A 529,108-nucleotide genomic window follows, 5' to 3' on the forward strand; every position below is an offset into this window, starting at 1 on the left:
ACTAAAAGCAGACAGCCACTTCCATCTTAGGAAAGGTTTACCTGAGTTTTAACTTCCTACAGGGTGTGGGTGTTATTAAAGGTAAAGGGTGCCATCAAGTCGATTTCAATTCCTGGTGCCCACATTGCTCTGTGGTTTTCTTTCGTAGAATACAGGAGGGGTTTACCATTGCCTCCTCTCGTGCAATATGAGATGATGCCTTTCATCATTTTCCTATATTGCTGCTGCCCAATATAGTACCAGTGGGGATTCGAACCGGCAACCTTCTGCTTGTTAGTCAAACATTTCCCTGCTGCGCCTGCTTCTCCTCCAGGGACAATTATAGTGGTGCTAATAGTAGCGGGTGTTATTAGCAGCACTATAATTGTCCCTGGAAGATAAGCAGGCTTTCTGCATTAAAATGAGCTGCCTGATATCTTTTGTAACCCTATGTTGCGGGAAAATCCTCTGGAACCTTGACCTCCTGTTTGATTCAGTCCCTTGCTTTCATCCACACTGTCCAAGGATAGGGAGTTGGGCATCTTACTGAACCAAAGAGGATTAGACAGGCTTCCTGAAATAGACTCATTGCCTGACTGAATGGAGTAAAATGAAACAAGGGTGTGTGCTCAGATAAGCTCAAATAAGCAAGGGTGTGTAGCCTATAGCCACAGGTATAGGGTGTGCTATAGGGTGTGCTCAAATAAGCAAGGGTGTGTGCTCAAAAAAACAGTATGAAGATAGAAAGTCAACAGGTAAGGGGGCACTACCCAGTGTATTGCACAGAGTGCCACATGTATGACTATTTGTCCCATGGGGAGAAGTCATGGGTGTGTGCTCGGTGTAATGAGCTCCTAGCTCTCAGAGAACAAATTCATTGCCTTGAGACCAAGGTGGCGGATCTGGAGAAGCTCAGAGAGACAGAGAGGCATGTGGACGAGACCTTCAGGGACGCAGTAGAGGCATCCCACTGCAGGGCTGATAGCTCCTCTGCTGTCAGGGAGAATGAAGGTCTCGGGCAAGGAGGACATCGGTCTGAAGAAGAGGGGAATGCTCCTTTAGAAGGGACCTCTTCAGTGAAAGATGAGCCCATATCTTATTGCACAGAGGATACTCCTCCAGGAGGTAGGGGCCTCCTTGTATTGGGTGATTATATCATTAGAGCTATAGAGAGATGGGTTTGTGACCCACGTGTTGACCGCATTGCGACTTGCCTGCCTGGTGCGAAGGTTGCGGACATCACACAGCGTCTAGATAGGCTCTTAGGCAGTGCTGGGGAGGAGACAGCTGTCATGGTGCACGTCGGCACCAACGATGTGGGGGAATTTAGTCGGGAGGTCCTGGAAGCCAAATTTAGGCTGATAGGTAGTGTATTGAAGTCCAGGACACCCAAGGTAGCATTCTCAGAAATGCTACCTGTTCCACGTGCAGGTACAGTGAGACAGGCAGAGCTGAGGGGTTTCAATGCGTGGATGAGACGTTGGTGCCGGGAGGAGGGGTTTAGATTTGTTAGGCACTGGGACACATTTTGGGGCAAGCAAGGCCTATACAAAAGGGACAGGCTGCACTTGAACCAAGATGGAACCAGACTACTGGTGCTTAAAATCACAAAGGTTGCAGAGCAGCTTTTAAAATGACACCTGGGGAACAGCTGACGGGAGCTGGGCAGTATCCCGTTTGGCAAAAACCATCCCTTAAAGTGCGAGGGTGCAAAGGATTCAGATAAAACAGAAGGGGACAGAGCAGTACCGCATAAAGAGCAGACAGAAGCCTGTGCCAGCAGGTCAAAGTCAAAAGAAAGCTAGCATACACCAGGTGAGAGATTCAGCTTATAGGTGCTTAGATGCCAATGCCAGAAGCCTCCAAGCCAAGATAGGTGAGCTGGAGTGCTTGGTTGCTAACAAAGAAATAGATATAGTGGGCATAACGGAAACATGGTGGAACAGTGAGAATCAGTGGGACACTATTATCCCAGGATATAAATTCTATAGAAAGGACAAGGAGGGGCAACTTGGAGGTGGAGTAGCACTATATGTTAAAGAAGGGATAGAATCTAACAAGCTAGAAAACCTAGGTGGACTGTAGTCCTCCACAGAAACCCTGTGGGTGACAATACAAGGCCTGAAAGGAAACGTTCTACTGGGGACGTGCTATCGCCCTCTGGATCAAAATGCTGACAATGACTGGGAGCTGCAGGAGGAAATCAGGGAGGCGTCAAGGAGAGGCAGAACTGTAATAATGAGTGACTTCAATTATCCACACATAGACTGGGTAAATTCACAGTCAGGTAATGACAGAGAGGTCAAATTTCTAGATAGATAGAGCTGAATGACTGTGCCGTAGAACAGTTGGTCTTGGAACCAACCAGAGAGAAGGCGATCTTGGACTTAATCCCGAGTGGCATCCAGGACCCGGTGCGTGATGTCAGTGTCATCGACCCTTTAGAGAACAGTGACCATAGTGCGATCAAATACAGTATACATGCGGGGAGAGAATCACCAAGGAAGTCTAACACAGACATTTTGAATTTCAGAAGAGGAAACTTCTCCAAAATGAGTATGGTGAAAAGAAAGCTGAAAGAGAGAATCAGGAGAGTCACGTCGCTCCAGAATGCATGGAGTTAACTCAAAACCACAATACTAGAAGCCCAGTTAGATTGTATACCCAAAAGGAGGAAAGGTACCACTAAGTCCAGGAGGATGCTAGCATGGTGTAAGACAAAGCAGAGGACATTTTATTTTGTGGCTAAGTTGGCCAGTTTGCTTGACATTGGTTTCAGGATCACCAGGCAGGTATGCTCTTTGACCTGTCTGATGCTAGCTGTTTCTAGTCATGTCCAGACATGTTTCCAGACCCTCCTACAGTCCCCAACACAATTTAGATGTACCTTTCAGTTTGAAATGTCAAACTACGGACCGGGTCTCACGATCAGTGAGACCCGGTTTCTATGGGTGAGTGGGAAGAGCGGGCTAAGCCCGCTCTCCCCACTCACAAGCAGGCAAGGAGACCTGGGCGGCCAGATCGGCTGCCCACATGATGACCGGCTCCGTGACGGAGCCGGCAGGGGGTGGGGGGAGCGGGGGCCGTGTGGCCCCCGCAAGCCCCAATATGCCCTGCGCGAGCGCGCAAGGCATACTGGGGAGACCCCCGGAGCCGGGAGACAGCTTTTTGCCTCCCAGCCGGTGGTCTACTCATAAGTAGGCTACTCACGATCATAAAAAGCAGGTTTGCTGGAGCGCTCACTCCGCAAACCTGCTTTTTACCAGGGGTTCTTGAGCGGGTTACCCGCTCAAGAACCACCGGGCTCGTTGGTTCTTACGGTCAACAAAAATCGGGCTAGCCTCTGCTAGCTCGATTTTTGTTGATCGTGAGAAGCGCGCCTATGTTTTTTCAGGTGGCATGATAGACCATTTCCCCATTTAGTTGGGCCGCTTCCTCAGTTTTGTTTAGAATTTGATTTGGAGATATTAAGCATAGAACATGCTCAACCGCAATGTTTGCATCTGTTTCTATCATAACACCCAGGATGCATATTCTGAAAGTCTCATTTATGCACATTCAAGTATTAACAAATAAATTTATATGTCAAAGAGGGTGACAAATTGGAGTATAGGTCATCAATAGTCTGGATTATTCTGACCAATCATTGTTAAGGAGAGAGGGGGTGCAAGGTTGTGTGAGTGACTCCACAATTGTATTTAATAGTGGGGTCTGCTAAAGAATTGGTAGCTAACTAGGAAGAAAAACAAGGCGAGAAAGAGGCAGAGGAAGTTGAGAGAACCGGTCAGAGAAAAGATAACCACGAGCTACAACCACAAGAAACAGGAAAAGGTATTATAAATCTCAAGCTGCTAACTTCTGCTTTGTAACCAAACCATTCTGACAAAGTGCTTAATGAGTACTGACTGAATACAGAGATGTCTCTTGCTTCTGCTCACTGATGACCGCCTAAAATTCTGTTTGGGTGAGAATAAATACTGTTAACTTTTAAATCTTTGTCTGATCTTCTATTTTGAAGATCACGGCGCCAAGCGGGAAAGCAGCAGGAGGGGTAAGTAAACCCTTCCGCCGCTCTTAAAGGTACCCCCCCACCCCAGTGCCGGACCGCAGTTGGCGGTTCCGTGCACACCCCTATCCTCAAGGTTACAACTGGAAAGCACATAGAAGAACAGGCCCTCCTGGGAGAGAACCAGCATGGCTTCTACAAATGTAAATCTTGTCTCACCAACCTTTTGGAGTTCGTTGAGAGTATCAACAAGTGTGTGGATCAAGGTGATCCAGTTGACATAGTATACCTGGACTTCCAAAAAGCTTTCGACAAAGTTCCTCATCAAAGACTCCTGAGGAAACTTAGCGGTCATGGGATAAGGGAACAAGTACATGTGTGGATTGCTAACTGGTTGAAAGACAGGAAACAGAGGGTAGGTATAAATGTAGAGTTTTCACAATGGAGGGAAGTAAGGAGTGTGGTCCCCCAGGGTTCTGTACTGGGACCAATGCTTTTTAATTTATTCATAAATTATCTAGAAGTAGTGAGGTGGCCAAATTTGCAGATGATACCAAACTCTTCCGGGTAGTGAAATCAAAAACGGATTGTGAGGAGCTCCAAAAGGATCTCTCCAAACTAGGTGAGTGGGTGACAAAGTGGCAAATGCAGTTCAGTGTTGGCAAGTGTAAAGTGATGCACAATGGTACGAAAAACCCCAACTTCAAGTATATGCTGATGGGATCTGAGCTGTTGGTGACTGACCAGAAGAGGGATCTTGGGGTCATGGTGGACAGCTCGTTGAAAGTGTCGATTCAATGCGTGGCAGCTGTGAAAAAGGCCAATTGCATGCTAGGGATCATTAGGAAGGGGACTGAAAATAAAACAGCTAATGTTATAATGCCCTTATACAAAACTATGGTGCAACCACACTTGGGAGTACTGCGTACATTTCTGGTCAGCACATCTAAGAAAGGACATTGTAGTACTGGAAAAGGTGCAGAAGAGGGCAACCAAGATGATCAGGGGGCTAGAGCACCTTTTTTATGAGGCAAGGCTACAACACCTGGGGCTATTTAGCTTAGAAAAAAAATGACTGCGGGGAGACATGATAGAGGTCTATAAAATTATGCAGGGTGTGGATAAAGTGGATAAGGAGACATTCTTCTCCCTCTCACATAACACTAGAACCAGGGTTCATCCCATGAAACTGATCGCCAGGAAATCTAAGCCCAACAAAAGAAAGTGGATAGAGAGAAATTTTTCTCCCTTTCACATAACACTAGAACCAGGGATCGTTCTATGAAATTGATTGCCAGGAAATTTAGAACCAACAAACAGAAGTACTTTTTCACACAATGCATAATCCACTTGTGGAACTGTCTGCCACAAGATGTGGTGACAGCCAACAACCTGGATTGCTTCAAGAGGGGTTTGGACAACTTCATGGAGGAGAGGTCTATCAACGGCTGCTAGTTTGAGGGCTATAGGCCACCTCCAGCCTGAAAGGCAGGATGCCTCTGAGTACCAGTTGCAGGGGAGTAACAGCAGGAGAGAGGGCATGTCCTCAACTCCTGCCTGTGGCTTCCAGCGGCATCTGGTGTGCCACTGTGCAAAACAGGATGCTGTACTGGATGGGCCTTGGGCCTTATCCAGCAGGGCTGTTCTTATGTTCTTATGTTCTTAAGCTTTTATTTCATGATCATGAAAGGCAGAGTACAAGTCAGAAAAGTCTGGCAAGCACTGTGTGCCAAAGGCACACAGTTCTAAGTTTATACAGAGTAGCAATAAGCAAGCAAATCAGTAAATACATTCTTTAGATGCCCACAGCACCTGGGCCAATCAGAAATGCCAGCATAACACTGTGCAACTGTCACTGTGGAAGCTATGGCCAGGAAGTTTAGTAGTGTGGTCCACTTTTTCCCTCTGTGCATATAGAATGTTTTAGGTTCCTTATACTTATACACATAAAGGGTTTCATTGCAGACTTTGTAGACTTGTCATCCTGTTTTTCACTAAAGACTTTATAATCACTTTCATTCCTTTATTAATATTTTGTACCTTATATCTTTGTATAACTTAGTACAGCAGGGCAGAGAAAATGTTTACTTAAAACATACTCCCTAGCCAGGAGAAGGGAGGAGAGATAGATGTGTGCCAAGGACATTATCTTGGTTGGAAATGTCCCTAGCAGTTGTTCAAGTCCTTGGGTCTCACCTAGCGGGTGTAGCAAGGTTGGAATGGGCCTAGGGACAAAAAGTGAAGATGAGCGCCCTTGCTCCTCATCTTCTTTGTTTTTCTCCTCCCCCATATATTTTTTGCACAAAAATGGTAAGGACATGCCCTTAGCATGCCCTTTCTTTCCCTTCTATGCATATAATATTACACCATATATGCATACACTTTCGCACACATACTTGTGTACGCATATTTCCCTAGCTCAGAAACATTTTTAACATATGCCTACTACTGTGACCTGATATATGGATACATACAACCCCTAGCAATGTTAGTAACATAGGAAGCTGCCATATACTGAGTCAGACCATAGGAGGTCCATCTAGCTCAGTGTTGTCTACACAGACTGGCAGCGGCTTCTCAGGTTGCAGGCAGGAATCTCTCTCAGCACTTTCCTGGAGATTCCAGGGAGGGAACTTGGAACCTAGATGCTCTTCCCAGAGCGGCTCCATCCCCTGAGGGGAATATCTTACAGTGCTCATACTTCTAGTCTCCCATTCATATGTAACCAGGGCAAACCCCACTTAGCTAAGGGGACAAGTCATGCTTGCTACCACAAGACTATCTCTATTTGCCCATTTGTGCGCTCTCGCTCTCGCGCTCTCTCTCTCTCTCACACACACACACACACACACACACAAACATTAAGGCTACAAGCTGTCTTCAAGCCCAACAACCAGCACTTAATAAACCAACAGGCAGGGAAAAACAGAAAAAAATCTATACCGTTAGAGCATTTTTCTTCCCTCTTATTTATTTTATTATTTATTTATTTATTTATTATATTTCTATACCGCCCTTCCAAAAATGGCTCAGGGTGGTTTACACAGAGAAATAATAGATAGATAGATAGATAGATAGATAGATAGATAGATAGATAGATAGATAGATAGATAGATAGATCCCTCTCCCCAAGGGGCTAACAATCTAAAAAGAAACATGAGTTACAAACCACCAACAGTCACTGGAGGTACTGTGCTGGGGGTGGATAGGGCCAGTTACTCTCCCCCTGCTCAATAAAGAAAATCACCATGTTAAAAGGTGCCTCTTTGCCCAATAATAGGGGCTTACTCTTATTATTTTATTATTAAGGGGCTTACTCTTATTATTTTCAAAGCCTTTAAAACTTTTTGTGGTGACTAATTTCCTCACAAGAAGGTAGAATCCAGGGACAGGACAATTTGACAGCTAGCTTGACCAAAGTTATAGGCTTTGGGGCATGTAATAGGCCTCTGTAAATATGGAAACAGGCTCTCACTCTCTCTTGCTCCCACCACCCCACCCCCCTCTCTGTGTTGTACTGAATTGTCAAGTGATCCCTGAATTGTCAAGAACAATTCAGTACAATTCAGTACAATTCAGTACATCCCTGAATTGTCAAGTACATTCAACCCACATGTGGGTTGAATGTACTCAGAGAATTCAGGAAACATGCTCACCACCCACCCTCAGTATTTTCAAGAGGGAGAAGATCAAGAGGGCAAATGTTCTGAAAATAAGTAGCACAGGAGCTGTCATGGTGGACAGCTCGTTGAAAGTGTCAGTGTACGGCAGCTTTGAAAAAGGTAAATTCCATGCTAGGGATCATTAGGAAGGGGACTGAAAATAAAAATGCTAATATTATAATGCCCTTATGCAAATCTATTATGGCGCAGTCACATTTGGAGTACTGTGTGCAGTTCTGGTCACCGTGTCTTAAGAAGGACATTGTAGAACTGGAAAAGGTGCAGAAGAAGTCAACCAAGATGATCAGGGGCCTAGAGCACCTTCCTTATGAGGCAAGGCTTCAGCATCTGGGGCTCTTTAGTTTGGAAAAGAGGCGACTATGGGGAGACATAGTAGAGGTGTATAAACTTAGGCATGTAATAGAGATAGTGGGCAGAGAGAAATTTTTCTCCCTCTCTTTCAACACTATAGCCAGGGGTCATCCCATGAAACTGAAGGCTGAAAAATTTAGGACCGATAAAAGGAAGTACTTTTTCACACAGCGCATAATTAATCTATGGAATTCTCTGCCACAAGATGTGGTGATGGCCACTAGCTTGGATTGTTTTAAAAGGGGTTTAGACTTTAGACAAATTCACGCAGGAGAGTTCTATCAATGGCTGCTAGTCTGATGGCTATAGGCCACCTCCAGCCTCAGAGGCAAGATGCCTCTATATACTAGTTGTAGGGGAGCAACAGCAAGACAGAGGGCATGCCTTCATCTCTTGCCTGTGGGCTTCTCAGCGGCATCTGGTGGGACACTGTGTGAAACAGGATGCTGGACTGGATGGGCCTTGGGCCTTATCCAGCTGGGTTGCTCTTATATTTTTAAAATCATAATTTACATAAATTTGATTTCAATATTATAGGGTGATGCAGCAGTCTATCAATCTCTTGCTTTTGCTAACTAACTAATTTGCCAATACTTAAGTCACCCTGTGTGTTTTTCACTGCTACACTGGCTACCAATAAGTTTCTGGGCAAAATACAAGGTGCTGATTTATAAAGACCTAAACGGCTTAGGCCCTGGGTATTTAAGATAATGTCTTCTTCCCCACGAGCCCCACCACCCATTGAGAGGTTCATCTGCAGTTGCCACTGGCTCATCTGGTGGCTACACAGAGAGGGGACTTCTCTGATGCTGCCCCAAGATTCTGGGATGTGCTCCCTGCTGAAACAAGAGCCTCCCCATCTCTGACAACTTTTTAAAAGTACCTAAAGACTTATTGTTTCACCCAAGCTTTTTAACTGGAATGTAGTTTTTAATTATTTTAAGGTTTTCATTTTTATTCTATCGTATGTTGTTGTAAGCCACCCAGAGAAGGAAGTTTGGGGAGGTCTACAAATTCGAAAAACAAACAAATAAATATTAACAGCTAAAAAAATTTATCTCCGTGCTATGAGACGTTTCATATGCTGTTCTCTGTAGATCAAACTGGTGATAAAGGCACTAGAGCTGACCAGGCCATTTTCCTAGCAGCCTATATTTGAAAACCATTATGTTACAGGAAGGATTAAGTCTCTTGATATTTAAATGACCATCCTACAAATAAGTCTTCCATCCTACAAAGAATGTAGGTTTAGGAACCTATAAAAACAAGTTATGAGTTATAGAAGAGCCAGGGTGCTGCAGGGCATAGAAAAGTTGAAGTGAGACCAGGCTGAAGATGCAAAAACTCACACAAAACTGTTTTTTGGTTAAAAAAGACGTTTCTAGGGCGTTTTGGGCACTAACCTCTCCTTCAAGAGATAGTCTTTATCCTGCAGAGTATAAAACCTATCTTATCCCACCACCATGTCTTTGCTACAGAAGAACTATATGGACATGGTGAAAAACAAAACATTATCAGCATGCCCTTTTTCTCACTCCCATGTGAATCATATCACACACTCTCCAGACTCCAATCAAGAGCTAGCACCTTGCCACTGTCAGGGAAGAACAAAGAGCAGGCTGTTTCCCAGACACTGGGCCCCTCTCTCATGGGCCCAGGAACATCTTTCCCCTTGTTCAATTACAGCTATGCCCCTGAGATGGATGGTGCAGTAGTTAAGAGACTCTGGTTCAAATCTTCTTTTGCCCATTCAGCTCTCTGGGTGACTTTGGGCCAGAAACTGTCTCAGCCTAACCCAGAGGTTCCCAACTTTCGGTCCCCAGATGTTGTTGGACTATAGTTCCCATCAACTCCTGCCACAAGACTGTGGCCACTGTGGCTAGGAATGAAGGGAACAATAGTCTAAAGGGATCCAAAGTTGAGAACCCCTGGCCTAACCTGCTTCACAGTGTTGGGAACTATTGCAAAGGACTAACACACACAGCCAATAGTTTCCCCCTCTAGATTAGGACCATGTCATGTGCCCATTTCCCAGCATAAGAGCCACATTGGCACAGTTTTGATCACAAATCAGACCAGTTGTGCAATTTAATGACAATTTAATGAAGCACAGTAATGTTGAGAAAATGAAGATAACACTAAAATTTATTAATAGTCTAAACCTAAAACAATCCTCCAGTTCAAAAATCTGTACCAACGGCATGCTGGCAATTAGCTAATAGGAATCAAAATGAAAGTTTCCATCAAAATAGATTTCCAACTGAATTTATAGATAATGGTCAGCATCTGGACTAGTTAGTCATGACTAAGCATCATTGAAATCAGTAAAACAAATTAGTCATGACTAACTTAAGTCCAAATAATTTCAATGACACTTAGGCATGCCTGCGTTTGCATGCTGTCCTAAAAAATGTATTATATTGGCCAAAGTCATTCAAAGTTATCAAGATACAACTGTTTAGACTTACGTCAGAGTTAAAAAGTCAAGTTCAGTTCAGTTTAAAGTAACATAATTCAATTTTCAACGAGTTAAAAGTAAAATTTAAAAGAAATTAAGTTGTGAGGAATGTGTGAAACGTGGCAAATTGCCTGCAAGCATCATTTTGAGATGCAAACCATGGCTTGACTATGAACAAAACCTGAGCTCCTCCTCCTCCTTTCTCCTCTGGGATTCCCTCTGTTGCTTGAGGTATTTATTTTATTATTTTCTTAATTTACATTTTATATCCCGCTCTTCCTCCAAGGAACCCAGATCAATGTACTATATACTTGTTTCTCCTCACAACAACCCTGTGAAGTAGGTTAGGTTGAGAGAGGAGTGACGGGCCCAGAGTCACCCAGCAAGTATGGCTGAATGGGGATTTGAACTCGGGTCTCCCCGGTCCTAGTCCAGCACTCTAACCACTACAACACGCAAAATTAACTATAAGATAAGAGATAATGAATATAGAGAGCAAGACTTATTAAGAGCAAGCCTTAAAAGGACAAAGATAAAGCAAAATTGCCATCTCTGGCAATTTACAAAAAACACCTTAAAACCCATCTTTTCGCCCAAGCCTTCTCAGCTTCCTAAAAAAATTTGGGGTTTTAATCTCTGGTTTATTTTTAAATTTTTAAATTGTGTTTAAGTTTTTAAAAATATGTTTTTAACTGGGTTTATGCTATTGTTAACCGCCCAGAGATGAAAATTTGGGGCAGTGTACAAATCTGATTAAATAAATAAATAAGATCTCTTTATGCTGATGGCAAGAATATTGAGACAAGGGTAGAGGTTTTAGAAGGCAAAAATAACCCCAAGAAATGAGGAAATGTCTGGAAAGGCGAAGGCAAAAATGGGGAAGTGATCATAGATTCTAAGTAAAAAATAAAGTCGTAAGCAAAATAGCATATTTTGCCATGGCCATGGCATCATCATAAAAATATAGTCTGGTTTAAGAAATGGAAATATCAGTTTCTGGTCAGATTGGCAAAGGGGAAACATCTGCTACTAGCCCACAAAAATCATAATGTGATGAGTGTTAATGCTATAGGGGTGAGTTAACAGGTATTTTAAGAGCCCCAACAGCCAAGGGCCTCCTGACATGTTCTCTATTCATTATTGTGAGTGTGATGCTTAGAAAACTGCCAAGCAGCTAGCTTGTGTGTGGAGTACAGTCTTGCCCTGAGCTGTTCACAAATTCAGAGCTCCCAGGCTCCTCTTACCAGCAATTGTTTCCCCTTAATTCGCAGCAGCACTATCTTTCATTCTAGTAGCAGGAGCTGATTCCTGCATATGCTTTGGTTACTTTGGTTATTTACTGTGGGGATAGGGCTGTAGCTCAGTGGTAGAGCAGCTGCTTGCATGCAGAAGGTCCCAGGTTCACTCCCTGCCATCCGCAGTAGGGTTAGGAAAGACTCCTGCCTAAAAGTTGATTATGCGTTTTCACACAACGCATCATCAACTTGTGGAATTCTCTGCCACGAGATGTGGTGACAGCCAACAACCTGGATAGCTTTAAGAGGGGTTTGGGTAACTTCATGGAGGAGAGGTCTATCAACAGAGGGCTATAGGCCACCTCCAGCTTCAAAGGCAGAATGCCCCTAAGTACCAGTTGCAGGGGAGTAACAGCAGGAGAGAGGGCATGCCCTCAATTCCTGCCTGCAGGCTTCCAACTGCATCTGGTGGGCCACTGTGTGAAACAGGATGCTGGACTAGATAGGCCTTGGCCCCTTGGGCCTGATCCAGCAGGGCTGTTCTTATGTAAACCTTGGAGAGCTGCCTGCTGCTGTCATAAGAACATCCTTGCTGGATCAGACCTAAGGCCAATCTAGCCCACTACCCAGTTTCATACAATGGCCCACTAGATAGGATCATAGGGAGCTGCCATATGCGGGATCAGACCATTGGTCCATCCAGTATTGTCTACACAGAGACTGGCAGCAGCCTCTCCAAGGTTGCAGGCAGGAGTATCTCTCAGCCCTATCTTGGAGATGCTAGGGAAGGAACTTGGAAGCTTCTGCATGCAAGCATGCAGGTACTTTCCCCAGAGCGCCCATCCCCTAAGGAGAATATCTCACCTGCTCACAAATGTAGTCTCCCATTCAAATGCAAATCAGGGCAGACCCTGCTTAGCAAAAGGGACAATTCATGCTTGCTACCACAAGACCGGCTCACAATCAGGAGATGAAAACATGTTCCCTCTCTTGCCACTGTTCCTCTGCAACTGGTATTTGGAGCCATCCTGCCTCTAGACATAGAGGTAGCTTCTAGCCATCAAGATCTGTAGCCACTGATAGAATTCCCATCATGAATTTGTTTAAGCTCTGCTTAAAGCCCTCCAACCTGGTAACCATCACCAAGGGTGGCCAGAACCTCAGGGGTATACTCGTGAGTCAAATGGGCCGTAACCCAAAGTTTGGCTTTTAAAAAGCCAAATTTGGCAGGGAATTCCAGCAGTATCTTTCATTCCATAAGGAGAGGAGAGCTGGTCTTGTGGTAGCAAGCATGACTTGTCCCCTTAGCTAAGCAGGGTCCACCCTGCTTGCATTTGAATGGGAGACTTAATGTGTGAGCACTGTAAGATATTCCCCTTAGGGGATGGAGCCGCTCTGGGAAGAGTAGAAGGTTCCAAGTTCCCTCCCTGGCATCTCCAAGATAGGGCTGAGAGAGATTCCTGCCTGCAGAACCTTGGAGAAGCCGCTGGCAGTCTGGGTAGACAATGCAGAGCTAGATGGACCAATGGTCTCACTCAGTATATGGCTCAGTATATGACTCAGTTTATTTAGCAATTATTTATTTAGGGCGAGAGTAACTGGCCCTATCCACCCCCAGCACAGTACCTCCAGTGACTGTTGCTGTTGTCTATCTTGTGTTTTATTTTAGATTGTGAGCCCTTTGGGACAGGTATCCATCTTATTGATTTATTATTTCTCTGTGTAAACCGCCCAGAGCCATTTTTGGAAGGGCGGTATAGAAATCAAATAAAGATAGATAGATAGATAGATAGATAGATAGATAGATAGATAGATTTTATTTCACTGCCCTCTCTTCCTGTGGCCAAACCAAAGCATAGACCAGGGGTTCTTAAACTTGGTTCCCCAGATGTTGGACTACAATTCCCATCATCCCTTTGGCCACTGCAGCTTGTACATTGAAGAAAGGCATTGGAATAAAAGTGATGGCCCCCAGAAGAGCAAGGCTACTGCTAAAAGGTTTGGAATCAACTTCTAGGTCAGTGTTCTTCATCGTAAGGCCTGGAGGCCAATGGCAGCCTCCATCAGCCCTAAGTTGGGCTCCTAAGACTAATTGTTTATTGGGCCTGGTCAAAGCTCAATAAATACTCTGTCTGCAAAGTCTCCCTGGCACCATGTGGAGACAACCATTCTCACCATGCAGTGCTGTGCTTTATTCAGCACAGGTGCTCCATTCAGGAAAATGAAGGCCTCTTGATCCTCAGCACCATCGTAGGAATATAGGAAGCTGCCTTGGTATGAGTCAGACCATTGGTCCATCTAGCTCAGTATTGTCTACATTGACTGGCAGCCAGTAGTGGAGCCAGGCCAGCTGTGGCCCATGGCCAGCCGCGGCAGCAGCCCCGCTCACCCCGCCCCCTATGTCTGACATTAGATGTGGGGGTTAGCCACACCCCCATGTCTGACGTCTGATGCTGGGGGCATGGTCTGGGTCCCGAACGCGCTGGCCATCTAACTCTCAAATGGGGCCACGCAGCCCTATTTGGGAGGTAGATCAGGACCAGTACTGCTGCTCTACCTGCCTTTAAGGCAGGGAGAGCCGCTCCTGGCTGTGCTGAGAATGCAGTGCTGGCCATTTAACTCCTGAATGGGGCTGCACGGCCCCTTTCGGGAGCTAAACCAGCCCCCCCTCACATCTGACGTCAGATGCGGGAGGCATGGCAGGGCCACCAGGTGCGGCCCCTGAGGGGTGGCGGCCCGGGTTCTTTGAACCCCTGCTGGCAGCAGCTTCTCCAAGGTTTCAGACAGGCGTCTTTCCCAGCCCTACCTGGAGACACCAGCAGTTGAACCTGGAACCTTCTGCATGCAAATCAGGTACTCTACCACTGAGCTATGGGGTGCATAGTGTGCTGGGAAGTGTAGCCTTGCCTAGTACTTTCCTTCCAGAGCTCTTAAAACAGGGCTTTGACTCTCTTAAAGGGCCCTCCCAGCACTGAGAAAAGTGCAGCATTGTGCAGAGCTCAGACAAGTGGGAAACGGCACATATGAAATAGAGATATATGCATATAAAAAACTTGGACAAAGGAAAAAATATTGAAGTATTCTTCAAGAAGTAGAGCTGATGCAGGTCCACTTTTCAGAACTAAAGGGGTAATGTTTAGAAATATGTGTCTTTATTCTTAATGTAAAAGCTGCACAGCTTCAGAGGGATTGTAGCTAATTCAAGGTCATAAAAATATTTATAGATAGCTGTGTTGAGACAGAAGACAAATTGTTTAACATTTGACTCCATTTGTTATTCGCCTTGGTTGATATGCCACAAAGATCTGCATTTGTTTAACTGAGAAAATAACTCCCACTGTGCTTTTTCAGCATCATAAAGGCTTACAATCAGTCTGAGAACTTGTAGAAGACATATCCAGTTACAACAATGGGAAACCTTCAAGGCTAAAAAGCTAAACTAACATGCTGATAAGAGACTGGCTAGCAAGCAAAGCAAAACTGGTAACAATGTCCTTTGCAACAGGCAGCCTGATCTGTAGGTGCAGCATCCAAACAGCAGATAGAAAATGACATGGCAGGGCTGTAGGTAGCAGCGTCATCTCCTCTCCACCTTGGCAACTTGGTGTAACTGCATAAAAATATTGTAATGTTTGAAAAGGTAGGATGCACAATATAGTTTTCTCCAAGGTTTGTTTGGTTTTTAAAAAATAAGGGTAAATGAGAAAATAACTCAGAAATATTTAACCCACATGTGTAAAGAGACCCAGAAGTGGACCTCCATGCAGCCGCCTCTGCTCCTTAGGAGGTGCGCAGTCTGGGTCTACTCACCCCAAGAGGGTCCAGGAACAAGACAGTGAAGTCATTTACACAATCAGGAACTGTGTTCTACCTGGGTTTGGGAGCTGTGTGTGCTCCCAATTTCTGGTTGTATGGAAGCTAGGTAGGACCTTGCTTCCACACAATCACTTCTGTCCAGGTTTTCCTCTTACCTTGCTTCCACACAACCAAAAATTGGGAGTGCACACAGCTCCCAAACCAGGTAGTACAGTTTTTGATTGTGTGAATGACATCAGTGTCAACCACTGTAGCTGTATGATCTAGGAGCCTCATAGGGAGACCTGAAGAGGGAAGAAATCCAACAACCATTCCCTACCCTAGAGGGGCACAAACCATTCCCCCCAATACTCCAAATGAGCCGCCCCTATGGAGACTCTAGTTTTCCTGAAACTCCAGGGCAAAGCCTCCAGGGCAAGGTAACCAGAGTTCACCTTTCACCTATTAACATTGCTATCCTGCCCTCCTGCCCTCCATGTTGATGCCACCGTATGTCTCTTGGATAATCCTAATTCCCAGAGTCAACATCCTTCATCCATCTCAGAATATTCGATCCTTAGGTAATGGCTAAGTACTTCAAAACCTATTCTACTCTGCTAGAAGCTACCTCAAGTAACTGAAGGTGGAAGTTTCTCCTCTTCTTCCCAAGATGAGAAAGGGTAACTGAAGCAACGCAATAAATGATGAAAGAATGAAAAACCTTGGTTTAACTGAAGCAAAGGTACTCTGCTTCTGCTTTTAATCTTGTCTGCAGAAAACTTTGTGTGACAAGATATTAAACTGCAAGAAATGGTAACTGACCTTCTGTGAGCTCATTTACATGCTCTACAGGTAGGTGTCAGTTTTTTTCTCTGAAAATTTAACTTTTGCAAAAATAAGATCAGGTCTCTGTGAAGCTGCAATCCTATCCATACTGACTTTGAAATCGATGGGACTTCTGAATAGACAGACACAGAATTGCACTGTTTGTAGACCATATGTTTATCCCAAAACTCGAACACTGCCCACTAAATGGACTGTCACTGAGTGGACACGTGTGTGTGTGTGTGTGTGTGTGTGTGTGTGTGATTAATTGAATTATTTAATTAGACTGCCTATTCAGAAGTGAGATCCACTGAGTTCAATGAGAATTGTTCCCAGCAATGAGTTCACTGAGTTCAATGAGAATTGCTGATAAATCAATGTGCATAGAATTAGATTAGACTTTTATTTTATCTCTGGTCAACAGATGCAAGGAAATGCCCCTGCCTGTACTCCTGCCCAGAGGGAAAGTTATGGAAGTTTCCCTTTTCCTATGGGAACTATGGACAGTTTCCATAGGAAGCTGTCTTATATTGAGTCAGATCATTGGTCCATCTAGCACAGTATTGTCTTACTCAACTCAGTATTGTCTTGCTCAACTTAGCCCCCCTCCCCCAGCTGTTTTTGGACTGCAACTCCCATAATCCCCAGCCACAGTGGCCAATAGCCAGGGATTATGGGAGTTGTAGACCAACGTCTGCAGGAGGGCCAGAGTTGAGCAACCCTGACTGGCAGCTCTCCAAGGTTTCAGACAGGAATTTTTCCCAGTCCTGCCTGGAGATTCCAGGGATTGAACCTAAGATTTTCTGCATGCCAAGCAGATGCTCTACCGCTGAGCTACAACTCGATCCCGATGTTGGCAACCGGGGAGCCAAAAGGCAGCCAGAAATATAAACAGGCCCTTTTGGTTGTGAAGTATTTCTGCTGGCAGCAGGACAGGCCACGTGAGACTAGCTAATCAAATTATTGATTAGCATTTCTCCTCCACCCACATCCCTTACAAGGAATGGAGTTCCTGGGATTTCCTTATAGAAGACATCCTGATGACAATAGCCTAGCCTCCAATATCCCTTCTCCAATACTTCCAGGAATGCTTTATTACAAAGTAGAAATCTGACCTAAGTGGGAAATCAGCATAACTGAATATCAAAAGAAAAGGACAAGCTCTTGCTCAAGAAGAGTCTCGCCAGCAAATCCAACCAAACCCAACCAAACTAGTTCCTCTTTTGTAAATGGGAAGCCCTAAAGTGGCCAAAATGTTCCCACCCCATTCAGGAAGTTATTTGTTTAAGTCCAAGTCAAGAAGATACCCATGAATAGCATCCACCCCTGTAGCCTCTTTAAATCCTTTGTCATTCCACTGGGAAACAAAGGCCAACTCAGGTTTAAACAGAGGGACTGTAGGACAGGTCAGAGAGAGAGGGGAAGTGGGAGGATAGGAGTTCCAGAAGCTCCTGATGATCAACATGGTGTGTGTCGCTGGATCAATGGCAAACCCGCCTAGGAAGCCTGCTGGTTAGCTGAGGTTGAGGGGGGTTCTAACTGGTGATAACCTGGGCTAACTGCTTGTGTGTCAGCGCTGGCTGCTCCCAGCAGGCGCTGACACAGAGTGGACTCCTGGCCATCACTGGGGGATTCCCACAATGCACCACACACTTGCGTGGTGCATTGTGGGATCTCCAGGGGCTGGGAGGATGCATCCTGGCCCCCACACCTCCGCGCTGCCTAGGGCAGCAGCAGAACGTCTAGGCGCATGATCTGCATGTCCAGACACATGTCCAGACACTGCATGTCCAGACCACCAGGATCATCTGTGGGGGAAATGAGCTCCTGCAGCCGTCTGTGCTGCCCACTGGCAAGCCCACTCACGCAACCGTGAGAAAAGGCTCTATCTGTCTGGTGAACAAGTTCAATATTCATTTTGGAATACTCAGTTCTCTGGCAGCCTCCAAATAGCAGCAAATGTCCATGTTTGCCTTGGTAGCACCTCAGAATACCAACTCACCCCATCTTCAGATTTTCAGATTGTTTCTTACCATTTTATTTATTTGCTAGTTTGTTAGTTTAGTTTTAATCAGATTTATATACCGTCTGATATGTGCATCTCTAGGTGATGTACACAATTTAAAACAAGTCTAAAACAGAATAAAAGCAATTAAAACAACTTCACAAAATAAAAAAGTTAAAAACAATTTCATGGGATAAAAACAATTAAACAGTTTAATTAACCCGGTTAGGGTTAGGGTTTCAGGGCGGCCGAGTGCCTTGGCGCTGGGTTCGAAAGCTTGGACTCTGCTGGCACCCTTCAGGGCTACTCACTCTCCTTCCAACTTTGTTACTGCTCCCCAAAGGGTCTCTTCAAACACTCCCCTTGCAGCCACAAGCCCCAGCCCACCATGTGAGGGTTTCAGGGCGGCCGAGCACCTGGGCACTGTGTTCTAAAGCCTGGACTCTACCCACACTGCTGGCACCCCTCAGGGCAACTCACTCTCCCTCCAACACCGTTGCTGCTCCCCGAAGGGAGTCCCCAAACATCCCTGCTCCCACCAACTGTACTGGGGTTCTCAGGTGCCAAGTGTGGGGGCCTGGGTACAACCCGCATTGACAGCTTTCGGGGCAACTTACTCTCCCCCCACCACTCCACCATGGGAGGCTGGGAGTTCACTGCTCCTTCAAGACCCCCTTTTCAAGCCCCCAATCATGCAACAAATCCCGCAGCAATTGTTTACAAGTTGCTGCTCCACCAAGCTGTCCTCTCCCTGGGTTTCTTTATCTCTCCAAAGCGCCCTCCTTAAACGGCAAGCGGTGTTTAACCGTACCTCTCCCATCTGCAGTGCCAGGGTTGCCGAGCCAGGCCTCAAGGCCATCACCTCCGGCCTCTCCAGGATGATGGTGGTGGTGTACACAACACCTCTGGAACCTCCTGCACAGCAAAACTAACTCTCCTGCACTGGTCCCACCAGACACAGTTTCCCAAAAAGACCCCCCGCTGGCACAACCAGGACCGGAGGCTTTGAATCGCAATGCTGTGGCACGAACTGACCTCAGGGGTGGGCGCTGGACACCCACTCCTGCTCTCCAAGGGGTGCAAATGTGGCCCAAAGGCCTTGGGGTGGTCGCCCCGTCTCCAGCCGTGGTGCTCACAGCCTACTAAGGGACCCTTCTTTCAAGATACAAAGGAAAACACACTCAAAATACTGTATTCAATTTTTTCGGTCAGCCCCCTTTTCCTGAAGGGAGGTGCAAATATGCAAACGACCGTGAACAGTCCAGACGTTCCACCATTTTGCTTTCATAAAAGAATCACAAGTCGGTTGCTATTCCTATTCAATAGTATCATTAAGTGATCGTGTGAGTTCGTCAGACTCGATCACGTTCTCCGGTTTTCATGTAACTGCGCCTACCAATGAGTCCAACCATCCCCAGCGCTTATTCCATGAACTGATTTTAACGAAGGGTTGTTCTTTGCGTGCCATCTGTTTAAGACGTGTCAGTACTGTCTTTGCCGCTTCTAAACCCAGTTGCGGATCAGTCGCGGGCCTTGGGAGTCTGTGCAACCAGTATTCTCGGAGTAAGTCCAGCAGTTGCATAAAGATAACTTGCACAACTTGATCAGGCAGTATCCTATGTCCCGAGTCATCTGCGTGCCTCTGATCACTACTGGACAACAAAGGTCCACGGAATTCCCACTGCTTTCCCCTGGAGACTTTGTCCACCCCTCCTACTGTCAATTCTTCTGTGGTCGTGGCGAAAGGTGAGTTCGCGGCTAAATGTGGCCACTGTAAGAGTTCCGCCACTGCATCTCTTACTTTGATCGTGGTTGCACATGTCACTAATACATGCTGTTCCAACTGTCGTCCGTGCTTTACTGAGCTGGCACATAATCTGCAGATTCCTGTGTTGTCTCCCTCTGCTTTGTTCGTCGTTGTTTCTGTCTCTACAGCATCCGTCGGTAGTGCTAGACCATGGAAGAATTTCCAACGGGTCTCCCAAAGACAATACGGGAGATTCGGTATCGTGCGCCCTGGATACTTCTTGAATATCCTTTCAGGGATAGGGCGCGAACTGGCAACGACATGTCAGTTCCAGGAGGTCACGTACTCTCGCCTCTCTCCTCTGTAAGAGAGGCATGACCGATGTCGGGGCCGGTGTCCGAACCGTTCCTACAGAACCTTCTCTCCAGTAGAATTCTTCCATGATGGCCGTCCATAAGCGTTTCCTGAGCACTTTCAACAGGCCGTTCTTGACCTGTTGAGCATTCAATCTTGGCTTCCCTGCTGCCGGTTCTCCTTCCCCTGGTCTCCACTCGGGGCAATCCAGGTCGCTGACTGCCACTTGCCACTCGTCGAGCCGCTCCGTCGCTTCTTGTAGGAATGGTTGCGGCCGCGTGTGGTTTGCCCGACATCCAGGCTGCTCCCCAACCCGTCCCCCTCCACGCTTCTTCGAACACCTGGGTCGCCCATAGGTGTAGGCCCTCGGTCGAGTCATGTGCTCCTATGGCCTCCAGTTGGGTTTCCCAGCGCCACGAGCCCCAATTGTGAACAATGAAGCTAACCGCATAGATCACTGACAACTTTGGCATAGCCAGCCTGCCCTGCTGTCTGGGGAGCAGCGCTATCCGTTCCGTGGCCCTCGAAGGTAGTGGGGCTCCTCTGCGGCCTGCCAAGACGAACTGCAGCACCTCCTTCTCAACTCTTCGCAGAATCTCAGTCGGGGGTGGGTAGATGGCCGCGAGGCTCTCTGCCGCTGGCTGTACATAGGTGGTAATAAAGAGCGCTCGCTTGTAGACGTCCAGGCCCCAGTCTTCCCAGCGCTCCAGTTTCCGCTCTGTCGCGTCAGCCCACTCTTCCCAATTGCACACCCATGCGTGCCTTTCCGGCACGAGTTGCCCCTCAGGGGTGTAAATGTGGTGTAACATATGTACAGTAAACCCACCCCACACATACTCTTCTCCACTATATAACAGAGCTACAACCTGAATAAGAACCAGCAAAAGAAAAGAAAAGATCTGGAAGAACTATATATTCACATGTTAAAGGACTATGGGTATAATTTACCTTCAGCTATACTTTTTGGGGTCTAGAACACAGGCCATTTCTTTGTAACTGTGTATTTCACAACATATGTTTAATTTATCGTGTGTGTGTGTGTGTGTGTGTGTGTGTAGACTCCTATACACGGTATATATACTTTCCAGTATATGTTTTGTTATTTATAGATTGAGACAAGTCTTCCAACGGTCACTTTTTAATTTGGCCAACAGAGAAGGGAAATCCCGAGTATACCTGATGCAGTGAAGTTTGGATTTTTGGGATTTTGGTGGGCACTGGCTTACTAGGAGTCTGTGAGGAGGAACTGAGGTCAGGATGACCTTGTTGTTAGAAAAGGCTATGGAAAAACTGTTGGAGCTAGGACCCTGGCAGCATCAGCTTTCAGCTACAATGTCTCATAGTGACCACTGGAGGGAGTGGGGCGGGGCGGTTTAGGGTTATGGGTAAAAGTGCTGGACTCCTCTCCTCTTTGTTCTTCCAGTGTTAATTTCCATTTTGTCTCTGCAGATATGGCTGCTTGTTTTGGTCTCTTTCTTCAGCCATGAGCTCCAGCTGAAAAAAGCTGCAGGCTTTTTCACATTTGATTATAACCTTTTCTTTAAATAAATCCTTGTAGTTCTTCAATACTAAAGAATGGTCTCAAGACCTCTTGCTTTGCTGCTTTCTCACCAAACTGGTTTTGCTCTGCTATTTGGGGACTGAACTGCCATTCTTCCCCTACAAAAACATGTTACGCAAAGTTTTGGACAATAATTATTGAATGCTGACACGTTGGCCTGAATGGAAGAACTCAGGACAGGATGACCTGGAAAAGGGAGAGAAATAATGTATCAAAAGATGGGGAGAAACCAGATATATAACTGAGTTGAATTGGCTCTACCACTTGGCTTTGAGATGAGTTGGCTCTGCTACTTGTAAACTGTTCCATAGTTAAATATATGCAGTTTACTTACATGGTGAAGTATTGAGGTGACCTGTCAGCAGCAACATGGTGTGTTCCAAGAGATGACAGTAAGTCATAATATGTAAAGATGAAAATTAAAGGTCATTCATGGAACAGGGGAAACCAGTGGATGATGAGCCAAGAAGGATTAGAGAGAGAAATGATACTTTCTTCCCCCTCCCTGTCCATCTAGAAATCATCATATTAGAAATTGATTGAAGAATTCCCAAGATAAGGGAGAAAGCCAGAAAGGGCAGGTGCAAGCAGAGACCCTTGGTAGGGGTGTGTAAGGAGTCTTGACTTCCAAGGACAGGGAGTGGAGCGCACAATCCCTTTGTTGAATCCATTGTCCGGCTGAGCCGATAACCAGAACAGAGGAGTATCAGCCAAAGTTAGACATTTATTTCATGATTTCAGGTTGCTGTTGAAAAGATCTCTGCACATTTCCAGCCACTAGGTAACAATTTTGGCCAAATTGTTAACCTAGTCATCAGTATCTAGCATACATATAAAATTGTTATGACCTTAAGAGCTAAATGTGTGAAGCTTGTATTATAGAGTGGCCTTGCTTTATGGTGGATGTAAAGATATTGACAATTGCAGTTATAATCTGCCTTGCCAGAATTCCTTGTATCTTATGTGGAGACAACTGATCTCCACATAACTGTCATGGAGGTTGGGAAGGTCTGGGAAACTTTCAAAACATTTGTAATCGATAAACTCTTAACTATTTTATATAAAACTGTGATTGTCTCCTGGAATCTCTTAATAATACCAGTTTATCTGCCCTAAAGATCCCTACTAAGCTCTGGGAGTAAGGGCATTGTCCCTAGTCACCCTTGGGACTCAGATTAGCTGACAGGGCAGCCCAGAATACTCCCAATTTGAGTTTATAAACATGTGGTGAAACACATGCAAATAGGAATTCATGCACAACATACTCCCAATTTGAGCATACACACGTCAGGGAACATGCATGTCCTACATTGAGACTGCCTTGGATGGCCTGATGGATGATCTCCAATTAGATATCAGCAGAGGGAGTGTGACTCTGCAGATCCTTTTGGATCTCTCGGTGGCTTTCGATACCATCGACCATGGTATCTTTCTGCGTCGCCTGAGCAAGGTAGGATTGGGTAGCACTGTTTTGCGGATTCTGTTCCTATCTCTCTGGTAGATTCCAGATGGTTTCACTTGGAGACTGCTGCTTTGCAAAGCGAGAACTAAAGTATGCAGTTCCACAAGGCTCTGTATTGTCTCCAGTGCTCTTTAACATCTACATGAAACCACTGGGAAAGATCATCACAGGGTTTGGTGCAGGATGTTATCAAAATGTTGATGGATATTTCTCCATATCAACCTCATCAGAAAATGGCATAACTTCTTTAAATGCCTGCCTGGAGGTGGTAATAGGCTGGATAAGGGATAACAAACTGAAGCTGAATCCAAATAAGACGGAGGTAACCTCCTGTGGTCACCAGGAGTCGATATCGACATGATGGCACAACTTTACTTTACTGACTGGGATTGGGGGAGTTTGGACCTGAGAGATGGTTTAGATCTGCCTGTTCTGAATGGGGTTACACTCACCCTGAAAGATCTGGTATGTAGTTTGTTGGGAGTGCTCCTGGATCCCAAACTCTTTCTGGTTTCTCAGGTTGAGGCAGTGGCCAGGAGCACTCTTTATCAGCTTTGGCTAATATGTCAGTTATGCTCATTTCTGACTTGACTACTGTAATGCACTCTGTGCGGGGCTGCCTTTGTATGTAGTCCGGAAATTACAATTGGGAAAGAGTGTGGCAGCCAGACTGGTCTCTGGAACAACCCGAAGGGACCATATAACACCGATTTTGAAATAATTGCACTGGCTGCCAATATGTTTCCGAATGAAATACAAAGTGCTGGTTATTACCTATAAAACCCTGAATGGCTCGGGTCCAGGGTACTTAAGAGAGCAGCTTATTTGTCATGAAACCTGTCGCCAATTAAGATCATTTGGAGCAGTCCGGTTACAGTTGCCACCAGCTTATATGGTGGTGACTTGGGACCAGGCCTTTTCTGTGTCTGCCCCGGGGCTTTGGAATATGCTCTCTGTCAAAATAAGAACATCTCCATCTCTGTTTGCTTTTAGGAAGTCCCTCAAGACATACCTCTCTCAGGCTTTTAACTAAAATTAATTTTAAACTGTGGGTATAATTTACCTTCAGCTATACTTTTTGGGGTCTAGAACACAGGCCATTTCTTTGTAATTGTGTATTTCACAACATATGTTTAATTTATCCTTTGTGTGTGTGTGAATAGACTCCTATACACGGTATATATACTTTCCAGTATATGTTTTGTTCTTTGGTCCGTGTATCCTCCTTGTTTTCACTTCAATCTATAAATGAGCCTAGAGGTGGAGCAGGCTGCTTCTGGGCAAGAACCTCCACCTTCAGAAAGCACTCTTATCCCTGGACTTCTGGGCCGAAGTCCAGGGCCTCCACAGCCCCTGGGGGCCCCCAAATCCTCTTCAGTCTCTCTCGGGGTGGTGTGGTCACCCAGCCGAGCATGATAATGTTTAATTTGCAGGGGAGGAGGGGCCTCCAAATTTGCAGGGGAAGGGGGCCTCCAAAGGCCTTTAGGTCCAGGCTCCAAAATTACCTAGATGCACTCTGTCTAGAACTAAAGTGTAACTAGGGAAGGTGCTTTTACTCCCAGAGCATTAAATAATAAACCCAAACCAAGACCTTTTCACAAATAAATTGGGTATAGTTAGAATCCAAGGAGACAGTTGTATAATACAATATACTTATGGTTTATTGGATAGAGACAGATGGAGTGTCTCTAAACCACCCCACCTGTTTAAGCTTTATAGCTTAGGTGACCCTGCACTAGGGTTGTCATATTCTGGCTTTCCAAATCTGGGTGCCTAATTTGCATATTATGTAAACTGGCTTCAAAATAATTTTTGAGCAGAATAGTGACTGCATGTTTTGCTCCACAACTCCACTTCTACAAGGGCTAGAGAGCTTAGCTTCTTTTTTTAATGAAATCTAAAATCTGGGCGGATCTGGGTGGGCTAAGCAATCTGGGTGAGATGCTTAAAATCTGGATGAAACTCGAAATTTTGGGGGGGGGCATGGCAACTCTACCCTACACCCACCAGAATACACACAATTTTGGCAAGGCAAACAATAATTCCTATTACAATTACTAATAATGCAGCAATAAAGCAAGACCACTGGGTAGCAGATTCAGAATACAGCAAGCTTTCATAATATCAATAAAAACAGCAACCTATCTATATACCTAAGCAAGACTGGGTCAGAGGCCTGGCCAGGGTCCAAGCCAGTTAGGCTCAGAGACGTGTAGAGAGACCGACCAACAGCTTGTAGGGACGTGTCCAGGTGTTCTCTGGTTCCGATGGAGGCTGAAGGCCCTTTTCATCATAGTCCAGCCGTCCTTTATACCCAGCCTGGATAGGGGTGGCAAATGCACAGATTCTGAAAAACCCCTTCTGGCCAATAGGGTTCTTGTCTCTACTTGTGTCCGCCTCTCCGGTGACCTTCTGCCCATCACACTCTTTTAATGGGCCCCACAGACATATAATTTCACCTTCTTCCTGTTTATATAAATGAAAAGATTTATGGTTATATTGTGCTTGTTTTTAATCTTTTAAGCAGATCTGTATTTTTACATTTTAGCTGATATTTTAATTGTGTAATTTTTTGTAATTGTTATTTTTTATTTATCTATTCATTCATTCATTTGATTTCTATACCACCCTTCCAAAATGGCTCAGGGCAGTTTACATTAAAACAAAACTATTAAAATCAATTAGCAGTTAAAAACAGAGGTTGTAAAACACCATAAAACAATAACAGTTAAAACATTCAAAACAGATTAAAAACCCTGAAAAACCAGGTTACAACATTAAAACCATTTACAACAATTTAAAAACCCTGGAAGGCCAGGCCAAACAGAGAGGTTTTGAGGGCTCTCCTGAAGGCCAATGAAGAACTCAGATTACGAATTTCTGCATGGAGTGCATTCCACAGTCCAACAGCAGCTACAGAGAAGGCGGGCCTTCCGTAGCTGTTGTGGGAAACTTGAGATGCTATGCCCTATACTACCAAGATGATCAGGGCTCTGGAGCACCTTCCTTATGAGGCAAGGCTACAACATCTGGGGATTTTTAGTTTGGAAAAGAGGTGACTACGGGGAGACATGATAGAGGTGTTTAAAATTATGCATGGAGTAGAGAGAGTGGACAGAGAAATTTCCCCCCCTTTTTCAGAACACTAGAACTAAGGACCATCCCATGAAACTGAAGGTTGGGAAATTTAGGACCAATAAAAGAAAGTACTTTTTCACACTGAACATAATTAATCTGTGGAATTCTCTGCCATGGGATGTGGTGATGGCCACTATCTTCGATGGATTTAAAAGAGGCTTAGACTAGAAACCAGAGGCTGGTGGTCAGTTATGAATTTCCTGCCATAGAGATACTGGTTGAATTTCTTTGCACTCCTTAGGGCTTCCTTGTCTATTTGGGCATAATTACCAGAGGCATAACTATAGGGGGGGCATGGGGGGCACGTGCCCTGGGCGCCATCTTTTCTGGTCACGTGGGGGGCGCCGGCATGACAAAAAAAAATTTATTTTTTTTTAAAAAAAATTGTTAATACAAATGTTTCCTGCTCAGTGCAGCAGTGCTGCAGCAGTCAAGGGAGCGTGTTGGCGCCCCCTCCCCCACGAGCGGTCCCTTCCGCGCTGCCCGTGGGGCCCCCCCATTGCTTTGCTGGCGCCTGGCGGCCAGTCAGTGGCCTGGCTTGGCGGCGGCGGCGGGCGCTTGTGAGGAAAAACCTAAGTATAATGTAGTATGTTGGGGGGGCGCGGGGGGGCACGGGGGGCACCATTTCAGTGCTTGCCCCGGGCGCCGTTTTCCCTAGTTACGCCTCTGATAATTACATTCTGCTGCTGACAAAGATCTGGAGGCAAATGCTATTGGCCTTTCTTCCTGGTCAGGCATCACATGAGATATTGCTGTCCCTATGAGATTACTGCCCCTATAACCATGTGGTGAAGCATCACATGCCAATTTAACGGACAAAGATGGTCGAAAATGTGTTAGCACATTGTCCGATGTGACCAGCTTCTTTGTGTGTAAGAAGGCTGCTTCACAGACCTGTGACCAGATCCACTTTTTACTTTTCTGCAATAAACAATTCAGTGGATGTAATGCATTTGCTAAGTTTGGCACAAATTAACAAAGTCCAGGAATGATTCAAGTTGAGACACGTTTTGAGGTAGTAGGGCATCCAAGATTGCTTAGATTTTATCTGGAGCCTTATGTAAGCCTTGTGCATCTATAATGTGATCACAGTATGTAATTGACTCCTTTAAAAATTCACATTTTGTGTGGTTGCTTATAATCCATACTTTTCTAAACATTTCAGTACTGTTTGCAGGATTTTCAGATGTGTTTCCTTAGTTCCACCTGTCACAATATTATCTACATAGCACTGTGTTCTTTGAATACCTTGCAAGACTGGTCCATTGCTCTTTGCCAAATAGCAGGGACTAATACAATGCCAAACACAAGCCAGTTATATTGGTATAGACCTTTCAAAGTACTGATGGTTAAATATGCCTTGGGATCCTCCTCTGTATTGTGGAACCTGGATTATTATATCCAGTTCTAATTCCAAATTGGGTATTTAAGAGAACGTCTTCTTCGCCATGAGCCCCACAGCATGTTAAGATCGGAGAGGTTCGTCTACAGTTGCTGCCAACTCATTTATTTTATTATTTGTTGTATTTTAATTTTATTTATCATATTTTTATACCGCCTGATATTTATATCTCTAGGCGGTGTACAAAATTTAAAATATTTAAAAGTCACAAATTAGAATATATGACAATAAAAACAATAGCATAAAATTATTAAAACTAGTTTTTAAAAAAATATTAAAATTAATTCTTATTAAAAACCTGAGAGAACAGGAAGGTCTTGAGGTTCTTTCTGAAAACAAACAGAGAAGGAGATGCTCTTATTTCAGCAGGAAGCTTATTCCAAAGCCCTGGGGCAGCCACAGAAAAAGCCCGGTCCTGCGTCGCCAGCAAACGAGCCAATGGCAACCGTAACCAGACCTCTCCAGAAGATCGTAGCAGGCGGCAGGGATTATGACAAAAGAGGCGCTCTCTCAAATAGCCTGGGCCCAAGCCATTAAGAGCTTTATAGGTAATAACCAGCACTTTGTATTTCACCTGGAAACATATTGGCAGCCAGTGCAGTTCTTTCAGAACTGGTGTTATGTTGTCCCTTTATGTTGTCCCAGAGACCAATCTAGCTGCCGCATTCTGTACCAATTGTGGTTTCCAGACTATGTACAAAGGCAGCCCCACATAGAGTGCATTACAGTAGTCAAGCCTGGAGGTTACCAACATATGTACCACTGTTTTAAGGTCATTCACCTCTAGAAATGGACGTAGCTGACATATCAGCCAAAGCTGATAAAAAGCACTCCTGGCCACTGCCTCCACCTGAGAAACCAGTGAGAGCTTTGGGTCCAGGAGCACTCCCAAGCTACGCACCTAATCCTTCAGGTGGAGTGTAACCCCATCTAGAACAGTCAGATCTAAACAATTTCTCGGGTCCAGTCCTCCCACAGTCAGTACCTCCATCTTATTTGGATTCAACTTCAGTTTGTTATCCCTCATCCAGCCCATTACTGCCTCCAGACAGTCATTTAAGGAAGATATGCCATCTCCTGATGAGGTCGGCATGGAAAAGTAAATCTGGGTGTCATCAGCATATTGGTAACACCCAGCACCAAACCTCCTGATGATCTCTCCCAGTGGTTTCATATAAATGTTAAAAAGCAAGGGAGACAGTATGGAGCCTTGTGGGATGCCACACTTCAGTTCTCGCTTAGTGGAACAAAAGTCTCCAAATGACACCATCTGGAATCTGCCAGAGAGGTAGGAGCGGAACCATTGTAAGACGGTGCCACCCAATCCCACCCCCAGGCGGTCCAGAAGGATACCATGGTCAATGGTACTGAAAGCTGCAGAGAGATCCAAAAGGACCAGCAGGCTACTCAGGAACGAGCCTTCTCCGTTGCTGACCCTGGACTTTGGAATGTGCTCCCTATTGGAATAAGAGCCTCTCCATCTCTGGTAACTTTTTAAAAGGCACTGAAGACACATTTATTCACACAGGCTTTTAATTAGATGTATTGTTTTAATATTTTTAATATTGGGTTTTAAATGTTTTCAACGTTTTCAATGATTTTAATTGTTAATTGATTTGATATTTTAAATGATTTTAATTGTAAACTGCCCTGAGACGCAAGTTCGGGGCAGTATAGAAATATTTTAAATAAATAAATAAATAAATTCTCAGGTTAATAATAAAGCTTTTTGTGCCAAATGTCAAATATGCCAAATGGAAAGTCTCAGTAGCAGCAAAGCTTACCCAGTAATAGCAATGCTTACCCAAGCAGAAAGCTGAATGGCCTATCTAAGCAAAAGTTAAAGATAGGTTTGCTGGCTATAGGAAAATGATCGGGGACTTTCCAAATGCCATCTGTAACTAACTGTATAACCATTTATGGAAATGTACCGAGTAATGTATAACTTCCCTTTTTACACTATATAATAGCAAGCTGTGCCTTGCAAAAGTCACCACTGAGCCACTGTGTTCCAAGACGCCCGTAGAAGAAGGCACATCCTTCACTTGCATTGCCAGTGAGAATGAAGAAAGCTCTCTGGTCCTTCTTGGCTGCATCTGCAAGTAGTGTGATATGCTGGCTAATCTGGCTGGCATCTGTACCAATAATTGTTAGGCTCGCTCCTAAGATGGCTACTTAGCCAGTTAGTGAAGCAAAAGACTCTAGCCAAGAGATCGTTAAATTCTGTAAGAACTTGTTGAATCCTGGGAAAAGACCACTTTACTGAACTTGTTTGTAGTCATTCAGGATTGTTATTGTTTCAATTGCCTGCATATCTTTTGAAATGTCTGGCCATGGGAGCCACTATTTGCCTATACTTCTTTCTGTAGACACATGTGCATTTATACTGTAACATATATAGATAGATATAAGTTTATTTGGTCATTGACCAGCAAATTTATATTATAACATGTGACCAGATGTTGTATTTCTTTCTGTTGCATGCCTATTAATACTTTGTAGGCCTGGGTGCCTTTTTTTCATACCTTCTAGGTCAAGTTACCAGCAAGAGATTCTTTGGTCAAAGATGTGTTGAACGTTCAGTGAACCAGCTAGGCTCTGGGAAAATTGACCAGCAAGCTGCAGCTCTGGAATGTTTACGGTTTTATTAGCTTAGCAGAACAATTAGCCTTATGCTCATATACTCCCTCCCTGATAAATATAAATAAAATAAAATAAAATAAAAGAGGATCAGAGAGAAGAAAGCACATTGGATTTGAACATCTTTGTTCATGCTACAATACAGATAAGGAGACAGAATTCACATTGAAACATCCTTTTATATTGCAATGCAGATCAGATCATCAGAAGACATAATTATTAGTAAAAGATTTTTTTTAAAGGTAGATAGGCTTAGTATTTACTTTTTAAAAAGAGCTTTCCTTGCCTTTTTGTGAAAATTTTTGAATCACAGCATAAAAATTAATTGTTCTGGCAATGTTTGATTCAATACTTAGCCTGGCCAAATCCACAAGATGTTCCTGAGACATTGTAGACCTTAAATAATTCTTAATTGGCTTGAGTTTGCTAAATGACCTCTCTGCAGAAGCTACTGTTGCTGGAATTGTTAACAGTATTCTTAAGCTAACACAAACATTTGGAAACAGGTCACCAAGTCTGTACTCTGTTAACAAGTTCAACAGATCTAACGGCTTTAACTGTGCATTTACAAAATTTGCTTTATGTACTGAGGGTAAATGTTGCATTTCTTTTCCAAAATAATCACCGTTGTCAGCAGGATATTGCTCTGATAAAGATAAAGCTTTTCTCTTCACATCACTTTCAGAAATAGTGAAATATTTCCACAAGAAAACAACTTTTTCTGCCAACTGCTTAACAGCATTGAAGTGGACTGGTCAGTTAATCCTGCTATAACATTGTCTACCAAAACATGAAACACCATCATGCGGCCTTGCCCTCTTGCACCTAACTCCACCACATCTATAGGAGAGTTTTATTTCTATCTTTAGGTTTGACACAACCAATCTGGCTTCATTCCACATGCATTTCCAGTTGTTTCGAAGTTTTGTCAGATCTGTGAGAAGAGTTTCTCTGTTTCCTACTTCAACATCCAGTGTGGCATCTCTAGCTTGGATAACCTATTTGCAAATATCTATGCCAGCTAATATTTTATACCACACAGCTGACATTAAGACACAGGCAAAAGATGTCACATATAATAAAACTCCATGGACTTCATTTCTTGTTTGGGCCATCAAATTTAGTTCTAGGCTGTCTTCGAATACCAATTTAATGCCAGGCAAGTGAGCTGCAAAAGGCTTTACACATTCAACATGATCTGACCACCTTGTTCCAGATATACCATGAAGAGAACAACCAATACGGTTTTGTTTAGGACTGGAACTGAATGGGTGGTACATAGTTTGAATTGTTCCAAAAAAGATTATTGCTTCAGGTATGCATTCAGCAGCATCATTTCCACATAAGTTGAGTGTGTGACAACCACAAGGTGAAAAAATTGCTGTTGGGCATTGTTCTTGTATTTTTGCTTGTGTGCCGTTGTATTTTCCAGCCATATTTGCTCCATTATCATAGGTTTGAGCTCTACAGTCACTGAGAGGAATAGCATGTTCTTTCAATGTATCAGTTATCAACTGAGCAATTTCTTCCCCTCTTTTGTTGCTAAAATCTGCAAACTTGGGAAATCTTTCTTGAATCTCATACATCCATCTTATTTATTTGTTAGTTCTCTGTGTAAACTGACCTGAGCCATTTCTGGAAGGGCGGTATAGAAATTGAATAAAATAAATAAATAAATAAATAAATAAATAAATAAATAAATAAATAAATAAAACTTGAAAAATCTTTCTTGAATCTCATACTGCATTTCTTTTAAAAGCATGTATCTCAAAAGAAATGTTGTTTGTTCAATATGTGATTAATCTGGTGTGGCATCTACTGTTACTGCAAAGTACTCTGCAGAATGCCTCTCCAGCAAAATGTGTTGTTTCACAAGATTCGAGCATTGAGTCAGGGGACAGATAATGAATTAGAAGCCACTCACTCCTTTTCTGTGACTCCTCTACACTTAGCACATGTTCCTGAAAGATGGGGTCCCACCTGGAGAGCAAGTCAATGAGTCCTAAAAAGTGTCAATTCTTTGAATCACCAATTTGATGGGATGAACCAGTAAATGCCAGACCACATTCTCGCAAGAAGAGTACAACATCGATTATGCGCTTTAAAAGATTGTACCATTTCACAGCTTCAGTTTTGATTGACACTTCTAAGATGGTGTCAACTCCTGTCCCAGACAGCAGGCACCTTTCTAGTTCTTGCCAAGCTAGGTAACATTCTCTGTGACTATTGTCTTTTTCATGTTTTGGGATCCTGTAGGAAAGTTTCTGCCCCTTCCCATTAGAATCCCAGCCTTCAGCAGATACCAGTGCAGATTTAGATGCAGAAGTGCTAGTCTTGAGACTATTGACTGTCTTGTGCCAAAATAATCAACATGGAAAGCAATATAATGCTTGTTTCTGTTGACTCCAGACAAGCCAGTCTCTTACATGTAGTTCTCCATTGGTGCTTTGAAATTTCAGTATGCTTTCTGGGAAAACTTGATTGCTGATATCTTTTGGGAATGTTTTAGGCAGAGGGATGTGACCATTCGTAACATCTCCAATATGTGATGCCTCATCTTTTGAATAGGCTTAGCCAAGCTGGCGCTCATAGTTATCATCACTAGCCCACAAAAGTTCTATAGATAAGCTATGAACTGTTGCAATAATGTGTAATATAGGTTACAGTTAATACTTTGGCTCCCAGGCCCCCTTTTGGACCCTGGGCTCGGGTACGATGTACTCCCTGTGCCCTCCCCACCATCATAGGCCCTGGACCTGTTCATTAAGCTTATAGCTTACTCTGAGAACCTCTCTCTCAGACCTGCTCAACTGAATTTACCAGCACCTTGCTAAGTAAAGCTCCACCAAAACTTGGTCCTATCAGCAGTTTCTCCTGCAAAGTGTCTATGGCCTGCATTCTGGACCTGATCTAAGATTGTCTACACACCTGTGGTTGCCTACACTACACTTTCCAGCATCAAACTGTAGCAACGGTCTGTTTTGCTGCCAGCTGCTCCGAAGCGGGGTATTATGACAAGCCTCTGTGTTCTCCTCTCTTTGAGGATTCCAGCCTCCACCTCCATCTGCCTTCCCTCCTTCCTTCCCTTTTCCTCTTCCTCTTCTCCTTGTGATGATTAGGAATGCTAGGAACTGTAAGCTTGTAGCCTATATAGTGATGCACACACTTTCTCCTGCCAGTTCTTAGATCCACTGTTGTGTCTTACTCTTCGATTCACTGTTATGCTTTTATTAGTTAAGTACAAATCCCTTTTCATAAAGTTGTGGTCCCTCTTTTTCTGTGCTTTTCTGCCAAAACCCAAACAGTGTCTCACGTAAGAATCAGAAAGCCCTTTTTGTTAAGGGCAGTGTTGCTAAAAACTCCTGATCACTCAGATGTATATCATGAGCATGCACAGAGTGTGGTGTAGTGGTTAGAGTGCTGGACTGGGGAGACCCGAGTTCAAATCCCCATTCAGCCATGGTATTTGCTGGGTGACTCTGGGCCAGTCACTTCTCTCTCAGCCTAACCTGATTCACAGGCTTGTTGTGAGGAGAAGTTTAAGTATGTAGTACACCGCTCTGGGCTCCTTGGAGGAAGAATGGAATAGAAATGTTAGATAGATAGATAGATAGATAGATAGATAGATAGATAGATAGATAGATAGATAGATGGATGTGGTTTTTGGCTCACAGCAGTAGGCCTGTGGCAAATCAATCTTGCTGAACCATTTTTCTCCAGACAGGTCTGCAAATAGGCCTTCAATTCATGGCAATGGATATTTCTCCACTTTCATGGCAGGATTTATAGTAACTTTGAAGCCTCTGCAAAGCCTAACTTCCCCCTCTCCCCCACACAACCAGAACAATAGGACTTTTCCATTCACTATAGGTCACTCTAGAGAGTATGCCTTCGTTTCCCAAGTGATACAATTCAGCCTCTACCTTTGATCAAATACTATAAGGAATCAGTTTGGCTTTGTTTAATTTGGGCTGTGCATTCTCAGTTAGTTTCAGCTTTCCCTTTACAGATTTTGGGGTGATCCAGCCCATCACAGCCTCCAGCCCCCAGCCCCGGATTTAGGTCATCCACTGCCTCCCTAGGATCAAGTGATAAGGAGAGATAGATGCTTTCAGCTAACTGATGTGACCAGATCTTTGGAAAGTTAGCACAGAGCCTTCTCTTGTTATGTATGTATGTACAGTATCTATCTATCTATCTATCTGATTGATTGATTGATGATTGATGATTGATTGATTGATTGATTGATTGATATACCGCCCTTCCAAAAATGGCTTAGGGCAGTTTACATTAAAATAAAAACAATAAAAACAAAACAAAACAAATCAATTAACAGTTAAAATAAAAAACTAAAAGAACATTATTATATTACTATTAATATAAATAATTATAACTAATATAATAATATATATAATATAAATGATATAATATATAATATAAATAATTAATATAAAACCAATTAACAATTAAAACATTTAAAACATTTAAAACCTTGGAAAACCAGGCCAAACATCTACAGTTTTAAAACCCTGTAAGGCCATGCCAAACAGATAGGTCTTAAGGGCTCTCTTGAAGGCCAATAATGAATTTGGATTACAGATTTCTCCAGGAGGTGCATTCCACAACCCAGGAGCAGCTACAGAGAAGGCCCGCCTTTGAGTCGCCACCAGACATACCATTGGTAACTGGAGACAGACCTCCTTTTGACATACCATTGGTAACTGGAGACAGACCTCCTTTTGTTGTGCGCAAAAGTCACCATGAACTCTGTGTATGCCCTGGAGGGCACACTGCCCTCTAGGGACTCTCAAGTCCCTTTGTAAGATACAACCATTTCTGTCAGAAGGTGAAAAAAGAAACACAGACACATATGTTAAAATGTTTACTTGGGTTAAATTATTACAAAGAAGGATGTGTGTGATGGCTCAGTGGCTATCGATATCTGTTGACAACATCTAACATCGTGAGGAGGAGGGCAGGGCAAGAGAGAAGGAGGAGAGGAGGAAGGTAAGGCCAAATGATGACAAAAGGGGGAAGAAAGGAATGGAGCTATGAATTTTGAGGAAAGAGGCACCCATATTACCAACTCCTGGTGCATCTTGGTGAAGGCTGGCAGGCTGTAGCAGCATTCATAGTTGGAGATCTCAGGGATGACATATCCTGAATGTTTTGTTAGTCAGTTCTTATCAGCAGGAGTGTTCCCTTTCTGTTCCCTCAAGAGGCTCTTTTGTTACTAGGTGAATGTCCTTCAGATGCAAAAACATGCCAGCTCAAACAGCAGTCTCTGGTCTTTTTCTATTTCAATTACCAGCGCCTCACAACTTAAAGTGGAGGAAGAGGTGTGAAGATAGAGAAAGAGGGGAGTTTGGTGGGTGGGTGAGGTGTGATACAATCAATCTATTGTATTTCCACCTCAAGGCACTTCTTTACAGGGTACGCATAATAAAAGGGTTTACACTTCACCAGCTCAAACAAATCCCTTTTAGCAATCATTTCCCAGATTTCAAGGAGTTTACACAGAGTTCAGAATTCCAAGAGTCTCTTGCTTCATGAGCAGGCATAGTAGCCATCTTAAGTTTTAATGTGTCAATTCCTGATACAGGTATGGGTTGAGCCAGTTGGCGCATAATACTCCCAAGAACTACCCCCCATTCTTCACCACTCTTATACCCCCACAGCAAAACCCTTAGAACATGTTAACTCTTGACTTTGACTTGTTTATCGGAATATTGCTTGGCTAGAACCCTTATTTCTTAAGTTTTTGTATCACCTGATCCGTGTGTACTAGATATGTGCACAGTTGTGGGTATTGTTGTTGTTGTTGTTGTTGCATTTTATATCCCGCTCTTCCTCCAAGGAGCCCGGAGCGGTATACTACATACTTAGGTTTCTCCTCACAACAACCCTGTGAAGTAGGTTAGGCTGAGAGAGAAGTGACTGGCCCAGAGTCACCCAGCTAGTCTCATGGCTGAATGGGGATTTGAACTCAGGTCTCCCTGGTCCTAGTCCAGCACTCTAACCACTATACCACGCTCGTTCTCTATGTTTTCTGTGCAGATAATTTATTTTGATCTAGTTGAGCAGAGCTTCTGTGAGCTTACTGTCTTGGTGAACACACCAAGAACACTCTGTGGTGAACACACTTGTCTTGTTTCCATCGATGGAACAACTTTAGCTGAAAGTTGTGAACTTAGGCCTCTTTCTAAGAGATGAACTTAAGCAGAACCATACAACTTGACCTTAAGCAGAAAACAGGACTATCTGAGCTTTTGCAGAGAGCTGAAGTTCAGAGGTCACACTGCTCCACCTGAAGCCTGATAGTTTGTTCAAGCCAAGCTAATACCTTACCTATGCTCTATCTAAAACATTTCCCCACTGACAAGTTGTAAAAAAGAAAGGCAAAAGTAAGTTATTAGATTACAATAATGCTCCCTTTAATTTCTTGCTGAGTAAGTATTTCAGAGTCGCTAGACAGTTCCAGTGAACAACCTTTCTTTAGCAGTCCATGGGTTTCTCCTATGACATTCTGTTTTCTCGAAGTCTTATAACAATGACATTTCGAATACTTTTCTCAAGGGCTCTAATAGGTCAGGGTATATAAACATGGAGGGGAATGGGAGTCCTAGATATATTGTGGCATAAGTTCCAATCTGGTTTGGGTTTTTTTTTTAAGCTTTTCACTGTAATGTAATGGAAAAGGTAGGTTCTAGTATGTAAAAATGTCTGGGACTGGAGGCATTAAGGTAATAATATTTATCTAATCTCATTCCAGCTTTTTTGTCTTCCAGACTACATTCCTTTTCCTAAATAAATGTTTCTTCTTGCTCTCTCTTCTTAATTAGAAGCATCTCCCCCCACTTTGCTTTATGACTTTGCATCATTTTTATTTTATTTTATATCACAGTTATTTGTTTGTTTGTTTGTTTGCTTGTTTATTTATTTAGTTATTTAGTGTACAGAGGTTTCAATAGGCTATTTTTAGTTATTACTTACTTGCTTCCGGCCACCTAAGGGCGTAGCGGAAAATGACTTGATTAGCAAGCCAGAGGTTGCTGGTTCGAATCCCCACTGGTATGTTCCCCAGACTATGGGAAACACCTATATCGGGCAGCAGCGATATAGGAAGATGCTGAAAGGCATCATCTCATACTGTGCGGGAGATGGCAATGGTAAACCCCTCCTGTATTATACCAAAGAAAACCACAGGGCTCTGTGGGAGCCAGGAGTTGACACCGACTCAATGGCACAACTTTACTTTACTTACTTTACTTTACTTTACTTTACTTTGCTGTCACTCAATTAATCTCATGGCAGTTTAAACAAAACAAACAATTAAAATGGCTAAAAATGATATTTTAAAAACTATTAAAACATTCAAAAGTTTCAACTACTAAAAGCCTGCCCCAAAAGATGCATTTTCAAGGCCTCCCTATTTTGTGTGTATTTACATTTTAAAGCAGCCCTTCATTTCAGGACTTCCGGGTGGCACACATGGTCCACCTTTTATTCTCACAACAACCCTGTGAGGTCACTTTGGCCCAAGTTACCCAATAAGCTCCATGGCTGAGTAGAGATTTAAGCCTATATTTCCGCCTGAGCATCCACTGTGCCCCGTGTGTGGGGTATACAGGCCCTCTAGGTGAGGCCTCAGAGTCAGGGGAGGGAATTGCTTTAGGGTTGCCATATTCAAGCTTCCCACATCCGGGAGGCCTAATTTGCACGTTATTTAATAAATAATTTGCATTTTATTTATTTGACAGATTTGTATACTTTTCCCTCCTTCTCTCTCCCCCCCCTGCCCCGCCCCCATGATCAGATCCAGGGTAAAATCCGGGCAATCCAGGCAGTGCTTTTGAAATCTGTTTAAATCCAGATGGATTTAGCAGCCAGGTGGAAGAGCCAAAATCCAGGGGCTACCCTAAATTCCGGGGGACATAACAACCCTAAGCTGAGTTCACCCTTGTCCTACTCCTGGACAGGATAGTCCAACCCGGTCTCTGCTCTGACCCCTAATCAGTGGCCTGGCCATCTTTAAAGGCTGCCCCACAGCCCTGACATCCAGACCTCACTCTCCCTGGTCCTACTCCTGAGTGCTTTATTGCCCCCCTTTCCATGTTGTCCCTCCCCATTTCCACCTGTATCCTTCCTCCGATGGCCCAACCTCCATCCTCTTGCTGGCAGCAGCGTCATCAAGCCACGTTGCCAGGCTACAGTGGCTCTCTTACCCCTGGACTTCAGGGCCGAAGTCCAGGGCCTCCACAGCCCCGGGTACCCCCAAAATCCTCTTTAGACTGTCCTGGGTGGTGTGGTCACTGCTGGCCTTCACTGTGCTGGGAGGCCGAGTGTGATTATGATCAGTGTTCCCTCTAAGGCGTGTGCTTGTGAGCGCACTCACACATTTTTTGATGTCCACTCAGTTAATTTTAGATCCCACACAGGTTGAACCGGGGAGGCCCCACCCTTAATGCATGAGCGCACACACCACCTTAATTCAGCTGCCCAGAACAAATCGAATTCCGTACACAGATGAAAAAAATTAGAGAGAATACTGATTATGACCTGTGCTGGGTTCTTTAGAAACAGAGTGGGGAGTGGGGAAAGAAAAATGTGGGATGGGAATATGTTAAATTGTGAGTTGAAATGATTCTGCTAATGCATATTTGCATAAATATACCCCGCATGTTTAAAATGCTGTGTTTGTCACACCGTGTGTGTGTGTGTGTGTGTGTGTGTGTGTGTGTGTGTGTGTAGGGGATTGATGCTTAGCTTCAATATTTGGTTCCAGGAGGGGTCTCCAAAGGCCTTTAGGTCCAGGCTCCAAAATTACCTAAGTGCACCTCTGCCAGGCTGATGTCATCAGCAAGCACCAGCTGACTTGCTTGAAGGTGCGCTGCAGTCTGGCCACCCAAACTGCCCGTACCTCCCTTGTCCAGCATGGAGGTCTTCAGTGGGACACCCATCACACCCAAGAAGCTATGCTTCTCCTGAGTTTCTGCCACAGCCGAGGTCTTTTGCTCATAATGTTAACTCATTCACCCGTATCTTTCTTAGTGGGCTTAATGTCTTATCTGTTTGTTGTAAATAATCAAGAGGAAACTAGTTTCTTCTTGGGCTGGGCTTCTAGCCCCTTCCTTACTGTTTTACAAAGCTGGAAGGGAAGCATCTTTAATACTTTCTGGGAGTTTCTGGTTGCTTAGCCTGACCCCACTTTGACTGGATTAGAGGCAATGTTCCATTTGGGGCTTTTAAAATCTTTTCATCACTGAGCGGAAGGAATCATCCCTAGGCTGGAGGCTGCTCTTTTTTCGTCTAATCATCTAATTTAGGAAGGCATTCTGATATCTGCATACAATCCCAGGGACTGCCAGCTCGATATCCTGGGGTCTTCCCAAGTCAATTTGCATAGAGGCCTTACCTTTAAGACAAAGGAGGCTTGGGATTTGGGATTAATCTGAGCATCTCTGTGGCCTGCATTCCAAACCTCATTTTAGGTTGCAGGTTTTTTTTCTTGGCCATCTCTGGTTCTGTAAATGTGGATCTTAGGTCCTGTTTGGGCCTGGGAGACTTTGAGGGTACAGGTAGTGTGGAAAGAATATCTTAACAGCTATTAGGAATCACTATGGATCTTTACATGTGTGAAGTATTAAAGCTGTAACAGAAATAGTTCCTGCTTATTATACCAGTAACAGGAATAGTTATTAATAGTCAGTGAATAAAAGAAGATGTACTACTTAAAAAGAGGTGAGCTCCAAAGGGAGAAAAGACTCCTTTTGTAACACTCGGATGCCTTCCTGATCTGTCCTGATGAACATCAGATAAGTCTTATGTGTGTAACTAAGAGTCTTGTTGGTCCTTTTGGGTTTTTTTCCTGGCAAGTGTCTAGTACCTTCTAAGCAAAAATCCAACCCATAAGCTTTTCCCAGCATGGAGAGAACATAATGGAGAAATTCCCAGGTGCTACATTTCTGCTTGTCATTCAAGCTTAATGTGGTTTTATGAGTGAGGTATACTGAATGCAGAATTGCAGATTCCTCCCACGAAACATTTGAGGAGTTTCCCTTTCATTTTAAGAACACTCCCAAAAAACATATATTTCTCCCCCATAAAAGTGCCTTTCCTCTCCCCTCCCCAAATGTAAGCTCTTCAAGCTTTCCCTCCATCTGCATCCCTGGAATTACAGGAGCCATGCATGCAAATACTTTGACAGTCTCTTGGAAGTCCTTTAGCACATATTAGAAGATGCTGACAAGACGGTGTGCAGAAACAGGGTTGTTGACACAGTTATTGTCATGGATGGTGATGTTTGTTTATCCATCTATCATATTTATATACTGCCTGAAATTAATTAAATTAATTTTAATTAAAAGCCTGAGAAATCAAGTGTGTCTTAAAGGTCTTTTAAAAAGCAATCAGAGTTGGACAAACTCTTATTCTGATAGGGAGTACATTCTAAAGCCCCAGGGCAACCACAGAGAAGGCCCAGCACTGAGTTAACATAATAACAGCCCTGCTGGATCAGGCCCAAGGCCCATCTAGTCCAGCATCCTGTTTCACACAGTGGCCCACCAGATGCCACTGGGAGCCTCCAGGCAGGAGTTGAGGGCATGCCCTCTCTCCTGCTGTTACTCCCCTGCAACTGGTGTTTAGAGGCATCCTGCCAGTTGCTGCCAGATGAGCTCAAGGCAATAGTAACCAAACCTCCCCAGATGATCTTATTAAACAGCAAGGTTCAGGACCAAGAAGACAGTCTCTTCAGTACCCCGGACCTAAGCTATTCAAGGCTTTATAGGTATTAACCAACACTTTGTATTTTGCTGGGAAAGAAATTGACAGCCAATGCAATTCTTTAAAAATTGTGTTATATGGTTGTTCGGATTGTCCCAGAGATCAACCTGGCTGCCACATACTGTACCAGTTGTAGTTTCTGGATTACATACAAAGGCAGGCCCATGTAGAATTCATTACATTAGTCAAGTCTGGAGGTTACCAGAATATGTACTACTGTTTTAAGGTCATTTACTTCCAGAAATGGGCAGTCACTTCCTGTAACGTAAGCTAATTCTGTATTTTTGTATTACCCCCATTTGCGAAGAGAAAAATGGAAGTCGTCTGGCAGTTGCACAGATTGCCTAAATGATGTGTGACTAGAACGGGTGGGACCAAAGGCGTTGCCACTCGTGCTGTTTTCTCTACTGAGAATGTGCCTTAACATACAGCTTGGGCAGCAATCTTGGCAACTGCATTACAGCCAGAACTTAAACTGGTGCAGTTCCCATCTGTACCAGTTGTGAAGAGCTCCAAAAGGATCTCTCCAAACTGGGAGAGTGGGCAACAAAATGGCAAATGCAGTTCAATGTAAGCAAGTGTAAAATGATGCCTATTGGGGCAAAACCCCCAAACTTAGCATATACCCTGATGGGGATCTGAGCTGTCCATGACTGACCAGGAGAGAGATCTTGGGGTTGTGGTGGACAGCTCATTGAAAGTGTCAACTCAGTGCCTAGCACCAATTCCATGCCAAGAAGCATTAGGAAGGAGATTGAAAATAAAAATGCTAATATTATGATGCCCTTATACAAATCTATGGTGCGGCCAAATCTGGAGTACTGTATTCAGTTCTGGTCACCGTATCTTAAGAAGGACATTGCAGAACTGTAAAAGGTACAGAAGAAGGCAACCAAGTTGATCAGGGGCCTGGAGCACCTTCCTTATGAGGCAAGGCTACAGCATCTGGGGCTGATTAGTTTGGAAAAGAGGTGACTACCAAGAGACATGATAGAGGTATATAAAACTATGCATGGAGTAGAGAGAGTGTACAGAGAGAAATTTTTCTCCCTCTCTCACAACACTATTACCAGTGTTTTAGCTTATGCATTAAACTGTTTAATATCAAACAGGGAAATTATTGTTTCTCTGCTGTTGTTAATTACCAATGTAAAGCATTTGTAATTAACACCTTCGAAGTGTTTACATCAAATCCTGAGAAAAGAACATGGAGCTTAGCTTAACAACATTCCTCTGACAATGTGTTTGGGGGTGAACCTTTCTACATCTGGCATGAAGGGTTATTTTCATCCTTCATCTGGCATGAAGGGTCATTTTCACAGGACCCAAGAGATGTGAGGCTGGACCGTCTGATGTGACATGATGCATATCTATTGTGAACCCAAGGGGCAAAAATTTTGACACATATAATCCATAATTTAAGAGCGTGGGAAAACAACAAGAGAGAGGAAGCCACACATGCCTTTGGCAATATGTTGTGGTGGTGGGGGGTGCATTTACAGGAAATGAACTCCCAGCACTAGGACTCAAGGAGCCAGGACTGACCTTCTGAACTCAAGGGCAACATATGATTTCAACTAATAAAGTTGTTGTAACTGATTTACACATGTTCACCCATCCACACACCCCAAAAAGAAAGAAAGGCTGATCGCTCCTTAGACCTCTTTTCATTATAAAAACTTCATGTGGCTATTCTTACGATCACAAAAATCAGGCTAGGAAAATCCTAGCCCGATTTTTGTGATCATCAGAACCACCGGGCTTGCAGACGAGCCTGGTGGTTCTGGCGCAGGTAATGTGCTCCTGTAGTCCGCCCCTTAGCCCGGGTTTGCGGACCGAACGCTCCACAAACCCGGGCTATCTGCTCATGAGTAGCCGCGCCACGGCTCCTCACCACGGCTACTTGTGAGTAGACCCCCCGCCAGGAGGCTTAAAAGCAGCCTCCCGGATCAGGGGTCTCCCCAGTATGCCCTGTGCGCTTGGGGGTGCCCTGCGCACTGGGGCTTCCGGGGACCGCGCGCCCCCTGAGCTCCCCAGTCCCCACTGGCTCCGGCTCAGAGCCTGCCATCGTGTGAGCGGCTGATCCAGCTGCCCAGGGCTCCCTGCCCACTCGTGAGCGGGGAGAGCAGGCTTAGCCCGCTCTTCCCGCTCACCGCTAGGAACCGGGTCTCACTGATTGTGAGACCCGGTCCCATCCTATATAATAAAAGGCTAAGTGAGTGGCCGTGGCTTTGGAACGTTGGGGATCTGTGTCCCTGCCTCCCTGGGCTGTTCTGGGCCTGCGCGAAGCGCAGGCCCAGAAGAGCCCAAGGGACACAGGACCTCAGACACCAGTGTCCCACAGCCACGGGCGGCCATTAGCCGGTGTGTGGCGGCGGGGGAAAGTGGCCGAGGCGGCGGCGGAGCCGCCGCCTCAGCCATGAGCTGCGGTACGGCGAGAGGAGGCCGAGGCAACCAGAAGCGGCCGCCCTGAAAAAGGCGAGGGCAATGGCGGCGGGGGAAGACCGAGACGGGGGACAGGGAAGCTGGGCGAGGTGGCGGCGAAGCCGCCAACGAGGCCCCCGCCCGCTCACAGCCGTCGCCGCCGCCTGCTCACCCGCCCTCCCAGCTGCCCAAAATGAAGCTGGGCGAGGTGGCGGCGAAGCCGCCAACGAGGCCCCCGCCCGCTCACAGCCGCCGCCGCCGCCTGCTCACCCGCCCTCCCAGCTGCCCAAAATCACCTTCCCCGTTCCCCCCCCAAAAAAGATTAAGGGCCAAAATGGCCCATGAGAAGGTCGCCGCCCCCGCCTATCGCCCTCCCAGCTGTTGAAGACCACCTTACCCGCTCCAGCCCGAGGGAAAAGAGAGGAGCTCACGAGCAGAGCTCCTCTCTGTGCTAAGTCACTGCTCAAACTGCCGCTATGGACGCAAAGGACGCCTATTGCGTCCATTGCGACAGTATAGGCAGCAGCTTAACACAGAGAATAGCTCTGTTTCCGAGTTCCTCTCTTCTCCTTCGGGCTGGAGCGGGTAAGGTGGGCTCCGGCAGCTGGGTGCGCGGGAGGGCGATAGGCGGGAGCGGCCACCTTCTCATGGGCCATTTTGGCCGTTATTCATCCACCCCCCCCCCAAAAAAAGCAAAAGCAAAATAAGGAAGAACAAAAACAGAGACAACAACAAAACAAAAAACAAAAAGAGAGAGGGGACAAGGGGTGGGGGGAAGAGACAGAAAGAGAGAGAGAGAGACAGAAAAGACGGGATAGAAAGCTAGCGCCCGTTATGATAACGGGCTTAAAAATACTAGTGACTCTATAAAATTATAACATGGTAAAATAATCAAAGTTCAATTTTCTTCTTACTTTGAAACATATTGTTGTGTACAATATGCTTACTAGTTCTTTAATCCATGCTACTTTAACGGTGATAGTCACCGTCTTTTCAACCAGATATAGTTTCATACATTACACTAAGTAATCAACATATTTGTAAAACATGAACATCTTTGAGCTTCATGTATGTTAGGATTATGTGAAACAAATTATATAAGAAAAAAGTGATTGGGGTGGAGTTCTATCTATATCTATACCAAGGTGTAGGAATTAAGAATACATCTAGGAAAGAAATTAGACCTTGTGCAAACTTCCTTAGGCTGTCATCCCTTTAGGGATATTTTCCCAGGGCCTCCCCAGGTCAAAAGGAGTCAAAATATTTGATGACTGTCCAAGCAGACATCCTCTGATGTCATTAAAAGTATGAGCTCCAAGAGATATAATTATCCATAATTGTGCATTGAGACACATCAGACAACCGATTGTGATTCTGACCAAGTGTGTGGTGAGTATATCTTTCATGCTTGTTTAGTATTTGAAGTTTTTCTACTTCAAAACAGGATTAGTGGTATTATATATAAATTTTGTTCCCTCTCTTATTTTCTGTTCACAGAAGAAGGCTACGAATATGGATCTGAATTTGAATAATGGATCAGGTCTGTGATTCATTTTAACAAGCATCTTTAGTGTGAGCGGTTGTCTTTTGAGGGGATGGGTAAAGGAGAAATTCTGCAACAACACCCCCCCGCCAGATTATAACTCTCAACTGGGAGAATTACAGAACATATGTAAAGGTATTTTGCATTTTAATAAGATATGTATACCACGTGTATGTCCAAATAATAAAATATATATTCCTGCACTGTTTATTCTGAAATGCTTTTAAGATGTATTTTGCTGTCATCTAGTGTACTGCTTTTTAACTATGCATAGCATATTTGATTTATATACACATTTTTAAAAAATGCAAATTGTTTATGGTTCAACATTTTTTTAAATAAGAACCTCTGTGTGTGTGTGTGTGTGTGTGTGCTCGTGCAATGTGTTTCCTGCCCTCTAGTGTCCAATCTTTTAAAAAAGTATTTTAATTAGCAATCATACTTTATACTTTATATTTTATTTTTAACCAGGAAAAAGATTTATGAGGTTACGTACATTTGAGATAGGAAAGACGTATCCTAACTATGAACTACTTAGTGAATAGGAGGGCAGAGAGAGAGAGAGAGACGCTCCCATCTGCTCTCCAAGAAGACAGGAAGCAGAACTGACCCGCTACAGGAAATACCTGAGGAGTCAAGGCAGGGATCATAGAGTAGAGGTAAAACAGGGACAGGTAAGGGGACCCGCACTAACTACCTCTATTTCCAATGCTCCTAGCGGTCATTAGGATACTTGATGCAAAAGGTTGATGCACTAGAACTCCATCTCCAACAAATCATACTTAGACAAGGATGTTATGTATTGTTGTGAGCTGTGTAACATTGTTTTGATTTGTTTTAAATTGTAGTGAAGATTGATGACAGTCCCCCAACAACTCCAAAATGACCCAAGAAGTCAAATCCCAAGCAAGGTATTATAGTTATTTTGTGTGTGTGTGTTGACTGATAGTCTCTAAATATTTTCATTGTCACTTTATGATATGCTTGAAGTGAAGTATCGGGGTACCCCTGACCCCAATAGGGGAGGTTCGTTCCTGGGCTCGCACTCAAAGCAGGACAGAGGCCTGATACAGAAGCAGCACATTTATACACCAAAGTATCCTTAAGAAAACATTTACACACACAAAAGCAGTTATATGTCATAACTCATGGGTAGTTCCTGTTTCGTCTGGGAATAGGTCATAAATTATGTGTGCAAGCAGTGGGCCAGTCTGGGCCAGTCTTATCTTGCTCCTTCAGCACTTGCGGTTCCCATGCTAAATATGATATTTGCTAACTGTGGGGAAAGTAACTACCAGGAATGAAAACCATATCAGCATAAGCAAAAACCTTATTGCAGACCCAAACAAAATGGCAAAGCTTATGTCAGGCGATTGTTTTTTATTTCAACTTATATAGCCCATACACCAGAAGTATAATATATACAGAGTTTTAAAAACTGTTTTAATTGTTTTTATTCAGGGGAAAATTGTTTTAATAATATTTATCCTGATTTATGTTTGTTGTATCTTTAAATCTTGTACATTGCCTGGTGTGCGGCTGTTATGTTGTCTACAACATATGATAAAGAAATAGTAAGCAATTTTGTATATTTAATGAGAACTAGCTTAACCTGCACAGAGCATCTGTGCGCTAGTACGTGATTGCTCCCCTCACCCCCTGCCACAGCCCCCCCTCAGCTTATGTTTAAAGTGAAGGACTTTGCGCTGTCTCTTGTCTCAGACAGTGGAGGACAGACTAGTGAGTCAGAGGGCTAGAGGGTCAAGACATTGGTCACCCCTTCTCCACTGCTCTGACACTATCCCTTTGAAATGTAGATTGGTATTCTTAGGGATTAAATTCCTTCCTCTCTCTCTTCCCTACCTGCCCTTCTACCTTGCAACATGGCAAGCTCCTCTCCCTGCACCATGTGATGTGAATCCATCTGCATCCAGCTAGATAGATAGATTAGAGATCCTAACTCCTCACTTTCCTATCTAGAATGGTGTTCCTTAATAAATGACTTATATATTAATTTGAAACTATGAATTGGCTCCAAGTTACTTTACTCTCAGCATACACGCATGCCTAAGCAAATTCCACTGTGTTGTGCCTCTGTGCACTCTGCTATAATGAAAAAGGGATTCTCTCACCACAGAGAATTTCCAACACCTTAGAGATCTCTCCACCCTCACCTGAGCCGCACTCATGCTCCTCCTCCTCCATCTCGTTACTACTCCATCCCCCTCACCCCCCTTGGTCACTCCTCCATCCCTTTACTCCACATCCCTCACCCCTCTTGGTCATGGCTGCAGAGTTGCTGGTGCTTACTGGCCAAGCTGCAGCCCCCTATCCCCAGAGACCTCCCCACCCTCACCCTGTTGGGAATTCTCCCTGGTAGGAGAAACTCTTTTTCATTATAGCAGATTGCACAGAGGCACAACACAGCAGAATTTAGTTAGGCATGCGTGTATGCTGAAAGTAAAGTAACCTGGAGCCAGTTCATAGTTTCAAATCAATATAAATTGTATTTATTAGAGAATTCCATTCTAGATAGGAAAGTGAGGAGTTAGGATCTCTAATCTATCTATCTAGCTGGATGCAAATGGATTCTGCATCTCTGCACACATGGTGCAGGGAGAGGAGCTTGCATGTTGCAAGGCAGAAGGAACAGGAAGAGAAAGGGAGAGGGAAGTGCAAAGCAGGAAGGAAGGAAGTTAGTCCCTAAGAGTAGCAATCTACATTCCAAAGGGATAGTGTCAGAGCAGCAGAAAAGGGATGACCAATGTCTTGACCCTCTAGTCCTCTGACTCACTAGTCTGTCCTCCATTGTCAGTAAGACAAGAGACAATGCAAAGTCCTTCACTTTCAACACACCCTCACCTGAACCCTGCTCCCCTCCACAGGAGCAGCAGCAGCAGTGGTTGACAAGGCCCTTCCGCACTGCCACTGCTGCCATGGTTGCTCATTCTCCTCAGGCCGCTGACAGGCCTGGGCTCATCCCTTGCCTGCCTGCCTCCCTCCGCCAATGACCCCAAACAGCAGCAGTGGTTGTCTGGGCCCTTCCTTGCTGCCAAAAGGCACCACTATGGCCGCTCGTTTCCCTCAGGCCGCCAACAGGCTCAGGCCCATCCCTCGCCCTCCCTTCTTTTTCTCTTTTCGCTGCTCGTTCTTCCCCTCTGTCTTTCTTCCCCTCCTCTCTCTCCTTTCCTGAGTTAACAGATCTTGATCATCTTGTTTCCTCATCTAATTCGCACAGTGGCAGCCTCCTTCTCCTGAAGAGGCTCTTTCCTCCCTCACAACCCCTCTCTTTGCAGACCCCTACCCACTATCCTTTTATATATATATTGATTCCTAGGGATGGGTCTGGACCGGTCTAGAGGCCATTGTAAAGGCCTCCGGACCGGTCCGGACCTGGGCGGTCCAGTTCGGGTGGGGGGGTAGCTTTCCCGCTCTGGCACCGTAATTGTAGGAGTAATTGGGGCGGCAGGATACCTCCCTGCCCACCCTTCCCCGCTGTTGCTGTAAAAAAACTCCCAGGAGTCCTTTGCGCGCATGCACATCACAGAGATGTGAAGCACGCGCACAATGTCTCTGTGACGTGCGTGCGCACAAAGGACTCCTGGGAGTTTTTTACAGCAACAGCGGGGAAGGGGCAGCAGGGAGGTATCCTGCCGCCCCAATTACTCCTACAATTACGGCGCCAGAGCGGGAAAGCGGCGGGAGGGGTAAGTAAACCCTCCCGCCGCTCTTAAAGCTACCCCACCCCACCCCAGTGCCAGACCGCAGTTTGGCGGTTCCGTGCACACCCCTATTGATTCCTCTCTTCTATAATCAAAAACATCTTCTGACCAGTAACACTTGCATTCAAACTGACCTTAACCATCTCAGGCTCCTCCTCTCCACTATCTGCATATGGAATCTCCACTGCCAATTCACCATGGTGCTTCTGCTCACGAACTCTTGCAAGAGATCCCACGCACAGGATTAGCCATGGGTACCAGGGGCGTAACCACCACTGTGTGTGATGTCTGCGCAAAGGGGGCATGGCCTCAAGCTCCGAAGAGCCTGAGTGAGCCTTTCCCGAATAGACTCTTTCAGGCTGCAAATGCTGCCTGAAAAAGATCGGCAAGCACTCGGGACTCCCGGTAGCCCAGGCGGGGGCAGGGCGGGCATTTGTTTGGGGTTCAGTTGACGTCAGCAGAGGGGCCACCGGGCGGGGCTGGACCCAGGCCGCTGCCTGGCTGGCTCTGCACCTGAGGGTATGCCTTAGAGAATTATATATATATAGATTATACACGTGTGTGTGTGTGTGTGTGTGTGTGTGTGTGTGTGTGTGTAATTTTCCACAGATGAAATTAATGTCCCCCCTGTGATCATAAAGCTTAGAAAGACTACTGGAAAACTACACCCTTTTGCTGCTGCTGCTGCTGCTGCTGCTGCTATAGGTAAATTAAATCATACATAGACAAGGATGTTATGTATTGTTGTGAGCTGTGTAACATTGTTTTGATTTGTTTTAAATTTTAGTGAGGATTGATGATAGCCCCCAACCACCTCCAAAATGATCCAAGAAGTCAAATCCCAAACAAAGTATTATAGTTATTTATCTGGTGTGTGTGTGTGTGTGTGTGTTTTGACCATCTGTATATTCATTGTCTGTTTTTACTTCTAGGTTAATCCTCACTGATTAAATCACTCCAAAGGCATAACAAAGACGAAGATGAGGATGAAACACCCCTCCCACAACCAAAGAGGGGTTCAAGGCTTCTGAATAGGGTCTCAGCATTGCAAGTCTGCTCAACTATGCAGATCAGATCCAGACAGTTGCAGACAGCTATGAGATTCTGGACATTAATGAAGTAGAGGCAAATAATCATCTGAGAATTATTGCTAAGTGTAGAGGCAAATAATCATTTTGGAATTATTGCTAAGTGTAGAGGGACACTGAACAAGCATTGTAAGGGGTTGGCCTGTGAGCTGGATGGGTTGGCTGAACTTCAGAGTTTTATTTAAAAAAAACAGTTCAAGTATTCATGTAGTATTAACACACATGCTATACAGCATGGCAGAGGTATGAATATAACATTACCAAGGTGGGGGCAGGAAACCAATTCCTCCAGGGTTAAGAAGTCAGTATCTACGTAGACACATTAAAATGATTTTTTAAAAGTGTAAAAAGCCATGGATAAACCTCAAAATTAAAAAAGGCAACTTCAGGGTGCAAATGTTTCACAGACTTCCCCCTTAGAAGCTCCTGGTTTACCCCCTGCTGATGCTAGTTTCCAACAAGCTTCTCCTGTCAATCAGAGGCCTTAGAAGCTCCTGCACCATCTCTGGGTGAAATGCTGCATATGTGGAACGTGTGTACAGGTTGGAAAGAAACATCGCAGAACGCCGAGCGTTAATGATTGGTGAGGAGTTCAGGTTTATGAATTTAGATCAAATACCATCCTATCAGGAGGCTATGAGGGTTTTATTTGAGGGCATTCAACAAATCTTAGATGAAATTAATAGGAGGGTTCATTCTGAGAACTTTCTTCAGCTTCGTCTAGAAGGTAGGAGTTTAGCAAACACATTGTACTCTGTTAGAAGAGACAGAGATGCTCTGAATGCTGAGGATTTTTTAACACACATACCTGTAAGTAACTTACTGCAAAGCAATGCAGAAATATTAGGGGATGTTACTCTGTTGTTGGTTGTTTTAATTATCAGGCCACCAGGAGGATGAGGGCTCTGGTCCATAAAGCCTATACCTACAGTAAGATTATTGTTTAAAAATGCCAGCATCTGATAGATGTAAGCATTTTGAATTCCAAACTCTGTTTTGCGCAGGGGCGGCAGGGTTGATTGCCATTTTGAAATCAGAATCTCTCCTTGATACTGACTGAAGCCAGAAAGCTACATCATGAATTAGGCTGGTCAGATCAGAAAGAGGGTTGCGTCTCTGACACAGCGGCTGTTGAGGCTCACTTACCATTCAAGTTGTTGTTAGATGGACTGATAAAGGATGGAGCTTTTTAAAATCTCCTGAACAGAGCTACCCTGACACATGCTTTATGCTCTTACATGAGGAACATTTTTATGGCATAGGGTAGTCTAAAAATGAATCAGTGGCAGTGTTGTTCACCACCTAGAGTCTTTGGAGGAAGTGGTAAATAAAAAAACTGTAATAAATAAATAAATAAATAAGGTGTTCATAAGGCTGTATATGTGTTTGCTCAGGTTTACAAAGGTGAAACAGTCAAAAGGTTTCAGAAAGACAAGTGACAGGACCCATGGAAGTTGGCAGATCTATGGCTCTGGCAAAATGGCCTAAAGCCCTAGGATCTGAAGGGTCCAAAGGATATTTTCCCCACTACTTTAATACATCAGAAAACCAGAATTATGTGTGGGAAATGCCAGAAATAAAATATTATGGGGTAGACTCTATGATGCGAAATAAAAAAGAATTCCTAGCATGGTATGAAGAGGACAAGTCCAAAACACTTGACATGCAGAGGGATTTGGCACATCACTGTCTACAGGATGTTAAAATCCTAATGAAAGCCTGTACTTTGTACAGGCATGAACTTGTAGAAATGACTCAGAGGGAAGAATCAGGGGAAAAGAAGTTCTGCCCGTACATTAGTGGCTGTGGACCCCCTACAATATTTGACCCTTGCTACTGTTTCTATGAAAATGCATCGCTTCATGTTCACGACACAAGGTTCATTGCCGGGAAAGGAAAACTAAACTTAATTTTACCCCCACCTGAGCAGGCACCCACTGAAACATCTCTAATTTCTGATAAATCTGACGCTGTCTACCATGAAGTTCTGGACAGTATGGCCAGCCAATAAAAGGACACTGTTGAACACTGAAGCAGAATGAGCATGTTTCTTCGTGGGCACCTTCATATACAGGGGTGAAACCATCAGTGGCTCTAACATGCTTGACTTAGTCAAGGGAGTCACTCATAACAATCTCCTGTCTGCTAAACATACCCCTAAAGGTTGGGATATTTTTATGAAGGCCTTGGCTGAAATAAATGTGCCATCTTCTATAGTGGGAAACTCTGCCAACAGGACAGCTTTAGACTCCCTGAAGAAACCTGACAGCACTGCTGAGGTTACACCATCACCAACCGCTTCTTTAAAAAACCACAGTGACAATTTAACTGGCTAAGAATGTAATTCAAACAACAAAAACTTTTGGATACAAAATAAAATGTTGATTGCAATTTTAAACCACATCACAGACTTCTGCCAGTCGATTTATGGGATATGACAATAATAGACACACACACATAAATTATTTGAATCACCCTATGGGAGCAGGGTGCTTTATTGAATAACAGGTTTATGGAAATCATTACATGAGACACATATTTGGGTAGACTGAAACATGTTTGGGACCCTTCTGTGCATGCATTTCTTCTTTTTTACATATTGTTTAACCATATGATCATTTCTTTCTAAATCATCAGAATACAACTCTTGAATCTGCTTTGAAGTCAGTCCCTTGCACCACTGTAGCCTTGGAAGGAGAAATATTCCTCCTTGTGAGTAAAATTACCTTTTTAGTGATGTCTGGTGTTACATGGATAATTGGGAGCTAGTTCTATTTGATGTAAAGCAGCATTTGAACTTGATATTGTACCTGAAAGTTTAGTGCTTATATGAACTTGCGTTTCCTTAGTAAGTAATTTTGCTTGTAAGTTTTCCTGTGAGTAAATTTATTTTCTTATTAGCTTCCATCTGGGATGCATTAGAGTCAGAATGACTAAGCATAATTAAATCTCCATCTGGTATACATCAGAGCCAGTATGACGATGCATTATCAAGCCTTATGGGTAATTACATAAGGTATAAGTATGGAGTATATTCAGTAGGTAAGCAACAGAGATAAAGCTTACATTTTTTAAGAAAGTCCTACACTTATCTATAGGTAAGATATATTTTCATGAGGCTGCAGCATGGTGTATTTATATGTATATTGTTAAATAGACATTATGGTGTTATTTATATGTGTTTTATCTTTATAGTTGTTTGTGGTGAAGAGCATGTGAAAACAGCTGTTATCTAGACAGCTTTTCAAGGACTATTCTGATTACACCCTGGCAATATTTGAATATGCCTATCTAAGTGTTACTTGTTAAAACTTTGGAATAAGGAGTAAAGCTTATTATTCATCTAACATATGGAAGACCCATGAAGATATTACAAGACTAATACTCTAGATGGAGTGAATCACTAAAGGAATTCATTTCTCTGGGTCCATGCAAAAAGTTCAGCTTCTCCATTTACATCATTGCATCTCCAAGAGTTCACCTTCATCCATTCATGGCATATTTGTGATGGGCTTCACTGCTTTCAACTCTCCTCCAACAACGGATGCATTTTTCCACCTAATTATGGACTTTTATTCTTTTGATACTGGTATTCTCATCAATGTTTATGTATAGTCTTAATATAGCTTTTGCATTATCATTGTTTATATGTGTGTGTGTGTGTGTGTGTGTATATATATATTTGTCTATAGTTATTTATCTTGTAACTTATGTTTTGTATATTTATAGTAAGTTTATTGACATTCCACATTATTCTTTATGATTCAGAATCCATAAAATCCATTTTGAGCTAGTTATATATGGTTTTATTAGTCCTCCACTGCATTTTTCTTCTTTCCACACAGTTTTTTTCATCTGTGGTTTTTGTTTTCACATGTTACCCTCTTCGATCTGTGACTAAAATAAAATCTTGGCAGCATTTTTTCTTTAAAATGTTATGATGGTTTTGGGGATCAGCAAATGGGTCCACGGGTGCCTGTAGGAATAAAAAAATTCTCCACAGTTGTCCTTTATCAAGTAGATAGCCAGCCAATGTTCTCCCAATAGGTTGTGTGGATGAGTGTTGACAATCAATCCTAGAGGCTTCTGTGACAGCTTCTCTCTAGGAATCCAATCACTTGGAAACGCCTCAAATAATGTCTTTCTAGTGCATGAGTTTGTCATTAACAGATGTGTTAACTGATCAGTGTCCATGTTATATGTAGTCAAGCAGCACATTTCTAGGGCTATTTATCTCAATTTCACTGTCAAAAATGGCATACATGATCATTATGAACAGTGTTTGGAAGAGCTGCTCCAAAATGTATTTTGGCCCTCAGATTCCCGCTCTCAATCTGTGAGTAGTGATCTGTGCATTCTTGATCAGATGTAAGATTAAAGGCAAATAGTGCATAGCCATGGGCAAGCTCCTCATGGTTAATTAGCAGCCCTTTGTCTTTCATATGCTTGCCTGCTGTCTGCACAAGATTCATATATTCTCTTACACAGTTCCCAGTTCCAAAACCAGGATGGAAGGGCTTCAATGGTATGGGGGTAACTGACACACACACAGACATATGAAATTAATGTCATAATGCTTAAAATTAAACAGGTTCCTAGCATATGCTCCACTGAAGGCATTGTTATCAACAAATCCTAAAACAATCTGCTTAGGTAAGGGGCCAAGAAATAAATTTTCCTGACAGGTGACTCTGGGTCCTGCAGGGATGATTAACACCTTCATACTCACATGATCCACAGGATATTTGGCCATGGATGTGAGTAATGTTTCAGCAATTGCTAACCTAACTCCTGGAGCAAGAATGATTTTTTTCACAAAAAGAGAGGCTGATAAAATCTGCACCTTGTACCACGGATTAGCACCACCTGCCACCAGACAGGATGCATCTTTGTTGCATGTTTACTTAATTTTTACATCTACTCTGTTCAACAGGAGTTTTTCTTGAAAAACCAGATCTGCATAGAGACAACCCAGCAGCTCTACTCTTCGGCTTTCAGCTGTAAATCTTGCTCTCTTAACAAAACCCTTATTATTACTGTCCAGCACAAGGGTATTGAATTCTCCCACTGTATCTTTGTAGAATAATCCTGCAGAGAACTGTGTGGCCAGGGCATCTTCACTGTAGTTCAACACAGGTTTAATAAATGCCCTATTGGAATAGGTTTTGCTGCTCTGACTCACTAGCTTGTTCCCCATGGTCACACTCAGCTGGCTAAACAGAGATGCTATGGAGTAATTTGTCAAGGCCACTGCCAGGTTAGTTCCATTTTCATTTATAATCTTACAGTTTACATAAAGAAGTGTGTTGTTCAGATCCAAATATGTTTTGCCAGACCCCTCTATGTAAAAATCCAAGGGGGCCATGTTCAGGGCTGTCAGAGGTGGAACTTCAATAAACATACTTCTCTCAGTATTTGTTTGTGAAGGGCCGATATGGAATAGACCTAATTCAGATTTAGTACACTCTTCACACCCATGAATAAAAGTCATGACTGCTTTAAAAAATATCATCCTGAGTGGGTGTATTCTTTCTCTTCCCCACACCCCATTGTTTCTGAGATGTCAACCTCTCTGGCATTTTCTTTTAAAGGGCCATGGTGTGCCATGCAGATGCCTATCACAAGCCTTTCTTTTAACTCCTAAGCATCTCTTAATGTACATGAGACCCTCCCCCTCTTGAAAGGGATTAAATTTCTTCAGGACAGATGTAGAAGCCTGTCTGACTACATCTTTAGCAATAGTCCATGCTGCTAATGTCACATACAGTTTAATGATCTCCAGCCCTCTTTACAAAAGGGGCACAGCTTTCCAAAAAAGGCTCCAAAATATAGCACCAATCCCTGCACCATAAATGACAGCTGATCCACTCTAGCCAAGAAGAGCATTCCCTGTTTGTGCTCTGTAATAATTTCTATAAATTGCAGGGTAACGATAACTTTTCAGAGCCCCCATTATTTTGTTAAAACACCAGGGCTCTCTGGGGACGAAAGTGTAGTTTCACTATCACCTTACCAAAACGAAATGGCGGTGTACTACATACTTGAGTTTCTCCTCACAATAACCCTGTGAAGTATGTTAGGCTGAGAGAGAAGTGACTGGCCCAGAGTCACCCAGCTAGTATCATGGCTGAATGGGGATTTGAACTCGGGTTTCCCCGGTCCTAGTCCAGCACTCTAACCACTACACCACGCTGGCTCAGTGTGGTGTATCAGTGGGGAGGCCTAACATATGAGCTAGGTCTTCTCTAGCTGAAAAGAAGACTCCACCAGAGCTCTTGAACATGACTTTTCTGTCAATAGGATCATAAAGCATGAGTATTTCTGGTGGGGCATGACCCTCCTTCATATCTGCATTCATATGATCCAACCGGTCCATAATGCTGGTGTAATACCCTTTTCGTAGGTGAAAGAACCATTTCTTCACACCCGTAACAATTTCTAAGTTGGTAACCTGTGTAATACTGTCCCAGCTGTGTGGGTATTATATTTCAACCAAAATGACTTCTGTTCACAACAACCCTGCACATCCAGGGGTCATGCTAAACGAATAGCGAAGGCTGAACTCTTTCTGTGGGAAAGCTTTTGCACTGGCATTACGAAGAAGGGTAATATAAAATGCTCTTTCCTCCATTCTTCGTAGGGTTTCAAAGATCAGAAGTAGACACCCAACTGTTGAACTTATCAGGCCACCCTTGCCAGCACACTAAATGCTGCTTTGCTTTTGTGTCTAGAATTTTCTCAATCCTATAGACCCTCTCCCTTTTAGTACTAACTTTCTGTAGTTCTTTAGGATAGAAGCTACCCTCAACAGAACCTCCCATGTAATCTTTCAACATGAATACTGGTCTCTATGCAATTCTGATGACTTGATCTATTATGAAAATCTCGGCTGTGAATATCTGCTCATAACCTTTCTCAAAAACACCCTTGATTTTAGAAATCCTAACATGATGTCCTTGATTGAACATTGAGGGCTTGGGTATTCCCATAAACTGTATTCCCATAAACTGAACAGTATTCCCATAAACTGTTCTCCACATGGTCAAATCATTGGTATAATTGACATCCACAGGACTGGCTTTGATTGTTATAAACAATGATTATAACTTCTTAGAAGATCTGGTAGTACGTAAATATACTTGAAGATATTGTTAGCTATGAAATAGTTCCACATTTTTGTTTTTAAAGATCTGTTAAACTGTTCAGAAACTCCAGCTTTAACCTCATTATTGGTGACAAAATGTTAAACTCCATAGAGCTTCAACAGTCTGCTCATAGTCTTATTTAGAAATTCCTTTCCCCTGTCAGTCTGAAGCTTGTTGGGCTGTCTGCCTAGATTGAAAATAGCTTTAAAAGCCTTGGATACTTCTCTTCCTGTCTTGTCTTTTAGATCCACAGCCCAGGCATATTTAGACTGTCTACCACAGTTAAAATGTACTTATACCCTTTATTGTATTTTGAAAATTGCTGCATATCCACCAAATCAGCCTGCCACTGTGCATCTACCCGTGAAACAATGATCCTGTTTCTTTTAAACCGGACTCTGGCGGGTCACGTGTAAGCATCTTGCTCTGAAAGCAAGTTCACTACATGCTTTTTAGTGAGCTTTCTGCTGTGTCGCCTGGCCTCATGAAATAGTAGATTCACTCCCCCGAAGCTCCCTACCCTGTCGGGAGTGTAATATATTTTCTTTAGAATTTTTTCAGAGTCTGCCATGGTGATTGTTGACACTTGAACAAACACACATGCTTAAAACAAAATGTTTTTATAGATACAGAGTAACACAAAAATGTTTTAATTCTCAGGAGTCATACAACTGCACGTAATGCATGTGATACGGATATCGGCTTCTAATCAAGGTGTAGGTTCTCCATAGGTGGTATGAGCTCTTCATCTACTTAAAGAAACAGACCAAAAATAAATATATCTATAATTTCAGGCAATTTAGGATTACTTTCTCATATGCATTCAATACATAGATTTACAATCACATTTAATAGTAAAAGCATATCAATGGAACAGTGTAACATGTACATTTTCAAATACTTGTTACAGCATGTAACATAAAATAAAATAAAAATAAATGGTTCTCTTACCATCTGATTCTCCTTGTCCTCCTCTTTCTTGATGTCCATTTCCAATTCCAGTTTCTTCACAGCCTTCGTTACTGCACTGCCATCTATACTGTCATTCTCTGATGACCACTCATCACTTGAATCACAGCACTTATCGAGGCAGTATCCTAGCCTTGGTCTTTCTAGAGAATGATGCCCACAATCACATTCCAAATGGGCAACATTTGGGTCATCTTTGCAACAGAGTTCCTGTCAGTAAAGTGGCCAAGGCCTTCTCTTTTTCTTAGCAGTTTGGTTCTGTCCTTTAGGATTTCTATAGGCTGACCAATTATCTTCTTCTGGGTGAAGATTCATTGCCATTGGAGTAAAGGCTTTGACTGGAGCTGTCTGACTGCCTCTCTCCTGGGGTTCATTTTCATTGGGGCTATTGGTAGTGAGAACCCCACAGCCTTCAATAGTGTTTTAGGGGTGCAAGGTTGCTCCGTGTTTCTCCCCACAATGTTCTGTGCTACCCTCCAAAACACCACCTTCTCCTATATAAGCAGTCTTCTCTGTTCTCAAATGCCCACATTACCCAACTAAAAATCATACTAGATGTGCCCAGACAAGCAGACAGACAAAACACAGGGTCTAGGGTCTACAGACCTTCTCTCTCCTGCTGTTATTCCCCTACAACTGGTATTCAGAGGCATCCTACCTCTGAGGCTGGAGGTGGCCTATAGCCCTTCGACTAGTAGCCATTGATAGAACTCTACTCCATGAAGTTATCCAAACCCTTCTTAAAGCCATCCAGGTTGTTGGCTGTCACCACATCTTGTGGCAGAGAATTCCACAAGTTGTTTATGCATTGTGTGAAAAAGTACTTCTGTTTGTTGGTTCTAAATTTCCTGGCAATCAATTTCATAGAACGACCCCTGGTTCTAGTGTTATGTGAGAGGGAGAAAAATTTCTCTCTATCCACTTTCTCCACACCATGAATGATTTTATAGACCTCTATCATGTCTCCCCGCTGTCATCTTTTTTCTAAACTAAAAAGGCCCAGGTGTTGTAGTATTGCCTCATAAGTAAGGTGCTCTAGGCCCCTGATCATCTTGGTTGCCCTCTTCTGCACCTTTTTCAGTTCTACAATGTCCTTTTTTAGATGTGGTGACCAGAATTGTATGCAGTACTCCAAGTATGGCCACACCATCGTTTTGTATAAGGACATTATAATATTAGCAGTTTTATTTTCAATCCCCTTTCTAATTATCCCTAGCATGGAATTGGCCTTTTTCATAGCTGCCGCACATTGAGTCGACACTTTCAACGAGCTGTCCACCATGACCCCAAGATCCCTTTCCTGCTCGGTCTCTGATAGCTCAGATCCCATCAGCATATACTTGAAATTGGGGTTTTTCATCCCAATGTGCATCACTTTACACTTGCCAACATTGAAGCACCTTTGCCATTTTGTCACCCACTGTCAGCAATCTGGCCACCCAGAAGGGAAGTCTAGGAAGATAGTCCACAATACAAACTGGGCTGCAGAAACAAAACACAGCTCAGAATAGTTCTTTATATCAGGCTCGGGCTGAAAGCTGTCGACACGAGGATTGACAAATGTTGTCTTCCAGCAGCTAACAGAAAGCTGCTGACGTGCTTTATAGTCCAAGCTGATAACTCTCAGCTGGCAGGGATTCAAGGCTTATCAGCCCTCTGCAAGAGGCATTTACTCCTCCTGATAGTTTCCAGCTGTGCTCTCTGCCTTGTGACACGCTGTGGAGTCAGTGGGGGTTGCCTGCACAGCTCATCTTCTAGTCTGTCCGTCGCCGTCTCTGCTGCCTCAGACTGCTGTGCCTGCTCTGACTGCTGTGCCTGCTCTCAAACATCAGCCGGACCTTCCTCAGCTTTCTCTTGGGAACTGACAGCTGGGCTCTGCCCTTCAGGCACCCCTGCATCGGCTGAAAGGCTGTAAGCTTCCCCTTCCTCCTCGCTATCTGAGGTTGAGGGTGTGACACCCACTCCCCCAGTTTGGAGAGATCCTTTTGGAGCTCTTCACAATCTGTTTTGGATTTCACTACTCGAAAGAGTTTGGTATCATCTGCAAATCTGACTACCTCGCTGTTTACTCCTACTTCTAGATAATTTATGAATAAATTAAAAAGCACTGGTCCCAGTACAGATTCCTGGGGGACCCCAATTTGTACTTCCCTCCACTGTGAAAACTCTCCATTTATACCTACTCTCGATTTCCTGTCCTTCAACCAGTTAGCAATCCATGCATGTAATTGTCCCCTTATCCCATGACTGCTAAGTTTCCTCAGGAGTCTTTGATGAGGAACTTTGTCAAAAGCTTTTTGGAAGTCCAGGTATACTATGTCAACTGGATCACCTTGATCCACACACTTGTTGACACTCTCAAAGAACTCCAAAAGGTTTGTGAGGCAAGATTTACCTTTGCAGAAGCCATGCTGGTTCTCTCCCAGCAGGGCCTGTAGTTCTATGTGCTTTCCAACTTTATCCTTGAGGATGCTTTCCATCAGACGTTAAGTTAGCCAGCCTGTAATTTCCTGGATTGGCCCTGGATCCCTCTTTGAAAATCAGTGTTACATTTGCTACTTTCCAGTCCTCTGGTACAGAGCCTTATTGTAGGATTAAGTTATATATTTTAGAAAGGAGGTCAGCAATTTCACATTTGAGTTCTTTGAGGACACTTGGATGGATGCCATCCGGCCCTGGCAATTTGCTAATCTTCAATTTTTCCAGACAGTTTAGAATCAACTCTTGTTACTGCTATCGAACTCAATTCTTAAGCCTCTGTTCCCGAAAAGCCTGGTTCAAGAACAGGTATATGTTCAGTATCCTCTGCCATGAAGACAGATGCAAATAACTCATTTAGCTCCTCTGCAACCTCCATATCCTCCTTAATAATCCCTTTCACACACCCATTGTCCAATGGTCCAACTGCCTCCCTGGCAGGTTTCCTGCTTCTGATATATTTAAAGAAGTTTTTGTTATCCCACTTGATGCTCTTAACTAAATATTCCTCAAACTCTCTTTTCGCCTCCCTTATTGTTACCTTGCATTTCTTTTGCCAGAGTTTGTGTTTCTTTCTGTTCTCCTCATTTGGGCAGGCCTTCCAATTTCAGAAGGAAGTCTTCTCCTCCTTTATGGCTTCCTTGACTTTCCCGTTAGCCACGCTGGCATCCTCCTGGATTTAGTGATACCTTTCCTCCTTTTTGGTATACATACTAACTGGGCTTCTAGTATTGTGGTTTTGAGTAAACTCCATGCGCTCTGGAGTGAAGTGACTCTCTTGATTTTCTCTTTCAGTTTCTCAGGCTGAGAGAGAATCCTGCCTGCAACCTTGGAGAAACTGCTGCCAGTCTGTGCAGACAATACTGAGCTAGATGGACCAATGGTCTGACGCATTATATGGCAGCTTCCTATGTTGACATTTCATTACAAACAGAGAGAGAGAGAGAGAGAGAGAGAGAGAGAGAGAGAGAGAGAGAGAGAGAGACTGCTTCCTTACTTATAGAGGCCTGGTACAAGCCACAAAGCCTCAAGCTTTGGTCAAGCTAGCTATCAAATTGCCGCATTCCAGGATTCTATACTCTCATTTTCCAAGTCTCTTATTTTTCATAGCTTTTGTTTCCAAAATGAAACAAACATTTTCCTTGTGTTAAGCCATGATTATCCCCTGCTAACTTGGCAAAGAGGCACCTTTTAACGTGGTGATTCCAGTGGCTGAGCCTGACCGCCGGTGGCCTGTTTGTGGCCACGGCTGCAGCCCCGCTGAACCCACCCACCATACCTGACATCAGATGTGGGGGGGGGCATGGTCTAGCTCCCGAATGGAGCCTTGAGGCTCCGTTCAAGTGTTGGAGTTCAATTCCCAAAGGGGGCACATTCTTTGAACCCGTTGGCCTAATGGTGGCTCTGCCCCTGGGTGATTCTCTTTATTTAGCAGGGGGAGAGTAACTGGCCCTATCCACCCCCAGCACAGTACCTCCAGTGACTGTTGCTGGTGTCTATCTTATGTTTCTTTTAGATTTTGAGCCCTTTGGGGACAGGAATCAATTTTATGATTTATCATTTCTCTGTGTAAACCGCCCTGAGCCATTTTGGGAAGGGTGGTATAGAAATCAAATAAATAAACAAATAAATGATAGTCAAAATCTGATCATCCAATATTAGTCACACCCTAATCATGCCACACAATTCCCTCCATATCTCAACTGTACATCCTCACCATCCCTTATCACCTTTCTCCACATTTGTTCCCTTCAATGTACAGCCTACTATTTCTTTCTTATTTAACACACACAACACATACTGCATATATCCATCTCAAGCTTTTATTTCAACAGGTGCTTTCCAACTGGGAAAATATTCTTTGGACTTGTTGTATAGGGTTTGGGCAAATGGGCCCATGGAGGGGTTACCCCCATAAATCAAGAAGGTGGAACAAATGCTGATGTTTTCAGGTTAAGAGACACAACGAGATGCCACGCTATGACTACTAATGCTTAAATTCACAAAACTGCTATGGAAACGGTTGTCTCCAAGTTGCAGTCAGTAACCACTGACTAACCAGCATGACCAAATTAGTTTCCAAAGCTGATCCATATAGTAAAAATTGGTGCTTATTCCTAAGCAAATTGGTGTTGGCTTGCTGTTACCATGTCAATTTTGTGACAGTTTGGAGTGTATTCCTTTTTGGTATATAAAAGACTGTATGCAACCACAGGAGGAGAATGTATACTATAGTAAATATGATGAATGTATGGGATAAAGGAAAAGGGGTGAGAGAGCTGAAGGAATGGAAGCAAAAGCAAGATTTGACAGACAAACAGGCCAGGGAAGAGATTTGCCTCCTGGATGTGCCTGAGATGGTGACAAGTCTAGAGATGGACAAACAGCCAAAGGACTTCTTGACACACAAGGGACTTTTCCAAAGACTCTCTGCCAAGTTCCACCTGTTTGGGGCAGAAATCAGACTCTGTGTGTGTTGTGTCCACATATTTGATTAGAGGTTGACCTCTAATGGTGATGATTTTGCCAAGAAGAGAGAGAGAACAGTTTCTGAAAGGGAAGAAACTATTCTGAACTCTAAGCAACAAAGGGAAAAATAGAACAGAAAGAGTCAGGGGGTGGGGGTGGGGACTTTCCCCTTTTTTCTTAACCTTTCTGTTCATCTTATACTCCAGAAAACAAACCTCTCCCTTATGCCATCTAAGATTATCTAAGATTCTAACTGGTTTTTACTTGTGTCACTGAAGGTTTCCATAGGCTCTTTGGTTTCTTCATTTCCATATACATTAGAAATCAAATATTCTGCTTTGGTCAGTGTGGTGATCACTGCTTGGACCCCACACATAATTCATTTGCAGTTTTCCTCCCAATTTTGGCAGGGCTTAATCCTGTAGGTTTGCTGTTATAGGGAGGCCTCCTTTCCTCCTCCATAACTCAAGATGAATCCAGGTACCAGGTACCAAGCTTGACTAAATGCAGATGGAATGTATCCTGCAGTTTATTCCTTCCACGCATTCCATGACCTGTGTTCTCCAGTTCCATTAGCAGGCCTACCTCCAAGCATTCTCTGCTGCAATGGTGCCAAGCTGTGTCTCTTATCGTGATCTAAAAGTGAAGTAATTTCTAAAACATTCCTTACAAGGATCAGCGTAAGTAGAATGGCTTCTGTAGTTGATTAATTTGCCATACAGCAGAGGAAAACATGTCTTATTTTCCCTTGTTTGATTCAGGATTCTGATCTATTGTCCTTCTTGACAAAGCATTCAATAAAGACCCTCACTGTCAAGCATACTCCCGTTTTAAGAAGGCCTGCAATCCCTCAAGACAGTCACAAGCCCTTCTGCTTCCGCCCGCGTGCTCGCCACTTCTGGTATTACGCTGACTAGGGCGGCAAGAAGGACTACAGCCACCTCGTGCCAGTGGTTTTTACAGCAATGCAGGAGGGGGAAGCGCAGTGGGGGGAGGTAAGGGCACCCTCCCTACGCCTTAAAGGAGCTCCTGCCCCTGCATTTGAACCAGTTTGAATGTGGGGGTTCCAAACCTGTTCAGCATTCTAGGAATAGAACATTGAACAGGTTCATACACATTCCTAAAACGGTTGGGGAAACGCTCAAGTGACACACAGTTGATATTCATTTCACAGTCCCTTTTCCCAGAGCTGCTCATGTGAATAAATGGAGAAATACAGGGTTGCAGTTTGCTGTGACTGAGCAGCAGCAGTGTGTCCACCTGGAAATAAAAAGTAACAGCAAAGTCAGGAGTTTCTGCTGTTTGAAACTCAGGACTTATTCCAACCTCCCTCCTCCTCCTCCTCCTCCTCCTCCTCTTCTTCTTCTTGCTTTCACACATGTAAAGTGCATTGTGTCTGAATGCAAATCAGAAGGCTGCAAGGATTAGGAACATAGGAAGCTGCTTTATACCACTGGTCCATCTAGCTCATTATTGTCCTCAGACTGGCAGTGGCTTCTCCAAGGTTACAGTCAGGAGTCTCTCAGTCCTGCGTGGAGATGCCAGGGAGGGAACTTGGGACCTTTTGCCTACAAGCATGCAGATGCTCTGACCAGAGCAGCCCCATCCCCTAATATATCACAGTGCTCACATGTAGTCCCCCATTCAAATGCAAACCAAGGTGGACCCTGTTTGACAAAGTGGACAGCTAGCATACAACTGGCTCTCTACCTTCTACATCCAGCTGAGCATTGGGAAAAGCATGAGGGTGCAAGGATACTGCATCCATTTAATGCTGGGAGTAGCCTAAGGGACATATTTCTTATTTTAAAAATTCACATCTTATATCCCGCTCTTCCTCCAAGGAGTCCAGAGTGATGTACTACGTACTTAAGTTTCTCCTCACAACAACCCTGTGAAGTAGGTTAGGCTGAGAGAGAAGTGACTGGCCCAGAGTCACCCAGCAAGTATCCTGGCTGAATGGAGATTTGAACTCGGGTCTCCCCGTCCTAGTCTAGCACTCTAACCGCTACACCACACTGACTCTCATTTTAGCAGATCAGTTTAAGCAGATCTTTGCTGCAGTGCAAACAGGCAATTCTGTTCTCACGGTCTGATATTAACAACTAGGCCTGTGCAAGTTAGAAAACAGGGCTTTCCATTGTTGAAAATCCCTACCCCCACCATCAGGAATCAGGCAAGTGCCCTGGGTATTCTGATGGTGGTACTTTAAGTGTGTGCCCAGCACTGGTGAAGCAGCAGCGCAGTGATCTTTGGGATTGGTGGGGTGGATGGGCAGGAAGTGACGCTGGGCAGTATAGGAAGCCCGTAAACCTGCTGGGAGGATATGCAGGCTTCTGAGTCTGGTAGTTCCACTCACCAGACCTCTGTCTCATACCCATCTTAGGTAATGTGGTGTGGCAAATAAGCATGAATTGGGGAACACAACAGAGAGACCACATGAGATCTGAATTAAAGATCTAATAATTTTACTTGAAGAGAAGCAAAAACGAGTTATCAAATTTTAGCAATCATCTATATCAGGTCTGCTCAACAGGGCCCCCCCCCAGCTCTTTCTGGACTACAACTCCCACAATCCCCAGCCACGGTGGCCAATAGCCAGGGGTTACGGGAATTGTAGGGCAAAATCCAATTAAGGTACCTTGTCTGTATTGTTATTATTAATTTATTATTCCTATATAATAATAATAATAATAATAATAATAATAAATAAAAATACAGACAGGGTACCTTAATTGGCATTAAAGTCACAATTTCATTTAATTTTTAATAAACGTAGTTCAGATTAATGACAGAGCAGTCTGTTGTTAACAACAACACTTCCAACAACATAGACAAAGAGTCACTCCCCAGGTAAGAGTTCATATGGACTAGGTGCTAAAACAAAGGAAGTTGTGGTTACATACCTGTTGGGAGAGGATGCTGGTCGAGTTACAAGGGATCAACTACTTCAGGGACATGGGGGCTGCTGACTCGTGTGTAAGAAACGGCCCAGATTTAGTAGGCTGTACCTATTCCAGGTCCAGTCAATCAAAGAAAAGGGTCCAAATCTTGAAATCCAGCACTAGCGCTTCTTTTGGGGCATAACAGCTTTCTGCAGTACATTATGCTGGTTGTCACTATCATAATCAGGGAGGAGGCGTGGCTCTCCAGCCATGGTAGAAGAGCCAGACACTCTCCCAAGTAGCAGTCATGTAAACCCAAACAACAAAGTAGGAGGGGAGAGTTATCACGTGGGAGGCGCGAAGTGGGTAGGATGGGCGCACCCTACGCAGATTCTCTCCTCAGCATTTGACTAAGGGTGGGCAAAAAGCCATCCAACCCAGCTCTCGCCTCCCACACAATCACTCTCCCCTCCTCCTCCCTTGTTGTTTAGGTTATCCAAACACCACTTGGGAGTGCATCCAGCTATCCTGGCTGGGCACTCCTCCCACCCTGATGAGGATCGTGTGAATGAGCCTGTTATATGTGGGGCTGCCTTCGAAGACTATTCAGACACTTCAGCTGGATCAGGCAATGGCAACCAGGCTGATGCCCAGGGAGGTCATCCGTGAGATCTTTGGGAGAGTCTTAAGCCTTGTAGTCGATGAAATTGAGAGGTAATTATCATTGAAGATGGTCTTGTCTTGCTTTGCATTGCGGTAAAAAGGCCTAATGCCAGGCAAGTAACATTACAGGGCTAAAGTTTTGAAATAGGAGTAGTGCCTGTTATGTGGGAATGGAGTTTTGCCCAAATAACTTGGGATCTTTGAGAGGGAGGAAGACACTGGTGACCTGAGTTTTGATGAGGCACCTTTTTATGAAACTTTTATTCATACCTGACAGCAATTTTAGGCAGCTTAAGCAGCAGAAATTGTCAGCACAAGATTTCAACAACAAAAAGACATGAATACATTTTCTTCCCACTCATCCAATCATAACTTGGAAGCCACCCCAAAGTCAGTTCAGATGTGAAAGCATAGCAGGGTAGAGAGCTAGCTGTACATACAGGCCCTGGCTGCAGGTTGGTGATGGAGATTTCTCTGATCTTGCTTGTAGAAAGCAGTTCCTTTATAGATGAGTTATGGAGGTAGGCATCTCTCCTGGCACCGACTCACTGGATCACTCCACTAATGGGCTGATGTTTGGAAAGCCCCTCATGAAGCCTATTGCCTAATATAAGGCAAACATCCATTGCAGATTTACTAAAACCCAGACAGTTTTTTGGCATCCAAAGCTGTAGATCAAGATGATCAGGCCAGTCCTTTAAGAAACAGCAACACTTTGCTTCCAGTCTTTAGGAAGCATAGTCCAAACACTGTTACCAGCTGAGCTTATTCTGCCCACTCCCAGAAGCCTCCCTGGTTGCAACTGCATCTCCAGGCTTGGAGACTGCACTTTTGCTATGCACAGGAGCTGCACCGCAATGTAAGCTCCCAGTCTATGTTATACATGGGGACAAGTCGCTTAGTTGGAAGAGGACTGGTCGCCCCTAGATTTGACTACAAACCCACAAATTGGAAAGGGGATTAGCTTCACACTCTTTATGAGGGGTGGTTCCCAGCTAAGCAGACTCCCAGGACTAGCTACTGCAAGTGTTTGGCATCTAAGATCATTTCAGCCTTGGAATGCAATCTAAACTCCCCTCTTCCTCTCGCAAAGAGAGACAATACCTGGCCATCAGGCCAGGGAGAAAAAACAGATAAGACAAGTTTCTTATCTGCAGCCTCCATTACAATGGGGATGAGTAAGTGATGTAACTTTGAAAGTGTGCCTATTGAAACTGTTGATAGATTTATTGGGAGAGTCAGTCCCAGAACAGGATATTCTTTAAACATACCTGCAAACTCCAATTGTCCTCACAATCACCCTTGAATGCCATAGGCAATTCACACACATTCATACCCAGGAAGGACTAAGACACAATGCATTTTTTTTAAAAAAAAGTTGTCTGGGCTCCCCTATTCAGCAGAGGAAGACAGAAGAAATGTGCCCTCGAGGCACATTTCGGGATACAAGTATCCCTAACTCCATGACCCAGTGTGCTTCCTCGTGTATATTACACCTGGGACTCCCACTGCAAAACATCTCAGTGCCTCTCACGCTAGACCCCAGCAGACTGCAACAAGAGACTCCAGCAGACCACTTTGGTGTTCCTCTCCAGGACAGGTGATATAACCTCTTGCCCGGCTGCTTCAGGGCTGAACCTATCCCTGGGAATGTGCACATAATTTGGAACTTTAAGCTAAATGGGCCTTACAATAGTCTGTTTCTTAGCATATTTGCAGTGCCTTTAAACTAGGGCCACATAGTAATTTAGTCTGATTTTACTTTTAATAAACTCCTTTTTTATTTAATTCAAACCTCTCTCTCAAGCCGATTTTCTTCATACGCTCGCACAAATTAAGGCTGATTGGAACATTCTCCCCTTTTGAGCTAAATACCCCACATTCGCCCGAACTAGGGGGGTGCAGGCCAATCACCCTCAAGGCCAGGGGCATAACTATGATAGGGCAAGGGGAGACAGTTGTCTGGGGGCCCACTGCCTTGAGGGGCCCCCCAGAGGGAAGTCACATGACTGACTCCCCCAGCCATGCACCCACCCAAGTTTCCCTCAGTTGTATTCATCCTCCGAAATGGATGTGAGTGTTAAGACCTGGAGCTACCAGAACAGCATGTCTTTCTCTAGTACCATTAAATGACTTGCATCGTCCACAATTTACAAAACCTTTAAAAAAATAATTTAGGATGATGTTCTATTGTGGCACATAGGAGAGCTATATATAAATTTTACTCTGCTTTTGGTTACCACTATTCAGCCTCATTTACGATTTCTTTACTTCATGAGCTGAGCTTCAGTGACAGGGGGCCCATTTTAAAATCTTGTCTCTGGGCCCACTCCAACCTTGCTACGCCCCTGCTCAAGGCAGTTTTATTAACAACACTTACTATATTTAAGGTCCTTTTAGCAGGCATGTGTTGGCTGAAATCTAATACTTATCAACGTTAGGTGGTTGCAATAGCTTCCTAGTCTCTTCTTGTGGTTTCTGACCAAAACATATTTCTTTACACTTGCACTGCTGATTAAGCATCTTATCTTGCATATATGACATATTTTTCATTACATGGGTCTAAAAGGGACCTAAGCTTATCTAGAGTATATGCAAATGATTGACAGATGGTTCTCGATACTGTTTGGTGGGTTGCTTAACAGAGTGTGCCCAACCAGTGTGCTGTTGTGGAGAGATTTAGCTAATGGACTAGTTGCATACCTATGTTATCTATCTCCTGACAGGTTCTGACATTTGTTATTTCTGGCCTCCTATCTTACATTCTTGAGAGGGGGCCCACATTCCTGGTTTGAATATTTTTCCTGACTCAAACAGTTTTCTTCGTTTCAAGCCTAGTGGCTCTTTGTTTTGTTTAATAGTAGAACATAGAACATACTTTATTTCGGTCATTGACCAGAAACATTATCACACACAACAGAACATAATTTGCATAAAATATAACAAAACTTAGCCACTGTGTTGGTATATTTATGATTAAAATTTGACAATAAAAATTTTAAGAGAGACTCATCTGGATAACCAGGAAACATCACAAGATACGGCAAGATAAGAGTTGATCAATCATTCTTGTAGAGGTCACAATGTAAAATAGCATGTTCAGTAGTCTCAATATTGCCTGACCCGCAAGGGCAAAGTCGGGATGCATAAGGGACCCCCCTAAACCTCCCTTGGAGCACTGCTGTAGGGAGCGCATTTAATCGAGCTAAAGATAGTGCCCGCCTGAACTTGGAAAATGAAATATTATTGAAGTATGCAGCGGGTTTTGTGTTAAAAAGCTGATCTCCAATGTAAACACCTTTTGGGATTTTGGCAACTTCTAACTGTAGATCAATGTCAGAAATACGTTGTTTAATAGACTTCCTAGCATAATCATAACCCAAACTAATAAGCATATCCAGTGAAAACCTGTAAAATTGGGATTTTGTTTTAACAAGACACTTCCAGGTAGAATCAAAATTGTCAGTTAATACCAAGGGGGCAAATCCAGATTGAGAAAAGACTAATTTTAACCAAAATGCAAAAATGCATTTCCAATACTCCGCTTCCAATGAGCCAAGGCCCACCTCGCACCTAATGGCGACATTAGGAACACATCTGGGAAGCTGCAATATAGATCTAATAAACTTTGTTTGAATAGCTTCCAGTGTGACAAAATTGCCAAAAGGGCCCAACTGAGCACCATATAATAATAAAGGGTAGACCTTGGCGAGAAATAGTTTAAGAGCGGCTGGAATACAAAGAGCCCCCTTTGTAAAATAAAAAGATCTAATTAGGTGGGCTGAGGCTTGGGCGTTCTGCACAATATAATTTAGATGTGCCTGGTGCTGGCCCGAGGAGTGGATTGTTTAATAGTCTTAACCAAACTTTGAATCAAACTCTTATACACTTACTGGCTTAATGTAACCCTCTGCTTTCTTGTCAGGCATATGTGAGAGCTACAAAAACCAGTGTGGTGTGGTAGCTAGAGTGTTGGACTAGGCATGGGGAGATCCAGGCTCAAGTCTCTAGTGAGTCATGAAACTCACTGAGTGACTACAGGCCAATCACTTATCTCTCTGTCTAACCTACCTCACAGAGTTCTTGTGAAGATACACGTAAACATTTATACCGCTATGGGCTCCTTGGAGGAAGAGTGGGAAATGTAAAAATAAACATGGAATGCATTTCTTGTGTATCACAAGGTCTTCGCAAACAGGGGCTAAACAAAATCCAGTGGGGCAAAAACAATGTTTGCTTCTCCTGTTCTAGGACTTCACACACTTGTTCCACACCTGAATGTACAGCCAACTGACTAGCGTAGGATAATATACTGGGATATTGTCATGTGGGGGTGCTATTGCCCCCACCCTCCATTTAAGGGACCGAAGCACAGTAATAAAGCAGGCAGTTTCCAATAATTAACAACCACAGATTTAAATTCCAATTAAAAATATTTTTTACTGAATAAAAAATGAGGCTTGAATCATTTTTAAATCATGTGAACACAAAGGACACTCCCACGTTTTGCTGGGGTTGAGGGGCTGCCAGGGCCCCCCTTGCCCCCTCCCACACTCAGCCAGTGAACGAAATGCTCCTTTCCTGCTCAGCCAGGGCTTCATTCCAGCTGTACAACTTATTCATGGCAGGTGGGTGAGGAATTAGATAGGTTTTAACAGAAGATATGTAAGACATTGGTTTGGCCTGAGCAAAGCAATCAGGCTTGAAGAAGAGCAGGATAATCTCTTCTGTAAGTTAACCTTTTGGCAAAAAGTTGGTTAATTCTACTTTCTGCAAAAAGTTCTGCATCCATTCCATTTCAGCAAAAGGTTAGTTAGACGACTTTCAGCTAAAATGGCCCCATATCTGGGAACCAGACAGGTGCTCAGGAAACATTTGCTCATCAAAGAAGCTATGTTTAACTAGATGATTAAAAGAAATTCTCCACATAGGCACAACTAAACAGAACTGATGCACATAGCTGGCATACAAGTTTCAGGTAAACAAGTGAAGGTCGAGTGTTAATGTATTCTAAATGCATGGCTGTGGAGAAATGGGTATAAGAGTGGTGAAGACAGAATGGAAGGAGTTGCCAGTTCTACAGAGGAGGTTCCTTGCTAATCCTCCAAGGATCTGGTCACCTCAGCTATCTGAAAGCAACTGCATCTAGCTTGGGTTACTGAAACAGTGGTAAGTATAATGAAGTTGTAAACCGCCTGGAGTCTTCGGTAGTGGGCGGTATACAGATGTGCTAAATAAATAAATAAATAAAATCTATGGTCACCTTTTATGGACATTCCAACTAACGAGGGAGGGGGATGTAGAACCTCAGCTTGGATTATTTTGATGGCCAACTTGGCCATTCAGCTTGACCAGGTTTCCCAGAAAATGCAGGTTTCTAGGCCTGGATGCGTTCTCCTTTCCCTGTATATAAAGCAAAAACAGTGTTCACATCCTTCTCTATATCTGCTGAACCGGCAAGATACAGGATGGGTGGTGAGGATGTAGCTAACCACAAACGTTGTTGTTCTTTTCTTTTTTTAAAGATCAAAATAGCAACATGGCCTTGAAACTAAGTCTAGAAAGTACCAGGTGGATTGTACCAGTGCAATGCTAATTCAATTGACATCAATTAATAGAGTGATACGCACTCAACCAGTTAATAAAATATATCAGAGATACTGACCAATCATTAGTTAATCAACAAGTATGTGAATTAAGTAGGTGAAAGGTGATGGGGGTAAAAAAGATGAAAAATTATTTATTTATTGTTAAATTTCCATACCACCACCTTTCATTAAAACAATCTCAAGGCAGTTCACACAAAAGTTAAAACAAGACTACAAAAATTACACAATTAAAATAGCAGCTAGAATATAAAAATAAGGATCTGATTAAGAGATTTTAAAACAAGCACAATTTAGCCATAAAATATACAAAGCAGCAGCAATAGGAAAAATCACATAAAAGCATGGGTAAAAAGGCAAGATTTCACACGCTTTCGAAAAACTGTGATGGAGACTGAGGAGCAGATGGACACCAGGAGAGCATTCCAAAGTCTGCTTCTGAATACAAGGATTCCCCACTGCACTGCCCCAGAGATAATACCTGCCACAAATTGCACCAGGAGTGCCTGCCCCCGTGTGACAGGGGAGCAAAATACATATCGGAAGCTCTGATACAATCCTGCCACACAGACCTACAAAATAATATAGGAATAAATATTGACCTAGTACCATATTTACCCAAATCAGAGATGGCTCTGAATTTAAGATGACCCCCTTAAAAAATAGAAGTCAAATAAGGTTATACCTGCATTTACTTGAAAGGAACAGGATTCTGAGTTTAAGATGACTTCCTGATTTCTAATCTCAAAAAACTTGGAGAAAGCCTAGTCTTGGATTCAGGTAAATACAATATACCCCTCAGAAGAAGAACAGTCAAAAGAGAAATAAGCTGAGTGCTTTCGAGAATGGCTTGTCAGCAGAAAACCCAAAAATACACATTTAGTGAATTGAAAGAGTAACAAGCTGGGTGCTTGCCATAAAGACCTTGTCAACAGGAAAACCAGAAACATGTGTTTCCAGATAAAACAGACAGATGGCTGAGTCACAGTAGACAAGGGGGGAAGAAGTTACAATAAGAGGGATGCACAGATTAACTGAAATATGGCTCAAGATCAACCAATTGAATTCAGGGCGTTTTCCAGGTTAGACCCTACAATGGGGTCACTACATATCTGCTAAGTGTGCTTCCTGTGTTGTGACACCGCTATCAGCAGGATGCCATTCACATTTCCGATGCCTCCTTTCGGATTTTATTGCTGCAATTTAGTGCTATAACATTGTATGTCTGTTTTTTAAAAACAGCTGTATTTTTAGCCTACTTTCCATTAGGCTTATGAGATCTCCTGGCTTTCTGTGTGTCCATAGGGATGTGCACAAAACCGGTTCGCCTGGTTCGGTTCGAATTCGAACCGGGTTCGAACCAGGAGGGGTGGTTCGGTTTTGGTTTTGTTCGAACCACCCCCTGGTTCGGTTCAAATTCGAACCAGTTAGAATCGATTCAAACTGGTTCAGACACCCAAAAATTGGTTGGATGGTAGCTGGCACCCAGGGGTACCTGCCACCCAAACCCCAAAGCAATTGGACACTTGTGCGATTTTTTTATGAATTTTTGAAAATTATTTTATTTTTTTCCTCATAGGATATAATGGGACTCCAACCAGCCCATTATTCCTTATTGTGGAGCACCCATGGGTGCCAACAACCATGCAAACCCCAAAGCAATAAGACACCCCTATGATTTTTAATGGATATTTGAAATATTTTAAATTATTTTTCTCATAGAGTATAATGGGACCCGAACCAGTCCATATCCCCTATTGTGGAGTACCTAGGGGCACAAAAGCGGGGTGGGTGGTAGACAGACAGGGGTGCCTACCACCGCCAAAACCCCAAGGCAATTGGACACTCCTCTGATTATTGGTGAATTGTTAAAGTATTTTTGAATTCCTCATAGAGAATAATTAGGATTGCAGCAAATGTATAGCTTCACGTCGGGGGGAAAGGGGTGTCATAGAGTGGAGTGTGGTGGGTGGTAGTTCCTAGGGTGGGCAAGGAAGCTATCAGAATTATTTGAAAGGAATTGGGCAAAGGGATGATTTTTGAAGTTTACGCGTCTTTAAGGTTTTTCTCCATAAAGAAGCATGGAGGTGTCAGCAAATGTATAGCTTCACGTCGGGGGCAAAGGGGTGGCCTAGAGCAGTGTGGGGTTGGTGGTAGTACCAGGTAGGGGCAAGAAAGCTACCTGAATTTTTTCAAAGGATTTGGGCAGAGGGCTGATTTTTGGTGAATTGTTGAAGTTTACGCGTCTTTAAGGTTTTCCCCCATTAGGTATAATGGAGGGTGTATCGCTTCACGTCAGGGGGAAAGGGGTGGCCTAGAGCAGTGTGGGGTTGGTGGTAGTGCCAGGTAGGGGCAAGGAAGCTACCTGAATTTTTTCAAAGGATTTTGGCAGAGGGCTGATTTTTGGTGAATTGTTGAAGTTTATGCGTCTTTAAGGTTTTTCCTCATAAGGTATAATGGAGCTTTCAGCAGCCCCATAAGTGCATTTGGGGGGTGCTGGGGTGGCCCAAAGCGAGTGGTGGTGTAGTACACATAGGGTGCCAACCACCCCCATGGGTTTCTAACCCATGGGGTACAGGGTTCTGTTGTTTCTGAGGTATTCTGAGTGTAGATTCTATGATAGCAAATGAGATTTTCAATGAGACACCATGAATCCACTCTAATTTGCTATCATAGAATTTGGAGGCTCTGACAAAAGAAGTGCTAGGAGTTGCAGGAAGCTATCTGTGACCAAAATATCCCTGACTTGCTCTTCTAAACGTGCAGACCATTTGGCCCTTATTAACCTAGAACTTTCACAGAGGTCAAACAGGGGGACCTCCTCAAGGAGTACTCCCTCCCCCGAGATCTCTAGAGTAAGGGACAATGGAAGATGGTCACTGTCCATTCATCCCTCTACAGGTGAAACTCGGAAAATTAGAATATCATGCAAAAGTCCATTAATTTCAGTAATGCAAATTAAAAGGTGAAACTGATATATGAGACAGACGCATTACATGCAAAGCGAGATAAGTCAAGCCTTCATTTGTTATAATTGTGATGATCATGGCGTGCAGCTCATGAAAACCCCAAATCCACAATCTCAGAAAATTAGAATATTACATGGAACCAAGAAGACAAGGATTGAAGACTAGAACAATATCGGACCTCTGAAAAGTGTAAGCATGCATATGTATTCAGTACTTGGTTTGGGCCCCTTTTGCAGCAATTACTGCCTCAATGCGGCGTGGCATGGATGCTATCAGCCTGTGGCACTGATGAGGTATTATGGAAGACCAGGATGCTTCATTAGCGGCCTTCAGCAATTCTGCATTGTTTGGTCTCATGTCTCTCATCCTTCTCTTGGCAATGCCCCATAGATTCTCTATGGGGTCAGGTCAGGCGAGTTTGCTGGCCAATCAAGCACAGTACACTGTATACTTTTCAGAGGTCCGATATTGTTCTATTCTTCAATCCTTGTCTTCTTGGTTCCATGTAATATTCTAATTTTCTGAGATTGTGATTTGGGGTTTTCATGAGCTGTACGCCATGATCATCACAATTATAACAAATTAAGGCTTGACTTATCTCGCTTTGCATGTAATGCGTCTGTCTCATATATCAGTTTCACCTTTTAATTTGCATTACTGAAATTAATGGACTTTTGCACGATATTCTAATTTTCCGAGTTTCACCTGTATATGAAATTGAATCAAAGAGCTCAGCACATTTTGTGAGACAACTATATAATGCAGAACATTCGCTCATAGCCCAGACCAGTGTTCCCTCTAACAGGGATTCCCAGACGTTGTTAACTACAATTCCCAGCATCCCCAGCTGCAATAGCCTTTACTTGGGGATTATAGCAGTTGTAGCCAACAACCTCTGGGAATCCCTGTTAGAGGGAACACTGGCCCATACCAACGAGTGAACACATCCACACTGTCCCTATCCATCGCCCTATTTAGCCCAAACACGTCTAATGCATTCATTGTATGAGCCAAGCAAAGGTCTACTAAATTGCAGACCGGATCTTTAGACTGACATCTCTGGAGTGCGGGTGGACAGTCCCTTTCTGGTGGGTAACTTTGAGAAGTTACATACAAATGGTAATCATTTGGACCCATTCTAGCATTAAAGTCACCTTCTATAATGAACTGAAAATTTGGAAATTGTGCCAAGAGGTTGTAAATATAATTTTTGAGGCCCTCCCAGATCAACTTAATGTTAGCATGCAATTTCTGGGGCATTATATACACATTTATGACCAACATATTATATTCCTCCAGCTTGAAGGCAACAGATTTTGCAAAATAAAGATATGGAGTCACCTCATCCATCTCCTCCCACAGTTTAGTGGAAATAAATAAGACCACCACCACCTCCCCACTTTGGGGGTTAGATTAAAACTGGCCTGATCATGACCTGTTGAGATACAAGTGGTTGTTATCTGTGTATATTGAAAGTATGATGGACTTTGGGAGGCCTCACAGACCGGAGGAGTAACCTGAGAAGCATCTTCCAGAACACTCGCCTCCCAAATTTCTTGATCCAGGAATTTAGGGTCTTTTAGGTCATGCAAACCAGACTCAAAAAGAGCACTGTAAATAGCATGTGAGTCAACTTCACAGTCCCACAGGGGGACAGGCAGCAGATTGAGCGCAGTGTTCTTATCATGAGGAATTGCCCCCAGAGTATCCTGATGACCCTGCTGGAAATCTCTAACACAGAATCCACATCAGACTGAACTTGCAAAAAGATTTCATTTGTTTGTGTTGAAGGCATCCTATATAATAAAAGGCTAAGTGAGTGGCCGTGGCTTTGGAACGTTGGGGATCTGCGTCCCTGCCTCCCTGGGCTGTTCTGGGCCTGCGCGAAGCGCAGGCCCAGAAGAGCCCAAGGGACACAGGACCTCAGACACCAGTGTCCCACAGCCACGGGTGGCCATTAGCCGGTGTGTGGCGGCGGGGGAAAGTGGCCGAGGCGGCGGCGGAGCCGCCGCCTCAGCCATGAGCTGCGGCACGGCGAGAGGAGGCCGAGGCAACCAGAAGCAGCCGCCCTGAAAAAGGCGAGGGCAATGGCGGCGGGGGAAGACCGAGACGGGGGAAGCTGGGCGAGGTGGCGGCGAAGCCGCCAATGAGGCCCCCGCCCGCTCACAGCCGTCGCCGCCGCCTGCTCACCTGCCCTCCCAGCTGCCCAAAATGAAGCTGGGCGAGGTGGCGGCGAAGCCGCCAACGAGGCTCCCACCCGCTCACAGCCGCCGCCGCCGCCTGCTCACCCGCCCTCCCAGCTGCCCAAAATCACCTTCCCCGCTCCCCCCCAAAAAAGATTAAGGGCCAAAATGGCCCATGAGAAGGTCGCCGCCCCCGCTTATCGCCCTCCCAGCTGTTGAAGACCACCTTACCCGCTCCAGCCCGAGGGAAAAGAGAGGAGCTCACGAGCAGAGCTCCTCTCTGTGCTAAGTCACTGCTCAAACTGCCGCTATGGACGCAAAGGACGCCTATTGCGTCCATTGTGACAGTATAGGCAGCAGCTTAACACAGAGAATAGCTCTGTTTCCGAGTTCCTCTCTTCTCCTTCGGGCTGGAGCGGGTAAGGTGGGCTCCGGCAGCTGGGTGCGCGGGAGGGCGATAGGCGGGGGCGGCCACCTCATGGGCCATTTTGGCCGTTATTCATCCACCCCCCCCCCCAAAAAAGTAAAAGCAAAATAAGGAAGAACAAAAACAGAGAACAACAACAAAACAAAAAACAAAAAGAGAGAGGGGACGGGGGGGGGAAGAGACAGAAAGAGAGAAAGAGAGACAGAAAAGACGGGATAGAAAGCTAGCGCCCGTTATCATAACGGGCTTAAAAATACTAGTTATAAATAATCCATTATTGGGCTGGTTGAGTACAGTTTGTCTTGCTGAAGGGACTTCCTGAGCCATCACTGAGAAATCAAGCATTGTTTCAGATTCAGGAATAACACTTGGATTATCCCAAATGGCAGGATCAGCAGTCAAAGTAGTATCAGAAAGAGGTACTGGTGTAGCATAAACAGACACTTTTGAGCTCTCCAGGTCTATCTGTTTGTTGCCTTATAATTTTGTTTCGCCAAGTCTGAAACTGTTTCAGCTGTTCCATGGACATTAGCTCAAATTGCCTTGCCTAGATTTCCTTAAAGGAGCAAATAGCTTCCTTCGAACTTCCAGCATTTTTTATCGCTGTTAAGCTTTGACTCAGTTATTGGTATAGATATATCAGGAGCTTGGTTTCTAAACAAGGAGGCATTTGTCTTGTTCAGAAGGCAAGAAAGCACTGGCTGCCAGCCAAGGCTTCAATGGTTGCTTAGTCTTTATCTTGTCAAGGTCAGCCCCTACCAAAGACGCTGATGTTCCTGCAGCCACCTAACCTTTTTCTTACAGAGAGGGAATATACATTCATTCTGAAAAATCCTGGTAATAAATATTTGAAAATGTTCTAGATGGCTGCCGATACTAAAGTTTTTCGAGGGAATCGCATCTTACTGCAATACAACCACCAATCTCTTATGGAACCCAGTGTTTGGTAGCCAATAGATAGCTTTGATATCCAATTATGAAAGACTGCAACAAAGCAATTGGGATAGAGATAATCTTACTGCTGCCTGGCTTGCCCAGCAACCATAATTCTGAAAAGACTTTCCAACTGGTAAAGAAACTTGATTTCTCTGGAGCTCACAAGAGTAACTCCAAGCATCATAGCTAACATTGGGCAGGCAGTATCTTAATGATGACGATAAGTTATTGCCGTTATTGCTTTATTATGGAGTTTGTTGTTATTCCTATCAGCCACTCCTTGTGTATTAAGAGCTTCCCCTAGGGAGTCCATAACTGATTTCAGCCCTCCCATTTTCTCATCCAGTTAGTGTATTTTCCCCCCCATAAAGGTCCAAAAGGGTTTTAACTGTTTTGTGATATTTGTGAACCGCTGTGAGCTATTTTGTAAGGTCTAGAAATCGAATAAATAAATAATAGCATCTGGAGAGAATTTCAAGCATACCAGGATCAGAAATATCTACCATAGCCTTGGTTAATTCCTGAATCTTTTTCACTGGGGAAGGACGAAGCAATAGTTAAAGGGGGCTGATTATATGTGTTAGAAATCTCATCATCCAGTGGGTCATTATCTGTTGCTGGTAGGAAATATATCACTATGATTCTCAAGATCTTTACTTTTCAAATAACGATCTAGCCTCTGTTGCTTCCCTGTCTTCACCGGTTGTTGCTCAGCCAATGAGTGAACTTGTTTCTTTGAGCCCATTCCCCCGGCAAACAGAGTAAAAAGGTAAAAGGGTAAAGAACTCCAGAAGGATAAAAACTCCGGTAGATAAGGATAAAAACTCACAAAAAAAGCATGGAAAAGAAGGAGCAACTACTTGCTAAAGGCTAAAAGTAAATATTAAGCCTATTAAAGAAAAATAAAACCAGAAAAGAAGAAAACTACAGAGCTCCAAAAATAGAGTCCTGACTGAGCGCCATCTTGGCGCCTCCCTCCACCAGGAGAACAAGACAGTAACTAAATGTGGTATATAGATCCTAAGGGGGTTTAAAAGTTACATCATGAGACCAAATGGTTGCCATCAGTGTTGTGCTTGGCAGCAATCCTGTGCCTCTCTGATGTGCATGTGCTAAGAAATGCTTAAGGTTTGAAATAAAATGACCAGCAGCGATGACAAATGCATTGCTCAAGTTGCTTTTCCTTTATAACCATACTGAATTTGCACTTTGTAAGAGATTTTGTTTTGTCTTAAACGAACTGCTTAAGTTCTGTACTTTATAATGGATATCATGGTTGTTTGCATAAGACCTGGCAACAAGGGGATTTTGTCACAGTGACCTGCACTGAGCCAGTCAAATGAAATAATTAGCTATGAGGGGAAACATCTGGATGTGTGCAGAGTGTGTGTGTATGTGTGCTAACAGTCAGTTCATCAAGTATTGTGTAATCTCCTGAGTGATCTCAGGAGACTTATGCTTTTAATATGCTTAATATTCAAGAAGTAATCTCCTGAGCATGCTTAGGGCAAATTGACCTGGATCAGCAGCCAAAAGTTGGACTCCGAAGGACTTTCCAAAGGTGAGACTTGCCAAGAGATTTAGAGAGACATTCCACTAACATCTCCTATAAGTTAGCCAGGGCATCTATATACAGGTGGCACTCATTATTCACAAAGGTTTCGTTCTCACCTATAGGTGTGACTGCAGAAATAGGAATGTGCATGATCCGGTTTGGAGGCCCTTTTACAGACCTCCGAACCTGTATGAACATCTGGCGGTTCAAGCACCTACATGCTTGAATGCAGAAGATTCCAAGTTCCCTCCCTGCATCACCAAGATAGGGCTGAGTCTCCTGCTTGCAATCTTGGAGAATCCGCTGTCAATCTGTGTAAACAATACTGAGCAGAGGCGCTCTTATCCCTAGACTTATGGCCCCAAGTCCAGGGCCTCAACAGCCCCTGGGGGCCCCAAATCCTCTTTAGTCTGTCCTGGGTGGTGTGGCCGCCCAGCAGAGCATGATTTATTATTTATTTATTTATTTATTCGATTTCTATACCGCCCTTCCAAAAATGGCTCCGGGCAGTTTACACAGAGAAATAATAAATAAATAAGATAGATCCCTGTCCCCAAAGGGCTCACAATCTAAAAAGAAACACAAGATAGACACCAGCAACAGTCACTGGAGATACTGTGCTGGGGGTGGATGCCAGTTACTCTCCCCCTGCTAAATAAAGAGAATCACCACATTAAAAGGTGCCTCTTTACCAAGTTAGCAGGGGTTAACTTGATGATGATGCTTAATTTGCAGGGGGCTCCAAAAGACTTTAGGTCTAGGCTCCAAAATTACTTAGGTGAACCTCTGATACTGAGCTAGATAGACCAATGGTCTGACTCAGTATATGGCAGCTTCCTGTGTTCCTAAACCGAGAGTAGGAATAAATGGACAGTTTTCATAATGGAGGAATTAAGAAGTGGCGTCCCACAGGGATCTGTATGGGGACCAATGTTCTTTAACTTGTTCATAAATGATCTAGAAGTTGGGGTAAGCAGCAAAGTGGCCAAATTTGCAGATGACTCTAAACTATTTAGGGTAGTGAAATCCAAAACAGAATTGTGAGGAGCTCCAGAAAGATCTTGCCAAATTGGGAGAGTGGATGACAAAATGAGGTTCAATGTAAGCAAGTGTAAAGTGATGCATACTGGGGCAAAAAGCCCCAACTTCACATATACACTGATGGAATCTGAGCTGTTCGTGACTGACCAGGAGAGAGATTTTGGGGTCATGGTGGACAGCTCATTGAAAGTGTTGACTTTCAAGGGATTAAAAATTAAAATGCTAATATAATGCTAACGCATTATACTAAGCTATGATGCGGCCACATTTGGAGAACTGCATACAGTTTTGGTTACCATATCTTGATATTGTAGAACTGAAGAAGGTGCAGAAGAGGGCAACCAAGATGATCAGGGGCCTGGAGCACCTTCCTTATGAGGCAAGGCTATAGCACCTGGGGCATTTTAGTTTGGAAAAGAGGCAACTATGGGGAGACATGATCGAAGTGTATAAAATTATGCATGGAGTAGAGAGAGTGGGCAGAGAGAAATTTTTCTCCCTCTCTCACACTAGAACCAGGGGTTGTTAGCCTAAGCAGTGCCATTTTGAACAGTCTAACTGGAAGCCTGAGCCAAAGCTATCCCATTTTGTATAGAGCTCTGTTTTTAATTAGGGGCCTCTTCAGGGGCGTAGCCACCATTTTGCAAATGGGTTCAAAGAACCCGGGCCGCCAATGAAAAAGGCCGCCTAAGCTCTGTGGCTTGGGCTCCAGAACAAACTCCCCCCTCCCGCACCATCTGTCCGACCTATATCTCTGGAGGGAGAGAAAGGGGGAAATGTCTTATCAGGCAGCTGACGCTGATGGAAATGATAAGCTGAGAGCGCACTCGGGCTCTCGGCAGCCCAGGCTACGTCCCCTTTGCACATGACATCACACACAAAGGGGCGTGGTCTGGGCTGCCAAGAGCTCGAGTGAGCTCTCAGCTCGTTATTTCAGGCAACATCGGCTTACCCTCTCTGGAGGAAGAGAAAGGGGAAAGCGTCCTATCGGGCAGTCAGCGCTGCCTGAAATAACTGGAGGAGAGTTTGCCCAGGCTCTCAGTGGCCCGGGTGTGGGAGCGGTGAGCTTGCTGGGAGTTAACATATTTGTAAAAGTGCTGACATGCTTGACATGAGTAACAGAAATAAGATAAGGCCTGGAAATCAGGTGACCTGAACGTGTACAGGATGGATGAGATGCATATGTCAATCAGAACTTGTATGTCTGAAATGTAACCATATAGGGATATCTGCTGAGCTGGACTTAAGTGTGCAGGTGCAATAAAAAGTAGGTTACTGCATGGTATATAAGGAGGCTGCCCCAGACAAAGCTGTTTGCAAACTTGGTAATAAAGCTTGTTTGAAATTCTGATACTGGTGAAACTCTGATACTGGTTTGAAACTCTGATACTGATGTATGTCATGACTTAACCAAGAGAAGGGACAAGAGACTAAGAAGGACAGATTTACTTCTCACAGCCCCTTTTTAGATTGAACTTTTCACCCAGTTTTCAAGGCCTTGAGCTGAGCAGCAGAGGCTATGTGCCTCTTAGCCATGCCACAGGATACAGGAATTCCTCAGCTGATAAGGAGGAACACAGATAAGGGGAAGCTAAGTATTTATGGTATCAGTAACTTGGTGTATGGCATATATAAGGGAGGAGAGCTGGTCTTGTGGTAGCAAGCATGACTTGTCCCCATAGCTAAGCAGGGTCTGCCCTGGTTGCATATGAATGGGAGACTTGATGTGTGAGCACTGCAAGATATTCTCCTCAGGGGATGAAGCCGCTCTGGGAAGAGCAAAAGGTCTACCCGGCCTTTTCCCAGCGGGTAGACCGGGCCTCCGGCGTCCTTTGTGGCGCGCGCATGTGCACGCGCGCAAAGCGCCTTCAGTCTTCTGGAGGCCTTGCTAACGAGAGGAGCTCCGTTCGGTAGCTCCTCTCGTTTACTTCAAGCATTGGGTAAGGACACACTCGGGCGGGCGGGCAGCTGGGAGGGAGGGCTGGCTGGCTGGCTGGCGGGTGGGCGACGGCAGGGGCACCCTTAATTGTTAATCTGCTCGGGGGGGCGGCGGTAGCAGCGGCGGGGGCGGCTGGTTTCCAGCGCCCCGCTTTTAAGTTAAATACGGGCGCTGGAGGGGGCCGAAGAGGCGGGAGGGGTAAGCAAGCCCTCCCGCCCTAAAAGAAAGGGCCCCCCGTCGGTGCCGGTCCAGACTGGGCCGGACCGTGCACATCCCTATGCTTGACATAAGCTTCGCCATTTTGTTTAAGTTTGTAATAAGAATTTGCTTACGCTGAAATGATTCTCACCCCTGGTAGTTACTTTCCCCACAGTTAGCAAAAATCATATTTAGCATGGGAACCGCAAGTGCTGAAGGAGCAAGATAAAGACCAGACTGGCCTACTGCTTGCACGCATAATTTATGACCTATTTCCAGACCCATTTCCAGACGAAAGGGGAACTAACTTTGAGTTATGAAATATAACTGTTTCTTTTTCTGTAACTGTCTGTAACTGTTTTCTTAAGGATACTTTGGTGTATAAATGTGTTGCTGTAGCGGGAAAAACCTCTAGAATCTAGCCTTCCTGTTTGATTCAGCCACTGGCTTTCATCCTCCTATCGTGGATAGGGAACGGGGCGTCTTGCCAGAACCAAAGAGGATTAGGCTCAATTCTCGCCAATATACTTGCTGTCCAACTGAATGGAGTCAAACAACAAGGGTGCGTTGCTCAAAAAAGCTTTTATTTCATGTCATGAAAGGCACGAGTATCATCAGAGAGCATCTGGCTGATACTGCACACACGAGCCATGCAGTTGGCTCATTTTTATAGGTCTCAAACATACAAGCATATCAACAAAGCGATTAATACACGTTATTAGTTATTAAACTTACATATTTCAGAGGTGTCATCTACAGCCTGAGAAGATGAGTTACTACCTGGCTTTTACGACAATTATGGTATCTCTCCGTACCAGCAAAACCCTCTTTCTGCTGACTGAGGAATTTAGCTAATGGCCTGTGTTTGACCACTCCTGGTACCTGTTATCTCTGGTGGGCTTCTCAACCCACATTCTTGAGAGGGGGCCTCCCGCTCTTGACTTTGGCCTCTGTTACCGAGAGGCTTCTCAACTCTGAATAACCTGCTAGCTTTATATTCCATTAGGGATATGAACCAAACTTTTGAGTTATACTTCGATACACACTTTTATATACAGTACTTATTTGTAGGCCTGGATTAAACAATTCGTTATCATTGCTTCTGTATCAGGCCTCTGTCCTGCTTTGAGCGCGAGCCGAGCAGCACCTTTGCTACTTAAGGGCAAATAAAACTTTGATCTTAAGTCCTCTCGTGTGGGCTGATTAGTGGGCTCCATCCGCCCAGGAACGAACCTCCCCTATTGGGGTCAGGGGTACCCCGATACTTCAAACTCAAGCCTCTGAAGTTGCTGATGTTAACAAGGTAAATCAGGCAGCAACTACCTGTCATGTTTGTTGTTGCAATAATGCTGTAATGTGTGACAAACTGTATAAAATCCCTGAGCTGTTTTTGCTCAGGGCGCTTTGCTTTGTGAATCTATTCCCAAAGTGCCTATTCTCTGCGCAGAGAAATAAAGCTTTGAATGATTTCTGTTTTGGTGATGTTATTGGCTTGCACGCCAGGCTCAAACCCAGTTTTCGGTAACAGGGTCATCCCATTAAACTGGAGGTCAGGAAATTTAGGACTGACAAAAGAAAGTAATTTTTCACACAGGCACAGCGCATAATTAACCTATGGAATTTCTTGCCATGGGATATGGTGATAGCCACTAGTTTGGATGGCTTTAAAAGCTTAGACAAATTAATGGAGGAGAGGTCTATTGATGGCTACTAGTCTGGTGTTTTTTAAAATGTGGTTTAAAATGTGAGGTAAATGTGTTTCTTTCATTGGAGAGCTCAGTTAAAGAGAGAGAGGGTGAATCAGACAGTGTGGGCCTGTCTGTGTAAGAAAAGCTTTTTGTTGTTAAAACTTGCTTTTAATTGCAACTGCAACCTAACTGTCAGAAATGTAGTGTTTAAAGACCCCCACCCCATTATCTCAAGTGTTTGTATATCTGGATGTTAAAAATACAGTAGCAGAGCCAGAAAAATTGGTGAGTTTAGACAAATATTGTTGAATGCTGTTAAAAAAATAATTGGAAATACAGTTCCTCCCCATCCACCCACCCCGTTCAGAAATCTGGTATTGTGTAACACTTAATATTCCATGTCTTTTGCAGAAAACGCAAAAATTAATTAAAAAACAAACAACGTTAAGTCAAAATGTAGACTGACACAAGATGAATCCCTAGTGTTTGTTTCTGTTTCATAATAACACAATCCTAAAGATACGTAATTGGAAAACTCATTTATTGCACACACACAAAACACTCCTCCCAAGTACCTACACTTAGGGCTGCTGTTTTTATAGCTGCTTTCCTCATACACATGGAAATCTCATTTCACTAGAGGTTCATGCAGCAAATAAACTTCTAGTTAGTTTATTTAAACCTCTTTGTTTATTCAGCAAACAAGGCGCCGCCGCCTCCTTTGACTCCTCCTTTTGTGACATGTGTGGCATGATCAGAAAAGAGGATATTATATTTGCAAGTTGTTATTTGTAACTCAGTAACTCAGCTTTGCCTGCTGTGTTTGCTGTGAGCGGATCCTTGATACTTGAGGACCTTATCTCCTTGTTTGAAGTAGCTGTTAGACATTGTGTTGAGCTCTGCATATTCTGCTGTGTGTATTGTATTGTAGGGTAGATAAGACTGCTATGCGAAAACGAATGTATTACCAAATATGGAGTGGAACTTTCCTGAAAGTATGTGAACTTTTCTATACCATGATTGGCTAAATGTTGATACCAAGGGGTGGAGAAAAATCTTTATAAACTCTTGTTAGTCTGTAAGAGGCACGCTCCCTGGATTTTCGCCAAGAGGCACCGGGGGTCATCCTCAGCGCTGAGAAATAAACCTTTGTCTCTTTCACTATCCGTGTCGATGGTCATTTGCTCAGGTAACACTTTCCCACAGGATACCCTACTGGGGCAGATGTCCAAACAGACAAATTGCAAAACAAGCAAACAACTAGACAGAATACAACAGCTGCGCTCTAAGAGTCGCTTATTTTGACATTCTTTTAGCTCCTTTTGCGTTAGGAACGAAAGAATGCCGCCGCTCCACGGGCGCGGTAGTGGCATTCATGAAAAAGCAACTTACGCAGACCCCGCTAGCGCCCTCCGATCTCTGGGCTGACTCAGATCGCGCGCTCTTCACAGCTCACGAAAGACGCCAACCGACCACGCCAAACACTACATTTCCCAAAGTGCTTTGCTTCCTCTTAGGGACGCTCTACAAATTCTTACTCCTCCTCCACTAGTTTCAGCGGAGATAAGCGCCGTTCGGGTTGCAGAGGGAGCCGATACATTCCGGCCGGCGTATTCGGGTGAGTTGATAGACGGCCCCTGAATAGCCAAACCCCGGCCTGCGGAAGGAAGAGCGAGTGAACTGCCCAGGCCCGGCGATGAGTAACTTCAGCGGGGGCGGCGGGGCCGTTGCGCCCCTCCTGGACTTGTGAGTGGCTCCGGTGCTGTGAGCGGGGAAGGTCACGCCAGGCCTCCCCCCTGCCAGGGTCACCATCAGCCTCCCTTCCGAGCCCATCACTCACTGTGACTCCTCCTGTTATTCCTTTTCATCGCTCCCTTTTGTTGCCTTGATGTCTTAACCGCCGTTCGGGGCTGAATCCCAGCCAGCCCCCGGAACATCCGTGCAAAGCAGCGATAAAGAGAGTGCCTCTGAGAATGTGCAGAGCACCTTCTCGCCCTCATGCCAGTGTAGGGTTGCTAGCTTAACAGGCTACTGTCGCTGCGCCTCTTAGAGCATCCTGAGCTGCAAGACGTTAGCAGGCTCTAATATATTCGTAATAATAATAATCTCCACTCGCTCGCTCCCCATCAAACTCCTATTAAAAGCACAAGAGCTGACTAGGATGGGTTTGTCCCTGTATTGTGCAGCTCACTGGGCCGGATACAGAGAGGGCTCTTTGGGCATTTAAGAGGCAGGGCTGGGCTTCCAGGAGAGAAGTTGGGCTTTTAGGTTGAGAGCGGATTGAGCCCAGGTGGGAAAGGAATAGTTTGGGGGATAGAAATGAATCGTTGCTGGTTAGAAAGGGACTTCTGTTGCTATTGCCTCATTGCTTACCTCTAGTTGTTCCTCTGATTGCTTCGTGAGTGTATGCCAGAGGACTCCCCCAATATTTTCATGTGGCTGCACGTTCCAAAAAAGAGAGGAAGCTCTGGGCAAACTGTCACAGAGAAGCTTGTTTGTCAGTACTGGTTTATTCACTGAGAAACCTCTGATAAGCCTTTCAGGGATACGAGAGGTCCCTAGAACATGGCTGGGCAGGCAGGCACTGGTTTATATCGTTATTTCATTTAACTCCCTGTGACCCTTACAGAACCAAAAATAAGTACTTATGCAACAAAAATGCTTTCAAGTCATAGTTATGAAGTCATTTCACAATTCTGGAATGCTCTCCCTGAGGAGATCCATCCAGCAGCCCTCTTTCTTCCCACGTTTGTACAAAAGCTAAAAACTATACTTATTTAAGCTGGTTTTTAGCTGCTAGTGATAGTTGTGTTGATTTCGATTAGTAGTTGCTCTTTTGCTGACAGGAATCTGTAATGAGTTTATTTTTCCAGTTTTGCTGTATTGTATTTTTTTTAGGTTTGTTTTAGATTCTTCGTTAGCTACTTGGGATATAGAATTAAGTGATACAAAACTGATTAAGTAGATATACTGTGACATTTTTATTTATATAAGTAAATGTTTTCATTGGAGGGTGGGATATAAATGTATAAATTAACCTTTTTAAATGCACTTCTGACTCTCATCTCTTTTATGTGCACATATATAATGAGGCACATGAACACTTATTATAAAAGTGCCTACTTCTGTGCTAGGTGCTGTACAATAAAAAAGACAAGTCCCTGCCTGTTGCCTATATTATAAGAAATTAAGTTCACATAATTGAACGTGGGCATCAAGAGTATGTCACCTTATCAGTGTTTTTCTGTTTTCTTCCCACCCCACCCCTCAGATGCCTTCATTGCTTAACAAAGAACATTTCCAGATATGCTTCTGATATTAAGCCTTTGCCTCCCAACATCAAAGATAAGCTGATTAAATCACTAAGTGTCCAGGGATGGATAACTGATTCAAATATCAATACGGTAAGATAACATGGAGACTATGATTCTTTGGCCATACTTCCACCATAGTGATTTATAAAATAGAATATACTTTGTTTCCCAGTTAGTCTTGTCATTTTTGGCCCATCAAATCTAAATAAGGTAGCTGTAAAATCTGAGTGCAAGTCCTGGGAAATACACCTATTGACATAAATGTGATGAATTAAGAACCAGACTCCCTCTAATCATGCTCAACCCAGGAATGATCTCAATCCTTTGAGAATCAGAACTGAGTGCACAGGACTTTATCTCTCTCTCTCTCACTCACTCACTCACTCATTCACACACACACATTCACTTCTGGGTTTCCCCCCAAGTTTTATCCATTTAATCAGAGGAAAAAGCCGCCTTCTTGTTAATGTTAAACAATTAGGAGTCAGAAACCTTTGCTAATATGATCCAGATGTGAACTAGTCGATCACATACTATTTTCTGATCCACCATATGTGCCCCTCTGCCACCTTAGGGTGCTTTCTTGATGCTCCGGCCAGGGCCATCAGGCCTCACCATCATTGACTGAGCTCTCTTTCTAAGCAGAGGCCACTTTGGCAAACAAACAAAAAAACCCTTCAATGTGAGATCTATTTCCTACCATGCTGAATGCCATGCAGTGCGGCACTTTCTCCAGCACCAGGTGATGGAGGGGACTTTAAGAGAAACAGAGATCTTTTGAGCTCCAGCTCCATCTTGGAAGGCTGGCATGGAGCACTCAGAAGTATAATTCTTCCAATTACTTTCCCCATAGAGTTCTATGGGGAAAGTGCTGGGAAGGACTACACTTCCCAGTGCTCCATGTGTGCCTTCCAAAATGTTGCAGGAGTTCCAAAAGACTCCATTTTGCTTCAACCAGTCCCACCAGTGGTGATAAAAGCACAGCACCATGTGGTGGGAACCGTTGCCTCCATGTAGTGTCGGACTTTGCAGGGTATAAGGTTTCAACTCCAGCCAAGTAGTTGGTTAGCTTGTAAGTGACCTTTATATGTGAGTGTTTGCTTGAAAGCTGCAGCTAGGATTTTTGAGTTAGATTTGCCTTTGTATTTCTCCATTTGTGATTCTCATACTATTGGCTCTGTTACTCTGCTTGTATCTTGTCTGTTATACTCAATAAAAGTTACATGAAAGGTGTCAAGCATAAACAGATTGTCCAGTGACTTCTTTCTCCAGAAAGATCTTGCATGTGAGATTATCCCAGATTTTGCACAACAAGATGTTCTTAGTAATCAGTGTAATTCCAAGTATGGCAGACACAGGAAAAGTTTGACACCTTTCATGTAACTTTTATTGAGTATAGCAGACAAGATACAAGCAGAGTAATAGAACCAATAAATATGAGAATCAGAAATGGAAAAATACAAAGGCAACTCTAACTCAAAAATCCTAGCTGCAGCTTGAAGCATACCCACACACTCTCACACACAAAGATCACTTACAAGCTAACCTGTTACTTGGCTGGAGCCCCAGAATCAGCTGGCATAATTCTGATAGGGATGAGAGAAGCCTCTGATTCTGCACGCTGTCCCCCTACGTTGCAATGGCTTCTCCGATTTTTCCTCCCCAAAAGCCATAACCTCTATAGTCAAGTTGTAAGGAGGAGTCTTCCTGGTCCAATCATCTCCTGATCACCCTATTTCAAGAGATTGGGGTGATGAGACATGCCAACTCAGCATCTGGAAAGACCCCCCCCCCAAGAATTTGTCAACGTCAGACTGCTCCAATGAGGTCAGGCCTTGGCTATCTGTCTGCTTCCATCCCAGGGCCATTATCCATCTTTCCCCATCACCAGGAGATGCCTTCCTCATGTCATGGGGGGAGCAGACTCTCATGGCTTCTCATCAGTCCCAACATAGCTGGTAAGTCCCTAAACTTCCATACATTCCTCATTCACTCAAGCACTCAACCAAGAGCTGTAGTAGTTAAACATTCACTTGTTATTGATTGAGATAAAGCCACATCACTTGCTTTGACATTTTGCTGCTGTTTGTATACAGTTAAGTAAATACTTTGTGAATTTTTCTTGTCATTTTGCACAAACAGGCCTTTAGGCTCTTTAGGATAGATGTTAAGCAGAATTTCCCAAGCGTAAGAACTGTTTTGACAGTGGAACAGTCTGCCTCATATATTGGTGGGCTCTCCTTCTCGATAGGTTTTCAGACAGAGGCTGGACAGCCATCTATCGGGTGCTATAGGGGTTTCCTGCACTGAGCAGGGGGTTGGGCTAAAGACCTGCAACATCAGTTCTAGTTTGGAGGTCTATCTTCTGGCAGGAAGGGTAGACTTTACATACTTTAAAAAAAGTATTCCACAAACCTTCAGTTTAAGCAAGCCTATTGGCTTAGGATGATTTTTGGCCAATTTTTCCCTCCTAAGAGCATCCAAATGATATCTTTCTAACTCAAGAGACCCCTGCACCCTTAAGATGCTTTACATTTTTATTCATTTTCATTTGTGCTCTAAAAAGAATGGAAATTGCAAGTTAAGGTGCCCATCTTAACTTCTGTGCCATATAAGCTGTAAAGTCCTTGTACAGTGTGGTATATGATGATCCACACTTTGCCTTGATCAGAGATGCATCTGACAGAAATTCATCAGGGGGCATCTTTAGGAAGTGATTAGGGAAACAACACCTGTTAAATGTCTGCCTGGATGCATCCTTCCCCAGCTCAAGGTCCAACTAAGAGACCAAGGTAAAGTGTGGGTGCATGGAGCCTCATTTCTAAAGCCATCATAATATACTAGACAGGGGCGGAGCCAAGATGGTGACCGACTAACAGCTCAACTTCTGAACTCCTGCCCCAACTTGGGCTCTCCCCACCCCATCCCTGGGATTGCCCTCCAAGGGCTTATTCCCCACCCCTGCCAGGGGGAGAAAACAATCTGCCCTGTAAGCAAGAGCCGTGCTGACAACAGTGGAGGACGAGTAGGAAAGAAGAAGCAACTGAGGATTGATAACTCCCTCTCCCCCACAGAGACAGCAACAGGAGACACATTTACTGTGAGTACCAAGAATAGATTTGCGACCCTGGCCATGGATTCCCCCTCCCCCACACCCAAGGAGATTGCTTCACACAAGCTGACCTCCTCACACAGGAACTCAGCGATGCCTGTCTAATCTCAGCTGAGTATCTGATTATAATACTTGGTTGGCTGAATGATTTTGGAAGGGAAATAGACAATTTAAGACAGGCTTTTGATCAATTCTCTGCCTTGAACCCTCAAGGGGTTAAAAGAGTAGTCGATGGCAACAACTCCTGGCCAGCCTCTGCCCTTACGTCTTACTCACTCCTCAAACATAGGGTGCTTTCTGAGCCTCTGGGAAGCAATAGTGACCCAAAGCTCCAAAGAATTCTTCAGACAGCACAGGCTGTCCTTGAGTTCTCCAGTTATGAATATTGCAACTGGGCAAACAGGCAGTCAGTCATTAAATCATTCGCTAGTCTCTCAAACTCTCAGCCAGAAAATATTGGATTAACATCTTTCTACTATCTCCCCTCCAGACTGAATATGAAAAGACTTTTTCTGAATTTTAAAAACTCAGTAATGGTTTCAAAACTGATGCATCTGGCTCAGCTTCTCCAGATTTATGATACAGAGAGTCTTTTTACATGGGCCATTTAGAAGTCTTATCTCTGGCCAAGAGATTTACAACCCACCAACCAAAGTATTTAACCCCAATTATAATAAACTCCCCAACGAAGATAAGCTGCAACTAACTCTCTCTACAGAGTCGGCTAAGTTGCAGCCTCACATTCCCATTCAAGATGAACTGCTTCAACATAAAAGTAAGCTCACTGTAGTTATGCAAAGATTAAATCCTCAACCAAGATTAAAAAGGGATTCATGCTTACCTTCAGACTCTGGAAGCAATATGGAGCAGGATATGGAAGTTCAACTATCACACGCAATCTCCAGACTCTCCAGCCCTTCAACTCCAAAATCAGTCCATGGCTCAGACACTTGCAACTGGAACATTCTGATGGAGGTGACTTCCTTCCCCAAATGGCTGCTGAAAGTGCACTCAACAGACTTCAGAAAGTGAAACTGAAAGTGAGAGTGTCAGAGAGAACCCTGGAGCTCAATTCCCCAGGCTTTCCCCGCCTCACCTGGATGCCCCCTAACTACCAGAGCAGGGACTTCCACTCCGCCAGACATGTGCCCCGGAGTGCTCCTTGCCTCAGACCCTCACTTTGACAGTGTAACTGCTCTCCTTGCCCCAGATAGGCGGGTCATGCCACGGGCTTCCCAAGCCCTCTCTGCAGTGCCCCCTCACTCGTTGCTGGGGACAACTTCTATGATGGAAGAACTGATGCACACCAACCAATTGGCAATCAATGACAGTGAAAGGCAGAGCCTCACAGCACCCACGCACCCGCCTACAGCATCTCATCATGAAAGCCGTGGATACACCCTACGCCTTGTAGGACTTTGTTCCTGGTGTATCTTTGGGCAGCAATCCTCATCTCAAGAGCACTAGCGAGCCAAGTACCCAAGGCAGTCTATCTGAGACAGTGAACATTCAGGACAGTCAGCTTCCGGGAAGAAAGTGTTGGACCAACTGAGTGCCTCTCTAATGCCCCAGGGTCAGAAGGGCAGATGCCGGCAGATCTTGACAAGAGCTCCAGTTCCTCAGCTTGACAGCTGGAGATCCTCCGATTCTTGAACAGAGTTCTCCTACCAAAAACTCAACTACCACCTCAATCTCATGATATTCCACAGACCAGCATAAGATCCTGCTGTGGAATGTGGGTGGGTAGTTCCGTTGCAGAGACGCAGACTGCACCAATTTCCTCTCCCAATTCAATATAATCTTGTTGCAGGAAACCTGGACAGCAGATGACCTTGCACTCAAAGGATTCCACTCCTACAACGTGGGGGGCGATATCTGGAGCAGGCCGAGAGAGACTTAAAGGTGGTCTGGGTATTCTTGTGTCCACTTCCCTGTGTGCATCAACGTCACCCCTCACTCCACTCAGATAAGCTGCTATGGTTATACTATGTCACCTGGGCCCTAGCTCACTCCTGATAATCAATACATATCTCTCACCACAGAGTCAGAAACCCGAAATCAGCGCTATGTGGGCTGAATTTGGACAATATACAGACAAACTCCTGCTGGCCAACCCTGATGCCTTGCTGGTGCTGGCGGGGTGACTTCAATGCCAAGCGGGGGCCTGATAACCACACACTATTTTCCCAACATCAGCTCCCACTGCCCTGCTTGGAGTCCGAGCACCCACCCCGCCGCTCAAAGGACCAAAGATCAAACTATGCTGGCCTCTGCCTTGCAAAACCGACTGCTAGGCTCAACCTCCTTGCAGAATACTATCCAGGAGGATATACGTACTTATCTGGCTCCAAAACAAGTAGCATTGATTACATTGCTATCTCTGGAAATCTACCTTTTGCTGGGAATTTTAAAGTAGTTCCTCACCAAGACAGCGACCACATCTCCATGTTGCCCTCGTTGCCCAGAGGACCTCTACTGCCATACTAAAATTCCTACGGACTAGAGGGGGACAATACATACCTGCCTCCCTCAAATTATTTGAGGCTAAGGTGCTGGCACAAGTCCTCTACGGAGCCCATTCTGGGGCCCTCCCTCCAATCTTGCCCCTTTGGAGCAGGTGCAGTCCAAATTTCTAAGAGTGGCCCTTCAAGTTCTTCACTGGGTATCAAATGCTTCCCTACGCTTGGAAACTGGCATGATTAAGGTTGAGGCCAGAGTGTGGCTGTCAACCTCTGGCATAAACTATACCTCAACCCTCGGGGTCTGGCCCCTCTGACCTTACAGGGTGGTTTTCAATCTCCTTGGAAAAGGGCCATATGGTCTAAACTGCCGCTTCTGGGCTTTTCTCCCCCAATCCTACTTGCTGTGGGCCATGATCAGGGGAAAAGAGCCATCAAACCGAGGATCATGGACACTGGGTGCCCAGCTGACCTCGGTAGGGTCTCAGCCTTCCTATCTCCGGAAAGCCTCAGATACTCTGCCTCCCCTGCTGCGTACCTGTCACAGCTAGAAACCCCAAGCCACCGAAGGATTTTTACTCTCTCCTGCTGCCATGCCCTCCCCTCCCCTCCCCTCCCCTCCGCTGTACTGGAAGGCAAATACAGAAAGATCCAAATGGCAGAAAGGCTTTGCCCCTGTAGCACTGAGGCAGAGAACATGTACTTCTCCTCTGTCCCTTTTACAGAGACGCTCGGGCTAAGCTTATCTCTCCGCTGCTTCATAAGTACTCTGGCCGCCCAACTAATGTTGCTTCTTTCAGATGAACTGGCCGCCCAGTTGCTTCTTTCAGATGAAGTCCTGGCCTTTACGTTTAATACTGCCAAGTTCTGCGTGGCAGCATGTAAGATATGGCGACCAGGCCTTTCCCTCCCATCAGCTCGGCATAGATCTGAACTGCGATCTTTGCCACTATTTCCTAGTGCTCCTATTCTAGATACTTTGTTCTAGTCACTGCATTTTAATTATATACATTAGCATTTTAATAATCTCATAGCTCCCTGCAAGGGTAGCACTTTTAAAGTATTATTTTATACACACACACATATATATATATATATATATATATATATATATATATATATTAGAGTAACAGTTTTACGGTTCCATATATTGATTTTATAATACTGTAGTTTTAGTAGTAGTTTTATTTATAACTTTAGAGTAGCATTTTTTAAATTATTAATAGTTTCTAGTAATCTTATAGAATAGTATATTGCAGTAATTATAGTTAATAGGAATTTTAATATAACATGACTTCATATTTTTTCTTATGACCATACTGCTTTATAATTGCTTTTAATCATGCTCTATTGTACTATCTTATGCTGGTCTTCGACCATAATAAAGATGATTGATTGGCATATACCAGGCAATAAAAGGTCTTTACAGCTTATATGGCGTGAAAGTTAAGATGGACACCTTAACTTGCAATTTCCATTCTCTTTAGAGCATGAGTGAAAATGTAAAGCATCTTAACTCTCATCTTAAACATTGTTTGGATTACTGAATTTCCAAGTGTTTAAAAAAGGTATCTTACATGTAATCTCCCATTCAAATGCATACCAGCATGTACCCTGCTTAGCAAAGAGGACAATTCATCCTTGATACCAGCTCTCTTCCACAGGTGTGGCCTGTTCTTGTGTTTAACAGCAATTTGATCTGCAGAAATTAGGTGAAGTTTTCTGCCACATGAAGATAAGCATGAGCCCCTGAACAATACAAAAATTGGCAAACCTATTTTTTAGCTTCCTAACTTTTGTATATGTGGCCTTCTGTTTCCATCTCTCACACATGCACACATTGCAGACATACACATACACTGCAGCCATTTTCAAACACACGCTGCAGCCAGACACACACACACACCAAAATCATTTAAATACCACTTCCTCAGTGTGAAAAAATGTTGCAATGCCAACCCTTTAAACCCCTGTTTAAAAGAGGAAAACTTTAAACTGCTCTATCTAAGCCATTCTTCAACAGCTCTTCACCAAATTTGCAGGGGAGGTGTCTCTTGTCACCTAGTGAATGTGTGCTGATGGCCAAGCAGATTGGACAAATGGTTTTGATTTTATAAGCAATAGAATGTTCAGGGCTTATAATGGAGGAACATTGAAAACACTCTTCATCTTAACTTTACTGGCTGTTGCACCAGTATAATAAGTACTGAGGTTTTCACCTTAGTGCTGAACCCACCTTCCCCCCCAGACGATCAGTGATCTGCTGTGTGGCATGCAGCTTGCATACCAACACAATCCACGCTGCTCTGAGCAGCACACATCTCTGGATGCCGGGAAAATGAAGCCAGCCTCCAGGTATCCCTGAATGCATTGAGGGATTTCAGTCCTCAAGCCCGACACTCTAGGTGCCTGACTGTGAGTCTGCTCGATCTGCATGTAGCCTGAGCATACACACTACCCTGTACCTGGGTAAAAGGGCTGGTAGGGCTTCCCAAGACTGGGTAGGGCTGCTCGTGTGAACAGGTTCACTCTCTTTCTAGTGCTCAGTTGAGTAAGCCTGTTTTGCAGTTGAGGATTTCCAGTGACAAACTCAGTCTGGCAACAATCTATATTTCTACATTTGTGAACTGCTGCCACAGAGGCTTATAGATCTTTCTTTGGTGTAAAACCTCACACTTTCCTATTACAGACAGAACTCATAAACTCAGATTCACACTTCTAGCAGATGTCCCAGTATTTAAAGGTAAAGTATGCCATCAAGTCAATTTCGACTCCTGGCACCCACAGAGCCCTGTGGATTTCTTTGGTAGAATACAGGATGGGTTTACCATTGCCTCATCCCGTGCAGTATGAGATGATGCCTTTCAGCATCTTCCTATATCGCTCCTGCCCGATATAGTACCAGCAAGGATTCGAACTGGTAATCTTCTGCTTGTTAGTCACGCATTTCCCTGCTGCACCACTTAAGGTGATGTCCCAGTATTTAGACATCCATTAATGGTTATATGTTTCCTGGAGGGTATATTATTATTATTAAATTTCTATACCACCCTTCCAAAAATGGCTTAGGGCCGTTTACACAGAGGAATAATAAATAAATAAATAAGATGGATCCCTGTCCTCAAAGGGCTCACAATCTCAAAAGAAACATAAGACAGACACCAGCAACAGTCACTGGAGGTACTGTGCTGGGGGTGGATAAGGCCAGTTACTCTCCCCCTGCTAAATAAAGAGAAACACCACGTTAAAAGGTGCCTCTTTGCCAAGTTAGCAGGGGTACTTATGATTACGAGCTAATCTTGGCTGACAGAGATGACCATAAATGGAAATCACAGTGAAATGATGGTGTATCTCACTGTGATTTCCATTTATATCCTTCATACTAGTTATAATACAAGAGTTAAACAGATTGGTCGCATTGCAATCAGCCCTTTTGTCAGTTTTCTGGGTTAGCAGGTATAATCTGTTCATATGCCACATTTCCAAACACTACAGTGAAGTTAGCATCTAGTTTTATAGCATATTTGGATATTTACCTTTGTGGTGATGAAGGGAGTTGAGAAAATATGAAGGATCCATATTTTTGGTGTTTCCATTCCAAAATCACAAAATGTTGTTTTCAGGTATTATGGCGGTCAGATACTTAATAATACTTAATAATTTGAAATCACTCTGCTCCAGTCCACTGCACTTTTATACCCAACTCAAGTTCTGTTGAAGAAGGATTTCACTTCTTTAGGCATCTCTGGTGGGACTTCAGAAAGATATTAAGAGCAATCTGTGATTTGTAGAAGTGTGCTACGCCATGCTGAGTTTGTCTATCAACATTTATTATAGGTTCTGCATCCTGCAGTGGAGGCTCTGGACCTTCGAGACTGCGAGATTTCAGACAGTGCCCTGCGGCAGCTTTGTAGCTGCAAGCAGCTTAAAAAAATACACTTGAATGTGTGGAAAGAAAACAGGCTAACCGTTACTTCTGAAGGTACGTTTTCTGTATGGTTTTTATTTCAAAGGCTGCTGGGATAGAGAAGGGTTATTACACTTTAGACGACAAATTTTTGTTTTCAAATTAAAAATGTTAAAGTTTGCTTTTAGCAAGTAAATATGAACACAGAAGACTGGCTTCTCTTTCATGCATCTGCTCTGGAGACTGTACCCATGCCCTCTCTTTTATTGTTTTGAGCTTTTGTATATAACACGCATCAGCTGTGGTGGCTCAGCGGGGAAGCAGCTTGCCTAGGGAGCAAGAAGCTGTTAGTTCGAATCCCCACTGGTGTGCTTCCCAGACTGTGCCTCGTAAATATATAATTGTAGTCGCCTGTATTGGGCAGCAGCGATATAGGAAGGTGTTGGAGGCAGATGCTCACTTCAGTGACAACGGCAAAGGCATCATCTCAGACTGCGTTGGAGGAAGGCAATGGTAAACCGCTCCTGTAGTCTACCATGAAAACCACAAGGCTCTGTGGTCACCAGGAGTTGACTCCGACTCGATGCAATCTTTCCTTTCCTTTCCTTGATATAACACACAAAACTGCCGTAAGCCGAGTCAGATCATTGATCCTGCCCTGTATGGTCTACTGTGACTGGCTGATGTTCTGCAGGCAATGCTGGGCCTATCATTTGCAGTTTGAAAGGAGAGGATCCATCCGAAAGGAAGATGGGGAGGCGGAGGAAACAAGGATATGCAACTTCCTTAAAGCTTGCTAAGGAGGGTAACTGCTGAAATATATTTCATTATAGAGATAAGGTTTACAAGGAGCTCTTACAGATGGCGATATGTTCCGACGAGTGTGTGCACACACCATTTTCTTGTTTGAGACACAAGGTGTATTATTTTGAAAGAGCTGATTTATTGCTCTTTTATTGTGGTCTAGGCACTAACCAGAAAACCTAGACCTAGGGTTGCTGCATAAAAGTGTACTCTAATGAGTATGATTTATGATCATGAATGTAGCTAGCAAACTGTGTTTGACAGATTACTGGCTGAGAGTCCAGGAGGCCAGTGGATGCCTCTGAATAGGGAGTTAATGACTTGGAATATTATGCATGGGGAAGTCATCAAGTGACTCATTTTCCAGTGGACAATGTATGGACAGAGGAAACAAAGCAGCAGTTTGGGAGCTTGAATGAGACAGTGGAATGGAGATAGTAAGGTTGGGAAAGCTGATGGAATGCACCTTCGGGTGCAGGGGTGTCTCAGGGAACCTGATGTGATCTGTTGCTGACTTGTTAGAGTGCATTGTTTCCATCTGATGCTTAGCCCATATGGTGTAAAGAGGACACACTCAGGGAAAGTATGTTCATATGTATGCCTATGTGAAATTTGTTGCTTGGCATTAGTTATGCCATATTGTTAAACTATGTTAAAGAACTGTTACCCTATTCATTTGTTTTTCGCTTACTGGCAGAATTCGCAACTGCTGATGGGGCAAGGCATGACTAGTTTGAACCGGCCAATGGCTTTTGCATGCATATTTTGTAACTCATTCTTAGGAAAACAGGAACTTTGGTCTACCAGAGTTAATGACACATAACTGCCTCTCTTGAGTAACTAACTGTAGAAGAACAGCTTAGAAGTGTATAAATAGGTTGTCTTGCTGAATTGTACTTATCCTGCTTTGAGCATGAGCCAAGCAGCACCTTTGCTACTTAAGGGCAAATAAATCTTGATCTTAAGTCCTCTCTGGACTCCTCTCACTTGCGGTGGCCACTTGGAGGTTGCTCCGCTGCAAAATAGGTTCCAGGAAATTTCCTGGTAGCCGGCGTACCTCTTCACCAGGCGGGAGCCTCAGAGGGGTCGCACCGCCCAGTGGGGTCCTAATTGCACCCCAATATCTGAGTCATGGCACCATTGAAGTATCGGGGTACCCCTGACCCCAGTAGGGGAGGCTTGTTCCTGGGCGGATGGAGCCCAATAATCAGCCCAGACGAGAGGACTTAAGAGTAAGATAACTTTATCAGTTAACTGTTTACAATGTATGAAATTAAGGGGGGGAACACTGATTAAGCATGCTTGTGTATAGGGTGGCAGAAAATGCTAAAAAGCTTGTTTTGTAAAGGGAAGTTGCCAAAGGAAAACAAGTTGCTAAGACAGACCCTGTAAAAATTGAGCAATTCTGTACATCTCTCAAATATCCTGATTTATGAACCTTATTTTGGGCTATGCCAGGTATACACCTCCAGATTATCTCCTCCTGAGCCAAATCTAGCTCAACAAACAAGATCTTGCATTGATGTTGTAATGAACATATGAAGCTGCCTTATACCAAGTCAGACCATTGGCATTGGTCCTAAGCTCAGTATCAGACACTCCACCTGGGACTTTTACGCACAGCAGGTTTTACCGCGAGTTTATGGGGAGGTTTTACTGTGAACTCAAAGTTGTCCAAAAAACCTGCCACAAATACTGGATTTTTTAACCCTGGATATAATTTGGGCTACACTCTAATGTGCAGTGAAAACCCCAAATTGTGTGTGAATTTGTTGGGGTCCCTTTTTGGGGTCCCTTTCCCAGCTAATCTGGGTAAGGAGGTCTCCCGCCCCCCATAAGATACTTGCCAATTAACAGGAGACGAGAGGGGGATCCTTTTCAGTTTCTTTATTCAGCTGAGCAAAGCAACCGGAGGACTCACTCGATGCAGGCAGGGAGTGGCGCGCCGGCAAAGGGGGTCACACACATTCTTATACCCCTGAGTAAACAAGCTCAGCCCATTTCCCCCCCTCCCCAAATAAGGCTATTCCCCCCTCCCCAGCAAGGTAACTTTATTGGCTGTTTCAAGCTTGCTCTGTTTTCCTATACATTATCATATACATTTCATAGATTTGCCCCTTTGCAAGGGCCCCAACCTCTTTTTCCTTTCCTTGCGGTTTTCAGGCTGAAGCAATTGCAAATGAAGGGTTCTGGGAAAACTAAGTTAGCATAACCAGCGCCATTTTCTGCTTCTGTACAAAGTTGCTTGCAATATTAGGAGACAGACATAGAGTAACACAGGCATCCCCAAACTGCGGCCCTCCAGATGTTGCTGAACTACAACTTCCAGCATACCCAGCCACAAAAAATTGTGTCTAGGGATGCTGGGAGTTGTAGTTCAGCACCATCTGGAGGGCTGCAGTTTGGGGATGCCTGGAGTAACAGGTTTGTAGCAGCCTGAAAAAGGTCAGAATTAAAACCGGTTCTTTCCACGAAGGGGATTTTTGTTTTCTGTGTATGCCAAACCACAAGCAGACAATGGGCTGCTGATAAACGCAAATCTAGAAACTGCAAGAGAGGGAACAAGGAAGTGGGTGAGGCCCTTGCAAAGATGTAATGTATAGGAAATTAGCTAGCTTGTTTAAAGTAACCAATAAAGACTGCTTTTAAGGTGGGGGTTTGGGGGATTTTCGTGGAAACAGGGAAGTGGGGTGAGGTGGTTTACTTGTGACTATATAAGCTGTCTGTAAACCTTACTGGGGGCTTCTTCTCTTGCCTGCAAGCTTGAGAGGAGCCCGGTCTGCTTTGCTTAGCTAAATAAAGTGACTGAAGAAAAGAATCTCCTTTCTGCCTCTGTCAGTTTGGATTTCTACAAGGTACAGAGGCAGGAGCCAGCCTTACCGGAGTAGCTGGAGGGCGTGAGCCTACAGCCTGAAAGCTGACCCCAACACAACAGTCAGCAGACTGTTCGTCTGTGGTTTAAACAGAAATCCCCTTCTTGTGACCTACATAGCTCAGACTCAGCCCCACGGCCTGTTTTTGGGTGCAATAAACTATTCTAACAGTTTCAGGCAAGCAAGGTTACAGAAGCAAAATGGCGTAGGTTAGGCTAAGCAAGTGTGCAGAACCCTTCAAACTGATGCCCGATAACTTGCAGGGTCTTGGGGGAAATCTAGCCGATATATGAATGCAACCCCCTCCATTCCAGAGGAGATGTGAATTAAAGGGCTTCAAAAGCCCCGTGTGAAAAGCTTCTTGGCAGCAGCTTTTCACGTCTCGGGCAAAAAACTTTCCCAGCCCTACTGTCTGAGCATTGTTCAGTGCTGTGGATAATTGCACCTGAGATCTCCGGAATGCAAGGCAGATGCTCCACCACTCAGCTGCAGTGCCGCCTCTCTGGAATATGGCTGTAGTAACTGATACAGCTTTCCAAACAAAGTGAAGATACTGCTGCTCTCCCTCATATGCAGTTCTCCTTTCGTTCTGTGGTGCCTCCCAGGCAGCCAGCACCAGCTAAACCATTACCATAAATTGATTGTCCACTTCAAAGGGCTCACCAGGATCAGGGGCCAGGAAGGCACATTTAGACTGCATCAGGCATAAGAAAAACAGGGAAGAAAAAAGAGTTCATGGAAAGGACAGGATCAAAGGAGGATCAAAACAACAGAGGAGCAGAGGTGGCCAAGGAACAACCAGCCTGCTAAAGCTGCCTCCCCTTGCCATTTTCTGCCATTTGCTTTGCAGGAAGGTGAGACCAATGGCCCCTGAGCAGTCAAATCCATCAAAGCCAGCAGGAAGTGGCTGTTCCCCTGCAATTCATTCCCTCAAGTCCATAACAGCAGAAAGACAAAGTTCTTGTACTGGTTGTAGGAGCTTTATTGTCTTTCTCCTGCTAGAGGATAATTGTATATAGTTATATTTTCTATAGCAGGAACACTCTGCTAACTGTGCTGAATAAGTCATTGCAGCTCCAGGGAGCCACTACTTCCTGTTCAGACTTGATAAGGTGCTAGACACAATACTACAAACAGGTTTGTCATGTCTATGAAGGTCTGCTTGCTTTTGAATAGGGAGTTGCTTGTTTTCAGGAGTGCCTTAAGGCCAGTTGCTGACTGTCTGTCCTTAATGTACGGACAGTAAGAAGCATACATTGATACATTATATTCTAACATCTGCGACAAACTAAACAAGTGAACGAATATGGCAGGTGGTGGAATAATGGGCCACTCCATATGGAAGTATTCAGGCCCTTTCCCTTGTAACTTGTGAACAAGGCCAAAGTGTTAAAGTGACAGCAAAAACCACACTTGCGGCTTTAGAATCTCTGGAGTCTGACTAATTGTATACATTATGCTGAAAATGTCCTGAAAGAGCCCATGGCTGATGTTCTGCAGAACATTACAGCTGTCTTGCAGTGGAGTGTGTGTGTGCGCGCGCGCAGTTGCACAAAAGGTCAAATGTAAGAATTGCACAAATGCAGCTGTGCCGTTTTCCAGTGGCCGTCTGTCGTGCAACTGAGTTTGTGCAACTCTTGCATTTGCTCAAGGAACACTTTTTGCACAACTGCAAATACGTTCCATTGCAAGGCAGATGGAGCATTGCATAGAATGTCAACCAGTGTTTTTAAAGTGGTAATCTCTCCTTATGCCACTTGAATGTTCAGCTTCTGGAGATAAAAGCTCACCTGCATTAGAGTGGCTTGTTTTGTCTCTCTAATAGGCGTTGCGGCGCTGGCCTTGTCATGCCCTTATCTGCGTGAAGCCTTTTTTAAAAGATGCAGCAACCTTACGGACAGCGGAGTCCTTACTCTTGCACTCAACTGCCCACATCTGCAAATACTTAACATAGGTGGATGCTCCAGCATCACAGACATATCACTGGAAGCCCTCGGGCAGAACTGCAGGAACCTACATAGCGTAGATTTTTCATCTACTCAGGTAAGCTAGTTGGTAAGGAAAATACTCCTGGCAAAAGGTCACAAGCACGTTAGAGGAGAGTTTTGAGAGTTTGTAATTAAAGGCATGTGAAATAAGCCCTATTCGGACAATAGGTTGAGCACTTGTACAGGTGTACAGTGTACACAGGTACAGAACTATACACAGGCAAACATGTTATATTGAACACACTATCTGTACTATGCATTTGAGAGGCCTGTACCCAGGTTCACTTTTACAATGAACAAGAGTAAAGTCATGCACACAAAAACATGTGTACAGACATCTGCACGCTTGTACAACATAATGTCTGAATAGGACTTCTGTTACTGAAAATGAATGGTGTATTGGATTCTCTTGCTTGATTGTCATCATAGTTTTGCTAAGTTGGAGTTTTATGACTGGAATTCCCAGCATAATTGTAAAAACAGCTTTAGGGCCCTTTAGTTTGGATTGAAGGTGCAGAGAAAGGGTGATCCCACCCTTCTCCCCACATTGATTCAGTCACTCCCAGCTGTTGTTAGCCATGGAGGGGGAAACTTACAGGTACAACTGTTGTGCCCATGAGTTTTCCTCTCAGCAGTTTATAGCAATTTGGATTGAGACATGGTGTGGCAGGAAAGGATTGACCCTCCACCCAACACACACATACTCCAAAGTAGAGGGCTGTAGTGGTTGTTTTTGCAAGAAGAAAATTGGGAATCCCAATCACAAGAGCTCCAGTGTAGTTTGGCCTTCTGGCTGATATTGGTCATTAGACAGTAATGTGTCTGTGGAGTTTGGCACAGAAGGAAGTGTCCTTTGGAGTTAAATGCTTGCTATATGAGAAATGGGCTTTAGAGCAATGTAAACCTGATTTTTTCAGTTAGTGCAAGAATATCCATTTAGCAAGATGCTAAATGTATAAACAGGATCTACCTTTAAATAGCTGACGTATCTGTGTGTGTTGGGTTGCATTTTGCTGGTTGGAGAATAAACAGTTGAGCCTCATTAATTGGTTAAGTCGGCCTGATGGATGATCTCCAATTGGGAATTGACAGAGGAAGTGTGACTCTCTTGGTCCTTTTGGACCTCTCGGTGGCTTTCAATACTATCAACCATAGTATCCGTCTGGAGTGTCTGAGGGGGTTGGGGGTGGGAGGCACTGCTTTGCGGTGGTTCCACTCCTACCTCTCGGGCAGGTTCCAGATGGTGTCCCTTGGAGACTGCTCTTCTTCAAAATCTGAACTTTTGTATGGCCTCAGGGCTCCATATTGTCTCCAATGTTGTTTAACATCTACATGAAACCACTGGGAGAGATCATCAGGAGATTTGGTGCAGGGTGCTATCAGTACGCTGATGACACCCAAATTTATTTCTCCATGTCAGCATCATCAGAAGAGGACATAACCTCCCAAAATGCCTGCCTGGAGTTGGTGTTGGGCTGGATGAGGGATAACTAGCTGAGACTGAATCTAGATAAGATGGAGGTATTCATTGTGCAGGGGTCAGAACTTGAAAAACAATTTTGATCTGCCTGTTCTGGATGGGGTCACACTTCCCCAGAAGGAACAGGCACGCAGTCTAGGGGTGCTTCTGGATCCAAGCCTCTCCCTGGTGTCCCAGGTTGAGGCCGTGGCCAGAGGTGCCTTCTATCAGCTTCGGCTGATAGCCAGCTGCTTCCATTTCTTGATATGAACGACCTCAAAACAGTGGTACATCTGCTGGTAACCTCTAGACTGATTACTACAATGCACTATATGTGGGGCTGCCCTTGTATGTAGTCCAGAAACTACAGTTGGTTCAGAATGTGGCAGCCAGGTTAGTCGCTGGGTCATCTCGGAGAGACCATATTACTCCCATACTGAAGGAGCTACACTGGCTGCCGATATGTTTCCGGGCAAAATAGCAAAAGATGTTATTAACCTATAAGGCCCTAAACAGCTTGGGCCCTGGGTATTTAAGAGAACGTCTTCTTTGTCATGAACCCCACTGCCCATTGAGATCATCAGGTCTGTCTGCAGTTGCCACCGGCTTGTCTGGTGGCTACTCAGGAACGGACGGGCCTTCTCCGCTGCTGCCCCGAGGCTTTGGAATGCGCTCCCCAGTGAAATAAGAGCCTCCCCATCTCTGACAGCTTTTAAAAAGTCTTTAAGGATGCATCTGTTCACCCACGCTTTTAATTAATATTGTTTTAATGGTTTTAATGCTGTTTTAAAATATTGTTTAAAAAAATTAATTTTAAAAAAATTAAATAGTAATGTTTTAAATGTTTTTGTTTTAACTGATGTTTTACTTTCTGTTTTTATTTTGTTGTAAACTGTCCAGAGACATAAGTTCTGGGCGGTATAAAAATATGATAGATAAATAGATGTATTAATTGTATTAACAGGGTTAAGTATTAAGTATTAGCAGGGTTAAAAAGTTACATATTTGTGTCCAAGCTGGAGCCTTTCCACATTCTCTCTATAACAACCCACCTGTATGTACCAGTCTTAATAGCAACCATGGTGGTTATGTTTGTTGTGTGTTCTCCTTGTCTGTTATCAAGGACAGCATTACTAAAGCTGCTGCAAATGTATAAGAAGCGTCTGCCTTTAAATAGCAGTAAGACGTTCTTTAAAAGGGTTCAGACACATTTGTGGAGGATAGGTCCATCTATGGTTATAAGTCATGTTGGCTATATGGATCCTCCCTGTTCAGAAGCAGCATGCAACTGGAAACCAAGAATGTTCTCTCCCCCGCTTCTTATCCTCACAACAGGTACTTTAGATTGTGCGAGAGTGACTGGCCTAAGGTGACCCAGTAAGCTTGATGGTTGAGGAGGAATCTGAGCCCAGGTCTCCCCAGCTCTGGTCCAGCACTCGAGCCCAGGGTTTCTCCACCTTCTGGCCCCCAGAAGGCCATTGTGGCTGGGCCTGATGATGATGTAGTCCAGCAATATCTGGGGATCCAATGCTGAGCACCCCTGCTTTAACTACAGCACCACATTTCTGTGTGTCTTAATTACTAATCTCTGCAGAAAACCATTTCTGTTGATCTTTTACAATAATTTGGGGGTTATGCTGGCTTCCAGCTAGTTCAAGTTCATTCAAGTTCATGCTCTGTTGGGGAGGAAAACAGACTGTTTTGAAAACACTGTCAGAAACGTTTTAGGATTTAAGTGAGTAATTCCTACATACTTGTTCAGTGTACCAATAAGAAGTCTGTTGTTTTTTCCCTATCCAGGTTACTGACAATGGTGTAATAGCATTGGTCAGTGGAATGTGTTCAAAGAATTTAAAGGTAACTTTTCAACATGTTCAAGTTCAAAACATTAGTAATCAGTTGCATATTTATTTATTTATCATATTGAAGTGTCTTAACTGATTTAACAGTTTAAAAAAAAATCCTAGTTTTGTTTCTAATAGTTGATGTGTTCTCAGTACTTGTTCTCGTTAACAGGAGATCCATATGGAGCTGTGTGTGAATTTGACAGATGTAGCTGTGGAAGCTGTCCTCACTTACTGTCCTAAGATGTACATTCTTCTGTTCCATGGATGTCCACTCATAACTGGTAAATTTTTGGAGTAGACTTTTCTAGCTAATTTTTAGAGTCGTTGAGTTGTTAAAAAGCTATGCCATGCCTTTGCACTTCTTGCTTTGAAACATGTTGCCAAGATGGAAAATACTCTGCCTAGTGGTAAAGATGAAGTTACCTGAAGGTCTGTATGAGGGCTGCCAGATCAGAGGCATTCTCAAGCCTGATATTCAAGAGGTGGGGCCTGGTGATGACATGTGATTGCAATTATCCATTGATGGATAAAAGGTCTACCTCCTCCAGGCCAGCTGGCAGGGGTGCATGAATGTGCCAGCAGTGCACATTTAGTTTGGAATGAAGGAAAGGAAGTGAGAGGAAGGAAGTTGAGGTGGCCAGTGACCAGAGATGAGTTCGATCACAAGATAATTATAAGCCACTAATGTGCTACCACAGTCAGATAGTCACCACACCAGGGGCAGGCAACCTTTGGCATTCCAGCTGTTGTTGAACTACAACTCCCAGCATCCCCAACCACCTCAGCCACAAATTTATTGTGGCTGGGGATTGGGGGGATTGTCGTTCAACAACAACTGGAATGCCAAAGGTTGCCTGCCCCTGCACTACACCATTGTAATTTGGCCCAGAACAAATTGCTCCATATTATTCAGTTATTAGATGCAAACCTCATTTTTCTCCCAGAGATCCCAGCATGGTTTGCATAACTCGTCTCCCTTGCTCTCCCATGCAGTCAGTGCTCAGAACTAGGCCTGTTCAGGTGATCTCTGGGACCTTTGCTGGGCTGGCTTGAAGGGGACACGAGCTAGTCAAGCCAGGAGCCTGGCCCACCACAAGTCAGTAGACCTCAGCTTAAGCTAGAGGGCGCTAGAGCAGCAGGACAGGCCTGAACACACCTTTGGGGCAGGTGATGCTGGAGGAAAGGGCTTGGGGGCCTTTGCCTTTGAGGAGGGCCAGGCCCAAGTGGCAGTTGAGGGGAGAGGCGGATGCAGGGGAGGCCTGCAAAGGGCCGTAGCATGCTTGCTGATCAGGGGAGGAAAGTCTACAGCCATTGGCTTCACAGGCTAGCTGGCCATTATATGAACGAGCCAGCGGGAGAAAGTTCTGTTCCTGTTGCCAGTATGTGTTAAGGCAATTAGAAACTGTTGCTTTGAAGCAGGAGACGCATGTGGCCAGTTAGTTCATTCAGGTCCCAGTGTTGGAATTTTTTATTCCTAATGTCCCTCAGTAGCCAGATTTTAGCTATGAGTTTATTGGGTCCTGACCAGCCGCTTGCCCACTGCCCAGAAAGTGACACACACAGGCACACACACAGACACACCGGAAATCAAATTAACATTTTGAGTTACATTAGAAATCGTAACTTAGGAGCAAATCTTAAGAGGTTTAAACTGTAAGTCTGTAAGTCAGTCTCAGCAATACAAAAGATCAAACTTACAACAGGAGATTCAATGAAAAAAAGAATTAAAGAAATAATCAAAAACTATAGCCAGGGGTCTGGCTAGAGAAAATTAAGGGGGGAAATCATCAGAAGAATAGCCAGAACTTGAAGCCCCAGAATGATGAATAAGCAAACATCAAAAGAAGGAGAGAAAAAGAGTGGAGGAAACATTCTAAAAATCTAATCCGTTATCCAAACTTTGGTAATCCCTTGTTTTTGGGAAGTGTTCTTCCTTCCCAAAAGGATGGCTTGGAGTACTTGTTAAGTTTTGATAGGCCACATTTGTTTGTTTTGTTTTTGGCATTTATATACCGTGGTTTACATAAAAGCTTCAATAAAAAACCATAAACCAGCATGTTTAGATTGTCACATGCTGAGCCCTTTAAGCTTTGTTGCTTCTTTCTTCTCTCCTCCCCTCAAAGCAAATGGTCCCTAGGTAGCTCTGTGGTGGCGTGGCAGTTGAGAGGGGAAGGGCCACCTCATCTGGAGCATGGGAGCTGGATGGTGGCAGCTTTCCAGCCTGTGTCTGTCTCTTCTCTCCTCCCCTCAGAAATCACCTATATTGATTAGAAAGATGTCATTTTAAAATGACTAGGTATTGATTAATATTGCCTTGTGTGCAAGAATTATGAACTGCCAACTTTCATAGTTGCGTATTTGGATTAAATTACTTCACCGGTCAGTTGACTATTACCTAATGGCCAACGCTTAGCAGAAAAAGCCCCTTCTATGTTCTTGTAGCTTTTTTCTGATTACTAGTAGCTGTTTATTTGTATTTGATTTTGCATAAATGACAAATCAGATACCCCATCTAAATTCATCTAACTGACCCTAGACAAGCTAACTTCCCTGCACAAAGAGCCAGCAAAGTAAATTTGCAAACTGTCAGCTTAGAAATATGTGTCTGTGTGTGTGTGTACACACACACATACACACACACACACACACACACACACACACGAGAATCTCATTATACATGAATTCTATATCCATGGTTTCACATATTCATGGGTGTCTAATTGACACCCGGTTTCATTATCTGTAGATTCAAAACAGTTAAAACCCAGGTATCCATAGTTCCTAGATGGCGGGAAGTGACCGTGGAGGTCATTTCCAGCCACCATTTTAGCAATAGCACTTAGCAATAGCACTTACATTTATATACCACTTTATAGCCGGAGCTCTCTAAGCAGTTTACAATGATTTAGCATATTGCCCCCAACATTTTGGGTACTCATTTTACCGACCTCGGAAGGATGGAAGGCTGAGTCAACCTTGAGCCCCTGGTCAGGATCGAACTTGTAACCTTCTGGTTATAGGGTGGCAGTTTTACCACTGCGCCACCAGGGGCATTTTGTCTGTGGGAGCCATTTTGTGGCTCATTTCATTTTTTAAATCCATGATTTTTGGGACCATTTGAGTGGCATTGCTGGACACCAGGAGACCCGTGGAACATGGTAGCGCACTTCATTTGGCCCATTTTTGTGGAGTTTTTTGGGGGGCGGTTGAGTCTGGGAACCTAACTACCATGTTCCCATAGACTCAATGACTCATTATCCACAGTAATATGTGGTGTAGTGATCAGCCTCCCCTCCCTCTAAAGAGTTAACAGGAAGTGAACCCTGTCTTGACTGACAGGCTGGTGAACTCCAGGGCTCAGACAATCAGCACACCAGGTGGGTGGGACCTAGAGAGCTGTTGCCAGGAAGAAGTGAGTTCTTTGTTGGAAGAAGTGAGGCTGGAGGTGCACAGGAGGACATGTGGCCATGGAGGTTGGCTGCAGGAGGATAACTGTAAAGCCTGGGAAGACAGGATTACAGGAGGCTTGAAGTCTCATCAGGAGTTTGGTGAGTTCAAGGAAAAGGGAATTTTAGTCTAGGGAAAAGTTTGTTTAGTCAGACTTTGCATTAGGGATGTTATATTTCTTTCATGTGTGTGCTTTTGCATATTCCTGATACTATTCTATTATTGTTTACCTGTAATGCAATTAAAATAAGAAACTCTAGCGTCCACCCACTCTACCTAGGGTGTTGCAAAAGACCCTATAAACATTTAAGTGTGCCTAAGACAACCAGTTTTTGTAACCTACTAAGCATTTTGGTGTGTATCTAAGAAAGCTGAGAGAGCCACAATCAGAAGCAGTCTGTAGTACTTGAATAAAACTGTGTTTTTTTTTAAAGTTATTTTCGTTTTACAAGCCTCTCCAAGTTGGTTTTTAACTCAGGAAAAAAGTGGGGCCGAGGGGGATTTATCTGGTGCAAACACATCCTCAAACGTTCAGCAGCTATCAGTTTTCTCACCACGTGTAGGCTTGCATGTGGAAGATTTTTGTACTTGTCCAAGAGCCAAATTAAGAGTTTTTTTCCTAGGTTATCCCACCCCAAGCCCAGAGAGTTTCTGTAGACAAAAGGGGTGTTGGTAGTATTTTGAACCTACAAATAATACAGAATAGTTTTAGGAGAAGCCTAGCCAGGCAGCTCAGTAGGGATGACTCAGTATTTCTTTCCCTCACATGAGCTTGCTCTGAGACAAAGTCTGTAATCCGCTAAATACAGAACGGAACCCCCAAGGATAATGGGATCCATGTGTGTGTGTGTGTGTGTGTGTGTGTGTGTGTGTGTGTAAATGCAAGACCCCTACTCCTTCACCAGGCCAGTATGAAGTGGAGCTCCTCCCCTGGTCAGAGGAGAGTATCGTAGTCTCCCATGCAATTAGTACTTAGAACTGGGCCTGCTTGCTTGCATGCTTTTAATTTTATTTTATTTAACATATTTTTATACCGCCCAAAACTTACGTCTCTGGGCAGTTTACAACAAAATGAAAACAGAAAGTAAAACATTAGACCAAAAACAAAAAGTTTAAAACATTACAATTTAAAAACAACAATAATATTTTAAAATAGCATTGAAATCATTAAAACAGTATTAATTAAAAGCCTGAGTGAACAGCTTAGCTTCAGACATAGAACATGAGTAGCCTGCAGACTCTTCTTTTGGGCAGGAATCTAGACAGGTGACTGGGACTTATTGGCACAGATAAATACATTGATAGGAGGGCAGGAGAGACTGGTTGCAAGGTGTCACAGCCTAGTATTAACCAGCCCTACGATTAGAGGAGCTTTACTGCTGCCACCAAGTGGAAATCTTTATTTTCTGGCTGCCTCCACTAAACAGCCCACCAGACCTCTGACTTATACCCAGCTTAGGTGATGTGGTGTGACAATTAAGAGTGGGGTACGGGGGGGAATACAACATACAGACCACTCAGGATATGAATTATGAAGATATAGGTTTACCTGAAGTGAAGAAACAGCAACCAAATTTGAGCAATAGTTCTTGCAATATTTGTTATGAACAATAACCATGAGAGCAAAAGCCAAAATAAAATAGGATGAGTTCATTCAGCTATCCTACTCTGATATGAACCCTTACAGTCAATCTTACCTGCAGCTCCCCTAATCAGACATTCCTTCTCTAGTACTTCTGTACCTTCTTCCAACATTGTCTCTCTCAACTGCCCTAAACTACCTTTTTATCTCCCTCAAATAGTCAGTCAGGAGGGTAAGACCCTGTTTGATCTTTTCCTCACCCCAACTGTTTGCAGTGGGGCATAACTCATCACAGCGAAACTCCTGACCCGTCTCCTGACCTGGTCATGGAAATTTACCCATTTGAACTTTTAACCTTTGTATAAACCGCCAAAAGAGAAAAAGAACCCTGATCTTTTAACCTTTGCTTTTCTCTCAAGCAACCATTTTACAGCATAACACAAAATGAAGACTTTAGCTCAGCCTTCCACACACGGGTATCAAAAGAGCAAGTAGATTCAAGATTGATGCAACTTATCTAGAAATGCTGGCGTTTCACAGGATTCTCCTGTGTCATGAATGTCCACCAAGCTGAATAGGAGGATCTATATTTATTTTTATATTTTCTGAACGACATTATTCCGAACATAGCTTGGGAACTTCAGTTAGTTCAAGATGCGGCAGCCAGACTGGTCTCTGGGGTAACCCAGAGAAGACCATATTATGCCTGTTCTCAAACAGTTGCATTGGCTGCCAGTATGTTTCCTGAACGGCTTAAAGCCCTGAATGGCTTAGGTCTGGGTTACCTTAGAGAGCGCCTTCTTCTGCATGATCCTCACTGCATGTTAAGGTCATCTGAGGAGGTCCGTCTCCAGTTACCACCAGTACATCTGGTGGCGACTCGGAGGCTGGCCTTCTCTGTAGCTGCTCCTGGGCTGTCGAATGCGCTCCTGGCAGAAATCCATAGCTTAAGTTCATTGTTGGCCTTCAGGAGGGCCCTTTAAGACCTATCTGTTTGGCCTGGCCTTCCAGGGTTTTTGAGCTGTTTTGGATGTTTTAATTGTTAATGGTTTTATTGTTTTTAAGTTGTTTGTTTTTAAAGGACTGATTCACACATGGGTTTGGGTTTTTTGTTTGTTTTCTGTGCACTACCCAGAGCCATTTGGATGGGGCGGTATATAAATGTAATAAAGAAAGAAAGACATAATATTTTATTTCAGATCAAATCAATCTTTATTACAGTCATAGACCAGCATAAAGTATATGGGGTGATTACATATTAAAAATAAAAGTAGATATTAAAAGCAGGGGTGCACAATGAAAAATTATGATCAAAAACTATAAAAATCAGAAGTAGAAGTAAAATTTAAAAGAAAACTATGTCTAAGACATCGTCTAACTGACTTGGGATTGTTTTAATGAAAGGTGGTATACAAATTTAACAATACAAAAATTTAACAATAAATAAGACAAAACAAGACCGCAAACTAAATGACCCTTAATGATCGACATCTAAGAATTGCAGTTAACAGTACAAATATTGGTAAAGGCTTAATAAAAATATCATTTTTTACGTGGCATAAAAGAGAGATGCAAGAATGCATTAAAAGTTATATGAAAAACATGGAGGCATATGAAATCATAAAAACCTGGGTACAAATATGTATAAAAGGCATCATAAAATCATCATTTTTACAAAGGCATAAAAGAGAGAAGCAAGAATGCATTAAAAAGCTATTTGCAAAATGTGGAGGCATAAAATCATACAAAGGTAACTATAGACATAGTAAAGAGTTGTATCAATTCAGGGCAAGGTAAACTGTAGGAGTTCTGGGCTGCCATGAAGCACTCTGAGGCAGCAGGCAAAGGTGTGCTCAAGTTAGTCCATAAAGTTGGGTGCTGGGCACAAACAGGTGTAGTAGTTTTTTGTTTACTACATCTTTAGACTGCCTTTCAGCCCAAAAGGGTTTCAAGATAGTTATAGTAGATCAAAGCAACAACAAAACAATCCAAATAAAAACTGCAAGCAGTAGCGAGACAAGAATTAGCAGAAAAAAACAGCAAAAATCAAAAGTAGCAACCAATAGCATGTTGAAAGAAAATATCTTAACTCACTTGCTGAACCCTAGAAGATTGTTCCACAAGAAGGACCCACAAGAGACTGCAAAGCATTCATCTAGCAGTGGCAACTTATTGACCTGGAGTTCAGTTGCATACCCCATAGTCTTATGAAAAGATCTGAAATTGTATTTATAGATTTGAGAAATACACTCCTTTCCCCCCTTCTCAACTATTTGTTTTGTGTGCAAGCCTTTTCTTATTCTGAAGAAAATTGCAATGTATAATCCAAAGTATTTATCATTCTGATTCCTTCTATTTTCCAGATCGTTCCCGAGAAGCCCTGGAACAGTTGGTCAGGCCAAACAAATTTAAGCAAGTTTCATGGACTGTTTACTGAATTTTATTTAAAGTTGCAGACAGTGCTTCATTTGGAGGAAAGAAACCATCTCCAGAAATACTCCTCTCCTAATGATGTAGATAGTTCTGAAGAGTGTCCTGTTTCCCACTGAAGGGCAGTGTTACCAGCCAAGACCCTTCCCATCCAAGAGTAGTTGTATTAGTACTTTGTTGATATTCTCAGTAACAAGACCTTTGTTTTTGTTTGTTCCACATGGTGATGCATTAAGAATGGGAAGTTGTTGGTGTTTGTAGAACAGCAGCACTTAAGGGCTCTAATAAACGTTCAAGAATCATTGCATTCCTACTCATGAAGGGCCAGCAGTGAGTGATGGCATGCTGCAAGTGGGGGGAGCCAGTGAGGCAGGGGAACAAGCACCGAATACACATCTTGTAATTGCAAACAGCTTGTAATCCTACCTGCTCATCCATCACTTTGGTTTCAAGGCAGGCATAACCAGGGCATGTTTTCTTCATGCTGCTTCTTACTTGGAAATAAAAGCTCTGAGCTTCATGGTACAAATCTATTGTCTTTTATTTTACTAGTAGACAAACACAAGACTGTGTGTGTAAATATAACTCCTTCCTTAATGCTGTGTTTTTGGTGGGAAAGCTAAGCTAACATGGCTCCATGCTAAGCCCTTCTGGCCAAGATAGCTAGTTCTGACCTAGTAAACAACACAGTGGCTGACGTCTTGACTAGATTACTCAACTGAAATCCTGTTGAAATTAAAAAGCCCTTTAGAGTGACTTGTGAGTAGTACTACTGAGTAACTTAGCCTGGATGTCAGACACTTACCACTAGCAGATATTTTACCATCAAGTATTACTGAACAGGAATTTTTGATTTCTTCCTAAACTCTGCTTGCTTATTTATTTATCATCCCGCTCTTCCTCCAAGGAGCCCAGAACGGTGTACTACATACTTAAGTTCCTCCTCACACCAACCCTGTGAAGTAGGTTAGGCTGAGAGAGAAGTGACTGGCCCAGAGTCACCCAGCAAGTATCCTGGCTGAATTCGGATTTGAACTCTGTTCTCCAAGTCCCTGGTCCTAGTCCAGCACAATCATTAGCATGTATATTTGTACAGCCAATTGCCAGAGGGAAATTAAACAGTTTCCAAAGGAAAGTTCTGGAGATTTGTTGAATATGCTGTGCATTAGCATAATCTGAAAAAGAATCTAATCACCTCCCATTCCCACTGGAAGGCTGCTAACTGTGACTTTACATCGAAGGTGGAGCACAATCTGTGACTCGGAATGATTCAGAGTCTCTGCACTAGTTGTGCTGGAAAAGCAAAAGAATGTATATACACACACCCACACCCCAGAAGAGCCTGCAGGGAGAAGGATGGCTGTGTGTCTCCTGTGCCATGTGTAGGAGCAGCAAACTCTTCCATAGCTGAAAGTTAATAAATGGTCTGTGGAGTTAGAGAAGGTGGGCGGGGGATCTCTTACCTAGCATAACTGACACCTAATCATTGCAAAGGTAAGGGAAATGTTTGCAACTGGACCTTTCATTATGGTCAGGGTACTGGATGAATGTTGTGACTGAAATGAATGAGAAGGGGGCTGACATCTACAGCTTGCGAACCACTCATATGTATGGTAGCCACTAATCATAAGGGAAGGGTGTAAAGTTAAGTATGCCCCTACCGACCACAGAGCCCTGTGGGTTTTTTTGGTAGAATACAGGAGGGGTTCACCATTGCCTCCACCCACACAGTATGAGATGATGCCTTTCAGCATCTTCCTATATCACTGCTGCTCGATACAGTTGCTTCCCATAGTCTGGGAAACACACTGACGGGGATTCGAACCAGCATGCTTATGCTTGCTAGGCAAGTCATTTCCCGCTGTGCCATTAGGTGGCTGTAAGGGAAATGCAGAGAGGCTGATAGAGGTAGAGGGCCTATCAACAATGGGGGATGAAAAGTACCTGGCTTTTACTAAACATTCCAATCTGCTTTGAGCAGTCTTCTGACTGCTCAAAGAAACCGTTTTGGTTAAAACCTGTTGACCGTATGCGTTTGAATGGTGATGAGTTATTTGATTCACTAGTGTAATAAAAGCTTTCAGCCTCAGTGAAATGGCATATATTTCATTCATCCGCCCTCACCTACTGTCTTTTTTCTCTAGTCACTTCAGTTTGGCTGTCAGCATCAGAATGTTAATATTCTTGAGACCTGGAAGCTGTTTGTTCATATTTCTATAATGTATTTGTTCCAGGTACTGTCATTGCACAATGAGGTTGCCTTAAGTTATGAGCAATTGCTGTTGAAAGTTTTATTTTGGCTTGCAGACTGATCCTAATTCCCATTAAATCGACTTTCTAGGAAGTATGCTTAGGACTGCAGGCTTCAGTGGCAGTGGGAGTAGGTGGGTTAAAGTGCTTTGTCCTTGATTGGGTGTTGCAGTTTTAACACATTTTAATTTAATCTCAGAATTGTATGCCAAGCAAAAGAAAAAGCCAAGGTTTTACTCATACCACATCACACTGATATGAATATATTTTCAAAGAACCAGATTTTGTTTAAGGCTCTATTTAGCCTCATCATATAATGACAAAATTCCTGACAAATGTAGAACAAAAATGCCTGAAGAATTGTGGAATTAAATTGTGGATTACAGATAGAAAGGAAAACTAGGTTGAGACAAAACTAAATCACAGCATAGGGAAGAGCTACAATTTCTAAGGAGGGCAGAAAACAAAATATGAGACAAGTGTTTCATTGAGTAAGTGGCTAATAGATTTTCCTGTAAGTGCTGTGTTCTGTATAAATAACATTTTCTCCCTGTATCAGATGCCTAAGACATGGAAAGGTCACACAGATTCAGAAAAGAGACCCTCTGCAGAAAGTGCGAGGGGGCCATAGCACAGTGGCAGAGCATTTGTTTTGCATGCAGAAGGCCCCAGCTTCAATCTCTGGCTTCTCTGGGTAGAGCTGAGAAAGATTCCCTTCCCGTCTGAAGATGTAGAGAGCTATTGCAAGATGGTGTAGACCAAGGCTGATCAACTTTGGCTCTCCTGCAGAAGTTGCCCTACAGCTCCCATAATCCCTGACTGTTGGCCACTGTGGCTGAAGGCGCTCCTACCCCTGGACTTCAGAGCTGAAGTCCAGGGCCGCCACACCCCCTGGGGCCCCCAAATCCCCTTTAATTTGTCCTGGATGGTGTGGTTTGTGCCCTCAAGAACCTACATGTTAAAAAAAGTGATGCTTGACTTGCGGGGGGGCGGGGCGGGGGATAAGTCCACTGAAATAAAACAAACCAGAAAGCATTTAACATTAGCAGGGCAAAAACCAATCCTGTTGACTAAGGAGGAAGTCCCACAAAGTTCAATAAGGCTTACACTCAGGTAAGGGTGCATAAATACAATGTGGTCATAAACATACATTGATTGACATCCTGATTACATTTACTAGAGGAAGTACTATTTAGTCTTAGAAATTTACTATATTTATCTGAATCTAAGATGACACTGAATTTAAGACACCTCCCCTTAAAAAGGGGTGGGGGGTTATACTTGGTTTTAACCAAAAGGACGAGGACTCTTAATTTAAGGCAACCCTGCCCCCTCAAAAAAAAATAAATCTTATACTGGACAGCAAGTGTTTGATTGCATATAGTAACTATAATCAATATACAATAAAGGTATGTCTGCACATCAATCCCACCGCCTGCATGATTGGCAGAGCTTTCAGAAGTACCAGCACTTCTCATGCTGCATCTCACTGTTTTCCTACAAGGAGCGTATGTTCACAAATGCCTCTCTCTCTCTCTTTAAAAGAGTTAACTAAAAATTCAGTGGATAAACCCCCTTTGAAAGGCATTCTAAAGACAGTCTCCAGCATGTTCCCTTCTGGTGTTAAGAGGACAGGGCAAGGGGTTCTACAGAGAAGAGAGAACAGAGCATGGGGAGGAGATGTCAAATCTAATTGTCCTTCTCTGGACAAAACAAAATGAAGTCATCTTAACTTTGAAACTTTGAACTTTAGCATCTTAACTGCTGTGGACAATGGGCCCCCTACTTTGAATTCCACCCCAGATTCCCTGGTAATGCCTGAGAAGCACCAGGGCTGCCCTTGTGCTGGAACATGATGATGCTTAATGGGGGGGGGGGCTCCAAAGGCCAGGCTCCAGAATTACCTAGGTGCACCTCTGCCTCCCTCTTGCCCATAGCAGCTCCTCCATCCCCATCTGCAGGCATCCACACCCTGCTGCCTGCACCTTCTCAGGTCCGGTCTGTTGAGGCCAGCCAGATAAAGATGAGGGGGGTGGAAGGCTGAGGAGGAGAGGGAAGGTCGCCTGTTGTTGCTAGCAACTGAGGTTTACCTGAGTAAGCAGCTGCAGAGCTTGGTGAAAGCACCGGGCAAGGCGAGAGCCCAAAGCAGGGCTTACCTTTGAGGAAGCACGGCCTGCAGAGCTTAGTGAAAGTGCGTTTTCCCCAAGCTCTGTAGCTGCTTACTCAGAGGTAAATCCCACTTGGCACTTATTTTCAATGAAGTGTTACTGTTGTAAGATCTAATAGGGGTCATTTTTGTATTAGATAAGTGCTTAGATAAGTTAGCCATATTGTGTTAGATAAATGCTTGACATGAGTCCCTTTGACACAGTTCAGGCCTTGGCCTTGGCATGAACTCATGGGCAAATGCTGTCATATAGGTGAATTTCCAAATCCTCCACACTATGTTCAAATTAGATATCCTTTTACGGTGGAACACACACACTCCCACCTTGGGTGCGTCCCAAATCTCTTACTTACGTTCAAATTAGATATCCCTTTTCCTTATTGACCATACAAATTCCTCATCTCACTAGTGAGTAATCTTCCATTCTGTCTCAGATAGCCCCCACCCCTGCTTTGTTTAATTTTAGAGAGTCGGCCTGTCAGCTCAGGCGAACTTCATTTTCACTGAAAAGCAAAGTCTAAAAATGAGAGTACAGTGTTCCGCTTGGAGGGTTGCCCGCCCAATGTTTCTCGCCATGTTCTGCTTTCACCTGCATCTGTCATATTTTCTGGCCAATGACATTAAATGTCAAAAGGTGCAGCAAAATGAATTATAGGTCGATTGGTCAAAACCCCTTTTGGCCAATTATTGTCAAGGAATTGTGGAAAAGTTGATGGGTGGATGATCTGTAGGAAGGTACAAGAAGCCCCATATTGGAACTCAAAAGGGGTCTCAAGTCGGGAAGGAACGGGCAGCTCAGAGACCACCTCAAGCATCACACAGGAAGAGGAGGCAGAGGAGAAAAGGGAAACACAAGGTTCTTTTGGTGAGCCCAGGGGAATTGAAACCACAAGAGGGGAGAGGTTTTAACAATCTTTTTAAAGTGTTAGCTTGAAGAGCTAACTTTTATTGCTTTATTGCTTGGAAAGAGAGAGAGACGTATTTCTTGCTGACGCTGTATGCTGAGATTTATCTGAGTCTGGCAAGAAATAAAACCTTTTGATTAATTTTTATCCCCTCATTCTCGTGTTTTCTTGGATCTTGGGGAGTCCTAACAGCCAAGACCATCAAAAAGAACCCCCAGTTACATTGAGGATTCTGGGATCCCCATCTATTCCTAACCGCAAAGGAATTTGGGGCATCTCGAATCTCTTACACTGTAACTTTAAAGATCCTTTTACATTTTTCTCTGGAAACCAGCAGATTGGATAGGATAGTTTTTTAGTTTTGATCTGACCCTCCAAATCCAAGTCCCTCCACACAGCACCCCACTCTCCTCTTTGCTTACACAGAAGTCCCACTGAGTGCAATACTTACTCCTAAGTAAGTGTGCCTATGCACCTCTCCCAATGTCCTCCTCTACCGCCGCACCACAAGCAGGCACAGTCTGCTTACAGACATCCTTTAGGGTAACTCCTCAGTCAGTAGTACTGTTGAGTAATTTTGTCAGGATGTCAGCTGTTGTTTTTTAATGTGCTTGAAAGGGACAAGAAAGCTCCCACCACAAGATCACTCTTTAGAAATATTGACTGACCTGAAGAAAACTACTCCATTCCATTGAAATTAAGAGACAACACCTAGCATGTCTTTTTAATTTCAGTGGGACTACTTAGAATAGTTGTTCTCAAGTCAGTCATCAATATTAACATTGTCCCCAAGCTGCAACAACATAGGAAGAGTGTTGAAGGAGCAATCCAAAGCGGTTGGTCTGGGCCAGATTCCTGTTTTTCACAGTGACCAGTAAGATGCTTCTAGGAAACCTCTCCCCCATTCCTGCCCCCACTCCCGCAACTGGTATTCATAGCTATTCCATTTAACTACCTTGGCAGATAGCTGCTGAAAGACCTCTCCTTCATGGCTCCCTGTTATTTCACTTTGTAAACAACTCCTGTTTATACTTTTAAAGAATAAAAACCTTGGCCACATATTGGCATAAAGACACATTTTATTTCCATTGACGAAAGTGGTCATTATAAAAGCCAAAGGCCCAAAGCCACCTTTAAAAAATTTATTATTTTGACCTTTGTCCTAAGGCCTTTGTCCCAGATCTTCAGATGGTAAAACAATGATTTTCCATCACCACCACCCCACTGGTACCATTCAGAATCTGAACTGCCAGAAATGGAGCTGAGTGGTCTGCATAATGAAAACTAATCTGGTATTTCTGAGGCTGGGGCTCCCTACGAGTCAAGGCTGGTACTGCCACACTATAGTACTGGTTGAGCCATAGCTGTCGTCTTCTGTTGATTCAGGGAGAGAATACTCAGTGACTTTGTGCAACTGTTTCTGGATTTGGTGGCTCACAAAATGGGGCCTCCCAGGGTCCCCAATCAGCACTTTAGTCCCATGAACATAAGCATATTTCTTCAGCCACTGATGAAGACCATCTGCAAGCTCGTCCTCATAAAACATGTCCCCTAGGACAATAAGATCCCAGCTGTCCATCTCCGTGCCAATCAGGTTCTCCGTTCGAACAGGAAAGGGATTCAGATTATTCAGTTCACAGTTCAGCACCATGGCAGCTCCTGCAACTGAGAGGAAGGAAACAAAAAAGATCACTGGGGAAATCTCACCTGGTGTAGTCCATGGTCTCGTGGTACACATTATCCTCTTGCAGAGACAGGCTGACCATAAGACATGGGGAACTGAAATAGTTTGGGAGATTCCGAACAGGAGAAAAAGAGGTACGGGACAGCAGTTTCCACAGCTTCTGCGGGTTTTGTTAAGCTTCTTCAGCAGTTAGGTTAATTCAGGACATCTCCACAATAGCATGGGGGTGATGGGAGTTGTAGTCTAACAATATCTGGGGAACAAACATTAGGAACCTCTGCTCTATTGAAGAAGACTTTCCCTACCAACATGACTTCAACTATATACTTTGAGGGCTCTGTGGGGAGGATATTTAGCTAAAAAGCCACATCAGTTGCTTTCTTCAAACAACTGTAGAGGGAGACTGACCCAACAATTCATGGCTGTGACTGTGATCAGATGGTACCAAATGCTAGCGTGTTCCATCACATTTTGGTAGTTTCTGCTATCAGAACAGGAGCTGGCTGACCTTATGTCCCCATAAAGAGCTGGCACAACCTTATGTACCCAATGAAATGTAGTATTTGTGCTGTTGCACAAGAACGCTGTTGTGCCAGTGTAAAAATTGCACAAACGAAGTTCTGTGGTTGTTAAAATGGCTGTGCATACAACTCCACTTCACACAACTCCATTTGCATAATTTTTGTGTTTGCGCAGCAGCATGAACATTACATTCCACCGCATGTGCCTAACCTACTTCACAGGGTTGTTGTAAGGAGAAACTTAAGTATGTAGTACACCGCTCTGGGCTCCTTGGAGAAAGAGCAGGATATAAATGTAAAAAACATACAGACAGACAGACAGACACTACACTGAAGAGGGTGCGGGCCAGTGTTATATTGCATAGTCTGGAAGGGAAGCAAATTCCCAACTCTCAGTAACATATTTTAAGCACTGTACTGTACTTAGAAGCCACCTAATGGCGCAGCAGGAAATGACTTGACTAGCAAGCTAGAAGCTGCCAGTTCAAATCCCCACTGGTATGTTCCTCGAGGCAATGGTAAGCCCCTCCTGTATTCTACCAAAGACAACCACAGGGCTCTGTGGTCGCCAGGAGTCAACACTGATTCAACGGCACACTTTACTTTTACTATACTTAGAACCCAATCACATTTTAACCCCAGTTAAATGGCCAGGAGGAGCAGAGTATTGTGGGATGGATGCCCTGCTCCCCCTGGCTATTCTTAAAAAGGCAAATATCAAATAAAGCCTTTGCTTTTTAAAAACGACTTCTTCCGGCTCTCCCCCACTTTCTTTACAGAAGAGCCTTCAGTGCTGGTCGAAGGAGTAGCGACGGCACCAAAGGCCTGCTGTTGGCGGCATAGCAGGGCCAGCACTTGAGTGAAGGTGCGGCCCTGAAAAACACTTATCAGGCCAGTAGGGCCAGTGCCAAAGGCCGCCGGTGGAGGCACAGAGACACAGCCCTGAAGACTGCCCATCGGTGGTGCCGTAGCAAGGAACAGGGCCATCGGGGTGTGTGTGTGTGGGGTGACCCAGAGAAGTGGCAGCCAGTCTCTTCACACTTTGAATGTAGAAGTCGGGGGTTGCTTTCCAATAGCATTATTGGTAAAATGTTGGGTCAATGATAATGATTCGGAGCGTGTGTTGGGGAGGCCGTATTCCCCCTCCCCCAGTATTTTTGTGGGGGACTCGTTATGGGATCGGCACTGATCCGATTTTTCTGGTGGTGCACAAACTGACTTGCTACCTTGGAACTTTGAAACATGCTGTGGCCTCATAGGGTCCTCCCTCCCGATGAAATGAGATTTGAGAGGGAATCTCTTACTAGGATCAGTATCGTTGGCAACAACCAAGGATGCCCCACTCATCGTGGACGCGATGGCTGTTGCTCCACAGCCACTGCCAATATCTAAAACTTTCTTATTTCTGACAATGTTGGGGTTATCCAGGATATATCTATTTAGAAAAACAAAGATAGCAAAATTAAAAAAGGCATTCATTGCAAATGTGTTGCATCAGCCTATTTCAACATTTTCAAACCAATTTGGACAGATTCTGTAAGCAGCGACATTTTAATTTCTAAATGAGTTAGAATTGGGCCCTTTGATGTGGAAGCCTTCTTAATCCCAGATGGGTGGGAGTTATTAATACCATAATAATATAATTTGTATGAATTTGAACATAACATGTGAATAATGGTGATGTCTAGCATTCTTAAAACTTAAAAAAAATTAATTGAAAATCAATGGCTGGACTGATCTCCATTAACATCCACACATTTAATGCTAGTATCATGCAGGAATTCCATGTGAGATTTCAGGGCTTTCTGCCCAGCCATTTGGGAGGTATTGATATTTTTTCGTTTCTAGTTTGAAATTCAGAGATGAGATCTGATTTGTCTCATGGATGAACGATATTTTGGGGGAGGATGCGTCTAAGCTTTAATAATCTATCATAGAGCAATAAGCAAATTATGCCTTTCCTCTGCGGAAAATACTATAAAAGATTGAGCCATAGCATTGGGTGTTGTCAAATTCACATCAGAACTCTGCTTGATAACCTGACCACCCCATACTGATACTGATTGCTGTTTTGAGGCTTTGATCTCCAAATTTGACTTTGAGTGATGAGCAATGGAGGCTGGTGCGGACGCTGCTGGGGGGCAGGGGTATGCACAAAACCGGCTTGCCCACTTCGGTTCTAGTCTGGACTGGACTCACACCGGACCGGGCATGTTTGGTTTTGTGCACCCCTGAACCCCACTCCCACACAGTTTGGCTCGGGTTTGAGCTGGTCCGGGGTTTGAAAAGTTTTGTTTAAAAATAATAATAATAATAACTCAACACCAGGCCTGGGGTAATTTTGCCACCTCCAGGAGGTGCTGCCATGGCCATGGTGGGGGCAGTATCTGAAGCTTCGCCCTCCATCCCCTGGCCTCCCCCAGTTTTTCTGGGCCTTCAGGCTCTTGTTGGCCCTTTCCTGGTTTGCAGCGGCCATTTTAAAGGCCATTATAAAAGCATGTGCATGGGCTATTTGCTTGCAGAGGTCCCGGGCATGCAAATAGCCCATGCATATGCACGGTGGCCTTCAAAATGGCCACCGTGAGCCAGGAGAGGGATGGATGGAGGCTGGTTGGGAGAGGGGGAAGCTTCAAAGACACACACACACACACAGCTGCAGCCACAGCAGCACCCCCCAGAGGTGGCAACATTACTCCAGGCCTGGCAGTGAGTTATTAAAAAAAATTTTTTTTTAACTTTTCAAACCCTGGACCGGCTCCAAGCCAGCCCAGGGGGTTTGGCTTGAGGTCAAGCCAAACCAGGCCTGGCCTGGCTTGATGGTGAACTGGCTCAACCTCAAGCCGGTTCGCACATCTCCACCAAGAGGGGACGGCAGGAGGCACCTTTAACTATAAATTAGTAGATGCGTACCTCTCCTCCCGCCGCACCCGTTCAGAGCAGCAACACACCACCCAGCATTTGCTGTGGTGGAGGATTGGCTCTGCCACTCAGCTGGTGGAGGCCATTTGTGTGGCCAGCAAATGGCCTCCATGCTTGTGCAGATGCCAGCTGAGTGGTGGAGCCGATCCTCTGCTGCAGCAGGTTCTGGGTGACACACCGCTGCTCTGAACAACTTTTAGGTGTGGCAGGAGGAGAGGTAAGCATCTACTAATTTAGGTGGGGCAGGAGGGAGGGGGGCAGGAGGGAGGGGGGCAGGAGGGGTGTAACAGCATGCCCCCAAAGAGCGCACAGATGCTCTGTGCAGGTTGGCTAGTAGTGAATTAATTCATAACTAGCAGACCCGGTGCATAGCACCTGCGCCGCTAGTTTGTCTCTGCCCAGCTAAGCTCTGCCGCTTTCTCTCCCCGTTGCTTCCCCCCCTCTGCCCAAGTTCGTTCCCTGCTGCTTTTCCCCTCACTTCCACCCCAATCCATTCCCCGTCCTTCCGGAGGTCCCCCTCCTCCCGTCACCAGCAGCTTTTTCTCCTTGCCCCCCCCCCCGGCAGCGCTTTCTCTCCCCACCGGGCTCCCTCCCTCCCTGCCATTTCTGCCCGCCTGCCTCCTCTGCCAGGGCCCGCCAGCGCAGGACTCCCTCGTGGGGCCGCTGTCCGCCACCATTATTTCTCCCCGCTGCTTCCTCCCGCCTCCTCATCCCACCTCATTGCCGCCGCCATTCTCTTTCCAGATCCTTTTGTACTAAACATCTGTATGATAATGTGTATAGTAGATTTTGTTAGACCAGGGGTTGCCAACCTGTGGTACTCCAGATTCTGATGAACTACAAGTCCCATAATCCCCAGCCACAATAAATTGTAGCTGGGGGTGAGGGGAGTTGTAGTTCATCAACATCTGGAGTACCATAGGTTGGGAACACCTGTGTTTGACAATAAAAGTTATGCAGAAGAGAGGAAAAGAGCCCACACTTACATTGTTCGGACAATCCCTGGAATAAAATAATTCCATGGAGCTCTGTTTCACATTACAAGGTAAGCCTTGTTAAGATAAATTCACATTCTTGGCTGGAAAGCCCAACTCACATGGAAGAGTTCTCATACTTGACACACTCATACAACATAATGTCTGAATAGGGCTAGTGATGTGAGCAGAAGTGCTCTTACCCCTGGACTTCGGGGCCGAAGCCCAGGGCCTCCACACCCCTTGGGGGCCCCAAATGCTCTTTAGTCTGTCCTGGGTGGTGTGGTCGCCATGCTGCTGGCACGCACTGCGCCAGGCACTTGAGTGTGATTGTGACCTGCGCTGGGTGCTTTAGCGGGCGTGGGGGTGGGAAAAGAAATCTGTGGGATGGGAATATGTTAAGTTGTGTGTTGAAATGTTTCTGCTAATGGATATTTGCAGAATATACTTGCTTTATATTTATATAGTATATAAATATACTTGCTTTATATTCCCACATTCTTATGAGTTCAATTGCTGTTTGTGCCCTCAAGAACCCATGTGCTAAAAGTAGTGTGTTAGTGTGTGTGTGTGTGTGTGTCACAGTGTGTTTGTGTGTGTCGGAGGGTGGGGGAGGATGATGCTTAACTTGCAGTGGGGCAGCCTCCAAAGGCCTATAGGTCCAAGCTCTAAAATTATTTAAGTGCACCTCTGGATGTGAGAATATCCCAAGAGAGCAATCAATCAGATGCAGCTAACTCAGAGACTGAGACAAGCCTTGGATGGTTGGAGAGAACAACTCCTGAAACATCCCAGTGAGAGAAAACAACAGAAACCAGCAAAGGGCATGTAATGTTGATCCACATTACAAATGTTGCCCATTTCTGTTTGGATTTAAACACATTGCTTTTAGTGATAATGTCAACAGATAAAAGGCAGTTACAAAGGTTGATATTAAATGCAAAGTAGGAAACAAACATTATAACCCCTGCTAACTGGGCAAAGAGGCACCTTTTACTGTGGTGATTCTCTTTATTTAGCAGGGGGAGAGTAACTGGCCCTATCCACCCCCAGCACAGTACTTCCAGTGACTGTTGCTGTTGCTTTATACTGAAATGAAATCTCCATTAAACATTCTGGCCACTTCTGGCCAAGGAGGGAATGGGGCGGCAGGGAGTCTTTACAAATGGAGCACCGGGGGGGGGGAGCGGAGGGGGGGGTAAGTGCACCTCCCCTGCCCTTAAAGTTGCCCCCACTGCCGCCTTCGAATCTCCGAACCGCCCGGTGTTTGAACCTGTTCGGAGGCCTGTAAAAGGGCCTCCAAACAGGTTCATGCACAGGGAACAATGCTTGCAACCACAAGACCAGCTCTCCTCCCCGAAGTTCTCTCTTGCCAGATTTGTGTGCATATTATACTGCCTATATGCCTTATTTATTTATTTAAACAAAAAAGCACTAACAGCTGGAATGTGATCTACCTGTTGTGTGTTAATTGCTTTACAAAAATAGGTAACCTCTCAAAAGAAGAGGGACCTAGGCTGAAGCTTGGGCGAAAGCCATTCATTTTGAGTTGTTCACTAACCTTAAACACCTGGAAACTGACAGCTGTTAGTTACTGAGTAGCGTGAAAAGGGCCTTCTGTATGTGTCCAGAAATACTATTTTGTCTTGCATATTCCATAGAACTAAAACCAAGTTGCAGGGCTCACTCCGGCTCAAAACAAACCCTATTTCACTGAGAAAAAGAAATTTCACTGACAAATAGTTATTTTTAAAAGGAACTCTCAATGAGAGAGAGAAGCTAGTCTTCCATTATTCAGGTTGTAGGAGCCTTCTTGTGCTCATACCTGGATAGTCCTTGGCCTCCTGGCCAGTAGATTGCCCAGTAGGGGTCCCCATAAGGCCACAAGGACGCTTTTTCTTTCCAGAATCGGCAACGAGGGGTCAGAAGCCGCAGGCTTATTTCCGGAGTCAGGTGCCCATTGCTGGTAATTTCCGTCACCTCTTCCAGAAATGATCTCACTTCTGGATCTAGGGATTCCCCAGAAGTCCTCCAAAGGTAGCGTCTCCAAAGCAAGCAGCCACTTCTATTCTTTTGCTTTAAAGCTTTTCTGAAAAGGTCTCCATCACAGAAGTGTATCAATTGTCTCCAGCCCCAGAAAATCATGCTGTCGCCCTCTTAGCAGACTTCTTCCAAGCTTCTGTTCAGGGCTTTAGGAATGTTTGCCTGGAACACAGGGTGACCAATGGGTGACAGTTCCTGAAAAGCAAATAACAGATGTTTCCACTGTACATGAAGTCATCAGTTAATTGCTCTGCACAAATTCGTCCTGAGGATGGAAGGTAGCCCTTTCATGGGCTAACAATATTGTAGCCAGGTGTTGTTGTTGTCATCACTGTCTTATGATTTTTAAAAAATTTAAAAATGTTTTGTATTGAATTTTATGTTTTCTATTTTCTATTTTCATTTGTCCTGTTTTATTTATTAATTTATTATTTATTTTTGCATTTATATACCACCTTTCGTTAAAAAGATAACCCCAAGGCGGTTTACAAAAGTTAAAAACATACAATAAAAAGACAATAAAAACATCATGTTAAAAGTATAAAAACAATACAACAAATACAAATATGTGTGTTTATTGGATGTTGTTTATGATTGTGTTATTGTGAGCCACCCAAAGAAAAATTTGTTATGGGGTGGCTAACAAATAAAGCATATTATTATTTATTTACAGGCTTTTATGCAAGTATTTTATGAACAGATGAAGAAGTCATATATTAATTATTAATTGTTATTATTAAGGATGTTTATATACATGCTTTTCAAGTTCTCAAAGCTATTTACTTACTTATATACTTCTCCAAGTATAGGCTGCTACCCCGGGCAAAAGCTCTTTCCCCAGCCCAATACCAGAGGTCTTGTAAACTCAGGGGCTTTCAGTCTTGGTTTTTCCAGACATTGGACTACATCTCCCATCATCCATATCATCTGAGGACAGGCAAAACGTCCAACAGGTGAGGTCTTTCCAACCATGGTAATGCAAACAAGGAAAAAAGCATCATTGCCTGAGTTTCTGGCTGGGTGGACAGTCATGAGTGAGGCTATATAATGAGGTGAATAATGAAATTGCTGTTAAGCAATTTAAAACTAGCTCAATCAAGGCCTGAAATACCTGCAATCCTTTAGCACTATTCAGACATATATTGTACCTGTGTTCAGATGTCGGTAAACAAATAAATGTTTTTGTACCTGCATTCATTTTAAAGTGAACCTAGGTACAGACCCCTTCAAATACAAGATACAGATAGGAAGTATATTGCTGTACCTGCATTCAGCTTAACATGCGAAGAACTGTCTGTACCTGCATACAGATCTGCACCTGTGTACATTGTACACAGATTGTACAAGTGTTGCACTTAATCTGTGAACAGGTATGTTAGGCATCTCTGGCAACTTTTAAAAAGGCACTGAAGACACATTTGTTCACCCAGGTTTTGAATAAGATTTATACTTTTAAGTTTGTAATGTTGGGTTTTAAAGGATTAAAAGGTTTCAATGTTTTAATCATTTTTAATTTTGTTTAAATTTGTATTGTTTTTGTTGTACACCACCCAGAGATGTAGGTTTTGGCCTGTATATAAATATGTTAAATAAATAAATAGGTTCAAATAAGGCCAGAGATCAAAGTGTTGGACTAGGGCCGGGGACACCTGAGTTCAAATCAAATCCCCGTCCAGCCATGAAACTCACTGAGTGACTCTGGGCCAGCCACTTACCTCTCAGCCTAACCTACGCCACAGGGCTGTTGTGAGGATAAACATCACCATGTTTACTGCTCTGAGCTCCACGCAGGAAGAGCATTGCAACACCACTATATCCAGTGCATGTTGATGAATAATTAAATTCCACTGAATCAAGACATACATATTCTACTATGTACTAGTTTGTGGTCAAGTTACCTAAACCAGAAGTAGTAAGTTGAGTTTTGTGTTGTTGGTTGTTTTTGTTTTTGTTGTTGTTGTTTAATTGATTAGGGATGTTTGGGAGAAGATGGTAAAAATAAGCAGCAATAATAATCTGCAGTACTCACTACAGAGTATAAATACTAAGACAAATAGCTTTACAAATCATATAAAACATCCATTCAGAGAGGAAAAATTCTGAACACTTAAAACCTAGCAGAAACACAGCACTTTTCCAGGGCAATCAAGGCACACTTCCTCAGAAGGAAGCCCCGTTGTGTTCAACGGGGCGTACTCTCTATGCAGACTGCAGCCTCCTTACTGGTGGGGAGAAAACATCCACGACGAGCAGTAATAAAATCTGAACATATAATACCTTTGCTTCTATTTGGGCTACCTGAGCGTAGAACTTATGTACAAAATCATGCTTCCCCTTCGTGCGTTGAACGGCAACTCACGCTTTTAACTGGTGCTGAAAGCAACCACCCATTCCTCTTAGGAATCCGTTTCCCGGCGCACGCTCAGTGACGCTACCATCATCAAGCTTGCTTCTAGCATAGTAATCGCAGAAGTTAAAAAAGCGTTGTTCAGAGCCTTTACTTCCGGTCTCCATTTGAACGCCGCCATATGCGGGGCAAGAGCAAAGCCAATCTCCGAGAAACCCCATTTCTACTGCGCCCTTTCCTATGTTGTTTTGTTTTCCCGCACTCTCACTTGGGAACCCGTAATCGCGATTGCTCTTTTGAGCTAGTTTCTAAGCACGCTTCTAATTTGTGCATCTTTTGCACAAGGGTTCTGATCTAGTCTTTACTTTGTGCTAAGGTTTTTATCTTTAATGCAGGGTGGGGGCTCTGTCTGTACCTGCGCATTTAACCGTACTTTAAACTCAAATCTTTAGCAGGTGAATTTTCCCGCTCGCATAAGTGGTAGGGAAATGTCCGTGTTAGACTGATTGAAAAGGCACAGGAGAAGCAAGGTCTGGAGTAGAGGTGGTAGTTTTATCACCTCTGCTTAGCTTATGAAGGGCAGATTCACACAATTGCTTTCACCTCACTGAGAAGGTTGTATAGTAAACTCAAGTCACGTGAACAACAATAACTAAATGTACGGTAGGTTTTCCGCCAGCATTGAGGTTGTGTGTTGCAGAAGAAATTCCGATGCATATTGGATCAACTGTAACACTCCTTCCTGTAATGTGGATGTCACTGTGAGGTAATTGCAAAAACGTGTGAATGTGAGAAAGAGAGTGTGTGCTCATCTTCCAAACGATTCAAGGCTCAAGATGCCTGTCCATCTTTCACAGAACCATAATTTTATTTATTTATTTAAAATATTTCTATACTGCCCAAAACTTGTGTCCCTGGGCAGTTTACAATGAAAATCATTTATTATTATTATTACTTTTACATTTATATCCCACTCTTCCTCCAAGGACCCCAGAGCGGTGTACTACATACTTGAGTTTCTCTTTCACAACAACCCTGTGAAGTAGGTTAGGCTGAGAGAGAAGTGACTGGCCCAGAGTCACCCAGCTAGTTTTTAACAATTAAATCATTTAAAACATTTAAAACCCAGTATTCAAATTTTTTAAACTATAAATCTAATTAAAAGCCTTGGTGAATAAATGTACCTTCAGTGCCTTTTAAAAAGTTGCCAGAGATTGAGAGGCTCTTATTTCAACAGGAAGTGCATTCCAAAGTCCAGGGGCAGCACCAAAGAAGGCCCCTTCCAAGCAGCCACCAAACAAGTTGGTGGCAACTGCAGACGAACCTCTCAGAAGACGTTCTCTTAAATACCCAGGGCCTAAGCTGTTTAGAGCTTTATATGTAATAACCAGCACCTTGTATTTTGCCCAAAATGTATTGGCAGCCAGTGTAGTTCTTTCAACACAGGAGTAATATGGTCTCTCCGAGATGACCCAGAGACCAACCTAGCTGCTGCATTCTGGACCAACTGCTGTTTCCAGACTACATACAAAGGCAGCCCCACATATAGTGCATTGCAGTAATCCCGCCCAGCGGTTACCAGCATATGTACTACCATTTCGAGGTCGTTCATCTCGGTTAGGCTTGAGCCCGAAACATTTCGGCGGCCATTGAAAAGGCCGCCGAAACGTTTCGGGTGGTGGGGGCGATTCGGCGTTTCGGCGCCGGCGGGGGTAGGGCTTTAAGGGCGGGGGAGAGTGTACTCACCCCCCCGCCGCATTTCCCCCGCCGGCGCTCTCGGAATTAGAAGCCCCTCGGGACGGCAGCGTTCCTCCCTGCCGTCCCGTCGCCCCCGTCGGCCGGAAGTGGCCGGAAGTCCCGTTTGCGCGTGCGCCCGTCATGCGCGCGCGCGGCCGTACGCGCGCGCGCATGACGGGCGCACGCGCAAACGGGACTTCCGGCCACTTCCGGCCGACGGGGGCGACGGGACGGCAGGGAGGAACGCTGCCGTCCCGAGGGGCTTCTAATTCCGAGAGCGCCGGCGGGGGAAATGCGGCGGGGGGGGTGAGTACACTCTCCCCCGCCCTTAAAGCCCTACCCCCGCCGTGCCGAACAACCTTTCGTGCACATCCCTAATCTCGGTACCACTGTTATGACTAATCTATGCTCTAAATGCTGTGTGCAAGCTTTTGAGTGATGCAGCACTCCTCAGGCTGCATGTTCAAAACAATAAAAATAAAAGAAATGCCCTGTATCTGGCTGTACTTATCACATTTTTGTATGGCAATCAAACCCATCCTTGTTTATAATGGTCATCTTTGTGGATCAATTTAAACTGATTTCTTTATTTTAATCAAGTATTAATTATGTCATTTATTACTACACTGTTTAATGGATTGTCTTCTTATTATTTCATTACGATGATGAATGCATACCACTTATAAAGAAAAAGATCACAAAGATTTTTCCCTGTCTCCAAAGGACTCAACAGTCTAAAAATAAACAAGGGAGACTGCAGTAACAGCCACTAGAAGGAACTCTCTGCCAGGTTGGATAGAGACACGTGCTCTCCTACCGAGGAGAGCCTTCCATTTAAAGGGTGCTCCTCCCTGCAGTTAGTTTAACACCCAAACTCATTACATGCTGAGTTAAGGTATAACGTGGAACTGTGCCTTAAGTTTCTACACAGTTCATGCTCGAGACAATTTTTAAGAGTTCTTAGCATATATAAGTTTTTCTCATTCTATTTTTTAACCATTTCAAAGTGGTGCACCGCTTTCGGAAACACTGCAATACCGAAACAATGCTTGGCGCGGATGGAGCAAGCTACCAAACCAACGCCCACTTTCAAAAACCTGTTAATATATTCAGCTCTCAATAGAAAGCTTATCAGATATTACGCTGATAAGAACAGAAACTTACACTTGATCTTAGCCGTTAGGCCGAGAAGCGATAGCCGGCTAGAACAAAAACCCACCTACCCTGGTTTTTCTGAATCCTTACACGTCATGGTGAACCAAAAATCTACACTGACTGTGCATGCCCCTCCCTCTTTATGCGACCCTCTCTCAGTTTATCTGGCTGTTTTGCTCCCTTCTTCTCACCTGAAGTTCTAGAACGCTTCCCCTAGCCGACTTTATTCCGCCCCAGAAACGTCTCGTCTCCTTATTTGCATATGCTAATTAGAAAAAAAGCCAGGCAGCAAGGTAGCTGCAGTTCCCATAGCGACCACCAGGGTCTGCTCTTTTTCTTTCCTGGGACGGAATGGAAGCAGCAAGCCTTTGCTTTCTCTTCCCATTCTATTCTCTAACACTTATTAAGTACATATTAAGGCACGCACGGCTTCCAGATACAGGAAGACACCAGCCACAGACCCTGGAAGCAAGCGAGACTGTGCTGGGGTTAAATAAAAGAAAGGGCTCGCACAAACCTAATGCCTTTTTGTCCAGTTAGCAGGAATTTCAGGGTGATAAATTCGGATTGGAAGTATTCCGAGTTTAAAATTAGGGTTGCCAATATTTTTATAGGCTCTGTTCCTATGCCTTTAACAGCAGTGCGACATGTATAAATTGAGCAAGTGAAGCTTGTGTGTGCTTTCCACCAGAGCTAGATTAACCTAGTAGCAAAAGTAGCATTTGCTACGGGCCCCGCAATTTTGAGGGCCCCGCACTAAATGTTTGCAAGCTTTTCTTCTTTTCCTATAACCTCTTCTCGTGTCTGGAGATCTCTCCTCTCTGCTTCTGCAATCCACCCTAGGTGGGAAAAGAGCCATGCGGTCATAGTGCTCACAGGTCACCCAGCCCTCGCAGCTTCACTCATTCCTGTTGAAGGGAAAATTCGCTTTTCTGCCCAGGTAGTGCTCCAGATGGAGAAAAGCTGGGAATGCTGCAGCAGCCGAAGGAAATAACCTGTCCATTGGCTCTTAGAAATTTCTTGTCACGCTCGCTTTAGGGCCCTTCTATAACATATGCTACAGGCCGCACACTAGCTTAATCCGGCCCTGCTTTCCACAAAAAGCATCCCCTGTGCATATCATATGTGTGCATATCAGGCTGCTGTTTTAGGAGTACTGGTAAGAACTATGTTAGCAACCCTAGTTAAAATAGGACTAGTGTGGTGAAATGCAGCAGCTCTTCTCACCTTCAAGCTATCGTGTATGTGCTTCATCCCTTTGAGAAATCAATGTGCAAGCAATAGCTGCTGCATCCCGCAGCATCCTGAATCCTGTCCTGATCATCAGAAAAGGAAGTTTACATGATGACCTTTCCATTACCAAGGCAACCAAGAGGCATATGTTCTAGAACTTTCCACTGTGAAGTATGACAACCAGGAGGCAACCTTTAAAAAAACACCCATGCAATTATTGTGTGTCCTATTAAGTGCTTCCATGAATCCTTAAATCCTGGTCATAGTAAAATATTTAATATGATGATGATATTAAAGGCATAGACTCTTTGTCTAGGTTTCCCTAAATTTCTGAGGTTATGAGGACATCTAGTGAGCACAGATGTTATTACAATTAACACTGGTAGCACTATGAACAGTCCTAGGACTGTTTGATTGATTGATTAAGAGCCGTCAAGTCAGTGTCGACTCTTAGCGACCACATAGATAGATTCTCTCCAGGATGATCTGTCTTCAACTTGGCCTTTAAGGTCTCTCAGTGATGCATTCATTGCTGTCGTAATCGAGTCCATCCACCTTGCTGCTGGTCGTCCTCCTCTCTTTCCTTCAACCTTTCCTAGCATTATGGACTTCTCAAGGGAGCTGAGTCTTCGCATAATATGTCCAAAGCATGACAGTTTAAGCCTGGTTATTTGTGCCTCGAGTGAACGTTCTGGATTGATTTGTTCTATGATCCATTGGTTTGTTTTCCTGGCTGTCCATAGTATCCGCAAAAGTCTTCTCCAGCACCAAAGTTCAAAAGCATCAATGCTTTTTCTATCTTGCTTCTTCAAAGTCCAGCTTTCGCATCCGTAGAGTGTCACAGGAAAAACCATTGTCCAAAAACCATTGTCCCTGAAAACCTCAGAACAGGTTTGTGCACATCCCTACTAAGGGAAGACAGGATGCAATTTTGTCTGAAGAAGGCAGTGGTTAGACCTCTTCTTAAGAAGCCCACTTTGGATCCCCTGGTGATGGATAATTATAGGCCAATGAAAATAACAATGGCAAAATTGTTGACATGCCACACAACTAGGGCTGCCATATGGAAAAGATGGCTGTGTTCACTGTATATCTTAACTTAATATATAGATTTTTATTATTGGTTTTAACATTTTACATTGTTTTTGGATGTAAACCACCTAGAGACATTAGCTGAATAAAAACATAAATAAAAACAAATAAAAGAGGACAGGTCTCCTGTCCCTTTAAGAGATGCACAGAAGAGGAATTTCAGCAGGTGTGGCTTTTCTTTCCCCCTGCATGGCAAGTTGCATCTGTTGAAATTCCCTCTTCTGTGCATCTCTTAAAGGAAAAGGAGGCCTGTGTTTTCCATAAAACACTCCTAGGTGCAATGCATGGAACTTTCAATGCATGGCACACAGCTTTTAAAGAAAAAGGGGTATATAAATATTTGCTTTAAGCGATGGTTTCAGCTCCAGGGCAGGACTGAATGGTGAGCTACTATAGGTGGAGCAGGTTTAGCCCCACAGTTTGGGGGCTGCTTAAGTGTAGAAAGCCATAGCCAATGCAAGCTGCCATGGTAGGTATACGGTTCATGTGCAGCACTAGAAGACACATGATGATCAAATAATGGCAGCAAGATCTTTATAGTGGCAACCATGCATCTGGTCACATGCTTGTGATAAAATAAGTCTTGGAGGCAGGGGTGCAGAGCCCTTGCTAAGTCTTTGAGGAGTTCCCCCCTCATTTTCCTGAACATTCCCTGCCAAACCTAACAACAATCTTCAGTACCCAACACATCTTTCTCCCCTCAAAAGGGTCTTTCCTCCCCTACAAAAGAATTAAAGTGAAGTATAATCAAGGTTTCCCTCTGTCTGCACCAGTTGTGGGCTTGTCGTGGGCTTCACATTCAGTCAGTAGAGTATTGTTCCAGTGGCTGTTGCTGGTGTCTTGTGTGCATGTTGTGTGTGTTTTGTTTAGACTATGAATCCTTCGGAGACAGTGAGCGAAGCATCTTCTATTTTATTTTGCTATTTATTCCAGCAGGGGCAGAGGCGTAACTAGGGAAAACGGCGCCTGGGGCAAGCACTGAAATTGCGCCCCCCCGTTGCGCCCCCCGCCACCCCCAACATACATCTGACTGACACACATGTGTTTTTTCCTCACAACAACCCTGTGAAGTTGGCCTGTATCTCAAACATCAGAATTATGATGCAATGATGATGATTATGACTATGATGCCCCTCCCTCACGCCCTGGTTCTGTTCCTGACTTTCCCTTGTGAGTGACTGTATTTTAACAAACCGAAAACCAAGGACTCCAGAGTAATTCAAGGGACTAGGGTGATAGTGCTAAAGACTCCTTATTCATGCCATCCTTTTTAATCCACTTTTTGCCACTTTTTGAGCCACTTTTTGGCGCCCCCCCACATGATCTGCCGGGGTGGCGCCCGGGGCACGTGCCCCCCCCTGCCCCCCCATAGTTACGCCCCTGAGCAGGGGCGTAACAAGGTTGGAATGGGCCCAGAGACAAAATTTTAAAATGGGCCCCTCACTGATATACACGCCCACACACTTCACAATACATAGTGCATTCACACTCACATCCCCATTATGAATATGGTGAATATTTATAGAGTTATATTTATAACTATATTGTTATAAATATAATGATATAACATATTCCTGCAGGATAGCTAGAGTTAGGAGTTTAGGGGATGTTGTGAGATCTCAGAGCAGCTGCTGTATCCACAGCTGCAAAATGAGGTGTTTGTGGTGTGTGTGTGTGTGTGTGTGTGTGTGTGTGTGTGTGTGTGTTTGGAGGGGGGGATTGTAACCCAGGGATCTCATCTCTTGATCCTTCTGGACTTTTCAAACGTGTGTGAAGTAAGGATCATTCAGAATAATGAAGGAAGCTCAGCGGGTGTTGAGGAGTCATGTGACTTGCCTCGGGGGGGGGGCTGGAGGCGTGGGGGGCCCCAGGCAACCGCCTCCCCTTGCCTAATAGTAGTTACGCCCCTGTATACCAGTGTGTGTTTGTGTGTTGAGAAAACCGATGTTTAATTCTGCAGAACGACTTCTTAGTTTCTGCCAAGCCAATGATTTCTTCATTGCTAACATATTCTTCAAACAACCAAAGCGGCGCCTATACACAAGGACATCACCAGGTGGAATACACAGAAATAAAATTGATTACATTATTGGTGCAAGGAGGTGGAAGAGCTCAGTTATAACAGCAAAGACGTGGCCGGGGGCAGATTGTGGAACAGATCACGAACTGCTCATGTGCAAGTTCCAAGTCAAGCTAAAGCGGAAAAACAAAGCTACCCAATTTCCACGATATGATCTTGAGAATGTACCCACCTTTTTCAAGGAGAACATCAGGAACCACTTTGAAGTTCTGAACCTCATTGAAAGGGAACCAGAGGAACTGTGAAATTAAATCAAAGAAGTTGTTAAGGACAAATACGAAAAGAGACTGCCAAAGACCAAGAAACAGAAGAAAGCAAAATGGATGTCACAACAGATGGTGGAAATTGCCAAGAAGAGGAGAGAAGCCAAAGTCAAGAAAGATAAAGACCTCAGGAAGGAACTTAATACAGAATTTCAGAAAGCTTAAATTGAGACAAGGAGCAGTACTACAATGACATCTGTAAAGCCCTTGAGGATGGAAATAGATACGGAAAAACAAGGAAAGTTTTCCAAAAGATCTCTGAATTCAGAAGGATGTTCCAACCTCGCATTGGTATTTTAAAGGATGCCAAAGGACAGACAGTAACTGATTCAGAGAAGATCAAACAGAGATGGAAGGAGTATACTGAAAATCTGCCCTTTTACGGGCCTCTGAACAGGTTCGAACACTGTTGGGGAGGTTCGACGTTCGAGGACAGGGTATGAGTCTCACTTTAAGGGTGAGAGAGGGTGCACTTACCCCTCCCTCCACTTTCCCCCCACCGGTGCCCGGTATTGGCCAGAATAATGATAATCAACCAGGCCAGCTCCAACAAGCTCCCTGCAAGATGAAATCAGCTATGTTGGGCAAGGATCCAAATAACAGGTACTTGGAGTACCACTCTAGGCAGCTTGTCCACATCCTCAGGAATCACAAACTGAAACCGATCCACTCTAATCTCACAAAAGGGATTGCCAGACACGCCCCCTAACTGGACCTGCAGTAATATTGGAATCCAGCTCAGCCTGAATACGATAGATTTTATCTGCAAAGACAGTGTTTCCGGAAGCAGATTTGAAACAAAAGGGGTTTGAGTTAAACTCCTAACAATCCGGAAAAGCTCTGTTGCACAAGAACTTACAGATGCAATATGCTGTCGGGGTGCCACCCTGATGCCCCTCTCAATTCTAGGGAGGTGATTTGTTTTTATTGTTCTATGACAGTTTAGTCTCCAGGTTCTGGGAATTCGTTCAGCTTTTACTTTCCCTCGCTGCCACCATATAAATTCTTGTTACTCTGCTCTCAGTACTCAATCCTCGTGAGCGCAGGATAGGTGTATATGTTCAAGTTATACAATGGAACAAAACTTGAGGTATATAATAAATACAAGAATAAGTTTGTTATTTACAGATTAGAATAAAGATCTCTGCAAAGCAGGGCACACAAGCTTCTTTACCAAGTTACTAGGTACACCAGCTGTTCTAGATACAATATGAGGAGCGTAGCTAGGGGAGAGGGGGCCCGTGTTCACTCCTCTCTCTGGCGGCCCCCCAGAGTGAGGGAGACAATGAAGAAAATAGGGAGGGATGGAGCTGGAAGGCCCTCAGGAGCTGGGGGCCCGTGTTCTTTGAACCCTTTCGCTCAATTATAGCTACGCCCCTGTACAATATAACATATAGGGAGGTGAGATAACTGGGACAGAAGTAATTAAACTTGGGTTGGTAACCTTAGTGAATTCCTCCAGACCTGCTTGTCTGTTACTAGGAGCTGCCCAGAACTCTGCTGGTTCTCTAGCCTCCACACATTCACCCTTCAAGTTTTACCCAACCCCACTGAACAATCTCTCCTGTTCAGAACACACACCCCAAACTCTCAACCTCCAGGTAAAAAAACCTCCCACTCCCATGCAACTCAATCCAACTCTCTCTCCCTCCTCTCTGTCTCCACTGCCTTTTGAAAAATCCCTCCCCCTCTAAGCCTACTAGGGGGTAACCCACACACACTGACTCACTCACCAGCTGCTATATACATCCCATCACATACGTGCAGAATAAAATCGCTTCTGCTTGCTGCACATATTGCTACAGTATATGTCTTTAGATGGGCTCTATGCTGTGTCTTATCAGATTCAAGATGAGTCCTCCTCCATTTGCGTTCCAGTCTAACTTGCCGCTTCAGCTCCTGTAGCTCTTCAGTATACCATGGAGCTAATTTTGAAGTGGGTTGGAGGGGACGCTTAGGGGACTGCCCTGGAAAGTTCCCTGTTCCAAGTATCCACCAGGGCATCAACAGCATCACCATCAGAACCAACACAAAAGACCCTCCAAGGCCCTTTGAATCCTACTGGGTCCAGCAGCCTTCTCGGGCGGACCATTCTAATAGGTCCACCACCCCTTAACCAGGAAGTGATTCGTCCATGACAAGGGGGAAACTTCCCCATACCTGCTCAATAACAGGAGACCCCACCCACGGTACATACACCCCCTTGATCAGAGGAAAAGACCAAATCCAGTGTGTGACGTGTAGTTCCTAGGACTGACTGGGATAGGCCCATAGTTGCGATGGCCGCTATGAACTCCTGAGCAGCACCAGACAAGCCCTACCCAAAGTGGACATTGAAATCACCCAGCACCAAAAGCCTGGGCAACTCCAAGACCAAATCAGTGACCAGCTCCGTCAGCTCAGTTAGGGAGTCTGTTAGGCAGTGAGGTGGACGGTACAGCAGCAGAATCCCCAGTTTACCCAGCCTAAGGTATACACACTCAATATAAGTCAATTATCTCACAGGGATCCTGGTAAGGGAGATTATTTATTATTATTATTAAATCGATTTCTATACCGCCCTTCCAAAAATGGCTCAGGGCGGTTTACACAGAGAAATAATAAATAAATAAGATGGCTGTTATTTTTATGGACCACAGCCCCTCTACCACCACCACCCTTCCCACTTCCCCATACCTGCTCAACAACAGAGTACCCTATGGGAAGGAGTTGGGCCCACACAGGGCCACTAGCCTCTCCCAACCAGGTCTTAGTTATACAAGCCAGGTCGGCTCCTTCATCCACAATCAAATCATGGATTATTTTGATCTTATTTTAAACCGACCTGGCATTACAAAGGAGCATGGTTAGGTTCAGTGGGGAGTTGGAACTACTTCCCAAGGCCTGAGAGGTGAGAGGGCAGCCAGGAGGAAAAACAGTAATTAAATTACTGGACTCCCTTCCCCTGTAACGGCATTCTAGCCTGCCAACGCCTGATCTTCTATTCCCCACCACTACGGAAATAGCCACCTCAACCTCATTGGACGCATGATGGTTTTCTCTGCTCAAAGATTATGGGAGGGGTCAGCCAGCTCAAATGAACCTCCCAGCTCAGGCAAAGGAGATTCTGACAGTAAAAAACAGACCCTAGCCTCCCAGCAAGTTTAGAGAGGGAAGGGGCAAGACAGAGAGATGGGGGGGAAAGGGAGAGTGAGAGTCATTCACACAATCAAAAACTGAGTTCTACCCAGGTTTGGGAGCTGTGTGTTCTCCCAATTTTCAGTTGTGTGGAAGCAAGGTAGGAGGAAAAGCTATTCCTCCTACCTTGCTTCCACACAACCAAAAATTCCACACAACACACAGTTCCCAAACCTCGTTACAACACAGTTTTTGATTGTGTGAATGACCTCTAATTCTAGGCAGTAACCAGGAGCAAAGACTAAGGAGCAAAGGGAAGCAGGCACTCTTCTCTCCATCCTCCTCACTGGACTTCTTTCCCTTCTCCCCTAATCCTAACCCCACTGTCCGTTTCTCACCTTTCCCAAGGGGTACTTGTACCATAAGCCGAGAAACTACACGTGAAGACACTCAGAAAGGAAAAAACTAAGAAACCCCACTGCTGTTCCCTTTTCACTAGGGATGTTTGCTCTTGTAAATGGGACCGAAGTTATGATCTGCCACAAAGTTATGACCTCCCAGAGAAGCTCGGGTATCATTGTCAGAAGGTTGCCCAGCAGTCTTAGTAGTGTCCCAAATGGCTCTAATGGGTGCTAAATCATCCGAAACTGCCTGAGCCATCCTGCAGCAGTGCAGAGCCTGAGTATTATAATGGGACTAGTCGGAGCTATGATTAACACCTAGCTTGCGGATTGCCTGCATTTAAATGACAATAGCAGGATCTACTGGAGTGAGGATGTTTTGCATTTCCATAGTACTATTTCATCTGTGGGCCTTAGAACCGTTTACAAAGGTGGACAAGCATGATTATCTCTATTGCGGAATGACAGTGTTAATAACCTGAGTGATGAGAGATGGAGATATCCTGCTCTTTTGAAAAGCAGGTTGTAAATTACTTGCAGAGTCGTGTCAGCTACATCACTGCAAGATGACATGGGGACTAGGATTGCTCACTGCCTGCAACTATGCCTGTGATGGAGGGACAATGATCTGGCCATACCTATGAAACAGTGTGATATAGAAATGTACAGTGCTCCTCTTACTTGAGTCCGATTAAAAAACCCTTAGGGTTTTTTTAAAAGCTCTCAAAACCCATCTGTTCAGGCTCTTAAAACCTGTTAATGATACATTGATGGACTTGTGATTTTTGTTTGTTTTTAATTGAGTTTGTTTCAATTGTTTTTATTCTATGCTGTGTTTTATTCATTTTTTAAATTTTAAACCTTATACTGCTTTTATTGTTGGGAGCCACCCCGAGCAGTTTTGTACAGGAGGGGTGGGGTATACATATTTTAAATAAATAAATATCATAGGGCATAGGTACATCTCTAACCTGAGGACTATATTTATTTATTTTATTTATCTTGACATTTATATCCCGCTCTTCCTTTTGTTGTTCACTTTTGTTGTGCACAGGAACTCCTTGCCCTCTAGGGGAGCATAAGCCTCCTAAGTGAGTTGATACTTGCTTCAGGACATATTTTTGGATACAAATACCCCAGCCAAGCCGCAATGGCTTCGGATTCTGGAGGACTCTAGATGCTGGAAGATGCTGCTGTAACTTTGCCTGGACTTTACAGAGTCCCATAAGCAAGCTGTAGTTGCTGCTGCCCCTCTTGTGCTTTCTCCCCAGTTCTACAAGCTGGTCTTGTAGTAGCAAACATGACTTGTCCCCTTAGCTAAACAGGGTCCACCCTGGTTATTATTATTATTATTTATTCGATTTCTATAGCGCCCTTCCAAAAATGGCTCAGGGCAGTTTACACAGAGAAATAATAAATAAATAAGATGGATCCCTGTCCCCAAAAGGCTCACAATCTAAAAAGAAACATAAGATAGACACCAGCAACAGTCACTGGAAGTACTGTGCTGGGGGTGGATAGGGTCAGTTACTCTCCCCCTGCTCAGTAAAGAGAATCACCACGTTAAAAGGTGCCTCTTTGCCAAGTTAGCAGGGGTTGCATTTGAATGGGAAGCCACATGTGAGCACTGTAAGATATTCTGCTTAGGGAATGGAGCTGATCTGGGAAGGGCATCTAGGTTCCAAGTTCCCTCCCTGGCAGCATCTCCAAGATAGGACAAGATTTTTTATTTTTTTTTAATAGGACAAGATTTTTTTTATTGAACCAACAAACTACCAAAGCATACAGTACGTTGCCAAAGCACAATTATATACAAAGTGGTTGTTCGTACATGATATATCTACAAAGATTTAAACTCAATGATTTGGAAACCCACAAGGTTATGAAGTATATGCAGGTAGTACTGTAACTCGGGGGTGGGGAATTTCAAGGCACATCAGGTAATCGGGGGGATTACGTCCGACATCCATTTCCACAATTTGTCCCACTGCTGTTTAGAAGAGATACTCTTGTCTTTTTGCACATAACCATACAAACTTTTCCAGAAGAGATTTACTGTCTCATCCACGTGAACCTCTTGGTCACCTCTTCCCTCCCTATTCCTATGCAAGAGCATTGCATAAATGACATACAGGTTTACTAACCTGATTACGAGAAGGGGAACATTCCAATTCCCTAGTATGAGGGCACCTGTTCCGTCCTGTTTCCTTGAAGGTTTCTTTCTGGGACCTCGAAAAGAGGTTCTATCGCTCAAACCTGAGGTTAGTTCTTCCCAAGTCTGTTTTTCCAAATCAGGCCACTCTAACAGCTTGCTTACTCCCTGCCACACTCTTTTGGCTACCACATACTCTTTTAAGAAATGTGAATGGGTTTCCCTGAATGTTTTACCTAGCTCACTAGCTTTCTGTTTGCAGGTGATTTTAGGGCATTCTTGCTGGTTCTCTGGGAGCCATGGCTTAGCCGCATTAAGTGGTAGTACTTGATGGTATAAGCGCCACCTTGTTTCCCATAAATGGAAAGGGACTTTTTTCTCCTTAAAGAGAGCAATAGGGTGATCGGGTTGCAACAAGTACTGTGAAGTGCAGTGTTTGTAGCGTTTACGTTCTAAATCAGGTTTTAAGAAACCCACTTCTAGAATCTCTCCATAAATTGTTTTCCTTAGCTGCTTGACTGAGGAGGATCCTTTAAATAGATCCGGTTCAACCTTCCATTTTTAAAGTATGAATAACAAATCTCTCAAGTAGTCCAGGTGTTCTCTTTTTAATACTTGTGTGATATTACCATTGAAAGATAACTTTCCCCCACCATGCTATGCCCCATGCTGACTTGCGCCAACGCAGAGCGAAAAGCGAGACCCAGGTTTTTTGCAGGAGGTTGGACATATTATGGACATTCACAAAAATCCAGTTTCCAAAATTGTAGGACATGAATTCAGTTACAAAATAGGGTTGCAGGGCAGGTAGGGCTAGGCCTCCCCGCTCAACCTCCTTAAGTGCTACCACACAGGCCAAAGGGAAGGACGCTGTGTGCCATACTAGATGGAAGATCTGGCTTTCAACTCTACGAAGGAGATCGAGCGGGGGAGCATAGACTACCGCCAGGTTATGCACCGGGGGTATCAGGTAAGTCCGGATGTAAACCGCTTTCTGGTACATGGCAAGGCTCCATTTTTTCCACATGGTGATTTTAAGCATTACTTTTTCTTCCCAATCTGTCCAATTCCCCCCCCCCCGACTTTTTCCTTAATCCCATATTCAATCCCCAAAATGTTTACTGTATCTACCCACTTCAGTTTGAACTCTGGGGCCCCTTCGCTTTTACATTCAGAGATGGGTAGGCACGAGAGTTGCTGGCGTCCGGGGTCCATTTTAACAAATACACTTTTATCAGCATTTAATTCTGAGCCCGAGATCTTGCCATATTCCCAGAAGAGGTCTAGTATTACAGAGATTTCATTTTCATTCGGTAACAGTAATGTAACATCATCAGCATGAGCTACAAATTTTACCCTAAACTCAGAGTGAGGTTCTGAGTGGACAGGTGGTTCGGCTATCCCCTCACTCTCCCTCCTCCTCCCTCCCGGGAAGATCTCGCAGGAGGGAGGAAAAGAGACCGAGAGTCCTTGCAGATGGGGTTCTCTCTGAATCCTGATCAGGATTGGATCCAGGGCAAAAACATAAAGTAATGGGCTCAGTGGGCATCCTTGGCGGACACCCGAATGCAAAGTGATCGGGTCGCCCCGCCATCCATTAATCTGTGGTGTCACCTTTGCATTCGTATAGAGCACCTGTATCCAAGTCACGAATAGGGGTGGTATACCTTTAGCTTTCAACAATGTCCACAGATAATTGTGGTTCACTTTGTCAGAGGCCTTAACTTGATCCAATAAGAGGAGCTGACCTTTCCAACTTTCATTCTGTATAGAGTAAAAAAGATCTCCAAGATAGGGCTGAGAGAAACTCCTGCCTGCAACCTTGGAAAAGCCGCTGCCAGTCTGTGAAGACAATACTAAGCTAGAATGGCCAAATGTCTGATGACTCAGTATACTATACCTTTTTTGGAGAGGAGAGCTAGTCTTGTGGTAGCAAGCATGACTTGTCCCCTTAGTTAAGCATGGTCTACCCTGGTTGCATTTGAATGGGAGACTAGAAGTGTGAGCACTGGAAGATATTCCCCTCAGGGGATGGAGCCGCTCTGTGAAGAGCAGAAGGTTCCAAGTTCCCTCCCTGGCATCTCCAAGATAGGGCTGAGAGAGATTCCTGCCTGCAACCTTGGAGAAGCCGCTGCCAGTCTGTGAAGACAATACTAAGCTAGATAGACCAATGGTCTGACTCAGTATATGGCAGCTTCCTATGTTCCTACTCCATGCTTTGCCCCTGAAAGAGACACGTTTGCCCAGCCAACACACACCAAACACACTCAGGAAGGACTGGTAATAACTAACTACTCACTTCTCCCTCTCTAAGCTCTCCTCCGCTTTTCTTTCTGCCTCTCTCCCCAGCTCTTCAAGCACTTTTGTATTCCAAGCCTCTAAGCGGGCACTGATTTGGAACTCAAGCCAAATTGTTACAAGCCTTTACCAAGACTCTCATCCAGAACTTTAGCATTGCCTTGCTTAACCAAACTGTCTCTTGGCTTCTGTATCCCCATTTTACTTTTGAGATGCTTTGAGATGGTATCTTTGCCTCCTCTTCCTTTCCAAATACAGGAGAACCTTGTTACTTGCGGGGGTTCCATTCCTCACCTACTACCGCAAATAATGGAACTGTGAGTAAGGAGGCATTAGGGCTATGGGGAAAGAGGGGTTAGGTTCCAGAGTGGAGGGGGGAAACGGGGAAAGCCTCCAAACCACCCCCAAACTTACTATAGTATGCTTCACAGCTCCATGTGCCCAAGCATGCTTTCCAAAGGACGAAATGTCCCCCCAAACATGAAAAATTGCTGCAGAAAGTCCTCTTTTTTCCAGGCAATGAGCCACAAAATGGCTCCTCAAGACAAAATGGTGGCCAGAAATTACCTCTGCAGTCACTTCCGGCACTCTAGGAACTGCAGATATGGGTTTTTTAACCCATTAGTATTCACGGATACTGGAAACGGGTGTCTATTAGACACTCGTGTATACATGGAACTGTGAATAGCCATTCTGCAATTAACAAGGTTCTCTTGTACACCAGACTTGCTCAAATTGATACTGAGGCTGAACTGCTCCCCAAGCAAAGCTAATTTCCCCAATTTAAGCCAAAAGCATAGTCGAGGGGTCTATGAAGCACCTTGGGGCAGTTCTGGTAACGAAGTGCAGCATTTGCAGAGGAGAAATGATGTGTGTGTGTGTGTGTGTGTGTGCGCGCGCGCGTGCACGCGCTTAACTCTTTCTTTGCCTACCATTTCCCTATCGAACACCTTAAGCCAGGGAGACAGACATCAGTGGGGTGCACTGAAATAGCAGGGGTGTGTGTGCTCCTAACACAGACTATGCCACTATGCCAACACAGGCATTGGAAACAGAGGAAACATAGGAAGCTGTCTTATTCTGAGTCAGACCATTGGTGCATCTAGCTCAGTATGGTCTACCCAGACTGGCAGCGGCTTCTCCAAGGTTGCAGGCAGGAGTCTCTCTCAGCCCCACCTGGAGATGCGGGAGGTGGGGGAGCTTGGAACCCTCTGCATTCAAGCATGCAGGTGCTCTTCCCAGAGTGGCCCCATCCAGAGGCATAGCTGGGGAGAGGGAGTACATGTTTGCCCCTCTCTCTGGCGGCCCCTTGGAGTGAGGGAAATAATAAAAGAAAATAGGGAGGGGTGGAGCTGGGTAGCCCTCAGGAGCTGGGGGGCCTGGGTTCTTTCAACCCATGGACTCAGTTATAGCTACACCCTGGCCCCATCCTCTAAGGGGCATCTCTGACATGGCTCACACATGTAGCCTCCCATTCAAATGGAAACCAGATGCTGCTTAACAAATCAGGGGACAATTCATGCTTGGTAACACAAGATCAGCTCTCCTCCCTTAGACTCCTTCCCTTAGGCCAGAGCTGCTCAACTTCGGCCCTCCTGCAGATGTTGGCCTACAACTCCCATAATCCCAGGCAATTGGCCACTGTGGCTTGGGATTATGGGAGCTGTAGTTCAAAAACAGCTGGGCAGCCTAAGTTGAGCAGGCCTGCCTTAGGCAGTGGCACCTGGGATATTTCTAGCTTGTATCCTGGGGAAGAGGGAGGGGGAAAAGAGAACAAGAGGTGTGCCTGAGCAGGAGGCAGGAAAAATGAGCAGCCGCCCTAGTGGGGTGAGGTGGAATAGCTTTTGTCACCCCCTGCAGGCTGCACTTCTCCTTGTGCTGGGCCCAAGGGGGCTGGAAGGTCTCCCCTTGCCAGTCTTCTGAGCTCACATGTATTCTATAATGACATGTGAGCTCAGCCCCACACACTTGAATATTATCCTTTACTCCAGAAAAAGGGGTCAGTAAGAAATGGGCAAATCAAGTATTTGGTGGAGGGGAGCTGAAGTGATTAGACTGGGGATCTTATGCACAATTTCTGGTTTGTGGGGTGGGGAAATGGGTTTGAAGAGTAACTAGAAAGAATATTCAATCTGTCTTTTAAAACAGTTTTTTAAAACCTTCTTTCAAAACTGGCCACTGGCAGGTGTTGTGAAGTCGGGCTTGATTGACCAACGGTCAGATCCTTTATGGCAAATCCTAAAAGATTTTAAAAGCTGTGTTAGCTTTTGACCCAGTTTAGACTGGCAGTTTCTGAGAGGTAAAGGCTTCAGCAGAGATTACAGGAAATGCCTGTGATGAAAGCAAGAAGCGGTAGTCACTGAAAAATCAAAAGAGAGAATAAGTCATAGCAAGCAGAAAAAGCTAATAATTGGCTTTTTAAAAAATGCCTTTGTCACCGAACCTTTCCTTCTCCAACTGTCCAGGAACTGGCAGTGAGACAAAGATGTGCATTAACGTGGAAGTTCCATCACATTAAAGGCAAAGGTTTGTTTGGACATTTACATCACACAAAATATGATGCTGCCAGAACAGAGTTGTTGAGTTTAATTGCTAGGAGGCTATTTGCTAGTCACAGGGACAGTTGATAGATACTCAAAATAAGTCCACACTGAGCACATGCTTTTCCGTTAGGATCTTAAAATTAAAGAGAAAATAAAGAAAACTAGCTGGTCCGGCTGCAGAGCATCTGCGCCTCTAGTTCTCCCTCGTTCTCAGCCCTTTGTTCTCAGCTCTCCCCACTTCTCTTCCCTCTTCTCCACTCCAATGTTTTTTCTCTCTGGCCAGCCGCCTTTTCCAGCCACCCACCCCTCGCTTCTCCCCCGCCACACACACTGCTTCCTCTCCCCCCTGCCACCACCACCTCTCCCTACCCGTTCGCCTGCCCGCCAATTTCTCTTCCCCACTGGCGTTGCTTTCCTCTCCCCCTCCCAGCAGCTTGCTCGTGAACTCTCGCAAGAGCTGCCACACATGGGATTAGCCATGGGTATGTCTAAGAGAATTATATATATACTAGCCGACCCCGCACAGAGTATCTGTGCGCTCCCCCCAGTCTCCACTTCCAGGCCCAGCCGCCTCTCCTCCCCACTTCCACTTCTGCCCCCGCACTTTCTTTCCCCCCTCCTGGGCCTTGCCTCCATGGGCGGGCCAGACCCGCCACCACTTCTGTGACCAGGCCGCGATGGCGGCGACCAATCCTCCTGCGTGCGCCTCAGTCAATCAGCTGGGTGCTGGGACGCAGATTCCAAGGCACACCCAGGAGAATTAATATAATAGACTAGCTGACCCTCACAGAGCATCTGTGCACTCTTTGGGGCCGGCTGTTCCCCCCTACCTCCTGCCCCACTCTCTTGCCCCCTCTCCCCCTCCTGCCCCACTCTCTCTTGCCCTGCCCCCTCCTGCCCCACTCTCTCTTGCCCTCCCCCCTCCTGCCCCACTCTCTGGTGTGGCCCAGCCTCTCCACGGGCCGGTAAGTGCCGCCACCTGGCTTCAGCGGCCGGGCCCATCGCCGCCACCTGGCCTCCGCGGCCAGGCCCGCTGCCACCTCCAGGCCTCTGTGGCCGGGCCCGCCACCGCCCGACAATCCTCCTGGGTGCTCCTCAGCCAATCAGGCGCCTCCGCTGTCCAGCCAATCAGCTGGGTGCCGAGATGCACATTCTAAGGCGCACCCAGGAGAATTAAATATATAGATAGATGTGACATACAAATACCTAGCCAAGAAATATGCATCTTTTAAAATGAAATGCTATTCAGAATATCCAACTCTAGATACATGTATGAAGTCAGGAGTTCTCAAACTCGAGTCCCCAGACCCTGTTGGATGGACAACTGCTGCCATGGTCTTTGGCTAACTGAGCAAAGAGGCACCTTTTAAAGTGGCGATTCTCTTATATTTAGCAGGGAGAGCAACTGGCCCTATCCAGCCCCAGCACAGCATTCCTCCAGTGGCTGTTGCGGGTGTCTACCTTATGTCTCTTTTTAGACTCTGAGCCCTTTGGGGGCAGGGAACCTCTTACTTATTATTTATTTTTCTATGCCAACTGATTTGAGAACTTTGCTTGAAAAGCAGCATATGAATATTCATAGTAATGGTTGTCCAACAACATGATCTGGGAACCATGTTTGAGAACTCTCAGCATTAAACAGTAAGACTGAAATCTCTGTAAGGTTCTTGGACTGGATTCAAACAAGAAGCTCATCTTGGTTTGTTCAGAAAAGTCAAGAGGCAAAGAACTGTGAAACTGTAAGCCCAAGAGGGCTTGAGATTGGTTTTTCTTGGCAGCCCCTCCCTTCCTGGAGCACAGTAAACTGCTTTTGAAACTGCAAAGAGTTTCAGAGACATGGCAGGACAGGGTGAGGGGTGAGGTGGGGGTTAAAGAGGGGGATTAAAAAAAAACCCTAACTGGCTCATTGTGAGTCTTTTGTTTGAGTCTAAACTTTGGATTACAGTTAGGAAGTTCCCCTGGAATTGTTAATTCAGGGGTTCCCAATTTGGGGTCCCTCCCTGTTGATGGATTACAACTCCCCAATCACACTGGCTGGCTGAAGACACAGGGACATCTTCAGCTAGCATCCTAGAGCAGCCCCATCCCCTAAGGGGAATCTCTTACAGTGTTCACTCATTAGTCTCCCATTTATATGCAAACCAGGGTGGACCCCACTTAGCAAAGGGGATGAGTCATGCTTGCTACCACAAGACCAGCTCTCCTGGAAACTGTAGTACATCAACACCTGAGGACCCAAGCAGTGTTCTCTCTAACAGAGATTATCAGATGTGGTTCACTACAACTCCCAGCATCTCCAGCTGCGATGGCCTTTGGCTGGGGATTCTGGGAGTTGTAGTCAACAACATCTGGGAATAACTGTTAGAGGGAACACTGGACCCAAGATTTAAGAGGGGTTTGGATGACTTCATGGAGGAGAGGTCTATCAATGGCTACTAGTCAGAGGGCTGTAGGCCACCTCCAGCCTCAAGGGCGGGGTGCCTCTGAGTACCAGTTGCAGGGGAGTAACGGCAGGAGAGAGGGCATGCCCTCAACTCCTGTCTGTGGCTTCCAGCGGCATCTGGTGGGCCACTGTGTGAAACAGGATGCTGGACTAGATGGGCCATGGGCCTGATCCAGCAGGGCTGTTCTTATGTTCTTATTGAGAACCCCTGGATTAATAAATGATACATTATTAAGATAAAGACAAATTAAGAATTGGTTGTGACTTCTATATAGGCATAAAAGGTGGTCTAAATTCCTGATTCCTGATTGCTGGGAAAGGATATTGAATTACATACTCATTTCCAGCAGATCAGGTTACATCAAAAGACAAAGGAATATAATCAATCCATAATAAAGTGTATTCCAAGAGGAAGAGTAGGACCACGTTGATTTAAGCATTTCATTTAGAGTGAAACAGGTGAATGGAAATAAATTAATGAGCAAACCAAATGAAGCAAGTCAGTATACACGTCTCACAGAGTGACATCTGGGGGAAATAAGCACTCACTGAGCTGGTTCTGAACTGAAACTTCTAGCAAAGTGCTGATCAGGAAGCTGGGTCCTGCAGTCAGCAGAAATGGTAAGAAATGGTCTCACAGGGCTGATCCCCTGACACCTGGAGAAAAAGCATTGGTTCAGCTCTTAAGGAACAAAAGTGACTCAATCTAAGATGTGGCGTGTCCCCCATGGTATAAAGCCCATTTGTGCTTGCTGGCTTGCTTATTGATTTTTCTATGTGAACCACCGTGATACCACTTTTGTTGAAAAACCGTGTATAAATATTTGTAGCAGTAGTGTGTTCTTCATACCAACACAATGTTTTATGTGTGGAGGCAAATTTATGTGTTTGAAGACACTGGAGGTTGCATCAACCCAGAAATCCCTCTTCAGACCAGCAGGACTATCCTTCATCACATTCAGGGTCTCAGGGAGATGCCTTTCCCACCACTGCTCCTAGACATGCAAGAAGGGACTGAGCTTGAGAGACCTTTTCTGTGCAAAGCATGTGTTCTGTCATATTTGTGGCTTGAGATTACGCTCAAGGTGTCACTCCCTAGTGCAGGGCTATCCCCCCCTTAAGCATTTGAAGAGACCCCACTTCATCTACTGAATCCCACCCCACCAAACTTAATAATCCATCTCTTCACTCCCCAACATATATCTTTCTCCCTTCCAAAAGTGTTATTCCTGCTCCCCTAAAAATTTAAGTGAGAGTTGCTCCAACTCCCCCTCCCCCTGCATCTCCACTCCTAGTGAAGGAGTGCTTTGGGTCCCTAGGTGTAGTTGCACAAAAACACCCATCCTCCGCTGCCACAACGGCCATGGTGGCTCAGAAAAACATATGTGGCTGGGTACAATGGGAGTAGTAGTCTTGCATCTGGGACCCAAGGTTAGGAATCCCTGTGTAACTCTCTTAGCTTCTCCAATAACCTACTCAGCAGCCTCTGCCCCCTGAATTTGCCCCCATCCACATTCAGATCTGATTGGGTTTCCTCTTAAACGATACAATACTTCACTTTTATTTTAATATTCCGCACGTATCTATTTTACATCCATGTTATCACATGTTAGCAAGTCATGAGCATTTTTCAGGCATGAAAGGATGTTTATTTATTCTATTTCTATACCGCTCTTCCAAAAATGGCTCAGGGCGGTTTACACAGAGAAATAATAAATACATAAGATGGATCCCTGTCCCCAAAGGGCTCACAATTTTCTGTTCCTGTTTCCTAGCACTCTTCCATCTCTTTTGTGGTTCTGGAGGCTTGAGTCACAGAAAGCCCTAATTTCTCACAGAAAGTGGGGCTACTCCAGAGGTGGGACAAGCAAGCACCCCCTCAGACAAGTGGTTTGCCCCCCCCCACACCCCACCCCCTCATTCCTGTATCTGAAATTTAATGAGTGGGAGACACAGCTTGCTCATCCACCTACAAATGCACTTTGCCCCTTCTGTGAAGCAGGGATTATTCTAAACCTTTTCCGCAACTGCACAGGTAGCCGGGGCAGGCCCCCACCCGCATCCTTAAACACTTTGCAAACTTCTTCTGTTTTTCAGGAAAACTTTTCTAGAAAACACTCTGCAAACTTTTTCTACGTTTTTCTAGAAAAGCATAACAGATGGATATAACAGGAGAGGAGGTGTGGCAATGGCACTATCATTGCAGACTTTTTTTTTACTACTATGTAAGTTACCTGTTGTTATACCTACATGTTGTCTGTATAGTCAGTTCAATGTAAAAGCTTTTGACTACTCAAGCAGTTGTTCCCAATAATATATCATCAATACAACGCTAGGAAAATGGAAAAGAAACAGTAATCTTGTTATTCTATATCTTCCACCCCCCCCCCCATCAATTCCTTATCAAGCCCCCATATTTCCAACAGCACAAAAATCTACTTGCCACTGCACAAATTGTTTGCCCACGACCCGAAATGAGTCTAGCAGCTGCCCATAAGGACAAACCTCAAAGCGTTTCTGCTCGGGGACCGCGGCACACCCTTCCACGTGCCCTCCTGCTGCCCTCGAGTCGACCCACCACGCCGCCTGCGCAATGCATTTTGGGAAAGCCTAGGCACTGGGGCTTGCCCACCACCGCGGCTTGAGCGCAAAGCCGTTTAAATGTCCCGCCGAGGAGGCGGGGCGGAAGCGGGCCGGTGTCCTCCTTTCCCCTCCCGCCGCGCTGGTTGGCGGCTGCTTGGCAGGAGAAGGAGGCGGGACGGAGCCTAGCTGGGCTCGAGCGGCGGCTGCAGCCTCAGCTGACCGAGGAGCGCTACCGTTGCTGTTGCGGCCGCCGCCGCCGCCACCACCGTCAGCGCCGCGGCCGTGCGCCCTGCGGAGGGGAGGCCGCCACCCGGGCGGGCTTGCGCCATGGAAGGAGCGCGGCTGTTGCCTTAACGGCGCGCCGGCGGGCTGCCGCCGTGGTGGTGGCCGGCAGGAGGAAGCTCTCAAGGCAGAGAACAGGAGCCTGGCTGGCGGCCGGAGGAGCAGGAGGGATGAGCGGCAGCGCTGCGCCCCCCGGGCCCGGCTCGGGCTCAGCCCCCTGCCGCTTCGCTCACTACTTCGTGCTGTGCGGGATCGATGCAGACAGCGGGCTGGAGCCCGACGAACTGGCAGGTGAGCCCAGGAGGGGGCGGGAAGGGAGGGCGAGAGGACCGGGCGGGGGGCGCCTGCCCTCCTCCCTCCCCGCTCATCACCAGACGTCTCGGCTGCGCTCCGTGCGGACTACGTGCGCGGATTCCCGATCCCCACAGCCGCCTCGTTGGGGCTCCTCCTCTCCTCCCCTCTCGTCCCCTCTTTACTCCCTTCCCTCTCCCGTATAGCCCAGCTCGCCGTCGATCCCTCTCCGCCCGCGATTGCCGCTTTCCTGCGTGGAAGGCTGCTCCGCCTGGGAGCCGCTAGAATATTCTGCGCTCGTTCTCCGCTATGTTGCCCAACCCCCGCCCCCGCTTTTGTTTTTGCAAAGATTGTCACGGGTCGACGGGCGCACACGAGCAGGTGTGCTGGCGAGCAACCTTGAGTCGAGGTCCCGGGCCGAGCAGGGCAGCAGCACAAGATGCTGCTCAAGATGCTGCTCGCCCCCTTCTGGGGTGGGGGGTTGTGCTAGCCAGCCGTGCGGCTGCTCCAGTCCCCCAGCAAGGCCCCGCACGCCAGCCGCGGCTGCACCGCGATGCAGCCGTTGCTCTGCTGCGCCTTTGATGTATTGTGCTTTGCAGCTTATTCTCCCCCCACCCCACCAGCTGTTCTGACCCGTGGGGAGGAGGGAGAGCGCGCGACTGCTAATAAAGGGAGCAGCAAACCCTAAAACGATCATCTCTTCGAGGTGTTTGCTAAATTGCTCCCCCTTCTTGTTCTTAAATAAATGAATCCCACAAAAGCAGCCGAACTCGATGCATTCAGCTTCGATTGCTCAACAAGACGTGCTCCCGGCCTGAGGGAAAAGTCTGGCAGCTCTTGCTACCCCTTCTTTCTCTTCCCCGCCCCTTTCCAAAAATCGTGATGATGCCTCCAAGCTGCAGTGGCCGGCGTTGGTTATGTCACGGCCGGAGCCACCACGTTCCAGTGCAGTCGACTCGTCTCCTTGCTTCTTGGGTTTATTATCTCCTCGTTTCCTTCTGCCCCCGCCATGGCCTGGGCTGTCCTCTTGCCTTGGAGTGTGTCACCAAGGTCTTGTCTGCCCGCTGCTGTTAGCAGTAGCCTCCCTTTTGACTAAACGCTAACTTGGGTCCAAAGATCAGGAAAGCTACCTTTGGAACCACTTGGGCAGAATGCAGGTTTTTTCCTCTCCGTCTCTGGTTTGCTTTTGAGATGGGGGAAGGGAGCGGTTTAAATCTGCCCTATGGAGGGTTTGGAGACTTGAGTTGAAAACTCTGTGGCAAAGAGAGGGCATTGATGCTAATTAATACTTCAGCGTGCCTTTGCCTTCGATAGTCGGCTGACCAGGCAGTCGCAAAAGCATGTAGAGGCTAAACAGCTTTAATTAAATTGTACTTCTGCGGACAGAGATCATCTACGACTATTCTATTCACTAGCACCTCCTAGCTTCTCTGTGCCTTGGAAGTTGTTGGTTTTAGAGGCAGGAAAATACTGTTACCTAATTGTGCATTTCAAGGTGCACATAACGTTTGTAATAGCTAATGAATCTCCTGCTGAGGATTGTCATCACTTGTTACTTAGACATGCTAGTCAATGTATTGGGGTAATACAGAAATTAAGAGATGAGAGAGACTGTCTATAGACTTAAAATGGAAAAGGTTCTGGGGAAGAAATTGCTTAAAAAGGAGATTGTTCAGTGTGTGTGGGGGGGAGGGGAATCACTTTTTAAAGAATAGGTTATCTAATCTTAAAATGCAATGCAATTAGTATTCTAAATCTAATCTAGATTATTTTGCATTAGCTGTTAATGTTCAGAAGAGCCCATCATTCTTATCTATTCCATATCTTCACTTGCTACAGACTGACTTTGTTTCCTCCATTCCTTGAGCTGTCTGCATACAATGCCCTTTCAGCTGTAGTAGTTTGCTTTTGAACTGATTGAGTTTATATGTCCACCCTCATCTTCTAGATTTTGTGCTGTAGACGATATTGCTTGGGGTGGGTTTTTTGGTATCTTCAGGATATGTCTTAGATAAATTATAATTGTTGTAAAGTTAGAGAGATGCCACAATCTTTCTCTCCATCACAGAGTGTGGAAAGAAGAGAAAAATATTAGAGGGGGAGTGTTAAGATCTACAAAATTTCCTGCAAAACATTGATGGTTAGGTAAATGCTGCATGAAGCTTTGAAATCGGGTTAAATTGTGATGCTTGTTTAGGGAATAAAGCCCCAGCAAAACTCTGCAGTATGACTAGTCAGCACGAGGCGGGGGTGGGAGGTAGAATCAATATCCAAACTTCAGCTTTAAAGCTGTTGCATGCAAAGTAAAAGCAATTGATCCTTATCCTTAAAGATGAACTTATTGGGGAATGAGAATTACTGATAAGTAAGCACGCATTTGTTTCTTGCATGATGGTTAGGGTGCTTCTGAAAGTAAATCAAGTTTTTTTTCATAACTTAAAAAAATACTCCCATCAATTGCTGTCTGTATTGTTCACAATTATTATTTTTATACAGAAGGAAAAAAATAGAGGATTGGGATAGTTTAAGATGTTTTGGGTATCTCTTAGCAGCAAACAGCTTTAATTTTCAATAGCAGAGAGAGAGAAGAAGTGTAGCTAAAATATTCTGTTTCAACAAAGCCCAGAATGGTAGGCTTCATTTAAATTCCTTGCATGTTTTTAGCAAAACTAATTGCCATTTATTGCACTGGTGCTTAGAAAAAAAATCTGAATTACAGCATATGCTTGCTTTCAGTCAAGACATTTTTGTCTTGATCGGGAAAGTTTCAGGGCAGCCTTGTTCCAAGACAAGCACATACCTCTGAGTGGAACCATGAGTAAACTATTAAGAGCCGTGATCCTAAACATGTATACCCTGATCCCATCAGGGAGATCCATGGGCTTCTGTGTGCATATTGCAGTGTGACTTGGGAACCTTAGTTGTGTACACATTTAAATATAGTTGCCACCTACTACCACTCTATTGTTTTCAGTGGGATAGACATTCAAATACTTGTCCCCATCCATATTCTTGTGCAACTGTTCACAGTTAGATGGATTTTTCTCTTTAAGTACAACTATAGTTGGCTCTAAACAACATCATTTGGTAATTTCTTGCAAGTAATTAGCCATTTTTTAAACATCATTTGTCAGGCTATAAGAGCTTTACCTATTGTAAAATTTAACTTTGAATAAAATGCTTCACTTAATTCATGGAGGACAGGTCTATCGATGGCTACTAGGCTTGATGTCCATCCAGATTCAGAGGCAGGAGCCCTCTGAATACCAGTTGCAGGAGAGCTATGGCAGAAGAGGGGGGCATGCCTTCATCTTCTGGCTTGTGGGCATCCTAGACGCATCTGGCGGGCCACTGTGGGGCACAGGGTGCTGGACTAGATAGGCCTTGGGCCAGATCCAGCAAGACTGCTCTTACTGGAGCCAGTGTGGTGTAGTGGTTAGAGTGCTGGACTAGGACCGGGGAGACCTGAGTTCAAATCCCTGTTCAGCCATGAAAATAGCTGGTTGACTCTGGGCCAGTCACTTCTCTCTCAGCCTAACCTACTTCACAGGGTTGTTGTGAAAGAGAAACTCAAGTATGTAGTACACTGCTCTGGGCTCCTAGGAGGAAGAGAGGGATATACATGTTGATAATAATAATAATAATTATTATTATTATAATTATAATTATTATTATTATTATTATTATTATTATTATTATTATTAGTAATGTTGAATTGTGTCAGGGGTTCTCCAGCTTGGGTCCCTAGATGATGTTGGACTTTTACTAATGGCCCTTGTGGCTGGGGTTGGAATTGTAGTTCAACGTCATCCAGGGACCCAAATTTGAGAACTCCTAAATAATGCAGTGAAGGAACCTAAACATCATTGGCAAAACCAAGACCACTTGGTAAAGCGTATGTGAAAAGCATGATTTCCATTTACGTATTGGCATCTTAACTCTTAACAAAAGAATCCCTTTGACTCCTCTGGCACAGAAAGTGTACAGAGTTCAGTTTGATTTGCATAGTATGACCTTTGTGAGTTTTAAGTAGAGTAATTTCCAATTCCTCTTTCTGAAAATAGCTGCATTTACACAGCGGTGTTGAAAACTTCGCTACCTTAAGTGTGAATGTGCTGACTGCTGCTCACCCAACTGTAAACGCAAATTTGCTCTCTCTTTAGTGCTGAATGCAAATATACCAAGCTGATACCTACTGGCTGGCCCAACTTGCACACACCCCATACCTGGCCTGGTGCTGCTCCTCCTGATGCAGTGTCTTGCCGTGCCAAATGCTGTCTGGCGGCATGCTGTACTTGGTGGCACACCAGCACCATTGCCCTGCCTGCTTCCTGGATTTTAAGCAGGATGGAGAGCAGAAGAGGAAGCCCCTTCCTATAAAAAGGGGCATAGGCAAATTCATGGAGGACAGGTCTATCAATGGCTACTAGTCTGCTGGCTATAGGCCACCTCCAGCCTCAGAGGCAAGATGCCTCTTAATGCCAGTTGCAGGGGAGCAACCGCAAGAGAGAGGGCATGCCCTCACCTCTTGCCTGTGGGCTTCTCAGAGTCACCTGGTGGGCCACTGTGACAAACAAAATGCTAGACTAGATAGGCCTAGTTGGGCCTGATCCCTCAGGGCTGTTCTAATGAGGATGTGAGCGGAGTGGTGGATAGAGATGTGAAGGCCTGGAAAAAAACTGGAAGAAAACCCACCTGGGTCTGTCTCCCGTCTCTCTCTCACCACCCAGGCCTTCACAGTTCCAGTGATCAGCCAGAGCATCTCTTGGGCATCTTACCTGCCTTCTAACAACTGCTTGTAAGAGCAGAGTTAACATAAAAAGGAGCCCTTGCTGAGTGGTAGAGCCTGTGCTTTGCATTCCGAAAGTCCTCGGTTCAATCCCTGGCATCCCCAGGTAAGACTAAGGAGCACTCCTGCCTGCAACTCTGGAGAACCACTTCCAGTCTCTGCACACAGGACTTCGCTAGACGGACCCATAATCTGACCTGGTATAAGGCAGCTTCCTTCGTACCTAAAAGGCAACTTCAGCTCATGGCTTCTCCCTGGATAAATATATTCATGTATCACATTCCTATACTTCCTGCTATATACATCTCTAAATATCCGGGACCTGCCTGTTCAAAAGCAGCAGAGCAATTTGCTTCTTGGTTTAGAAGTAGCATGCTTGGTTCAATGGTAAAGTCTCTTCCATTTTATGTATACTCAGAAGCAAGTCCTCCTGTATTCAGTGATGCCTATTGCCAAGTATGTATGTATTGGGCTGTAGTCTTAAATTCTTATATTCTGCAAAACAGAGGGAGAATCCATGTTAAAGCTTGTTTTGATAGGAACAATTAGATTTATGTAAGGGGATACCACCTTAAGTGGCGCAGCAGAGAAATGCTTGACTAACAAGGAGAAGGTTGCCGGTTCGAATCCCCACTGATATGTTTCCCAGAGACACCTAAATTGGGCAGCAGTGATATAGGAAGATGCTGAAAGGCATCATCTCATACTGCGTTGGAGGAGGCAATGGTAAACCCCTGCTGTATTCTACCAAAGAAAACCACAGGGCTCTGTGGGCACCAGGAGTTGAAATCGACTTGACAGCACACTTTACCTTAATGGGAGACAACTATTGCAGAGCGATCGCATGCAGAAGCTTTCCAGGATTTCAGACAGGAGTTCTTTCAGCCCTATCTGAAGATGCTGGGGATTGAACTAGAGATGAGGCACCTCAACTGAAAAGGTTCTGTCATAGGTTACTGAGAATATTTATAAACTGCTTTTTGACCAAAAAAAGAAGACTGGTTTAAATAAAAGAATAAGAAAATGGTTCCATGTCCCAAAGTGATGCACAATCTAAAAAGAAACACAAGGGATACACCAGCAGCAGTCACTGAGAGGGATGCCATCCTGGACTGAATATGTATGGATTGAGGAGGGTTCACATGTCCATTTCCAGCTAGTACACAATATACAGCTAAATTACTCAATGAAGTTTCCAAATCATCCTCAAGAGCAGCTCCGTGTATAAACCAGTGCAATAATGCTTCATACAGCCATGCTTACTGGTAGTGCATAAAATTCAATAGGGGTGGCCAACCTGGTTGTATACCTAGGTAAATATGCACTGGAAAATGCCAGATGTTTTGCTATCTGTTGGACTGCAAGTCTGATTTGTTTTAATTGGTAGATTAATCAGCTAAATGATTGCTTTTGAAGGATGCTGTGGACTAGTTTGCTGTTTGTCTTTATAGCAAGATACTTCTTAACGTTTTCTTTTAATGCTTTTAATGTGTTCATAGCCTCCATGAGACCCATTCTTGGCTGGTTAGCAGTGTATTGATTTTTAGAATTAATAACAAAATCTGATTAATTGACAAGGCAGACTTAATCTGTAGGCCTGGAATTCAACTGCACACTTGTTTGCAAGCTATTTTGGCTCTAGTGTAGTACTGTAAAAAGGATTGAAAATGATTAGTGGCTTTTATTTATTCAACTTTATTTACATCTTTCAGTAGCCTTCAGAAAGTAAATATACGATTTGGTAATAAGCACATGTATTTAAATATATTTGATGCAAACCCCAATGGGAGGAGAGCTGGTCTTGTGATAGCAAACATGAATTGTCCCCTTTGCTAAGCAGGGTACACCCTGATTTGCATTGGAATGGGAGGCTACATGTGTGAGCACTGTAAGCCATTCTCCTTAGGGAACGGGGGCTGCTCTGGGAAGAGCACTTGCGTGTAAAAGGTTCCAAGTTCCCTCCTTGGCATCTCTAAGATAGATCTGAGAGAGACTCCTGCCTGCAACCTTGGAGAAGCTGCTGCCAGTCTGGGTAGACAATACTGAGCTAGATGGACCAAGGGTCTGACTCGGTAGAACGCAGTTTCCTATGTTCCCATGAACAATGTTCTGAAACAGAAAAACTCCTCCTTTGGGGCAATTATAATAGATTTTGCAAAATTTCTGTCCATTGTGTCTTAACATTCTTGGAACTGGCTGAAATGTTGGCACTTCAGCAGCTCATGTAAGCAGCTGACTAGCAAAATGAGTCAGCATTCCTGCATCATCTGGAACTGTGACCCCTGTTCTCCCCCTCGGCAGCCAGTGGAGTTGGTGTTAACATTGCTTAATTAAACACAAATGACGGAGATTACCGGTAGCACTTCGGTTTTGAAGAGACTAATGTAAGCAAATCTTATCTAGGTTAGAAATCCAAAGTTGCTGTCCTAGTGTGTTAAAAAGAGTGGGCTATCTGACCTTAAATTCCTAGCAGAATATAATGCTGCCTAAACGGAGTCAAACCACTGGTCCATCTAGCCCAGTGCTATCTAATCCCACTGGAAAAAACCTTTCCCCAGCCCTGAGAGCTTTTAGCTGGGGATGCCAGGAATTAAATGTGGCACCTTCTGTAGGCAAAGTGTATGCTTGTGCATTGTGCTGGTGGCTGGTCTTGTGGTAGCAGGAGGGCTGGTCTTGTGGTAGCAAGCATGACTTGTCCCTTTAGCTAAGCAGGGTCCACCCTGGTTGCACATGAATGGGAGACTTGATATGTGAGCACTGTAAGATATTCCCTTGAGGGGATGGGGCCACTCTGGGAAGAGCATCTAGGTTCCAAGTTACCTCCCTGGCAGCATCTCCAAGATAGGACAAGATTTATTTATTTTTTAATAGGACAAGATTTTTTTATTGAACCAACAAACTACCAAAGCATACAGTACGTTGCCAAAGCAGAATTATATACAAAGTAGTTGTTTGTACATCATATATCTACAAAGATTTACACACAAGGATTTGGAGACCCACAGGGTTATAAAGTATATGCAGGCAGTACTGTAACTCGGGGATGGGGGATTACAAGGCACATCAGGTAATCGGGGGGGGGGGGTACGTCCAACGTCCATTTCCATAATTTGTCCTATTGCTGTTTAGAAGAGATACACTTGTCTTTTTGCACATAACCATACAAACTTTTCCAGAAGAGATTTACTGTCTCATCCACGTGAACCTCTTTGTCGCGTCTTCCCTCCCTATTCCTATGCAGGAGATAGGGCTGAGAAAGATTTCTGCCTTCAACCTTGGAGAAGCCCCTGTCAGTCTGTGAAGACAATACTGAGCTAGATAGATGGACCAATGGTCTGACTCAGTATTGTTCCTCTGTTGTGATCTGAAGGAGGAATTCAAAAGAGCACAGTGCCAAGTCTAGCAGCAAAAAGACCAAAGATGTTATGGAATCTTTATTCCACTTATACCTCAAATTTGCTCCAAAGGGTTTAGAGCAGGGGTAACCAAGCCTCTTTTATGCAAGGATGTCACTTCTGTCGCAAACCTTCAGCTCCGGTATTCCATAGAGGTTTTTTGTGTGTGCATATATGTGTGCGCACACCTAAATGTTGCAGTTATTTTTATTTATTATTCATTTTTGGACCTGTATACAGCCTTTCATTAAAAAAAATCCAAGGAGGTTTACAGTATCTTTAAAATACAAATCTATCACTCAACAATACAAATATTAGGTTTTAGTACTTAAAATAGTACAAATCTGTTAAAAACATATACACAGTGAAACGACACAATAATATACAGAACATATGCTTATCTAAAAATCTGGTTAAAAATACATGGTTTTTACTTGCTTTCTAAAAGCTGTCAAGGAAGCTGAGGAGCAGATGCTAGCTGGGAGAGCATTCCAAAGCCTGGGGGCAACGACTGAGAAGGTCCTGTCCTGCGTGGTCAACAGCCGAACCTCCCTCATTGTTGGCACGTGGAGCAGAGCTACCTCTGATCTTGTCAGGTGTGCAGAAACAGGCAAGCTTGCCTGTGGTCCGCCCGCAGCTGGCCCAGCAGCTCCCGGGGTTAGGCGCAGGGAAACACTGCAGCGTGGCACCACCCCGCCCCCCCACGTAGCCCAAATAATGCACTGTGCGAGTGTGCAGTACATTACTAGGAGCCCCCCCCCCTTGCCAAGTGTCCCTGCTGCAGCTGCAAGAAGCCGTGCGAGACATACAACCAACAAAATGTGGTTAAGGGAGCTCTTGCTCCTTTGACCTCATTTAACAAGGAGGCTACTTTAGCAGGTTTGCTGCCATGTAGCCACCAGGGATTGGGCGTGATCCTGGTGGTTGACATGAGTGTGCAAAAACAGGGCTGGGCTCCCTTAGCCTTGTTTTGCACACTCATATGAATAGCCTCATTGGCTTACATTCAGACCAAGTTACTCATGAGTACTCCCATTGAAATTAATTCATTGGTACTCGATACTAATTTTCTAAAGCCTGTCTGTAAGGCTGAGGGGAAGGGCATGCTAAGCTTCAGCACATAGCCTGCCAAACAGATGCAGAGAAGGAGGGTCTTCCCCTGCCTTCCCTTCTGCGGTGGACACCCTGCTGAGCACGTGCTGAATTCAAACCGACAATCCTCAGGTGGGGAACAAATAGTGCGGTTGCAGCATGGGGAGGCAGGGGGAGCGTACCTTAGGGCAAGGATTCTTACCTCTGGGTCCCCACATGTTGTTGGACTAAAAATCCCATCATCCTCAACCACAATGATCAATTGGAGTTGTAGTCCATCAACATCTGGGAATCCAAAGTTGTAAACCCTTGGGTTGGCTAGTCCATACAAAAGTTTATCAGTAACTTCATACCTGTAGGGATGTGCATGGAACCGGGTGGGCCCTGTTTGAAGGCAGGGGTGGGTGGGGTGTCAAGTACTTCTGTCGAGTAGTTCCGGTTACTTCTGGTATGGGGGTGGCAGGGAGGTACGCTGCCACCCTGATAGACTTTGAGAAAACTGAGTGCCATCGGGGGAAAAGTGGAGCGAGGGGTAAGTGCACCCTCCCCCGGCCATAAAGGCAGACACCACCACCTCGCCTTTGAACCGGCCAGTGTTCGAACCTGTTTGGAGACCCATAAAAGGGCCTCCAAACATAAAAGGGCCTCCAAACAGGTCTGTGCACATCCATGCATACCTGCGATCCAAAGGGCTGCTTGGGGTCATACAAAACACGTGCAGTAAACCAGCGGGGTTTTGACCTTATATTCAAAATGTCTGCAGTTTCAAAAGCAGAAATGATGGGATTTGTAGTCGAACAACATCTGGGGACCCCCATTTGAGAGCCCCTGCCCTAGAGGAAATAGATCAGGGTTAGGCAGCCTTGGCTCTCCAGCTGCTGAGCTATAACTCCCATCATCCTCAACCACAATACATTGTGCCTGGGAATGTAACCAGTGGCTGACATCCAGACTAAGTTAGTCAATAGTATGACTCGGGTGTTACTCCAAAGGACTGCTTAATTTCATTAGGACTTCTGTCAAGTAACTTTAGTCAGGATGTCAGACACTGAAAATAATGTAGCCTCATTGCTGAGAATGAAACACGAACAGGGTGTATGAAGTGTTTGCTGGAACATCGGAGCACTTGTTCATATCCTTATTTGCACCTTAGTTATCATCTTTTCAGTGCATGTACAGTGGTACGCACAATCTGTACCCTACGTCTGAAGGGTCCAGTCCTTGAGTTCACTTTAAAATGAATGCATGTACAGTAATTCATACACACTTATACATGTGTCACATACTTAAATGCAGTGCAGCAAAGATTTCCCATGGACCACCTGGAGCTACCCCATGGACACCCAAGGGGTCCATGGTCCTCAGCTTAAGAACCTCTCCTCCTGTTGTTCCTCTTAAGGAATGTGCACCAACAGTTTTGATCATTTCAGCTGCCTTTTCTGTTCCTTCCCAGCTCCATGGTATACATTTTGCGATCCTGTGTTTGATGTTTTGTTCTTTCCAGATAAGTTTTGCGATGTGTAATTTGAAGTGTTAACCTGCAGCAAATACTCTGTCTCACTTATTGGTTTCGTGGTATTTAAAGGCAAATCTATGGTGGCTGATACTTGTAGCTGGAGGAATTCCAAGTAAATAGGCCTTCCTGAATGGGTGGTAGATGCCACTATATATAAAAGAAGGCTAAGTTGGCTTCTTTGATAATATTTTGTGAACATTTGTAGCACTTCTGATGTTCATACACTCAAGCTGTATGCTATATCTCAAAACTATATGCTCTTTATTCAAATTTGGGTTGAATAAATCCCCCCTCCCTTGCTCCAGCCTTCTCTGGGGAGGTGAGGGAGGGAAGAGAAGGCTTTCCACTTGAGGTCAAAAGGGCAGTATATTTTATTGACTGTGGGCTGTGTGTTCTGAAGAGTATGGAAATTCAGTCCTCCTCTCTTGCCTTGCTAGTGAAGCCAAGTTGAATACAAAGGGGTGGGAAAGAGCAGAGAACCTTTGTTCCCATGCTGATAAAAGGCAAGCCTTTACCCTGTTTTCAATCTTGCTTCTTTTAGGTAATGAGCCCTCAAGCTCCCACGTCACTTTAAAAATGACATGTCTGTAAATGAATCAGTCCTTGTAAATAGTGAGATGTAAAAAAACCCCAGAGGATGGAAGGGAGATGTCCTTCAGTGCCCTTTAACATTTTCACTGCATCTTAATTGTAGATGTGGTTGTGGCTTTATGGATTGTTCTTGGTCCTTCTCTCCATCTTGAAGAAGCTGGAAATTGGGGCAGGGATTTGCTGGACGTGCAAGCAAGGTGTGTGTGGGAGAGGGAGAGGGTGGGGGGAGGAGGTGGTCCAAGTGTGATTCCTCTCTCCTCTGCAAGGCTTGGGAAAAGGCTGGAGGTCCTCACATTTGCCGGAGGGTGGTGGCACAGTTACTATGACGAGGGTAGTAAGGAAAATTGTGGAACCCTGTGTTGTCGGGCGTCCTTTTAATAACTGAAGGTGAGAACCTCAGGAGAGGAAAGCAGTTCAGTGTTGTGGGTGTGGTGAAACAACTAGAAAGGATTTCTGGGACCCTGTAGAGAGTCAAGGAGAGGAGAACACAAGAGTTGGCCATAGAAATAAAGTGAATTATGGTGATGCAAAACTCCATTATACACTGTTTATAGTCTGATTGTTTAATTAAAAAAAACAAACCATAAGAGCTTTGCTGGATCAGGCCCAAGGCCTATCTGGTCCACCCTGTTTCACACAGTGGCTCAGCAGATGCATTGGGAAGCCATACAATCAGGAGATGAAGGCATGCCCCCTCTCCTGCTGCTATTCCTCTGCAACTGGTATTCAGAGGCATCCTGCTTCCCAAACTGGAGGCAGCCTAGAGCCATCAGGATTAGTAGCCACTGAGCAACGTGTCCTCCATGAATTTGTCTAAGTCCTGCTTAAAGCCATCTAAGCTATGGCCAAAACTATACTAGGTACGTACGTGTGTGTGTGTGTGTGTGTGTGTGTGTGTGTGTGTGTGTGTGTGATGAAAAGTTCAACTACAACATTCATATGCTGAACTATAACTTCTAAATTACAAAAGTCAACACAAACTCCTCAAATTGTATTTGTAGTATTCTCTAAAATAGATAGATAGATAAATCTTTATTGTCATTGTCCTGTGCAGAACAATGAGATTGAAAGCCAATTAATGGAGTCTTGGCAATAATTGGTATGAGTAAACAGGATTCTTTGAAGTGATTGCATGGTCTTGGTCTGGTACCCTCTGGCTTCTGTGCTTGGTGACCAAGTTTATGTGGTTAACAGAGAGCATAATTTGCGAGAAGCACTCATGAAACAGAACTACCTATTTGCATAAACTAGTATCCTTTGTTCAGACAGCTGGAAAATCTTAAGAGTTAAAAACTGTGATTGTACCTCTTAGTGTTACATTTCTCGGCATCGGGGCATTGGTAGCTGGAACTCTTAATGGAATCAATAAAGATATTATCAATAGAATCAACTGGGGTAGTGAATGTGTCTGAAAACCTCAACATGTCATGATTTTAATATGGAAATACTTGCACTTGTAGCCTACTAAACTTATTTTCAAGAATCTAATTGGCCTAGCTTTAGGACTGAGCTCAGAATTCATATGAGCTCGATAGAGTTAGCTGAAATCTTGTCTGTATTTTGGTTGTTACCAAGAAGGCAAGACTACTTTGTGCCCAAGGCATGGTCTGAGGGGACATGATACAGTCATCTTGCTGAAGCTAAGCAGGTCTAGATCTGGCCAGTTCCTGGATGGGAGGCTAGGTAAGAACCCAAACGATGTTGCTTTGAGTGCTATGGTGGAAGAAAGCTAGGATAGCTATAAATAAATTAGAATGTCTTGTTCTGAAGCTGAGTTTAGACAAAGACCCATATGGTCTCTTATTCATATTCTGTATAAGTATTTGATGATTTGAGTTAACACTTATGTTTCTGAAAATACCACCTATTGTATAATGGAGCAATTATTTCATAGTAACTGGGCTGGCACAGAACATCTGTGCTTCTAGTATGACCCACCCATTTTCTCCCGACTGCCACCGCCGTTGTTTTTTTACTAGCCGGCCACCTGCTGGCACTTACTTTCCCGGCTGTCAGTCGCTACCGGCCTGCCGGCCGCCTCCTCCCACCGGTGCAGCAATACCAGCCGGCTTCCTCCGCCGGCCACCATGTCTGTTTTCTTCCCCATCTGTCTGGCAGCTCTTTGAACTCTCGCGAGAGCTGCCACACATGAGATTAGCCACGGGTACGTCTTAGAGAATATATATAGATAGCTGCTTTTCCTTAGACTCCCCCTGTCATGATTGCTAGTTGATATAAGAGCAGTCTAGTCCCATAGTATTAGTGAAGTTTCTGCTCCTCTACTCATAGAGAATGAGGCTGTTTTTTATTTTTATACCAAATAAACCAACCTTGAACTGGTTGCTCTCAGAATAGGTTTCATAGTGAAACTAGGTGAAGAATGGTCTCTTCTTACATCTGCACCCCATTGTGGGTTTCCTGTGCTGATTTTCTGTTACTATTACAGGTTAGGCTAAGACAGACTGGTTCAAGGTCACCCAATGCACCTTGTGGTTGAGCTGGGATTTGAACTCCCTGGTCCAAGTCTAAGACTCTGTGTAGCATGAATTGTCTCCTTTGCTAAGCAGGGTCTGCGCTGGTTTGCATTCGAATGGGAGACGTGAGTACTGTAAGGTATTCTCCTTATATTTATTCAATCTGTTGCCAATCTGTGTAGACAATGCTGAGCTAGATGGACCAATGGTCTGACTTGGTAGAAGGCAGCATCTTATGATGACCTCTCAGCTCTATCAAGTACTGCTGAAAAGCAAAGGTGTATGTCTTTATTTCAGTAGATATTGCTCAACCTAGTGTTTAATCCTGGAAAAAGAGCAGAACTACATACTTGCATGTGGGGTGGATTTGATTTAAATCAAATCTATTTAAATCACTAGTCAGTAAGACTTGATTTAAATCATGTTTTTTTAACATAAAGACTCATTCTTGCTGGTATAATCTTAATATTTACAACCAGATGAAGGTTTCATTTTTGGAATAATAGCTTTTCAGATTAGTTACAGCTATATCAAAAATTACTAATTTGGTTATACTATTAGAAATGCATAGATAATTATGAAATTATTGTGAGGTGAACTATCTCCAGTTTAATAGGTTAATCATTAATATTTGGACAACTTTTCTGCTGTACTTTACTGAAAAGAGAAAAATAGTCATTACCTTAATAACAACTTAAATAGTTCTTATTTAACGAAAATAATATTATAGCAAATATTTCCAGACTGGGTCTCTTTTATGGCCTGCTGCCATTATAGGTTTTCTCCTCCAAGGAGGAAATAATATGATAAACCTCAGGCTATCCACATGAAGATCCTAAGACTTGTGGAGTAGTCTGCTACTCTGTTAAAAGGTTTCACTTTCATTTTTACTGTGTGCCCCCTCCATCCTCACACTTAGCTCCTTGTACAGATCTATTCCACTCCAAACAATCTTCTACTCATTGAGCTTCTTGAAACTTATCACTTAAGATGTAAGGGGTTGATTCTATGTACATAGATTTGGAAAGGGACAATGGGATTAAGAGGTCTTTTTCTCAACTCTGTATGTATGTTATAACATGTTTGCTGTGAAGAAGAATCATGTTATCAGACACAAGATCAGTTTTGAGAACTGCAAAACCAAGCATCTGTGATATCTTCTAGATAGAAAAATTGCCCAAAATAATCTTACAGAAACTTCTGGAAGAGCATGACATTATGAATGGATTAACGGAATTCATTTACCAAAAAATTAAAACTTTGCATATATACAGCCTCATGCTACATAATTAAAACATCCTTTATTTCCTGATGAATAACTTTTGGACTATAATGTATCTTAAATAGAAAACTATCTTTAGATAGATTTTTTTCCCCTCAAAAAGCATTTTATTTAAAAAATCTGATTTAAATTAAAAATTTGATTTAAATATTTAAAAAAATGATTTTAAAAATCTGATTTTTTGAATTTTTAAAAAAATCATTGATTTTTATCTACCTTGTTTGCATGTAACACTAGCCCAGTAGTTGCTTTTGCTAGGGAAACGCAGCTTCAGGATAGGGACGTGGCATGGGGAGGGAGTGGGTAGCCCTTCTGTCTGCCTCTTCTTCACTCCAGATCTCCTTTCTGGAGCTACTGTTCTGTAGAAATCCTGCCACTGAGCCCCCACATTTTGTGCATGTAATATCTAGTTACACCTCACATAGCATTGAGAACAATGGTACAAATTAATCACAGCTAACTTTTTAAACTACTGTTGTCTTCAGTGAGACTGAGTCCCAACTAACTTGAGGTGGACTAAAGGATTTTGGTGGCACTTCTGTTACTATGAATATTACTATCAACATGAAGATGCAAACCCCTTTTTGTACAGCCTGAATCTGACAGTATTCTCTTGGCAATCTTAAAATCCATATAATAGATTATATTCTTTCAGCTCCATCCTATGCCTGTTAATTCAAAAGTAAGTTCTACTGAAAAAAGGGGTCCATTCAAAAGTAAAAGTGCATAGGATTGCCTTAATCTGGAAAAATGGCTGTGCTGTGATTCCATTTGCTGCCTGTTTCACATCATTGTTTGAATCTAGTTTTAATGTGAGTTATCAGTACAGTATTAGTGTGACAGTGTGAACCCACACCAAAGTGGCTTATGGTCAGAGATGAATCTGAGATTCCTGCTTTGGTGTGGGTTCACACAATTCACATAATCGGTAACCTAGATTGAACTCGGATGCGAATAATTAGGTGAACCAGGCCACTAACTGATGGGAATTAGTGCTTTATCTATAAATGTTCAAGAGAAGGATGTGTATTCTTCCATCCTTTCTCAAGTTTTCTGTTTTGCACTTGCAGTTGGATTTTAGGCATGCAAAATGTTATCTCAAGCACAGGGGTCAAGAAATGTTGGTTTAGTTTGCAGGGCAGACAAAAACAATATTCCTCAAGCTATGTTGGTATACTACTTGTCAAGATTCCTGCCCCCCCCCCACTTGTCAGGCAATTTTCTCTTGACACAAACAAATAGACTAGTGGGTTTCCTGAGCCCTGCTTGAGCAATATACTTAGTCCGGTTTTTGTGTGTGTGACTACTACACAAATAATAGTGTTCGGGGAATGCCAAAATATACTGCGACCTACCTGAGATGCCACCTGCATATCTTTACTGAGGCTGTTTTCTAGGGCTCAGCGACCTTATTGACATTGTTCAAGTTCAGGTGCTCCTTGACACTTTAAGCAGGCATTTGGGGAAAAGAGAAATGACTTCATCAAGATTTTTCATAGTTCAGCTATTCTGTTGGCAACGATATTCGCTCTGCATACCAAATACAGAGCGATTAGCTTGAAATGGATGTCGTCCTTTACTACGCATCTTAAAACATCACTTTTGTCTCTCTTCAAATCCTTTCGTACTAAATCCCTGATTAATAACACCAGAAACCTGTTGCACCATGACATATCTGAAAAGCAAAGTTGAAAGGCATTCTCATGCTAATTGTCAGCGATGTAAAATAAGCATGAAGGGTCACATAAGCATAAAGGCACCTACTTTGACAGGGTACAATATGAAAGTTAAGCTTTATGTGAGGCAGGATACTTGTTCTTAGAAATTTCTGAAAAGAAATACTCTCCGTTGTTGCCCTCGATGTATTTCTAATGCTGTGTTGAGGTTGGAAACGGGCCTACAGAGGGTGGAAGCAAAAGCATGGATCTTCAATTATTGGCTCAAGATCCATTAATCTTCAATTATTGGCTCAAAATCCATTTCTCCCCTCTGGGGCTGATCTCCCTTGTGCTGGCTGATAGGGTTCAATCTACCTGGACACAAGCACTGTTGGGCAAATTGTCATTGCTTGGCTTTTCCACTGAATATTCTCTCTATATAAATTTCTCTTAAACGTACCTGTTGCTAATCCCATGCTTGGCAGTTCTTACGAGAGTTCACGAGTAGGTGTGGGGAAAGAAACTGCTGGCCAGGAGAACGGCCGAGCGATGGCTATCAGGCAGGGAGGGTGAGAGGAAAGCGGCGGCCATTGGGCGGTGAGGGCGAGAGGAAAGCCAAGAAGAGAACTAGAGGTGCAAGTGCTCTGCGCCTGGTTCAGCTAGTTTATCATTATTAGATTTTGCTATAAAATATTCCCCTTAGGGGATAGAGCTATAGCTCAGTGAAAGAGCATCTGTTTGAATGCAGTAGGTCCCGGGTTCAGTCCCTGGCATCTCCAGGTAGGGCTGGGAAAGACTCCTGCCTGAGACCTTGGAGAGCTGCAAGCAGGCAATACTGAGCAGGATGGACCAATGGCTTGACTCTGTGTATATGGCAGTTTCCTGTGTTCCTATGAATGTGTGAGTGGGACTTTTGCAAGACTCTGTGAATGCAGCAGTCGAAGTAAGCAATTCGTCTCTCCTTAGCTTTGATTTTATGCTTGTTTGATGCTTAGAGTGCCTCACAAAAAAGGGGTTGTATTTAAATATAAAGTCTTCACAAGTCCTCCAGCTCCAGACCTGGAAGTGGTGGCAGGAGATAGGAACATAGGAAGCTGCCATATACTGAGTCAGACCATAGGTCATTCTAGCTCAGTATTGTATACCCATACTGGCAGTGGCTTCTCCAAGGTTGCAGGCAGGAGTCTCTCTCAGCCCTATCTTGGTGATGCCAGGGAGGGAACTTGGAACCTTCTGCATACAAGCAAGTCAGGTGCTCTTCCCAGAATGGCCCCATCCCTTAAGGGGAATATCTTCCAGTACTCACACATGTAGTCTCCTATTCATATTCAACCAGGGCAGACCCTGCTTAGCTAAGGGGACAAGTCATGCTTGCTGCTACAAGACCAGCTCTCCTCCCTTCTAAGCACTCTACCCCATCTGGGTCCCGAATAAGGAACTCTGCACATGCTCAAGGGGAGCCTAGGGAGGAGGTCCAGGAGGCCAGTTACACACAATGATCTTGAGGAAGTAGTTCAACTTCAACGTGGCTCGGTCTTCCCTGGGCATCTCAGTGACCCATGGATCACACAGAAGCAGCAGCAGTGGTTTAAAGATGGGCCTTGGGCCTTATCCAGCAGGGCTGTTCTCATGTTCTTATGGCTCCGGTGTCACCTGGCAGATGGAGAGGAAGAGAGAAACCTTTAGTGATGGGCCGTCATCTACAAATCCAGCTCCTCACCAGTGGTGAGTGCCCTCAGCCCTCTGGCAATTAGGACACCCATCACCACACAGATCTCCTCCCCAGAGGTCTCGTTTCCACTGCCATTTCTGAGAAGGTAAGAAACAGCAGGAATCCTTTCTGAGCAGTAGGAGAGGGCTCCCGCTGTTTCTTACCCTCTCCATCTCCCAGTACAATGGCAGAAGACCTGCTTCTCTCCTAAGCACTCTGCTTGTGTGCCAGAAAAGAATTGGAGGGAAGAGAGGGGATTGGTATCTACCACAAATAATGGCTTGCTAGGGAGCTAAGTCTGAATTTGTGGATCCTTGGTGCACGAGCGGAGCCAGACTGGCGGTGGCCCGTGTGCGGCTGTCACTGCGTCTGATGTCAGATGCGGGGTCGTGGTCTCCTTTCCAAATGGGGCCGTGTGGCCCCGCTTGGAAAGGAGATTAGCCTACGCTGCTTTGAGCAGAGCGTGCTGGAACGACTCTCCCTGCCTTAAAGGCAGGGAGAGTTGCTCCAGCCGCGTTGCCAACACAACGTGGGCCGATTTCGGCTCCAAACGAGGCTGCGGGGCCCCGTTTGGGACCAAAATAATACCCCCATGTCTGACATCGGATGCGGGGGGGCATGTCTGGGGCCACGCTCACGGCCCTGATTGGGCACAGCCTAGGTTCTTTGAATCCATTTGCCCAATAGTGGCTCTGCCCCTACCCTGGTGATAGAAGTTTAGTTGAGCAAGATAAGATGGTGGTGAAGATGTTGGGGTCTGTTTCTCTGAAGGCCCAGTATACCTCACATACTACTGTGGGTTCCAGGGGAAGCAATGGGCAGAGAGAAAGAAATGAGTCTAGGCCCCATGAAGCTTGCCATAGTGAAATGGGAATGGTTTATGAACTCTACAACTTTAATTATGTGACTACTGTAAATGAAAAGGAGGATAGAATTGGCATGACATCTGAAAACCTTCTGGTTTCATGTAACTCCCTAACAAGAAAGAGGTCTTGTTGTATAATTATTATGCACTTGGTCCTTGCTTCAAAAGGGTGCTAATATTTATCTCCAATAACATTCACAGTGCTTAATGGCTGTGTGGTTTCTGTGAAGAATCCTTAAAAAAAAAAATTTTAAAAAAAATTAGATGCTGCTTTAAAAAAAATCTTTGCCTTTTTATATGTCATGTTCATTTTGCTGTCTGGTTAGTTTCATGTTTAGCTGTCTGGTTAGTTTCTCTGTTTTAACTGCATGTTAAACTCCCAAAACAGTTGCCCAGAGTACTGAATATCTGATCACATTTAAGAGGTACCCTACCAGATCAGACCAAGGGTGTATCTACTTGGGTGTCCTGTTGCCACCAGTGGCTAGCTGAGATGGTTCTGGGAAACCCTCAAGGACAGCATGAAGACAATATCCCTCCCCCTGCTTAGCTAGTAGAACTAATGACAACTATTAGGCATATTTGGCATGTAATTATGTAAAAGAAGATAAGAATTTGTGCGGAAGCATTTTCAGAAACTGTTGTGGACTCTGATTAGAAGGTTATGTAGATACCTTAAATTGAGCTGAAGATTCACAGGTCTCAGAAGGAAAGAGAAAATATTTAACAGCATAATATAAAATGGTGTAAATGATCTATTTGTTGGCTTATGTATTTTTGAAATTATTTAGCCAGAAAACAAAACCAGAAATTCCTTTTAAATGCCCAGTTTGCAGACATGGCTAACCTTTTTAATTCTGAATATTAGAAATTACTATGTGCTAAAGGTGACTATGCTTGTTTCTTTAAAATGTTTATACTCTTCCTCTCAGCTGTTTTGAAGAGGCTTACAAACATGATTATTATGTATAATGCAGCAACAACAGCAAAATCAGCAAACAACTCATAGAGATTCTATAATTTGCAAAACAATTTATAGTCACAACTCTGATCCCAAATGCTTGCTGAAATAAGCAAGCCTTATAATTCTCCCTGATTGATACTACAATTGCTACAAATATTTATATCCTGCTTTTCAGCAAAAGTTTACATAGAGAAATAATAAATAAATAAGGAAGGAAGGATCCCTGTTCCCAGAGGACGGATACTGTGCTGGGGGTTGATAGGGCCAGTTGTTCTCCCCCTGCTAAATAAAGAGAATCACCATTTTAAAAAGTGATTATTCTCTTTATTTAGTGGTGATTCTCTTTGCCCAGTTAGTAGGGAATAAAGAGGTGTGCCCCTTTCAGGAGCTCAAAGCTTTGGGGCTACTACAGAAAAGGCTGTGTTCCACATGTTATTTACTAGAGTGTTCACTGCCCTGCAACCGGAATAATGACCAACTTATGGCACTGTAGACAACCACTACAGGTTCACATGATGGTCACCAAATCAGTAAACCAGGAACCTATGGTTCCTGGAGAGCATGTGCTCACAGCAGATATCTCATGTGAACACACCAACCAGTGGTTCCTAACCCATCTGCCTGAGACATTACCAATTTTTCTTCTTCTTCACCCACTTGGAACCAAGATTTGAATTTGGGGGGAGAAAGTTGGCAGAATCTTCAGCTGGTGGATGAGTGAAGCTGCTCATAGTCTGGAAGAAGTGTGAGTAGCATGTTGGTACGCTGGCCAAAGCAGACAGAAAAAGAAGCTGTATGGTACATGGTTTGTAGCATGCATATATTATAAGGAAAATGGATATCAAATATAGAAAACTGAATGTAGATTTGGCGGAAACTCCCCCCTTTCTGTGTGGGCAGTAATCCTGGTTGATTAGATGGAGGAGTAACCTTTCAAGAACAGATGTTTCAGTCACATGTTTTGCAAAACCAGCTCCATCTCCTGCTTTGCCCTGAACAGCAGGTGCAATGCTTTTGAGAGGAGCTGTCCTTGCCATGACTGCAAAAAGTTAGTGCCCTGATTAATTCAGCTGCTATGCCCTCCAGGAGGAACAAATGTCTTTGTCATGTTTTGTGCATTCTGGGTAGTGTCAGGTCTCCATTAGATCTAATGCAGCTGGGAACTGGTAAAAAGTCTTTGAAGGAGAAACGTTTTTCTTCTCCCATTTTTTTGTCCCTAGAGGCCTCTTATAGTTGCTTGAAGATGAATATTCATAATAGCAATTCCTTGTCTAAAATGTTACAACAGTATTTTAGTTCACAGGAAGCAGCAGTAATCGGTAACCTAACTTATTTTTTAGGACTAGACACTTGATTAAGGGATGCATCCTTATGACTAGCTTTGTTTCCATAATATCATACTTCGGACATATTATGCAAAGACCCAGCTCCCTTGAGAAGTCTATAATGCTGGGGAAAGTTGAAGGAAAGAGAAGAAGAGGACAACCAGCAGCAAGGTGGATGGACTCAATTATGACAACGTTGAATGCTCCACTGAGAGACCTTGAAGGCCAAGTTGAAGACAGATCATCCTGGAGAGAATCTAACTATGTGGTTGCTAAGAGTCGACACCGACTTGACAGCACTTAATTAATCAATCAGTCAATCAATCAATGACCAAAATGGTTTTGTACGCAAAATTTAGATGTAAGGTCAGTATTCTGCTGTGTAGTGATGAGTGGAAGCTATAGCCGAATGGCGAATCTCCTATATGTGACTGTACTTTTCAGAAAAGAGGGGCATGGCTGGGGAAGAGGTATGCATTGCACTTTAGGGTCAGATTAGACAACTCATTAAAGGGTAATGCACATAACGAGGCTACTGCCCTGAGGATCTTGCAAACTAAAATTTGTGTTCTGTACCTTCTCACATTATGTACCTTCTAAAACTGAATAACTAGCCACCTAATGTCACAGTGGGGAAGTAACCTACCTAGGGAGCAAGAGGTTGCTGGCTCGAATCCCCGCTGATATGTTTCCCAGACTATGGGAAACTCCTAGATCAGGCAGCAGCAATATAGGAAGATGCTGAAAGGCATCGTCTTATCCTGTGTGGGAGATGGTAAACCCCATGGTAAACCCCTCCTGTATTCTACCAAAGAAAACCACAGGGCTCTGTGGTTGCCAGGAGTAGACATCAACTCAACAGCAAACCTTTACTTTAAAATTGAATAAAGTTAACTGAATTATGCTTTACTGTTCCCAACCTGTTGTCCTCCAGTTGTTGATGAACTACAATTCCCATCATCCCCAACCATAAATTGACTGTGGATTATGGTAGTTGTAGTTCAGCAACATCTGGAGGACCACAGGTTGGGAACCCCTGCCTTACTGCCTTCTCTTTGTCCTTGTCTCCCAGCAGGCTGCCTTTCTAGCTGAAGGTTTTCCACTTGGACTTGTGACAATCTGCTACAAAACTGGGGCCACTGCTGCTGCTACAGATATTTTTATATTGCTCTCTCACACAAGTTCTCAGAGTAGTTTACATAGAAAAAGACTAATAAATAAATAAAGATGACATCCTGACCCAAAAGGGCTCACGATCTAAAAACATATAAGGTGGACACCAGTAACAACCACTAGAACAAGGCTGCTCAACTTCAGCCCTCCTGCGGATGTTGGCCTACAATTCCCATAATCCCTGGCTATTGGCCACTGTGGCTGGGGATTATGGGAACTGTAGTTCAAAAACACGGGGGGGGGGGGCTAAGTTGAGCAGGCCTGCACTAGAAGGATGCAGTGCTGAGGTTAGAAAGGGACAGTTGTCCTCCCTGCTGCTAATCATAAGATAAGTGCTGCTTTAAAAGGACTCTCTACTCAGCAGGGGTTTTCTATCACAGAGATGTCCCTGCTGCTGGTGGAGGCTAATGTGGAATCTGGAGCAAGGCCTCGCATCAGAAGTGGGGCTCATAAGGGAGGATATTCTCTTTTGTGTACTAAAAGTAGATTGTGTGCATGACCTAAGCAAGACCCTAATCCACCAGCTTCCAAGGCCAAGTCAAATGATCTGATCACAGCACCTCTATGAATTGTGTTTGGATTATTAGCCATGATATCACCAGTTCAGCCGTGCTGTTTAAGATGGAAACTCAATCTGTCAGTGTCTGCAACTGCTGTTCTAAATAGAACGCAGTTGTCATGTGATGAGCGGTGTGGCTGTCAAAACATGACAAGGGAAACGGATAACACAAATAGTCCTTGTACATAAAATATTTATGGAGGGAAATGCAAACTTAAGTCCAACCTGGCAGGCAGTTGGTTTTATGCTGTTTAAAGAATTGCAGTATGAAGATGAGGAAGAACACAGTGAGGTCATTCACACAATCAAAAACTGTGTTCTACCTGGGTTTGGGAGCTGTTTTTGCCAATTTTTGGTTGTGTGGAAGCAAGGTAGGAGGAAAACCCAAGTAGCTTTTCCTCCTGCCTTGCTTCCACACAATCACTCCTACCCAGGTTTTCCTCCTGCCTTGTTTCCACGCAACCAAAAATTGGGAGCACACACAGCTCCCAAACCTGGGTAGGACACAGTTTTTGATTGTGTGAATGACCTCGGTATGTACTTTGCTTCTGTTCAAAGTGAATGGGATGGAGCCGCAGCTGCCAGATAATTTTAAAAATGGGGTTAAGGGAGTGCTCGCTCCCTTAACCTCGTTTTAGAGGGTGGCTAGTTAGGCAGGTTTGCCATGGTGGCGCTGGAATTGGCCTGATCCCGGTGGATCACATGTGCGTGCAAAACTGGGCTGGGCTTCCTTAGCCCAGTTTTGTACACGGGCGTGAATAGCCTCACAATCTTAAGAAGCATTCTTTGTTTTTTGACTCAGAAAGGTTCTTTAAAATCACAAGTGGTTTCCCCCACCCGCCTCCAGGAGAATTTTTTTGTATGCAGATTTATTCAGATTCAGTGCATACAGCTAATCAACAGCTGCTGGAGGAATGCTGTGCTGGAGTTGGATAGGGACATTGTTCTGCACCTGCTAAACATAAGATAATATACTTTTAAATATACGAGATGCCTCTTTGCTGAGTTAGCAGGGGGTTCAGCCTAATTCCAAAAAAGAAAAAGGAAACTCTAGCCAGTATAGGGTCGGTTCACTTTGCCTACTTGGCTTTATGCAATTGTGAGTGTGCATGTCTCTCCTGCACGGTTTCTCAATCATGTGGAGGTTATCCGAACTGACCATGAGCTCCAAATATTAGAAGGGAAGATAAGAAGGTTGCAAAGAGGAAGCAATGAAGTAAGCCTAGCTCCATTCCAAATAAAGATTTATTGGGCAGTGTCAAATTTCTTAGCTGCCTCTTTGGGGCCTACACACAATGGCCATTATTGACTTGATTTAGTTCTGCAGTCTTTATTTGTGTGAAAAGCTAGAGTTGTCAGATGGGGTGTATAATGAAGTGTTGTTAGGTAAGTGCTGGAATCCAGTTTGATGGAAATGCTTTGGGGAAAAACCTTTTTTGTCTTTTTGGAATTCAGTTCACTGGATTGCTTTCAGGGCATGCAGATGCAGCAGAATGGGGAAGGGGGAGTCCAATCTGCAACTGTGCACTGTCTTGCTTCCCATGTTTTTGGTATGCCAGCTGAAATGTAGCCAGGCACCATGGGCAGAGTGTTGTTGGGCTGGATTGAAGGAGAAGATTAAAACAGCTCCAGCAGACCAGTTCTTGCCCTCTGCATTATGCAGAGATCAAGATGGGGGTAAACCATGTCATGAGAAGTGTCCTATGATGGAAATAATTAAAAGGGATTGGGGGCAGGGGCAAAGGGAAGAGCTTGAGTGAATGTAGCAATCTGGGTATATTTCCAAAATGGAAAGGTGGACAGCTTTTCCCCCAGACAGGGCACATCTTGCTTTACAAAACACAAGATATTTTCAAATTCGTAACTGCTTATCCTCATTTTCTCTGTTACTGAACTTAGATGGCCCCATGGCAATCAGCTTGAATGTGAATTGGGGCAACTTGAACATTCGAGAAAAGGGAATTAAGAACAGCCCTGCCGGATCAGACCCAAGGCCCATCTAGTTCAGCATTCTGTTTAGGAACATCAGAAGCTGCCTTGTATTGAGCCAGACCATTGGGTCCATTTAGCTCAGTATTAGCTACACCAGGGCTGCAAAACTGTGGCCGTCCAGCAGTGTTTGGACTTACCACTTCCATCATCCCTAGCCACAGAGGCTAGTAGTCAAGTGCTGTGGAATTCAACAATTGCAGGAGGGTCGAAGTTGTGCAACCCTGGTCTCCACTGACTGGCAGTGGCTGTTCAAAGGTTGCAGACAGAAGACTTTCCCAGCCTTACCTGGAGAAACTAGGGATTGAACCTGGAATCTTCTGCATGCAAAACGGCTGCGCTACCACTAAGCTATGGCCCCGTCCCTGTTGCCCAAAGTGGCTCACCGGGACCTTCACCTTCGGGAAGCTCATAAGCAGGGAGATTCTTCCCACTTCCCTTTTGTGCCTGGTTCTCTGTCTCCTTATTTCTGAGCTTTTTTCAGCTACATTCATTCCACACCACCCCGCGGCTTTGGAATGTGCTCCTGGCCGAAATAAGAGCTTCCCCATCTCTGACAACTTTTAAAAGATGCATTTATTCATCCAGGCTTTTAAATAGGCTAATAGAATTTATCATTATTTTAAACTGCTTGAATGTTTTGATTTTTGTCCTAATCTGTGGTGTTTAATTGTAAGCTGCCCAGAGAGACGCGAGTTTGGGGCAGTATAGAAACATGCTAAATAAATCATGGTTGGAAAACTGGCACTACTTGCCAGAAGGCCACAGTGGGGCACTTCGCTTGCTTCTCTTTCTACCCTCCAATGAAAGGGGTCTTCCAACAAAACTAGTTTCCAGCCCGGGTTCTGAAATAGCCGAGCTCCAGGAAACACACATTAGTCCAGTGGTTTTTAAGGTGGGTTTAAAGCAGGCCTGCTCAACTTAGGCCCCCTACCTGTTTTTGGACTACAACTCCCATAATCCCCAGCCACAGTGCCCAATAGCCAGGGATTATGGGAGTTGTAGGCCGTCTGCAGGAGGGCCAAAGTTGAGCAGCCCTGGTTTGAAGGAACCTTGAGGTTCCTCCATGAAAAGTTCATCGAATCTTGGAGTTGGAAGGCACCTTGGAGGTTCTCATCCAACCTCCTGCTCAGTAGGAAACTGCTACAGCATCCCTGACGGATGACTGCCTGACCACTGTTTAAAAAACCTCCAGCAGAGGAGAGCCTACCACTGCACAAGGCAAACTGTTCCACTGTTGAACAGTACTTGCAGTTGGGAAATGCTTCCTAAAGTCTAGCCTAAATCTGCTTTCTTGTCATTTCAACCTGCTGATTCTAGTCCTGTCCTCAGGCGCAACAGGTCCACTCCCTCTTTGACACTTCGGCCCTTCAGATATTTGAAGACCGCTTTAGTATCTCCCCATAGTCTTCTCTTCTCTAGGCTAAACTAGGGCTTGACAACTCCATGGAACTGTGGTGCCTAGTCTAGAATATTCAGAGGTAGTTATTTAATAAAATCTTATTTGTCCCCAACAGCCCTGTTTCTGTTTTTGGTATGTTACTTGAGGAGCCCATTTACTCTCCACAGTGTCCATCCCTAAGTGTGGTTATTTTGTCAAGCATCCACTGTCTGGCTTCCAGTTTTTGCGGATCCAAAGAAAACTTTGTCAGGGCCTGGGCTAAATGTACCCAGCACCTTCAAGCGTTCTTCATAGGACTTGGTTTCTAGTTCTGTCACCATCCTGGTTGCTCTTGGAACCTGTTCTGCTTCATCAACATCCTCCTTAAAATGCAGGGCCCAGAACTACTTGATCACGGTATTCCACGTGAGGTCTGACAAGCACAGAATATTGTGGAATGATTACTCCATCTTAGGGAATACTGAGGACAGTATGGCTCTGTTACTACTAGCTCATGTTCAACTTGTGGTCCATGAAGACACTTAGGAAGCTGCTTATTCAGAGTCAGACCATTGGTCCATCTAGCTCAGTATTGTCTTCACAGACTGGCAGCAGCTTCTCCAAGGTTGCAGACAGGAATCTCTCTCTCAGCCCTATCTAGAGATACCAGGGAGGGAATCTGGGGCATTCTTGCTCTTCCCAAAGTGGCCCCCTCCTTTTCACATGTATTGCTGCCTAGTCAGATCTGTACTTGTGCATTTGATTTTTCTTATCCAAATATAGAAGGTTACTTTTGTCTCCACTGAACTCTCTTGAGCAGGAATGGTGAACAAGTTTCCTTGAAGTGCAGCTTGTCCATGGCTATTGACTTCCACCACCGTCCTGCAGTGTAGGGTGGAAACATTCAAGCAGGGCAATATTATTATTATTATTATTTTTACATTTATATCCCGCTCTTCCTCCAAGGAGCCCAGAGCGGTGTACTACATACTTGAGTTTCTCTTTTCACAAGAACCCTGTGAAGTAGGTTAGGCTGAGAGAGAAGTGACTGGCCCAGAGTCACCCAGCTAGTTCTTATGGCTGAATGGGGATTTGAACTCGGGTCTCCCCGGTCCTAGTCCAGCACTCTAACCACTACACCACGCTGGCTCTCCTAAACAGTCCTGGCCAGTGCTTCTGGCAAGACAGTGCAGCCTCTTATTTTTGCAGTTTCTGTTGTCATCTGTCAGCGGCCACAAACATGCCGGGCTTGGATAATTTTAAAGCCCTTGCTGCAAAGGGTATTTAAGGCTTTCTCGGTCTCGGCTGTCACCACCACCCGCCCTTGTTATGCCAGATTCATTCGTCTGGTTCAGCATAGTGACAGAAAGGAACAAAATGGATTTGTTAGGGTCAGTGCTTCACAATGTGTAGCTTGACTTTGATGGGCAATGGGGCCTGCTTTGCACTCTGCAAACACAGCATCTGTAGGACTTGCAGGCTGCCATCTGCTTCTAAAAACCTTTGTCAGTGAGAAGCAGTAATGCAATTTGCATGCAAAACCTTTTTTCTTTCCTCTTGAATGGAGGGAGAATTACTTTGGGTCTTTGTGTTTTTATAAAGAAAGTAAATCTTAACTTAAGAGCATGCTAAGACGACTATTTCTCAATGGCGGGGAAGGGAAAATTTCATATGGTCAGTTCCATTTGAAATGCAGTCACAATTGGGTGCCTAATTCACCCTTGCACCTTTAAAAAATAATCCTATTATAATGAGTTCTGAACTGTTCACTTCAAAGTTACTTGGAGAATGTATTTTAGAAACCAACTGAATGGAAGGCCAAACCCCAAACCATTATTGTCTGACTTCCACATGCAGCATGGAAGCCACACAAAACTTCTAGATTCTGCTACTGCAGCTGTATGTAGAAGGAAAGGTGGTTGTTAAGACGTGTTTCTTTCTGTCTGCACTGTGTTTTGGGTTGTATAATAAAGTGTGGGGGAGGGGGGCGTGGCATCCTTTTCATGAGGCAAGATGAGGTAGTCACCTCAGGTGGCAGATTATTGGAGCACCAATTATCAGATGAAATTATCCCTATGGAATCTGAATGTAGCCAAAATCTGTGTTCTAGCTTGTTGGTGAGAAAGCAAGCCATCAGTATGAAGCTGCTCTTGCTAAATAACTTAGTGGGTTTGTCTAGATATGTGCCATGTATGCCATGACTGCTAATTAGTAGGATTAGCCTCTATGCTATTACTACTGCACTTAGGCAATCTAATGTGAGATCTTTGCAGATTGAAACTATTCTTCAATGGATAGGGGAGCATTCCTCTTACTACTTAGTGTGGTGGTAGGATTTTGGGGGGTAAAAAATTAACTCCCCCAGTCCCTTCGGCTTGGGGTTAACCTCTTTAAATATGTCAAAATATATAATGTGTCTTATACAGTCACAGCACTTTTTATTTTATGGGGTGTCAATAGAGGAGGCTGGGAAGAAAAATTGCAAATTGTACTTCGTATACTACTTGATCTCTTATCGATTCTGAGTTCTGTAAAGAGAATGGCTCTGTGAGCAGGGCACGTTTAGATAGCTTTGCTGCTCCAGAACACCTATTAAGACAATAGGGGTTGCATCTGAGGCAACCCCTTATTCCTGAGTGCAGGGGCTTATTGCTGTTGATGAATAGCAGTGTATCTTTTTGATCCTTGGTACATAAGAAGCTGCCTTATAGGGATGTACAAAATTTTTTGACCAGATCGATTCGAATTAGACTTGAAACAGTTTGCACAGAACGGGATTTATTCAAATCGATTCAAATTCTTCTGAACTCAAATTGAATTTACTTGAATTCAATTCAAATTCACCTAAGTTCAAATCTATTTGAATGAACCCCACTCTGTGCAAGCAGTTTTGAGCTGAATAGATTCAAATTGTATTCAAATAGATCCGGTTGAATTTTTTGAACATCCCTACGACTCGAGGGCACAACTTTATCTTTACTGCCTTATACCAAGCCAGACCACTGGTACATCTAGCTCAGTATTGTCTACAGGTTTTTGCAGACCGGAGTCTTTTCCAGCCCTAGAAGACGTCAGGGATTGGACTGGGAACTTCTACAGCTGCTCTATTGAGCTATAGCTCCACCCTGAGTATAGGATTCCCTATCCTGTCAAGATTCAGCCTATATTATGGATTTGATCCTAGTTCTACACTTCCTTCTCCATACTAATATCCAGGCAATGTTTCCTTCCAACAATCTTTTATATAGAAAAGTGGTTTCAGAATATTTGGCAGTGCTCTTGCAGTTGTATCAGGTGCTGTGCCTTTGTTGCAGGAGGATGGAGGCTGCTGTCCCATATGGTAGGTGAATGAGGGCTCCCTCCCATGCTCTCCAGGACATAACTGTTTCTTCTCTAACCAGGGTGAGGTTGCAATTCAATGCCATGTACACCCATTCAATTTGATGAGACTTCTTTTAGTTTGTTTGCAGTATATTTATGTTGCTTTTCAACTAAACAAAATTACCCAAGCAATTTATGAATGTTAAAGATGTTAGCCAAAAGCAAACACCAGAATAGGCAGCAGTCTATTAAATCAGCTATTGAAGGCAGAATAAGAAACAGAAGTTTTGACTTTTCTTCAAAAATGAAATAAAGATAGAATCCTATAAATTGCTGAGGAAAGACATTCCAGCATTTGACTACAACAGAAGAAGGCCCTGCTTCTCGTGGAGACTAATGGAGCCTCCGCATATGATGGCAGCTTTAATAGGACCTCATTGCTTGATGTCAAGTTGTGGTGATATCACAACTTTATTTATTTATACTGCCCAAAACTTACGTCTCTGGGCATTTGACATCAAGTTGTGGTGTTCCCAAGATAATCTACATTCAGGTGGCTTGGATGTGGTGGTGTTCCCAAGATAATCTACATCCAAGTGGTTTAGGGCTCTGATGGTCAAAACCAACTTGAGTTGGGCTCAGAAACAGATTGGTAGCCAGTACAGCTGCCTCAAAATAGTTCTGTAATGAGAGAATGGACTTGACGCCATCACCAACTGAACTGCAGCATTCTGCACTAACTGAGGCTTCTGAACAATCTTCAAGGGTAGACCCACAGAGAACACATTGCAGTAGTCCAGGGTCTGACTATTTCCATGTGCCAGTTTACCATGGTTCCTTGAAATCTAAACATGGCTCCTGAGCTCGGTTGGATGTAACCAGGTGGGGGAGTGAGCAAGAATAGTGGGGGAAAGCAAGGTGGTGAGTCCACCCCCTCCCCCGTGCAGCGGTTGACAGTCTGCTCCTAAGTGCTTGGACTGGCTCCTAGAGCCAAAGAAAACTTGTTCAGATCTGCAGTCGTCCAACAGGAAGTATTAATTGAATAAATGTATAATTTAAAGTTCTGTATATCCTCTTGTCACCAACAGCTACCCCCACGTCAACAGTGAATGAGAATGGCCAGGTCTCTTCACAGTACTGTATTTACCTGAATCAAAGACTAGTCGTAGTCGTCGTCCCCCCACCCCCCAGTTCTTTGATTTTAGAAAGTGTGTGTGAGTGAAATTCAGAGTCCTCTGCCTTTATATTAAAATTCTATACCGGTTTTAAAAATATAGGTATAATCTGTATTTTTAAGGGGGTCTTCTTAATGTCAGAGTCCTCTTCTATTCAAGTGGATATGGCATGCGTGCATAGGATTGAGCTGTAAATTGTTGGTATGCTGCTTGAACATTTGCAGCGACCATGGAGGAGGAAAACACACTATCATATATATAGTATATATACTCACTATAGTATATAAGGAAAAACAAAGACGGTGTTTCCTTATATACTATTTAATATAGCAAGGCAAATTTGGCCATAGTGACAGACTTTTAAACCAATGCAGTGAATGCCAATAAATTAACATGGAAAACACTATGGACTGTAGCTTTTTCATGTGCAGTCAATAAGGACAGGAAGGCTGGCGACATGGACAATCCACATCACTTAGCTAAATCAGAAGTGCAGTTGCAGAAATGTTGCCCATGGGAGCCTCCTATAGCTACGACAAGCTTTGAGGGCATGAGTTTAGAAAGGAAAGGATGGATTATTTTGGTCCATAAATCTAGATTCTAAAATGTATTATTGATCCTTCACTTAACCTTTTTTTCCAGAACTCCCTGTATCTGTTGGAAAACAAATGTTACAGAATGGAAATTACTCAAAGAAAGCACAAGGAGCTACCTCAGGGATGTGTGTGTGTGGGGGGGGGGAGTTTAGCCCTCCATGATATATGGCTTGAAACACATGGCTCGCCTTTTATCTCTTGTTCTGATGGGTTAATTTATGTGTGAGACATACTGTGACATCTCTCTTACTGGTGTTCTAAAACGAGCAATTGCAGTTTGAGAGGCAGCATTGTATAGTGTCTAGTCTCAGGCTTAGAATGGGCAGACATGGGTCCAAATCCCCACATGGTTGCAAAGCTTTACTGGATGATTTTGGGTCGATCAAGATGGTGCCTGTATGATATTACAGGGTGGTTGGGGTAAAGGGAGAACATCATGGACAGCACCTTAAGCTATTTGGAGGAGGGATGAGATAAAAATATATTTATAAATTAAGAACCATGGCCTAGATGGTGAACCTTTGGGATTGATGGGGCCTTGTTAGTAGTGTGTGTTTGTGCATATGTGTTCTCCCATTTCTTCTCTTCAACTATCTCCCCTAAGGTTCAGATCCTGCAAGAATTCCTATAGTTCTTAGAGTTGCAAAAAAGTAGAATTTTGTGGGTGTACCTCCTGCTTACAGCAGTCCTACAAGGAACAGTGTTCCTGCACTCACAAGTTTTTAAATATCCGCTCAGTTAATTTTAGATCCCACTCAGATTGAATCAGGAAGGCCCCACTCTGAATGCACATGTGCATACACTGCCTTGACACTGCCGCCCAGAACAAAACTCATTCCGCACAGAGGTGAAAAAAAATTAGAGGGACCACTGAAGAGGAACCATCTTTGGTTGAGTTTGACATTCTGTGCAGTAAAGCAGGGGTTTCTAACCTTGTGTCCCCAGACATTGTGGGGACTACAACTCCCATCATCCCTAGCCTTTAGCCATTTTGGCTGGGGATGATGGAAGTTATAATCCAACAATGTCTGTGGTGCCAAGTTTGGGAACCCCTGCAATAAAGCGCAGAACCCATCTAGGAGCTGGACTTAGCAACCCCCTTTGCCAGGAGTACCCAGGACCACACGATTAAGTGCTGTCAAGTCGGTGTCGACTCTTAGCAACCACATAGATAAATTCTCTCCAGGATGATCTGTCTTCAGCTTGGCCTTGAAGGTGTTTCAGTGGTGCATTCATTGCTGTCATAATCGAGTCCATCTACCTTGCTACTGGTCATCCTCTTCTTTCCTTCGACCTTCCCAGCATTATGGGCTTCTCAAGGGAACTGGGTTTTCGCATAATGTGTCCGAAGTATGTGGCCCAAAGGATCACATGATACATACTCATTTTGTGTGTGCCAGAGTTAATCATAGGCCAGAGAAGAAGTTTCTATAAAAAGGCACCCTCTTTACCCACACTCCACCTCCCTTCTAGTTACCAGGAACCCAAGAATCTGAATTCACAGTGTACTGAGAGGTGGAATAATAATTCTCCTTATTCTTCCCAAACTGCTTTGATCCTGTATACCAACGAGAGGGGTGGTGCACAGAGAAGAGCTCCTCTCTTATCCACTAGGGGTCTTGGGACCTCCAAAGATAAAGTGGGGAAATACCTTTATTAGCACCAATTACAACATCACACAGTAGTGAGCAAGCTTTAGATATCTTCAGATGGGGATACATACAGCTCTTGAATATAAGCAACGTTTAATGCCAGCTTGGTCAAGATACTATTCAGCTGCAGTGAGTTCTCCTATCCTCCAGAAGCTGTATAACTTCTGGCCAAAAGCCCTATTTCTCCAGGGGACAGGAAAGCAGTGCACTCTGCCCCCACAAGCACTTCTCTGTCTCATTATGTCTGGCTTACCTTCTTGGTGACAAAGACCATGAAGGCTGGGCTATAATGGGAAGAAGGTTTTAGTTTCACCCTGGCACAACCTGGTGAAACAGGGAGGAGGGCAGCTTCTTCTCTCATGCAGGCATGCCTCTTCTACATAAATCTGCCTATACATGAAGAACTTCTTCAGGGGCCTTCCTTGGGGTTTCTCTCCCTTCTGAAGTTGGTCAGATAACAGCTGGAGAAAGTGTTTTGTCTGTGTTGGTGACCAAATTATGGAACTTGCTCACTGAACATGTTTGCCTTGTGCCAGCAGTGTTCTTGGTTATTTAGGTGATGTTGATCTTGTTTTCTCGGGCTTCTAATAAAAAATGACATGGACTCCCAAACTTGGGTCTCCAGATGTTGTTGACTACAGCTCCTATTATCCTCCGCCACAATGGTTGAAGGTTCCCTAGATGGTGATGTAGTCCAACAACTGCGAAATCAAGGTTGAGAATAGTATAAGAGATCTTCCAGTTGCCTTTTATTTTATATGTATGCATGCCCCACCCCCCAATTCTACCTTGTTGATTATAAGTGTCATTGTTGCTTCCTGGGTTTTATTATTGAAAGCTGCCTTGAGGCTATTTTATGGCAAAAATCGGAGTAGAAATTCTGGGTAGGCTCAAGAAGTGGCAATTGGGGGGTGGGGTGCTATGTAGGCAGGTGATGGATGGAGCCCAGTGTTCATCTGTGTGCAGAATGAGTTTTGTTCTGGGTGGGAGTATCAAGGCAGTGTGTGCATACATGCATTCAGAATGGGGTCTTCCTCATTCAACCTGAGCGGGATCTAAAATTAACTGAGCGGACATCAAAAAACATGTGAGTGCAGGCACGTGCATATGCCTTAGAGCAGGGATCCTCAACATTGGGTCACCAGATGTTCTTGGACTTCAACTCCCATAATCCACAGGCCCAGTGGCCTTTGGCTGGGGATTATGGGAGTTGAAGTCCAAGAACATCTGGGGGCCCAACGTTGAGGATCCTGGCCTTAGAGGGAACACTGGTGGAGCTTATTGTGAGAGGTGGATCCTATTGTGGGCAGCTGTGCAGGTGGAGCCAGGACTAGGTGGGTGCCTTAGCAATAACTGGAAAAGTGTAGATTTGTAGCTAACGAGTGGGATCAAAATACAAACACACAAATCTCAGTTGTTCATCAACAGAGATACAGAGGAATATGGAAAACATCAGTTGCTTTATAGCGCAACAGGACTACAGCAGTGTGTAGATTTGTATCTAATATTGCAGGATCAAAACACAAACATGTGTACACACAACCGTACAAGCCACAAGTAAACCACAGACCAGCTACAAAAGGCTACTTCTGGGGAGAATAAATGCATTCTGAAATCACCAGGGTAGCTCTGTCTGCCTGGTGATTTCAAAAATGGAATACTACTAATAATAATGAACTCTGAGCCAGAGTGGTACAGTGGTTAGTGTGCTGGACTAGAGTGGGGAAATCCAGGTTCAAATCCCCATTCAGCCATGAAACTCACTGGGTGACTCTGGGACAGTCGCTTATCTCTCAGCATAACCTTCCTCATAGGGCTGTTAGGAAGATAAATGTAACCATGTGCACCACTCTGGGCTTCTTGAAGGAAGCACAGATTATATATGTAAAAGTAAATAAATCTATATAAGCCACAGGTAAAGCAGAGACCAGCTACAAAAGTGGAAAACAAATGAATTCTGAAGTTACAAGAACAGCCCTGCTTGCCTATTTCAAAAATGTATACATAAATAATAGAACCACCACAGGTTTTTCAGTGATGCTTACTAAAGCTATGAACCTTCTCCTGTAACTTTTAGGACACCATGGGAAGCAAAGATGCATGGGGACACCCTCTCCCTACTCCATGCCTGCTGAATGGTTGGGTGCTGCTCTCTGCCCCCCTTGGGTGCCCACCACTTAGCCTGGGTGTCCATCCTAGCAAGGAATAAATTCTTTTTATAGAGATCATTTCTTTAATCCTTGCCCAATGAACCATAACCCCCACTGGACATATTAATGTTACAGTAACTGGCCTCAATCTAGAGAAAAACCTGGTTAGCTCTCTGCGTAGCAAATGGATTTTGCTTTCCAGTAGGCTTATGAGATCACCTGGCAGTCCATCTATGTGTCCATCCCCCTATCTACATTGCAGTATGAACCAAATTTGGTACAATTGTAGGGATACCTCAACAGTGTAGTTTGTGATGATGTCGTCTACCCCAATTCAAGATGGTGGACACAAACATTTGAGGCACAAGTGGACTAACTTGAGAACCGTCCAACCAATTTGAACCAAATTTGGTACAGTTGTAGTGAGTGACTTGTAGGAACACCTCAGTGGCGTAGTTTGTGATGTCATGCACCCCAATTCAAGATGGCAGACATGTGAACATTTATTTATTTATTTTAACATATCTGTATGCCTCCCAAAACTGGGTGGTTTACAATAAAAACAGTACAAATTAAAACAGATTTAAAATATTAACACATTAAAACAATTAACACAATGATTAAAAACTATAAATCTAATTAAAAGCTTAGGTGAACAAATGTGTCTTAACTGCCTTTTTAAAAGTTGTCAGAGATGAGGAGGCTCTTATTTCAATAGAGAGCACATTCCAAAGCCTCCGGGCAGCAACGGAGAAGGCCTATCCCTGTGTTGCCACCGGACAAGCCAGTAGCAACTGTAGATGAACCTCTTCAGATGTTCTCAAAGGGCAGTGGGGATCATGGTAAAGAAGATGTTTTCTTTAAATACCCAGGGCCTAAGCTGTTTAGGGATTTATAGGTTATAATCAGCACCTTGTATTTTGCCCAGAAACTTATTGGCAGCCAGTGTAGCTCTTTCAACGCAGGAGAAATATGGTCTCTCTGAGATAACCCAGAGACCAATATTTGAGGTGCAAGTGGGCTATCTTGTAAACTGCCTATCCTATTTGAACCAAATTTGGTACAGTTGTAAAGACATATAGGGACACCTCAAACGCATGGTTTATGATGGTGTTGTCTACCCCAATCAAGATGGTAGATGCATGAACATTTGAGGTACAAGTGGGCTAGCTTGTGGACTGGCTAGCCAATTTGGACCAAATTTAGTCCAGAAGTAGGGATAGTGAAAGGAAAGTAGGCAGATTAGTGCTTACTAGAACAACTAGTTAAAATTATTTTCCTTCCAGCTGAATCCATTCCTTGTACACCACACCCAAATGGAAAACAACTTCTGCAATTATTTGCAAAGTTGTTTGGATTCAGAAATCCATGCATATGCCCTAAAAGAACTTTCTGGCTTCTTATGCAGGTTTCCAATCTAATCTAGTCCAGGCTTACAGATTGCTGTTCCTTCCAATGTTTTATGGCATGTTATTTTGGGAATGGGCCATAATGCTTTGCATACAGATCAGAGGACAAGGCCAGAAAGCAGAGGTTGCATTCCTCCCCTCAAACAAACACAAAGAAGCCAGCAAAAGAGCAGACTTACCGCCAGCCGGCCAACTGCTTCTAACCAAAATGGTTATTGGATTCTTCTGAGTAGCTAAAAGATAGACTTTCCCACCCTCTGATTGGTTTATAGGGTGGTCCTAAGACTGCCCACTTTGCAAAAACAAAAGTGAGCATGCTTATTGGCTCCTCTCTTAGTAATATTAATATTTTAAAAGATCTGGGGCTTTTCACTTGTTCTTTGGGGTTGGTGCTACTATCACCCACATCACAACTCTTAAAGCAGCAGCAGGCTGCAGGCAAGAACAGCAGGGGACAGAGGCAGGCAGTAGGCACACAGTGGAGGCAGAGACAACATGACTCCAAAATGGAGGCAGAGACAACATGGCTGGTTGAAAAATTTTAACATGAGCACTGCCCACTGTGCCCATAGATAAGATCCACCCCTGCACTCAAGGTTGCTTCTGATAATAAGCCTCACTCTTTTGGAAGGCATTGCATATTTCACCATCTCCATAAGATTCCAGCCTTCCTCTGGGAGGCAAGCAAAGAGTGGTCCTGGGTTTTGCATTAGAAAACCAAGGTTGCCTACACTCCTCCCTATTCCTCTGCATTGTCGGGTTGGTCACTCTTCCCTTCCTGTGGGAACCCAGGATGTCACCAGAAGATGAGCGAGGAAAGACCCCAGATATGTCCTTGTCACTGCAGTGTTCATTTGGATAGCTGTAGCTATCATAACCCCAGTCAGCAAACTGGGAGTGTGTTTACCTTCTCTGGGCCATTGTTATGACTAACCGGTAGCTTTGCAGAGGATGTAAAAAAAAATAAAAAAAATCCCTTTTAAAAAAAGATTGTTTTGACAGAGATGCACATATCTATACACTAATGGGAAGCTGTTACATCTCTGCATGCTTTGGAAGTTCACAGCTAATTTTCACTCTTCCTGGATTTGCAAATAAATGACAACTGGTAGCTCTTTCCCCCTCTGCTCCATCAGCAGAGAGATTTATCCTGCCTCATTGTACATGCCAGCTAGAAATATGAAACTATCAGGACAAATGTAGTTATATTCTACTTTGGAATGAACTCAAATGCAATATTTGCTCAAATATTATATGTTCCGTGTTTGCTGTTAAAATCTAGGCACTGTAAACTGAAGTTTAAAAGGTATGGAAATGACCTTTATAGTAGATTCTGTTTCTAAAGTGCCTTATTCTCATTATTCTAAGAACCCTTGTTTGAAAAATAAAGATTTAAAACCCAAGAAATGTAACACTTCAATTGGATCCCCTAAATTTTCTTTCCTTAGCTTAAAAAACAAACATTAGTCACTATAGAACATATTTAGATTGATTTTTATAAGGTAGTTTGACATCTCCATTGCAATCACTTTTCAGATATTTAATGTATAACATCTTCCCACTTCCCTAAGGAGATGAGATGTAATATGGTTAGTGGATTCAGAGCCGATGTGGCTTTAAGAGGCTCCATTCATTTTTAACCTTGCACGCTCTCTCTCTCTCTGCAGTGGGGCTGAAGTGGAGACATAGGCCCATGGCTTTCTCATCTAGGCCTTTTGAGGGGAACGCTTGCAGAGAAGACGGAGCTAAATGGCAATCTGTCTAACATGTGACTGTTGGCCCAAAGAATGGGAGCTTGTTGAGCATAGCAGATGTGAGGATAATTCCATCCTGCGTCTGCCCACTCAGTAATAAGGCAGTCTTTGAACCATGAGGAAAACAATCTTGTGCCCCCACTATAGGGTGTTGAAAGGTGAAGTCTATATGATTCCCCATAATACCACGAAGTTTGGGCGGTATACAAGTTTAATTAATTAATTAATTAATTAATTCAGGGCTGTTGCATACACTATTTGTATATTTATGGGAATATGCTGCTCTTTCATCAGCATTTGCCCTTTCATAGTCTTGGCAGACCATGACTCCAGCCAAGTTGGAAGAAAGCAGCTCTCTCTTCCATTTGCCCTTGGGTGAAAACTTTTTTCCAGTTGCCAATATGTCATTGGTCACATGCCTCTCCTCCTAGCCATTTAATGTGAACAGATGTGTCTATATCTAAGCTTTCAGACTCTCTGCTTCTAATTTATGTAGGGTTGTCTTTTAGTTAATCCTGACCTTTCTAATACTTAACCTTTTACACATTCTGTTCTTAATGCAGATTTCTCTCTCACTCGCTTAGAAATTATTTATTTATTTATTTATTTATTTATTTATTTATTTATTTATTTATTACTGTTTCTATGGTAACTTTGGAAGACTTTGAAATGCATGTCAGGGACACACAAAAACTGCACCTGTATTGTGACTTTGTATTTACCTGTTCTTGTCTTCATCTCAATCTTTATTTAAGGTGTCACTCTTGTTTCTAACAGTAAAATGGGTGCTCCTGTTGGGAGCCTCTACTGAGCATTCTGTATTCCATATGTTGCTTTGAAATAAGCAGAAACAATTTTGAAGTGGTTCAGTCATGCAATCCTCATGTAAAGTCATCAATTTTCCATGCAGAACATCTCCCATATGACAATTCCTGTATGCTTCTCTGTGCATGTAACAAACTGTCCGCTTCGGTGGACAAACCATGTGGCGTCTTCAGGATTTTCCTAGACTGTGTGCTATTCATATTTACATGGGGAGCAGGCAAATATAATTCCCTGAACATAGGACACTTTTTAATAGCTATAGTGTGCCGTCGAATTGGTGTCGACTCCTGGAGACCACAGAGTCCTGTGGTTGTCTTTGGTAGAATACAGGAGGGGTTTACCATTGCCAGCTCCCATGCAGTATGAGATGATGCCTTTCAGCAAGTTTCCTATATCATTGCTACCCGATATAGGTACCAGCAGGGATTTGAACCGGCAACCTCATGCTTGCTAGGCAAGTCATTTCCCACTGTGCCATTAGATGGCTGCTTTGCACATACAAACAAAGAAAACTTATGTAGACTTACATAAAGGCTTATTCAGCAACAACTCCATTTGCTCCTTCTCCTTTCCCTCTCTCTTCCTTTTGGCTCCACTCCCCACACTCTCTATAGGATCCCCACTGGGACAAACATCCAAACACAAAAGATAACTAGATAGAACACAACAGAAAACTAGCATGTTGGGAAGAAGGCTAGGATAGAGCCCTTCTGAGACTTGATCAGCACATGCAACAGGTAAGAGGTGGTAAGACTTCAGAGTGATAAACTGAAGTGGGTACAGTCCATCCTGTAGGTGGAGGATTCAACTCTTGAAAGCTCCCCATGTGTGAAAAGCACCCTGCAGTTAGAAAACTAGTACAAGAGGGAGCAAACTTAGAATATTTTCTCCCTAATGTCCTTGGCTTTTTTAATTTGTTGGGAGTGTGTGTCAGTGGTCCCTCAAACAGGGATTCCCAGATGTTGACTACAACTCCCAGAATCCCCAAGCAAAAGCCATTGCAGCTGGGGATTCTGGGAGCTGTAGTCAACAACATCTGGGAATCTCTGTTAGAGGGAACAGTGGTGTGTGTTATAGGGGGTGTTCAGAAATAACACCCCTATTTGCCTTAGAGTGGACTATTCCACTTCATCATTTCACCTCATAATTCTTCCATATTATTTTACTGCATGTACAGATCATGCCCATCTGGCATATTAGTTTAGGAAGATCTTTAATTTATATAGGGAGAGCTTTCAAACATTCAACACTGCCCTGCCACTTGGAATTGTATAGCCCAGCAAAAACTGCCCCATGTGGTTCTGGTTGTGTTTCAGCTTTGATTGTCCTTGTAATCAGACTTCATCACATTCACCACGGAAGCAGTCTACCAATATATTTGGTGTCCCCTGAATTTAGATAAAATGTTGAGTGCACATACTACTTTTAATGCAGCATTAACTGCACCAAATTTAGTCCTTCACTAATTAGCTCCAATTTTATCCTTTTCACACAGTACTGTCTCGCACGACTGCTTATTTCTGTTCCATGCTCAACATTGGAAAGCGAGGGAAGGTGTGCAGATGAAATGAACTCTAGCTATGAGCTCCTGTTCTGACCAAAAACATATTGGCTCCTACTGTGGTGCTGCCTTCATAGACTTCCCAGTAACTGCTGGACTGCTTTCAAGCACATGATTCAAAGTGAGCATATGTGAACTCTCCAAGACTAGGAGGGTTTCCAAATCTTGATTTTTGGAAAGCTGAGTGGATCAGCTTGAAGTGAACTAACCTGTTGAAAGTTAAGTCACAGTGTAATTAAAATGACTTTTTAGGTATCTATCTGTGGATTTGGCGATATCCGAAGCCCCTCCCTTTGTTTATTTACATTTATATCCCTCTTTTCCTCCATGAAGCCCAGAGAGATGTCCATGGTTATGTTATTATTTATTATTTAATTTATTTATATATGATTTATTTATTTGATTTCTATATATATTTATATATATTATTTATTTGATTTTATATGTTCATCCCCACCACAACCCTGTGAGGTAGGTTAGGCTGAGAGATAAGTGACTGGCCCAGAGTCGGCCAGTGAGTTTCATGGCTGAGTGCGGATTTGAACTTGGGGTCTCCCTAGTCCTAGTCCAACACTCTAACCACTATACTACACTGGCTATGTGTAAATACATATATGGAAGGCTCTTCCCCATACTGTTCAGCAGCTGCAGTATGTGTGTGAATATGACAACTGGGTGGGTCTTGTATTCATCCTGATCACATGATGGGCATCCTCCTACCTGATTGGCACCTCGCTAGAAGAGAGGTTACTGAGCATGTGGAAGAGACCCATGTGATCAGCCCCATCTGTGTGGTTGCAGTATACAGGATGCTCATGCAGCTGTGTGTCAAATCAGGAACTGGAAACAAGGAATTCATAAATGGGAACAGTAGTGCACTGCATAAGTTGTACTCTCGACCTTTGGGTCATCCCAAACCAAACACCCACAGCACTGGTAAAGTGCATTACCATTGCAATGATGCCTTACCATTGTGTCAAGCCCAGCTGTTGGCTTTTGCACAAGTCACTCTCAAGCAGTGTTCCCTCTAAGGCATGCGCACATGCGCTCACTCACAAGTTTTTGGATGTCCGCTCAGATCATTTTAGATCCCGTTCAGGTTGAATTGGAAATTCCCCATTCTCAATGCAAGTGCGCACACACCGCCTTGATACTGCCGCCCGGAACAAACTCATTCTGCACAGAGATGAAAAATATTAGAGAGAACACTGCTCTCAAGCATGTTGTCCTCATTCCAATATTTCTACTAATGTCACATTCCTTATTCACTTATATGTTATATGTACACCCGCGAAGCAAATCCTTTATTACGGCCATAAGCCAATATCATTATACCAACTCAAAGCAAATTTGGGTCACCCCAACTTGTGCTCAGAGAAATTTACACATCTCCCACCTCCTCAAAACAACCCCTATGAGAGAGTGACTTGTCCAAGGCCTCAATACGCTTTATAACAGAGCAAGGACTCGACTAGGTCTTGTGTTCCTAGTTGGGTATTCTTTCCACTACACCACACTGGCGGTCACGGTGGATAGCAATAGTTCTTCTGCCCATCTTGACTCAGAAAACACATTTTACCACCAAATCAGCATTCTGCTTACACTTTCATAATGAGTTATTGCATCGCCACATTCACATGTCCTCCATCTTGGAAAATGATAGCTGCAGAATTAATGCCATGGATCATAGACCCCAACCTGTGGTACTCCAGATATTGCTGAAGTGCAACTCCAATCATCTCCAGCTGCAACTTATTGTGCCTGGGGATGATGGGAGTTGTAGTTCAGCAACATCTGGAGTACCACAGGTTGTAAATCTCTGCTATAGGTGGAACATGTCTACTCATATTAACCTTGTATGGAGCATGTCTGTTCATATTAATTTTGCTTATACATGGTTTAGATACACATAAACTTCAAGATTGTTTGCTCTTTAAATGGGGGTTTATGGCTACAGATGTGTGTGAAGGGGGACTTGGGCAGGCAACATTGCCACATACTGGGGGTGTAGAAGAGAGATGCAGAAGGCAGCTGAATCCATTTTAAAAAGGCTGGTGTGTTGTGGGAGGAGACTGCTATTTAGATTATATTTTTCTAAAGAGAAACAAATCCATTGGAGGGGTGTATGTGTTGTGGGAGGGGAAGAGAACTGCTCTTCTGTCACATAGCTACCACTCTCCACACTCTATTTTTGCTCAATTTGTTTGAGAGCTTAAATGTGTCTATTTTTATTGTCAAGTGTTTGGATTTATCATGCCTTCTTTGCGATGATTTGCACACTTCTGTTCAGCTGACAGTTCAGTGTCTACATTTTCTCTGCTTGCTTTTAACATCTGCCCTTGGCCTCACTTAAATAGGTCTTCTCTTAATTATCAAGGCTTCGAATAAGAGTTTCATCTTCTATTTGCTTATAGAAGTAACAGTCAGTGGAGCAAATACAATCAATCTGTATTCTCCTTGGCTACTGCCTGAAATTAAACCAGGAGAACTTTTATTTCTCCAGACCACTGGTTTGGTGAGTAAAGAAAACTAAGATTTTTGATTCATAGAGTGTGTCTGTTCATGTATCTTCTCCATTAATTTTTAATTTTGGTGTGAAAAACACACAAGTGTTTACCATAATTAAAAACATTAACTGCAGATCAGGAGAAAAGAAATTGCCATTTTTAGGCTAAAGTAACCTAATAAATACTAACTCTAAAAAACCCACTTTGAAATACAAGCTGTTGCAATGAAGTATCAAAAATTATGTATACATCTGTATTTGAATAGAACATAACATGAAGTAAAGGTAAAGTTGCACCATCGAATTGGTGTTGACTCCTGGTGGCCACAGTGTCCTGTGGTTGTTTTTTGGTAGAATACAGAAGGGGTTTACCATTGCCCCCTCCTGCGCAGTATGAGAGGATGCCTTTCAGCATCTTCCTATATTGCTGCTGTCTGATATAGTTGTTTCCCATAGTCTGGGAAACATACCAGCGGGGATTTGAACTGGCAACCTCTTGCTCACTAGGCAAGTTATTTCCCCACTGCACCATTAGGTAGCTCAGAATATAATGTACCTTGAGTATTTTCAGCATATGTGAAAATGTGGTCACCAGGAGTCAACACTGACTCGACGGCACACTTTACCCTTTAAGGCTGAAAGACTTTGAATCTGGAGAGCAGAGAAAATGTGGAGTAAGTGTATAGTTTGCCTTGCAAGTCTAGATCTGAACACTGCACCAATGCTCAAAGATTAAGAAACCTTGGTACCTCTTGCAGTGGCTGCTATAGATCTTTGTGCATCCTCCTCTGCTTCCTGCTCTTGTTTGCACTGAAGTCACAGCCTAAACCACCCTAAAAATGTGCATATTATATTGTAGTGTGTGAAGGGGTTTTGTGGTGCTGATGAAGCCCCTTCAGTGACTTAGCCAGGCTGTCATAGATGACTCTGCTGCAAAAATCGTCCCTCTCTCTCATCACTTTGACCATGTGATGCCTCTCTTTAAATCCCCACATTGGCTTCTGCTCAGCTCCCTGATTCTGAATAAGCTTCTCACCCTTAAGTTCGAAATCCTCCATAGTCTTGTTCTCCTTCTCTCTCTCTGCTTTCCTATCCAGACTCAGCCCTGTCTGTGACCTTCACTCATCCAGCCCCACCACATTCAGCTGCTTGGAAGTGTCCTGCTTCCTGAAATGACCCTACACTTCCTTCCTTAGCCCAGAGTAGCATACTACATGCTTAAGTTTCTCCTCACAACAACCCTGTGAAGTAGGTTAGGCTGGGAGAGAAGTGACTGGCCCAGAATCACCCAGCAAGTATCATGGCTGAATAAGTATCATGGCTGAATGGGGATTTGAACTCGGGTCTCCCCGGTCCAAGTCCAGCACTCTAACCACTACACCGCGCTGGCAGAAACAGGGCTTCTGGGCACACAAAGGTTTTATTAAATAACTCTACCTCTGAATATCCTATTCTAGACTCCATGGCTGCCTGGTGCCCGAGTATCCCAGTCTAGGTACCATGGTTAAGTTTCTAAGCACACTGGCTCCTGGAACTTGTCGAGCACAACCTCCTAGTCCTTATACCTCAGTATCACTAAGGTATAAGTTACCTGTGCCTAAGTAAGAGTACATGATGAACATTGAATATACTTTCCCCGACGTCTCCTCCTTCAAATTGCCCCCACCCTTCTCTGATGTCTTGTGGTAGCAAACATGTCCTCTCTGCTAAGCAGGGTCCACCCTGGTTTATATTTGAATGGGAGACAACATGTGAGCACTGTAAGGTATTCCCCTTAGGAGGTTGGGCTGCTCTAGAGCACCTGCATGCTTGCATTATGAAGGTTCCAAGTTCCCTCTTTGGCATCTCCAAGATAAGGCTGAGAGAGACTCCTCCCTACAACCTTGGAGAAGCTGCTGCCATTCTGTGTAGACAATACTGAGCTAGATGGACCCAATGGTCTGACTTGGTATAAGGCAGCTTCCTATGTTCTCTTGGTGCCTCTTTGTGGATTGAGTGTCATTCGGGACAGGGACATGTCTTTCTACTTTGTATAGCACTGTGTACTATAAATCAATAATAATAAAACATTCAGTATTTTTAGGGTTTTTTTTAAACCTTCTTGTAACTAGTCTAGAAGTTGTGTCACGTTTGCTGACCCTTTGCAGGGCAACAGCTGGAAAATTGCAGTCCATTAGAAGTGTGTTTGTGTCTCCTCTCTCAAGGGGTGTCTCTGCCTGCTCGTACTTGACTTGATGAGCCATTGCCTCATGCCTGGTCTCTGACCTGAGTCTGTTTACCTATTGCCGTTTTCCATTTGTGGTGATGTAATTGATTAGCACCTTTCAGAAGACTGGTTGCTCTTCTGTCGATTCTACTGACTCACTTGTTATGGCATTCCTTATCTGTGTTCTCGTCTGGCAACCAGAACATCTCCTGACCTTATCTTTCCTTGTCCTTGCTTAAGCATTTTTTGAAACAACTCACTAAGTTTTCCTACAAACTCAGCTACCTGATCTGCACCCCGAGGGTCTTCATTTCTAGGTGAAGACATTCATGCAGGGGTGCTCAAATTTGGGTCCCCAGACATTGTTGGACTAGAATTCCCATGATCTCCAGCCATTGTGGAGCTGTAGTCCAACAACATCTGGAGACCCAAGTATGAGTACCCCTGCATTAAGTTGTGCCCTCTCTTCATATAATTCAAAGCAATTGGCTATCTGGCCTCTTGTTTTAAAGGCATTAGGAACTGTTAGAATCTAATTTCCAAGGTGGGTGGGATTGAAGCATGAATAGAAAGGCTGAGAGTGCAATTTGAATCTTAGGTGTGTTGCAATGTGGCCTATATGTACAGTGGAGGGCAAGGCATGATAGAAGTCTGTAAAATCATTCATGGTGTGGACAGAGATGGATTTTTCACCCTTGCTGATAACACTAGAACCAGAGTTCTAGTGGTTTCATTGCCATGAAACTGATTGCCAAGACATTTAGGACCGACAGAGTACTTTTTCACGCAATGCATAATTACCCTATGGAATTCTCTTCCACAAGATGCGGTGACAGACACCAGCTTGGATGGCTTTAAGAATGGCTTGAATAAATTAATGGAGGACAGGTCTTTCAATGGATACTAGTCTGAGGGCTATAGGCCACTTCTAGCCTAAGCAGCAAGATGCCTCTAAATACCAGTTGCAGGGGAGCAACAGTAGGAGAGAAGGCATATCCTCACCTCTTGCCTATGGGCTTCTCTGAGGCATCTGGTAGGCCACTCTGGAACAGGATGCTGGACTAGATAGGCCTTGGGCCTGATCCAGCAGAGCTATTCGTATGTTTTTATACATGCCTTACAATAGTGCTTGAAAGCCGTCCATTCTTTAGTGTGTGATATTCTGTTCACCAAATCAAAAATAATTCTTCGTTTGTAGTGCAACTTCCGTGAGTGTGTGTGTGTGTTTCCCCCCATTCTCCCCCACTAGATGACCATTGCACCAAAAACTATGCCATAAATTCTCTGCCATATCTTACTAATCCAAGATATTTTGAACCTTGCATACTCTGTGTGTACATATAATACATTTGGGTCCATGGTTTTGTATTGCCTCTGGTACGAAGCTGAAATTGTGGTAGCTCACCAAGTAAGCCCCCACGCTGCTCCCCTTTCGTAATCAAGAGCAAGAAGGGGAGTCACGGGTGTCCATTGGGCTGAAGCACTTAGAACAGCAGCCAAGCACACCTTTCCTACTCCAGCAGGAAAGAAAAGCTCAGAACTTGCTTTTTTGACCCTGCATGAACAAGGCACTCTTAGCACTTCGGCAATGCAGAAGCCAAAGAACCCCCAGCCTTTCTCTCAACATGGGGTGGGGGTAGTGCTGCAAAGTATCAGGGTGATCCCAGCCCACTTCCCCATCTCAAGGTTGGGAGGTAAGTGGGGGTTTGTTCTGCTTCCCAGATGTGGTGCTGTGGTCACCACCGCCAGAGAAGACAAGGCTCAGGCCAGGGGAGGCAGCTTTCTAAAGAAGAAAGCAAGCAAATAAAATAAATAAATCAAGAAAGCAAAGGGGAGAAGTGTGCGTAGACCACTTTTTTTTATTACGCTGACCGAGGCGGCAAGAAGGTATACAGCCACCCTGCACCAGTGGTTTTTGAAGCAGTGTTGGAGGGGGAAGCGTGACGGGGGAGGTAAGGACACCCTCCCCACGCCTTAAAGGAGCCCCACCTCCTGGGTGTGCACGGAACCGATTCCATGCACACCCCTACTAGAGAGACAGTGGGTGGGAATTAGCTGCAAGTGAGTCATACAGCTTGTGGGAGGTGCCACATTCCTGAGGTGGCTCAGTTTGGAAGCAGCTCTTGAGAAGGCAGGGCTCAGACCAAGGGAGATTAGCTACCCGGAGCTTTGCGAACAGGAGTTTGCTAAGAGATATCAAAGGAGTTTTGCGTGGAATTTAGTGGGAGGTGCTCAAGCAGTCTCCCTTCATCACAGAGGAGATGCCCAGCATGAGGAGAAGGTGAGTACTACCCCGCTTTTGTAATTTAATAAGAATAGAGCTTAAAACCTCTAATTAGCTGACAGTTGCTGCTAAGACATAGTTTTCAAGTAAACAAGCTCTATATAGCCTAAATAGCCAATAAAACCAGTTATGAAAGTAGAATACCAGCAAGGGAGGGTGTGCTTCCCAGTGTGTTGAAGGACAGGTCTATCAGTGGCTACTATTTTGGTGGCTATAGGCCTCAGAGGCAAGATGCCTCTAAATACCAGTTGCAGGGGAGCAACAGCAGGAGAAAGGACATGCCCTCAACTCTTGCCTGTTGGCTTCTCAGAGGTATCTGGTGGGCCACTATGGGAAACAGGATGTTGGACTAGATAGGCCTTGGACCTGATCCAGCAGAGCTGTTGTTATCTTCTTATGTTCTTAAGCACGGTGAGTGAAAATGTTGCTGTCTGTATATCTACCACAAGTTGACAGTGAAAGTCACCTTTATAGTGGGGAAAAACAATTGCATGAATAATACCAGGGAGAGATAAATCCACCAGAGGTTTTCAAAGGCTTCTAACATGCAATTGGATGATACACTCTATTTGAAGTCTTATAGTAGCGTACTTATTACCCGTTTGCTTGTGAAGATGATAATTTAAGAGATTAAAAGGTCAGATGACTTGGAAGTCTTATCCAGTTGTATAATCGTTTCTGGCTTAGAAAATGAATGAGCAGTACTCTTATCTACTACTAATCTCTCTGTCTTTGATTAAGAGAAGATGTTTGAATACTGTACTTGGCTTCTGTTTTTGTTAAAAATTCATGTCTCCGAAGACTATCCTGCCTGTCTTGATAAACAAAAGAACAAGTGGCTGGGCCGGTTGGTTCGACGAGCCTGCTTGAACCGGTTCGACGTGGTTCTCAATCGAACCTGACCGGTTTGTGGCAGTCCAGTTCACAAGCGAACTGGTCCCCAAGTCACACCCACTGATCCATCCAGCTCAGTATTGCCTACACTGAGAGACAACGGCACTCTAAGGTTTCAGGCAGGTGACTTTCCAAGCCCTACCTGGAGCTTCCAGGAATTTAACCTCTGGGCCCTTCTGCATGCAAAGCACACACTCTGTCACTGAGCTACTTCCCCCAAGTCCCTTGGATAAGATAATTTTTTTAAAACAGGCATGTAAATATAGATTTCTGTAAACACCTTTTTGCCAGTGTAGCACTAGTATTCACATTCTAAGATAACTCTTTGTAGCTCTGTCTACACATTAAGCAGCTACATTCAACCCCAGAAAGGATTGCTTTGTAGCTATGGTTGTTCTTCCTTATTGAAGGTTTGCGGTGACATGATGCATTTTCTGCCACTCAAGCAAAGCCTTCTTTCAGCATCTGTCACTTGTCTTGCCCCAATGACCATGTCCTTCCTCGCACCTTTCAGTGCTAGCTGGTCTAGTGTGTCCACGTTGCATCCTTATGTGTCTCTCTAATTTTAGCCTCAGCCTCTGTAAGCAAGAAAAGGGTTCTCCCACACTGAGGCAGGGTGACTGCAGCTGTCGGTCTGGCCCACATACAAACCAATTCTGCTCATTCTCTTGGCTGGCAAGAAGCCCACACCAGAATTGTGTCAGGACTAATCAGCATTAAGCCCGTGTGGGGAGGGCTGCGTGAGTCTGCCTTGCAATTGAGACAGCAGCATTAGAGCAGAGGCGGAGGCGGGGGTGGGGGCAAGGAGAGGGAAGAAGAAGAAGAATGGATAGGAAAATGCTGCTTTTCATGCCGCTCTATGCATTAAATGGGAATGCAAGTGTAGGCACAGCAAGAACCATTTCGCTTCTCTGTTTGCATTCTTGGCTTGCAAGGTCTCTGTGGCTGCCCGGTGGCTGGTTTATAAACAAATACGGCATGATCTTCAAGGTTAGGCAAATGCTGCTCAAGTATGCAAAAGGCCGGGTTTCTATTTGGAGTGTGTCTGCCCCCACCATTACTTTGTCGTTTTCGTTTGGTGCATAAGAAGAGCTTGAACTTTGGGAATGTAAATGCTAGCCTTTCACTTCCTGCTAGTGTGCCAATTAAGTTGGCAGTGCCAGTTGAAGCCACGATCCAGGCACAGGAGGTATGCCACAGCTGGAGAGCGGCTATTAATAGGGTACCTCTGGATATGTTTTAGAATACAAGAAGTGCTCTTTCTGGGAAGCAGAAAGCAAGATGTCATAGCATTTAATAATGATCACCCCCCCCCAACTATCTGTTTGTTTTTATTTCATGGTTTTTAAACTCTTCTGAGCAATATTCATCTTGCAACTTTCTTAAAGCATATGGCTCACCTGGGCAGTCATGAATGTATGTAATGGACATATTCACACGTCTCTGCTTCGACTGTACAAGATGTTGTTTAAATATGTTGATGGTATTGGTTCTAGTTCTGGTTAGACACTTCTTTCCCTTAATTAATGGGTTTGTCTGGGTGGTACATGTAGGACCTTTTGCTCCCAAAGACAGAATTATGCCTCTAGACCAAAGAGCCTGACCCCAAGTTAAGTATTTTTAAGCATGTGTAACAGGAAGCAAGCCCAATAGTAGGCCTAATCACACAAACAAAGGTTGAAACAAAGGTTTTCTTAAATGTGTTTGCTGCTTAAAAACAATAAAATCTTAACTGTTTCCCTTATCTAGGATAAAGAATGAAGATTTGGTACAGATTTGCACATACTGTGTCTGTTTTTTCAACCTTTTTGAGGCTTGGGATTTATCTGTAGACTTTGAGCAAAAACAGAAATCATCCCTGTAGCCTGATCCATCTTGTAAAGTCTATGTGTTTCATGACAGTATGTGATCTACATCTTAATCGTCTTCATAGTGAAATTCAGCATTGCCTTTCAACCCCCAACCTTCCCATGGGTTACAAATTTACTTGGATTTGCTTTTTAAAAACAAGTTTCTTGGAAAGTACCAGGTATGCTCAAAATGAAGCAAAACTTGCAAAATTTAGCATAATTTTGCAGTCTTGGTGCAGACTGTGGTGTGTGTGTGTGTGTGTGTGTGTGTGTGTGTGTGTGTGTGTGTGAGTGTGAGAGAGAGAGAGAGAGAGAGAGCGCGAGCTGGAGTGGCATACCATCAGTTCTTGGTTGTACAGCTGATATCAGGTTGAACACGAGTTACCTAACCATAATTGAATACCAGAACTATCACCCAACATTTATAAGTGCACTGATTATAGTTATTACCTTGAAATCCCAATGGTAATAATGGTAATAAAGCCGATGCAGTGTTGTGGCTGAGAATGTGAGCTGTAAGCCAGGAAGTCCCCAGTTTATGCCCAAGGTGAGACTTGAATTTGCTTAGGTAACCTTAGGCAAGCTCCTATTCTCACAGCCACAGTTCTACACTGCCTGCAACATGAAGATGGTACATAACCATAGGAAGCTGCCTTATACTGAGTCAGGCCACTGGTCCATGTAGCTCAGTATTGTCGACACTGACTGGCAGTGGCTTTCCAGGGTTTCAGGCAGGAGTCTCTCTCCAGTACTACCTGGAGATGTGAACCTGGGGCCTTCTTCATGCAAGCAGATGCTCTACCACTAAGCTGCAGCCCTGCCCCCTAACAGGAAGATCTTAAAGCAGACCGTGCTGCCTATTCAAATGCAAACCAGGACAGACCATGGTTAGCAAAGGGTGCCAGTCAGGCATGCTACTGCAAGACCAGCTCTCCTTCCCAAAATAGTTGGGGACATAGGAAGCTGCCTTATACTGAGTCAGACCATTGGTCCATCTGGCTCAGTACTGCCTACTCTGACTAGCAGTGGCTCTCCGGTAGGAATCTTTCACCCACTTGCAGATATCAGGGATTGAACCAGGGACCTCCTGTGTGCAAAGCAACTACTCTGCGTGGAGCTGCAGCCCCCCACCCCACCCCCTGCCTACCGTTCAGGGTGGTTGCACGGATTATTGTGATCCTGCAACTGTCCTTCTGCCCTCTAGTTCTTAAGTTTTCCACATCTTCTGTACAGTTAATTCTCTTAAACGTGCCCGTCGCTAATCCCATGCGTGGCAGCTCTCACAAGAGTTTGGGAGCAGCTGCGGGACTTGCGACAGGGACGGGGCAGAAAATAGGGATGGCAGCCACTAGGGGCAGGAGGCAGCAGCCTGGCTGCCAGTAGTGGGTAGGCGGGAGGAGGTAGCGGGCCGGCTTCCCGGCCAGCCTGCCAGCCAGAAAGCGCGGGGGTGGGGAGGTGGCAAAGAAGGTGGGGAGAAGAGAAGTGGGCCGGCCGGCCAGAAAGCTGGTCAGGCAGTGGGGGTGGGACGGAGGGGCAGCCGTGGTGCCGGCCTGAGGTGCAGATGCTCTGCGCCCGGCCCAGCTAGTTTTGTCTATTGGGTTGTCAGCCTATTTGGGCAGGGTCTGCTTAATATTCCAAAATGCACCAAGGTTTTAAACACTTGGCTTGTAGTACAGTCATCCCTTGCCAACCACAGGTTTCCCAATTGCGGTTTTAAGCATCTGCGACTCGGAAATTGTGGCAGGTCTCGCCAACCACAACCCACTTGGATGCTCATCCGCAGTTTGGTGGGATTTCTTCGTAATTTTTTTTTTGGGGGGGTTGTGATTTCCGGGGCTAAGGGGAGAGCTGGTCTTGTGGTAGCAAGCATGACTTGTCCGCTTAGCTATGCAGGGTCCACCCTGGTTGCATATGAATGGGAGACTTGATGTGTGAACACTGTAAGGTATTCCCCTTAGAGGATGGGGCAGCTCTGGGAAGAGTATCTAGGTTCCAAGTTCCCTCCCTGGCATCTCCAAGATAGGGCTGAGAGAGATTCCTGCCTGAAACCTTGGAGAAGCCGTTGCCAGTCTGTGTGTAGACAGTACTGAGCTAGATCGACCAATGGTCTGAATCAGTATATGGTAGCTTCCTAGGGGGTGATTTCCAGGGCTTGGGGTGATTTTCAGAGGTTTGGGAGTGATTGAGGGGGTTGGGTGATTTTTAGGGTTCTCCTTCACTCTTACTGACTCATGGCAATTTGGAGGGACACCCTCCCCCATTTTTAACTGTAATTTGCTGTCTTTTCACAACCGTGAGTCTTCTAACCCCGTTTGCCTCCAATTTCAATGGCCCACCATCCGCAAATTCGCCAACTGCGAGGTTTTCCCGGAACAAACCCTGCTAACTGAGGCTGTGAGAATTTCCCTGCTAACTGAGCAAATGGGCTCCTTTCAAACGATGACTCCTTTATATTTAGCAGGGGAAGAGCAACTGTCTCTATCCAATCCTAGCACAGCATTTTGTGGTGGCTGTTGTGGTGTCTACTCTATTTTTCTCTTTCGATTGTGAGCCCTTTTGGGACAGGGAACCATCTTATTTCTTTATTTTTCTCTGTAAACTGCTTTGAGAACTTTGTTGAAAAGCCGCATATAAATATTTGTCATAACAGTAACTCTTTGAGAGTAAATTTAGTATAGTTCAGTGTTTCTCAACCACTGGTCTGTGGTCCAGTGCCGGTCTGCAAGGCATTGGGTACTGATCCATGAGGCATCACTAATAAAAATCACGCCCCCCCCAACAAAAAAAAATTGGGGGGTCATCAGGAGCTCTCTGGAGCTCATTTCCAGTCAGCCCTTGCTGCTGGATAACATTCATTTCACTCCCTTGAAATGAACATTATCCAGCAGAGGGCTGCCTGGAAATGAACTCCGGAGAACTGCCCAAAATTGTTTGTTGGGAGTTGCCTGGGGGTTAAGGGGGGACGGCCCCCTTACTAACTGCTGGTCCAGGAAATGGCACACGAATAATGTACTCATCCATGACTCCAAAAACGTTGAGAAACATTGGTATAGTGAATAGAACTAAGGGAGACCTGGGTCATGAAGCGCACTTGGTGCCTTTGGGCCATTCACTAGGCCAGGGGTTCCCAACTTGCAGTACTCCAGATGTTACTGAAGTACAACTCCCATCACCCCCAGCTACCATTTATTGTGGCTGGGATGATGGGAGTTGTAGTTCAGCAACATCTGGAATACCACAGGTTGGGAACCCCTGCACTAGGGTCATCCACATGATCATCATCTGGGTAAGAGAAGCATCCAGCCAGAGTCGGAGAGCTGGACATGCTCCTGGTCATGTGAACTTCAAAAGCAAGGTAGGAGGAGAGATTCTGTGGGAGGCGGGAGCTGGGTCGAATGGCTTTTTGTCCACCCTCGGTAAAATGTTGAGCAGAGAATCTGGGTGGGGTGCCAGGTCTGACCCAGCTCCCGTGCCCCATATGACCACTCTTCCTTACCTTGTTTATGAGGTTCATGTGACTGCCACCTGGGAGCATGCCCGGCTTTCCAATCCTGGCTGGGCACTCCTCCTAGCCAGCGGAGGATCGTGTGAATGAACCTACTATCTCTCAGCCTAACCGACTCCACGGGGCGATGGTGGATAAAATGGGGGGGGTGGGGGTGGACCATGTCTGTCTACCCGAGTTCCTTTGAGGAAGAATGGATTAGAAATATAATAAACATAATAACATGAAAGGTTTGGTAGGATTTGAAGTGCTTTTATAAATATCACTGCACGCCCTTTGCTCACGGCTCAGTTGCTCTTTACTGGTCCATGTGATGCAAATACGTTGTCCCAGTGACTGGATTGTGGAGAACTTGGCATCTGTGTTGCTACAGTCTGAAAGTAACCACATAAGTGACAGGGCTACCACTGTGTTGGCTGGAACTGTTAGGAAGCAGCCAAGGGATGGGCAGGTGGCTCTCTCTGTCTGCTTTTCCTTGGTGGTGAGCCAAAAGAGATTGCTCGTTTTGCATGAAGAATACAAGCTTCAAATCGGGGTGGAGGACAAATCTCACCGCTGCAAAGTCTGTGGCAGTTGTTCTGGCTGATAAATACAGTATGGTAGATGCTTCCCCCTCGAGGATAGTGTGTACATAAATATATTCAGAGAATAAATAGGAAAATCCCTGAGTAGACATTTGAAATGCAATCTTTCAGAAGACCATGTATAGGCTTGCAGCAGTATTTCTCTTCTGTCCATTCATACACCTCCTGCTGTGCAACAGATCACATTTTGGGGTGTGGGTGTGTGTGTATGGCAGTGGGGAGAGAGAAATGATAACACTCTAATGCTGGGTTCAGCATCTCTTTAAAGAGCTTCTCACCCTTGTGCTCGCCCCTTCATGGGCAGCATCTGCCAGTCACTGATCTATGAAGAGTGTTGGGCCGAGCCTGTGTCCGGCTATAGGCAGTGCTTCTGTGTGAAAAGCTTTGCCTGTGTGGTTTGATCCCTTGCCCATGAGTGAAGTCTCTCACAGGTCTTGGAACTTGATGAGCTCTTTATATTCCACAGAGAGGAGGTTGTTACACAACTTCTCCTCCTCCGTGTTCAGCAGCAACTCCTTCACTGAGCCTACAGAACATGGTCCTTTCATTCATCTGCTCCAGTCACACTCATCCTTGAATGGCGCACCCTAAGAGAGCCCTTTGAATTAATTTGGATGCAGAGGGATCTATGGATGGAGACCTATCTCACTAACTTGTCATTGCAGGTGTTTAGCACCCACCTCCTCTCTTCCCTCTGATTCTTTTTTTGGCACATAGGCAGACGTCTTAGGAAAGAAGCAGGTCTTCTGCCATTTGCAATGGGAGATGGAGAGGGTAAGAAATAGCAGGAGCCCTTTCCTACTGTGCAGAAAGGATTCCTGCTGTTTCTTACCTTCTCAGAAATGGCAGTGGAAATGAGACCTCTGCGGAGGAGATCTCTGTGGTGATGGGTGTCCTGATTGACAGAGGGCTGGGGCACTTGCCTCCGGTGAACTGGCAAGTGTCTAGGTAGAGACACTTTTGTCTCCACCTAGATACGGCCCATTTGTCTCCACCTCCAAGTCCCTCCCAAATACGGCCCATTTGACTCACGAGTATACCCCTTAGGTTCTGGCAACCCACATGCATCAAGGAATTGTTTGCCGAAGTCCAGCAGACAGAGGCCCTTTTCAATTGACTTGCAGCAGAACGTGTGAACTGATTCAAGTGTTGTCCTTGAGAGAGAAACATGCATGTGTGAATTGGCTTGCCAAGCCCTTATTTGTCTCCATTTCCTCCTGCATGTCTAGCAACAAAAGCCCTTGTGTATATATATCCACTGCAGTCTGGATTAGTTGCTGCTTTGCTTGCTGAGGTTAATCAGATCTATTGCTTCAAGTCTGGTATCTAGTATTTGTCTTGCTCTACCAAAACAGAATAGTGACTAACCTGTCTTGCATTCCCATCTTTTTGTAAATACACAGGTGAGCAACAGCTGAAGTCTGCTTATGGGAGTAGTTCTAGGAGAGATGTATGATTTTCACACACACATACATTTTGTATCGGATTACAGTATTTGCATATTTTATAAGTTTTGGTTTTGAGAAACTGTTCCCGAATGAGTCGTAAAATGAAAAGGCTTGACAGCTATTTCTGAGTTCACACTTGGGATTAAAATGGACATACTGATGGAGGCTAGGATGCACAGAGATGCCAACTGTCAGAACGAGAACTGACAGGCGGCTGGAAAGGAGGTCAAACAGACATGGATTAAGAAGAGGGGCATGTGGGAAATCAACTCTTACCTATAAGCTTTTGTAACCAGGTTTGCTTATTCTATACAGAGATTGTGTAGTGTTAAATAATGCTAGGATTATAGCTTGCTTGCTTCCCTCCTTAGAGTTATATACTAAATTCTTCTTGCCTAAATGGAACATACTTTTCTTCTTGCAACGGGTGGGGGAGGGTGGCTTTTGCCGATTTCCCCCCCTTCCTCCTGCGCCTGTTGAAGACTGGGGGATGCTTCAAAGCAGGATGGCATGCAGCAGGGGAGGTTGCAGCAGGAAGGGGAGGATGAGCAAAAATTGCCATCCCCCACTAGTGCAATAAACAAAGATTCATACACAAAAGCTAGTTGTTCAGCTGAAGTTGATCTCCTCGGTCAAGGGTTGTGCTTGCTCAGCAAGGATAGCAGATAGATTTGCATCATTCTCTGCAACATGCATGGACTGAGAAAGGTTTCATAGCAGGAGGCTCACCACAGGATGGGCAAGTGCACCCTGGAACACAAGCTCCCAACTTCGCACAACTAGCCAGCACAAATCCTTGCACTAGTGCTGCGGTTCCCAATTTAAAAAAACCAAAGTGTACCCCTTTTGTTGTACACTTTCAGCTTAGACACCCCTGAGAGAGAGAGAGAGAGAGAGAGAGTGTTTATGTGAGTATGCACAAACAAATTTAAATGTTACAGTTGAGACAGGCTATTCCAGTCACTGGTTTATATCCAGATTAAGTTACTTATGAGTATTCCTATTGCAATTAAAGGGACAAGTAGACTCCTCCTCTGCTCCTGACTGGCTTTGGTGTGGCTGACAAGTTTCAGAAAATTAGCACTGAGTATTCTTGTCCCATTAATTTCAATAAGGCTGCTTATGGGTAATGTAATCTGAATGTAAGCCAGCTGGTGATTGGAGTAGGTAGTCTCAAAACTTGTGTGTGTGTACACATATATACACAAAAACACAAATTTAAGAGTTGCTGTTTGGGAGACAGGCTACTCCCATCACTGGCTGGCTCGCAGTCACACTAAGTTACTCATAGGCAGTATTATTGAAATTAATAGGACAAGTTTACTTGTCCCATTAATTTCAACGGGAGTACTCAGTGCTGATTTTCTGAAACTTGTCAGTCACACCAAGGGGAGGGCTATGTTGAGTTTCAGCACACAGCCAGCCAGTCAGGAGGAGTTTGTCTACCCTTCTCCCTCCCCTTGTGCAGCAGACACATTGCTGCAGGTGCATCGACTTCAAGTGGTGGGGTATCCTCAGGTGGGGAACAAATGGCTGCAGTGTGGGGAGACTGGAGGGCTCTGAGTACCCCCTTGGAGGAGCCCTCCAGGTACCCCTAGGGGTACTAATACCTTCCGTTGGGAATCCCTGTCCTAGTACAACACGATTGCACTACGACAGTATGCAAGTCTGGATGACAATTATTCAGTGTAACAAATATCCTCTCCTAGTAGGGCTTTAATAATAATTGTCAACTTCAAACAGGACTGTCTGATGTCGCAAAACAATAGCGAATGTGGTTGGTATCTGTTGCAAAGGTCTAGGTTTCCAAGTCCATCCCAACTGCTGCTCTGTTAAGAACATAAGAACAGCCCTGCAGGATCAGGCCCAAGGCCTATCTAGTCCAACATCCTGTTTCACACAGTGGCTCACCAGATGCCGCTGGGAGCCTACAGGCAGGAGTTGCAGACATGCCCTCTCTCCTGATGTTACTCCCCTGCAACTGGTACTCAGGGGCATCCTGCCTTTGAGGCTGGAGGTGGCCTATAGCCCTCCGACTAGTAGCTGTTGATAGACCTCTCCTCCATGAAGTTATCCAAACCCCTCTTAAAGTCATCCGGGTTGTTGGCTGTCACCACATCTTGTGGCAGAGAATTCCACAAGTGGATTATGCGTTGTGTGAAAAAGTACCTCTGTTTGCTGGTACTAAATGTCCTGGCAATCAATTTCATGGGACGACTTCTGGTTCTAGTGTTATGTGAGAGGGAGAAGAATGTCTCTCTATCCACTTTCTCCACACCATGCATGATTTTATAGACCTCTATCATGTCTCCCCGCAGTCTTTATTCTAAACTAAATAGTCCCAGGTGTTGTAGCCTTTTCTTATAAGGAAGGTGCTCTAGTCCCCTGATCATCTTGGTTGCCCTCTTCTACACCTTTTCCAGTTCTACAATATCCTTCTTGAGATGTGCTGACCAGAACTATATGCAGTACTCCAGGTGTGGCCACACCATAGTTTTGTATAAGGGCATTATAATATTAGCAGTTTTATTTTCAATATGTTGTCATATATCCACTCTAGCAGGGGGCAAGATTGTAGAGCTCCTTGATAGCCCTGGGGTCAGGTCGCTAGCGCAAGAGTTTGTGCCCTGCTGTGCCCAACGGAGACCTGGGGCTGGTTGCAACCGTACAGAATAAAGCAGAGTAGTAGAGATCACCATCTAGATTAGTCTCTCCTCCTGATACAGTTTCCACTGCATATTTTTGCTTAACTACATTTTCTATGCTGCCTTCCTGCCAATAGCGCACGGTGGTTCACAGTTTGAAATAATGGTTTACAATTTAATACACAACGCAAAAGCGGCAGGGAGATAGAAGATAAACAAATTCAGGTACCATCTTAAGTACATGAGACAGTTCTGGGAAGAAGATAATCAAATAGTAGTCAAACCTAGCTAAAACAATGGAGTGGGGCAAGGGAGCCCTTGTGGGTTTCCTACATAGAGGAGAGCTGGCCCTGTGGTAGCAAGCATGACTTGTCCCCTTAGCTAAGCAGGGCCCACCCTGTTTACATTTGAATTTGAATGAGACTACATGTGAGCACTGTAAGATATTCCCCTTAGGGGATGGAGCCGCTCTGGGAAGAGCAGAAGGTTCCACATTCCCTCCCTGGCAGCATCTCCGAGATAGGGCTGAGAGAGATTCCTGCCTGCAACCTTGGAGAAGCCACTGCCAGTCGGTGTAGACAGTACTGAGCTAGATAGACCAATGGTCTGACTCAGTATACGGCAGCTTCCTCTGTTCCTATGTTTTTCAGAACCACCAAGGAGGAGACCAGAATGCTGTGATATCCTCATGTGGATCTGATCTCTCTTCTCTGTATATCTGAGTAGTACCTGTATACGCATACCTGTATTCTACTGTGGAGCGTGGGGCATGGGACATGGGCATGCATCCCTGCTTCTTCCTGCCAAGGCTCCCAAGGTGGTTTACAATTTTAGAGTGATTTTCACAGTACTGTTGCAACCCAGTTACTGGGTTGCAGGATATTAAGCACTGGGTCCCTTGCTAATTAAATGTTTAATGATCTATCTTTAAATATCATTCACCACACTTTTTAAAACAACAACAACGACATTACAATCCTTCACATAAAGGAGTAACCTGGCAAGATGGCTCAATTTAAGCCAACCCGTTGTTGCATTCGCAACACAGCAGTCTTGAATATTAATGAGGAGCCTAGGAAGCTGCCTTTATACCCAGTCAGGCCATTGCTCCGTCTAGCTCAGTCTTGTCTGCTCTGACTGGCAGCAGCTCTCCAAGGTTTCAGAGAGGAGTCTTTCCCAGCCCTATCTGGAGATGCTGCCAGAGATTTAAGCCTGAGACCTTCTGCATGTACATCTGGTGCTCCACCACTGAGCTACAGCTCCATCCCCAGGATAATGCTTCCCCCTGCTGCCCCATACTGCTGCGGAGACATGAGCGGCAAAGTGCAATCAATAAGGTCTAGTAAAGATTGCCCTGTGGTGGTTTTATGAGAACTCTTTTATGAGTACAAAGTAGTCTTTGGGGTCATGGGAATAAGTGATTGCCTTCAACTGGGATGCAAGAAAAGAATTTTGAAAACCGCTAACTTATAACCAAAAAAAAAGTTACCAGAGTTTAAAAAAAACCCAATACTACTAAAGAGTACAAAAAAGGAGAGTTTTCTCCGACCACTAATCACCTCAGGAGCTGATGGTGTCAACTTCTTGGTTTCTTTTCTGTTCTCTCAGGACACACAGCCCTGGGAAGGTATGAGAGTTTGTCTGTGTGCCCTCCCCCCTAACCATGACTATCTTGATTTCCTAACCATGATTAATTCTAAGCCACTGCTGTCGTTTGGAGATAACCATGGTTTACAAACATGGTGCAAACATAATGCTAGCCATGGTTAGCTCTCAAAACAAGAGGAAAAATCAGTGCGCAAGAATGGAGGAGGAAGATGACATGTATCCAGCTCAGGGGGCTACTCCATGGTTAGATTGAGCAGTGTTATATCTGCACTAGATGTAAGTAACCGTCAGCGGCTGCTTCATATGTGGCAACTTCCTAGTTTGTGTTAGAGAGCTTGGAGGGGAGATTTCTTTATCAACTCCAGTTGCCTCGGAAATGCACAGGTAAGGAGGGCGCTCCAAATTAATACTGTCTGGAGGCAAGTTCTAAATAAAGTAGTTTATTTAGGAAATCCAGTGAGAAGAGCTTCAGGCAGGTCTGCAGGGAGAGTGGGTTAACTTACCCCTCCCTGCAGACGATCACTGAGCTGTCCCTGGGTGGCCGAATCAGCTGCCCACATGATTACTGGCTCGGTCACAATGCACTGTGCAAGCAGCTCAGTGCTTTGGGGGAGTACCCTGCTGCCTGGCCACTCTTTCCCCAGGGCTCTCTGATCAAGATGGCTTCTGGCATCCCAGGAGCAGCTATCCGCAGCACGGCGGCCCACGCAACCAGGGAATGAGGTAGGAGACGCACGCTCGTCTTGCTACCTCGCTTTTAGCCTAAGTTTAGCCAGTGTGGTGCAGTGGTTAGACTAGGACTGGGGAGACCAGAGTTCTAATCCCCATTCAGGCATGAAATTCACTGGCTGACTCTGGGCCAGCCGTGTATCTCTCAGCCTAACCTACCACACAGGGTTGTTGTGAGGATAAACAAACCATGTACACTGCTCTGGGCTCCTTGGAGGAAGAGCGGGATATAAATGTAAAAATTAAAATTAAATTCAGGACTACCTAGGGGTGAAGTGGTGGGATCCATCCTGGCGTGTCACACGACCAGCCCTACCTGGCTAGCCCTGTCTTCCTCCAGTAGGGCTGCTCGTGTGAACAACCTTATTGTCTGATCAAATATGAGCAGTCTTAGGTTAACTCTTGATCTAGTGTGGCATGGTGAATCATGCTGGAATTGAATTGTTGAGACTCGGGTTCAAGCCCTTGCTCGGCCAGGAAGCTTCTGGATATCCTTAGGCAAGCCCATCCTACTTTCATGCATTGTTGTGAGGATGGAAAGGGGAACCCTGTGCAGATCACCATCTTGATCTCTTTGAAGGGCAGTAATAAAATAAAACTAATTTCAAAATGCTTCAGGTGATAGTACTATGACAATGATGGCTTTTAAAAGGGCTCTCTGTATAAAATATCAAGGGTCTTGGGTATGTGCACGCAAAGAAAATGTTAGCAATCCGTGCTTAGAATGCAGTCTGCTAGGACAGAAATGCAATTTGGCAGCAAAAGGAAATGTCTCAATTCCATACATGTTTGTCATGGAGAAAAGAGAGGCTGGAGGCTAAAAGAAAATTGCTCTCTCCCCCCCCCCCCATGCTTAGAATTCTGAAAATGCCAGTTCTGCACCTGTTCACTGCTGCCTGGGATTGGGTGTTGTATCCTTCTAAATGTGAATGCCCGGTGTGGAAGAGCATTATAAAATAGCTTGCAGCTAGCTATTGAAATGCAGTGTGGTGCGTGTGGTGTTGCAGTCAATGTATACATGAAGTGGAAGTGATTAAATCTTGGGAAATTATTCATATGATTTAAAGTGTAATTGAGCTTTTTATTTCCTTCAGGCGAAGCGCAATTTATGTATGTCGGGCTCCTAATCTCTCTCAGCAATGCTATTGTGCTTACATGACTGCTAACCTAGATTTCTGTTTAGCTGAAATTGTAGGCTTGATCTACCTTCTGGATAGTTGTTTCCTTTTGTATGTTTTTGTTGATCTGCTGGCATCTGAGTGTGCAGCTATATTAAGAAACCAAAGCTGTTGGTACCTATGCCATTACTCTCTAGGCAGATAGTGAAGATCCTTCAATTGAGGTCAGAAGGCAGAGGATGGTGAAGCTGAAATAAAACGCCTCTATAGATTTATTTTTAGAACGATTGTTTTCCAGAGCAGTGAAGTATATCTGCTTAAAAAAATTAAAAAAAAAAGCACCCAATAGCTTTTAATAGTGTTAAAAGGGTTTTGTCATCTCGGTAAAATGCTAGGCAAATGTATTGAAAGCTGAAGAGCTTATTGTGCTCTTGGAATTAGTATCCATCATTTAATGGCACTTTGCCAATTACAATTTACTCTTGGGATTTGCATAGGTCAAACAATCACTACAAACTCCTCCTGCATTCTTGTATGTCTGAATGCATCTTCCATGGCAAAATGGGGTGACCCCTATTCATAATTCACTAGACCAGCAGTCCCCATAACGGAGTTCTTAAGGTCTTAATGAGGGGAGCTTTATTTGCAAATGTGTGGGTATCTTGTTGCTTAATGCATTTGTAGGTGCTGCCTGTGGGTGTCTCAGTTCGGTGTAGAAGCTAATCAAAGCAGAACAGCTTGCGGTAATGAGATCTCGGAGGCCACATAAACGCAACAATCTTTGCCTGTTGTTTTTATAGCACCATTAGTACACTGCTGGTGTGTTCATTTCCGACAGCAGTGTAGGCATATTCTTTGGCATCTTTTGAGCTGTCCTGTCATCTTTAGATAGAGCAGCTAATGTTCAAAACCTGAAATATACTAACAACAACTTGAGTTGTCAAGTGGTATAGTCTGGCTTTCAGCCAATTAAATGTTAATATCACTTGCGTGTTGCATAATGTAGGCAAATTTGCCTTTCTGGGGATTTTCAAGGAAGGGGATGGTTTCTTGAAAGCATGAGAGAATTTACAATTCAACCAACTTAGAGTGGTTCTCCTCTTCACAGGACATACCCGATTGCTGTGTATACATTTGCAGCTTGGGAATATGTGGGCAACGTACACACATATTTATTATCTGTGTCCGTGCATCTGAAGCCCCATTCTCATGACCTATTTACATGCTTTGCATGGAGAAGATCCCAGGTTCATTCCAGCACCAAATGTATCTACAATTTTGGGGAGCAGAATCAAGGTGGCAAGTATCGCCCCTAATCCATGCACATTCAGTTGAATTGTGTGTATGCATGCAAGACTCTGTCTCCAAACAATCTATAAAATGGGGAAAGCAGGGTTCCTCATTGCAGGGAAAGCCGCCTGTGTGTGTACGGTTGCACGTGTACACGCTATGTAGACATTAAACTGAACACACGTAGGTTATCCCTCTACACATGTTTATTCATCCTGGATATATTGTGAGAATAGGGTTTGGCCATCCAGTGTGCAACTACACCGATTTTAGAAGTGTGTATATTTATGCTTTATGAGTTGCCTGCTGGAAAAATCAGTGAAACACTGTATATAACAGTAAGATTTGGCATGTAAACAGTGGAGCAAGCTTAACTTTCAAAGGAGGAGGGTTGGTCTTGTGGTAGCAAGCATGACTTTTGTCCCCTTAGCTAAGCAGGGTCTGTCCTGGTTGCATATGAATGGGAGACTTGATGTGTGAGCATTGTAAGATATTCCGTTTAGGGGTTGGAGCCACTCTGGGAAGAGGAGAAAGTTCCAAGTTCTCTCCCTGGCATCATGAAGATAGAGCTGAGAGAGATTCCTGTCTGCAAGCTTGGAGAAGCCACTGCCAGTCTGTGCAGGCTATACTGAGCTAGATGGTCTGACTCAGTATATGGCAGCTTCCTCCTACGTTCCTAACTTTAGGAACCCTATACTCCTTCAGGGGAGGGGCTATAGCAGTGTCAAAGCACACTTCCACGCAGAAGCTCCCAGGTCTAATTCCTGGAATCTAAACCATAAATCAGTCTTTGTTATGGTCATAGACCTGGAATCTACAGATAGGGCTGGGAAAGCCCCTGTTTGAAACCCTGGAGAGTTGCTGTCACTCATTATAGAAAGTACGGGGCTAGATGGACCAATAGTCTGACTCAGTATAAGGCAGCTTCATATTTTCATATACAAGGTAACGACTTTCACTTTCTGTTAGAGAAAGGGACCATCTGCAATATTTCATTCAGATCTAGAATATGGAATATAGAGTATTCCCTTCCCAGTTAAACACACATGAGCCAAAATGTTGTCTGACAGATGCTTGACTGCAATCAAGGATGTCACCTTTTGGGAACAACTATACATGGAATTACTCTGCTTAGAGTACAGTCGGGGATCCTTTTGAACTGAAAGGCAGGACAGAAATTTAGTGAAGGTTCACACCTATGCATAGAGAGTAAGAGAGGACTTGTAACTTTCTCTTCACTGACTTCTGTGTTGCCTTCATTTTGCTGCTTCTTTGTTCTCATCTGTCAGTTTTTAGGTGTAGGCAGGGAGTATTTAAAATTAAAATGAATAGTACCACGCTTCTTGCCGTACATTTATCACTTCCATAGCACTTCTTCAGTGTGTGAAGTGCTTTTTACAATTTTGTACCTTTTCTATCTTGCAGGTTTGTTGCAAAGATGTGTCCCAACCCCCCAGGGCTGCATAAAAGCAATCAAAACATGGCACCGTAGTAATCCAATTGTATGCTAAGGAAAACTAGATTCTGCCACTTGTATAAGTTATGCATGTTTGGGTACATTTACACTTGTTTGCTTAGTACAGATAACTTACTTGGCTTTCCACAAGTTGTGGGGAGGAGCAAAATGCTATCCAAGATATAGCAGTTCTCCTCCTGATCCCTGGAAATGTAGTGCTTGGGCTTCTGTGGCTTCCAAATTTCACCCGGCCTTGCCAGTAAATCAGAGCTGTGATTCTCAAGAGGTGAATTGCCACCCAAAGCTGCTTTATTGTTTAAAAAATAATAATTCAAATAAATAATGTGGAGTCTGATCACTGGTCCATCTAGCCTAGTACTATATCACGCAGCTGGCAGCAATTCCCAGGGGTGTTGGGGGCAGGGATCTTCCCCAGCCCTTGAATCTGAATTCCTTTTGAGCAGGAGATCCTAAGGATTGAACCTGGTAGCTTGTGCCTTCCAAGCTGTCATGACCCCAGACCCAAGAAACGCCCCCCCCCCCCACTTGCAGAATGAGACAGACAGTTTGGGGGATGAGACAGGGTAGGAAGAACCTGTGACCCTGTGCTGCTGGGACTTCCCACACCAGGAGAACCCAAGCCAGCACCTTCACCATGATTTGAAAACAGAACTCTGTCTCTGTCCTGTGACTCAGAGAAGTCGTGCCACGCCCCCCCCCCCAACATCACCAGAGTTGATGCTTATGAACAGAGCTGAGGCCTATGAAAAGTTGTGCTGTCAAGTCGGTGTCGACTCCTGGAGCCCACAGAGCCCTGTGGTTTTCTTTGGTGGAATACAGGAAGGGTTTACCATTGCTATCTCCCGTGCAGTATGCAATGATGATGCCTTTCAGCATCTTCCTATATCGCTGCTGCCCATTATAGGAGTTTCCGATAATCTGGGAAACAAACCAGCAACTTCTTGCTCCCTAGGCAATTTACTTCCCCGCTGCGCCATTAGGTGGCTCAGTTATGAACTTGGGTAAGCCCCCTTTAAGAAACAGGTCAGGGACGTAGCAAGGTTGGCGTGGGCCCAGAGACGAGATTTTAAAATGGGCCCCTCCCTCACTGAAGCTCAGCTCATGAAGTAAAGAAATCTTAAATGAGGCTGAATAGAGGTAACAAAAAGCATAGTAAAATTTATATCCTATGTGCCACAATAGAATATCATCCTAAATTATTTTAAAGAAGGTTTTGTAAATTGTGAATGATGCAAGTCATCTAATGGTACTAGAGAAAGACATGCTGTTCCGGTAGCTCCAGGTCTTAACACTCACATCAGTTTTGGAGGATGAATACAACTGAGGGAAGCTGGGTGTGCAGCTGGGGGAGTCAGTCATGTGACTTGCCTCTGGGGCCCCCCCAAGGCAGTGGGCCCCCAGACAACTTTCTCCCCTTGCCCTATTATAGTTACATCCCTGAAACTGGTCCTTTCCTAGGGAGGGGAGGGACAGGTCATTTTGCATGGGCAGCACTCTGAACAGCTGGTGGTTTGTTCCAAGAAACCACTAGAGCAATATTCCCTTAATATTGCTATATCCAGCTCTAGTGATCCTGACCCTCAGAGCTGTCCAAGGTTGGTGTTGCAACTGGTACCAAAGAAACCCCTATTATGTGGTGACACCCATTGCGGGGGGGGGTGGTGGTGGTGTGTGGTTCTGGAAAAACAATGGCAGCATCTTAGAGGAGTGTCACTGCCATGAAACAGGGCAGTGGTGAAAAACAGTAAGTTGTGGGATGGGGTTGACACCTATTTTGGTTCCACAAAATTTTGGGTCAATAGGATTTGGTAGATATTTTTCAATTCAGGCTTATCTGAAAGGCTTGAGCAAATAAAACTGACCAAAGCTGGTGTCTTAAAGCCTGGTCTAAAGGCTGTAGGCTGGTCTCCCTGCGTGGAGGGGAGTGTTCTAAAGTCAGGGCACCGCAGACCTTTTTCTGGTGGTCACACAGCGACAATGGCAGCTGAACTGGTCCTGGGTATGTTCTGTTCTTTATACTAGGGCTGTGCATCGAATTGGAGCAATAATTGTGTCTGATTCCAATACAACCCCTATTGGCAGTATTTTGCTTTCTATTGTGTTTGATGCAAAATTGCTAAGATCAGTACTTCCTGAAACGTCATGTTTTGCATATCATATCAGAAGATTTATACTAACTCAGATAAAGCACAGCCCATTTGGAACATTGATGTAAGTCTTCCTGAAGCGAGTTTCCTTTGTAAGAGCATTCAAGAATTATGTTTCAGTTGGGCTTTTGCAGGAAAATTTCCTGGTAGACTGTCTTGTGTGAGTGTGAGTATGTGTTTGTGTGTCTAACATTCATTGTCTTGTCCTTTTTGTCCTCTGTCGGAAATGGTAGAGGGAACTATCACTACTTCATGGTGTGTGTGTGTGTTTTAAACCATTTGTGTGTGTCTGCATTTTCTGTTGATTTTGTTCACACGTGCTTTTTGTTTTCTGTTATGTTATGTAGTCTTATACCAGTGGCTAGAAGCAGATCGCCATGGCAAGAGCTCAGATACTGCAAACAGAACATCAGGTAAACCAATGGGGGGGGGAGTGGGGGGCACTTCCTAACTAATTAAGACCCCTGGCTGTCTATACCTACTTCCATCTTGTAGCTTCTCTGGAATTTGATGAATGGTCAATCAAATATTCTTCCTCTTGATCGGTAACTTCTAAAATTCTAATCAGTGCTCAGCTATATTCCTTCTCCCCAACCCTTTTTATTAGCCTGGTGTGATGATCAGTGGCAGAACAACAGATGCTACAGTCACCACCACCCCATGAACCTTAGAGAGAAGAGCTGGTCTGGTGGTAGCAAGCATGACTTGTCCCCTTAGCTAAGCAGAGTCCTCCCTGGTTGCATATGGAAGGGAGACTAGATGTGTGAGCACTGCAAGATCTTCCCCTCAGGGGATGGAGCCGCTCTGGGAAGAGAGCAGAAGGTTCCAAGTTCCCTCCCTGGCAGCCTCTCCAAGATAGGGCTGAGAGAGATTCCTGTCTGCAACCTTGGAGAAGCTGCTCCCAGTCTGTGAAGACAATACTGAGCTAGATAGACCAATGGTCTGACTCAGTATATGGCAGCTTTCCATATCCCTATGTCCCTAACCTTGCACTAAATGCATAAAAGAGATTGTCTCTTTCAAATACAAATTCATACTTCATGAGTCATTCTGTTGCTGTTGGATAGACTGTCTTGTGCTTAGTCACATAGCCATGCTGATTGTGGGATTTTTAGTTGGGGCGTAGCTGATTTGATTTTTCAGTGCATCTGAACTATGCAAGCCATGTGACCATTAATCTGAATCCAGTCTTTGCACTGATCCCCCAGCTGTGCCTTATGCAGACAGGAAGGATAACTGAATTGGTTCATAGCACATTACTTCTTAATTTATTAAAATATTCAATACAACCCCTCTTTTGTCTTTTGCCCAAGAGTCTCCAAGCTAGATAACAAGGCATAGTAAAATGGATGCAAGATCATGCCATTTAAAATAAGCCAACACACGAAATACTAATGGCCAACAACAAGAATCATAGCAGCAGAAATGAAAGGATGCCAATCAGGACAGTCCAAAGGGGAGGGGGCCGTAGCTCAGGGGTTGAGTACCTGCTTAGCATTCAGAGGGGCTGTTCACATGTGCAGGCAAAACTGGGCTAAGGAAGCCCAGCCCAGTTTTGCTGGTGCGTGTGAACCGCAGAGAGCCACACAACTCCTGGCGGCGGCAAGCCCACTTAGGGAGCCCACTGCTTAGCCCGGGTTTTGGGCACAAGGGTGCCTAGAACCCGGAATAATTGATTGTGTGTTGGTGCTGCATGGCTCCATGCGGCACCTACATGCGAGTAGACTCCCAACCAGTGTCAGTAGGCTCCCCATAATGCACTGTGCACTCATGTGGTGCATTATGGAAGTTCTGGGGGCCTCCTGGCCCCAGAAACTCCCTGTTGCCAGTATCGTCTGGGCAAGCAATCAGCTCGCTCAGCAAGGGAGAAAGGATCGTTTGTGGAGGAGGCAAGCATTTTGAGGCTTCCTCTCCTAGCCCTCTGTGAGCCCTTCGCCGATCGTGAGAAAAGGTTTGGAAGCTCCCAGGTTCGATTCCTGGCATCTTCCGGTTGGGCTGAGAAAAACTCCACTGTGGAAAACAGAACGCTGGCATAGGAAGAGAACTATAGCTCAGTGGAAGAGCATCTGCTTTGCACGAAGAAGGTCCCAGACTCAAGTCCCTGGCATCCCTTTGTAGGGCTGGAAGTATCAATCTGAAACAGTGAAGTGTTGCTGCCAGTCAGTGTTGAGAGTATTGAGCTAGATGGAGCAATGATTTGACTCAATTTAAAGCATCTTCCCATGTTTCCAAAAGCCCAGCAGGACCTTTTTGAGTTGTCTTTTAAGAAGTGCAGGGGAAAGTATGAAGTCTGATGGCAAAAAATCTATGCCAAAAGCAAAAGAAGCACCAGCTGACTTCTGTCAGAACTCGAGACTGCAGTGCGTGCTGAACCTAGGGAATATTGGGTGAGGATACTGTCTGGGCCACATCAAGCTGGAATTTAGTCTGTGCCCCACCACTGAATGCTGGGCCAAGGGAATGCGAGATGATCACAAAGTCTCTTGATCATGACAGAAGCCTGCAGGAAGCCCATTGGCCACTGACTGGCCAGAGCAGTTCATATCTGATCCCTTTAGAAAACTTTCAAGACTTGAACTTCCAGGTATGAATAGCAGAGAGGTTCCTTTTTCTGCATTACCCTGCCACAAACTTGCCTTTGGCCTCCTCTTCACTTCCTCACTAGATCTTGCCCCTGTCAAATTGGCAAAAACCGGGTCTGACAGCAACATGGGAAGCTTCTGTGTGGACATGCCCACTGTATGTCGATGGCTTAGAGTAATTTATGTGAGTGACTTGTGAGACCAGGCTGTGTGGGACTGTCTGCTTGGAAGCAATGGCCAAAATTCACCTTGGAATGAGTAGAAAAAACCTGAGAATTCACTCTTAATAACTATCTATCTAGACACCACTTTATCTCCCTATCAATCCAAACATCACTTTATCTCCCTCTAGCTGTGGCTGACATAACGGAACAAGGGTGATCCAGGGCAGCAGGAGAGCAAACTAGCAGAATTTCTTGACTAACTGCACTCATGCAATGGGAAGGGACAAATTCTCGATGACCTCCCTTTCCCCAGGAAACCCTCCATGCCACGAGAAAATATGTCCTGCGTAACACAGCGAGGGAAAGTCATAAAAAAACCTGCCCCTTTCTTGCTGCGCTGGGGCATCCTTGCCGTGTATGTCAGTTCCAATCCTCTTGAGTTTCTGTGTAGTCTGGAAATCTAAAGGGCAAATCCATTGGCAGGAAACAGATCCACTAAGAAACGTTGAACCAGTTTAGTTAGAATTGACAGACAACAAAGATGGTGTACAAGTGCTGTTGATTCTTCTAAGACAGTGTGAGGGTTTTTAAAAAATATATATTCTATTTGTGGCAGAATGCACTTAACAAAATTTGTAACCAGCTATGGAGCTAAAATGTCTGAGGCTGAAGATAAATGGACTAAGAAGTATTTGCCATGTTAGTCAGCATCCTGTTCCCGCAGTGATTACACATTAAGATGCTTTAGGTTTTCTCAACTAAATTTTCTAACCCATTTTGTTGTGAGCAGCAATCCTGAAAACAAAACAAAAAAAATATTGTGTGTAATTGTCTTAAAGCCCAATTTGCTTCTAGTCTTAGCAGTCAGCATTAGATAATGTAATTTTATTTAACAGCTTAATGAAGACCACTTAGCATCCCTAATAGAGTGGAGATTTGTTCAATTAACCACAGCATCCATCATTTTGTTGCACACTTGTAAACATGAATTGCTCTGGATTTTGCAAAACCACAGAAAGGAACCAGTTAATTATAAGTGGAAGTTTCCTGTATTGTCATTGGTGCTAAATGCTTATTGAAATTTTAAATGACAGCTAAACATTCCTTTAACCTTTTGCAGTTCATAGTAGTCTTGCTCTAAATAAGGTTATCCCGGTGCTTTAGCTAATTTAGCTATTCCCTTTGTGTGTGAGTCTTAGGGCTGATTCACACAAAAATGTTTTACTTGTATACCCTAACAATGTAGAGCATGAATGTGACGTGTGTGTGTGTGTGTGTGTGTGTGAGAGAGAGAGAGAGAGAGAGAGAGAGAGAGAGATAGGAAGCTAGGATTCTAAGTAGCTCCCTACCCAGGTATGTACTTGCAAGTGAACCTGAGTTGGATGCATAACATATGAAACAGCCCTAATATGGACACCTATTTAGTAAGTAACTGAAGGTCCTCGGACCTTTACTTGCATGCTTGTCTCTGCATGTTTGCAATGCTGGATTATTCCACTTGATTGTACTGGAGACTGCTCAGTATACACTTCAGGTAACTGCCATGGATGTATGGAGCTTTATTTTTACCTGAGGACAGGGCAGCTCCTGTGCATACAGAGCTCTGCATGGGCATCAGAGTTGTTGATCTGTGTTGATCGATTGTGATCTTTGCCTGTTGTACCTTGCAAAGGGGAGTGAATGACAGAAAGTTATTTACTGGTTTATAGAACCTACCTTTCAGTGGTTCCTAAAGTGACTTGCAATATAAAAATGCATCAAAAGTGACAGAGGTGTGTGTGTGTGTGTGTGTGTGTGTGTGTGTGTGTGTGTGTGTGTGTGTGTGTTTGGGCCACTTGCCTTGTGACTCCTATTTGCCCTCCTTGACATCTCCAGAGGCCTTGGCAGTGGTGGAGAGGGGCTTCTCTCAGCTACCCAGATCGTCGTCTTCTTCCTAGGCTTATTTCTCATGGCTTCCTTACTTCTCATGGCTTACTTCTCATTACCTACCCTGCTTTTCAGGGCTGGCCACCTGCTGTCTGATCTTTCTCCTCCTCTGCCTTCCATTGACCCAATAACCCCTTCCTCCCACTAGTCTGTCCATGAGGGTCTTCCACACTCCTGCCCTTATGAGGACTCTTTTGCCAATCCACAGCTACACCTTGGCCCATTGCCTGGACTGTCTTCTACGCTCAGCAGAACATGTGTGGAGACTTTGGCATCACTTTCTGGTTCTCCTGATGGATGCCGGTTTTGGACTGGGAACACCAAAAAGGGCAGGACTAGGGGCCTTATTCCAGGCTGGGGATTCCAACGGTGTATATGGTGGAGTGAAGAGCTGGAGAGACTGGCTCGGCACCGCTTCATTTGCAGGCACAATTCAAGGTGCTGGTCATTACCTTTATAGCCCTAAATGGCTTAGGGCCAGGGTACCTGAAGGATCCTCTCCCCTGTATGTTTCTACCTATCCCTTGAGATCATCTGGAAGACTCTGGTGTCTGTCCCCCTGTGATTGGCAGTGAAACAGTCTTTTCTGTTGCAGAACATGCAGTTTATAGATTTTGCTGCCTAATCATATGCCTCCCAAAATATGTTCCCAAGTGTTGTGGGACCTCAGAGATCCATTTTCAGGAGGCACAGGTGGTTGCAGAGGACAAGGGGGGTTGCTGAAAATCACGCCCCCCCACCCCCACCCTAATGTGATTGAAAAATACTATTCCGCCAGTACATAGCTAGTCTGGATGTTGAACACTGACTATATCATGAAAGGATTAAAAGAAATTGTACGGCTTTATGAATTCTGGTTTTAGAGCCAGTGTGATGTAATGGCTGTATCTTTGGATTTAACTTGGATTCTCGCTAATACAGTTGGATTATATTGCAGTCATAAGAACATAAGAACAGCCCTGCTGGATCAGGCCCAAGGCCCATCTAGTCCAGCATCCTGTTTCGCGCAGTGGCCCACCAGATGCCGCTGGAAGCCACAGGCAGGAGTTGAGGGCATGCCCTCTCTCCTGCCATTACTCCCCTGCAACTGGTACTCAGTCCTATGCAGACTTACTGGGGGGAAAGCTCCAGTGAGGCTGACGAGTTTTCCAACATATGCAGTTCTCTGTTAACTAGAACACTGCATTTTAACGTGAGGCACCATATATTTATCTCTCTTGGGGAGTGTGTGGAGCTTTCACAATGTCACGCTCTAATATTACAGTTTTCAGCATTTCAAAACATTGACTGCAGTCAGCATGCCATATGTACCACACAGATGAGCCTGCATAATTGTATAACTTTGCTGTACCACATGGGATAATCAGCACGGTTCATTGTGGAGTTCTAGGCCTGGTAATATTTATTACACCATCTAAGTGCATGATGTTTTTCAAAGGCCTTATAATATATCTGTTTCTCTGTGGAATGCATGCAATCCCTTTCAGCAGCTGCTTTTCTGGGCTACACTTCTTTGCATCGGTAGCAAGGATCTTCAAGCCAAATGGGGCTGGGTAGGAAACCTTTGTCCCACTTATGTGTAAGCAAGAAAGGTTGAACATAAACGTTTTGGGTGTAGATCTAATGGGAAAATAACAAATAGGGAAGAACTACAGTGTATGAAAATCTTAAGATACATCAAGGGTGGTGCTCCATAGACTACACTTCCAGGTGCAGAGCTGAAACATCCTAGGTGCGTACCTAAATGAAAAGTGTGACTGTTCTAAATCCTGATTGAAAATGCTTGTATCATGCAGGTGCATTTATTTACAGACTATACTACCTGTCTAGTGATCAGTGAGCAAGCATTTGTTTTGCTTCTGCATCAATTTTGAAATCGCTCTAATTAGCCTAATTGAAATTTCTAACCAGGTGCATTAGAAGTTCTGAAATGGGCCTCAAGTGATTTGCTAAGGTCTGACTGAGCATACACGGTGTTTAAGGTTAGCAGTCTCCGGGCCAGTCTGGAAGATAACGTATGACCCACGTACCTAGGACATTGTTGTGGACATTCTGACGCCCTCCTGGCATGTTAAGTGTTTGGAGCACATGTAGAGGGATCGTTCAGATGCAGCCCTCTCCCCCACCCCCCAAACTATAAAAGGATGTGCCAGCAGGGCATCGTAATGGGCATGCTCTTGGCGGATCCTCTCCTTAATCCGTGTAGGCTGAGAAGGTATCCTACAAACCAGCTCTATGTGTTTATGATTCTAGAGATCTCTTAAGATGGGACCTAGAAGCTGTTGAAGGATTTGGGATGGCCCATTTGTATCTGTACCTGTTTTAGAGGTAGTAACAACATGTATGTATTTTACAAGTGACATTTTTAGATGTGGGAGTTACTTTAAGGTCTTGCCAGTGCTACAAACGAAACAGGTGAGCATAATACACATCTCTTGCAATGTTAACACATTTGGGAAAGGTGTCTCACATCTTAACATCTGTTGAAGATACTACCCCAGTAGGGGTTTGCAGCTTCTATTCCTGAGATTATACACACACACACACACACACACACACACACACACACACACAGAAACAAGGGGCTAATGATGCAGAATTAATAGTGCTGAATCAAGCAGCTTCTGAACTGGCCCTGAATCCAGAGGGGCTTGGGCCTGGTTCAGAAGGAGCTACATATGCATGTGTTGTGGGGAGGATGAACTTCTTAGTTTGCTTTTTTGGTCTCCACCTCCAACCCCCACTTTCTTGGCACCACAGAACTGGTCCAAGGTATTCTGGTGCCTGAGGCAGAAAATGGGAAACTCCTGCTGCAATTAAAAAGATTAATGTATATATTGCGGTGATTGTCTCATGCAACTCCTTTTCATTTCAATGGGGCCCGTGCAGACAAGCTCTGGGAAACTGGGCCATTGAGTTTAAGCTGCTTATCCTTAATGACACCCAAACCCTATTGCTTGAGGCAGCCACATCACCTTGCTTCATGGTAGGGCTGCCTCAGAATGTGCTCATCAAGTTGTGCCCTTTTGACTTATTTAGCAAAGGTGGTTGATGAGCCCTGGATCAGCAGACATGCACAAACTTAGCCTCCTCCCCTCTTTCCCAACTCTCTCCCCCCCCCCCCCACTTCTATCTTCTATTTTGTTCTGTTTTCAACCAGATAAGAAAAGGAAGGCTGGGTGTTCAATAATTCTAGAGGCACAACATCATAACAAAGTAAAGCAATTGAATTATTAATTGCTTCTTTTCTCCCCAGTGTTTTTCTACCATTCAAAAGGATTGTGTGTGTGTGTGTGTGTGTGTGTGTGTTTACGTGTTTGTTTTAATTTTAGCTGTAATTCTACTTTTTCATTGCTATCATTTGTTGTTGTTCTTGTTGTTGTTGTTATTGATGATGGAAACTTCATAATATGTTAGTGTCTTAAGAGATTGCTTTAACCTTGTAGTATAATTTGCCAGCTTGAATCGTCATCTTTGTAGAGTTGTTATTGATGATTATTTTGGCTTTTTGAATGTTTAGCTACCTGAATACTATTAGTAGCTTAAATAATAATAAAATAACTTGTCTTGCTTGGAAAGGGTAAATTCAGATTGTGGCCAGTTCCTTACAAATATCTATGAGCATGCTAGACTTTCATCCAAAGAACTGAATCAGTTGGATTATGTGTCTGAGCTTCATTCAGACCTCTTCCCACCCACCCACAGTCTTTTTTTTACAGAAGAGAAGCTGTTCTAGTAAAAACGTGTGTGTCCTTCCCCCTCAATTCTTTTTTCATGTCAGTCAGATAATGAACAGACCAGATGGTTTGCGACTCGGTGGTCCTTGACCATTGTTGCTTCTTTATTTGTTGCAGGAGAAAACTTTGACCAGAGCCCCTTGAGAAGAACTTTCAAGTCGAAGGTCTTGGCACACTATCCCCAGAATATAGAATGGAACCCCTTTGATCAAGATGCAGTCAACATGGTATGTCAGAAACTCCTCCTCAGAACCGATCATTCTCTACATTCTTTTCCTCCTCTTACAGGAGGGCCTCTGTTTCTCCTGTATGGTGCAGACATAAGAACAATCATGCATCAATTTGCAATCCAATCCTGTGTATAAGTCCCACTGAGTTAACTTGGTTTACTCCCAAGTATGCATGTTTAGGATTATGGCCTAAGTGAAGCATCTAAACAAGTAAGTGGGAAATGGTTTGTGTTGTTTTTATTTTGCCATTCCTCCAAGGAGCTCAGGTCTGCAGACTTGGTTCTCTCACCACTCATTTTATTCTTTCAATAATCCAGTGAGGTAAATTAGACTGAGAGTGTGTGACTAGCCAAAGGGCACCTAGTGAGTATCATGGCTGAGCATGGGTTCAAAACTGGGAAATGCTGGTCCTTCTAGGCAAATAGTCTAGTCCAGCGATTCTCAAGCTTGGGTCCCTGTATGTCGTCGGACTACAACTGTCATCATCCAGAACCGGGCCCTAATTGCTGTACTATACTGACTCAAATCCTTCAAATTATGCTTTCATCAGCTGCCTTGCTGCTTTTCAGGCTTTTAGCCATTCTCTGTGATGACTGGATAAAAACAGTGTGCTAAGAGAGCAATAATGCTTCTTTCCTCTCCTGCAAATCATCGTCTTTGCAAAATGCTGTCATTTGAAGGGGGAAATAGTCTCACTTAAGGGAACACTTTTCTCCTAATAATTCCTGACCTTTGCAGTTGCTGACCTTTGTTGCTCCTTTTATTTCTCTCTTTCTCTATTAGTTTTGTCATTCGCCTGACGTTTTAAAATCTGCTTTTTATAGAAGCAGCCATAGGTTTTCCCCTTTGGAAGAGAATGCACAAGCTTTTTGAGGGTTAACCTTTGAGAGTACTCGGCTGCTGCTAGATGCTGAAAATTGCAAATGGCTTCTGAAAAATCGAATGCATCATGGCAAAGAGAAATATAACCCCTCTGTTGTTTTTATTGAGCTATCTAGTATGCCACGCACATGTTTGTTTTTTTTAAAGGCTGTTTCTTAGTTATAGTTATGGCTGCTTTGGAGTCCTGGGGAATGCTCCAATGAGCCACTTCTGTGTCCACAAAATGGTTTAGGTATTCCCAGGCTGCTGCTTGCTCCTCAGCCATAATTGTAGCCCCCCACCCCCTTCCACACACACCGCGCCTCTCCCCTGGAAAGTAAATGTGCAGGATGCAGTTTTATATTACATTTTATGACCTGGTGGTGGGATGGGTCCATAGCTCAGTGGTAGAGCATCTACTTGCATGCAGAAGGTCCCAGGTTCAATCCTTGGCAGCATCTCCAGGTAGGATTGGGAGAGATTCTTGCCTGAAACCTTGGAGAGCCATTGCCAGTCAGAGTAGAGTAGACCATACAGAGCTAGCTGGACTGATGGCCTGACTTGGTATAGGGCAGCTGCCTATGTTCCTTTGTAGAGGCACTTTCGTGCATTTAAACTCCATGAGCAACACTTTCAGAGAAGCAGGGAGGACAAGTTGGGAGACCCTGAAAAACAGCTTGATGTGTTCCATACTGCCAGAGTACTGGCTGCAGCCATGGTAGGAGTTGTAGCTGTTGAACAACCAAAAGCATGGTCCCCACCCCACTCCCCCTCAGTTTGCAGTTGAGGCACAGCGTTTTTCCTTCAGAACTTCTTCTTCCCTATCTTTGTCACACCCACCGCAGTTTTCTTTTTCTAGGGCTGCAGCCTTGTTTTTATTATTAGAATGTATATGTCGCCTTTAATTGCCCAGGATGATGTACAGATTTTACACATCATTCATTCAACCATTCAATCATTCATTCATTCATTCATTTATTTAGCAAATTTATTGACCGCCTGACTTCCTTAGACTCAAGGCAGTTTACATAAATTAAAACAACAGCAGGAGGAAGAAAGAGAGAAAGAAAGCCCCCCCCACACACACACACACAAAACTAAAAGCTTGGCAGAATAGATAAGTTTTCAGAAACTTCTTAACGGACAGAAGGGAGGGAGCATTACGAATTTCAGGAGGCAAGGAGGGGACTGCAACAGAGAAGGCCCTCCCACGCGCCCATGTCCCTCGCCTGGGCCTAGAACTCTGAGAAGGCTCACCTGAGATGAGATGAAATTTATAAATTCTATTCTAGACTAATATATAAATTCTGTCTATCTCCCCATACCTAAATGTAAACATTTATGGGCTGTCCTTGGAGAGTCCTGGTGGGCTCTCAGATAAGCCCCTTTCCAGTTGGTTTTTAATGGGGGGGTAAAAGAGTAGGAGTCAGGGCGGTCGCCCTGCTTGCCCTCCCCTAATGACAGCCCAGGGTTGTAAATCACAGGGAGGATCTCTGTGTGCAGCACTGACCTCTGTGCACTGACCTCTGTAGACAAGTGCTGAATGCAGAATGACCTGGGATGTGTGGCCAGCCAGGATGCACTGTTTGCCATCCACGGATAGCAAACACCTCCAGCAGGTTTCTATCTCATGCCAAACAGTTTTCTGTTCTTGAATACCAAAAGCACAAGACCCACCCAGAATGCATTGTTCGAAATGACAGGAGTGCTACATTAGAGGCCAAACCACTGGGAACAGTGGGTGGTCTCCAGACTAGCGTTGCACTAAAGGAAATTTGTGGAGCTTCATGAAGTAGTGGTGCTCTGTGTTGATCCACAGCTGCTAGTGGAAGAACTTCCCTGAGACACATGCAAGGCTGTGCACCTTGTCATGCAACAGATGCTTCATTGTGCAATGTCCTTGTACTGTGTTCTTACACTAGCACAGCAGCATTGTGCCAGTGCAACACAGCTCTTGATGTCGTCCAGTAGCACTGGAACCCAGTACCACTGCTATACTGGAGAATCACCACTTGCGCATAGTGATGGGAGTCCTTACGTACATCACTTTCCTCTTTTGGCTAAAAATGTCTTGAATGAATTTGTGGCTGTCTTCCAAAACTAGCCAGTGTAGCAATGTGATGGTTCATGTCAGTGTCCAATTTCATTAAATTAAATCCTGCTATTGATTCCTAGCCATATATTACTTTGTGCATTAACTTTGAGGACCAGGATGATTCATGAGGCTGACAGTACTGCGTCTAAACGTTTATTTCTTACTGTCCCGTCAGATTCTGATTCTGCCACTAAAAGGTTGAATTGCATTTGACATCTGGTAACTAATCAATGATTTTAATCTTATCTTCTCTGGAGTTAGTGGCAATGAGAGAGAGAAGGTGTCTAGCACTGGTTCAGTGTAAATGGATGTCTAAGGCAAGGTGGGCAGAGTAGCATCCCACCCCTGGCACCACCCTCTTCCTTCCTCTTCCCCCCTCCCCTTCCTCTTAATGATTGCACCTTCCTGCTTCCATCCACCTCCAACAACATGCCCTTTCCTTTTATGGCTTCCTCCAGCTTGTGTTGGTCTATCAGATGGGTGTTGGAGGCAGCAAGGAAGGAAGAGGTGCGTTGCTGGAGAAGGGGATAAGCAGAAGGAAGCCATGTGCCTCCTCCTTGCTTTTCTTGCAGATGCGATTCCACATGTCAGTTGTCAAGTCACTACTCTCACTATGCTTTCTTTTAAACTCAGAAAGAAGTGTATATAAAATATGGCATTGGTTTTAGCTCAGCTCAGTGGGTGTAACTTCTTGGTATGTTGCATTTCTTCTTTTATGTCATGCTCTGTTATGACCTGTGGTTACAACAATAAACTTACTTCCTTGCTTTGCTGCCTGCAGTTCACGTCTGGACAAACCCAAGCTGAAGGCAGCAACCCAAGAAGGGCACGTTGCTGGAGAGGGATTTGAACCCAGTGCACCCAATTGGAGGAAGCCCGGAGTGGCTGCCTGGGTGCTCTCTGTTGCTGGCTGCCGCGTTGTTGAGCTGGCCACAGCAGCAGCTGTTCTCTCCCTTTCTTCCTTCCTTTGGCCGCCCTTTCCATGCTTGGCGGGAAAAGGAACCAGTGAAAGTGACGGACAAAGAGAGCTGCTGCTGGCTTAATAGCAAAGCAGCCAGGGACAGAGAGCATGTTGCCTGCTGCCAGGCACACACGTTCTGTGAAAATGAGAGAGTGATACCTGGGCTTAGGGACACGGGAAGTTGCCTTTACCGAGTCAGGCCATCTGGTCCATCTAGCTCACTATTGTCTACACAGACTGGCAGCAGCTTCTCCAAGATTACAGGTAGGAGTCTCTCTCAGCTCTCTTTGGAGATGTCAGGGAGGGAATTTGGAACTTTCTGCATGCAAGCATGTTGATGCTCTTCCCAGAGCGGCCCCATCCCCTAAGGGGAATATCTTACAGTGCTCACTTGTCTCCCATTCAAATGCAAATCAGAGTGGACCCTGCTTAGCAAAGGGGGCGGTTCATGCTTGCTACCACAAGACCAGCTCACCATTTTGGCTTGGGGGTTGGGGCTGGGTCAGTGTCATGCTGGCTCCCACCCTTCAGCCAGCACCAGCCAGGGGGCAGAGACAGGTGGCAATGAGGTGCGGGGGGGGGGGGGGGGGCGAATTCTGCCATCCTCAAAAAGCCCCCCCATACACACAAAGGAGTGCCTGAGGCGGTCGGCTTAGTTTGTCTCATCAGGAAGCTGCTCCTGAAGATGTCCATTGGCTTTAGTGGCCTTTAAAAAATGCTCTGTATGATTTGAGTTTGGATGTTAAATATGACCATTGTGGCTGAGGATGATGGGAGTTGTAGTCCAACAGCATCTGGGGATCCAAGGTTAAGAGTCTCTGCTCTAGAGAGCCCTGATCTTTGAGCTAGCTGATCAATATGAGCAACTAGTCACTGGGAGAAGCTGCTGAACAGACTTCTTGTGCCCTGGTCTGCCTGCTCCAAAAGCTTTTCACAAGCTTGCCTTAGACTACACAATTTGCCTTTTGCCATTTGGACCCTGGTCAACCTGTACTGGAACCAGACCTCTACCCTGCCACCAGCAGCGTTCCATAGAGTCTGTGGCTTCTCTCTGAACTTGGTCAAGACCCAAGGGGAGAATAGCTGTCTTCAGCAATTAACATGGGTAAAAATCTTATCTCTTGGTGCAGATCTCTTGGAAGTGATCATCTGGAATGCTGACTTGAGTCATTTAACATATGTTCTCTATGAATATTTCTAGCTCTTTCTTAGAAAGAATGAAAGAAAAAGATGAATACCCCTGCTAACTGAGCAAAGAAACACCTTTTAACATGGTGATTTTCTTTTATCTGTTGAGGGATAGCAACTGTCCCTAGCCAACCCCAGCACAACATCCCTCCAGTTGCTGCTGTTTACCTTGTGTTTATGTTTAGATTGTGAGCCCTTTTGGGACAGGAAACCATCTTTTTTCTCTCTGTGTATGTCTGTAAATCACTTGGAGAACTGTTGTTAAAAAGTGATGTATAAATATCCATAGGAGTATTGGTGTACAAGTTCAGATCTCTTGTTTGCAACTTGCTCATTATGCAATATAGAATGGCACTAATACTCCCAAAGGAGCATTTCTGTGATTTCTGTAAATGACTTACCATTTGATCCATTTGATCAAGGTGACCTCAGTTTCAGTGAAACTGACACATTACCATTAGCAAGCGTGTATGATGATAGACGATTGTCTAGGGATGTGCCCAAAGCATGATTCAAGCACTTTTAGAAAAATTTGAAAGGGAACTTTAAGAAAAAGGAGACCTTACCTGCTGGCCACTGCCCCTTCCAGCTTCCTGCTGGGGCAGAGCCTGTCTCAAAAAGCTCTGCACAGCGTCAGCACGCACAAGGCATCCACCTACGGTGTCCATACGATTGTCTGTATGGTTAATTGTTCAGAACGCCAACCCCAGTGCCTTACATGCTCTCAGGTGTAACAAAGTGGTCACAGCGCTTATTTTATCTTATGTTAGAAATAAACTGATTTTAAGTGACATCAAGAACCCCGGGAGGGCTCTGTGTTTTCCTGTTGCAGTTGCTTAAATGATTCAGCTTTAGGTTGCTGACACTTAGCTCTTTACTGGTACGTTCCTCTTTCTTTTTTAATTATGTGTAATCCACATTAGCTGCTAAGGAAATGGGTTTTTTGTTAGGTTCTTTACAGAGATACAGCTAATGCATGAGTCTTTAAATGAATTTATGAGCAGTGGCAAATAGCCACTGCAGTTGCTGGCTGCGTAAAAGGCAATATATTTCTGAGCTTGAGGATCGGAATCTCATTTTTAGAAGTGCAGATTTTAATTGAATGGTTTAACAAGTTGGCTTCTCCTACACACTTCCCTCATTTCTTATTAACAGTGGTAAGCAGAGTCCACTGGGACATCTCCCGTGCAAACCCAGTTCGAACACATGTGAATCATATACATGCTGCATGTGCTCAAGCATTTCATGGGGCCTGCGCAAGAGGTGCGCATGCAGATGATATTCTTTGAAGTGGGACTGGCTATTGAAATGTGTGTCTCTTTCTCCCCCTACTCTCCCTGCAGTTATGCATGCCCAAAGGGCTGTCCTTCAGGACTCAAACGGATAACAGAGACCCCCAGTTCCACTCCTTCATTATTACCCGGGAAGATGGTTCTCGCACTTACGGGTTTGTGCTCACCTTCTATGAGGAGGTCACGAGCAAGCAAATCTGCACGGCCATGCAGACGCTCTACCAAATGCACAACGCGGAGCAGAGCGGCAGCGTCTGCGCCTCGTCATCGTGCAGCATGGACTCCCTGGCCAGCAGCCTTGACGACGGCGACTCCACCTCACTGGCCAAGATGCAGCGCTACAACTCCTATGACATCAACAGGGACACGCTCTACGTCTCCAAGTGTATTTGCCTCATTGCTCCCTTGCCCTTCATGCAAGCCTGCAAGAAGTTCCTTGTCCAACTTTACAAGGCGGTCACGTCTCAGCAACCCCCACCTTTGCCCCTGGAGAGCTATATCCATAACGTTCTTTACGAAGTGCCCCTTCCGCCCCCAGGGAGGTCACTAAAATTCTATGGAGTGTATGAGCCTATTGTTTGCCAGAGACCCGGCCCTAATGAACTTCCGCTGTCTGACTACCCTCTCCGGGAGGCCTTCGAATTGCTGGGCTTAGAGAACCTCGTCCAGGTTTTTACGTGTGTTCTCCTAGAAATGCAGATTCTTCTTTATTCTCAAGGTAAGCAAAATCCTCATCCTAATGTGATCAATCTGTTGACTTCTTCTTGCCCTCTTAAAATTTTGGTACTTCCACAAAGACTGGAGGGAGGTGGGCCTGTAAAAAAAGAGATATCTGCTCTAATGTTTGGGTTCTTGGTTTCTTTGGGGCTATTTTATCTTATCTTATTGTTTGTATACCTCTTTCTATCCTGCTCTTCTATCCTTTTTGGAAACCCAAGGCGGCTGACAAAATGTCTAGTAGACACATAAAAACACTGCAATAAACACTGATTAGTTAAAACAACCAATAAAACCCACATGAAACATGAGAACCAGTGAGAGTGGAAAAAATACCCTCAGCAATTGAATGAAACCAACTGGCGCTGTAATCTTATGCTCCTTTACTTAGGAATAGATTCCACTGAATTTGCTTCAGATTGAACAGACACAGGATTGAGCTGTAAATCAGCCACAGCTAAGGTCAAAAGTTCAGCTAACAGCAGAATCCTGACCTGGTGTCTATATGCCACTTGTTCAGTAACTCATATTTATTGCTAGTGACAGCTTGTGATCAAATTTAGTCAGTTATCACCTTATGTTGCTCCTGACAAGCACAACTGAAGCCATTGGATTCAAGTTTCAAGGAATCAGACTTAGGCTAGATATTAGGAAGAGCTTCCAGCTGTAAAAGTTGTTTGACTGTGGAACAGTCTGCCTCATGCAAGGATCAGCTCTACTTTGCTGGAGGTCTTGAAACAGAGACTGGAGGGCCATCTGTCAGGAATGCTGCCGAGTTTCCTGCACCGAGCAGAGGGTGGGACTAGAAGAGCTCAAAGGTCCTTTCCAACTCTCAGAGTCTACGATGATGTGCTTCCCTTGATTTCTCCCTCACCATAAAATATTTGAAAATGCATATTATTTGTCTCTATAATGTTAACAGTATTAAGTGCTGTTGTATATGACTGGTGGCAGTGATGTGTTGCACAAATAAATTTGAATTTGATATTGACTTTCTAAGACCAATTGTATTTAGATAGCAGCTGCTCCTGCCTGAAGAATTCAGTGCAAATAGGAAGCTTGCTACTGATCAATTAGAATGACATATTGAATGCAATGGTACTAAATAATTTGGGATCAGCACTGCAGATGCTCAAACAATATGATGATGGCCTTTAAAAATATGTATTCATGACCATAGCATGTCATTGTACTAAATGTTTTACAATTCTTGTGTTTTGTGTTCATAGCAAACATTTGAGGTAGTTAAAAGGTCAGATATGTGGCTTTACAAGACCAGAGAACAAGGTTGAGAGAGCAGTCATCAACAAAATGAGTTAATTGTTTTTCTTAATTTTCTGTACCAGTGCTGTTTGCCATATGTACAATTTTGTATCCCTGAATAATTCCTCCTTGTCATTCATTGTGACAAAACTTTCAAAAATGAGATTTCAAGTCTGAAATAGCAGACAACTTTTTTAGGGCAAAGCACATTTATCTGAACTGTCAGAATGCTCTTTATTTTGTTACAAATTTAGTCTATAGCATGTTAAAGATGGGCCACTGCAGAAGGCAATGTTGTTCTTCCCAGAAAATTATAACCTTTAGGAATACAACAGCTTCTGTGAAAAGGTTTCATTTATATTTTAGGGATTAACCCTTTTAACTGCTGAGCTCAAGGCATTACACTCAAAATGTTTTTTCTAACAAATTTTAAACAGCTTCCTAGGGTATTCTAGTCTGATTTTTTTTTTAAGCAATTACCTCAGCTTTTAAACTTGCCTCTCTCTGAATTTCTATGTTGCCCCTTGAAGGTTTTTAAAATATATTTATTTTTAAAATAGAGCTTTTCCTTATGCTCAAGAAGGTATAATTCATTTGGGAGAGGAAGAAGTTTCCCAGCAGTTTCAAAATAATCCCTCTCTGAGGCAGCAAATACAATTTCCTGAGGATCAGTAACAAAATGCTACTGACACAAGATTGCTACTGGAGAGGGATGAATTAAATTGTTCACTCTGCAGAAACTAGGAAATATGTCTTGGATGTGTGCCTACAGGCAATTTAGGCAAGGATTTGGGTTCTCTTGGTCTAGCAGTTCAAATTTTTCTTAGTTCGTGGGCATCTTTATTTCAGAAACTATTTAAAGGACCAGATAGCTAGATTAAAGGATCTCATGTTTACCTCAGAGACTAGAATACATTTTTATAAACATTTTGATCTTTCTACAGTAGACTCAAATCAGGTGCCCAGTGGATTTCCACCAGAGGTCCTTGGTCTTTGGGCCAAACTTAGTGATGTGCAAGATTGCATGATTGTGGTCTTTGTGGTCTCTGTGTTAAAATCTGTAAATGGCAGCACATAAAGGCAGGCCAGGTCAAGAAGAACCAATGGTGGTTGGAGCTATGGTGGGACTTGGGGAAACAAAAGGTCCTGCCCATCATCCTTTCCTCTGTACCTTTTGAGTGGCTCAACAAAAGGAGTGCCAGTGTGCAGACCAGGAAGCCCCTTGGAGGATCAGATAATGTAATGGTTCTCAACCATGGGTTTCCAGAAGTTATTGAACTACAACTCACATCATCCCGAGCCACAGTGGTCTTCAGCCATTGTGGCTGGGGTTGATGAGAGTTGCGGTCCATCAGCATCTCGGGACCCAAGGTTTAGGATCCCTGAGATAATGTTTGAAAGCCAGTTCATGAATTGCAGCTCATTACTATTTTTTGCTGAATTGTTCAAGGTGCAACTCATGCATCTAACCAGCAAGGAGAAGGGCAAGCTCCTGAGGCAATTTGGAGTTCAGCTTTGTGTGGTGACCACTCAAAAACCAGCCTCTTTCATTGAAGAAAGAGTAGAAACAGGGAATTGGAAGGATGAGTTGCAAGGACAACTGAAATACCCACAACTAATAAACAGCTGAATGGGCTCTTTGTTGCTGACACAAACATGGAATGAGTGCAAGAGAGACGAACATGGCCCAGGAAGAGGGTGGTTGTGTGTTAACACTTCTTATGACTTTTTCTGTTCATGTAATGTCTGGTCATTAAACTGCCGATCCTTGGTAAATGATGGCAGTTTTTTGGATGTTCTAAAATTTAATTAATTAATTTAAAAGATTTATATCCTGCCCCTCCAGTTTAATACTGCTTGGGATGGCTCACATTTTTTTTAAAAAGAGCATAGAATAAAATTAATGAAAACAAATCCAGTTAAAAATAAGAACTTAATTAAAAACCTATCAGACTATAGTTAAGACTTTAAAAAACCTCTTTAAACAGGTGGGTTTAAAGATATTTTTAACAAAACCCTAAGGGATGGAACATAAAATCTTGTTTTAATACAGTACTGACCATAAAAATGGGTAATATATTTGAAAGGGCACTGATCTTAATTTTTTCCATCAACAGTCTTTGTTAGTCTGACTTATTCTGGTGTGCATATACTACATGGAGTCATGAATGAGCCTGGACTGTGGAGCTCATCTGCTAACAGAACAAAAAGTAATGCAGATACATCTTTTCTGTATTTGGAGGAAAATATCACTAACATAAGAGTAGTAGTTTAATTGTTTAGACTTGTCTCCTTCCTGTCACATCATCCTCAAGGCAGTGTATAACACAAAAATATCTCTTATAAAACAACAAAAATACAATATAAACAGAAGGCAGAACAGCAAATATATTCCAGCAAAAACAGCAACCATTCCTATCCACACCAGCAACACTTAACAGTGAAAGACCCTCCTATTGCCTCCCATTGAAATCCCTGGCATTTCCAGGTAGGTCTTAGAAAGACTTTTGCCTGAAACCTGGGAGAACCGCTTTCAGTGTAGACAATACTGAGCTAGATGGAACAATAGTCTGACTTGGTATGAGGTAACTTCCTATATTACTATAATTGGTACGTAGAGCTGCCCTACATTCTCAACACAGAAGATGCAGGAAGATTCATTTAAGTGGAGTAAGTGGTCCTTCAAATAACTGGGTCCAAGCCAATTTACGATTGATAACCAGCATCTTGAATTGGACCCAAGAATTAATCAGTAGCCAGTGCAGTTCTTTTCATATTAGGGTGATATGATCTCCCTGTGCACATCCAATTTTAATCTGGCAGCTGTGTTCAGCACCATGTTGTAATAACATGCTGACCATATAGTTGAGAATTTGAGTGGAGTGATTGAATGGAAATTGTACAAATAAGTCCTAGGGCTTTTTAAAGGTCTGTGTAGCTAATTCTATCTTAAGGTGGTTTTGTAGACTGGCTTGGAACCTGGAAGTTGCTAAGGCATGAGCTGAAAATCCAATCTAATGAGCAATTATGAGCAAAAAAGGATGTGACAGCAATTCTTCCTCTATATTCATTCCTTTCTAATCTCATCAGCATATGGCCATTCCTGTGGCAATTAAACAAAACAATAATTCTGCTCTTCCATTCTCTGCACATTCTTGGTTTTGCTCTTAAATTCACTCCCCCCCCCCGAGTTTTGTAAGATAGCTGGATCTGCTTTCTTAAAATTTCATAGTGTCCTTTCTGCGATTTATGCCAGAGTTAATATTTTAATACATTTTAAACAGGCAGCGAACTCCACACTGCACATTAAATCAAGCTGATGAATAACTCTAAAATTATCCTGTGGGTTTAAGAAATGCTCTGCAGTTGCCATCTGTCTGATGTTGAAATGTGCATGGGTTTTCTAAAGCCACGATGGTAAATGGTAATTCTGTGTGGGCTTTCTCTGTTTAGACTACCAGCGCCTGATGACAGTCGCAGAAGGGATCACCACGCTGCTGTTTCCATTTCAGTGGCAGCATGTATACGTCCCCATCCTCCCTGCCTCTCTCCTACATTTCCTTGATGCTCCAGTACCTTACTTGATGGGCCTGCAGTCCAAGGAGGGAACGGACCGTTCCAAACTGGAACTTCCCCAAGAGGTGAATGTTGATTCCTAATGCTGTGCAGAATGTTGGCTCCTTGAGACAGTAAATTTGACACACACACACAGAGAGATTTGCTGCAAGTGGAGAACTAAATAGTGTAAGCAGTGTGTATAGGACTTTTTTCTTTTCCCCTCCCCTGCGGCTGGCTTCCTTGGTTTTGGAGCAGACAGAATCCCTTGGTAGTCTGCTTAAATGTGCATCCTCTCTGGACATGAATATCTAGTGCCCTATTCAGACACTATCCTGTCCTAGAATACAGATATCTATACACTTGTACTTGTGTTTGTGTGAATGATGTACCTGCGTTCATTTTTAAAGTGAACCAGAGTACAGGCCCCTCAAATGCATAGTACAGATAGGAAGTGGACTGCTGTACCCGCGTTCAACATAAATAACTGTATAACTGTGAATAACTGTACCTGTGTAGAAATCTGTACCTGTGTACACTGTATATTCGTCATACAAGTCACCTTAAGTGGCGCAGTGGGGAAGTCCTTGACTAACAACCAGAAGGTTGCTGGTTCAAATCCTTGCTGGTATGTTTCCCAGACTATGGGGAACACCTATATCGGACAGCAGCGATATAGGAAGATGCTGAAAGGCACCATCTCATACTGCACAGGAGGTGGCAATGGTAAACCCCTGCTGTATTCTGCCAAAGAAAACCACAGGGCTCTGTGGGCTCCATGAGTCGAAATCGACTTGACGGCACACTTTACCTTTAGTGTTCAACATAATGTCTTATAGGGTTTAGGTGAGGTGCTTCTTATGGCCCTTATGTTGCCCTTCTGAGCAAAAGGATCAAAGGGTAAATATTGACACAAAGACCTTGTTCAGATGACGTTTTGCCCCCATGCATACGTGGAATTGTATTATGGGGGGCAGAAAGAAAATCAGCCTAGAGCACGTCTGCTCCTTCCTCTGTTTCTTCCCCAACTCCCCTTGTCCCATGTAAAACAAGAAGATCCTGCTCCCCTTGCCTCAAGAACAAGAAGATCCTATAGCCCTATTAACATATTAACCTGTTTCAGACATTATGCTGTATGAGTGTACAGATGTCTGTAAACCCGTACATGTGTTTGTGTGAATGACTGTACCTCTGTTCTCTGTTTTAAAAGAGAACCTGGATACAGGCCCTTCAAATGCTTGCTACAGAGAGAAAGTGTACTTCTGTACCTGTGTTCAACAGAACTTGTGAATGACTGTACCTATGTACACTATACACTCATCGTACGAGTGTTGAACATAACACATGAATGGACCTATTAAGTCCAGCTCTTGTACAAGTGTATTTATTTATTTATTTATTTAGTTGGTTAGATTTATATATCGCCCTACTCCCATAGGACTCAGGGCGGCTTACGAGCAATAACGTACACAGCAACACAGTTCTATAAAATACATCTTAAATAACATCATAACCCCAACCCCATACAGGACTCATTCCACATGACATTGTAACCATGGATTACCACTCTACAACCAGCTATCTCAGCAACCGAACACCCGACGGAACATTTCAGTCTTACATGTACAGTGTACACAGGTACAGTTATTCACACATTATGTCCCTGTATCAAACTTGTATGGGATTTAGCCCATAAATCTTTATGCCACATTAAATGTGGTGCTCCTTATGTTTTACTTTAGAAGACTAACATAGATACCCTTCTGAGGTTTGTTGTTAAGTATCTGGAGTTACACTTATGAAAACATATACATGGTTACAAAGAAATATGAGAAACTACTGTTGTCTGTCTTGATGTCCTGTCCCGGAATGAAGAAGCCACAAGGCATTTAGGGTTGCAGAACCCTGGATAGCTCCGAGTGAGCAATATGCTCCAACAAGAGCCAAAGTTGGAAGGAGGTCTTCAGGACCTCCAACCTCAGACTATGCCTCCCAGGCTCCTCCTCCCTGCCTGGAGACAAGATAGATTTAAAGGAGTCGTCCTCTGGCCTGGAGTCCAGCACTTCTCCTCTGTCCCATCAAGTCCCTTCCAGCCCATTGCCAGTACTAGTGTGCAGGCTTTGGGGAGTGTGGAGTACCTGTTGTGGAATAGGCCACAATTCCACAACAGGTGTGGGGGACTTGGGCTCAGTGAGTGCCAGTTCCAGGGTCTCCCATGTAGGCTCAGGCTCCATGTAGGTCAGGACATAGGGTTAGGCCTGGGGCTGGCTCCTAAAGTCCGACTGCTCCTCCACAGCCTCAGACTGCATTCTATTACTCAAGGTTGGGATCATAACACTGATGACGCTTGCCTACATGCTCTTATACCTCATGTTCATGTAGCTGACCATCTATACTTTATTGGTCCCTGCTAACTAAGCAAAGAGGCATCTTTCAAAGTGGTGATTCTCTTATATTTAGCAGGAGATGAGCAATTGGCCCTATCCAACCCCAGCACAGCATCCCTCCAGTGGCTGTTGCTGGTATGTCTTATGTTTCTTTTTAGATTGTGAGCCCATTGGGGACAGGGGACCACCTTCTTGGTGTATTATTTATTTTTCTATGTAAGAAAAGAGAACTTTGAGAACTTGACGAGCGGTATATAAATATTGTGGTGGTGGTGGTGGTGGTGGTGGTGGTGGTGGTAGTAGATGGAACCAAAGATGGTAGGACTGGGATCTGTAAGAGGAACTCCACTCCATAGTGTCCGTGCCCATGCCCCAGGGAACTTGGGTCTTCTACATACCAAGAGGACAGAAGCAGTTGGTGTATTTCTTTTTTGTAGCACAGACCTCCTGTGAGAGTTTAATGCCAGCTCTGCTTTCCCCCAAATCCCTCATGGGATATCTTGAAGACCCCTTCAATCCCTTGCAGTGCTGAGTGTAATAGGAATATAAGAAGCTGCCTTATTCTGCATGATCCCCATCGTCCACTATGTTCATCAGGGGAGGCTCGTCTGTGGCTACCTTCATGTCGTTTGTTGGCCACCCAGGGACGAGCCTTCTCTGTTGTTGCCCCGAGACTTTGGAACGCACTTCCTGTGAGAATAAGAGTCTCCCCATCTCTAGTGGCTTTTAAAAGGGATTTAAAGACTCATCTTTTTACCCAAGCTTTTTAGCTTTTTAACTTTTAAATTTTTAAACTTTTGATTGTTTATTATTAAATTGTTTTTAGTATTTGTTGTTGTGAACCGCCCTGAGACCTTGGGTTAGGGCGGTATAGAAATGTGTTAAATAAATAAAATAAAATAAATAAAATACCGAGTCAGACCATTTCCCATCTAGTTCAGTATTGCCTATACAGACTAACAGTGGCTTCTCCAAGGTTACAGGCAGGAGTCCCTCTCGGCCCTATCTTGGAGGTGCCAGGGAGGTAACTTGGAATCTTCTGCATGCAATCCACCTTTCTATAACATTCATGATACAAATCATGCTGTATTGTTAAATTTCAGTGCTTTATACAGTGGCAGAATAAAATGACTGTGACTTGGTTTCTATTTCATGCATTTTCTTCCATGATGAAATACTGTAACGTTGTGAAATGTGTTATCTGAAAATTATTGCATTTTGGCATTGAAGCTGTCATCCAGCCATGGTTTTCAATGAGATCTTATTTACAATGCATGTCATTTGCACTCTGGTCTTCTATTAGACACATGTTCCCTGCTTTCATGCTGCAAACTGGTTTTTAGAAGCAACCATCTTATTTGCCTTTTGAATTTGATAGTCATGGTAAATCAGATTAAATAAATGCCATTGTAAGTGCTGGTATCATGCCAAGGGTATCTCGTACAGCTTCATTCTGTCTTTTGGTTATAAATTGTCTCTGATTTTTACAAGCTTGCAATTTATTAAATTTTTGTTCATGCTGCTCTTGCATCTACTGAGAAATGAATCCACAAGTCATAGAGAAGGGGAGGGGGTTGGAGACTGAATTAAATGTTTGATGTTTTGAAAGCCGGGCTTTGGTCCTTTAGCTCATGAGCACTAGTGAATTATGGTTCACTTCTGTGTTCCTCTTTATTGTTCAGGCCAAGGGCCAAGTTCCAAGCTCTTAGGACTAAATATAAACCGTTGAGCACTTGAGATAAAATTCTAACAACTGGCCATCATGTTAAGAGTGCTAATCGGCATTAGAATGATCACTGGGTATTTTTTGAAGCAGGAATCCCAGAAGCCTTTCTGGGTTCAAATCTCATTTAACATTTTTTAAATGGTTATGCAGAGCTGATATTAAAAAAGCCTTTGAAATAAAATATTGATAAGGGAATAGTCCCTCTGAGTTGAGAGCATAAAAAGAATTACAGTACTGCAGACTACTTAACCACTGTATGTGCAAACAGATTAGTTCTGAACAGTGGCCAAAGTGAGGAGGAAAATTACTCAAAAGTAGTCCCAATTAAATTAAAAGGACAAGTTAGGCTCACTGGGACTTCTCTGAGTAATTTTCCTCCTCATATCAGCCAGTATCTTTTTTTAGTTCCCTCTCATTGGTGCATGTCAGTGCAAGCATGGAAAGCTATGGGAATTGATTTCTATTTTAATACATACAGCATATTAAAAATAACCTTGGAATACTGCATTTGAAGTTCTTCCCTGCTTTATGTCCTGTTGTTGTTGTTGTGTTGAAAGTGTGTTTAAAACCAACAACACATGGAAGTTCTCATTAATGTAATGTGGGGATTTGTTCAGATGACAGCTTCCCAGTGCTTATAGCCCATTCCAAGTGGACTTCCTCACCATGCCCTAGGGAGAATGACAGAGCACTGGTACCAATTAAACATGAGTTCAAAGACTAACAAGAACGAGTTGCTGTTGCCCTTGTGAATATCTAGGTCTCCCATTATGCTACTTTTGTCATGCTTGGTACATCTGAGGCCTCAGTTCCCTCAGGGGAAACAAACGGGTTTTAACACTTGCCTCATTCAGCACCACAAATTCATGAGCAATGAATTTCAGATACAAGCTGCATTTAGAAGAAAAATTAATCTTTTCCAGGCCATCACTGTATATAAACCGAGCCCTCAAAAATACCCCACACTTTCACTTTCAAGCAGAAGATCCACTCGAGAAGAGCGGTCACGATGTACATTCTTAAATATTGCGAATATATAATGGCTAAGGCTGGCCTTTATCATTAGGCAGCTCTCACAGGCAGCAAAATCTGAGCATTGTTAAAGAAAAGCAAATGAGTGGTTATATTTATTCTGTGGTGGGAAGAGGAGTTAGTTTTGTCTGCTGAAAACAAAAATATTTGGGTCCAGTACAATGCATTGCCTGAATCATTTGAAGGGATGGTAGTGTTTTATTTTGTTCTGTTTCTGCTTTTAATACTTTAATACTTTTATTCTCCTATAAAATGTATCCCTTCTCTTTAAACCATGTTGAATACGTTGTGATTTTGGCAGTATTTAATTGGTTTAAATCCTTGGCTGACATTCTGTACAGCCCTGTGAGGCTGTGTGACCCTCAGGGACATATTTGTGGCAGCAAAAAAGATCTTTGTGAAGAGAGGAGAGAAGCTAAAATCATATCCTCCTCACTGTTGCTGCTCTGCAAGGCATGCCTTGAGCACAGCTAGTTTATTGGCTCCTTATAACACTTGCTCTGCCTTTGCAGGGCTATGGAGAATGGCAGCAGTGTTCCCTCTTGAGGCATGTGCACATGCGTTTGCTCACAAGTTTTGTTAATGTCCACTCAGTTGATTTCAGATCCCGCTCAGGTTGAATCGAGAAGGCCCCATTCTGAATGCACATGCGTGCACACTGCCTTGATACTGCCACCCAGAACAAAACTCATTCTGCACACAGATGAAAAAAATTAGAGAGAACACTGAATGGCAACTCTTGTACTTAAGATAAAACTCTTCTGCCTCAGTTGCAGTGCAAGGATTACAATACTTAGTTAACTTGGATCTGAGCCTACATGCCATGTCTGCTTTTCTAGTGTATATGATAAAGATGTGAAAGCAGCAGGCAGATTTGTAACATTTGGTAGTTGGTTTGATCACAAGTTCAGTGTTTTGTTTTCTCTGACTGTCCTATCAGCACAGAGATACTTTCCCAAAAGAGTTTGTGTGTGGTGGGCTATGGTGAGAGTTTGCATCTTGTTGGCTACCCAAACCACAAATTTTAATTGTTAAAAGTACATCAAAGCAGCCCTGTGAAGGTGGTTTGAGCTGAAATAACAATTTGCCTAGTGTCTGGGGAGAAGAACCAATCTGCAATAGCAAGCATGTCTCCTTTGCTAGGTAAGGTTTGTCATCTTCTTGCATTTGGATGAGTGACTGAATGTGAGCAGTGTCTGTTGTAAAATATTCCCCTTAGGGGATGAGGCTGTAGCTCAGTGGTAGAACATCTGCTTTGGATGCAGAAGGTCCCAGGTTCAATCCCTGACATCTCCAGGTGGCACTGGGGAAGGTTTGTGCCTGAAAGCTTGGGAAACTGCTGCCAGTTAGATATGACTGAGCTAGATGGACTAATGGTCTGAATGTGTATAAGACAGCTTCCTTTGTTCCTATCTATTGCATTTCGCTAGCCAAGTGAGGGATTTGTATCTATACACATTTATGTCTAAACATCCTACTCTTTCCACTGCAGAGGGCCACTGGAATAGAAGTTGGGCATTTCCCACCTGGGAAATTGGGAAGTAACCTGCCTAGAGAGCAGGAGGCTGTTAGTTTGAATCCCCGCTGGTGTGTTTCCCAGACTACGAGAAACTCCTATATCGGGCAGCAGCAATATAGGAAGGTGCTGAAAGGCATCATCTCATACTGTGAGGAAGATGGCAATGGTAAACCCCTCCTGTATTCTACCAAAGACAACCACAGGGCTCTGTGGTCGCCAGGAGTCAACACTGACTCGATGGCACAACCTTTCCAGCCACAACTACAAATATTTATATACTGCTCTTCAACCAAAGTTCTAAAAGCAGTTTACATAGAAAAATAAATAATACATAAATAAGATGGTCCCCTGTCCCCAAAGTGCTCACAATCTAAAAAGAAACATAAGGCAGATACCAGCAACAGCCACTGGAGGGATGCTGTGCTGGTGATGGACAGGGCCATTTGCTCTCCCCCTGCTAAATATAAGAAAATCACCACTTTAAAAGATGTCTTGCTCAGTTAGCAACTCTATAACATATGTTTGGTTTATATTTTTTCCTAGGCTAACCTCTGCTTTGTGGATATCGATAACCACTTTATCGAGCTACCAGAGGAACTTCCTCAGTTTCCCAACAAGCTAGATTTCATCCAAGAAATCTCTGAAGTTCTCCTTCAGTTTGGAATTCCCCTGGAGGGTACCTTCCATTGTAGCGAGAGTGCCACCAAGCTGAAGAACCTGGTCCTTAATGACTTGGCCAATGACAAGAAGAACGGGAATATCCCTAGCAACACCATCAATATGTATGAGCTGCTTAAAGGCAATGAAACCATCGCCCGCCTCCATGCTTTGGCAAAGAGGACAGGGGTGGCCGTGGATAAAATGAGTATTACCACTTCTCTGGCAGAAAAGGAAAGAGATGTTAAGCTTCAGTACGAAGAAGGCGAGCTGAGGGACTACAAGCTCAACGTGCAGCTTCGGGAGGTCTTTGCCAACCGCTTCACGCAGATGTTTTCCGATTACGAGGCTTTCGTCATTCAAGCGGCACAAGACAGGGAATCGTGGCTGACAAACAGGGAACAGATGCAGAACTTTGACAAAGTAAAAGCAGCCATGTCTTTTCTCTCTCTAAGCTGATTTAATTGGCTTCATTTTACAGGCTAGCAGTTCAGGCCTTGACAAATTTTATTAGGAGTCAGTCAGTGGATGCTTGACAAAATTACCTGACTTAGCGATGGGCATTGTGGAGGGGGAGGGTAAATGGGCTTCTGTTTATCCTTTACATAAGAAACATCCTTAGAACAGAAACGAGGCTGCCTGGGGCAAATAAGATTTTATTAAATATCTCTGCTTCTGTCCCAGTCTAGGCACCACAGTTAAATTTCTAGGCGCTATGGCTCCCTAGTGTCTGGGATTTGTCAAGACCTGCTGTAGCTCAGGCTTTTTATGTATAAGGTCCCAGGTCCCAGATTCGGTCCCTGGTATCTCAGCTCAAAGTAGTAGTAGCAAGTTTGAGAAATCTCTTTTTCCAAAACTTTGGATAGTTGCTGTCAGTAGAGAGAGACCAAGTAATGTGACAGCTTTACATGTGCTGCTATGTTACATCGGTGGTAGGCAAGTTCATGCTTCAGTGGTTGTTGAACTACAAGTCCCATCATCCCCAGCCACAATTTATTGTGGGACTTGTAGTTCAACAACAGCTAGAGCACCAAGGTTGCCTATCCCTATGTTACATGTTGAGATCCCCCACCCACCCCCATCCTGAGAACAAAAAGGTTGCCTAACTTTTGGTATCAAACATTGCTCAGCAAGTGTATACAAGGGTTATTTAGGCCTTGTCAGTAGAAACTCCCTTTAAAGCAAGTCACTTGTATATTCACAAAATACATAATTTAAATAGAACAAGGAAACCTGGTTATGAACCCTGTTCAGCCTGGTGCCACTATATTTGCATGCAGCATCCCTAAGAGTTCCCCACAGGCTTTGCTCCGGCACTAATGCACTCTGAAACCCCACCACATCACGAGTTACAGTTGTGGTATTTGTCTACAGAGACAAACGCTGTTCTTATGGAGAGACTCTTGCTGTGACTGAAACATTGGGGCACCCCAGCATCCCACATCTCAGGGAGGATCACTCCATGAGTGAGTCTCTGCAGAAGAATGCTGTAACCATGGAGAGTGGGGTGGGAATGGGGTTTGAACCTCAGGGCATGCTCTTGGGGTTGCTGTAAGCAAGTGCCGCATTGCCAGAATCCATGATGACGGGACAGGGCTATAATGGCAGGGTGATCCCACCTGCAGTTCTCAGCACATCTGCAGCAGTGAATGATGAAATAATAATAAGCAATATGTTTGCAAATTTTAAATTTAGTTCTTCTTTGTTTTCCACGGAACACTGTTATATTTGTGCTTAAGGAGGGGTGGGGCGGGATACAGAAACTGTTTGACTCAGTGTCCAAAACTGGGGACTGTTACACAAATATGGTATCTCACAGTCTCTGGTGTCTCCTGTTTGGTTAAAATATCTTCAGGATCATATTAATATCTGATTTTTTGCCTCTGTGTCCTCTTTGGTAGCCTGCAGTCTTCTGAAATAATTATATCTTTATAATTATTATTATTATCAGGCTGCTTTCTGAAGTCCTTCTGAGGCGAACCTTCTGCCTCAGGCTCTCTGAATCCTCAAAAAAATTTCTTCACAATATATTTCCACACAAATACACATATAAGTACAATAATAATTAAACTATAGAAATAACTAATTATTAAACACCAACCCCACCTTATATAACAATTGGGTAGAGATCCCTCATACCTGAAATAATTTAATTTTACAGACTTGTCAGTAGCCCTTCTAAGGTAGATTTTCTGCCATCTGAATCATCTGAGAATTCAACCTTTCCCCCCTTGATATGATAACTCAAACCCTCCTTTATGCTTAGTCCAAAGGTTCTTGGGTTTCCAATCTTTATAGGAACGGGGGTTGTATCAGGTGATCGAAATTTGCTTTCTAGAACATACTTTCTGGTGAAGAATATTGATGAAACAATGGTCAGTAAGCTTTTAACAGATTAATCTCAAAGTTAATGTAATGTTTTTTCCTCCTTTTGAAATGTAGATTTGGTATTATGTTGCTCTCGCTGTTAGCTTTTCAGAGAAAATGTTCATAACAATATTGGCAAAAGGCAGAGTTCCTCAATTATTCAAAAAATGTGTTTCTGGTGAATAGGTCAACATTCTGTTTGACTGACATAGCCCTGGCTTTCTGCTCTAAAAGAGATTCCCATCTGTGGTGTTTAGTAATAAAAGTAGCAAATATAGCAGGCACTTCATTTTAAAGAGCTTGGTCCAAAATAGATTGTTCTTTCCTAATTATAGACACCATTGGCTATTAGGCCATGCCTGGGACAGAATTGGTCAACTAATGAAACTGGACATACACACACTGCCTGATATAACTGTTTTATTTCTTTTGGTTTCCCTACTCTAGGCTTCATTCCTTTCTGACCAGCCTGAACCTTACCTTCCATTCCTCTCACACTTCATTGAAACCCAAATGTTTGCAACGTTTATTGACAATAAAATCATGTCCCAGTGGGAAGAAAAGGATCCATTTCTGCGAGTGTTTGACTCCCGGATTGAGAAGATAAGGCTATATAACGTCAGGGTTCCTGCGTTAAGAACATCTATATATCAGAAGTGCAGCACATTAAAAGAAGCAGGTATGGGCAGATTGACAGTGTAAATTGATCTAACAAAGGACTAACAAAATATAATTGTTTCATAGTTCATTGAAAGTTCTGCCTTTTATCAGGGCCAGCCTGACAGTGAGATGAACTGGGGCAGTTGCCTCAGGAAGCAGATCAGTGAAGGGGTACTGCTTCTCCTCTTCCTCCTCCTCCTGTACTCCCTAGATTTAAAAGGAGATAGAGTCCCATGAGTCCCACTGCCTGCTAAGATCATCTGGAGAGGTTCACCTGTGGTTGCCACCAACACATCTTGCGGCTACTCAGGAACGGGCGTTCTCCGTTGGTGCCCCTGGACTACCTGTAGCCAAAAATTGGTGGGACCATAAAATTGTAAAAGTGGTAAAAAATGAAGATGTATAATATTATGGGACTTCCGACTACAAACAGACAAACATCTGCCACACAATACACCAGATATAACTGTAGTCGAGAAGAAAGAAAAACAAGTAGGGGTGTGCATGGTCCGGAGCGGTCCGGACCGGCACCAAAGGGGAGTGTTCCTTTAAGGGTGTGGGGGTAGAACTTACCCCTCCCGCCGCTCTGCCCCCTCCAGCGCCCGTATTTTACCGAGAAATTGGGGCGCTGGAAACCAGCCGCCCCCGCCGCCCCCCCTGCGAGCGGATTAGGGGCAAAAACTACTACCGCCGCCGCCCGCCCTCCCTCCCTCCCAGCCGCCTGCCCGAGTCCTCACCAGATCATGCGGTTTAAAAAAAGAGAGGAGCTTGCAAACAGAGCTCCTCTCCTTACAAAGTCTCAGCCCCAACTGGGGCCTTGGGCGCGCGCGCCGCCGCAAAGGACGCCTGGGAGTTCTGCCGGAGGCCCGGTCTACCTGCCGGCAGGGGACAAGGCCAGGTAGACCGGGCCTCCGGCGGAACTCCCAGGCGTCCTTTGCGGCGGTGCGCGCGCCCAAGGCCCCAGTTGGGGCCAAGACTTTGCAAGGAGAGGAGCTCTGTTCGCGAGCTCTTCTCTTTTTTTAAACAACATGATATGGTGAGGACTCGGGCAGGCGGCTGGGAGGGAGGGCGGGCGGGCGGGCGGCGGTAGTAGTTTTTGCTCCTAATCCGCTCGCAGGGGGGGGGCGGCTGGTTTCCAGCGCCCCAATTTCTCGGTAAAATACGGGCGCTGGAGGGGGCAGAGTGGCGGGTGGGGTAAGTTCTACCCCCCCACACCCTTAAAGGAACACTCCCCTTTGGTGCCGGTCCGGACCACTCCGGACCATGCACACCCCTACTTGTTTTTCTTTCTTCTCGACTACAGTTATATCTGGTGTATTGTGTGGCAATATCTGGTGTATTGTGTGGCAGCTCGCGGGGGGGGGGGGCGGGGGCGGCTGGTTTCCAGCGCCCCAATTTCTCGGTAAAATACGGGCGCTGGAGGGGGCAGAGCGGCGGGAGGGGTAAGTAAGCCCTCCCCGCCCTTAAAGGAGGACCCCCCATCCGGACCGGCCAAGTCCGAACCGGTCTGGAAGTTCGGAGGTCTTTACAATGGCCTCCAGACCGGTTCGGACACACCCCTAAAAACAAGTTAAAATAATCGACATAGCAATACCAGGGGATAGCAGAATAGAAGAAAAAGAAATAGAAAAAATAAGCAAATACAAAGATCTACAAATTAAAACTGAAAGGCTGTGGCAGAAAAAGACCAAAATAATCCCAGTGGTAATTGGCGCCCTGGGTGCAGTTCCAAAAGACCTTGAAGAGCACCTCAACACCATAGGGGCCACAGAAATCACCATCAGCCAATTACAAAAAGCAGCTTTACTGGGAACAGCCTATATTCTGCGACAATATCTATAACAATTGACAATAAAATTCAGCCATCCCAGGTCCTTGGGAAGGACTCGATGTCTGGATAAAACAAACCAGTCAATAACACCTGTCTGACTGTGTAAACAAGAAATAATAATAATAATTAATAATAATGGGGATGTGAGTGTGAGTGCACTATATATTGTGAAGTGTGTTTGTGTGTGTATATCGGTGAGGGGCCCATTTTAAAATCTTGTCTTTGGGCCCACTCCAACCATGCTATGCCCCTGTTGGGAACATTGCATGCAAATATAGCATGCCCAGTTTTGATAACACCTGAATAGGGCTCTGGTCTGGATGCTGTCCCGTAACTGGAACTTAAATCAATAACATCTCCTGTTGAAGTTTGCCCGAATTGGTTCTCATGCTGGAAAAAAGGAATGTTTTGATTCCAAAAATTTTGAATAAAGTTTTGAACAGAAGTTCATAGATGGTAGTTTTTCCTTCTCACAAATGGGAGGTCTCATTGTGTCATATGGCATATTATGCTGACGAATAAAGCTTCCACTCGCTCTCTTGAATGAACTACAATCTCTCTTACATCTGAACTCAGAACTGTGGTCGGTCAAGAAAGCAGCAGCTGAAATAATTGTTTGATCCTGGTTTCAGATGTTAACAAAGCACAGCTCCCCTGAGTTTAGACCCAGCTGGGAACTGTGGTTTATTGAGATAGTGGAAATGGAAACTTTCCAGCAGTGCACTTCCCCTCATGCATGGCAGAGTGGGGAGCAGGTCAGCCTGGGGATCAGCTCTTTTCAGCTCTGATTATCCTAGTAACAACAAACATAGTTGACATAGTTTGTCATTATAGTGATTTAGTTCACTCAGCTCACAAGTGTGTGAAATCCCTTTGGAAGTAATCTGAGCCATTGCTATACTTAAAACACCTTCTTGTTAATATGATAAGGGCCATTAAGTGTATGAACTGTAAAAATATGCATGAAGTGTGCAAGTGGGGGGTGGTAGCTATGCAATTGTTTTTATATAATGCTGTCTCAAAAAATGTTTTTATATTGGCGGCATGTGATCTTCAACATGGCTTCTCAACCATTTCTTTAACCTTTACTGGCACTTTAGAAATGGAACATTTGGATGTTTTTGTTAATTTTTACCCCAAATCATTTCAACTTTCAGATCAGTTCTCGCTCCGAAGACTAGTTTCAATTGATATTGTGGCACCGGAACCCCACCTTCTCAGTCTTGAAAGGCAGCAAGTTGACTGTAGTAGCAAAATTTCCTTTGTTCCCTTAAATCCACAAATGTGACACCCAAGTGTTTGCATGACTAACCTCTCTCACACACATACACACAAGGATGGGATCTTGCATTCCTCCACCTCCATGGCTTTGCTGCAGTTGTGCACAGAGGAATAGAGATCGGATTTGGACATCCAAATGTTTCCATGATCTGTATTTAAGAAGCAGACTCCCTTGCCGCCCCTGTCCCCCTCAACAGTAGCAATTCACTCAAATGTTCTGTTGGTGTGCAATGGCAATTGTTTTTGTTTGTTTATGTAATTTAAGAGCTGCTAATGATAAAAATTTAAAACACATTGCTAAAAAATACCATAAATTGTAGTAACTCATTAGGCTGCCAATGCTGGTACCGAGAACACCATGCCTTCTGTCACTGGGAGTATGCTCCACCCCTTGCGTTAGAAAAGCAATGGCCATTGGTGCTTGAGGAATTCAGAACACTGAATGGACATTGCTCAGGTAGGGAGCAATGGGACATAGGATAGTGATGGGACATTCAAGGCTTGTAGAAAGAGCCTTGCTTCCCACTCTGTAATACTGTCCGTGTTGTGCTGGTGAGTAAACGCAACCAAGTGCTCTATGTGAGGCTTTTTATTTTAAATTTATTTCATGGATTCTGTGTATTGTATTACATACAAACTGAGTGCATGCAAGCCGTAGCATGAAAATTTCCAGAGCTTTGACAGGAACGGAGAGTACTACTGCTTCCTTCTATTGGCAGGATAGAAATGTTTTTAATAAATCCTGTGTTATGTTTTTTTTAATTTGTTTGTTTGTTTGTTTACTCAATTTCTATACGGCCCTTCCAAAAATGGCTCAGGGCGGTTTACACAGAGAAATAATAAATAAATAAGACAGATCCCTGTCCCCAAAGGGCTCACAATCTAAAAGAACACAAGATAGACACCAGCAACAGTCACTGGAGGTACTGTGCTGGGGGTAGATAGGGCCAGTTACTCTCCCCCTGCTCAATAAAGAGAATTACCACGTTAAAAGGTGCCTCTTTGCCAAGTTAGCAGGGGACACAAGCCACAGGGCAAGGCACTCCTCCTCGGCAACCAACAGCAGTATGCACGCGTCCCTGAATAATGTTACCTTGGTGGTCTTCCTGACAAGAAGATTTTGTTCCTTTTGGTTTGTCTTCAGATTTTAGTTAAGTAGCTTTCTGTTGGGGCCATTTGTCTACCTTTCACTTTTGTTTTTGGTGGTCCCCCACCATTACCACCACTAACACACACTTTCCCCTCATGTTGTTATGGCTTAGGTTGTACTTACTGTTTGTCCAGGTGCATCTGGCCCTGTAGGTGTGTTTTGTTTTTTAAAGTGTCCCCTTTATGGGTACCACATGGGACACTAATGAGCCCATCACTTATCTCCAGGTGGACAGGCCCTCAGCCAGGCTCCAAAGGCCAGTAGTAGCTGTGGAAGACGGATTCCTCAGGTTCAGTGACTAAAGTTGTGTTTTTGTGTATGTGTGTGAACTGCCATTTTCAGCTCAGGCCATCGAACAGCGGCTGATGAAGATAGATCACACTGCAATTCATCCACACTTACTTGATATGAAGATAGGTCAAGGCAAATATGAACAAGGCTTCTTTCCCAAGCTTCAGTCAGATGTATTGGCAACTGGGCCTACTAACAACAAGTAAGTGTCTAAACTGTAATAACCCATATGTATTTTAAGTCACTTGTTTTATGCAGTAAGTAGACTGCATTGTCATTGGTGAACTCTGTTCTCTTAGGTGCTGAAAAGCCAATATTAATTAGTCCATAGCTGAATCAACCATCTGAGGAAATTATTTGTAATTTCTCCTTGGGAAGAACCCCGAAATCCAGAGAATTTCCCCTTTGGAGAAATTTTTCTGCATCCTTTCACTCCTCCCCATCTTTTTGGCTGTGGTACTCTAATGCTGCGTCTTCTTAGACTGCCCCTGAAGTCTATCCAGAAGCTTCCATGAATGCAGAATTCAGCAGCCTATGCCCAAACTCTGGAATGCTCTCCCAGTGGCTATTCGCTCCTCGGTCTCCATCACAGTTTTTAGAAAACATGTTAAATCTTGGCTTTTAATTCAGGCTTTTATATGATTGTCTCTACTGCTGCTTCTTTGTATTTTGTACAGTTCTTATACTTGTATTTTAAATATTTTTAGTCAGGTTTGTTTTTATATTTTAGCTTAATATTTTAAATGTGTCATTTTTATAGTCTTGTGTTTAATTTTTATGTGAACCACCTTGGGATTGTTTAACAGGTTTAACAATAAAGTTTAAAGGTTTAACAATTGTTAAAGGTTTAACAATAAAAATTGTTTAAAGGTTTAACAATAAAAATACAGATTTAACAATAAAATAAATAAAATAACAATAAATACAGGTTATGCTGGGGTCATATTGCAGCAGAACTCCATTGTCCTCTAGAACCCTATTATCCTCTGTGGAATGCTGAAAACGTTATATTCATAGCTCAGCTATCAATGTGTTTAACCCAAGGTAGAACATTTTACTGTTTAAGTTCTGATCAGTGTCTCTAGCTTCTCCCTTTCTGATTAAAAAACCCCCCAAAATGGAATACTAATCAAGCCGGAAGGAACGTCTTAATTTGGTTTCTTTGATTTAAACTGCTGGTTAATTTGGAGTACATCAGACATGTACATTCCAAAATCAAAGTAATTAAATAAGCTCTCTAATCTCAACTGATTGTCCTATAATTCTTTGTAATTACTTACATGCAATACATTCTGTTCCTTTGTATCAGAGGTTGCTAGAGCAGCTTGAAGAAGGAACATGAGGTTGTGAAGCAATGCTGCATTTCTTAATGTGCTCTTAGCATCTCTGTAAAACATTTTGAAGGACCCTTTATCCAGGAGACCCTGGATTTTATCTTTAACACTAGGCTTTGTGTACCCTAACTCTTCTGCTGTGGCATTTCATTTTCCTAAGAGAGTGAAGTTCTGCTTCATAAGATGACCCCTTTATACTAGGCTGAGGTCTGGTTCCAGGGACTACAAGCAGATTGATGGTGGAAATAACGTTCTGTTGCTTACTTGGCTTAATTTTGCCCTGATACTGAAAAGCCTAGCATGCCACAAAAGCAAGAAGCCAGAAACGCATTACCACCACAAACAACATGGTGTCAGTTTCTTGGGAGTGTTTTGCTCTGGCTTCAGAGGAACAATATGCTGACATACTGCCTCGAAGGAATATATAATTTTCATATTTTTTTAAAAGCCTGTAAAACTGTGAAAGCTCACCCCTACCAAACCAAACCAGGAACTATTTAATTATCACTTTAAGAATCCTGCTTCTACAGCAGTTCCTTCCCTGGGTAGTTAGGACAAATTATGTTTAACTATAATTACCAGGCTGTCAATATGAAGCCTTTTTAATGTTGTTATTACCATGCACCTGTGGATATGAGAACAGAAAGCCAACAAAGAACATAAACAGTGCAGTAAATTTGTTGTCATATAGTTTAGGTTCTGCTAGGCATCACAGTGTTTGATGTACTTACATATGCATATAGGTGTTTATGCCCTACTTCCTGTGGCTTAAAAAAACCCTCATATAAATACATACAGAGTTTTACTCACAGTCAATAATACTGGCTTTTGCTTCTGTAAATGGTTTTTTAAAAAAGAAAAAACCTCTGTGGCCTGCCTTGGGCTGACGTACTGACTAACAAAGCGCTTGTGGAAGGACATTGCTGTTGTGTTAGTTACTTGTGCTAAATCTGGAGAGGTGTTCCAGACTTCTGTAGGGCTACCGCAGGTATGCTTGTGCTTCCGCATCTGTGGTATGCCTCATCTGTTTTAAAGGGAACTTTTGCCCAATAGAGCAATTGCTCAAATCCCCATTCTTTAATAGGCTGCTCAGGGAGATGTTTGGTGATGTGAAGGGAAGTTGAAATCTGAGCCAGACAAGGGGTTATTTTCTGGTTCAGATTTTAATTTGAGTGGGAGACAAATTTAAGTGTATTAAAACATTGTCTCTTGTTTGGAGAGGACCTTTATGAACCCCCCAAAGTTCTCCTCTGAGCTCAAGCTTGGAAAAGTTCCCCGTCATCCCCCATTTTTCTCCCTTGGGTGACAAAATGAATTGGGCTGTTGGTCCTGGTGGATTGTATCCCAAACACTGACTCATAGAAAAGAAGGTGTAGAGAAATGGAGGAAATCCCTTCACATCACCAAACATCTCCCTGAGCAGCCTATTAAAGAATGGGGATTTGAGCAATTGCTCTATTCTGTAGTCTTTAATTTTCTACCAGCTTTTACATTTCTTTGTCCGCAGTATGGCACCAATCTTTAATGGTTATTAAATCCAATATAAGGTATTGTCTCATTGGTTCCTTTTTCAATGAAGCGTAAGGAAATTAAAACCATTAAAAATGTTGTTGTTTGAAAATAGCACAGTGGACATAGTTACAACTTTCTCTCTCCTCTTCCTTTTTATTGAATATTCTCAGCCGATGGATTAGTCGAAGCGCCACGGCACAGCGCAGGAAAGATCGCCTCCGACAACATTCAGAGCATATTGGTCTGGACAATGACTTAAGAGAGGTAAGTGCTCTTGTTATCAATGGGGCATCATGATGTGCCACATTCAGAAATGTTAGTGGAATCATAGGTGTTTAGATGCTTTAATGTTTTCTCTTGAATTGTTTAATGCTTCTCAACAAAGCAGAGTACAAAATGTATATACGTGCATTATTTCATAAATGTAGAGGGTAAAAAATATACAGAAGCTTGCCATGAATGGGTATGATTACTACTGCAATTGAAAGCTTCTGAATACCGAAGTTGTTACAAGCTACAGTGAAAAGGCATAGGAAGAGGAAGATGGGGAAATGTAAACCTCACATAGTAAGGTCCTTAAGCAAGCGCAGAGGGCATTTACTTTGTCACTCAGCTCAGCCAGCTGCACCTCTTCTTCCCCTCCCCCCAGAATAAAACACTTTTTGTCTCCATCATCCCACCTTCCCTTAGGAAAGTAGAGAGAGAGATTTTCTTTATTACAGCCTGAGGCCAGCAAAAGGGAGAGTAGTGCTATGTGTGAAAAGGTTCACCATCTAACCCAGAGGGTTCGAGACTTGATGAAGATAGGAAGACGCTTCTGCTTCCCAAGTGGACCAATACAAAGAAATGGGGCAGGACACTACAGAGATTGGGGGGAATAGAATGGCCCCGACACTTCAGCAAATGGAGACTGTCCTCCATATGGCAGCTTTCACATTAACAATGGAAGTGATAATTGCCTGCCGTCCCTAGCTCTGTACAGCCAACCTTCCCCTGCCGCCTCCTCACTGTCCTTCCTTTCCTATTGCTGGCTATAGCAGGCTGAGCTTCATATGCACATGGACCTCTTCTCCCTTCCATAACTGTCAGTGGGGAAATCATACTTGGGTGTGCAGGGCTGTAGGATTGTGAGAATCTCTCCTATTGGCTCAGTTGTGCATGAGGAGCTTGCAATAGGCACCTCCAGTTGTGGTACACAGGAGCTTTTTTTATGTTCAAAGGATGGTTCCCTGTTCACACGGAGCTCTGCGTCTGTATGTTTGTTGGGATGAAACTATGTTATGGGTTTCCTGGGGTTGCCATCCCTGTGTCTAGTTCACACCCTTAATGTGAATACTATTGCATGTGTGTTTCCCACTTCCATTTGACACGGTTAGATGCTGCTGCTGGGGGAAACTCACAGCCTGATGACATCACCACATTGGGCAAGTCTTCCTCCACATTGTGGGGGAGAGGGGGAAGCCTCATGTTTCCTGTATTAATTGGCCCGCCCTCAGGGCCCCAGATCAGTTTTTGTCTGTCTGTAGTTACTTGACTTAGAAGTACAGGAAAACCTCGTTCTTTGTGGAACTGCTGTTCACAGGGTGTCTTATTAACACCCATTTTCAGGATCCACAGATACGAAAGGGTTAAAACCCACATATCTGTGGTTCCTAGAGGGCTGGACGTGACCGTGGAGGTCACTTCTGCCCGCCATTTTGTCTTTAGGAACCTTTCTTTTTTAAAAAATGGAGTTTTCCCCATAATCTTTTTAGGTTTTGGGGGGCATTTCAGGGCACTCCTGGGCACATACAGACCCTGAGGAGCACACCACAGTAAGTTATTTCATGGGTTTTGCCATTTTTTCGCATTTTCCCTCCGCTTTGGAATCTAACCCCCTTTCCCCATAGCCATAATGCCTTGTTACTCACAGTTCCATTACTCAAGGTAGTAGGCGAGGAACAGAACCCCCATGAGTAACGAGGTTCTCCTGTACTCTTTCCCCCTAGAGATTACACATTTTGACAAAGTAAGCAAGCTCTGTTTTGCTTCAGCCAGCCATACTTTGTGTCATACTGTTTTGTCTTTTCAAAGGAAAAGTGTTAGCTTTATAGATGTGCCTGAAGCTTGGAGATTCCTGCATGTCGTGTTAAAACCTCATCTTGTCGTTAGCTCTTCCTGTGGTTGCCTCATCCTTCTCTTCCTAAAACAAATCAGTCTTGTTTGTCACCAATGATTAAAAGTAATGGTGTTGCTTTATTTTTCCTTTGCCAAAGTAAAATATTCTTAAGTTGTCTTCCCTCTGTGGCATTGCTGAGCTCAGCATCCATTGCAGCCTGCAATTTAGAGGAGGAAAGACATGGCATTTTTATGTGAAACTGCAAAGTGATATTTATGAGCATTTATTGCTACTAGTATGACAGCTCAAAGCACTGCCTTCCAATATTTGAACTTTTTGGTGCTTTTTTTTTGTTTTGTTTTGTTTTGTTTACTGTTTCAATGCTGTATTTACCCTTCTTTCTTTCTATTTTTGCTTTGACTTCTATGCATGCCTACGTATTTCTCCTCCTTTTCTCCACCTGCTGTTTCTGCCATTGGTTATGTCTGGCTCCTCTTAGCCACCAGAGGAGTTCTTGATCCGTCAGAATTCAATGGCATTCTGGGAGTGGGATCAGGGCCCACCCCTTCCTGCACGACCACCTAAAAAATCATTCTCTGAATGTTGCCTGGTATGTCATCTTTAATTTTGCTGAGAGCTGCTTCCTTCATCACGCTAATCACTGCTTTGGGGTAGAAGTGTATGCTCACTGCTGTAGTAGTTTAAAGTGTGGTCAGCATCAGGCAAATGATTCTGCCAGCACTGCAGATCCACACCATGTATCAGTTATATACAGTTGAGGGGCACTCAAATGTATGTGTTCAAATTCAGTGTTTGATCTTCTGGATTGCTGTCTGGCCAGCAAAAAATAAAGCTGCCTCGCTGTTAAGACAGGAGCTTTTAATCCTGGCAGAGTTAGCTCCTTCTTTGGCTTCGAATCACATTTCCTTATCAATGTCTGCCTGGAAACATTGGAATGTGACTGATACTTCAAGGGAGGAATGGCTGTGCTCTTGCAGGCTGGGAGAACTGGAAGGCTTTGCCCACTGTGTGCTTTATTGTTCCTTCATATAAAGCCTATTGGGTGTATATCTGACCAAAAAGGAGCAAAAAGGGAGGTGAAATTCATTTTCATCCCACTCTTATCTGACTAGAACCACACTTTGAATGATTACCACCCATCCTTTTTTTTTTTTTTTTTTTTTTTGCATCCATTTTTCTCCCTGGCTTTATTTTATTGATTTATTTCTCATATTTATGTACTGTCTAATATATCTGTCTCTAGACTTGTTGCAGCTTTATGTCCTTTGCTGTTTTTTTGAGCAGTTGCTGTTTGGTTCTTAGACAATTATTTTGGAAAAGATCTACCAATTGTTTCAGCACCATTAGCTTAGTATGGTGGGTTATCCTGGTCTGTCCCCCAGCAGGAGAGGAGAACATCTTGCATTATTGGTTGATGACCCAGCCTCTGGCCATGGAAATGGAGTCTGGTAAGCCCTAAAAATAAAGGGAGCAGGATGGCTGGACACTGATCTTCAGGAAAGAGAACAAGTGCACTTGGGCAATCCTGTGTCCTCTCACTGTCCTGCAGTGGGCTAGTCTTTGACTCAAAGAAGGGCATCCTTGTGTGTCCGTATTTGCACCCACCTGCCACTTTTAAAAATTCTGCACATTGCCAACCATGGACACTTGCACAGGTGGTTAAATGGAAAGGATCTCCACTCCCCACTCCCCTTGGACTGCAGCTAAATTCTTTTAAAGGCATTCAGAGATAAAGTTTAGTCAGGACCCCTAATCCTGGAATATGCTGCCCATAGAGACTGCTTCATGCCATTCCATGGTACAGTCAGCTCCAATTATGTGTGCAGTTGTGCGGGGCGGGGGGGGTGGAAGGAGCACAAGAATAGTGCATGATTATTCAAGATGAAAAGAATGACCTTCTATGTAGGGTCCACACTAGACAAAATGTGTCAGGCATGCCTTGTGTGAAATCCTGGGCCTTTGTTAAATATCGATTCCAACCTTTAAACTTCAGGTGTCCCAGAGTTTCATTTGGGTTCCTTGAGCAGCAGTTCAATCCTCTTTAGGGCTGTGTCCACATGACAACTTTCAACATGCTCATTTCTGGCTGCCGTACATAATGAAGAGTGTGGAATGTACCTTATAAAGGACAGGTTCCCCTTGGCAAGGTTGGCCCTAGTATTAGCCAGAGTGAAGTGGCCCACTCCTAAGGCATTTGGGGTGTCATTGAAGAGTAGTCAAGTATACATTTGTGACATTTTGTAATACTAGTAGGCTGGATGTTCTGCCTTGAGTAGCAAAATCTCATATACAGTATATAGTGTCTGTCAATGGGATACCCTATATAGCCACTGAGAACTAAGAAAATGCAGGCTGGGCAATTAACAATATTGTATTTACCAGATAGAAGACTACTCTGAATCATAAGATGACCCTCTTTAAAAATACAGGTTAAATTCAGATTATATTGAACCAAAAGGAAAAGAAATCTGATTTTAAGATGACCCACTATTTCTAAATCAAAGAACTTGGAGTGGGGGAACCTAGTCTTGGATTCAGATCAATACAGTCGTTCTTGATAGCACATGTGGTTCGGCAGCTGACCCTTTGCTCTCCGAAGTGCTGCCCTGCCTGTTCGCCTGCAAGGCCAGCATATACAGAAATGCCATTACAAGCTAACAGCACCGCTTCCCAGACAGTTTCTTGTAGCAGTTTTTCCTTGTACCAGAAAAAACTGCAACAGCACGCTCGCCCTCTCACTTTAGACTTGAGACTAACCACCTTGGTGTGCACATACCTTAAGTTTGAGCAGTGTGAGTTTCTGTTGCTTGCATAAGACTAAGGAGGGCAGAAGTATATGACCTGGTTTTCTTATATTCACTCTATTTTTCTTTTCTTTTCCTTTCCTTTCCTTTTCTTTTCATTTAACTAGAAATACATGCAAGAAGCAAGGACCTTGGGGAAAAATTTGAGGCAGCCCAAACTCTCAGATCTCTCTCCAGCTGTAATTGCTCAGACAAACTGGAAATTTGTAGAAGGTTTACTCAAAGAATGTCGGATGAAGGTAAATGGTGTGTTTTGTTCAGTTTAAATAAACTGTAGTTTGCTGCTAGTCCTGAAAAAGCACGTGCTATACTGTGTTGGGTGATGTTGTTCCCTGCCCTCTTGAGCCCCTCATTCAGCCCCTCACCTAACTGTTATGAATGTCTGCAGTGCCTAAAGATACATTATGATTTCCTGCTAAAGTAATTTGCCATGCATTAGTAGTTATGGTGACTTATGAACAGGAGAGGAAATGGCTTGCCTTCTGAAGGCCAGTGCTGCTTCGCCCCCACACCACTGACCTACTTTTCTGACCAGCTCACTGGTTCTACATATGGAGAGAGGATCAACTCCACTCTGTTCTTTGCTTAGCATAACAGATCATCCAGTCTCAATAATAACTGCTGTTTACCAACTGTACATGAAAGCAAAGCATCCTAGGTGTCTTCTTGCCTAGCTGCTACTTTTAGATCCCCTAATTTGTTGGTTAGTGGTACCTCTAGATCCTTTGCTTGCAGACCAAACGTATGCTGGTAGAGAAGATGGGCCATGAAGCAGTGGAGCTGGGACATGGAGAGGCCAATATAACGGGTCTGGAAGAGAATACGTTGATCGCTAGTCTTTGTGACTTGCTGGAAAGAATTTGGAGCCATGGACTCCTGGTCAAACAGGTTGGTGACCTCAAAACCCAAAGGGCCTCAACTTTTGAACTATCACATCACTTCATTTGTTTATTTAAAACTGCCCCTTCTTTCAAGTTAGGTTGTACCTCATCTTGGAGAGCTTCTGTGAAAATGCAAACCTATGACGCTGCCTTTATCCCACTCAGATTATTGGTCCATCTTTGCCCAGAATGATCTACTCTGACTGGCATAGTTTACTAGGACTCGAGCAGCCTTTCCCAGCCCTGCCACTTCAGCTCCTTGGGACTGGAAATGCTAGGGATTGAACTTGGGACCTAATGCAGGCAAAATCATGAGCTCTGCCACTGAATGAAGGCTCCTCCCATTTTGCCTAAGATTTTAGGGCATATTCCAGTTTCGTTACTCTAGAACAGGGCTGCTCATCTTCAGCCCTCCTGCAGATATTGGACTACAACTCCCATCATCTGCAAATATTGGACTACAACTCCCATCATCTCTTGGCTGCTGTGGATGATGGAGATTGTAATCCAAAAACAGCTGGAGAGCTGAAGTTGTGCTGCCCTGCTCTAGAATAACTACCATTTTCTAGTTCTGCATATGCTAAAGACATCTGGTAGAGTTTCCGTTCCCCATATGTACATCACACTAATGGGTGATGTTTTTAGCACCATTCATTTATCCTGATCGTAGGTACAAAGGGGAGTGACTAATTCATGTTACATAATATACAGAGTTTTATAGAGGCTAACAGCTGCACCTTTTACATATATATAAGTGCTTCCTGGGCAACCCGTTCATAAATGCCCTAATTCAGAAGGTGCTTCTAGAAAGGGTGGAAGAATTTCCCTGAAAAGGCAGTCACTGTGTCTGTTCTCCAGTTTATATTCTGTCCGTTTGTACGAAGGGATTGATCCCCAGCCCAGTGGCGCATTTAGTGGAGCAGGCCACCACCTCCCCGGTGGGTGCAGGCAGGCTTCCTCGGCCTGCGTGTGTGCACAGTAGGATTATGAAGTATCACATCCCGTGATGTCATGGGATGTGACAGTCCATACTCCTAACTGCGCATGCGTGCAGGCCAAGGAGGCCTGCTTGTGCCCGCCAGCTGGGGGTGGGTGGCCTGCTCCACTCTGCTCACCCCCCTCCCCGCTCTGGCAGTTCAAGAGGGGAAAATGGCGGCGAGGGGAAAATAGCGGGGGCCAGGCAGCAGTTCCAGGCACCAAAAACACTTAGGTGCACCCCTGCTCCAGTCCATTGGTTGACAGACCTTACAGCTGTCCCCCATGTTGCTGGGGTATTAGACTGCCACTATGGTCTAATCCAAGGTGTCTCATTTCATGGGTCAAGTGAAAATTCCTTCAAAACTGTTTGAAGACAAGTGAGCCAAATTGGGTGGCTGAACACTGGTGGAAGAGGTTGTGATTCCGTGTTTGAATGGGGAAGAGTTGTTGCAGAAATCTATGACCTTTTAATGTGGTGTTTTCCTACCCTCGGCGCACTTCTGTGTTAAGAAAAAAAGTAGGTGTGTGTGTGTGTGTGTGTATACATGTATGTACATGGGTTAAGGAACTGAGCAATCATTGGCCATAAGAAAATTCATTGTTGCTTGTAACAAATTCATATGATTGTGGCTTCTACTGAATCAGACCTTTGGTCCATCTAGCCCATTATTGTCTAATCTGACTGGCAGTGCCTCTCCAAGGTCTCAGGCAGAGATCTTTCCCAGTACCTGCTACCTGAGATTCTTCTTAACTGAAGATGCTGAGGATTGAACCTAGAATCCTTTGCATGCTATGCAGATGTCCTACCTCTGAACTATGTTCCCCCACAATAAGCGTGGGTTCTATGCTTCCCCCCCCCACATGGGAAGCGGCCTTATACTGAGTCAGATCATTGGTCCATCTAACTCAATATTGTCTACACAGACTGGCAGTGGCTTCTCCAAGTTTGCAGACAGGAGTCTCTCTCAGCCCTGTCTTGGAGATACCAGGGAGGGAACTTGGAACCTTCTGCAGGCAAGCATGAAGATGCTCTTCCCAAAGCAGCCTCATCCCCTAAGGGGAATATCTTACAGTATTCACTTGTACTCTCCCATTCAAATGCAACCAGCAGGATGGACCCTGCTTAACAAAGGGGGCAATTCCTGCTTGCTACCACAGGACCAGCTCTCCTCAGAATTTGTGAAGCAGCCCTTAGCTGAATCTGGGATCCATTGCCAGGGAGCTCTTATACCTTCTGACTTCATAATAAAGTAGGATGTGCTTTCAGTGACCAAGTGCACTGGGTTCAAGGATTTCCAGGCAAGCAAAATATTCTTGTTTAGCCAAATGGCATGACAATATATGATTTGATCCCTGGAGTCCAGATGTGCAGGGTTCTTCCAGCCCATTGTAGACATGTGTGGTTGAAAGGTACAAAAGAGAATGCAGCCTACATAGTTCCTTCCCCCCGCCCCCATGGGGATGCATGCATGGGGATGTGCAAAGAACCAGTGTGGTGTGTTGGTAAAATGTTGGGCTTTGATATGAGAATCATTGGTTCGAATTGTTGCCAGAACCTAAGGGGTATACTCGCGGGTCAAATGGGCCATAACCCAAAATTTGGCTTAAAATAAGCCAAATCTGGCAACAGTAGAGTTTGCTGGTGGAGACTTGGACAAGCCACTTTCTTTTAGGCTGGCTGTGAGAGCCAGCCTGGTGTAGTGGTTAGAGTGCTGGACTAGGACCGGGGAGACCCGAGTTCAAATCCCCATTCAACCATGAGACTTGCTGGGTGACTCTGGGCCAGTCACTTCTCTCTCAGCCTAACCTACTTCACAGGGTTGTTCTGAAGATAAATTTAAGTATGTAGTACACCACTCTGGGCTCCTTGGAGGAAGAGCGTGATATAAAATGTAATAAATAAATAAAATAAACATGGAAATGCTGTATGTAGGCTTCTTTGGGTGGGAGGAAAAATGGATTATAAATGTGATTAGTAATAATGTCCCCTGTTACTCTTCTACCCTTGATTGTGCAGTGGGGAGATTGTGCTGTCTGGATTCTGATTATGGGGTTCAGGGATCTGCCCCTGCTTATCTTTTTAATCTCTTGCCATGTGTTATACTTAAGTTTTGGCTCCTTTCTGTCTCTGTATAGGGAAAATCTGCTTTGTGGTCCCATTTAATTCAGTACCAGGAAAGAGAAGAGAAGCAGGAGCATCTTGCAGAATCACCAGGTGAGCACAGCACATTTTGGTCAAATAATCATGTGCAGCAAGTGATTTAGCAGAGGTTTTAGCAGTAGCTTTTTCTTGGAACTTAATCGATGGGTCAAAAACTGCCGCCTCCAAATATGTAATATTTATTGCTGAGTGTAATATTTGCTGCTAGTTGCAAGTACCTTTTTTGTGTGTTTTCGTGATCTTCTATAGCCACAGCAAACTGGCTGAGAGTGTTAATTTGGAAGGAGGAGATCCTTAAGATCTGCTCCTCACAGACCATTTAGGACCTAAAAGGTTAAGGTGAGTACTGTGAATGGGGCTCGGAAGCAAACTGACAACCTGTGTAGTTGCAACTGTCTTAGGGTGATATGATCAGAACACTGTCCCCCAGCCACCAATCTGGCTGCTGCATTCTGGACAAACTGAAGCTTCTGAACACTAAGCAGTTCCACGCTGAGCACAATGCAGTAATCTAAGCTACTATTTATTTATTTAACGTATTTTTATACCGCCCCAAATACCGGCCAGTCACTTCTCTCTCAGCCTAATCTATCTTCACAGGGTTGTTGTGAGGAGAAACTTAAGTACGTAGTGCAGTGCTCTGGGGTCCTTGGAGGAAGAGCGGGATATAAATGTAAAAAAACCAAACAAGCAAAACCCTCATGTCTGGGCGGCTTACAACAAAACAAACAAACAGAAAAAGTTAAAACATGAGTTAAAATAAATGACAACAAAAATTAAAACATTAGTTAAAACAAAATAAATGATACAGTAAAATTTAAAACATTACAACAACTTAAATTTTAAAACAATGTTAAAACTATTAAAACAATATTTAATTAAAAGCCTGAGTGAATAGATGCATCTTTAAAAGCTTTTAAAAAGTTGTCAGAGATGAGGAGGCTCTTATTTCAGCAGGGTGCATGTTCCAAAGCTTTGGGGCAGCAGCGGAGAAGGCCCATCCCCGAGTAGCCACCAGACAAGCCGGTGGCAACTGCAGACGGACCTCTCCAGACGATCTCAATGGGCGGTGGGGTTCATAGACTATCTTTCTTACTAGAGCATCAGTGACTGAAGCCAGGTCCGATTTATTCAGGAATGGACCCAACTGGCACACCAGTCAAAGCTGGCATGGTCCCTGCCCTGAACAGTGACTGTGTCTGGCTCTGAGGAGGCAGGACCAGCACTAGGCCCAGCCCTGGTCTCCAGCCCTAGACCAATGTCTGAAAGAATCCCAAAATTGGAGCCCCCCACCCCCGCACCTTCAGAGCCTAAGGTGCATGAAACTGACCCCTCAGAGCTTGAGCAGTCTTAGGGCTGGTCCCTCCCACACTGCTGCCAGCTTTTATTTATCTATAACATCTGGGGACCCAAGTTTGAGAAGCCCTGCCCTAAGGAATCTATAAATCTGGAAAAGTTGTTAAGATCTGGAGTCGTTGGCTAAATTAACCTGTAGCTTCTATGCTTTTGTGTCTGATAGTGTGTTTTTAGTAACTTACGTGTGTGTGTGTGTGTGCAGGTGCGTGCACTTGTGTATGTGTTAATAGACAGAAATGTGAATATTGGCTTTTCATGTAACTTCTGTCTTCATAATAAAAAAAAAATACTTGCGTGTAAGGAGCACTTAGCATGTAGACTTTTGCATGCTGGTGTGTTGCTGAAATTTAATCCATTTTAATGTTGTCCTGGATTTTGTGAATTCACATTTAAATTCCTGTCGTGTAAAAGATCCTCACGAAACACTCTTACAATTGCAAAGACGGCAGCTTTGATGATTCCTTCTAAATCTCCTGGGTATAGCTCTGGATTAACTAAAGGGGAAAGTAACCAGTAAGCTACCAGAATGTTGAAGCAACAAACAAAAAATAAAATTCTTTGCATGACATCCTTCTGGTCCTGATGGAGTTTTCAAAGAGGCTTAGGATTAATTTCTGCGGCTTTCTATAGATAATGTATCGCTAACAAATTAATGCATTTTACTTTTCTACAGTTGCTATTGGTTCAGAAAGAAGAAAGTCTGATACACTGCTTATGTTGCCAACTCTGAGAGTCTCACTTATCAGTGATATGAGGTATGAGATTTAGTTCATAAAACGTTGTTTTAAATTTTGGATATTGCAGCCTAAACATTAATGCTAATGCAAAAATGTGGCTTTGTGATAATCACATATGTATTGTCCTGGCTTTATGCAAGATTTGTGAACATAGAAGTAATTCTGTTGAGGAAGAGTGGAGCAGACTAGGAGTGTGCACGGACCGGTCCAGGGCCATGAAAAAGGCCTCCGGACCGGTCCGGAGTTCGGCCAGTCCAGCGGTTTGGCCAGGGGGGGAGTGTGGCTTTAAGGGCGGGGGGTAGTACTCCCCCCCCCACCGCCGCTCTTCCCCCTCCGGCGCTGGACTTTTCTAAAACGTTTTTGGGGCGGCAGAATTCCTCCCTGCCGCCCCTGCCCCTGTCGTTGTCTTCCAAGTTTACAAGCAGTAAAAGCTGGTGCCACGCATGTGCCCGTCGCGGTGCGCGCACCCTCGTCACTGCCGGCTGCACGTGAGGCACATACGTCACAATGATGTATGCGGCGTGCACTGCAACGGGCACATGTGTGGCGCCAGCTTTTACTGCTTGTAAACTTGGAAGACAACGACGGGGGCAGGGGCGGCAGGGAGGAACTCTGCCGCCCCAAAAACATTATAGAAAAGTCCAGCGCCGGAGGGAGAAGAGCGGCGGCGGGGGGTTAAGTACTACCCCCCCTGCCCTTAAAGCCATACTCCCCCCAGTGCCAGACCATGCCTCCGTGGTTCCATGCATATCCCTAGAGCAGACAGGGAATTCTACCTCCACAGGCTCGGATATGGGGTAAGATGTGATGGGTTTAATCTCCCACACCAGCACTGGTCACTGAACTAGTCAATTATCTGAAAAATAACTGTCTTTCCGTGGACGATACAACAACTGGAGTAATCTAACTGCACTCCCTCAAAGCATTTATAATTCTGTATGCTGAATTTCTTGATATGTTCAGTTTGTGTTTGCTGAAAGAGGCACAGAAAAATGAAAATACAGATGTTTATGATTTGTTCCTCCCAACTCTGAACTGTAGTAATTTTCTTTTCTAAAAAGAGCTTTGTCAGTAAATGCTAATCAAATGCAAATATAAAGTAGACAAAACTGTGTCTAATAAGTATTTGCTGCTCCCAGATCTGTGTTTCATGACAAAGTATTCAAGCAAGAGCCATTGTTGTCTTGTTGCCTTTTAAGTTGTGGGCAGCGCTATGCAATAATGAAGACTGCAAAGAACTTCTGTATAAGCACAAGAGTCCCCTAGCTGTTCAGATCTGTTGAACACGCCTGACATGGGCCAAAGAATATCTCTTGACTGGCTTCAGCTTGTTGTTTTTGAAAGGATTGCTTGCCAGTGGGAAGGGGCCATAGTCCAGTGGGCAAGAACACGTGAATGTTTCTGGATGCTCAGGTGAAAGTCTTGGCCAAGAGTGCTTTTCAGTAGCCTCTGTCCTGTGGACAAGAGCCCAACAAGCTGGAAGGCAATGCAGTGAAGCAGGGTGCAGGACCATGGACAGCTCCATGGGACAAGTTGATTGACATCAGTAAGAGCTAGACGGAGTGCTTAAATACTTCTGAGCTCAGTCTAATCCTCCTGGTCTCCGCCTCCCTGCCTGGAGAGTAGAGCTGGTCTTGTGGTAGCAAGCATGACTTGTCCCTTTAGCTAAGCAGGGTCCGCCCTGGTTGCATGTGAACGGGAGACTTGATGTGTGAGCACTGTAAGATATTTCCCTCGGGATGGAGCCGCACTGGGAAGAGCAGGAGGTTCCAAGTTTCCTCCTTGGCATCTCCAAGATAGGGATGAGAGAGATTACTGCCTGCAACCTTGGAGAAGCTGCTGCCAGTCTGTGTAGATGGACCTATGGTCTTGCTCAGTATATGGCAGCTTCTTATGTTCCTAAGAGTAGAAGCCTTAAAAGGGCAGCCTTCTGGAGTCTGGCGCTGCTCCTTCTCCACTCTGACCCTGTCTAGCTTGTTGCTGGCTCTGGCATGGCGATACTAGGGAGTGCAATCACATGGAAGGGGCCAGCTCTTCAGGGGGCTCAGGTTCCAAAGGTTCTGCTTTAGGGATCTCAGACTCTGAAGGTTCATTTTTGCAGGGTTCAAATTGTGGTGTTCTTTCAGGTTCTGGCCCAATGTTTAGACCTGGGGCTGTCTCCTCAGGGTCAAATTCAGAATCACTACCCAAGATGGGTGCCATGACAACATTGACTGGTGTGCCAGCTGGGTGCCTTCCTGGATAAATCAGAACTGGCTGCAGTCATTCATGCTCTAGTAAGACTGAGATTAGATTATTGCAGAGTGCTCTGCTTGGAACTGTTAAGTATTCAAAAGCAGAATTGTCCAGAACGCAGCAGCTAGACTATTGGCTGGAGGACAGTGTTCTGATCATATCACCCTTGGATTGTTGCAACCACACGAGTTGTCAGTTTCTTCCAGGCCCCATTTCCGGGCCCCATTTACTCACCTTGACCTTTTTAGAACCTAAATGATCTGTGACTAGGATGTCTTAAGAACCTCCTCCATCCACATTAACCTGGCTGGGTGCTCCATTGAGCAACTGATATCCTGTTGACTGTCTCCCTGCCATTCCAAGCGTATAGGTGGGGACACGACAGGGCCTTGTCAATTGCAGCATATAAGTTGTGGAATAGCCTTCCTAAAGAGGTCCACATGCCCACCCAATTGCTGCTAGGGGTGTGCACGATCCGTTAGATGCCAAACCAGTTTGCCTCGAACTGGGCGAGTTCGGTGGCTCGATCTGAACTGTTTGACCGGGTTTGGTCAAATGGACTGGACCGGGCAGTCAGTTAAACTGAACTGATTCAGCGGTATGCAGTTCAGTTCAAATTCTAACGGAACCTCAGGTTTTGGTTCATGCACACCCCTAATTACAGACCTGTCCGCAGATGGCCAAAACTTTGCTTCTTAGGAAAACTTTTTGGGGAGTATTTGGATTTGGCTGAGGAACTATTTTTGGCTGCTCTGGTGGTGGTCTGTTAATATGTTTTTATGATCCTTGGGTTTTTTCCATTATGTTATCTTTTAAATCATATTATTGTAAGCCACCTTGAGCATTTTTGTGGAAAGGCTTTAAAGAAAATGCTTTCCTTGCAGAAGGTCCCAGATTCAATTTCTAGTATCTTCAATTAAAGAATCAGGTAGCAGGTGCTGGGAAGAGAGGAGAGGAGAGCTGGTCTTGTGGTAGCTAGCAAGCATGACTTGTCCCCATAGCTGAGCAAGGTCTGCCCTGGTTGCATCTGAATGGGAGACTTGATGTGTGAGCACTGCAAGATATTCCCCTCAGGGGATGAAGCCGCTCTGGGAAGAGCAGAAGGTTTCAAGTTCCCTCCCTGGTTTCTCCAAAATAGGGCTGAGAGAGATTCCTACCTCCAACCTTGGAGAAGCCACTGCCAGTCTGTGAAGACAATACTGAGCTAGATAGACCAATGGTCTGACTCAGTATATGGCAGCTTCCTATGTTCCTAAGAGACTGAGACCCCAGAGAACTGCGACTGGCCAGAATGGGCAATATTGAACTAGGCCCAGTTCAGGATAAGGCAGCTTCATATGTCCCTTCCTCTTCTTTGGCTGGAACCAGATGGTGGCTGACAGGCGGAATACTTGTATAACATTCCACTGGACTTGGTCTGGTCTCTGACATTTGCAAGCTGCTCTTCCTATACATGTATTTTCTAGGGGGTGAAAGTAATAGTTTTATTATGAAATGCAATATATTAACAATAAAGACACTATATATTTTTCAGAGACGTGAGTTTGGGGCAGTATAAAAATATGTTAAATAATATATAATAATGCAAAATACATTCATCAAAATAACCAGCAGCATCTAAAAAGAAGTTTAAAAAAACAACAGTCAAAAACAATAACCCTCTCCCTTTACAACCAGGCCAACAGAGCTCTGAACTTTCCAAAGGCCCTGTCTCACATGCACAACCAGAGGTGCACCTAGATAATTTCGGAGCCTGGACCTAAAGGCCTCCGGAGGACCCCCGCTGCAAGTTTGTTTGTTTGTTTGTTTAAAATATTTCTATATTGCCCAAAACTTGCGTCTCTGGGTGGTTTACAATTAACATCATTTAAAACATTAAATCAATTAACAATTGATTTAAATATCATTTTTTACCATGTAGGTTCTTGAGGGCACAAACCACACCACCCAGGACAGACTAAAGAGGATTTAGGGAGGGGGGGCCCAGGGGATGTGGAGGCCCTGGACTTCAGCCTCGAAGCCCAGGGGTAAGAGCGCCTCTGTGCACAACAACTTAACTCCAGCAGGTGTCCGCACACCTGGTACAGGGGACACTGCAGGAGGGCTGCAGTTTGGGACCCCTGGTTTAAAGCAAACTTGCAGTGAGCCTGGACATTATTATTCCTCCCCAAATCTTAACATAACACAAAACTAAAGCATAACACAGCTAGTATCTGTTATGTCTAATCTGCGTCCTGCCTTGTACTGAGGCCAGGAAGGATGTTTCCAGCTTTTGGTCTGGGTAGGAAAAGCCGCCGTGCTTCTCCTTGGTGAAAACAGCAGCCATCGATTGCCTGTCTCTTTTGCTTTGGCAGCGTTAGTAAAATGATTTATATTGCTTACTGTGTGTTTGCTCTAAGCGGAGCCCATCAAAGATGAGAGTGGGAGGCGCCTGCTTTGATACAGTCTCCCTCTCAAAAGGCTTTAAATAGCTGCACGGAGTGTTTCGGCCTGATGCAGGTGGATAATGTGTGCATCATACTTCTCGGGGGGGGGGGGCTGCTGATCACATGCCCAGTGTGTTGTGCTGGGAGCATAGAGAGCTGCCTGTCAAAGGCTGAGCCCAAATGAGGGGGTTGCTTTGCAGAAAGCCTGTGTGAGTGCCAGAAGCAAGGCTCTTTTGTAGTGATCTGGAGGGCTGTGTGAGTCATTGGAAGGGAGGCTGTAGGAATACTTGGCAAAGGACAAAGAGAGCTGCTGGGAATTAGCTCACTGCCTGGAGATGGCCTGCTGGAGTTGAGGGCTCGCTTTGGGCCTTAATTGCGTAAGTAGTTGGGAGCCACAATAAACCTGTGTCGGCTTCATGCAAAACTATTAACCCAGGTCAGACTGGCTGAGCAAACCCGGGCAAAGACTTGGTTTCAACTGTTTCCAGAAACAGTGCAATCTTTTAGTTACATATATTGTATTATAGTACAGATCTGGCACTTTGTTCTCATTTACACATTTTTATCCTATTCTTTCTCCAAGTAAGTGTCTCTGGTTCTCCCCCTTGCATTTTAGGCTCCCAAATGTGAGGGGGGTTAAACTGAGAGAGATATAGTGATTCCCTGTGAACCCCTGGTAACGTGGCAAAGAGGCACCTTTTAACGTGGTGATTCTCTTTATTTAGCAGGGGGAGAGTAACTGGCCCTATCTACCCCCAGCACAGTACCTCCAGTGACTGTTGCTGGTATCTATCTTATGTTTCTTTTTAGATTGTGAGCCCTTTGGGGACAGGAAGCCAGTGTGGTGTAGTGGTTAGAGTGCTGGACTAGGACCGGGGAGACCCGCATTCAAATCCCCATTCAGCCATGATACTAGCTGGGTGACTCTGGGCCAGTCACTTCTCTCTCAGCCTAACCTACTTCACAGAGTTGTTGTGGGAAGAAACTCAAGTATGTAGTACCACCGCTCTGGGCTCCTTGGAGGAAGAGTGGGATATAAATGTAAAAATCATCATCATCATCTTATTTATTTATTATTTCTCTGTGTAAACCGCCCGGAGCCATTTTTGGAAGGGCAGTATAGAAATTGAAGGAAGGAAGGAATTCACCCAAAGTCACCCAGTGAGTTTTGTGGCTGGGGTGGGATATGAACCCAGATCCCCACCCACCTCCAGTTCTAGCCTAGCATTCTAACCACTAAACCACGCTGTCTCTCTGTAACATAGCCCCCTGTTTCATATTACTTTTGCAGTGTAGGAACTGCTGCTGCATTGCTCTGCCTCATGCCAGTGTTTACCTTCCTGAAACCGGGACAATGTTGGAATGGGGAGGAACCATAAAATAAGTCCCTCCCATGTGGCCCAAGGCTTTTTGAGTTACCTGAGCAACCTGGAAAGGTAAACTTCAGCAGTGCTCACGTTGCAAAGGTAACATCAGAAAGGAGGAAGGACCCGAAGATATTCCTTACTCACCAATGTGATTTGCCTACCTCCTGTATCCAAGACAAAGCTGAATGTGTGTCTTTGAACCTTTCTGCCTCCAACTGGTTCAGGTCAGGTTTGCTTTGTTTTCTTTCAAAACACATGCGCTTTAGTATTTGGGGAGTAGATTCAGAGTACTTTTCATGACAGCGCAATGAGGCCAACCGCACTTCTCTGACTGCTTCACTGAGCATCTTTTTTGTCTCTTCCGCTCTCCTTTTCCTCACATCCATTAATCCTAGTAGCTGCTGGCTGGCCAATCCCAACAGCCCTGTGTCCCTTTTCAGCTCTGTTTTCAGGGATTGTATGTTGTGTAGAAATTCTTTCACATACAGAAATGGACACTTGCTTATTTATTCATTCTGTGGTACATGTGTTCCATGCAAGGAACAGAATCATAAGGGAACTGTGAAACAGTATTCTTCATGGGCAAACATAGTGGCAAGACTGCCATCAAGGACAGTGGGAGTTTGGAGCAGGTTATGGACTTGGGGTTGTAAGTCTGCAAGTGAACGATCCCACTCGTTCTCACAAATAGGAACATAGGAAGCTGCCTTATACCAAGTCAGACCTTTGGTCCATCTAGCTCAGTATTGTCTACACCAGTGTTTCTCAACCTTTTTGGAGTCAAGGACCACTAAATTCTTCGTGCAGAGTTTCAAGGTCCACTACACTCTTCATGCGCAGTTTCCCGGACCAGCAGTTAGTAAAGGGATTTCAAGTTTAAGTTTATCTATCTATCTATTTATTTATCAGACTACTATACTGCCCAAAACATTCATCTCTGGGTAGTTTACAATTAAAATATTATAAGCATTAAAATCCTTAAATTTGGAGTCATCTCCCATTCATATGAAATCAGGACAGACCCTGCTTAGCTAAAGGGACAAGTCATGCTAGCTGCCACAAGACCAGATCTCCTCCCCAAATGCTAAACTACAAAGTTTTTCTGCATATTGTAGGACTGATAGGATTGGCCTGGCAACTTGGCAGCAGCTTAGGTGCCAGCTGTTCCAAGACTACTCACATCTGCTGTATATCTAACTAGAGCTAATTGCTCCAAATCACCATGAAATATCTCAAAGAACTGGCAAAGTTTGTCTTGTTAATATTGTGTCACAACAAACTGGCCAGGTTCCAGCGTAATGATGGCAAGTATGAAAGAGTCACCAGTTCCCACTGGGTGCACACTCATGCCTCCATCTCCATAATAGATACCCAGAAATGTTGGGTGGAGAATATTGGTGACCCACCTCAGCGCAACATTATCAAACCAACTTCAAATTTTGGGAGGATGTCAGGCTGAGGTGGGTCACTGAGATCATCCAGCTGACATTTCTCGGTTCACATGACACAGAAACAGCGGCAGGAGCAGAAGCATACGCCCAGTAAGAACCAGTGGCTCTTCTGTACTTGCCGCCTTTATGTGGTAACCCGGCCACGCTGAAGTTGAACATGGACATTTCCTGCAAAACTTTATCTTGGTATCCCAGTTGTATGTATTGTTGTAAACTCTACTGTTGGCAGTCTTGATCTGCTGATCATCTGAGTTAATATTTTTGTCCACACATAATTTGGTTGCAAGGACAGTTTGTTACTTTAAAAAACAAAAACAAAAAACATCAGCACTGCAGGGATTCACCCAGTTTTCTCTTTTGATGTTGTGAAGACTTGCACTAAACGTTTTAATTATTACTTGCTTTGCTAATATTCTTACTGGTTTCTCTGCTTCTCATCTTTCTCTTGTTTCTTTGCATTCTTTTCTCCACTCTACTCATCTTGTTTCCTAATGAAAATGTTGTGCTCATATATTGCCTGTTTTCCTCTTCACCTTTTCTTGTACATTTTCTGTCTATATATGTTTATATACTTTTTATTTATTATAAACTTATTTTGAGGCTTTTGATGATCTTGCTCTTGTCTTTTCCTTATGTGTCCTATCATCCTTTACCCTCTGCTTAGTTTAATCTTCTGGGTAAGCTTTCTGTTTCCTTGGCACTGTCTGATCTTCAATTACTTGCTATGTCGTCTTCTGCTTTGAGCTCTTGTCTCTTAATATCAGTCCTCTCTCTTTTAAAAACTAATAATCTGTATTATATTTATTTCTAAAGATTCTTAAGCTATCTACAGTTTGCTTGGTAAAGAATCTATTATTTCACATTTCCTGTTGGTTCCTTTCCTCTTTCCACTCCCACATCTCCCTGCTTGCCTTCAAATTATGTTGGTCAAGTTTTTGATTGAGTTTGTGAACAGGGAATTTTCTCTTCAAGTCTGTATTGTTCAGCACTTAGTAATTTTAGATGCTTCATAAATAAAGCATGCTGATGAGCTTCACCCAAAGTCCTTAGACCTGAATGGAGGCTGCACACAAGCAGTGCTTGGCAAAACTGCACTCCTGGTCTGACTGGTGTGTGTGTGTGTGTGTGTGTGTGTGTGTGTGTGTGTGTAAATGCACAAATACATTGTGACTATTCTAAATGGCTAATTGGGATGCAGCTGGAGATTGTGCAAATAAACTCTTTTCTTTTCAAATTAATATATTTGTCTCTGTTTGTGGACTTATTTTGTTTTCCTTCAGGCACATTCAGAACATGAGTGAAATAAAGACCGATGTGGGTCGTGCCCGAGCCTGGATAAGGCTATCCCTGGAAAAGAAACTCTTGTCCCAGCATCTGAAGCAGCTTCTTTCCAACCAAGCACTGGCAAAGTAAGTCCCATTGCACAGAATTGCAGTCTGAAAGAAACTTGCTTGAGAGTAAGCCCCACTTAACTGAACAGGGCTTTCTTCTCAGTAAGCATGCAGATTAGATTGCATTTTTAAAGTTTGTTTAGATCAGGGCTGCTCAACTTCAGCCCTCCTGCAGATGTTGGCATACAAATCCCATAATCCCTGGCTATTGGCCATTGTGGCTGGGGATTATGGGAGTTGTAGTACAAAAACATCTGGGGGGCCAAAGGCCTGCTTTAGATACTGCCTTTGCAGCTCAAGTCTACATTGCTTAGATGCAAATTTGCTTCTAGCTAACTTAATTGTAACATTCTGTACACCACCTTCCCTCTAAGCCAGGGGTTCTCAAACCTGGGTCAAAGGCCATTGTGGCTGGGAATGATGGGAGTTGTAGTTCAACAACATCTGGGCTTCCACGTTTGACAACCCCTGCTCTCTGAGCACTAGTTGAGCTTTATAACAAGCCAGTGAAGTAGGTTACACTAACTGTCCTTTGAGTCTGGGTTCCTCTTATCCAAACCCAACCAGGACACCAGACTCACTTTCTGAACAGTAATACTGCCTGATATAAGCAGATAAAAGTAAAGTTTACTGTCGAGTCGGTGTCAACTCCTGGCGACCACAGAGCCCTGTGGTTTTCTTTGGTAGAATACAGGAGGGGTTTACCATTGCCATCTCCCGCACAGTATGAGATGACGCCTTTCAGCATCTTCCTATATCGTTGCTGCCCGATATAGGTGTTTCCCATAGTCTGGGAAACATACCAGCGGAGATTCAAACCGGCAACCTCTGGCTTGCTAATCAAGTCATTTCCCTACTGCGCCATTAGGTGGCTTCTAAGCAGACAGAATGTGCATTTTTAATGTATGTAGATGTAATGCTCAAAAATGCTTGCTGGTAGGCATTACAAAAACAAACAATGTTGAAAGCCATGTATGGTTTGGGACCAGGGTACCTCATGAACTTTTTTCACCTGGACGAAACCTGATGATTGAAAGAAGCCCTGCTTAGAGTGCCCCTATGTTCAGAGTGAGTAGGCACAGGGAACTGGACAGTCCTGGTGGGCTGCTCCTGGGATACAAAGGGAAGGAGGGAGAGCACCAGTGTAGAAATAGAGGAAGAGTATTTATTTATATGCTGCTGCTTCCTACCATGGGACTCAAGGCATGAGATTCCCAGATGGTCTCCCAGCCAGCCACTGGCCAGACTGTTTAACTTCGGCAAGGTGGGCCGCGTCATGGGCCCTTGGACTATACCCTCTAGGTCCTTAATGTGCACTGAAATGTGGTTTATTGTAGGTCAACATGGACACTTTCTCTTTTCCTAGGGCACTGATGATCAAAGAAATAATATAGAAGGCTGCTTTGCTTCATCAGTACTCCTGCAGAAATATGTTCGCTCCAAATATGTTGGGCCTACAGTAAACCATATTTGAGTGTATTACCTAAGTTTTTGCCACCATGTAGGACACATACTCCTGACAGGGCTCCAACAGGCCTCCTCTCAAGTAAGCTTCTGAAGATGGCCAGGACTTGGCTCTTTTTGGAAGGCTTTTCCTGCCTTGTATGCTGCTGGTATTTCAACAGAATGCTTCTCTGGCTTTGTATTAATCTTATTATGATCTTTTGTAAGCTGCGTAGAGAGCTAGAGAGAGGGAGCCCTCTTGGGGCTATTAAGCAAGATGAAGAGAGAGAAAACATAATGTTTGTAATAAGCAAATACAACAGATGTCTGAGTTGCATGAATAGCAGGTGAGCTTCTGGAAGTTTTGCCTGATGCGTGTCTACACTTTCCACATGACAAAAATGCTTGCTCTTTCTAGTCAAGTTATAGCCACAAGAAACAAAAATAGTGTCAGACACACAGGATATTGCTGCAGTTGCTACTTGGCTTTCCTCTGAAGCTTGGCCTCCTAATTTTTGTAGTTCATTGTTAATCAAACTACAACAGATTAATAGTCTACATCAGTATAAGGCTGCTTCATATGTTCCTAACCTTGCCTGTGCTAACAAGTTGTGTGATTTTCACCACACACTGAGCACCATTTACCTAAATTCCTGTGAGCTCATATGCCAGTATATTTATAAAAACTGGTGTTGCTGAATGTTATGTCCCAGAATGAATGAACAGAAGCAAAATACATAAGTCATACTCTCAGCTGGTCCAGTCTGTTGCTGCAAGAGCATTATAATTTTGCATTCACTTTTATTCTCCAGTTCAGTACTGGCTCCACCCTATTCCTGTGGAGATCGAAATATCTTTTGCCTCTTGCAGGAAACTGTACAAGCGTTATGCTTTTCTGCGCTGTGAAGAAGAACGAGAACAGTTTCTCTATCACCTCCTCTCACTCAATGCTGTGAATTACTTCTGCTTCACAAGTGTCTTCACCACCATCAGTGAGTAGGGAGCAATCCCAGCATGCTCTGCTGTTGCATGATAAATGGTGCTTTGGTGACAAAGCCTGCAGTCCTGGCTATTGAGATCAGCACCTCTGAGCACTGCAAGAGGTGAACTAGTGCATAAGTCTTGTTGTGCACTGGGATGTTAAGTATACTTGTGTTGCACAGAAGCCTATAGGATGGAAAAAGCAGGCGCACAAGTTTCTTGGCCAAATCAGATTTTCCTTTGCCACCAGTGGTGCTTTAGAATGGTGACACGTTCTGCTTCAGTTTGGTGAGTTTTAAGACCTCAGATTATTTCACTTGTATCCCATCCTTCCTCCAGATGGTTCACAATGACATACATGGTATTCAGTGCTGTGTTCTCGTGGCAAGAGTAAATTAGGCTGAGAAATAGCAACTGGCCCACGATCATCCAAAGAGCTTCTTGGCCAAGTAAAAATTTGAACTCGGGTCTCTCCTATCTGTATCCAGGATATTTTATCCTAGTAATCAGCAGCTGGGGAGGCTTGAGCCAAATCAGACCCCCTGAGAATTGCCATCAGGCCTTCTAGTTACCAATCCAATAAAGGGGCAACAATGTTCATGTACTGCCATAAAGTGATCCTATCTGGGAATAGACTACTATCTTTTGCACTAGCTGTAACACCCCCTTGGCCATATACCTAGGAAGTGGTTGCTGCCCCTTCTTCCATGCTTGCTTCCACGTTACTATGAAAACTCCCACTCATGTGGCTGGGCTTTAGAAGTATGTTGAAAGCTTTAGAAGTATGTAAATGATGAGGCACTGCTTGCATGTTATATCAACACACAAGGAAGCCCGGCCACATGGATGGAAGCTTTTATATGGAGTTTAAGAGCAAGTGCATGAAAAAAGAGGCCTTTAGAAACTTACCAGCCTTCAGTTTCACATGAACTACTGTTAATTCCTGAGCTCCATGGCAAGAACGTGGGTATAATGAATGTTTTGCCGGAGAGTGATGTGATATATGTCTTTTAGATGCTGCTCTCATTTGATAGTTTCCATTCAGTGTTGCTAGTTGTGAAAATAGGAGGACAAATGTGCATTTTGGTCATCTAATCCCCTTTCTACTTTCCAAAAATAGCAGTGGTATGAGTCTGCAGTTTCTAAATTTGCTTGCCCTTCAGTTTTGGCTGTGGTACGACAGCAACACCTAGTGGCTACATGCATTAATGCATGATAAAAGCTGGCCATTGAATGCATTACTGTAAAGACTATGATCATTTTTGCTACACTGATAGCCCTTGTGTAGAAAAGAAGCATCCATGCAGAACTTTTGTTATATTTATTGTAAATATTTGAATGCCTCTTTTTCCAAACACAACAAATATATTACAGATATTTTAGCACAACTGTTTAAATGGTAACTTACTTGTTCTGGGCCATTTATGTTGACCCAAATGAAGAGGGCAACCAAGGTGATCAGGGGCCTAGAGCACCTTCCTTATGAGGCAAGGCTACAACACCTGGGGCTATTTGGTTTAGAAAAAAGACGACTGCAGGGAGACATGATAGAGGTCTATCATGCATGGTGTGGAGAAAGTGGATAGAGAGAAATTCTTTTCCCTCTCGCATAACACTAGAACCAGGGGTCATCCCATGAAACTGATTGCCAGGAAATTTAGGACCAGCAAGCGGAGATATTTTTTTCACACAACGCATAATCAACTTGTGGAATTCTGTGCCACAAGATGTAGTGACAGCCAGCAACCTGCATAGCTTTAAGAGGGGTTTGGATAACTTCATAGAGGAGAGATCTATCAACAGAGGGCTATAGGCCACCTCCAGCCTCAAACTCAGGATGCCCCTGAGTACCAGTCAGGGGAGTAACATCAGGAGAGAGGGCATGCCATCAGCTCCTGCCTGTAGGCTTCCAGTGGCATCTGGTGGGCCACTGTGTAAAACAGGATGCTGGACTAGACGGGCTGTGGGCCTGATCCTGCAGGGTTGTTCTTATGACCCCTGCTAACTGGGCAAAGAGGCACCTTTTTAACGTGGTGGTTCTCTTTATTTTAGCAGTGGGAGAGTAACTGGCCCTATCCACCCCAGCACAGGACTTCCAGTGACTGTTGCCGGTGTCTGTCTTGTGTTTCTTTTTAGATTTTGAGCCCTTTGGGGACAGGGAGCCCTCTTATTTATTTATTATTTCTCTATGTAAATCGCTCTGGAAACTTTTGTTGAAAAGTGATATATAAATATTTTGTTGCATGTGAACAAGGGTTCATAGTCCTATACAGAGAGGCTCTTCTAGGCATGCAAAATACACTAATGTGGCCATTCCTATCACTTTTTAGAAATATATCCCTTGTGCAAACAGCTAGTATATTTGTGCATGAAACCCACTTGTTGACTCATGTTATATGCATGAGTAAATGAGGGATGGAAGCTATAGTCTATGACAACTCTGGTGTTAATATTACTCTTCTGGTTTAAAGACCAGCTTCTCTCTCTAGTACATCAAGGCTTTTATGACAAAATGAAGTGCTTCTTTGCATAGCACATCATTAACTTATGGAACCCTAAGATGTAGTGATAGATGTGGTTCAGGTGTATTTTTAAAAGGATTTGGCAAATTCAAGGAGTGTAGGTCCACCAGTGACTATTGGTGATCATGATACAATTGATATGTGCAGAAGCAGTATGCCTCTGACTACTAGGTGCTGGGGACAAACTGCTGCTGCGATTTGTTTATTTTAAAATAACTTCGGAGACTAAAAGTACTAGGGGGGAGTTTTCAAAAGCGTATATCTCTAGATGTGTTGCCTGCCTTTAATACAAAGTTGTTGAATTTTTAATTCTCATTGTATGTTACAGTGATTCCATATAGGACAGTGATAATCCCTATTAAAAAGCTAAGTAATGCAATCACCACATCAAACCCATGGATTTGTGTTTCGGGAGAACTGGGAGATACTGGAATACTTCAAATTCCAAAGAACCTTCTAGAAATGACATTTGAGGTGAGATTAGTACACTTATTCCCATCTTTGCAGTTTCCAACTAGTAGGCTTGTTACCACTTTCAGGAAATGCTTGTTTAGGTTTTAAACACAAGTAGAATTTTAAATGCGGGACAGCATCGCTTTGAAACATTCGTATATAATTTTGATTAAAGAATACTCATTGGTTGTAGAGTTAAGGAAATGCATGTGTTATAGGAACAATGCTCATTTGCCTCCCTTCTGGTCACATTACCCTGAAGGGTGGCACTAATTCCACTGCCCTACTGCCCCTCTGCCTATTCTTAGGCAGAGATATCTTCCTTTTCCCCACTGGCATTAAGCCGACATGTGAGGGGAGTAAGCTTAAGCAGAGAGAAGCGCTAAGATTTAAATGGATTTACTCAAGTCCAAGGGGTGAGGATAAAGAGGGTACAGAGAAAGGATAAAGAGAATGGAGAAAACATGATTTCATACATTTATTATTTATTTAAAATACTCCAGTGCGATACTGGTCAGGACAGCTCACAAAGGCAGTAAAACTGATAAAAAATGGTTAAAGTAATAAAATTCAATTAATAATTAGTAATAATTATTAAGTAATAATTTAGTAATAAGATTCAAAAAATCCAAAGGTCAGAATGGACCAATGGGAGGACAGAGATTTCTGCCCTAGGAAGGAGGCTGATCTTCTCTTCTGAACATTACAAGCCGGACTAAATGTGGTTGTGACAGTATGTTTGTACCAAAATGGAATTGGATTATTTATGCTGAAAGGGTAGAAAGCAAGCTTTCAATTTTACAAGTGAGGGGGGGGGATCCCAAGTCCAGACAGCAGCCATTTACTGACTCTCACATTCATATTCAGGGATATTTGGGGCTCTAGGACCCGTGACAGGGCCTTTTCGGTTGCTGCCTCGCTCCTTTGGAACTCTCTCCCCCTACAGATCGGGCTAGCCCCTTCCTTACCAATCTTCAAGTCTCTATTGAAGACTTCTTTTTCGCTAGGCTTTTGCCCTGTAGTTCATTTTTCTGTTTTTTGCTAGTTACTTCAGTTTTTTTATAATTTTTAATTATTAATGTAATGTAATTTTTAATGTTGCCTGTTTGCATGTTGTTGTGCACCCACCCACCCGGAGTCTTCAGAGTGGGCGGTATATTAAATGTCTCAAATAAATAAATAAATAAATAAATATTCGTCACTAAGGTGAGTGAGCTAGTATGTATGTACATCACCGATGAAAAAGCAGATACCACTTCCATATCACCTCAAACATAATGGAGTCAATTCACATTGAGTCGGTCACATAGGTTGGAGTCAGTTCACCAACCATCAAGGTCTGGTTCACACATCCATGTAGATAATTTTGTTTCTTTGCAGTCTACGACTCTAGGACTAACTGCTCTGTGTGTATAAACTGACTCTGCTGTAAGCACTGTGTTTCACGTTACACCACTGGATATGAATATTGTCTGTGTCATTAGATCTGCAGTAGTTCATTCATATTTGCAGACCTTTACTTGAAAGTATAGTCATCAAGGGATGAACATGTATGCTAGTGTATGCTGATTTGGTCTCAGGAAGGCACATGATACAGCACCCTTGCAGAAGCTAAGCAGGTCAAAATCTGGTCAATGCCTACATGGGAGACCAGCTGGGAACCCTGTGTACACTGCCTTGAGTTCCTTGATTGAAGAATGTTAGCATATGTGTGTAATAAATGAAACTATTATTTGTTGTTTATTTAAAATATTTATACCCCGCCCCTCCAGTGCACTACTGCTCGGGGCGGCTCACAACAATAAGATAGACACAGATACAATAAAAGTAATAAAATCAACTAATTTTTTTCTAAGTCAGATTAAAAACAATTATTATTAGGTTCAAATTTAAACTGAAAATTATAAAAAGCTAAAGAACCTACCAGATGTAATAAAACAATAAGGGAGCACTGAAAAGCCTCCTTAAAAAGGTGCGTTTTGAGATGTTTTATGTAACTATAATATAATTAGTCTAATAATAGTGATCGGTAGGGATCGATATGCTGAAATACATGTGCAGGGAATGTGGTGTATGCTTAGTGAAAGTAAGGATTGTTAGTAGCTGCTTTTGAGTCCAGGAGTGCAAGAAAAGTTAAGGGTTATTGGTTTGGATGTGTTGAGACTAATTTAAAAATCTGAGATCTTGCTCTTTTTTTTAGACCTGTTTCTTTCTCTCTCTTCAGTGTCAGAACTTGGGAAAGTTAACTACTGTTCAAATAGGGCATGACAACTCAGGACTGTTGGCTAAATGGCTGGTAGATTGTGTCATGGTCAGAAATGAAATCACGGGGCACACCTACAAGTAAGCAGTTAGAAGGTTCAACTAAAGCATTCCATCAAGACCTGTAATGCTGAGCTCTATTTTCATTTATAAGAAACATTAACATGTTGAAAATGTTAGTATCATTTATTTGTTGCTTTAATAAACTTTACAGATTAGATCACAATTGTGCTCTAACTATGAAGGTATGAAGAAAATGTCTGATTACCAATGCATAAATAAATTTAAACATTTTTAAAAATGGTTTTTAATTTCAGACCTTAGAAGGCACAGTTTAAAATAAAAACAGTTGTTTGGGGATTACAAAATTTGGGGTTACAAACTGGGTTCCAAACCAGCTTCAAACCATGGTTTGTGAGCTGACATAGTTCCAGACATCAAAATAGACCCTAATTTGGCATGTTGTTTGAATGCAGCCTCTCAATCTCTTCTCTCTCCTGCCCCTTTTTCTTTTTAAATTGAGATTGGGTTGGATGGAACTTGCTTTATACTGTCAGGGATCAGTCAAAAAACAATAGGCAATCTTGTACAGCCCTCAAAAACTTGATACAAAAGCAGTTCCTAGCTGTTTTCTCTTAAAGCAGCTACAGTTTCTTCAACAACTGTAAACAGCTAGTTCAAATTCCTATTTTTTTCCTATGACAGCCTCATTAATGTAGTGCCTTGATTGGCCAGAAGTCAAACAGCAGAACTCCTTGCAAAATAAAGTAGGAGGCATCTGACAGTTTTGGCTTGATAATTGACTGGAGTTCAGTCACACTGAATTGAGCTTTGTTTTCAAATCTTTAACTGGAAGATTTTCAAAACTTTAACTAGAAACTTTGTTTTCAAATCTTTAACTGGATATTCTTTGGGGGCCAAACTTTGTACTCAATATAAATCCCTGCATTTAGAAAAAAACAGTCACAAAAATACATGTGCCTATATGTGGTTGAATAAAACTAGTATATGTGTCTTATGGAAACACATAATCAGTCTAGTGTGGCGTGCAACTTAACACTAGTAATGTCGGGGGGGGCAGGGAAATGCTCTGTTCTCCCCACTCTTTTGAGCCACCCTGTGTTTAAAGTGTGAGACTTGCTGTGCAGACGTTGAACCTGAAGCAGTTCAATGTGCATATGAACTGCATGACTCAGATAGCCTGAAACAAAGCATCCTAAATGCAAGCTTGCATTTCATTTAATGAGAACACCTGGATGGCATTAAAAGGAGTTTAGACAAATTCATGGAGGACAGGTTTATCAATGGCTACTAGTCTGATGGCTTATTGTGCGATATTTCAGGTTCCCATGTGGACGGTGGCTGGGAAAGGGTGTTGATGATGGCAGCCTGGAGAGAATTCTTATTGGAGAGTTGGTTTCATCATCATCTGATGAAGATCTAGGGAAGCAGTGCCGAACCCCACCTCAACAAAAATCCCCAACTTCGGCTCGGAGACTGAGTATAACTTCCTTAACAGGGAAAAATACAAGTGAGGGTTTGCTTATAACAATATTGGAGAGATAGTATGGCTGTTGGACTGAAAAGATGGCCTTTTTGGGTGAATGACAGACCTTCCAACATTGGCATTGGTTGTTGGGCAAGCATTTTTCCACACTCTAATGCATTCTGGGCAGCTGGGATAAACCAACTATTGAGGTGTGTCTGAGGAGAAACATTAGAGTTCTCACACAGCAGAGTTTGTTCTGGTGGTAAAGATATTTACCAAGAGGCTATCTGGAGACATTCGGCTAAGTTCAAGAAACAAAGTTTTATTAAGAAACTAAAACATCTCATACTGAGAGAGACATAGAATAACATATCCAAACAGGCACTAGCCTTTAGCAACAACTGAACAATTCTAACTGACTCTTAACTGACCAAGAGAGACCTATTAACATAACTCCTCATGCCTCTAGTGGCCAGAAGGGTTACTGCAGTTCTAAGAGCAATGCTTTAGAATTCTCACTTCTAACACCAACTGCAAAAACTTTAGAAAACTTTTTTTTTAGAGTTTGGTCCATGAACATTATGATTAAGTTGACGAATTATATTTGCTGGGGGGAAATCAGCAGCAAGAAAATAAGCTTTAAGAAAACAAGTCCTTGTTCATTATGTACTAGAATGCAAAGGTTCAAGGTGATGTGGGTTCATATATTGTATTTACTTACAAACATGTATATGTTTATAATTGTGATCTGAATGGATGCAAGCACTGAAAGTTATACTTGAGCAAATGATTATTCCCCCTTGGTGAGTCTTTTTTTTGCAGGTTAAGGCTGCAATCCTAAATACATCTACTAAGTAAGACTTTTTAAACTCCCATGTGTGAGGAGAATTCCCAGCATGTGTAAGGGGAATTGGAAGATGGCATCCATAACTTCTGCTTTTAAGAATGTGATGTTTTAGTGTTCTAAGCTATAAAGTGTAAAAGGGATCAGGAAATAACTGCAAGAATTGTGAGGGTCCACCCTACTCGAGGGTGTCTTTTCCCTGCCACCACTCAGATCTGTACGACAGGACCTGATTCCTCCTCTTTATTCTTTAATGGCATGGGGAAAAGGCCTCTCTTTCAGTGGGGTGGGAGAGGAAACAACCAAAGATGTTAAATCAAACAAGAAGGTTTTATTCTTCAGTAATGGTTATTTAGCACGGTGGCTACAATTCAAGTAGTTAAAAGCATATTGGTTTCAATTCAAAAGGCTCCACAAGTGTAGTGGTTACTAAGAGATGATACAGCTTACTCAGATGTCAATATGTTATGCAAGTCCAGAATATTATTATTATTAATTCGATTATTATTAATTCGATTTCTATACTGCCCTTCCAAAAATGGCTCAGGGCAGTTTACACAGAGAAATAATATATATATAAGATGGATCCCTATCCCCAAAGGACTCACAATCTAAAAAGAAACATAAGATAGACACCAGCAACAGTCACTGGAGGTTCTGTGCTGGGGTGGATAGGGCCAGTTACTCTACCCCTGCTAAATAAAGAGAATCACTACATTAAAAGGTGCCTCTTTGCCAAGTTAGCAGGGGTGTGAATAGTCACACAAAGGATGGTCTAAAAAGATACCAGAAAAGGTCCAGCTATTGAAGCTAAGGGAGACTAGACCCAAGCAGTAGCTGGGTGGGGAAACAGTTGAGAACCATAGGCATGCCGTTCTGAGGAGGAACGGCAGAGGATAAGTAATACACAATAAGAATATTGTTTGATAAGACCAAAGTCTTAGTTGCAAAGGCTACTGCAACTGGGATTCCCCAGTTGATGGCAGCTATGTAAACCGCTTTGGAAACTTTTATTGAAAAGCAGTACATAAATATTTGGTGGTGGTGTTGAGCTGCAGTCAACTACATCTGGTTCAGGGAACACGAGTCCTGGTCCCCGATAAGAACATAAGAACAGCCCTACTGGATCAGGCCCAAGGCTCATCTAGTCCAGCATCCCGTTTCGCATAGTGGCCCACCAGATGCTGCTGGAAGCCACAGGCAGGAGTTGAGGGCATGCCCTCTCTCCTGCTGTTACTACCCAGCTACTGGTACCCAGAGGCACCCTGCCCCCGAGGCTGGAGGTGGCCTACAGCCCTCCGACTAGTAGCTGTCAATAGACCTCTCCTCCATGAAGTTATCCAAACACCTCTTAAAGTCATCTGGGTTGTTGGCTGTCACCACATCTCGTGGCAGAGAATTCCACAAGATGATTATGCGTTGTGTGAAAAAGAACTTCCATTTGCTGGTCCTAGATTTCCTGGCAATCAATTTCATGGGATAACCCCTGGTTCTAGTGTTACGTGAGAGGGAGAAGAATTTCTCTCTATCCACTTTCTCCACACCATGCATGATTTTATAGACCTCTATCATGTCTCCCCGCAGTCATCTTTTTTCTAAACTAAATAGCCCCAGGTGTTGTAGCCTAGCCTTATAAGAAAGGTGCTCTAGGCCCTTGATCATCTTGGTTGCCCTCTTCTGCACCTTTTCCAGTTCTACAATGTCCTTTTTTAGATGTGGTGACCAGAATTGTATGCAGTACTCTAGGTGTGGCCGCACCATAGTTTTGTATAAGGGCATTAAAATATTAGCAGTTTTATTTTCAATCCCCTTCCTAATGACCCCTAGCATGGAATTGGCTTTTTTTACAGCTGCCGCACATTGAGTCAACATTTTCAACGAGCTGTCCACCACAACCCCAAGATCCCTCTCCTGGTCAGTCACCAACAGCTCAGATCCCATCAGCATATACTTGAAGTTGGGGTTCTTCGTCCCAGTGTGCATCACTTTACACTTGGCAACATTGAAGCACATTTGCCACTTTGTCGCCTACTCACCCGGTTTGGAGAGATCCTTTTGGAGCTCTTCACAATCAGTTATGGATTTCACTATCCAAAAGAGTTTGGTATCATCTGCAAATTTGGCCACCTCGCTGCTTACCCCTGCTTCTAGATCATTTATGAATAAATTAAAAAGCACCAGTCCCAGTACAGATCCCTGGGGGACCCCACTTCTTACTTCCCTCCATTGCGAAAACTCTCCATTTATACCTGCCCTCTGTTTCCTGTCTTTCAACTAGTTAGCAGTCCGCACATGTACTTGTCCCCTTATCCCATGACCACTAAGTTTCCTCAGGAGTCTTTGATGAGGAACTTTGTCAAAAGCTTTTTGGAAGTCCAGGTATATTATGTCAACTGGATCACCTTGATCCACACACTTGTTGACACTCTCAAAGAACTCCAAAAGGTTGGTCAGGCAAGATTTACCTTTGCGGAACCCATGCTGGTTCACTCCCAGCAGGGCCTGTTCTTCTATGTGCTTTCCAATTTTATCCTTGAGGATTCTTTCCATCAATTTGCCTTGAACGGATGTTAAGCTAACCGGCCTGTAATTTCCCAGATCATCCCCGGATCCCTTCTTGAAAAACGGTATTACATTTGCTACTCTCCAGTCCTCTGGTACAGAACGTGATTACAGGGATAAGTTATATATTTTAGCAAGGAGGTCAACAATTTCACATTTGAGTTCTTTTTGGATGGATGCCATCCGGCCCTGGTGATTTGTTAGTTTTCAGTTTTTCCAGACAGTTTAGATCATCTATCTGGCTCAGTTCTTTAGCCGCCATCCCCGAAAAGCCTGGTTCAGGAACAGGTATATGCTCAGTATCCTCTGCCGTGAAGGCGGATGCAAAGAACTCATTTAGCTTCTCTGCTTCTCGGCTGTTCCCCAGACGTCATTTTAAAAGCTGCTCTGCAACCTTTTTGATTTTAAGTGCCAGCAGTCTGGTTCCATCTTGGTTCAAGTGCAGCCCGTCCCTTTTGTACAGGCCTTGCTTATCCCAAAATGTAGCCCAGTGCCTAACAAATCTAAATCCTTCCTCCCAGCACCAATGTCTCATCAACGCATTGAAACTCCTCAGCTCTGCCTGTCTCACTGTACCTGTGCGTGGAACAGGTAGCATTTCTGAGAATGCTACCTTGTGGGTCCTGGACTTCAATATGCTACTTATCAGCCTAAATTTGGCTTCCAGGATCTCCCGACTACATTTCCCCACATCGTTGGTGCCAACATGCACCACGACAGCTTTCTCCTCCCCAGCACTGCCTAAGAGCCTATCTAGACGCTGTGTGATGTCCGCAACCTTCGCACCAGGCAGGCAAGTCACCGTGCGGTCAACATGCGGGTCACAAACCCATCTCTCTATATCTCTAATAATCTAATCACTCACTACAAGGAGGCCCCCACCCCCCAGAGTAGTATCCTCTGTGCGAGAGGATATGGGCTCATCATCCATGGAAGGGGTCCCTTCTAAAGGAGCCTTTCCCTCTTCCTCAGACTGATGTCCTCCTTGCCCGAGACCCTCATTCACCCTGACAGCAGAGGAGCTATCAGCCCTCGAGTGCGATGTCTCTGTCACGTCCCTGAAGGTCTCGTCCACATGCCTCTCTGTCTCTCTGAGCTTCTCCAGATCTGCCACCTTGGTCTCAAGGGAACGAACTTGCTCCCTGAGAGCCAGGAGCTCATTACACCGAGCACACACCCATGACTTCTGTGCATGGGGCAAATAGCCATACATGTGGCAGTCTGTGCAATACACTGGGAAGTGCCCCCTCCCCTGCTGGCCTTCTATCTTCATACTGTTTTTGTTGGCTGTTTACAGTATTTAGAGATAGCTTATTAGAAGGATAGGTCTCAGCTTTAATGGTCAGGTATTTACTGTCCAAGCAGCCTTTCCCAAGAATATGAGGAAGGGATTTGTACTTACAGTCTCCTTGTGGTCACCTAGGCTTTTTCCACGCTCCCCCTCACACTTCCCGCTAAACTCTTACGTCCTGTTCGCTATGCTCTCAGCCCGAAACCTCTTATGTAGAGAGTAGTCTTCCAGCTGAAACAGGATGTGAGTCAAAGGAAGGTGGAGCCTCCCCCAGCCCTAACTGACTCCACCCCCTCCAGGCAGTGACAATCAACAAACACTGGAGTTAGCTAACCCTTGCAAATTCTAACCCTTACAGGGACAAACACTGGAGTTAGCGAACCCTTGCAAATTCTAACCCTTGCAGGGACAAACAACAAACACTGGAGTTAGCTAACCCTTTCAAATTCTAATGCTTGCAATTACAAACACACACACAGAGACTAGGACTTATCCCTTAAAGAGAAACCAACCCCTGAAAATCTCCCCTCCTCCTGTTAATTGGTTTGAAGGGGGGAAGGGCTAGATGCTTAGAAAAGCTTGCTCACCTCCCCAAGATGTGTCTGCTCTTCACAGAGTAGTCTTTCAACCCCATCCTATTTCCAGCAGTAGAACAAATATAAGCTGCGTGGTTATGATGATACCTATTTGAAACAGTAGCAAACGCTTCCACAGTCTCCATATGTGTGCCCTTGTAGCTAATTGTAATGCTAATCCCACTTCATGACATAATTTCAGACTTTGTATCTACATATTGATAGTGAATTCACATCTCCGTTCTTTTCTTCAGAGCCCAGTGCAGGACAGATCCAAGAGGGAATTGGGGAAGCTGTGAACAACATTGTGAAGCACTTTCACAAGCCAGAAAAGGAGGTACCTTCTGAAACATAATTTGAGAATTTTACAAAACAGTTTGTAAACAACTGTCTTTATGTAAGCAGCTGCCTTACACCATCCACCTCGCTCAGTATGGTCTACACTGACTGGCAGCAGCTCTCCAAAGTTTGACAGGAGTTTCTGTCTGGCTTGACTGGAGATGCTGTCAGGGATTGAACCTGGGATTTCCTGCATGGCATGCAGGTGCCTTACCACTAAGGAATGGCCCCATACCCTTGGTGCTGGGGTGACAGTGTTTCATGAACGGGTCCTGAATAAAATACCTACATTCAGTTTCATCATTGTTACAAGCTTGGGAATTCTGTTACCTCCTTGTATTCTCATGTGATGCCTAGCCTGCTATCAGTAACTGAGGCAGGCTTGAAACCCTGCCACCTTCTCTTTTCAGTGTGGACTTTCCTGACGGAAAGTTAAAATCTGCTGAAGTCACGGTGGCATCCAAATTCCCCAGGCAGCCCATCTCCACCTCAAAAGTCATAGTCGGTAAAAAGGAGTTTCTGAATACCTACAAAACTGATAGATACAAGTGGAAGATGAAAAATATTATTTTACAGTCCCAACCATCGGCATGGCCAAGAGATTCTTTTGATTGTTTCCACATGAAGGGCTGCTTCACGTGACCCTAACCTGCACATAGATAAAGCTTAAAGCAGGGACTGAAGCTCCTCATTCTATTAAGTGTGTACTCAATCCCTTATATCACCATTTGAAGAGCAAATTACTAAGGAATCTGGAGTAATGATGGCCATACCTCTCCCTCACAACCTCCTTTGCCCATCTCTCAGCTCCTTGTGGTAGTGAAATTGTCCTTACCAAGTACAGCTCCATTCAGTAATTGCTCTCCTGGCCATATCTGCTAATTCCAAAACCATGAAATGCAGATCTCTAGAAAGTAGTGCTTGCAATTCATTCATGTTCTCTAGGAGAAGATATGGCTGTTTCTGCCTGAGGTGCAGACATGGAAGAGAGACCTTTTTTAAAAAGGTGTTCAAAAACACCACTCATGGTTAAATTGGAAACTGGGCCGAGTTCATGGATTTGTGTTGGGTTTTTTTGTGTAGAGCGTTCCTGATCATGTTTTCCTTTCTGTAGAGAGGAAGCCTTACTGTCCTCTTGTGTGGAGAAAATGGCCTGGTTGTGGCCCTGGAGCAGGTCTTCCACCATGGATTCAAATCTGTTCGTATTTTCCATAAGAATGTCTTCATCTGGGACTTCATAGGTAATTGATGTGCTGGGTTAGGCTGGGCTTTGTGGGTGATGACCCTGACTGCACACAGCACTTGGGCTTCAGGCAATTCTGTTGATACTGATCTCTAACATTTCGAATAGTAGCTTTTTGCATCCGGTGGCTGGCTTATTTATTTATTTATTTATTTACTTACTTACTTACTTACTTACTTACTTACTTTTTATGCCGCCCCAAATTTTCATCTCTGGGCGGTTTACAATAACATAAAACCAGTTAAAAACATGTACAAAAACTTAAAAACAATTTAACAGTTTGAAAACAAACAGAAATTAAAACCCAAAAATATTAGGAAGCTGAGAAAGCTTGGGCGAAAAGATGGGGTTTCAGGTGTTTTTTGAAAATTGCCAGAGATGGGGAGGATCATATCTCAGCAGAGAGCGCATTCCACAATCTCGGGGCAGCGATCGAGAAGGCCCGTCTCTGTGTAGCCACCAAACGAATTGGCGCTAACTAGAGACGGACCTCCTCAGGTGACCTCAATGGGCGGTGGGGCTTGTAATGGAGAAGACGCCGACCTTTAGGGCCGACCTTTCCACTGGTGGCCCACCTCAGGCAACTGGGTTAGGGTTCCATTAATGGGCAGCAAAAGGTCAATTGGTTAGTTTCATTTATGGCAGGGGTGAGGGGTCATTTAGATTTTTTGCATCACAAAGTAACCTAAGAACTAACACAGAGGTGCCAATAATGTCTAAGGCCATCAGTCTACTAATTCTTGCATTGTTTTCAGGGTGCAGTTACTGCTTCTGTGTAGTCGGGTTCTTGGAAATGAAGGGCAAGGCGCACAAAGCTGCCTGATGTCAAGAGTCAGACCATGGTCCATCTAGCTTGGTATTGTTTACATGGACTGGATTTGGCTCAAACACACGTCTTTCCCAATCCAGTGTGGAGAGGCCAGGGGCTGAACCTGGGAACTTCTGCTTGCAGAACATATCCTCTGCCACAGAGCTATAACCCCTCCACAAAAAGTAAATGATATAGGTAGATTATGTCTGGTTACTTCCCACACTAGGGTTGCCCCTCTCTGAAATTCACAAGGACACTCCATACTTTACCTGTTACATACAGTTCTGTCCTTATCATAGGAAGGTATTTTCAAAGTGGCTTTAACTTGCAAGCTGGTAAAGTAACAGGATGCAGAGAACATGTTTTGCAGTGAATGCCTTCAAGTTAGTAATTACCTCTCAATCTCTGACTGCTGTGCCTCAATGCATTAGGCACGCACTTGAAGGACAGAAGATTAGCTGTGACTCTATCGCAGACTGGAACAAACTGTCACTCCAGTAAACCATTAGCAGACTTGTTACTTACTAAATGAGGAGAGTTAAGAAGTATTGCTAATTGACATAAATGTATAATTGTTTTAATGTTTGCTTACTGGCCATGAGCTCTCATTTATGCAAAATAGGAGTGTTGGGGGGGAAATATGCAGATTTGCATAATCTGTGCAGGTTGCAGAACTCCACTGTCCTTGGTGCAAAATTTGGATTAAGCAGGGTACAGAATTTTAATTTTTTGGTTTAGCACAAAGTAAATACAACCCTGCCTCTAGGTATGCTGTCTAGCAGCTTCCTGGCCTAAATAATAGGCTGAAAGATTATTCATGTTCAGTGTGTGTGTGTTTTCTCCACCCTCAGAAAAAGTCGTTGCCTATTTTGAGGCCACTGACCAGATTGGGGACAATGAAGAGGATGTTCTTCTTCAGAAATCTTCCTACAAAACGTTCTGCCACTATGTAAATGCCATCAACACGGCTCCTCGGAACATAGGAAAGGATGGCAAATTCCAGATTCTAGTTTGCCTTGGAACACGGTATGTTTTGTGTGTACTCCTTGAAGTCCCCACGATGAACATCCCACTGATGTTTTGTTGATCATTAAATATTTCTATACCACTTCTTACAATAATATCATACAAATTAGTTTCCAGTATTAAAAAAAACATAAAAGGATAAATCCCTCTCAAAAGAAAAGCCAACATACAAGATAGGCTCATAGCGAGCTGAAAACTAGCAGTATCAAATGGATTTTAGAATCTGCTAAAATAATCAATGGCCCCAAATGGGCATTGCTCCAAGCTTCAGAGACATATTTTTGAGAGTTGCATTCAGCGATCGAGGGAAGGGAGAGAGATGAAAATTGCCCCTGCCTTGTAGCACCAGTGCGTCGTTTTGTCCGGATGTCGGTCACTATATAAAATAAATAATTGGCGGAAACAATCGACACACTTAAGAAAAACATACTTAGCAATAGCCATTAATAATTCCTCACTCTCAGAGCATGTCCCAAAAGCTTTCTGATAAAAACACCTTAACTTAGTGTCAAAAAGCCAACCAAGAGGGGAGGCAGAAGAGAATTACAAAAGTACTCTTGGTGCCACTGCTGAAAAGGCCCTGGGATCTGAAATAGAGCCTCTTTGGGTAGGCTTATATGGGGAGCAAGCAGTCCTTGACCCCCAGACCACTGAGGAGACTCTAAAGGCTGACAGCATCTTAACAACAGTGTGTGTCCTTAACCATGTTTTATGAAAGCATAGGACCTTGCTGGAGACTCATTCAATTCCTTCCCTTCCTTTCACAGGGATCACTTGCTCCCACAGTGGATTCCTTTACTGGCAGAGTGCCCATCCATCACCCGGATGTACGAAGAGAATGCTCTCTTGCGTGACCGCATGACAGTCAACTCCCTCATTAGAGTGCTACAGACATTGCAGGACTTCACCATCATTTTGGAAGGGTCACTCATTAAAGGGGTGGACGTGTAGCATGGCTTTGCAGACAACTCCTCAGTCCTCTCCCAGGCAAACAGAAAAGTATCAAGTCTGGGAGGGGGCAAAGCTATTAAACCGCAAACGCTACTGGTAGTGCCCCACTGTATGTTAAAACCAGTTTATTGGGAGGTGGGGGGGGGGAACCGTCACTCTCTCGCCTCCTTACTGGTCTGCCCTAAAGCTGCAAACTAGCTGAGCTGCAGTATTGTAGTTTTCAAAACAGAGGTTTAGTATAAAATAGAGTATTTTCGTGTGTTCATTGTGTGTAAATAGGCTATCTTCTTATAGGAATATTACCAATAAGAAACCTTTTTCTTAGAAGCAGTGTTCTTGGGTTCAGTGGAGGGAAATGTAGCTTAAAACAAACTTTATAGGGTCAGGGGAGGGAGGGGGGAGCATTATAATGCGGAAAAGCCACGCAGTGTGTAAATATTGTACAAACGCAGCGTGGGCTTTTCCGTGTATTGCAGAGGAACACATGAAGACTCTCTAGGTAGCCATTGCTGTACTTTTTGTGAATGTATACTGTTTGCTCTACTCCCTGTATGCGTCGGTCTCTCGATATACTGTTTTGATCCAAACCTTTTCTTCATGTGCATCCAACAAGCTGTGAGTCATAGGACTCTAGGTCTTCTCCGTGACTTTTTCACTCAGTGCAAGTGGTGGAAAGAAAACGTTTTCACACTGGATCTGAGGAATGCATGAGCTTCAAACAGAAACCCACCAGGGTCTGTTGAAGGAACTGTGCTACAACTGGATGGTACAGAGAGAAACTACTATATCTGGAACAGTCAACTAAACCCTCAGCTCTACTTCCTTCCCTTTCCTCCTCTTTGGGGCATTTGTAGTGTGGGGGTGTCATCTGCGGTATTTCAGGAAGCTTTCTTTAGCACCTGGAGGAAGCTGGCTTCTGCAAGACAAGATGATCTTTCTTACGAGCAAGTGAGCCAGAATCCTAGGGCTGCCCAGTTGCTGCAGATAGTTTGAAATGTCAAAAAATGACTGGCCATCGCCTTGTCTTCCCACATCCGGGACAACAAGGGGTTGGTCTATACCAGTGGTAAGCAATATGTGGCTCTCCAGATGTTGCTGAACTACAACTCCCATCACCCCTAGCCACAATTTATTACAGCTAGGAGTGATGGGAGTTGTCGTTCATGTTGCCGACCCCTGATCTATACATTTGCCCTTAATGGGAAACTACTGCCATTTGGTGACTTCTCCATGTCCCAACTGTGATGTTTAGCTTGGCTTGTAATTTGGCAGTCCTCTACATGATCAAGAAGGGTCCACATGGCAACCTGCACTAGGCTTGCACCCAGGATGTGGAGAGTCACTACTTGAGTTATCTCAGGCCTCCCATGGACTGAGATAAAGACCCACCCCCCTCAGGCCCTGATTCTTCAGGTCCTTAAGGTACTTTAGCAGTGCGGGAGCTACTTCAGTGTTGCTCCGTTCCCACTCCAGTAACATAGGAACCCTGTAGTAATGTGCGTATGTAAGGGAGTTGACATGACTACCCAACATCACACTTCCCATTCCAGGAGCCGTGTTAATGCTGGTGTGGGAAGTAGCTGCATTACAGCTCTTCTCATTTGACTCAGCATTCCTGTGTTACCAGAGTAGCATGCGGAAGAATCTCACTGCAGCAGCAGCAGATAAGCTGCTGATGTGATATTGGAAGTTGCCCTTAGGATCCTCTTCGGTTTTGTTAGTTTTGGAAAGGGGGTGAAGCAGAAGAAATCCAAATCTAGAGCCTGTTCTGCCCAGAGAATAGATTCAATATTTTGAGTAGTGGCAACACAGCTGCTGTAAGCAAGTGTTTAGTTAACCTAGGCCAATGTGAGCACTCTTATGCAAAAATTAATACTAGATAGTGAAGCAGCATGGATGAATATCCAGCATGTATCATTCCATATTTTTCCTGTTGATACAAGACATGCTTCATCTTTTGGAAACTTGGCTTGAAAAGTAGGTCTTATTCTTCTGATCAGTAGCAAAAAATAAATAAAAATCACAGTATTCATCATATGTGACAATAGTCTACTTGCAGAATAAATTGATATTGCATTTTGAGTGTATTACAGATGCCTACTTTCATTGGTGCTTATTCTCCCTTCCCAATATAGTGGTAGATTTTGAGAGAAAGAGGGCTCCTTAGGGCTGAAGCACATAATTACAAGTGAGAGTGGCTATACAAGGCAAGATACAAATGTGTTGGGGAAACGATATCAAAAAGAGCATTACAGGAGACATAGGATTTATTTCAACAATCAGTGATTCTTGTGCAGCATACTGACAATGGACTCGTTCTTTGGATGTATACTAAGGGTGAAACTATGTGCTGATTGATAGACATTGAATTCTTAACCCTATGTTTGCTATCAGTGTGGGAAGTGGAGAGAGGAGGGTGTACTTCTAAGGGAGGGGTTTGCCAAGTCTGAAATACTTTTTCCCACTTGAGCAGGGAAAGAGTTAGAAAGGGAAAGGGAAAGGGTGGAAAGCAGGTCAAGTGCACACTACTCTGCTGATTTGCACTTTGGCTGCAATCACAGGTTCGGGAATCTTGTGTTTGCCCACAAAATGTGTCATTGAGTCTCAAAGCTATGCATTTACTTTGTTGCTGCTGATTATTTGGGACCCCCTTTTCATCAGAAGAGGGGATCTAAATCGGTATAAATAGGGAATGAACAAAAGAACCTAAAGTCAACAAGTGGTATGCAAACATAGGATATTTTTCTCTTCTTGAAGAATTGGATGTTACCCTTTTGCCACAATATTTGTCAAAATAGCATGTGAAACCCCACTGCCTAGTTTTATCAAATCCACCTGCCCCTCCAAAAAAAAAAAAAAAACCTTTGGCAAAATGCATGTGTAAAGTCCATTGGGAAACCTTATCTGAATTTCTAAATACACCATTGGGTGAACAGCATTGCTCCAATAAATCACTTTTTTACACCTCCAAACAAAACCAGCTGCCCATTTACACCTAATAGCATAACTACCTCAATTGTTATGAGTCAGCCCAGAGAATCCTCATCCTGTGTTGGAGGGCTTGATTCTATGAGGTCTGAAACTATTCTAAACATTTTCAGAGAGCTAACTGTATTCAGGATTAATGCACACCACCAGTTAAAGCTGTCAAAAAGGAGACATGGAGGAATTACTTGAATTTTTATCCTTCTCCACTTACTCTTCAACTTTACAAAACACAGACATAGTTAATTAATTTAAAACTTGCTTTCAGATGTTCAGATTTTTTCAATTAATAGAGATGCTTTTCTCCTTTTGCAAGAGATCCAGTTAACTATCTTTTTGTTTGTTTTTATTTATTATTTTTCAAGACACGCACTGCAGATTGTTTCTAGTTGTCTTGTATTCTGTAGGCAATTAATACTTCTGAAATTTTCTCTGAGGCAGAAGAAAGACTTCAAAAAAAGGAATATGGATCAGGAATAGTAAAATAAAAAGATTATCAAAAATTCATAGATGTTGGGAAAAAAATTTTTAACTTCATTACATGAAACTAGAAGCAAGATGATGCTTGGATGACTACCTTAATTCTAAAAGAATTTGAGACAAATTTGATACCTTGATTCCTGAACTATCTTGCCTTGTGTCTACTACGGATCTTGAGGCTTATTTCATGGTGTTGGAGAAGAACCATTTATCCAGATTAACAGTAAGAAACCTATTAAAGCCTGTATGGCTGAAATTCAAAATAGGTTTTTGCCCACCACCACTAGCATGTGGTGTTAGACGTCTGTTCCTGGCAGTGTAATTTCTTTCTATAAAGCATTAATTCATTTTGCCATCTCTTTGTGTTTCACACCATATGAATGATGTGCAAGAAACACTGTATGTGTGTCTCTTTCCTTTTAGGCAATAAAGCACTGTAGAATTGTGTAGTAGTATAAAAACCTCAAGGTATTTTTGAAGCATGAGACTGGTCGATTTTGTGTATTTGACAACTTTGGGAGTGCTGTTCTTTGTAATGTTTATTTTATTCCTATTATGTGCAACTTTTTTTTCCGTTGATGACTTTCTGATGACTGGAAATTAAGGGTGTGTTCTGTTAAGCTTACAAAAACCATTCTAGCCCCTTGGAAGGAAAAGGATTTCTTTCTTTGAAAGTAATACATCCTTTAGACATCAGTATTAATGAGCCTTTATTGGTTCAAAAAATTGCATTTGTAAGAAGACCAAAGCTTTCAGCTAACCTTCTCTCACAAACTAAACATTTTATTCATGAACTCTGGCTCTCAAAATATTCAACATGCTTGTATAGCATTGCAATTTGCTATACTAACGCAGTAAGACAAATTGAAGGGACAAAATATAATTATAAAGTGGATCAATCTATAAATAACTATAAGTTTCTGAAGCAAACCAGAATATGGTGTTTTTCAGTGTTGGTGGGGGGGGGGACTCCACCACTTTGTGTTCTGATATTTTTGCAGCCCATTTACTTGGAAGTAAATCTCATTGTGTTTCGTGGGATTCACTTATGAGTAAACATGTTTGGGACTGGGCTGTTAGCTATATTTTTGTGTTTTGTTTGAGGGGTGCTGCAGAATCCTCGTTACTTTCTGATCCCTCATTCCTAGTCAAGTGAGGGTGTATATCTTAAGTTGTATGTTACACTTGAAATGTACAAATAAACCTGGCATAATTTAAATAACTCCCCTTCCCTTATATTAAGTATCTTCAGGTTATGTTGCTATTTTATCTTTACATTTATTAGTAAATTAATCAGGACTGGATAATGTTCAGGAAGTGAATATTGGTAAAAGTATTGTTATATCAAGCACTTTAGCATACATATCACAAACTGACGTGGGTTTTTTTCAGGGTTTGGACTACAATTAAATGCAGCTTTTCATGCAATGGTATTTGCAAATAAAACTGTGAGAATAACAAAGGGTGTCACTTTGTTTCATTTAAGGCCAAAAGAAAAAAATATATATAGCAGAAGTTAATAGGCTAACCTAGATTCTGAGGGAAAGAGAAGCCCTATTCACATATTATATTCAATGCACCTACAACCTATATACAGTGTACGTGCCTACAGTTAGTGAGGAGTATATTGAATGCATGTACAACAATGCATTTGAGGCAGCCTGCACCCAGGTTCACTTTTAAAGTGGATACATGCAGAGTCATTCACACAAACATGTATATAGGAACATCGGAAGCTGCCATATACTGAGTCAGACCATTGGTCCTTCTAGCTCAGTACTGACAGTGGCTTCTCCAAGGTTGCAGGCAGGAATCTCACTCAGCCCTATCTTGGAGATGCCAGGGAGGGAACTTAGAACCTTCTGTTCTTCCCAGAGCGGCTCCATCCCCTAAGGGGGATATCTTCCAGTGCTTATACTTCTAATCTCCCATTCATATGCAACCAGGGTGGGCCCTGCTTAGCTAAGGCGACAAGTCATGCTTGCTGCCACAAGACCAGCTCTCCTCTCTGTATGTGTATAAACACCTGAATGCGCGTGCGCGCACACACACACACAATAGGCCTGTTCACATGACTGCCAGCCAGGGAAGGAGAAATGCCCAACCTGGGTAGAAGAACTGGGTGCACTCCAATCAGCAGTCGTGTGAACTCCAAAAGTTAAGGTAAGACGCAGGGAGTGTGATCATGTGTGAGGTGGTAGCTGGGTAAGACAAGTGCACCCTACCCAGACTCTGACCCCATCATTTTACCGGGGTAGGAGGGAAACCACCCTATCTGGCTTCTGCCTTCAACACGATCACATTCCCTACCTCCTGCCTTATTGTTCAGAGTTCTCGCAATTGCCACCAGGCTAGGTGCTTCTCCTGCTCTGGTGGTAGTTGTGTGAACAAGCCTAACGTCTGGATAGGGCTTAAGAAAGCAATGCATGTTGATCATGAAAACTTTGGAACTTTATCCATCAGGAACATAGGAAGCTGCCATATACTGAGTCAGACCATTGGTCTATCTAGCTCAGTATTGTCTTCACAGACTGGCAGCGGCTTCTCCAAGGTTGCAGGCAGGAATCTCTCTCAGCCCTATCTTGGAGAAGCCAGGGAGGGAACTTGAAACCTTCTGCTCTTTCCAGAGCGGTTTCATCCCCTGAGGGGAATATCTTGCTGTGCTCACACATCAAGTCTCCCATTCAGATGCCGCCAGGGCAGACCCTGCTTAGCTATGGGGACAAGTCATGCTTGCTAGCTACCACAAAACCAGCTCTCCTTTCCAAAGAAGCCTTTGGTTTAGCCACTAGTCAATGAGCATTAAATGTGAAGGAGAGAACAATGGTGGTTGTAAGGGAGATGGAGCTAGTGCAGGTTATGTGCTTTGAACGCTTGAAATGCACTATATAGATAGGCTGGTATTCATTAAAATCTTAAAGGAAATTCCTAGGTTGTAGGTTGTCCACTAGAGAGTGCAGTCCCATTGTCCTAAAGTTACATCACAATTTACGTCTTCAAGGCTGAAGTTGTGTTAGGAAAGACTGTCCCTGGTACAATGGGCATTTTCCCAGTGCTCTCCGTGGCCTGGATGCTGACAGCTGCACCAGCTCATAAAACAGCCCATTTGTGTTCATATGCCCATAAATGCTGAACAGCTTTGAATTAGATCGGCTTTCTAGCAGACAGATAAGTGACCTGGCGTCTCGGGAGCTGGGATGGTACCTCTGCAGAACAGCAAGATGATATTCAACGGGGCCAGCTTTTGTTTAGTCAAAAGCTTGCATACTACTCTGCAGATCTGTTCCAAGAAACAAAATGGAGAGGGAGTGGATTCTCACATCTCTACATTAGCCCAGAAGGCTATTGCTTCCTGTGCAGAAGTGTGCTAAGAGTGTTGCAACTATGTACAGGGTAAGACAGATTCTGAGTGCATGCAGAACAGTGACACCTGAGGTTTGCACAAGCACCTGCAATTCTGAGGGTGCATGCTCCCTCCCCTGATCCCTGTGCAAGCCTCTAGTCTTGTTTCCTGCCCAGGTTCCAATAGGGCGAGAGTCCAAACGCACCAATCTCGGTAACTGATATTTGAAGTAAGTTCCAGAGGTCTGGTTCCCTTACGGAAACATGGCAGGATATGCCAAGTGGTGGGTTTGGATGTCACAACATATCGGAACCTGGGCAGGGACTAGTGACTCATGGGAGGATGGGGAGGAACACACCACCACAGGGCTGCACATGCTCACAGGTGCTGCCATGACATGTGAACCTCCACAATGAAATTATTTGTTACACTTATATCCCGCTCTTCCTCCGAGGAGCTCAGAGCAGTGTACATGGTTATTTTTATCCTCAGAGCAACCCTGTGAGGTAGGTTAGGCTGAGAGATACATGACTGGCCCAGATTCACCCAGTGAATTTCATGGTTGAATTGGGGATTCAAACTCGAGTCTTCCCGGTCCTAGTCCAGCACTCTAACTCCTACACTATGCTGGCTCTTAACGTTTTGTTAACAGAGAACATTAGCAGCTTGTTAAATGGTTCAGCAAAGGGCCATTTCTCACAGCACCCGCTCTAACGGAAGCTGCAACCAATTCTGGTGCCCAGTCGAATCCACTGCTGTTGATCTGTTTTCAAATGCCTGTTGGTCTTGTACACGCTGCTTATATTTTTGGATGATGTATGCCCCCCAAAGCCACCTAATGGCGCAGCAGGGAAGTAACTTGCCTAGGGAGCAAGAGGTTGCTGGTTCAAATCCCTACTGGTATGTTTCCCAGACTATGGGAAACACCTATATCAGGCAGCAGTGATATGGGAAGATGCTTAAAGGCATCATCTCATACTGCGTGAGAGATGGCAATGGTAAACCCCTCCTGTATTCTACCAAAGAAACCCACAGGGCTCTGTGGTCACCAGGAGTCAACACCGACTCGACAGCACAACTTTACCTTTATGTCCCAAAAGCATAGTGTATGAAAAGAACTACAACTCAAGTGTGTGTTTGTCTGTCTCTCTCTCTATCTCTATACCGCCCTTTCAAAAATGGCTCAGGGCGGTTTACACAGAGAAATAATAAATAAATAAGATGGCTCAAAATCTAAAAAGAAACACAAGATAGACACCAGCAACAGTCACTGGAGGTACTGTGCTAGGGGTGGATAGGGTCAGTTACTCTCTCCACTGCTAAATAAAAGAGAATCACCACATTAAAAGGTGTCTCTTTGCCCAGTTAGCAGGGGCAACATTTGGTGACAGAATGCATTTGGTAACAGAAGGGTTGCCATCATTTGGTGATAGCATGCCTGTTCCCAGCTTCAAACCCATTACAGAAAAGCTGTCGCTGAGCTGCACAGCACTGGAAACATAGGCCATAGGTCTTTTGCAGTACAGGAAAAGCTGCTCATCGAACTAGGCCCGTTGGTCTGAGTCAGCATGCCACCTGCTTCTATTCAAGCTAGTGAGGCTTTTGGGCTTCCTGGGAAGTTTACTAGAGATTCTGTAAGGAGGCCAGTAATTGACCATTTGGATGTGGGAGAAGAAGAATCCTTTAGAAACAATGGCTGGCATCCCAACGATACACTTGTGCAAAAAAAGAAAGTTGTGTTTGTGCAAGAAGGGTGCAGATCTGTGTGAAGTTGTGGTGCTCTGTGATGTTGCACAATTGCTAAGGAAAGACAGTCGGGCAGTTCACACAATGATTACTAGGGTAGGAGATGGCTCGTTCAATAGTTCATGAGCTGGGCATACTCCCAGTTTTATTCAGAAGAACAGCCCTGCTGGATCAGGCTCAAGAAGGCCCATCTAGTCCAGCATCCTGTTTCACACAGTGGCCCACCAGATGCCGCTGGGGAGCCCACAGGCAAGAGGTATGTGCTTGCCCTCTCTCCTGCTGTTGCTCTCCTGCAACTGGTATGGCGAGGCATTGTGCCTCTGAGAGGGATGAGATCCAACGCACCGCGGAAAATTGGGAGTAGGCTCAGTTCCCAAACTAGAATACGAGGCATCTCCTACCCCAGTAATTGTCGGAAAACAAGGTCGGAAGTGAGGATCTTTTCTGTCAAGCCCCAGCTGAGTAGGGCGGTTTTCCTGCCTGCCTTGTTCAGAAATGGGATGGAATCTGGGTCAGATACACTCATTCTACCCAGCTGGGGCTTGATAGATGATCAAGCTCCCCACCTCCAAACCTGTTTTTATCTAACACAATAGCAAGACGGGAAGGCACCCTGCTCCCAAAACTGGCTCGGTCTCGTCTCCTTCCCAGTTCATGATTGTGTGAACTGCCCTCTTCCCTGGGACATAATAGGTTGCACTACAAGTGTTGTGTTGTGTAAGGGCTATTATTATTTAATTATTTATTCGACTTAAATAAATGAGATAGTCTTGAAGATTAATGAATAATCTAGCCTAATAAATAGGCTAGTCTTGAATAGGTGTCCCTTTCTTGTGTAAGATCCTCGCACGAACATCCTTCAGCTAGTGCACCACTAGTCTAGACTGCAAGCTAGTGGATGTATAGTGGAACTCACTTGCGCAATGTCCTTGCTCAAGCACAGCATTCTTCTGCAAGCTCACTGTTAGGTTGTTGGCCAGTTTGTCTGCCACAACTGTTCTCTCCCACCAACTCAGAGCTGCAGGAGAGTATCCTTGGGAGTACACCTAGGTGATGAGAGTATTTCTGAAGCCCAATATAGCGTTAGTGTATTCCCAAGAGGATGCCCTACAATCCTCTGAAAAATCAAACTGCCAGCCTCATAATGCTCTTGCACAAATCTATGGTGTGTCCCCACTTGGAATACTGTATGCCATTCTAGTTACGGGGGCTTCTGAAACAACATGCTAACGCTAGGAAAGGTGCAAACAAGGGCAACCAAAACAAGCAGGGGACTGGAGGACATTCTGTGCAAAGAAAGGCACAGGTTAGGACATCATTAATTATTTATTATTATTTCTTGTTTACACAGTCAGACAGGTGTTATTGACTGGTTTGTTTTATCCAGACATCGAGTCCTTCCCAAGGACCTGGGATGGCTGGATTTTATTGTCAATGTTGTTGCTTTTGTTATACATATCGTCGCAGAATATAGGCTGTTCCCAGTAAAGCTACTTTTTGTAATTGGCTGATGGTGATTTCTATTATTATTATTAATTCGATTTCTATACCGCCCTTCCAAAAATGGCTCAGGGCAGTTTACACAGAGAAATAATAAATAAATAAGATGGCTCCCTGTCCCCAAAGGGCTCACATTTAAAAACAAACAAACATGACATATCTAAGGCAGAGGAGACATGCTAGAGATGTAATGCACAGTGTGAGGAAGTGAATAGAGGCAGGGGTGTTGCTATAATTGAGTGAATGGGTTCAAAGAACCTGGGGGCCCCAACTCCATTCCTCCCTATTTTCTTCATTATCTCCCTCACTCTGAGGAGCCTCCGGGGAGAGGAGCAAACACTGGCCTCCTCTCCCCTATTTGCTCCCCTGGACAGAGGACAGGTTCCCCTCCCCCCTCTTTCAGCACCAGAAACTAGGGCCACCTGGAACTTTTCCAGAGAGTAATTATATTCCAACAGCGCAAATTCTGATGGGGGATGTAAGGTCTCCTCAACATAATGCTCAAGGATGTTTCAGAAGTTCTTAGCACCACCTACTGGCACTCCATGAAAAAGCCCTGTCTTGTCAATACAACTTTTACTCTACTTTGAAAAGAGATGCTTTTTCACAGCCTGTCCACAGATGGTGCTATGAACTTATGCAAGGTCCTCGAATGTCACAGGGCCAAATTGCTAACAAATCAGGATTTGTGGAGAAGATGGCATAAATTACTAGCCCACATATTCTGCAGTGCAATGTGGACGGTTCTGAGGTGTCCATGCTGCTGCAGGCTCCTAAAGGAATACTGGCAGGCTTCCTCAAGAGCGCAAATACTTCCAATAACATATCTGCACTTTGGGAATACTACTTGCATTATTTCCAAAGGACAAGTAAACTATTTGCACACCTGTGCAAGACTGCTGGTGCTTCCTTAGTCTAGGGCTTAGGGGTGGAGAGCTGGTCTTGCGGGAGCAAGCATTAATTGCCCCCTTTGCTAAGCAGGGTTTGCCTCAATTTGAATTTGGATGGGTGACCATGTGAGAGTGCTCTCTGCTGTAAGATATTCCCCTGAGACCAGGGGTAGGCAACCTTGGCTCTCCAGCTGTAGCCTAGCCTTGCCTTAGGGGGTCATAACTCAGTGGCAGAGCATCTGCTTGCATGCATAAGGTCCCAGGCTCAAACCCTGGCACCTCCGGGAGATGGGGCAGAAAGAGACTCTTGTCTGAATCTTTGGAGAGCTGCTGCCAGTTCATGTAGACAATACTGAGCTAGATGGATCAATGGTCTGACTCAGTATAAGGCAGCTTCCTAAGTTGCTATCAGGAGTCCACAACAGCACAGGCAGCTCAGAACTGCCTGCATTGTGCTGCATGACATGTCAGCTACCATCTCTAAGAGCCCCTGGTGATGACTGGCAGGATGGATCAATAGTACTTCTTCACACAAGGACGTGTAACTGATTTATAGGATTTGCTTCCATTGGATATGGCAACGACCACTAATTTCAATGTATTTGGAAAGGCAGGCAGAGGAGGGCAACCAAGATGATCAGGGGCCTAGAGCACCTTGCTTATGAGGCAAGGCTACAACACCTGGGGCTTTTGAGTTTAGAAAAAAGATGACTGCGGGGAGACATGATAGAGGTCTATAAAATCATGCATGGTATGGAGAAAGTGGCTAGAGAGAAATCCTTCTCCCTCTCCCATAACACTAGAACCAGGGGTCATCCCATGAAATTGATTGCCAGGAAATCTAGGACCAACAAACGGAAGTACTTTTTCACACAACGCATAATCCACTTGTGGAATCCTCTGCCACAAGATGTGGTGACAGCCAACAACCCGGATGGCTTTAAGAGGGATTTGGAGAACTTCATGGAGGAGAGGTCTATCAACGGCTACTAGTTGGAGGGCTAAAGGCCACCTCCAGCCTCAAAGGCAGGATGCTTCTGAGTACCAGTTGCAGGGGAGAGGGCATGCCCTGCCTGTGGCTTCCAGTGGCATCTGGTGAGCCACTGTGTGAAACAGGATGCTGGACTAGATGGGCCCTGGGCCTGATCCAACAGGGCTGTTCTTATGTTCTTATGAATTGTTAAAGCAGGGCTCACCAGGATGCCTGGAAATTTAATCCCCAGAGCACCATTTTTTAATTTATTCCATTTTGCTATTTCATGGTGGTAGCTCCCGAGAGGGCAAAAAATAAAGGGAACACAAGTTGTCGTAGTAGGCCTACTTTCTTTTTACTATCCCTACAAATGGACTAAATTTGGTCCAAATCAGTTAGTTGGCTCACGTTAGCCCACTTGAGCCTAAAACATTCATGCCTCCACCATCTTGAATTGGGGTGGATGGCATCATCACAAACAATGATGCCACTGGGGAAAATTTGGGGCTGAGGGAGCAGTGAAGATCTCGAGAAAAGTATTATTATTTATTTATTTGAGGTGTCTTTACAAATGTTCCCAATTTGGTCCAAATCAGTTCCCATTTGCACCCCAAACGTTTATGTGTTCTCCAACTTGAATCAGGGTGGATGACATCATTACAAACTATGCCCTTGAGCAGTCCCTATGTGTCCCTAGACTTGTAGCAAATTTTGTTCAAATCACTTTGGCAGTTCACAAGTTAGCCCAATTGCACCTCAAATGTTTACGGGTCTGCAATATTTAATTGGGGTGGATGACATCATCACAAACTATGCCATTGAAGTGTCCCTGTGTGCTCCTACAGCTGTACCAAATTTGGTTCAAATAGGTTCCACGATTCACAAGTTAGCCCACTTGTGCCTCTAACATTAACATGTCCACCTTCTTGGATTGGGGTAGATAACATCATCACACGTTGAGGTGTCCCTATATGTCCCTACAACTCTACCCAATTTGGTTAATATTAGCCCAGGCATTACAAAATTGATAGGGACACACACGTGGACGAATGGACACACACACATGGAATTCTGGGTGATCTCATAAGCCTTCCGGAAAGTAGGCTAAAAAGTAGCTCCTTCAGTCTGCCCACCCTGGCAAAGACCACTTCTTGAGGCATCAGGTACTCGATGAATGGTCGGGAGAGACACCCAATACCACGGAGAAGAGGGAAAGAGGTGGAATAACTGAGGGGCAGCAAGAAACTACAGCAGATAATGTAACATGAAATTTTTTTGCAGAAACAGCATTTTGCTGAATGTAAGGTCCCATTTCTGGCTTTGCTATTTTGACTTGAATTCAGCTGTTTGCAGTCTTTGTCCTAGAGATATTGATGGGGACTTAGCTCAGTGATAGAGCATCGGCTTTGCCTGCAGAAGATCCTAGGCTCAATCCCTGGAATCTTTAGGTAGGAAAGACCTTTGCATGTGGAGAGCTGCTGCCAGTCAGTGTAGACAATACTGAACTGGATGGACCAATAGTCTGACTCAGTATACAACCGCTTCCTCTGTTTCCACAGTATGTAAATAGAAGTCTTACCAGGATTCAGAAATGGGAGCTCTCTAGTCACAATCAGGAAGCATTTTTGGAAACCCAGGGAGAACATGGAATGGTTTGTTTATTAAAGGGATTTCTACCCGCCTTACCATTCTAAAAAAGGACACGCAAAGCAACTAATGCAATAAACAATAATCTAAAAATAATTTTAAAACAGCATAATGCAGTTCAAAACAAAAGAGAGCCAGCAAGTGTAGTGGCCTGTGGTAGGTCTAAGGCGCAAATGGTTTCCTGCCAGCTGTCCTCGCCCACGCCCAAAGTAAGCAGAAGTGTCTGGTGTGTCCCCCCCACCACCCCACACAAAAATTATGGGTCCGGTGAGCCATCCAGATTTACAGCATGGTTTCCCTGGTCACCCACAACTGTAATTCTGGATTGTCAACAAGATGATACTTGTTAAAGGAAACACATTAATTAGAAGCACATTTTAGCAAATCAAACATAAACAGTCTTAGTTGATTTAATACTATATAATCTCTAGATTGCTTTGGTGGAATTAAACATCCAGGATGCAACACTTTTAATGTCTGACGGCCAGACAGCACAAGTAGTTCTGTGTGCCCAATGGAGCCTTTGGGCTTGTGTTTCTCAGACAGCAGCTCTCCGTCGTGCCACATGGCAAGGTACTTTTGAAATAGAGGGGACTTTAAGAAAGATATCTGCTGCATTAAGCAGCCCCTAAGGCTGAGCAGAGCAAATCTGAGGATCTGAAAGAGCAGTCAAACTTTTTTCTCTTTAACGCATCTAGGAAGAGTTCATTACAGTCAGTCTGGTGTTGCAGGCAGCATAGCAGACTAGAAGCACTGAGGTTTGGATTAAAATCCCAGTTTAGCTATGAAGCTCATTGGATGATCTCGGCCCAGTCATTCTCCTTCAGCCTAAACTACCTCACAGGGTTGTTGTGCGGCTAAAAGTGGGACAAAGAACCATGTATGCCTGAGTTCCTTGAGGATCATAAATAAAGGTTATAAAATGTCACAATTAAATACTCAACAATATTTGGGGATTAGGCTGTAGCTCAGTGATAGAGTATCGGCTTTGTATGCAGAAGGTTCCAGGTTCAATCCCTGGTATCTCCAAGTAGGGCTAGGAAAGAGGACTGCCTGAAACCTTGGAGAGCTGCTGGGAGTCAGTACAGACAACAGTTTTGTCCTCACCTTTCCAAGAGCTACCGGGGTTGAACCCACGACTTCCTGTATGCAAAGCAGGTGCTCTTCCATTGCCCCATCTCTCTCTAAAGATACATCAGTGCATCCTTCAGGGGGGCGAAAAGGAGCGAGGCTGCCCCATTCGCCCTTGCAGGCAATTATCCGAAAATATGGGCGGGGGCGGGGAGTTAGTTTTAAGGCAGGCACCATCTGTGCTCTCCCTTCGCACTGGTTCCCCCGGGATACTACAAAAACTGCTGCGTGGTATGGAAAATAAATCGGATTTTCACATTCACATCCAGCTGGTAGGGATGATCAGCAGCGAGGGACACACTCAGTAATGGCGGGAGTATTTCCGGTAGGAATTCCCACCCAGAGTCAGGAAGGAACAGAGTGCTCTCATCTCATCCTCACGTCACGAGTATCTGGCTGAGAGAGGGAAACAAACTCATTCATTGCCCTTAAAGAAGAAGAAGCCTTGTTCCTTTCATTCACGGAAATCTGAATGAAGAACGCAGGCACGATCTCTCACGAGCAGCTGAGAGCGATGTGTTCGTCCCTCTGCATGGCACTTTGCACAGCCGTTGCACGAGCAGAACCCGTCCCAATTCCTTTGCGTAGCAGAATCTCCTCCTACCACTCCAGGCAGCCCGAGTTGTGTGTGCTGTGTATGTGAGAAGTCGTCTCTGACGTCACAATGACCAGGACCTCCCCCGCGCTTTTCTCTCCCAGGCCTTTCGCTCGGCCCTTTTCTCCCTTAAAAGGACAATGGTACGCGCATGCAAAACAGCTCGATTGAAGAGAATGGAGCCGTGGGAACGGCGCATGCGCAGACCGAGTTGAAAGTTAAGCGAATGATCCCATAGCTAGCTAGCCTTGCATCTATCCAGACGCAAGGGCGAGACAACGAGGGTGCGCGGAGAAGGGGGCCGGAGAGATATCCTCACACAACGCTATTGATTTGTTTGGAGGTGAATGGTTTTAATTTGCATTGTTCCAACTTGGGAACCGATTTTTACAAAGAATAAGAGGAATCCTAAATCTGAAGCACTAGTCTGAATAAGTTTTGTTATTGTGGGTCTTCTTAAAAAAATTAATCTGCATTTTTTATTAGGCAAGCTGAGAATTTCAGGAGAACGTCTTTGTACGTAAGGAAAATACTTGTTTGCAGATGGAGGAGTTTGTAACAGGAGTTATTCTCTGTCACGCATTGAGGGGCGCGCGGATTTGCTGTGGCGAAACGTTCCTTGCATTGTTGCAGGTCGAGCATGTGGCGAGTGACAACGACTTTTCGAAAGTGAACGCGTGCGTCGAAGGGAAACAGTTTCATAAGTTCTCTTTCATTTGGTTGAATCTTAGTTGGCACACGATCCTAAAGATAACTGGAAATCTCGGAACGATTGAACAGAATTGACGATTTCAAGAGTTGTCGAGTGGCTTGCCCTCCCCCTTCCGAATGATGTTTCATTCAGTGAGCTGGAAGCTGTTGCTTTGAAAAGTTGTTTGTTGGTGCATACGGGCTCTAGGTAGGCGAAGGGGAAGGAGGTGAGATGGCATCGTAAGTCTCGTTTAGTCTCAACACCAGAATAGTTCCAGTGAAGTGAATGGTTTCACTCTGCAGTACTGTAAAATTTGGGATTGCAGCAGCTACAGTTGGCCTATGCAATGGTGCTGGCGGCGGCCGGATTGGTGTTGTCCGTTATAACTATGGACGCGAGCTTGGCGACAATGGGAAGCAAAAGTGGGAGGGAAGAAGGTTTGTAACAAATCCCCCAAGGTCGGCTAAACCGGCTCAGGATTTATTTGAGCCTGAGGAATGTTCGCGACACGAACGTTCTATTTCGAATGTTCCCTGGGATTCGCGTTTCTCTCCACAAATAATACACCTGTAGATGGGATCTGCCGCCAGCCAAAAGTTGGGAATGGGAATGGCAGCGGATAACAGCCATGGTGGTGTCATCCTACGTACTTCTATGGAGGGCGGCGGGGGAGACTGCGGAAAGGGAAGGAGGCACGGCAGTATATCCTTGAGGTGTTTGTCCTCCTTCTTTTAGAGGTGATTTCAGTTTCTGTCCACGATTGTACGACCTGATGAATGGGAAAAATCTTTGTGTGTGCTTGTGATCTGACAAGACACGTGCTCCTTCCTACGCAGGTCGCAGCTTTCCTTGTTGCGTTTAAATCGCATTCCGAATGATTTACAAATCTCTAGCCCTGGGTCAGACGGTGTCCCACTGATAAAATGTTGTGTGTGTCTGGGTCACGCCACTTTCAAAACGGAACCGGTCCGGAGTGAAAGACGAACTCCTGCGGACATGCTTTGTGGATACAACTTCTGTCTCAAACTTCTGTGGGTGCAGCAGCCTCGCGGCATATTATCCCCCGGCCCTGTGCAGTAGGAGTATCTCCCTGTTTTCACCGTGCTTAATAACTCGAAACAGGGATCGCGTGGAGATCGGTTCCCCTTCGGGAAAGAAAACAGCCCAGTGTATCCTCGCTTGCTGCACGTAGGCAAAGGCAGAGGCTGTGAAGCGAAAACAAAGAGCTTATATAGCATGTGGCTGTTGGGCTTTGCACTGCTGGGAGCGGTGGCGGGAGGAGGTGGCGGCTCTTTCGCTCCTGTCGACACACAAAACCATTGCGTATAAAATCGGAGGAGGGGAATCTGGGCTGGGCGGGGGGGGGGGCTTCTTGGCTCTCCTCTTGGAATGCTATCGCCGCTGGTTTGTGGACTTTTAAAAAATTAGGAATTAAAACTTTACGTGCGCGCCACCCGCCGCCCACGATCACTGCTGCATGCAAGGTACCACGCTGCGTTCATGGAAGAGGAGGAGGCGTGTTTAGGTGTCTGAAAGGCAGGAAGCGCCTTCCACCATGGACGGAACGGATTGTTCCACCAACACCCCCACGCTACAAAGAACCCCCCAGGCTGTTGTTAACTGCGTCGGTCTCTTATTGGGAAGGGCGTGCGTGGCTCACGAAGGTTTGTTTCTGCTGGATACTGGTGCGCTGTCTTTAAAACCGCCTTTTGCACTCCGCGTGCCCGTGTTTATAAGAGGTCTGATCTCGCTTTGATGTCGGAACTGTTGCCATGTTTGAATTACGTCAGGGTAAAGCCATGAGGAGGAACCAGTTCTGAACATCGTAGGACGATCGCGCTCGCTCACTCACTCAAAGTGCGCTGAAGAGCTAGTGTACGTTTGGGGGTGGGGGTGCTCCATTAAAAAAAAAAGGTTGGTGCGTGGAAGCAAATCCATAGCTATTCCTGTCCTGAAAGAAAACTTTCACGCTGCTGCTGATTACTTCAAAACAAAACAACAAAAGCTTCTCTACATCCATCGCCTGTATCAAATTTCCTACAGATATTTGGGTGAAAGCTATAATGCAAAGTGTACAATAGAAGTCTCTCTCATTTCTCAGCCCTGGTCCAAGAGTCGAAAGTGAGTCGCACTGCACCATGCGTGCGCTGGTGTCACTTTTCCTTTTGTGTGGGGGTTGCGTGCGTGTCAAGGAAAGGGGTGGGCGGGCTGCCGTATATATGGGCGTCGGAAAACCCGTAGCTCTGATCCCGATCTCTCCTCGCCGAGATTACCACCAGTAGCTCTCAGGAGATTAGGAGGTCTGGGGAAGGGGAACACATATGCTCTTCACCCCTCCCCCCGCAATTCCAAGCCCGCCCGCTCGATCCTGCACTGCCTTCATCCGGAGTTAAAATGTTGAGCGCGAGTTGAAAACTAGAAAATGCAATAAACATTGCGTTGGCTAAGGCAGATTGTGTGTGTTTGTCCTGATCTGCATTGATTATGCATGAGCGTTGTGCTTACTGCAGCAGTTACAGGGATTTCCCTCCCCCTTCGCAGGCTAGCTCTTTGATCATTAGATCATGCCTGAAACAATAATGATTAACTTCAGCGCCTCCAGTTGCAAGTCCGGGCATTCGCGGTGAGACCTCGTGGCAGTGACTGAGCTTTTGGTGGGGAGCGGAATATGTAGCGTCCTTCCCCTTCGTTGAAACTTGCTGATTCCACCTTTCACATGATGCAGAAGTGTGCGTGCTGCTTTTCAGACCGCAGAATTCCTTGCGGATCTGCCATCTCCTCGTTCCGTCCTGCCTGGGTGTATGAGACCAGTACAGCTCAGGTGTCTACCTTGATCATTATGGCCTGTTTTGAAAAGTAGGTCGTCGTCCTTGGCTGAGCTGGACGTGGGTGGGTGGTCTTTGTTCCAAGCACTGCCTGCTTGTGTGCACTGGTGTGGTCTTCTTCTTGTTTGCAGATATTTTGCTTCCTTTCTTGAATGTCCCCCCCACCCTGCCATTAGATTGTCTTTGGCTGTGTGTGTGTGTGTGTGTGTGTGTGTGTGTGTGTGTGTGTGAGTCCCCCTTAAGTGCATGGGTCCATGTTAAATGGCAACGACACTTGAGGGCCTTTTCAACATGATGCTAAAAGGCTGCCCCCACCACCCGCTTTTCATTTTCTGTCTCTAATGCAAATGCACAGCACTCTTTCCCTGAGATGTGTCTCTTTGGTGTTATGTGTCAACATGAACTTACTCTTATTTGGCTTTTGCAGGCTGTAAACGAAGTATCTAGAGCTGCAGTCTTCTGCACGCTTCCTTGGGAGTAAGTCTCATTGAACTTGATGGGACTTCATTCCAAATAAGCATGCACAGAATTAGCCTACTTTTGTTGTCCTCTTCAAGTAAGTATAACTGCATCTCTTTGCTCATATTCATCCTTTATTTTCTTTGTCTCTTTCTCTTTCTGAACTTGGATTGTAAGCTAAATATAAGAAGCTGTCTACTACTGAGTCAGACCATTAGTCCTTCTCAGTATTGTCTACTGCACTGACTGGCAGCAGGCTTTCAGACGGAGGGTCTTTTGCCCTACCTGCAGAAGGCAGTGATTGAAGTTGGGACCTTTGAGTTGCAAAGCATGTGTTTGAATACCCAGACCCAAACAGAACCTATCTTTCTTTTTATAGTACTCTGTAAACTGGTCATTGGGAAGTATTTCTTCTAAAAAGTGAAATACCAAAAAAAATAAATTTTTTCAACCTTCCCCTGAGCATATTCTGGTGTAAAAAAATAGTGCATTCTGCTAACTTAAGTATAAGTGTGTGTATCCATTCTAGTTTTCCTGCTGCATGTTTTTTCACAACAGCAACTCTGGAGTAAATCAGTGGTGTTGATTGAGATCTGAGGCTGAGAGATTGTTGCTAGCCTATGACCACCCAGGGAGTTTTCATGGCAGAGCAGAGGTTATAACTGGGGGAGTCAAGAAATGTTGGCTCTGTTCACCAGCCAGACAAAGATTTTTTTTTTAACTTGTTGAGTTATATTGGTATATTGTCAGGATTTTTTTCGCTCATCGGGATTTTTTGCGCCGTCACAGACTTGTGGATTTCCTGAGCCCTGGTTATAATAAAGCTCTGCAATCTCATTATCTTTGCAGCAAAAAAAAAAAAAAGTAGGCCCGTGCGAGTTGAGGAACTGGCAAAGCTTTATGGGCAGAGTTCCTTGGGCTGCATCAGGAGGGATGGAGCCAGACACATAGCCCATGGAAGGGCATTCCACATCTTTACATTATGAGTGGCAATTGATTTAGTGCTAACAAAACTAATGGTGGGCTGTACCCTTGTAGGATTTACCTTTGTACCGGTTTGTACATCTGATCCAATTCAGTGCGTAAAAGAACTGGAATTTTACTGTCTTCCAGGATAGCAACAGCTTCCATTTCTATATGAGGGGAAATTAGTTGGTGGGAGTGGAAAGAAAGAGTAATTTCCTGTTACATATTTGTTAGTAGGATTGGCCTAAAAATCCATAATTGTGATTGTAAAAAAAAAATAAAAATAAAAACCATTAAGTAGCAAAAAGGCATTGCTTAACACAGGCCAAGAGAGAGAATCATGTAGGAGCCTGCTCAAAAATTTGGAAGCCAGATAGTGGATACTTGGCAAATTACTGGACTCAGTGACAGGCTTTGTGAAAGGTGAGTAAATGGGCTTCTTTTTATCCCCTTTACAAGTAGCATATTTAGAGCAGAAACAGAACCATCTGGTACAAATAAAGATTTTATTTAAATAACACTGCCTCTGAATATTCTAGTCTAGGCACCACAGTTAAATTTCTAGGCTCTCTGGCACCTGGTGTTTGTCAAGCCCTTGCTTATTATACAAATATCAAATTGAAAGCATGTTTAATTAGGGATAGTAAAAAAGTTGTTCTATGTTCAAGATGTGAAAAGGATTGTATGCAACAATCCCAGTGGAACTGGATTCCATGGAAGTTGGGCCATGTGATGGTTAAGGGCACTCTAGTCTCTCTTGCAAGTGCTTGAGTAGTTTTTCCGGGTCTAAAACAGGTCACCTCTTTCTCCTGCCTCCTACCCATGAGGAATAAGGGAGACCTTGTGCCGTAGCCTGCAGATCGGCAGAGGTTGCAGTAAGAGAGGGCGTGAATTCCTAGACCCCAGGCAGTGGGTGAGATGAGTTGAAAATGTCACTTATCCTTTGGCACGTTTTATGACCAGTAGTTCAGGACTCTGCTTGATCTTATCTAATGTTAAGATAAGATGGGAACCAAGAATTGCAGCCTCCGGCTTCCATAGATAGCGGATCTTTGCGTCATGCCTAGTGTGATCTGAGTATTGTATAGTTTGGTGGCAGCAATAGTGGCCTGGCATAGTGCAGGCTTGAGTTTTGTGTGTCAAACCCACCAAAGAAACCCCATTGTCCTCCTAATTCAAAGCAGTGGAGGGTTTGGCAAATGAAATGGCTCCAATATAAGCAAGGGTACAGGAATTGTTGGGAATCATATATATTATATGATTCTTTGATATAGGCATGCCTTGCATGCATACCAGCTGAAAGTTTTGGAATGGCCCCAGAATTTTGGGATTCAGGTTCAGATCACTTGAAAATCCAGACATGACAATACTTGTCTGGATTTTCAATACTTGCGTGGGTAGTGTTGCACATCCTGTTAGCGTCTCTTTCACATTTTACTGATAGATTACCTGTGCCAGTGAGTTGTTAGAATTTATAAAGCACTTTGGGACACGCACAGACACACGCGAAGGTTGCAGGAACCCAAAATATATCTTATTTACATAGGAAGCTGTCTTTATAGTGAGTCAGACCATCGGTCCATCTAGCTCAGTATTGTCTACACACTGACTGGCAGCAGTTCTCCAAGGTTTCAGGCAGGAGTCTCTCCCAGCCCTGGAGATGCTACCTGGAGATGCCAGAGATCTTCTGGGACCTTCTGCCTGCAAAGCAGATGCTCTTTCGCTAGCATTCCCAAAGGGAAATACCTCACAGCACTCACATGTACTAGATACCCGTCCAAATGCAAACCCATAAGGTGGACCCTGCTTAGCAAAGTGGACAATTCATGTTTGTTCCCACAGGACTAGCTCTCCTCTTTTCATTGCTGTTAAAGTCTGTTAGCTCCCCCTTAATACTTTCCCAGAAGCATCATTTCGAATTTCTAAGAAAGAAAATGTCTTTCATATCCATAACTTGCTTTCTCAACACCCACACCCACCCCAACATGTTCCTGCTTGTTTACAGGTATTGGTCAGTCTCCAGTGTGGAACCCATTTATGTTGGCGTTGCGTCTCTTGTAGTGGCAACAGGTTTGGGGATAGTTTGCTAGTATTAGGGTTCAAGCATGAAGGGGAGGAAAGAGGAATACTTTGCCTGGGGATGAAGGTCTGGGTGAACTCTGGACATACCATGTGGAGCGGGCGGTGCGGGGAGAGAGACTGAATTGTAGGCTACGCTTGAGAATATATATTTTTTTGTCTTGCATATTTATTTCCCAGTGGGAAATGACTTGACTAGCAAGCCAGAGGTTGCCGGTTCGAATCCCCGCTGGTATGTTTCCCAGACTATGTGAAACACCTATATCAGGCAGCAGTGATATAGGAAGATGCTGAAAGGCATCCTCTCAAGCTGCGTGGGAGGAGACAATGGTAAACCCTTCCTTTATTCTACCAAAGAAAACCACAGGGCTCTGTGGTCGCCAGGAGTCGACAACGACTCGACGGCACACTTTGCCTTTACCTATATGGGGTGAACAGAGCTTTTAAGGTTTCCTGAAGACAGTTGAAATGAGTGTTGAAACAGAACAAGCAAATTCTGGACAGTGAGCCAGGCCCTTCTCTCAAAGACTGGGAGAAAGATTTATTTGGACATTGCATTGTATGTTGTCTATACACATGTGCATGGGGTTGTGTGAATGACTGTATATGCATTCATTTCAATAGTGAGCCTGGGTACAGGTCCCCTCAAATGCAGGGTACAGATAAGAAGTGTATGTGTGTGTGTTCTGCACATACCATGTGCGTGACTGTACATGAGTATGGATCTTTACATGCGTTATACAGATTGTGCGTGCCTGAAACACAACATGAATTAGAAATGTGTGTGCTTATGCAGAAAACCTAGGGCTTTTACCTTGAAAGACAGAGAGAAACATGCTACCTTGTGACATCTTCACCATGAGCCTCACCGCCTGTTAAGATCATCTGGAGAGGTTCATCTGTGGTTGCCGCCAACTCGTTTGACGGCTACTCAGGAACGGGCCTTCTCCGTTGCTGCCCCTGGACTTTGGAATGCGCTCCTTGTTGATATAAGAATCTCCCCATCTCTAGCAACTTTTTAAAAGGCACTGAAGAAACACGTATTCACCCAGGCTTTTAACTAGATGTATGGTATAAATTTTTAACGTGGTTTTAAATGATTTTAATGTTTAATGTTTAAATTATTTTAATGGTTTAATTGTAAACTGCCCAGAGACACACGTTTTGGGAGGTATAAAAATATTTTAAATAATAAAAAATACTCTCTCAAGAACTACAAATCCCAGAGTTCTTTGGTTCCTGCTGGCATTTCCTATGCACAGGCCGGAGAAGCCAACAGGATGTGGTAGCAGGAGCATCATAGCAGTCAGGGACCTGGCGATCCCAGGGATGGTGGGAGCCAGTGCTGATTTAAAGGCCTTAAGACAGGGGTTCTCAAACATGGGTCCCCAGATGTTGCTGGACTACAACTCCCATCATCCCTAGCCACAATGGGAGAACCCCTGTCCTAGAACATATATGATGAAATAAACTTGGTCTCTGGTCGCCAGAGTGCATATGTAGAAGAACCATGACTAGATAGATCCCAAGGACAGAGAGCAGTGTAGAAAGGGCACTTTGTCATTTGTGGGTAGTGAATATCTGTGTCTGGCTCTAAATACAAATCTGACAGCCAGAAGCGTAAGGAGCTTAAAACAAGGGGACTGAAAGAAGCTAAAGGACATCAACAGTCTTCTGGTTTTGCAAAATAGACTAGGTCTTTCAGGGCTGCAGGGAGAGGAATTTTATACTGGTCCCAGAGAAATGATGCTTGGGCACTGGGTGGGGGAACTTGAAGAATTTGGGACTGATAATTTCTGCAAAGGTACCAGAGCGTGTGAGTAGCACAGACATGAACTGAGATTGCTGTGGAATGACATTTTGCCTCTGGTGGTTGTGCAGTTGAAATGTATAAGTAAACACACTCTTCTCTCTTCCTACAAAAGTACACCGAGGGTTAGCAAGAGACCAGTCTTCCATTTGTTAAGTTTTTTTTTTTTTAAAGTATTGTATCTGAAACCCATTTCAGCCTTCACTATTGGGCACTAGGTTAGATTGCAAAGTCCTTGGTGATCAGGGAGAGGTCTCCTTTGCCTATGAACTCTGTAATGCTGTGTGCCTTGACAATACTGTATAAATACTGATTCACTCCAAAAATCGTTTGACACTAAAGCAGACCGTGCAGTGGGTTTCTGTTTGCCTTCCTAGCTTCTAGCACCACTTTGTGATTGCATTCCTTCCCACCCCCCCATCTTCCCCACCCCCTCGGTTTTTGCATAGCTGGATAACATCAGGTCCATAATTGCTGCTGTAACTGCAGTTTTGTTCTAAAAGGACAAAAAGGAGACTTTCTTAGACAGATAGTTTATTAGGGTCATAGACCAGCTCATAAAGCCAAAAATGCATTAGGCTTTCTTGTCTGCTTGTGGCTCATCTCCCTGCAGTCCCTTCCCTGGGCTAGAGCTGGATGAGCCCCTATGTTACATTCCTTAGATCTCCAGTTCAAGACCCATTTTGGGCTTGAGAGTTGACAAAAATATCCAGAGTATGTGTTCTCCATACATGGGGAGGGAGGGTTGGTCGAGGGCCGTAGCTCGGTGATAGAGCATCTGCTTTCCAGGCAGAAGGTCCCAGTTTCAAGGCCCAGCATCTCCAGGTAGTGTTGGGAAAGACCCTCACCTGAAACCCCTAATCTAGTGTAGACGTTACAGAGCTAGAAGGGACCAAGTGTCAAGCTTAGAAGAAGGCAGCTTCATATGTTCAAATCAAGCTGTGGTCTGTCGAAGCTTTGATATATGTAGTGTTTTGTGAGCTCTATTCTTGCTCCTGGTATTGTGGGTACCCCCCAAATACATGCACATCATTTGGTGGGTTATTTTGGACTGGCTAGGTTCCAGAGTTAGGTTTTTCATGTAGGCGTTTTTTTGCAGTCTCTACTCGTTTCAAACAAAAATGCACCTTACTGAGAGTCAGCTTCTTTTGGTTTGGAGTTTAGGACTCAGCGTTTGGCTTTTGTTGACTGCTGAACTCATGACTTTGTGACAGAGGAGCATACTCTCTCTATTTTAATACTTGTTAGCTCCCAGAATTGCTGGGTCTCAGATTCTGAAGAGTAGATGTCAGCATATGCAACTCAAGTCCCAACATAAAACTAAATGTTCCCATGCAAACAGTCTTGACATATTCAATGTGTGCCAATTATTTGATGCTGACATCTAGGGGTGTGAGTGAGTGAGTGAGTGAGTGAGTGTGTGTGTGTGAGAGAGAGAGAGAGAGCCCCACCCCTACCCCAATCCAGTTTTTAAAATGCAAAGTTAGGACCAGCTGCTAACTGTATTAAGAATGTTATGTGAACTTGCTCTGGACCAACATTGGAGTGAGGAAGGAGACAAAGCTGATCTAGGTCAGGTGACAGGTGTTTAAAGTGCAGTCTAATTTGGAGATGGCCGAATTGGAAAATGAAGAACAGCTTGTTGAGACTGAGCTTACTATGTTTAACTGGAAGCAACTCCCACTGACTTTAACACAAGAAGAATATGCCTTTTATTGAGTCGGGCCATTGGTCCACTTTGCTCAGTATTGCCAGCCTACACTGACTGTCCAAAAGTTCTCAAGGGTTTAAGACAGGGGTCTTTCCAGGCCCTACCTGGAGATGCCAGGGGTTGACCTCCTGCATGCAAAGCATATGCCCTATCTCTGAGCTACAGCCTTTCCTCTTGGGTGGAACTTGTCTGAATTGGGATTTCAGTCCAGTGGGACTTGCTTCCTGCTAAGTCTGCTTTGGATCCTGACCGTTTTGATAATAACACCAAACAGCACTGTGTGTAAAAGCTCCATAGAGCTGGTAACTGCAAGTAAACGAGATATTGAACAGAAAATAGGATGAGTGCACAAGCTGAAACTGGAGACTAAGCTGAAGCACGTCAAGGAATAGGGAGTGAAACGGCAGGATTTCCAGTCGGAGTGGGATGCATCCTGTTCCAGATATTCTTCCTGTGTTCTTATTATTAGAAATTCTCTCATGACCAGCTGAGCAACAAGCAAGTTGATTGTGATGACCCAGTGAGTGGAGGTGTGAATTGGCCAGCCACCCTACAGCCATAGGTTTCAGCACTGTTCTCGCCACAAAGCCTTTGGTCCAGCTCCCTAGTCCACTTCCTCCACTGCAACTAAGCCTCAATTAGTGCAGCTGACACAGCTCCATATTCTTCTCCAGCTTATTCCCCCTTTCCACTTCCCTTCCCTTCCTGAGTTCTCTCCCTTGTGTTGTCTTGTCGATTCTGGGTGCTGTAGGACAGGTCTTTCTTGTTCTTTCTAAAGAGCCTTGTGCATAGGTAGTGCTATAGAAATCAATGGGAGATTAATACAGCCATTGTCCTTCCGACTTTGTTACACACTGTCCCTTCCTCAGCACCACCCTAGACCCTGTGACCTTGTCCTGGAACTGAAAGAAGGGGATGGCTCAACTCAATGGTAGAGTGCATTCTTTGGATGCTTGAGATACAAGGATAGATTCCTGAAACTATGCAGCTAGAGGAATTGGTGGCATGCATATGGTTGAGCGCAACTTGAGTATTTTAGTTGAGTTGGTACTTAAGACGCAGCAGTAAATGTGCCTCTGGTTTACCTAATATATGAAAAGCTTGGTCCTGAGAAGCAGCTCTTGCAATGAGCATTTTGCACAAACACATTGTTGCGTGGTTGTTACATGACAGATATTCTTGGGAGCACTCCCCAGGTCCATGTACCTGTCACCCCTATGAGTGTCAGGCATCAGGTTAAAATGGCTTTATTTGCCCAGTCGTCTTGATTCAGGATATTGTTTTGTCTGCTTGCTGCTTTTAGTGTCGATTGCTGCTTGGGTTTGTTGTATGAATTAACTCTGTAGGCTGCCCTAAAATTAGTTCATTAATAAGGTGGAGTATATTCAATTAAATCTTTCTGCCAAGGCTAGGATAAGAGGGTCTTCTGCTAGCCATGCTTGGTAAAAACGAGAAGCAATTTTTGATTTGGCTGTTTGTGATCAGGAAAATTAGATCCTGAATAGTCCTGTGGGTTAGAAATTCTGGGAGTTTTAATGGGGAATACCTTGTGATTTGAGCTGATTCCACAGCATTATGCATGCCATTTTTCAAACCGGTAAAGATTTCAGTGGGATACAGTGCTTTTTTCTTTGAGTGTTTTGGTCCCCTGCCCTGCCTCCTAATTCTTTTCCTGATGAATCTGATCTGAAATTGCTTTGAGATAAATACGGTGGATGCAGCCTGTCCCATTTACAGGGTATCTCTCTCTCTCTCTCTCTCTCTCTCTCTCTCTCTCTCTCTCTCTCTCTCTCTCTCTCTCTCTCCTTTCCTAAACTATTGCCGTTTAGGTCACCTTGCTACATGTCTGACTGAATTTGCTTTGATGTCCTCTGCCTTGGGAGGAGAAACTCTGCTGGGGATCAACAGAAATGGAAATGTATTGGAGACACCATTCCTTATGGAAGATGGTGGGGTGTAGTGATAAATTACACATTGTCAGCTCCCAGGGAGCACTTTAGATTGTGATGTGGTGTGGGCTTGCAAAGTCTCACATGGGGGCTTCTTCACAGCCTTTGAAGTTGTTGCTTTTTGTTCTCTTAGGCTTGATCTGCTGCTTCTCTCGCCTACTCCTCCATTATCCCTATAGGCTGACAGTGGGAAGAAAAGATGTTTGGCTTCCACAAACCGAAAATGTACCGGAGTTTAGAAGGTTGCTGCATTTGCAGAGCTAAGTCGTCGAGTTCACGTTTCACCGACAGTAAGCGTTACGAAAAGGACTTCCAGAACTGCTTTGGGTAAGAGCTTTCAGCCATTCCCATCACTCCTCCCACATGTGCCATGTAGCATTACGCAGGTTTTCCCAACTGGCCCATGCTACTGTGGGTGTCCTAAAGAAGCACTGGCACAGTACGTGCTTGCACAAATACTGAGCATGGTGCACCAGCCTTTCAGGAGTCGGTTTCCCAAAGTATGGGCACCCAACTCAAGTGTTTGAGCACTTGTGGTCTGGCACTTCCTTAGAAGCCCACAGCAGCGCTGGCTGATCGGAAACACCCACATCATGCTGTGCAAAATGTGAGCCTCTGTATTTTTATGGAGCTCTATTGTCTGCATTCAGAGTGAGGGGCAAACCAAGCTCCGAGCTTAAAGTTTGCTTTAAACTTTTAAAGCTGTCAGTGGGGTATCTCGCACTGCTTTCTGCCTTGGAACCATTTAAATTTTATTATGTTACCTAAGTTCTCAGGTGCTGCCATAGCAGGTTGCTACTGAATAATCAGTACATTTGAGGAGGACCAAACAAATGGAAAACTTGCAAACTGAAGCTCTTCAGAAGGTTCCAAATAAGATTTTGTCTTTTGTGTATGGGAGTGTGTGCGTGTTTACTTCTACTGCCTTTTTTCTAGTATAGCCAACCAGTTGGGTTCTGCCATCTTCCAGAGGAGCCAGGATGGCCGGACCGCCCTCCCAGTTCAGTGGCTGTCCATTCTACCTGAAGCTGCTGGAAGTAGTGATGCAAGCTCATGTTGGTTACAACAGGGGTTCTCCACCTTGGGCCCCACAGAGGTTGTTGGACTATAACTCCCATCAACTCCTGCCACAACGGCCTTTGGTTGGGAACCCCTGGGAGTAATAAGTATATTTTGTATTGCTTTTAACTCCCTGAGAGCTTATTTGGTTAAAACGTGATTAGTGTATACATTTTTGATAGACAAATCTCTGTCTTCCCTTTACAGGTTGCATGAGGCCCGCTCAGGAGATATCTGCAATGCCTGTGTCCTTCTGGTGAAAAGATGGAAAAAGCTGCCAGCAGGATCAAAAAAGAACTGGAATCATGTGAGTCTACACTCTCACATTCTCTAAGGCAAGGCTGCACAACATTGGCCCTCCAGCGGTTGGACTACAACATCCATCATCCCCAGCCACAGTGGCCAGTAGTCGGGGATGATGGTACTTGTAGTCCCCCATCTGCAGGAGGGCTAAAGTTGTGCAGCCCTGCTCTAGAGGCTCTCTTCACCATAGACTTGAAGACATTTAATAGTAATTTCCTCTTCAGGGAACTCTTTAAACTAGGAACTGTAGTTCTGTGAGCAGGTGTGGAGGGAAGACTGGGCATCTCTAATGGAGAACCCTCACCAGACTACAGTCCCCAGAATTCTTTGGGGAAATCATGGCAGTTAACTGGTTAAAAAAAACCAGTGTGTGTGTTAAAGTGTAGATACGTAGTCAGTCCCTCTTTCATTTTTGTTGTGAAGCAGAGAGCCAAACTATGTGGGGAGTTAAAAGCCCATCACTGCAAAAAAGTGGCTTGTTTTTAACTGAGGGCAGCATCCAGACTCATGCCCTGTCATAAGAATGTTTCAGTTTTAAAACAATGAGAAAAGGATGATATTTGCTAATTTTCCTCTGTTTCCTCTGCTGCCCCCAATGCCCCTTGGGGAAAATTTGGGGGGTGACAGCAATAGAGGGATAGGAAGCACTGGTGGAAATCGGTCTTTCCCATTGTGTGAGTAGAACAGTCCTATGTGAGTGAGGGCAGTGCTAGTCTGGAAACTACCCTGAATGAATAAACCAAGACCGGCCCACCTCAGAATGAGCCCCTGGTGGCGCAGTGGTAAAACTGCCGCCCTGTAACCAGAAGGTTACAAGTTCGATCCTGACCAGGGGCTCAAGGTTGACTCAGCCTTCCATCCTTCCGAGGTCGGTAAAATGAGTACCCAGAATGTTGGGGGCAATATGCTAAATCATTGTAAACCGCTTAGAGAGCTCCGGCTATAGAGCGGTATATAAATGTAAGTGCTATTGCTATTGCTATTGCTCAGGGTAGGAAGGGAGAGTGGTTGAGTGGGAACCTGGAATTGGGTAAGACTGGTCACGGCCAACTCACATTCTGTCCCCAGAATTTTATTGTGAGTGGACAAAAAGCCATCCTGTCCAGCTCCAGGATCCCACATGATCACATCCCCCTCCTCCTCCTACCTTGATTTTTGCAAACAGGATCGCTGATTAGAAGCCTGCTTGGCTCTCCTCTCCTGGCAAGGAGCTCCTCCTACCCTGTTTAGGGTCATGAGAACAGCCCTAGGGTTTTAGGGATGTGTGAGTGGGCTCAACATCAAGCCGACCCGGTTCGGGCAGTCCAGGTTCGAACCAGCCCAGTCCCACAAAGGAGGGTGCCGGTCCGAGTTCGAACGGGACTGACCTCTGGTTCGAAGAACTGGCTTGTGGGTCGGATTGGTGGGGAATACTTGTAAAGGGGAACTGGGCAAGATTTCCCCTTTACAAGTAAAGGGGGATTCCCTAGAGTGGGGCGGGGGGAGGGAAGAGAAAATGTAGTTTTTACCTTTTTAAAAATCAGGCAGTGGCTCCTCCAAACCCCGACCCAGTTTGGGAGGCCAGTTTTGTGACCTCCAGGATTGCGCACAGGCCATTTGCATCACCACGCAAATCACATGGTGAGGCAAATGGCCTGTGCGCAATCTCGGAGGTCACAAAAATGGCTTTCGCGTGTGTGCAGAGGCCTGGACCGCAACTGGCCCAGCGGTCATTTGAGAGGCCGGTGGAGGGATTGTAGGAGCCGCCGCCACCACTGCCTCTGATGTCTCCACTGCCCCCAGTGCCTGATTTTTAAAGGTAAAAACTATCTTTTCTCTCCCCTACCCCTTTCCTCCGTGGAATCCCCCTTTATTTGTAAAGGGGAATCCTTGCCGTATTTCCCTTTATAAGTATACCCCCTGAGCTAGCCCACGAACCAGTTCAGCAGAGCCAGAGATCGGTCCGGGTCGATTCAAATCCAGTCTGGATCAGAACCGAACCTGTCTCACGGCCAGATCACACATCCTTGTAGTATTTGCCTTGGTTTGCATTTGGATGGATGGATTGCATGTGAGCCACTGTTTGCTGTAAGATATTCCCCATAGGAAATGGGGCCATAGCTCAGTGGTAGAGCCTTGGTTTTGAATGCAGAAAGTCCCAGGTTCAGTCTCGGCATCTCCAGGTAGGGCTGGGAGAGACCCCTGCCTGAAAAGTTGGGTTGCTGCTGCCAGTCAGTGTAGGCAATATTGAGTTTGATGGACCAGTGGACTGACTCTGTATGTGGCAGCTTCTTACGTTTCTCTGTCAAAGGCTCACCAGGAAAGGGTAGTTTTAACCAGCCTTCCTAAAGGCAAGCAGGGATGTTGCTAGATGTGCCTCCCAGGATGGGGAATTTCATAACCTGGGCAGATGATAGGAGTTGTAGTATAAACAACATCTGGGGATTCAAGGTTGGGAATCCCTGGGAGTCATAAGTATACGTTGTATAGCAATAGCACTTACATTTATATACCGCTCTATAGCCGGAGCTCTCTAAGCGGTTTACAATTATTTTAGCATATTGCCCCCAACATTCTGGGTACTCATTTTACCGACCTCGGAAGGATGGAAGGCTGAGTCAACCTTGAGCCCCTGGTCAGGATCCTTGAGCCCCTGGTCAGGATCAAACTTGTAACCTTCTGGTTACAGGGCGGCAGTTTTACCACTGCGCCACCAGGGGCTGACTCACCAGGGTATGACTCTTAACTCTTCCCTGAGAAATTATTTAGTTAAAAAAGTAATTAATATATATATTTTTGATAAGACAAATCACTGTCTTCCCTTTACAGGCTGCATTGGGCCCTGCCCTGACTAATTCACCAGCCTGTTTTCTGAGGGTGGCTGGATGCAAAGTAGAGCCTCCCTTAATGATCTCGATGGGCAGACAGATTGAGAGAGAGAGAGAGAGAGAGAGAGAGAATGGGTCTCTCCAGGAACTGTTTCCTTGGGACTATATTGAGTGTGCAGGTTATCTTCTTCCTTAGCACAGCCAGACTTTGCAGGAAGCGTGAATTGTTCTCCTGATGTAATGTGCAAAGAATTGGCAGTTGTACTTCTCCTTTTGTGGGGAGATGTGTGACCCATCCCTGTGTTTTGGGTGCATTCCACTCTTCACAGACAAAATATGCAACATTCCTGGATTACAGTGGAAGTATGAAAAAAGAGGAAGCATGAATCGAGTTTGATTTTTCAGGACTTCTTGTAAAGTGCAAGAGAATCTTGCTCTAGACCGATACTCTTTCTAGGCAGGAGACCTTGCTGATAGCTGTGCTAGTGTTCAAAAACATGAGAACTCGCAGGCTCCTTCACAGTGCTAAGGTGAGGGATCCTGCTTTGAGGGAGGACCTGTGTAAATAGCGCCTCCCACTTATCTGAGCTTTCAGAGACGTTTTGAATGCTCTGAGGCTATACAGGTAAAGTAGGCGGCTCTGTGCCCTGCACTGCTCAAAGTAATTAAGCAAGAGAAAGGCACAGAGAGAGAGAGAGTGTGTAATATGCCTATTGCTGCTGCTGTAGTCCTGCAATTACCTGCTGCCTTTGGTGCTATTATCCGATGCCTGTCTAAAATCAGGCACCATACCATTTTAATTGCCTTAAAAACTAACTTACTTAGAAACCTTAAATGGTTACAGATTGTTTTTTGTCTTGATGGACATACGCAAGGTAATGATGATGATCTCCCTTTCTAGATCTGTTGTCTCTCTGCCCTTTGTACTTAGAAATACCACTGAATTACTTGCTTATAGTTAATATCCAAATCTGAAATTTGTTCTTACAATGTATTAGTCCTTCCCTCAAGATCAACAGAAAATGGATGCTCTTCATTGAGAGCAATGTACTCTCTATTTCTCACCCCACCTGCCCAATCTGTGTCTGGAATGAATCTTGTTCTGGGTGGCACTGGCAGTATCAAGGCAGTGTGTGTATGCATGTGCATTCAGAATGGGGGCCCCTGAGCGGGATCTAAAATTAACTGAGCGGACATCAAAAAAACATGTGAGCACATGTGCATGCGCACACCTTAGAAGGAACACTGAGAGAGGTGCCATTTGATGGGGTTAGCAGCATGAGTTTTTAATCAGCTGCCCCAGTTCTATGGAGTTTCTGTTTGAATGTCTTTCTACCAAGTCAGACCACTGGTCCTTCTAGCACAACATTGCCTACTTCAGGGGTTCCCAACGGGGTACGAGTACAGGAGAACCTCATTATCCACAGAACCACTATTCGCAGTTCCGCATATCCGCAGGTGACTAATAGACTCCTGTTTCCAGCATCTGCAGATACTAATGGCTTAAAACCCATGTATCTGCTCTTCCTAGAGGGCCAGAAGTGTCTGCGGAGGTCACTTTGAGCCACCATTTTATCTAAAGAAGACAGGAGGAGGAGCCATTTTGTGGCTCATTTCCTGTGGGGGGGATGTATTTTTCTCTGCATTTTTTTGCAGTTTTGGGAGGCATTCCGTCCTGAGGGGTGTGCCTGGGCACATGGGGAACCTGCAGCACAGTATATTTGGGGCTGTTTGGGGGCTCTCCCCCTCCATCCTGCAACCTAACCCCACTTTCCCCATAGCCCTAAAGCCTCGTTTCTCACAGTAGTAGGCGAGGAACAGAACCCCCTGTACCTCCTAGGAGTACTTGAAGGGCTTCCAGGCAGTACTCAGAGGCCTCCTCATACCACAGCACACAACCTTTGTGGGGTATCTGAGCTGAAGGTTTACAGTAGAAGGGGCACACTTGTTAAAAAGGGTTGGGAGCCTCTGGCCAACTCTGTCGGTCTTCAGCCACTGATAGTCCAGGTGCTGCTCGTTTTAAAGAGAAGGAGAAAAGTTAGGAAGAAGTGAACCTATGCTGCAAAAAGTAAAGTGATCTTCTGCTACGCTAGGCAAAGAGGAACCTTTAAACTAGTGCTTCTCGTTTTATTTATCTTTCTATCTTCCAAATTTGTGCACCGCCTCAAACTTTCATCTCTGGGCGGTTATTTAGCAGAGGGGAAGCCGCAGAACCTATTTAACACCAGCACTGTATCTCCAGTGACTGTTGCTGATGTCCAGCGTGTCTTACTTTTTTAGATTGTGAGCCCCTTTGAGACCGGGAATGACCTTATTGCTTTTTTCTATGTAAACCAACGTCTTTGTTGAAAAGCAGTATATAAATATACTCAATAACAATGTTACAGATTGGGGGTTAAAACATCCGAGGTTGCAAAGATTGCAGGCTAATGACAGGGGCTCAGCTGGGTTCCAGGAGGAGGTCTTTCTGGTTTCTCCTGCTGCCAGCCCTCTATTGACTCCATATAGAGATAAGAACTTAGATCAGTTCCGACTCTATTCAAGACAAGCTTGGGAGAGTTCACAGACCTGCATTACTGAATGGAGTTGTACGATAATGTTTCCTTATTTTAGTTTGGGTTTAAATGTAACTGAGTTGTATATTGTCTGGATTTTTGTATTGCCTGGTGCTTTGGATTTCTAGATAGTGGAAATGTGTGTATAAAGCAGGATTTCTCAAGCCCTTTAATCAGGCCCCCTTTTAAAAAACTTGCTCTGCTTCCCAAGCCCTTCAACCCACCAGCAGCCTTATCTTTAGCAGGAGAGTCTACAGACATTTCACACACAGTTGGGTGTAGGCAGTCTGCTTTGGGGTGGGCAAGGATCTGTGGGGTGGGGGCAGGGAAGTCATAAGGGCAGGTAGGAGCTGGTGTAGTTGTGAAAAGGCTTGCTTGTGGACAGCCACCGCAGGTAGTTCAGAAGTTGGAAGTTGGGACTGGAAGTGTCGGAGAACAGACAAGGCTCTAGAGTCAGGAAGCAAGTTGGGAATCAAAGTCAAGGACACAAACCAGGTTCAGGAGATAAGCCACGAGCCGGAACCGAAGCCAAGGGTCAGTCTCATTGATGACAATACACCAGAACCATGACCTTTATGCTTCTTGGTTAAAGGCAAAACCATGCTCCAAATAGTAAGTTTTTATACTCTTCCTGTTCCAGGAAGATTCAATGGCTGGGTGGGGCCAGCTGGGACCTGAGAGTTTTATGTTCTGGATGCAGTTCAGCAGTCTGCCACACGAGGCAGCTGTGTGCAGAATCTTTGGCAGTTCCTGTCAGGCAGGAAGTTCCTGCAAGTTTCCTATCCCACTGTAGCGTCCATGGTTACCCTTGATGAAATTTGATGGAAACCAAAGTATAAGTTTGTATAAGAAACTGTTGCAGAATCCCACCACACAGAAAGTCCTCTCAGTTGTCCCCACTCGCCTGATTTCAGAAGGTGGGGGTTGGGGGACTGAGATGAGGTCTGTAACATATGGGCAGGCTTATGTCAGAGAAGAAGGAAGCCGTAGAAGTGCTTTCTTGTTCACAGCTTCACTAGTCTAAAGAGAGATGACATTAATTGTGTAGCTTTGCCAGTAGGTCCAGCTTATGGTTGCAGAAGCTGGAGTATAACTGTAGTGAACTATCCCCTGCTGTCTTTCAGGTGGTGGATGCAAGAGCTGGACCAAGCCTCAAAACTACACTGAAGCCAAAGAAGATGAAAACACTCTCTGGTAGCAGAATGAAGAGTAATCAAATAAGCAAGCTGCAGAAAGAGTTGAAGCGACACAGTAGGTTGACCCCAGAACTCTTCCATAAAGTTTACCCTGGTGTGTGCAGGCACCATGAGGTGGGGGCAGGGGTGGGGAAGGCTGGTTGAACTCACCTCTTCCGCCCCCCGACAAGATCTTGACTGTTGCTGAGCGTGTGGTCCCTGCTCCCAGATGATCTGTGCTGTGTGGTAGGCTAGAGCTCCAGAGACCAGGATGACATATCCCGGCCTCCAGATATCCCACAATGCACCGTGCAACATGTGCAATGCATTGGGGGATTCTTTGTGCCCGTCTCTGTTTCCACTGATGCTGAACGTAGCCCCAGCGAACGTTTTAGCCCGGGTTAAGGGCTTGCTCGAACCTTTTACCCTGGCTAAGAGCCGGGTTTAGAAACTGGGCTAGGCGGTGCTGCACCTCTGGGATCGGGCCAGCGGATCTCACGCGCAGCCTAACCTAGGCTTGGCTTCCCTAGCCTGGGTCAGAGTGCACGTGAGAACAGCCTCAGTATGTTTTATCTGCTACTCTTGTGTATGTGTTGTATTTTTATTTATTTATTTATTTATTACATTTATTTATTACGTTTATAAAGTGCCCCATCCAGAGGCTCTGGGTGGTGTACAACAACTTTTAAAAGACATAAAAACACACAATTCAAAACACAGTGCTAAAAACAATATGAAAACCATTCAGAAACAATTAAAACCATTTTAAAACAAAATACTTTTTAAAAACAACAACACTTCTTTGTTTATTTTTGGACCCGAGTAAAGGACAGTTGCTGGAGGACTTTGGAATGTTAACATTCATGTAGTTCCATCGTAAAACTGAAAACCAACCAAATAGCAAACGGATCAGCTTTCTTCTCCTTCTTCAAACAATACAATTTACATTATAAATAGCTCCATGACATGCAGCTCTCATTGGACTGGTCACTGTATGTACATACAGGCAAAGGTAATTTTGTCTCCAAGGAAGTCTGCTCAGGTGTTGCAAAGATAAAAGTGGGATAGCTCTATGTACACTTTCCTGAGTTCCTTGGAGAAACTATAGGATAATGCATGATTAAAACACACACACACACACCCTTAGCAACAGCATCTTAGTGGCCATATTTGGGGTAATAAGAAAAGGGGAACAGATATTATTATTGTATTATAATTATTTTAGAATATTTCTATACTACTTTTTAACAAAGCAGTTTACATGGCAAAAAAAATTCCCCTGTCGCAAGGAAGACACCAGCCCTTAGAATAGACACTGATCTGGGCTAATACGGACAGTTGTTGTCTTCCCGCTGAGTATAACAAACCCATCTTTTGCCCAGTTAGCTGAAGAGCTATGAGGAGAAACCAGGAGAGCCACAGTGCATGAGTGCCTTGCTGCCAGCTGCAAGAGTCTTCCATCTTGCGATCTCAGCATTCCATAGAAACTAGCTATACAACCATTTGGTCAGAAGCTTGGAGGTGTATCTTCTTTTGTACTTGCAAGTGGAGACTGATAGGAAGTTGGGCTACAACATTTACTCCATTAGATTAATCAAAAGTTCTGTTTTTTATCAGCTAACAGGATGCCTCTAATTTTAGTTGAGCAACCGGTTTTGGTTTTTTAGCCACTAAGTGGATAGTACACGTGCTTTTTAAAAACTGGACCTGGCCAGCATTATCTCGTAAAACACAGGCAGCTGGCTTGTACAGAGTTAGGCCATGGGTCCATCTCACTCAGTACTGCCTACAGTGAGTGACTGGCAGAGCTCTCCAGGGTTTCAGACAGGTCTTTCCCAACCCTACCTAAATATACTGGGGATTGAACCTGGGATCTTTGATTTATTATTTATTTATTTAACACATTTATATACCGCCCAAAACACAAGTCTCTGGGCGGTTTACAACAAAACAATAAAAACAACAGATAAAAATATGAAAACATTACAACAATTAAAATGTTGTATACAGAGCAAGGGTTCGACCACTGCGCCACCATCCTTTCCCAGCATAAGAGCGTTCTCCCTTTTCTTTCACTTTGGAAGGAATGCTTTGTCGAATAAATTTCCTGCTACAACACTGACAGACCTCCTCTAAAAACAAAGAAAATGTGCTCCTTATTTTAGAACAGTCTAACCGTCTGCAGATATCTGTACACTTAATTAGGTGACAACCGAGTTCATGCAGTGAGCTTTATTTTCTTTCGTCTTGCAGACTCTGATGCTCACAGCACCACCTCAAGTGCCTCACCAGCCCAGTCACCCTGCTACAGCAACCAGTCTGATGATGGTTCAGACACAGAGATGACCCCAGGTTCCAATCGCACACCTGTCTTTTCCTTCCTGGATCTCACATACTGGAAAAGGTAAAAAGAACCAAACAAGAGATTGGACACCCTGTAACTCATAGCTGTAGTTTGTATTGGCTTCACTAATTACGTGTTCTGAATTTGGAGCTTAGGTTCTAGAATAATGTTGCGCTAGCACAAGCGTGTTTGCACTTGCTTGTGCCTGTAGCATGCCTTCCATGTTTTAAAGGGAACTTTTGTGCAAGAGTGCAGTTCCAAAAATCCCTGGACTGGTTCTCCAACCAACAGCCAGGCAGGAGGAGCATCCAGCCAAGCTCCGAGCCCTGTGTGTGCTCCCAAGAAATGGTAGTGTGTGGGCAGAAATCGAGGTAGGAGGGAAGTGAGTGTGTGCTAACTGCGTTCTGGGTAGGATGGCACAGAAATATGCTTTTCCTCCTCCCACGATATGATGTTTGGCACTCAGTGTGTTTGGGCTACTGCTGTCCTACCCAGATCGTGGCTAGCACATGATCACTTCTCCAACTTGATTTTTTTCTGACACACAACTGTTTCTCAGGTCCACAGATGGGGTTTGGAGTCTGGCTAGATGCTCCTCCTCAAGGATGTGCACAAACATAGTTTCAAGTACCGGTTCGAGACAAGGTCCGAACTGGTTTGGCACTGTGGGAGCAGGAGCTTTAAGAAAGAGGAGAACAGGTGCTTACCTGCTCTTTTGCCACCCTATGCAGCTTCCTGCTGGGACAGTGCTCAGCCCAAATACCTGTGCACTGCATCAAACCGGTGCTCGAACCTCAGTTTGTGCACATCCTTACTACTCCTACTCAGTTGTGAGAACGAGCCTCCTGGTCTTTTAGCACAGCCACGCAGTCATCCTGAGCCATTTGTTCCTTCTCTAAGGATGTCAGCCACTGTTTCTAAAGCAGGAGTGGTGTGCATGCCACTATACAAACGGAAACTTTAAAAACAACGTTTAAAGCAAAGTTCCTATTTAAAAGGGCCTCACCATCTTGGATTTAGGCAAGGAGCTTGGGGCCTAGACAAAAGGAAGAAAAAAATACAGGGAGAGACAGAGGTTAAAAACACACTTCTAATTGCAATAAAATGTATTCTTAATGACAAGGCTCTTCTGCTTCCGTTCCCTCAGCAATTAGAGAGCATTTGCAGACAGCTGAGGACTCAACGTGGCATTTTAAGGCTGTAGATAAAGTAACTGGATAGCATGCAGAGCATGAATTGGGTCACAAGGCATCTTGCTGCTTTGAAAGCCAAGCCACAGTCCTGGGGCTAGTCTCCCTCCTCGCCCAGCATTACCGTATTTTATGGACTATAAGACTCACTTTTTTCCTCAAAAAATATCCGCCAAAATTCAGGAGCGTCTTATATGTTTTAACAGTTTAATATGTTAAAACTCTGAAAAACTGGATTAAAATTAAGGTGCGTCTTATAGTCTGTAGCGTCTTATAGTCCGTAAAATACGGTAATCCCCTCTTGTAGAGAAATGATGGATACTCCGACAGTAGCCAGCACTTGTATTGATCTGTAAGCATCCCTCTTGCTTTAAGATTAGCTAGCTAATCCATACTTGGTGTCAGCCAGGATGCCCAAAGAGCAGAGCCAGGCTGTGTGCTGTGTGATACAACGGAGGGGCTGATTGTTCCAGGAGTGGCCAACCTAAGGCTCTCCAGCTGTCACGGGACTATCCAAATCTGGATCCCTCTCCCCCTGCCCACGGACAACTGCTGTTTAGCACAGAAAAACAACTAGTCACATCTGAACCAAACAGGTCATTTGCATAACCTGTAGTTTGGCACTGAGCTATGATCAGGAAGTCTAGGGATTCCTCAAGTCATGCCACAAGGTGCAGAACTTGCGGCCGGATCGGCTGGGCCGTGCAGCTGTGTCCGAAATCGAAACATGGCCCCAAAGACTACAAGGCCCTTGCACCTGTCTATCAGGGAAGATCCTGCTGGGCAGGCTGCTGAGCTAACACACCTGGAATAGCAAAAGGAGGTGTCCCAAGGATTGCAGTACACACGTGTATTCTGCATCTCAGTTACATAGAAATACATAGAGAAAAGTAATTCCCCTAAGGTATCCTTAGATTCAGTGTAGCCACATGTGGAGGAGAACTGGTCTTGTGGTAGCAAGCATGAATTGTCCTTGTTGCTAAGCAGGGTCCACCTTGGTTTGCATTTGAATGGGAGACTACATGTGAGCACTATGAGATATTCCTCTTAGGGGATGCAAAGAACACTCTGCAAAGAACAGAAGATTCCACGTTCCCTCCCTGGCATCTCCAGTCAGGGCTGGGAAAGACTCCTGCCTGTAACCTGCTGCCAGTCTGGGTAGATAATACTGAGCTAGATGGACCAATGGTCTGACTCAGTATAAGACAGCTTCCTATGGGATCTAGCTCTGATTGTCTAATCAGATTGAGAACTGTAAAAATCTTCAGTTTCTGGGAAGCTGAAAAGGAAGAATATACTTAAAAAAAAAAAAATAGTCCACATCTTCTGCAGCACTACAAGGGTCAGGCAGCCCTCGGACATATTCCCGGTCTTTAACTTGTTTAACTTAATCTTGTATTTTACATTGCATCTATTTTATTAATGTGTGCTTTCCTGAGCAGTAGTGTACTGGAGGGGTGGGGTATAAACATTTTAATAAATAAATTAAATCCCTGCAATTCCCTCCTTTTGTCAAAATTGGGTGATGTTGAACAGGCAGAAAACCCATCTGGCATGCTGCAGTTTCTGAGCTTGGGACCTGCTGCAGCCTAGAGTTCTGACACAAGGATAGCCTTTTGATCTATATAACTGTGTTCTATAATGATCTATATAACTGCAGAGATCATGTCATTATCTGCTTATTAATAGGCTGTTGTTTGCTAATGGAGCTTGTGGATAGGCACAGAGCCTCTGCAAGCTCCTGGTAAGGGTGGGGGTGGTATTTGGGAGTGTTGAGAGGGACCACAAGGCACATCACAAAATGATAGTTTTGAGGGAGAAGCCTGAACCTTCTCCTCTACCCCTACCCAAACCAAAAAACATCTTTGAAGAAGCAGAGAGCACATATGCTTTGCAGCCACAGCTATATGGGACTCGTGGGGTTAGGTTCCTGGAGCCTGAAAAAACAGGCCCTGAAAACTGCAAAAAGGGTGCCCTACTGTGCTGCATGGGTCTCCAGGTGTCCAGCAATAACCTCCCCCCCCCCAATTCCCAAATCTGGCATTTATGTGTGAAAAAAGCACATTTTAAACAAAATAGCATTGGGTGTTTCTAGACCTGATGCTATCCTTGGAGGCACAAGTGGCGGTGGTGTGCAGAGATGCTTTTTACCAGCTGTGGCTGGTACACTAGCTGTGACCCTACTTGGAGAAATTGGATCTGACCGCAGTCACTCATACTTTAATGACATCCAGATTGGGCTATTGCAATATGCTTATGTGGAGCTGCCCTTGTAGACTGTTCAGAATGTTCTGAAAGGAGGGTGAAAAGCAGCCTCCTGGCTTGGGAGTCTCTCCAGCGCTTGTGCAGGGCATGCTGGAGCTTTCGGGGGGCCATGTGGCCCCCGAACTCCCCAGCCCCCACCAGCTCCATGACGGAGCCAGCAGTTGTGTGGGTGGCTGCTGCGGCCACCCGGAGCAGACTGACTGCTCGACTGTGGGGAGAGCGGGCTTATCCCGCACTCCTCGCAAACCCCCTCTTGACTCTTTGCACCGATCGTGGGAAGAGTCTCATTGGCTGTATAAAGGGAAAATATGTGTGTGTTGTGGGGAATGCCAAACAAAAACTAAGAGAACACATCCTGAAAACAAAAACGGGTGGAGGGAGGATGTGAAAGCAACAAAATAAATTACACCAAACAAAAAGAGAGAGAAAACTGTTCCGACAAGAGCCTCCCAACCCTACATTTCACTTCCCTGTTGCTCACCAGTGCCCTATTCAGTCCTTTCCTCACCAATAAAAACATGAGATTTCAGTTCTGATGCAATATTTTTGTTGCAGGTTCCACCTCTTTATACTAAGAGGCACATGAGGACCTCAAGTAGCTATTGGTTTGAAAGCAGTACAGGGCCACCCATAGACAAGCCCCCAAACTGACTTTCAAGCAAGATAAAGCACAGTCAGAGATAGCCTAAAGGGAACTAAGCTTAAAAGGAGATCTTCTGTCCACCCCCGCACTGCGCCCCCCCCCCTCCAGTTCTGCAAGGCCTCTATGTCACTACAGATCTTCTGTTCCAGGCTAGCTGGGACCTTGATATCAGCACTCCTCTTAGGGGCTTTGGACACACTGACTGCAGTATTTTGTTGCAGATCCCCATGTTCTATCTAATACATGATTTTGTTTTGTCTTGAAGGCAAAAAGTTTGCTGTGGAATTATATACAAAGGTCGCTTTGGAGAAGTCCTCATAGACACTCACCTCTTCAAACCCTGCTGTAGTAACAAAAAGTCCACTGCTGAGAAGCCGGAACCACAAGGCCCACAGTCTCCATCCATCTCCAACCAGGAAGAGTGGTGACTTCCATACCTAACTGCAGGCGGTATACCCCAAACCTCTTGATCTCTGTAAAGGCTTGAAAGTGACCCTTTGCTCACTTTGGAGGCCGGCTATGCTGCCAAAAGACTTTTTTCCCCTCCCTCTTTGGAGGGTGTGTATTACTCCTTCAGTTCCACTAACTCTGAAATCTCTTCATATCCCTTCAGAAAATACTGTAAATAATATTTAAGGTGATCTCACATATGTAGTCGAGCTGAACGCTGCTGCAAGCCATCGTGGTTCAGCCTCACTCCCTACACAACTGCTCCTGAAACGAATGAGCATGTGGGTTGGTAAAGTCTGTATGTCGTGTATATTTCTGTCAGAGAAGCAATTCTCACATTTAGGCATGTTTAAATTTAGCAATTTTTCCCACTCTGTGGAAAACAGCTATTTGACAGTTGTAACTCTAAAGGCACAGACTTTGGTTCAGAGGTTTTTCCATTGTATACAAGACTTCTCTACTATGTATATGTTGTTAAGGTGGGGAGTGCTTAATTCTTACTACTGATGCTTCAACAGTGACAAGATATCTTGCCTCTCCTGGATTGCAGGTTAGTGGCTGATATTTCTGGCTGAGTGAATGTGTGTATTGAGGATGTGGTTAGAAAAAAACTCTCTTCTGGCGTTCAAATACCATGGGTGCCGTATCAGGTCCAGTGACCACAGAAACATTTTGGTAAGCTCTGTAGCCCCACCCTCTGCACTGTCCACAAGAACAGCATTTTTCTGAGGAGAAAAATGCTGTGCTTGGGTGCAATTACAGGGAGATTCTCTCCCCAGTACAGGTTTTTTGGTCTCCTCAGACAAATGCTATAATCGCAGACAGGCTGGGGGCAGAGCTGCAGAGCACATCAGTATGAGGTTGGGCCTTGCAGATGCACTCTCGTAGACACTGTACCAAGGTACAATGTCATCGCTTTTTCGACACCTGAAGAGGGATAATAAAGTTAGCAACTGCAGTTAACTTTTGAGGTCGGCCATACCAAGAGGAAAATGACTTGGCACTGAACCAAGTGGTTTTCATCTCCACCTCGCCCTCCGTGTGAAGCATGTGTACAGCTTACGCATTAAGATTACAACATACCCTTAGAGAGATGGGGTAGTCCATAGTGTTTGATCCACACCAGTTATACTTATAATGTTGGCCACCAAATTAGAATGAGATGTGAACAGAATGTAAAATAAGTCCTTGTTTCAGTACCAGGTTAGTTATGCTTGTAGAAGGAAGGACCTTGGAATGAAAGTTGTGTGTGATAGGTAATCACTCCTTTTGATGTAACTGTGAAAAACTAACACAGTTAGTTTTTATTCTGCTGTTATCAAGCTATCAAATCTGCAACCCAATGTGGGAATGGCAGTTTCGTCATTATCGGCAGGATAATGGGGAGTTCAGATAGCCTATTGTCTGCAGTTCTAATACCAACAGCTGAATGAAAATAACATGGCAGTTTGCTCTTAATTTTGACCAGAAAGGCTGAACACAAGCTGTGGATACACATACTACCAAAAACTCAGGTTTAAGATTACTGTTCATCTCACCACACTGTTTAACTTGGTTCTGAATTCAAGAAATAAATGTAATAATTGCAAAACACCCCCACCCCACCCCCATTAAAAGGCATAATCAAAACAAAGATAGCTCTAGGTGTGTGCTGCATGTGGTGGCAAAATAAGGAGTTTATATTTCAGTTGTGCTCTCTGTAAATGTGTGTATAAATGATGTGGCATTCCTTTAAAAACAAAAAACACCTGACACTGTTGCCTTTTAGGATTGCCTTGTAAAGTGGATGATATTCCCTGCTGCCCCACCCTGTTCACTAAATGCATCTACATGTCCACATTTACCAGGAATGTCTATCCTTGGTCCTGCCTGCTGCAGTACCCCAAACCCTGTACCATCTCTCCTTCACGTTTCCCAGAAGTGCCTTCAATCCTTGTTCCTACTAGTATGCCCAGCCTCCAACACAGAACTTCACAGGTAATCCCCTTTCCTGCCAACTTGTCCCTGCCCAACTTGCCCCTTCATGTGTCTCTAAATTTCACAAACTTGCCTGGGGTTTCTCAGTCAGCTAGCTTACCTTCCATTCCCTACCTGGGTAGGGCTGCACAAGCTTGCATAGGGCTGCTCGCGTGAACAGCCTCATTGGTTTCTTCTGTACTGTCACCTAAGACTTCTTCAGACATGCAAAAAAAGGATGCTGTGCTCTAAAAAGACAAATGCTGTATGCAGGGAGGGTGGTGGGTTTTTTTTAATCAGCACCAGGGTGGGACTTCTGGATGTGAGCACAGCATCCCTTTTTTAAAAAATAGTCTGAAAAGGGCTTTAGTGCCCAGGTGGTTAGGTGTAGCCATATTGGTTGTAGGGTTTAAAGACAATTTATGACACTTGTTGAAGCTGCATTTTTCAAAATCTCCACAAACATGAGGGCTAAAACCATTTTAATTGTGTGATTCCCAGGACTCTGATGCCTTGAATGCCCAAGTAAAAATTTCATAGATAGGACAGGTGAGCATGTGCCTGCTGTAGAGTTAAAAATAATGGGCTCCTCAACTAGTATGCTGCTGCTTTAGCTCATACAAATTTCACAACTTTATTTGCATAGAACGAGAATTTAAACTGGTTTTCTACAGTGCACTACTACAAGCGTAGCTGGGTTTTATTCTCACTCTTTTATCTTTTACACTTTTTGTTGAACAATGAAATGTCATGTTACTGTGTCAGAAAGAAAACCTGAAATACTGTCTTCCTACATAGTTTATAGGGTCCATTGTCCTCTTCCCCTCCTGTTGTAAATATGAGAAATATTCTAAAGGGAGGATGAGAGAGATAGTTTCACTGCAACTCACTAGCGACTTGGCAGTCTTGCTGTGTTGGTCACCTCCGAAGGATGCGTGCAAGAGTCCACTCCTGGCCATTTCTTGTCTTCCTGTCTGCTTACATTTTGTTTTTGTATTTCAAGGGCCTGTGGTTCTGTGCTAGGGATGTACACAAATGTTTCACCTTTAAGCATGAGTAAAGCAGGTCCTTACCTGCTCCTCTGCTACCTCACCGCGCAGCCTCAGGGCTTCACTCGGCAGCCTGCACACAGTGGTGAGACGCACATGGCCATCACACATGCTGACTCGTGCAGGCTACTGGGTGAAGCCCCACAGCCGTGTGTGGACTTCTGAGTAGTGCAGCTCCGTGGCGGAGTGGTGGAGAAGCAAGTAAGGACCTGTTTTACTCATGCGTAAGGGTACTGCTCCCTGCCTCGCAGTGCACCTCCCTATTCTGTGCATTTACAGCTAGAGTATGAAATGATGTACTATAATATGGCTCATCTCTTCTACTACTATATTTATTTATTTATTACTAGACTCCAACAACAGCAGACTGCTTTCCTCCCCTCTCTCCCTCCTGTGTAGTAATGCAAGAAGAATTGTATGTAGTTATGCACTTTGTATTAATATAGTAGAAATCTATTGAACCTGTTTTTATACTTTTTTTAATATTGTTCATACACTTGTAATCCAAACTTGGTTGTTTTTTTTCTGACTAGGGTAACAAATAAAATTTTTAGACTTATTTTAGAGAAATTTTTAAAATGTCTCCTTTTAAAAAAAAAAACACAGCCAAAAGGGAATGGGGTTTGATCCTTGAACTGATGCCTATCACATTAAAGTGGATGGGAATTTCAGGAGACCCAGTGATGGTGCCTTGTTAAAGAGCGGATTATATATCAATGTGCTGCTTTTGTCCCAAGAAGATAGTGGGCTTGTTCACATGATGAAACAGGGTCCCACCTTTCTATTCTCAGACAACCAGAGCCTGTTAATGGCTTGCCACTTGCACACCCACACCAACGGCGTGAGCAATCTCCATAGCTGAGATTGGGCACAGGGGAAACCAAGTTGGATCCTCCAGTATCCCACAATGTGCTGCAAAAGCAGCAGAGAGGCAGCCCTCAGTACAGCAATGGTGCTCCTCTCCATGGTCTCGCCAGCCTCAAAACTTTGTTAAACGTGGATGAACATTTTCAATACAAAAAGGAGATTTGGGGTCAAATGTTCTCCAAAAGAAAGCAAGAATTTGCTGACTACATGATCCAGCCAATTAGGGGTAGCCATTTTGATGACATCATGTAGCCAATCTGATATGGTTGCATGGCAATATCACAAAGCCAAACTGGGGTAAAGGCAATGCTGCTTGCCCTTATTCTGAATGGGAAAATATTTTTGCCCCGTTTTGTAGACCCCAAATTATTGTTGAAATGGGGGAGGGGGTCATGGGGGGATTTTTAAAAACTCAGTCCTACTATCAATATACCCTGTAGTTTACAAGATTGTGCGAGTTAAGCTATGACCATGCAGCATCCTTTCAAATTTGTAAAGCACAAACACTTAACCGTGTTAGTCAGCTACAAACTGGTGCCATTTGGTAGGGGCTGATGCATTTGTTTAGGGACTGTAAAAACAGATTTCTTGCTACAAACCAAGAGAAGAACTTGGAAAAGGAATAACAAATGGGAAAACATGGAGTTAGAATCTTAATGTGATCAAACATCAGTTTTTCATACAGTAGAAATACATAGAAACTGACTTGCTACATCAGACCAAGGTTCTGTTTGCTCCAATGTTCTGTTTCCTACCATAGCCAATTGGTTATCTCTGGTAAGTTCTCATACAAGGGACGACCTTTTCCTGGTGTTTATCACCAGCATCTGGTATTCACAGGTACACTGCCTTTGACCATGGAGCTTCTGTTTAGCTATTTGACTCAATCCAGAATGAACAACCAATTCATTGCAAAAGAGCTTATAGGAAAGATAGTATGAACCCAGAAGCTTCACCTTTGTTGAATGCAATTAATTGTATCTGTTTATGAACTTAGCAAGATATTTCCAGACTTCTTAGAACTCCTGGGACGCAATGAGTCACCTTGAAATTCTATCCTGTGTACCTGTTGTCCTATAATTCAAGTTTTTGTTCAAGCATATTTCACACACAACCCCAATCCATTCAGATTATTGGTTCAAGTATGGTGCTAAATACAGTGTTAATTTTAATTTACACAAATATTCCTCAAGTCTGGAGCAAACTGAACAAGATCGGGGGGAGGGGGGCAGGGTTTCAATCTTAATACAAGTAGTTTGCTTTACTTCAAAGCAAACCCCATTCTGTAAAAAGAAAAATGGGATGGGTGTGTGAATATACTGAGCTTGACAGCACTTGGCTTGATTAACAACTGTGGCCTGAGAGATCACTTATGACCTTCTTGAGCAGTAGGGGCAACACACTGTCTTGTTAAAATGAGATGCACCTTTAAATTCTGAGTTTGGAATTCTTCATGTTTTTGTATACAACCAAATGCAACCTCCAGGAGCCCTGATCAGGAACGAGGCTTAGCCGTTTTTTTTCTCCTGCACAGTTTTGCAGATTCAAATCACCTACCAGAAGCTGCTACTTTCTCCTAAAGCTGCTATTTTAATCCTCACTTGTGCCACGGTCCCTATCTGGATCCAAGGCTCCTATGGCTTAAATTTTGATATGCAGCGACTCCCTAACTCACCATCTTAAGGCAAGAGTGTAATGTCCAAGAGCACATCCATGTATCTTAAACTAACATGGGAAATGGCTCTCAATTTCTTTAAACTGTTGGAAGAACTGAATCTTTAATATGATCTCTTAGTATTTGAACATGACTACTAAGGGCCACAAGATGGAGATATGTGCATAAGAAATAGCCAAACATTCAGGTTGTTTAATTTTTTTAATTCCCAGAAGATTTAGCAACATTTTCTTATATAGTTGGTCTTGTGGTAGCAAGCATGACTTGTCCCTTTTGCTAAGCAAGATCCACCCTGGTTGCATTTGAATGGGAGACTACATGTGAGCACATAAGATATTTCCCTGAGGGGATGGAGCTGCTCTGGGATGAGCGGAAGGTTCCAAGTTCCCTTCCTGGCCTCTTCAAGATAAGGCTGAGATAATTTCTTGCCTGCAACCTTAGAGAAGCTGCTGCCAGTCTGTGTAGACCATACTAAGCTCTATAGACCAATGGTCTGACTTGGTATATGGCAGCTTCCTATATCCCTATTAAGGTTATGCACATGAGCAGCCCTACCCAGGTTTTGGTCAGGAAGCCTGTTAGGTTTTGGACCCAGACTTATGCCTGAGTTAAAGGGTGCAAGTGCACCCTTTACCTCAAGTATGAGGTCGTGTATATGCTTAGGCTGCACGCAGAGACAGGTGCATTTCCCCAATGTACTGCACTTGGCGCATGGTAAATTGTGGGACATCCTGAGGCCAGGACAATGAGTCCTGGCCTCCAGAGATCCACACTGCTCTGTGTGGGTATGCGACAGCGTGCTGAAGAGGATCTCCAGGGATTGTCTGGAGGGTGGAGGAGGCAGGTTCCACACCACCTGCCTGTGTGGTCATAAGAGCTTCACCATCTAAACATCCGACCGTGTTGTCATTAACTCTCAAAATAAGACACAACAAGCCCTATATTACTGGTTTGCTTCTCTGTCCCTCATCATTCTTTATGCTTGGAGAACTAGTTTTCACATACTTGGAGTTTAGAAATTAGAGCTGCCATCAAATCTTCATGAGTTCTGGAGAAGGATCAGTGGGCATCTTAGGAGATTACATTCAAATAGAGGTGCCACCTCTTTTGCTGACAGAAGAATGTGCAACAGGTAGAAGTATAAAAGATGCAGCTTTCTTCCAGACTGAGAGAAAAGCATTGATGCACTTCTGTCATTAACATCTCAGAACTATGGTTAAACGGTGTGGAAGACAGCCATCGTAATTCTTCAAAAATTCTCCCCCACAATAAGGAGCCACACCTCATAACACTCCTTCCTTATTATTACGGAAAGTGAGTAACTGGGGTGACTTCTAACTCTTTCGCTCCTCTAGATTCACCACTCCCTCCCTCCAAAATAAAGCTGGCAAAATGTGTGGCTCTGCTTTAAAAAGGGGCATGATGGGCACTATGTGGCATGGAGGTGCAGTGATGGGCAAAATGCAAGAGGTTTCGAAGCTATAACTGTACTACCTGATAAAACAAACTCCTACAGAGCGTGTAGGTTTCTGTCACCTACAGAGCTGGAAAGTGCTGGCTGTTGTTTATTCCCTAACCATTTTGTAAAGTGTAAGACAAAGGAACAATTGGTGCACTCAGATGTGACTGGAAAATGTGTTTGGTGGCTGAGCATCTTTCAAGGGATTGCTTCCTTCCCCCCCAAAATGCTTTGCAGTGGCATGTATACAAGTATTACAAGGGCAGCCAGTTTTTACACCCATCTTGGATTCCTTTCATCTTTGACCCATGCCTGGTTGCCAAGTGAGAACCACTTTGGAGATCCCAGAGCCAGGAGAGCTGAGCCAAGTAGGTGCCTCTCCACCCACAGCACCACGACAGGGGATCCAGCCGTGCAGCCTGCCTTGCCAAGGTGCATTGCAACTCCCGTGGGAATCACCTGCCCAGCATTGACCTGATTCCATAACTCTCTGCTGAAATTCCCGACCAACATAAGCTCAACCTTTTGACCTGGAATGTGGCCAGGTGGTTTTGATGCAGAGATGCAGACCCCACTCCTTTCCTTACCAGACATGATATAATCATGGTGCATGAAACCTGAACTACAGCTGCCCTAAACCTCAATGGATACCAATTATACACTGTGAGCGTGAGTCTCAAAGGTGGCCTGGGGATACTAGTCACCACCAATATGCATGCAACAGTGACACCTCTAATGCTACGCAAGCAGTATGCCATGGCTATCCTAATCCTTTTTGGACCCACCCCCTTACTGGTATTTAACATCTACCTTCCTCCACAGTGCCAACAAGCCCAAGTGAGATCGTTGCGGATTGAGCCAAAAGAATACATAGCTGGACTTTTTCTCTCCAACCCTGATGCTTATGTGGTCCTGGGCAGAGATCTCAATGCCAGGATGGGGTCAAATGACGACTCCTTATTCACCCGTTATCACTGGCATCATCCCAACTTGGAAGCAGACCAGCTTCCCTTCATTTGCCTTTCCAAAGACCAGAGATCCAACTATGTGGGCCTCTGTCTTACACAAACATTCCACAGATTAAATCTCCTGATACTAAATGGCTCGGTTAAAGAAGACCACTCAGGGAAAGTCACTTACTTATCTGGCTCCAAAATGTCTGCTATAGACTATATAACTATCTCTGGGAACCTCCTTCCATATACTGAGCTTCAAGTTCTTCCCTCACCTCAACAGCAATCACTTTCTGGTCTCGCTGCAATTTTTGTCATTCACCCAGCAGCACCGCATTGAGGATCGTTTTCATCCCTTCTTCTTACCTACAGGCAAAGCTAGCTGCCGAGCAAAATGGACCCTCCAGCTAGACAAGCAGTTGGCAGAATTGCTTGCCTCGGAACCTTTCCAGAGTTACTAACAGGCCCTAACTACAATGGATTCACCTTGTGCCTCGCTGCTGATTTATGAAACCTTAGTACAAGACCTCCAAATACACTTATCCTGTAAAGCAGCGTCCCACCCCCAAGCAGCCTGCATGTGCTTCCAAAACCTGGTTTGATGAGGACTGTGTCAAGGCCAGGAAAGTGCTTCTAACCAGCAATCACACCTACAGGAACAGCACAGGCTCAACTGGAAAGAGGGATCTCCTTGAGCAGAAGAAACTCTACAAACAGCTAGTGACATGCAAGAAAAGAGATGACATGAAGGCCACATGGAAGTGACTCATCCAGGAAGCCAAGGCCAAGGATGCATCCATGTTCTGAAGTATCACAGCTGGCTACCCTAAAATTGGTCCATCACATCTTACCGGAGGTCTGGGGAAATTATTTTCAGAGGCTCTACAAAGACCTCTCTGATGACTGCAGCTTCCTCCTTCCAGATATGGAAATTAGGAAAGACTTGCCCAAGTGACCACCTGTGTCTATATCTGAAACGAAGAGCCTTATTGCACATCTGAAAACCCCAAAGGCTCCATGGGGGAACCTATCCCCCCAGAGGATATTTTAAAAAATCCAGAGTGGTGGGCTCCAGTCTTGGCCATGCTTTTGACCTACATCGATTTGCACAGACCTATCTCTAGAGACTGGGGATAAGTAATTATAGTTTCCATATTCAAGAAGGGCAGAAAGGATGGCCCTGCCAAAAACAGACCCATCAGCTTGCTCAACACAATTAGCAAGTGTAGCAGATTAAAGCCTTTGTCTCAGAGCAAGCTTGTGTGAGGGAAATAAATGCTGAATCATGCCTGACTAGGCTTCTTGTAAAACTATTATGTAATTATTGGTAGGTTCAAAATGCTGCCACCAAGCACCCTAAAACTTGCAGAGAACCGGACCAGTGGATTGGGTGCTGTAATCCAAGGTTCCTCTGTAACTGGGTTTTGGGCAAATACAAAAAAACTTTCCATGTGTAAGCTTACACAGGAAGAGAAAACTGATAGCTGCTGAACATCTGAGAACGTGTTTGCACCAGAGAAAATCCCCCTTTGCCCCCACCTTTCCTGAGTTAAAAACCAGCTCAGAGGGGCTTGTAAAAAGAAAAGACTTTAAAAAACAGTTTTATTCAATTACTGCAGACTGCTTCCATCTGAGGCTTTCTAGATTTTTAGATACAGTTGAGAATACTTAGTAGATTACAAAAATAAGTTGTCTTAGACATGTTTAAATGTTCATAGAGTCTTTTGCAATGCCCTAGGTAGGATGGGCATAGGCTAGTGTTTATTGCAAGTAAACTATAATAAAAGAGTATCAGGGATATGCAAAAGCATGCACACCAAAGAAATATAAGTTTCTAATACAAAGTCTGATTAAACAAACTTTCCCCTAAACTAATCTTCCCGAAGCCAAAGCCCAGGCTTCCTTACCTTTAACTACCCAGACCCCAGATGACAATTCAAACTTCCTGCCTCCTATCTTTCAAGGATCTGCAAAGTCATTCTCCTGCAGTCAGCCTCCATGGCCACATGTCCAGCTGAGCACCTCCAGCCTAGCTCCTTTTCTAACAAAGAACTCCCTTCTTCCTTGCAACAGCTCTCTAGGTCCCACCCACCTGGTGTGCAGATTGGCTGAGCCCTGCAGTTCACCAGCCTGTCAGTCAAGACAGGGTTCATTTCTGATTAACTCTTTAGAGGGAGGGGAGGCTGGTCACTACAGCAAGCTTCATGCAAAACACCTGCAATGGAAACTTAGGGACTGGGTAGCTCAAGAAAATCTCCTTGTGGAGGAGCAAGTGGGCTTTAGGGAGGGCTGAGCCACAGTTGACCAATGTCTAGTCCTACAACACCTCACTGAAAAATTTTCCACCAAGAGTACAACTTCTCTATATGCAGCCTTTATTGACCTCAAGGCCCCCTCTGACTCCATCTTGAGAGTCAAGCTATGGGAGAAACTGGAAGCCTCCTCGACTGATCAACACCTGCTCTACCTGATCTGAATGCTACACACAGACACATCCCTTAAGGTCAGGTGCAGTTCTCAAGGCCACCTCTCAAACTCAGTTCCTACCCACAAGGGAGTTAAGCAAGAATGCATACTTGCCCAACTCCTCTTCAACATTTACATCAATGATATGGTGAGCCACTTAAACAGACCCAAATTTCATCCCCCCAAGTTGGCAGAAAGATGCATTTCCACCCTGCTCTACTCTGACAATGATACAATCCTCTCAATGACTCCTTTTGGGCTAAGGAGAGCCTTGGCAGCTCTAGATGAACAGCTTGAAATTAACTATCAAAAAACTAAAATCAAGGCCTTTGCTAAGAGACCCAAGACTCATTCCTGGAGTACAGATGGCCACAAGATTGAGCAGGTCATTTCTTTTAGGTACTTGGGAGTGGTTCTGCATGCCTCAGGCTCCAGAAGGACCCACAGTGAACACGTCACTCTCACCATGCAAAGGAGCTCCTCTGCCATCCTGAAATTTCTCGAGGCCACTACATCCCTGCAGCGCTCAAATTTTTTGAAGCCAAGTCGCTGGCAAAGTTCCTCTACAGCACACAATTGGGTCCCCCTAATAGCGTTTTGACCTTGGAACTGGTACAATCCAAATTTTTAAGAGCTGCCCTCCAAGTCCCACAATGTGTTTTGAATGCCACTCTGCGACTAGAGACAGGAATGATGAAAGTGGAGGCTAGAGTATGGCTGGCCATCCTTATCTATGGGGTAAAACTAGCCCTCCTTCCTCATGGATTGGCCCCCCTGACTCTATAGGACTCCTTCCAATCCTCTTGGAGAAGAGCTATTCAGACCACACTGTTAAGCTTGGGATTCTCCCTTCCTCTTTTACTAGCTGTGAAATATGACCAGGCCAAATCTGTGCTTAAACAAAGAATAACGGACATAGAAATCCAAACAGACCTAGGCAGGGTCCCAAACATCCCCACACTGGAAAGTCTGCGATACCTTCCCTCTCCCGCTGTGTGTCACTGCTGGGAATCCCAGCCCACAGGAGGGCCTTCACTATGGCGTGTGGCCATGCCCTCCCGTCAGCTGTTCTAGATGGCAGGTTCAGGAAGATTCCACCTGTGGAGAGATGATGCCCTTGTGACACAGGGCAGGTCGAAACGACAGTGCATGTAGTCTTCTCTTCTACCCCTTTTACAGAGATAATTGTGCCAACCTCATCCTGCCAGTGTTCCTCACTGGCTGCTCAAGTAAATACTAAACCTTGCTGCTGCCCTCGGGTGAAGACCCCACCATCATGCACAATACTACAAAGTTCTGTGCTGCAGTGTGTAGAATCTGTAGGGCCATGACAGCTCCCGCCTAGAGGGACCCGTGGCCTGAGCCTACAAAGTCCAGTCTCCGCCTCAGCTCTCACACAAGCTATGGTCACCTCCTTGTATTTGCATGCTTTTAATTTTTCTTATGGACCTTTAAACACTCTTAATTATTTTAAATATTAATTGTTTTAAATAATAATAGAGTCCTTATGGCCCACTGTTTACTAGGATGCAGACTTCTTTTTCATCGTCTCAGTTCTATTTTAAATTTTATATTCTATTTTTTAAAATTTTTCTTCCATTTTATTACTACCCTACACTTTTATAGCTTAATAACTGTAGTTTTGTATTTTGTATCGTATCTCCCACCCACTGCCTGTATCTCCTGTATTTTATTGCCTCTTATGCTGGTCTAAGGCCGAATAAAGGTTATTGATTGACCTGTGCCTGGGACCTCAAGCAGCTCACAGACTTTCTAGGATACAGTGGCTGGATATTGCACTAACTCTAGATGTTATCAGCCATTTCTTTATTTTACGAGACTTGTCCAGAACAGAGCAGTACGCCTCCACTGAAGCCCACAGAATGGATGCCTAGCAACCAGGGGCAGCCTTTTCATGAGGTGAAATGAGGCAGTCACCTCAGGCAGCAAATTACTGGGGCACCAGCTTGGTGGCAAAATGTTCCCTGTTGCCATCAGAGCAGCTCTTTGGAGCCAATCTGGCCTTCACAAGTTTTGCAAGGAGCTCCTCTTCTCATACTTCCTGCAAAGCTTGCAGAAGGCACAAGGAGAGACAAGGAGGCTGCTGGCAACCTTCCCTCTTCCCATGTGCCACTTGCAAGGGTTGGTTTTGAAAGGGGGCTGGCCCCCACCAAGAGTGCAAGGCAAGGCAGCGGTTGGCATTTCATCTCAAACTCTGCAATCCCATGGGCCACCCCTGCTAGCAACCCGACAGCAGTTACAGAATATCCATAAGTCTCTTCTTAAGTAACATGCAAAATGACACTAAGAATTAAGGGATGAAAGTAGATTTTCATAAAACAGTCACACACTGTCCACTTAAGCATAAATAGTTTGTTAGGGAATATGACTGGACAGCACACTTTTATATTCCTTCTAGATTATGACCCATTAAGGCTTCAGTTTGAAGCTACTGAAGAGTTCGTGCCATAGTTTCTTCTTTCAATAGATCCTTCTACTTTCGAGCCAATAAGGAACAAAACATTCCCTCGCTCGCTCTGTCTCTGCTTGTTCCCATACAACAAAACAAGCTTGACAGATTGAGCGGCCATTGTGTGGAAGAGCAAAGATCGCCACTGAGTGACCCATATATTTAAGTTAGAAATAGTGGCGCTCTGGGGACTTTTGAAATCTAAAAACTGAATCCCCCAGGCACTAGGGTCTTAACCATTTTAATTCTAGATTTAATTATTTTAGGAAGGAAATGACTTAGAGATGAGAAGACTAGAAGTTCACAGTGCCTCCTTTCAATACACCCCCTCCCAGGGGTGGCCCTTTCATGAGGCAAAGTGAGGTGGTGGCTGCAGGCAGCAGATTATGGGGGCACCGTAGGGTGGCAAGATGTTGTTGGATCAGCTCTTCGAAATCGATCTAAGCTTTGCAAGGGGCACAGGGAGAACAGAAAAGGCTGCCCACCCCCTCCTTGAAAAGCTTTTCAAGAAGCATGGGGAGAAAAGAGGTTGTTGCCAGCAACCTTCCCTTCTTCCATCACTTTCAAACCTTGCAAGAGTCAGTACTGAAGGGGGCTGGCCCCCAGCAGACACATGGGGCAAACCAATTTGGTACCTTGCCTCAGGGGCCGCAACACCTTGAGCCACCCCTGGCTCCTCCACCTCCAAAACGGGCAGCTCAGCAAGACATAGTGACTTTATACTGAGACTTGGCTCAGCTATCACTTAACAACATGCAAAGACTCCTTGGGAACTTGGATGGGCTCCTAATCGGCCACAGAAATCTCACTTTTCTTCTTGGAGGGGTGGGGGGGCTCTTATTAATATACTGTATTTGTATTGCAGGGTTTATTTGCCTTTTGCCAAATGCCCTCAAGGTATCTTACAAAACTAGTCCTTATAAAAGACATAACATATGAAATAAAAATAATATAAAGCAGATGAGCAGCATGGTTAAAAAAAAAAGCAGCAAAACCCACTAAAAAGACCCTTAAAAAGAGAGACTTTCCCTGCTTGGTTTTGAAATCATGGAGGGCAACTGGGTTGCAAGAGAAACAAAGTGACCTTAATGCCAATGGGTGCTTTTCTTCTTCGTTAAATAATGTATGCATGCCCCTCCCCCAATCTGGATCAAGACCATGGACGTGGGTAGAGTTAGCCCCCTTACCTCCTGCCAAGGTCCCAATCAGTGTGTGTGTGTGTGGGGGGCAATTTAAGGCTATCATCCCTAATAAAGGGCTTCATGTGGGTGGCTTGGTATGAAACACATACCACAGATAGGAGTATTCAGCAATGTGTCATAGATAGGGTGGGAGATGTTGAACATGGATGCTTCATACAAGATATTACAATTGTGTCCCTATTTTCAGCAACTTGGATAAAGCAATTGGTCCTTTCCAACCCCAGCACAGCATCCCTCCAGTGGCTGCTGGTGGTGTCTATCTTATGTTTTAGATTGTGAGCCCTTTGGGGACAGGGAGCCATCTTGTTTGTTTGTTTGTTTATGTAAACTATTTTGGGAACTTTTGTTGGAAAATAGTAAGTAAATATTCACTAAGAGTTGGCACCAACTTGATGGCACTCAATCAATCAATCAATCAATAATAAATCAATCAAACAGTAGTTCAGCTGTGAAATGCTGGAGGATACACAACAGCCTTGTGTTTGTGGTGAGTTACATAGGAAGCTGCTTTATACCATGACAGACCTTGGCTGCATGAAACTGGATGTTGTTGAACCTGCAGTTTAATTTTTCTGTGAATCGCATTGTAACCTCAGTTTTCTTCTTGTAGGTCCCTCCCTCTTCCTGGTCCACTGAGGCCACATCCCAGCAAGCTTCATAGCACTCCCGTCAGCAGACTGTGAGCAAGGCATCAGAATGTCTCCAGGGCAGCAGCCATTGGCCATGATCTTCAAGGGGTGTGCTGAGTGTGATTGTGCCTTTTCGGAATGGTCTGCCCGCCCTCAGCAGGGAAAGGGCATTTAAATCCCTTGAAATGCTTTGCAAGCCCTTCATCTGACAGCGATTGCACTACCGGCCTTGTAAGAACCCTGCAACAAAACAGTCTTACACAAGCACAACTTCTGGTGGTGGCAGCGGGGGATGCTAAGGGGCACTATTTTTTCGTTAGTCAAGAAAGGGAAGGGAACATGATGACTTCCTAGGAGGGGATATGTATATGAGGGAGGGCAAAGGGTCCTGGGCTGCTGTGAACAAGGATGCTCTTGCAATGGCTCACCCTGGCAAAGCAGTCCATGGAGACCAAACCACACTCCTGCCCCCGTGGTGGCTTGCTGCCAGGGGATTAGCACTCTCATGAGAGGGCCAGTCTACTGGGGAGGACCTCAGGCTCGCCAGCCTTTGGTCTTCCTTCAGACTGCACGCTCATGAGTTGAGCTATAAAAATAGCACACACACCCGCTTGCATGGGGCCCCCCCTTCTCTCTAGTGAATGATAGATCTTTTGCATAGTGAGTGACCCCTGCCTCTCCAGAGAAGCTTTTGACACACACAAAGGAGCTTTTGACGCTCCATGTGTCTGGGTGTAGCTGGGTGGGCAGACTGGGGAAACACCAGGACAGATCTTAACTCTCATTCAAAATTCCCAGGTCCAAACCAGTGTTGCAGCATATGCAGATCTGCCGCCACAGGGAATCATGGGAGACCCGGTTGTTGGAAACCCCAGTAGAGTCGCCATTTCAAGCAAAAATAAAGATGGACATGTCCAAATGAGCGGACGGGCTGGCAGAGGGCCTGCTTTGCTTCTTCACAGCAGTCGCCAAGGCAGGGAGAGGTGTTGCCGGGGTACCCATCCCTGCAGCTTGCTTGTATCAAGGAGCCAGGCTGGGCAGCATCTGCCATCTGGCCCACATGCATGTCTCCATGGCCTGACACTCTTGTGAGCGAGCAGTCCATGGAAGAAAGGATGTCATCGCACATGATTAGCAATTCTGCTCAAAACCCAGATGGCCTTGCAGGATTGGGGCTGGGGAGGAGGGTGACTTGGCAGTTTCCTGCATTCCAGCTGCCTAGAGCTGCCTGCTCAGGGTTATATAGGCTTCTGCCAGTGGCGGCGAGCCCGCCATCGGAGGGGCAGCACCAAAGGGTTGTCCCTCCACTTCAGGGGACAGCGAGGGCCAGGTCTCTTGGCCTGGGTATTTTTATGGGGGGGGGGCATTTAATAGTGGAGCTTCTGTTTTAATTTGTCCTGGGTGAGACAATCTTAGAATGTTTCTGGGCTTAACTGGAGATGGGGAGACAGGAGGCGTGTCCAATGACTGTGGATCGGCCATTCTGGTCGTGGTGGGGAACAGAAGAAGTAACGTTGGCAGGTCAGCGGGCCGTTACAGAGGAAGGGGACTTGGAAATCTAATAGCTGTTTCCCCTTCCGACTGTCCTGCCAGCTCTTTGACCTTGGGGAGCAGTGCCGATCATCCTTGGAACCTCATCTTGCTCCTCTGTAATGCCAGGTCGGTCCAGAACAAATCAGAAACCATCCATGATTTGATTCTGGATGAAGGTGCCGACCTGGTATGTATTACAGAGACCTGGCTGGGGGGTGCTGGGGGCCCAGTGTGGTTTCAGCTTCTTCCTCCAGGCTACTCTGTTGAGGAGCAGGTGAGGGACCGTGGGCGAGGAGGTGGAGTGGCTGTGGTCTATAAGAATAACCTTTCCCTTACCAGGATCCCTGTTAGTGTCAGACCATATTGAATGTGTGTGTACTTAAGTCTGGGGACCAGAGATAGATTGGGACTTCTGTTGGTGTACCGATCGCCCCGCTGCTCAACAGGGTCCCTAACTGAGCTGATGGACTTGGTCTCGGACTTGGTGTTGGAGTCCCCCAGGCTTGTGGTGCTGGGGGACTTCAATGTTCACTTTGGGACCAATTTGTCCGGGGCGGCTCAGGAGTTCATAGAGGCCATGATGATTATGGGCTTATCTCAAGTGGTCTCGGGACCGATGCACATTGCAGGTCACACGCTTGATTTGGTCTTTCACTCTGATCAGGGTGGTGTTTCGTGGGTAGGGACTCTTGTGATTTCCCCATTGTCATGGATGGACCACCATCTGGTTAAGGTTGGACTCACAGTCACACCCCACCTTTGCAGGGGTGATGGATCTATTAGGATGATCTGCCCGAGAAGGTTATTGGATCCAATAGGATTTCAAGAAGCCTTGGAGGGATTTAGTGTTGGCTCTGCTGGCGATCCTATTGATGCCCTGTTGGAGAACTGGAACAGCAAACTCACTGGGGCAGTAGACGTGATTGCTCCTAAGCGTCCTCTCCGACCTGCTTCAAAATTGGCCCCTTGGTATACGGAACAACTACAGGGGCTGAAGCAGCGAGGCAGACGACTAGAGCGCAAGTGGAGAAAGACTCAGCTTGAATCTGACAGATTGCAACATAGAGCTCATTTGAAGACCTATGCTCAGGCCATACGTGCGGCAAAGAAGTGATTCTTTTCTGCCCGTATTGCATCCACAAGTTCACGTCTGGCGGAGTTGTTCATGGCTGTGAGAGGGCTAGTGAGTGCCCCTCCTCCCTTGAATCAGAATCTGGAACCATCGATTACCCGCTGTGATGTGTTTAATGAATTCTTTGTGGAAAAGATCTCTTGTATTTGGGCCGACTTAGACTCCTTCTCCACAATTACCTCAGTGTCTGATGTGGAGGTGTCCAGTGACTCCTATTGTGTGATTAGGTTGGATCAGTTCCAGTTTGTGACTCCTGAGGATGTGGACAAGCTGATTGGAATGGTGCAGCCTACCACCTGTTCTCTTGATCCTTGTCCAACATGGCTTATATTATCTGGCAGGGGGGTTGATGTAGAGGGCCTGGTAGAGATTATAAATGCATCTCTGAGGGAAGGTAGGATGCCTCCTTGTTGTAAGGAGGCAAATATTAGACCGCTTCTGAAGCAGCCTACCCTGGATCCCTCGGACTGGAGCAACTACAGGCCTGTTTCCAACCATCCGTGGCTGGGCAAGGTAATTGAGAGGGTGGTGGCCTCACAGCTCCAGACAGTCTTGGATGAAGCTGATTATCTTGACCCATTTCAAACTGGCTTTCGGGCTGGCTATGGGGTGGAGACTGCCTTGGTCGGCCTGATGGATGATCTCCAGTTGGCAATTGACAGAGGAAGTGTGACTCTGTTGGTCCTTCTGGACCTCTCGGTGGCTTTCGATACTATCGACCATAGTATCCTTCTGGAGCGTCTGAGGGGGTTGGGAGTTGGAGGCACTGCTTTGCAGGGGTTCTGCTCCTACCTCTCGGGCAGGTTTCAGATGGTGTCCCTTGGAGACTACTGTTCTTCAAAATCTGAACTTTTGTATGGTGTTCCCCAGGGCTCCATACTGTCTCCAATGTTGTTTAATATCTACATGAAACCACTGGGAGAGATCATCAGGAGATTTGATGCAGGGTGCTACCAGTATGCTGATGACACCCAAATCTATTTCTCCATGTCAGCATCATCGGGAGAGGGCATAACTTCCCTAAATGCCTGGAGTCGGTGTTGGGCTGGATGAGGGATAACAAACTGAGACTGAATCTGGCTAAGACGGAGGTAGTCATTGTCTGGGGTCGGAACTCGAGAGATGATTTTGATCTGCCTGCTTTGGATGGGGTCACACTTCCCCAGAAGGAACAGGTACTCAGTCTAGGGGTGCTTCTGGATCCGAGCCTCTCCCTTGTGTCTCAGGTTGAGGCGATGGCCAGAAGTGCCTTCTATCAGCTTTGGCTGGTATGCCAGTTGCGTCTGTTTCTTGAGATGAATGACCTCAAAACAGTGGTACATCTGCTGGTAACCTCCAGACTGGATTACTGTAATGTGCTTTATGTGGGGCTGCCCTTGTACGTAGTCCATAAACTACAGCTGGTCCAGAATGCGGCAGCCAGGCTTGTCTCTGGGTCATCTCGGAGAGACCATATAACTCTTGTAATGAAGGAGCTACACTGGCTGCCGATATGTTTCTGGGCAAAATACAAGGTGCTGGTTATAACCTACAAGTGTTTTCAAGCCCGTTTAAATAACGGGCGCTAGTAGGGGAGAGTTCTGCCACTCGCCTTCCTTTCCTGCCCACCCGGCGGGCTCCCTCCTCCATCTTTCCCTCCCTCCCTGCCCTTTCTCCAGAGACCCAGTCACCGGCCGTGCGGTCTCCGGACGGGCCGCTGCCAGCTTCCGCGGCCGGGCCGGGCCCTTCGCGATCACCTCCGTGCCGGCCTCCGCTCCGTCCCTGGTCTCCGTCTCCCTGGGCCGGTCTCCGTCTCTCCCTTCTGGCCTCTCTCCTCTGGCCGAGGCGGTGGCTCTGCCGCCGCCTCGGTCAATTTCCCCTGCCGCCTCTTCCCCGGCTTTGTGCGGCCGCTTCTGGCCTTTCCGCGGCTGGGTGAAGCCACCAAGATGGCTGCCTGGTCCCTGTGTCCGTTTCTGCCTCGGCAGTACTGGGCATGCGCTCCGCGCATGCCCAGAACGGCCAAGGGAGGCACGGACACACGCCTTGGTGTCCACGGATGGACACCAAGGCTTTTATTAGAGAGGATAAAGTCCTAAACAGTTTGGGCTCTGGGTATTTAAGGGAACGCCTTCTTCTGCATGAACCCCACCGCCCACTGAAATCTGCTGGAGAGGTCCGTCTGCAGCTGCCACCGGCTCGTCTGGTAGCCACTCAGAGATGGGCCTTCTCCACTGCTGCCCCAAGGCTTTGGAATGTGATCCCTAGTGAAATAAGAGCCTCTCAATCTCTGACAGCTTTTAAAAAGTCTTTAAAAACACATTTCTTCACCCAGGCTTTTAATTAACGTTGTTTTAATGGTTTTAATGCTGTTTTAAAATATTATTTTAAATTTTTTAAATTGTTGTAATGTGTGTGTTCCCCCTCCCCCATTTTTGTCTTAATGAATGTTTTACTTTGTTTTTATTCTGTTGTAAACCTCCCAGAGATGTAAGTTTTGGGCGGTATAAAATGTTTTAATAAATAAATAAATAAATAAATAAATTAAAATTCCAACCTCTGCCCCATTTAACTGTGGTTTTGCATTATATGCAAATGTGGCCCTTTGGTCCATTTAGCTCAGTATTACCTACACTGACTGGCAACATCTCTCCAGGATTTCAGATGGATATTTCCCAGCCTGCATGTTTCCTCACATTTGCTATGCATGCTACATCTGGCAGTGTTATGAGAAATGTCAGATCTTACGCAAGCATAGTAGGAGGTTTCAGGAGACCTATAGGCCTCTTGTTAAAAAGCAGGGAGCAAGGGTAGTGGGGAGCTATTCCCCACTACCCTTATCCCTGCTTCCAAATTTAGGAATGAATGCAGTTCCTGCCCTCACCCTGATGTTGCTATCTTGCAACAATGATGCAGGGTCCCACAGTCAGAATCCAGAGATCAAGCTGCTTGCATATATGTTAACCTAGACCAATGTTCGTTTTGTGGAGCACATTTTTCCATCACAATGCTGAGCTCATTCTCAGCTGTGCATGCAGAAACGGCTTCTGAAACATCTTCACTTAAAGCAGGGTTTCTTAACCTTGGGCCCCCAGATGTTGATGGACTACAATGCCCATCACCCCCAGCCATGTCCATTGTGGTTGGGGATGATGGGAGTTGTAGTCCATCAACATCTGGGGGCCCAAGGTTAAGAAACCATGACTTAAAGAAATGCCAACTGACAAGTTAGTACATGAGCCAGCAGGGGTGATCGGTACCCGCTGGGGAGACAAATGTTCGTTGTTATTTTTGACAAGATTTATACACCCCTAGAGTTGGAAAATAGGTGATAGCATCACAATGCTTTGAGCTTTCAATGTGTTGTGCTTTTAGACTCCTGACCATCAGGCCTACAGCAGCCAATTATGCAGGGATTGTTTTAAAAGCTTTTAAAGTTTTTTTTTAAACACAGAAACTACTATAAAACGCTATTGATTTTGTCAGAGGAATGAGAATTAACATTAGCTGGAATGTCCTCCAAATATTACTCCATGGAGAGAGTACAACTGTTTGTTCACTATTACCCTCATGTCAGGCTTCCGGTACAGCCACAAAGGAGGTACAGCTGACAAAGGAGGTTGAGGTGCCTTCAGAGTTTTCAGCTGGGGGAGTTTTAAGGCTCACAGGCAGGGCTTGCTCTGTTCACCAGCCCTGCCCTATTGTTGCTACCCCCAAGGCTCAGTCGGAATCCCAGGGCTCCTTCCACACCAAGCCCTCTTCCTGGACTGGCCCCTCATCACTGGCCAGTTCTCCCTTATAGTGCTCCTGACAGCTGAAGCAAGTATTGCGAGATCTTGCCTGGAGGTCTCGTGAGAGCCACTCCCAATCCCATGAAGCTACGCTGTCTGTTGATGGTGAGATAACATCTCCCTGCTGGGGCCAGCATGAACACCTCCAGGTGGGTGTATCAATGTCTACTTCTCTCCCTGCCCAATAGGGTCCTCCCTGCAAGACCCAGGCAGGGGAAGCCCTGACATGAAGCTTGCTGTATTTACCCGCAGCGATTGGCTCCACCTCGAGGGTTTCCTCACACCTAACCCTGACCCTTTGTTTTGTGCAAAAATGACTGCAATTTTACCTTAATTGTTTGGAGGCAGGGATAAAGAGTCACTTTAAGTGGTGCAGCAGGGGAAATGCTTTACTAACAAGTCGAAGGTTGCTGGTTCGAATCCCCGCTGGTTCTATATCGGGCAGCAGCGATATAGGAAGATGCTGAAAGGCATCATCTCATACTGAGCGGGAGGAGGCAATGGTAAATCCCTCCTGTATTCTACCAAAGACAACCACAGGGCTCTGTGGGCACCAGGAGTCAAAATCAACTTGATGGCACACTTTACCTTACTGTAGGGATAAAGAAAGAGTTGTAATACACAGAAAGCTGTGAGAATAACAATGCTATCAACTATTTTCCATCTCTAGAGGGGTAGACGTTGCCCAAAATCACTTTGAGTATTCTTCATCTCCTGAGGTGGTACTGAAGGCCAAAATTTGTGGGCCTGGCTGATGGACTAAGTGAGGGTTTGCACAACTAGTTGCTGGAGACGCTGGTAGAGACATGAATGGCGGTAGGAACTTTTACAAGGCAAAGAAGATTAGTGAGGGGACATTTTCTAATTCCTCTTGGAGAGCTCTGAAATGGTGTTAGGGCTGTTCTTTGTATTCCTGACAATGCAGGCTTTTGTCACTTTTGTTTAGAGTAAGTGACTGCTAGACAGTTTTGCAAATATAGCAACATTCCATTTTGGCAGGCCTCCATTATACAGCAAAATAGGAAATGGTCACAAGAGCACCTACAAATGCTATACATGCAGGAGAACTTTCTTAGCATTTGACACATGTATATCAGAAACTCATTCCTTTCACTAGCTCTGTTCCCGGACATTTCACTCATAAAACAATTCCTAGTACTAATCTCCAGTTTATAGATTTTTTTCAAATTAAAACAAGGTATAATGTAAAAACTGACAAGCAGTACAATGAAGCCCCATGTATATAGGACTAAAATACATTTCTGAATTTAGACTTGTCCTTAAAACAAGACTCTGGTAATGACATTTACTTTAAATCAGATGTAGTAGTATTCACTAATTATCTTTTTTTTCCTACGGCCCCCCTTCATTTATACTAGATGAAAGTGTTTATTGTTGCTGAGGAACAAGTTAAATTCTAGTCTGGATTCTTTACAAAACACTATCTTGTACCACAATCATTGCATAGCTCTATAACTCTATGTGGGTCTAGGCAATTCTCTTTTCTGTGGAAGAAGTTAACTGTTGAAGCAGGGGCATCGCTAAGGGATAGGGGGGCCTGTGTTTGCCCCTCTCCCTGGCGGTCCCTCAATGTGAGGGAGATAATGAAGAAAATAGGGAGGGATGGAGCTGTGGGGCCCTCAGGAGCTGGGGGCTCCGGGTTCTTTGAACCCATCTGCTCAGTTATAGCTACACCCCTGTGTTGAAGCTTTTCATAACATCAAGATAAAAGTATTACTTGCTAATGTCTGCACAGTAATCTGTTGAACAATCCATAGTTTAGTGGTAAGACAGACATTTACTTTATATACAGAAAAGTTCCTCTCCAGTTCAGTCTCTGGGAGGGGAGCTGGTCTTGTGGTTGGTTGATTGATTGATTGATTAAGTGCCATCAAGTCAGTGTTGACTCTTAGTGACCACATAGATAGATTCTCTCCAGGATGATCTGTCTTCAACTTGGCCTTTAAAGTCTCTCAATGGTGCATTCATTGCTGTCGTAATCAAGTTCATCCAACTTGCTGCTGGCTGTCCTCTTCTCTTTCCTTCAACTTTTCTCAGCATTATGAACTTCTTGAGGGAGCTGGTTCTTTGCATAATGTTTCTGAAATATGATAGTTGAGCTTGGTCATTTGTGCCTCGAGTGAACATTCTGGATTGATTTGTTTTATGATCCATTTGTTTGTTTTCCTGGCTGTCCATGGTATCCTCAAAAGTCTTCTCCAGCAACAAAGTTCAAAAGCATCAATGCTTTTTCTATCTTGCTTCTTCAAAGTCCAGCTTTCACATCCATAGATTGTCATGGGGAAAACCATTTTTTGAATGATTCTAATCTTTGTAGGTATAAACATGTTACGGCATCTAAAAATCCTTTCCAAGGCCTTCATTGCAACCCTACCAAGTGCTAGTCTGTGGTGTATTTCTTGACTGCTGGATCCTTTACTTTTGAAGGTTGATCCTAAAAGGCAGAAGCTATCCACCACCTCAATGTCTTCATTATCAATTCTGAGGCTGGTTGCTGTACCTGTTGTCATTAGTTTAGTCTTCTTGTAGTAGCAAGCATGAATTGCCCCCAGGATGCACACTGGTTTGCATTTGAATGGGAGACCACATGTGAGCACTGTAAAATATTCCCCTTAGGGGATGGGGTTGCTTTTGAAGAGCTTGCTTGCGTGCAGAAGAGTTTGCTTGCACGCTTGCATGCAGAAGGTTCCAAGTTCCCTCCCTGGCATCTCCAAGATTCTCCAAGAGAGATTCCTGCCTGCAACCTTGGAGAAGCCGCTGCCAGTCTGGGTAGACCATACTAAGCTAGATGGACCCATGGTCTGGCTCAGTATATGGCAGTTTTCTGTGTTCCTGATCTCCAGGTTTGAGAAATCTGCATGAGATCCTGGTCCTTTTGTTTATATTTTCCTGGGCTTTTTCCCTTTCTAGGAAAGGCCCACTCTCCCAGCAGTTGCTCTAAGTGAGGCCTAGTCCTCCCTCAAATCCTTCCCATCACTACAAGATCCTTCAAATGCATGGTACAGAAACCCTATTCACATATTATGTTCAACACTCTTGCAATGAGTGTACAGTGCACACAGGTACAGCTCTGTACACAGGTACAGCTATTCATACATTGTATTGAACACAGGAACAGCAGTGCACTTCCTACCTCTACCATGCATTTGAAGGGCCTGCACTCAGGTTCAACTTCTAAAATGAACACAGGTATAGTCATTCAACAAAAACACATGTGAGTGTACAGACATCTGTACACCTGTACAGCATAATGTCTTAATAGGGCTAGATAGGTACTACTGTACCTGTTTAAACGTAACATGTTAATTACCTGCATAGTACAGATGTATAATTGTGTACACTTACAGAGATTGCATGAGTACTGAAAAAAATGTGCAAATAGGGCTTTATTTTTCCTTAATTGTACCCTCTGGCTCTATTCCCCCTTCTTTCTTGGTTGTAATATTCTTCATGATTTTATATCATCAGATATTCAGAACGTTATGCTTTTAAGATAAATGTGATTCTAGTTAAACAAAATGCAAAGAATTCACATATATTTTAAAATTATGTTTGTTAAAATCAACAATCTCCATAAGAGGGCATATTCTCAAGGATATTGTCAAAGTGTATTCTCAAACAATTCAGTTAAGAAGTTCACACTATGATTGGCCTGTATTTTAGGGGAGGGCAGGTTATGGTATATTTTTTATTCCTCTGGGGATTTAATGTACAGTATATAGTTACAGATCTAGATAGGAATACAACTGCAGTGTTCATGGCTGTCAATCATATGCTCCAGAAGCGGAAGAGAACACTTTTAAAGCCAGCCCAGCAACTGTGACGGATTGGAATGATCAAAACACTGGTAGATGCCCTGTAATTGACAGGACTTTGGAGCACTGCTTGATGGATTTGTAATGGGAGAGGACAGGAAATCAGTTACTCCTGAGTAGCAGTCTGGCCTTATCAGTCTTTTCTGAGGAAGCATTGTTCTAGGCTTACTCTGGTTTGGGATTACACTCCCAGAGGTGCTTCGCCAGTCTCTCTCCTCGATTAGTTTTTTAATGAACCTGAACATTCTCTTTTTCCAATAAGTACTTTAAAATTGGTTTTATTTAGGTTTCCTGTTTTACTTAGATTTCATATAGTCTGATACAGAGGTCATTAACACAACCAAAAACTGTGTTCTACCCAGGTTTTGGAGCTGTGTGTGCTCCCAATTTTTGGATGTGTGGAAGCAAGGTAAGAGGAAATAGGGATGTGCACGAACTGGGTTTGGAGGCCCTTTTACGGACCTCCAAACGTCCAAAACCAAAGTCTGGTGGTTTGGCTCATTCGAAGGTGGGGAGAAGCTTTAAGGACCAGGGAGCGTGCTCTTACCCCCTGCCGTGTTTCTCCCGCCGGTGCTGTGTCTAAAAACAGCCCTGCGGGGCAGCAATGTACTTCCCTGCCTCCCCAGTGTACATCGGATTGGAAGTACCCGGAAGTGCCTGGTGTTGTGACGTGAGGGAGAGTGCAACACGCACATGCACACTGAGCACTTCTGGGTACTTCCGGTCCGATGTGCACCAGGATGGCAAGGAGGTACAATGCCATCCTGTGAGACCGTTTTTAGACACAGCGCTGGTGGGGGAAACACGGTAGAAGGGGTAAGAGCACCCTCCCCGGTCCTTAAAGCTATCCCTCCCACTTCGAACCAGCAGTCGCCAGTTCCATAGACATCACTAAGAGGAAAGCCTGGGTAGAAGTGATTGTGGAAGCAAGGTCGGAGGAAAAACTGGGTAGCTTTTCCTCCTACCTTGCTTCCACACAATCACTTCTACCCAGGTTTTCCTACCACTTTGCTTCCACATAACCAAAAATTGGGAGCACACACAGCTCCCAAGCCCGAACAGAACAGCTTCTCAGGAGTGTGATGGTTTGTATTTGTGTATTGGTTGTTGCATGTGTTACTTCTATGTGTTTAAATGTTAATCTATAGAATGGGGTGTAAACTGTTCTTGCAAGTCTGTGCAGGAGGTTGATTGGTAGCAGGATGAGTGAGACCCCTGCAGGAAGGACAAGGAAACCCTGCCTACAATGCAGGAGCAGGCAGTTAGAGAGTGAGATGACAGTTACACACCAGTTGGATGACAGTCAGTGGGTGAACAGGGCAGAAGGTGAGCCAGAGGCTGGAGAGAGAAGGGTTCTGAACCCAGGAGATTTCTCTAGTGAGGAGAGAAGTAGGTGGAGGCAGGGGAGAATCTGTTTTCCACTGGAAAGCCAGTGTCTGTTCAGGGGAAGTCCAACAGTCCTCACGAGGGAGGCTGAGCAGAAACCCTGTAACCAAGAAGGGCACCTGAATCCCAGAGTGGAGAAAGATTGTTACCTCTGGAAGCTATGACATCACTCTGAAACGACGACGCTTATGAACCTCTAGAACTTGTAACTACCACGTTAAAAGAACTTGTGTTAAACAATAAAATCTTGTTTCAATAAGTACATTTTACTTCCTCTCCCACGTCACCTCAAGAGAGACACCTGCCCCCCCCCCCACACTACTACACAAACAAGGGGTGGGGGAGAAGTCTAGTCTTAGATCCTGCCTAATTAGATCTCAGTGGTGGCAGCAAAGGTGCCCTTACAAGGGGTTGAAAAGAAATATGTTTTAAAAATTAATAATTCAGTTGATGTGGATCCACCAGCATTTCCACGGCAATGCCATTGACCTGAAGATACAAGCTATCCCCAAATCAGAAACAATGGTGAATGAGGACAGCAGTCGGACAGTCCCTGTCGCCCACCCGGCCACCCACTTGCTTCCCTTGCTGCATTGCCCCTGCCCACTGCTCCTGCTGCAGCTAGGGCGGCTGGCCTGCTGTGGTGTGTGATAATGAGGTTGCTGTGCAGCGCAGCTACATTATAATGTACTGTGGCAGGCTGGCATGAGAGGCGGAGGCAGCCAGTAAGGAGAGCAAATGGGCTGGCAATGGTGATGGGGAGCTCCCACCTGCTCACTCACCCACTTGCTAGGAGATGACAGGAGATGGTGCCCTCCACCCCTGCTGAATGCTCTCCTCTTCCTCCTTGTTGCCATGGCCTTCAGTGACAGGATGGCAGGTAAGAGCTCATGCCCCAAAGGACTATACTTTAGGCTAATGGGGTGGCACAGGACCCAGGCCATCAGCGCTCTTCCCCGCTTGGTGCCCTAGGCGACTGCCTAGTTTGCCCAATGGAAGGGCCAACCCTAATAAAGAGTATCTCCCACCCTTTGTGGTTGACAATTCAGACTGCTCTTCTGGGTGAATGACCACATCAGGTTCAAGCTCTGTGGGATTAGGGAACTATCCTTGACTTCTTGTAACAGAACCCCTCAGATTATCGCATCTATCTAAGTGGGGTATGTGGCCATTGGGGTGGGCATAGCTATGGGGTGTGGCTCTCGGGGTGGGTGTGGTTATGGGGGCTGTCATGGAGAACACCTGTACTTCTGAATTTGTTACTACACCATTGGAAGTCAAAGTGGCAAAGTTTGGTAGCACAATGTTCCCCAGTATAATCAGGGATAATAGTCCTGTTATAAGAATCTCTGCATCATCAGTTGCCAAGATGGTATTTATCTGGCAGAATGAGCTATATTCTTCAGAGAGCCATGAACTGATTCTATCAACTTTTAGAGCGATCGCATATTTAAAATTTAAGCAATCTGCAAAACAGAGTTCTGGTCTAATTTGAGAGAACAGATCCAATGAAATTACTGCTATCCCTATTTTCAAAGTGTTGACAATTTGTCTGAATAGGGTTATAGTATCTGTCTTTTAATATGTGGCCTTTTACTGCTTCCACATTCAGACAACACAGAATCCTAAACCAATTTAACTCTAGGATGTTTAATGATAAATATTCAGAGGTCAAACATTTCCTAAAAGCAATTAATTGTGTTCGTGGTAATCAAAGTGACTGTACATCTAAATGAACAATTTGTCTACTGCTTATGAAGCTGATGTACATGCAAGCTAACACAAAGTTCTCTATCATTAGTCCAAAGACTGCAGTTATAACTTTATTCATGTCTGATGTAGAAAACAAACGGACAATAATTTCAGTCCATTATATCTGCATTGCATTCAGGCTCACAGATCCATCTCTTATGCAAAATGGTATAAAGCTGGCTATTTTAATTTGTTTTGTTTTAAGAATGTATTATGTTTTGCTCATCAACATTAGCAATAATTGCGGTGAACATCTAAAGCTAATAATTTCAGATCTAACAATTTATAGCAGTATCCAGTCTAGGTACAAAAATTTCTGATAGTTACAGATGCAGATAGATTTTGGGCAAGGGGCATAGCTCAGTGGTAGAGCACATGCTTTGACTGCAGAAAGTCCCAGGTTTGATCTCCAGGGCTGGGGAAGACTCCTGGGGAAACCTTGGGGAGCTGCTGCAATTTAATATATCCACATATAGTTCTTTGCCCTAGAAGGGAATGAAGATATAATGTAATAACAAAGTTGTAATAACAATTCTGTCAGTTAAAAATTATTCATGATACAATTGCTCCTAAAATGGCAAAAAAGCTTCAAATGGTTAAAGTGTTACAGAAAAGTCTTATGGTGATCCTAATACTAAACCATATTAGGTAAGCTCCTTTTTCACATGATCAAGAATAAGGTAGGAGAATCCAATATTCTGATATTTTACGCAACTTCTGTTATAAACTTCTGTTCTGTTGCTTAAATATTTGTGCTGCTGGAGAAGTTAAGTGTTTCTTATAGTTGTAAATTACATTGCAGATTACACATGTACCTATCAGTCTTCATCCCTCTAACAGGGATTCCCAGATGTTGTTGACTACAACTCCCAGAACTCCCAGCTTCAAAGGCTTTTGTTTGGGGATTATGGGTGTTGTAGTCTTCTTTTAGAGTCCATTCCCTGAATAAAAAAATTGCATTGCTGATGGAGGGTGGGGCAGGGAATCCAAAAGCAAAAATAGTGTAACATCTTTATTATGACCAACTAAAATATCAGAAAATGATAAACAATGCTGTGAGCTCACTAGGCTGCATTTTGAATGAGGAGGAGAAAGGAGAGATAAGATGCTGTGGGGTGTGACGAAAAAGCCCCAGTCTGCAATTTGTCTTAGAATGGATAGAATGTCACCTAATTACGGCTGCAATCTTATGCACACTTCGCCGGGAGGAAAACCCAATGAACACAGTGGGACGTAGGTCTGAGTAAACATGCACAGGATTGCGTTGCAGGGCTCCAATCCTACGCATTTATCAGGGAGTTAAACCCATTCAACAGTGTGTGGGACTTACTTTTGCGTGCACAGGCCTTTTGTTGTGTTTGCATGTACTCTTCTCCACTCTAAGATTTCCACAAAATGCAGATTTTCCCCGCTTCGTTCACGCCCAGCAGTGCAGCATCTTAGCTTTCGCCTCTTCTCCCCCCCGCCCCCTTCACATCTAGCAATGAAGAATTCTGCTGAATTCGCAAGCCTGCTCATCACGCCCGTGGGATTACAACCTCCGTTTGCACGCCTTAGGGCTTTGGATTTTGCATGAGGATTCCTATACAGGGTTTCCCACCATTATATTAGGCGCATTTTTTTTAATTGCATGCGTCATCTAAAGATATTTCATTTTGCTTTAGGAATAATAAAAAGTGTCCTCTCTCAAGCCCATGTTAAAACACCTCCACTCTGCCACAACAGGGATTAGATTAGAAACACCGATCCCAACAACAAGGACCAAACACCGTCCAACAACGCTCCTCTATCCCCCTCCCCCGTTAACGGTCCCGGCGGTCACGTGAGCGAGACAGAACGCAGGAGAAGGAGACCATGCGGTTGCCGGGGTGCGATTGGGCAGCGCAGGCCGGCTGTTGATTGGAAAGTCTGCCAGTGACCTTAGGCGGAGGCCCCGCCCCTTTTCCCACGGCAGGGCGGGGAGGGTTTATAAGCGTGAAGTCTGGCCGCTGGGAGGGCTCTCTTAGCTGCTTAGGCTGGTGAGGTGAGCGGCGGGTTGCGGGGAGGTCTCGCGCGGAGCATCCTGTGAGCCGAGGAGTGGCGGCGGCGGCAGCAGCAGCAGCAGCAGCCGCCGCCGCCGCCGGTGCGGCGTCGCCGCCGCCACAGGGAAGGGAAAGGGGAAGGGAAAGGAAGCGAAGCGAAGCAGGTCTGGGTAACTCGGTAGGCTGGAACGAATCCACGAGCCGACGGCGGCGCTTGTGGCTGGGAATGCTGAGGGGGAGAGGGATACTTTCCGTCCTTGGTCCCGCCACCTGCGCGAGGTCGTCGTTGGGGACCCACCATCTGTTGTTAGTGCCGTGTTGGCGAGTTGTGAGAGGGCTGAATGACCGACCCAGCAGCAATGCTGCTTCACCGGCTCTCCTCCAATAGGTCTGGGCACTAACGGGGTCTTTTCCTTCTAGGCTCTAGTAGACAAACTCCTCGGGTTTTTTTTGTTCTGTTTTTTTTAAAAAAAACCCTCTCTTGAACCTTTCAATGCGCTGCGAATGTTGCTGCTGCTCCGCTGCTCTTTCTTGGCAAGGGTTGCCTCTCCTGAGGCAGCAGCAGTCTTCATTCTTCATGTGCCCTCTGGGAAGCAACTCAAAATGCATGGCAGCACACTCTCCCTCTTCCCTCTGGGACTGCGAAAACATGCTGTGCTTGCCCTTGTTCGCTGCCCCTGCCTTACCCCAGTGAGATGGCATGCACATTACTTTGTATTGATCTTTGTCTATTCAAGAATCTGCCTGTATAGCCTGCCCCTTCCCAACAGCTTGGGATGGTGCTCTCCTCACCAGCTTGGGATGGGTGGTAATATACTCCCCCGCCACCCGCATCCTATCCTGGGTCACCAACAGACAGGATAAAAGATCTCTTACTGTTTGTTGAAGATGTCTAGGCTATTCCTGGCTTTCTTCTGTCTCACAGTTGAGAGTTGCTTATGTTTAATTTTGTCCTGTTTCTTTGGAGAGAAGTGTTGAAACAGTCTTTTTCAGCTGCTTTAGGACAGAGAGATACTGTATAGGTATAGAGTCCAGAATAAGTAATTCATAATTATTATTAGATTTTCCCTTGTGAAACACATCAATAACTTTTTAATGTTGAAAAGTAAGATATTAGCTTTATATACTTGTGCAGCAGGTTGAGAATGGTGCTTGATACGCACTGCAATGAAAAGAGATGTAAGCAAATGGGTTATCAAAATCAATCTTTAAAATGTGTAATGCTAGTCATTGCGGCTATTTGCCTGTCACTGCCTGGTCTGCATATGTTTAACACTTAAGTGGCAAATATGGCTTGCTGAAGTGTATGGAAGATTAGTAGAGCATGCTAAAGTGCTGTGTAAGTTTTAGTGACTATTATGTAGAGGGCAGTAGCTTTGTTTCCAAGCTGGGGTTTCTGGAAGTCTCTATTGCATTGGGGCGTACATATTCCACAGAAAGAAAAGCAGGTGCTTATTGTTTGAATTTCAGTGTTATAGTGTCCTAATGCTTGTGCTTAAAACATGTTACATATGAATGCTGAAGTTTCAATTGAGCAAAGAACTCAATATAATACTAGTTTATTTGCAGCCCTAACCGTTTCAATGGTGCAGCTTTCACAGTCCCCACTCCGCCGCCCTTTGCCTTCATGCCACTCTGAGGAAGGGGATGAGAAGAACATGAAACCTGCTAAACAGCAGGTGGCCCAGGGTCCTCATGGGGATAACCAGCCTCCCTTGAGTCCTCTGCAGGCAACTTTGAGTTCTGCTGCAACTGCTTCCCAGGCGTATGAGACTTACATTGACAATGGGCTTATCTGCCTAAAACACAAGATCAGAAACATTGAGAAAAAGAAGGTATGTGCATCTGAGTGAGCAATCCACTATCTAAATGCTATCGCCAACAGCTGCTTTTGCTTGCTTTCATCCTTTCTTCCACCTCTCACATTTCCTCCCAGTCTTCTCATTATCTGTTCTAGAGTATAAGCTTCTTGGGGGCATGGACTCGTCTACATTTTGCCTATAAAATTTTGTAAGGTGCTAATGTACCCTGGCACAGCATTAAGAATTTTATTTTTCACTTGGAATACTTGATGGCTTTTAAAGACCATTAAAAAAATTATCTCTTGATGCAGACATGTGTTACTAAAGATAAATAAAGCTCTCATTTGATGGGGCATACAGTTCACATGCATCAAGAGACTTCTGTAAGCTTAATTTTGCATGTGGTATAAAGTGCAGGTCAGATTTTGCCTCCTATGCTGAATTTCTGTGCAATCGTTCAGTGCAGTAATGATGTCATTGTCATAAACATTTACTAGAAGTGTGGTGTAGTGGTTAGAGTGCTGGACTAGGACTGGGGAGGCTAGAGTTCAAATCCCCATTCAGTTTCTGGGTTCCTCTGGGCCAGTCACTTCTTTCTCAGCCTAACCTACTTCACAGGGTTCTTGTGAGGAGAAACATAAGTATGTAGTACACTGCTCTGGGCTCCTTGGAAGAAGCGCGGGATATAAATGTAAAAATAAAATATAAATTAGCCTCATGCTTGATTAGTCAGTTTGTTCAATTCTGCAGTAGATGGCTTTAGTTGCAGTAGTTACTAGAATGTGAATGAGAATTTAAGATATGGCATCCTAACATTTGGTTTTGTCAAACCATAAGTAGATTTACTATATCTAAATCATGATAATGGTCTACTATTTTGTAAATTTGGGTATTGAAGGTCCAGAAATTCTGTTCACTGGCTCAAGGAAATGCCAGCCATGTATTGCCCTTTACTTTTATAGCGCTTAAACCAGGTCTTCAGCAGCATTTGCAGTCTCAAAAGGTTCTGTGTCTCTTTTGCTTAAACTAAATGCTGATGTTCATAGTTAAATGTTTTCTCTCTCTCTGAAAAATGGAAGTTTCAGGGTATTCATGTAAAACTGCTTTCTTCTGTGTTAGCTTAAATATGGTATCTCTGAAATTAGAGCATGGACTAGGCCTGAAATGTACTATGTCTATTGGATTAGGCTTCAGATAAAGCATTCTTAAGAAACGCTACTCTTAGTTAATTGATCCCGGCTTAATGTGTTCTCAGCTCAAACTAGAAGACTACAAAGATCGCCTGAAAAAGGGGGAGTCCCTCAATCAGGATCAGCTGGTAAATTTTATGTTCTTGTCTCTTATTATTTGACTTCAAGCCTGAATTTGCATTCCTTTGTTCCCTAAAGAGAAACATTTAGGCACTGAATAGGGTATTCAGGTGACCAGGCAAAAAGACCTGTTTATTTCTAGTTATTTTGAGCTGGAACTAAATGGGTCTAAATTGAACTAGCTGCAAGAATTATCTCAGCCAAACATGGTGTGAAAGCCATATATGAAATATTTTGGAAAGCAGAATTCTTCTGAAGGCTGTCTAAGGTGAACATTTTTCACCTTAGCTTTTACTTGGTAAATAAGGTTTCTGGGGGAAAACTGGCATGGTAACTTCTGAAAATATGTTCTTGAGGGTTGAGGGACTATTGGACACTTGGGGAATGGGGCTTGTTTCACCTTTTGGGATTGTGAGTCGACAAGTTAACGTGACCAGATATGTCAATATGTGTGGCTACTTACAGGAAGCAGTTGAAAAATATGATGAAGTGATGCATAATTTGGAGTTTGCTAAAGAGCTTCAGAAGACATTTTCTGGACTTAGTCAAGATGTAAGTAGACTTTTTCTAGAAATGGGTCACTGTTAAGCTGGCTTAAGAGTCGCTGTGTATGTATTATATGGATAGGCTAATTTCTGTCAGAATAGTTGCTGATAGCAGAATGTGTCCATATTGTTCAGGAGCTGTTTTTGGGCCTCAGCTCTTATATGCAAGATGCATGTGTGCGCAGTGGGGAGACTAGAATTGTTGGTGTGGGATTCTTAAATTCCCTCTCCATGTTGCTTCATCTTGCCCTGGTGTGGTGAATGTGCTAGATTGTTAAATTGAACATTGGTATATTGATTGTAAGTTGAAAGATGTAGTTAAGATAAAAATATTTTGCAGCTACCAATCATGGATAAAATGTTCTAGTTAACGTAAATGTGACTGCAGTCAGCAAAGATTTTCTAATGGACCTCTTTCATGAGCTACAGTCCATACACTGAGTCAGATCTGTATCATGAACTTGTCTAATAGGGCAACTTGTTCTTGTGTTAATAGCTGCTGAAAGCACAGAGGAAGGCTCAGAGAAGAGATACCATAATGAAACTTGAAGCAGAAAAGAAAAAGCTTTGCACGGTACTGCAGGTCCAGTATGTGCTGCAGAACTTCATTCAAGAGCATGTGCAGAAAGACTTCAGAGGTGGCTTGAATGGTGCAATATACATGCCTTCTAAAGAACTAGATTACCTCATTAAATTTGCAAAGCTGACTTGTGCAGGCAGAAATGAGAGCCTTAGGTAAGTCCAATTTTCTTGGTTTGGAGTTCTCTCCTTATGACTGCAAGGAAAAACTGAGCAGTGAGGTGCTGACTCCTCACTGTTCCTTGTCTGAAATACAAATGAGCGGCCAAAGCAAGGAAAACGAGCCACTGACAGCTTGACTCTCCTTTTCCCTCTGGGTGATTTTGGGTTAGGGTTCCTTACTGCTCCTTTTTGCCTTTGAAATATGCCTCCAATGAGCCAGAGGTGGAGGACAAGTAGGTAGTGTGACGAGCAGCACCAGGGGATTTTATATATATATATATATATAAATTTATATTTATATCCTGCTTTTCCACCAAGGAGCTCAGAGCAGTGTACATGCATGCTTATTTTTTATCCTCACAACAACTCTATGAGGTAGGTTAGGCTGAGATACATGACTGACCCAGTTATCCAGTGAGTTTCATGGTTGAATGGGGATTTGAACTCTGGTCCTCCTGGTCCTAGTCCAGCACTCCAACCACTACGCTATTCTGGCTCATCAGTGGCTATTATACATACAAGTCTCTGACCATGCTGACCGTGATGCCAACTCCAGTTCATCTCTGAAAAGTGTATAATGGGGTTTACTACTATTACTACTATTTATATACTGCTTTTAAAAAGAAGTTGAAAATAGTAAGTTAATAATTTAGTAATATAGGCACTATCCCTTAGCATTATAAGGTTTGTTTGTTTGTTTGACTAACATATTTTTATACCGCCCCAAACTCATGTCTCTGGGAGGTTTACAACAAGATAAAAATGAACGTAAAACATTAGTTAAAAACAAAAATAAGAAATTTAGAACACAATTTAAAACTTTTAAAACAATATTCTAAAAAACATTAAATATCAGTTAAAAGCCTGGGTGAAAAGGTGTCTTTAAAGACTTCTAAAGAGTTGTCAGAGATGGGGAGGCTCTTATTTCACTAGGGAGCGCATTCCAAAACCTCGGGGTAGCAACAGGTTGGTATAGGTGTCTATGTAGCAGTTGTCTACTTGCCCTGTACAAAGCCTTGTGAAAATTTCTGTTCAGAAGGCAACCTGTGCATTTGATTTTACTGAGTCAAAATGATTTGACTGAAAGAATGAATGGATATTTTAGCACTGTGATAGATGTTTTGATGACTGAACAGGGCATTGTGGCTTCATAATTCTCTTAATGAGAAGACTCCTGCGTACCAACCTGGACTACCATTACTACCAACTTCTAACACTTGCAAATGTGAGTTGTCCAGAAGCTTATAACACACTAATGCAGTGGAACTGGTTGGACTGGAGAGGACAAATGGTTTGTATGCTTGCTTAATGTGAACAGAAATCTTAACATGTTCTTCTGTCCTAAAAACTGCCCTTGAAATATTTGCCCTTAAAACACAATAGAATTACTGGTCTATTAAGTTGATATTCATGTCAAACTTGGAATTGAACTTAAAAATGAATACATCTGTTTGTATTTGGTCTGATCCCCTCACACTAGGTATTCTACTTTCAAACTATGTATACTGGGTTTCCAAGTGTTCTGGTGTGTATTAAGAGTTTAAAGACAAAGCTGATGGTGTAGGTTTGGGCAACTATACCTACAAAAGTGGCACTAATATTTACCAACATTGGAAATTGGTTTATTAAGTTTTTATACTGCCTTTCATTAAAACAATTTTAAGGGTTGAGCATAGATGTGACACATCATGTCAGGCTTCCACCCCAGTGGCGGTTTTGAGCATAATTTCTGAGCAAAAACAAGGCTAAAGATTGCAAGGTACATAGTCATGCATATAATAGCAAGTGAGTTAACTTCACTTAGAGTTGACTACCATAAGCTTTCCCCAAAAAAGTACTTTATTTTTCCCTCTGGTTTTAAGTGTTGAAGACCAAATGGAACAATCATCACTCTACTTCTGGGATCTGTTGGAAGGCAATGAAAAAGCAGTTGTTGGGACGACTTGTAAGTATTTTAATAATTATTCACATATTTGTGAATTTGCCATATTGGTATTTAGCTTGGCACCACTCAAGGTAAAGTACATTATAGAGGTGAAACTCGAAAAATTAGAATATCGTGCAAAAGTTCATTAATTTCAGTAATGCAAATTAAAAGGTGAAACTGATATATGAGACAGACGCATTACATGCAAAGCGAAATAAGTCAAGCCTTAATTTGTTATAATTGTTTTGATCATGGCGTACAGCTCATGAAAACCCCAAATCCACAATCCCAGAAAATTAGAATATTACATGGAACCAATAAAACAAGGATTGTAAATAGAACAGTATCGGACCTCTGAAAAGTATAAGCATGCATATGTATTCAGTACTTGGTTTGGGCCCCTTTTGCAGCAATTACTGCCTCAATGCGGCGTGGCATGGATGATATCAGCCTGTGGCACTGCTGAGGTGTTATGGAAGACCAGGATGCTTCCATAGCGGCCTTCAGCTCTTCTGCATTGTTTGGTCTCATGTCTCTCATCCTTCTCTTGGCAATGCCCCATAGATTCTCTATGGGGTTCAGGTCAGGCGAGTTTGCTGGCCAATCAAGCACAGTAATCCCATGGTCATTGAACCAGGTTTTGGTACTTTTGGCAGTGTGGGCAGGTGCCAAGTCCTGCTGGAAAATGAAGTCAGCATCCCCATACAGCTCGTCTGCGGAAGGAAGCATGAAGTGCTCCAAAATCTCCTGATAGACGGCTGCGTTGACCCTGGACTTAATGAAGCACAGTGGACCAACACCAGCAGATGACATGGCTCCCCAAATCAACACAGACTGTGGAAACTTCACACTGGACTTCAAGCATCTTGCATTGTGTGCCTCTCCATTCTTCTTCCAGACTCTGGGTCCTTGGTTTCCAAATGAGATGCAAAAGTTGCTCTCATCAGAAAAGAGGACTTTGGACCACTGAGCAACAGACCAGTTCCTTTTTTCTTGAGCCCAGGTAAGACGCTTCTGACGTTTGTTGTTCAGGAGCGGCTTGACAAGAGGAATATGACATTTGAAGCCCATGTCCAGGATCCGTCTCTGTGTGGTGGCTCTTGATGCACTAACTCCAGCCTCAGTCCACTCCTTGTGAAAGTCCCCAACACTTTTGAATGGCCTTTTCCTGACAATCCTCTCCAGGCTGCGGTCTTCCCTGCTGCTTGTGCACCTTTTTCTTCCACACTTTTCCCTTCCACATAACTTTCTATTAATGTGCTTTGATACAGCACTTTGGGAACATCCAACTTCTTTTGCAATTACCTTTTGAGGCTTTCCCTCCTTATGGAGGGTGTCAATGGTGGTTTTCTGCACAACTGTCAAGTCAGCAGTCTTTCCCATGATTGTGATTCCTAATGAACCAGACTGAGAGACCATTTAAAGGCTCAGGAACCCTTTGCAGGTGTTATGGATTGATTAGCTGATTGGAGTGGGACACCTGGAGCCTAGATTGTTGAACCTTTTCACAATATTCTAATTTTCTGGGATTGTAGATTTGGGGTTCTCATGAGCTGTACGCCATGATCATCACAATTATAACAAATTAAGGCTTGACATCTCACTTTGCATGTAATGCGTCTGTCTCATATATCAGTTTCACCTTTTAATTTGCATTACTGAAATTAATGAACTTTTGCACGATATTCTAATTTTTCGAGTTTCACCTGTAACATGACTGGGATGAAACATTTTCAGTTGAAAAACTATCTGTATATAGCTAGTTCTTTCAAGGACATATGAAATAACTTTTCAGGTCTAGTGCTTTAAGGCTGGGATCAAGCATAAGGGCTAAAGCCCTCATCAGGCTTTTAAAGATCCTTCTCAAAAATATTGATCTGTCTTCATGGCTAAGAAGCAACTGTCCTTTAATAGCTTAGGCAAAGGGGTTTACTCATTCATGGTTGCTGTTGTATGCCACATCAATCTATTATACATGTATAATACTTTATCACAGCCATGCTGTAAATGTTGAAAGTGAATGTGATGGCTTTGGTCTGTACAGCCAAAGCTGCAAGAATGATTTTCTGTCTTTGCCTGAGATGACAGTTCATGTTGAATCAGGATTTCAAAGAGGTAGATCTCTTATTTGTGTTGCTCCTTCATCTTTGACCACTCCTTCTGTGAATATCCTGGGAAGTTTGGAGAATGTGTATCATATGATTCTAGGAAAGATGGATCTCAGCCAGCAGATTCTCCCTATGGTATGGCAGGCTGAAAATCAACCATCATAGACCCTGTTATCTGGTTAATATAACTTGTAAATTGTTCCAGGCGTTCATGACTCTAAGATTCCAAACCATACCAACAGCAGTGATTGGCAGATATTGCTTAATCCCTTTGGTGCAAATGTTTTGTGTAAGTGGCCAGTTTCACATTGAAGATTGCCCCATTATCTGCTCTACTGCACTTTATATCAGTGTAAGTGAAATATCTGAGGTGAGGTCTCTTTTCAGCTTGTTGAGAAAAAGGTGCTCTTGCTGTTACCAGATTGTGATGCTTGAGTTTCCCAATGTGAGCTTTGATTGCTTTGGCAGCCCAAAAGTGGTGGTCTAATTTGAAGTCTCCAGGTCCCAGTTATAAGGGGGACTCTCTTACTTGATGGTGTAGGTTGCTGTATTTGTATGTGACTGAGTATGGTTGGTGGTTTTATTTGTTGAAACAGCTGCTGGCACTATGTACAATGAATAAACTGCTACTATTTGCACTGCAGTATGGATGAGAGAGAAATGGCTGGAAACCCTTCTGTTTCTTCTCTTGTCCAAACCTCTGTGGTAGAAGATGCCTGTTTTTTACCTTCTCCAAATTACAGCACAATCTTCTGGAAACTGCTGGTAGTTGTCTTTGCCAGAGGGCCACTCTCCTTGCCAGTGGAATCGTGGACACCTGTTTAGTTCTTCACTCATTGAGATGTGATGGCTTTGGTCTGTACAGCCAAAAAAGCATTTTGTTGAATCTACTGAACATTCAACTCTTCTTCTCTTTAGATAAGCACCTGAAGGATTTGTTGTCTAAACTACTAGATTCTGGTTACTTTGAAAACATTCCTACACCTTGCACTGTTCCAGAAAAGGAGGAAGGGAAGGAAGAAATACCTAGAAGGCCAGAAAAAACAAGGCAGCTGTCAAAACCAGAGTCTGTCAAAGAGCCAGATGGTGTGTATACTTCTGCTATCAGTTTAACACGTGGAAGTGTATGTTGTGCCTTAAGTCATGTATGGCATTCCCTATTTGTAACTTGGATCTTGTTTAACCGAAACAATTGGTTTTCTGTGATGACTTCTAGACCTTTTGGTTAAAGGTCTCTTGAGTACAGGAGGAGTTGGGGCTTGTGATTATTTAGCAAAGTCCACGGAAGCTATCACTCCAGTTAGAGTGCAGAGTTGTTTCAGCTATTTAAGGAACACACAAGGAGATCACTGTAGAGTCTCAACTAAATTGGTTTATTGGTTAAGTACATTTGGGACAGGAAAGACCTACCCTATCTATCAGCTACATAATGAACAGGAAGGGAGAGAGAGAAGTTTCCATCTTTTCTCTAGGAGGGAAGGAAGAGGACCGACTCATTACAGGAAGTACCTGAGGAGTTAAGGCAGGGATCATAGAGCAGAGGCAGGCAGGGACAGGTAAGGAGACCCTCATTAGCTACCTCAGCTCCCAATGCCCCTAGTGTTCATTAGGATAATTAGTGCAAAAGGTTGATGCACTGGAACTCCATCTCCAACAAGAGGTGCATGGGTGCTTGCTATAATTGATGCTTAGGGTTTCAAAATTCTCAAAGAATTGACTGCTAGATTAGCCTGGAGTGTGAAATGCTTCTCAGTTTTTTTAAAGTGAATCTTCTGTGAATGCTCAGAAAAACATTTTGGTCTAGCAATATTAAACACATTCCGCCTAAGAGCTTATGGCATTTCTCAGCTTTCAGAGTACTTGAATTGAAGCTATTTAATCCTTCTCCCTAGAGCCTCAGTTGGAGCATATTCAGTCTGAGATACAGCCACAAGAGGTAAGTTACTAAACAATTTGCAACAATGGATGCAATGTATTTGTGTTTAAAACCATGCTCAGACAAACTTGATAAATTGCTTCATTGATCCAGAAGTAATAAGTTACGGTAAACAGAGAAATCTCCTTAGAAATTCTACTTGAGTTGCACCAAAACTCCAGCAAAGATAATTGCCAAATGTCTCCTTAAAGCATTTGACTTCCAAAGGAGATGCAATGAAATAGAATGTAATCAATGATTTTCTGCTAACCTTTAGCATGTATGAGAGGTCTGTGTAGCATAATGCAGGTTTTCTGTGACCGTGATATTCTGAAATCAAGGCATCCACCTCAGCAGGCAAGTTGAATCTCTTGGAAGAAACACCTAGTAATATAAGCTAGCTAAGAAGATATAGCTGACTTGCCTAGGAGATCAAAAGAAATAAAAGAATTAAGGATAGAATTGTAAGAAATTGAAAACCTTAAAGAGCAGTTTTAATGTAGTTCTGCTATCAATATGGTGAATGGTAATTCAAGTGTAAAGTGATCCCTTGAAGTTCCATACTATTGGATAGACAGAATAATCACTATAAAGGGTACTTGCTTAAGCTTGAAAATGATATTCATTTTGGTAGTTTTGGTAACTTATTTATTAACTATGAGAAATCTAAGGTCCTGGTTTTCACTAAAGCTAGGAAACTTTATAAGTGGGTGGTAAATAAGGAAAATATTGAGCAGGTTTATAAATTCAAATACCTTGGTATACATTTCCAATATAATCTTAACTGGAAATCTCAAAAATTGTATTCTATCTCTGTTGCTCGTAAAACTCTCAACGCTCTTCTGCGATTCTACTATTCCAAAGGAGGCCAGTATATACCTATGGCTCTCCAAGTTTTTCGAGCAAAGATTGTAGCTCAATTACTTTATGGCGTCCCACTTTAGATTCAGGGAGTAACATCAGAGATGGAAATGGTTCAGTCATTTTTTCTTAGGGCTATCTTTGGGGTACCCAGATGTGTACCTTATTCAGCATTATGTTTGGAATCTGGATCTCTTACTATTTTTTTTAAAGCATGGGAACTTACTTTCACCAGATGGATTAAACTTTGCTTGGATATTCAGGAGCCCTCCTATTTTTTGTTTCTATGGAGAGACTCCATTCCTAGCCCTTGGCTGTCAATGTCAACAACAAAATATTGCAAATGGGTCTATCTCCTTCTGAAATTTTACTCATGGGAAATGAGAAGGTGAAGGTTACACTTATGCAACGCCTTCATGACATTGAGCACCAGAATCTTGTTTCTAGGGGAAATAGGACCTGCTCTCCTCTATTTTTTGGTATCATGCCCCCTTCGGGAAATAGAGGTGCTAAATATTTTGCTTCCCTACACTTTTTAAAGTTTAGGATAGCTTTCACTAGGGCCCATATGAATATGCTGCCTTCAGCCCTTTTGGAAAAAAGATTTAATAAGGGATCATCAGATTTTGGCCTATGCACTTGTGGTGCAGGCCTTCCTGAAACAGTTTCTCATGGGCTGTTATATTGCTCCCTGTACTCTGATACTAGGAAAGAACTCATATTCCCTCTGTTAGAGCAATTCCCAGGAAGAGCTGACTCCTTTTATTTGAATTTTTGTCTTGAGGATCAAGATAATGAGGTTACTAAGGTGGTGGCGAAATTCTTTTATGTCGCTATTAGACTAAGATCCTGTTTAAGATCTAATTCTTAGGAGCTATTGTTTTGTCCTGATAATTATGTTATATTATATATTGTTATATTATTATATTACTGGTGGCATATTTTGCTTTTAATCTTGTTATAATCTTTGTATGTACTCTGTATGGCCTAGGGCTGTAATAAATTGATTCATGCTATCAATATGGTGAATGGTAATTCAAGTGTAAAGTGATCCCTTGAAGTTCTATACTATTGGATAGACAGAGCAAATTGCTATAAAGTGTACTTGCTTAAGCTTGAAAATGAGATTCATTTTGGTAGTTTTGACAGAGAAAGATTGCAGCTTTGAAGTCATGAAAAGTGTTTGTTTGTACTAAGTTTTCCAGTTGCAGAAAAATACTTTGGGCAAGGCTGAAATGCATGCTATACCTTATCAAAACTAAATCTTGCTACATTAAGAACATGTATTGTGTACAACTATATGCTTGTATAAATGTCTTGCAATATTTTGTGCGCCTTGGCTGTATTGAAAATTAAGAATATACACAATGTTGGAAATGCCATTGTGCCAGAAGGCAAGAGTGGGCAGCAGATAAATTGGATGTACTGGTAGATCTTGGAGTGCATTGCAATAGACTAGCAAGGGTTTCTGACTCCTAATTGTTTAACAGCAGCAACAAAGGCTACAGTCCTACACAGACTTACACAACTTGCCCATGAATAAGGCAAGTATCTCTGAACCTCAGTATTTCCTAGGTATAAACTGGGCTCCCATACTCAAGAGTGCAGACATAATTCGTTCATTAAGCTGGCAAGAAAGTGAATCTCTGCAATAGTGAGCCTTCTATTCATTGCTCCTCTCAGGATTGGTGTTGCCTTCATTCACATCTTTGTACAACTTTACTGGCCAGTTCTAGTTTTATATTGAAATCCCTCATAAATTCAGATGCATATAAAAGTTCCAATCTGCAGTTCATTCAGTGTATGACTTGCAGGGTGCAATAGGTAACTGGATCTTCTCCCCAAGCCACCTTGACTGTCCATCTTGATGCTTGCAGAAAGAAAGTAAATATGAGCAAGAAAATGGCTGGTGAAAGTTGTGTTCACCTTCACTCAGCTCAGTTGTAGATCCTCGAAACAGCTTTTTTTTTTTAGACCCAAATGTTAGATACAGTTTAGTTGACCCTTGGCTGTCATAGTTGGGTGTGTGTGTCCGTCTGTCCCCGCATGCATGCTCTCAGCAACCTTCTCTTGTGATCTTGGGAGTGCAAGCTGGAAAGGAGTAAGCATCTCTGCATCCACATATCTAGTCCCCTCAAGTTCTAGTTTGGCAGAATTTGAACAGGGAGTGGTTTGGTTCCACCACAAACAGTCGAACTGAACTGGTTCGACGTTGAAACTGTTTGCACATCTCTAGTTAGCAGTGCTGCCATTTATTGTGGCAAGCTCTATCAACAGTACTGTTGTAACTGGACTTGGATTTGCAAAGTTATGGTGACGGGTGGGCACAGCAGAGGTTTGCAAGTTTGTTTGCAGACAGCTTACTTAAGTAAGCTGTATTAGAGGGTAGCATTATACAGTTATGCTCATGAATTACTCTTTGGTCTCTATAGTTTCTTAATAGGCACTACTTGTCTGAAGTTGACTCTTCTGTCAAGAAACCTGAAGAATTGAAACCTTGGGAAATGGAACATACAAAAATGAATGAACCTCCAAAGTCCTGGGAAGCTCTTGTTGACATGGAAGAGCAGGAGCAAAAGCGGAAACAAGAATCTATGAAGCCTCTGCAATCCATGAGGCAGCAGGGAAAGAAGCCAGAACTTTCAAAGCCTTGGGAAGTGCAACTTAAAGAAGATGATCACAAGCAAGAAGTTCTAAAGCCTTGGATAACACGGGTTAGGGAACAGCAGGACTCCCCCAAACCCTGGGTAACCAAAGTTAAGGAAGAGCAGGAACAAAAACAAGATGTTCCAAAATCTTGGATAACCAAAGCTAAGGAAGAAGTGGAACGAAAGCAGGAGTTGCCCAAAACATGGGTTGCTCAAACAAGGGTGGAAACTATACAGAAGACAGAAACTGTGAAGCCTTGGAGTACATGTGTTAGAGAAGAGACAGAGCAAAAGAAACAGGACCCTGCAAAGCCCTGGGCAGCACGTATCAAGGAGGAGATGGAGCAAAAAACTCCACTCCCCAAAACGTGGGGAACATCTGAGGAATCACAGCAAACTCTTCAACTGCCTTTACAGAATCCTCCAAAGATCTGGGGAGCAGCAAATCTTGTGCCAAAGGAGCAGACTGGGCCAAAGAAGCCTGATACAGAACCCAAAGAAGTGAGTTACTATAAGCAGTAATACTGCTTATAAAAGCTTATGGTACTAGAACTGCAGTCCAAAGTGGTGGTGGAGCTAAAGGGTAATATTTTGGATTTGATTAAGGTGGTAGTGAAGCTAAGAGGTAACACTTTGGACTTCAGTGTAAGGTTTCTGTTGCCAGGGTAAACTTGTATATGAAACATTGACTGCTTGCATAATTGGCTCTAAGCTGTGATACTGCAAGGCTGTGTAATCTAGGAGTCCCCTACCTCTGCAAGAAAGTCCAAGTACAAACTGTGCAAAAATGTATTCTTTTGCCAACTAAAAGGTCATTGTAGCACTCCTATTCTATTATCAGTGTCTACTGGAACAGTGGCAATCTATTTTAACACAAAATTTGATTTAGTGATACTTAAATTCTTAGAATAAAATACTTGAACCATATTCTCATTTTGTTAAAGGACAACACTTGAGTCTTTCATGTAAGATGCCTACTTGAAGGAAACTTGTTTGACACTTCATACTCAATATAGGTGAAACCATGGCTTATTAAGAGCTCTGTGTCTGTGGCTTGAGCTTCCAGGTGTGCACAACAGGCAATCTGTGAAGTTGGCTAGCCTGCTTTTTTCACATTTGTATGGGACTCTACTTCATAAGTTTAGTCCCATTGCCACGATGGAGCAGCCTCTTAAGGAGCAGTGGCTCTAGTTTATTAATGACTTGTGCCTTCAGACAAAACACAAAACAAAAGTTAATGCAAACTGTGGTTTGCAAATAAGTTTCAGTTTCTGGTGGTTTGGCTCCTAATAAACCACGCTATTGGTAGGCATGGTTTCAGACAAAACATGAAATCAAGGTTTAGCAAAACAAACCACTGTTTTGCATTATATTTTGAATTGGCCTTAGTGTTAAAAGTAATGGGGAACTTCAAAAAGGCACTGGGGATACACCAATAGGTTGGAGATGCCTCTAAAAATCATATTTTAATGTTCTAAACTAGAAAATTGCAATTTGACCTGTTTAACATAGTTCTGCTATGTTAGTTTCACCATGTCCAAAGGCAGAATTAAGGTGGATATTGATCATAGTGTAATGTACCTAGCAGATGCTACAGAACCATAGTGAACAGATGTTCTTTTGTATATAAGGCAAATGCATTGCAATATGAAACTTTAATATTTCCTCTATCAATCTCTTAATGGATGCCTTTTGCATGGATATTGCAGCCATATGTTGGGTAGTATACTTGAGCTCCTCCAGTTAAGTGAGTAAGGCTGAATTTGGTACAATTTAAGCTTGTCTACATATATGAGGGAAATGAATAAACCAAAACTTAGTCCTGAAAGATACACACTTTCAGAATACTGTTCACTGTTTTCACCACCCCATGTCTGACTGGAGCAGGGGCTGAACAGCTTTAGTATCACTGACTACAAATCTTTGAGAAGATTTTGGAGTTCTAAAACTGATGGTTGGGTAGCAAACCTCCAAAGCTGGGGCAAATCTGTTAAATTAAAACTTTTGTTGGAAATGTTGTACAAATCTACAAGACAGCTGACATTACTTGTGAGTTTTCATCCCATTACTTGTGAGTTGTCGCATTGCAATTAATGGTACTGAGTAACTTAGTCTGGATGTCAGCTGATCTTGACAGAATTTGTGATTTCATCTACCTTATAAACATTAAGTCTTGGAGGGAGAAGTGAGGGCCAAAGTAGACAGTGCTTTAAACCTACTTCTAACAATGGGTTTAAAATAGGTGCGTTCCCTCTAAGTTGCCAGACAGCTGTGAGAGAACCTAATTTGGCATGGAAATGCCTTGTACAATGATTGGGGTAGGTGGGGATAGACAGGTTGCTTACCTGTAACTTATGATCTGGAGGTCAGTCATGAGAAATTGGTTACTGCACCTGCACAGGGACCTCACGAATTGATTAACTTAGCTCCTCACTGGCGCCCCTCCCTGCCGTGCACGTGCCTTGTGCGTTGCTTTTTTTGGCAGCCGGGCACCATTTTGTCTCAGTTTCTTGGAGACCTGCCTCATGACAGTGTATGCACTTGGCGTGGAATTTATTGATCAAGTAGGCAAGTCAGCGGGGAGGTACGGGTGGGTCTCATGACTGCCAACGGATCACCTCCAGATCATGTTACAGGTAGGCAACCTGTCTATCTGGAAGTGATCCATTGTCATGAGAAATGAGTGACTAGCTAGCTTTTGCTCCTTGAGAAGAGTGCAGCCATTTCACCCACTATTGTAGAACCTGCTTGAGTACTTCTCTCCTGAAGTTGGCTTCTGCAGCCAAATGTAAGTCCACAGCATAGTGCTTGATAAAAAGGCAGGTGCGAAGATCAGGTGGCCGCAGCACAGATGTCCTTAAAACAGAGGCTAGATAAGTGCACAGCAGAAGCCGCGTACGCTCTAGTGGACTGTGCTTTGAGTTTGGAAGGTTGCTGATTCTGTAACTTGTGTGTTAAGAAAATGAGTTCCACCAACCAATGGGAAAACCTCTGCCTGGAGACAGACTCTTATTTTTGCCCTTAAATAAGATGAGGAGCATCTTAGTACGTCTAATATCCGCCGTACGTTTCAGGTAGTAGAGAAGACAGCGGCGGACATCGAGGGAGTGCAAAGCCTTGTCTTGGCGAGACTCAGGATTTTGAAAAAAGAAGGGAAGGATGATATTTTGATTCAAGTGGAAGTCCGTGACCACTTTAGGTAGGAAAGCAGGGTCAGTACACATCATGACCCTATTAGGATAGAATTGCGTGAATGTTGCATCGGCGTGCAAGGTGGTCAGTTCACTTACACACCTGGTGGTCGTAATCGCTATTAAAAAGGTAGTTTTGAGTGTTAAGTAACAAAGACTGACTTCATGCAGTGGCTCAAAGTGGCTTCCATCAAGGAGGTGAGGACCACGGAAAGAATCCACTGTTCTGTAGGAGAGCGAACAGTGGGGTAAAGGTTGTTGATACCCCACAAAAACTTCTTGCACAAGGGGTGCGAGAACACAGAGTGGCCTTGCCAGCCAGCATGTTTAGAAAAATTAGCGGCCAGGTGTATCTGAAGGGACACATTAGTTAAACCCATTTCTTTCAGGCTGGTGAGGTACAGGAGGACTTGAGTGGGAGAGGCTTTTAGAGGATGGAAGCCATTCTCCTTAGCATACACCGTGAAGCACTTCCATTTGCTTGCATAGCTCTTGCGAGTCGAGGCTCTCCTGGAGTTCAGAAGAATATTCTTCAGTAACTGACTTTCCAGGCCGTGAGCTGCAAGGTTTGTAGAGACAGGTGCAGGATTTTCCCCACGTCGCTTGACAGCAAATCCGGATTCAGAGGTAGGTGAAAGAATTTGCTGTTCATCAGTCTGCGTAGCAATGCAAACCAAGTCTGGTGCAGCCACCATGGTGCTATCAATATGACTCATACATTGTCATGGATCAGCTTGCCAACCACCATGTTAAGCAAACGTAGGGGTGGAAACAGGTAGAGTAGGTTCCCTCCCCAATGATGTTGAAAAGCATCTCCTAGGGAGGCATGTCCAACGCCCACTCTGGAACAGTATTGTGGAAATTTCTTGTTCATCGCTGAAGCAAACATGTCTACATGAGGAAGGTCCCACATTTGCGTCAGATGGTCTAGGCAGGTCTGCTTGAGTTCCCATTTGTGATGTTGATCATTGAAGGTCCTGCTGAGATCGTCAGCCAAGACATTCTGAAGCCCTTTGATGTGCAGAGCCGTCATGAAGATGCCCCTGGATATGCACCAAGTCCAGAGCTGGGAACTCGTGGCTCAGAGGGATCAGGACACTGTGCCCTCTTGATGATTCACGTATTCGATCGCCATAGAATTGTCCATCAGTAACTGTACAACCGAGTTCTGAAGTAAGGGGGTGAAGGATTTGAGAGCCAGGTAAGCAGCCACCAACTCCAAAAAATTTATGTGCATGTGGTCTTGATGTACCATCAAAAGATTTTGCACGTGGTGATCACCGCAATGGGCTCCTCAGCCCACGAGAGATGTGTCTGAGGTGACACAGAATGACAGAGCCGGAGCAATGAGAAGAATGCCGCTGAGAAGGTTCTCCCTGGTCTTCCACCAAGTCAAGGATTCCAAGATCCATGAAGGAACGTCTAGGAGCAGCCCTTGGCTGTTGACATTGGGTTGGAAGACCCAGAGATACCACAGTTGGAGGTCACATCTGCAACCGGGTGTAGAGAACTGTGGATTTGCATGAAGCCGTGAGACCGAGAAGTCTGGACACATTCCACACGTTGGTGAGGTTCGTCTTCGAAGTGGCTGATGAGAGCACAAACCTGCTGAAATTTGTCTAGAGGGAGGAAGGCCCTCTTTGTTTGAATATCCAACTGGGCACAGATAAAGTCTATCTATCGAATGGGATGGAGCTTGGATTTGGCCCAGTTGACTTGGATCCCCAAGTCGTGGAGGAGACGAAGAGTGAGATGGATATGGGAATCCAACTGGCCTTTGTCCCTGTGCACTAAAAGCCAATAGTTGAGGTATGGAAAAATAGTAAACCCCCCCCCCCCAAGTCCTCAAATAGGCGAAGACCATGGCCATACATTATGTAAACACTCTGGGTGCTGTGGATAACCTGAAGGGTAGCACCCTGTATTGGAATCCTATACCTCCTACAGCACACCTGAGGAACTTGTAGTGATTGCTATATAGAAATACGCGTCCCTGAGATCTAATGTGGCAAGGCACTCCTCGTTGGCCAGGAGCGGAAGCATTCCCTTCAACGTTGTCCTGTGGAATTTTCACGTGTCCACATAGCGGTTCAGGTCACGGAGATACATGATGTTTCTGATTCCCCCGTCCTTCTTGGGGTTGAGGAAGTAACGGGAGTAAAAACCTTGCAGACAATCTATGCACAGCACTGGAACTATTGCACCATTCTCCAACAAGGTGCGCACTTCTTCCCACAGGGCTGGCGTTGGAGGGGTGGACTTGACGCCCTCGAAATGCGGCAGAGTTATGAAATCGATTGTGTAGCCAGAGTTAGTTCGGAGGACCCACTGGTCTGATGTTATGTTGTGCCACGCCAAGGGATGACTGGCTGGGCTGATGTTGATGAGTGGCAAATGAGTTGGAATCAACAGTATGCCACAAACGGCTGGAGGAGGGATATTGAAGGCTTCGGCCGGCAATGATGGTGCAAGTGGTGGACGGTCTCCCGGTCTCTCATCCTTGGTGGAACGAGGACCTTGATTTTTGTTAGGTTGACCGTAACTCTTCTTATGGTAGGGCTTAAAGGATTTACAATAATCCTTTCGTACTGATAGTTAAAAGCGTGTTGGCAGTTATATGTTATGTATTGGGAAGAGCCCTGCAAAGATGAGGCTGTCGCTGAAAAGCTCTTAGCTGTAAACTTGGATTCTTTAAGAGTCTCCATAGTTGAGTCAGTAGACTCACTGAAAAGACTTTTTCCATGGAATGGAAGTTGCTCAATCCAATCGTTTGTGTCAGGGTTAAGAGTCGTGGATCTTAGCCAGGCGTGGCGTCGAAGAGAAACTGCCATTGTCATTGTTCTAGATTCAGTTTCAGCCAAGTGCTTAAATGTGCTCAGCTGCTGAGTGAGATCAGCGTACTTCGAGAGCATGTTATCGAAGCTCTTAACAACATCGTCTGAAGTAGAAGAGGCCAGTTCATTATGGATCGAGTCCCACAGGACATAGTTATAGCAGGCCATACAGGCCGCGTAGTTCACAGTGCGAATGGAGAGTCTAGCAGTGGAGTAAACATGACACCCAAAGACATCAAGTTTCCTACCCTCCTTATCAGAGGGGTTAGCGTGACGGTGGCCCGGTTTAGACGAGGCACAATCGGTTACTAAGGAATTGGGTGTCGGGTGCTTGAGCAAGTAAAGGTTGTCTTCCTCTTGCACTCGATACAGTGCCTCAAGATGTTTTGATGTGCGGCTCGATGTTTGCAAAACATCTCATGAAATTTTAGCTGCTTTGTTTATGGCTGGCAACGTAGGCTGTGCAATTGGTTGCACTGATTGAACAGACGCCAACATCTTATAGACAAGATCCTGCAGGTCAGGAGCAGTGCGTTTCACCTCGAGCATCTCCATGTGCTGAATAATTTGTGTACAATTTCAAATCCTCATTAGAAGTGGAAGATCTTGGGGGCACATCCCAAGGAGGGCCAGATGGATGTCTCGGTCTGTCATAGTCACAGTCCGTGTTCAAAGATTCGGAAGAATAATATGAATCCTCCCCAGAAGATTCCATGGGGTCAACAAGAGTAGGTGGGGCCACAGGAGCTGATGCAGGGAGATTCAAAAGCCGCTGGTTGCTGAGGAAACAGTTCCATTGGTAACACGGTGTTGTCTGAACATACTGGGTCACGAGTACAGGTGGTACCAGCAGTTTAGGCTGCAACTATGCCAGAGGCTGAGCAGACGGTAACCACTGAGGTACAGGTAGCACAGGCTGACATGGCAACAGGCCTTGCAGCATGCACTGAGTTTTCCACAACTGGGACTCTGCCCACTCCAGTTGTGTGGATGGAGAAATATTGTGCCTAAACACACAGGCACAAATGGGGTCCTCTGGAGGCAGCACAAAGGGAGACATTGGCTTTAAGGGCGGAGCAGAGATGGTTGGTACAGACACCGGCACCATAAAGGTGGAAGAACTGGTCCTAATCGGAAGAGGAGATGCTGAAGGTATCTTCGGGGGGGTATTGAGCTCGTTATCAAGGCTCAGTGTGAGGAAGTCCTGAAACGTGGAGCTGGAAGGCGTGCTGGTGGAGTCCAGAGCACTCAGCAGTGACTTAACAGTTCCATCATCCAACAGTGCTTCATCTGCAGTATCGGAGAGCATGAGAGGTCATCTCAGAGGAGTCTTTGCAGGTGAGATCGAGAACAGTTTATGCTGATGCGGGAGCACTGCAGCTGTCGGGGAAGACAGAGTAACACGATGCGTGATGCCCACATTGGTATCGACCATTGACATCGAAGAAGTTGAGGGAGAAACCAAAGTAGCTGGGACCGAGGACAGTGTCGCTGACAGCATCAACGGTTGATACTGAATGGTCGATGGTGAAGGGGTCCTCAATCTCGAAGGAAGAGCCAACTTTGACTTCTGCCTTTTGGAGGCGTTGAGTTGCTGTCGGAGGACATACGGCATCAGTTATGCTTTTTACGTCCATGGTCCGAAGACTTGGGCTTTTTGAAGACAATCTCTTTGAGATTATCCTGCAGGGTTTTAGACTGTGTGCACACAGACCCCGGGGCAGAAATTGAAAGTTGGCCCATCGATGTCGACATCGACACCAAGATCGATGTTGATTCCGGCCTTGGTGGATGTAGCGCATCTCCGTAGAGAGCAGCTCTGAGGCACAAAGAGCGGTTTTTCAGCATTTGCTTCAAGAAGGACCTGCAAATCCTACAAGAGGCCGAGACATGCTGTTCTCCCAAACAGAGTAAACCAATTTCATGTTCATCAGTTGAAGGGAGTTTAGCCCAGCACGCAGAGCAACGCTTAAATGTTTTATTCCGCTCAGCCATGACTCTTCCAACGGCAAGGCTGTGGAAGGCAGTCGTCAAGTCCAAATCAAAGTCGAAAAATAGTCAACTTACAGTCCAAAGTCAAAGTAACTAAAGTCCAAAGGGAGAATGAGGAAGAATAGTCAAGGTCACAGTCCAAGTTAATGCTAGAAAATCTGTCCGAAGTAACACTTTCTTTTCTAATTCTGAGAAGCACCAAACCAGAGGTCTGAACGCATCAGCGGTCAAAAAGAAACTGAGACAAAATGGCGCCTGGCTGCTGGAAAAAGCAACACATGAGGCATGTGCACAGCAGGGAGGGGTGCCAGTGAGGAGCTAGTTAATCCATCCTTGAGGTCCCTGCGTAGGCGCAGTAAGCCATTTCTCATGATAACAGATCACTCCCACATTGAATACTTTCTCCCTGCTATTTTCATGTTGAATAATCTTAAAATGGCTATTTGCCCCCAAGGAATTTGTGGAAATCGTTGCTTTCGGGGCAGATAGCCACTGGAGGGACAATCTTCCGAACATAAATGAGGGGAAAGTATTACTCCCATTTATAGTGCATCTAACTCACAGGCTACATAAGCCTTGTTGCAGCTATTTAGTTGAAAACAATTTCCCTGCTTCAAAACATCAAATACATGCTTAAAGTAATGTCCAGTTTAGCCTTGGATTACCTACCCTGAACATTTGGGGTTAGGCAGACTCTCAAATTTAATGATATTCCATGGTCGAGGTTTGATCTATCTAAAACTAATCTCTATTGTGTAATCCATTTCTTTAAATACTACTTCTAGAGACGAGAGCGCAGGCAGAAGCTTGAATCTGATGTGAAACAAGTGGGTAAAGTAAAATGTCACTGGGTGATAAATTGCAATGGGATTGCCAAAAGTGTGTGGAGAGAAAAAGCTAATCTGGTAATACTTCATAATGCACTCCTTTGGTGTACTTGCATGTAAAGTTTCCACTGGTGTGGGTCTTTGGAATAGATGCAGTAACCCACATGTAAGCAGTGTCTGTGTGGCCATTGTACAGAAGTACCATCACTTAACTACTGCTCACTGACTGTATGTAAACACTTGCTATCTACTTTAGTATTGGAATATCATGGGTGACATTGGCTTCCGGAGCTTTCTGCATATGTTCTAATAAAAGGAATTCTTATTTTACATAGGATGGCAAAACAGATGGAGTAAGTGGACAAGGCGTTGATGCTGTAAGGAAAAAAGAGAGTCTTCAGTCAGTTGGAGAATCTTGTAAACTACCTAGGAGTCTCCAAAACATCATGCAGGTGTGCTAGTTGGATCATGCTGAAGTGATAACTGGAGAATATTAGAATTTAATCTTGCAAGCAGCTGGAATACTTTCTGTAGTATCTGACTATTTGTTTCAGGAAAAGAGCAGTCGGTGCTACAGAAAGATAACTTGGGTCCTAACTACCAGGCAGACAACTATGTGTGGAATGGAGCTTTCCTGCTACCTCTCCACTGTGCCTTTGGAAAATGATTCCTGGTAAACTTTGACAGTTTGGCACATGGTGTAGAATGCTGCCCACCTAATGTGGTGAGCCATGACAGTTGTGCTTTTAGGCAGCCTGGATGTCTTGTTAGGAGGAGGAATAGGTTAAATGACATCAAAGTGTTCCTGCCAATGTATTTTGCTGATTGACTCTTGGGCTGTATTGAGGGCATTATCAAGAGTGATTTGATGGTGTTAGGAACTTTTTAATGTTTGCTTAAAGCATACCTATAGTAAAGACCTGTACTGTCAGAGTTTGCATGTTTCCCGGAGTTGGAGTTGCTATGTTGTAGTGCTTGTTCATGGCAATAACAGATAGTTTAGATTTGCTATAAGTTGATATGGAATTGAACCAGACAGTGGTTAAGAACAGCCCTGCTGGATTGGGCCAAAGGCCCATCTAATCCAGGATCCTGTTTCACACAGTGGCCCACCAGATGCCGCTGAAAGCCACAGGCAGGAGTTGAGGGCATGCCCTCTCTCCTGCTGTTACTCCCCTGCAACTGGTACTTAGAGGCATCCTGCCTTTGAGGCTGGAGGTGGCCTATAGCCCTCCAACTAGTAGCCGATGATAGGCCTCTCCTTCATTAAGTTATACAAACCCCTCTTAAAGCCATCCAGGTTGTTGGCTGTCTCCACATCTTGTGGCAGAGAATTCCAAAAGTTGATTATGAGTTGTGTGAAAAAGTACTTCCATTTGTTGGTCCTAAATTTCCTGGCAATCAATTTCATGGGATGACCCCTGGTTCTGGTGTTATGTGAGATGAAGAATTTCTCTGTCCACTTTCTCCATGCATGATTTTATAGATCTCTATCATGTCTTCCCGCAGTTGTCTTTTTTCTAAACTAAATAGCCCCAGGTGTTGTAGCCTTGCCTCATAAGAAAGGTGCTGTAGGCCTCTGATCATCTTGGTTGCCCTCTTCTGCACCTTTCCCAGTTCAACAATGTCCTTTTTTAGATGTGACCAGAATTTTACACAGTACTCCAGGTGTGACCACAGCATCGTTTTGTAGAAGGGCATTAGAATAAGTTTTATTTTCAATCCCCTTCCTAATTGTCCTTAGCATGGAATTGGCCTTATCCACAGCTGCTGCACATTGAGTCGAAACTTTAGACGAGCTGTCCACCACCACCCCAAGATCCCTCTTCTGGTCAGTCACCGACAGCTCAGATCCCATCAGCACATACTTGAAGTTTAGGGTTTTCATCCCAATGTGCATCACTTTACACTTGCCAACACTGAATTGCATTTGCCACTTTGTTGCCCACTCCCCCAGTTTGGAGAGATCCTTTTGGAGCTCCTCACAATCTGTTTTGGATTTCACTACCCGGAAGAGTTTGGTATCATCTGCAAATTTGGCCACCTCACTGCTTACCCCTGCTTCTAGATCATTTATGAATAAATTAAAAAGCACCAGTCCCAGTACCGATCCCTGGGGGACCCCACTTCTTACTTCCCTCCATTGTGAAAACTCTCCATTTATACCTGCCCTCTGTTTCCTGTCTTTCAACCAGTTAGCAATCCACACATGTACTTGTCCCCTTATCCCATGACCACTAAGTTTCCTCAGGAGTTTTTGATGAGGAACTTTGTCAAAAGCTTTTTGGAAGTCCGGGTATATTATGTCAACTGGATCATCTTGATCCACACACTTGTTGACACTCTCAAAGAACTCCAAAAGGTTGGTCAGGCAAGATTTACCTTTGCGGAACCCATGCTGGTTCACTCCCAGCAGGGCCTGTTCTTCTAGGTGCTTTACAATTTTATCCTTGAGGATGCTTTCCATCAATTTGCCTTGAACGGATGTTAAGCTAACCAGCCTGTAATTTCCTGGATCGCCCCTGCATCCCTTTTTCAAAATCGGTGTTACATTTGCTACTTTCCAGTGCTCTGATACAGAGCCTGATTGCAGGGATAAGTTATATATTTTAGCAAGGAGGTCAACAATTTCACATTTGAGTTCTTTGAGGACTCTTGAATGGATGCCATCTGGCCCTGGTGATTTGCTAATTTTCAGTTTTTCCAGACAGTTTAGAACATCATCTCTTGTCACTTCTATCTGACTCAGTTCTTTAGCCTCCATCCTCGAAAAGCCAGGTTCAGGAACAGGTATATGCTCAGTATCCTCTGCCGTGAAGATGGACACAAAGAACTCATTTAGCTTTTCTGCAACCTCCATATCCTCAATAATCCCTTTCACTCGCTCATTGTCTAATGGTCCAGCCGCCTCCCTGGCAGGTTTCCTGCATCTGATATACTTAGAGTTTTTGTTATTCCCCTTGATACTTTTTAGCTAAATGTTCCTCAAACTCTTTTTGCCTCCCTTATTGTCACCTTGCATTTCTTTTGCCAGAGTAAGTGTTCCTTTCTGTTCTCCCCTATTTGGACAGGCCTTCCAATTTTGGAAGGAAGTCTTCTTCCCTTTTATGGCTTCCTTGACAGCACCTGTTAGCCATGCTGACATCCTCCTGGACTTAGTGGTACCTTTCCTCCTCTTGGGTATACAATCAAACTGGGCTTCTAGTATTGTGGTTTTGAGTAAACTCCATGCACTCTGGAGCGAAGTGACTCTCCTGATTTTCCCTTTCAGCTTTCTTTTCACCATACTCATTTGGGAGAAGTTTCCTCTTCTGAAATTCAAAATGTCTGTGTTAGACTTCCTTGGTGATTCTCTGCCTGCATGTATGCTGAATTTGATAGCAGTATGGTCACTGTTCCCTAAAGGGTCGATGACACTGACATCATGCACCAGGTCTTGGGTGTCACTCAGGATTAAGTCCAAGGTCACCTTCTCTCTGGTTGGTTCCAAGACCACCTGTTCTAGGACACAGTCATTCAATGTATTTAGAAATTTGACCTCTCTGTCATTACCTGACTGTGAATTTACCCAGTCTATGTGTGGATAATTGAAGTCACTCATTATTACAGCCCTGCCTCTCCTTGATGCCTCCCTGATTTCCTGCTGCAACTCCCAGTCACTGTCAGCATTTTGATCCGGAGGCAATAGCATGTCCCCATTAGCACTTTTCCTTTCAGGCCTTTTATTGTCACCCATAGGGTTTCTGTGGAGGACTCCAGTCCACCTCGGTTTTCTAGCTTGTTAGATTCTATCTCTCCTTTAACATACAGTGCTACTCCACCTCGAAGGCGTGCCCCGCTGTCCTTTCTATAGAGTTTATAGCCAGGGATAAGTGTACCACTGGTTCTCACTGTTCCACCATGCTTCTGTTATGCCCATTATGTCTATTTCTGCATTAGCAACCAAGCACTCCAGCTCACCCATCTTGGCTCGGAGGCTTCTAGTGTTGGCATATAAGCACCTATACTCTGAATCTCTCATCTGGTGTATGCTATCTTTTTAAAAACTTTTTGACCAACTGGCGCAGTCTCCTGTCTGCTCTTTATGTGGGTCTGCTCTGTCCCGTTCTGTTTTATCTGAATCTTTTGCACCCTCGCACTTTAAAGGATGGCATTTGCCGAACTGGATACTGCCCAGCTACTGTTGGCTATTCCCCAGGCGTCATTTTAAAAGCTGCTCTGCAACCTTTTTGATTTTAAGTGCCAGCAGTCTGGTTCCATCTTGGTTCAAGTGCAGCCCATCCCTTTGTACAGGCTTTGCTTGCCCCAAAATGTGTCCCAGTGCCTAACAAATCTAAACCCTTCCTCCCGGCACCAACGTCTCATCCATGCATTGAAACCCCTCAGTTCTGCCTGTCTCACGGTACCTGAACATGGAACAGGTAGCATATCTGAGAATGCTACCTTGGGTGTCCTGGACTTCAATATGCTACTTACCAGCCTAAATTTGGCTCCCAGAGCCTCCCGACTACATTTCCCCAGATCGTTGGTGCCAGCATGCACCATGGCAGCTGTCTCCTCCCCAGCACTGCCTAAGAGCCTCTCTAGACACTGCATGATGTCCAACCTTTGCACCAGGCAGGCAAGTCACTGTGTGGTCAACACCTGGGTCACAAACCCATCTCTCTATACCTCTAATGATTGAATCATCCACTACAAGGTGGCCCCCACCCCCGGAGGAGTATCCCCTGTATAAGAGGATATGAGCTCATCTTCCACTGAAGGGCTCCCTTCTAAAGGAGTATTTCCCTCTTCCTCAGACCGATGTCCTCCTTGCCCGAGACCTTTATTCTCCCTGACAGCAGAGGAGCTATCAGCCATGGAGTGGGTTGTCTCTTTCACGTCCCTGAAGGTCTCGTCCACATGCCTCTCTGAGCTACTCCAGATCTGCCACCTTGGTCTCAAGGGAACGAATTTGTTCTCTGAGAGCCAGGAGCTCATTACACCGAGCACACACGCATGACTTCTGCCCATGGGGCAAAAAGTCATACATGTGTCACTCTGTGCAATATACTGGGAAGTGCCCCCTCCCTTGCTGACTTTCTACCTTCATACTGGTTTTGTTGGCTGTTCACAGTATTTAGAGATAGTTTATTAGAAGAATAGGTCTCAGCTGTAATGGTCAGCTATTTATATTTACTGCCAAAACAGGCTTTCCCAAGAATATGAGGGAGGGATTTGTACATACGTTCTCTTCTCCACTGGGCTCCTTGTGATCACAGGGGTTTGTTCCAGGTTCCCCCGCACACTTCCCGCTAAACTCCTGCAAAACTCCAACATCCTGTTTGCTATCCCTGTCTGTTATGCTCTTGGGCCTTCACCTCTTATGTAGAGAGTAGGCTTCCAACTGAGACACAGGATGTGGGTCAAAGGGATGTCAAAGGAATGTGGGGCCTCCCACAACCCTAACTGATTCCAACCCCTCCAGACAGGGACTAACACTGGAGTTTGCTAGCGCTGGCAAATGCTAACCCTGGCAAATAACACACACAGAGACTAGGACTTATCCCTTAAAGAGAAACCAGCCCCTCAAAATCTCCCCTCCTCCTGCTAGTATGAAGGGGGGGGAGGCTAGATGTTCTGTTTAGAAAAGCTTGCTCACCACCTCAAGCTGCGTTTGCTCTTCAGAGTAGGCTTCCAACTCTTCACAGTGAACTTTGCTAAAAGAGAACCATAGTATTGCTAATGCTCTAATGCTCAACATCTGAACTACTGTAAGCTGTGAATTGTTCATATTATTCACTTTGACATGTCTGTCATGTTACATTGGTTGTGGGCTCAGGCTTGTGGAACGAGGAGGAGACCATAGCTTTGTGACAAAGCATGTGCTTTGGTTGCAGAATATCCGAGGTTTGGTCCTCGGCATCATAAGTTAAAATGGTCTCGGGTAGCAGGACTGGCATATAGGAACCTAGTCTAGTCTGTTAATCTGATTCTCATGTCTTAAATTGGAACACTGGTAATCTTATTTGTTTGGCTTAACTCCATGTTGTGCACATGCATGTGAGGGTGGGGACAAACTTTGAATACAGCTTTGTAACATTGACAGCCAAAACTATCAAAAGGCAAGTCCTCCATTGTCAATAGTTGAGCGGGGAAGGGAGTGAAAGATGAGGCTTGTGCAACCCAATCAAAGCTCTCTTATACAGTAAAAAAGCCAATTATACCTGCCTATACTTGAAGTAAATGACAAGTGCTCAAACCAGGGGAAGAGCATTTTGATCTTTCTGGATGTTCTGTTAACGCACTGGAAAGCTACTGTGTTTCAGCTCCAGCATGAAGCTGCTGAGTTAAGCTTTGACCCAATTAGATTTGGGCTTACATAGGAAGCTGCCATATACAGAGTCAGTCCATAGGTCCATCCAGCTCAGTGTTGTCTACCCAGACTGGCAGCGGCTTCTCCAAGGTTGCAGGCAGGAATCTCTCTCAGCCTTGTCTTGGAGATGCCAGGGAGGGAACTTGGAACCTTCTGCTCTTCCCAGAGTGGCTCCATTCCCTGAGGGGAATATCTTACAGTGCTCACAAATCAAGTCTCCCATTCATATGCAATCAGGGTGGACCCTGCTTAGCTAAGGGGACAAGTTAAGCTTGCTACTACAAGACCAGACTCCTCTCCATAAGTCTTAGTCAGAGCTAGGACTAGAAATTATCGGAGAAAGCAGCTGTCTGTCTCTAGGGGTGTGGTTATGCTGTTCATCTTGCTTTGCTAATTCATGTTATTTTGGCAGGATTGGTTGTGCTTTTTTATTCAACATTTTGCTGAATTCTTCATCTTCACGTGCTCTGAATTAGTAGTAATACACCAAATTGCATTGTTGGGCCTTCTGTCGTTACTTATAAAAAAAATTCCTCTCCTGCATGTGTGCACAGATAAATCTCTTTGCTGCTGGATGAGGACATCACATGTGGGTTATCCTTTCCACATGCTCCAGAAGGCAGGACTGTGTTAATTAAGAGACAGTTTAAGAGCCTGGGAAGGAGAACCCCATCCAGTTCTTAGTCCTGCACAGATAAATATTTCATCTGTCCTATGAAAGTTTGCCACAAATGTAAGGGTTTTAAGGTGGCACCAGACTGCTATTTTTGTTGCAACAGGGTAACACACATCCCTCTGTCACTAGGATTTAAATGCATTTTAAGTCAAGTCAGTAAAGGAGCTAGTGTCTTAGCTGCTTTTCATTTTAACTTGGTTACTGATGCAAGTATGAATATGATGACTATTTATAATGCTTTTCAACAAGTTATCAAAGCAGTTTACATAGATATAAAATAAAATGACAAGTAATCCAGTGTATTTAGTGATCTCACTTACCTTTGTTTTGATAGTCTATTCTTATTTAACATGGCAATATATAGGTAAAATGAAGCTTTTTTGGTAAAGTATTCAGTTTGATTCCAGCACCACTTATTTAATCTGTGGAACAAGATATTGATATACTTTGGAAGGCTTGGCTACCTGAGGAATTCAGTCAATTTTGTTCACTCATCACTTGCTTGCTTCTCATTGTTAGGTGCCTAAACCTGTGTATCAGCCAGCTGCAGAGTTTTGCTCTACTTCTAGTCTTCCAAAGGATCCAATACTAAGAAGGGAAAAGCTACAGGATCTGATGACTCAAATACAAGGGACCTACAATTTCATGCAAGTAAGCTTCTCCTATTAATATGTTAACACCTCGAGATTGTCAGGTGTTCATAATTGATGCCTAACTGATGGTAAATGTGGGCAAAAGATTAGGGAGGAATCCAGTGTTGAAACTTAAGGCATATATTATATCTACTAATTATGAACCCGGGTGGTCAAGTGCCTGTCTGTTGGGAAGCAAGCTAGGGCTTCCCAAAAATAAAGTGGTGGTTCCTACACATTTGGGATTCCTAGGTATGCAGAAGTTGTGTGCGCACTTGTAAATTAAGAAGTTATTAAAATGCTCAAAACAGTCTTGGGAGTTTTCAAGATCTTGTGAAATGTCAGTCATAGAAAACACTAGTGCAGGGCTGCACAGCTTCAGTCCTTCAGCTGTTGTTGGACTACAACTCCATAATCCCCAGTTACAATGGTAAGTAGATAAGGATGATGGGAGTTGTAATCCAATAGCTGGAGGGCCAAAGTTGTGCAGCCTTTTACTAGAGTAATTCATTGTATGGATAGGGGGACTCCTGTTTTTGCTACCATCTATCCTGGGGCAGTGGGCAAGGACATGCTGCTGCTGTTCAGTTTCACTACACTTTAAATCCTGGGTTTCTCCTTTGTTTTCCATGGGCAGCTCACTTGCACTCCAGGAGAAATAAATAACCAAGAGTCAGGCAATGCAACATTTTGTTGCAAATCCCACTAATATTACAGATGCTAAACTATTTTGAAACTTGCAGTGCATTATAAGCCAGCTTAGTGTAGTGGTTAGAGTGTTGGACTAGGACCAGAGAATCCGGAGTTCAAATCACCATTCAGCCACGATACTTGCTGGGTGACTCTGGGCCAGTCACTTCTCTCTCATCCTAACCTACTTCACATGGTTGTTGTGAGGAGAAACATAACTATGTATGCCGCTCTGGGCTCCTTGGAGGAAGAGTGGAATACAATTGTAATAAAATTAATTAATTAAATACAAAATATCTTCTTACTGCTTAACTTTAAATAGATATTTAATTTTGAAGAGGTTTGTAATTTGTTTTAAGGAGTCTCTTCTGGATTTTGATAAGCCTTCTCAAAGTGCCATTTGTTTGCCTCAAGCAACGTCGGTGGATTCTGCAGGTAATCATACAAGTAGCTAATGAAATGTGCAAATAAGGAAGGTTATACTAATATGTAATTTGAAGTTCTGTGAACTTTGATCGGTTTGGGGGTGAAATGACTACAGGTTGTACGGAAAAACTCTAGTGTTACTCGAATTAAAAATATTGAGATTGTACTAGCAATCCTTCATCATGTAGTTGGTACATGGTGTATGTAAACTTAATGCCAAGTTGAATTGTATAAAGTGAAACTAGAAAATATATTATGCAGTTAAATTTAGAGCTTGGACAAATTCATGGAGGACAGGTCTATCAATGTCGACTAGTTTTGATGACTATAAGTTACCTCCAGTTGGAGGCAGATGCCTCTGAATAGTAGTTGCAGGGGAGCAGGAGAGGGCATGCCTTCATCTCTTGCCTGTGGTTCCCAGAGGCATCAGGTGGGAAGACAGGCCATTGCGGAAGACAGGATGCTGGATTAGATAGGCCTTGTGTCTGATCCAGCAGGGCTGTTCTATTCTTAAAGCGAACTGATGCATGTTAAACTACATTCAAAAACCTACATTGCTGTGGCTATTAAAATGGAAGAAATGACTACAAAAAACATGATCCCAGTTAGTAAACATTTTGGGGAAAGCCACTAACTTTGAATTGCTGGTCTCAGTTTAAGGAAATCTGGTCCCTGACTTTCATTTTAGTGGCTGGTTATATAAAAACTCTCCTTAATGCTGGCATTCTAACAATGGATTGAACAAAAGCATCCAGCATATGGAATAAATAGTTCAGTTGTGAAATGTAGAAGGCATGTGACCAAGCTCTCTGTTTTGTAGCTTCTGATGAACAAAAGCTTTCCAGTCAAAATGACTTATCTGAGCCACCAGTACAGGTAAGAATAAAACATTTGATATAGAAATTGCCATCTGGGATAAAATCGTGTTAAACAACTTAGTTGTTCAATGGCAAGACCATGGCTAAGAACTTAAAAAAAAAACACCACGCAGCTGGTTACATATAAGTAATGGGGCTCTTGAGTTGGTCAGGCATGCAGTTTGGGTGGCATGGCTGCTTCTTGAAACCATAAAACAATTTGATATGACACTGTGGGGTATGGATAAGGGGTTTATCTGCTCAAATAAGTCAGATAGTAGACTTTAGATTTGCTTACAGTAGCTCTTTGTAATTCTTTGGATTCTTGTCTGTTTGTACAAGTATCTGATTATGTTAAAGCTCTATAGCTAGATCTGGATAGTGATCCATTGCATTCATAACATTGGGTTCTGCGCCTGTGCAGTGACCTCACGGACCGATTAGCTAGCTCCTCGCGCCACACCTAACTGCCATGCACGAGATTGTGCTCTCCTTATCCCTGGCAGTTGGGGCGTGTCTCTTTCAGTTTCTGTTTGACCGCCATTGCATCAACACGGATTGATTAGCTCCTCTGATAGTTTGCATTTTGGTAAAGGACTTGGAACGGATTAGGACGAAGAATAGGTTTTTGAATATTGGACTGTATATCGGATCTGCATTCTTGGATTATCCTTCTAAGCAAGAAAGCATAAAAACGAACGTTCCCGCTGGACAAGGGGAATGGCTGAGGCTATGTCGGCTAGGGACAAGCCCCAAACAACTTTTAAGCGCTGCTCGGAGTGCAGGGCGAAGTTGCCCTCCACAGATACACATGATTCCTGCTTATTGTGCCTGGGAGAGCAGCATAACCCGGCGAGTTGTAAGATTTGCTCGTCTTTTTCAAAACAAACTTTTAAAAACCGAGTGCTGAGATTGCGGGTGGCACTTTATGACGATGCGCTCCGCCCACCGACGCCAAGACCCTCGACCTCGATGTCGGGAGCCGTTTCGATGCCGACCACGGTGTCGAGTGTGGGTGCTCCTGCGGTGGACCCTGCCGCTGGGCAGTCTAAAGCCACCTTGATGAAAGAGTTCAAGCAGCCGGGAGACATGGGGAAGAAGCACCACCGTCATAAGTGGCATAAGCACAAGTCATCGACGGAGGATGAGCAGGAGACTTCGCCTCCTGGGAAATGAACAAAGAAGACTCGAGTCCATAGTCGAACCCCGTCACCATTGGCGCTCCAGTCTGATTGTGAGGGCTGGGACTCCACGAGATCGGCTGCTTCGACGCTGTGGGTCTCAATGTCAATGGGAAGCCCAAGCTTGCCGCCAACTGGGTCGATGCTGATGACTGCTCCGCTGGAGCCGAGTGCAGCGCTTCCACCTTCGATGTCGATGCTGGACTCGGTGTCGAGTGCACAGGACTTTTTGATGTCGATGCCATGCTCGGTGTCGAACACAGGACACTTCGACGTCGATGCCAGACTCGGTGTCGAGATCGGTATCGAGGGCACAGGACGTATTGATGTCGTTACCGTGCTCAGTGTCGAGATCCCATGTTGAGTCGGGCTTGGTGTCAAGAGATGCTTCAACGCAGAGAGATATTGAGGCGTCGGGCGCAAGACCTCTTCTACAGCGTCGGGGAGCGATGGAGCTAACCCCTGCGCATACCCTGCTGGTGTCTCCTACCATGACTCCAAGACAGGTGTACAGGACTGAGGACTACCTTGATTTTGGAGAGGACACCACAGAGAGGAATGGCAGCGGGTTCGAGAGCGAGAACAGACTTGCTGGCTCTCCTGGACTCGAATGATAGCACGTTGACTGAGTCAACGTTTCATGGCTTCTCAGGGGTCGTCACCGACCAGGGTTCCAGGGGTTTGTCGGTGCCGAATACACCAGCTATTCCCCCGGTACCGAGGACCCCATCGATGTCGCCACAACATGTGCCAGTGCATTTGCCTGCTTTACTGAGACCAGTTCAACGTGTTTCAGTGGCCACGAGTCTGATGCAGGCGCAGAGGCCGCCAATGATGGATAGGGCAACACTAACTGGACCATCTCCGTTATTTGTACGCCCTCCTGCTACGTATTTCTCCCGACTGACCACATCACAGTCCGGACACTTGTGCGGATTCTCACATGCCCCACCAGTAGTTTATCCAGCAGACTACGCAGAATATAAAATCTGGAAGGCACAGCAACAATCAGGGGCCATGACGAGTCAGGCTGCGGTGCCTGCACCTGAGCCTGTGCCCAGGGGGGCAACTGCAACTGCTCCACCGGTGAGACAGCAACAGAAGGTGCCAGTCGTGCCTCTGGAGGTGCTGGATTCGGGAGATGCAGATTCTTCTGATACGTCAGGGTCTGATGAGGACAACCCTTCCATCCCGGATGAGCCACTAGATCCAGAGCTACCATCAGATGTGCCCCCACACACTTCAGTTTTGCCCACTGAGGAATTGAAAGCATACCACATTCAGATTCGTGAAATGGCGGAGGCATTAGGACTTGAGTTAAAGCAACCAGAGTTAGACTTAAAGGACCCTGTTTATAATATGACGGCGTGTGTCAAGGTAGTGCACCCGGTGTCTCTGCCCATGCTACCAGCGATAACAAAAGCAGCGCAAACAGCCTGGGAAGTTTTGCAGATGTCGACAGCTACTTCTCGAAAGCTGGAGGGACTGTATCGGGTGCAAGAGGATGACAATGGCTACCTCATGAAGCACCTGATACCAAATTCATTAGTAATTGAGTGCGCCTCTACTAAAGGCGGGCAACGTCATTCAATGCCCAATGACGAGGGCAGAAAGCTTGATGTGCTGGGCCGGAAGGTCTATGCTACGTCTAGTTTGGCAATTAAGATTGCCGATTACTCTGCGTGCTTGCCACGATATGGACACCACATTTGGGATATGCTGTTTCAGGACTTGGCTACGATGACGCCGGAGGAGTTTCAAGAAAACTTTTAAAAGACTTATGAGAAAGCAACAGTGGTTACAAGACATCTACTGAGCACGTTTAAGCATGCTGTGGAGACGGAGTCTCGTGCAATGACCACTGCGATAACTCTGCATCACCATGCGTGGCTGCGTTCGACAAATTTGCAGCAAGACATGCGCGATAAGGTGGAACATCTACCTTTCGATGGCAAAGGGCTCTTTGCCGAAGCTACTGATTCGTCCATGCAGTCTTGGAAGCAGTCGAAATTCATGGCAAAGACGTTCATGGCGGCTGTAGGAGGTCAGACATCAAGAAACCGCACGTACAGGCATCAGCAAGGCCGGTCTACATACAGACAAGTGAAAAGGGACTACAAAAGGCAGTATAAACCTTTCCAACGTAATAAGCCCTATACCCAACGCCAGAGAGGACAAAAACAAAGCAAGGACCAGCAAAAGCAGTCTTTTTGATTGGAAGGTCCATCCACCTCCTATGCCAACGACAACACAAGATATAGAACCCAAGGCCCACAACATCGGCCTTGTGCAGGTCAGCGCGTCCATCAAGCTGGCAAGCCATGCCCAAGCGTGGCACCATATAACATCAGACCAGTGGGTCTTGAAGATCATAAGGTCTGGCTATGTGATAGAGTTCAAAGCTTTGCCACCCTTTCAGGGGATAACGTATACCAGACCGACCCAGGTACTGATGGAAGAGGTACAGGTGTTGTTGGAAAAGCAAGCGATTGTACCAGTGAGGTGGATGGACAGGCTGCAGGGATTTAATTCCCGTTACTTTCAAATCCCCAAGAAGGATGGGAGGATAAGAGCAATTATGGACTTGAGGAAGTTGAATTTGTATGTGGACACAAGAAAGTTCAGAATGATAACACTGCAGGGCATTTTACACCTTCTAGTGCAGGAAGAGTGGGCCATCACCCTGGACCTGAAGGATGCCTATTTTCATATAGGCATTCGCGAGGAACATCGCAAGTACCTGCCATTCGCCGTAGGAAATACAGCATACCAGTATGTGGTTTTGCCATTCGGCCTATCCACAGCGCCACGGGTATTCACCATAGTTATGGCAACTGTCGTGGCGTACTTAAGAACCAGGGGGATAGTAATTTATCCTTGTTTAGACAACTGGCTTGTGGTCAGCGACAAAAGAGAAGAGCTACTTTCGCAAGTCCAGTGTGTGCTCGATCTCTTGAGGGACTTAGGGGTCACAGTGTACTTTAAAAAATCCAGGTTAGAACCCCGATGACGGGTCGATTACATAGGTGCGGTTTTGGACATGCAGGAAAAGAAGGCTTACCTGCCGGAATCCAGATACATACAGATCAAGGATCTTATACACCTGTTTCAACAGCAACCAATTCAAAGGGCAGTGTCGATACAGAGACTCCTGGGTCTCATGGCCTTGTGCAATGCGACAGTTCACAATACTCGGCTGCGTATGCACACGCTTCAGACTTGGTTTCTGAGAGGCTTCAGCCCAAATCATGACAGTCAACACAAGTGGCTTACACTCCTGAGTGCGGTGCTAAAATCCTTGAAGTGGTGGACAATTCCAACCAATTTACTATCAGGTGTACCTTACCAGCCACTCACTCCCACATGCAGTGTGACAATGGACGCCTCCCTACAGGGTTGGGGTGCGCATTGTCTACACCATCAGATACAAGGACAGTGGTCGAGTCGTCAGGGGAGGAAGCACATAAACTACCTGGAGCTTCTTGCTGTGTTTTTAGCCCTAAAGGCTTTTCAGCCGCTATTGCGGGGAACAGTTGTGCAGATTCACTTGGACAATACCACGGCAATGGCGTACCTAAACAAACAGGGAGGTACAGTGTCTCGGTCGCTATGCGCACTGAGTCAAGACATCTGGAAGTGGTGCATAGCTCGGGACATAACTCTGATGGCATTACACATAAAAGGAGTGGACAATATACAGGCGGATGGTCTCAGCAGATCGCTGCTGCTCAACCAACAGCACGAATGGGAGTTGAATATGATTTATCTAAGAGCCCTGTTCAACGAATGGGGTTGGCCGACCGTGGATCTGTTTGCAATGGCAAAGTGTCCAACATATTGCTCACGTGCAGGTGTAGGCGTGAATTCACGGGGGGACACTTTTCAATTCAGGTGGACCAGGAGCCTTTTTTATCTGTTTCCACCTCAGCTGCTGATATCGAAGGTGATAGCACAGTTGCTCAGAGATGCCACGAGGGCCATCTTGATAACACCATGGTGGCCCAGACAACAATGATTCTCAGCAGTGCTGCGTATGTCGAAAGGGGTCTACCACAAGTTTCCCAACCGGCCAGACTTGTTGTCGCAGAACTCTGGAGCGATACGGCACCCCCAAGTGGAAACACTACGCCTGACAGCGTGGTGCATAGGTTACTAAAGAAAATACTGCTAAATAATAGGAAGAGGTCCACATGCCTCAATTATAACAGTAAGTGGAAACGTTTTAAGCTATATGCCAAGAAGCATAGTTTTTCCCCAAGAAGGGCAACTGTTACACAGATATTGTTGTATATGACAACCCTTAAGATGACAGGCCTGGCAAATGCGTCCTTGAAGGTTCACTTGTCAGCGATCTCTTCGGAGCATAAGGGTTGGAACAAGTCTATGGTGTTTTCCCATCCGGAGTGCAAAAAATTCCTCAAGGGCTTAAATAATTTGTTTCTGCTGGTTCGCTGCCCACAACAGTGGGATTTAACTTGGTACTGCAGGCACTGACTCAACAGCCATTTGAACCCATAGCTGCAGCTTCCTTGCGTCTACAGACTTTAAAAACTGCCTTCTTGATAGCGATCACGATGGCGCGGAGAGTGAGTGAATTGGCTGCTCTCAGGATGGACCGGCCATTCATGCAAATCTATCCACATAAGGTCACTCTCCGTTTGGATCCAAGATTTCGCCCCAAGGTGACAACAGATTTCCACATCAATGCAGATATAATTCTTCCAACTTTTTTTCAGAGGCCGGAGTCTAGCATAGAAAAGGATATGCATACTCTGGATGTGCGGAGAGCGCTCTTGTACTACCTGGATGCTACACGGTGTATTCGACGCACTAAGAAACTGTCCTATACAGGGGAACCTCTGAGGGTAGGCCGGTCTCACGGCAAAGGTTGGCTCAGTGGGTCGTACAGGCAATCAAACTTGCCTATACTGTTCAGGGGAAAGTTCCTCCGGGGACTGTTACAGCGCATGTTACAAGAGCCTACGCGTCCTCTGCAACGGACTTAGCAGGTGTACCATGAGGGATATCTGCAAGACAGCGACCTGGTCGTCAAGTCAACCCTTCATACGACATTATGCGTTGGATCTTCGACAAACAAAAGGAGGAGAGTTTGGGCGGGGCGTACTGAAGCGGGTCCTGCCATGAATGCTACCCACCACCAGGGTAACAGCTGACTACTCACCCAGTGTTATGAATGCAACGGATCACTATCCAGATAAACAGGTTGCTCACCTGTAACTGATGATCTGGAGGTGATCTGTTGTATTCATAAGACCCGCCCGTACCTCCCCACGATGTAAGAGCAGGACAAGGTTACCTAGCAACGTCAAGAAGACAACTGACGGTCCACCAGAAACTGAAAGAGACACGCCCCAACTGCCAGGGATAAGGAGAGCACGATCTCGTGCATGGCAGTTAGGGGTGGCGCAAGGAGCTAGCTAATCGGTCCATTAGGTCACTGCGCAGGCGCAGAACCCAATGTTATGAATACAACGGATCACCTCCAGATCATCAGTTACAGGTGAGCAACCTGTTTATCCTACATAAATTTTTTCCCTTTGCTAGCAATATGTAGGTCACTTTCAGATCAGGAGTGAGTTTCCATGTTGGGAAAAGCTATGATGTGCATCTGACAGGTGTCTTCTGGGCTGGTGTTCGGTCAGTGTACAATTGAATTCTGTGGCTCCATGTATATGTTGGAACCAGGGGTGTAGCAAGGTTGGAGTGGGCCCTGGGACAAAAAGTGAAGATGGGCCTCTTGCCGCCCCCCCCCCACCATTTTGTAGAGTTGAGGGAGAGAGCAAGCTGTCAGACCCCCTCCCTCAGGGGCCCAGGGACATTTGTCCCTCCTTGTTCAAATATAGCTATGCCTTGGTTGAAACTATTGCAACCAGTTTCAGATATGGCCAGACCTTAGTTTGGATGTCAGTGTGCTCTGGGCTCATGTGCTCTCTCTTCTTGTGTACTCAGATTCCTTCTCTCAATTTCTGATCTGTGGTATGATGTAATGTCTGCCTAATAAAGACATTACTGCAAATTAGGTACGTTACAAATTACTAACCAGGGAGGAAAGGAATTGGGGTGTGTTTAGGAAGGAGCAAAAAGCCTGTTCCCAGCAGCCAACCCATGGCTGGTGACTGAACAGGGACTGAGTAGTGAACACTTTTGAATTCATTGCTATAAACAAGTAGAAAATATTCTTTTTCTCTATGTAAAATATTCATGGTAGCTGGCAGTGCAGGCTGGGGCAGGGGGAGCGGAAGGCAGAGTATACCTGGTAAAATCTCCTGCTATTGGCCAACCAGCATGTGTATCAGCCAGCTGAGTGGTGAGGGTGGGTTGCACAGCTAGTTAGCTGTGCAAGATACTGGGCATTAAAGGCATACTCCATCTTCTGCCATGCCTCAGCCCCACTGGTAGCTGGAAATGCTTCATTGGTACACACAACTTTATTCTCAGGCCTAAACTAGCAGTGTGCTTTTATTCATAAGCTTTCCTTTTTGTCCAGAAATAGGGTTGCAATGCACCTCGCAGTCATGTAATACAGATTTTAGGTTCATGGCTGAAAGTAAGCTTGGGACTCTCTAAAGTAGTCTGAACTCCAAATTAATGTGCAGGAATACTGTTTCTACCACTATACCAAAATGATTCAAGGGACCATCTAGTGGCAAACTTTTGCATTGGCTGAAACAATCTTCATACTCATATGGGGTTTCTTATAGCTTTTTGAGAGCTGTTTAAACTACTTGAATTCTGCCTTATTTCTAGCACATGACAGTATATGCACTTTTATGAACAGGTTTCTGCTTCTCCTATGACCTTTCATGGCTCAAACACATCATTGGCTTCTAACAATACACTATCTGGTTCTGAAACCGAACTTGGGACACCACAGACACCACAGGTAAACCAAGACCAGATAGCTTTTTTTCAGGACAATGGATAACTTCATTTCAGCTAGAGCACTTGGTAAATTTGCAGTATGAGACATATTCTTCAGTGTTGAGCTATGAAGCAGGGAAACTGATAAGACTAAAAAAATGTGCGTAGTTCTGAATACAGCGTATACAGCTGCTGTTACAGCTTTGAACACAGGTGATACAGCTTGTCTGTGTTTACAACACTTGGGAATGGACTTGGATTCATTTGCCTTGACTTCACTCCTCTAATGGAGATTTGGTGGTTAGGAGAAATAAGTGAAATGCAACTGATGTATACCAAATTGTATCATTTTAAAAATTCAAACAAGCACTCTCACTTAGAGTAGGGAAAGTATCTCTGCCTGTTGGCCATTATAGCACAATGGGATTTAAAGATGGACTGCCTTTGATTCCTATCAAAGACCTCAGATCAGTATAGAGGCTTAAGGCATGTACAGATGATATAACGAAAAATGAGCTTTATATCTAGTACCTGCCTCCATCTAGCACCTGGCCATATTATTGCGAGCTCTCACCCAAGCTTTTAACTGGCCTTGTGGTATTAAACTGTCTTAAGCTTTTAATTCCTGTTTTAGTTTGTTTTATGTTGATGTAAACCATACAGAGATGGAAGTTTGGGACAGTATATAACTACAAATTAAATAAAATATTTAACATATTTTGATTAGTTTCATCTGGTTGTGTCTCCAGATATCTGTTCCACTTTCTCAAGAGTCTGAGAATTTTGGTTCATCTCAATCTTTGTATCAGGCAAGCCAATGCATTTCTGAGCCCTTAATGCCCCAAAAGAGTGACACTGCCCAGGTGAGTTCAATGTACTTTTCAGATTTTGATATGTGTTAAATAGAAGTTATGGACTTTAGGAAACATCTTTCTATGCTGTTAATGCTAGAGAAACTGCTACATAATATAGATTTAGAAAACCATCCCAACTAATAGCCAGTTGTCAGTATTTCACTGGGAGGGAAAGCAAAGTAAACTTTGCTTTAAAAAGCAACTTTATCATGCCTTTAAACCTAGCTTATAAGCTTTAATATGACACCAAAGTTCAATTACATAAGGATCTGTGTTCATGTTGGCTTTTGCATATAAACATTTAAGAGGTAATGTGTCTAGTTCAAACATGTTTGACATAGTCAGCAGAGATGGATAGGAATACTGAGTGCACAGCAAGATTCAAACTGTAAGCAGAAGCTATTCTGTTCTTTGCTATGTTCCAACTGTTGGCCTGCGGAAACTACTGATGTTTGACAGTACAGGGTTTGACAACTTAATGCTTCCTACTAGAATGACTGTAACATGATTCTGTTCCTCCAGGCACCTATTCCTCCAAGTGAATCACAGATACCATTGGCACCATCTAGTACTGCCATGTCACCAGTACCCCAGGGAAAAGTGTTCCAGTCTCCTCCAGCAAGTAGCAGTTCAGTTAGCATGAAAGCAGCTCCCTTTCAGGCTATGCAGACTGTAAGTATGTTGGCAAATGTAACTAGATAAGAGCGGGGAAACTAGAGTTGAAGGAGCAGGAGCTAAAGCTAGTCTTTCCTGACAGATGGTAGAGTGCTTTAGAGCTGTCTGCATGTTATGCAGAGAGGATGTGTAACCTGAAAAATAGCTCTGCCAGACCGATGATGTAAATATTTACTACAAGTATTTCAGAGAAGCTATACATGGAGGACCCCTCACTACTCCATCCTGCAAAAACTAGTTATACTTAGACCTTGTTGTTGAATTGCTATGTTATGGTTCCTACTAAAAACTGCAATGGGGAATAGAAGCTCACTGAAGACTACCAGCTTTTACTCCAGTCTGAAGTTTAATTAGCTGAGAGGATAATGCTGTATGGCTAAGGCAGTGGACTTGCCAGGAAGATAGCTTAAAATTCTAGTGAAAATGGGTGGTGGGGTGAATACTTCAGTTTCTGCTTTGTAGACTACACACCAGTGTAAGCTAGAATAGTAAAACTCTGGTGGTTCTTGTGGCATATAGACGCTAAACACAGTAACATTCAATATGATTGCTTAATTATGTACCCTATTCCAGGTGTTCAAAGTGAATGCACCTTTGCCACCTCGTAGAGAGGATATAAAAGACAATATTCCACATTCCACAGCATATAATCAGAACTTTTCTACAGCAAGTACACAGACTCCACCTCACTGTAAATCACAGTCTACTCAAAATGCTGAACAAACTACTTTTTCTCAAGAGTCTTTGCCAAATGGTAAGAACTGTGGTACAAGAATACTCACTGAGGAGACAAATGATGTAAGGTGATGGAGTGCCCCAATATGATTTGTACCCCAGTGATTTGTGTTTTCTGATACTTAAGCCAAATGATCTTAAATTGCAACTGGCTAGAAGGACAGGCAACAGAGGTCTGAGACAAGTGGAAGCTTACCAGTATCCAGTTGCCTATCCCTAGGGGAAATGAAAAACCATCTAAGCTTATTTTTTGTGCAGCAATCTTAAAGGAAGCCTGAGTGCTCATTCAGATCTGAATTTTGCATTGCATGGGGGAAGCTTCACTTCTAGCTAAACCCTTTTGTAATGGACCAAACCCCACTTCTCTTGTCACCCGCTTTCAGCTACGTCTCTGCCTACGTCTAACTGAATTAGAAACAAACTTTCCCCAATTGAATCATGGGAACCGATATAATCAGAGCTATGCCAGAATTTCATTTCATGTTGCAGTTTTAGAACTGCCCAAATTCCTCCCTCCCTCCTGACTGCTAGGTTTTGCTTTGTTCAGGTTTTGCAGTGCTATGGTGAGTGACTGGCATTCTGAATCAGTTTCAGGCAGTATGTTCTGATCAAAGTGTGTGTGGTGTGTGATGCCTGTTCTGATAGTTGCTACCTTGCATGCGGGATTAGTGCTGGGGAGTCTGTGCCTCAACAGTGCTAGTATCCCTTGAATTGGAAGTCCCTTTATAATTATGCCTAATAGGCTACCTTGCTGCTACAATCATTCCTGGCTATCTTGAGATTGGAAGTACCTCTAAACACATCAACACTAAGGAATTAGACTTCCTGTACCCTGTCCAGACATCCTTGTTCCCAAGGGTAAGGCAGAATGTATACTTCAGTGAATTTCACACTAGTTCATTGTAAACCTCAACTCATAACGAATAATTTTGGCTGTCATAGATATGTGGCCTTTAATGCTGGTCTCAAATGGAAGAAAACTAGTTTTCCCTTGGAAATTGCATGGGTATGCAGCATGGACACATGTCAACATGCATATACTGTTCAGCAGAGGCCCATTTACTTGTAGTGTAGTAATATATGAAGCAGTTTTCTGACAAAGCAGCAGTCATGACAGTAGCAAATAAAAAAATTGCCCCCTGAGCATGTCAAACTTGATGGCTAAACTGACAAAGTAAAATATGGAAAGATGTGTATTAACTTTCCCATAGTTTTCATTATTGGACACATGTCAGTTTTGATGCAAATCTATCCATGTAGAAGTTCAGTCTAGCAAAGTTCGAGTCAGTGATAACTTTGACTGTCCTGCACATCAGCTTCTTCCTTAAATAATCCAAGATGATGGTGGTAGATACGTCTTAGGTGTTAGAAGCAAAGACTTAGAAACAGACCTGAAAGATTTTAGCTGTAGTCTTTAGTAAACTTTTGTCATTCTAAGGGAAAACTCATTCTATTTTTGTGGTGGATCATATGAATGACTTCAAAGATTTTTTCCTTATCTTAAGCAGCTAATTACCAGGCTGAGGGAGCTGTTCCTGTAAGCAATGGTAGCCTCACCTTTTATGCAGCACAGACAACCACTCTCCCTAGACCACCTCAACCTTTTGTCACAAGCCGTGGATCAGTTAGAGGCCCCCTCAGAGGTGCAAGATCAGTAACCAACTCATATCGCTCTCCCAGTGGCTATAAAGGTATGTACAGTATATCTGAAAATACTTATTGATGTGTTGACTTGAGAAGAATAGAATAAAGCCATGCAGTTAGAGCCTTGTACTAATGTGATAAAATAGAGGCTGCAAAAGTCATGTGAAACTTGTAGAATATTGGCATCGTTACTTCAGTTTTGCATGAAAGTAATTTGCACTAAATACAGTAGTATTTAGTAGTAAAAACAGAACCAGCTGAAAGTTCAAAGCAGCAACTGGCTGACATTAAGCTGGATGTAGTCACAACTGGGAACACTCATGAAACTGGTGTTTCCAGCTCACCATAGACAATTCAGAATCAGTTCCAACTGGGTTTTGGAAATGACACAACTAAGATGCAGAGCCAATTAAAGCGTTACTTCATTTTGGGGAGACAGCAGTCTTCAAGATAAGTAAAGCATACCTTAAATATGAAGATAACCCTAAAAGGTAAACTGTAAAATGCTGAATTTCCAGATACTGGTTGATGATTTCTACACTTTGCCATTTCAAAACATCTTGTTTGGGGACATATTGGAAGATAGCATGAAGGTTTTGATTGCTTAGAAAACTTGAACTATTCAGTTGTTGCTATAGCCAGTTAATGGTCTAGCTGTCTTTGAGAAAGCAGTACATCTCTGTGTGAACATTCTGTACCTTTTCTTAGCTTGTTTCAGTCCTATTTTAAAGTAACTACCATAGTCCAGAAGAGTGTCCTCAAAGTAGTAATTGAGAGAATAGCATAGGTTCCTGTATTGTGTTCTGGAAATGGCTAGAGGTTCTACAAGCTTATTTGGACCACAGTTGCTGATCTGCTTTTATTGATGCACACTACTAGTTCTTTCCCAACTTTCTGAATACACAAAAGTTCATGTAAAGGGCTGGTATTAACTTGTATGAGAAATATAACTCATGAAGGTGTAGTCAGTGGGTGGCCATGGACTGGATCTGACCTCTGGCTCTGGTAAAGCTTGCTCACAGTTTCTTTTAAAGAGAAGTTCTGAACCTAATGTATTTGGTTCTTATGTAATATGCAAATGTATATAAGTGTAAAGCTATACCTTTACACATGACTTTCATTACTGTGGAGGCCTTAACTGCTAGGTGCATCAGCATGATTATGAAGCTGCACTCTGAGCTGGGTTGTATGGCAAAGCAACCCCTGTATGGAGACTGTAATGGATCCTGAAAAGAGAAGCTGACAATCTCTAGATAAGTGTGTGTCTTTAGAACTGTGTTGGAACAGTACTAATCAGAATGTGCCACTGCAAGCATTAATGCCCTAAATGCTTTGGTTCATAATAGTGAAGAGTGTAATATCTTCTTACCCACATTTGATGTGAGGAGGCAGATGTTCAGGCTGAAACAAGGCATGTTTCTGTTTGGAATCCTGGCAGAGGGGAGTCCCAGTTGCCTAAACTACCACTGAATTATCACACAGTGGGCATCACTACTCTTACTGGAAGAGTGTCTTGACTCCACTCCTCAAACTTCTATTCAGTTTCATCCAGGAGTTCACACCCTCACTTGAGCAATTATCCCTACTGGGCAATATATCTATTATTAATAATAATTATTATTTACATTTTATATTCCGCTCTTCCTCCAAGGAGCCCAGAGCGGTGTACTACACAAGTTTCTCCTCACAACAACCCTGTGAAGTAGGTTAGGCTGAGAGAGAAGTGACTGGCCCAGAGTCACCCAGTAAGTCTCATGGCTGAATGGGGATTGGAACTCAGGTCTCCCTGCTCCTAGTCCAGCACTCTAACCACTACACCACGCTGGCTCCAATCAAGTATTTGGCCTGCCACTAGAGATGTCCCACAGTTCTCTAATACATCACTAAGTGGCCAAGTGTACAAACTGTCAATAATTAGTGTCTTTAGTATTTAAAACACCTTCATTTGGTAGGATAAAAATATTTTGCTTTTTTATTCCAGCAGGTTTTGAAGCTTACAGGGGATCACCTTCCATCTCAAATGGCAGTTACAGCCAGTTGCCACCACTTGGCAGAGATTACCCTCCAGTACAATATCCTCAGAGGGTAATGACTTTGCAAGTTCTTGTGTGTTGCAGCTCTACAGAAGTGTGCTTAACTTTAGTGGTGGTGTCTGTGGTCCCTGTCCAGAATCAGGAGCAAGCACTAACTGGCACATCATTGGAGATAAGTAGTGCTTCAAATGTGGCTTGTCAAACTGAGAAAGGAGTGTAGTTCAAGCAGCAATACAGGATTAGGGACTAATCTTCAAGTGCAGTCTAGAAAGGGCTAAAACAATAAGTGTAATCAGTATTTATTCCTCCTAGTCTCTCTTGCATCCCTTTCTGTCTGACTAGATTTTACTGACTAGACTTGTGTGCCTTGGAGTTTCCTTTCTTCCCCATTTGGTGTTGGGAGACACAATTCCTACATAGATTATCTGACTTGCTCTTGATTCAGGCATATACTCCTTGTCCATTTCAAAGATACAAGTTCAGTCAGCTACCAGCAATATTGGAACAAGAGTTGACCATAAGTCTAAATACACCTGTTAAGGTGTTTCATTGATTTCAGTGGGGCTTTAGTAAATTCTGAGTGCAGCAGAGATGGCCAGTAGAGATGTTCAGCATATGAAGCCTGCTAGTACACAGAATTTTAATTGGTTGTAAATAGTGACTGGTTGCATTTACTGAATAGGAACAAATGTTTGTGTCCTTCCAGGATATGAATTACCAACAGAACTATAAGCGAGGGGGTATTAATAGTGGTCGAGGAAACTCAAGAGGTAAGGTTACCACCAATGCTACTTAAAATGCAGTTTTGTCTTGGATTTTTTGTAATGACTTGAAATTCAACTGCAGTGGGGCTGCATTCTGGACAAAGATTAGATGTTTCCTCAAGTGTCATTCAAACACTACATCCTTTGTCTGGGATCAGCAGTCTACTGCAGAGTTCTCAGCTGCTGGTTGAGGACATGTCACATGGGTTATCCTTCCCACACGCTCCAGAAGAATTGTAGGACAAATCAATTAGGCAAAGCCTTTAAAAGGCCAGGAAGAATAGCCCCTCCCAGTTCCATTTTTCCTGCACTAGCTCCAGAGAAGGTCTCAAAGAGCCATTTTTCTTCCCCAGTCCTCCTCCATCCTAACCATCTTTTAATGGAGTATGCTCAGAGAAAGCCTAGCAGTCACTTTGGCCACAGGAAGACACTGCTGATTTTTCACTGCTCGCCAGTAGGTCCCACCACTGCATGGTGCTGGTGCCCAATACTGCCCATGGCACATCATGGATCTCCTGGTCCTCACTGAAGACAATTGAGAGATTCCTCTCTCCCCGGGACCTGGTCTTCCACAGATCTCACCATGGTGATTATAGTTGGACAGAAATTTGGATCAGGGCCCCAGTCAGAGGATGAATGGGCTGTCACAGACTACTGGGACATGATGCTCCCCCATAAACTGTTCTTCTGTTCTGACCTTATCCGCTAAGGGCCTGATCAAGCTCAACTCTTCCAACAGCCAGCCCCTTCTGGTGTATGTTTGGGGCTCCTATCACAGTCCTTCCTAAAGGAGCATATGTGGGCAGGAGGAGTTTGCTTGGGGCAGCAGTATCAAGGTAGTGTGTGCACATGCATGCACACTCGGGCACATTTCTCTTCTCACTCTGAGTAGGACCAAGAATTAATTGAGCAGATGCCACTGAGTGTTCCACACTGACAGCCTCGCTCCATCACAAAGGCACTACAACAGAGTATTGGGCATTGATGGTCCTTACGGACCAGCATATCTATGGACCAAATTCACCCAACCCTCCCCCACTTCACCACTGCTTCTAGCACGGTAGCTGACATTACTGGCACAATGCACTCCCTTCCAGCCCCACTGGGCACCAAACATGACTCTAACACAGTGCACGGCTTCCTGCCCAGCGAGGTGAAGGGTCAACTTCCACATCTCGGGATGACTATTGACACCCCTGCAAACCGACTGATCCAGCCCACGGATCGCATTCTCAACACACTGATCCTCGATCAACAACTCAGTTCCACTTGTATGGTGCCACACTACACCGAGCACTGCTGCACAGCCTCAGAGTAGATCCTTTGAAATGGCCCCACAAATATGCTTAGGTTTCCATTCATTCCAGAGATGCCTCTGGACATGAGACCCCAACTCAGAACCAAGCGCATATGGTCAAGCTGCCTCAAATGGTCAGTGCACACGGGGACCTCTCTTCCCTAGCTCACCAAGGCACAAACAGAACCAGTCATAGATCCACCTAAGATCATCGCGACAACCCACACCAGCATGACAGGTTGGGGGACACATGTTCTATAATATTGATCATGAAGTACAGTGGACAGCATAATAGGCTCACTATAAAATCAACTGGTGAAAATTGAGCCGTCTGATTCCTACTACAGGCCTTCCAGCCCATCATTGCCCACAACCACAGGTGGTGTGGACTGACAACACCACAACCTACCCACACGAAAACCTCCACCGAAGGACACATTCACCTCTCTCTCCACTCAAAATAGACACTGCTACTCCAACAGACAGGGTCTCACAATTCCTCCGTAATTGCACATCCTGTCACTGACTTTTTGCTCAATCAATGGAGAGGAGAGCTGGTCTTATGGTAGCAAGCATGACTTGTCCCCATAGCTAAGCAGGGTCTGCCCTGGTTGCATCTGAATGGGAGACTAGAAGTGCGAGCACAGGAAGATATTCCCCTCAGAGGATGAAGCCGCTTTGGGAAGAGCAGAAGGTTTCAAGTTCCCTCCCTGGCTTCTCTAAGATAGAGCTGAGAGAGAGAGATTCCTGCCTGCAACCTTGGAGAAGCTGCTGCCAGTCTGTGAAGACAATACTGAGCTAGATGGACCAATGGTCTGACTCAGTATATGGCAGTTTCCTATGTTCCTGTGTTCCTAACCAACTGGCTCAGCCAGCAAAATACCACATCTGCCAGAGCTCATAACTTTCTCCAGTCCTTGCATCAACCACAGGAGCAACTCTGACAGTTCCACATGACGCAATGTGTCCATGACCTTTTCTTAGGATTCCTTCTCAGACAGTGGAAATAATAGTCACACTCTCAGCTCCTGGACCTTGCACACATACGGTACCCAGCTCTCTTCTTCTCAAACTGCTTCCCTAAGCACATGCATCAACAATGGCCACTCAGTCCACACCGGCCATAGTTCACAGAGATCTGACATCTCGCCACCACTGGGCCATGAATCCTGTCACTCCTACAGGCCTCTCGGACCAGTGCTGGTGACCTCACCACAACCCGGCTGATCCAGGTCTACCACCTGACAACTGAATCCAAAAGAACAGGAAGCATTCTGGCCATGCCCCCAAAAGTTCAAACACTGCTATGGTACCCAGACATGTCATGCCATATGATTCTGTCAGTGGTGTAACCACAGCCTGGTGGGTAGCACAAGGTGTTGACCACTTGCAGTCCCTCCAAGAAAGCTTAGTTACGGGCCTCCAAGTACACGCATTACCAACATGCAGCTACACTTGCCATTCCTTTGCCACACTGATAAAACTGAGCCCACTCTATCACTCTCACATTCAATGTGGCCTAAGAAGTGCAACTCTTCTTCCGCCATGGTACTACACAAACTCATCTCTGGGATTTCCCCAAAGTCTTCAAAATAACTCTGGCACCTCAGTTAGCACCTACTTGCTCTCTCCCTATTGGTATACTTCTCCTTCAGGCTGGCCTTTCCTCTGGCTAGGCTTTCTGTGCAGGAGTCTGGTCAACTACTGACACACCACCTCTACCTAGATGGACAGCATTTTCCCCAGCATTCACACTATATGACACATCATCCTCTTTGATTCATAATCATCACCAGGACACAAATGGCATGAGCTAGATTTACTCCATTGCCCAGTGACATTCAGAAATCCATCTTACAGACAAAAAGACCCACTCTTCAGTCCCTACAGGAATTAGCACACTTCCTCTGGGACTACTACATATGGTAGTTATAAACAGGCATACAATACCCAACACCCACTGGTCAACAGCTCACTCTTTGTCAGCCGCAGTCTCGGTTGCAGCCTCTGCACATGCACCTCTGCCTGTAATCATCCCAGCTTCCAAGTAGTCCTCATCGCACACACTGGTCAGACGCTACAGGTCTGACATCCGTCAGTCTCTTCCATACTGCTTTTGGCAGAACCGCCCTAAACCATATTTTTCTACTGTGGTAGCCAATGTTGCCTCCTTCCCGGGTCTATTAATTTACCTTCTTATGGAATCCTAGCTTGGTTAAACTGAACTGGGAAGGGCTATCTTTCATGGCCTTTTAAAGGCTTTGCCTAAATGATTTGTCCTGCATCTGGAGTGTGGAGGAAGGATAACCCACGTGAGATGTCCTCAAATCCAGCAGCAAGAAGCAGCCTTCACGGTAAGTGACCACTGTTCCTTTTTCTTTGGTCTCTGTGTGCAAAGTAGTGTGCACAAGAAGGCATCCAGTGATGGCTTTCTTACCAATTGACTTCAAACATCCACGGGGAACGGGGGAGGATATTGCCCTCAGCTTTTCTCCTGCCTTAATGGCGGTGACAAGAATACTCCTGGCTTCCTTGAGTTATGGGCTTAGAAGCTTATTAAAGAGGAAACTTTAGCAAGTTAGCAGATGACGCTCTTCTTTTTCACTGGTTTGGTAGTGAAGATTATGAGACTTGCTTTTTCTGTGGGAAATAGTCAAGCAATGCCTGACAGCAAAAAGCATAGCCTAGAAACTCTCATTAGCTACAAGCAACTCAAAGGAATATAAGTGGGGCCTATGAATAAGCCACTGGAACCCTGTCTGTGTCAGCAGTGCTGACGTTACAGCAATTTCTGCCATCTCAACCCACTCATAGTAACAGAGGGTGCTCATTCCTATAGGCTCGCCAGTGACTTTACCTTTGAGCTTGGGAGAGAACATATCTGCATTCTCCCCAAGAGAAAAGACTGAAGTTGTCAAACTTCGGGGGCCATAACTACTATTCTACTTGTCCACTCAAGTGGGAATTCTTCCTAGGTGGAAAAATCAAAACAGGACAGCTACCATTATAATGGCATGTGGAAGCAGGAGTGGTATACAAGACTGGGGATGGGGGGGGGGGTCATATCTCAGTGATAAAGCTTCTGCTTTGCATGCAAAAGGCTCCGGGTCCAGTCTCTAGCATCTCCAAGTAAGGCTAGGAAATATTCCTGCTTGAAACCTTGGAGAGCTGCTGCCAGTCAGTGTAGACAGTACTGACCTAGATGATCCAATGGTCTGACTCTGTAAAAGGCAGCTTCCTATGTTCCTGTGAGTGACTGGATCAGGTAAGATCCATTCCACCTCTATAGGACAGTCATCCTCTGTTGCTGGGGTAAAGGACATCTCCATGGGTTATGCCCCTCACGAGCTCCAAGGTAGGACAATTTTGATTTGTTAAAGTAGAGAAAAACACACTTACTTGAGCCTGAGGGGGATAACTCTGCCCCAGTTCTTTCTGTCCTTGTCGCTCTAGGCAGCCTTAAAATCTCTCTTCAAACACTTAGCTGTTATCCCTTTTTTCCTCCTAAATACTTCATTTACATCAGCTTTTTATTCCTCCTTGTCCTTTTTCTGTGTATATATATGATTTAAAAAACAAACAAAAACCACCTCCTATTGTGTCTCCTCACTTCTTCCTATCTCCTGCTATTTTCCCCCTGCATGGAGCGCGCAGGATGGTACAAGATTATACTTGTACCAAGAGGGAATGGGTGCAAGAGGGATTTTCCTGAGACCACCAAGACATTTGGAGCTCCTCTAATAAGTTGGCCTCTACCAAAAGCATCGGCATTGGCCTCCTTGGAGCCACCCGGGCCATTTGCTGCTGGGACCGCAGTGAGTCTCTAGCCAGTTGACCGCGAGACCCGCAGTTCGGTAGCCTGGTGCACTTTGCAAGTAGTGCAGCCATCAGGGCAGCGTTCAGTTTTCGCCGTGGCAAGGAACGGGTGCTTCCCCTGCCAAAGCTGCCTCTTACTGTAGAGGAGATCAGGGCTATTGGAGCGCCAGAGTGTGTAGGCATGGCAGCAGCAGCAGCAGCAGCAGCTATGCCCCACAAGATGGCGCAGGCTGCTGGAAATGGCGCCGTTTTGGCACGAAAACGGGACAGCACCAAGGAGGAGAGAGAAAACCCGAGGAGAGCCCTAACACCTCTGAGGGAGGTAAAGGGGGGCAGCCAGGACTGGCATTGGAGTTTGGGGGTAGTGGGAGGCGCAGCCCCCTAGGAAATATCCCCAGCCAGGTCCATCAAAAACCACTACAGCTCTCTCTTAGTCAGTACCCCCCGAGTGGCAGCCCTGGTTTAGAAATGCCATCCTGGATACCATCTATCAGGTTAGGCCTCGTAAGAAAGATAGGAAATCTAGAAAACGTAGGAGGGCTATTCCTTCTGAATCAGCCAGTCCACCCCCTAGGAAGGCAAGGTGCAAAAAGAGACATATTGATGTTCATAAATCTGATCAACTGGCTGGATCTAAGGACTCAAAGCGTAAATCTAAGATTCATCTGAGGTATCAGAGCTGGATTCAGGAGACCCTGATGCACTTAACCCTAGGTCCCTGCTGACCAAAAAGTATAAGCAAAAATCTACCCCAGTTATTGAAATTGAGGCGGATACTGAGGAGATAACTGGCCTAGATGGGGATGATCAGGACCCTGACACCATTGCTGACGAGGAGGGGGAATGGTCAGGTGGGGAAGGTCCTGAGTCTGGAAACACTTCTCAACATTTATTTGTCTCAGAGGTCTCTAACCCCCTCATGATTAGGGTCATTGCTGCGATTTGGGTGCAGACTAAGGAAATCTCAGAGTTGGCACCAACTGTAAAAGGGGACTCGGTTTTCCCCAGGGCGAAACCTAGGGACATGCTTTTACCTATGCCTGAGGTATTTACAGAAACTGTGAAACAGGAGTGGCTGCTGCCTGCCACAAATAGAGAGCCAATGACTGTGGAAAACTGTTTTTATTCTTTTCAACAAGAACCATCAGATCTGTTAAACACCCAATGCAGACGCTCCCATAGCACATCTGGTTTCTGGATCACTGGTGCCTAGAGATGGAGAAATCACTCTAAAGGACCCCACAGATAAAAAGGTGGAGTTTGCACTTAAGAGTGCACGATAATGCTTCTTTAGCCACATGCGCAACAGCTATGGCTTCCATGGTAGTTCGGGCATCACTCTTGGGAATGGATGACCTTCTCAATGATCTGCCCTCTGACCCTGTCAAAATGAGGCAGCAATTAGTTAAAATACAGAAAGCATAGGCTTTCGTGGCTGATGCAACTTTGGATTCAATCAGGTTTTCCTCAAGGGCTTCACCAGTTTCCGTTGTGGGAAGACGACATTTATGGCTGAAGAGTTGGCAAGCTGATGCTAGATCAAAGAACAATTTGACAGCAGTATCCTATGACAGCACCAAGTTGTCCGTGGAGGCTGCTTTGAAAGACATACTAGTGGAATCCAGACACAAGAAAAAGACCCTGCCATCAGCCCTGCGTAACCCTGAAAGACCAGCCTTCAAGAGACAACTCAAGCCATTTCAGCCCTTTCGAGGTTTCCAGTCCTTCTGGGGCTGGGAAAGAGACTTGAGAACCCAATGGGGTTCCTAGAACTGACCACGTAATACATAGAGGCACCGGAGGTTACAAGCAGCCATTCACCCAAAACAAGTAGGCCAAGCCTCAGCAATGACTTAAGGACAATCAGTCTGGGGGGCTGCCTGTCAGACTATTTTCACGCATGGGAATCCTCCACCATGGACATATGGGTCCTAAATATAATCCAACTGGGGTACAGGATAGAGTTGGACGCCCCCCCTCTCCACAGGTTTCTTCCAACTCCTGAGTCTCACTCTTCTTCCAAGTGTTCAGAGCTCCTAAAAGTGATTTGGCGTCTGGAAGACATTGGAGCAGTGGAACCAGTTCCTGCCTGTCAGAAGGGGAGGAGCATCTATTCTGTCTTGTTCACCGTCCCCCAAAAGGACAGATTGAAAAGAGCCATGCTGGACTTGAAATATGTAAACATGGGTCAAAAACAAATGCTTCAGGATGGAGACCTTGAGGTGGGTGGCAGAGGCAATCCACCATCTGAACTGGCTGGCATCAGTAGATCTCAAGGAGGCTTATCTCCATATACCCATTCATCAGAGCAGCCTGCATCATCTCAGATTCACATATGTGGGGCAGCACTACCAGTATTCAGCCTTCCCATTCAGACTCTCCTCAGCTCCCCGCGTGTTCACAAAGGTGCTGGCACCACTTATGGCCCATCTATGTTTACAGGGAATACGGATATTTTCATATCTAGACAATCTCCTTCAGTCGCACTCAAGACCTTCGGCACAACACGACCTAGTAACAACCATCTCAATGCTGGAGAAGCACGGCTTTCTAATCAACAAAGAAAAAAGTATCTATCTATCTATCTATCTGATTTGTGTACTGCCCTTCAAAAATGGCTCAGGGCGGTTTACAATTAAAACACACCACTAAAACAGTAAAGAGCTAAAACAAATTAAAAAACAATATAACAATTAACAATTTAAAAACAATTACAGTGATTAAAACCCCCGAAATCGGGTTTTGAATTTTAAAATAAACCAGAAATTAAAACCCCCACAATTTAGGAAGCTGAGAAAGCTTGGGTGAAAAGAAGGGTTTTCACATGTTTTTTTAAAATTGCCAGAGATGGGGAGGATTCCACAATCTCAGGGCAGCGACCGAGAAGGCCCGTCTCTGTGTCGCCACCAAACGAGTTGGTGGTAACTGGAGACGGACCTCCTCAGAGTTAACACCGGCATACAGGATTCAACATCTTGGTGTAATAATAGATACAGAAAGGGATCGTCTGTTCCTTCCTCAGGACCAGTACTTGACCATCATGTCAGAAATAAGGCAAGCACTTGCAGCACCGACAGTATTACTCACCACGCTAGCAAGGATATTGGGCCTGATGGTCACGATATTGGAAGCATTGCCTTGGGTAAGGTTTCATCTACAAGGCTTACTGTGGTACCTGCTACAGTACCAGTTGGCTATTGCCCAGAAAAACTTAACTGGTTACATCCCCCAACAGAGGTCCACGAGTCCTTTGGTTGGTGGCTGGTTCCTCAAAACCTCCTACAGGGAAAACTCTTCCTGGATCCTCCAAGGCTGATACTCACCACGGATGCCAGCAACAGAGGCTGAGGAGCGCACCGCCTGCATTTGTCAGCACAAGCTACGTGGTCTGCCCTAGAAAGAGTACACAGTATAAACTGACTAGAATTGTGGGCCATTCGTCTGGCACTGGAGGCTTTCCATCAGACGCTGCAGGGTCAACGTGTCCTAGTAAGGACAGAAAACACGACAGTGAAGGCCCATGTGAACAGGCAAGGAGGAACACTGTCAAGGTCCCTATACCAAGAAGCGATCCTACTGATCAGCTGGGCGGAAGCTCATCTTGTCTCCATTACAGCTGCTCATGTCAAGGGGGACTAAAATCAACTAGCTGATTGGCTAAGCTGGGAAAATCTAATGCCGGGAGAATGGTCCTTGAACACAAGAACGTTTCGGCAGATCACACAGCAGATGGGGATCCCCATCATTGACTTATTTGTGACACCACAAAACAAAGTTGCCGAGGTTCATGTTGAGGTTCCCCTTCAAGGAAGCAGAGAACGTGGATGCACTGTCAACTCCATGGCCACACAGCCTATTATATGCTTTTCTACCAACACCCTTGCTGGTGAGTGTTGAGAAGGATCATCCTGTTGGGTGCGAGGGTCATTCTGGTGGCCCCCTTTTGGCCCAGGAGGCTGTGGTTCATGGAACTTTACATCTAACAACTAAGGAATCATGGTTTCTGCCAGTGTCCCAGGATCTACTCATACAGGGTCCGGTGCAACATCCCAACCCAGACTGGTTGCGGCTTGCCGCTTGGAAACTGAGTGGCGAATTTTACGCCAGCAAGACTACTCTGACGCAGTGCTTCAAACAATGCTGGCTTCACGTAGAAACTTCAATGAACAGAATATACCAATACACATGGTGAGCGTTTTTGTGGTGGATGGCACGCTGGTCAGTACCCAGGGGCAGTGCAACTCTACAACATCTCCTGCAATACCTGCAGGACAGTCTGGAAAGAGGCTTAAAACCAAATACTCTGAATCGACAGGCAGCATCATTAGCCTCATTTCTGGCATATCGAAGAAGCCCTGGCATGCACATCTTCACCTCAAAAGGTTCCTGAGAGGGGTCACGTTGCTGTCTCCTCCAACTGTTCATAGATTTCCTACATGGGATTTACACACTGTGTTAAAGGCCTTGCAGTTTCCTCCCTTTGAGCCCTTGGCTCGCATCCACATAAGGGTTTTGTCATTTAAGCTGGCCTTTTTAATTGCCATTACATCTGCGAGATGCATATCAGTTGCAGGCACTATCGTTCCACAAATCAATCTGTATATTCCAAAAGGACTGTCTCATCCTGGATCCATTTGTACGAACCAAAGACGCATCAGCCTTCCACCAGTCTCAGGACCTATTTCTACCCTCCTTCTGTCCACACCCAGTTCACGTGAAGGAGAAACAGTGGCACAAATTAGACGTTCAACATTGTCTAAAAAAGTATATGGAGCACTCAGCTACATTCAGAATGGATTCATTATTCGTCTCCTTCCTACCTGGATCCATGGGAACAGCTGTTATATCGTCTACAATTGCAAGATGGGTCAGGGCTTGCATAGCCATGGCGTATGAGACGCAACACCTCAGACCTCCTATACACGTAATGGCTCACTCTACAAGAGTGGCAGCAACTTCAGCCACATTTGCCATGAATTCCCCTGTACAGGAGATCTGCTGGGCAGCAATGTGGAGAAGTCCACCTACATTCACCAAGCATTACAAGATAGACTTTCATGCTTCGGCCCAGGCAGGCTTTGGTAGGAGAGTTTTACAACAGGGGCTTCCCCAGGAATAGACAAGTACGCCCCCACCCTAGTGGGAGTCAAGCTGTGGTATGTCCCTTGGAGATGTCCTTGACCCCAGCAACAGAGAATGGAGCATTGGTTCACTTACTGTGAAGGCTTCTTCTGGTTGCTGGAGTCAAGGACATCTCGGCCCACCCGGCTTGGCGCACTTGTCTATTCCTGGTAAAGAGTATCTCTTCAGTATCAGTTGTTTTAATATGCCTAGCGCAAAAGTTTATAGAGCATGTGGTTTCCTACTGTGTTAACATTTTCTTATCTCATTTCATTTATGATTGCCTTTTCCTAACTTGGTCCGAAAGAACGGGGGCAGAGTTATCCCCCTCGGGCTAAAGTAGGCATGTTTTTCTCTACTTTAACAAATCAAAACTGTCCTGCCTTGGAACTCATGAGGGGCATAACCCATGGAGATGTCCTTGACTCCAGCAACCAGAAGAAGCCTTCACGGTAAGTGAACCAATGCTCCAGTCTCTCCATCCAAGATTCTTGGAATGCATAAAGCAGGTGGTTGTCCTGATGGAAAAGGTAAAGAGTTGACAACATTGTTGCCACTCTGATTCCTCCCAAGAATCAGACTGATACTTGCCCATCGTGGATAGGGTGAGAAACTGTGCTACAGATGCTCTCTAGCTGACTAGTCTAGGCTTCAGAAACTGCTCTGTGCTTTATCCCCTTGTGCCTGCTGCTCTTCCTTCTCCTTGAGGGAGAAATTTCACTAATCCATCCTCTGTCATAATTATTACTTGCAGTCTTCGCCACTGGCCAAGTCCTTCCTTGTAAGTGTTTGAGAGCAGGAGAATCTGATTCAGGCAGAAAGGAGGGTGAGCTGTCCCCATGTGAAGCAGTTTCTCAGAGGGACATGACTACTCCCCCCCCCGGCAGGCTGTGGCCCACAGATCCCCCCTCTGGGATTGTCTATTAGTCTCTGCCACTAAGGTGCCATTATTTATTTATTGCATTTATATACTGCTTCATACCAACATCTCATGGTGGATTGAAAGTTCTTCTGTCCCCATATCTTGACATTTCTTCTAGTAGCTGTAAATTATGTGTTTCAAAATCGTGGGGCTCTTTATAAATCACTGTTGCAAAAGATTTATCTTTTCCAAGTAATTTGTGCTTTTAACTCTTCTCTTGAATTAACTTAGTCTTTTTCTTTGGCAAGAAGAAATGACATAGATGTGTGAAGAGGCCTTAAGGTCTCAGGAACAAGGACAATAGGCAACTGGATTTCTTTGCTCATTCTTCTGAAGCAAAGCAGTGCAAGTAAAAGGCTTCCTATTCTATTTTAAGTAGGTAGGTAGCTTTATTTTGCCATATCCATCTTGGACTCTGTGGGTATCCTCCTGCATTAGGAACTGCTACCCCAGCAATATGCTCAACTGCTGGACATCAAGAGTTGATATTTGTACAATGTCCTCTACTTACTAGGCATTGCAAAACTGACACTTTTGCCTCAACCAAAGCTTCCTTTCGAAAGGATATTAGCAAGTGGTGTATTGGAGGCAATACAGTTTAGCCCCTCTCAGCGTGACAGGATTATTTCTGCCAAATATGGCATAACTGGATGTCCTTTCTCTGAAAGAGAGTGAATCATTGGCTGTCTTGGATGGGGCAGGACATTAAGACCTATCTTGATTATGATCTGCATCTCCCCTTAGGATGATTTCCCCCATAGCTACATTAGCTTTGTTACTGCAGCAGGCATCTTCTTTTGTGAAAGCTTGACTATTGTGATCAATTACATTTTGAAGCTTCTATATTCGCTGTGCTGGCATATGTTAAGTTCTTGAAAATTGAGGTTGACTCCCTCTGCTGGAAGTTTGAAGTCTCTACTACAGCCTCCACTGATGGCTGAGAGGAATCTCCCATCACTGGATACTCTTCTATGGAGCCATCACAGTAAGTCAGTGTTACTGTTGCTCCATACGACATGGAAATACTTCATGAAATATTATGAAGAAAAACCAGAAAGCTCTTTGGAGATCAGTGACGAGCTTAAACTGCATTTAGATACCAGTAGTTCTAATTCATCTTTACAAAGTGGCTTTCGCTCATTCTAGAATGAATAGTAGACATAACAGCCCATTTGGATGTAATCATGTGTGTCTGTTGTGTGCGCACACACCATAGCTTCAGACCTTCAAGCAAAAAGACTGCTGTCTTACCAGTTTATATCAGTAGCGCTACACAAACTTTATAAATCCTTAAAGCTTCTGTATTTTAGGTTACAGGCGAGAAAAGAGACAGGAAGAGAATTGTTCATCAGGTAGAGCTCAAGGTAGAACTCGTGGTAGAGAATACGCCAGAAGAAGGGAATTGAGGAAAATGGAGAGAAATGGGAAAGAAGCAGAGTCTGAAAGCAATCTTGTAGCTGCCAAGATGCACCAGTTCAGTTAGTGTTAACCATACAGTTGATATTGGTAACATGGTTTTTCTACACTAAATAAACAGGCATATTTTTAAGATGTGTCCTTTCTTGGTGATAAGAGCATAGCAAGTGTAGTGCTGTAAGAATCACTACAGTGGAAATGACATACTTTCAGCTTAATATTTAAGTAGCTGCTTCAACTGCCAAAGTTAGTGAGCCTCAAAATTGCTCAAACTCAAATAGCTTTTGTAAGAGGTGATAGTCTAGCCATGAAAGTAGCATTCAAAGCCATGTGCATTTGTCTTTATCTGAAGAGCAGCAATATTGAAGTGATTGGAAGTACTTCTGGAAGCTAGTCTATACCAACACTAGTAAATATCCAGTTGTCCTACCATCTGGTACTGATAAATATACTAGATCTCCTTAATGTCTTTGATTATTCTGCAAAGCATGAAAACAGCCAATACAAATACATCGAAGCTTCTGACCCTATTTGAGTCCAGATCTGTGCCATTTTGCTGGTAAGCCCACTGTAGAAACATGCACCACAGAAATGTAAGTGGCACATGTACAACCTTCCAATTATTGGGAAGGAGACATGCTCTAGTTTAGACCAGGAAACAAACCTGTCCAGGGCTGGCTGGCTGGCTAGCTGCAAAGGAGACCACTTTACTTCTACAAAGCAAATGTCAACATTTCCGCATTGTTCAGTCCCATTGAACAGTGGAGAAAAAATGTATGGAATAAAGTGCAAACATTGAACAGATAAGCATGGTGGGGGTGATGGGAACAAAAAACTGCCCAAAACACTGTGGAGTTTGTTTGTGTGTGATCAACATGTGTTGGAGCAAAGCTTGGGGGAAGCAAAGCTTGCCCCACAAGCTGAAAGGCTCACTACTTTGAAGGTGCATCTCCATCTGAAGGAATACTTATTTGTAAGATCTAGGGGTCTTAACTGGAAAGACAGGATAAAAGGTGCAGCTAGTCAACTACTTGACTATATTTTATAAGTACTTGAAATGTACAGGCTTGAAAAAGTGAACCTGAAAATACTGAATTTTAAGGGTACTTAAGAATTAACCATTCATGATCTTCAACAGCAGGATGGAGCGATTCATCTCAGGTGAGCAGCCCAGAACGTGACAGTGAGGCCTTTAACAGTGGGGACTCGGGGCAGGGTGACTCCCGCAGCATCACTCCTGTTGATATGCCAGTGATGAGCCAAGCAGCCACCATACTACCTGTACACGTCTATCCCCTCCCACAGCAAATGAGAGTTGCCTTTTCTGCTGCTAGAACTTCTAACTTGGCTCCTGGAACTCTAGATCAACCTATTGTGTTTGACCTTCTGTTAAACAACCTTGGTGAAACCTTTGATATTCAACTTGGTAGGTTCAATTGTCCAGTGAATGGTACCTATGTGTTTATTTTTCATATGCTGAAGTTGGCTGTGAATGTTCCACTGTATGTGAACCTCATGAAAAATGAAGAGGTTCTAGTATCGGCTTATGCCAATGATGGAGCTCCAGATCATGAGACTGCTAGTAACCATGCAGTCCTCCAGCTTTTTCAAGGAGACCAGATTTGGCTGCGTCTGCATAGAGGAGCAATTTATGGAAGTAGTTGGAAATACTCTACCTTCTCAGGATATCTACTGTATCAAGACTGAACATTCATGTTTACAATAAAGCTGCTCTAACCAGTTTGGGGAGGAGTGAAAGCTGGGAGACTAGTTTTGGAATTCATTTGGCCTACTTACACACAACTTTGAAATGGGGATATGGTAATCTGTCTTGCAATGTGAGATGGAGTTGGGTCAGCACTGATGTGGCACTTTATCAGTTGTGATGTAGCCTTGACAGGAAAACTGAATGTATGTCTGCACTTATGTTTGAGCTGTAACTGCTTACTACTTTCCTCAAAATTTGCCTCCAGTCTGGGCTATACACAATGCCTTGTGCCTAAATAAAATATATATGCCTTAATAGGAACATAGACTATGGGTATTCCTCTCATTTGACACTTGCTCTTATAAAATCCAGTCTTCTGCAACCAATGCCAAGAGTTGTGGTGGGCTTTGCTTATAACTGAACTGAAGATGGTATTCACAACTAGATAATATGACATGAATAATTCGTCTTAAGGTATATTGTAAAAACATGTTGCATATTAGGGTACATCTGGAATTACCATTTTTTGCCTCTTAATCTGTTCCTATAGAATACATATTATTTTTTCCATCTTACTGGAAACTGCTGTCATGACTACAAAATTAATCAACTGACTAAAAATTCCTGCTTGAGTAAAAAATAGCCTGACTTAATCAACTCCTCTCTCTTTGTCTAAGCTGGCCTGTGTGAAGTAGGCTAACTGGCACATGGCACTAACTGCCTTAGAAGTGCCTGGAGGAGGGAAACATACATCTTGAACATTTGTTTTTAGCCCAGTGGGTGTTCACATGCTGCTCTTAGCTCTGGAAAGAGCTGTGCTCTGTTGCCCTTTCTATGTACCCTTCCCACTGTAAAATGGGGGAGCATCCCAGAAGCCTTTGTATTACTGCAGGGCCTCAAGTGATTTCATTTTTTCACCTGGTGGGTAGTATACTGGGCAGAGAAGAGGTGTACTAGATTCTCTCTGGCAGAGCCACAGCTGGGATAGCAACAATGAGGGGTAGTTTTGAGGACATAATTCAAGTTGCAGTTGAAGGAAAAATATTACTTGTAAAAATGGTCTAGAATATATATTATATATTGTCTTCATGAACCGAGATGAGAACTGAGCATTTCCAGTCACTGGTATTCTCAATTCATTTGAAAACTAATTTAATTAAGCACTGGAGTTATCTTTAAACTGCTGGACCTACCAGTCTCTTTAATTGGTGGGGCAGCCCAAACTGTCAAAGCAAAACTTGAATTGGCTGACATCTTTCTTACGGGAGAGAGTGAGCAAAATCTTGTGTTCACTCAACACTTGGTTTTTAAAAGTTAGATTATGCATATCCTTATATATAAAACTAACTTATATAATGATGATGGCCCTAGTTAAAATGCTTTGTGTATTACATGGGGAATTATCTTCTGTTAGAGCCTTTAAACTCTTGTCTCAAGACTCTGAATGTGGTTTGGGAATGAACAAATTTTGGTAATGCATGCAGATTTGTGTGTGGGACAATGGAAGAGGATTTTGCTGCTAGTGAAGCTATTGCCTGACTGTTGGGAGATCTCTTCTCAGCCCCCAGTGTTGAAGTTTGTGGGATTACTTTTATTCCTATTCCCCAAAGGATCCTATGGGGATTTGGGGAAAGATTAAAAATTGCCCACTTCTTTTGTGGGTAGGGTGGTAAGTAGCACCCTCCATGCCCTACCATCCAGTCCACTTTGATGTCCCTAGGAGCTATCCATGGGGGAACAATGGGGTGTTTCAAATTTCCCCATTGTTCCCTATGGCCGAAACACTTGAAACATCTTGAGGTTTTTTGTCAACAGCTGACTCGAATGCTGTTTTCAATGAAATGTTTCAGCCATTTGAGTTTCATTTTGAGGTTGAAACAGAACGCCAAGTCAACTTTGTGCACATCCCTAGCAGGTGCATAGGAAGGTCACTGGCAGCCATGGGCCAAGGGTCCCACCAGCAGCTCCCTTATTTCTGTGTGTGCCCAAGCCAGCCATGCCTCCTGCATCCATATCAGAGGCAGGGGGTGTCGTTTGTGCCAGGATGGGGCTTTTAGCCCCTTTGCAACACCACGCCCCCCAGTCAGCGATTCAACAAACTGCTGACTGGGGTGGGAAACTTGGCTGAAAGGACCATATGAGCAGTGACCATCCCCCGTGTCAGATGTGGATGTAGGGGAATTGGCCACTAGGGATCCTTCTCAGCCAGTATTTGATTGCAGTGCTGGTGGGCTCAGTCCCCTCCCCTCCCCTCCCCAGACTTACTAAACATGAGGTGGGGGGAAAGCCCCAAGCCAGCCAGAGTTGCAATGAAACACTGGCTGAGAAACAGGGGAAACACCTAATGCTCCCAGCTGGCAAACTTGCTGGCTGGGTACAGGGGGGTTAGGACCAGGGGGTGCCTTGGTGGCTCTCCCAGACCGTGGTGGATAGACTCAATGGCTACTAGTCTGAGGGCTAGAGGCCACCACCAGCCTCAGAGGCAGGATGCCTCTGAATACTAGTTGCAGGGGAACAGTAGCAGGAAAGAGGGCATGCCCTCACCCCTTCCCAGAGGCATCTGGTAGGCCACTGTGTGAAGCAGGATGCTGGACTAGATGGGCCTTAGGCCTGATCCAGCAGGGCTGTTAGGTTATGTGGGCCACTTCTCTCCCTGCTCCCATTTCTCCCACACCCCTGATCTCTAGCCTATATCTATACAGGATGCTTAGACCAATGTTTCCAAGTGTTCGAACAGAACAAGCAACTTTTGAAACAGAATTTGGCATTGACATGTTTTGTTCCTAGCTATCTCTCTGATTTTTCTCTCCATTGGATGGGTCACCTGAAAATGGTCTCTCCTCCCTATATTACTAGGTTTTTCTTCCTATAGATATCTTGCAGTTGAACTTGACCTTTAGGTTTCTAACCTATTGTGCTCAATTTTCTTTGACATAACAGAGTTAACACACTATCGGCATAGGAATTATCACTATCGTCATAGGAGGAGGCATGACATAACAGAGTTAACCCATAACACAATTGCCATTACAACCTATAGGTCCTGGATCTACAAAAAGAGCAACACTTGTCAGGGACCTTCAGTGCTGCTGAGGCATTGCAAGAAGGTTTAGGAATCAGGAAGAGGAGACATAAGGAGCATATTTAGATTTCACTTTATTGTACTTCAAAACTGGCATTTAACAGCAAGAAAAGTGGGAGAGGGGGGAGTGAGCACTAATCAAAAACTACAAAACCCCACAACACAAGTCTAGAAGCTGTATTTTACAATTGCTCTGTATCGTATTAATTTTCTTGCTTTCAAAATGTTTCACAAAGGTCTTCTGAAAGTTGAAAGATACTCCTAGCTTTTTGTTGCAAACTGCACACTTTATTAAATGTTTCTGACCCTTTAAACAAGAGCTTTAACATTGTCCTTTTTTGTTCATAGCAAAGAATACACAGCTACCTCCTGTCTTAAAAGTTTCAGAGGTCACTACTTCTGTGAACTCATTGGCTGTGAAATCCTAATTTTCTGTACAATGATTTCAGTGATGTATTATTATTACATTTTATATCCTGCTCTTCCTCCAAGGAGCCCAGAGCGGTGTACTACATAAGTTTCTCCTCACAACAACCCCGTGAAGTAGGTTATCCACCTCTCCCTTCCCCATTTGGCTCAAGCTGAGACATACCAGCACTGGATGTTCATTATGGCATTTACCAATACAGCAAAAAGTGGCAGCTTGATGCAGATACATACAAGGTATTACAACACACCCCAAGTGCTATGCAAAGAACTTCCACATCATTTCAACCGGACTGTGTTTCAGCAGTTGGTTTACAATTCAATAGCAATTCATCAGATAAGTACAACTGTGAATATGTCAGTAGCAAATGTGTGTGTATATATATTTAGTTTAAAAAAAATTGTCATCAGACCAAAGGTGGTCCTACAGCTGCCTTTTGGAAATCTATTTGGTTTCTTGATTACATTTTCTCTGTTGCATACAGGTTAAAACAAAGCAAAGCACTGTCTTCCCTTGCCAACCATGGTTGGCTGGTGACAATTTCCCAGTTGCGGACACACAAATCCACAATTGGGAAACGAGTGGTTGGAGGGACAACTACAATATGAACCAACTTCCAGGGGAGGTTTGTTGTGGGTCACATTTGAACCCTATTCACACATTATGTGGAACACATAATATACAGTCTGTGTTACGTGCATGGATGTACAGTTATTTAAACATCTGCACATACAGCATTATGCTCCCTATCTGTACCCTGCATCTGAGGATAGCTGTAGCCAGGTTCACTTTTAAAATGAACATGTACAATTGCACAAAAGCATGCACATGTATGTAGAGTTGGGTGCACAGATGCATGTCTGATTAAGGCTCTGGACCAGATCTATTTGCAAATGTTCTGAAGCCAATTAATAGATGGCTTTGTGCTACAGTTAGTATGTGCATACGAGAGCTTGTCCAGCATAGATAAGATGCAACCTGGTTCTCTGCTTGGTTACACAAAAGCCCCACAGTGCAGGCCTGTCACTGCCTTGCTTCTCCTTTCTCCTCTGCCTCCAATAAACAAAACAATTTCAGACAAACAGCCGCTATTTTCTCAACCTCCGCTCCTTTGTAAAACACGGGCAGCAGTACTGGCCTACTTTACAGGGCTGTTGTAAGGAAGCCCAGAAATCGTACAGAGAGCTTTGAACACCCAGGGAAAGTGCTAGATATTGCGGGTTACTTAAAGCAGGAACCGGGCAGATTTTAATTCATTCTAGCAGTGTCGCTTTGGTCCCTACACTCCGCCTCTCAGTCTCGCTTCCTAAGCAGCCTGTCCTCAGTGCTCCTTGCACAAAAGCGGAGTCCTGTGGCACCTTGCAGGACAAGCATATTCCCAACTGCCTCAGAGCAGGAAAAGAGCAGCACCGGCGCCGTTTCCGTCACGAAGCATGCCGCTGCTCTGGACCGCTCGGGCTAGCTCGCGGGGAAGGCGGGCTCCTTCTTCCGTACAGCAACATGGCACCCGCCACAACAGCGGCCCTGAGGCAACGAGGGAAAACAAACCTTTCCCTGAAGACGTAAAGCAGCTTCTCTTTCCGACAGACGTGCTGTCGTAAACCGGTGAATGGCTCCTGTGTGGTAAGCGGGGGGGAGAGGCGAGCGGGTGAGTGAGTGTGGCGGCGGCGGCTCTTCCCTCCGAGGTGCGGTGTGTCCCGCTCCGCCGCCCAGCGACATGGATCCCAACAGGATCATCCAGGCGCTCAAGGGCACCATCGACCCCAAGCTGCGCATCGCGGCCGAGAATGAGCTCAACCAGGTGAGAGCGCAGACTCTGGCCCGACCCACCCCCCAACTCGCTGGAGGAGGAGGAGGAGGAGATCTCCGGGATCAGCCGCCTCCGGCTCCCACAGCAGGGCCCCTTGTCAGGGGGAAGGGGCTTTGTTCCCTCCTCGGGGGCTCGCCTCTCTTCCCCTCACCCGCCCCTGGGCTGGCCTTGGACTGCTCCATCCCCTGGTGCTCTTCCTGCTGCCATTGTCTGGCAGTGGGCGCCCCGCTTGCCTTCTCTGGGTATTGGGGGTTCCTAGTGCTGCCACTGAAGCCACCTAATGAGTGGGGAAATGGCTTGATTATCAAGCCAGAGGTTGCCGGTTCGAATCCCTGCTGCTGGTATGTTTCCCAGCACCTATATTGGGCAGGAAGGTGCTGAAAGGCATCATCATCTCAGAATGCGCAGGAGGAGGCAATGGTGAACCCTTCCTGTATTCTACCAAAGGCAACCACATGGCTCTGTGGTCGCCAGGAGTCGACACAGACTCATCGGCACACTTTACCTTTAGTGCTGCCAGTGAGTCTCCAAGAATTGGCATCGGTCTCCAAGTGCCTATTAAAAGTGACCATGGAGATTTTCAGTGGCTTGCTGCTGTGGTTGAAATATTGGTGGATCTCTAGGAATAGCATCAGTCAGTAGTTGGCAGCCTGTGCTCACTGCTCCTTGCATAAAAGCGGAGTCCTGTGGCATCTTTCAGGACAAGCATATTTGTTGTATGGTCCTTGCCTCCTCAGGTGATCCTTCAGATTTGATGAAGTGGGTCCACAAAAGTGGGTGCCACAGTCAGGTCTTTTGTCCTGAAGCTGCTACAGGGCTCTGTGTTTTTGTCTGCTGATAGTCTAACATCCCTCCGGCTGGAAAGAGTGGCTTCCCTGTTCTCTCTTAATTGCTTGGTTAATGAGCAGACTCCAGTTTTGAAGACTGCCGCTGAATTACAGGATTATGAACTCCCTGCTTTCTACACTTGCAGTGTGGGTGATGCTTTCAGTCACTGTACCTGTTGTGACTTCTTATTTAATGTGTCCACTAAAGAGAAGAGACGAGACGAGAAGGGTAGAGGTCCTACAAGTTGTTCTCACTTAGGACTGTGAAATGTTTCAAAAATAAAAATTGTGTCCAAAGTAATCCTAGGATCTGCTATGGTTCTTCATTAATATGTGATCATTACTATGGAGGTTTTAAGTTGACTTCTTCTATTCCCTTGGGATTTGTAAGTGAGGAAGCAGGTTTGTGAAATATTTCAAAGATTTAAGCAAGTCAAATTAATTACCAAATACTATCATAGGCTATCAAGCAGTGAACTTAGTCAAAGAAAATCTACTGTGTTTACCCCAGTACAAAACGACTCTTAATTTAAGACGAGCCCCTTAAAAATAAAGGTTAATTACAGGTTATACCCTTATCTACCCAAAAGGAAGAGGGTTCTGAATTTAAGATGACCCCTGATTTCTCACATCAAAGAATTTGGGGAAAAAGTAGTCTTGGATTCAAGTAAATACATTATCTCTTTGTCGAATCCTCTTGAATTACAATATGGTGGGTCATAATTTTATAATAAGCAAGTGACAATAGTTGGATTACGATATAAAATCCAGATGCCAAAAATCATACTTTAGCCCAGGTCAATAGGATTTTGTGGTAATTATAACTGAGATGTTCAAAAAGAGTTATGCCACAAAACAGCAAAGATAGAATAGATGATTGGAAGTTACAACAGAAGTAAATATGCTGGTAAGTATTAAATATTAAAATGGTAGTCATATGTTGGTGATCTCCAGGCTTGACTACTGTAATGCACTCTGCGTAGGGCTGCCTTTGTGCATTGTTTGGAAACTGCAACTGGTACAGAATGCGGCATCCAGTTTGGTCTCTGGGACAACACGAATGGACCATATGACACAGATTCTGAAAGAACTGCACTGGCTGCTGCTATGTCTGATTGCTTTTTAAAAGACCCTTAAGACACACCTGTGTCCTCAGGCTTTTAATTAAAATTAATTTTAAACTGTTTTTATTATGTGAAAGTATTTTAATTGTTTGTTTTTGTTTTTATATTGTAACTTGGATTGTGTACACTGCCTTGAGATGTACATATCAGGCAGCATATAAATATAGATAGATAAATAAAAGTAAATTAACTCATGTTGGAACTGAAGTTTTTCCCATTGATCCAAGAACTCTTACACTGTCAGCATTCAATTTTATATGCTCCAAATAAAGAACTCTGTGAGAAGCAGCCTCTAATTCATTTTGGCAAAGTTTTATTTGTGTTTCCAAATGTAAAAAAATAGGAAGTGTGGCAATCGGTTACACAAACCTAGTTTGACAATGCATGCAGACTGCAGTCTCCTCATAAGCCCCATTATATTTGCAGTGGCCCCAAAGGCCATCAATTCCTATATACTAAAAACAGGCCCATGACTCTGAGGGTCATGGGCAGCTCAGAAAACCATGACTAGTGAAAACTCATGCCTGACATTCAGAGTGAAGAGCTTCTGAGGGACTGGGCAGACAAGCTATAGTTCATCAGGGAAGGCCAGCAGTTGGTTTGTAGGTATCTTGGTAGCTTTTTTCAGCAGCCCTGTACTGAAAGTGTGTCGCACGGGGCTTCTCAAACTTGGGCCCCCAGGTGTTGTTGTTTGTTTAATAAATTTGTATACCACCCACTACTGAAGTTTCTAGGTGGTTTACAACATAAAACAACCAAGAATTTAACAGTGAAACCATCTAGTTCAGTAGTGCTGATTAGTGGCAGCTCTCCATGGTTTTGGAGTAGTCTTTCCCCTGCCCTACTTGAAGATGTCAGGGACTGAACCTGGAATCCTCTCTTTGCAAAGCATGTCCTCTGCCAATGCGCTACAGCAGACCTGGTGATGCAGACTTGGGAGTGCTTGGTTTGAACCCTGTGGCACTTAACACACTCACTCATGCATGGGGAAAATGTTGGTATACGATCTCCAAAGACGAATACTCATAAACACAAGAGCAGTCCTTCTGCTTCCTCAGGATACCAATTGCCTATGGGGAGAAAGCAAGCAAGCGATGCATTCAGAGAAGGGCTGTAGCTCAGTGGAAGATCACATGTTCTCGATTCAGAAAGTACTGGATTAAAATCATGGGTTCAGTTCCTGGCATCTCCAGGTAGGGTTGGGAAAGATCTCCATCCGAAATGCTGGAGAGCCATTGCTAGTCAGAGTAGGCAATTCTGAGTTGAGTGGTCTGGGAGAAAATCTGGTCTTGCAGTAGTGAGCAGAAACTGTCCCCTTTGCTAAGGAGGATTCACCTTAGTTTGCATTTGGTTGGGTGACTATATGTGAGTGCTGTCTGTTGGGGATGGGTCCATGAAGCTGTCCTTAGGGGACGGAGCCATAGCTCAGTGGTAGAACATCTGCATGCTTGCATGGAGAAAGTCCTGGGTTGCCAGTCAGTGTAGACAGTGAACATAGGAAGCTGCCATATATTGAGTCAGACCATAGGTCCATCTAGCTCAGTATTGTCTTCACAGACTAGCAGCAGCTTCTCCAAGGTTGCAGGCAGGAATCTCTCTCAGCACTATCTTGGAGATGCCAAGGAGGGAACTTGGAACCTTCTGCTCTTCCCAGAGCGGCTCCATCCCCTAAGGAGAATATCTTACAGTGCTCACACATCAAGTCTGCCATTTAAATGCAACCAGGGTGGACCCTGCTTAGCTAAGGGGACAAGTCATGCTTGCTACCACAAGACCAGCTCTCCTCAAGACCAGTGCTGAGTTAGATGGACCAATGGACTCCATATAAGGCAGCTTTCTATGTCCCTATGTCTGACACAGTATAAGGCAGCTTCATATGTTCATATATACTGTACATATTCACTCTGATGCTGCCACCTGAGTTTGTACTTCTGTCCACACAGTACCTTCAGCAAGAGGGGGGAAAGCTGAGTCTTCTGCTTTTCTTTTTGGAAGAAGCCAAAATAATGTGTTTGTGTTTGTATCCTAGCAAAGATAATAATCCTGCTCTTAATTCATTCTGTTCCCTTGCTTTAATTGCTGACACCATAGCTTTGCTTTTCTAAAAATATAATCCCCAAGTGGAAGGAGTATTTTCAGTTATCCTGAATGAACTCAAAAATATGGTTCTTAAAGATGATCAGGTCAGTTACAGTTTTGCTTTTGCCCTTGACATACTGAAACACTTAACTGCCAGTTCCCGAATGATGTCTTCCAAGCTTTCTAGCAGATTTTAGTAAATCAATACCACAGTGATGCTTGAGCAACTCCCATTGGGAGTGCAGGATGCATTTCTGTGGAGTTAAGTATGGACGAAATGCATCCCTCTGAGTATATTGCAGCTCCAGTGCTTTCGTTTTGTCACTTGAATAATAAAATGGCATGAAATGGGAGCCCATAAGGCATTAAGTGTCAACAGTGCTGGGCTAGATGGACCAATACTTTAGTATAAGAGAGCTTTGTATGATCATTCTTTCTTTGTGGTTGGCAAATTTTACCTCTTGGTAAATTCCTGGTAATATCCTTTTTCACTGGAATTGTGCAGCTTGTGTAGTTGCAGAGAGTGTGTGGGAAATGTGTTCTTTGAAGGATGACACATTGTGTCATGTGCTGTCCATTGGTGGCTGGTGCTGATCCGTCTCTGATTTCCTTTGTGTCTATATCTGTATCTCTCTATAAATAAATATATAAATCTTGCTATTGCACAGTGGCTGCACTTGATACAGTGGAGGCTGCAAACAATTCTTTGGGCTGAGGGTCTTTAAGACATGCCAGTCTAATTCTCTTCTGGGAAGACTGAACCAGGACAGGTTGTGAAGGCAACCACATCAAGTCAAAGACTATTTTAATTGTAAACCGTCCAGAGACGCAAGTTTTGGGCAGTATAGAAATATTTTAAATAAATAATACCCAGCCTTTTGTGGAGAATATATTTGTGTGGGCCAAACTGGATGTGACTTTCAGCATGTCATTTGGCATTGTGTATTTTGTTTTGGGTGAATACTGGTAGATGGGTTGAGCATTCTGGATTGGGGCTGTAGCAGTGTTCCTTCTAAGAGGGATTCCAAGATGATGTTGACTACAACTCCCAGAATCCCCAGGCAAAAGCCCAAAGATTTATGGTTGGGGATTCTGGGAGTTGTAGTCAACAACATCTGGGGATCCCTGTTAGAGGGAACACTGGGCTGCAGTAAAAGCAAAGGGTTACATCTCTTCCCAGTCCTGCAGTCCAGGGGCCCTGTGGCTGCTTTGTACCCAACAAAATATGCAAGGCCAAATGATGATGATGATGATGATTAATTCGATTTCTATACCGCCCTTCCAAAAATGGCTCAGGGCGGTTTACAAAGAGAGATAACAAACAAATAAGATGGCTCCCTGTCCCCAAAGGGCTCACATTCTAAAAAGAAACATAAGACACACACCAGCAACAGTCACTGGAAATACTGTGTTGGGGGTGGATAGGGCCAGTTACTCTCCCCCTGCTAAATAAAGAGAATCACCACAGTAAAAGGTGCCTCTTTGCCCAGTTAGCAGGGGTCACACATTTAAAAAGCTGGGTTTGCTTTGGCCCTAACGTAGCTACATGACTGTGTGAAGTGAATGAGAGGAGTAAAGCCAGAACAGTATACAGTTGCTCTTTGGCCCCAATGGATTAGGGCCAAAATTTAAAACTGAGGGATGAGTTAGAATCTGAGGGATGAGTTAGATCTTCCTGTGCTGGATGGGGATACACTCCCCCAGAAGCAGCAGGTATGCAACTTGGGAGTACTCCTGGACCCACGCCTCACCCTGGTATCTCAGCTGGAGGCCATGGCCAGGAGTGCTTTCTATCAGCTTAGGCTGGTTCGACTGCTGCATCCATTCCTTGAAGAGGATGGCCTCAAAACAGTGGTGCACCAACTGATAACCTCCAGGCTTGACTACTGCAATGTGCTCTACGTGGGGCTGCCTTTGTACGTAGTTCAGAAACTTCAGTTAGTTCAAAATGTGGCAGCCAGACTGGTCTCCGGGGCAACTCAGAGAGACCATATTATGCCTGTTTTGAAACAGTTACACTGGTTGCTGACATGTTTCCGGGCAAAATACAAAGTGCTGGTTATTACCTTTTAAAGCCCTGAACGGCTTAGGTCCAGGTTACCTTAGAGAGCGCCTTCTTCTGTATGTTCCTCACTGCACGTTAAGGTCATCTGAGGAGGTCCGTCTCCAGTTACCACCAGTACGTCTGGTAGCGACTCAGAGGCGGGCCTTCTCTGTGGCTGCTCCCGGATTGTGGAATGCACTACCTGCAGAAATCTGTAATATGAACTCTTTATTGGCTTTTAGGAGAGCCCTTAAGACCTATCTGTTTGGCCTGGCCTTCCAGGGTTTTTAAATGGTTGTGAAGGGTTTTAATGTACCTGGTTTTTCAGGGTTTTAAAAACTGTTTTTATTGTTTAACTGTTGTTTTATGGCATTTTAAAATCTCTGTTTTAATTGTTGATTGATTTTAACTGTTTTTGTTTTATCTGTAAACCGCCCTGAGCCATTTCGGAAGGGCGGTATAGAGAAATTGATGAATGAATGAATAAGAAAACTGGACGAACCAGAGGCAACTGTTCAGTGTGAGCCCCAGTAAAAGTCTGGACTTGCTACTGGATGGAAAATGAAACAAAATGAGCACACAGGGCTCCTTGTTTGCATTTAGGAGACTCTTGATAGTGCCCAGACTGGGGAGGAGAAGGCCCGATATGAAATTGCAAGCGCTACTCATTGATTCCTTCAGTTTTAGCTGAATTGTGGCCCCCACCCCATGGCTTCAGGAGGTAGCTCCAGAGCGTGCAAGGCAAACATCAGGGAGGCTCAGCACCCTCTGTCCATGCTCCCTGCCTCAAATACTATCTTGACATCAGGAGTGGGTTTGAATGTTGCACAATTCTGCATTTCAAATCTGGCAATCTTTTCTTGATTGGAAGCTTGGCCACTGAGCCCTCTTATTGGGCTGTGATATCATAAAGTACACCCTAACTGAGAAAAGAAGCCCTTTTAAAAGTTCTTTTATTTAGCAGGGCGAGAGCAGCTCTCCCTCTTGGTTCCAGCGTAGCACCCTTTCCAGTGGCTGTTGCTGGGGTTTCCTTGTGTATGTCCTTTTTAGATGGTGAGCCCTTTGGGAACAAGGAGCCACCGTTTCACTTCTTTGGCTACATAAACCACTTTGTGAACTTTCTTTGTTGAGAAACAGTACATGAATAAATGTATTCTTAATGCCACTTTGTAAAAGGCATTATTTTATTTTATTTTATTTTATTTTATTTTATTTTATTTTATTTTATTTTATTTCTATACCGTCCAAAATGTGTATCTCTGGGCAGTTTACAATTAAAACCATTTAAACATTAAAACCATTTACTTCATTTAAAACCCAACATTAAAAATATTAACACTATAAATCTAATCAAAAACCTGGGTGAATAAATTTGTCTTCAGTGCCTTTAAAAAAGTTGACAGAGATGGGGAGGCTCTTATTTCAACAGGGAGCGCATTCCAAAGTCCAGTATTAACTAGTAACTTCCATTAGAATGGCCACAAATCAGCCTTCAGATTCTCTCCGCCCCGCCCACCCCCCACACATACAAACAATCATTTGCTTAACTTCTTTTCCAGGTATATAAAAGACAGCACTGAGTTTCATGTCAAGGCTTATAAACCTATTCAAAGAAATACAGGGAGGAATGATTGAAAAAGTACCTAACATACAAATGTTTGACTTAATCTGTTAACAGTTTTCAATTTACAAGTGTCTTGGCACCTCTAAATACACACACCCCACACCCACAAATGTATACTATTCTGATAGTTGTCTACTGCCTTAAGCCTATTTTGCATGAAATGAATGCAGGCTGCTGTTTTATGTTCCATTGAACATAGTGGGATTTGCTCCCAGGTAAACATGCCTAGTATCCTGTACTTATTTACATTTAGATGCTGCATTTCTTGCATCGTAAAGGTGGCACACATGGTGCTTCCAGATTATCACCCATTCAGGCTCTGGCCAGACCTGGACCTGCTTAGCTTCAACAAGATGGTTGCTTCATGTGTCCTTATGATGTACAGCTTGGCCCCTCATACAGATGTTGGCCTACAGCTCCCATAATCCCTGACTATTGGCTGCACTGACTGGGGATGATGGGAGTTGCAGTCTAACAACAGCTGGAGGGCCAAAGTTGTACAGCCTTGCCTCAGGGATTATCGAGAAAGACAGTCATCAGTTGATGGGGGATCTTTCTGAAGGCACTTATCTTTCTATCAGGAGTTTTGCTGTTGCAAATAGATTGGTGGTAGAAATATTATACTGAATTAATTGCCAATTCATTAAAAATACAAAAACGTGATCAAGGCCACTGCTGGATCCAAGGGCAAAACAATACTTCTTGCATCTTACCCATCTGTTGGTTTCAATGGGAGAGTGTTCAGCACATGCCTAGCTCTCCCCCTGCAATGAATGGTACTTAAATGTGCGTAACACATCAGTGGCACCCCTGGTTAGAGAGGTGGAGAGAGAAGTCTGCTTTCCTTATTTCTGACACTACTGTTATCTTTAACATTTCACAGTATGTGGTATTCTACTGATTAACTTTTTTGTGTGCATTTCAGTCCTACAAAATCATCAACTTTGCTCCTAGTCTGCTACAAATAATTGTTTCTGATCAAGTGGAATTTCCAGTCCGACAGGCAGGTAAGCTAACATTCCAGTGGAACTTGCTTCCGCATGCTATGTTTCAGATTGCTGGTCGTAAATACCTAGATTCTGCTGCTAAAGATCAGTTAATGAACAAAAGACTTACCTTGTTAGCTCAGTCTGGCGGAAGCTTGAAAGCAGGGTGCTTTGGAGTACAATCTCCTGTTGGTTGCCCCAGCATATGGCTATGGCTGCTTCTAAGCATGGAGGTCTTATTCTTAGCTGATATGGCTAATTGCAATGGATAGACCTGTCCTCCATGAACGTGTCTAACACGTTTTGAAAGTCCTCTATGCTAGTGGCCATTGCAACATTCATTTCTGGGGACGGAATGGTACAAAGTAAAAAGCAAAGTAGTCTAAGTTGTATTGAGCTCAGCTGTGCCATGCTTCAGATGGTAACTCTTCTTGTCCAGCAGCATAGGACCCGTCCATTACAGCTTTGTGAAAAAGAGTCTCTGTGGCAGAGCATGTGCTTCGCGTGCAGAAGGTCTCAGGTTCTGGCATCTCCAGGAAAGCCTGGGAAGGAGCCCCCTCTGAGAACCCAGAGGGAGCTGCTGCCAGTCAGTGCTGGCAAAACCTGGGTTTCTTTTTAACTTGCAGTTGCCAGCCCTTTGACATTCTTCTGCCTGCCCTTTCAGCTGCCATTTACTTGAAGAACATGGTGACCCAGTACTGGCCAGATCGAGAGCCACCGCCCGGAGAGGTGATATTTCCATTCAACATTCATGAAAATGATCGGCAGCAGATTCGGGATAACATTGTGGAAGGCATTATCCGTTCTCCAGACTTAGTAAGGTATGCCTGGCTCAGGGATGTGCTCTGGAAATCCTCAAACTCTTAACCAAAGAAAACAAATGTTTCCACTTGGAATGAATGAATGCAGATTAACTGGAGGCTTTCAGGAGAACCGTTTCTAAACAAGATGGCTGTGATATTTTGTGTGAGTGAAAAATGCAGTAAGGAACGCTCATGAAAAAGAGTCATTAAAGCAAAGAGCACAAATCCTCTTATTGTCCTCTTGCTACACCAAGGCAGATTTTCTTCCTGCACAAGGAAATAAGAAGGCCTTTTCAATTCCCTTCTGAGGGAATTCAGAGGATTCAGTAAAGGTTATGTGTGATAGGAGCAAACTGCATCACGTTCTGCTCTCCAGTACCATATGTAGGTGTAACATTTGTGCTGGGCCTACATGAATGTAGTTTATTTCGATCTATGACTTGTAATAACAACAAACAGCAATACAGTCTAATTTAAAAAATCTATATCAATAACTTCTCATTAGATACATTAATCCACACAAGTCTAATCTGTACTATTATCAGCCCTTAAATCCTTCCTATTTATAGCTCATAAGTTAATAAGAGACTGTCTGATAGAACAGGCAACTGCACAAAATTTAGCTGTCATATAAGTTTATTCAGAATCTTGGCCTGCCAATAAATAAGAGGTATAAAATGACTAGGAGCGCCCTAGGTAAAGTAACAAGTGAGGGGTAATGAACTGCTTCCAAATTTAACCATCAACTTATTGTAGAGAGCCAGTCTCCACCTTCAGTAAACCAGCTTCTAATCTCAAGATTACATTAGGCATGCATCTTGCTATCTAAAAAATACCCCCCCCCCCCGATTTAGACTGCACTTTCTCAAGAAGAGATAAATTAGAGTAAGGGCCAAGTTGGCAGCCATATAGGAACTTAGCCAAGACCTTTGATTCAAATAACTTTATTGCTAATGGAATATAATTATCTCCTTGGGAGCAGGAAAAAAATTAAAATTACAGTAGCGTTTCTTTGTGCATTTTGGGCAACATATTTCATCTGGGCGTTCCATCACTCTAAGCATTGTAGAGTCTCCAAATAAGCAGTAGTAACTGTCAATCAGTTGAGGATTTATCCAATTTCTCCCATAACGTCAGTCTAAATATAGAGTCAAAGGTAGCTTTAAAGTCCACAAACACCACACAGAGAAAATTTCTGGCTTTTCCATAATATTTCTTATGATGAAGGATCAATCCAGGATCCAGCATAGATCTTCCCACACAGATACCTTCCTGCTCTCCAGCTATTAGATTTCCTCCTTATAGCAAGTCCTGCAATCACCAGAATAAATGTCTTGTTTACAGTTTACTTATTACACTTTGGAGGCTGATCAGCTGGTAATTATTGGGGTCTCCTCTGTAACCCTTTAAAAGAAAAAGGACAAATAATTGCCACTCTCCAGTCTTTGGGGAATTGAGCCGTTTGATCTAAAAAGGTAAAAAGGGAGGCTAAAATAGGACCCACCAATTCATGCTGTTCTTAATAAGATCTGCTGGGATATAATCATAGCCTGATGCTTTCCCAGTTTTAATCTGCTGAATAAAATCCACTATCTCTTTGGGAGTAACTGGAGGCCAATCAGGCAATGTATCAGGTATAAATTATATTGCAGCCAAATAGGCATTTCTATCTGTATAGATCTCACAAAAATGCTTCTTCCAAACTCCTGCCAGGATACAGTAGTCAATCTGAGTCTATAGGGGGTCTTCTAATTCTACAGATCTTGCATCTAATGCTCTTAGTACTTGTCCTTCTAACTGAGTTGGGCAAGATACATTTGAGCTGCTGATGGCACTTTCAAAAGCTTATTCAACTCATTTGTTGAAGGCTGCAAGTTCACCCTAGAGTTTGCTGCCAAAGTATGGATGGCTGCTATCATAATTCCCTTATCTTCGTCAGCTGGGGCACCCACACCGCCTACTAAGTCTGTTTGCAGACAGTCAACATTTACGTCTTGAGCAGTATTGTGAGAGGATGTGTTGATCGACAGTGCTGTTCATGGAACCGAAAACTGAGTAGGACAAGTGTCCTACTCAAGTTTTGGAGCTCAATTTTCAGTTGTGTGGAAGCAAACGACAAGGTAGGGGAAGGGAGAACTGATTGTGTGGAACCAAGGAAGGAGGAAAAGCTGGGTAGCACAGCTTTTCCTCCAACCTTGGTCAAATGCTGGGTATGAAACCTGGGTATAGGATGGTGCTGTCCTACCCAGCGTTTCCTCCTACCTTGATTCCACACAATCATTTCTCCCTCCTCCTACCTGGTTGTTTGCTCCCACACAACCCAAAATTGGGAGCCAATATCGCCCCCAAACCTAGGTAGGACACTTGTCCTATCCAGTTTTTGATTATGTGAATGACCTCCATAGGGGGCCCTCTTGGCTGTATCTCCTGCTCCATATATGCAGCCCCTTGAGTTATTTCCAGAGAGGAGGACATTAAGCGATTCCGCTTTCTTGTGAATATTCAATAATATAGCTTTAAGTATCTCTAGACTAGATAAAACATCCTCTTGCATAGAGGCGCTCTGGAATTGTTAAGAAAACGGTTTGATAAAGCATTCTGAGTTTTTGTGCCTGGAGCAGGTTGTGTGTATTTTATTTATCTTGCTTTGTTGATAAGGCTTTGGAGTAATTCCAGCTAACTCAAGGTCAGCCTGTGCAGCTGTTCTACTAGCCCTTCTTGCCAGCAACTGGGAGACACATTCATCACAAAAAACTCTGTTTGGAGTAGTTTGAGGAAAGGACAGATATTTTCTCATTTTAAACAACATCAGAGCTATTGACTAAAAGTCAATGAAATCCCCTGCCTCAACACTGTGTTTGGAAGTCTCTCCAATCAAATCTATATTTGAATAATCACATCTTAAAAGCTGACTTAATGAATAAGAGATGGATTTTTTAATAATAAAAAACTCTCATCTACACCTGTTTATTTAATTTAAATACAGTGATCTGGGTTTGTTTTGTTTGCAAGTATCACACAGCAGAGGCTTTATCTTCTAAGATTTAAAGGTGCTGCCAGCAGAGATGCTGAACTTACTGAGTCTGATATATTAACAACTTTAAGATGATTCATTCTGGCGCCTTTGACCTTACCTGTTACAGAAGATAATTTCAATTGTTTATGCATATATGTATCAATGGCTGACTTAAGTAGGTCTAATTTACCTGAAACTAGAACTACCTGGTTAAAGGTTGAGATAACAGTTGATGCTGTAAGTAAACAATACTCTGTCATACAATCAAAAGAGGAGGCTTCTGAGAACTTCTGAACTTGTTCTTCCAGCTGGGGAAAAAGGATGCAGCAGAGAATCTTATCTATTTCAGAATCAGACACCCCATTACTCTGAATCAGCGCATCCTCAGTAGAAGGAAGCGGGTCTGGCAAGATAGAATCTTCCAACTCCAGAACATCATATTTATTTGATGACACAAAGGCAGTCAGTTCACTCACAGTTTCTCTTAAATATAAGTGGTCACCAGTATGATGCTGTTTCACCATCTTCTGGGATCTCTCTAATCCTGGGCTGATTCTGGTCCACTTTTTGCCTATTTAAAAGTAAATCTGAGACACTTCCAAAGGTAAACAGAGTTAGCGGCCCAAGGCACTTCCAAAAATAAGCAAAGTGAACAGCCTCACATGGAAACTCCCACTCCAAAGACTCAGCTGCCAGCCACAAAGAAGAAACAGTTGTAAAATAAGTCAAGCAGTCAACACACTTAAAATCAACCATAAAAACTTCTAAAACAAAAAGCATGCCAAGACCAAAAAGAGGCAGGGAAAAACACACTCTTCTAGCAGAGCAATGGACAGAGGCAGCTCTTCTGTCGCCATCTTAACTCCTCCCTGCTAGTTGGGCCTCCATATGTATTTGTGCATTCAGTATCCTGTGTCCTATATGAACATGAGCTGTGTGATTTGGGCCTGCATGTATTGGGTTCTACTCATGTAGGCCTTATGCAAACATTATGTCCACTTGTGGATGACAAGTGTGCCTAGTGGGTGACATGGAGAGTAGATAATTCAGATCAGCCCCAGATGATCAATTAGAGAGATGTATGGTATGCAGTGTTCCTTTTGTACATGCACAGTCACCTTACCTTACTTGCTTTTATTTTCTTGCATATTTTAAAGTTTCCAGCTTGACTTTGTTTCTAGTGACAGTTGATTTGCACAGACGTTATTACTTGGTATGTGAAAGTGGAAAGGGAAGAACACAGCAGTATTGCCTAATGTTAACTACAAAGTTTGTTTGGCTATGGTTCCAGATTCCTTTCCCTTTCCTTGTAAAAAGTTTCTGCTACCCCGCTTTTTTGATTGGTTGACTGATAATGTGTACTAGGGGACCAAGTTTGCTCCAGATTTCCGTTGTTCTGTAAGCATCTGCTTCCCAAACTGTTTACCAGAACGTCTTGTCAGTTGTTGACTCTTTCCTCTCCTCCCTCCCCATCTTCTTCCCTAACCTTTTCAGGGCTCAGCTGACAATGTGCCTCCGTGCTATCATCAAACATGACTTCCCCGGCCACTGGACAGCAGTAGTAGACAAGATAGGCTATTACTTGCAGTCTCCCAACAGCGGGAGCTGGCTTGGAAGTCTGCTCTGCCTGTACCAATTAGTGAAGACCTATGAGTGAGTAAATCTTCATGAAGTAAGCTCATTTCCACAGGAGCCGGAATAGGGGTAAGGGTAGGAGAAACCCTCCAGGTAGAAATGCAGCCTTGCCAGGCCTGGCTCCTTGCAAATATCGCTTTCCAGTTTTCAAAGCGGGGTGTGTGTGTGTGTGTGTGTGTGTGTGTGTGTGTGTGTGTGTGTAGAGAGAGAGAGAACAAGCCAACCATTTTCTGATGGGAACCTGCCTCTTGCAAGAAGCACTAGGCTTGGCAGTGGGAGAGCAATTAAGTGTCTGTGCTTGGAAATCTCTTTTCATTGCTGCCTGTATTGGCCTCTTGGGAAGAAGACAGACTCCTGCTGCCTTTCTCCAGAGCCTGACAGAGGCAAAGAGGAGCTTGATTACCCAGTTAATGAGGGACCATGGAATTTGTAAACCAACCCTAAATTTGGAGGCTTGCTTGTGTGTGTGTGTGTGTGCATGCGCGCGCGTGCACGTGCACACACACGTGACTTGATATTTACGGTACTCTTTGATACAGCATGGCCATGTAAATTAGAGCTTCTGCTCCAACAAGCCTGTGTTTCACTGTACTGAAAAACTGGATGGAATTGGCTTCACAATGAGGAGACTAATGCAGCTTTTAATGTTTTCCACTCTCAATTCCCAGCACTGGCTAATTGAAAATGATTTTATGGATGCTTTTATCTCTCTCTCATGTTTTCCCAGCTTTTCTGGGTTTGGGTAGTTTTGGAATTGCTCTCTTTTCATTGCTACCTGTATCGGCCTCTTGGGTAGAAGAGAAACTTCTATCCTTTTGTCAGAGTCTGAGAGAGGCCTCCATTCTGGTTAAATGATTTTTGTGCTATGTGCTATTTTGCAAAAACAGGAGGAAGGGAAACAGACAGCAACGGCTCATGCTTTCCTCAAAACACAGAATAATCAGGGTAAAAGTGAAACTTGGCTTCCTAACTATTTCTGCTTCTGGCTGCTTCTGCAGGTACAAGAAGGCTGAGGAGCGAGACCCCCTTATTGCTGCCATGCAAATATTCTTGCCTCGGATTCAGCAGCAGATGATCCAGCTCCTTCCTGACAACTCTCATTACTCTGTGCTCCTTCAGAAACAGATCCTAAAAATTTTCTATGCACTGGTTCAGGTATGAACCCATGCATCTATTAGCCATGTGGATGCTTAAAGTGTCAGCAATTGAACATAAAATGGTGCCCTTTCTACTGAGCCTGACAATTGGCCCATCTAGCTCATGGTTGTCTGCTCTGACTGGTAGTGGCTTGCCAGGCCCTCCAGCAGAGGCCTTTCAGGTTCCTGCTTCTTGAGATCCCGTTGAAGTTGGGGCTCCCGTCTATGGTCCTCAGAAGCTGTTGGACTACAACTTCATTGACTTTCGTCACCATGGCCTCTTTACATTCCCTGTGATTGGCTGAATCCTGCTTCCCCTTTCTTAAAAGTCCTCCTTATTGGATGTTTTCATGTTCATGTGTCTGGCGTGCATCTGTCCACATGTTGGTGACATAGGAACAACATAGGAAGCTGCCATATACTGAGCCAGACCATTGGTCCATCTAGCTCAGTATTGCCTACATATATTAGCAGTGGCTTCTCCAAGGTTGCAGACAGGAATCTCTCTCAGCCTTATCTTGGAGAAGCCAGGGAGGGAACTTGAAACCTTCTGCTCTTCCCAGAGTGGCTCCATCCCCTGAGGAGAATATCTTACAATGCTCATACTTATAGTCTCCCTTTCATATGCAACCAGGGTAGATGCTGCTTAGCATCTGTTTTGAGATGATGGTGGTTGTAGTCCAACAGCTTCTGGGTACTCCTGCCTCAACAGAAAATGCTAAGTACAGAGTATCTGCTCTATCACTTTGCTCTGACCCTTTCCCATTTTTTAAAAAAATGCCTAGCCCTCTATTCTAAACATACATACTTTGAGGTGTTTGATTTCAAGGTGGTCTGCTTTCAAATAGATATGCTTAAGGTTGCAGACATATACTTAATAGCAATTGAATAATGAAAACTATGAGCAGACTATACAGACTTATTTTATAAGCGTATCTGGACTTTATGTCATATCATATATTGATATTGCCTTTTGCTCTTTACAGTGAAGTTGTTCTGGTCCTATACATTGGGATCCTTATCCTGTTTCTCTCTCAGCTATTAGGGGGAAGGGATGCTCCCTTGGTTGTTAGTGAGGAGGAGGATCTCAGCAGAAGTCATCTTTTCCTCCTCCTTAACATGTTAACAAGTTCTTGTTCTGAGCTTGCGTCCTCTCCCTCTAGGCCCTAGATAACCAAGGGTCTGGAAAACGAATTGGATGAAATTGGCTCATATAACTAGTTACATAGTTAGATGTGGGCTGCATAACTATTCAGTTCAAAGCAAAGGCCGCATAAATGGAGAGTGCACCTCGGAAAACCCCGTGTCATTTTATATGATACGCCTGGCAGACCAGAAATGGCACAGCTTGCACTGTGTTTAGCCTAGGCATCTCTGCTCCTTGGTGAAGTTTCCTGAGCCCAAAGACTTCCCTGAGTCTTGCACATTACTTCTGACCTGAGCTATGTCTGTGTGAGGTGGCAAAAATGCCCCAGAGATCTTTGGAGTGAGCTCTCGCCTGTTGCAGGGAGTGATGGGATGTTGCATCTTCAGTTCTTAGTAATTTATTTTTTTTTAACTTTAATGCTTGGCTTCCATTCATGCCCTACCTACATTCAGATTAGATTACTGAACACTTTTGAAAAGTGTTTGGAGGCTTCAGTTCACTCGGAATGCCGCAGCCCTTGTATTACTGAAACCCCCAGGTCAATAAGGGAGGTGGTCCCGTGAGTGATAGGCCACCTCTACAGCACAAAAATGTTTCTTCAGTTGTATTATGTCTTGCTACTAATAGTATATCCATCCATTCAATCACTATTTTAAAAGGCAAGCTATAATTTCTGGGACTGTAAATAGTACATATTGGAAACACAGAGGTGCCTTTTTTATTTGCTCTTTTAGTGTCAAATCAGCCTCTTTCTCTCTCTCTTTAAACTATATTCCAGTATGCACTGCCACTTCAGCTGGTGAATAACCAAACCATGACTCAGTGGATGGAGATTTTCCGGACTGTCATTGACAGAAGTGTGCCCGCTGTAAGGTTTTCATTGCTGGACAATATGTACTCCTTTGAGGGATTGGGAAGAGGATGTGTAGTGAAAAGTGAATTAACAAATTTCTCCACTTGCGGTGCTCATAGATAGCTCCTCTAGCAAAGTTTCAGTGTTCTAAAAGGAAGCTGGAAATGAGGAGTAGTTGTTCATACTTTCCACTTCAACTTAACAAGAATTATTATTTTTTAAAGGTAGATCAATAGTAGGGAAACCTAATTTTAGGTGCAGCCTGCCAACCTGCTGTTCTGTTGCTCTCCCAGCCTCAGAATTTGTCAGCCCATTGCCCAGATATGTCGCGGCACATAAGAACAGCCCTGCTGGATCAGGCCCAAGGCCCAGCTAGTCCAGCATCCTGTTTCGCACAGTGGCCCACCAGATGCCGCTGAAAGCCACAGGCAGGAGTTGAGGGCATGCCCTCTCTCCTGCTGTTACTCCCCTGCAACTGGTACTCAGAGGCAACCTGCCTTTGAGCCTCGAGGTGGCCTATAGCCCTCCGACTAGTAGCCGTTGATAGACCTCTCCTCCATGAAGTTATCCAAACCCCACATATGCCATATCCCAGAATCTGAAACTGTTGTGAGCAGTAGGTGATGTGGCAAGAGCTCATAGTCAAGAGCCTCATCCCCTAGGGACTTGGACTTCTTCAGAGGACCAGTTCCTGCCTGGCAGGGTGAAACACTGATGCAGCACAGCCATTAATGGATCATCATGCCCTATAATAGCAGATTATAAAAGGAATGTGATGCCTGGAATGGTTGTGGAATCTTACCCTTTGAATATTTCCCCCCCCCCCGCAAAAAGCTTGAACAGGCATTTGTCTTTTCTTCAGGGCTGGGTTGGGGCTGTAGGCAGCTGTGTCCAAATCTAGACCAGGAAGGTATAGTCTTCATCACTGTTTCAGGAGCCTGAAGTGCATCAGGCTGGAGGTTCTGCCTGCTCTATTAACGAGGCAAGGGCAGGAAGCCCAGTTGTTGTATTTATTCCAGATCTGGCCCATCCAGAGACTTCATACTGCCTGCCAATCACAGGGGCTGATGATGTATACCCCTATTTCATTTTGTTTCTGAAGAAAGCACCACAGCCACACAGTTTTAACAATGCATGCTCTATTTTTTGTCTAACTTCTAGATCAGAGATTTGCATACCCCCACCCCCAAGTGGCCCATTGTCAGTACAACACAATTTGAAGTTTGACTTGCAAGGATCTAGGTTTTGTATTATTTTGCTCTGTTAATGCTAATTTTTCATTTTTGTATCCATTGGCTGATAGTTACTTCCTTTCAACAGGAGACTTTGCAGATTGATGAAGATGACAGACCAGAATTGGTGTGGTGGAAATGTAAGAAGTGGGCTTTGCGTATTGTTGCTCGCCTTTTTGAAAGGTAATTTGCCAACAACTAAAAACAGAATTCCTAATTATGTTTTTGTCACTTATACTTTTATATTTTAATAACCTTCCTATATATTTAGCAAGTAAAAGTTATCCCCTTTCTCTCTCTCTCGTTCTTCACCCAACATCCCTGCTTTCAGAAACTTGTTAACCTGTTCCTAGACCTAGAATGAGGACAGAGTGACAAGTGGAAACCAAGCGGAAAGGGAAAGGCATGCAGGGAGACAGTGGAAAAACTGATAACAGACTGTATATTATTTGTCACATACTTATTCATGTACAGGTTGAGTATCCCTTATCCGGATATCCGAAATCCGGAATGCTCCAAAATCTGGACACCACGCCATAACAAAAACAAAACGCCTCAGCTCACTCGCTCCCAGTTTTGCTGCTTTTAAACATGCAGTCAAAACTTACTTATTTCAGAAGATGTTGTCTGTCATTCTCTCTAGCTGTGGCTCTGTTTTTGTTATGAAGCTTTAAATGTTTTTGATGATCTCGCTTTGGCTCTAGAGGGAAAAAGGAAAGCCCCCTCCTCCTCCACTCCCTGCTCAGTTTGGCACCTGCTCTGTTAGCATCTGTTTTGGCACTCTGGATCCCATGCCCAAGATACTTCATTATGCAAATATTCCAAAATCGGGAAAAATCCGGAACATTTCTGGTCCCAAGCACTTCGGATAAGGGATACTCAACCTGTATTTCGAGGAAGTCTGACCAAATTTTACCCAACGTCTCTGTTGTGTGTCATACAGGTTCTTGTCTCAGCCTTGCCACTAGGGTGGCCATTTTAGCTGTTGCTAGGACAGACATGAAGAACTTGTGTCCCACCAGCCATATTGTATAGCTGCCCAGGAGGGACAAAAAACCTCCTGTTTATACTGCCTGCCTAGGAGGCAGCAGGCCCCAATGCCTGACTGGTAAGCGGTGTTTTGGCTGGGTGCATTGCAGGCTGTGCTGACCTGACCTGTGGTGTCCTTTCACTGCTGACGCACAGTTTCTTTAGCTTTGCAGCAGCTCTCTGCACCCAGTTTGCTTGAGACCAAGTCTGTCTCTGACTTTTGGCAAGTTATGACACTTGTGCGTTAGTAGCCATTGGGAGCTGTAGTGGGCACAGTAAATTCTCGGTGTTCTGTCATTGTCTCCACAGAGACAATGACTGGGGGAGTGGGCGACAAAAGGGCAAATGCGGTTCAGTGTAAGCAAGTGTAAAGTGATGCACATTGGGGCAAAAAACACCAACTTCACATATATGCTGATGGGATCTGAGCTGTGAGTGACTGACCCCGAGAGGGATCTTGGGGTCATGGTGGATAGCTCACTGAAAGTGTCGTGCAGTGTGCGGCAGCTGTGAAAAAGGCTAATTCCATGTTAGGAATCATTAGGAAGGGGATTGAAAATAAAAAATGCTTATATTATAATGCCCTTATACAAATCTGTGGTGTGGCCACATCTGGAGTACTGCGTACAGCTTTGGTCACCGCATCTTAAGAAGGATATTGTAGAACTGGAATAGGTGCAGAAGAGGGCAACCAAAATGTTTAGGGGCCTGGAGCACCTTCCTTATGAGGCTAGGTTATAGCATCTGGGGTTCTTTACCTTGGAAAAGAGGTGACTAAGGGGAGACATGATCAAGGTGTATAAAATTATGCATGGAGTGGAGAGGGTGGACAGAGAGAAATTTTTCTCCCTCTTTCACAACACTAGAACGAGGAGTCACCCCATGAAAATGAAGGTCGGGAAATTTAGGACTGACAAGAGGAAGTATACACATACCTCTTGCCTGCAGGCTCCCCAGAGGCATCTGGTGGGCCACTGTGTAAAACAGGATGCAGGACTAGACGGGCCTTCTTGGCCTGATCCAGCAGGGCTGTTCTTATGTTCTTATGAGCATTTTTATCCATCACCATTTCTTTTTATATTATTATTATTATTATTATTATTATTAATTCGATTTCTATACCGCCCTTCCAAAAATGGCTCAGGGCGGTTTACACAGAGAAATAATAAATAAATAAGATGGCTCCCTGTCCCCAAAGGACTCACATTCTAAAAATAAAAAACAAGATAGACACCAGCAACAGTCACTGGAGGTACTTTACAGGGGGTGGATAGGGCCAGTTACTCTCCCCCTGCTAAATAAAGAGAATCACCACGGTAAAAGGTGCCTCTTTGCCCAGTTAGCAGGGGCATATATAAATTATATTAAATGTGTCTTATTGCCAGCTCTCCTGGATGCCTGTTGTCAGGTAAAAAGATAGGATGAAAATATGTTGCATTAATAGATTCAGTGGTGTGTATGTCTCTTTAGTATAGAATATGACAAACGTGACTGTTGCACCTGTTAGGTTTATTGAAGGCTTTCACCCTGATATGCATACGTTTTTTTTTCACCCTTTTCACCCTGACATGCATACGTTTTGCATACATACAAATGCATACATTTAAATGCATACGTTTACATACTTGCTTTGGATCCTTTCTTGAAGGTATGGTAGCCCCGGGAATGTAACAAAAGAGTACTTTGAATTTTCTGAGTTCTTCTTGAAAACGTATGCTGTGGGAATCCAGCAGGTAAAGATTTTTCATTTTGCTTTGTGGCATAATAGGACAGCTCTACAATGAGCATTTTAAAAACTTGCCCTTTTTATCATCTCTGTAAGACCTTCCTTCCCCTTTCATGGTGGGGAGCAGGAGGAAGGACCAGCAGGTGCAGCCTAGAAACCTGGGCAAGCGGAGTGGAAGGTGGGTGTCCATCCCCTGTGAAATGCATTACGTGGCTATCGTAGGGCAGTCAAACGTAGCTAGTGGACAAACCCCATACAAATATAATGTTTTGATCCTACTCATTAACCAGTTTTACAGGAAGATTGCTTCAAGGAGGGGTTAGACTGTAGGGTTCCCCAGAAACCTCCTGGAAGCCCAGGAAGTTCCACAGTTGTTGCCACTGTTCCTTCCAAGTTTCTCCCTTGGTGCTGGGTTGGCCATGGGAAGTGTTGTTGGATACTCTTTGGTTGGTCAGATTTGGCCCTGGGGGTCCAGCTGCTGACTTTTTAGCTTAGTTGGATGTGTGTCTTTAGCATATCTTGCTTATAATCCTCCTAAGGAATTTTGGGAGGATTGTTATGGACAGCATTCAATTTTGGGTGGGTCTCTGATCTAAAATGGACAGGGGGGCCTGAGCAGAGCCACTGTGACCCCAGAAAAGCCATTTTTCCACTGTCCTGTCTGTGCTGAGAACAGCTGCTGTTGTTGAGCGCTCAGTGTATGGCCTTCACTGCTCCCCTCCCAGTCAAAACAAACCAGGCGTCACAATGAGATCATCTCATTGTTTCTGATTTGTCTGAAGTGGGATGGGGGAAAGTGGGAGTGCAAGTGTCTGAGAGAGGCCTGTACCAGTGTTCTGGCGCAGAAGGAAAAGATCTGGAGTGGATACCACTGTGGAGTGAAAATGGCAGGGACAGAAATGTCTTTTGTGCAAGCTGTATTCCTGGGGAAAGAGGAACTGTTTTGTATCTTTTTGCTTGCCTTTTTGTACTTGCTACTGTTTTTTGATGTCTACGTAAGTGTGTGCCTTGACTTGATGCCAATGATTGCATATTGAAGCTGCATTCTTTCTTTTTGCTTCTTGCAATAAAAGTGGTAATAGGAGAGGAAAGAGTCCCTCTTCTTCATTTTTTACTTGTCTGGACTATCCTGGGCCGAGCTTAGCCTAGGACCAGAGGCATTCACTTTGTTGGGTAAGAGGCCTGACTGGCATACCGTATAAGTTCTCAGCAGGCACACACCTCTCCCCCCTCGGGGGTGTCATATACATGATAGGATTGCATGTTCAGGGAAAGTGACAGTCAAAAACTTGGTACTGCCCCCCCACCCCATTGAAAACTACAAAGTATAGTGATCCAATCACCTGCAGTTATAACAAATCCTGAAATGTTGCACTATACGTTTTGTTTCAGATCATAACAACTCTATGTGATTTTTATGTCAACTTGTTATCAGATAATGAAAGCTAATCTGGGTTGTGATAAATCTGCTGCTGTTCTCTGTCGTTTAAATCAAGGGTGCTCAAACTTGCGTCTCCAGATGATGTTGGACAACAACTCTCATCATCCCTATTGGCCAGTGTGGCTGGGGATGATGGGAGTTGTAGTCCAACCACATCTGGAGACCGAGGTTGGAGAACTGCTGCTCTAAATAAATCACACAATTTAGTGATCACACAGTGTGGTCATGTAAACCTTGGCAGGCCTGGTTTACTGTTTTAATGTTGAGTTCTGACCCCAGCAGAGAGTTCAGTTCTGATCCTCTGTCTAAGGTGCTACTGGCTATGAACAACATCCTCTTTATAAAGAGAATGTTTCAAATGCAATCTGACATACATTATTTTACATTTTCCCTTTAGGTACTCCTAAAAATTTTGGACCAGTACAGGCAGAAAGAATATGTTGCTCCACGTGTCCTTCAGCAGACCTTAAACTACTTGAACCAAGGAGTCCATCACTGTATAACCTGGAAACAGATGAAGCCTCATATGCAGGTCAATGCAAAATTCATAATTAGCGCTGTCCTACAAATATTGCAGATTGGAGTTTGAACATGTTCAATCTCTGTAAAATGTTGATGTTGCCGATGTTATAAATTGACTGATGTTACATTTTTATCCTGCTCTTCTTCAAAGGAGCTCAAGGAAACACCCATTCTCCCCCCACTCCCCCACAGTATTCTAACAACCTTGCGAGATAGGTTAGGCTGAGAGAGAGTTACATATGGAACATAGGAAGCTGCCATATACCGAGTCAGACCCTTGGTCCGTCTAGTTCAGTACTGTCTACCCAGACTGGCAGTGGCTTCTCCAAGGTTGCAAGCAGGAGTCTTTCTGAGCCCTATTTTGGAAATGCTGCCAGGAGGGAACCAGGGCAGACCCTGCTTAACAAAGGGAACAGTTCATGCTTGCTACCACAAGACCAGCTCTCCTCATTTGTTACTGGCTCAGTGTCATCCAGTGAGCTTGACGGCTGAATGGAGACTTGACTCTTCATCTCTAAAGTCCTCGGCTTGGCAGAATGTCACTTTTGCAGTTTACAGTGGGAATGGGGAAGATCGAAGAGCAAGGCTGGTCTGTGGGACCTCAGAGAGGTCTGAGGGAAAAAGCTGACTTGGGAGCAGTCAGAGGCAGACTGAGCCCAGACTACGGCTTCAGAGAACTGCTTTCAATGGAACCGCTTTCTTGAGTCTGGCACACCTTCTCCACTGTTTGCTCCTGCTGAACTTGTTCCCAGTGCTGGCACGGAGATATTGGGGGCCGGTGTGTGTGTGAGGGAGAGGCCGGTTCTGTAGTGAGCTCATGTTCTGAGGGTGCTGCCCGTGCCTTGAGGGAGTTGTTTTATGGGGGCTCTAGGGTCCTCTCAGGTTCTGGGCCATTGTCAAGGTCCAGGGCTGGTCTTGCCTCTTCTGTGTCGCTCGTCACTACTGTGAGTGGGGACTGTGGCAGTCTGGGGCATGACATGTGTCAGTTCAGGAGAAAGCAGCTGAGGAGCATAACAGCAGAGGGATCAAGGCATATCCTGGGGGCCAGACGATAACCTCCCCTCTGGCTGCATCTCCAGGTGACTATCCTTACAATATATAGAATTTGGTCCTGTGGTGGGCTTTCCAATGCAGTTTTTTGTTGGGGTTACTGTTACGGCTGAATTATTTAGAGGGCAGTGATTTTGCTCAGTTGCTCAACCTCCTTATTGTTGTTCCTCCAAGACTCTGTGTGAAGAAGTGATCTTCTCCTTAATGTGTTATAAAGATGAGGATGAAGAGCTCTGGCAAGAGGACCCCTATGAGTACATCCGCATGAAATTTGGTAAGTACTTGTGCATTGCATAGAACCTTTTGCTGCTGCTAGTACCCTTAGCGCCCAATAATTTGAAAAATAGCTATATAATTTTATATTTGGGTCTGCTTAGAGTTAAGAGTTTGGGGCATTCTTTTCTTACTGTTTTTCTTTTTGCCTTTTTAAAATGAAAAATGTCACTTTTACTGCTATTTTACTGAGAGGTAAAATGGAACATCTCAGACTGCAAAGATGGTATACTTCTGTTTTCTTAATCAGTCTGTTTTCCAAACCTACAACCCTGAGACCCCCATGAACTATGAGCACAAAGTAAAAAGGAAAGTTGGGGTGGAATAAACTGGGGAAAGGGGGTATGGTTGAAGTTGTGAGCTGTTTACTCAAATTAGTGAGTATTTATTGACTAGAAGATACTTGACCGCTGCCTACAGCTCAGCTTGACAGAGGGAAGCCGGGAGTCAAGAGACCATGTCAGGAGTTGGAGCCAGGAACACTGTGAAACGCACCTAAGTCAGGAAGATTGTTGTTGCTCAGACCAAGTTGCCATTTCAGGAGGAAGCCTTTTGTAGCCCTTCCTGTCTAGGAAGACCCAGCGATCAGCCTGGGTGGACAGGGCCAGCCCTGAGCCTGACATTTATGCACTGCTCTGGAAGGTGTTCCGGCCTGCATTTCCAGTGGCCTGCCACACAAAGCAGCTACATACAAAGCCAAAGGCTTCTGGCTTTAGCCCCAGTGGCTCCTGACGATGAAAAGTTATTAGCTCAGCCAGAGGTCATGATAACTTTGATCCTGAGCAAATGGTCCAAGATCAGCAGTAAAATAGGTGACTGATCTCTGAAAATGTTGTAAATCTTGCCCAAACAGTGGATACAACCTGCCAAGAGCTTTGCCTGTGTAAGCTTTAGTGAAATATGTGTAGGAGATATTCACAGAGCCTGTGTATCTCCTGATCCTTTGCATGGAACTTGGGCAGGAGAAGGCTTGTGGGATCATCCCATGGTCTTTGGCATCGCCCTTTGATCTTGACAAAGCTTTATCAGAAATTCCTGGGGCCATGTATCCATGGTAACTCACAAAGGGCTTCATTTCATGTCATGCTTCCTTTTTCACAAAGGGCCAAACCTCATCTGGGTTGACTTCCAGGTACTCTACTCTTTTGAGTGAGACTCTGACCTGGTTCTTCCATTACCTCTGTGGCATAGTTGCTAACTGGTCGCTGTTTCTTGCGCCATTCTGATAAGGCAGGGGTTCTCCAACTTGGGTCCCCAGCCGGGTTGGTGGAAGTGATAGTCCAACGTCTGGGGACCCATGTTTGAGGACCCCTGTGATGATGTATATCAAAGTGGAGAGACTGCATGGGGTTGGCTTCCAATGGCAGTGCCAGCGTTGCTGTGAGAAGTAACCCTCCCAAGTGCACCTGGCATAGACTTTCCGTTGCATGTATTAACCATCTGGGTAAGAAGAAGTCACTGCGCAGAAACAGCAGCTATGGAAAGACCTGGCCATTGGGCCTACAGACCAAACATTTACTTGCTGTGTGGTCATCCTTGTTAAATACCGTATTTTTGCACCAAGAACCTGCAGACAATACTGGGTTTTTTTTACAAATGGAAGGAGGGGGGACTTAAAAGGGTGCCGGCTGTCTTCCTAAATATAAACATTTATCTCCCTGCCACCTCCGTTGCTCTGGGGCTTGTTTTGCGAGGAGGCAATGTGGCTTCTGCATTCCCGACCAGATCCAAGTGCCTGCACTCCCTCCATTTCTCTCCCCACCACCTACATTGCACCGAGGCTTGTTTGCTAGGATGCAACATGGCTGCCACATCCTCACCCTGCACTCCCTCCCTGGAGGCTGCTGCTGCTGCTCGCACCTGCTTTGCAAAAAAAAAACTCCATGGAGAGCAGCTGGGTGCGGGCTTTCCAAGGGTCTTTTTACAAGGTTCCTTCTGAGGTGCAGGCTCTAGGCAGGTGTGGGCAGTTGCCTTGGGTAGGGACTATGCGTGAAAATACAGTACACTTCAGGATGATTTGCTGAAATGATCTTGTTAAAAATTAAGCCACAGCATTTTTTCCCCTTTGAAATCTTGTTAGATGTGTTTGAGGATTACGCCTCTCCTACCACAGCGGCCCAGATTCTTCTGTATACCGCAGCAAAAAAGCGAAAAGAGGTACTTGATTCTCATTCTTCCAAAATACAGTGAACGCTCCTAATGGATCACACTGTTTCACATCCTCTCTTCCTCAAAGGCTGTTGCAGCACATGTTTGTTTTTCCTCTATTTTTAAAATGTATTGTGTGGCTTTTGTCCCACCCTTTCCCCAAGGATCTGAAAGCAGGGTAGTGGTCTCTGTTCTTCCCCTACTTATGCCCACAATAATCATGTGAAGTTGTTTCAACAGTTAGTGAGTGACTGGCCCAAGGTCAATCAATGAGCTTTGTGGCTGAGTGAGGATTTGAACTCGAATCTCCCTGGCTAACACTCTCCACTACAGCACGTGGGCTCTCAAATGATTTATAGTTTGGTCTCATTATTCTTTGCAGCTTAACAGAAAAAAGAAAAATTGCTCTGAGCGGTTTGTTTTGTTTCAGAAGCTCCAAGCAAAATCAGTGATTCAAATCTAAAATATCAAATTTAAATTTAAAGCTGCAATATGAAGTACAACATATGCATAACTATTAAACTGTAATAATAAAAACCCAAGCATATAGTTTAATTTCATGACTGAAGAATTCTGAGCAAGCCCTACCCCACCCCTCAGCTGATCTTCAGAAATGGGTGAACTCCGTCTATGGCCAGATGCACAGTTTCTTGCTTCTTGGATTTACGGACTGCCTTGTCTTAATGTAGCAAAGACTTCTGGGCTACTTTTGCTCTGACTTGATCACGGATGTAAAATTTTGGCCAAAGTGGGCTTATAATGGAGTTTCTCTATTTCTTTTCTTTTCTTTTTTTCTTTTTGAAAAAGAATCTGGCTTGCAGATAATAGGTTGTGATTTAAGTTGTATATTGCATTAAGTGTTTTCCTGAAATCAAGTCGTCATTATGTTCTAGTTTTGTAGTCATTGTTTCAAAATGTGTGGCTTTTTTAGACCTTAATCTTCTCATGCTGTGCCATTTATTTTAGGTGTTACCGAAAATGATGGCATTTTGCTATCAGATCCTCACTGAGCCCAACATTGATCCTAGGAAGAAAGATGGGGCATTACATGTGATAGGATCCCTAGCAGATATTTTACTGAAAGTAAGTGGATGGAGACATGGAAGAAGATGCTGATCTTGCCTCCATAGATGTAGTATTGTACGTTGACCTGGGTTTGAAGATACATGAAGAGCAATGCAAGAATCAGAGCAGGTCAAATGACAAGCATTATAAAAGCTGCCTGGTTATTCTTGGTCATTGGTCTGAGTGAAGATCAATTTACTCCTTGCTGCAGACTGGCTTTGTGTCTGCTTTGCCCCATCTCCAACTGGAAGGAAGCCAGACTGACAGTGGATGTCTCAGTGATAACAATCAAGGCTGCTTTTAGTTTATATCCCTCCAGTAAAATTAAAAGCAGCATACATTGGGTGCCTAGCAAGTCTCCCCTCCAGGCACTGACTTGTTTAGCTTCAGCAAGGTGGCTGCATCCTATGTCTTCAGACAGTAGCGTTCACTTCATGTTATGTCTTTAGCCTGTGCCTGCATTGCACATGCTAAGAACCGTTCACATGCAGTACGTGCAAACATGCTTTAAAACAGACTTTTGATATAGGTATATGCCCTGTGACTAATGTTTCCTGTAACAGGGATTCCCAGGTGCTGTGGACTACAACCCCCATCACTCCCAGCTGCAGTGGCATTTAGCTGGGGGTGATGGGAGTTGTAGTCAACAACACTGCCTGAGAGAGGTTCTCGTTGAGGGGACCCAAGACTTTGGGCGACATGATGATGCATAGACTTGTAAAGTTCTTCAGGATTTGCACAACAAATGTGCATTTCTGACCAAATATCCCTTACAAGACATAGGAAGCTGCCTTAAACTGAATCAGACTCTTGGTGCATCTAGCTCAGTATTGTCTATACAGTCTGGCAGCGGCTTCTCCGAGGTTGCAGGCAGGATTCTCTCTTAGGCCTATTTTGGATATGCCAGGGCGGGAACTTGGAACCTTGTGCATGCAGAAGCTCTTCCCAGAGTGGCCCCATCCCCTAAGGGGAATATCTTACAATGCTCACACATGTCTCCCATTCAAATGCAAACTAGGACAGACCCAGCTTAGCAAAGGAGACAATACATGCTTGCTACCACAAGACCAGCTGTGGCCATCGTCTTCCTGAACAATATATGCACCTATTTATAAATGGCTGTCTGCTCTTGCAAGGTTCACTTGATTTAGAATCACAGCAGCAGCCTTGTTGCCACTGTATTATATAATTGCAGGCCCGGGTGGTGGAATAATTTGGTGCCTCTGTTTATTGGCTGTTTGTCCCCTTTTAACTCTGGGCATGTTTGTGTTCTATCGGGCTTATACGCTGATCGAACCTTTTCTAAAAATGGACTTGAAGAAAGCCAGAGGCTGACTGTATTAAGGGAATTACTCCAGAACCATTATATTTGGAGGGTAACATCCAAAGTTAGTAATGACTAACCAGGCTGGATGTTCCCCAGAAATATCTGAGTGTTGCCGAGACTAACTTTCTTTTTGTGGTTATTGTTAACTCCTCCAGAAAAGTATATTCAAGGATCAAATGGAGCTGATGCTACAGAATCACGTTTTTCCCTTGTTCATGTCCAACCTGGGGTATCTGAGAGCAAGAGTAAGTATGTGGAGCACATGCATGATTCTGCAGGGACTTGTTCTGCTCTTCTTGACATCATTCCGAGAGGAAGCCCTCTCTTCTAGCTTTTAGGAAGTTGATAAATAGAAGACATGGCTATATCGGAAGGCTTTTGGGGCCGTGGACTGTGATACAGAAGGAAGGGGCAATGTGGTATTTACAGTGTCATGGTTGAAATCCAAAGGGCTATACCAGGGGCTTTGGGCACCCTATCCAACCGATTCCCTGATATTCCCTCCCCAAATCTCCACTAAATGTTAAGGGACCTTCTGAGGCAGCATTTGACCTGACATGAAGGGCTGTAGTCAGAAGGGGAATTTGGCATTTCCTCTGTGAAGAAATGCCTTGAGTGTGTGCAAGGGTCTTGCTGGCTTGTGGCTTTAATGTCTTTATTAGGGATTATAATCAATATTGTGTTCATGTGGAATTTTGTCCTTGTGTTCTATAAACCAAAGGACTGTTAGCTCATGGCCAGGTTCAGTGAGGACAGCAGAGCTTCAGTAATGGATTTGTTTTCTTCCTGTGCGGTAGTCCTGCTGGACTCTTCATTCATTCAGCACACTGAAATTCCACAATGAACTCAACCTAAGGAATGCTGTTGAGCTCACAAAGAAGAGTCTGATTGACGACAAAGAGATGCCTGTCAAAGTGGAGGCCGCCATCGCCCTTCAGTCACTGATAAGCCATCAGGAGCAAGGTTTGATCTTTCACGCTTTCTGGCCTCCTCCCACTTCAGTTTGGCTCCCTTTCCCCCAGGGTATTCGGTTTTAAAGTTCTGGTCATTAAATGTGTGCAGTCCTTTCTGAGAAGGTATTCTGAGAGGTATTCTGGGAAGCAGTGCCTGGCATAAGGGGAAGCAAGAGAGAAAGGGCAGAATTGTTTGAGGGAGCAGGAGATCTTCAGGTGGCCGAGGATGAGCAAAGGTTACAGGGATTCTTTTGGATAGGAGAAGAGAGAGAGAAGAGGAGCAGCTGAGGCCAAGGAGGATATGAAAGGTCAGGGTGAGAAGTCTGTGCAGGATCTGGGAGTGGGCAGGAAGCCAGTGTAGAGATTGAAGGAGCGGGGTGTCTCATGGTTGGAGCAAAGAGCAAAGTGGGTGCTTCTCACAGCAGCCTTCTCTAGAGAGGGGAGGGAACAGGGGTCAAAGTCCTTTGTTGGTTTTCTCTCTGCCATCTAACTCTTGAATACTTTCATCTTCACACATGTGTTGTCCCCGGTTTTAAACGATGCTTGAAAACCTCTATTTTAACATTTGCTTTCCCCTGGTTGGGATATTTTGGCCATGAGCTTTCTGTTGTTTTCCCTCTGGACATCTTCTTTCATTTGTGTCTGTTTAGCAAAGGAATACATTAAGCCCTACATCAGGCCTGTTATGCAGGAGCTGCTGCTCGTCGTTCGGGAGACTGAGAATGATGATCTCACCAACGTCATCCAGAAGCTGATTTGTGAATACAGCCAGGAAGTCGCAACGATTGCTGTTGAAATGACGCAGCACCTGGTAAGATACAGTGGGCCGCTTTTATAGCCTTCTGACTTGCTTCAAACTGAGATGTGCAGCTGTCAGCACAGAAATCCTAGATTAATCAGTTTATGTTACTAAGGACTTGTCTGTGTATTTAGAAGAAGCATGTGGTACAGCCCTTCTGACTTAATGGATGGCAGTCTTTCATGTCCATTGGGGGCGGCACTGAGGTGGGACCTGCCCCTGGTGACTCCGGGGTCTGTGGGGAGGGCAGGTTTATTTCTCCCCCTATGCCCTTTCCTGTTGTTCCAGCTAGCAATTCTTGGCCTCATTCACATGTGATGGAAGTTGGGGAGCCGGCTTTCATTTATAGATAGACTTATGGCATTTAGAACATTATGAATTGCCTATCCTAATGTTTGTATCAAGGGACTAATCCATACAAGACAGAATTTCATTTTTCATTGGTACAGCTGCTAAGTCTTATAGCCTCATTACAAATTGTAACCTACTTGTTTGTTTGTTTGTTTGTTTGTTTGTTTGTTTGTTTGTGCGGTACAGTGAGGAAAGAAGGCGTTAATAGTCTCCGTCACATTCTTTTAAAATTTGCTTTTAATAAATTATAATTAGCCCTTGGGGGTGGGCTATAGCTCAGGGGGAAAGCATCTGCTTTGCACGCAGAAGGTCCCCGGTTCAGTCCCTGGCAGTATCTCCAGGTAGGGCTGGCCAAGACTCCTGCCTGAAACCGTAAAGAGCCACTACCCGTCAGTGCAGACATTCCTGACCTGCAGGGACCCCAGTCTCTGGTATGAGGCAGCTTCCTATGTACCTTTTCTTTTTCTTAGAAGTGATCCCAGACACTCGGCCTGGACTGCCCCATCTCATCTCAGCCACCTTACTCGCAAGGGGCAACTAGAAGCCTGACTATAATGAAGGGGCAACTAGAAGCCCACTCTCCATTCCCCACAGTATAGCGGCCTAAGTGTGTGTAACTGTGCCCTGTCGTTTTCCTGGCCTCTCCTCTTCCTCTGTTCCCTGTTTGCTGCTAAAGTGTTACCTTAGAGAGCTTCTTCTACATGATCCCCACCGCACATTAAGATCATCTGAGGAGGTCCGTCTCCAGTTACCACTGGTTCATCTCAGAGGCAGGCCTTCTCTGTAGCTGCTCTGGGCTGTGGAATGCACTCCTGGCAGAAATCCATAATCTGAGTTCATTGCTGACCTTCATGAGAACCCTTAAAACCTATCTGTTTGGTCTGGCCTTCCAGGGTTTATTAATTTGTTGTAAATTGTTTTTAACTGCTATAAATGTTTGGCCTGGTTCTCCAGGGTTTTTAACTGTTTAAATGTTTTAACTGTTAATTCGTTTTATGCTGTTTTTATAGTTTTGATTTTAACTGTTAATTGATTTTAATTATTTTTACTTTGATGTAAACCGCCCTGAGCCATTTTTGGAAGGGCGGTATATAAATTGACTGAATAAATAAATAAGGTGCTCTTGGGGAGACTGGTTTGTGCTATAAGGTGCCCAAGTATATTGACATCTGGGCTAATAGCTCATGAATACTTCTCATGAATTATCTATCTGCTTAATTTTAAATAGGAGCTATATTTGACTGTGTCTTCAGGAGTACATATATATTTATGATCTTCTCAAGAGGTTTATTCCAGAGTGTCTGCTTATAGTTCTGTTTGCAAAATGGTTAGTGTGAATATTTGGAAGATTAATTGAAAATGAATACAATTAAAAACTATCATTTATGGACTTCCAAGCACTGTAAGTTTAAGTAAGGGATTAGTAGAGCATCCAGAAAGGTTTCAAGTTGCTTCTCAGATCTTTCTGTCTTATTTTCTTTAGGCAGAGATATTTGGCAAAGTTCTTCAAAGTGAGGAGTATGAAGAAATGGAGGATAAAACAGTTATGGCCATGGGAATCCTGCATACGATCGACACAATCCTTACTGTGGTGCAGGATCACAAGGAGGTGAGCCTGCTCCGTTATGACAGAAGTAGCTTAGCCCCAGAAGTGTTGCCCATTAGGACTTCCTGTACCTGACTGGCATGCAGTCTTCAGCGAGTAATAACTCTACATATTTAAAGTTAAGTGTTACAGAAAGCTTGTCCCTTTAGGGAACCCCCTGGTTTAAACAGAAGCATCAAGTTACTTAGTGCGTGGACTTGGTATCACCAGCCTTTTTCATTTTTTCCAGATCACTCAACAGCTGGAGAGCATTTGTTTACAGATCATTGGCCTTGTCTTGCAGAAGCACGTAATAGGTATTTTTAAAGCTGGCCTTCTATAAATTATTGCTAGATTGTCTCCTTTTGAATGACAGAGATACAAGTCCTGCTTAAGCCTGGTATAGAAAATAGCCTGGCTCCGTGTCCACTTCACTGCCCCAGTTCCAAAGTGCCACATTGAAATCATATTGATTGTTTTAATAGAAGGTGGTATACAAATCTGTTGTTGTTGTTGTTGTTGTTGTTTACACAGTCAGACAGGTGTTATTGACTGCTTTGTTTTATTCAGACATCGAGTCCTTCCCAAGGACCTGGGATGGCTGGATTTTATTATCAATATTGTTGCTGTTATTATTATAGATATCGTCGCAGAATATAAGCTGTTCTCAGTAAAGTTGCTTTTTGTAATTGGCTTATAGTGATTTCTGTGGCCCCTATGGTGTTGAGGTGCTCTTCAAGGTGTTTTGGAATTGCACCTAAGGCACCAATTACTACTGGGATTATTTTGGTCTTCTTCTGCCACAACCTTTCAATTTCAATTTGTATATCTTTGTATTTTGTTGTTTTTTCTATTTCTTTTTCTTCTATTCTCCTATCACCTGGTATTGCTATGTCGATTATTTTAACTTGTTTTTCTTTCTTCTCAACTACAGTTATATCTGGTATGGCAGATGTTTGTCTGTTTGTAGTCAGAAGTCGCATATTATTATTATTATTATTATTATTATTATTATTATTAACACAGTCAGGCAGGTGTTATTGACTATTATTATTATTATTATTATTTATTTATTAACATTTATAGCCCACACTTTCTCCGAGGAGCTCAGAGCTCAAAAACCTTTCTCCGAGGAGCTCAGAGCTAAAAAATAAGTACATGCTTATTTTTATCCTCACAACAACCCTGTGAGGTAGGTTAGGCCGAGAGATACATGACTGGCCCAAAGTCACCCAGTGAGTTTCATAGTTGAATAGAGATTTGAACTCAGGTCTTCCTGGTCCTAGTCCAGCACTCCAACCACTACACTATCCTGACTTTCAAGGGGGTTTACAAAAACATTTAAAACAATATAAAACTATAAAGCATTTACACAATACAAATATAAAATTGGAATATAAAAATACTACTACTAATACTACTAATAATAATAATAATTAGTAATAATTAATTAATTTTGTTAGCCTCCCCATAACAAATTGTTCTCAAATTGTAATCTGATTAAAAGTTTAAAAGATATACACAAAGAGACCCTTTTCTGTTGAACGCCGTGCAAATGGCCATTTCAGTTGGGGAACATATGCTGGGGGTGGGGGGTGGTGAGGGATGGGAGTGCAGGACTTGTACCTGTAAGACCTGGGTTCAAATTACACCTGAGTCTCAGAATTCCTGGACGACCTTAGGCAAGTTACCATCAGTTTGTCTTTTCCTCTTTTTAAAGAATGACCAGCTAAACCCTGTGGGAAAGTAGCTTATGCAGTATTGGAGAAGGCACCACCAATCAGTGATTGCTGGAGCTTCCTATATTTCTAACAAAGCCTCCTTGTCCTTTGAAACTGCTTCAAAGGGGCTGGGCAGGCACTGGATAGTTTTTTAAAAGCTCAAAGTTCCCAATAATCAGCTGGTTGTCAGGATACCTTGCTTCCTTTCTCCCCTCTCATCCCCACTAAGAGCTTCCTTTGTTACTGAATCCTGCCTGAGAACCAGCTATCTCCCAGATGGTGACCTAACTGCTGTAAATAATTCCCTCCCTTGCTTTAAAACTCCTTAGTCTGGTTCTAGTGGGCATGCTGAGAACTCGCAGATGTTCATTTCAATAAACTAAAGCCAGGTTTATGACAGTTATTTGCTCCTTAGGGGAAACGTTTTGGTATTTTGTGGTGTCTTGGGGGAAACTTTATCTTCAAACTTATTTTCTGGATCATTCAGAAATTGTACGCTTTTTTTTTTAAAGCCCTGAATAATCTCTGCAGTGCTGGTAAGAGCTTTGTATCCTGTCCACAGACAATCTGGCAAGATTGCTATTAGAATATGCAGTGACTTTAAGAAAAGAAAAGGCTGTGTAGATGATGAAATAATAGCAATAACAATAACAATAATAATGCAGATCTTGGCAATGTGTGTAGGATTTGCAAACCTTCGTTCTCAGGCATCACCAGCTTTCCTTTCTTTTCAGAGTTCTATGAAGAAATCCTCTCTCTAGCATACAGCTTGACGTGCCATCTTATTTCGCCTCAAATGTGGCAGCTCCTAGGTGTCTTGTATGAAGTGTTTCAGCAGGATTGCTTTGAGTACTTTGCAGGTAATGAGCTATGCAGTGTGTTCGGAAAGGGGACTGACAGACATTGCGATACCCAGGGAGACCAAAGCAGCAGATCCATGCAAGTAACTCAACTGAAGCATAATGTTGGCTCGCAGTAATTGAGAGAGCCATGATGGAGTGCATCAATTGTCCATTTGTCTCGGCTGTTTCACCTGAGTGAAAAGAAGCTTGGCTTGTTCCTCAGTGTCATGGATGCAGGACAGGATAGCCAGGCACAAAAACAAATTAATATTCTGTGTCTAGGCAGTTGAAATGCTGAAACTTGCTTAACTGTGCAAACTGAGTCAATATGCATGACTCTTCTATTTGCATATTGCATTTTTTATATATACCGGCCCATCTAGTTCAGTATTGTCCGCACCAGGGCTGCACAAACGTCAGCTCTACTGTTATTTGTGAACTATAACTCCCATCATCCCCAACCACAGTGACCCACAGGGATGATGGGAGTTGTAGTCCAGTATCTGCATGAGGGCCAAACAAAGCTGTGCAGCCCCACTCTGCCCCGACTAGCAGCAGTTTTCCTGAGTTTGCTGCAGAGATCTTTCCCAGGCCTACCTGGAGAAGATCAGAGGATCTTCTGCATGCAAAGCAGCTGCTCTTCTACTCAGTTGTGGCCCCATCCCTTATTCTGACGCTTGCTGTCATGAGGAAGGGGAAGAGCCAGGCAGGGGGCTGAAGGCTGACAGCCGGTACCCCTGGAAACCTTGCTCTGCCATCCATTTGGCTTCAGGGGGTTCAGCAGGGATTGCCCATTCTCAGTTGCTGATGCCATGGACATCTCTGTGGGTTATCACCTCTCCGAGGCAGGACAGATCTGATTTGTTAACAAGAAAGACATGCCCACTCGAGGCTGAGGGCAATAATCCCACCCCGGTTCTTTCTGTCCTCGCCAGCTCCAGGCAGCAATTCCTTCGTCTCTTCTGATCCTGATTCACAGCATGTGTTTGAATCCATAAGGATTAGGGCATTTGATTTTTTTAATGAAAGGAAGCTGCCGCCTGTGAATCGGAGCATATGTGCAGCCCAGTTGCCCTGTCCACCCACTGGCCGGTACAGAAGAAGAGCGTGCTGTGTAGAGAGAGCCATTTAAAGAGCCTCCATGTGAAGAGCTGCTACTGTGTGCACTGGTCTTTCATTCCCTGCTGTTTAATTTATTTCCTCCTCTTCTTCTTCTTTAAACTTTTGCTCACTCTTATACAGTTAAGTGGGCCAGTGGTGGTGGGTTATTTTTTTCCCCTTGGAGAAGCCTGGCCCAGCATTTCTGCATGTGTGTTAGTACAACAGGTGAATCGGATACCTAATAGCTGTTTAGTGCAGAGTAAATTCTAGAATCCATGGTGAACTTGTTAGTTAAAATGGTTCATTCCCTCTCATGCCCCTTCATTTTACAAAGGTAAGGCAGTGTGGTATAGTGGGTGGATTTGGACCAAGGGTTATGCCAGATTGACATGGGATATGTAATGCCTTTATGGGCTTTAGGAGGTGTGTGCTAGAAAAGAAGTAAACTTTTTCCGTAAAGAAGTTGCTTAAATAAATAAATAAAGTGCGCTGAGGCCACAAACAAACTGGGTGACTTTGAAAGAAAACAACAACTCTGCAATGATAAATGTGCTTTTGTGGTAAAAATGTTGTTTGTCTGTCTAGATATGATGCCTCTCTTGCACAACTATGTCACTGTCGATACGGATACTTTATTGTCAAATCCCAAAAATTTAGAGATCATTTACAGCATGTGTAAAAAGGTGAGTCTAACATTCTCTCTCACTCGTGCCAACTGAGTAGCCCAAATCAGTATAAAACTGTAGTGCTGGATGTAACTTGACCATCCTGTGACTAGGCGTGTTTTCCTTTGTTTTCAGCACATCTTCCTTCTCTTTTGTTTAGACATCTTGCTTTGTAAGACTGCCTCCCAATAATGTGTTTTCATAACTGTTTTATACTTTTTATTGTCTCTTGGGCACTTTAATCTGTGTGTGTTAAATTTTGTACACCGCCTAGAGATGTACATATCAGGCGGTATAAAAATATGATGAATAAATAAATGAACGAATGAATAACATACAGACGTAACCTTTTCACCCCTTGCTTCCCTTCTGCCAGCCTCCCAGCTTGCATCTGCACCTGCTCTCTGCTCCCAGTGTGAACTGGCCACAGGAGTGGGCGGCGTGCACGTTCCGCTCTCCATCCCCACTGGGGGGCCGTGTGTTCAATCTGCATGCTCTTCAGGGGTCGTTTCCCTGTGTAGGGATCCCCTCCAGCTCTGTTCTTTCTCCGATAGGTTGATGGGAAGCTGTCTTAGAACTGCATCTAGTTGACTGGCAGCGGCTCTCCAAGCTTTCAAGCAGGAGTCTTTCCCAGCCCTACCCTGGAGATGCTAGGAGTTGCACTTAGGGCCTTCTGCATGCAAAGCAGGTGTTCCACTGGGGGTGCAGGAGGCCTGGCCATGACCTCACAACAGAATGGGAGGGTGGGTGCCATGCCCGCCACCCCCACCCCGCTGCTGTCACCACCACCACCACTACGGCACCTGCCCTCTTCCTTGCTGGGGGCACTACTCTGCACTGGCCCACCCTGTCTGGCTGTGTTAGCATGCTGACACAGGGGGTGTGGCCAGCACCAGGTACTGATGTGGGCCCACACAGGTGCCCACGCTCTCTTCTTCACTGTGCCGACTGGGTGCTTCCTCCCTCTCCCTCACAAGCGCCTCCATGTGCCTGGTCACTGAAGGACACTTGTGACAGACCACTTGTGAGGGAGAGGAAAGAAGCACCCATCCGGCCAGCAAAGAAAGTGCTGGCCAGCTGAATAGGCCCTGCTCCCATGGTGACAAAAATGAGTGGGTGCGGTGGTGGTAGGTGGGCGGGTGGGTTGCCCATTGGTGGTGGGGTGGCTGCTGCTGCAGCAATAGCACTGGGGGCAGTGAGGGGGGCTCCTGGGGGCAGTTTAAAGGGCTCCCTGGTGACCCCCTCAGCCCCATGACCTCAGGGCATTCTCCCCCCCGCTTCAACGATGGCTATGCCTCTGTGCTCTATCCCTGAGCTACAGCCCCGTCCCATTTTGATACCCAGCACGAGCCTCCCACTGTACAAACAGGAGTGGGAGATCTAAAACTTACACCTGAGTAAATGTGTTCATTTTCAAAGTGCCACAAGACTCTGCTTTGCTACTGCAAGCTCGCGTGACGTGACCTCTGCTAGGATAGGTACTTGTGGTTACTGTGGCTGGTGAGCTTGTCTTGGAAAAGACCCACCGAGTAGAACTGACTTCTACAGAATGCTTTGGCCTACATTGCTGAGCAGTGTGGAGCCTTGTGCTCTGCTTGTGGCACCCGAAGGGGAATTGCTGCATGGATGGTCCTGCCTCTCCGGCAGGCATGGGACGAAGCGGCCTTGTGGTCTGCTTGGCCTCGGAATCTGCGAGTGAGACCTGAAAACAGAATAACAAAAACAGATTCTGTTCCCTTCTGCTCTATGAGCCTCCTGCGCATAATGTTTTGAGAACTCATATTCACATCGGGAGAGAGACGGTAATCTGGAAGATCTTCTTGTTTGGATTAAAAAGGAAAGTGGCTTATAAGTCCATAGAAAAGAATGAAAAGGTTGCGGTTTTCTTAAGGGCTGTCTTAATACTCACACAAGTCCTTGTGCTTTGGATGTACTCTGTAGCCCCTGCCTTATTATTATTATTATTATTATTATTATTATTATTATTATTATTATTATTAATTCGATTTCTATACCGCCCTTCCAAAAATGGCTCAGGGCGGTTTACAAAGAGAAATAAAACAAATAAGATGGCTGGTGTGAGCCCATGGAATGACTCCTGTTCTTGACTACTTTTCTCTTGCTGTCTGTCCGAGACAAGATGATGTCTTGCAGACCATTCAGATGAGAGGCGACCCAGTCTTGGCAAGTGGACGGTCGGATACAACCTGCATTTTGCAGATGAGTTTACCTATGAGTGCCTTGAGCCACCCTGCACTGCTGGGGCAGCCTTTCTCCAAGAAGCATGGCCTGTCTTCTCCGCAAACTGCCATGCAAGCCACTGGTTTAAGTTGACTTTGGTTTTGTTGCTAGGTATTAACTGGTGATGCCGGGGAAGATGCCGAGTGTCACGCAGCCAAGCTCCTAGAGGTCATTATTCTGCAGTGCAAAGGGAGGGGGATTGACCAGGTAAGATGCTGCAGCCAACACTTCCTTTGCATGTATCATGAGACACCCTTGGACTTTCCAAGAATGACATTACTGTCTTCCCTTCTCCTTTCTTTCATTTGCTGCCATCTGGGACAACCAGGCTAGCATGGGCACCAACGTAAAGGAGCTCCTGGGGGAGGCAATATGACTCCTCCGGTATGGTGCTCAGCACCTTCCATAATGTCCTTCTAGGAATGGAGGAAAGTGTTCCTCTCTGCACCTTTCAGGGACACTCTAGGCAATGTGTTTTGTGGTCTTGATGGCATCCTGCATGTAGTTCAGTTGTGGCCACTTGAGGTGTGTGTGTGGGTGGGGGTGGGGTGGGGGGGAGGTTCTCTTCTAAGGTTCTGTGGCAGTGGGGGCAACAGCTCTGCCTTCAGGGGCTTTGCTAGGCAGCAGGTGGCATAACGGTTTGGGCCCAGGGTACCTGAGGGACCGCCTGCTCCCAAGGGTTGCTGCCCACTTGACGTGGTCATCTGAGGGAGGCTCGGTTGTCATGCACTCGGGACAGGGCCTTCTCTGTTGCTGCCACCAGACTCTGGAATGCTCTCCTGGTGGGTATCTGCTCCTCAGTCTCCATCACAGTTTTTAGAAAGCATGTCAAATTGTGGCTTTTTACCCAGGCTTTTATATGATTGTCTCCACTGCTGCATCTTGTATTTTGTACTGTTTTTATGCTTGTGTTTTAATTATTATTATTTTTAAATCAGATTTTTAAAAATACTTTTTAGCACAATATTTTAATGTGTCTTTTGTAATCGTGTTTATTGTGAGCCACCTTGGGATTTTCTTAATGAAAGGCGGGGTATAAATTTAACAAAAAATAAAAAAACAAATAAGATAGAAATTTCCCAGATCACACCTGACAGCTGTCAAGAGCAGCACCTCACTTCACAGCTGGTCATGTGGGGCAAGGGGGAAACGGTGGGGGACTTGAAGAGGGAAGGAAGAGGGCTGTAGTGAGATGAGGGTGGGAGCACACAGGGCCTGGAGGAGGAACTGGGGAATGAGAAGTAGAAGAGGGAAAGGGCTGGCCTGTGATGCAGTTGCTGGGAGGGGCTAGAACCACCCTGCCCCAGAATTCCCTTCATCTGTCAGATTGCCAGGCTCTTAGCTGATGGTAAGAATGTTTTTTACATCAGGGTTTCTTAACCTTGTGCCCCCAGATGTGGTTGGACTACAACTCCCAGAATCCCCAGACATGGCTTTTGTGGCTGGGGATTCTGGGAGTTGTAGTCCAACAACATCTGGGGGCCCAAGGTTAAGAAACCCTGCTTTACACAATGCACCCACCAGATGGCACTCAAGGTGCTTTCTGCACAATCTCTCCTCAGCTAGTCTGATCTCCTTCCCCCAGGAATTATGTTGATACTGTATTTGTAAGCATCCTGGGACTGACTCTTTCCCTCTCCCATGAGATGTACAAATGTGTGAGCATTTGATGCCATCAGAACAACTCAGCCAGTGACAAGGAGGGGTTCGTAGAAAACATAAAGCCATTTTATAACCTATTTACATAGTCTCTGTGTATGTTCTGGGCTTTTAAAGCAAAAGAAAATAAATTAAAATTATGCACCCAGGTATCCCAGTTTCTTCAATAAGAAAAGCTGCATTCTGCAGACAGTCTAAATTATGCAAGTTAAGCACATGGGCATGATTTCTAATACTTTGCATAATTTATGTTGCTTCTGCTGGTCAGGAGCTATGCATGTGCGTGCGTGTGTGGTGGTGGGGTGGAGAGAGAGCGGGAGAGAGTGAGGGGTATATGCTGGGATTCTTCAGAAGCAGAATTCTGCTGCCAAGTTCTGCAGAACTGCTGAATACACACAGGGTACAATCTTAAACACACTTACTAGGGAGTAAGGCCCATTGAACCAGTGCAACTTACATCTGAGTAAACATGTATGGGATTTTTAAATATATATTTGTATGCTGCTTTCAGCAAAAAATAAATAAATCTCAAAGTGGTTTCTTGTTTCCGGAGAGGTACACTGTGATAGCAACTGGAGGGATGGCATTATGGGCTGGAAGGGGTCAGTTCCTCTCCATCCTACTAAACAGAAGAGCCACCACTGCCTCATTGCCCACTTAGCAGGAATTGCACTGACCATCCTGCAAATGCATATGTATACTGTCTGGGCTTTGCAGACCATTTAAGCTAAATAAATGTTTAGTAGCAGGAAAATACTACTAGTAGTAACTTACTACAGTAACTACTGTACACAATAGTTGTGTACAATATTGTACACAAAGCTGAGCTTGCTGCTACTAGTTGTAGTAGTTACTAAAGCTGTTTTTAATTCTGGCAAATGCAGTATGTGGTGATCCTTCTGCAGTGCCTGCTGGCACCTCTTCTTTTATTACTCACCTGGACCACTGAGACATCCATGAGCCTTTTTGTGTGCTTGAGAATAAACCTCCCAGATCAGTAATGGGAATCTGTTGAAAAGAGTGCAGAGCAGGTACATAGTTGCCCCTTCAAGCTTATGCAAGAAATTGAAAGTGCTCTAGGAAGATAATTGTAATTGACTTCAGCAGGCTGGAGATTGAATCTTTTATAGCCTGCAAAATGCTTCTGAGAGGATTTCTTTTCTCCCATTTTTCTCTTTCCAGTGCATCCCGCTCTTTGTAGAAGCTGTTCTTGAGCGCTTAACACGAGGGGTTAAAACAAGTGAGCTGCGTACCATGTGTCTCCAGGTTGCCATAGCTGCCCTTTACTACAGCCCTGAACTACTGCTGCATACTTTAGAGAACATCCGGTTTCCTCACAACCCAGAACCCATTACTGCACAGTTTGTAAACCAGTGGATGAATGACACGGATTGTTTTCTTGGGTACGTCCCTAGTATTCTTCCAAAAACATTATGAAAGTAGCATTTGGCTGCTTTTTCTTTCTTTCGAGTTGCAGTGAGAAAGTCTGCTAAAACACCCAAACCTTTGTGTGTGTGTGTGTGTGTTTGTGAGAGAGAGAGAGAGAGAGAGAGAGAAGGGGGAGGAGAGAGAGAGGGAGGAGTTTTCCATAGCCTCCTACACGTCTTGGGGCCAGAGTATCTCTTGGACCGCATTCACCCATAAGAACCTGCTAGGATCCTCCTTGCAAGATCTCGAGCCCTGCTCAGGACCCTGCCATTGATGGCGATCTGGTTGATGGAGACTAGAGACAGGGGCTTTGCAGTTGTGGCCCCTCAGCTTTGGAATGCCTTGCTGGAAGAGCTTCACCATGCTACACCTTTCAGGGTTTAAAAAAAACAACATTTGAAGAACCATCTCTTTAGAGAGACTTTTTAATATTATATCTGGTGGAAAGTTTTTAACTTTCAATTTTTGAATTTGTTTTTAAGTTGGTCGGGTTTTAACATAAGAACATTCTTGCTGGATCAGGCCCAAGGCCCATCTAGTCCAGCATCCTGTTTCACACATTGGGAAAACATCTGTTTTCCCAATGCCTCTGGGAAGCTGTTGCACATTAAAGCCTTTGTCTCAGAGCAAGCTCACGTGAGGGAAAGAAATGCTGAATCATTCCTGCTGAGCTGCCTGGCTAGGCTTCTCCTAAAACTATTCTGTATTATCGGTAGGTTCAAAATGCTGCCACCACCCCAAAACTGATAGGTGCTGAATATCTGAGGATGTGTTTGCACCAGAGATATCCCCCTTTGGCCTCCTCTTTTCCTGAATTAAAAACCAACTCAGAGAGGCTTGTAAAAAGAAAATAACTAAAAAAACCAGTTATATTCAATTACTACAGACTGCTTCTATCTGAGGCTTTCTCAGCTTTTAGGTACAGTTAAGAATACTTAGTAGGGTTACAAAAATAGATTGTCTTAATGCACGCTTAAATGTTTATAGTCTTTTGCAAGGCCCTAGGTAGGATGTTTGTACGCTAGTGTTTCTTATTTTAATTATATTACAGGTAAACAGTAATAGAAAAGTATCAGGAACATGCAAAAGCGTGTGCACACACACACACACACACACACACACACACACACACACACACACACAGAAATATAACTTCCCTAACTCAAAGTCTGACTAAACAAACTTTTCCCTAGGCTAAATTTCCCTTCTCCTGCCTTTCAAGGATCTGCAGTTATTCTCCTGCAGCCAACCTCCATGGCCACATGTTCTCGTGTGCACCTCCAGCCTAGCTTCTTCTCATAAAGAATTCCCTTCTTCCTGGCAACAGCTCTCTAGGTCCCACCCACCTGGTGTGCTGATTGTTTGAGCCCTGGAGTTCACCAGCCTGTCAGTCAAGACAGCGCTCACTTCCTGTTAACTCTTTAGAGGGAGGGGAGGCTGATTACTACAGAACCCCACAGGCAAGAGCTGAGGGCATGCCCGCTCTCCTGCTGTTACTCCCCAACTGGTATTTAGAGGCATCTTGCCTCTGAGGCTGAAGGTGGTCCATAGCTTTTATTATAGTTTTATAATGGTTTGATTCTAGTTTATTATAGTTTTTATTAATTTTACACTTTTATATTTTATCTGCTTTATTAATTTTGTGAGCTGCCCTGAGCAGTATTGCACTGGAGGAGTGAGGTATAAATATTTTTAAGTAAGTACATAAGTAATAAATTGCCTCAAAAAGAAAAAAATTACTAAGAATGCAACTTAATCCCAAGGCATCCCAGGGGGTCAGAATCCGGATTATTAAAGAAGAGGTTCTTAGATATCTCAGAACAGAGGTTTTCTTCACAAGCCTAATCTTCCAACATGCCAGGCACTACCAGCGTCTGCCAAATAGTACACCCATCACGAAGGAGGTGTGTGCGTGCACTGGCAGGCATGCAACCTACATCCTGGGGGTTCCACATGCAGTCGAGAATGTTCAGGTGCTATGCTGTCCTCCCTGCGTGAGCATCAGTGTGAGTAGGGACTTGCCTATAACCTGTGCCCAGTAACATTTAAAGGAGGCCATAGATCTTTAGCAATAAGGGACTTCAGATCATGCTTGAATCTGTTTTCAGAAGTTACGCTAAAGAGCAAGAGACAGTGGTCCTCCTAGCTCTCTGCTTTCTAGGAAGAAGCTTTTAATGAGAACCAGAAACCATTAATTACTATGGCTGCCTTGACATCTTGTAGTGTTTCCTCTTGTCTTGGAGTTGGTGTTATGTAACTGCAAAGCAATACAGCATCTCGTAAATGTAGTTTTAACATGACATTTACTGCTCTGGTGAGTGTGTTGTGAAATGGCTTTATAATGTGCTGTAGCTGGAGGTAGTATCCAGTTTTCCTTTAAAAAAATTAATTAAAGATTTTTATTTAAAAGTAGAACAAGAAAGAAAAAAAAGAAAGACATTCTCCACTCTTGAGCTTCCAACAACTACATATGGTATATTTCATATAACAATCCAAAATTTCACATCCCCCCTCTGATAAGAATCTTTTCCCTCTCAACGAGTATCACGAAAGGCAAAGACAGGAATATGGGTAATACAATGGTTACTCATCTATTGATACACTGCCCACGGCCCTCAATTTTAAGAGAAACCAAATCTTGGATATGGATGTAGACCTTGTGCTATACTAAAATTTATAAAAGTTTCCCAAATTGCCACAAATGTTTCATCTGAGTTATTGCGCAAGTTGGCAGTAACCTTAGCCATCGAAGCATACTCCCATATCTTTAGTAGCCATTCTTCCACAGTCTGGATTATCTGTGATCGCCAATTTGCAGCGTAAAGAATCCTAGCAGCTGTGATCATGTATAAAGATAGCTCAGGGTATTTATTGGGAATAGAAGGTTTAGTCATGTTTAATGATATCCAGTTTTCCACTGTGCATCAGCTGCAGAATGTTAGACTTTTTAGGATGAATTTCAGAATGAAAAGGCATTTTGTCTTATGTCAGGTAAACTAGAGAATACTGGATAAAGAGTTTGTCGTTCTTTCTGAGCCTCTTTCCCTTGGGATATTTGCACTATGATGAATTAATCTGAAGATAAGGGGCAAGTATGGATATCTTGTTTAGGACTGACTGAGGACCCCATTTTTGCCCTTGTATTAAACTTATAAGGACTAGGAATGCACGTTTATAAAATATGAATCAGAAAACTTAAATGTGTGTGGTAGCAAATTCTGACCCTCATGATGACTTCTAGTTCAGTGCAAGCTCTTTCAGTTACTGTTCATGTCTTGCACTTTCTGTGCACTGTTCCCTCTAATAGGGATTCCCAAATGTTCCCTACAACTCCCAACATCCCCAGCTGCAGTGACCTTTGGTTAGGGATTCTGGGAGTTGTAGTCAACAACATCTGGGAATCTCTGTTATAGAGGGAACACTGTTTCTGTGCTCACACGGCTGCCTCTTCACTCTCTCTGCTGCAACCGAAGGAGACACTTCATAGAAACATGGCGAGATGCCTTCTAGCAATTCAGCCTTATAGAAAGTTCCATTTGTCTGTCTAGCTTGGTGTTGTTTACTCTGACTGCCAGCAGCTTTCCAAAGTTTCAGGCAGGAGCCTTTCCCAGCCCTAACTGGAGATGCCAGAGGGTGAACCAACCTCCTACATGCAAAGCCAGATGCTCTGCCAGTGAGCTACACCTCTACCCACTACCTCTGAGATGATGGTGATATTCCAGAATAGTGCATGGAATTTTTCTCTGGTGTATTGCATAGGAACATAGGCAGCTGCCATATACCAAGTGAGACATTTGGCCATTCTAGCTTAGTATGGTCTACCCAGACTGGCAGTGGCTTCCCCAAGGTTGCAAGCAGGAGTCTCTCTCAGCCCTATCTTGGAGATGCCAGGGAGAGAACTTGGAACCTTCTGACACCCTTCCCAGAGCGGCCCCATCCCTTAAGGGGAATATCTTACAGTGCTCACATATAGTCTCCCATTCAAATGCAAACCAGGGCAAACCCTGCTTAGCAAAGGGGGCAATTTATGGTTGCTACCACAAGACCAGCTGTCCTCCCTAGCATAATGCACTCATTAATGATGACAGTGGACTTGAGCCACTTGTACTTGGACTCCTTGCCTTGTTTCATGTGAAAGCAACAGCTAAGCTAGCTTTGCTCACACATTCAGTTTGTTGAGCTGGGCATGCTTGAAGAATGAACTCTAGCTCTCCTGACACAGGGGACGGGCTTTCCCCTGTCAGTGTCATTCAAACAATTACCGTATTTTATGGACTATAAGACTCACTTTTTTCCTCGAAAAATATCCGCCAAAATTCAGGAGCGTCTTATATGTTTTAACAGTTTAATAAGTTAAAACTCTGCAAAACTGGATTAAAATTAAGGTGCGTCTTATAGTCCGTAGCGTCTTATAGTCCGTAAAATACGGTAGTTCAGATCAGATTAAAGCATGTGTTGGCTTTGCCCTGGTTGCAATGCATGTGTCTGCATACACCCAAACTTTGGCCCAGTTCGTACTTTACCTTCATAGTGTGGTTGCTGAAGGGCCTACATGGTACCAGCGCTCCTCTCATGGGGATTGCCTTGGCAAGGTACCTTGGTGATGTAGTAGCCAAGTGCTGCCACAGAACTACTTTCTATATATCGTTGAGGTAACAGCATGTGAACAGCCTTATTCCTGGGCATCTTAATAATTTTTGCTCCTACTTTTACTCAACCCCCAAAGTTGAAGTGAGGTCATCTCTGATTCCCCTTGGAGAAAACAGCCAAAACTACTGAGAGATTATTGGTATGGACAGCACGGCCTGACTCCATGTGATAAGGAGGAGTGGGCACCATGTTGCATATAGAGAAGCAGTTTGGACAAACCACTCCCAAAGGCACCCCATGCGTCTGGAGGGGATCAGGAGGAGCGTGTTCATTTACCTTGTGAAGTCAGGCCAGCAAAGTAACCCCCCAAACTGGCCCAGAGAGAACATCTCTCATCCATCCATTGCACACTTTCAAGAATCACAAGCTATTGCCTAACTTCCTGTCCACTCTAAGGCTGAAGCTCTTTCAGTTGTTTTAATTTAATTTATTTAATTTATATACCCCCTGACTCCAAAGGCTCTGGTCAGTTTACAAAAATAAACACTCAAATTTAAAACTTTCACGATTACAGCAATTAACAAGTTTAAACAGCAATTAAAACTTTAAAACATTCAAAAAACATTCTCTGTTCTCTCTCTCTCTCTCAACAGATTTTGAGTTATCCTCGTGCTCAGATATGTATCCCCCTCCCCCCCACCCCGCTGTGAGTTACTTGAAGGGCCTTCTGAGTGATGATTTTTTCTTTTAAGATTTGCAGCATCTTTCAATTTTAACCTCGATTGCAACATTAATTTAATGTGTCTTTGAGGCACATCCCTTGAATGCTAATAACCCTTTCCAATAAAGGCAGCCCCTTTAACTTTTCAGTAGCATATTTTCTCTCTTCTCTTCTTCCACACCGCTTCCAAATATTTCACTGTTTATTGGTCCTTTTTGCTGGGGTCCTGCCAATTTTAATTCTGTATGGCAGTGCCCTTCTTCAAGCCAATTCAGATTAGTGTTTCCATCCAATTTATAGTTGGTCCCACGTTGTCATAATTCACCAGAGGACAGGACATCTTCTACCTCATTTGTTAACCGCCTGTGTTTATTTAGCAGCAGACTGCTTGCAAATTGTTATTCTTTGATTAAAAAACAAAACAAAACCCAAACTTGAAAAATAAGTGGCCGTGCAGTCTAACAAGGTTGTAACTCAACATATCTGTGCTCAGGGCTGATGGTAAAATCATTACCACGCCCCTTCCATTTTTGAGCAGAAGCAAAATACCAATTCAAGAGCACTGCATCTTGCCTCTTTCCAATATTTGCACTTTAAGATCACTCAGTTGGAGGATAAAATGGGGTAGGATCCTCATATGCCACTCAGAGCTCCTTGGAAGAAGAGAGGGGATATAAATGAGAGAGCTAAATAAAATAAGATTTTGTTCTTCCAAGCAGAAGCTCAATAGAAAGAAAACAAAAATAATTCTAAGATGACAACCAACATACATAGTGTATTTTTTAAAATATATCAACTACATGTTGATATACTACTGTTGTATCTGATATCTTTTGTTTCACATTATATAATTTTAAATCAGAATCCATATATAAACAACCTTAAAGCAGGAAAAATACGCACACTAAAATCCTAAACAAATGGGGTTAAGAGAAAAGAAGTGAAAGTCTGCTCATTCAAAAGAAAGAGACGCAAAAATCAGGAAGTGGGGATTCTGCCAAACACGTTTCTACCGTAACCAGGTCTTTCTCGGTGGCAAGATGATGATGTTTTCAGTGGCTCCCCAACTCCCTTTAAAAAAAAAGTTATTTATTTAAAGAAATATTTTTTTTAAACTGCCAGCATAGAAAAGAGAAGGGGGTGGGGAAGAAACACATATGACATCTCATAATAATCAAATACATCAACTTGGATTCTAGTTCCCTTTCATATCTAACAATTCATTCTAACCCAATGGTAGCTGAGTAACATATCTATGCATTGATACAACCATCAACAGATATAGAACTTATAGCCTAGTTTAAAAAAAAAAAATCTTGGATGTAGCGTTAAACCATGAACCAAATTATAATACATAAATGGTTCCCACACTGAAACAAATTTATCCTCTCTGATTTGTTCTTCAACTCCAAAACAAATAGGCGTAGAATCCTCCACATCTTGTAATTACACTGTTGAAATCGCCCTTCAAAAGGATTGAAACAAAAGTTAAAATTCCAGTATTGACTTTAATTCCCACTCACCACTTGAGTCTCCTGTAGCTCTTTCTGCCATGGCTCCCACTTACAGTCTTTTGGCTGATATTTGTTTGCAGCCAGGTGGGGTTTTCCCTTCTCTAGCTCCTGACTGATTTTGCTCCAGGACTTTCTGCATTTACATTTTTTATTTATTTCTAAATTTTACTGTCCAAGGCCAAAGCGATCTTAAACAGGGTTTGACAATTCCCAGGCACTAGCTCATCATGACACCTGGGAATTTAAAAATGAATTAATCACCTGAGCCAGGTGATGGACAGATATGTCCAGGAGGAAGAGTGAGCAAGCGAGTTGCGGGGGTAGGTTACTCTCACCTCCTCCTGGTCATGTCAGTCCCATTGCCTACCTGGCCCAGTTGGATGCAACCAGAAAGAGGAGGCAGTCTTCACCCTCACCCCATGGAGAAGACAGCATTGCTGGCAGCAAGTGGTGAGTTTCCCCCACCCACCTAGTTGGGCAGAGGGCAATCTGGCTCCTTCCTTTTGGGTTGGCTCCTAGACCCAAAGAAACTGGTTGAGGTCTGATCTAATATCATCCCATACAAGAAAAAGATAAAACTGAAAAAGACAGCAGGATTTAAAAAGCTTTAGAGAGTGATAGAATAGACAAACTTGTAAAAAAGTTGGCTCTTGTTATTAAGTGTTGGAATAATAAGAAGATCCACCCTTAACGTCCTGTTCCTCATGATTTAAAGTGTGTTGTTGCCTACAACTCCTGCATGTATTGTACACAGTGTATTGCAACTGCAGATGATGGGAATTGTCCAATAACAGCTGGAGAGGCTCAGGCTGACTACCATGCCCTGAAGGGTGGACCATTTCTCACCATCTGTGTATGTGTGTTTAGTTTTCATGACAGGAAGATGTGCATCATAGGGCTGAGCATCCTGATGGGGCTGCCAAACCGACCTCCGGCAGTGGATGCAGTAGGCGCTCAGATTGTTCCATCGGTTCTCCTCCTGTTTCTGGGCCTCAAACAAGTGTGCGCCACACGGCACCATACAGAACATGAAGAGCATGCCAAAACAGAGAAGAACGATGCAGAAGAGAATGGTAAACAAAAAAACCCCTATTATTATCTTCTTTATATATATTCCTCCTAGACGTACCCATCACTAATCCCATGCGTGGCAGCTCTTGCCAGAGTTCGGGATAGCGACAGGACGGCCGGTGGGGGGGGGGAGGAATGGTGGCAGTGGGGAAACAAAACACCGGTGAATGGTGGCGCGGGTGGGCAAAGCAGGGGAGGGACAGTGGCAGAGGCTGGCGGGGAAACAGCATTGGAGGCAGGCGGGGAAGAAGATGGTGACGGCGTTGGCAGCAGCAAACTAGAGGCCAGGCCGGCCGCCGGGCGGGGAGGAGAAGCGGTGGCAAGCAGGGAGGAGAAATCTGGCCACCAAGGGGGAATGAATGGTGGGGGGCGAACTGGGGTGCGGGGGGGGAGAATGAAATGATACTGAAGGGGGGACCAACAGGGAGAACTAGGGGCGCAGATGCTATGCGTCAGGTCAGCTTGTTGTTGTTGCTGCTGCTAGTTGTTGTTGTTGTTGATATATTGATAGAAACCTTCTTAGCCACCTCATAAGAAATTGTGCTCTGAACAATTTTCTCTGAAAATGGTACAATTTCCACTTTTTAATGGAACTAAATTTGAGGTGAGGAAGGGTAGAGTTGCTAATTGCAGCATCAATATTGTATGTTCTCACTATCCTTCATTATTACCAGCAAAATACCTGTATTTCTGAGCCAGTTTGGGAAATAAACCCACCACACAATTACAAGTGAGGGTGCACCTCCCTGCCCCCAGGGTGGTGGTTTGCCCTCAAAGTGTGATGGAATCTTGATAATTGGCTTTTATATGTAAACAATCTCAAAAGGGTTTTCTCTAGCTCATTCCAGAGATTTGGGATTGTTTTTAATGAGGCAGTATATAAATTTAACAATAAACAATAAATAAATTCAGCTCTATCCAACATCTGGAACATGGTGCTTTACTGATCACCCCCAATTCATATTGAGCAGCATCCAGACTAAGTTAGTCTTGTCGAAGTCCCATTGAAATTGAGATTTATGGTAGTCATGGCAAACTTGTCTCATTGTAGTGGAGCTTAGTCAAGAGTAGACTAATTAGTTTGGATGCTACCTTAACTCAAGGGGTACCCACTAACTTCTGTGTTCTCTGGGGATGTCATTAATTTAAGAGCAGAACTCAAGCAGTTGATCAGGAAATCAGAATTTTTGGCCAAGAAGTCTGGATTTGGCATGTATGTTCTGAATATATTGGAGCTTTATAAAGTGGGTTGGTTTAAGAAATAATATTAATATAATAGATTTATTTACAGAAGAGATTCCAAGTGATGAAGAGGAGGCAAATGAAGTAAGCCAGGAGATGCAGGAGAACCATGCCGGTGGCGGCGGTGATGCAGGAGACGAAGACGATGATGATGATGACGACGACTGGGATGATGATGCATTGGAAGAAACTGCTTTGGAAGGCTTCAGCACTCCTATTGACCTGGAAGATGGTGTGGATGAATATCTGTTCTTTACACAAGCACTTCTGGGTATGCACATGTTTGTGATGTATAGCCAAAAACGACTTTAGCTTCTGTATGGAGCTGTCGTGTGAAGCGTGAGACCGTTGGTCCATTTAGCTCAATATTGGCTCCATTTGTCTGGCAGGAGATCTCCATGGTTTCAGAGAGGAGTCTTGCCCAGCCCTACATGGATTGAACCTGGGACCTTTTGCATACACCACACAAAATGAAGCTGTCATATTAAGCCATTGGTCCATCTAGCAGGTGTCCAGGGTTTCAAACAAGGGTTCCAGCCCTACATGGGAGCACCAGGGATTGAGTCTGGGACCTTCAAAATGCAAAGTATGTGCTCTGAGTTTCAGCCCCTTCCCTAAGATGTGAGGGTATCTTTCTGTCTTCTCTAAGACTACAGTCTATGAAAGATTCACTGTTTTCTTATGTAAGTTTTTTCCTAGTGTTTGATAAGCCAAATTGGCCTACAAAACTTTTCTCTCTGTCCTGCAAGGTCTCTGTGAAACCTTGATTGAAATGAAGCCCCCTAAGATACATTTTCTGTACCTAATCTCACATAGTTCTTCTAGCAAGGACAATATGTCTATGATTCCAGTAGCATAGACTATTCTGTCCTTCAGGCTTTTCTGTCCTTCAGAGGCTGTTGTGAAAGGGTCATTGCTGAGTGGTAGAACATACACTTTGCATGCTGAAGTCTCAGATTCAGTCCCAGCCTTTGGTTTCCCAGGATTTGTGATCAGAATTGGGAAAGGCCTCTGTCTGAGACCTTTTGGCAGCAGCTCTCTGAGCAGCCAGCACTGGACGTGGTGGACCAAGAATCTGTGCCAGATGGTAGTGTTGACTTTGGAGCTAGGAATCTGACATTCAAGTTCTGTTTGGCTGTAAACCTTGTTGGATGCCTTTGGGCCAGTCTGTGTATCTCTCAGCCTAACTTATCTGACAAGATTGTTTTGAGGATAAAAGGAAACATTCCCATACCAATGTAGTAGGGAAGCGGGAGGGGGGTCTTTTTAAGGCATGGGGAGGGTGTTCTTACCTCCCCCGCATGCTTCTCCCTCTGGCGCTGCGTTAAAAATCGCTGGTGTGGGGCAGCTGTATTCTCTCTTGCCACCCTAGTCACTGTAATACCAGAAGTGGTATGCACGTCTGTGCCCGTGCATGCACATGTGTGGCATGCACATGCGCCACTTCTGCTATTACGCTGATCAGGGCGGCAAGAGGGAATACAGCCACCCCACACCAGTCATTTTTATTGCAGCGCTGGAGGGGGAAACGCGGCAGGGAAGGTCAGAACACCCTTCCTGTGCCTTAAAGAGACCCCTGCCCCGTGTTTGAACTGGTTTGAACGCAGGGGTTCCGAACATGTTCGGCAGTCTGTGTATAGACCACTGAACAGGCCCGTGCACATCCCTAGTAGGTCAACAAAGAAATTTGTTGGGGTTGGGCTTTACTTCACCTTAGCACACAGACCCAGGGGAATGGGGTTAAAAGAGAGAAGTGTTCTTTGTCGGGAGCCCAAACAATCCAGTGGTGGGGTATCAGCCTATTCTGGACTGGGTTGCACTCCCCTTGAAAAATGTTGGCCATTTCAGGCAGGGTGATGGTGGTGATGTTCCTGGACCCAACTCTGCTCCTAAATGTCCAGGTGGTGGCTGTTGCCAGGAGCATGCTTGCCCAACTTGTGCCAACTCTGCCCATTCCTGGAGAGAGCAGACGGAAATGAATATTTTTTTAAATTATTTATTTATTTTTATTATATATATATATGTATGTATTATTTTATTTTATTTTATTTTAAATTTAATTTAATTTTTAATTTAATTTTATTCTTTATTTTATTTTATTTTATTTTATTTTATTTTATTTATTTAGATTGCATTTCTAGACCGCCCCTTCCAAAGGCTCTGGGCAGTGCACTACAATGTGATGAATCTGATGGATATTAATATACTGCTTTTCAACAAAAGTTCCCGCAGTTCACATAGATATTATTTCTTGTTTACACAGTCAGACAGGTGTTATTGACTGGTTTGTTTTATCCAGACATCGAGTCCTTCCCAAGGACCTGGGATGCCAGAATTTTATTATTATTATTATTTTACACAGTCAGACAGGTGTTATTGACTGGTTTGTTTTATCCAGACATCGGGTCCTTCCCAAGGACCTGGGATGCCAGAATTTTATTGTCAATGTTGTTGCTGTTATAGATATTGTCGCAGAATATAGGCTGTTCCCAGTAAAGCTGCTTTTTGTAATTGGCTGATGGTGATTTCTGTGGCCCCTATGGTGTTGAGGTGCTCTTCAAGGGCTTTTGGAACTGCACCCAGGGCGCCAATTACCACTGGGATGATTTTGGTCTTTTTCTGCCACAGCCTTTCAATTTCAATTTGTAGATCTTTGTATTTTGTGATTTTTTCCATTTCTTTTTCTTCTATTCTGCTATCCCCTGGTATTGCTATGTTGATTATTTTGACTTGTTTTTCTTTCTTCTCAACTACAGTTGTTGTTGTTGTTGTTGTTGTTAAAAAAACTTTTATACCGCCTTTCCAAAAAGGCTCAGGGCGGTTTACATTAAAACACTATTAAAATCAGTTAATAATTAAAACAAAAATTATAAAGCATAAAACAATGATTAACAATTAAAAACTTCACAAAACAACAATTAAATAATCAGAACAATTTAAAAACAAGTTTTAAAAAGCTGAGAAAGCCTGGTTGAAGAGATGTGTTTTCAGGTGTTTTCTGAAAATTGCCAGAGATGGGGAGGATCATATCTTAGCAGGGAGCGCATTCCACAATCTCGGGGCAGCAACCAAGAAGGCCAGTCTCTGTGTAGCCACCAAACGAGTTGGTGGCAACTGGAGACGGACCTCCTCAAGTGACCTCAACGGCCAGTGGGGCTCATAGCGAAGAAGACGCTCTCTTAAATACAGAGGGCCTAAGCCGTTTAGGGCTTTATAAGTTATAACTAGCACTTTGTATTTTGCCCGGAAACCTATTGGCAGCCAGTGTAACTCCATCAACAAAGGAGTAATGTGATCTCTCCGAGATGACCCAGAGACCAACCTGGCTGCCGCATTCTGAACCAACTGAAGTTTCCGGACTACGTACAAAGGCAGCCCCACGTAGAGCGCATTACAAAAGTCCAGTCTGGAGGTTACCAACAAATGTACCACTGTTTTGAGGTCATTGATCTCGAGATATAAATAAACTAAAGATGGCTCCCTGTCCCCAAAGGGCTCACCACCTAAAGAAGAAACGTAAGATAGACACCAGCAACAGCCAGTGGAGGGGTACTTTGCTGGGGATGCATAGGGCCAGTTGCTCTCCCCCTGTTCAGTCAAGAGAATTGCCACTTTAAAAAGGTGCCTCTTTGTTCAGTTAGCAAGGGCTAACTGAGCCCCACTGGCCGTTGAGGTCACTTGAGGAGGTCCGTCTCCAGTTGCCACCAACTCGTTTGGTTCATGCATGCCTTAGTTGCATTTGGACGGGATTACTGTAACATGGTCTGTAAGGGACTGCCCTTGAAGACCATTCAGAAACTTGAGTTGGTGGAGAATGCGGCTGCAAGTGTTCTGGCTGGTACTGGATTTCATGAGCATGTGAAACCCCGCCTCCCCAGTCCGATGTATGAGCAACATTGACTGCCGGTCTGTTCTGGGCAGGAGTCAAAATGCTGGTTATCTGCAGCCTTAAAAGGTTCCCAGCCTCTCCCCTTATGGACCTTTCCATTCCCAAACATTATCCTTCGAGGCCTTTTTTCTGCCTCCCTGTGACTGGAGTTGCAATCAGTGGGGATATCCAAGACAGCCTTTTCTATATAGCAGGGTTTCTTAACCTTGGGCCCCCAGCTGTTGTTGGACCAAATGCCATGTCTGGGGATTCTGGGAGTTGTAGTCCAACAACATCTGGGGGCCCAAGGTTAAGAAACCCTGCTATATAGCATTTAAATTGTGCCACTCACTAACTTGGAAGGTTTGGTCGTCCGCCCCTTTGCCACTGTTCTCTTGCTTTTCCAAGACTGTTTTGGCAAGCTTTTAATTTGTCCACTATGCAGTACTGCAGGATTTGTCTCCTGTGTTGGATTATTTTTTAAGGCCGGTTCACTTATTTGTAATGTTGCTTTCTGTGTGTTTTGAATGTTTCTTATTTGATTTTAGCTCTTACAGGGTTATGGCTTGTGATTTTCTAAGGCACACTGAGCATCTCCAGTTAAGAAGTGAAAAGATGGGAGTACCTGTGACCTTGTAAATCCTTCCAAGAGTCCTGTTTGTTTTCTTTTATGGGGTGGGGGAGGTGACGGCAGGTGATGTATCTGGCTTGTCTTTCTGAAACTCACTTAATGCAAGGAGCATTCCTTCTGTGTTGACAGCGGTGCAAAGCCGAGACGCAGCCTGGTACCACCTGCTGACAGCACCGCTCAGCGACGATCAGAAGACGCAGTTGCAGGAAATCTGTGCATTAGCTGAACACCGAAGGAGTTCTGCAGGTCAGTCAGCTCCCTGGGGAAGCTTTGCCTGTTGCAAGGATGTCTGTAGAAAGTATGCACAAATCCTGTTGTGACTGTGTGTATAGACTAGGGATTCCAGTCCTAGCAACACTCCCAGCAACCATAACTTCACGTTTCAAACAAGGCAAAAACAAAGTCTTAAAAGGCAAAGGTATGTCATAGAAACAACAAAAAAAAAAAGCCAGAAGCTGAGCTGTAGCTGAAGGTTTAAATTTTCTTTGCCTTTTGTCCTCATTGTTCAGGTGCAAGGGAGAAGTCCACATCTCAAGAGAACTTCTGCTGCTTCTTAATTTTGATTTTAATTTAATTAGCAAGCCAGCTTTCAATGGGAGAGAGAGTGAGTGAGAACTCTCCTTTCACTTGTGCATTTCAGAATTCTCTTTTCCCTTTGGAAAAAGTGAGAAGATGGAATTGGGGGTGTGCCAGGAAAGAATTACAGTGTAGGAAACTGAGGGTGATAAGTTTCTAAGATGAGGGAAGACTGCAGAATGTGTGGAATGAAGTAGTATGGCTCACTGGAAACTGGGCAGGCTCCCCTCTTTCTCCTGTAGAGGAGGACAAAGAGACTTGAGTACAAGATGGGGTGAGGGGCTGAGGGTGGCTGCACAAGATTCTTGGTAAGTTTTAAAGCACCACACCCCTCTTCATGAGTATAGCCCAAAAGTCTCCCCGATTTGTGCCTTGGCATGCATATCTTGTCTTATGCCCTTATTGTCTTATAACAATAGTCACTTGATGATATATAGAACTGGTGAATTGGCCAAAAATATAGGTGCTCCTGAGGATTAGTTGCATACCGTTTGAGGCATGGACGGAAGAAGGAAAAAGAGTGGTTGTCTACCCACCCCACCTTCTGCATTGCCTCACCCATATTTATGCCTCATGTCCTAATGAATCATATGAACATAGATACTTTCCATATGTATGATAGATCTAAGTTCTGTCCATTTCCCCATATGAACTAGAAAGACGTACCATTCATTTAGAGGTTGATATAGGGAAATTCTGAAACACTGAAATTTTTAATTCTTATGGGATCAATTGCTCTCCCTCCCCTGTCACCTTCAGTGGGTGAAGGATGTCAATATCTCTGAATACAAATTTGCAGGGTAATTTTGGTTTTTTTCTAAATTTGGGTGCTTCAGAAATTCAGTGATCTGAATCGAGATCCATCAAGATCCATAAGAAATGGGTTCTGCGCCTGCGCAGGGACCATGCGGTAGCTATGCCGAAGCTTGTCAAGGTGTCCTGACCAAGCCCATGCGTGCTATTTAAAGGCAGGCAGGACACGCATTCCTCAGTTCTTCTCCGACCGCCTTCGAGTTTAGACCTTTGGTTTGCCGCTAATCAGGAAGTTCCTCATAGTTTTTTTCGTGCGTTTTTTTTCCTTATTCGTGAGCTTAAACGGTTATCTAACTCGGACTGGCTGACGGACTACGCTCTCCTTTGACCCGGACCGGCTGACGTGTTTTTCTCCTTCGCTTTTGACCTCGGAACAACTGGCGGACTACGCTGGAAATTAACTCGGACTGCCTGACTGACTACCCTCTCGTTTTTCGTGATGGCTGAAGAAAAGAAATCCTTTAAGAGGTGTGAGCACTATAGTGTGAGCACTATAAACTCCCCTCTAAGGATTTGCACGACCTGTGCCTACTCTGCTTGGGCGAACAACATAATGTCGCCACATGTAAGATCTGCTTATCGTTTTCCAAGCAGTCTCAGAAAAACAGGGCGCTCCGCCTTCGCACGGCAATCTATGATACATGCTGAGCCCCTCAACACCAGGCACGCCGGGCCCCTCGGTATTGAGGACGAAGACTCCTCCGAGATCCTCCTCGACCCCGCCTTCAACTTCGACTTCCCTTAAGTCGAAAACACAACCAAGGTTGAGATCCAGCCCAGAGTATTCTTCTAAGGGCGGCTCAAGAAAGTCTGAGAAAAGGGCCTCGGCATCGACCACGGCCTCCTCTTCAACATCGGACAGAAACGGCACCATGAAAATGTCTGAGAAGCAGTCCTCGACGTCAACTATGACCACTTCTTCAACATCGAGCTCGACACCATCGGGGAAAGTCCCCATTGACACCGATGCCTACAACCAAGTTGACCCCAACACATCGGGTGAAGGACCATTTGTCGTCCTCAACATGGAACCAGCTGACTGCCACTGAATCGACATTGACACACAAGGAAAAGGCTCATTCATCGACATAGAAGCCCCTTCTACATCAAGGGACTATGAGCGGTTCTTTGACGTCAATGCCACAGAAGTGCAACAGCTCGGATCGTCCTTCGACGCCGAATGAAAAGCATCCATGGCTCATTGATCTGATGATGGAGTGCTCCCCTTCCCCGTTGAATGTGCAATTAACCTCTCCGGCTACCCTCCCAGCTCCTGCGGGTGCCGGGTTTTCAAAGTCAACCAGGATGCCAACGAACCTGCCTTCGACATCTACCGTCACGGTATCGAGGGCCTGTTCTTTGTCACCGGCCCAAACACCGCTCTCATCTTCCCCGCTTTCTACACCAATGGTAACTGGCCGATCTCTTTCAATGCTACATTCCCTGGTGATCACCATTTCCAGGCAAGCTTCTCCTTGATGTCGACCGCCACCTCCGTCCTTCAACATCGAGGATGCTGACAATGCTGATGCTGCATCAACTCTTGTTCCAGGGGAGACGGACGCACTCCTGAAATTGCTTGGCTCACACTCGAGCACCCCGTCAACATCGACATTTTTGGGATTTCTCCCATCAGAAATATGATGACAGTCAACATCCATCCAGGCATCTCCTGCACTGTCAGCTGCCCACCTGCAGGGCCCTCTTGCGTGGCACACATGTAACTTTGCCCACGTGGTATCAGCATGACTACAGGGCTCTTCTCCACCGTTAACAGCCTTCATTAGTGAATCCAGCAGAACATGGGAGCCGGTGTCCCAGCATACACCTGCACCAGTACTCATTGCACCATGTCCACAGGGTGTCTCTGTGGCTACCCAGACCTTTCCTGTGTCTCTGCAACACCAAGCATCCCAAACTGTGTCTGCTACGACACGTTCGGTGGCCACCCAAACTCAAACTCAAACACCAACCCAAGCACAAGGCACAACAGCGGGGACTCAGACTACAGTTCCTCCTTCACCGTCTGCCTCACGCTCTGACCAGAATGGTTCATCCGACTTTGAATCAGACCAAGAGGAGGAAGAGGAAGTCGTTGTGGAACCACCAACTGATGTTGCCCCTACTACTTACGTATCGCCTAATGAAGAACTCAAGGCATACCATAAACATGTCCAGGCTATGGCTGCAGCACTGGGTTTGGAGCTCCGCTCAGAGTTAGCAACCATAGACGATCTGCTCTATAATTTCATGTTGAAAACCCAAACGACGGCTCCTGTGGCCTTACCATTGTTGCCAGTTATTACACGAGCGGCCAAGTGTGCCTGGCAGGTTCTCCACACTTCCACTCTGACGTCAAAGCGCCTCAAGAGCCTATACCACGTGCAAGATAAGGAGAATGCTTACCTTCTTAAACATCCTGCACCAAACCGTCTGGTGATTGACTGCGCTTCCACATCGAAAGCAGAGAACCGTTACGCAGTACCACCGGACAAAGAGAGTCGTAAACTGGACCTCATAGAGAGGAAAGTATATTCAACCTTGTGCCTCTCAATCAAGGTGGCAAACTATTCTGCCTGTACAGCAAAGTATAGCCATAGCATCTGGGAAGACTTACTGACAGACCTGGACACATTGCACCCAGATGACTTTCAGAAAAGGTTCACCCAGACACTTGAAAGGTCCGGTGACCTGACCAGACAACTACTTAGCATTGCCAAGCATTTGGCTGAGAGTGAATCTCGCGCAATGACAGCGGCGATCACCTTACGTAGACCCGCATGGTTGCGCTCTACTAATCTGCAACCCAACATGCATGATAAGATAGAGGGCCTAGCATTTGATGGTACTGGCCTGTTTAGTGAAGCGACAGACTCAACAATGGAACAATTAAAGAAATCTAAATTTACAGCCAGAACAAATCAACCTTCCACATCATCGTCATACCAGCAAAAGTACCGCTCCACCTTTCAGAGGCAGCGACAACCATTCCGGCATCAAGATTGTTGAGACTACCGAAAACCCTATTCCACTTACCAGAGGAGACCATATCAGGCCAAGTCAAAGTCGGGGCAGTCTCAGAGCACAGACTCTCAGAAATGTCCCTGAGGCATCAGTCCACTCACCGACACCATCTCTCTCCCCATTCCCACCTGCGGGGGTTCTACTACCATCTCCGCCACCTCATGTCATCAGGTTGGCCAGCCATGCCCCCGCATGGCACCATATAACAGCAGACCGTTGGGTACTGAAGATCACATCAGCGGGATACGCCATTGAATTCAGGACAGTACCACGGTTCATGGGAATGAGATTCACTCCTTCAATGGATGCTCTACAACAAGAGGTGAAGGAGCTATTGGAGAAGGGGGCAATAGCCCCGGTGTTGTGGGCGGACTGGTAGAATGGCTTCTACTCCTGCTACTTTCAAATCCCGAAATGGGACGGGACGTTCCGCCCCATCATGGACCTCTGCCATTTGAACATGTTTGTGAACGTCAGAAAGTTTCGAATGATGGTGTTGCAACAAATTCTTCTACTTCTGCAAGGAGAAAAGTGGCTTGTGATGCTGGACTTGAAAGACACCTACTTTCACATCAGCATCAAACCGTAGTACCAGAAATACCTACGGTTTACTGTAGGAAACCAAGTGTTCCAATACAATGTATTTCCCTTCGGGCTATCCACCGCCCCAGGGTCTTTACAAAGTGCATGGCTCCAGTGATCGCCCATCTGAGGACGCTGGGGATTACGGTTTACCCATATTTAGATGATTGGCTCTTGACCTCAAAGAACAAAAAAGAGTTAGTTTTGCACATCCGCTGTGTATTGGACCTTCTGGAAAACTTGGGCATCCAGGTGAATTGGGCAAAATCGCACCTGGATCCGGTTCCAGTGACCACTTACATAGGGGCTGTCTTGGACACGGAGCACCAAAGAGCATACTTACCAGAAGAGCGATTTCTACACATACGAGACCTAGTGAACCTCTGCCAACACTCTCCAGTCCAGACAGCTCATACAATCCAATGTCTTTTTGGCCTCATGGCCTCCTGCAATGCGGTCATCCGCTTTGCGCGATTGAAAATGAGAAAACTGCATCTATGGTTTCTGGCAGTGTTTCACCCAACCAGACACAGCCAAAATAAACTCCTGGAAATCCCTCCAAGAGTCCTGGACTTGCTCTCCTGGTGGAAACAGCGAAACAACCTCCTTGAAGGGGTTCCCTTTCAAATGCAGATCCTGACAGTATGGCTGACAACAGACGCCTCTCTTCAAGGTTGGGGTGCTTATTGCGGCCGGCACCAAACTCAAGGAAGGTGGACTCCACAACAGGCCCAGCTATACATCAATTTCCTAGAATTACTAGCTGTTTTTCTTGCACTTTAAGCTTTTCTGCCACTTCTCCAGGGTTCGTCCATCCAGATACAACTGGACAACATAACTGCCGTGGCTTACATCAACTGCCAGGGCGGGACAGTGTCTCGCAATCTTTGCGCCCTGGCAGTCCAAATATGGAATTGGTGTATTCGGCACCAAGTCTCGCCGATAGCGGTCCACATCCAGGGACTAGACAATGTCCCAGCGGACAACCTCAGCCGAGTTTTCCCCCAAGACAGTCGTGTGGGACCTCAAGCTGGAATATATCACCCCCTTCTTCAGTTGGTGGATTCAACTGACAGTGGACCTATTTGCAACCTCCTTAAACACCAAATGTGCTCGTTTCTGCTCCAGGGCAGGACACGACCCACTATCCCTAAGAGATGCGTTCCAACTAGATTGGACGCAGAAAGTGCCATACATGTTTCTTCCTCAACCAATAATAGCCAGGGTAGTGGCTCGCATACTAACAAATCCAGTGCCATGTCTCCTGGTGACTCCATGGTGGCCAAGGCAACCATGGTTTCCACAAGTATGCAGACTGTCCCAGAACCAGTACCAGCATCTTCCAAGTATGGTAGATCTTCTGTCTCAAGACAACGGTCAAATCCTGCACCCGGATGTTCACACTCTCACACTCTGACCGTATGGAGCATAGGATTCTGAAGGAAGTCCTATTGAATCGTAGGAAGGCATCTACAAGGCGCAGTTACGTGGGAAAGTGGAAGCGCTTCAAGATCTATGCCAAAACTAGAGGTTTCCTGCCCCAGCATGCGTTTATCAGACAGGTTTTACTATACCTCTCCTCCTTAAAGGCACAAGGCCAAGCGAATGTTTCATTGAAGGTCCATCTTGCTGCCCTTTCATCTCACCACCCGGGCTTGGACAGAACGACTCTCTTTTCTCACCCGGAGAGCAAGGCCTTTTTGAAAGGCCTAGCTAACATCTATCCTCCGATAACCTCCAGTAGAACCCTGGAGTCCCTCATTGGTCCTTTCCACACTCACTGAGGCTCCATTCAAACCCATGGCAACGGCATCATTGCAACTAGTTTCCTGGAAGACTGCATTCCTTGTCGCCATCACGACGGCAAGGCGTGTAAGTGAGCTTACGGCACTGAAATACGACTCCCCATATACCGGGTTCTACCAAGGCAAGGTCCTTATGCGTATGGACCCAACCTTTAAACTTCAGATTATGTCCAGTTTTCATCTGAACCAAGACATTGTCCTCCCGTCATTCTTCAAGAACCCATCATGAGCACTGGAAAGATCTTTGCACTCACCACATGTGTGCAGAGCACTCCTTTATTACTTGGCACGGACAAAAGACTTTCACACTACAGTGAGGCTATTTGTGGCCTATGCGGGTTCTTCCAAGGGCTCCTGCATCTCACACCAACGCTTATCCAGGTGGTTAGTGGAGCTCATATGCCTGGCATACAAGCTGCAAAACAAGACTCCACCGGAAGCCATCAAGGCCCATTCCACCAGGGCACACGCTTCCTCCACTGCACACCTATCCTGAGTGACTTTTACGGAAATCTGCAAGGCAGCATCCTGGTCCTCCGAGGCCCCCTTTGTGAAGCATTATGCCACAGACATATGCTCTGCAGCAGAGGCCACCTTTGGGAGGAGTGTATTGAAACGGGTGTTGCCCTAACCACTACGGCACCCTCCACCATTTGGAGCTTGCTAAACACCCATTTCCTATGGATCTCGACAGATCTCGAGCCAGATAAACAGGTTGTTCACCTGTAACTGATTATCTGGTAGAGATCCGTCAGCATCCATAAGACCCCCCTACCTACCCCTCTGCAGTAGTGTGGCTCTATGGCTGTATGCTTAGGTTTGCAGCCCCTCGTCACTGTGGTATCACTCTGCTCACTCGTCGCTGCTTCCAGGAAGAAACTCACGATCTTACCTGGGTGATCATCCTCCTTGGTGGTCGTCGAAGAACTGAGGAATGCGTGTCCTGCCCGCCTTTAAATAGCACGCATGGGGCGTGGGGGCATGGTCAGGACACCTCGACAAGCTTCAGCATAGCTACCGCATGGTCCCTGCGCAGGCGCAGAAACCATTTCTTATGGATATCGATGGATCTCTACCAGATCATCAGTTACAGGTGAGCAACTTGGGTTTTTTTGTATAAAAAGTTGATCTCTCCCCCCCCCGCCCTTTTTTCATTAAGGTCAGAATGGTGTGGTACTATAGATCAGAATGGTGTGGTACTATAGAAAGACATTCTTGCTGGCCTTGTCTTAAGATACTTATTTCTTTCCATTCTAGAATCGAAAAGGATAGAACAGCAAACAAGTTTCACGTTTGATAACAAAGGACTGGTTTCTTCATTTAACTTTGGCAATGCTCCAGGCAGCAACTGAAGGGAGGAGGCAGCGGAAAAGCTTAAAAGACTCTGCAGAATATTTCATTATTGCATTTTATTATAAAGCTTTTGTGACTTGTGAACGGTCATGAGAAGGTAATCGAGTGCTGTGGAAGATTTCCTTTGGGAAAGGCTATAGATGACGCTCTTCCCCCTCATTAGGACACTCTTTCTAACCAGCTACTGTAATGTATAAATTCTTGTGGTATTTTTATAAGTTGTTGGACTGAAAAGAAAGTATCTTCTCCCCACTCCTCTCGCTAAAGAAGCGGAGAAGCAGCCGTGTGAAACTGGATTGAGTTGCACTTCTCAGGTTTTTGCCATGTGAAATTGAAAGGGGTCCTATGGATAACAGTGCCTTCTGTTGTATATGGAGCCTGAACAAAATAATTTTGGAGTGCATAGTACTTTTCTTTTGATCACCCTACCCCCCTTTTTAAGAGAGGACATCTTTGGCACTCTTCAGTTCTTGCTTTTCACATACTTCTGTTATCTTCTAGTGACACTGTGGTTGTATTTTGTCAGTCACTAACATCTCATTGTTGGCTCCACAAACTTCTCGGCTTCCCACCATTTGTGTGCATCAAGGATAACACCTCTGAGAGTAGTCGAAAATATTCATGACTTCACTTCAGAAAGCAGATCTTCCTGTGAATAACAAATCCCCCAATCCCCCTTTTATGTTGGCCAAGGCTTTGAAGTTCATTAGCACAGTCTACCTTGAAGCAATGCTCTCAATGTCATCTTGTCTCCCATGGAACCCACTGCAGAAGATTCTGGGGCATATTCTGAGTTGCACAATCGGACCACTTGGGGCAATGACTGAGCCTGTTGGCCTCCATGTTTCCATATGTGACTGACTGTGTGACCTGGAACAAACTTAATACACCCCTACAGCTGTACTTTGCAAGGGAAGGCTAGTAGCAGTAGGCAGTTTGTCTTGGGAGGGGAGCTTGTCTGCCATTACTGATGTTCTCACTGGGGAGTCCTTGAATAGTGTCTGAGGAACTGGAGGGTTCCACAGAACAGTTTGAAAGTCCCCATTTTAATGGAAATGAGGGCACTGGGCATCTTCAGAAAAACAGTTTGTAGAAATTGCAGTGATGCTCCTGGCCTAGCAGATTCAGATCTAAAGCTTTATCAATGCTGACATGGATTTTTTGATGGGCCAGAAATCGAACTGTGGGGTATATAAGTAGTTATCAACTTCATATTGTCCTTGCCCATCTTTGGAAGAATGGGATTGTACATTAGGATCTTGAGAACTCCTTTCACTTGTGTTGAGGGTCACTATCCTTCCAGCCATGTCAATGATAAGAATCTAGGCTTTAAATCATTGCTTTTATTGGTAATAAATCCAGCTCCTATCACTCACTCACTATCCATGATGAAGTGATCATTTTAATTTGCCCTAAGGCTTCAAGATCAGTCTTCAATAAATTCAAAAATTAAGTTGGGCTCTGTGTGTTGGTGAATATAATGTGAGCAAAATAGACAGAATGGTTGGAGGAGGGAACTATGTTAAAATGGCTTGCTTTGCATAACAGGGGGCAAGGAACCGAGTGATCAGGGTTAGGGTGGGGACTTATTTGAGCCCCAGAGCCACCAGTTGCTTACCTATCAGACTAAAGGGTTTTCTGCTGCTTATCCCTCTCCAGCTTCCCCCAGCCCCTCTACTGTGGTGGCATGTCTTTTGCACACCCTAACGTTCTGTGCTTTCCTAAACAGTCAGTATTAAAGCTGTATGACCTTTTAGCCTCATTGGTTTTCCAGGCACACTTGAGTGCTGTACCTTGTGAGATATTTTGAATTTGTGTAAGGCTGCTCATTGAAAACATGTGCATACTCAGTCGATTACGAAGGGTGTGTGCATATTGACAGGGGTGGCCTCTTCCTCTTAAAATGTGATGTGTTAAGGGGGCAAGGGTCACAACCTCGTATCGGAGTACTTGAAAAGTAAAAACTGTGCTTGAAACATGAAGGCACGAATGCATCCACTCTCTGGACTGTTTTCCCTTAGTTAAACCTGTTTTCCCTTAGTTAAGCACAGGCGTAAGGGCAATCAGAGTTACTGAATCCGAGGTGTTCAGGAAGCAACCCAAAGGCTCTGGTGTGAGATGAGCAGCCTGAAAAAGGTGAAAGGGGTTGCTTATTGGGTGCATGCTGGGCACTGCTGAAAAATATTTCCTGCCTGTTATATCAGTTTTGATCACCTACAGTGAGGGAAATAAGTATTTGATCCCCTGCTGATTTTGTCCGTTTGCCCTCTGACACAGAAATGGCCAGGCTGTAATTGGAATGGTAGGTTTTTTGTAGCTGTGAGAGACAGAATAACAACAAACAAACCCTCAAAAGCCCAGTGCCCAAAAGTCAGCGATGGATTTGCATTGTAGTGAGGGAAATAAGTATTCGATCCCTTCACAAAAGATGTCTTAGTACTTGGTGGCAAAACCCTTGTTGGCAATCACAGAGGTCAGACGTTTCTTGTAGTTGGCCACCAGGTTTGCACACAACCCAGGAGGGATGTTGTCCCACTCCTCTTTGCAGATCCTCTCCAAGTCAGAAAGGTTTCGAGGCTGATGTTTGGCAACCCGAACCTTCAGCTCCCTCCACAGATTTTCTATGGGATTAAGGTCTGGAGGCTGGCTGGGCCACTCCAGGACCTTCATGTGCTTCTTCTTGAGCCACTCCTTTCTTGCCTTGGCTGTGTGTTTTGGGTCATTGTCATGCTGGAATACCCATCCACGACCCATTCTCAATGCCCTGGCTGAGGGAAGGAGGTGCTCACCCAAGATCTGACGGTACATGGTCCCGTCCATCGTCCCTTCGATGCGGTGAAGGTGTCCTGTCCCCTTAGCAGAAAAACACCCCCAAAGCATAATGTGTCCACCTCCATGTTTGACGGTGGGGATGGTGTTCTTGGGCTCATAGGCAGCATTCCTCCTCCTCCACACACGGCGAGTTGAGTTGATGCCAAAGAGCTCGATTTTGGTCTCATCTGACCACAACACTTTCGCCCAGTTCTCCTCTGGATCATTCAGATGTGCATTGGCAAACTGCAGGCGGGCCTGTACATGTGCTGCCTTGAGCAGGGGGACCTTGCGGGCACTGCAAGATTTCAGTCCTTCACGGCGTAGTGTGTTACCAATTGTTTTCTTGGTGACTATGGTTCCAGCTGCCCTGAGATCATTGACAAGTTCCCCCCGTGTAGTTCTGGGCTGCTTTGTCACCGTTCTCATGATCATTGCAACTCCACGAGGTGAGATCTTGCATGGAGCCCCAGACCGAGGGAGATTGACAGTTATTTTGTGTTTCTTCCATTTGCGAGTTATTGTGCCAACTGTAGTCACCTTCTCACCAAGCTGCTTGGCGATAGTCTTGTAGCCCAGTCCAGCCTTGTGCAGGTCTACAACCTTGTCCCTGACATCCTTCGACAGCTCTTTGGTCTTGGGCATGGTGGTGAGTTTGGAAGCTGAGTGATTGCTTGCTTCTATGGACAGGTGTCTTTTATGCAGGTACTGTAACAAGCTGGGATTAGGAGCACTCCCTTACAGAGGGTGTTCCTCAGCTCGTTACCTGCATATAGTGAAAAGACATCTGGGAGCCTGAAATCTTGCTGGTTGATAGGGGATCGAATACTTATTTCCCTCACTACAATGCAAATCCATCACTGACTTTTGGGCACTGGGCTTTTGAGGGTTTGTTTGTTGTTATTCTGTCTCTCACAGCTACAATAAACCTACCATTCCAATTATAGCCTGGCCATTTCTGTGTCAGAGGGCAAACGGACAAAATCAGCAGGGGATCAAATACTTATTTCCATCACTGTACAACTGCTTGTAGGTGACAACACAGGTAAAGGTGGTTTCCATTAAGGGCTTGGGTGAAGGCAACCTTTTCTTGCTTACAGTTCAGTTCACAGTTGAGTTTCTCTGACTGAAAGACTAGCTTGTCTCCCCAAACCATCAAATATTTATGCTCCTAATGCTGGATGTTTTACAGACTGAAAGAATCCTTATTGCTGTGCAATTGGCTTCCTTTACAAGCCCTACATTCAAGAGATAGATAGATGAAAACCTTTGGATCGATAGTCTCTGGATGTTGTTGGACTGCAGCTCCCATCGTCTCCATCACAGTGACCTTCAAACATTGTGATGGGGATGATGGAAGCTCTAGTCTAACCACATCTGGGGACCCAAGTTTGAGAACCCCTGGATGACTTGTATAAATGAATGGACCATCACAGATATAACACAGAAGAGGTAGAATGTTCATGTTGGGCTGGTTCAGAGAACCCATGGCTTCAGGTTCCATTTATGACCCAGTGATCCATGGCTTATTGGATCACAAACACAGCCCAGAGCTGGCTGAGCCCATGTGCTTCCTCCTCAGGAGTTTGTGGCTTAGCTGTGGTTTAGAAATCAAGGTTATGAAACGGGTTTGTAGACAAACAAATTAAAAATTGAACAAACTGAACAGTGGGACCTAAAGGCTATGAAATACAGAGTAGTGTTTGATCAATCTTATGTAAAGCTTAGTATGATATAAGTGCCATGAGGATTCATAACAGCAGATGTGGGAAAAGTGGATAGAGAAGATTTTCTTCCTCTCCCATAACCCTGGAATCCTGAGTAATCTAATGAAACTGATTGGCCAAAGATCAAGGACAAACGAAAGGAAGTGTGTCTTTCACAAAAGCGTTTGTTGTAATGTTAACCTTCTAGATGCTGTAGGAATTTTCTTTTTTTCTTTTAATGCTGCAATGGACTTACGTGGCCATCCCACTGCAAATTGTTAGCCTGAGGTAAATATTTATTCAAGACTTCTCATGGAATGTTTGAGACAATACAGAAAGGAGAGCTGGTCTTGTGGTAGCAAGCATAACTTGTCCCCTTTGCTAAGCAGGGTATGCCATGTGTGGGTATTGTAAGATATTCCCCTTAGGGGATGGAGCTGCTCTGGGAAGAGCACCTGCATGCTTGCATGCAGAAAGTTCCATGTTTCCTCCCTGGCATCTCCAAGATAGGGCTGAGAGAGATTCCTGTCTGCAACCTTGGCGAAACTGCTGCCAGTCTGGGTAGACAATATTGAGCTAGATGGACCAATGGTTTGACAGTATATGATAGCTTCCTATGTAATGTTGGGCCCAAGTTTCCCATGTCCAAACCCAATAGTTTGGCCACTCTAAGGCCTATTAGGTCCTTAGCAATGGACTATAGAATTCAAATGCAAGCTTAATCACCCTCATGACAACCTGGGCAAATTCAAACATTAGATTCTGCAGCCACAGAATGATGCCTCTGAGTGTTTACTATAACTGCATACAAGCAAAAGCTGTCTGAATGGGTCATCCACATCTTCAGCTCTAAGACTGCCTTGTGACCTGCCATGGTCCAGGATCCATCTGCAGTTCATTATGTTATCTAGATATGGTGGGCAGTCAGTCTGGTAGGCAATCTAAAGCTTTCCAGCTGTTGTTGGATGACAACTCCCATCATTCTCAGCCACAATTTCTCCACCCCGTATCTACTCCATCAGCAAGTTATGTACACGGGCCCCTTTCATTGCACATTCTCAAATATATATTAGCTACAGGAGTTGTCCTAGGAGCCACTCTATAGAAGCAGCATTCTTGTGGTAGAAATTCTACTTGGATATGAACCTGAGACCCACATTTTCTGTTTTCATTTGCTTACAGTGTCTTCTAAAGTTTGCCTTGGGTCTATACTTCACTGTTTGAGTTGGATTACCTGTGTTTGTTCCCCTTTACCTCTGGATGCTGTTCTTTAAGCTCCAACGTGTCAAGCTCAACTTCTGTTCACTGCATCTGGAGCAATAAATATAATTCTGGAATTCTTCATAACAAATAAGGATGCCTGCACTGAGGCACCTTTAAACAGTATAGTTGGTTTTCTTTTCTATTTGCAACTTTTCATTGCCTTGACAGAAATAATTTCCCAAGAAGTAAGTAGGCCATAACAATGTGCAGAATTACAAATATCATGTGGCCAATCTTCTACTGTTTACCAGCCAGCTCTCAGTGCCTAAATCTTAAAATAATCTCTGTGCTGTGAATGGTGGATGACTACATGTGAGCACTGTCTGCTGCAAGATATACAGGATGGGTAAGACATCTGTTTGCATGCCCGGTTCAACCCCCGGTTCAATCCCCACCATCTCCAATTAGGACTGGAAAAGACTCCTACTTTAAATCTTGGAGAGTTGCTACCAGTCAGTGTAGACAATACTGACTCAGTATAAGGCAGCTTCTTATGTTCTTAGTAGTCCTCTAGGCTAGATCGTGGGACAATAAGCCTCCTGCTTCACACACTGAAGCCCCTGAGATAATCATAACCTAGTTCAAGTCCATGCTTTCACACACTCATTTACAGCCAGCCCATAATAATTTGCTGCCTGAAGTGAAACACCAGAAGGTCCTAAAGGAGAACGTTAAAACTCTTTTTCTATTAAAACCACACGCCCAATTCCTTCCTTCCTTTTCAAGTCTCCCATTCTTTTTTTTAATCTGGGGCCTGTTCACAAGATTAGAAAGAGGACCCACCATGAACATGTCTATTCTTCACCCCACTGGCACATCCTTTTATCACGTGGGAATGGGCTGTTAACAAAATTTAAAATCTGATGCCCCAAGAATCCAAATTCTGTTAAGAAAGGCTACATTTTGCACTTCTATGCGGGCAAGCCACACATTTACCTATGGTACATGTGTTTGTAAGATGCATCCTTCAACCCAGAAGCACATCTTTCTTAATGAAAAACTTCCATGGGGATCTAATCCTGATTAGGACTACGAGGAAGGGCTAACTTTCCTCCATGCCATATTCCCACTAAAAATTTCCCATTCAAAGTTCCTATTTGCCCCACAATTAGTATTGTGGGGCAAATAACTACTAGTAGAGATATATTTTTAGTGTGTTTCCTGATTAATCTGAGGTGCCTTTTTCGTGTATTGATTGATGAAAAAGTAATTAGATTCAGTTATTAAAGGTTGCTGTCTTTATATGGTACAAGGTGGTTGATATGTGTACAGTGTGGCTATGATGTCTGTCCACCAAAGAGCTGGCCCGCACACGGCAACAGAGGTGTCCAAAAGGAACTGCTTATGAGGAGGAAACAGCATCCTCTGCCATTACAAATGCACTTTTTTCATAATCTCTCATCCTAGAATCAATATAATGCTGTTCAACTCTACTCATGCTTCAGCTCCCTAAAATGCTCTATGGCAAAATGCTTGCAGCTCCTTGGATCAAGTGACAGACAGGTCAGCCAAAGATAACTTCTGGGGATAGAGCGTTCCAACCATTACATTATTGTGGAAGAGACTCCCACATTTTATGGCTTGTCATTCTTTGATGCAATTCTTGTTTCCTGTTAAGAAGCAGCCCAAATATTTCCCCTGCCACTGTAGAACCTGACCAGTTTCATCATCATTACTGTTATTAAATGCTTAAAAGTATCCTGATGCTGGTCAGGATCTTCTGCTGTGGTTACTGTGCAAACATTAAAGTATTAACTCATGCTAAATACAAGAGTTTTGCCACCATACATTAACAGGTTTTGGTTTTCTGGTTGAAAAAAGTGATTAAGTAGAATATACATATTGCCTGAAATTGATGTAAATTTTTGCCTTTAAAAAAAATATTGTTTCAGTTTTATTCATTATTATTAATCCTGTGCAGTGCCATTGTTTTCCTGGCCTGCTCCTTCCTGGTTTAATCACATAAGTCCAGTGAATGGGATGATGTCAGCAAGCTACCCAGGCCGTCAGATCGGATTGAGTGATGACATCCCTGAAAGCCAAGCCAATCAGCACAATCTAAATGAGTAGAGGACCTTTCCCACCAAAAGAATGCCTAAAACAATATAAAAGGGAACATGCTTTTCCACACTGCTGAAACAGTCTGTGAAAAACTGTCATTGTTTAACACATTCAAGTTGGGGGCTTTGAACCTTGCTAGAGACACCCCCGCTTCCCAAATGTGATCTCTTTGCTGCCCCTGCACAAATTTCCTTCCTGCTATAGCCTTCATTCCAAAATACATTGCTATGGGGGTTCCCTTGTGTGGTTTCAAGGCCATCTCAGTTTTACATTTGCAAAATGTCTCTGGACTTTCTGGAGTTCCTTAATCCATAAAGGCATTACAAAAGAGGGTGTACTAGGCACACACAACCCACAGGTAATTGACAATCTCTTCAGAGGGTTGACAACCCATAAAACTGTTTTCTTAACTAATGAGTACCAGAGTCTGAGAAGCCAGGAAACTGCAGATTCTGCCTGGCTCTGCTTATGATGCCTCCGATTCTTGTAAGCGTCACCATCATCTTCCAGGTTTTGACTTGACTCTGTAATCTGCCAGATTTGGCCATGGTCCTATCTGCCCTAGTCTTGATCCCAACCCAAGGATCAAGTATTTAAAAAACAAACAAAGGTTTAGCTGCCAATTCTCAACTGTACAGAGCAATTTTGTGGTGTAGAGATACTGAATTCAAATGTGATATGGAGATCTATTGGACGGTGGTGGGCACACTGCATAGGTGTATCCATGTTCTCAAACTATGTTCTGCAGTTACGCAACAGGAATAAGCCAGCGTGGTGTAGTGGTTAGAGTGCTGGACTAGGACCAAGAAGACCCGAGTTCAAATCCCTATTCAGCAATGATACTTGCTGGGTGACTCTAGGCCAGTCACTTCTCTTTCAGCCTAACCTACTTCACAGGGTTGTTGTGAGGAGAAACCTAAGTATGTAGTATACCTCTCTGGGCTCCTTGGAGGAAGAATGGGATATAAAATGTTAAACCAAAAACACACAAGAAGACCAGAAACAAGTGGACATACTTCTGTTAGAGATAGTTTGCTAATACTGCTGATGTTCCTTGTGACCAGGCCTGGCTCCACATTTCTGAGGGCCCTTGGCAAAGTGTCCTCTAGGGTTCCCTCCTATATGTGATTCTCACTCCCTGAGGTTTGGAGTGGGTTTTACCTTGGCAGATGGGATGGGAAAGAGGAGGTGACAATGAGGGGACTCTACTGTCCAAGAGAGTCACTCCACCATCACTGCACAAAGGTGGCCTTTCCAATTGGCAGTGGGCCCTTCTGAAGGTGGCAGGCCCCTGGCAGTTGCCCAAAGGTTATGACCCTGACACTGGCCCTGCTTGCAATGCATCGCTGCATGGGAGTGTCAGATGTTCCAGCAGACGTACTTCGTATACCCAGAGCCTTGGTAAGATTCTACAGGCCTATTCAGTGTCGTGCTTGAACTCTGGAAAACTCCCCAGAATCCTCTGCAATGCACAAGGATTCCACAACAGATGTGTGGTCATTCCACAGCAGATACATCTTTGCAGGAATGGTGCCTTGGAGGCCAGTGTTTGAATATTGTGTGCTAAGACTGCAAATACTATCTATTATTCACTACAGTTGGTTTTTATTCTGGTTACTTATTTGAAGCAGAAAGCATTGACCACAATATTAGAACATCCCACAAAACTATGATAAATATTAAATTTGAAACAGTGGGAAATAAACATCCATATGAATGTAAGCTATGTTGCACAATTCCCTTTCTGGCTCAAGACCAGTTCTGCTGGCTTAAGGATATTTCTTTGTTTCATAGCATTTTTAAAAACCTGGTTTTGGCATGACATATGCTGAAATACAAAATAATGTTAGTGGTGGTTGTTTTTAAAGTCCCCAAACAAAAATCAACAGCTACTAGACAAAGTGCATGATGAAATCTGGGGGATTTATTTTGCAAATTTTCAATGTTGGAAATAACTTAAAATAGACAGTGTTATAACCATATATACCAATATATCTCCATTAAAGGAGATTATTTATAACTGAAAACTGAAAGAAAGAAAAAAAGAAGCTCAACTAGGTGCAGAAAGCAGTTTGATTGAGGGGGGGGGGAACGCAAAACAGAAACCAATCAAGTTTGCCTTATCCCATTTGAACAGTACTTGTATGCTCACATCAACATCTAAAGCCCTAATTCTCCGTATACACACAGAGGTGGGGCGGGTATTGGGTGGGCATGCAAGACAGCGCTTTTGGGGGGTTGTGGTACAGAGCCACCTAATGGTGCAGCAGGGAAATGTCTTGACTAGCAAGCCAGAGGTTGCCTATTTGAATTGCCTTATGGGAAACACCTATATTGGGCAGCAGCGATATAGGAAGATGCTGAAAGGCATCATCTCATACTGCGCAGGAGATGGCAATGGTAAACCCCTCCTGTATTCTACCTAGGACAACCACAGGGCTCTGTGAGCACCAGGAGTTGACACCGACTCGACAGCACACTTTACCTTTACCATGACTCCATGATGCCCTCCTGAAGGATCAAGGTTTGAAGGGGCCCATGTTCCATAATGTAGCTTCCCTTCCCGTTCTTGCAGTGCCATAGGTGCTGCTGAATTTTTTTAAGGGCACTCGGGGATTGCCTTACATTTTTGGCTGATCCTCCCACAACTAGCCAGCCCCATCCCTGTGCTGGTAAAGGGCCAGTGTGCATGTGGCAAAAGCCAGGGGAGTTGCCCACCCACCCTCATCAGTTTTGCCAGCACTGATGAGGGTAGGTGGACACCTGCATCAGCCCTGGAACCATGTGGAGTGGCTGGAAAACAGCAGTAGGGGGAGGAGAAGGGGTGACAAGGGAGGGGCCCAGGCCCAGGGCTCTCCTCTTCAGGGCGGCAGGGGGGGGGGGCAGGGAGGCCCATGCTCTTAGAATACAGCTGTCCGAGTACAGTTGCGTCCCTGCTGAAGGTGTCCCACCTGCACGGCACAATCACGGCTCGCCTTTCAATGAGCGATTATAACTTGGTTGTCTATGAAGGCTTTCGAGGCAAGCATAAAGTGACACTAGGCTGCTGCTCAATGTTTTAGATACATATTTAATGACTTGAGGTTAAATTTAAAAACAAGGTCAGAATTTGCTTTAATTCTGTGGGTAATATTTCCCAGGCAACCAAAACTTTGCTGAGTGATTGTCATTAACACCCTCTTGTCAGCCTTTATCATGAAACTGTAGTAAAAGGAGAGAGAAATCCCACTGGTTTGGGGATCTGGCAATGTTATTTAGACTAAAGTTACTTTTATTATATTCAGATGTTGGCTCTGTTTATGATTAGAGCCCTGGAAAATGGGCTGTGTTAGTTTTTGCCTGAGCTGTTCAGCCAGACCAGGCGCCAGATCTGATCGTACTGCTGGCTAGGATTTTACTAACATTTTGGATAAATTGACTCCTCCTTCACTTAGGGCTGCAATGATTAATCGATTAATCAGTTAGATTAATTGTTATTAAAAGGCTCTGTACTTGACTTAAAAAAAAAGATATCCTTGATTAATTAGGCAATAGATTTTTTAAAAACACGAGGCTGTGCACAATAGCAGCCCTATCCAGGTTAGGGGAGCCATACCTGGGTAGGGCTGCTCGTGTGCAGCATCGGGCTCATGGCTGATCCCTGCAATTCCTCCCCCAAAAGGCTGGGCTTTTACTTGGGTTAGAGAGTGTGAATGCACCCTTCATCCCAGGCACGGGAGTTGTGTGTGTGCTCCGGCTGCACACAGCCCATGCATACACAGAGCCGGGTCCCTAGAGTGCTTAATTCCCATATTGGAATCCTCCCATGCTTGTTGCGCGGTGCATTGTGGGATTCCTGAAGGATGGGGAAATGCGTCCTGGCCTTCAGAAATCCATGCTGCTCCATGCAATGTGGATCGTGTGGGTGCATGGCGGTACACCAATGGAAGCAGCAATTGTTGCCTGGGGAGAAGGTCGGTCTATCCCTGTCTTCTGCCCGCCTGGTGGTGAGAACAACCTTTTTGGCTGGCATGCTTCAGAAAATTACTCAAAATAGCCCCACTGAAATTAAAAGAACAGGTTAGGCAATGCCTAACATTAGGTAATGCAGTATATCAAGTAAGACAGCATTTATAAAAATTGCACAGGCAAGCACCAGTTTAGGGCTGCAATCCAAAAGCCATTTATTAGAGAGTGAGGCTATTCCTACGATCAATGGAAAGCGGGCTAAAGGAGCTTAGCCCGCTTTCTGTTGATCATGGGCACCACTGGGCTTGCAGGCTAGCCCGCCTTAAACATCCTCCCCCTAAATGAGGTTAACGGAGCAAGTGCTCCATTAACCTCATTTAGTTGCTCATGTGTCGCCGTGGCATGCAGCGACACACAAGTAGACCCCTGGCCAAGAGGCTGCAAGCAGCCTCCTGAGCTCGGGGGTCTCTCCAGAATGCCCTGCACACTTGCATGGGGCATCTGAGGACTTCCAGGGGCCACGCGACCCCTGCCCCCCACATCTCCTGCCAGCTCCGTGACGGAGCCGGCAGTTGTGTGGGTGGCTGATCCAGCCACCCAGGCTCCACCGTCAATCGTCTGCTGGGAGAGCGGGCTAAGCCCACTCTCCCCGCAGACCTCATTGAGGCACTTCACAGCAATCGTGTAAAGTGCCTCAGAAAACTGTAATGGGGCTTATTTCTGAGTAAGCATGCATAGGGTTGCGCTGCACAAGAGGCATTTCCATTTTTACTACAACTACTATTTCTTATATACGGCTTTTCAAAAACAACACACATCTCAAAGCAATTTACAGAGGGAAAGAGTCATGAGGAGAAGATGCTTCCCTGTCCTGAAAGGGCTTACAGTCTAAAAAGAAATACAAGACAGACACCAGCAACAGCCACTGGATGGATTCTGTCTAGGGGCTGAACAGGGCCAATTGCTCTCCCCCTGCTTACAATAAAGAGAATCACCACCTTGAAAGGTACCTTTCTGCCTTTTTCTCTCAGCAGGAGGGAAGGGGTCTTCAGAGATTTTCCCAGTTGGGAAGCGACGCCGGGCCAGGAGGCAGGCTCGGCGTCGCACTGCGGCCTGCACTCTGTCCTCAGCGGGCAATCCGCCGCCGCCGCTCGGGCCGCGCTACAGCCCATCGCCACCACGCCAGCCACCAGCCAGCCACCGCCGCACTCGGCGGGCCGTGGGCGACCCGCTGCCACCGCCCGCCACCGCCAAATCGCCGCCGCACGCCACTGCTGGTGATCTGCCGCCTGGGGGGCGCCGCCGCGCCCTCACAGGTATGTGGGGGCGGGGGGGCGCCATTTCAGGGCCAGAGCTTGCCCTGGGCGCCGTTTCCCCCCGATAAGTCACTGTGCACTTGTGCAGTGCATTATGGGAGTTCTGGGGGTCGGGGCAACATGTCCCGGCCCATGACCCTCCATGCTGCTTGAGGGTCTGGGGGCGCAATCGTCTGGGGGTGCAATCTCTGCGCCCAGACCAACAGTGAGGATCATCTGTGGGGGAGGTAAGCTTTTGAGGCCTTCCTCCCCCTTTTGAGCTTTTGAGGCCTCCCTCCCCACTTCTCACAGACTGTGAGAAAGGAAAGAGCTCACACTGTCTTTTGGATTAGGCCAAACCTTCCAGTCTGCTTTTCGGGCTACTTTCTCTTCCTGTCCAAGAAAGTGGCAGGAAAATGGGTAGGGGAGAGAGTTCAATACCAGACCAGCTGGAATCTGCAGGGGAGATGGCCACGCACCTCGCTGCAGACATGGCCTCATGTCTAAAGCTAAAGGGATGGTCTGGCTTCTGGGATGCTGGAAGAATCTCCTACCTACCTACAGCTGCTTTTTCTGGGGTGGAGGAGTAAGTGAATGAAGTGGCTTCCTTAAACAACAGAGGCCTTTTAGAATGATTACTTTAGGCCAATTCACTCATTCAAGCGATAGGGCCATAATATACTATGACTGTCGTGTCTGAAACTGTTCTTTAGATTTCCGGTCTCGTGGATGGGGAGTGGGAAATATTTTTAGGAGAGTATAGTGCCCGATACCCCTTTGAGTCATCCCCTTTGAGTATGAAGGGTGGAGGGAGTCTACATTAGAAGGAGGATGCAGAAAAGGGAAGCAAAACTTGCCTCCCCTGCTCTACAGTTTTAAGCAGTTTTCTCTCTCACATCCAATATGTTCTCACACTGGAGAAAAACTGTTTAAAAGTAGCAGAACGCTGCAAGATAAAGTGGAGAAGGAGGTTTTGCTCCCCTCCCTTTATGTGCTTGTTTTGGTATAAAAAAGTACTTCTCTGCTTTAGATGTGTTGCTCTGAACAACACACAGCAGATGTATACCTGAAAACATCTCCCCAAGTCTCCACTGTGTATCCCCTGAGTGGTTGAAGCTGTGCATCTTCCTTTCACAGATTTATCACAGCAAACACTGGGACAGCAACAAGAAATGCAATTACCGCATGAAGCGGGTAGGTTCAAGTAGGTTTCTTTTTCAACCTCTCTCTCTTTTGGGAACACTTTGCATATTGGCTTGTATCAAACAGAACTGCTGCCTGTTGCAGAGGATTCTGGGATGTGTTCTAAGGCAGGGGTGGGCAAACCTAAGGCTCCTGGGAATAACTTTTTCCTTTCTTTTTCTTTTTTGCCAGAACCTTCGAAACTACCACAGAGGGGATTTTAACACCCAAACTGCTGAATCCCAGAATTTTGCTGCAGAATCGGAGGCGAGCAAGAGAGCCTGCTTTGTGGGGGAAGAAACTGGGGGAAAATTAATGGGAGAGATAGTAAAAGCAACTTTGAGCCCACAAAGGAAGTGAGATTAAGAATGGCACAGCCAAGCCCTACTCAGTCAGCCAATCAGATTTGCTGTATTGGATGGAATGGAAAGGGAGGGAGAAACAAAACCAAACACTTGGAAAACTACTTCAGGAGGCTTTACATACAGGGCTTCTGCCCCAAATCGCCTTCAGAAGAGAGTGTGTGCGTTCACACACCGGCCAAACTTACCCCAAAGTCCCTTTGAGATTCCTGGACCCACTCCACACACAAATCGGGCTTTGTCTTGTGAATTCTAGCTTATCTCTATGTATTTCCGGATTTTAAAAATGCTGGTTTTAAGCTACTTTTTCTGAAAACACCGGAGCAATAGAGAGAGGCACTGATGTAGAATCATTAGCATGATAAGAGTGATGCTCTCTTTAAAAATGCAGATATCGCTTTTTAGGAAGCTCTACCCCATCCCCTTCCATTGGCTAGAAGGAAAACACGGAGCGTGCCATGTGACCTTGTTTCAAAACAAAATCCGAGAGCAGAGGGGAGGGGCTGCTTCCTTTAATGCCGCGAGTGCAGTTCGAAGTGGCTTCACTCAACATTTACCCCGAAGCATGAAGCCATGTGTGAATAACTCCCAGGTAAGCTACCTGGGAGCTACTGAATGCCTGCCCCTATTCTAAGGTGCACACTGCCGGGCTCCGTCCTCCAGGCCCATTTTGTCCTTCTTCAGGAATTGTGACTTTGCTTTAAAATGCACCCCAAACTCCCCTGTGGCTACTACACACTGCTGAAGTTTGGTAGCGGTGGACAAATTGTCTTTCAGAAAAGCTTGCCCACTAAAATGCTCCCCGGAAACTTCGAAACTACTGAAGCAGAGGATAACCTCGTGTGGGGAGGGAAGTTGTAGTTAGCCAGATAAAATAATAGCTGCACTGAGAAACTCATGAACAGAAAATATAGCTTTCATTGTAGGCATGTGCTATGGCAGTGGGGCTTAATTACAAAGATGACTTACTTTAAAGATCTAGGAAGGATCCCATTTTCAGAGAGGCTTTTTTTTAATTATAAAGGACATACCCTACATATTGTCTGTCTAATTAGTGAAGAGAAATTTGAGGACACACAAGAGTCTCTTGGCAGGCTGTTAGGTGAGTGTGCCTTGTGTGTCTTGTGTATAAATGGAGTACTGGCAGTGGCAAGCAAAAGAGGAAGCTGGCTTGGCTTTTTTCTGATGCTCCACCTGGTTTTTGATTTACAATTGAATTGGAAATTAAGTGTCTCCCTGGCTCACCACCCGCCCCCAGCCCATCTATCCACTCACCCTTACCATATCAGATGCCCTGCTTTAGTTTCTCTATGCATTGAGTCCTCCATCAATATGCATAAGCAGCCTGGAGTCAGAACGTGTGCCAATAAATAGAGGCAGCGGGATGGCTCTGAATCAAAGCTGCTGTTGGCTACAGTGCCAACTCTTTTGGCACACACTAGGTTGCCCTTGGGAATGTGGCAGGAAATTTTGTTTCTATTGGAATAGCTAGTGGCAGCCTTAGGCTAGGTGAAGTTTGTGGGATGCTGGTGTCCGGAGATATTAGACCAAGAGAGGAGAATTTATGAGCTGGAGATCAACCAACCAACCAACATGTGCACTATCTACATCACAGCAGAATCCAGTTAGGAGGGATGTTGCTGTGTGTATGTATAGCATGGCTACATGGTCGAGTATCTGCTTTGCATGCAGAAGGTCCCAGGTTCAATTCCTGGCTTCTCTGGGAAATAGTCTGAAAGCCTGGAGAGCCGCTGCTAGTTGGTGACGCGCAGATGTGCAGTGCAACATGAATGGTTGCAGAGCCACTTGCCCAGCTGTGAAGCTCTAAGAAATATGTCTGTACGGCTGCAGAGCTGGGTGTTCCATTCCTAAGTATTACGCAATCACCGTTGCAATACTACTTCCATTGGGAATAACAAAAGTAGGTTTGCAACTGCGATTTGCTTGAGAACCATTCATGTCTGGGAGGGGTCCCCAAAATAGTGGAGCAGGAACAGGTGCTAGGTCACAATTTTGAGATCACCTGCACCAGCTGACCTCCCCTGCTTCTGCTCACCATTTTGTGGGCAGTAAGAGTAAAGATGAGAAAGGAGTTCCCAAATAAAGGTAACAGCCACAAAAACTGAGCTTTTATGGCCGCAGTATGCTTTTCCGGCATGCAAAAGGGTGAATATACACACTTCCTCATTGAGTAAAACTCCTTGTCTGGAAAACCTCTATAAATGCTAGATAAGAGTATTTACTGTAATGGCACCAATCACCTACAAGAAGTAGGAAGGCGAAATGGGTGCCAAATTCAGTCCAGGTATCTCCTGCCCAACCCAGACTGATTAATAGCTGATCAGGACTGATGATCTATTGGGTGGAGCACTGAGGTGCTCTACCTGTACAGGCATTTGGATTTCTGCAGTGTTCCTTGTTCCTGAAATTTGAGCCCTGAAATGCACATATTATCATATGTAAAACTGCAGCAAGTGCAAGAGTTAAAACAAAAACTGCCCTCAATTCACCTTTCTTTTAATTTTTTAAAAATGTTTATGTGTCTGCTGTTTTGAATCAGGGTGTATTACATCATCACAAACTACGTGATTTTAGCATCCCTATATGTCCCTACAGCTGAAGCAAATTTGGTTCAAATCTGTTAGTCCACAAGTTAGCCCACTTGCACCTCAAATTGTTCATGCGTCTGCCATCCTGGATTGGGGTAGATGACATCATCACAAACTATACCATTGATTTTTCCCCATGTGCCCCTACAGCTGTAGCAAATTTGGTTCAAATTGGTTAGGTGGTTCACAAGTTAGCCCACTTACGCCTCAAAGGTTTATGTGCCCGCCATTTTGAATCGGGGTGGATGACATCATCACAGACTACACCACTGAGGTGTCCCAATGTGTCCCTACAACAATACCCGATTTGGTTCATACTAGTCCAGACATTGCAAAGTTGATGGGACACACACACGGACACACAAAATGCCGGGTGATCTTATAAGCCTGTTGGAAAGTAGGCTAAAAAACTGAATGAAGTTTGAGATATTAATAGCTGCAATAGTACAAAACACACACAGAGCATTCTCCGTTCTATACACACTTACTTGGGAGAAAATTGAAACCAATGGTACTTACTTCTAATTAGGTTGCACTATAAACCTAAAAACCTTAAACACAACAATACACAGGTAGGCAGTGATTTGCATCAAAAGCAAGCTATCTCAACTGCCCTGTAGAGATCCCCTCCTGACAAAAAACAAAGGCAACATTCCTCAGGGGGGTTACTTTTTGTGTGAACCTCTCTCCGCCACCTCCTGTGTTTCACCTGCCTTTCTCTAAGTCCAGTGGTTGAACAGAATAGTGGTACATGCTGTGCTCCTTACCTCTACTTCTACAAGGGCTGGAGCTTAGCTTTTTAATTTTATTTTATGAAAGTTGGTAATCGGGGCAAGTTAATGGACTAATCAGGCACCTGGGAACATGCTTAAAATCCAGTAAACATCTAGAAATCCGGGGGCGATGGCAACCTACATTAAACTTTTCATTCGTGGTCTTAGTTAACCATTTTCTAAAACACTCTCCCTCTAATTCATTATTACTGTTGATGAAAAGTGTAGCCTTTAAGAAGTGCAAGAACCCTCACTTTCCATTATTACAATTTTTATAAATCTGAAACCCTTTCCCTGGGGTAAGGCACCACTGCATTGTCATCTTGAAACAGTTTTCTCTCATATTTAAACCAACTGAGCCCTTAGAAGAAGAAAAGAAAGTGCCAAAAAACATCAGGCACCACATTGTAAATTTTTACGCCATCTTGACATACAAGGTTTATATCCATTCACATCACAATCCAATCAGTTTTATGAAATAATACATTGTTTTCATTTTCTTATGTGGAAAACCCACCTTTTCCATCACAATATTCGCCAGTTTTATCACAGCAGCGGAAAAATTGCACAATATGGACTAATACAAAGGATATAGGCTTTAAAGTGTGTGTGTGTGTGTGTGTGTGTGTGTGTGTATCATTTTAAAGTGGCTGACATGATGAAATTCACATTAAGCAATGCCTACATGGTCCTTTGAATTTCACTGAGACTGCTTTGAGTAATTTTCCTCATCATGTCAGCCTGTAGCTTTCGTTCAAATATTGGCAGAAGACTCCCAGTAAAGAAAATCTTGAGGATGAATTAGTTCATATTAGTTCAGTCAGGAGAGAGCCTAAAACATTGTGGTGGAGCTCTTTCCCTCCACCACACAGTCTCCAGTGTGAACTGGGGCTTTGTGTAGATGCCTGATGCAGAAGCTCGTTTCACATGTTGAGGGGAAAGCAATCATATTAACAAGGGGCATCCACTCAGTTGTGGATGAGTGGTGGAAAGCACACTGGAGAGACCACACTGGAGCCTGTCTGAATGGTGGAGGGGTCTTGTGCCTCTTCTTCACCAATTATTTCAGCATCACTGTCAGCTGCATGAATGAACCACAGGCAAGGGTACTCCTTTAGTTATGTACAGTGAAGGGAGTCACACCATAGTTTCAACAGACATTCAATTCCAAACTTATCCTACGTTTACTGCACTCTTGCAAAATTGCCTCAAGTGGATGGAATATGTGGGAAAGTAGGTTAGGATATGCTGCTAAAAGAAATTGTATATAAGTTAATGCAAATCAGAAACAAAATGAGGAGACACAGATGGATTTTTAGATCACATTACCTTTCAGAGAAGATATCTGCCTTGCAAGCATCTTCATTTTTAGGTCACTTGCTACGTCTTTGCCAAGCTTTGCAGGTATCAAGTCCCCCAGCTACAGGCTTGCTGTAAAAAAGAGAAAGTGGGCCAGTTCAGACATTACATGAAGCTTCCGTTAAAGCTGGGAACTGTTCAGTGTCTCTCTGAGCTGTGGGTGGGTGTGCTCCCAGCCCCCCAGCCCCCTCTCAGAAGTGTCCACTTCCTATCTAGGTAAGATAAACCAAGTTTGATCATGATGTCCAAACCCTCCAATCTTGGTTGATTATAGCTTACTTACTTCAAGTATGCCAAGATCTGTAACTTACTTCACAAGTTGGAAACAGACATCAGTTTATTTACATGGAGTAGGCTAGCACAAATCAAGATCAGTTGGTTTGGATGTCATGACCAGTCTTGGTTTATTTAACCCAGATAGAAAGTGGACGCTCACACAGGGATAGGAGGGGGAACGCATACACCCAAAGCTCAGAGAGATCGCCCAGAACACAGCTTTAACCAACATTTTCCATGTAATGTCTGAACCAACCCAGTGAATCAAAGAATGCAATTCGATGCATCCTTACTTGGATGTTAAGTTCTACTGAACTCAGAGAAGGTTATTTCTGACTAAAAAAATATTATGTATCCTGCCTTTCTTCCATGCTGACATACATGTGGTGACATACATGTGGTTCCCATACAATCCCCTATCCAAGTATTGGCCAGACCCAGATCTGCTTAGCTTCAGGAAGATTGCTGCCTTCAGCCCAGACTCTAAAATTTCTAAACAAGCAGAGGATGGAGCTGGTAATCTTTTAAGGGCTAAACTAGAAGTTACATTAAATGTGTAGCTGCTGACAACAAAGGCAGCCATTCCTCTAATTCCCTTTAACCTCTCTGTAGTGTCTAGTATAGCTTGCCTCTCAAACATGGGTCCTCAGATGTTGTTGTACTACAACTCCCATCATCCCCAGGCAAGTTTGAGAACCTCTGGCTTACCTCATGTTGTGGGGTGTCACAACTGACAGCATTGGACAACGATGTGGGATGGGGACTGGGGAAAGCAAGTAACATTTGATTTTGGCCTAAGTTCCATAAGAATATGTGTGGTAAGTTTTTCCTGTCTTGACATGTAATCGACCGCAGCCTAGTCCAAGATCTCCCAGGAGTGCTGCAAACATTTCCACAGATCGCATTTATGTTTAGACTACATTGTAAAAACCAGGTGGATTTCATGTTGTGTTGGCAAGTGTCCAGCACAGCTGAGAAGGCCTCTGGTGTATTCAAGTTTGTCATGGGGGCTGGGGAACAGGAGAATTGAGGCCTGCTCCTCCAATACACAGGAAGTCCATTTTCCCTCCTTCAGGTTTGCTGTGCTTCATAAACTTTCGTTTATGAAATTAACACTGAAGTATTGCAAAGGGACTTCAAACATCATCCAGTCCAATCTACGGAGTGAGGCAGTAAATCCCATAACTGCTCTGGTCTACAAATGCCACAGAATGTGGTGGTAAAGCCCTGAGGTGGTCGAATGCCTTGTTGCAGGTTTGAACACTCCCTACATAAAATTCATAAATCCAAACCCTGGACTATGTACTGAAAGCTCACATTATGCCCAATAATTATGTAATAACTTCTTAGAGCACTGCAAAGTATGGAGACTGACAGTTTAATGGATACAGTCCATAAAGTAAGTTGCATATATTTTTCCTCTTCTTTTAAGGATGATGACTGTCTTTGTAGAGTATTGGCATGAAAGACCATGATTTTTCTAATAGATCTGTTTTAAAGCAATAAATATATTAAAGACCCCTCTAAGTATAAACTAACCCAGTGGACAGAGCCAGAACCTTTCTCCCTGATGTTTATAGGTGCTTAGAGTCTCTTTATGTGGGAGAGCATTAAAAAATGTGACGCACATTCCTCTGGTCTGAAGTGGTACACAGTGCACGACTCACCTCAGGGCTTTACCACTTTATTCTGCTGTTTATTTAGATGAGGCCTACATGGCTGACAGATGTGTTGTGGTATGCGCCACTCTAGGCAAGAGCCTCCCTTCTTCATCACAATTAGGAGACGCATATACGCACACGCACACTAATGGATAAAGGCTTTATGATTTTAAAAGCTGCACAGCAGGCAGAAAGCAACAGATGATGAATCTTTTGCCCGTCATTACATTTCCATGCTGGGAAATGATTAGCTGTTTAATTTCTGCATGTCGTGTTAAAAGGCACACATATATTGTCCATTGAAAAGCGGCAGCTCTTCCTGAGGTCTATCTAATGCTTCCAGGAGATAAGATCCCCTAATATGTTTGAAAGCTTAAAAGCAGATAAGAGTGGAGTCCAAAGTGCTTGGAGTAACAGTACTGGAAAAGGGGTGTTTAATTCTTTCCCTCATCCTGTTTTCCCAATGGAACCCCACCCCCCAAAACAACAACAAACAACAACAACAACAAACTGGTAATATCTTTCCTCAGTGAGGAAAAACAGACTGTCATACAGAGCAAGGATCCACCAGTGCAGTGAGACAGCAGCCTAACAGAATTTCCTAGCTGCACTGATTCTGTGGTGAAGTGGCCATTTTTGACACCCTCTCCTTTCCCAGGAAACCTTCTGTGGCACATAAAAATATGTCTCTGAGGGCTGTGCAACTCTCAGGGACATATTTTCAGATGGCACAGAATGATGTCATATATCAGCCAGTGCCTGTCTTTTCCTCAGTGGAGTGATTAGGAGCTCCAGGAGGTGTTTTTATGTGGGAAGGCAGGCTGAGGGGAAAAGGTTAAATGCTCCTTCCATCAACACCGCTGCTCCTTGTCCTGAGCCAGTTCAGCTTCTTCCCCACAAAACCTTTTAAGTTTTTGAAAACATATTGGACCGGTTTCATTGCCAACTGCTGGCCCACATACAATCAGCATGCGTGTGTGTGCTGAGAGACCTCTCCCTCCTTGTGTGTGGAGGGTGGTTAAATAGAACAATTTCTCTATTCAAAGCCCAAATATTAGTTTAAACTCATGGTCACAGTGTGTGTGTATCGTTATTGCATTTGGGCAGCCAGTCGATGAAGTATCATCTGAATTGACTCATTGTGGATCTCTTGCAATTTGGCCAAGAGTATAAGGTGAACAATCAGCAAATTGTTGGCACCTTATGAGGCGCATGAGTTAATTAACAGCATTTTTTCTAATATGTAATATGCAATACATTGAATTAAATGAGAAGAGGAGTAACTTTTTTTTAAACTGACCCTATCCCTGTTTAGAAGGACGGGGTCACACACACAAATTTAGCTGGGGAAGCTTTTCCAATGGGAAAAATGGTGGGGAAAGCTTCAGCTATTATATATCTGTGAGTCATCATGCTGTTACCAAAAGCACAAGAACAAGGCCAGGAAAAAAATATGTAGCAACTCCTATTTCCATTTAATACAATGTGATTGTACATTAAATTGTACATTAAATAATATGCATTAATGTGCCAAATTTTTAAAGAAAATGTGTACAGTGCTTAAATAAACAGGAGGGAAGAGAAATCTCAAATCTTTTGCTAGAAATCCATGCCCTAAACTTTATGTAGTCATGATAATTCATTCATAGTAACACATTAAAATCTAATAATGTTTTGCTTCCCCAAGAATGGTTGTTTTGTTTGTCAGTCAAAATGCTACATTACTAAGTAGAAGTTCCACTTAATTATTTTGTGGTTGACTTAATTCAAGCACTGCTCTTTGTTGCTTGCAGCTAAAATTCTTATTTTGCCCCCTTGGTAGCTATTTTTCAGCTCCTAAAAATATTGTTTGCAAACAAAGGCAGCTGAGGGGAGTGAATGGCAGCTGTGTGAGAGTGAAACATTTATAGCAGCTGCCTTTAAAATCAAGTCAAAACCATTCCACTTAAGGTTTTAACAGCACTTGTAAGAAATCGAGCACTAAAAAACCTGGAGTCATTAATGGTGGACCAGTTTACCACATGGTCATAGTTACTCCTTCTCTGTTCACTTTCTACCACTGCAGTGTCTCTGCTAGAAACCAGCATAAAAAGTATAAAGCAAAGCTTTGCTGTGGTTGAATATGAACAGCGGCCTCCTCTAATATTGTTTTCATAGGATGCAATATTAATACCACAGTTCACAAGGGACAGCAAAATAGCATTAAATTCTGTGGTGCCTTTTATAAGGACTCCCAATGCATGCTTCTTGTGGTTTCATGTAATCTCAGTTCACACATTTGTCAAATTGTTGTTTCCCACCTAGTAAATCTAATGAGAACTCTGGATTTGTTTTACTAACCCCATGCAGCTTATCACTACCTGATAAAATTGCTACCCGATGCTGCCTAATGCTAGACAAAAAATGCCTTGTTTGAGATGGTGGTGAGTTGGGGTTTTTGTTTTATTTTGTTCTTTTGGCTTTTTTAAACAGAACATATGAAACTGCTTTATGTGGAACCATAGACAATACCAAGGACTACCTTCTTCCCTTTGAACCTGCCTGAGCCTTAAGATTGGCTTTGGAGGCCTGCTCTGCATCCTGTCACCATTAGAGATACAGAGGACAGGTATGAAGAATATGATGCTAAAACTGTGGAATGCCCTTCCTGGGGAGAATAGCCAGGCTCCCTCTCTGTCCATGTTCAGACAAGTTCTAAAAACCTTAATACCTCCTGTTTTGCTCCTTTGTGAAATATTTAACTAGTAGTTCTTAGTGGCCAACATGATGTGCAGTAGCTTGTTTGCCTAAGAAAGGTTATGGGTATGCAGGAAACCTCTGGAGTCCCTGTGGTGATGACCCGATTCATAACTGATGGACACAGAAGGGGAGGAGGGTATTTTAGTTTTCTCTCTCTCTCCCAAAGCCCTTTCTGCTTTCATAAATATGTTCCTGAAGGTCATACAGTGGTGGGGCTCATGGCGAAGAAGATGTTCGCTTAAATACCCATGGCCTAAGCTGTTTAGGGCTTTATAGGTAACTAGTATGTTTAAGCCCGTTATAATAATGGGTGCTAGCCTTTTTTTTACCCCCCCTTTTTTAACCTGTCTGTCTGTTTCTTTCTCTATCTGTCTCTCTATTTTTTTGTGTGTGTGTTCTCCTGTTTCTTTTGTTTCTCCCTCTTCACTTCATTTTTTTGTTTTGTTTTGCTTTTTCTTCTCTCTTGTGTCAAATTCTTGAGGTTATTTTTTTGTTTATTTTTTTTTCTTTATTTCCCCCTCCTCCCTCTGTCCTCCCGCCGCCCGCTCACCCGCCCTCCCAGCTTCCCAAAATCTCCTTCCCCGCTCCCCCCACATGATTAAGGGCCAACTGGCCCATGAGAAGGCCGCCGCCCCCGCCTATCGCCCACCCGCCCACCCAGTTGCCCGAGCCCACCTTTCTCGCTTCAGCCCGCGGCAGTCGGACAGAGGATAAGCATAATTCGCAAAGTGGAAGTGAGGAGCTCGCGAACAGAGCTCCTCTCTGTGCTAATCTGCTGCCCATACTGTTGAAATGGACGCGGTCCATAGCGGCAGTTTGGGCAGAGCTTAGCACAGAGAGGAGCTCTGTTCGTGAGCTCCTCATTTCTTCTTTGCGAATTATGCTTTTTCTTCGCCCGACTGTCGCGGGTTGGAGCGGGTAAGGTGGGCTCGGGCCGCTGGGTGGGCGGGTGGGCGATAGGCGGGGGCGGCGGCCTTCTCATGGGCCATTTTGGCCCTTAATCATGGGGGGGAGCGGGGAAGGAGATTATGGGAAGCTGGAGGGGTGGGTGGGTGAGCGGGCGGTGGCGGCAGCCGCGGTGGGGTACATTTGTGCCAGGGCAAGGGCAATTTGGGGCCTGGCCAAGGGATCTTTTGTTTTCTTGTTGTCCATGCTTGGCGGCGCGACCAGGCCTCGGCGGCGGCTTCGCCACCACCTCAGCCAGAATGGGGACCCTGCCGCCGCCGCCGCCATGCTCCATGCCCCGGCCAGTCTTCCCGGTCTTCCATGCCACGGCCGGTCTTCTCCTTGGCGGCGCCTCCAGGCCTCGGCTGGCTTCCCCTGCCGCCTCTTCCCCCCTCAATCACCAGCCGAGCGGTATCTGGAGGCGCTGCTGCCGGCCTCCGCGGCCGGGCCGGGCCCTTCGCGGTCGGCTCTGTGCTGCTGGCCGCTGCCGGCCTCCGTTGGCCTCTGCTCCGTCCCCTGTCTTCCCGGCTTGGGCTCCGTCCCTTTTGGCCGAGGTGGCGGCTCTGCCGCCGCCTCGGCCAGTTCCTCCCGCCGCCACTTCTCCGGCTTGTTTGGGGCGGCCGCTTGTGGCCGCCCAAGATGGCCGCTGGGTGCTGGCGGTCGTGTCTCCCTTGCTCTGTTCTGGGCATGCGCGAAGCACATGCCCAGAACAGCCCAGGGAGGCACGAACACACGCCTTGGTGTCCGTCCACGGATGGACACCAAGGCTTTTATTAGAGAGGATGACCAGCAGCTTGTATTTTGCCAGGAAACTTATTGGTAGCCAGTACAATTCCTTCAACACAGTAGTAATATGGTCTCTCCTAGATGACCAAGAGACCAAACTGGCTGCCGTGTTCTGAACCAAATGCAGTTTCTGGACTACGTACAAAGGCAGCCCCACATAGAGCACATTGCATTAATCCAACCTAGAGGTTACCAGCAGATGTACCACTGTTTTGAGGTCGTTCATCTCAAGAAACCGACGCAGCTGGCATATCAACCAAAACTGATTAAAAGCACCTCTGACCACCGCCTCAACCTGGGACACCAGGGAGAGGTTCAGATCCAGAAGCACCACGAGACTGCATACATATTCCTTCCGGGGGAGCCAACAACATGTGCTTAGATATTAGGCAGGCCAGCTTTGGTTTTTATGTTTTTCTCAAGTATTTATTGCAATACTGGCATACTCTTTGGCCATTGTTATGAATTCAGGAGAAGTTCCTCCTTCTAAATGCAAACGGTAAAAGCTTAATAGAAGTCAGTGGGATATTTTCACATTCCTTTGAAGTCTTAGAAGAGACTATTGGCTTTGGGTTTAAAGGTATTTGAACAATGCTTCCCACATTATATGTGGCAACTTAGTACATGGCAGTGAAGACCCCCAGCTCTTCTTTGGTCTATATTTACCTAAAGGAGTCATGCCAGTGGGGCTTGTCTACCGGGTCAAGAGCATTGCCTTTCAGCAAGCAAAGTTGCCCCTTTCACTGAAAGCACGAGCAATGGCTTTGCTCTTTTTATTATGAGTAAAACATACTGCAAGGGAAATACACCATTTTATAGTCAGTTGCATAGTTTTAGTGATAGTAAGAAAGACTGTGTAATTTTTGCAAGAGTAATAAGAAGGGGGCCTAACAATACACTTTAAGTAAGAGTGCGTGGTGAGAATTAAATGTACTGTGAAAAGCAGACCTGAAACAACCATTAATCTTCCAGTAAAGAGCCAGATAGGTACATAGATCACACACATACAATTGAGTATCCAATTCTTCTTTATTAGGCAGGGGTCGACACATATAATTTTGTGCTCTCTCCGTGCATTTGAGTTGTCAGATTCTGGCAAGAGATGCCGAATG

At 44.3% G+C, this 529,108-nt stretch overlaps 6 protein-coding genes, 4 long non-coding RNA genes and 2 other non-coding genes across 71 annotated transcripts; 7 read left to right on the forward strand and 5 right to left on the reverse strand.

Annotated features, from left to right (window-relative positions):
- Window positions 1–84,229: 84,229 nt before the first annotated feature.
- Window positions 84,230–87,280, reverse strand: LOC128328146 (uncharacterized). The gene is made up of 2 exons (XR_008309047.1): window positions 87,195–87,280; window positions 84,230–87,011 (listed from the first exon to the last, which is right to left on the reverse strand). It is a non-coding gene; the product is annotated as an uncharacterized LOC128328146 (long non-coding RNA).
- Window positions 86,978–115,096, forward strand: AMN1 (antagonist of mitotic exit network 1 homolog). Of its 2 annotated transcripts, none has more exons than XM_053257809.1 (7): window positions 86,978–87,100; window positions 88,626–88,758; window positions 98,077–98,221; window positions 103,649–103,866; window positions 107,071–107,127; window positions 107,287–107,398; window positions 114,510–115,096. In XM_053257809.1, the coding sequence occupies exons 1-7, from the start codon at window positions 87,051–87,053 to the stop codon at window positions 114,581–114,583; spliced, it is 789 nt and encodes a 262-aa protein (XP_053113784.1). In that variant the 5' UTR covers window positions 86,978–87,050; the 3' UTR covers window positions 114,584–115,096. The 2 variants fall into 2 exon arrangements, with proteins under 2 accessions (XP_053113784.1, XP_053113785.1); XM_053257810.1 differs by lacking the exon at window positions 86,978–87,100 and adding an exon at window positions 87,130–87,360.
- A 5,863-nt stretch (window positions 115,097–120,959) lies between these two features.
- ETFBKMT (electron transfer flavoprotein subunit beta lysine methyltransferase) lies at window positions 120,960–153,617 on the reverse strand. 27 transcript variants are annotated; one of them, XM_053253523.1, is made up of 6 exons: window positions 153,406–153,617; window positions 137,856–137,922; window positions 128,827–128,999; window positions 127,822–128,201; window positions 123,330–123,538; window positions 120,960–121,563 (listed from the first exon to the last, which is right to left on the reverse strand). In XM_053253523.1, exons 4-6 carry the CDS (start codon window positions 128,139–128,141, stop codon window positions 121,220–121,222), a joined length of 873 nt encoding a protein of 290 aa, XP_053109498.1. In that variant the 5' UTR covers window positions 128,142–128,201; window positions 128,827–128,999; window positions 137,856–137,922; window positions 153,406–153,617; the 3' UTR covers window positions 120,960–121,219. The 27 variants fall into 27 exon arrangements, with proteins under 27 accessions (XP_053109498.1, XP_053109482.1, XP_053109500.1 ...); XM_053253507.1 differs by having other exon boundaries at window positions 127,822–128,234; window positions 153,406–153,615; XM_053253525.1 differs by lacking the exon at window positions 128,827–128,999.
- Window positions 133,128–133,319, reverse strand: LOC128328632 (U2 spliceosomal RNA). Its single transcript, XR_008309348.1, has one exon. It is a non-coding gene; the product is annotated as a U2 spliceosomal RNA (small nuclear RNA).
- Window positions 153,557–303,497, forward strand: DENND5B (DENN domain containing 5B). 7 transcript variants are annotated; one of them, XM_053253502.1, is made up of 24 exons: window positions 153,557–154,056; window positions 221,902–221,967; window positions 230,081–230,190; window positions 236,642–237,308; window positions 242,024–242,211; window positions 249,333–249,869; window positions 252,261–252,492; window positions 255,462–255,548; window positions 257,078–257,228; window positions 260,043–260,136; window positions 262,470–262,580; window positions 264,903–265,034; window positions 265,531–265,683; window positions 268,791–268,869; window positions 270,845–270,926; window positions 279,668–279,796; window positions 282,092–282,213; window positions 285,053–285,198; window positions 287,402–287,520; window positions 288,783–288,970; window positions 294,455–294,537; window positions 295,654–295,780; window positions 297,445–297,619; window positions 298,387–303,497. In XM_053253502.1, exons 1-24 carry the CDS (start codon window positions 153,936–153,938, stop codon window positions 298,568–298,570), a joined length of 4,083 nt encoding a protein of 1,360 aa, XP_053109477.1. In that variant the 5' UTR covers window positions 153,557–153,935; the 3' UTR covers window positions 298,571–303,497. The 7 variants fall into 7 exon arrangements, with proteins under 7 accessions (XP_053109477.1, XP_053109479.1, XP_053109473.1 ...); XM_053253504.1 differs by lacking the exon at window positions 255,462–255,548; XM_053253498.1 differs by lacking the exon at window positions 262,470–262,580 and having other exon boundaries at window positions 153,794–154,056.
- TRNAP-UGG (transfer RNA proline (anticodon UGG)) lies at window positions 248,489–248,566 on the forward strand. The gene has a single exon. It is a non-coding gene; the product is annotated as a tRNA-Pro (tRNA).
- A 10,530-nt stretch (window positions 303,498–314,027) lies between the features above and the next one.
- On the forward strand, window positions 314,028–344,705 carry SINHCAF (SIN3-HDAC complex associated factor). 8 transcript variants are annotated; one of them, XM_053257213.1, is made up of 6 exons: window positions 314,028–314,203; window positions 326,530–326,677; window positions 327,617–327,716; window positions 334,199–334,325; window positions 336,503–336,653; window positions 340,957–344,705. In XM_053257213.1, the coding sequence occupies exons 2-6, from the start codon at window positions 326,550–326,552 to the stop codon at window positions 341,117–341,119; spliced, it is 669 nt and encodes a 222-aa protein (XP_053113188.1). In that variant the 5' UTR covers window positions 314,028–314,203; window positions 326,530–326,549; the 3' UTR covers window positions 341,120–344,705. The 8 variants fall into 8 exon arrangements, with proteins under 8 accessions (XP_053113188.1, XP_053113184.1, XP_053113189.1 ...); XM_053257209.1 differs by having other exon boundaries at window positions 314,032–314,203; window positions 326,484–326,677; XM_053257214.1 differs by lacking the exon at window positions 314,028–314,203 and adding an exon at window positions 314,479–314,777 and having other exon boundaries at window positions 326,484–326,677.
- A 26,417-nt stretch (window positions 344,706–371,122) lies between these two features.
- On the forward strand, window positions 371,123–433,332 carry CAPRIN2 (caprin family member 2). 18 transcript variants are annotated; one of them, XM_053258543.1, is made up of 24 exons: window positions 371,817–372,742; window positions 372,864–373,129; window positions 374,352–374,414; window positions 374,872–374,958; window positions 375,448–375,686; window positions 377,555–377,637; window positions 380,646–380,813; window positions 381,620–381,663; window positions 384,936–385,652; window positions 393,954–393,995; window positions 394,331–394,447; window positions 401,546–401,677; window positions 402,708–402,783; window positions 403,595–403,650; window positions 411,612–411,716; window positions 412,444–412,557; window positions 413,071–413,220; window positions 413,797–413,977; window positions 415,464–415,649; window positions 417,584–417,687; window positions 418,342–418,405; window positions 430,866–431,033; window positions 432,113–432,132; window positions 432,454–433,332. In XM_053258543.1, the coding sequence occupies exons 1-24, from the start codon at window positions 372,619–372,621 to the stop codon at window positions 432,676–432,678; spliced, it is 3,531 nt and encodes a 1,176-aa protein (XP_053114518.1). In that variant the 5' UTR covers window positions 371,817–372,618; the 3' UTR covers window positions 432,679–433,332. The 18 variants fall into 18 exon arrangements, with proteins under 18 accessions (XP_053114510.1, XP_053114513.1, XP_053114512.1 ...); XM_053258535.1 differs by lacking the exon at window positions 371,817–372,742 and adding an exon at window positions 371,123–371,296 and having other exon boundaries at window positions 432,113–433,332; XM_053258538.1 differs by lacking the exon at window positions 371,817–372,742 and adding an exon at window positions 371,123–371,291 and having other exon boundaries at window positions 432,113–433,332.
- A 4,436-nt stretch (window positions 433,333–437,768) lies between these two features.
- Window positions 437,769–504,202, forward strand: IPO8 (importin 8). The gene is made up of 25 exons (XM_053258549.1): window positions 437,769–437,989; window positions 446,622–446,703; window positions 447,347–447,503; window positions 451,996–452,154; window positions 453,135–453,291; window positions 455,198–455,287; window positions 456,593–456,687; window positions 459,182–459,266; window positions 461,098–461,232; window positions 462,447–462,546; window positions 464,626–464,702; window positions 465,660–465,776; window positions 467,241–467,330; window positions 467,883–468,048; window positions 468,689–468,849; window positions 470,672–470,797; window positions 471,024–471,090; window positions 473,229–473,354; window positions 475,023–475,120; window positions 477,455–477,550; window positions 480,185–480,405; window positions 488,123–488,328; window positions 489,618–489,839; window positions 494,197–494,313; window positions 502,125–504,202. Exons 1-25 carry the CDS (start codon window positions 437,906–437,908, stop codon window positions 502,217–502,219), a joined length of 3,129 nt encoding a protein of 1,042 aa, XP_053114524.1. The 5' UTR covers window positions 437,769–437,905; the 3' UTR covers window positions 502,220–504,202.
- On the reverse strand, window positions 486,820–511,170 carry LOC128328496 (uncharacterized). The gene is made up of 4 exons (XR_008309251.1): window positions 510,483–511,170; window positions 507,972–508,048; window positions 489,616–489,790; window positions 486,820–487,206 (listed from the first exon to the last, which is right to left on the reverse strand). It is a non-coding gene; the product is annotated as an uncharacterized LOC128328496 (long non-coding RNA).
- Window positions 506,013–509,252, forward strand: LOC128328498 (uncharacterized). Its single transcript, XR_008309255.1, has 2 exons — window positions 506,013–507,025; window positions 507,920–509,252. It is a non-coding gene; the product is annotated as an uncharacterized LOC128328498 (long non-coding RNA).
- A 9,475-nt stretch (window positions 511,171–520,645) lies between the features above and the next one.
- Window positions 520,646–523,981, reverse strand: LOC128328497 (uncharacterized). 3 transcript variants are annotated; one of them, XR_008309253.1, is made up of 3 exons: window positions 523,533–523,981; window positions 521,560–521,661; window positions 520,646–521,311 (listed from the first exon to the last, which is right to left on the reverse strand). It is a non-coding gene; the product is annotated as an uncharacterized LOC128328497 (long non-coding RNA). The 3 variants fall into 3 exon arrangements; XR_008309254.1 differs by lacking the exon at window positions 523,533–523,981 and adding an exon at window positions 523,405–523,528; XR_008309252.1 differs by lacking the exon at window positions 523,533–523,981 and adding an exon at window positions 522,574–523,142.
- Window positions 523,982–529,108: the final 5,127 nt, after the last annotated feature.

The sequence above is a fragment of the Hemicordylus capensis genome, chromosome 5, assembly GCF_027244095.1.
Source record: "Hemicordylus capensis ecotype Gifberg chromosome 5, rHemCap1.1.pri, whole genome shotgun sequence".
In the NCBI taxonomy this organism is placed as follows: Eukaryota; Metazoa; Chordata; class Lepidosauria; order Squamata; family Cordylidae; genus Hemicordylus; species Hemicordylus capensis.

Bases quoted from the DNA above. Each gene is read 5' to 3' on its own strand.
- AMN1 (XM_053257809.1), top strand. From the start codon at position 87,051: ATGAGTAACTTCAGCGGGGGCGGCGGGGCCGTTGCGCCCCTCCTGGAC. The intron at 98,222-103,648 runs GTACGTTTTCTG...TCTCTCTAATAG, and splicing joins GCTAACCGTTACTTCTGAAG to GCGTTGCGGCGCTGGCCTTG. The intron at 107,128-107,286 runs GTAACTTTTCAA...TCTCGTTAACAG, and splicing joins TGTGTTCAAAGAATTTAAAG to GAGATCCATATGGAGCTGTG.
- ETFBKMT (XM_053253525.1), bottom strand. From the start codon at position 128,141: ATGATTTTCTGGGGCTGGAGACAATTGATACACTTCTGTGATGGAGAC. The intron at 123,539-127,821 runs GTATGAGCACAA...TTTTCTAAATAG, and splicing joins GGAGGCCAAGGACTATCCAG to ATATATCCTGGATAACCCCA. The intron at 121,564-123,329 runs GTAGCAAGTCAG...CCTTCCTCTCAG, and splicing joins GCATGTTTCAAAGTTCCAAG to TTGCAGGAGCTGCCATGGTG.
- DENND5B (XM_053253502.1), top strand. From the start codon at position 153,936: ATGAGCGGCAGCGCTGCGCCCCCCGGGCCCGGCTCGGGCTCAGCCCCC. The intron at 252,493-255,461 runs GTATGGGCAGAT...TTCAACTTTCAG, and splicing joins CAGCACATTAAAAGAAGCAG to ATCAGTTCTCGCTCCGAAGA. The intron at 260,137-262,469 runs GTAAGTGCTCTT...GGCTCCTCTTAG, and splicing joins TGGACAATGACTTAAGAGAG to CCACCAGAGGAGTTCTTGAT.
- SINHCAF (XM_053257213.1), top strand. From the start codon at position 326,550: ATGTTTGGCTTCCACAAACCGAAAATGTACCGGAGTTTAGAAGGTTGC. The intron at 326,678-327,616 runs GTAAGAGCTTTC...TTCCCTTTACAG, and splicing joins GACTTCCAGAACTGCTTTGG to GTTGCATGAGGCCCGCTCAG. The intron at 336,654-340,956 runs GTAAAAAGAACC...TTTGTCTTGAAG, and splicing joins GATCTCACATACTGGAAAAG to GCAAAAAGTTTGCTGTGGAA.
- CAPRIN2 (XM_053258530.1), top strand. From the start codon at position 372,619: ATGCTAAAGTGCTGTGTAAGTTTTAGTGACTATTATGTAGAGGGCAGT. The intron at 372,743-372,863 runs GTGCTTATTGTT...GTTTATTTGCAG, and splicing joins TTCCACAGAAAGAAAAGCAG to CCCTAACCGTTTCAATGGTG. The intron at 377,638-380,645 runs GTAAGTATTTTA...TCTTCTCTTTAG, and splicing joins AGCAGTTGTTGGGACGACTT to ATAAGCACCTGAAGGATTTG.
- IPO8 (XM_053258549.1), top strand. From the start codon at position 437,906: ATGGATCCCAACAGGATCATCCAGGCGCTCAAGGGCACCATCGACCCC. The intron at 459,267-461,097 runs GTAAAGATTTTT...TTTTCCCTTTAG, and splicing joins ATGCTGTGGGAATCCAGCAG to GTACTCCTAAAAATTTTGGA. The intron at 462,547-464,625 runs GTAAGTACTTGT...AAATCTTGTTAG, and splicing joins GTACATCCGCATGAAATTTG to ATGTGTTTGAGGATTACGCC.